We start from the raw sequence: 497,632 nt of genomic DNA, 5'->3' as shown, positions 1-497,632 counted from the left end.
TGTTTTTTGGAAAATTGGTTACTATCAAATTAAAAATAAACAAATCAGTCTGACTTAAAAAAGGAGGTGGAAATGTAAATAGTTACGAGATAAAAACTGAAACTGAAATGAAGAAAAAAAAAAAAAGCAAAATCATTTGCAAGAGAGAATTACTGTATTATTTTAAGGAGTTGCATTAATTTAAAAAAAGTTACAATAAAATTATCAAGACAAAAGTGACTATTTTTAATTGAAATTATACTGAATCATTTAAGAAAGAAATAAATATTCAGTTTCACTTCTTGATTTTAAAAGATGAAGAAATACTAATAAGTTAATAAAAAAAAAAAATCATCTTATGAGAAAAATTAGTTACAGTTTACTTTTGAGCAATTTCTGAACAAAATATTTGTTGATGATTTTACAAAATGCTGCTTAATAAATTCTATGATAAAATTATGCCTTACAAAAATAACATTACCTAATTAATTAATTTCCTTATGTGAACCACATCATGGCTGCTTTTCATTTTTGCCTTTGTAGTTCATGATAATCTACTAATGCTATTTTTCGAATAGACTCATAAACGAAACTCAATAAAATTCAAGTATTTAAATTCTAATTTTTAACCTCTTGATTAATCATTTTTAATTCTGTTAAGTTTAATTTTAATATGAAATAAAATTTCCATTAATGTGCAAGTTAAGAAAAAAAAAAAGAAATGATAGCACAAGAAATACTGATACTACTACATTTACTATACTGAAAAATGAATCAAAATGACTCAGGAAATGTAATTTCACTTCTATGACTGCAATTTTCAAGCAGGAAGTGCGGTAAATTGGATGCAAAATAGTTATTTTGCAAAATAAGTGAAAAGTTGTTAAGGAAAAATTTCCATACATATATAGTTTGGTCGTTCGATGGATTAACTGAACAAAAATGCATTTGGGGAAAATATTTTCCAGCAAAATTAAGAAAGTAAAAGTACACTGATTTATTTGGACTGATTTATGATGCATATATTTGAATATTTTGAGTTTGAATTTTAGTTCGAACACTTACATATTCGTGTAGAAAGATTGATATAAAAACTATGAAAAAATGTTTGTAAATTTTAGAATAGAATATAATAAATTTATTGCATGAATTTATTTTTGCATTAAATTTAATTTAAAACATTAAATTGGTATCAAATGAGGAATATGACAGGACAAAGATGTGTTAAATAATAGTTGTCTTAATTTGTGTTAGTGTAATTGTGTAAGGCCTTTTAAAATAAATAAATCCAGTTGATGATAGGCTCTTCTGGCATGACGTAAGAAAACACTTATGCAGAATGAATTATTACTCTCTCAATGTGTTTGTTTACTTCGCAATATATAAATTTACTCATTTATTGATTCTTCTCAGATTGTATTGTGATAACGTGATAACGGTTACAAACACTACCATTGTCGTTATTTCAGGCAAATTTTGGAAATTATCACAATTTCATATCGTTCCATCAAATTATCACTGATAAACAAATTATAGTGAATTAAATTTAACAGTTCTATCAGCTGAATAATTCTTTTTAAGTTTTTTTTTTGTTATCGCTCATTAAATGATTTGTAGAAAATACTAACCAACAAAAAGCATACAGTAATAATCGTAAAAGTACACATTTTTGTTCAATTTACTCAAAGCGCACAGAATTGAAATAATAGTTTCTTCCAAAGAGAATAAAAATAATTCATGAAATATGCAATTTATTGGTTTAAGGTAGAGTGAAAATAAAGATAAGCCAGGTGTAAGTAATCGTTCCTCTATTGCAGTATTTGTAATTAAACAGCTTTATGAAATATTTGCAAGCATAGGTAGTCGAAGCAAAAAAACAAAAAAAATTGTTGGCATTAAAAATAGCTAACAGGTGTAAGCTAATCATTTCGCAGCGGACACTTGAAACACATTGTCAAAGAAAGACAAATTATCTGTGCCAAAAATTTATTTTCATAAAAGTAAACAGTAATTGTGTGCTTTTTGATAAGATGTTGACATTTTGCGCAAATAAATAATGCATTTCATAAAACAAAATCATCTTTTATAACTTACAGATTTGAGTTTTCATTTCCGCTCTTTAATTTAAGTTTGCTTTAAATTATCTCTAATGATGATTCCTAATTCATATTTTCTCGAGTATAAAGCTTAATTAATATGCTAATTTTATTTTTAGTTTAATTTGCTAAATTCTACTCAGTTCTTCAAGAAATAATTTTGCTGAAAAAAAAAAAAGTGAAGTTTTCATCTATTCTCTGTAAATATATGACCTTAATTTATTTTTGACTTAGCATTAAAACATTTTATTTTAACAATTATCTTCAATCTAATATTTTCAATTAGCCCATTGTGATCCCATTTTTTTCATTTTCGTTTTCTTTTTTGCATAGAATGTTAGACTTTAAAGTTTTCTGCTAAAAAATGATGTCAAACATAAAAAGACAAAACTTGCAAGCAGTAAGCACAAAGTTAAGACAATTAAAAGTATTCTTTCTCTGCACACTTCTCTAATGGCAATACTGCCATCATACACTAATTATTATTATGATAAATGATTTCTATCAAAGCAGAATATTAATAAAACAAATTCTTGTTCTAATTGTAACGATCTGCAAAATTATAAACTTAAATTTTTTTAAAAAAAAAAAAAAAAAAGAAGAAGAGAAACTGTCCTCGAATACTCAAAAAAAAAAACTAATTGAATTTCAATTAGAATTTGCTATTCAATATCATAGCAACATCATAACCGTCTTTTCCTAAATCTAATAAACGTAGACAGAAGGAACAAAAGTTGAATTACTTACTATTTAAAGGGAAATAAAAATTATGAATAATACAGTCAAAAAAATTCCCTCTCTCTCTCTCTCTCTCTCGCCCTGTCTCTCTCAATATTGAATGGCTATTTCATTCTTTTCTCCATTCTCCAATTATTAGAATGATGTGACAATAAGAAAAGAGGAAGGAGATAATAAAAGAAATTGCATATTTCCTCTCTGCCCGCCATCAACAAAAGAGGACATCTGTATTCCTCATCGATACAAAGACAAAAGTTTTTTTTTTTCTCCAAAAATGAAGTAGAAGGAGGGATAAATAGTAAGGAAGAATGAGAGAAGTATGTTAGAGAAGAGTTAAAAAGAAGACTGAAGGAAATGAAATGAAGTGAAATTCCTTTCCTATTATTCATTCGTTTGGTAAACTTGATAAGGTGTTAGATGATCAAAGGATAACGGAAAGACAAGATGAAGTATGGAGGATTTCAAAAATTAGGCAGTGAAAGGTAGAATATATGTATATAAATATATATGAGAATAGAACTGAGAAGCAATTATTTTTTAAGGCATTTTCTAAAAAAAAAGTAAGATTAGAAAAAATTTGATCAAATAAAATTGAAGAGAAAATAAATGCCATTTTCTATTTCGTTACTGCTATTGAAAAGAAATTTTAAAACTGCAAGTAAATGAATATGCCTTATGGGACGACAACGACAGCAATTTTCCAATTGCACAGTGCTAAATGGCGCATATAGATGTGTTTGTCTAGGCATACTTTTTAATGCTATAAAAAGAAAACTAGAAAAAGAAGGATGAATGGACAGCTGAAAAGTATGACACAAGCATATGCCATGGATACAACGGTCAGCAAAGTAATCAACAACTCCTCTATTTTGACTTGTTAAAAATTAATTAATTAATAAGGTTTTTACAATCTAATATTTCATTGATAAGTTATGAATAATAGAGAAATTAACAAATTCTAGGCTATTCTCAAAGGGCCATAATTAATTATAAGGCTTCATAAAATGAAGTGGGAGGAAAATGAGACTACTTATCTATCTTAATTATATCTCTATTTATTTAATAAACAGATATTTCAGGATGAGAAAGTGTCGAATAGACAACCTTCAAATGATTGATAATTGCAAACAGCGTTTATTTCAAATGTTTTCGATAATGACTTCTGAAAAGGACAGATGGTCAATATATGAATAATGCTTAAAACCTCTTACATCCCCGTCTCTCTCTCTCTCTCTTCTCTTTCCTGTTGAACTCTTCTCAATCCTTTGTACATTCTAATGCATTTTAATTTCTTCCTCACGATTTGTACTTTTTTAAAGACAAGTATTATTGCCTGAACACATGCATATATACAACCCTTGAAATGAAAAATTCATTTCGTTTTTAGTTTGTGTCTGTAAGAAAAGCAATTTAATATCTCTCACTTTTGTTTGTGTTTATAAAATTAACTTAGATATGGATGAGACTGTTTTACGAAAATAGTAAAGAAAAGTAAAACTTCATAGCTGAGTTCATTGCATCAATGAAGAATTCGACTATGCCATCATTTCAAAGCGGTAATAGAAGAAAGAATAAATTAAAGAATGGAACTTATAGATATTTTCATGATGGTATATGATTACCAGAAATCAGAAGATATGTTGCATTTATGAAGTGTATCTGTTCATCATCTTAGAACCCATCCAAATTCATCTCGAACTTTAGGAATTTTCCGAAATTTTACTAAATCTGCAGTACAATCTAGTGGTAATTTAGAAATTCCAGGGTAATTTTTTTTTTAAAATTCGACCAAAATACTATAGCTCTCCTGAAGCAATTCAATATGAAAAGAATATTTGTGTTCAATTTGTCCTTTTAACAGTGACTGGTTTTACGACCGAATAATGTTATTACTAGTATTAAAATTGCAATAACCTTAAAATAGCTTCTCGAAGCAGTTGTAAATTACTTTTATCATTTTTGTAAATCATATTACAAGGTCTAAATACAATAAGTCTAAATGCTTGTATATCATAATGAAGATTTAGTTTCAAGAAAAATCGCAAAATATATTTTTCCTCAAAACTAAAAACATCATTTTAATGCAAAAGAAATAATCAGTCCTAACAAATGATGAATAGAGCGATTAAATAAGAATCTTCAGCATAGCAAAGTATAACATTGGCTAACTAGAAAAGTTCGGTCAATATATATCAAAATGGATAAATTGCACACCAATTTCGATACACAAACACGTGTTTGCTGCCTCACGTGTTAAATTCCCATTCAGGATAATAATGTTGTCGCATCCGCTCAATCAGTCTTTTGACTCGTGGATATTTATTATCTAATATATCCGTTACTGGCTGACGAAATGGTAAATAATATGATGTGGCCAAATGTCCAAAAACTGTGAAGTCAGACTATAAAGAGATATAAGGCAGTTCTTAGCCCAAAAATTTGAAAACTTTGATAACTGACTCGACGCATCCTTACATCATTCGGTCCACAAAATAAATCTAAGAAAGAATCAAAAATGTTTGCATTCTAAATTTTAAACAGTAATTTAGAATATTCTGTAATATTATTTCCGTGTTATTATATCGATGCATTATTTAATTTGTTTTTTTTTCTCCAAAGATATACAAATTTGATAAAAAGAGTAATATACATACCGTAGTAGGTTTCACACCAAACAAGAATTTTTTATCACCTAAGATTACATCAATTGCAGCAATATCTTTTTGCAGCATACTAATAAGATCATTTCTCGAGCACTTACTAAAACCAACGTCCACGAATATCCGATGCACCTAAATTAGTTTCACCCGTTTCATAAGATATAACTGTTCCTTGAAAAAATTAAAATAGTAAAATCCAACACTTTTCAACCTATTCGGTGAATGAAACAAACTCTTATATAACAAAAAAATTCACAAAAATTAATAAAGGATGAAATAAATTTTTATGTTAACGAAATAAGTGCAACCTTGCCAAGGAAAGGATATATCGTACCACGCATAAACCATCTCTTGATTAATGACGGTTCCATTCCTTGCACAAATTTAGACAAATTTTCCACGAATATGAAATAAAGCAACAAGCTAAAAATCAAATTTATAATAAATATATATATATCGTTTTCACAATGGCACTTCTAAGACGAATAAAAATTAGCACTTACTAATGCGTATTGCGTTCAATCATCTGATCAATAGCTCGCGCAACGCCAATATCAGCATCCATCAACTCATCCTGAAAAAGAAAATCAAACTAAAACTGAAGTACCACAGTATTTTTTGTTAATTACAACATGAATGAAAAAAGTTGGTAGCACCAAAAAAAAAAAAAAAAAAAAAAAAAAAGCGTGATGCACAATAATTCAGATGATCGTAATTTGGATATCTGACCTATAAAATTCTCCTTACATTTAAATTGAAATGTTTCTGTAGTCGCTCCATGATGAGCTGTGAATCGGAAAATTTCTCTCCATTCAACTCAATGAATGGGAAATACCTTTCCCATGGTTGAAAATTCCAATAACTCCGCAGCTGAAGAGTTTTTTAAAAAGTATAAAAGATCTTAACAATCATATTTTTCTAAAAGGTTGAGATTTACTTAAAGTCAAAAGTTAGAAAATATATTAACCATACCAATATCCACGTCTTTTAAATGAGTACTTCTTTCGTGACTTTACAACAGACATCAATTTTGAGATTACTATATTAATAATAATGTATAACATGACTTAGTCATAAAAATAAAGCAAACATTTTGCAATTTCAAAGAAGAAATCTTGATGCAGATACATACTACCTCATGTTTCAGTTCGTTTGCTCGTAACCAGGTCTCAAGTTTGAAGCAGAATGGTGAAATATTGGGAGATGATGAAGCTCGATTGAACTGGTAAAGATAAACAATATCTTTTTTCCACTTTTTATTATAAATTTTGGAAGTGCTGAAAAGTAACAAAAAGAAAGAGTAACACTAGATGAATGCAATGAATAATGTAAAAATCTTTCTCCTTTCTATAACTTCACAATTTGCAATACTTCACAAATGAAAAAAATTTCTAAAAATTTAAGACTTCCAGTACTATACGTAGGATTCAACTAGTAAATAAGCATTAATCCAATCTTCTAATTAAATTGATATGAGAATGGCAATAAAATGAAACATAGGTTATGAAGTCTTTAGTGAAATGATTTTTATTAAAAAAAAAAAAACATTCATATACTTTATAAATTGCTAATTAATATCTCGAGAACAAAATTAAAACAATCGAACGACAGGATTACCTTTTTTTTATAGGGAACTGTGATAGAATAGTTGGATTACCACGGGACACTGCAGTAACATTATTCGACACTACAGCTGCATTTATTCTAGTTAAAGTAGCTGCTTGGCGTAAGGAATTACTTACCATTTGCATTTTTACTTTATGTTTTAAATAATTATCAACCAAGTAAACCGATTAACCACATCTGCAACATTATTGTTTTTAAAGTTTTAATAAAGAAGTGAGCTGCTGATCTTTTCGTTAGAACAACAAGATCTAATAGAAATTTCCAATTATAGCCACTTTTTTTTCCAGAAAAACCTGACATTAATAAAATCTTTATTTATTTACCAGACAATAGTCTGCTAGAAATATATAAAACAGTACAGGACCAGTAAAAATTAACAATGAAAAATGTACTCAAATTTATTCCCATGTTTCGTGAAGAAAAAGTAAAACAGAAAAATACTGTTATTTGATATTATATGAAACTACTTATATTTATCACAAATCAATCGCTAAAGTAAAAAAAGTGACATTTGATTGAATGAAAAGAAATTAATCTACTATTGCATCTCTTTTTTATAATAATTCGTACATACAAAAAATACATGTCATAATGCATTTTATTCAACAAAATACATTAGAAGAATAACAGAATTATGTCAGCACTAGTAAAAAGGAAGAAAGATCGAGAAATTTAACTCAAAAAGCAGTGCATATACAATAACAATTTGGTCACTTCCTTATTCTTATATCTTATTGCTGAAATTTACGAACATATTCTTTAACGGCAGCTTGACGACGCTTCCTCTGCTCTTCTTCACTCCAAACCATAAATACTACAAAGCAAAGTTTCAGTAAAAACATATCGAAATATTAAAACAAAAACACACAAGGAACCTTTAAATTCAAATACTAGCCTATTAAATGTATGTTTGTATTAGGAAGGAGAAGGACTCTTTTTTTTAGCCTCTAAACTGCTCGAAAATTGAAAGAAAGGCTGTTTAAGTATATTTCAATTCTGAAACACTTGACTAACCTGTAGAAAACATGGCAAAGAACAACGACACTATAAACGTGGTCCTACCATAACCTTTTTCTGACTCTTTCTTGAAGAATGTATTCAACAACCGCATTCGGATAAAATAATGATACTTGTTACCACCAAAAATTTCACAACATACACTTCTCAGATATTTCTTGAAAAAAATGATACGTGAAGAAAAAATCACATCTTACTAGTTAACAGAGAAATCAACCACCTGTATAAGATAGAATTTGAAGCTATTTTAAGACCATTCGAAATGAATTATTCTTATCACTGTCACTCTGATCGAAAGTAATCGATAACTGATAAAAGAAGCCGAATTAATAGATGCTTTTCGCACTGGTAATATACATTTATTAGCAAGATAAAATCTAAATCCAAAGTTTTTATCTAAATCCGACTTTAACAACCCACAAAGTAAATATACAAGTACTTTCTTATAAAATAAGCACAAATAATAAATGTAATGATCTTACCAAAGCACATTATACAATAGGCACAAAATTAGTACTTCCATCATAGAATCAATGTATTTTGATGCTATTAACTTGGTAAAATACATTTCTTTAATAGCTATTAGAAGAATCTCAAATGCAGAAACATATTTTCAAATTTAGAAACATCTGCAACCTTACAAATACAATTTCTTCTACAAAATTTTACAGAATGTATTACAAGAATTTCAACTCCTCCTTGAGAAAAAAATCCAAAATCAAAACCATGGAGAACATAAAATTATAGATGGTTAACACAACGGTTCATAATCATTTTGAGCAAGGCGAATACACGAAAGAATATGTGAAAACTTATTAAATTATAAAAATCTAGCAAGAATTCCACGATATTTTGAGTCTAACATTAGAAAACACTGATTACAAATAAAAATCTAAGAAAATATTTTGCAAAGTGAGTGAAACATCCAATACTCCAAATTTTAAAAGTGCGAATGTTTCGCAGAGGTAAAAACTCTCTTCTCCCCTCCCATTCCCATATTGCCTCAGGAATGGAAAAAAAGAAAAACCAAAAATGAAACAATATAAATTCATTTTATTCCTTCCATCCTCCTCATCCGTTTAAGAATTAGGACATGATTTATGAAATCGAATTTGAATGGAAAGATTAGCAAAAACAGTAACGAGAAATCCTAAACAAATAATCAGCATGCTTGAGATCATAATGCCACCGAACAAAACAGAAGCAATAGAACTCAAACAATAACATTTCTGAGATCATAATGCTATCAAATAAAAAAAAGCATAACGATTTAAAAACTAGGATTTAGTATTTATACAACTAAAGGAGACTTTTCCATATGTAATATAAGATGTTACAACAATATAGCAACAAAAAACTACAATTTTTTTAACAGTTTAATCTAAAAGACACTCAACACCTAGCGTTTTTGAATCATTGGAATGTTTTGAGTTTTAGTAACAAAATATCATACTAAATAGTTTCTGATCAACCTTAAGATGGTTAGTGTTTAACATAAAGAGATAACAAGTAACTCAGTACTTGTTAGGTTTATCATGCAAATGCTTTACAAAAAAGACCAGAAACGAACAATTCGTTAATATCTATTAGATTAATAGTGAGAAAGTTATGGTAGAAAAAAAAAACACCAAAAATCAATGAAGTATCCGACAACCTCATTTTCAATTTAAAAATAAAAATAAAAAAAAAAAAAAAAAAACAGAACCATATTATGAAAGCATTTAAAGGATATATTATCAAAGAATATCAAAATCATCTACAGTATTTAATGTTCTTTTTCCATGATCATACAGTTGCTTAGCTCGACCTACCTTTTCACATAGTCTTTTCGCTACTTCGAAACGATTACACCATATGTGGGGTAAACGCTGTCTTCGCCCAGATGAAATCTCTAACACTACTTCTGAAAAAAACTTCATTTAATCATCCAATCTGAAGTGTACTGTGAAGTTTTAACAACTGACAGCATTTATTTGTCAAATGAAAGTACAGAAATAACTTACTGAAAAAGCAGTATGAATTTTTTTTAATAATGGGAAGTTTTTTAATGGATTTTTACCACTTTTACGTTGAAAAGTCGATTATAAAAATAAGAAAAAAATCAATCCTTTCTTTCGAAGCTGATATTAAAAAGCTACCTCATTATGTTCAAATAAAGTTTTAGACTGGCAAAACAACGCAGTCATGCTAGTGAAATTCTTTTCAACAGTGCAAAATTAATTACAAGAATTTAATTGTTGCAGCGAGGGAAAAATGTGTAAATTATAACTTGAAACTGAGCGATCCAAAAACGCAAAAAGAGATAAACAATACCTATGGTTCCAAAGAAGCTATTTTTTTCACTGACAGGAACTGCCTGAATTAATTTAAGCTGTTTGTAAGGTATTCTCTGCACCACACTGCTGGGCTCTAAATCAATTTGTCGGACAATATAACACTGCTCGGAACAAATCAAAGCATACTGTTTTACTCGGTTTTTGGTTGTTGCTTGATCCAATAACATTTCTACATCAAGCAGCCTACAAACCATGCCAACTAGAATTTTAAAATCAAGCAATGTTAACATAAAATAAAGTTGGGTACGGTGCATCCCACACAGCTTTCATATAATACATTTTTTTTTTCTCATATATTTTCTCTAGGCCAAAGCTTACATTTCATTCGTAGCGAATCCACTAATTCTCAAAAGCTCTAACTGAGCATATGCAAGCCGTTCGGAATAGCACGGCAAAAGCGACTGTAAATTCATTGTAACCCGTGGTAATCGGACCCGATGTAGCGGAAAGTGTGACTTCCTCGCTGAAAAATAAAATTAGATCCGAAGAATCAAGGAAATTAAAACTTTTTGTGAAGCAGTATAGCAGCTAACGATGAATTATGGATTGACATTGACACTTTATCAGTAAGACTGCCAACAACTTTAATTCAAGCATTCTAAAATGGTTAAAATGTACTTGATGGACCGCCAACTATTTCTTTAACAGCTGAAGCTGTTCCTTCGACCAAATCAAAAATTCCTTGTACAGGCTTCGTTACAGTGTCCACAGCACCAGTTGTAATTCCACGCACAGCACCCTGCATAACACAGATCATCAATTTTCTTATATAGCAGTCAGGTATTATTATGCTAATTTTACATTCATCTAATAAAATTTCGTCTCCATGGAATAAGGTCTTAATATTAGTGTATTTAACTGCAATTCGAAATTATGTAAGAACAAACTGAATATATTGAAACAGCCAAAATTCTCCATTCTACGGGATTACAATTTTTCAAAAATGAACTCACAGTAAGCCCGCCTTTACGGCTTTCGTTATATGTATTAGTCAAAATAGCAGTTAAGCCGCCCAAAACACCAACACCCAAACCCTGAAAAAAATAACAATTTCAAGTTAGCTCACTTCAACAAATTTTTCCCACTTTGTATGAACATGAAAATTTGGAAGCTAAAAAAATGACAAACTTAAGCAGTAATGAAATATATTAGGTTATAACTTTATAAAAATTTGAAAATTTTGCGAGCTGAAGAATACAAGTGTCAGTACACTTAACAAGAAAGCGACTAACCTTCACACCACAATAAAGATGAGCAAGAGCAGTATTACTGTCCGCCTGCGGCTGGCAACGTAACATTCGTCGCCTCATCATTTCATGCCGTTCGTCAAACGTTAACGCACCGACACCAGTAGCCATCGATGACGCTACCTGCAAAACGCATTGTTTTAGTAAATCTGAAGATATCTACTACTATTATAATTGTTACTGAAACTTTTAATGATGCAGGTCACCAAAAAGTCTTCATTTACCCATAGAAATATTGCAAATTTTATTTCATCACAATCAACATGCTTCGTTCAGTTATTCATTTTTTATTGCAATTATAAATATTTTTATCGACGAAATTTCTTTCATCAAACTTTATAAAATATCAATCCAATGAATATCAATTAAGACGAGATAGTGCATATTCACTACCTTTGATAGACTGTTAGTGAAACAATATCCTAAGCCGCTAACAAAACCACCCAAATTGCCTTCGAACAATAGTCCTTCAAAACTTTCCTTTAAATCAGAAGCAAGACCCAACGGATTACCGAAAGCATCCATTGTCACTACGATATTGAAGGTCTGATTTTTTAACTCTTCTGAAAAATCAAACTTTGAATTCTTACAAATTTGAAACCATCATCCCATTCTTTTCCAAAAGTAATGGAAAAAAAAAAAATAGTAAGGTGAATAATGTGAACAATAGCGTTAAATAATGTTAACTATTGCTACTAAAGCTGTCTATGACATTGGGAAATAATTACTACATTATATTTATAGAGCAGTAATAAATAAATGTTGAAAAAGATCAAGCAAGAAATATGAGTAAATAATTCAATTAAAACCAATAGATATTTAAGCAAGAAAAAATTTGCTAAAAAAGTTTTTTGAACTAACCAAGATAAAATTTGTTGAGTGTTTCAATCAGAAACGAAAACGTTTCAAAATATCGAAACTGTCGAAATGGAGGAAGAGAAATCATTGCATTCTCAAAACTGACCAATTTCACATTGAATTGCCGCTTTAGTTTTCGCAAATCAGGTGGAAGGCCACTTATGCCAACTGTTACAACTAAATAATAAAATTATTACCAGCAAACTTAAATTTAGAGACTTCATATTGTCTAAAAAAGCAACCTGAAAGCGCCACAGCACCAATTTCCAAATCAAATGTTCCAAAATAACATCTACGCGCTTGTACCCGATCTAATTTATCAAGTTCCGTGTTGGGTGGCTGCAATAATGCATTAGGCTTCATACTTTCAGCTGCTTCCGTTTCTAAAAAATAAAATATCTTAATTAAAAAAAAAAAAAAAAAAAGATAAAATTGACAGCATAACAAATATTTGCTTTGAATAAAAATAATTGGGATTTATCAAATTCTTTTTTCAAGGATCAAATACACATATATATAATTCATAAGAATGGAAATTGCAATTCATATGTAAATTAACATACTTTGCACAAACTGAACAATTTTCCATAATAGTGTTTCATCGAGTTGTACGGACAAATCACACATTTTCAACCGAAAACACTAAAAATAAAAAATGCTAGAATAAAACGAATTTAGATTACAATTCGCCCACAATCATTCTCACTGTAAAAAAAAAATATTTGGTTTAAAATTCCGTATATATGTAATAAAGGCAAAAAATGCAATTTAATTTGCAAATAACGCACGTCAAATGCATCATAGTGTTCCAGTGGTGTCCAATTCATTTCTAATTTCAAAGCAGGAACCGAAACATGTGATTCTTGGAGACTTGGATCAGTACTTGTCATATCTTGTTGACAGAACAAAACCTGCCATCGATCTGTCGTCAGCAGTTGATTATCAGCCTGAAAATGTTAATATTAAAATATCAAAGTAATATTAAAAATATTAAAGTAATATTAAAAATATGAATTATAAAAGCTCCAAAAAACTTTTAAAAAACGTAATATTCGAGACAATAAGCCAGCCAGTTTTAATTACTAGTTAGTACCAATTTGTATTTGGTTCAAAACAAATCAGACCTGAATCACTTCAACGCTACCGGTAATCTGATATGTCGGACCTTGACGATTCACATGTAGTACTATTCCTTGAAATCGTGCATAAATCAGTTCTTCGTGTAATCCATTGATGAAAGATAGGCCAATACCTACAAAAAGTATACTTAATATGAATTACTTTGCATCCAGGATTTAAGCAGCAATAGGACGAAATGAAAAATGACATCACAATATTTCAAAAACGAAGAAAATTCATAACACTGCAGTGTTTCATACTATTCAACATATATCTATATCACTCTATATCATTATATCATTCTGTTCAATATATATATCATTCTGTAATGAAGTGATATAATGTATGTCAAGCAGGAGACCGACTAATTATTTCCTACTAACTGAAGATCAAATTATAAAATTGTAATAAATTGTTATTAAAAATTAAATCCATTATTTTTAAGCAAAAGCGAAATAAGGACTGATGAAGGATGTAAAAATCTAGGAAACCTACCATTTTGCATCGAAACATTCAATTCAAAATTCCACACATTGTTAAAGTTTGTTTCACAACCGCTGGATGGTGGTTGTAAATGAAATAACTGACCAGAACGGTACATTGCAGGTGTCTGACATGATTTCTGCCGATCCGTTATGCGGACTACCTTCAAATACATCTCGTCAACCCCTTATAACAAAAGATTACAAATTAACTCAGCTTTTTCCTTTCTTTTTTTTGAAAGAACATGACAGTTCTGATTTATAGAATAATTTAAAAAGAAATTCATGGATTTAACAAAGCATGATAAATTACGTTATTTTATTAGAAATCATAAAACTGTAGGGATTTTTAAAACTAGTTTTGCGAACGGAGAGACAGAGCTAAAATTAAAACTAGAACTAAAAAATTGAATTTGAAAAAGTAGTGAAAAATGTAAAAGCTACCAAAGTAGGTCCTCTGTGAAAACATTCTACATCTAAAATGCCACTTCCTGGGAGTTGCGACTGTAACTCCCATATCTGCTCAAGTGGAATTCCTTTCTTATTCAATATAGATTTCTTATTTGGGATAGCAAGTACAACTTCTGTTTTGCGTGCCTCAACAAACATTCCTTCCACTTTACAACGTAATTGCTTTTCCTGGAAATTTCATTCAATTGTAACAACCTAAAATAAATTCCTATCAGAATAGAATTTCAAAAGCTAATTTATATGCTCAATTAACTAAGCACTACAATTTCATGTAGTGCACATAATTTTTTTTTAATGCGTATTTTATAGTGTTAAGTAGCACTACAATTTTTGAGTATGTTCTACAGCGGGAAAACAAACGTCTAAGACTTCATTCTTACCGATGTAAATTGCCATTTTTGAAAACGGTCCCTTGCCGAATTTCGTTTCAACATCATTAACACAAATCCACCATTATCCAGAACGTCAAGCACGTAGCGTTCTCCCATTTTTGCGCGATTATTCATTCCAATATTTTCAAGACAACCATCTTGTGTAAAACGCCACAACTGATTACGACTACTGTCGCTGGGATTTAGTTTATTAAGTATTACTTTCCCTTTATGCAGCACCTCCAAAGCCAATTCAAGTTCATCTGTGAAGCCGTCTTTCGGTTTCCTGCAAAATTTTCTTGAAATTATTCAGTCAATAGAGAAAACAAAATATTCATTAATAAACATAAAATGCTATATAAACTCAGAATGAATCTAGTGTGAAGTTCAGTCATGATCGATCAAAACAATAAGTATGGAATGCAGCTAAACATTATGATTAGAAGCCAAAAATAATCAAAGTAGTAGTACAAATAAAAGCAAAATAAAAAAAAATGATCAAAGGGATGGTTTTTCATTCAAAAGAAGAATAATGAAAAAACTGCCTGTTGAAAGAATGCGCAAATTTGATAAAAACATCGTTAGTATACACTAAAGGTGGTCCCATTCCTGGCTTTTGTGGATCGTAAAAATTCGATTTGTTCTCGAACACTTGAAGGATCAATAATTTTGGTGCGTAATGATCGTCCCAAGCATAATCTACTGCACTTCGTGCTTTACAAATCGTACGCAAATGAGAACAAGGCCTATAAGAAGCAAATTCTGTATAATAATGAATCACATAAAAAAAAATAGAAGAATAAAAAGTGACTTTATATATCTTATCTAATAAAAATTAGTAGTGATATCAAAACATTTAAATTTACAAAGAATGTATACTATAATGGTTAAATAAAGGTATGATTTACTAGTATTTTACCTTTCAATTTTTTGCTGATATAACACAGGAACGTCGGATAGATTTTCTAGCTGAATTGGTGGAGGGTAGTAACGAACGTCCGTGAAAGTAACGTAAAATATAGCACTGTTGAGTATCACTTCAACTCTCAGAAACTGAGGAGTTTCATCTACATCTCTTTAAATGAATAACATTGGAAGAAAAATAATTTTGTGTAATAAAGAGAAAAATACCTAGTCAACTTATCTTATGAATGATCGATTCATACAAAAACGCAAAAAATGTGATAAAATGCATTTTTTTTTTTTTGCTCAATTAACAATAAATATGATTTTCCAATAAAGAAATCAAACAACTAATAGTATTTAGTGTTATTCTTCCGAAGATCAGGCAGGAAAAGATCACAACTAACGGGTACTTTTCTCCCCATTTCTCTTCTAGCTTAAGCAAATAATTCTCGTCGAAAAGTTTTACCACCTAAATCTTCTTGCATATATTATTGATCAAAGCACCCTCTATATTTTTCCATAATAAAAATTAAAACCTCATAGTAACATGAAAAGAGCTAATGAGATCGATTCTAAATGGACAACTCCAGTACTTGACATCATCACGTTTTACACATATCATTCGATTATCTTCAAAATTTTCATTCCAAATTAGGCTGCACTTGCTAGCCACTTTTACATGCTCATTGGGTTGCTAAAAAAAAGCTTTTTATTAATCATTTGCTGAGATAAAATGAACAAAACTTGCTTCTAAATTCCTTTAAAGTAAAGATCTAGTTCATAAGTGGAACGACGTTTATACATCACTAACTCTAAAATTCTGAGCTATTATATTGCAACTTTCTTCATATCATCTCGCCTACTGGATACAACAAAAGTCACATACATCGATACGATCGATGTGGCTTAGCGAAAGTCCGAAAGAAGTTTGATTACTGAGCACGTAACGTGGGGTAAGCATAACAACTTGGGTATCTTTGTACCTACCAGTTCCCTGTCGTACTTCTACACCAATATTGTATATCCTGCAATGATTAAATTCAAAAATTGATCACATGTATGTTAGCAGGAAAAAAAATTTGAAAAATCAAAACTTGAAGGTGAAAACAAACTGTGTTGGATGTTGGTCATGAACTAGCCGTAATTTCATGGAGTGTAGTCCAACTGTTAGTGGAAACTTGGGTCCAAACAATGGTTTGTAACTCTGATCACTGGTATGATTTTGGCCGACCCTTATAGTACATCTGCAAAAATAAATTTTTGACCACACAATATTAAGATGTACGACAGTTGTTCTGGAATTAAATTTTTTGATTCATTTCAAAACATACTGTCGTGGACAGTTGTCGTTAGCAAATGAAAACATCAATGGATTTCGATCCTTTGCACTTTCATGTTCTTCCATTTGTCCAGCAGCTATACCATTTGTTGCTTCCTGTTTAATAATTAGTGGAATACCGGACTTATTAACGATCCAGTATGGTACCTACAAAAGTATATTAAAAATTTTCCTGGAACAGAATGTAGAAGCAACAAATATTCGTTTGAAGTTTAAGGGTTAAATCGATTGTTACAGAAAGAAGGATCAAAGATAATGAAATGTTAGGATTTTTTAGCTCTGGTAACATCTGGTAGATCCACAAATCAGCTAACCTGTAGTTCCACAAGAACGGTAGAAATCAAATTAATGAAAGCAAAACTTACCCACAAGGCCAGCAAAACAGATCCACTACTACCAATACTTAGACTACAGTACATGTCTAGGTATCGTTTTTTCGAATCTTTCATGCGTAGATGTAAGCGATCTACATCACCGGCTTTTTGGGTTAGTGAAGATCTGAAAAGTATATGATATCAAATTTCTTAAAATAAAATTTAATTTCAACTTTATAAGTAAAATTAAGTTCAAGGAGTTGTAAACTCAAAAAACTCAATTTGATGAGTGTACTGCTAGTAAAGGAAAGCTTCAAATAATAATTACTCCTTTCTTGAATTACGTACTTCGTGACTGTAACTTCGCGCACTGAGACAAATCGATCGGTGACGACCTCAAAACTGATATTTTCGGCGGTATTAACCTGTAACTCAGCAACCTGATAATAAAGTCAAAAAAAAAAAACAGAACTTTTGTCTTCAGAATATATCAGGCTTGCAATGATACTTTATATAAAGAAATTTTGGAGACAGAAAAAGTTTTCAAATCCTCAAGTTAAAAGTTAAAAAAAAAACACTCACAGATGTAATTTGTACTTGTTTGCTGGCGGAAACAGCATATTTTGTATTAAAAATACGAAATTCTGCATCAACTGGTAATAAGTTGAGGACCGAAAGGGGAGGTGAGAAGCTTATTGTATGCCCAGACAGCATTTCGTATTCCGGATAATGTTCTCGTTTTATAGATAAGCACATCCTGAAAATATAATCACTCATTTAAATTAAAGGATTGAATGGGTGCTGAAAACCTTCAAATTTAAGTAAAAAGCTAGATAATGTTCTTAAAAAAATACAAATTTACCAATAGCATGTATCAAATATATCAAATTTTAACAATTTATTGATTCTTTCCCCTGCACTCTTTGCTTCTTGCCATTTGACCTAAAATTAAAACATACATTTTAGTTTGAAAATTTTATAAAACATTTTCAATCATTTTTCAAAATACTTCATGAGTCTTCGAACAATTCCAACCATCTGGTTTGACAGCCATTGAAGCACTCGCGAATTTGAGTGGTACATGCAATGTTTTCTTCGGATCAACTCGAATGATTGATGTTTCTTCAACAAAATATTTGAAAAATATACTCAAGTGGTAAATTGAAATCTCATAAATTATTCAATATTTTCAGTGCAGTTTAAAAAACTGACAAACCTGGAACTTTCGAACTTCCACAGGTAAGAATCAATAAAATGGGATCAAGAAGATGGTTGATAACTGTTAGTGCAGATCTTATAGTCACTACTTTTCGACCATTTTTATCCATTGTAACAACAATCACCAAACGAACATTAATACCAAAATTACTCTAAAAAACTGGTACGAACATCTTTCAGTTTATGAAATATTACATATGAGCAAACCAAGCAATAACCTTTCAACTTTTTAAAGTTTAAGCATAGCTTACGTCTGCAACTCTGGAAGTTGAACATCTAGCAAGTCGAAAATATGTGCCTACTGCATCCACATTTACTGGAGATATCTCATCCCAACCATCAACACGTACTATGAGCTGATGGATTTCTTCCGAATTTTCCTTCAAAATTTGATTATTTGAAAAACTTCATTTTACAAATAAAAAGAAGTAAAAAGGCTTTAGTTATAAATGAACTGAAAACAAACTGCAATAGTAAGTCGTTTTGTGGGAAATTCGAAAGTAGTGGATGCATCTGGCGCTGTTTGATACCATTTGGCTGTGGACTTCCTTTGCATAGATCTAGCTTCTAGAACTTCGTCAGTAGCTGTTGTGAAACGCAGACTAGAACCGGTTTCATTGTGCAAAATATAAGGAAGATGATCCGATCTTGATCGAACACATGACCCCCTAAAAGTATTCATTTGTTTATGTAAATTTCAGAAGAATTTAATTGCTAGATTTGTAAAAAATTTTTTTTGTTTATCAACCATTTGTTGCCTTGGAATTATAAGGTTGTTATGATAATGTAGTCCACATTGAAGCAGCATTTATCCATTTCCGAAAGACCTAGATAAGCTTTACATTAAAAAGAGTGTAGAACTATACCCCTCACATAACTAACACTATTGAAATTTTACCGAAAATCTTCATCCAAAGAATGTCTGATTTCAGACAATTGCAAACTGAAACGTACTGTTTGTCGCAAAAACGCTTGAGTGATATTGACGTTAAAAGTACTGAATTCACCTGCAATGAAATTTTGCTAATAATTATTCTGCCATAGCAAAAATGTGCATCGCATCAAAACATTATGAAATGAACTAAATAAATCACGCTAACAAGCGAAATACAACATAAACTGCCGCATGCAAGAAATATTCTTTACAGTGGCTAGTAAAACTACAAACTATTCAACTGCCATGCCATTATAGATTGAGTACTGATATTTACCAGCAAAAATGTCTATAACTGTCGTGTTCTTCTTAGCAAACACCGATAGTTGTTTTAACTCCCAATCTTCAATTAATGGTTCCCAACCAAAAACATTTTGATTGAAATAATCCGCAACAAACGTGAAAGAGCCATTAACCTTCTCCAGATATCGATTTAAACAAAATTCTAAACAAAAAGTTTTAAGTTAAAGAACTATTTCTTCAAAGATATCATCAATATATTATTTTTGAAAGCAACCAACAGAAGAGCATATCATATACATTAAGTTTTAATAATTCATCAAAAATGGGGTTTGGTACTACTTAGTATTAGCAGCTGGTTTCGTATTCCTACTTAAGTAGTATCCAATCACTGGCGGTTGTCCAAAGAAATGAAAAAAAGAGAAACAGATAAACTCATAGGAGTATAAAACAAACTTTTAAACTTGCATCGAATAAGCGGAAAAACTGTTCCTTGATGGTCATCCATTAACCAAAAGGAAATCTGACTGCCCTTCATGATTGTGCGGAAAACAGTGATTGATGCGCCTTCTGCAAAAGAAGAGTAAATAAGTGAATTCGAAACTTATTTGATCTTAATCTTACTTTATGTAGTATATTTGCGACAGAATCGATCAGTTTTCAGAAGATTTTACCTCTTTCAGCCAAATAAGGATCATGTATTCGAACAGCACTTTTTTCCAGCGATTTATTCAATCTCTCTAGTGAGGAAGTGAGAACATTCCGCACTACATGAAGGTCTCGATATGACACCCTAGCCACCATATCACTAATTTCAGCCTTTAAAAACATGTTAATTCAGTGAAACCAAATCAGAATATGAGTATCTACTTGTGAAAGATTTGCTTCTAGATTTTAAGTAAAAGAAAATACTTTTAATTTGAACAAAAAAACAAAAGAAAACTTACTACAAGCTGATGTTTAATGGGAATAATTGAAGAAAGTCCAAGTTTTGGAGATTGCCCTTCGACATCTGTATCACTTTCCACTGAAAGGCTGATTGTCATCGAGAAATCATTCGTTAATTGACATCTGCTTTCACTTTCAGATGCCATCATAAACCAGTCCAAGTTTATTCGCTACAAAATAATATTGGTATGGAATGCAATTCATTATACATAATTCTGCTCCTTATAAATATCGAAGATAAATAGACCGTATAAATGCTCGCTAACTTGCAATAAAACTAAAATATTAAACATACCTGTATCTCTAAATTAACATTAAACAATTTGCGTGCATCGTTCATATTCAAGACAGCAGTAGTGTGAGCAACAAGAGCCAAACTGTGCAGAGATTCTGGCTTTTCAAGAAGTATTAAATCACATTCTTTTAGTGTGATTTTTAAAGAAAAAGTTTGTTCCACAGACTCATGAATTTGTGGATCTCTTTCCATAATTCCTAATTTCGTTGTGCGCACAATGCCTCGATATGCATCTTCCACTAAAAAAAATATGTTAAATTCATCGTTTCACTTGTGCGCTTTGAAAGAAAACGATTTTTTTTTTTTTATTATATGTTCTAATGTTTTTTCAAAACTTTAATTTTCGATAACCTGGCGGTATGAAGTCGGAATGAAGAAGGAAAAAATTTTTCACATCATTAAGCCAATCTAGTAGCAAAAGCACTCGTGCATTTAATAGGACCAATGTAATTACTGGTGGTTCATCACACTTAAAAACAATATGAGCTTCGGACATAAGTTTACTTCTGAAAATGAAGCATTATCTGAGACTTATTACTATGCTCATTTTTCACAAAAATAAACCGAAAAAAGATCAAAAGACTTTTAAATGAAAATTAGATCATCATTCGCAATCACAATAATGAAAACATAATTCCTGCATTAATTATCATTAATTTTGATAAACGATCATCAGTTTTGTGGTTTTTTAATATTTTTGTGTAAAATTCCTTCATGGTCAAAAGTAAAACAAAACAAGAATAAATAAATTAAAAAGATAAAAATTAGTGCAATGACATTTCAGTCGATATAATTTCTTATCATTAGCTAAATTAAGGTACAAGTACTTCACTTCATTGTCAAAAGTCAACAAACAAAACTGAACACAGACATGAAACGCACCTATTTGAATCCACTTTGGGTAACGGAAAGAGAACTGAATTAAAAACATTCGCTCTATTATTAAATTCCATATCTGCGAAAAGAAACAACATTTAGAATTACTTTCAATCGAGAATCACTTATGAATCAAGAATCACCTTTGAGTCATTGATAAGTTATAGCTAGAAGCCAACACAGGAATTTAATTAAATTTATTTCTTTGGAATCTTCCCGAGTTCTTGAAAAACTCCACTCAGAAAGTTGATTTTAAAAGATACACATATTAACGATAAATTTAAATGATCATATTTAATATATTCTATTTCTTTCGATTATTAATAAAAGCTTTTTCGATTCCTTCTATTAAGCATTAACTTTCTCATACCAAAAAAACGCATGTCGATTAGTTCAGTACTTTCGCAGATTAAATCCAGTTCTGACTGATTATCGATATAGACATCAAATGATATGCGTGAGGAATTCAATTTCACTCCAGCTAATGGTACAAATCCTTGAGAATTCTCACATTGCACAAAACAATTAAACTGCAACGAAATATACACAGTTACACCAAATAGATTTAAAATCCAATTCTTAAAATATTCCTTACTGATATCCTCAACTCAAGAAATAATGCACTCACTTCAACGTTTACGAGCATCATTCGAAATGAAAACGATGCATATTTACTGCTCACTCCAATAACTTCCTGAAAAATATTATTGCCACGGAAAAATTAAAACTTGATACAAACCTTACAATACATTTTTTAAGTTTAATGTCGATAAAAAACGTTTTTAACATATATAAAACAGTATAAATGGCCTCCAATCTCCAAGTAACAATAAAGATGATATCTTCAATTTCCAGAAACATAAGTCATAACATGCTGATAAGAAAAAATGAAACAATAAGCTTAAGACATTTACAATACTTGAAAAGCGATTTAAAAAAACACAATTGAAAACTTGCATGGAATTCTGCAGGTTTTTGCAAAACTTCGATGGGTATTGTTTCTGATGCGAGGACTAAAGCATCACCTAAGTTCATCGATAAGAAGCCGCGCAGTAATCGATAAAACTCAGTGGTTAACTTGACATTTAGGTTGGCGAGCGACGTAGTAATTACTACGTCTGGTACTAAAATGTATTACGATCAATATTAGAAAGATGGGAAAAATGCTAGGATATAGAAAAGTGGAAATTCAAATAGAAATTCGAAAAAATGGGTAATAAAAAGTTCATTTTATTTTCTCAGTCTCATTTCCAGGAAAAAATGAGAAACTTTCAAGGCAATTTAATAAGCTCAGTGTTTAATACCTACTAATTCTCTCCCAAAACTAAATCCATCAAAACAGTTTACAATTTAAATTGGGTTAAAAAATTTTCAACACACATTGAAAACAAAAGAGATTGCTCACCTCTGTGAGAAACAAAAATATCCAAGTTTCGAAAAATATCTATTAACAAATCACAAGGTCTCGAAAGTACACTTTTTCGCGAACTTAAGAAATGAAAATGCTGAAACATATCGCAGCACACTCTTTCATAACCTAAAATTTTACTTTCTTCTTTATTAGCCATAAGAATTAGATGTTATATAAGTCTAAAACATTCACATAAACGCAATCAAAATTAATATTACCTTTTCATTTTAGCTTCTTAAATTTGCTGTTTCATTATATTTCCTACTTCTAATTCTTTTTTTACTTTCATATGACGTTTTTATGATTCCAATATTTGTGTAAGAACATTCTCAAATTCTAGCTGTAAGTCAAAAAATATCACCTGGTATTTCGCGAACTCCAGCCTTGGTGTTTGATACCCTTACGCCTTCATAAAGTGATGTTTCAGTGCAAACTACTGACATCCAGTCAATGCAGCAATCGTGATCGTCATCATCTTAATATTACTCTCGTTATGTCCTATTATTATATCCAAACTTTTGATGTTTTATTAGTTAACATTCTTATTTAAATCAACCAAGAAAAATTTCTTGATCATATTGCACATAAAAATTAAATTATCAAATTTTGCACAGAAGAACAGATGCTTAGTTTAAAAAAAAAAAAATCAAACTTTCTTGAAAAAAGTAAAGAATGAATTATAAGAAATTGAAAGAAATAACAAACCAAAAACATTCGTAATCTCGAAATCCTGAAACTTAGGAATTAAAGATGATAATTGGAATCGATTATTGATACGAATATTAGCAGTTTCACAGAGAAGCACTTGATTAGACAATTGATTGAGTGGAAGGACAATAACGCACGGACATTCAATTTCACAAATTAGCTTTATCCTGCTTCGCACATCATTGTTCATCTGAAGAAATTAAAATACTTTCTAAATCATACTGAACTTTAGAATAAATACAATAACATGATATTCCACACTCTACAACCGATGAAACATATAGATGTGACAAGGTTCGATAATCTAGATATTTAATACAGTTAACTTACTTGAATGTTTGGAGATGAAATGTTATTTCGCATGACAATATTCTGTAGCTCTATAAAATGCTGCCAAAAATCCAATAATGCATTAAAATAACGATGTGTATGAACATATGATATGCTAACTGTTGGTGGTATTCGTAACATAATACTTGCGTCATATCCCTTTGCTGTAGCTGATGTGGCACATAGACACCTACAGTTTTCACTTTATAATTTTGATTTTTCTTTCTTTTTCAAATTAACTTGCCACTTTTTCATTTTCTCGTTAAGTAGAGATGCTGAGCCTACTGCTACTGCTTATTGTTGAACACATTTAAATTAAACTGGCACCATTTCAGATTAGTGCTATGTCTTTAATATCAAGTCGGTTTACTAAAAATTTTAATACAAGAAAATAATATAGCTTTTAACACGAAACTTTTGTCCAATAAATATTACTTGGTAATATGGAGAGTTGTGCGAGAAGGTAACATATGTTTTTGATTTTCGTCATCTGAATGAAAAGTTTGTTCCACTTCTTCCTTTTTATTTGGTAACGCTCGAAGATTAACACGTTCACTGTACAATTCTGAATAAAAAGGTGTACTATCCGATAATGAACAATTTCCCAGCGATAGCGATATTTCCAGTGGTACTTCGTTGTCATTGATCCTTGCCTATAAGTTATCTATTTTACTATAGTAATACTATTTCTACGTGTTGGCAGGATTATGGAAACATAAGCTTTTGAAAATTTTCTTTATATTACCTACAAAAAGCAACAACACCAGATAACATAAAGAAACCAAACAACTTCGAGGGCGAAAGAAATGTGACGCAAAAATAAAAAAAGAAAATTTGATGAGATGCAAACAGAAGAAACAGATAACAAGTAGAACAACTTAAACTAAACTTTTGATTAAGGAATAAAGAGCAACAAGAAAAATCTAGAATTCTTGCATTTAATTCTGAACTATCCCTCACCTCCGCAATCATAAACACTTCCTCTGCTCGGATTACACCCAACTGACATTTATTTGTTGGATAATTCATCACTATTTGTATCAATCCAGCATTAAATTTAACTTTCATGTTATATGGTTCTGCAATAAAAATCATATTATGATCGAGAAAATTTTGATTAAACATTTTCACAGAATCACTGAACTTCGTTTTGAGCAATAGTGAATCGATATAACTGAATTCTTCCTAAGATTATTAACATCTAAAACTGAAACTAAAACTAACAGGTGAACTACAAACTTTTATTTCAACAACTATCATATAAATCTCAATAATTCTCCTCCCTGTACAAACTGGCCCTCAAATTTTTACTTGTACTGTTAATATCTTTTTCGTAAAGAATAGATATTCAATATGAATTCTTTCCAAAAAATTTGCATGCAATCTCAAAATAACCTCGTTTTGAGCAGCAGTGAAGGTTTACTATTTTGAAGGAAACATTTTGAAATAACCTAGGTCTTGTAAAGCTATATTTGTACTAGCTGCAGATGGACGAGCTTGAATTTCGATATAGTCTTCTGGAAGTTCCGCTTTTGGTTCCAACAAGCCAAAAAAATCGAGCAATAGTGTATAACTCCGCCGATTCATACATATTTCTATTTTTGGTACATCCATGTTTATCAAACAGCTTACCTACACAATCAAATAGATTTGGCAAGCATTTAAATTCCACAGAACAATATATATTATTTTAAACTCATTTCTATCACTTCATCCTTCAAAAAAGCATTTGCAGTAACATATAAATACTGCAGTATAGAACTAAATAAAAATTATATACCAAGGTTCTTTTACTCTAAGCAAGCACTGATATTACGAGTCATAATTCTAAATCAAAAATCCATTTCATATCTTTTACATTTTCTGAATTTTTTAATCATAAATAAATAAAGCAACAGATGAATAAAGTACCCACTTTTTTATACTCAGATTCAAAAGATGGGTGTTCTTTACCAATTAAAAGACAAGTGAAATGAGATGCACCAACAACGTCAATATTCTTTAATGCAGTACTATTGAAAGCAGCACTCTCCTGCGGGCTTCCCAATCTCTCATTTTTACTATTATCCACGGTGGTAGATAGTGAATTTACGCCTGAACTTCATAATCATTTGCACACATTAAAATATATTCATTAACAAGTACTATATACTTTTTTGAGTGGCTTTTTGAAGCTTATAAAAATTATTAAAAGTCCATCTAAATGAACTAAAACAGAAAATTAACTTGGAGATGTTTCTTGATAAATAAAAAATATTTTACTGAGACTGCGTATACGTCGCTGAGATAAAGAAGATTTGCACCGTAAGTCGTCAACATTCAAACTTGGACATGAGACAGACATTTGTTTCTAAACATTATTCGCCGTTTTTATTGAATAAGTATCACAGAAAAGTAAGCTGTATTTTACCACTAAAAAAGCGAAATTAACTACATCAGATATAATAATTTACGAAAACCTTAAGAGAAGTTTGACTTCTTATGCATAATAATTCATCGCTTGTCGGCTCGAACAAATCTTTAACTTCCAACGAACCAAAATCAATTTTAACCTTAAATATTACAGCAGTTGTTAAGAATACCTGTTGGTTTTTCAGTTTTTGTGTTAAAGAATAAAACTTATATCATCCTGTGAATATGAATACCTGAAAATCATATATTTCTTAGCAGATGAGATGTTTTAAATAGATTCCTCCAAATCCATACCGTTGTAATAAATTGTTCTCTGTTTGTTATTCCAACAACTAAATCCCTCATATCACCCAGAGCAAACGGTGTCGACGTTGCTGATTTCTTTTTTCGATCTAATAAATTCCCCCGTTTGCTACGCAACTCCACTTTTATCTATAATTTAAAGATATCGAAATTTTCACGAAAAAATCTCAAACTTTTCTTCCGAAACGCATATACAATACGATCCTGCTTGCATGCTCTACTTTGCCGAGCTCCGTATTTGCTAATTTAAATATATATATTAAAAAAAAAAAAAAAAGAATTTATAGTGTTCTGGAACTTAGCATAAAGAAGTTAACGACTAGAATATTAAACTGAATGAATATTATTAAAAAATAATTACAAACTTGGGGACAATGAATAACGAAGTCAATGACAGTGATAACTTCCATCAATATAGGATCCAAATTTTTATCCTATAATAAATAAAAATATTGTTTTTAAAAAGAAATTATGTTTTAACATATATCTTACATCCCAAATATTTGTGTTTATTAACTGTAATCTTATTATGATTAAATATTCCCCTTTTTCAACCTGATGGACCCGAAAATCTTACTATAATCCAACGCTTAACCTTTGTATATTATTTTCAAAAAAAAAAAAAAAACACATTCACCATTAAATGAGATAACAAAATCGACTAGTAAAACACAATTTTCGTTTATAAACAAAGGTTGTTTACGTACCTGTTTTATTGTGCTTTTATCGCTGAAAAAGGTAGCTAAATCATCAAAAGCACCTTCATTATACAGTACTGATAATTCACTGCATTTTACATCAAGCGTGTGTGTCACCGTCATCTTTGGAGCACGACGATGGTATGCTAATCTTCAAAAAAAAAATGAATAAATAAATAAAACTGAAAAGCTCTAATTTGACAAGCAACTGACTCATCAGCAAGGACTACTAGGAAAAACTAAGAGATAAATCGTATCTGCAAAGAGTTTAATTTAAATATCAGATATTGAAAGAAAATTTACCGGAAAAGTGCATCGTTCAAATCATTGCTTTTGGTATACTCTGAAGTATTTCGATTACTAGTTCTTCCAGCTTTCCCAATTGCAAATAAGATTTGAGTTGTTTCTTTGGCAAATCCAAACATCAACGATTCGCTTTCTTGTCTATCAGTTTCGTCTAGAACAAATTGATAAAGATGACCTCATACTAACAGCTTCAACTTTATTTTTTCTCACTGTGAAGTGCGAACTGCACATTTATAAATAGAGAAAAATTGTTAACCATCTTGCGTATTGTCGATTAATGTATCTTCCGCAGGGAAAGTGCATAATCTTTGCAGACTCAAATCTTTAACAGAAAGTGACACAGCCGTACTATGGCGACGTGGGCTAAGATGAACACAGCTTGCTAACTGCCACAGATCCATCGCTAGCACTCGCGTACTTCCATCTTTTCGATTCTAAACATTGTAATTGAAACTCATGTTTTAAGAATTTCTTACTGATATTTTACTAATTCGATAGTTTTATAAAATTCCGCTTCCAATCCTTCATAGTAACTTTTCATGCATAAATGGCAAAAGTAAAACGCTTGAAGTAAAAAGAATAAGTCTGAAAACTTTTTGAATTGTGTGAAAAGTTTTGTTTGATCAACGATGTGACGTACTGATAAAGAAAGCCTATTTTAGACTTTATTTGCAGCTTCTTTAATTTTTTTTTTTGCACTTGCAAAAAAGATCTGAGTAATCAGAAGGAAAACTATAAAAAATACAATTATCGACTGGTCAACTTCTTAGTGCATGCTACTTGGAAAAACTTGATACCTGTTTTTTAAAACCAAGGTAGTTTATAACAAATTACCTCAAAATCCTCTATAAAACGTATTGTCATCCTTTCAAGTTTCAATTTTACTTCCGCTAGCAGAGTATCACGATGTAGTATAGTTGAATCATCCCTGCTCTCGTTCAGCACATCCAAAATTTCATCTTCAACCTTTAATATTTCTGTCATTTTTTACAAATTTTTCAGAAATTAAGAAATCCTTTAAAACTCCCTAAAAAAGAACGATAGAAAAAAGAGGACAGAAAAAAAAAAGAGAAAATGACTTACCTGTTTTTCAAGCAGCTTGAAATCTGTGGAAAAAGAGCTTTCTTTTTCATTGGTAGATAACATATCGAACATTGATTCATAATGATCCTTTTTTTCTGATTTTGCTTCCTCTGTAGAAATTTGAGTTTAAATTTCTGATGTCTCAATTTATCTAATTTTCTTTTCAGAATTCTAATTAATGTGGTGTTTTAATTCAGTGCTTTCTATTTGACTTAGGTTATAACAGCAACTGAACAGTTTCTAAAGAGAACTAGTTAGATGCAATAATGATTCAATTTGGTTAGGTAACAAAGCAAAAGTGAATAAATTAGCTAAGCTAAAAAAATACTGAGAACCTTTTTGTGGACCATATATCCAACTACTCAACCAACTGTATAATCCACCACCAGAATTTTTTGTTCCTTCTTCAGAATGCGAATGATTACTACTGGTTGTTCTATCAGTATCTGAGTCACTGCGAAATACAGCTGAAACAAGCAATATTTTACATAAAATCTTTGATCTATTTAATGCCTCTATAAGTAAGATATAGAATATATAATCTGCATACATAATATGTTAAATCTAAACAGAACCAAAATAACTTTGTATTAACATTTTACTCTTAAAAAACTTCACTAACGAAAGCCGATGTTTTCAAAACTTTCATCATCCGACTGCAGTCCATTTTCACTACATAGACGTGCTTCCTTTTCAGCAAGGATCCGCCGGTATACCGTTTCTCGAAACAATTGTAATTCCTAAAAAACAATTTTATCGGATTTATGCTCAAATTGAATTTTATTGAGTAATGTCTACTCCAACATTTTCTCAATACTTATAATTCAACAATTGCTCGTTTGTAATGCTCAATAATTTGAGTTTGTGAGCGTAGCACTAAAACAGGTAGCATTAACGTTTACTGACATCCGAACATGAAAATAATGAGAAATTAGAATTCAAACAGCACTAGAAACTCGGAACTCACATGATAGGTGTAATTGGAATCTCTTTCGATTTGTTTCATCAAAATTAAATCCTCGGAGTTTGCAGATCTTCTTAAAGAAGCAGTGGTTGTTAAATTTGATGAAGTTGTAATTGTTCCCACTTCTTCCGTATGTTCCGCACCATAATTTTGGCCAAAAGCATTCCCAAAATGTGAGGTTTCATACCTTTCATTAAATTTATTCGATTGACCACTAGCCTAGGAAAAGTATTTTCCAGTAATAGTTTTTTTTTTTTTTTTTAAAAGATTTAGACATCAATTATGAAAACAAGAGTTGTCATGAAAAATTACACATAAACTTTGAAAACAATAACATAAAAAAGAATATAAAACAGGGCATACGGAGATTGCAGATGTCTCCAAGTAAGATAGTAACCTCCGTCGATAAGCTCGACAATATGAGTTCAGTTGCTTTGCACGATTATAAGCAAAACTCCAAGTATGTCTTATTTTTCTTTGCCTTTCTTGGTCCTGTACACGATTGTATGCAAAATTCCACCATTCTTTCGCACTAAAAAAGTAATCCTAATGAAGATACAAGTCTCAACTTTCATGATATACATTACGTAAATATTCTCATTTCTCGTTCAATTGTTAATCAGCAAAAATGTGATACTCTAAGACTGACAATACATACTTTTCACCAACAGTGGTCAGTGGCCGCCATTTTCGATGTTGTCGTGACCTGTCAAACCGAGCCCATTCTTTTCCTAATGAACTCATTTCCAAGAGTTGTCGTTTTGTCAGTTCAATTACAACTTTCTCAGGACACAAATTAAACTACAAAAGAAATAAGTTTTTTCTTTTAAAGCGATATTGCTTTGTTGATAGAAAAAAAAATTGCTGCAAAATAGAAAAAAATTTTTCAAAAAAAAAAAAAAAAAAAGAAAAAAATTTTCAATTCTTCGAGCATAACATAAAAGAAAATTAATTCACACACAAAAAACAAAATGTAAAAGAAGTTAGCTTATCAATCCTTCATACAAATGACAAAACTACATTATCTACGCGGTTCAGACAAAAATTTTGTGAACGTACCTTAAATCTAGGAATATAAGGATATGTTTTCAAAGGAAATTTGTTCGTATTTCTTTCCATATATAAATGAGCACTGAACGGTTGAAGGATACACACATTATCTTTACTGATTTCTGGTGCCATCATATACTACAATTAATATACTTTCTTGCCGGTAAAAACAATAAAAACACTCAAAATTCTAATTTTAATGATATCACTTCTCATTGAGCAAGATAAAGATCATTTTTTAACTTCTAAAAACGGAAAAAATCATTCCATAATTCTTAATTTCTTAAAACGGAAGAAACAGGTGAGAAATTAGACCTGAAGATCCATGTAGCTCTTGATTTCTCCAGTGACTCGCTGCCCACAATTCCAGTACACTGATAAACCTTCTATCCCTAGTTTTTTAAACATATTTACACCATCTCGTGGTTGCATGTATCCAGTTTCCTAAAAACATCAAATCTGATTCTCATACTTTATCCCGAAGTCTATATCTTTAGTTACCAAAAAAAAAAAAATCATTAGTTGCAAATAACGTCACTATTTTAAGATCGCCGTTAACGACATTGATTTTTCATGATTTAATAAGGTAATATTTCTGGAAGCAATGAATGAATTGGAGGAAATCAATGACGGATCAAAATTATCCTCTATTACTTCCATAATACAAACTATAAGATCTCAACAAAAAAGACTATAGAACTTCAAGAATGCATCTACAACAAACAAAACGTAAATATTACGCTATATTGCGAAATATGACTTTTGATTCATGAACCAATTTTAAATGAAAAAGTTGTCAATTTACTGTCTGTCTAATGTCACTTCATTAGCTGAAATAAAATAAACAAGAAGCAAACAAATCAAATTAAAATACCCAATGTGAATTTGTAGTTTGCATGCTGACATTATGTATACGCACACCACAAACAAATGGTATATTGTTCGATAATGTTACATCATCTTCATATCGTATGTGAACATTAGTTAGAACTAACTGCAAAGAAAAAATGAACAAAAATGATAACACTTATTTTCCACTTTTTTGTTCAGAATTATAGCAGTATCATAAATCATAGAAAGGAAATTCACTGTATAATTAAAACATTATAATTATATAATTGCGATAACACAGGAACTGTTTTTCCTAAATTTCAAACTTTTAAAGCTTTGAAATTGAAATACGGTTAAGTATAAATAAAAACAAATTCATAAAAAAAAAAAACTCTAAATACCTGAATATTATTGACAATAGTTGATACTAATGATGCCCCCCACCAGTTTTGTTCCGATGCACTGTCTGGGCTAGGCAAACCCCAATAACTTAGTAATTGTCTCTGAAAATAATCCTATTAAAAAATTTTAAAATAATTATACGTTATTCATTGTTTTGAGGTTCGGATTCATAAAAATTAAACTAGATCCGTTAATATAGGAAAATAGTTATAAAAAAGAGTTAAAAAAGGTTCATGACAGCACGCTTATTCACCATTATACTACCTGCTTGTAAAAATTCTTTGACTTATTAATGGTGTTTTTTGAAATCTCTTTTTGCTACAATATTTCAGCCATTAAAACCATACCATTCGATTTTATAAATCTTTTCTTTTGTAAAAACAGTTTTGTAATTAAAATTTTTTTTTAACACATTATACTCAGCAAAATCATGAATTATGTTCATAAGTTCTTCTTTTGTTTTCGCATATAAAACTTTTAGAATCTGTAGTATTACAGATATTTCTTCTTTCGCTTTCCTTTGTAAAATTCCTAATCTTCTAGCACTTTTCTTTTTTTTCTCGCAATTTGGTGTTTAATAACCCATTTCCTAAATACTCCTCCATACTCAACTTCTTTACATTTACTAAATTTATAAGTATTTTTGCCTTAGGATATTTAAAGAAAAAATTTAAAAAATTCCTTTTTCAAATTTTCAAATTTATTACGTAAGTTTATAATACTCATTTCAAAATTTCAATGTCTAACCAAAACTGGCAAGAATTTTGAAAGATTCTAAATTAAACTAATCTTGCCAATTTTATGGATATGAAGTGTTTTATAAGTTCCTCATATTTAGGATATTTCAAACAACAAACTTCAGCCGAAAAATGTTTTAGCAAAAATTTGATCATTTTATTGTCTACATATAGTCGTAGATATTCATCAAGATTAGCAGTTTGAAAAGGAAAAGTGAAAAAAAAAGAAAATAAATCCAAACCTTATGGTATTTTTCTAGATCCTCTAATTGCTGCTCCTTTTTAGCTTGCTCATAGATTTCTACATTCTCAACATCGTACCGAACTGATGTTGATGGTTCCAGAAGTACCAGTAAATCACTCATTTTGATAACCCATGGTTCACTTCGCAAACGAGTTAATGGTACTGATAGGGTAAGTTTCCCAAGCAAGCCAGATTTTACCTCAAATATAAATTTCATTTTAAGTGCTGTTGGGTGAAGAGAGATTCATATTAGCACTAACATAGCAATTTTAGATTCTACAACTTGAACTGAAGAAAGACATTTTGGAAAATCAGTTGAGAAATGAAACAAATTTTAAAAGAACAAATTCTTTTTTTCTTAATTTGCCTCATAGGACGTCAATTTCTTTGCAGTAACAGTAATCACCAGCTTAGGATGCATGCATATCATTAAGCAAAAGTGTCTAATATGATGGATTGCTAACAAAATGGAAAATAAGAATCAACAAGACCAATTTCATAGATAGGAAATCGACATTAGAAGTGTTAGAAATTTTGAAGACATTCACATTATAACGTATTTTAAAATTTTTACTACAAGTTTAGTTCAAAAATTTATAAAAAAATCTTGGTTACCTTTAGTGGAATATCGAATTTACGCAAAGCCGACTTCTTCAGGGGAACATTTTCCAGTTCAACCTGTCCTGAAAGTTATATTTTACCACATTATATACTTGAAATTCCGATTTGTTTTCGAAAAGAAACTTAATAATTGATTTAAAAAATCGAAAATTGAAAAAAAAAAGGAAATAACGAGTGGAAAGACATTAATAAATGATGTGATGATGGCAAAGCAGGACATACCTTGCAACAAAGCTATGCTTAACTGATCGGTATTCAAATTTTCTAAATATTCTCCTACATAATTGTTAAGAACCCAAGCAACTAAATTTTCCAACATTTTCTCCTCACCAATCTGAAATGACATAATTTATATTAAATATTTTGAAAAGTGCAGAGCAACTTTATTTCTCGTCAAATTAAATTTTGATTTACGCTGCGTCAAGCAGAATTGCACATTGCGATCGTATTAAGCGAAGAAAATAAAATTGATGGATTTTCTACCTTTAAATAAAGTGAGAATATGATGGATTTTCTACCATCGATTTACTGCTTAAATAAAGTGAGTTTAGTTTAACGCAGCTCAGGTTGAACTGAAACTTAACAAAAGAATTTCTGTGGTCAACAGAGTGTTAAAAGCTTATGCGATTATGCGATGATGGGCTGCAGAACAGGTTATATTGAAGGTAAAAGTAAGAAGTAATATAGTGAAAGGTATTGCAACATTGCAGTTTCAGTGCACTTCCAACCCAAATTCGATAGTGTAAGCAGCAGCAGTTGAAGCAGTGAACTTTTTGAAGGAAGTCGTCGGGATTTTGTAGTAGAAAAGTTAAGTTCTGTTTCAGAGTTATTAGCGTTCACTCTGCAGGGTGCGTTTTATTTGTTTGTCTTGTATGAAAATTTGTTGGGCAAAAACAGAAAGAACGGTAAAGTGATATTAAATTTATATAATCTCGACATTAATAGCGCATCAAACAATTTTTAAAATTAGAAGAATGAAATAGTGATCAGTCTAAATCATATCCGGAAAGAGCTAGAAATGTTATTCGTCTTCATCACAATTTAATCCGGCAAACTGACCACCGTAAGTAACTTAAAAACAGACAAGGACGTCAGTGACGGGGATTGAAGTCCCACGGGTATAACGTGTCTCGCTACGAAATTCTCAGTGCCACGTAAGTTTTCTAGTTAGCGTACGACATGTAAGATAGAGATTCCTAATGATTATCTATGGAAAAGGTAGGAGTACACGGTTACGACGAGTATCCAGGTTCGCTTCAAACTGCGGTATTGTTTACTGCAATCACACCTTACTTTCTGATTTTATTCCAACTATGTAGGTTAAAAGGATGTATTCGATCCAAAATGACAGAAAGTCAAGTGACACTTTGCTTAATAGCGTTGATTGATCATATTTCGATTATATATCATAGGTATAGTTTCTTTAGAAGCAGAGGAAGTTGCTAGCAAATTGTTTTGTGATTGATAAGATGATATGTACTGATAAGCATACTGTTATATTTATTCAATAATTTTCGCTAAAAATATGATACATATTTCTCGTTTGTTAGCATCATTTAGAGCTCCGTCGTTGCTTTTATCATTGAGAAGCCAATTAATTTGTACATTATCCACCTGAAATAAGGTAATTCTAATGAATAATGAATGAATGAATAGTTAGTAGTATAAACGATAAGCTTTTATAACATATTAAGTTGAAGCTAATTGTTTTTGATCTTATTGAATAAATGTTATTCTTTCGTATGAAACTGGGATTCATCTTTGATAACTTGTTTACTTACCGTTTACCTAATGAAATATTATTAAACAGACAGCAAGTTCGAGAATTTTTTCATTTAAGCGGTAGTGTCGCGAATTTCAATGTCATGGAACTTCAAATAAAATAACAAAATGAATTTATATAAAAATTAATCATTCAAATTGTCAATAATTGTTAGCAGTGTTATGAATCATTTAACTAATTTTAAATTCTTCAGCTTTATTCTTGTTCATTCGTTCCTTCTTGTTATCTTATCTAACTGAAAATCACATGCTAATCTCCCAATTTGATCTTGTTACAATCCTTATACTGTAAGGGCATCATCTATCGTGTATGCAAATGAATATCTGTGTAATGTTTGTTGTAATTATTCCCAATTCTCAACACATATATAAATGTGATACTAACAAAAAAGAAGTTTCCTATTACAAACAACTCGTAACTTTCTTTTTTTTCCTTGCTACTTTGTCTACTGGTACTGTTCATCTTAAAATCATATTATATTAATAAAGATTCAACAGTCTTACTGTGTTTTTATAAACTAAGCGTAATCGACGTCAACTATTTTGCTTCTACGGTCTACGTAATACTATCATCAGTTGAATTGTTTATTCTATAATCAAGATAAGCCTTTTAAATTTCTGTTTGTTTCTGATCCTCAACAAAGATAAAATAATTCACAACAGGTGGCAGCTCACAATATCAGCCAATTTATTTGATTCTAGAATTGCTAAGGAACATATAGTGAAATATTATTTCAAGAAGATGGAGGTTTTAAAGAACAGAAATGTGATGACTAACTATTTTTTCACTGACCGTTTTCAATTGAAATGAGCTTAATTGGAAATTGGATAAACAAAATGGGTCAGATAAAACAACTGCAACAATTAATTATGATGATCGAACGGAAAAACTCCAAGAAAAGCTTCAGAGAAACTTCAACTAAATCTGCTCTAAGAGAAATAATGATTGTTTGATGAAAAGGTAGTTATTAAACATTTTATCTTTTTTAATTTGGCTCAAATGTTGAACAACCATAGAATGATCAATTTTCGAACTTTTGAGTAAGTTCCTATACAGTATAAAGATGATTACTGTTTTAAATAGCTATTATCTACTACTAAAGTTCTTCAAATCTCATTAAAATCATTATTACTTTGAAACGATTGTGCAGGTTTATCAGATATATCCACAATTTCGACTCCTACAGCTAGCACTAATAAGTGGAAAAAAAATTCATTTTGTGTCATATACCAACGATTCAAGTAAACAAATTGAAGTTGCCCTTACCGGATCTGATCTACAATGTTTACCGGATTACACCAGTTCTACAATTATATCGATTACTTTTTGCTGTTTAATTTTAATTTAATTTACAAATAAATGTTTCAGATAATGATTTGAAATTAATAGTTGAAGGTGTTGTTATTTTGCATCAGTCTAATAATTATTACTTACAATCAGGTGAATGTCTGCACACAAATTAAATATCTATTGGTAATATTTTCATGTAACTCACACCTTTTTAAGTATGTAAAACTGTTAGTTATACCTTTCCACATAATGTGGATTTTAAAAAAGGGAAATAATAGTATAACATGCCATAGGATATTCTTTGAGTATACTGACACCTTGCTGATAGTAGTACGTCTTGCCTTCCTCAAGAGGACACGTCAGGTTACCACCTCTGCACGGATTTTTTTCTTCCAAATTGAATGATACAATAACGCCACCGGCGATTTTTGCCCGTACTGCAGTTTCAAGAGTTTCTGTTGTTCGTGCTAAAAATAGGTGTGAAAATAATAGCATAAAATGAAATGGTTAAATGCAATTTGCAGATTCATCATTAAATGCAAACTTTATATTTCTCGTTGGTTAATTAACTATTGAGTATAAAAATTTAACGAGCAAGCAATTAACTTAAAAAAGTTTTAATATTTAATTTAATTTTATCCATATATATTTATTATAAATATTTCAAAATGATTAAATCTAGCATTTTGGATTATTTTAATAAAAATTTAACTCATTTTGCAATTCTTTTTGAGTCCAAATAAAACAGTCAAGAATAAATTTTGTTGCATTTACTGCTGCATTTCTTAGAATGTTTAATAGAAAATAATAATAGAAGAAGTAATACCTGAATACATTGAATTTGAACAGTTCAATTCATTCTTCTTTAGTTTATTACAGTCATTGAAAAGCAGTTGTTAAATTAAATTTTGCTTTATCCATCAAAAATTTATAAGCCAAAAATTGATCGAATTGATAAAAAAAAAGTTTTTACTTGGAACGAATTCAATTCGTAAATGCGGTGTTGTCCCTCTTCTGAAAGCACAATGGCGCTGCGATGAGCCCACACATCCATTTACTTCTACATTTGTAATATTGAATACTGATTCTAAAACCAATTTTTGTATAAGAATACTAGTGTCGAGCTAATCTTATTAATTAAAAATTAAATTAAATCTATCAGATGATTGACAGTCAATGTGAAATAATTCTTTTCAAATTGCTTAATCTACCAGTGAACTCAAAAATCACTCCTACCAGCAAATTTATTCGATCAAATAATTTAGAAATCTCAAAAATTGACAACAACTTTATAGCTTACTACAATTTTTGAATTTAATTTTCTGGAAATCTGCATGTACAGAAAATGCAATCCATATGAGCGAGAAAGTAACGATCGAAAATGTTACCATCATTTATTCTGGAAAAATTTGGAAAATTTTCTTCAAGCTATCAATTAGTCAACAATATTTCTATGACCTTATTACTTGTCAAATATAATCAAAACACAAAGAATAAAAAAAAAAAAACGAGTAAATACTGTTAAAGCCTAAAAACTTATTTAAATTAGTATCACAATCAATGTATTACTTGGATATCAAAAAAAAAAAAAATTGAAAAGAATTTGTTGAGAGGAAATGAAAAGATCGAAAATAAATTAGTCATAAATTGAAGAACAGGAAGAAAGTCTGTTCAAATAGAATATATCTTTTGATTTTTCCCCTTATAACCAACTTTTTATCCATCATTTACTAAGAATACTTCCCAGTATCATTCATTTATTTAACCTATCCTAGGATATTTAAAGATCGTTTTAATTTTACCATTTTTTTTTTTTTTTTTTTTTTTAAATTTATAATACTAAAATTAACAGTCATTGTTCAACTGGAATGGTTAATGAAACAAATACTACGTATGACATAATTGCATATTTCTTTTCACTTTTTGTTTTTCATTTTTAGCCATGTGAACTTTCTCATGTTTGTAAGGTTGAACTTTAATCGAAATAAAACTTTTCTAATAACAACTCTCAACTAATATCATTGATCAAAAATGTATGTCAGATGTACTTCAGTGTCGATAAGTTGCAAATCAAGAACTGTCGTCTTACCTCTTCTTTATTCGAGAATGAAAAAAAAAAAGAAACGAAACCTGCATTACAAATTTTACAACTTTTCTGATTCTCAACACACACACACACATCGTAAAGTCGCATATAGCTCAATTAAATTTTCTTGTTACACTTTTCCGCAGTTTTTCATCCTTTTACACTTTGCTGTAGTGTTTACACTGTTCACATCGAAAAAAAAAGTATTAAACTTTACACTACTAATTAACGAGACTACTAATTAATGAGAGTAAAAATCTAAGATCAGTAAAAAGTACTCTAATGCTAATTGATAAAAATGAAAGGTAGAATGTATCCGATGAATGCACTCAGACAGATGAAAGAACTGCCAGTAGGTTTCAACAAAGTTTTAAAATATTTCATTAATCAATAATTGCAGACAACAGCTTCAGCAAATGAACAAGCAAGAAGAGATACTATCGAAGGCTGATGAAACAAGTTTTGATCTGTAAACCTTTTTTTTTTTCTATTTTTCAAAATGTTTCCCTTTTTTGAAATATCATAACTCATATATAAATCAACTCATGTATTGATTGCTATTACCAAGTTTAAAAGTAAAAGGTAGAAAGATATAGAACACATTTATTATACCACAAATTCTCCTATCTCTTTTAGTATGCTACAATATAAATAAAATATGAAATTCACATTGCATTAATCAGTTTATTTTACTATTTACTGATCAGGTTATTTCACTCAAATTCAATTAGTTTGTTTTAATTATTTGAGAGAATATCACAGCATTCATTTACAGCTCAATTAAAAAAAAAAAAAAAAAATGAATATTAAAAACGATAACAATAAGTGATTGAACTGAATTGATGAGTAACATTTTTAGGTATTAAGTAAGTATTTCAAAAATTTCAATTAAGTATTTTGTATAGAACTCCAAATGGACCATTTGTGTTTTTAATTCTATTCAGACTAATATCCTCAGATAAACATTCTTGAAAATGTAAACATTCGTTAAAAAGATAATTAATCAATCATATATGCATTGAATAGAAATATATTACAAGTAAAAAAGTTAAGAATTGAATTAAATTGAAATTTTGTTTCATTTTAATCAATTTCGATAACTAACATTTTTATGGAAGTGATTGCAGCAATAAATATCCGAGTGTTATTTTAAATTGACGCATTCTTCAATTATATTTCTCGCAACGATTCTCAAACTAATTAATTCATTAGATAAAAAAAAGGAAATAACTCAGTAATTGTAATTATAATGTACACTTGAACAGAATTTATAAAAGAGCTCTTTAAATTTTATTAAAATAGAATTGCTTCGAAATGTGAAATTTCTTTTAAGCAAAAGCACTTTATTGAGTAATTTTCAAGCATATTATTATTTATTAGTCTTTTAATATATTGTTTTAATTAATCATTTAATAGCATCTAATGATGCTTGATTTGGTTTATAATCACTTTTCACTTGCAGTGGCCGATTTTTCTTTTAAATTCAAGTTCAAAAGTAGCCAAAGAATTCACAAAAAAGATATATGGCAATGTGTTGAAAACATTTTGCCCAAAAAGCGTTCCAAAAAGATATTTCATAATTGAAATCAATTTTAAATGATAAAAGATATTTAGTTCATTTGCCATTCCACAAAAGGATAACATTTGATTTGAGAGTAAGAAAGAATGAATAAAGAGGAGATGAACAATAAATAATAAAATGGATACATGATGAAGAGAAGAAGATTGTATTCTGTAATTAAAATGATCACACAAATATAGTGGGATAGGCTTAACCCTGTCCATACTTCTAGTCAAAAGCATATCTAAACCTGTTTGTTTAGTTTGCTCAAATACAAGATACATGAATAGAAATTGCAAATTTTAAGCCTCAATAATTGCTTCAACTTAGCAAATCGAGAAAGTTAGCTTACGGTGAGCTTTCTTCGACAGAATGAGGAGAACAAATTAGAAATAATTAGTCAAAATGGCGTAGTATCAGTGATAAGAAGAAACAAAGTTGTTGCATAATAGGGCTGCGATAGATCAGAGTTGTGATGTAGTTAGTTGTTTGTAGGAAGTGGCGAGTGATTTCTTGAACTATAAATTCGGGTTATTTGATTCATTGATTACTCTTAGTTCATATTGTTCATATATCTGTTATTTTTTTAGATTTTTTGTTTTCCTGGTGGTATATTTCGAGCTGTGTAACTTTGCGTGTTATGGCTAAGTATTGCTTAAGTAAGTATTCTCAATTTCTTGCGATTAATTCATTTTTAGATGCTTGACACTTGTTTATATACGTTTTTCTTTTTGAAATTTGCAGAAAAACCAAGCAAACGACAAACATGTGCGAAACGTTATAAAATAGCGAAGAAAGTCAGGGAACACAACAGGAAGCTTAAGAAAGAAGCGAAAAAAGATAGTAATGTTTAATGTTTTTGTTTATTTCTGATTTTTTTTTTTTTTAAATTGGGAGATCAATTTGTTTTGCTCTCTTATTAGAGGGAGAGAGAGAGAGAGAGAGAGAGAGATGTAAGAATGTGGATCACTTGCTCTCTTAAAGCTTATTGCAGTTTCTTATTCACCTTCGTCCATGCTAGACCATTGCATTTTTGATGAAATTATATGAATCAGTCATTCCGCTCAATTTTTTTAAGCTATTATTTCTGATTTTCAAAAGTCAAGAAATTGTTATCATTAAATATTGTGAATATGTTTAGAAGCGAAGGTGTGGAAGGCTAAAAACAAGCCAATAAATGTACCAAACAAGTGTCCATTCAAGGAAGAAATATTGATACAAGCAGAAAAAGAACGAGAACGCATTGAGAATGAGAAATGTGAAAGAAAAAAAGCTAAGAAGCAAAAGCAACCCGATGTTGCAAGGGTTGGGACAAAACGCAAATGTATTTCGGATAATTTACACACATTGGCTTTGAAGGCTACAGAGCAGGTCACTTCACACCTATTTTTAAATATATTCTATCATACGAATTATCACGACTTGTGTTTATTTGTATTCAGATGATAATATTTGTTTTTGCTAGTGTTGTGAACTTTATGATCTATTTCTTCCGTAATGAAATTTGTATTTTCAAGGAAGAAGAAATATCAGAACGTTCTGAGAACCAAAATGTGAGAAATTTGGAAGAAATACGTGAGAAAATACAGAAACAGTATGCTAGTGAAGTTCGGAAAACTGTTGAATCGGCAGATATTATTATTGAGGTCTGTTGCAGTGTACTGACTATGTCATGTGATACAATACACCATAAATATCTGGATGCTCTTGGTTGAAGAAATAAGAAACAAGATGCATCAGAATATTCCAAAGCGCGAGTTCTTTTGCAGTGAAATGGTTCAGTAGTTGGTACTGTGAATTTTTCAAAAATGGCAATAGTTGCTGTAGTACCAAACAGTTACATGAAGAGTTATCACTCGAAGGTAGACCCCCTGACGAAATAACCTACTTTAAATAGCATTAGAAACTAATTGCAAAAATTATGATCTTTGATAATCTGCATATATTTGTAGGTGCTCGATGCGCGAGATCCGTTAGGGAGTAGAAGCAGAAATGTCGAAGAAAGTGTTTTGAACGCAGGAAAACGACTTGTTTTGCTTCTAAACAAGATTGACCTTGTACCGAAAGGAAATGTAAAAAAGTGGCTTGCGTATTTGCGCCAGCAATTGCCAACTATAGCTTTCAAAGCTTCAACTCAAGAACAGAATCGTAATTTGGTAACTTGCTGCTTAAAAACTCGTCGAATTTAATCTAGGAGGAAATAAAGAAATAAAGACTTCCAAATTAATATTTAATTGATAGAAAAATTCTGAATCGAGATCGTTTTCAGGGACGTTTCAATTCATCAAATTTGCATTCTAAAACTTCAAAATGTGTTGGGGCAGATCTTGTGATGAAGCTTTTGTTAAATTATTGCAGAAACAAGGACATTAAGACATCGATTCGGGTGGGTGTAGTAGGTGAGTATTTTTAGTATGATTGGCTATCTTTTGATAATAAATGATATATTTTGATTTATGAAAGTATTTTTTATATTTTAACTTTGATAAGTAGTATTGAAAGCATCTTACAGACAATTTAGTTGTGTTCATACCTTCTCGTTTTTAGCAAAATGTCAAATTGTTGGAATAGACTCGGGAACGTAGCGTAATTGTATCTTTGTTGCCGAACATTGCAGAGGCTTTTCAATACTTTTTCTTGCATATGAAAAATACTTTTAATACTTTTTCTTGCATTTAGTGATGGATAGGCACTCAGCAGAGAAACAACTGTGAAAAGATAAATGCTTTAACATAATTTAAATCATTCTGGTTGCCGTTGTTTCATTGGCGAATTCTGAATAGTGTTCCCTAAAGTGATTGGTAGCAACTGACGAAATTAAAAATTCCAAATCTTTGAGAATGTTTAAGTAGTTTCTCATCTAAACCACAATTAATTTGGTTCGTTTAGGTTATCCTAATGTTGGCAAAAGTAGTTTTATCAACAGCTTGAAAAGGAAACGAGTTTGTGATGTTGGTGCTATTCCAGGAATTACGAGGTACTCAGAATCTTACTACTTTGTGTTGAAAGAAAGAAAATCTGATTTTTTTTTTTCCATTTTATATTGAATGTCGAGTAATGTACTGTCATATATTTTTGATATGTACTTGTAACTACTATCACATATATATATATATATATATATGTATTTTTTATTGCCACTTCTTCCAGACAAGTGCAAGAAGTAAATTTGGATAAGCACATCCGATTGTTAGATTCTCCTGGTGTAATATTAGAGCCAAAAGGACGTTTGGATAGCAGTGAAATTGCTCTGAAAAATGCAGTACGAGTGGAAAGCCTAACTGACCCCGTTGCTCCAATACAAGCCATTTTGAGACGCTGTTCTCGAGATAGTGTTAGTTTTGCAGTGTATTTTATGTAGGCGAGGACCTCTTTTTCTCATGATTTAGTAGTAAAGGAAATATATTAATAAGTAGAATAGAGTTTTTCCTCTTTTTGCCTATTTTGAAACATGACTTGTTTTCAGCTGATTCTTCACTATGAAATACCAGAATTCAAAACTTGTGATGAATTCCTGGCCTACATTGCTCGAAAAGGGGGTAGGCTGAAGAAAGGTGGTTGTCCTGATTTGAATGCTGCAGCTCGAAAGGTTAGTTTCAAGGCTGGAATCAAGATTGGTATTAATTCTCTCGAGTAATGAAATAGTTTTCTCTCTCTTTAATTCTCTCAATAATAAAACAGTAGTTTATTCACGTGAGAAAGACTTTAAAATGTATGTTTTTATGCCTTCAGGTACTGATGGACTGGAATTGTGGAAAACTACGGTACTTTACAGAACCGCCAGAGAGTATAGTGGATCAGAGTCCCAGTTTGTGTTCTTCAGAGCTGTTAAGTGAAATGTCAAAGGAATTTGATTTGGAAACATTAAATGATGAGCAGAAAACGTTAGTGGAAGGTAGGCTTCCAATTATATTTTTTTATCAGACTGATTTATCCAATGGAAATGTTAAGAATCGCCACATAAATTATTTCAATGTTGTGAAAACGTGTTTTGCATATAATTTCCTAAATTGAGGGCTACCAACCACAAGCGCCATGAAAGTAGTGGTAAAATATAATCTGGCAGCAACAACAGAAAAAGAAGAAGGAAATAATGATGGAGCACGAATGGAAGTTGAAAACATACCGGGGGATACTCTTATCTGCTGTGAAGAGAAGGTAGTTTGCCCCATTTCTTGTTTTATTACTGATTTCAGTAGTTGCGAAGTCTTTTTCTTTTTTCATAAACTCTTAGTTGAAAAATCTTTGTTCAAAGTTAGTGTTAAAGTAGAGCTAACAGAATGTAACTGCCTAATTTTTTATCGCTGCAAAATTTTCCTTTTGTTCATTACGTACTTCCGAATTTAATCCGCTGAAGACATCATTGTTTTGTTGTTTTAGAAAAACATACGAGACGACGTAGTGATGAATGAAAATAGTCTCTTGGATTCCTTCAATATTGATGGGAACTCCCAAATAAATCGTGCGATTAAGATAGCAGTAAAAAAACACAAGAAGAAAAAGAAGAAACTTCGTAAGTTCTTGAAAGTAGTAGCGGGGGGAATTCCGGCGAGAGATTGTTAGGAGTAATTGGCTTCTTACTTTTTAATGCCTGACATCAAATATTACTAAAAAAATTGAAAACCGTCTTTTTTTAGATAAGCGTACTGAAGAAATAATTAATACAATGACATCAACATCACTTACCGACAAGCAAGAAGATTATGATTTTGGTATGATGAATGAAAAGTAAATTCAACTTTGTTTATTTTGATTGTTGTTTTCGTTGATTATTTTATCAATTTTATTAATCGTTACTGTTTTCTTCACCTATAAGAAAAAGAAAAAGCATCTGAAAGATGTATTTATATTCTGTGCAATTTTTGCTTTTTCTCATAGAGGAGTTCCTTTGAGAGTAACTTCATACTTGGAATGCACATAACTTGTGGCGATTATGCTTTATCTCAAATAAGAAGTAAAACGGCCATGCACCTTCCCGTTCGGATGGGACGAGAATCCTACTTGCGCTTCAGATATGGTACACTTCTTGTTGTATTTTTGAAATATTTTTGTTTCATGGAATGCTCAGTTTGGAAAAATACCTCACTGGAGTGAAATGGTAGGTGAAGTAGGAGTAAAAGTTATTATAAAGAAGGGTAGAGCAAATGTGGTTACAAAAAATGCGAGCTGTCAATTGAATGTCGCAGTTAGTTTCACATTTTGGTAATAGTTTCTGCTGTTCCCTAGAATGATTTGTCACTTACATAAGTGTCTGTTTCAAATTGGGGAACAATTTCATTAGTGGGCCGTGTAATAAGCATCTTAATCGCAAGTAATAGGTGGAGTTGTATGGAAGAAGGTGGGCAAGTGATTCTAACTTGTAAGTCGACATATGCATTGAGAGCTAGTTAGAAATTTTTGATTGAGTTCTCATTCTTAATGTTAAAGGCCTCAGAGCACATCTCTATTGCAACGTATTATAAAGTTAAGACACGTAAAATGCGTTTCTTGATAAGTCTAGGATTATTGTGTATACTGAGTTAGTTGTAAAAGAGAATTGGTGTGGGGATCAGGACGATAGTAAAACAATACACAAGTGCGTTTTATGATCACATAGGTATTATCTTTCATAGGAAGATGCTGACAGTTCTTTCTGAAGACAAACATTTTGACAAAAATTATGTTGAAGAGGATTATCTGATAGAATTTATCAAAATTGAAATGGCTAAGTTCATCTGGCAATCTCTGATGGCAAAAGGTGGTATTTAGTGGAATAATACTGGGGTTTTCGAGGACACATATTCGAAGATCAATGATCAGTGGTATTTAAAACTTATTATAGCTGCATGGCAGTAGCTTTTTTTTTTCAAGCAATATTTAACCCTTTCACCGTGACTTATTTATCCTAAATCACTTGTTTTAGAAGAAACATGTCAAAAAAGAACGTTTGATAATTCAAAATCAAAAAAAAGACATTTAGATTTGATAGTAATGCTTTAATTTTGATTACAAAATGTAAAAAGAGAAGAAATAGTATTTTCAAGAATAAGGGAAGGGTTTATATCATACCTTAATAGTGTATGATGCTGATCCGAAGAGCATTAATAGGTATTGTTTGCGTATTCGCTTCGCACCTTTCCGTTTGCTTGTCTTCGTTGTGACTTAGGAAGCTTCAAGAAGGTCATACTCTTTTGAGATGAGCGAAGCAGATCACTAAACTATAAATTTTGCCGAATAATTTTGGGGATTCATTTAATAGGGAGACATTTTTTACAGTAATTTTCAACATTTTTCTTTTGACTGCGGGATAAATTCGCTTATATCCCTTTTTTCTTCGGAATTCATTTTTGTTAGCCTCCCTTTCCTTACCTTATTTTTATAACAACTGAAAAATGTCTGTTGAAATGTTTGCTGAAAAACTGAAAAGAAAAGCTTATATCACAGAAAAATGAATTGAAATTTGAACCGCTGCTTTGATTACTACTTTGCTATTTAGAAATGCTGTATTTCTTTCTCAGTTGTAGAGATGGTGAAAAAATTACCGGAAAAGAGTGCGAAACAACCAGTGCGTCAGTCGCATCGAACTCGCATTATAAATACTCGTTTGAGTACACCACCAAAGATTCTGCTAGATATGCTTAAAGATCATTCATCATCTGAAAAATCACTTCCTGCTGTAATAGACATGGAAAGGATAAGTAAGTGATCGGATACTAAGCTCTGTTTTGAAAAATTTATCTTGTTTTTTGTCTTTTTTTAAAAAAAATTTATCAGATGTGAGTTTATTACGAAGTCGGATTGTGACTCCATCATTTTAATTAATAAATCAAAGTAGAACAGGGAATGTTTAATGTATTGGTATTTTCAGAAAATGTCTCACAGAAGACAGCAAGAACTTCAAGTAAGCAAATTGTCAAGTCAGAAAATATTGTTACTCAACTATCAGATGCTAGGCCTCATCGACACATTCAAAAAAAACGATATGCAACACCATTTGAGGAAATGATTGAATCTGAGCACCTTCCGAAAAACGTTTCAAATGGTTGGTGATTATCGAATATCTGAACTTTGTTGTTATATTATAAAACGAAATGTACAATCGATCTCTCCAGTATTCTTTGTTGCTAATTGTAATGGTAAGCGCTTCTCCCAATATCTGAGCGCACATTTCTGATTTTGCAGTAAATATTATTCATTAGACTGTCGTCAAAAAGAAAAAAAAAATGCTATTTTGAAGTTACAGACCTGTTCATCTTTGCTTGACTAAGTCTTATGTTGTTCAGTTTGCTTGCATGTATAAGGATTTTCTCCATTTTTTTTTTAGAAACATTGGAAGAAACAGCAGCATGTCCTTCAAATCAGTCGAGGAAACTTGGTGCTTCCCAAGATTCAAAAAATGAAAAAGTACATGCTTCACGTAAAACTTTGGACAATACATCTTTAAAAACTCGACATTCTTCTCGCATTCGTATCCCAAATTCACGTTTCAGCTATTTGCTGCCTGGTTTTTTGGAACAGGCGTCCGGCAATAGAAAAGGAAAAGATAGCATGAAAAGAAATGACGGTAGGGATTATAGTTTTTTCAACATTTTTATATGGATATTTTTTCATTATAAAGTTTATTTTAATCTGTTGATTATCTCTACATTACCCATATAGATCGTCATATTTTTCAAAAGGCACTTTTTGAAGCTTTGTTTAAGAAATCTGTTTGGGAACTTTTTCTTCGTTTAAAAAATTGAAAAAGCTCCAGTATGTAAGAGATTAAGTGTTTTATAAAAGATACTGTAGAAAACTTTTGACTCATAGTACAGATTTTCTTGTTCTAAAAATTAACACTCTTAATAAGTGGACAGTTTTATGGTTATTTAGATAGAAAGACGAACACATTGTTGATGCCGGAAGAAGAAAAAGTTGTTGCACACAGTCCAAAAATAGCGTGTAACAAATCCAACATGACAATTAAACCGCGTCATTCTGAGCGACAACGTATTCCGAGCAAACGTCTTAGCTTTCCAGATGTTTGCTCCGTCATTCAAACTCAGAAAAAATCCACTAAAGCAAGTTAGTCTTTTATTTGTTATCATAGAGTTACCCTTTTTTACTTGTTTATTATTACACAGTTACCTTCATTCATTTTGATTTGGTTTCAATGCTTCTTAAAATAAACAAAAACCGAATTTTAAATTAATTTATCTCGAGTCGACTCGGAATTTTGACATGTGGGATTTCTGAGAGGATCGAAAAATTTATGGTATTATCTATATTTTTTGTAGTTTCAATTTGAAAATTGTCAAGAGAATTTGCCTTTGCTGAATTCATAATTACAGTGGTTTTTTTTTAATTTGTTTGTTCTCGTCCTTTCGTTAATTGAAAAAGTCTTAAGGCATTTTTAGGAATAAAATTAAAATATTAGTTTGCAGAGTTGTGCAGGAAATTTAAATGTGAAGTTTTCTTTAGTAAGAACTTGGTATAGTTTCAATTTTGAGCGAAAACTATTAAAAATTTATGCATAATGTTTCATGGAAAAGTAATTCTATATTCGTACCACTATGCCTTGCTGGTAATTGCATGTATTAGTTTTTCAGTAGAATATTCAGTTGAAATTGGAGAAATTTTTTTGAGTAGGATGAATTTTGTCTATTAGCTGTTGAATTTGAAAACGCTTAATCAGATTTTTTTTAATATTGCATATATGTATATCAGATATGCAATGTACGTTTCTCACAACTCCTGATTGTTTCAGGACCAAAAGTGGAACAGACGTATGTTAAAGTTCAGAAGTATAAGAATTTCAACAAGAAACAAGCAAGCATTCTAAAAAACCGATTAAGCGTAAAAGCTACACCAGCAAACTTATCTATGTCATCCATCACTAGTAATCGTCAAGTTCACAGTAGTTTGGAGGTCCCATCGATTTTGTATCCATATAGGCCAGCAAGGTGTCAAGCTCTATGCGTAGAACCATCTTCATCAATGACGAAAGATTATGTCAGTAAAAAGGATATTGAAGAATTGCTAACTGAAATAAATAAAGCTTTGGCATGCGTTACCGATGAAGATTATAGCGAATTGCGTGAGAAGATTGCCCACCATCTAAACAGTCTTTATCGAGAAAACTGTCGTTTTCGTCAAGCTTTACATCAGTTGAGATCCGAACTCGAAAGTATGTCAAATAACTCAACAATAAACCGTTATAATTTGCTTATAAAACAAAACGGTGAGTTGCGTGAGCAAAAGGTTCTTGCCGATATCAAATGCGAAGCGCAAATGGAAGAAGTACGTAAACTGCTAGAAAAAATCAGAACCTTAGAAGTTCGGAATAAAGATTTGGAAAACTTCAGAAATCGATTGATAGAACAAAAAAAGCAGCAACATTTGAATGGTAAAAGAAAGAATTCTCACACTGATTTCATCAATGATTTGTCGAAGACGGAAACGCAGGATCCAATGGATGCTGAATTAGATTCATTGATTTTGAATGAAATTGATGGTAAAATTGTGAAGTCCAATGACAATGAAGTAGGATGGGGTAATGATTCATGGATGTTACATTGCTAATAAATGTTACAGAGTTGCTTGTATTGTTATCCTTTGTGTTCTCATAACTATGCTTTACTTATGGATTGATTACAGATACACATATTTGTTGTAATACTCAGCTTCTTTGTAATTTTTTTTTTTCTTATATGTATAGAGGTTATTAATAAATCAAGTGCATGATTTGGCAGAAATAGGTATTTCATTTTTTAAACTTTATTTTGTATAAGAGAATGTTTAAATTATGTAAGATTCCATGTATGACTTCGAAAAAGAAAAGCTAATTGTATTATCTTTTCATATTGATTTTTGTAAAATGAGTTGATCACTCATTTCACGAACAATTAATTTACTAAAGCGAGTATTATAAGCATTTATATGGTAGTAATATTTTGCAGTTTTTGACAAACGAAACTGATATTTCATTTTTGAAAATATTATGTTTTATAAGTATATATGAAATACTGCAAACATTACTGTTCATAGAATTATAACAATGCTAGCATTCATTTATTTATCGATTTTGTTTTTTTTTTTTTTTTTACCCTATTGAATGACAAATTGCTGATATCATCTGTATTTAGAAGTGCAATGAAAAGAGAAAAAAGTCTGTACGTATTATTGGATTTAACTTGCAAATGCATAATAGACAATAGATGTACATAAAATAATAAGTAGCAACAATTAGTATACTAAGGCGAGAAATGTATAGATTTTAAATTAAATTCATGATGTAGTTTTGTAGTGGTTATTCTTCATTAAAGTTATTATAGATCAGAAGATATATCATTTCACTAAAATCAAATTTAATGAGGATGATTTGCTCGCCTCTCTATATCTCGCCATTTGTTTTTATTCATATGTATGATTGGCGCTTTTCTCCTCAAGTATGAACTGGTTATAAAAGCACAACAGATAATTTCATCTTCGATGTTCATTTTTATGAATTCTAATTTCCAGTCTTTCCTTTAGTAGTTTAGTATTTTATATAGATGTATGAAGATTTATATACATTCTAATTTATATTTAAATCTTTAGCACGTCAAAATAATTCCAAAGCATGAATTTAAATTATTTATCTATTGTAGAGAGTCTGTGTACAGTTTGAAATGATCCATGAAGGAATAAATATGTTACATTAATGAAAAAGTTTATTGACAATAAATGGAGAAAAGAGAATTACAATAGAAAGTGAAAAGATAGCAACCAGTGATAACAATAGAAGACATTGAGACTTAGAGAGAAAAGATTGACAATGAACATGCAATGTTTTTAGTGAATTCACTGATAGTCATGAGATGTCAAATGACGGATTAGTATTTCATCGTAGTTATATGCTTTGCCAATGCTCTACAATTTGTTAATTAGATCATCTATCTTTCCATCATGTTAATATCATCGCTTTGCTTTTTCAAATTTAAAAAAAAAATGCTATTTCATCATGGAGAAAGAACTTGGTATTTTTTTAAGACATTTATTGGTATAGTTCTCTTCTTCACTCAAAGCAACTATGATGTCTTGGAAATTTGGTCATAACTTCGAGTAGTTAAAACATGCGAACATATAGGAAGTCCTCACAACTGTGAAGAACTTTTATTGAAAAATGAATTCCAAAGGATTCAGTATAATTCGAAGTGTAGGGGGATTAGCAGCAGATACTACCTATGACGGAAAACCTGGAAGATTGTCTTCACGTATTTTGATATTCCAAACGCATTCTAAACTAAGTGCAAATGTAGAAGAAAACAAAATAAATTATTAACTATGAGCAGCGAATCGAAGAGTCCTTCGAAAAGCCAAACAAAAACAGTTGCAAACTTTAGCTATGTCTTGTTACTTCACTTTGGGATTTCAAAATGACCAGAATGGCGTCAAATATATTTTAACTTATAAAATAGATGGTACCAAAAGCTGCATATGACCCACGACATGCTAACCATAAAAGTGAAAAATTAATTGAAGACAGTAGTTAATCAACAATGAAAAATATTGAGACAAGAGAATTGACATAACAATGTCTGGAAATGAACACTTGGAAAACAATAACAAAATGGTAACAACTCACTTACAGAACACTATATTTCGAGCGAAAACAATGCAAGAAATCAAAAGATAGTCCTCAGCTTTCTTCAAACAATTCACTACTTATACAATTTCCATAAAATACTACAAACTGAACTATTCTCACACAAAATCAATAAATATCACGACTATGTGGTTACCATGTGGTTAAACTAATTACAAAACCCATATAGCCAAGAAGTTGGTTCCTGCAACAGATTTCCAGTTAAAGAAATCATGCTGCATCAGGGTCGTAGTCAATTTCTTTTATCAAACAACTCTTCAACTGAGAGGTCTTGGAAAAAAAGAAAGATTACATTTATAACAGATTTTGACATTTCTGCTGTGGGACTTCAGTAATTTCTTAAGAACACGGATTTTTGTATTCGTTTTTCCGTAATAATGAATAGAGGAAATGTATATACAATAAAACACACATTCCTGATAGACATGAAAGGATTAAAAGAGTGCAGCATTCGTGACACATTATGCGACTTTCATAACTGAACTTGCGGATTGCAGTGAGTCACCACAAAGACAAAGAGATCTATCCAAGATCTCCATTTCTATATATTTTTTAAATTCTATAAAATAATACTTTTTTTAAAAAAGAAGAAAAAGAAAAAACAGTTTACCTATCATCACAGTAGATGCGTTATACAGACAATAGAACTTTCATTAACCCAACATCACTTACGATCATTATAAATCACCAATGGAAATATAATTTACAGAAAAAATTTAGGGATAAATTTCCAGGAAAGCGACAATAATACTTATGCTACAATCCAGTGACCATTCTCCTTAATCTAAATTTTATTACTTTCAAATCTATTTGAGGAAAAAGAGAGCAATACATGATAAAATGACCTTCGCACAGCACCCGTGTCCCACATAACAAATAATGACACACTTTCTAAATAAGGAGGATATATTTCATAAGTAAAATTCATTCCCAGCAATCCACAGTTTCAACGATTTTTCATTTCACGTTTTATACGTTTCGTTGCTCGTCCACAGCAACATCCAAAGAGGAACAGTATTAAGATAAAAATGCCAAACCAAGTAAGTAATGAATTTCGTTGTGGGTGGCTTACTACAACGTCTACCATTTCGGCAAATGATTCCGGCAATGCTATCTGCTGTTCCTACAATGGAAACCACATTTTCAGCTCAAAATCAACCAACAAAAGAAAGAAGAAGCTTGGCTTCTCACTACATCAACAAACAATTACTTGTATTGAGATGAAAAAAAGTCATATTAATTGAAAATTAAAAAACTTTTCACTGTACAAGAAATTTTTATAAACCTTTGAATTTCAATAAACAAACCCTGTAAGCTTTATTCCACAAATTATTTCGTTCCGTAAGTCTGTCTCTGCAAACTGGTGAAAGTTTTGTGCCTTCACTCTTCAAAGAATCCAATAAACACACAATCACTGTAAATATATAAAACATTATTTAGATAATAATTGCAGCAATGTATTAAAGTGGGGCAAAAAAATGCAAAAAGGAATTCGCACAATCATCACTTTACTCATAAATCCTTGATCGAAATCATTTAATAATTTAAAGCTTACATCGACTTTGACCGGGCGGCACATTGTAGCATAGTCTTTGAATGTCGTTAGCGCAAGCTTCATGCAGTACCGGATCAAGATGAATATCAACTAATGATTCTTGCAAGCGTCTACCAATCTGCAACTTCCACTGGATTAAATTCGACGGATTAAATTTTTCAGAAAAAGAAACTTTAAAGAGAACTTAGTTTGTATAAGAAACTCTATTGAACTGACTTGGTGACAAATACAGTTTATACTTAATCAAAGCGTAAAACCTGTCTTGTGCAATCGGCATCTCTAATGGTACCAAGCCTAAAATCAGCTTTGAGACATTCTAAAACTGAATCGAAAGTTCCACCACGCTTTATGACATCACTAGAGCAATGCTTTGAAATAGTATTTTTACAAGCTTTGTACAGCTGTGAATCTAAACGAACATCAAATTCGCTTTCCAAAATAATGCTCGCTATCTGAAACACGGTTTATGATTGAAATCATTTAAAAATTTAAAGTTTACATCAATTGTGAACCTAATTAAAGCGTAAAACTTTCTAGTTAATATTTAAAAATCCAAATCTTCGAAGGAAACTGAAATTCTGCAAGTCATCTATTTACCTATTTCTGCACGCTAGTATCCATTATAAAGAATAAAATTTTCAGCCATAATTGAAATAGCTAAATTGAAGAATCAACCTCAGTGCAACTGCAAACGAGGGGGAATAGAATTTGAAAAAAAAAATAGTAATGGCAGAAAAGATAAGTTGTTTAGAGGATGCAAAAAGATTAAAACAAATTTTTTGATATAGTTAGATTTCTTCATTGAAGAAAAATCGACCTCATCTTTGCATTTAGCATTCAAATGTATTGATTTCTGAGGATTAGCGTACTGCGAACGCAAACACATAATGAAAACGCCCTCCAGTGTTTTCTTTGCATACTGCGGATCGTTTATTTTCTTGTAATCATCAGGACAACTGAAAGATTTTTCTATGAATTATGTATCAGAAATCATAAAAATTCTAAAACAGTCAGCGAATTCACGAACAGCCGAATAAGTAATAATGAGGTAAAAATTTGTGATCAAAAAAAATTAGGCAGTAAAAAAGCTTACTATCGCTCGGCCTCTTCTCTGCAAGCTTCCATAAGACCAATATTCAAGCGCACATCCTTAGCTTGCTCCCGCATTCTTTCCCAAACAATCTGAAAAAAAAAAAAAAAAAAACTAACATTCGTTAAAAGTTTTGAAATCGCACTATAAACCACTTACTTTTTGGCATTTTGATGATAGAGAACGCAGAATTTTCATATTTTTCAAACATTCCAACACTCTTTCACCTTCTTCTGCATGACAATATTTGTCTATGTCAGCACGACAATGACGCTGAAAAGACTTTCTAATTTGAAATTAAATTAATAGTCCTGTCAAAAATGAAACTGTGAAAAAAAATATTTCCCAGTTGTCAATCCCAAATGACACACAAATTTTACCTGGAGTTCATCATCAAATTGATTATCTACTGCTTCGATTTTCTCCCGTGTAAAAACAACTGCTTTACATTCTAGACCTATAAAATTGATAAACAATGTCATTATTTTTTTTTCAAAAAAAACAATAAACAAAAATAATGCACAATTATAGATGATGAGAAAAAAATTTATACATTCTATCAATATATTCAACCCTTTACGACTACTTACATACTATCCAAAAACATATACGTAATTTTCTGAACTTTTCAAATCTTTTGTTAACGATGACCAGGGGTTGAGAATCCCATTTCTTAATTATGCTCTTTTTAGAAACTACCATTACTAAAAATTTTTGAGAAAAACATCTCATGCCTTAAGAAAAAATAAGTTGAAAGTATATGAAAACCTCGAATTATATTTTTTTCATCATACAGAAGTTCAAACAGCTTCACTTACAGTAAGCATCATTGGAAAGCCTTACCTAGCTCATCATATTTTAAACGTAGACATTCAACTACATCTTCAAAATATTTTTCTTGTCGACATCCTAACCGATCCAGTTCCTGACTACATTTCTTCATCAGCGTAGGGTCAGCATCCATCATATGCGACTTATCATCGAACTATAACTACATCGATAATTCCTGTCACTCTTAAGTATGCAAATGTTCGCTTGCCATGCATCTCAATGACAAAAGCAAAATCAAAAAAGGACATCGAATAAAGAGAGCTATCAGTGATTATTTAAAGAAGCGCGAGTGCATTGAATTGTTCTCTGAACTTACAAGTGTGAAACATGCTATCAGTTATACTAAAATCTGAAAAGTGAGTTGCGATCAAACAAGATTCATCGAAAAAAAGATGAATCGTATGAGATTAAATGTAAAAACCAAAAAACAACGTAAATCTCCCTATAGTCTTTAGCATTGTTAAAGGCACCATGCTGATCTACTGATCGATTCAAAATCTAATCTAGATTTTGCTTTTTAACCATTTTTAACTTTTATATAAAAAAAAAAAAAACTATAAGCTAAAGAGTAAACAAAATTGGAAAAAAAAATGCTAAATAATTGTATGATTCAATGTCTGTTTTTTGAATACAAAACATAAACCAAAAGAAAAAAAAAAAAAACGAAAACAACGAGCAATTCGAATTAATGAAACTAGAAAGCATATCAGATAAATTGCAATGGACACACGAGAACTAATAAAATCAAGAATCAAAAACACTCACATTCACCTGTTCTTGATGAAGATATGCAGCCTTCAAGTACTTTTTACAGTCTTTTTCTAGGTCATCTGATATTCCCAGCACTTTATGCTCAAACATAACTGTCGACAAACAACGAATTATTTCAGCCCTAAAGAACGAAAATGGAGCAAATATTGAAACAATGATTCGTTATTATATATATATAACCGTTACATACTATCATCGTTCTACGGAAATTGATATTATTTGTGAATATAATTCGTTTCTTGTTGGAATATCAACAAAAAACAAATAATGGAGTTGACCAAAAAATCATAAATTGATGACTTCAACATGATGCAAACATAAATTCGAATAAAGCAAACTTTAAATCATTTGAAAAGCAGATTTAAAATATGTATCAGAAATTGAGCAAAATTAGGATTTTTATTTCGTACACAGGATTTAGAAACTTTTACTGCAATTAAACAAATTTATAAAAAAAAAAAGGATTACTTGTCGGTATTGACTTCTGTGCAATATTTCTTAATGTCATTCGAACAGTACTGTGCAAAATGTTCATCGAATTTGAAGTCACGTAGAGTGATAAGCTCAAAATGATTAACATATGAACGACATTTGGAAGTCATTTCTGGTCGGCCTTTGTTATCTAGTAAACATTCCAACACATCACCATGATCAATCTCTTCATTAATATATTGCTGAAATATATGCGAGACTTATTTGAATATAATGAGTTCGCTAGAAAAATATGAGCGGTCTGGTTTGTGCGTAACAGAATTTATTTCTCCTTTTTGTGGCATTAAAAATATAATCCAAATAGCTTATTACTTGACGTCCGCATCAAAACTGTGCCATCACGTTTCATTACATGTACTGCGTCAAATTACTATTGATTGACGAAGAATAATAGAAAAAAGTCTATAGTCTCCTTTATTCTCAAAAAAAAAAAAAAAAAAAAAATGAAACTTGGCAATATTTCGAGATGACAGGTTTGCAAGCTTTTGTAAGTGCTTGATTCAAAGCAGTATCTTTAGCCATCATTTTCGTATAATCGCTTACAGCGGCAGAACATTCGCTATACTTTTTTATGAATTTATCTTGCTGGAAATACTCTTGAAGACATTTCATTTCCTGAAGAAAAGAGTAGGATATCAATTCGCAATTCTCTTTTTTTTTTTTTTTTTTTGTTTTTTTTTTTTTTGCAACTCTACAAGTTAGTAAAGTCATCTGAAGACTTAGAGTCGATTAAATGACCATTAGGATAAACAAAACTGTCCAACTATCCAGAAATTTTCCTGTTAAATAATTTTAGCTAGAAACAGATAAGCATCATCATTATTAATCCTTAGATACTAGTACTGAAGCTATCTCACCAACGCAACGTCCAGTAGATTGTCATTGACAGTAAAGACATCCAGCAATTTCCAACAAATGCTTTGATAATGCAATTCTATTTCAAATTATTGGGTTATTAAAAAAAAATTTTATGATGCATACTTGAGTGGGTTTTACATCGGTGGAACAGTATTCTGATAGAGCCTCCCGACACGAAGATTCGATATCTGGCATCAAATTTACACGAACCGCACGAGTACGCAATGCACGACGCACACTTGCAGCACATTCAGGCTTCAGCTGTAATAAGAAAAAGCAGTAGGAAAATAGTTGAAAGCCTCATATAAGAGTACATAGCTATGTTAAAGTAAGGAGAAACAGAAAAGTTACCGGATTCTTATCATTGTAAGCTGCACGATAGAGACATGCAAGTACGACTGGTCCAGGATCTGGTCCTTGTTGATTCGGCTGTTGATGCCAGTTAGCATTAGCAGAACACCTTGAAAAACATTCAAAAAAATCAGCCTGTGATCAAATCTTGAAGTAATAGTTACTTTCTGCTTGATAATAATCTGAAAAAACTGGGAATTTACGATTTAAATGTTAATGTTACTTGGAAACAGCATCTTCATGGCATGCTAAATAAAGCTGCGGATCGAGTGTCCAGTCTCGAGAAATAAAGTATTGCACTTCCAAGAGCCGTTGTTCACATTCTTTCGGCATGTCAACATCCATATGTTTCATCAAACAGCCCAAAGTGTTTGCTTCGGATTGAGCATCCATTGCACATGGACCTAGTATAACCATTAGATCACGCACAAATGGAACGATATGACAGCTATACCAAAACAAGTACTATATCTACTTAACAAAATCTTATATAAACTTACTCAACATTGTTTTAATCAAAATTTCACAATAAATGAAAAAAAAAATTGCAAATGTTACTGCCATTCTTTGCCAATTTTCAGTAGACAGAGACAATTGCAATGTTAAAATTATTGCGAAATTTTCACAACAATTTTGAAAATCAAAATTTTGACAAAATTTTTTACTACAATATTGATATGCATACCATCAATTAAGCTTTTGCAGCTAGCATACAAAACTTCATCCACTTTGTAATTAGAACCAACGTCGGCGATCTGTTAATAAACAACTTGGATTAAGATAGAAAATCTTTGCTCAATGAATAAATTAGAATCAGTGATCTAAAAAATTATTTCGGTTATTGTGTCAATAATAACCTTCATGACAGTTTGAAGGGCTTGCATGCACTGCGGACCAAGCCTCCGATTTTCGTTACGCTCTTGTGCGTGACTTAATAAACAATGAAGAGTTCGACCTTCCGCCTCAATATCACCTTTTGGACTGCAGAACATATCGATTTCCTGTACAAGTGGACAAATTATACAGTGTTAAAGTTCTCAAAGACTGCATCTATTGAGAGATGTTTTTTGCAAATTAATCAAGTTTTGAAATAATTTAAAAATGTCTTAAAAGAAGTAAAAGGAGAAAAACTTTACAACTTACTCTGCCACAGGTTAGAACAACTTCTGGACTCAACCGAAATTCGCTCATCATCATTTTACGATGTGAAACCATTTCATGTTGACATTTGTTGGATACTTTATTCGGATTTGCATGTGCCGCATTTTCCAGACACAAAAGCACCCAGCTCAGATGAAAATTTGGAGAGCCAGAAAATAATGCCGATGGTGAACAACTGAACTCTTTCAATTCTACTGCACAACCACTAAGCAATGGATGCGATAATCGATAGTTTTGTCCCATCATGTTAGCTCGTTCTGCCAAAAGCTTTGAGCACTGTAATGAAATATTTTAACGACATAATTCGTATGCTAACTCATTCAAAGCGATTTATATCATAGAGGAAAAAAGTTGCTAAACTATAAAGTATTTGACGGAGTGATAAAATCAACGACATCCTCAATTTTTTATACATATTATTAATATAAATTAAAAAAAGCGCTGAATCTGTGATTATTTACTAATTACTAATTAATATCAATGTTTTTGTTTCATCTTTAAAAAAAAAAATCAAAGAAACACACTTCCGGCTCCATCATTGGATCTGTTCGATGAGTAAGCAAACATTCGAGTACTTTTCCCTGTCCTGATTGGACAGTTTTGCAAAATTTCTGAAAAAAAAAATGTTTTACACAGTGGTCTTGAGCAATACATTAACTTATAAGTTTAAGTGAAATGAATGAAAAAATGTAAAAAACAGTTGACAGTTCACGTTACCTCTCGATCTTCTCGACATGCAAAATAAAGTGGTCTGTCGAGATGGAAATCTTCGGTTTGTAATTCAGCTATTCGCATGATTTCATGTTGACATGCTTCATCAACTACTGGCGCTGCATTGGGATCTTTTTGTTGTGTTTGATAGATTTTACTTATCAAACATTCTAATGTATGTCCTGAAAATTATGAATTTATTATCTTATAAATAATGAAGAGCAGAGATCATCTAACAAAATTTATTAGAATATAAATTATTTCTCAATAAAATTAGAAAAAAATTATTAAAGAAAAATCACACCTTGGGAATGTGGTATTCGAGCTTTAGCATGGGCAGATGGTGGAGTCAATGTTCCACATTGAAGTCTTTGAATTGTATTTTTACACACTGCAACAAACGGACCAACAACACGAAAGTCAGAGAATGCAAGTCTAGCAGAACGATCTGAAAAAATAATAAGCAGAAATTATTGAACCTTATTTCCAATGCAAAAAATTAAGGACATTGCCATGTACAAGGGTTAAAAACCTTTGTGTTCAAAAAGATATAGTAATAAAAAAGATCCAAATGCTAACGTATTTAAAAATACAAATGATTTAACAGTTCGATAATTATGATAAAAAATTCCTACAGGCCAAGTAGAAAAAGATCAAACTTACCCAAAAACTGAAAACACCTCGATTCTCTCGGCAAATTTAGTATGAAATCGATGAAACATGAGAGTGCATAACCAGGTTTTATTATTTCTGCACACTGAGCTAAATTTGGATTAGCTATCATTTCGTCCTTGCAGAAAAGTTTAGACGCTTGGCGAAATTGATCATCTTGAGTCAAATTAACCTGAAGTTTCCAACTTGATTTGTCAATTTTATGATAATACAGTAACAACATATGTTAGTGTTGCAGCAATCGATAAAAATACTAAAGCTTACTTTTGAAATTTGAAAATCAAACTTACTTTGAAATCCCAAATCAAATGTTCACACGGAGCAGTAAGAAGTTCCGTTTCGCTTAATTTAACGTCTTGAAGACATTCCAATACTGCCATATCACTTTTGAGTTCCACTCCAGGGCGTAAGCAGTGTTTATGTACATCTTCTTTACATTCTTCGTAATCTATTAGATGCTTCCTATACGTATCGAGCTCTTGCTGCTGACCACTAGGTGGATTCACTGCTCTATGAAATCAAAACTGATGAAATTTCATAAATCTATTTTACAAACACTAGACTGTATTTGAAAATGATTTTTTTCTTTTTTCTAAATGATAAGATGTGACATGATGAGATAGAATTGATTTTCACTAATTATAAAATCTTTCGCGTTAATAAGACAGAAATGGATTTATTAGAGAAAATATTAGAGATGCATCACACATGGCAAGAAACTTCAGCTTTAAATACTCGACTTTAAGTAATACAATTTTTGGAAGAAATACAAATTCCCACAAAACAACAGCTGAAAAGAGAAACTGAAAGAAGTTAAGACATGAACATACAACTTTTGTTGCGGTGCCTGGGCAGCAGTTTGCAGCTGTACTGGCGCTTGTGGTTGCATGTGTTGAGGGGCAAGCACTAAAAATAAGAAAAATTTTAATTGAAAAATTTAATTAAAATGTTGTATGTTTCTAACTTGTATAAAAATGATATACCTTGCTGAACAGCTTGCGCATCAACTGGATTTTTTTGTATCTGAAACAGATAAAAGTAAATATTGTACGCTGGAAAAATGCTACTGGAAACAAAGAAATTTTCAGCTGCCTTTCAAAATCATCCAACAAAAAAATCTGTAAAGAAAATTTAAATAACATTTGCAAAATAACCTACGAATGACAATGAACCAAATTTTTGCCTTGTAAGTCAATAACCATATGAAGTCTTCACTTCTCAGAAATGAAAGCTTCATATGGCGCAAAAACACAACCCTTTGTTTTATGCAGTTATTCTAATCAAGTCCTTTGTTACTTTACCGTAGCGGTGTAAAATACTATAAAAGTGTACTTTTTAGAAATATAATCTATTTTACACCAAGAGCTCTTTGTTTTGCAACCAACCTGTGCATTGACATACGGATTTCTTTGGATATACAATAGAATGACACTAAAAAATTGGATCAATAAATTCATCCTGAAATTGCAAAGAATGATTCACTGTTGGCAAGTAAAAAAATACGAATAATTTCGTATGCGAAAATATAAGCATAAATACAGCGATCAAAAGTTCGTATACACAAAATAAAGATACCAAAAACTTAACTATAATGCACCAAGAAACAAATAAATAATCCAATTGAATTACTAATGACACATCTCATAAGAAAAATATTCCGCAAGAAGTCATTCGATGAATGAAAAATTTCCCATCTCTATTTTACAAGAAATAAACAGAGTTCTCGTGACGATTATTCACGACCAGAAACCATATAAGCATGAAAAATACATGGAATACAAGTCCTCCCATGGTTTTCTTGGTCCTAATCATATTCTTTCTTACAATCGATTCAGTTGTACTCAAATATCTCTACTAAAAAAAACTGACAAGTATCGGCAGTGAAAGTTTCTTCGTATGCTCAATTATAGAAAAAAAAATCTATAATACTGATGAAATTCATACAATATTATAAAAAAAAAAAGAGGACCCATTAATACATTACTTACTAAGCAAAAAGGAAGTTGAAAAAATCGATAGCTGTCAAACAAAATGCGATTATTGATTAACTTAATTAATACGTTCTGAAGCTAATCAACTGTTAGCAACAGTATGATGTAACCCATCACAGCACTAAACCTCATTCATATGTAATAATTATGTCATACAAATCTAAAAAGTGCCATAACATATGAGAAATATCTGATAATTCCAATCGTTAATTTGTTTCAAGTATGTTTCGCTTTGCTAAAGCCAATTCCACCAGTAAGATCTTAATCTTACTTAAATTTTGATGACAATCAGCAATGAATAGCCACGACTAAGATCTGCTAACTTTCATGGCAATGGAATTCAAAATTTCAAGACCATAACATTTTAAAATTTCACTTACAAAAAAGACACGTCATTGATATTACTAGCATCTCTGTTTCAAATGTTAGTAGAATTGGAATAGTGCTATATGAAGAATGTTGGTCAAAATATCAACAGTTTTTGTGAAATACATGGAAATATGTGATAACAGAAAGTAAATGGAAAAAAAAATGATGTCTCTACATGACAGAGAACATTTTTATAAACTGATTAATCGAAGTGATCCTTTCCGACGTATCCAAACCTTAGTAGCATAAATGATAGGTATAAAATTGTTAATATTTCAACATTCATAATGACGTTCAGAAAAGCTAAAAATGGTTTAAAAAGCTCTACAATCTCCAAAAGTAAAACTTAGTGTGAGGACCTTTGAAAGAAAAGTAACCAAAAATCTCAAGCTCCAACATAATTTATATATAATACTGATGGTATCAGTTTCATCAAATAACAGTTAAGAACACAATACTATCTGATCAGTTATTTTAGTTAAATTCAGGTATGCACTACTATATTCCTAAGAGATGATTCAGGTATACCATTTATGGAGATTTACATTTAATAAAACAAATAAATTGTAAGATACGAGCAAGCGATAGTAACTGCAGTCTCCCATGATGATGATGAACGATTATTATCATGAAATCATGTTTTTTTCGGACATCTACAAGTTGAAATGATATGTCAATATTACTATTTCCCATCAGCAACACAAAATGTTCCGCCACTTAAACCTCCGATCACTCTGTAATGACATCCTATTTTGTGGCATATTTTGATATGAAAAAAAAAAAAAGAAAAAAAACTGATGGCCGTCACAAATTGAAGAAATAGAAAAAACAGAATTTTGAGTGCGTACTTGTCCGTCTTTTCTGATTTATAAAAGCGCACAGAAGAATAATCAATAAGTTGACGTACGTATAGCAGTATAAGTGAGGTATTTTTTAAAGACATTTTTGTGTATATTTTATATGAAAGACGCATATGGGAAAACGAAAAAAACAAACGTGAAGACTGAATATACAACTGGCCCAATATTAAAAAAGGAAAAAAGCCGATACTGAGGCTGACACTCTATGTCATGGAAGTCGGAGAATGTAAGTCAAATACAAGAATAAGTTATTTTGTAATCTACAGGAAGAGGAATTATTTCTTAGCTGTGGCACCATCTGTACACTGCTCTGCCGCTGACATGGATACGAAAAAAAACTTATCACAAAATAAATCATGAGACTTCAAAAATTACGGAAACAGATCATCAATAACCTTGCAATTAAATAATTAATTCTCATTCTGTGTTATTTTAACTAGTCAAAATCCAACTAAGATGAAATTTCAAGCTTCTGTATCCCAACCTGTTGCAAGTCTTGAACTGTCATTTATCCACATCAAATCCACGATGTTGTGTCCCGATTCATCCATTAAAATAAAATCTGTAAGTGATCAAACAATGAAAATCAATTTGAGAGCGCTTCAACTATCCTTCCAACAGATAAATACTAGCAGGTAAACTATCTCGAAATACTGTTTGAATCATTTTCCCATAAGTTCTATTTGGGCCTATATCATTTATAGATGAAACAAACCATACACGTTATGTTATACAATTAATAACATCAAAAAATGGATTTTGACTGATAACTAAATTTTGTCATTGATTAGCACTTAAAATACTTCTTAATAACCAAGAAAAAACGATTATCAAATCTCTCAGTGTAACTTTCTATCCTCAAATAAAATTATACAGAAATGATATGTTTCATCTATAAATATGAAATCAGGAAAAGACAAACTTATGCTCACCATCCATGTTGAACTCGATAGTATCCAAAAAGCTTTACGTTCCGATTACTAGTGAGAGATCATTTCTGAATTATTTACACAAATAAAAACATTATCAACTAATTTCTTTCGGTTATTCAAACAAAAGAAGTATGTTTTAAATTTTGTATTGATTAAATCATAATATTAATAACGTATACATATTCGGGAGTAGGACTAATAGACGTTACTAGACACGGAATCACGAGAATACCAAATTCAGCAAACACTGTGACATCACAGTGCCACTGCATACCTATTTATTCGTCACCATTATGTCAACCACTTAACCAAACCAGTTTTTCTGAAAATCTTAACTAACGTATGAGAAAGGTTCGTGCGAGGTGACCACCTCACTATTACAGCCATTTTTTCTCTACCACTAACCTATTAGCACCTCTAATTCAGGTGTAACAAGTCTTGGTACCATTAATTCCATATATCAGATACAATCAACTAATTGTCTCTATCATATCAGAAGTATCACTTTTGATATCATTAATCCACCAACACAATCAGTACTGGAATTATAAACATAGGTTTGTAAATTTTAGTACCATCAATTTGGTTATTCATCTATTGCGAGTATTACTTCATGAGTTCGATCATTTTAATAGTAATATTATGCCATTTTTCTTTTCATTTATTATTCGATTTAATATTTGCAGTGAATTAGTCTCGGTGATGTGATGGAATTCGTAATGAATGGATTTATATTAATAAATGATTAATTAATCTGATCGTACCAAAAGATGTAATGGAAGAAAGGATAAAAGTAAGTGATTAAAATGTGCTAAAAAAAAACGGAATAAACTAATTTACCGAACAAATTATCGATTAGGCTGATATCATCTGATTTGTTTATTTGTTTATTTATTTTAGTTCTAATTATACATAGGAAATATTTTATATAATAAAACAGTGTAATTTGATATTCTTTTTGTTGGTCATGGAAATACAGTGCTGATGAAGGTCAAAGTTTAATTTGAAATTTTGAGTTTGAAAGATGAAAAACTGCGTTAATACTGAGAATACTTCCTATTGTGAAAGTGTCGCGACATACAATGACAATTCGTCTAGTTTTATTGCAAACTCACAATGAAATCTGAAATTGCAGAAATAATGGAAGGATTTTGATTCAAACAATGTCATAATTTTTGTAATAATAATAATTCAAAAATCCATTTTTACATGAATGAAATTAAACTTTGGTTCTTTATGAGTGGCGCATTTGTCATAATTCACAAAATTGCTATAAATATGGTCCAGTTATAGCAAAAAATCATTTACCAGCTCAGCACTTACTTTTATAAGACTTCTATTAGATAAGCTCTCTTTTGAGAAACCTAACTGTAATATGGTTATATTGATAACCCGCAACGGGCAAAATGGGAGATCTATTACCCTTATCTAGAACTATTACCCTTGATTCATCTAAATCCTAAACATTTGACTGGAAGTAATAAGGTGAAGTATTTTTGATTCAAACTTTTGTGGTCACAGTTACTCTTTTAGGTTTTAATTAAGAATCACAGGAGTGGGTAATGAGAAGTTCAATTCAAATCTAAGCATTTATTAAAGGCAGTTGTGATTGCTCTTCTTTGCAATTCATTCTAATTTAAAGAAAGATGTTAGAATTGATGATAATTAATATTAATGATTACAGCAGTGATCAGTAGATATGCATTTGGCACTGATTTTCATTAGTAGCGTCCTATTCGTCATCCATGTTCAATCGCAGACACCGGTAAGGCTGACTTTGTTTTGTTTGGTACATGAAGGCCTAGACTTTGGCACAGAGCCTTATGAAGCTTAGACATCGGTTAACAGAAATGTTTCAGGATGGATGCCAGATGGCTATCCAATCATTAATCACTACCCTTGCACAAGCAGCAGCCAAACTCGATGATGGCCAACACGTCGAATTACATGCCAGTGTGTCTAGGCTAGCCAGAACCATCCAGGATTACAGCAGTCAGAAAAGAACGCAAGTGACAGGTAGTCGCGATAACTGCATTAAAGCGATGAAATCTGTACATGCAAGTATTGCATCCATCGCGCAGAAATTGCATGCAACCAAAGGTAGTGATGCGAAACTTATTGCTGCTGCTAGTAGTATTGATGCAGCTGCCAAAATTGTGGGAAAAATGCTAGCTTATCGACAAGCGCAACATTAAATCAGAATTTACGTGAATTTTTTTTTTTTTTTTTTTATGTAAGTTAATGTAAGCATATTATCATGAAATGTTGAAACGATAATTATTGCTCGAAAAGTTATTTTCACGTGAATAAAAACTGATTTTCAGTTTCTTGATAGAGTATGCTTTTATCATAATTCACAGAATACGATATATTGACTAACAGTATTGTTCAGTTTCAGTAAACAATAAACAACACATTTACCAACTTTATAAGATTTCTGCTAGACATCTTTTCGAGATACTTTATTTCAATACAATGACAGTGATACCGTGGCAGGTACTGCAACTCATTTAGACACCTGAAAATGATATAATAGCTGATATAATTCTTATTTTTTCTATTCATCTAAATTCTAAATGTAAAATGTTATGACGTCTTTGTTCTATTAGGTCTCTTCGGTCTTAATTGTGAATCATTGGGGCACATAAATATGAGAAGTTCAATTAGAGTTTTATACTTTCTTCCATTTTCCTTGTTAAAGTACCCTAAAAATTTGATAATTAATTTAAACAAAAAGTATGCAAACAAAACTGTAAAAATGATCTACGATTTTATAAACCAAATAAATCAAAAGCCATGTTACATAATTAAAAAGGACTAGCAATTTCCGTAAGGATCATCATTATAAGTTAAGTGATAATAAGCAGAGAAACTAATGATAGCAAAGCAACTTCAATAAAGCAACTTTAATTGATGACAATGATAATAAGCACCTTTTCACAATTGACGAAGTGAGAATATGACCGTACTTTCGGGAGATACTGGAAAAACTCCCATAAAATCAACCAATGCAACATCATCATCCAGAGTTGCTGGAATGTTTGTGTCAAGAAGATGGATGAATGTCAGAATTGCTGACGCATTCAATTTACAAAAATATTTTTTGCTTGAAGTGAAAGAAACAAGAGTAACAACAAGGCAATTGCCGAAATGCTTCTGTTGCGATAAGTGAACTTTAATATAATTTACGTAAATTTGGCTATCGAAATTAAAATATAAAATAAGTGAAATACAACATTAAATATGTTTTAGGGACTTCTCCTGACATAGTATTAATTAAGTAATGTTTGATATAATTTATCAGTGTATTTTGATTGTACAAAGTGATGACAATAGTAGATACATTGACATGCTATGGTCATTACTGAACATAGATCACTTTCAAACATTTTTTCATTCGAGTCAATTCACTGTGATGAAAGAAATTGTAGTAATTACCATCACTTATAAATTTTCGGTCAGTAACAAAATATTCCAACGAGAGTCGATCATTTAAATTTTTTTTTGACATTTGCCCCAAAAAATCAATTTTTATCTAAAAAATTATTTGATAAACTTTTCGTAATTCCAAAAATTTCATCTATAACTGCTTGCTAATAGTAATATTGTAGAATTTTTGAGGAAGTTTTACAAAATTTGGAGTTAAAATTTGAAAAATGTGTGGCTAACTTGTACTGTTTCTGAGGGCAGAATTATTCCAGTAGTTGGAAATGCAGCAAAACGTCTTATAGCATTCGTTTTTAGCGCCCATATTACAGACTTTTTGTAATTATTAGTGAATGCAAGTATTACTGGTTCAGTATTATCGTTTCGAATTGTTATCTGTTAAACTTTTCAAAATAATCACAAACTATATGCTTGGATTAGTATTCCTCAAATATAATATATTTATATTTGTTTATTGTTTAAGTAGGAACAGAAATATATTCTGACAAAACCTACACCTGTGAATCAGGAAATGAAACAAGTCCTTCGATATTATTTCTTGAATTTCCCATATAATTTGTTAATTGATAATTCTGAAATAATCATAATATTCTTATCATCAATACAAGAATGAATATAAGAAGTCTAGAATGTCAATCAATGAAATTCAGGAATTGAAAGTAATTAAAATAGTTCATTGATTAATGTTTGTGCACTTTTTTTGAAATATTAGAAATAATTTGCGCTAGCTTATTGGATAGGCCGATGAAAACTGCTATTTCTGATATTCGAAGTTTATATAAATTAAATTTTTACAACTTTATCAAATGTCCTAAAATTTTTATAACTTTATTAAAACTTTGTTCCACAGTTTCAGTTCTCTCCTCTTCCATCAATCTTCCGGTTCTGGCAATTCTTGATGAACATGATCGTCCTGCTGCAGCTGTTCTTGTGGAATTTGATTTTGTAATACTCAAACTCAAACCAGTAGCAGCAGTGCACTGCAATCTTTAAAAAGTTATGTGTGAGATATTTATAATTTGTTCCTCATAACATATTATCTCCTTCTTTCTTAAAATTTCTCGAAAAAAAAAACAAACAAAACAAACAAACAAAACAAAACAAACAAACAAACAAACAAAAACAACAACAACAAAGCACTCAATCAGTTAAAAATCTTATTGTGTTGTGATACTTACACTCTCTTTTGGTACTGTCTTTAGAGTGCCAAGCGTAGTGTCACTATGTCCTACTAAATCAGAAGTAATATTTTCAGATGTTCGTCCATGTTGTGACTGCTTGTTCGAGACCCATTCCTTTGCAGTTCGTTTCAAATGACTCAGATTTCTAACATTCCCGAAGGGAACTGACTAAAAAAAAGTGGCTAGTATACTGAAATTTGTATAAATTAGTTTTTTACAAAAAAAAAAAAGAAAAAAAAAACACAACCGAAACCTAATTGAATGGGTCAAAAATTGTTAATAAATAAAATTCAAAAAAAGAATTAACCAAACCTTGTTTTCAACATTTTCCATCATACAATAATGAAACAAAAGCATTAATGTTATTGTTTTAAAATAGGAATAATTGCTGATTGAAGCACTTATCGTATCAAAAGTGAAAGATATACCACAGATAATCCAATAAACTATGATCGATTTCTGCATATTAAACAATTACCATTGAAAATTTTATACATTTGAACATTTGAAATTCTCATTGTTAAGTGTATTCAATAGTTTGCTGTTCTTCTTGCATTGCTCCTTATTATTTTCAAGTAATTCAGCTTAATGTAGTCTTTTATATCAGAGAATTGAGCAAAAGTAGAAAAACAAGCCTTAATAATGCCATTTTTGCTAGTCATCTGGAAATAAGTTAAAATTCCGGGCGGTAAAGTGCACAATACGTTGCATAAAATGAGTGAATAATTGCCGCTCAGTAAATATATTATAGTAAGTAATAATAAAGTTGTAAATAGATTGCTGTGATAAAAATGTTCTGTCATGTCTGTAAGTGCAGTATCTGATTGATATGAGATGGTATCATCTGTTCAGATTTTAGATTACTCTCTCAAATGATGGAATGTCAAATGAGGAAATGAGAAGAAAGGGGGATTCTGCTTTCATTTTAGACTGTTTTACAAATATGAAAATTGGCGGTGTGAAAGTAAATTACATCTGGGATATTCCGAAGCGACCGGTTCTTCTCGGGAAAGTGGTGAAACTGTAGTGCTGGTAACAGAAGTCATAAGAGAGTGCAAGTGCACGCGATTACAACAATAAATCTTTTACAATGAAATTTTATGTTGCTGCCACGTTTTTTATGTATTATTGCAGACAAACTCTTATCAAGCGCAAATTGCACTAATGGCTAACAATTAAAGACTGTCGAGAAGATTGTCGAGAACCGTTATCATAGTTTTGATATTGGTCAAAGATTATGGGATTTGTGTGATCAGAACTTTCATTCTTTGAATTTTACATCGATTATTTCTCTCAAAGAGTGAAAATAGAGAAAGTAAGGAATAGAACAGAGGACAAAGAGTAACTTTGCGCTCCGTTTTTTCCATCAAGAACGCACATTTTGTTAATGCGCAAATGAGTAGAAACATTTTCTGGGAACTCTCTTCGTCCTTTCGTTGCTAAGTTAGACAGACGAAGATCAAAGCATAGATGACAAAGAGGGTAGTTTGTTTATAATTGATGCTGCCTGCTTCTTCTGCTATTCCAATTTTGGATGTTTTTTAATTGAACCAGTTGTTTACATGTCGTCTCTCTGTAAATATGGTGGCACTAGAAAGGGTAGAAGTAGTTTGGTAAAGATGGATGAAAATGCTTAGTAATTAATAAATTTCTTTGCTTCAAACTTATTTGTTTTGTTAAATTTGTCATAAATTTGATTTAAAACAAATAACAATGTGATCTGATCTTCTTCATCACTTCTCGAGATTAATTTAACAATTTCAATGTGTAACATTCATTATATCATTCACATTATTCATCATTTTCAAGTATATTTCGAATGTCTCATTGATCATTCATCTCATTTTATAATCAAATTAATTTCGGGCACAAACTGATTTAATCTCTCATCATTACATATTTTTAATTCGAATGTTGAGAGAAAACAAAAGGTTCAGTTGTTTCTCATATTTAAAAGATTTATATTGGATTTTTGCACAGCTGCAAATTAAGGAAAAATAAGGTACAATTAGAATTGCTGCTTTCATTTATTATATATCGCAATTATAAAAATCATTCGGAATTCTTTGATGTGAATATCTGACAATGATTCCATCCTGAAATGATTTCAATCATTTTATTTTTTTCATAGCTATGTATCTTTTTGCCCTAGCAGAACTTTGTAACTTTTAAAAATTGATCGAAAGGGCGAGGTTTTCTCTTCTTTTCTTTTTCCTACCATCTCTTCCCCATCTGTTCGTTTCCATTGACATTTCAATTCACCACAAAGCTTTAAAAATTAAAGTGAAAAACAGGGAAAAAAAAAAAAAAAAAGGAAGGAATAAATTTGGCATTTGTCAATTTGCTTCATTGGAATTCATCAAACAGAAGCAAGACAATAGGCAGATAGCAGAAGCTATTTTCTTTGTTTTGCTTAAATAAAATAATACATTTCAGCTTATTCCAAGTATCAGTGCTTTGTTTAACATGCAGAATGGTTCCTTGGCTTTTAGCAATTTTATTTTTCAAAGTACACACATGCAGTGCAAACATATCAAATAAATATATTATATTATATGCAAAGAATGGATGAAATGGTGGATGCATTTCATTTTTTTTTTAGTTTGCAATAGAATTTTGTAATGTCTCTGAAATAATGGAAAACAGTAATTTATCTGTTAAACCTTTTTTCTTTCTTTTTTTTTTTTTGATTAAATTTGATGAAAATGTGAACACTCTGCTTGTTTTCAGTTCTTTTCTTTTTATCTTGTTTTTATTATTTCTCAAAATAACATCAAACTTAATATCTCTTTGACACATTTATAAAAAGGTTTGTCGCAGGAATAAGCAAATAATTATTGATAAAACAAACAAAAAAAAAAAAAAAAGGAATGAAAAGATAAGTAAATATGTGTTCATTAAACAACTGTAGCACTCAGTAGACAATTATTATTGATTTGAAAATTAAACAAAATTTATCTGCTAGAACAAATAATGCTATTTGATAGAAAACATGTGAAACAAATGCATCTATCTATCTCTTTTCGGATCATAAATTTACAAAAAAAAAAAGAAAGCAAAAAATTCTTTCTAATTCTGAAAATTATTTTTTGTTGCAACAAAATGCATCATCATCATCATCACCATCTCTTCAACAATAAATTTCCATCTTATCTTTCTCTCTTTCACATGATTATATCTTTATTGGAAAAGTAGAAACGTGAAGCAAAGTCACGTATGCTAGTTAAGCTGAAAAATGATAAAATATTCGAGAACAGTTGTTCCTGCTGCTATCATTTCTGTATTCTTCTTGCTCATTTCAAATTATATTTTAAAATTATCCATTAACCATAATTATTGCACGTTTCACTTAAGTTTAGCACGTTTCATCTTAAATAAAAACTTTCATTTTTGCTGCTACAACTGTGATTTTCGTCTTTTTTTTTTCTGCTACAACAAATTTTTTGTGTTACCTTACCCTTCTTAAAGGCATTCATTTCTTCTCAGTCTCACATACTTATCCAATGTTCACTTTCCACTATACTTCTGCTACAGTATTACTCTCTCTCTTAATTACATAAATAAACTTTACCTTAATAATTAAGGTAAAGTTTATTTATGCAATGGATATGAATTGAATTTTTGCATTGGAATTATAGTATATATTGTGGCCTTTTTACTATTCCATTGATAGCCTTCTAATCACTAACTGATATGAGCTGAATAGTTCTTCCGAGTTCGATGATCTTTTACTGTGACATTTGCACCTGTGTATCTGATGTAACTGATGTAAGCACTAAGATAGCATTGTTTTAGAATTTCAATGAACAATGTAAACTTTCTATTGGATGGATATGAGAGAAATTAATTGATTACAGAAATTTATTTCATTTCATTTTATATTTTTATACAGGCCATAACACTCGAAGCGCTAATGTTGCAGAATGAGCTGACAATCTATCGCTGTCTCCATCTCTTATTCTGTCATTTTGTCCCCAAACTAGTTACTTCGTTCTTTTTCATAAAAAAAAAAAACTTTCGTCGTACTTTGTTCAACAATCATTTAAAAGGAAAAGTGTGCTGTCCTATACTGTCACTTGTCATTATACCTTCTTCATTTGAAGTAGCTTTCCTCTTTTACATGCATTTCATTTCGTTGAGATTTATATGGCTTTCTTTTGAAATTTTGTTCCTTTCAGAGTTTGGTTGGACAGTTAACCAGGATTTAAATTATCTGTAAAATAGGTAAATATTTTAATTTTACACCATCTTTTCTTCTCGTCCTCTGGCTTTGTCACATAAGTTAATGGACTGATCCTTACTGCATTTTCTATCATATTTCTAGAATACTGAAAATTCAGTTTTCATTAATTAATCATTAAAACCACCGCTTCAATTTAGAATTGAGACTTATAGAAGCACTTAAATTGATAGAGTTTCACATTTCCTACCAAATTTGAATATATTTTTTTGAAGTGAACAATGTGCATCGCAAAGACAACAACAACTGTAGCTCAACGCTCGCTTTGCAACAAATTACCGGTGAAACAACTGGTGGTACCATTCAGATCCAAATGTACCACATTCATCGAAGAACCAATTTACAGACCACGTTTCAGAAAACAGGACTGGGAACAGAGCTCACTATGGGGAAAACTTTCCGGCCGGTACGTATTTCTTCGAATGATTTTATACTGAACTCTGAATCATTGATTTCAGGCTCAAACATTCATTGTATTCATTTCGAATTTTCAGTAATTCTCAGAGATTATCCAATTTAGAATTTATTTTGTGAGGAAATGACAAATTATTGAATGTCATAGGCTGAAATAAATTGTATTAGAATTAGGAATAAATTTGATAGCTAATGTTTATTTTTGAAATGTTTGCATCATTTTATTGCTCTCTTGATTGATACATGGAATCTTATCCTTCCATCTCAAAAAATATGTGACACTTCCTTGAGGTAACTTATAGCAATGAGAAATTTGCAGAGAAAAAGCAGCAAATAATACTGGCACTTTTTTTTTTTGAAAGAGATTTAAGTGATATTAGAAGTACAAAGAAGTTAGTTAAATAATGGAATCACCAATGAAACGGGCTGTTTTTGAAAACTAAATTTAAATTCTTGACGAAGTTTTCTGCTTTTGAATAACCAACCGGTTCTATGGTGAATCTTCTGGTTTCAGTAAAATCATTGTATCAAGCAGGAATGGAAGGAGATGATGATATGACATAGAGTAATTAATATGATTTGATTTATGTTTCTCTTCTTGTCTATATATCATCAACAGTCACATTTAAAAAAAAAAAACTCATTAAAAGTTAAATAAAAAAAGTAAAAAGCAAAAAAGTCATTTAAGTGTAAGGTTGCAAAGATTGCAATAGCAAAATTTATTAGATAAAAACTGCAAAAGCAAAAAAAAAAGTTTTTTTTTTTTTTCCGAAGGAAATAAATTTTTTCTGATATTTTATTTTATTTACAGCATGTATGATGCATGGCATTCATCATACTTTGGAAAGCGATTTGCTTTTGGCTTAGCATTCGTCTGGTATATGTTTCAGGATTTGGAGAATCATTATGTCTTCATTGATGGTTATTTTTTGTTGTTATTGTTGTTGTTGTTGTTTTATTTGCTTAGCTTATTTGAGAAGCTGAAAAAGAGGATCCTGAAATTTTATTACTTAAAATTTATTTTCAGCTATGAATAACAACTTTGAAGAATTCAAGGAAAAAGATGAAGAAGAGGTAGATATTTTTGTTCATTTTTATTTCTCAGAAAAAAGAACTTTCTGTAATTTATGATCTATTTTTTTTTCCTTTCCAAAATATCACTTTTGTAAGTGATCTTGATAAGTTAATCAATAACAAATGATAAATGGGACAACGAGATCATTTGGCTTAACTATGACTTTTCGCTTATTAAATTGACCTCAGAAGAGAAAAAACGATTGAAATGTTTCAGGAATGAGATGATCTATGACAATATATCATACGAACAATAAACTGGTAATGGAAACTGTTCAAAGCGAAACTCTAGTAGAAATTAATTAATCAATTTGTATATTTAAAATTTTGATGTCTTCGAATGGTTAAAATTCTTCACCATATTTTTATTTTGCTATTCTCACACTTTCGTTTTACTTTTGAAAATGTAAGATAGAAATGAAAGTGTTATAATTAAAAATGATAACAAACATACCTTAGCTTTTCTTATCTCTTGTAATTCAAATAAACCGATCATTACTTGTGTCGTCCATTACTGTTACAACACGACAATTTCCTTTTGTCGTCACTTATTTGTCAATTTCCAAAGAGACATTACTGGTGGAATTAATTTTACGACACATTTACTGAATAATCCGTACTCATTTAATAGCAATTTCAATTTCAAATTTAGTTCTTTTTATAATTTAATAATTTATATATATATATTTCTTTATTCACATTTACATTTGCACGAGAATAATCAAAGAGTCGAGAGTAAGGGAGGACAGTAAGTGAATAATCTGCAAGGAACTATTCCGATTATAAGTATTCTGTAAATTCTAACATTGTAGTAATAGGAAATATGGCCTATTTGCAGATTTAGATAATTGACAGTTCGAATGTCAAATCAAACTTTTCAAACTTTGTTCTTCACTACTTTCAATAAAAAATAAAATGAAATGTCAACAGAAATTATTAATTCGTTCTTATTATCACCGTAATATCTGATAAAAACTACAACTAATAATAGTAATAAGATTGTTATACCTATCAGTTTATCATATGTAATCATCGATGTAATTGTTTATTGTTGGGGAAACAAATAACAATCGGTCAACTTATTTGCTAATACTTATGAGTACTCGCATTTGACTCAGTCCTTAGAGTAATGGAATAAAGTTCTGAAATTTGTATTTGGCCGATCAGTGCAACACAATAAGATAGCTTTGACAATTATAAATCACTTGGAATTTTAATTTTAAATGATAAAATGATGAGAAAAAGATAAAGTGCAAATTTTTTAGCCCTTCGTTCTTTAATATTTAATAATAATAATGATTTAATATATTATTTGATATATTTTAAAACATATTTAATATATTTTAGTCATTTTTGACGGTATATTTGATAGATTTAAGGTGCTTCAATCGAATTTCCATTGAAATAGAGAAGAATTTTGAATTTACTTAGCCTTTTGTTTGACGATGGACATAACATCCAATTTCGGGTAAAGATTCATTGCATATCGCATTAGGGTGTTCTCGAAAGATTCAGTTCAACTCAACTCAACTCATCCCACCTCAACTCAACTCAACTCATCCCACCTCAACTCAACTCATCCCACCTCAACTCAACTCATCCCACCTCAGCTCAACTCATCCCACCTCAACTCAACTCATCCCACCTCAACTCAACTCATCCCACCTCAACTCAACTCATCCCACCTCAGCTCAACTCATCCCACCTCAACTCAACTCATCCCACCTCAACTCAACTCAACTCATCCCACCTCAACTCAACTCATCCCACCTCAACTCAACTCATCCCACCTCAACTCAACTCATCCCACCTCAACTCAACTCAACTCATCCCACCTCAACTCAACTCAACTCATCCCACCTCAACTCAACTCAACTCATCCCACCTCAACTCAAATCAACTCATCCCACCTCAACTCAACTCATCCCACCTCAACTCAACTCAACTCATCCCACCTCAACTCAACTCAACTCATCCCACCTCAACTCAAATCAACTCATCCCACCTCAACTCAACTCATCCCACCTCAACTCAACTCAACTCATCCCACCTCAACTCAACTCAACTCATCCCACCTCAACTCAACTCAACTCATCCCACCTCAACTCAACTCATCCCACCTCACCTCAACTCAACTCATCTCACCTCAACTCATTTCACCTCACCTCACCTCAACTCAACTCATCTCATCTCACCTTAATTCAACTCAATTTAATTCAGCTCAACTTAACTCAACTCACCTCAATTAAAAATCTGTTTGCTACTATTAAAGCAGTTTAAATTTAGCAAATAGACAGTCGAAAATGACCGAATTTCCATTTAATTATAATTATCAATTGATTCGATCTTCCGTTTCCGGCAAATTTTTCTTTTCACAATATTATTTTCAGTTTCAAATGTTAAAATATTAATCAAATGATTAATTCCAAATTTTTTCACTTCAATTTAAGCAATAAATTAATGAAATTCTGCATATTTCTAGCGCAGCAATGAATTTGGCTTTTAAATAATAGAATTCCAATGTTCATTTGTTATTTTTTTCAACTAATTTTAGCAATGAATTGATAATAATACGAATTAAATTTGAATTTTCATTAAACCATAAAAATTATTTGAAGTTATTTAACATTTTTGCTTGGCATGATTATCAGTGGATATGATCTTCCGCTTCTAGCAAAATTTTTTCACAATATGATTATAAATTGTTTGACGTATCGATTTTAAATGTTAAAATAATAATAAAATGATTAGCTCTAAATTGTTGACCTATGTTAATCGATAAATAGATGAAGTTTCTCATATTTCTTATCAAAAAACTATTGCTAGTTACAATTTCTATTAACTCAGCCATTTGACCATGTCTGGATGTGAGAAGATCAGTGTCAATTAAGTTCAAAGTGTACACTTTTCTGTGAAATTTCTGCAATTGCAATTTCCTGTTAGCACCTAATGAAACAAAGTTTAACAAATTTCAATTTTATTTTGTGGTTAAATTTATAGGAATTATAAATACAGAAAGATTTTCATAACAATGCACACTTCAATTCATAATTTAATTTTATTTCACAGTTAAAAATGAATTGAAACTATTGCTGATTACAATTTGTATTCATTTCGGCATTTTAATTTTGTTCCATGCTGACATTTGGAATTCTTTCTTTATCAAATAACTATATCCAGATGTAAGTTATGTTCAAAATATTTTTGATGAAAAGCAATTTTATGATTCTATTAGTACTTAATTAAAACAAAATTTAAATTTGTTTCCTTGTTTGAATTACAAATAAACTTTCATCGATTGAAATGCTTGCTAAGTAATAAATTTGAGGATAGCTATTGATACTGGGTAATGTTTAATTATTGGGTAAATAATTGGAGGAAGAAATATATAGCATTGCAAAATGAGATGTTCATAACAGTAGTGATGGATTTACCTTTTTTGAAGTGATTTCTTATGATTCTTAGACATAAATTCCATTTGTCTTTTTTCAATTCAATTTAACATTTAAATTCTTAAAAAATTTTGTGCTCCTATTAAGTATAAAATGAAATAATCAAAATTCTATAAAATATCTGAGAATGTTTCTCGAAATTATTGCTTCGAAACATATTTTTGTAAAAATAATACGACGTTTTCTTCAATTTTAATCCTTAATTCTGTTCATATTTACAACTTAAAATGTGAATTGGAAGTGATTGGTACACACTGTTTGAACTTTCCAAAAGTATTACAAACTTTTGCATCCGAGCAATCCATGTCATTGTCACAGTTTGATCTTTCGTCCAGTAAGAAGCAATATCGAGAATTCTGCAACATCATTACCACTTGTGGACAGAATCAAATATAAATTTTTTAATTTTAATTTTGGAATAATTAGAAATATCAACTTTCGAAGTTTTGATATCAGAATATTACTTGCTGATAAGAGGAGATGCCATTGCTGATATTAATGCAACGCTGACCGCCCGAGCATTCGTAATCATACTGGCACGGTTGCATGAATGTCGTCTGTTTTGCAGCTTTACACAAATAAAAATTCTCTAAAACTTTCTCGCAACGCTGAAAAATTTCAATAAGCTGAAATCAATAAATTTAAATCAGATAATTCAGACCAATCATCACAATAGTAGAATTGTTAAAACTATTCGAAATGAGTGAATTCCATAATCTCACCCTAATGTAAGCTTAAAATTAACATTTATTCTCTTTAATTAGATGAGAGGGACAACTAACTTTGGAAAAATTAGTTTTATTATAATTATTAAATAATTTAAATTTTGATATTAACAAATAAGAGGTAGAGGGGAGGGAAGTGGGATAGTGATTGAAATGTTAGTATAGTAGATAGTGGACCTGTCCAGATTGACAGTCAGCATTGAAACGACACTGTCGATTGCTTGTTGTTGGATTGTAAGTGCAGATGCGATTACCTGGGATACCTGGGACACTTTCTTCTGAGCAAATCTCGAAAACAGAGCACTGAAACTTAGAAAATGATGTAGGTGATGTGTTTGACATCGTTTCAGGAGAGAATAGTTTAATTTTATAAATAAATTAGATGAGTGGAGTGTTTTTAAGTTGCAGATTGATAAGATGATATGATTAAAAGGGAAAAGCTACTACCTGATAATCAGCAGTACACTGCTTTTCATAGCCTTTTGAAATAGCACGGTTATCAGTGAGACTCAACGGAACCGCACCACCTCCAATTTCATCACTTCGAAATGGACTCATTTTAGCCGTAGCTAGAAATGCAAACTTTGATAAAAGGAGAAATAACTTACTCTAATAAAATATCGATTGATTTCAATTTGAAATGCTCAATAAAATTACAAATGTATGACTGAGTTATGCATAAATTTGTGATCAACTTACGATAATCAATCGATACTATGCATGCATTAGCATTATACTGCTTACTGAAGGAGCACATCTCTAATAGACCGCAATCCGTGTTGCTTTGACACGTTTTGTACGGCAGCGCATCCCGGACGACCTGAATGAAATTCGATTTGCTGGAACTGATTTCACGATTATCCGGTCTTATCATATCACTAGACTAACCTGACAAGTCATCATGCCATTTGTGTTGATGCAGTGCAGGTGCTGAGCACAGTCGGCGTCATTGTAACATCGATCAGTCACTGAATTTAATGAAACTAAATAAAAGCTTTCTCAATTATAAATTCAAAATCAAATCTAATAATTCTTGCTGAAGTTGAAAATAAGTCATACTATTAAATTGTATGAGTCATTCTAATGTATAAGTTAAAGTGATTTGCACAGAATATCTATCCTATTAAAAAACACAGATGACTAATTTGATGACTCGATGTTTCGGGTCGATATTTTCAACTATTGCAAATGCAAATTTTGAACTTACACTTCCATCCAAGCGATGCGTACTGACAAGAGCCAGGCCAGCCAAGATATATGCATTTGCCAAGTACACGACATTGTGCATCATTTTGACATGTAATCTGTCTTGACTATAAAATGACAAATATTTTGAAATTTTTGAACTTTTTTTCTGCATTTCAAATAACTTAATGAGATATTAAGTGCAGGTTACTTGTGCAGGATATATCGTTGGTGTTGTGGGCATTTGTTCTAAGGCTTGCTGACAGAGCATTAATCCGGTTATTTCCGGAACACATCGTTCTCCTGGATCACATTGCGCATCACTAATACAGTATTCTACGAATTTTGTGTTGCCAGGTTGTATGATGAGAAATGAAGCTAACAGTAGTATCAGTGCAGAAGACATTTAATTATTTGCAATCCCTATAAATGACTAAAGGTGCACTCCGTTTTGCATTACTGATTTCACTCAGATTTGGGTGATTCAAATCAATCGGTTGATAAAAAGCATCAAGAATGAAATTGCTAGTTTTTAAGAAAAGTCTCTGAAAATGAAAATTTTAAAAAGGAATTGCGAAGTACAACTTTGTGGTAGTGATAGAAGTCTGATCAAATGTAAAGTTAAATACTTTTTGCCATGAGCAGAAGGTATTGCCTAAGTCGTCATCGCCACATAAAGCGCTTAGTGATGCGTTGAAAAACCATCCCTCGTACGATCAGTCCTCAAATTTGTTTGAATAATTGTATTAAAGAAGGTTTTCTCAGAGATCCGGTTCCCTTCATACCTTATCTAATGTCTGATGATTCATCTACTTTTCTTTGTTGATTAAATGGTATGTTTTGTGCTGGGGCATCAGTTAATGAACTTTCAGTTTTTCACAGAATATTCAATTTTGTTTGCTTTATCACCCAGAATTACCGCATTGTTATCTCTCTGGAAGGAATTAAAAGAAGTTTTGATTTGAATGCGATCATTTGCTTTAATTCTTATAAATTAAAACGAAATTGAAATCTGAGGTACTACTCTAAGTTATAAGTAACAAAGTAATCACAGAGTTAATAACTAACAGTCACCAAAATAAAAAGTACAGAAAAACCCACAAATGAAATAACTGGCAGAATAAGGAGAGTTAGCATCGATGTTAAGCGTTCATTATAAAGCACAGTGCTAATCGTATATAAATGATACATAAAAGATAAAATAAGTAAGTATTTCTGTGTTTCAATAGGCTTCATCCAATCTTATTGTTTTATTGTACATTCAATTAGTTTAGGAGGAATGATTTGAATCAAATTATGTCATCAATTTTTTAAATGAAAGGAAAATATTTGATTGACCATTTCCGCATTATGTTCAGTCGGTCATCACAGTGAAGTCTCTCTCTGTAGTGATCTGTGCTGTAAACAGTAAATTTTAATAAAACAATATTCTTTTCTGTGTCATTTCAAAATTGCATTAGATGAAAACGACATTTTTATTTTGAAATAGTAAAGTAAACAAAAGGGAGATGAAACTGGAATGAAAAATGGGTGGTTGAATTGATTGTATCAGTTCAAGGATACAAGTTGTGATCGTCTCGATGGATGACATGTATCACCGATGCATCCTAAACGCTTCAAGTTTTTTCTCACAAATGGAAAAATTGAGAAAAAAAAAAAAAAAAAAAAAACGGAAATCATGAAAAAATTTGTAAATTAAACTGTTTAATTCCATATTATTCATTCAAATAAATAATTGAATTAATTTTTGAAGAAACAATTGTATTTAGTGCAAAATGAAATTTACAAAAAAAAAGTGACAATTTGTTTGACAGTTTGTTTTATGCACTATGCTTCTTGAATTATTTTAAGTGTTTATGAATAAATTTGCATATGGCATAGATATCCTTCTTTTCTGTGAATTATTGTCCTCTAATACTACTCAAATTCATTGGTCATTTCATTTGAAGTGAGCTCAACAAAAGAAAGAAATTACAGAAAGGATTCATTAAATGAATGATGAAGAAAGGATTCACAGAGTTAATAATAAAATTTGCAAAATAACTAGGCTGAGAAATTTTTGAAGTATCTCTTAAAAATTGGATCATATGTATCGTTTGTTAACATTACGTGTATATTAAGATAATAATATATCATTTAAATCATTTAAATATCATTTAAAGAACCCTTTCAAATTAATTATCAATTCTGAATGGAGAAACAGAGCAATTCAATTCAAACCAAATGATTGGGTCATTTGTCTCATTCATAAATTTATAATAAAAATACATTACTAGAAACGGTGCTGTTGTCATTATAACTTATGTTTTCATAAACATCTTTAAAAATTTGAAATGACAGCAAATGAAAAATGCTTCCTCTAAATGGACATTTAAATATATGGAGATAATGTCCTGAGAATAAAGATGTGCTGCAAATTTGCTTTGGCCTATTATTATTATTTGAAATGATGGGACAAAAAAATCTTGAACCAACGTGTACGTAAGTCAGTGTTTGTCAACAAAGCAAGCCAAGTGACAAACTTTTTTGAGTTAATGTGTTCATCAAAAGTGGAAGATTCTTTGGGTTGCTGCAAAGATTTTATCAACAAATTTATACATCGATCTCACAATCGAAATTGAAAAAACTTGGATTTGCACAGTGGAAGAAATTTAAAATATGATGGAATGCCACAAAAAGCCTTCAATTAATTGTTTTAGCATTAAGAAAACCACTGACTCTGTTGAAATTTAAAGCTAACTTAACTAAAGTACTCAACTTAACATATTAGCTAATTAATATGACGTATACCACTAGCAAATGTCAACCTTATCTCTTTAGTGTATAAGGAGAGAGGAAGACAATGTCACCGCTATGCAGCGACAAAAATCGTAACTGTTTTTTCGAAGGATCAATGGTTCACTTTCTGATCTTTGAGTTGCAAATTAATTAAAGTGAAGCAAGTTGATAACTTTGCTTTCTTCTGTCAGATTTAATTAGCTGTTGCAAACTTAATTAAAGTATAACAATAATCGGATGGAATATTTCCATTGCCAATTTTTTCAGATATAATTATTTTCATGGATTTTGTTTCCATATTTAATTATTTCAAAGTTTTGTTTCGTTTTTTTTTGGTGTAAGAATGAATGTGAGTAAATGTAAGCCAATCGCTTCAATTTGATGATTATTCATGAATATTATGCATAACTTTATGTAACATACATTTTTCTATAGTTTTTCTCATTTAATTGAATGACATCAAACTTTTAAGAATTGTTGACATTTTCATGCAAATAGGATAGTTTAATATGCTGTCAAACACAAAAGATTTTTTATTAAATTTAGATTCAAATATCGATGTGAAATGGAATAAACTGTGTGACTTAATCAGCTTACTCTTATCTATTTAGAAATTCAAACAAAGTAAGTTTAACCACAGTGTTCCTTGACCTTTGGGTTGATAATGATAATGATAAAGATAATGGTGATTACTCCGATAAAGACGGTAATGGAGAGTTCTCTGATGTCATTTCCTTTTGATTCCTGTAAGCTCTAATTTTTGAAATAAAACTTTCTTTAGACTGATTGAAACAATCACTGAATCTTTTAAGAGAAATGTTTGTCTGTTTTGAACTCTTAAGGCTGAAATTAACTTAAAAAGATGAAATAAGTATATGAAATATCGTTAATAGCAATCAGATCAATGTGAACTATTCATATTTGATAACTATATAAAATAAAAACAAGCAATTGCTACAATTTGGAAGTAATGGAAATGACTATAAGAAGTTATAATTGTTAATGAATAGGAAAGAAAAATAAAAACTTGCAAAAAGTTTCATAAAAGTCCTCTGTTGCTGCTCTTCCATATCATTTCAAATGTTTACTGATCTAAACTCATTGCTTATGATTATCAGTGATAAAGCATTAGGCAGTAGTGAAATCGCTACTGATAACATTGAAACTCTGAAATGTTGCAAATTTTATGGAACTAAAAATTTTTGATCCATGAAAAAGCGGAAAGTACGCGTAATGCAAATGACAGAAAATTTAAATATCCTAATTTATAATTCGTAGTATTATTATGCATACAAGAAGACTTTAGCTGCCAAAGGAGAAAGAAACTTTTGTAAACCGACTTTCATCAATGATTTCTCAAATTCTATGCTATTAATAAACAAGTGAAAAAAGCTTTATGCTGTACTTTAAGCTCCATAAAACTACTTATTACTAATTTAACTGAGACGTAAAGTACGTGTTTGAGGTGTCTCTCGGGCTTTTCTGCCAAGATCGATCCTTCATGCTAATCTGATATGCTTTATTTATCATAATCTTGTTTGCCTTTCATTATGTGCGTCGAATAAGCCTTCTTTTTCTTTGCTTTCATAACTGCGGCATATTCCACTATTTGACCTTTGCTTTACCTGAAGTACCTATTGGCGAATCAGTTACTCTTTGCTTTACCTGAAGTATCTATTGGCGAATCAGTTACTCTTTGCTTTACCTGAAATACCTATTGGCGAATCAGTTACTCTTTGCTTTACCTGAAGTATCTATTGGCGAATCAGTTACTCTTTGCTTTACCTGAAGTACCTATTGGCGAATCAGTTACTCTTTGCTTTACCTGAAGTATCTATTGGCGAATCAGTTACTCTTTGCTTTACCTGAAGTATCTATTGGCGAATCAGTTACTCTTTGCTTTACCTGAAGTATCTATTGGCGAATCAGTTACTCTTTGCTTTACCTGAAGTATCTATTGGCGAATCAGTTACTCTTAAATAAGTTTTGTTTCAATTTTAAATGGAATTAATGTCGAAGAGAAAACTTAATTAATGCATTTTTGTAATAATTGAAAAAATTTTTAAATTTATTTAAGCATTTCAAGTTTTCTAATAAAAAATGAACTTCGCGTATTATTTTTTTTTTCGCAGAGTCATTGCAATGTACAGCGAAAATACTTCATTATCAGAGAGTAATTATCAGTATGATTATCATTATCACTAAAACTAATTACCTGTGAGTTGTTGTACATTTCATCCTGATTATATGAGCTGAAGGAAATTTTTTGAGAGAAATTACGATCATAGCGATTGGATCGGTTTGGCTTTCGATGCTTTAAATCGTTTTGGCAATGGAATCAGTAAGAATGATGTCATAATGTCATTTGCTGGAATCATCAATATTCAGTGCAAATCATTTCTTCTTTTCACTGTCACCGATCGATCACCTAACAGATCTCATACTAGAAGCCTTATATAATTCCTATATTTATCTGTTTGATAAGCAATCCGATCAAATTAAGTGAAAGAACAATACAATAAATAAAACTTACTTCATTTAAATTTAAAAATGACATTTTATAATTTTCGCTCCTTATTTGAACTAATCAGCAAGAATTAAAAGAATATTGGTTCAAATAATCAAAATAATAATTGCTATAATATTCAACTATTCGGCTGCTAAATAAAAAATGAGATAAAATTATTAGATTGGGATCATATACTAATGCATCTTTCTTTTTCCTTCTACATACCATTTGCACTTCTCAATCTTTCTTTTTGCGCATATTTTTTGATGGAATCCCATTTGATCTTCCATTTTACAGGCTTTTCTTTCAATTCAAAAATAATTTTTCAGCAGCGCTATAATAGAAATTTAATAACAAAGTTTGAGAAATAAAAAAACTCGCGATGAACTTAGTAAATTTGCTTTAGATTTAGACAAGTGCGCATGACAAAACAGCTAAAAATCATTCCCACATAACTACCACTGATTCAGAGTGCAGGAAAATATATAATTTTGGAAAGATGAAAAATGATATTGGAGGAGGACAATAGAATTAGAACCCTTGAAAATATCATAAATATAATCGAAATCGTAATTGATCAGTTGTTCAGATAATCAAAAACGCCTTAAATGACTTTCTTAAACAAAATCAGACAATATCGGATGAAGAATTTGCATTATGAATCTCATTGAATCTGACTGAATCAGGAATGCATATTATCATTTATAAATTTGATTTAAATTTGAAGGAATGAAAGGAAATGTGATAATTGCGATATCGCAGAAAGTTATGAAAAATGAGGAAAAACAATGAATGCAATTGATATTCCTCATTGCATGGAAGAAAGATTTGAAAAGAAAGTGAAAGAGAAGTAGAAAATATGAATGAATGACTGACTGACTGACTGATTGATATTACCGACAAATAACTTTAAAGTTTATCTTTCTTCTTTGCAGAAAAATTTAATTCCATTTTCTTTGAGTGTGGAACTCATCGAATTATTTCAGTGAAAGATTTTGAAAACTTTAAATTTCTGCTAGACTGTAAGGGTTGGAATTGAGAGAGAGAAATGCCATCTATTATTTGATTTCTTCCAATGATTATCTTAGTGCTGCCTAAATTGGATTTCAGAAAGATTAAAGTTGCTCATTAAATTTAATTCTGCAAATTAGAAATCTCGCGACAAATGAGTCCTGAAAAAACAATTGTTTTGCCCCCCGGCAACAATAATAGAGCTGTCAGACAAGAAGAAAGTAAATTACGAATAACCTAAATTTTGATTATCCATTTCACTGTTTACAGGTATCTAATTCTTTCTAATGTATTAACAATCACTTTGTTGATCTGATTAAAAGATTAAAATTTGAATTTCTGATATGTGTCATTTCTACATAAACCATTTGTAAGCTTAAAGACTGTATTCTGACACATTCTAATTCTTTAATTTGCATCTTTCGTCTTCTTTATTTGTTCTTTCTTTTTTGCATCAGTAAAGTAAGAATACTATAATCATCAAATTTAATCACTTTTAAGTAGGTTAAAGTAGACATACTATTATGCTTGCATATCTGCGTGCGCATCATCAGAACAACAAATTAATATTAACAAAAATCAATGTTCAAAATTGAAAAGAATGAGAGATGTCTTTTATACAGTAATTTGCAATAACAGGTCGACGGATGAATGACAAATGTCATTTTCGTTTTCCCGACAACTCTCGATGCTGATAATAACAAAGATTTCTCTAAAATGACCAATTCATTATCTCTTCAAGATAGTATTGCAACTACTGCAATATGTTGGCAATGATTATATTGATAACGATGATGATACGTGATACGTGATACGTGTTATCATCATATGATGTAACGTCAACTTGTGATAACGATAATGTTAGATCAGTGATGATCCGTTTGCATCGGTATTCTCGGCAAATTAGTCTACAAAATAATAAAATATTATAATAATTACTCAGATTGTGAATTTTGACCGAAAATAGATAGACGGAAGGGAAGAAAGGAAAAACAATTGTTGGATTCGTCCCCAATTATTTGATTATTTGATAGATTCTATCGATGATCACTTATCACTTCCTCACTGCAATCCTTCCCTCAACACAATATTTGCTCTATAATTTCTCTTTCTTACTTTTCTTTTCTTTCTTTTTTCTTTCGGAACAACAAATCACTGAAAAAAAAAAAAACTTCCATTCATATCAAATATAAAATAATTATTCGAGCAAAAAAAAAAAAAAAAACAGAAAAATGTGCAATACTATGGGTAAACTAAGAGAGAAGGAATGATTATCACAGATTAAATCTCTCATTGTTATCATATGCAAAATTATCTCCTTGTTTTTTTTTTATAGTAACTTATATTTTAATACTTTTAATTTCATGCCAGGAAAATAAAGTGAGCCAATATTTTAGTCAATTATAATTTGTAAAATGTGGCGATTAAAATAAAAGATGGCATAATGAATTTTTGAAATACTAAAGAAAATTTTAGGAAATACTTTATTGTTATTTATTTAAATCATTTCTTCAAATTATTCATTTATTTTTTTTATTTCTTTCTTTCTAACTTTGCCATGAACATGCTTTACTGAGAAAAAAAAAAAAACTTAAGCATCTACCTAAATAATTAGGGCACTAAATAAGGAAAGAATCTTTCTTGGCCATGAAATCATTACTGGCAAATGTATCATTTAATGCTCCAAAAGAAGTAACAAATTTCATTTCAAACGATAAAATTGATGTAAACACTGATAAATTACTCTATGCTTTCCTTACTTACTTACTTACTCTCTTCTGATGGCATTGCAAAAATCTCTTTGTGATTCTCAAATGACTTATTTCAGTGGCATTCTGTGTTTAACTTCATTACATCTCTTTAATTTATTCTTTCATACTTTGCTTGGCAGTGTGTTTTGGATGTCATAAAGCCATCATTTCTTGAAATAAATGGATGGATACAATTTAATTAACCTAAAATCCATTAATTTGGGACCAAATAAATGAACGAGAAAAGTACTGAAAATTAGTGGTATTCCACATGCCATACAGTTCATATATTTCTGATTCCCAAGGTTTTATGAGTTGTTAATTTGTTTGAACATTTCATTGTGATCACCTGGAATGTTGTGATCACCTGGAATATTGTGATCACCTGGAATGTTGTGATCACCTGGAATATTGTGATCACCTGGAATGTTGTGATCACCTGGAAGGCACTAGTTTTGCATGAGATAATTATTGGATAAATTCACTAAGACAAGGTAAATTCACTAAACTTTTAAGATAAGTCGAGCTAATTTCATTTAAAATAATTTTGGAGAGATGTGCTACACATACATAGTGCACACAGACACACACACACACAGACAGAGACAGACACAAACAATTCATTATTGAAATGAAAAGTAAGGAACAATGGGTCTGCGAACAATCCGAGAAAACTTCTGGTGAAAGTGAAAGAAGGAAGAAGAGAAATACTGCAAGTGACATGAATAGATGACGGACGAAGCAAATCAAAATTCTCATCTTTTTTCCAGACTGAGCACCGATAGGAAAATCCCGAGAGATAAATCACCGGTGGCAGTGAAGTCGTCTGACATGTAACTGGCGCAATTGTCTGGATTTGTACGCATTGTTGTCACCATCTATGAGATTTCCTTCACGATGATACCTTGATACAGTGGGAAAAGTAATTACTATCTACCGATTCCTTTTGTTTAACTCTCTTGTTAAGATCTGAATCTAGCTACTTCTGGTGAAAATAAAATTAGATGATACTGGAGTTACCAGAGATACCAGAAAATAATACTTGCTGTGATCAATCAGACATTTTCTCTATTGACATTTTCAAAATTTCTCAATGCTAAAAGTTTAATCGTCATTCATCAGTCTTGCTTGCTTACCTTCCTTTGAGCAATGTTCGAGTTCTTCTCTAAGTACGAGAACAATCAATAATTTCGCATTCATTTATTATTTCTCAAGAATGCGAGGCGATTCTCGATAAGGGTGGATCATCACTATCATAGACGCTGAAATTGAGAAACACCCTACCGAAGTGTCACCAACAACGATTAATCACTGATAGAGGTTATAAAGAAAATGGTCACTACGACGATATAAAAAAATAAAAGATCGTTCATTGACGCGGTAGGTCTGTTTCGCCGAAACAAGATACCTGATAATAAACGGACTTACGTCCGCAACAAAAAAACTGAGTCTATATCTGGAAAACGAATCTTTTTCTGGTAAAAAATAAAATGTACAAAGAAAACAAAAATGAATTTGTATCAAATAAACAAAATTAGTGTTTAACTGATGAAAAAGGAAATCTATTCAACATAACTACGCCCAATAGTCTAATCAACAGAAATATGCCTAATAGTCTAATCAATAGAAATATGCCCAATACTTTATACTTTCACTTTCTTAAATGCTTATTACATGAAATTATTAAGTTTGCTGAAATACATTAATAAATACTATTGAACAGAAGGAAATATGGAAGAGAATCGAAATTGATTTGAACCATTTACTAATTAATATTCTATCGTAGTTTCATTAATAGTAATGAAAGTAATGCAAGGTGCAATGAAATTTAATGAAAGTAATGAAAGAGATCCAATGAAGAGAATAATGATAATAGCAATCACAGGCTGTCTAGCAATAAGTAAGTGATAATGGTGATAATCAAGACTGTGAGCAGTTGACAAAGATGCGACACTGATTATTGAAATACTTAGAATGCTTTAATTCATTATGCTTCTTGATATGCATCTTAGCATCATCTGTTTTACTTTTTTTCTGATTTCAAAGTTATCTGTCATCAGAGTGTGTTTAATGATAGATCAAAAGAACGCTTAATAACAATGATAGTAAATATGTTAATAACAGTGGTGACAATACAGATGATGAATGTGATAGTAAAGTGATCATGACAATGTGATATAAATAATGGCGATAGTGACAATAAGACCGATCTTTCTACTTGTGAAAGTTTTTGAGTGTACTGATGAAAAACCGAAAATATTTGACCCGAATCTGTACTGGTTTATGTTGTTTCTTGTTTGAAAGTATATCCTTCATCTGTTCAAACCGTTTTTCTTTTTTGTCTTTTTCTTTTCTTACTTAAAAATTTTTTTTTGTTTGAAAATACAAAAGAAATAGATGTTTTAAGAGGAGATTGCCGTACTGATACGAAGGCAAAGAGACGAAGAAGAGAAAATGATACTAGAGGTTAGAGGGCATGGGGGCAGGACAACCGAAATGTCAAATGTCACCGTAAAAGCAGAACAGACATACGGGATACCCCGTTTCCAAAATTATATAAAAGGCAGTTATTTTCATTGAGATAAGGGTGTAGGTGTCAACAACACCAGCAGCAGTAGCAGCAGTAGTTAGGTGGAGGAACGGCAAGCAATTTTAGTTTCTAAAATAAAATCTTACTTTATTCTTCTGAAAAACAATGCTTCGTCTTACCGCTCTTTGTGCTACTCTTTTCGCGGTGTCATATGCAATTCCTGTTGATAACGGCGTCGAAGGTATTTTATTTTCCTCAAATATATGCGACAGTCTTTCATAGGATTTTTGTCATTTGTGCTGTGACATCTGCGCAGCTTTACAAAGAATTTATTCACAATTTATGAAATTTTTAATGAATGCTAATTTGTTTATATGACCATCAACATGTTAGCATTATCTCTATAGTTTTCTTATAAAATTTTAATATTTGAGAAAAGAGCCAAGTCCTTTATTCGTTATGTTTGTCCCGAATCCATCTTTATTTATTGTTTTATCCTTGGAAAATTAGATTTTTTACGAAGAGAAAAGGAGTAGGTTTTGTTCAGTTTCATCCAATTACATTCATTTATAGGTGAGCCGGAAATTGAATGTGGACCAACTTCAATAACCATCAATTTCAATACACGTAATGCATTCGAGGGACACGTTTACGTGAAAGGTCTTTACGATCAAGAAGGCTGCCGTAACGATGAGGGTGGACGTCAGGTCGCTGGAATTTCACTTCCTTTTGATTCCTGCAATGTTGCTCGTACGCGGTCTTTGAATCCACGAGGTATGTGATCAGTTGAATCTGTTTCGATTTGAGAAATAAAAACACTTTCTGAACAAATTTGAATAGATTTAAACGATAAAAAAGAAAAAAAAAAAAAAAAACAGTTTGTTCAGCTTTTTCATAAATTACTACAATGTTTCTCGAAATTTTTACACGAAAATTCCTTGCAGGTATCTTTGTAACGACCACTGTTGTAATTTCCTTCCATCCACTGTTCGTCACAAAAGTTGATCGAGCATACCGAGTGCAGTGCTTCTATATGGAAGCTGACAAAACGGTCAGCACCCAGATTGAGGTGTCTGAAATCACAACTGCTTTTCAAACTCAAATTGTCCCCATGCCTGTTTGTCGATACGAGGCATGTCTTTTTGAATTTTTTGAATTTGCATTTATTTATACAATTCAAATTCAAACATGAAAAAATCTATTTATCACATAGTAGATGGTGACAAATATTTTAGATTTTGGATGGTGGACCAACCGGACAGCCAATTCAATTTGCTACCATTGGCCAACCAGTTTATCACAAATGGACCTGTGATTCCGAAACCGTTGATACCTTCTGCGCAGTTGTCCACTCCTGCTTTGTGGATGATGGCAACGGTGATACGGTGGAAATTCTGAATGCAGATGGTTGTGCTCTCGACAAATACTTGCTGAACAATTTGGAATATCCAACAGGTAAGTGAGATAATCGGTAAAGCAATCAACAATTAGCACTAATTTCTTCACTTTCCTTTAAAATGTAAACGAAAAACAGAAACAATCTTTTTGGATTATCAAAGAAATGCTTTTCGAGGGTGCTTAAATTAAACTTATCTTTGTCAATTAACTTGAATTGTTAGATCTTATGGCTGGTCAAGAAGCGCATGTGTACAAATACGCGGATCGATCACAACTTTTCTATCAATGCCAGATCAGTATTACCATTAAAGAACCAAACAGTGAATGTGCTCGACCACAGTGTTCAGAGCCGCAAGGATTTGGAGCTGTTAAAACGGGCGGTGCCGCGGTTAAACCTGCAGCAGCTGCTCAACTCCGCTTGCTCAAGAAGAGGTCTGCGGAACCAGAGAACGTCGTCGACGTGAGGACTGATATTAGCGCCCTTGAAATCAGCGAAGATGTATGTCACCTTGCTTATTATTCTTATTCCTTTTTTTATGATTTTTTCCCACAATTGTCTCTTTTCAAATGCTTTTTTGACTTTTTTTTTTTTTTTATTATCTAATTCAAAAGGAATTTTAGAATCAAGCTCTACCAGTTGACTTACGTCATCGTGCACGTTTGCATCTCGGTGGACAACCAGTGGTACTCGCCGCAGTGCAAAACGGAATTTGCATGTCACCATTTGGCTTCTCAATGTTTATGGGTTTGAGCATTGCATTGATTGCTGCCGTCATTGTCACCATTTCCTTGAAATTTCGTCCAATGCAAAAAGCATGAAATTATGAAAACTATGATAGAAGTGTGATTCAAACAATAATAAGATGTCATATTTCTTTCTTTTCATTAATTTTTAATAATCAATTTAGTTAGCGAAGATTCGAATGTGTAAAAATTAGCCATAGGATAGATGGATAGTTCTTCTATTGCTTTGCTGTGACCTCCGAACACTTCACTACCCTTATGGCACTCTAACCTTGTCACCTTAGGCTATCAGCAGTCGTCTATTATTGTCAACTTGTCTTTACCATTTGTGAAAGTATCACAAATACTTGTACTGCCCATTTTTCACGGGCATTGCTGTTTTCTCTCTGTAACAATTATTTCATTTATTTGCATTATTGCAATTAAAAAGATTTCATTGCTATCGCTACCATTCAAAACAGATATGAAAGGTAATAAATTAATTGGGAAATACTGAATGTTACTACCGGAAGATAATTCAGGAAAGTTATGCACCACAAACTGAAATACGCTCTAACCTTATCATAGATCAATCAATTCACGGTTAATTGATATTAGCATCCTTTTCAGCTAGCAATAGGAAATTTTCTCATCATCAGGTTAAGTGAACTTTGTTAATTGCTCTAAAATGAAAAGGGAAATTGTGATAAGAACTCCAACTGATAGAATGGAAATCAATGAGTTTTTCAAAAAAAGTTAAACATGGATGAAAGCTTTTCAATCATTTGTTAACGCTTTTAAATTTTCCAATAGAATTTTGATAGAAAGGGAAATTGTTGAAGAAAAAATACATTTAGTGAAATGAACTGCTTTGATAGAAAATGCCAACTCAGTTTGAAAGAGCTAAGTTTCTATTAAATCAATTCAAAGAAATATAAGAAAAATGTTAAAGTTTAAATAATCTCTGAAGTTTCTTTTCCAGCACTAAAATTGTTGAAAATGCGGCAATTTGTGTTATCTTTGGTAAATAGTTAAGAAATAATAATTAAAATAATTTCACACTAAAAATACTTTAAATACTTTATGCAAAAATATTCACAAAATCATTGTGTCATATTAATTTTACAAGCGAGAATGGATGTGAAGCGGTGGTTATTCACTTTGTTGCTGCTAAAAATGAATTTTGGAGAATTGGATGAAGTAGTAGATGATGAAAAGGTAGACTGATTTATGTTTCATTTCATTGAAATTTGGAAGATCGAATTTTCTAGCTGTTCGTTTTAAGTTTCAAACAAAAATCATCAAAATTACACTTTTTTCTTTTTGAAGGAACTACTGGAAGATCCAACCACTAACTATTACACTCATCCAATACGCAGTAGTGTAATTTTTGTCAAGACTGTATTTCGAGAAAAGTGCAAAAAGTTTGAAATTCACTACTTTTATTTCATATTATTTTAGAAATGTATGTCTCAGTGATAAATATTTAATTTGATTGGTGTAGTAAACTCTTTTGATTCATTCATCTGCTAATATCTGCTAATTACTTATTTCATTGATTGATTTAATAAACAGACTTTGGCGAATTGTCCTTTACAAAACTTTAGAACAATAGAAATTTTTCAAAATATTTCAAATATTATTAATTAAATTTGTGTTTTTTAAGATTTGGTACATAATTAATTAAATTTGTGCTATAAGTTTTTTTTAAGATTTACATTTTCTACGTGGTACAGTAATGAATCAGCAACGCCATATGTCATCTATGAGACAACTGAAAGGTTCGTTTGCTTTTGGCTTTGTGATTCATCGCTTTTCTAAATAAAATCTACTATTCGTCTTTGGCCAAGTCTTAATTTCAAGAAGTGAGTGGAATTTTAAGGTGTTCTAATTTGCAGTTAACTTGCTAATATTAACTTTCCTAAATAAAAATTTTGAAAATGAAAAGACGAAGCAAATTTTCAGTCCTTTAAGTAATGTCACATTTTTAAATGATTCATCGCTCTTACATTTTTTAAAGTAATAACTCATCTAAAATGTTTCGATTTACAAATAAAATATTTTTTTGTGAGCAAAATAAATAATATTCCAGCAAATACTGAATTCCGTTTCATTCCAAACTAAACGGAAAGATTTTCAGCGGAGCAAGATTGACATTTGGATATGATTACGATCGAGTTCCGTTCACATCGTTGGATAGTGGACACAGGTAAGTGAACACAGGTAATAGTGCTGTGACAATAAGTAGATATGAGCATAAAGCAGGTAAGATGGCAAATCAGTTCTTATCAGTAATATTTATAGCAATATATCATGCAGAATTGTTCCATTTATTATGAAACAAACTACGATTAATGGAATCGAATTTTTTTTAGCTTATGAATTCTTCTTTTTGCTCAATTTTAATTTTACTTTACCAGTAAGATGAAAGATTCCATCTCTGAAGATATCGCTGCCATGCCGTACGGTTTCTCATTCATTATTTTATACGGAAGCTGGAAAGCCAATCTCGTTTTCAATGGAAGGTTGATAAATTATACCTTGCTTAAATTTAATCATAAATTTAAAAGATGAGTGCATAAAACAAAAATGAAAGGTATATTTATCATTTAATCTTAGCAAAAAAAAGATTCAAGCATCACTAAAAATGAATTTATCACAAATTTCACTTTGAACTGTTAACAGCAAAACAAAATACTGATATTATATCACTGACCATAACAAAAAATCACGTGTTCTTGACGAGATAAGTAGTACACATTGAATTAAATTCTTAGTTAAAAATTAAAATTCAAAAGCAGTAAGTGAGATTTGAACGACAAATTTATATTTAGATTTTATTTCATCAATGGACGTAGTAGAATGTTGATGAATGCCAGATTCGATTCCACGAAACCGGCAGCGTATGTTTCCGGCTGTGATCCACGAAAACAACGGTATTTTTGAAATGCTTTGAAATATCAAAGCACTGAGCTGAGCACTTACTAGCATACTCTATTTTCAGAATTATTATTCGTCAAAGTCCTTATGTGGATCCTTTCAACTGGGGAAGCTATCTGTGGATGTCGAATATGCGACCATTGGGATTAATCCAACCGGACAATACTGTCATTTGTTCCTTACGATACTTTCCGGCTGGTCAAGGATCGTTCGTTTTCATGTTTTATATTAAAAAAAAAAAAAAAAAAAAAACGATTAGTTAGTACTTGAACTGTTCCAGAAAATCAGTTAGTTCATTTGGAATTGTGTAGTTAAATAAAACTTAACAAAGCTCTGTGCAATCAAATAAAACTTACTATCTAAGCTTTCTACTTTCTACCATAAGATAAAATAACAAAGATGTTTTGATCAGATTCATGCTCGGCGCATATGGCCAACGAAATCGGAGCTATCTTCATTCTCCTCGTTCATTTATGGGATTGACACTGAATCATGACAGAACTCGTTTCTTTGATATACTTTCCGACAAGAAAAAGCTCTTTCTTACCTTATTTGGAGCTTATGACAAAAGCAATCGTAAATTTTTGAAAAAAAAAAGAAACAAAAAAATTACGAATAAAATTTATGAAATGATATGTTTCAAATTTAATGAACTTTTCACTAAACTAACTGAAAGCACTGAAACACTCCTTGAAGTATATACTATCCGTTTTTTTATCCAATTCCGAAATAATGCACGGAAAAATGTCCGGAAGGTGAATATATTATCGCTTTTAGATGTTTTACTGGAGGAGACGTATGACGAATATGACCTAAGTATTGCTATGACCTTTCATGATTCAACAATTAGATATCGAGTAACCGGAAGCATCGATACCGTGAGTTGTGCTCCTTCAGTTTTTCAGGAATGCTAGTTACTGTTTGGTGTGAACTGCAACTATCATTCCTTAAAGTTCATTAGAGAAGTTAAACAACTTCCAATTCTCTATGGATGAGTTTAAATTAGATGGTAAGAATATCAGATTTGAGTACAATCCTAAAAATATTTGCTAGCATAGCTATTTCTTATTGTCATTTCAAATTTACTTATTCAGAAAAAGATTTCAGAAGTTGAAATGAAGCAATTATGTACTAATTTCTAAAAATAAATACTCATTTTAGGATACTTCATTTAGACTTATAAGAGTGAATGTGGTAGCACACCTGATGGTCTTCCGGATCCGTGCAAACCTGATCCTCATGATTTTTATTTCAGCTGCTTGCATGTTGGGTATTATTTAAGTGAGTGATATTTCATTTTAATTTTGCAAATTAGAACAAATTATTGCTAAACAGATTCTCATCTGATCTGATTGTTACAGTAAGTTGACATGAATTGACACCTTGCTTCTTAATTAGACAAATTTCAGCTGAAGAGCGGGAGACAATTCCTAATCGAACCGCCAGTCGTTGTACCCTAGCTGGTCCAAGTCCCTACAGAAGCATACTTGATCGAAGTCAACAGTTGAGATACACATACGCATACTGGGGTTTTTCATACTTCTAATTAAATTGCCACTTATTAATTTTCTCTATAAATTCGTTTCCAAAAATACCGCCACCTTTTTTTTTTTTTTTTTTTTTAAATTAATGTCAATTTTCAGAAGATCTATCACTTATGCATATGCAAGATGAGGGAAATATCACTTTGGTTATCGATGGAGTGCAAATGATACCTCCACCGGAACCGGAAATTTGCCACACAAGCACTTCTGATTTTGACTGGTTCTGAAATTACTCCCTTTTTTGTTATCACTTCGTTTCTTTTTCATTATCAGTTTTGTTCTCTGCTCTCCAACCTTTTGAATTTATCATTTTTGTTATTGTTTACGAAAAGATTTGCTAATAAAGTAATGCAATAAGTCGAAGAGAATGGCTTAACTAAGATGAGCAGTTCACCTTCAAATATTTTAACTCTCAGCAAATTATCTCTGATCAAAAATGTCAAATTGCTTTGAGAATGTCAGCAAAGAGTAGAAAAAGAAATAGGAATTTGCATCTTTTCGAGAATTTCAAATGTTTATGATTGTGCTTTAGTATCTTATCAATGCTTTCATATCGTGAACGTATATTATCCCAGTTAATCTTTATCATAAAATGACTTATCAACAGATTTATCTTCTGATAAAAGACTTACACAATGACGGAGGCGTTTTCGTCTTTTTGCTTTCTTAGTTTAAATGTGTAGCAGGAACTTTGGTTTGCTGATCAAAATCTTTTTCACTTTAAAGCGAATTCGTCTACTCAGAACGGGTGCAGCCGGTTTTGTATCCGGCATGGTTAAATCATTTAAATTAATAGCTTAGTGTGAAGCTTGTTTAAGTTGCAGAAATCTACAGAAGTTGCAAAAACTTGCTTAAGTTTCTTGCAACTCTGAGAGTTTAAATTTATATTTTGCTAAATTTATTGTATTATCAAACTTTCATGACGTCATCACAAATTTTTTGCATAACAATAAAAGTTTTCTTATAAAAGATATTTCTGTTCGAGCATTTTTCATTTTGAAAACATTTGAAAGTGATATTAAGTACTTTCAAGGTGTTCAAAGGGAATCTTCGTTTAATTTGCAGGTGCTACATTAGCATCATTTTGTCGAGAGTTGTCAAAGCTATCACAGCTTGAAATATTAAACATAGCTAAAGCATTTCATCTTTTTTTTTTTGAAAGTTCCCAGTAATAAGATGAATTGATAGTGATATATTCCTTATCAATGCATACATATAAGCAGTGATTAGCTAATAATAAACAATGAAATAATTCGATACAAAAAATCGATAAGGCAACTAATTAAAAAGTAATTCATTTTGCAGTAGGACAGAAGAGATGCAGTCACATCAATTGCCAAATATAATTTCCATAACTGGCCTAGCAGTTACAACAACCTTATCAATTCTGGCATCATTAATCATTGCCACATCACCTGTATTACTGATTCACCTGTTGAGTAGACAACCAATTTCAAAGACACCTAGTGAATTTAAACTTAAATAATTTGGCAGTGAAAATATCATCTTAACTAGCCAGGACATTATTGATTCATGTTTAGATTTTAAAAATAGGTCAATTGGGATGGATTTACCAAAAGTTGGAGGAACTTTTCAAATTACTATTTTTTATGTTTTCAAGCAATTAATTCTAATGAATCATTGGTACAGCTAAAAAGGATATCCAACGAATCAATAAATTAGAATTGGCATTGGAAGTTATAAAAGAAGAGATGGCTGAGAAACGTAGAAGTCTTTTTTCTAGTAAGGAAGTTTCTTTGTTGTACCCGAATCTCTCAATGATATCTACGATAACTTTATTGGTGACGGACAAATTACACAAAGTTACATTTCAATCAAAACATGATAACATTTATTGAATTTCTTTCAATTATAGAAGGTCGACTGCAACTTCAGCGCATCATCAGAACAATTCAAATGGAATATATCAATTTGAATTATGCAATATAAAGAAGCGTTATTACTTATTAAAGTTAATTATGAATCACAATTGAATTGAGAAGAAAATTTGTGACGAGAAAAAATTTCAAAAAAAAAAAATAGTTTAATTAGAAAATAATTAGAGGAGTAAATAATTGTTAAGACAATTATTGTATGACTCATCGGAACTCATTGCAGGAACAATTGTTTCTGATGCTATTACCTATGCTTTTTCTCGAAGCCATACTGTCCTTCTTGCGGTTTCTGCTCCGTAATTTCACTTTGATAGTTACTGACAGGAGCGCTTGGATTTTTCACTTCCGGTGCGTTACTTGGAGCGACAGCCATTTTTATCACACGGCGTTTGAAGACTTCATTGCTTTGTTGCTTACCTGCAAGAAATTTATCGCTCCGGAAAGTCAATCAAATTAGACTGTCTGCCAGTTGCGCTTTTGCTAATTGTTTGGCGTTTCTTTTGAATGCTTGAAATGCTTTCTATTCTCAACGAATTCATCTTTTTTGCAAAGACTTAAGTTTTCATGAACACAAGAAAGTTTTGCATAGAATTTGAGATGATTAACCTCCATCATTCGTTCCTATTCTCGTCGTCAACGACATGTCATTTTTGTCCCCTGCTGGTGCGGTGATTGTATCTACTGATGAAGTTATTATGGCTGATGCAGGAACATCTGTTAGTGTTGATCCGGCCGATGATACTTGAAATCCGGTGCTATGTACCATTTTCTGCATTATAATAATTAATTACAGTTGGAGATTATTTTTCTAATTGTTGAAATCAATAAAGCCAATTAATATGAAAAATGTATAAATTAATGAAAAAAGTCAAACCGAATTTGGTTGTTCAGCCATAGTTGTATCAACTAATTCAATAGCTTCAGTAACTTGTAGTGGTGTCATGGTGTGGTTTAAGTGTCGCATCATAGGGACCTAAAAATTTGGGTTTTTAGTTGAGAACTAAAAACTTAACCTAAATGGTAGCTTAATTGAATTTGAGGTTATTAATAATATTTGATTGAAGTTAGGGTGTAAAAATTGAAAATAAATAGTTAGTAATGGTATGTAAACCTACCTGGGGCTCTTCAGTGATGTTTCGGGATCGAGAAACATCGGTAAAACAGAAATGCAGCAGTTGCGCAGTTGTCAGCAATTGAATTAACATAGATTTTAGCCTACTGAAATTTCTTTGTTGATTGTTTTGATGGATTTGTAAGGAAGTATTCAAGCATATGTTTGCAGTATACTCTCTAAGGTACACTCATTGATGTGCAAATTCTCTGAATTATTTTGATAGATTTAAAAGTAAACTGTGATAACTCTTAAGGCTGATTATATTCAAATAATTAATTAAGCAGCGGAATGGTTGCGGAGCGGTACAAAACTTCACATAATGTTCGGAAAACCATTGCAAACAACCTTAAAAAATTGCAAACAGAAACTGGAAATTCTTAAAAGTGAAAAATATGACAACTTAATTTAGCTAAGACCCTAAATTTTTAATATTTGAAAAGAATCCATAGTCGTTGCGAGCAACTTTAGCTTGTAATAAGAAAGCATTGGCTGTACAACGTCTATTTATATTCTCCGCAAAATAGCTGTGCTTATTGCTTCATGAAATTTACAAATGAAACCTATCAGAATCCGGTTTTCATCCAGCAGTGGAAAATGAAAATTTTGGATGTTGCCATCAACATATTGCCAAAATGACAGAATATTTTTAAACTAAACTTTATTACCATTCATTTCACTTAAAATAAAACTAAATCGTTTCTCTATGCATTCTTTTTTATCGGATGGAATAAGCGTAGAGATAATTACCCAGCAGAAGCTATCAAAATTATCAAACAAATTACCAACGAGATGTATTGAAGACAGAGAATCCTCCTGTTAGTAGTCTGAATTATTCCGGTTTATTACGGTTTAATTATAGTACAATATTAAGCAGTAAAAACGGAGGTTTAATTACCGGTACTTAGATAAAAACAAGACATATGCATTTTACTTAGCCATTAAAATTTAAGGCACTTAATGAGTAAAACAACTGACAGTTTAAGTTTTGACAAGTATTATCAGTTCATTGCTTTCTTAATTTCCTCTTTCGAAGAAGTTGTAAAAATACAAAAGATAGAAATTTAAAGCAAAGTACCCTATTTACTGTTAGATAAAAGCAGCAGTTCAAGAATTAATGAAAACAAGAATTTTTTCGAAATTTTATTCGATATCCGGTTTTGAGATGCTGTGAACGAAAGTAAATTAAAATAATCCATTACCTTTTTTATCAATATCTTTTCGTTCTATTCTTTGTTAAATTGCTCTTTTTGTTTTAGTGTAAAACTAGCTGTAAAGACTGGAACGGATTACGTTGCGTGACGCATCGCTGCGTAACAGTGATTTATGTTTTGTTCTGAGTTGAAATTCGTTTCTTTGTTAGAATGAAATAAATGGCAATTAGATGAGGGAAGAGAACTTCTCAACCTCGTCTCTTTACTAATTTCCAGTTTTTTTGATAGTTGCATGAGATAAGAAATGAAATGACTATTTATCATTACAACTGGAATTGCATGCCTCAGGCCAACTCATTTTCTTGAAATATGTGAAATTTGCTTGGAAACGGATTTCTTATTAGTACCTAAAGTCTTTTTTGCATTTCAAAATGACTTATCAAGCCTTAATCAGTGCACATATTATGAAATGACTCATCTTTGTGAAATGATATTTGGTCTTTGAGGATTATTATTAATTTAAAAAACAAATTTTTTTTATTTTTTTAAATTATATTCTGAGATTTTGAGAATTACCAAAGCTAATGGAAATAATATTACTGCTCGAGAGTGATGCTATTAATAATTATGGTTCTGTAGCTACTGCTGCTGTTGTTATTGTTATTGTTGTTATTATTATTGTTGTTGTTGTTATTGTTGTTGTTACTGTTGTTATTGTTGTTGTTGTTATTGTTGTTGCTGTTATTGTTGTTGTTACTGTTGTTATTGTTGTTGCTGTTATTGTTGTTGTTGTTGTTGATTTGATGTGGGTTGCAAAAATATCAACTCTTTTGTTTCACTTTTCATTATTTAGCGCAGTTCGCAAACCTGTTTTTCGGAGAAATTGTCGAATGAAACATCATCCACGGACTTGTTAACTCTTCCTGTTATCTCTGATTTCCCTAATAAAGTGATAAGAGTTTTTATAGGAAGGTCATTCTAAACTTTGCGTCCATTTCCTATCAAACCATAATAAACTGTTAATTTGAAACCAAAAACCTCTATAAACTCTACTTCTCTTTTAATTACTATTGTTCGAAATGCCGTGAGCAATTTTTCGATCCTTTATCATATGATGACCCAACATCCTAATTATAATTTCTAACAATCTTTTTCTCAACTTTCCTAATCTGTCGTAAAGTTCAATTCTATCCTTTTATTAATCAATTCCTCAGTTCAATTCTATCCTTTTATTAATCAATTCCTCAGTTCAATTCTATCCTTTTATTAATCAATTCCTCAGTTCAATTCTATCCTTTTATTAATCAATTCCTCAGTTCAATTCTATCCTTTTATTAATCAATTCCTCAGTTCAATTCTATCCTTTTATTAATCAATTCCTCAGTTCAATTCTATCCTTTGATTAATCAATTCCTCAGTTCAATTCTATCTATTAATAAAAATTAATCAATTCCTCTCAATGTATCTATCATTTTAATCCAATCGCAGTTCTCCAATTTTTTCAGTTGAAACTATTCCTGCAAAGGTCATTGTGTATTTTCCTGCAATTACTAAGAATTGGTGCAAATTGTCATTCTCACGCACTTTTCAATTTGATAAATGAAATGAAATGGAATGGAATGGATGAACGATTGCAAGTTACGATTGCATTTTATCATTTTAATATTGCATGCATTGGCTAATTTCTCATCACAAAATATTGCTTATCGTTATCTGTCATTGCTATTGTCAACCTGTCACTGCCATAGTCAACCTGTCAATGCTATTATCAATCTGTCATTGCTATTGTCACACTGAAATCATTCAATGCCGTTAGCAATATTACATCATCTCAACAAACTCCAAATGGATATCTCGAAGCAGTACGCTTTTGCAGTTAAATTAAACAAGCATTGAAAGGACTTAAAAGAGGATTTAATTCGTTACGTTTACATTTGTGTAAGAAGAGGGTAACTTTTCAAGAGATTATCTCGTAATGATGAAAGCATTGTTGAAAGTGCTAAATGTTAGAATTTTCCAATCACTTCCATGTATAAATCTGAACGAACAAGATAGCTTGGAAAATTTTCAGATACATTTGATGTATCTTATCAGATGGAGTAGTTTACTAAGTTATAATTTATGCTAGTAGCATCTTAAATAACGAAACATTTAATAGTTTGATGTAAACTTTGACTGTGAAATATAGTGCAGGAACAATTAAAAGTAGTATGCAGATTATTCTAGAAGAAATCCGGTTCTTTTGCAGTAATTCTATACGACTGATCAAAATAGTTATAATTTAAGTATGGCGTACTCCTCATCAGTATTAAATCTGAAACATAAATGTTTAACTTTATTAAGTTCATCTTCCTGTTTCGTCTTGATTTAAGTATTGAAGATTTGACTGACAGAATTATTTAGACAAATTTAAAGATTTGTGAGAATTCAAATTTTAAAATTTCAATCATCCTTCACCAATCCAAACAGCACAGAAGAGCAGCAGCTTTTCATGAGTCATATTATCATTTTGAACAAGATATGAAATAATTAATGAATGTATATTCTCATCCTTTCACATGCAATAATAAAATAACACTCTTTCCCTCTCGCTCTTCTCATATCACACTTTTTCAATAAATTATCGAAAAAAAAACTTGAATTCTTTAAACGTCTCCACTTTATCTTATACTTTTACCAGTTCCTTGTGAGCACCAACTGTTACCGTGGAGTCCCATTCCACCGTCAAATAACGTTAATAGTGTGCTTCATACCATATTATTATCACTTATTTTGCAGTTCTTTGTTTCTGAAGTTAGTTTGAAAATTTTTGAAATTTAAATTCTGATGACTTTCAAAATTTTCTATCAATCATTTTTATTTTCAAATTACTAATCTACTGCAAATTCTTCTTTGCATTCTGCCTGCTTACATAAGCAATTATGTAAATGTGATTGTTGCTTCAATTTATCTGCCAGATATCTTCAAATCGAGAAATCCCTGAAAGTATGTCGTCGAGAATGCTATTACGGATATCGTTCTTGTTGAAATAAGAGTGGAGAATTGCGCAGATGTTTCTAATCTTCCATTCTTTTCTCTGTGCTTATTATTTCTTTCAAATTTTAAAGCTTTAATAGATATACGATATTAGAATTTAAAGAGTACAGATACGGTACTCCAGAAACTGTGTCCTCTACTTCCTTTCGAGTTGTGACAATTGCACTTAACCTATGGAAGCAATTAAAATTTGTAATGTGCTAGTTTGAAATTTATTCATTTTTTAGATAATATAGTATGGAAATTCAAAGTTTATTGAATTATATAAATTTTGTTGTCACATTGAGTATTCTTGACATCATAATATTACCCATTCCCTCTGCCAAAAATCTGATTTGTTGCACAGAAGCAATTATTACTTTTACTTCAAATTATTCCTTTATAAAAGTTACCTTTAAATTTCCTTTTTATCTTAAATTTGAAAAATCAACTAATGCTATCACAACGACTAAAGTAAGATGTGATGAATTAAATTATAAATTTTTTAAATATATCCCATACCACTTAAAACTATCATTACTTTCCTGAAATACCTTAACACAATCATTTCGAAGAATCAATCTTAACTCAATGCTTCCTTGAATTGACATTAAAACTTCCTAAACTGAATAGGTGGACACATCAAAAAATTAAAACAGTTCAAGAATCATATCTTTGATTTCTAAAACAAAAATTGAATAATGAGTTTTTCTCTCAAATAAAATTTGAATTCCTTCAAAAAAAAGAAAATTTTTTTTAGTGTAAGGTAATGATTTTCCTTCTGATCTTAACATTAGTCTTCAATATAGTTATCAGAATTAACAATTCATTATCAATTACAATTTATTATTAACTTTATTATCAAAGTTAAATTGATATTTCTGTGCAATTTCAATACAGGCAATTGTGCAAATCTGCTGATCAAATGGAGGAGCCGAGAATAGGTGATCAAGACTAAACTATTATCACTTTTGTGATTTGTGATAATGATATTATCAGAGAATTATCTTTCGTTCTCCGTAACATCTGCTTTGTTTTTTTTTTTTTTTTTTTTGTTCATATATTTTGAGTGAAATGCTGTAGAAAGTATGCTACAATTATTGCTTCTGTTGCATTTATTGTTGCGGTACAGTGCCGTGGGACACGTGGCGTTGACGTTTCCGTCAGCTCGATTTCCACCGCTCGATTTCTTGGATTCCGCCCGAACAATCAGTCCGTGTGGTGTACCTAAGCCTGATAGTCGTTAGTGATTGTTGCTCTTATTACTAATGTAATCATCAATACCAGCAAGTATCTTCCATTTTTATCAAGACTTAGCAAACATTGTATGTTTTAATTTCTAATTAAATGTCACTTCGACTTATCCGCCTAAAGTAGAAAACTTTTTTAAATACTTTAATTTAGATTAAGTTAATAAGTTTTTTTAAGTAGCAAATTAAAATAGATTAAAACCGATTGATTTCAACATTTTAATGATGAATAACTTCTTCTCCATATCTGATATGTTTCTTTAACAAATTCAAAATTCAAAAATTTATAATTAATTTAAGCACGTTACACTCAATTATACGTTGGTGAATCATACAATTTCACGTGGCGATTGCAATACCCACACCAGGTTAATTAATTATTATGTATCATTTTATGAAACGTATCAGCAACAGCAATTGATTCAAGTTGTTTTCTTTCTTGAACTTTTGCAGGACACTTTCCTATTCAATTCTTCATTTAATGGTTGAGCTTAATCAGTTCAAATGTTTTTGAAAAGAAATTAATTTAAGTAATAAGTTCAAATTTATGCAATAAAATTTATTTTGCAAAGTGGAATGATGCCAAAAAAAAAAAGTAATTTTCGGAAAAGTAAAAATTTTTTATATTTTTTAGGGTGGATATCGCTTATCAGTGATAAATGAGACTGGAGATGTTGTAGAACAATTAGCGCCCCTGAAAGGTAGCAAATATGTTGGTCTCGATGATCAAACGTTCGTTTATCCTCTTTTAGATATTATTTATTTTGACAAATTTTGTTTTAAAGCAGACACATTATAGAATTTGCAAACTGGTTAATCACATCTTCAAAATTCCATTAAATTTCGGTGATGAATTTTAGATTTTTGTTCATTTTTAAAATCTCAACTAGAATAAAAGTCTTTTTTTGAAGTTGTAAATTAATTTTTCATCTTCTTTAATTGTCTTTGAAATTGGTAAAATTGTGCAAAATGAGAACGCTCAGTAAATATGATCGTTTAGAAGTGGCATTAGGAAGCGGAACTGTAAGAAGAAAGAGGAAAGTTGAGGAATTTATTTTCCCTCCAGCAATAACCTCTCAAAACAGTTTTTTATTCCTCCAAAATGGCACTAAAAGTTTATTATCTAAGATAAGGTAACAGTTGGGCATTTATAGGTTGCAGCATGCGACAGTTCGTCCTACACGTCCGTGTACGCCGTGTATAGTTTTGCTTGAACGTCAAGCTTTAGAGTGGGGCCAAGCTTATGAATTTCGATCATGTGCTGATGTAAATATTGTCCAAGAAGTGCCAAAAGATGATGAACGATGCTCAAAACACGGTGATTACGAGAACGGTAAATGTAAATGCCGCCATTCATATTCCGGCGAACTATGCCAATATAAAGGTTAAATTACCTATTAATGAATATTACTGCTATTAAACAATTTAAATAATCAATTGTTGATCAACAGACTTCTAAAAGTGTCTCAGGAATTGTTTTGCTTTATCCCGAAAATCATAAATGCTTGTCGCTACCGGAAAACAATTATAATAGCAATCTTGTTAACGATATTTACGAGTAGTGTGATACAAATAAGGACGGAACTGATAATAAACAAGAAATAATTGCATTAGATGTGTTAACCCTCATTCGTTGTTCTTCTTATCACTTAATCACTTCAAAATTCGAATATGTGCATGGTTTCTTTTATTGAAAAGACTTCCAATTAGTGAAGTATGAATTTTTTGTTTTTCCATTGCTATTGTTAAAATCATCCGGTTTTCTGGAATACCGATATAACGTGCTTCTCAACGGCAACTAAAGCTGTGCCATGTTGACAGGACGGGCGGTGTTGTCATTTAAGACGAAATGAAGAAATGCATTAGATTCAACTGGAACGAGCATAATTGTCATTAATATGTGACAGAAGATAAACGAATCAAATTGTTTATGAAAATGTCATGGTAATTTGCAATGAATAACTATTAATGTTGACAATATCCGTCTTAATTAGAAGTTTTATTCCTCTAAAAGAGAAACATTCGTGGGGATGGATCCGTCCGGATCGATCATGATGGTCTGTCACTAAATCTGAAAAAAGTTTGACGGTAGCGGCAAGATTTCCTTAAAATTCGAACATTTACCTATCACTTATAAGTGCATTCAAATAACGTCGCTTATCAATATTGACAACTCTTATCAATAAGCCTGTTGATAACAAATGATTGATGATATGGCTCTCCTGATTGATCTCTGATTTGCTACTGCTTTGATCATTTCTCTTTTCATACATATATTTACTGGGAGAGTAAAATGCAGCTAGTATTGACTTACTTATTTTGGACTTCAATATATTGTCTTCCTTTCCTCCTCTAAAAACAATGGGAAGGCATATTTACCTTCAGAATTTCTTCCTGCATTGTGAAGTTTTCTTGGGAAAAACTTTTGAGAGCATTAAAAGAGTCACAGTGCACTCAGATTTTGCATTATTTTCTTAAAAAAAAAAATTAGAATAAAAAAGTAATGAGAAATTAATTGATGAGATTGAATTTCTTGCATTCAGTTTTAATTGCAATGCTAGAAAATTTCAGATTATTGTTCGACCGACGATGATTGCCTGAACGATGGGAAATGTGTTAAAGAAGCAAATGGAATTGTAAGAAGGACGTGCTATTGCTCTTTTGGCTACTTTGGACAGAACTGTGATCGAAGTTTGTTTACTGATATAAATTAACGGCCAGGAGATACTTCTTTACGAGAACAATTAAAAGTTAAACTAATAAGTAGCAGTCATTTTAGTATTTTAGTTTTTACTTTGTATGAAATGCTCTTGAGTGACACTTCTGGCATATTCTCGAATGGCAGAAAAGAAAGAATCGAACAGTGAGACGAAATTTATACTTCCACAATTTCATATCAACTGGTTTTTAATTAAATTTAAATTCGTTTAATAATATTTTTAGCATTTGATGCTAAACCTGAAAATGATAAATGTTTCAATTATGATTATCCAAAGGATGAGAAAAAGTATAACAAATATGGTCTTTTTGGAGAAGAATGCTTTAAAAAAATTGCACTAAATGAGAACGATTTTGTTTATTCACGAGTTGTTCAAGTAAGTTTTAATGAAACTTTGATGGTGACATTTTCTGATGATTTTTTTGTTGATGACATTTTAATGAGAAATTGTGATGATTGAAAGATTTGAGAGTTTTTTTTTTTTTGATTGAATTGAATAAATAATTCTTACCTTGGTGTCTTTAAACGAGTTGTAATAATTTAAGGATGAACTAGAGATAATTTTGGATTATGAAAGCACATCATGGATTTCAATTGGTTGGCGACCCATGGAAATCGATCGTTCTTGCAGATTATTTCCCGATTTGGAGAATACTCGAAATAAGCGCGACACCAGATGGACATTGATTTCACATTCAACTATTCAGATGAATGAGTCGCAGTATCGAAGTCCGATCGACTTAAATTTAATGCCAGTGCCAATTCCTAAACTACCTGAAAACAACGGCTTGTGTAATTGCATTTACTCAAATTTTTATTTCAGTTCTATCAGAGCTTTTGAAGTTATCACTAAACAAACTGAATTATCAATTTGCGATATTTTTGCCGAAATATTTTGGCAAAATGAAATTTGTTCGTTTTGTGTCTGTGAGTTGAAGTTAATATTCTTCTGATGCCAATTGTTCCAGTAAGAGCAGCACTTCTGGCACCTCTTCATCCCATGGATTGTACAGATATTGTGATCGGTTCGGTGCGGGATGGCAGGTCGAGAATCAACGATATGTACACCAGAGATCGATCCACACCACTTTATGACATTTGGTTAGCACTGCTTTTGTTTACAGTCATTTATTAAGGTTGTAAAGATGCAATGCACAGTGCTTATGTTTGTGACAGGAGCGAATGACAAGTCTTTTAGGCTTGACGGTGAAGAGTCTTTTTCGGCAGCTTACGGCATAGAACGTGATGGCCGGACGATAGTTATGTTCAGGAGACGAATTGCTGGTAAGAATTTTTCTTTTTTGTTAATAATTTTGTCAATTGTAATGTAATTTTTACCTTTTTTGAAATCGTACGGAAAGAAGCAATATGAAATTGTCCGATAAATCGAGATTAGCCACTATACAGCTCTATTTTACCCATACATTACCCATACAACAAGGCTAATTGTCTTAGTTACAGCGTTAATAGAATCGCTCATCTTTACTGGGTAACTTTTTGAAGTTTGATCACAATAAATAATAGAAAATATTAAGTCTGAAAGGATTTTAGCAATTTATTATTTAAATACTTCTCTCTCTTTCTCTGTCTCCCCCATATCTATAGGAATATTCTAACTTCATTATTTTTTACAATTTCAAAAGTTATTCAATCTTTGGGAATAATTATTTTGCAAATAATCATAATATTTTTTATCTCAGAGATAGAACCATCAGATCACCCACTTGGACCGGGTGAAATTTTTGTCATCTATGCGAAAGGACAAATGATGGGGTCATATTCGCATGCTGTCAAGTCGGCACTTGATCAAGGTCCGATCAGTGATCACAACTTTTACAGACAAGACGAAGTGAAGTACCACGGAAGTAAATCTTTTTTACTCTCTGTCACAGAGATTATACGGTTTGCAATTTATACCCCAAAAAATACATTTTGCTTTTTTAGACAGAAATCGTGGAGTACACTCTGTAGTATTTGTTTCTGTCGATGAACAGTTCCCGAGTATCCGACCTCCGCTCCGGTCTCGACATCCGGATCCGTCATCTTTGCAACATCCGGCAGCTGCTGTGCACAATTCTTTTGCCCACGGAGCAGAAGTTCCGAAAGCCACGCAAGCTGTTTCGCTGCCAACAACAATAACAAGCGAAAGGTCATCATCTATAAGTGATATGATGCGACGACCATCTCTTCATTTGAACTCTAAAACAGAACCAACAGTCAAAAAAGAATCATTACTCATCCAGTCTGAACCAGTGCCAGAACCTGAACCGGAACTTGAACTGGAACCTAAATTAAATTCTCGAGAAATCGACTACTTATATTTTGATAACGGATCGTTGATGTTAAACACATTCCAACTAGTCTATTTCTTCTTCTTTCTCTTTTTCCTTCTTTCACACTGTTATTTGTAAGAATTGTTATTATTACTTTGCTATTGTACGACTGTTATAGGTTAAAGTGCTTTTCACATTGTATATAAGAAATTCTGATCTGTGCGAATGGGAGAAAAGACAAAGAGAAATGTTTCAGATTTGAGTCATTGAATCAAATCTTTAAAATTTTGAATTATTATATTTTCATAGAGCTAAAGTTTTCACTCAAACCAAAATTTATTTAATTACTACTTTAGCTTATTTTTTGGATTGGTTTATTTTCTATTCTACAACAGTCATTTGTTTACTAACATTGTCAACACTGGAAGATCTGTCAAAGTATGACTGAGTCATCTGAAAATGAATATATAAGGGAGGATGAAAAGTTGCTGATGTGATTAAAATTGTTCGAATGTTCGAGAATCTGTGCTTTGGTCACAGAGAAATGGAATTGTTGATGATAAGCTTAAAGGTCAATTTGTTCACCCAACAAAACTTTGTTCCTTCTCCTTTGATGATTTCAAATAATTTTTTCCAACTATTTCATAAAAAGTGTCTTGATGAGATGTTATCTATTCTTCTGCATATTAAGTGGATTTTAAGAAGATTCTCAATACGAGCAGAGGACACATACGGCGGCATTCTCAAAGCATTTCATAGTCAATTCGGCAGTTGACAGTTCAGAATTTCTTCTAATTCAAAATTTCATCTTTGGCTAACGCACCGACAGATTGGTTCTGGCAAAGCATTAAGTAGACCATGGCAATTTGAATCGAAATCCATTTCCTTCATTTCTTTTCTGCTTATTAGCAAATGAACTATTTTGTTATGCTGCTTTTCTCAGTTTGATGTGTCGTTGACGATGAGTGCGACATGGATATTAGCTGTCTCATCATCGATTTAGCGACAGTTGACAATGACATGTCTCATTCCTAGCACCAGCCGTATTTTCTCTTTTACTTCAGAATCTTTCTTCCTCTCAGAGCGGAAGGATTGCTCGGATGAAATAAGTTTAGCTATCTTCCTCTTCTCTTCTTGCTTAGATATATATAGATCGAGCTTCAACATTTGTGAGCTTTCTTCCAAGTCAAATTGACTGACCTCACTGTTTCTCTTACTGATGGATACTACCCGAATATCTATCTCACTGATGGATACTTCCCGAATATCTATCTCTCTTACTGATGGATACTTCCCGAATATCTCTCTTACTGATGGATACTTCCCGAATATCTCTCTTACTGATGGATACTACCCGAATATCTCTCTTACTGATGGATACTTCCCGAATATCTCTCTTACTGATGGATACTTCCCGACAACCATAATCTTCAGTGAAAAAAATTTAATTTTAATGGATAAAATTTGAAAAAAGTACTTAAGACCATAATGGAATAGCTTAGGCATTATTTCTGAAAGTTTTTGCACCAGTAAAACCGGTCATATCTATGAGACGCAATTAAAAGTCCCGACACGCTTCTCTCTCGTATTCAGTGAGATACGTGTAGTTGTACGTGACATACTTCAATATAATTAACGTAGATTCCAGCTTTTTGTTTTCATAAGGAATAGTGAATTGCTTGTGCGAGTATTTATGCGCAAATGGTTGTGTATGCGAAGAAAAATCTAAGTGGTACAGGTAGCAGCTGGAAAAGTTCATGTCACGAAGTTCTTCTTGTAATTAGTTCACCTGTCTATCAGCTCACCTGTCTATCAACTCACCTATTTATCGTTCTCATTTAATCGTGCACTGTAAATTGATGGATAGCAAATGTATGCAAGACGACATAGACCAGCAAAAAAAATGGATGCAAATTCAAAAGCTTTTATAATTTTGATGTTTGCAAGCCTCTCTCTCTCTCTCTCACTGTCCCATTTCATTTTGCTTGTTTAATTTGATTAAAGTGATTAAAAGAAAAGAGATGACATTTGTCAGACAGTGATGACATAATACTCCAAAATCTAATTACTGTTCTTGCTTATTTGCTTATTTGTACTTCAATTTTATTTGCAAGCAAATATTTCTAAAAATTCATTCTGCTTGTTCTCTTCTTTTAATTTCTGTTCACTTAATTCAAAGAAAAGAAAAGATTCATTGTTCACCTTTTGTTGGATATATTCAGCAGCATATTAAATTAAATTAATGAGTACAATCTATGCACTTCATTGCATCGTACTATCATTGAAGTTAGATTGACACACAATCCTACCTGTCTGATCGATATTGTGACAAAGTAAAATGCTTTTTATTAGCTTTCAATTACAAGGCACAAAGAAGGATTTACTTCAAAGGAAAGAGCGCGACGCAAACGCAAACATTGATAGTTATAATTTATGAAATCTCCGTGACTAATATCAGATGACGTTGTACCCTTTGCTGAATATAAATTATCCACGGGAGAATGAACTGATGGATAAAGTTGCCCGTGACAGTATGGTAAAATTGACATAAAAGAGTCGGATCACATAATGGAACTTTAATTACACTTACGTGAGAAGTGTCATTCATTGAGAAATTGACTAGGTGATAACTCCTTGTTTCTGCTAGATTTGTTTTTTCTTGGCTGCACCACAAGAGACTCTCGAGATGTTCTTTTAATTGAAAGCACTTTTAATGTCATTTCCGTGTCGCGTTTACATTAAATTTTAGTTTTCAGTAAGTTTTAATAGCAAGCAAAATGGTAAACCATTGGTAAAATAATAAACAAATAATCTTTTCTTAGTAAACAAAAAAACAAATTCAATCAGTAAATAACGGAATGTGTGGTATTCCGTCCCTCTCCCCAATTTCATTTTTTAATCAATTTGTCACACTGACAAATAAACCTTTTCCGCTAATCGATTTATAATTCTTTTATCATTTCTAACAGCCAATTTTTACAATGTGTGGACACTTTGTTCGTTTATTTATTTGCTCATAACAGAACATTTTGTAGTTTATTTCGAGACAGCAATCCGATCGATCGATAATTTATCGATTGATCGGAAAACAGGCATAGTGACGTCACCGATCTTCTTATTTGTTTGTAAGGATTTCGTGATCAGACAACGATTCGATCAATCTAGAAGAGACATCTGGTTAAAGGCAAAGACACTGTGGAATTGGTCAAATAGTTGAGGCAAATTAAAAGGCTTAATCGAGACTTTCCACCAATTATTGTCTATAAAAACTTCAATTTCGTTATTATCAAGTGAATTCGTTTCTTTTTTTCTTGCAATTCCAACATTTTAAAGTCAAATTTGGCTATTTGTCCATTTCTCAATCAAAATGCACCCCTTCCTCATGTTTTTTCCATTCCTTCTCATTCACTATGAGCAATCGATTTTGCTGAATTTATCGTTTTCCGCTTTGTGCTCTCCAAAAAAAAAAAACAAGGACTCACCAAAATGTACTTTCGTTATACCTACACAATTAGTCATCGCTCAAAGAATTTCCGAGTGGAAAGTTTGCTGACAAAGTTTCACCATACAAATGACCCATTTACATTTATTTAACTATGGGAGTGCTAGGCTTTACTGTTTTCTGTTTATTTTACGGTCATTCAATTAAATTTAAGAATAATTAGGGATACGGATGCTTTTCTTTTTCTTTTCGAAACTAAATTCATACAATAATGTCATATTTTAATTTTCTGAGTGAAAAGTCTCTCTCTTCATTTAATTGAGGAAGCAGACTATTCCCTCTAATGTTACCTTCTCGAACATGCAAACATTTTCAATTTTGAAACTAACTATCACTTAACTTCAACTCACTAACTTTCACTCCTTCATGCATCAAAATAAACTTTTCTATCTAATAATTGATGACTGAAGTTTGAAGCGGATTAGCATAGTATAGTAATGATATGATATGATATGATATGATATGATATGATATAAAACTTTCTATTCATTATTGATAACAATTAAAGTGAAACATAATTGACAAAGAAAGATGAACAAATAATGAGCATAAATGGAGAACTATGTAACTCTAACATACATAGACGATACGATTGTATTTTGTGTTAATGAGGCAAATGCTAATTAAGGCTAAGATTTCAGGTGAGACAGACGTACGTACGTGAGTAAGGGTGAATGGCTATTGTCATCCCGTGTGTGTCTCTCTGGAAATAACTAGTTTACTCGATTTAGTCAAGTGCTGATGAAAAGTTGTTTACATATGAATGATTGTTCGGGGAATAATTCATGACAAAATGATGAAGATAGTGCAGCAAATTATATTCAATATACCCACTCAATAATGTCTCCGAAATCATCACCGTGATATTACATTTCGATTTTACAACTTTCCCAAAAATTATAGATGCGCTTTCCTTGTCTCATTGACATTTCCATCGTTATATCCCAGTCATTTTTCCATAAAAAGTTTCCAAAGTAATATTTCAACTAAGAACATTATCAATTCAAACGGAGTAATTTTTTTCTAAATCCGAAAATGAAATTGTGCTTCAAAAATGTATTTGAACATATAATTCGTGTATTTGACACCCTTTCGATGCTGTCACATTCTCATCATTTTTGCTATTTTAGGAAAAATTTCCTCAGAAAAGTACAACTTGTCAGGTTTGAAAATATTCGGTAGTGAATACTTGTCGATTATTAACGAATTTTTTTTCCATTTTTCTTTACATATTATGCTTCAAATAAATTAAACATCCAATGCCACACGACACTCAATGTGTTTGTCAAATATGTGTGTGCGGGTAAGGCTTAAATTAAACTTTTGCTCATTTTTTACTAATTATAATAAAGCAAAATTGTTTCGAGACTTTTATTTTGTCATTTTTAAGATTGGGACACAAATAGTAGTGTATAATACATTTCAGAAGGATTTGTTTCAGGAGACATCGCTGCCCGAACAATCGAAATGCTAGCTCAATTTGCATCGGAACTTCAAATCAAAATACTTTTTATAAAAAGGTAAGTTTGGACTAAATTTTCTCGGAACAAATTTTTTGCGAACAAATCTGCCATGAGATGATTTCAAAACAGCAAACAAACAATTTTTCATCTACTTCAGGCAAAGATTAATCTATAATTAGTAATTCTTTCATAATTTCTCTTCAAGAATTAATACTTCAGGAGTATGCCGTAATCACCGGAGATAATCATTCAAAAGTAATCAGGAAACCCGAGAAATCTTCCGTTAAAGATCACATTGATCTCAGTGATGGATGCATGATCAGTGTTTGCTTTTATGTTAATTCACTAAACAAAGACAATAATTTTTTTTGTTACTTTCATAATGGAATTTTTATTTACATGAAAGATTTCAGTCCTTTTCTATGAGAACTTTTGAAAGCTTCCATTTATTTACTGCAACTGTAAAAGTTCTTAATTTCAGCAGCTATCTGGAAGGTTCAACTTTTGATGAAGGAGAAACACTCCAGAATGATCCTTCTGAGAAATATTTTTTAGAGTGTTGTCAGTGAAAGTCAATGCGCACAAGAAGGCGCAAAATTTGCAGCAAATGAAAATGCAAATGTGGCGCAATTTCACACAGATGCAAAAGAGAAAGCTGTGAATACGCGTATGAGTTCGAGTGTTTTGCGACGTCGAAATTATGAATCCTCGGTAGGGTATTATTGAAATTGGCGAGGAAATTCTCATATATGTCTGCGCTGTTGCGTATTAAATCTTTGGACTACAATGCTATAAAGGTTACCTACCTTATTTTTTCGGTCTAAAACAAAAAGAAAAATCAGTCACCTATGACTCTGTTTTACCTCTCCCTTCTTGCTGATTCACGTTGGAAGAATTGCAAGTATTTCTTTCATTCTTTAATCTATTTTCAAAGTATTCGTTTTAAATTTGAGTCAGAACTGATGATTGAGAGTTAACGATTTCATTACATCTCACTTTGTTCACTGAACCTTTCATATCATCCGTTGCCTTTTTAAAAAGCTTTCTGAAATTATCAAATAAAGCTTTAAGTAACTCGAACTCCCCTCAAATTTCATCTGATTCGAAATAATTTTGCAGATTGTTTTCGGAAGTGACAAGGACAATAGTCAACCAAATGGAGGCAGAGAAAATAATTTTGCCCGTGAGGAATTAAAAAATTAAGAAATGAATGGAGATTTCTCCTCGAATTTCTTTTTTAAATATTATGATATTCAGCTGTATTATTTAGTAAATGTTTTTTGAGATTGTTATAATTTTTTTTAACATCATTTACAGTTACAGGTGAAAGGTCATTACGTCAGTACTCTAGCAAGTATGAAGATCCTTTCAACGGTGACAATAAACATTCAGTTATAGTTGGACGTCGAAAAGACCGATCAGCTGAGACACGTGATAACGTTGGCTTGATTTTGCAATCGATTGATGTTAGCAGTTTAATTTTTGTTTAGGAAATTTGAAATCAACGATTTTTAAATCGTTTTGAAATATTCATATATACTGTTTAATAGGTTATGCAATTTTACTAGATGTTCATGAATTCACTTTTTTTCATTTTTCATCTTCTCCTTTCTATGATTTTCGATCTATAATTCAACACTAAACTACTAGAAAGAATTTATGAATTCAAATCAAGAAAATGCTCCAAATTTTTAAAGTGAAAAAGTGAGAAAGAATTATTTCACCAATTTTTCAAGAAATATTCTTTCATTAAGAAAAGTTTCTATAAATATTACATTAAAAAAATTGTTATGAATTTATCAACTCAGACGTAATTTTATTCTTCTTGACAATTAATTGAGATATTATTTGTTAAATATTTAAAGACTTTAACTAGATAAGATATTTGAGCCAAGATGATTCGGTGAAGTGGTAAATCTGCAGAATAGTTCAGGTTTGTCCTGTTTAGTTGACATGTAATTAACTAAGGCAGATGACATGTCTGCATAGTCTTTTAAAAATAATAAAAGGTTATTGCGAATGATTAAGAAATTGTCTTCTCTTCCTTAATTAGTACATATAAACCACTTCCTTACTGACTTAGCAATCTTTTCATCATTTCATTTTCCTCTAAATATTTGCTTCCATCTTTTCTTCATCATTTATTTATTTGACTGAGAAATTCATTCCTTATATCTCTCTAAAAAATTTTTCCACAAGTTTTTGACAACTAAGAAAAGTGAAAAATGTCCACTAATGAAATTATAACATTGTAAATTCTTTGTTTAATTTTAATCGAACAGATTTACTGATTTTTCACTTCTATTCTACTAAATACGTTTTCCAACTACAAACTGGAATTATCTGGAATTTATAAAATTGAATAGAATTTGTTAGTTCGACTAAAAAAAAAAAAAGAACAATTATAGTAATAAAAAAACAATAACACACAATAATAGGTCACTAAGCTTTTTGAACTGTGTAACTTTATCAGAAAACCTCCATTAACAAATGAATATAAGAATAAAAGCTATTGGAAATGAATTTATGTTTAAGCTTGATAAGCTTGAACTAAAGTTACTTAACACGTTTAAGAGAAGCGTACGTCAAGAAGATGAGACAGAAAGAAGTCACCGCTACAATAGAACAAAAGGGAGATACCAACATAGTGAGATCCTTTCTGGCAATAAAATATCGCTACCACCAGTCTATGCCAGGACTGAACATACCGCAAAAACCAACGAGCGAAGCGGAGTCAAACGACCTACCAAATCAGAAATATGGGAGGTAAAAAAATTTAAATCAAATAATGACTAGCTATTCAAATACTATTTATAGCAGATATGAAAAGTTTCTGTCATTTTTCAGGCGAAAATATTTTAATATGGTCATATAGCATTAACCCAGAAAAATCCTCCTAGCAGCAAAACAAAATGATCAGAACGTTTTCAAAAAAAAAAAAAAAAAACTGATTAGAAAAACAGAAAAAAATAATGACAACAATCAAGCATTAAATTATAGGATTCCGATATTTCGTATGGTGACGGATCCTTCATATCGGAAACACAAACAAGTACTGAATTTACAGCGAAAAAAGTTGAACGATACGATGCGAAACGTCCAGTTGAATCTGATTTATGGAAGGTTTGCTTCATTTTAATTTAATAAAATCGTAAAATCTTGAAATTCGTCTAAATTAAAGCGATCGGATTGGTTTCAGAGGGAAGGACATATCACCAGTGAAACGGTTTCGCATCAGGATTATGTAGGCAGGACAGGAGAGCGATATCCGGCATCAAAACCGCAAGATTCCGATGTTTTACATGGTGACGGATCCTTCATATCGGAAACACAAACAAGTACTGAATTTACAGCGAAAAAAGGTGAACGATACGATGCGAAACGTCCAGTTGAATCTGATTTATGGAAGGTTTGCTTCATTTTAATTTAATAAAATCGTAAAATCTTGAAATTCGTCTAAATTAAAGCGATCGGATTGGTTTCAGAGGGAAGGACATATCACCAGTGAAACGGTTTCGCATCAGGATTATGTAGGCAGGACAGGAGAGCGATATCCGGCATCAAAACCGCAAGATTCCGATGTTTTACATGGTGACGGATCCTTCATATCGGAAACACAAACAAGTACTGAATTTACAGCGAAAAAAGGTGAACGATACGATGCGAAACGTCCAGTTGAATCTGATTTATGGAAGGTTTGCTTCATTTTAATTTAATAAAATCGTAAAATCTTGAAATTCGTCTAAATTAAAGCGATCGGATTGGTTTCAGAGGGAAGGACATATCACCAGTGAAACGGTTTCGCATCAGGATTATGTAGGCAGGACAGGAGAGCGATATCCGGCATCAAAACCGCAAGATTCCGATGTTTTACATGGTGACGGATCCTTCATATCGGAAACACAAACAAGTACTGAATTTACAGCGAAAAAAGGTGAACGATACGATGCGAAACGTCCAGTTGAATCTGATTTATGGAAGGTTTGCTTCATTTTAATTTAATAAAATCGTAAAATCTTGAAATTTGTCCTATTTTCGGGATTGGTTTCAGAGAGAAGGACATATCATCAGCGAAATGGTTTCGCATCAGGATTATGTAGGCAGGACAGGAGAGCGATATCCGGCATCAAAACCGCAAGATTCCGATGTTTTACATGGTGACGGATCCTTCATATCGGAAACACAAACAAGTACTGAATTTACAGCGAAAAAAGGTGAACGATACGATGCGAAACGTCCAGTTGAATCTGATTTATGGAAGGTTTGCTTCATTTTAATTTAATAAAATCGTAAAATCTTGAAATTCGTCTAAATTAAAGCGATCGGATTGGTTTCAGAGGGAAGGACATATCACCAGTGAAACGGTTTCGCATCAGGATTATGTAGGCAGGACAGGAGAGCGATATCCGGCATCAAAACCGCAAGATTCCGATGTTTTACATGGTGACGGATCCTTCATATCGGAAACACAAACAAGTACTGAATTTACAGCGAAAAAAGGTGAACGATACGATGCGAAACGTCCAGTTGAATCTGATTTATGGAAGGTTTGCTTCATTTTAATTAATAAAATCGTAAAATCTTGAAATTTGTCCTATTTTCGGGATTGGTTTCAGAGAGAAGGACATATCATCAGCGAAACGGTTTCGCATCAGGATTATGTAGGCAGGACAGGAGAGCGATATCCGGCATCAAAACCGCAAGATTCCGATGTTTTACATGGTGACGGATCCTTCATATCGGAAACACAAACAAGTACTGAATTTACAGCGAAAAAAGGTGAACGATACGATGCGAAACGTCCAGTTGAATCTGATTTATGGAAGGTTTGCTTCATTTTAATTTAATAAAATCGTAAAATCTTGAAATTTGTCCTATTTTCGGGATTGGTTTCAGAGAGAAGGACATATCATCAGCGAAACGGTTTCGCATCAGGATTATGTAGGCAGGACAGGAGAGCGATATCCGGCATCAAAACCGCAAGATTCCGATGTTTTACATGCTGACGGATCCTTCATATCGGAAACACAAACAAGTACTGAATTTACAGCGAAAAAAGGTGAACGATACGATGCGAAACGTCCAGTTGAATCTGATTTATGGAAGGTTTGCTTCATTTTAATTTAATAAAATCGTAAAATCTTGAAATTTGTCCTATTTTCGGGATTGGTTTCAGAGAGAAGGACATATCATCAGCGAAACGGTTTCGCATCAGGATTATGTAGGCAGGACAGGAGAGCGATATCCGGCATCAAAACCGCAAGATTCCGATGTTTTACATGGTGACGGATCCTTCATATCGGAAACACAAACAAGTACTGAATTTACAGCGAAAAAAGGTGAACGATACGATGCGAAACGTCCAGTTGAATCTGATTTATGGAAGGTTTGCTTCATTTTAATTAATAAAATCGTAAAATCTTGAAATTTGTCCTATTTTCGGGATTGGTTTCAGAGAGAAGGACATATCATCAGCGAAACGGTTTCGCATCAGGATTATGTAGGCAGGACAGGAGAGCGATATCCGGCATCAAAACCGCAAGATTCCGATGTTTTACATGGTGACGGATCCTTCATATCGGAAACACAAACAAGTACTGAATTTACAGCGAAAAAAGGTGAACGATACGATGCGAAACGTCCAGTTGAATCTGATTTATGGAAGGTTTGCTTCATTTTAATTTAATAAAATCGTAAAATCTTGAAATTTGTCCTATTTTCGGGATTGGTTTCAGAGAGAAGGACATATCATCAGCGAAACGGTTTCGCATCAGGATTATGTAGGCAGGACAGGAGAGCGATATCCGGCATCAAAACCGCAAGATTCCGATGTTTTACATGGTGACGGATCCTTCATATCGGAAACACAAACAAGTACTGAATTTACAGCGAAAAAAGGTGAACGATACGATGCGAAACGTCCAGTTGAATCTGATTTATGGAAGGTTTGCTTCATTTTAATTTAATAAAATCGTAAAATCTTGAAATTCGTCTAAATTAAAGCGATCGGATTGGTTTCAGAGGGAAGGACATATCACCAGTGAAACGGTTTCGCATCAGGATTATGTAGGCAGGACAGGAGAGCGATATCCGGCATCAAAACCGCAAGATTCCGATGTTTTACATGGTGACGGATCCTTCATATCGGAAACACAAACAAGTACTGAATTTACAGCGAAAAAAGGTGAACGATACGATGCGAAACGTCCAGTTGAATCTGATTTATGGAAGGTTTGCTTCATTTTAATTTAATAAAATCGTAAAATCTTGAAATTTGTCCTATTTTCGGGATTGGTTTCAGCGACCGGATTGATTTCAGAGAGAAGGACATATCATCAGTGAAACGGTTTCGCATCAGGATTATGTAGGCAGGACAGGAGAGCGATATCCGGCATCAAAACCGCAAGATTCCGATGTTTTACATGGTGACGGATCCTTCACATCGGAAACACAAACAAGTACTGAATTTACAGCGAAAAAAGGTGAACGATACGATGCGAAACGTCCAGTTGAATCTGATTTATGGAAGGTTTGCTTCATTTTAATTTAATAAAATCGTAAAATCTTGAAATTTGTCCTATTTTCGGGATTGGTTTCAGAGAGAAGGACATATCATCAGCGAAACGGTTTCGCATCAGGATTATGTAGGCAGGACAGGAGAGCGATATCCGGCATCAAAACCGCAAGATTCCGATGTTTTACATGGTGACGGATCCTTCATATCGGAAACACAAACAAGTACTGAATTTACAGCGAAAAAAGGTGAACGATACGATGCGAAACGTCCAGTTGAATCTGATTTATGGAAGGTTTGCTTCATTTTAATTTAATAAAATCGTAAAATCTTGAAATTCGTCTAAATTAAAGCGATCGGATTGGTTTCAGAGGGAAGGACATATCACCAGTGAAACGGTTTCGCATCAGGATTATGTAGGCAGGACAGGAGAGCGATATCCGGCATCAAAACCGCAAGATTCCGATGTTTTACATGGTGACGGATCCTTCATATCGGAAACACAAACAAGTACTGAATTTACAGCGAAAAAAGGTGAACGATACGATGCGAAACGTCCAGTTGAATCTGATTTATGGAAGGTTTGCTTCATTTTAATTTAATAAAATCGTAAAATCTTGAAATTCGTCTAAATTAAAGCGATCGGATTGGTTTCAGAGGGAAGGACATATCACCAGTGAAACGGTTTCGCATCAGGATTATGTAGGCAGGACAGGAGAGCGATATCCGGCATCAAAACCGCAAGATTCCGATGTTTTACATGGTGACGGATCCTTCATATCGGAAACACAAACAAGTACTGAATTTACAGCGAAAAAAGGTGAACGATACGATGCGAAACGTCCAGTTGAATCTGATTTATGGAAGGTTTGCTTCATTTTAATTTAATAAAATCGTAAAATCTTGTAATTTGTCCTATTTTCGGGATTGGTTTCAGCGACCGGATTGATTTCAGAGAGAAGGACATATCATCAGTGAAACGGTTTCGCATCAGGATTATGTAGGCAGGACAGGAGAGCGATATCCGGCATCAAAACCGCAAGATTCCGATGTTTTACATGGTGACGGATCCTTCATATCGGAAACACAAACAAGTACTGAATTTACAGCGAAAAAAGGTGAACGATACGATGCGAAACGTCCAGTTGAATCTGATTTATGGAAGGTTTGCTTCATTTTAATTAATAAAATCGTAAAATCTTGAAATTTGTCCTATTTTCGGGATTGGTTTCAGAGAGAAGGACATATCATCAGCGAAACGGTTTCGCATCAGGATTATGTAGGCAGGACAGGAGAGCGATATCCGGCATCAAAACCGCAAGATTCCGATGTTTTACATGGTGACGGATCCTTCATATCGGAAACACAAACAAGTACTGAATTTACAGCGAAAAAAGGTGAACGATACGATGCGAAACGTCCAGTTGAATCTGATTTATGGAAGGTTTGCTTCATTTTAATTTAATAAAATCGTAAAATCTTGAAATTTGTCCTATTTTCGGGATTGGTTTCAGAGAGAAGGACATATCATCAGCGAAACGGTTTCGCATCAGGATTATGTAGGCAGGACAGGAGAGCGATATCCGGCATCAAAACCGCAAGATTCCGATGTTTTACATGGTGACGGATCCTTCATATCGGAAACACAAACAAGTACTGAATTTACAGCGAAAAAAGGTGAACGATACGATGCGAAACGTCCAGTTGAATCTGATTTATGGAAGGTTTGCTTCATTTTAATTAATAAAATCGTAAAATCTTGAAATTTGTCCTATTTTCGGGATTGGTTTCAGAGAGAAGGACATATCATCAGCGAAACGGTTTCGCATCAGGATTATGTAGGCAGGACAGGAGAGCGATATCCGGCATCAAAACCGCAAGATTCCGATGTTTTACATGGTGACGGATCCTTCATATCGGAAACACAAACAAGTACTGAATTTACAGCGAAAAAAGGTGAACGATACGATGCGAAACGTCCAGTTGAATCTGATTTATGGAAGGTTTGCTTCATTTTAATTTAATAAAATCGTAAAATCTTGAAATTTGTCCTATTTTCGGGATTGGTTTCAGAGAGAAGGACATATCATCAGCGAAACGGTTTCGCATCAGGATTATGTAGGCAGGACAGGAGAGCGATATCCGGCATCAAAACCGCAAGATTCCGATGTTTTACATGCTGACGGATCCTTCATATCGGAAACACAAACAAGTACTGAATTTACAGCGATAAAAGGTGAACGATACGATGCGAAACGTCCAGTTGAATCTGATTTATGGAAGGTTTGCTTCATTTTAATTAATAAAATCGTAAAATCTTGAAATTTGTCCTATTTTCGGGATTGGTTTCAGCGACCGGATTGATTTCAGAGAGAAGGACATATCATCAGTGAAACGGTTTCGCATCAGGATTATGTAGGCAGGACAGGAGAGCGATATCCGGCATCAAAACCGCAAGATTCCGATGTTTTACATGGTGACGGATCCTTCACATCGGAAACACAAACAAGTACTGAATTTACAGCGAAAAAAGGTGAACGATACGATGCGAAACGTCCAGTTGAATCTGATTTATGGAAGGTTTGCTTCATTTTAATTAATAAAATCGTAAAATCTTGAAATTTGTCCTATTTTCGGGATTGGTTTCAGCGACCGGATTGATTTCAGAGAGAAGGACATATCATCAGTGAAACGGTTTCGCATCAGGATTATGTAGGCAGGACAGGAGAGCGATATCCGGCATCAAAACCGCAAGATTCCGATGTTTTACATGGTGACGGATCCTTCACATCGGAAACACAAACAAGTACTGAATTTACAGCGAAAAAAGGTGAACGATACGATGCGAAACGTCCAGTTGAATCTGATTTATGGAAGGTTTGCTTCATTTTAATTTAATAAAATCGTAAAATCTTGAAATTTGTCCTATTTTCGGGATTGGTTTCAGAGAGAAGGACATATCATCAGCGAAACGGTTTCGCATCAGGATTATGTAGGCAGGACAGGAGAGCGATATCCGGCATCAAAACCGCAAGATTCCGATGTTTTACATGGTGACGGATCCTTCATATCGGAAACACAAACAAGTACTGAATTTACAGCGAAAAAAGGTGAACGATACGATGCGAAACGTCCAGTTGAATCTGATTTATGGAAGGTTTGCTTCATTTTAATTAATAAAATCGTAAAATCTTGAAATTTGTCCTATTTTCGGGATTGGTTTCAGAGAGAAGGACATATCATCAGCGAAACGGTTTCGCATCAGGATTATGTAGGCAGGACAGGAGAGCGATATCCGGCATCAAAACCGCAAGATTCCGATGTTTTACATGGTGACGGATCCTTCATATCGGAAACACAAACAAGTACTGAATTTACAGCGAAAAAAGGTGAACGATACGATGCGAAACGTCCAGTTGAATCTGATTTATGGAAGGTTTGCTTCATTTTAATTTAATAAAATCGTAAAATCTTGAAATTTGTCCTATTTTCGGGATTGGTTTCAGAGAGAAGGACATATCATCAGCGAAACGGTTTCGCATCAGGATTATGTAGGCAGGACAGGAGAGCGATATCCGGCATCAAAACCGCAAGATTCCGATGTTTTACATGGTGACGGATCCTTCATATCGGAAACACAAACAAGTACTGAATTTACAGCGAAAAAAGGTGAACGATATGATGCGAAACGTCCAGTTGAATCTGATTTATGGAAGGTTTGCTTCATTTTAATTAATAAAATCGTAAAATCTTGAAATTTGTCCTATTTTCGGGATTGGTTTCAGAGAGAAGGACATATCATCAGCGAAACGGTTTCGCATCAGGATTATGTAGGCAGGACAGGAGAGCGATATCCGGCATCAAAACCGCAAGATTCCGATGTTTTACATGCTGACGGATCCTTCATATCGGAAACACAAACAAGTACTGAATTTACAGCGAAAAAAGGTGAACGATACGATGCGAAACGTCCAGTTGAATCTGATTTATGGAAGGTTTGCTTCATTTTAATTAATAAAATCGTAAAATCTTGAAATTTGTCCTATTTTCGGGATTGGTTTCAGCGACCGGATTGATTTCAGAGAGAAGGACATATCATCAGCGAAACGGTTTCGCATCAGGATTATGTAGGCAGGACAGGAGAGCGATATCCGGCATCAAAACCGCAAGATTCCGATGTTTTACATGGTGACGGATCCTTCACATCGGAAACACAAACAAGTACTGAATTTACAGCGAAAAAAGGTGAACGATACGATGCGAAACGTCCAGTTGAATCTGATTTATGGAAGGTTTGCTTCATTTTAATTTAATAAAATCGTAAAATCTTGAAATTTGTCCTATTTTCGGGATTGGTTTCAGAGAGAAGGACATATCATCAGCGAAACGGTTTCGCATCAGGATTATGTAGGCAGGACAGGAGAGCGATATCCGGCATCAAAACCGCAAGATTCCGATGTTTTACATGGTGACGGATCCTTCATATCGGAAACACAAACAAGTACTGAATTTACAGCGAAAAAAGGTGAACGATACGATGCGAAACGTCCAGTTGAATCTGATTTATGGAAGGTTTGCTTCATTTTAATTAATAAAATCGTAAAATCTTGAAATTTGTCCTATTTTCGGGATTGGTTTCAGAGAGAAGGACATATCATCAGCGAAACGGTTTCGCATCAGGATTATGTAGGCAGGACAGGAGAGCGATATCCGGCATCAAAACCGCAAGATTCCGATGTTTTACATGGTGACGGATCCTTCATATCGGAAACACAAACAAGTACTGAATTTACAGCGAAAAAAGGTGAACGATACGATGCGAAACGTCCAGTTGAATCTGATTTATGGAAGGTTTGCTTCATTTTAATTTAATAAAATCGTAAAATCTTGAAATTTGTCCTATTTTCGGGATTGGTTTCAGAGAGAAGGACATATCATCAGCGAAACGGTTTCGCATCAGGATTATGTAGGCAGGACAGGAGAGCGATATCCGGCATCAAAACCGCAAGATTCCGATGTTTTACATGGTGACGGATCCTTCATATCGGAAACACAAACAAGTACTGAATTTACAGCGAAAAAAGGTGAACGATATGATGCGAAACGTCCAGTTGAATCTGATTTATGGAAGGTTTGCTTCATTTTAATTAATAAAATCGTAAAATCTTGAAATTTGTCCTATTTTCGGGATTGGTTTCAGAGAGAAGGACATATCATCAGCGAAACGGTTTCGCATCAGGATTATGTAGGCAGGACAGGAGAGCGATATCCGGCATCAAAACCGCAAGATTCCGATGTTTTACATGCTGACGGATCCTTCATATCGGAAACACAAACAAGTACTGAATTTACAGCGAAAAAAGGTGAACGATACGATGCGAAACGTCCAGTTGAATCTGATTTATGGAAGGTTTGCTTCATTTTAATTAATAAAATCGTAAAATCTTGAAATTTGTCCTATTTTCGGGATTGGTTTCAGCGACCGGATTGATTTCAGAGAGAAGGACATATCATCAGCGAAACGGTTTCGCATCAGGATTATGTAGGCAGGACAGGAGAGCGATATCCGGCATCAAAACCGCAAGATTCCGATGTTTTACATGGTGACGGATCCTTCACATCGGAAACACAAACAAGTACTGAATTTACAGCGAAAAAAGGTGAACGATACGATGCGAAACGTCCAGTTGAATCTGATTTATGGAAGGTTTGCTGCATTTTAATTTAATTAAATCGTAAAATCTTGAAATTTGTCCTATTTTCGGGATTGGTTTCAGCGACCGGATTGATTTCAGAGAGAAGGACATATCATCAGTGAAACGGTTTCGCATCAGGATTATGTAGGCAGGACAGGAGAGCGATATCCGGCATCAAAACCGCAAGATTCCGATGTTTTACATGGTGACGGATCCTTCACATCGGAAACACAAACAAGTACTGAATTTACAGCGAAAAAAGGTGAACGATACGATGCGAAACGTCCAGTTGAATCTGATTTATGGAAGGTTTGCTGCATTTTAATTTAATTAAATCGTAAAATCTTGAAATTTGTCCTATTTTCGGGATTGGTTTCAGCGACCGGATTGATTTCAGAGAGAAGGACATATCATCAGTGAAACGGTTTCGCATCAGGATTATGTAGGCAGGACAGGAGAGCGATATCCGGCATCAAAACCGCAAGATTCCGATGTTTTACATGGTGACGGATCCTTCATATCGGAAACACAAACAAGTACTGAATTTACAGCGAAAAAAGGTGAACGATACGATGCGAAATGTCCAGTTGAATCTGATTTATGGAAGGTTTGCTTCATTTTAATTTAATAAAATCGTAAAATCTTGAAATTTGTCCTATTTTCGGGATTGGTTTCAGAGAGAAGGACATATCATCAGCGAAACGGTTTCGCATCAGGATTATGTAGGCAGGACAGGAGAGCGATATCCGGCATCAAAACCGCAAGATTCCGATGTTTTACATGGTGACGGATCCTTCACATCGGAAACACAAACAAGTACTGAATTTACAGCGAAAAAAGGTGAACGATACGATGCGAAACGTCCAGTTGAATCTGATTTATGGAAGGTTTGCTGCATTTTAATTTAATGAAATCGTAAAAGTTAGAAATTTTTCCAATTCAAAGCGATCGCATTGGTTTCAGCATTTGAAAATAATGGCGATACTGTCGGATTTTTTATTGTTTGATTTTCCATTTTATTGAAGTTTGTTTTTTTTTTTTTCGTCTTACGGTTGAATAGCCTTTTGAATTATGGATACTGATCTCGTAACCCTAATTTTTCTGTGGAGATAATAGCAGAGGAATAACTGTTCATCAATCCGAACTTACCTGATGAGATTTGATTAGGATATGAGCAGATACTGACGGATTGTTTTGTGGATAATAAAAGTTTGCGCTTTGTTAAAACTTTTGTCAGTAACGTGGACCTAACGGAAGGCGCGATAATCTCGATGAAAACTCGGTTGCAAAGTTTGAAACAAAATGTCCAGCAGCAATGCTTAGTTTTTTATGAATTTCATAAAAAAGGGACATCACTCCTTTTTGGAATCCACAAGAATCAAACGTTCTCCGTGAAAGCCAATAATTGTTTGTAGTTGAAAGATAAAATCGGACAGATTATGCGTGGTATTGTATAGACGATGGTTAATAGTGCTATGAGCGGATTATTTGAGAAATCAGTATTTTTTCTTGAGTTTCAGGTGTCATTCGAGAACGCCGGTGAGACTAATTTTTCTTGTCAGTTGTAAAGACGAATGCTTGTTTTTGTATGTCGATTCCTGTGCAGTTTTTGATATCAGTTCAGTACTTTTAGGAGTTTGTTTGAAGCAATGAAATATTTCCGTTTTATTTTTTTGGATCCTCTAAATTTTTTCTAACAATATTGCTTCAATGAGGAACGTAGTAGTTTTTGTCTTGAAGTTGACTGATAAACAGTATCGGAATACAATATCGGATAATTTCTCTTTATATCGCTGTCAAATAATTATTGCACTAGAAATAGCGAAACGCAAATGCAAAGTTGAATTTGAGCAGATATAAGGAATTCACGGAAATAAGGACAGGAATCTTCAATTTCCGACTAAATGGACTTAATAAAAAAAAAAAATATTACTGCTGGATTATGAAGAATTATAAAAATTGAGAGAAAAAATAGGAATTCTAGAATTTAGGAAGAAAAAAAAAAAGGAATTTAGAAAGTTCGCCTTACTTATCCATTAATCATTCTTAATTCATTTGTAGATTGACGGGAAATTTGAAACGAAAAGTGTTAGTCGGCGAGATTTCTGCCCTAAAAAAGGAGAGCGATGTGCAATTAAGAAACCATGCGATACAGATATTTTATTTGGTGATGGTTCATTCCGAACCGAAACACATTCGCAGGTTGAATTCACCGCCAAAAGAGCGGACAAATTTGAAATTGTAAGGCCTGGCAGTGGGGGAATTTGGAAAGTTAGTAATTAGGGGTCAATTCTTAGGAATTTCTTACATATTAGTGACTTGTGCAATTGTCAACTATTACTGAATGTATCACTGCGCTGTTCCAGACCTGTAATTCCTAATATCCTCATTATAGGAACAAGAAAAACAAGATGAATCGGTGAAAAATGAAGTGGTGAAAAAATGCAGCGGCAGTAAAGGATGTACGGAAAACTTAAGAGTAGCAGATTCAGAGCGCGTTGTGTACGACATAGTGGATCGCAGCAGATCACGTACCGAGAACTGTTGGACAGCATATACGGAGACGTTTTATGAAGGAGTACCAGCAGAGGATGTTCGACGCGTTATTCAGCACAAAAATCACGAATTCAAACTTCTCGAGAGTTTGTTGAAACGTTTAATAATATGGATAATTTCTATGGCCGGTCTTATCACAGCACGAAATCTCTGTCGGATGATTCTCCTCGTAAAGAATTTATGAATTTACTAATTAATAGCAAACAGTTGATTTTAGGTCATCTTGAAGACCGAACCATCTGTCACACATCGTTCAATATGCCAGAAGCATCCTCGAAGGAAGTTCTGATGGCGCCAAGTAAACTGCAAGAATCAGTGCTTTGGCAAAACGGTCAAATGAAAGTGGAATCGCAGTATAATACTGTAAGCTTGTCGAAATTTTTAAGTTAAACATAATTTTCAAGAGAAAATGTGCCGTGGAGAACTGTTAAATTTTCTGCATTAATGGCTTACATTCAACATGCATGTTTAAAGCTAAGTCACAAATTTAAGTTAAAATCCTAACCCATTCTTTGCTATCAACTTAAAGATATTATGTTTAAACGTTCTGGCGTAATTGACACTTGCTTCCTATATGTCACCGTACCTGAAAATAATCTTTTCATTAATCTTTGTTCCTTGAAAAGAATTTCAATAGTTAATTTCTGATTTGCAGGATTTTGTGCCGAAGTTGAAACCATGTCCAGCTGGCGAACTGATTAAGTCGATCGCTAAGAATCATTCCTCAACAGAACATTTCGAATTCTATCGCATTCTTGGAGGTCATCACTTCTATGAACCAAAAGCTGATGATGTGTAAATGGAAGAACTTGGTCAGTTTCAATAATATCAAAGTTCCAATTCCGAATTCCAACTAAATTTTGAACTTAAAACTTAGACATACTTCTAGCATTTAAAACTTCAGCACTTTTTATATATTGCCACTTCCATTTCCTCATTATCATTAATTATTTGTTTGTGTATGAAATATTTCTTTTAAATTTTTCCTGTAAATTCTTGTTCTGAACTTATCTTTCTCAACATATGTTCTTAAAGTCCAATGACGCTCGTCAGGTCTATATTATTGGAAATATTTGGCATCATTTAGTGATTGCTATTTCCGAAAATGATATATTGCGTAGAGACTTCGCGAGAGCTCCAATTTCATCGACAGTAATCATTTTTTGATCTTTCTTTAATTTCTTCTTTCCAATTGATTTTCCCGCAATTACACAAAAAAGAAGTCCTTCACTTGTTATGAATGGCTTTATTGATCCTGCAGCAATCTTAGCCCTTTTCAATAAGCAGTATTGTCTGCATGGATGAAGAAGGTCATCGCTAAAATAAAATGAAGCCATGATAATAAGGCGTAGTTTTATTTGGAAAAACCATAGAAACTTCAGATACCAGTACTGCTTATAGCAAGTTCTATATCCGCGTAGATAATGCTGTTGGCACATACTGTCTCCTTCTTCATTCTTTCTTAACTTTGTTTATCGTAACTTTGTGATAAGAATCCCTGGATGTATGTAATGTTATCGATATATATATATATATATATATATATATATATATATATATATACACGTGTATAAATGCAAAATACGAAGATCAATAAATCAAGTCATTTTCGCATTATAACGGAATTTTCAAAGTAAACCTTAAATTACTGAATTTGAATAATTCCTCTATTTGTCATTCCTAAGAAGACATTAGATTTCCTGATGCAAGTGACAGTTCTAATTTACACACTTAATCTACACTCAAATCAGGTCATCACAATACAAACTTCAACGGCATAAGCAATTATTTCACTCATGAAAATGTAGCTCTACACTAGAACACCAAGTTAAATAGAAGGTGAAAGAAAGGATACAGATATATAGCAAAAATATAAACAGATTTTATCTTTTTATCAGCTCTACAGATAACATTATTAGACTGCAACTAGTTATCTCTGTATTCTGTATTATAGGACAATATAACCTGTAGAACGAGTGTCAGAGAATGGATAACGTCAGATTTTTGTTAAACGAACGCAGTTCTAAGAATTAGAAAACAAAGTTATTAGTTGCAATTTCTTGGTTTACTATTACAAGTAATAGGATTGTCGATATTAGAATCCGATGCAAATATATTTCCATTGCGAGAATTCATCTATACCTTGTGAACCACCTTCACGACCTAAACCGCTTTCCTTCATTCCACCGAAAGCTGCCTCCGCGCAAGATACTAATCCTAAAACGACTGGATTTAATCTGAATTAGAATTTCGAAAGACATGAAATCTCTACATTTATTGGTAACGATAAGCGTGTTTAGCTATATGTACATCCAGTGATGTTATGGAACATTACAGAATTTAAGAGTAATTGATCAGCATACCTTCATTGATACCGATAATTCCAACCTGCAAGTTATGGCTAACACGTAGTATCTGAGCATATTCCGTTGTGAATATATAACCTTAAAGTTTATTTCTATCAAAAAATGTCGTTGTGTAAATAATAAAGAGATTCCCTCAATAATTTCCTACCCGACGTACATTGAGGTAAGACTGAGGTAAAATACGAATGATGCCAACAGAATACCTTTTGTTTTGCATTCAAGTGACCCGAAAATAGTTCATCTTTATCACAATCACCTCTTTATCTTTAAAATCAAACCAGCAAAGGAATGGCGACAAAATACAGTAAGTTCGAAAAACAACAGAAAAGTAGCTGATTCATTTTAGAAAAGATCAATGTTTGTTTTATCTGTAATAAAATTTAAGATATTACTAAACTAACCAGCTAGGCCAGTTCTGCAGCAGTTTGCCAGTGCCAAAACCTCTTCCTCCGTTTCGAACCTGAAATGCAGATGTTCTTCTGCGCATTATCCTTACTGATTCTGGATGCAAGCAAGAAGCAATATTTAGACTCGTTAAGGAGTGCAGAGCATCGAAAGGAATGCAATTTCCATTTTCAGAAATTGACTAACTTTTGGATAGCGAGAACGGGACCAAATATTTCAGTGTGGACAATATCCATATCATTGGTTACGTTAATCAGCAACGTTGGATTGAAACAGGTTGTTTGAGGAATACGTTTTCCACCCAATACTACATGTGCTCCCTTTTGAGTTGCATCTGATAGCAAGTTTTCAACCTTTAACTTTTAATAATAGTTAGTTAAATTAAGAAAGTTTTTCATTGATCTTAATTTTTGTATGCTTCTACAAAACTGCCTTATTATGACTAAGTATGGTTAAAAACTATGTAAATTACTCCTTAAACACTAAGTTTTATTATCATTACGCAAATCAATCAATTCATAAAATTACTTTTTTAATAGCTCTTTCATTTATAAGAGGCCCTTGTGTGACATTTGGTTGCATACCATTTCCGGTAACCAATTTCGCCATTGCATGCTTAACTTCTTCAACAAAAGAATCATAAATCGAAGAATGAACATAAAAACGATTTGGAGATATACATGTCTGTCCTGAACCTCGGAATTTCGATGCTATCGCTCCCTGAAGGTTTGAATTTGAAATTAGCTTATATTTATATCGTTTATGTTTTTGTGAGCAAAATTATGTTGCATGATTAGTGCAGTTTCTATTATACAAGCGAAAATGATCTCATCCTGCATTTTTCAAACATAAAAATAAGTACTTTGTGTTTGTAAAAATATACGCAACGAAAAGAAACAAAAAAATAACTATTGCACTGAGCAGTGGATGAGCTGTGAAAATTAACCCGATCTGCCTGAAAATTAACCCGATGAAATTAACCCGAAAAAGGCAAAAGCCTTTTTTAGGACTAGCCTTATTTAAAATTAATATGTGAAAAGTTCCCATTAATTTTAAATGAATAAAAGCAAACCTGAACTGCTGTTGAGAGATGAGCCGAAGGAAACACAATAAACGGTGCGTTACCACCTAGTTCAAGACATACTCGTTTCACCGTGCAAGCTGACTGTGAAAGCAAAAGCTGCAAATGGATAAAGCTAAACGAACAGTGATTGTGATAAGGATAAGAAATTATGATCATAAAGTTTTAACAAGCATTTATGGGCCGTAATAACAGGTTGTGAAACGCTTAGATCGCTTTGGTGCAAGTTTCAATCAAATAAATGATCGATATGCGATAATCTGAACGAGAAAATATTTACGTAAAAGATTTTAAGTATCAAAAGAAGGAAAAAGTTGGCTTACCTTTCCTACTTCAGTGCTGCCTGTAAATGAAATTGCGTTGATGTCGGTTGATTCACATAAAAACTTCACTATTCGTACCGTATTCTTCAAATCAGCTGGGACAACATTGAAGACACCGTCTGGAAGACCAGCTTCCTTAGCCGTCTGAAACCTACAATATGCTGGGCATTGTTTCAAAGATCTCAGTCTTAAAGTTCACTATTAAGTGAGCAAAAAACTTATAAACCTATCGAAAATATCACCTTCACCATAATGACATTCGTAATTATTGCATATAATAAATCACTGTCATTCTCTCTAATCACTGCTTATTTCTAATTTTATCAACAGAGAACGAATATTGGAGATGAAAAACTACAAAGAAAAATAAAATAACCTGTGCAAGAGCTAAGGCTGAAAGTGGTGTATCTTCGGCAGGTTTCACAACTACTGTGCAACCAATTGCTAGTGCTGCTGCAGCTTTTCGAGTAATCATTGCCGATGGGAAGTTCCACTACAGGAAATGATATTGTGAAAAAAATCTATCTGATCAGGATGACTTTTTCTAATTAGATAATTTAATCACTCCAACTGGGACTTTATAAAACGTTTACAGTGAGAAAAAGTCCATTAATTTGGGAAGATCGTAATCTAAAAAACTGAATAAAATGTTTACAGGTGTAATAATTCCAACGACGCCAATCGGTTCACGAGCGTGAAAATGTACTCGATGTGTCGATATAGGCTTTACAATCTGCCCATATACTCGTCGGGCTTCCTCGGCAAACCACTTCAGAAATGATGCTGAATAAACAATTTCACCGCGAGCTTCTTCTAGTGGTTTACCCTGAAAGGTACTAAATCAGTCCATTTTTCTTAATCAGTCAGGGAAGAATGATTTTTAAAGAAAGGTGGAATATAAATAGCAATGAAAAAACTGAAAAATGTAAAAGATCAAAAGAAAATGAAAAAATGAAGTAACATAGAAATCAACAAATATACTTCTTCAAGGGTAATAAGTTCGGCTAACTCATTCTGCTTTTCCAACATTTTGCGGTGCCAGTTGTCTAGTATTGTACCACGTTCTTTAGCGGTTGTAGACGATGACCATGCGCTGTAGGCTTCCCGTGCTGCTTTCACAGACTTCAATTTTCAAATCATAGATTTCAAGCATTAGATTCATTATACTATTAAAAGTCTCCATCACTAAATCACATTTGTTTATTTAGTCGTTGTATAACTTACTTTTTCTGCATCGATTGCATCACAATTGGTACATCTACATATGAGCTCATTATTGTATGGATTTACTACTTGAAAAGTGGAGTTTGATAATGCATTAATCCATCGTCCTATAAATAAACCATTCAGTCATTTAGCTGATACTTCCCGGAATATTTCTACTTTACCCGACCAAAAACTAATAATCTAACTTGATGTTCCTAATATATTTTTTGATGTTTGTTAATAATTACAGAATAGTTCGGACTGATCGAAGAACTCTTGTAAGAAAAACATTTTTATTCCATTTTTTCTCTGATTTTTCAACTGTTTTTTTTTTTTTTTTTTGCAACGATATACTTCATTTTTCTGTATCAGTCATGCACTGCAAAAGAAAAAGAATACTTTATTAACAATACCGTTAATAAAGGCCTTTGCACCTTCAGGTAGAAGCGATGTCCGATAGTACCGTACGTCAAGAAATGAATGTATTATACATCGACTAAACAAATGCGTCGTCCTTCCATTCATTCCACTGAACAATTATCACCAATCATTAAAATGAAAGAGATTTCCAGGGATTACAACTACCATAGACATGATTATCATCATCACTGTCATGCTAGCAATTATTAGTAATATCACAATTATCGTATTCGATATAATCATGCCATTATCCGCTTTTAGTTGCTTTTTTTTTTTTTTTTTTTGTAAAGTTTAAGGAGGGATAAACAACGGAGAAAGAAAATTCCATTTAACGATCTGTACCAGATACGCTTTCATTTAAGGCACTTGAGCGACTTGATTTAATTAGAAATTGCAAACGACCGTTTAAAAATCAATTAATTAATTAATAACATTATAGAATTACACAGAACAGCTGTTATTAAGAAAGGATGGGAGAAGCTTTTGTCATCTTTCATCACAGTGCATGGTTTTAGTTTAAAGATCACTGAGAGCTAATAATATTCATATCTGTACATTAGGTATTCCACGTCATTAATCTCGAACATTCCTTTATCTCAAGCTGTTGTGTTCATTCTCGAAATGAGTTAGCGGTCAAATGTCCTTATTATCTGAGCTACTGTGATTCACAGCAGAGAAACTGCTTGCACTGTGAGAACGACAAAAGGTCAAGTGGGGTTCACTGCACTAAAGGACCGATAGATAAACGACCACGGGATTCAAGGAACGGTCTGACTCGTGACCCGACGTGACTCACATGAATTTTTATATGTCAGAATTTTTGGCTGCAGCACTTCAAATAGAAAGAAAAACGAGCGGGAGTTTGTTCACTGGGCGGCAACAAGGCTTTGGGTTTGGCGTAGTTACGTAGTTTCCGTCACGTGGTTTAAGTTTAGTGGTAGGGTCTTTGTGTTGTGACGGACGTCTCTTGTTGATATGCAGGACAGAAAGTGAGTGTCACTCGAACAACTCTCAGTGTCATTTGTCTGTTCTAATTATTGCTTAATTGGTTGAACTCAAGCATTTCACAGTATTCAGAAGCATTCCTTACTACTAAGTCATTTGGTACCCTTTTCGAAGCATTAATTAAACAGGTATGACAGGATGCGTAATCTGAAATGTATCCTTTGTTTACCGAATGTATAATTATTTATTGATAGCTACAACTGTTATCGAGACTGTCGTTTTGTCCCTCATAGCATTAATTTCTAATCTTTATCATTTCTTCCTTCAACAAAAATGCATAGCTGTTGCAAACCTTTTTATTGGTTAACAAAATATACTAGCCTGTTGCTCAACTCGTTCTGCTCAAAATGAATCTGTTCTTTCCCTTGGTTTGTAATCTTTTTCATACCATTTATCTCATTATTTGGATAGCTTCAGGCTTCATTAATGGAATGTTATTCAAATCAAATAATTAGTTCTTTTAGTGCAGAACAATGGAAAATTTCGCTAATTCAGCAACTCATACTACGCAACTACCTGTTACACGAGTCAAAAAAATATTTAGACTCTGCTCGAACTGTACGAATATTTCAACTGAAGCCGTGCACCTTTTGACATTTGCAGCGGTGTGCTTTTTTTTTTTTTTTTTTTTTTTTTTTTTTTTTTTTGAAAGTGAGATCAAGGATTTCTCATTTTAACGTTTGAAATAATGACATTTCTTTAACTTTATTCATCTTTCCCTTTTTAATAAATTTCACTTGTATTTTCCTAAAAATTTCAGGAACGCTTCATTGGCTTGCTGGCAAAAGTAGCATATGGACAGGCAGTTTTTGACAAACGAAAAACTCTTCAGCTAAAAGATCTTGGTAATACCTTGCTAAATTTAATACTTTTTGCATTTTTCTGATTTTAATACACTTGGAGAGGTTTTGTAGGCTACCCTAGAAGTTAAATGAATGAGATTCAAAGAGGAAATTTTTTAGGTAGGGGTTTCGTTTGGTCATTGTGGAACAGGACTTTCTTTTCAGAATTTTGTGTGAAGAATTACGAACCATTTAGTTTTCTGGATGGCACACTGGACGGATGGCCGGAAATTAGCGGAGGAAAACGTGGTTTTGGCAATGGATCAAGCGGCGTTGTGACTACAGGAATATCAGAGAGATTTTTTCCTCTTAATGCAGATGAAAAACAAGAAGACTTGAATGTTGATATTAATGACTCAAATGAAATATTTGGTTTCGATGATTCGTTAGAAGAAAGCGAACCTCCACTCGATGACCAGATTGCTGAAAAGCTAGATAGCGCTGTAACTGCGGAGAAAACAGAAATGGTTGATGTTATTTCAGAAATCCAAAGCCCTAAGCAAGCAGTTTTTGGCCACTACGGTTATTATCTCCCGATGAATTCAACTGTTGCTACGCTAACTCAAACTGCCAATATTGAAGTAGGGGTTGATATGAAGCATAATAAACAGAAAGAAGAGGAAATGGAAATTGATACATCTACACAGTATGATTCTCTGAATAGGACTGGATTTGAAATGGCAACCGATACAGTCGAAGTCCCGTCGAATATTTAACCTTATAATAATCAAATAGATATTACCAGGTTATATCATGTATTATTAATCAGTGAGCAGGATCATCCAAAAAGACTTAATTTATCTTACACAGAAAAAGTCAGTGTATACCTTACTACGGCACTAAGGATAGTTCTCAACTTTCACTGGAAATGTATCGTTAAACAGCTGATCACTGCTCTGTATTATATATTGATTTAGCTTCCTTAGCAGTTAACTATGGCCTTTTCTAAATGCAGTTTCTCGAAACTTTATATGTGCTCATTATATGTTTTGCTAGAACAGTTTTTTATTAGATGTCCGTTAGGCTATAGGTTAACAACGGACATCTGGCTTCTTTCGCTCTGCATATGCATAAAACTGCTAGTAGCATCGTCGTTTGCTCTTTAGTTCAAATGTGTTTTCATGTTTTGTTCTCCCTATCTGTTCATTTGACTACTTGAACTTTTTAAATTGACTTGAAATTGCATTATCACAGACAGTTTGAAGTAGTTTTTATGATTTTCTTGAATCTTTCACACAAATATTTCAAATTGCTTTATTGAAATGTTGCACTTAGGCTTTTCTCTTATTTAATGGTTTAAAAAGTTGCGAAAATAACAAAGCTTTTTCCATGCTGCCTTCAAATTTCAATTTTCCAGATGTGACTGCTATCGTCAGTGGCATTTCACCACTGAATAGTTTGTACAACGTTTGTAGATCTATTGTGAAATGCACATCCACATGTTGAGTATTATCTAATGACTTATGAATACCACCTTGTCCATTCTTTAGATTGAAATATATGCTATGAATTTTTGGACCTAGAAATGAAACAGTTATTTTCAGAAAATGAATGATAATTTCTGGAAAAAATGGTAGCTGAATAACCAACATGGAAACAAAGTCAGATTAAGTGAACCGTTCTGATTTGCCAAATTCCATCTATTATATTAAACCCAATTTGAAAAGTTCTCGTCGATAATATATCAGAGGCATTCCACAGCTTTTGAAATCAAGAAGAAAAGGATGGTGGGGAACTTCACTGAAGTTAGCAAGGTGAGAGGTAGGGTACAAATTTTTAAAGCATCATGTAGGAAAGATAAGATCGATAACTTTTGACTGCTTACCTTCTATCACATCGAATTGGTAGATAGCTTGGATTTTCTGTACTATGTCTGGAGTGATGCGTTGTTTAGTTTCATCTATCAACACATCCAAGGACAAAATTGAGGTAGCTGTTCCAAAATTTGCTGTTTCAGCAACATCAGAAAGAAAGAAGTCTTCTAATAATGTCGCTCCTAGATATAGTGACTTCCAAGATTCGAGATCATTTTGGAAATTAAAGTGAAAAATTTTCTTTGCAGTATTGTGACGAAAATTTAGGCTTGGCTGAAGAATATGTGGTCGAGACGTATCGACCAATTAATTAAGATAATCATTAGACTAACTGTTTGTATTTTGCCACATGCAGTGTATAAAATTACATATAATTACCTGGATTAACGGAATATTGATCAAAATCCTTCATTCCTTCTTCCCGTAAAATCTCTTCATCGATAACAAAATTTCCGGTGTAATTAGTGCTATCACGAGAAAGTAACGCATATGCAGCATCTGCCATAATTGTTGGCTTACGACAATTCTGTAAAATTGGCTAATGTAGCTGATATCAAAATATATGAATGAATAAGATTTATGCTATTCCGAAATTCATGACAAGATTGTATTCCCAGCAAAAATCTTGATCTCTTCTCCAGGCAAATTTTTATGAGAACGATTTCATTTCTGCTTATAATTTACAACAAATGTTGAGAATGTTCAAATTTTATTAATGTTTTTCTTGTTATTATTTCTATTTTTAACTTTTTAATGCTTCTTGTCCCACTCATTTATTTGCCTTTTAACAGAGTAAAGGAATTTTCCAGAAAGAAGAAGTAAAGAGGAACATTTTGAGCAGCTTTGGTCGAAATCATTTCCATCGCAACAGTCCAGATTGCTGTCCTTGGCCACAACGCATTCACAGCAATATTGAAATGTCGCAGCTCTTCGTGCATTCCCAACACACACATTGACATGCCATACTTGGCCATCGTATACGCTAAATGCAGATTGTATGAGTCACACAGATGACAATGACTGTCCTTCTCATCTTCTCATGTCCGTTCTGCTCTTTGCTTCATTTTCCCTGATACTATTAATAGCAGTGAACACATTTCAACGCTTACCCACGTGATTAGTAAACCAGTGTTTAGCCATATTTAGTGGTGGACTGATATTCAGAATGTGAGGATTTCTACCATTTTTCAAGAATGGGATGCATTTTTGGGACCTGTAAAGGTAACCTTATTCAATAAGGATGTGAATTTCAATTTCTTTTTTTTTTACATTTCGGACATTCTTTGAATGAGCAATTTCATTAAACTGATTTCTCTGGATTGTATCATACAGTAGTACATCGATATTGTTGCTAGACTGTGCACTTACATCAGGAAAGTTCCACGTGTATTGATCTGATGCATCAAATCAAATTTTTTCATTGTTGTTTGTAATGTCCCGGTAAGTGATATAGCACTAGCATTATTAATTAGAATATCGATTCCACCGAATTTTTCGACGGTTTCGGAGACTGCTTTTGTTACTGATTGCTCATCACGTACGTCAACTACGCATGCCAATCCTTTGCCACCTGCCTATAGTCAAAGTTACATCATTAAAACAAGTTGGAAAAAAAAAATTGTGCGAACGTAGGGAAGAAAGGTAAGCAACCGTAATAAGCAAATCATTATGAAGATCGGAGTCTAAGAACTTCAAATAATTGAACATGCGTGAGAAGGAACGTCAAATCAGAAGGTCGTGCTGCAGTTAGCCTCAATGTGCATTCAGAAGGTCATGCTGCAGTTAGCCTCAATGTGCATTCAGAAGGTCATGCTGCAGTTAGCCTCAATGTGCATTCAGAAGGTCATGCTGCAGTTAGCCTCAATGTGCATTCAGAAGGTCATGCTGCAGTTAGCCTTAATGTGCATTCAGAAGGTCATGCTGCAGTTAGCCTCAATGTGCATTCAGAAGGTCATGCTGCAGTTAGCCTTAATGTGCATTCAGAAGGTCATGCTGCAGTTAGCCTCAACTTCACGACCGTTTTCCTGATACAAAAAAAAAAAAAAAAAACAACCTTCTCAATGTCTTCGACAGCTGAATAGATTGTTCCTGGTAGTTTGGGATGTGGCTGGGCAGTTTTTGCAGCCACAACAATATTAGCACCATCTTTTGCTAACTTCAGGGCAATTTCCTTACCAATACCTCGAGAAGCCCCCGTAATGATCACTGTCCGTCCTGCAAACTTCCTGGAAATTCCACATTTCTTATTTAGCTTCAGTAGTTTCACATTCCTATTTTGCTATGTACAACTTCTAACTGTATTTTTTTTTGGATTGATTCACTTTTTAGGGAAAAAAATAATTATAAGCTGTTAGCTTTAGCAATTTTTCAATTTTTCGTTAGCAATTCGTAATTACCAGAAATGATTTTTTGAAATTTAATAGTAACTGAATTATTCAGAAAGAAGAAAAACATAACACAAAAATATGAGATAAATGCTGGTCAAGTTTTAGTACCAGGAGCAGTTCACTGTCTTTTAATCAGGGAAAAAAAAAAAAAAAAAGTTTATGAAAGTGTAATTGCAGCAAAAGTTAATATAATTTAATAATTGAATCAAGCTGAAAAAGGAAGAAAACAAACAAACCCAGTTGTAATCATCGTTTTTCAACCTAAGGAGAAGCGATCTTGATCACTTCCCACCTCTAACTAATCCTGAAAATTTTATAGATTTGAGGACGGAACCGTTTTATCAGCGAATAGACCTTCTTCATCAATAAGGGAATCAAATCAAAATAGTGGTGAAAATATGAGGAAGCACAGTTGCATCGAAGTAATGGCGCATATTGACATCAGAGAATTGCGGAAATGTCATAATAATTTCATTCTTCTTCATTATTCTTCACAAATGAAAGTTTTTGGACGGATAAAAGGGACTTTCCTCTCATTCATTCAGCATTTTGATGCAATTCTCATCGATGAAAAATAGTATTTCCATTGATAAAGTACTAAAATGCTACTACTTATAATTTTTATGACTAAAACTTCTATCCATCCATGTAATAAAAAGATTACAAATCAGCCAATCATTTGAAATGTTTACAACACATGAATTAAAAGTGAACTGTAGACGTATTTTTGTGCACCAAGTTGACATGATAAGCCTTATCATTGTAGAAGACAGCTTCTTCAGTTGATTAGCTGATCAGAAGTTAAAACGAACTTATGCTGCAGTGATTCAAATGGATTCACTACTCAAGGATGTTATACATTTTTCAGCAAGATGCTACATCTAACCGACTTATATGAAAGACACAGTACTACTACTTCTCTATGTGATAATAAAGATTGAAATGAAATCATTCCCGCCACCAATATGGACAGTTGTTAAAAATTAAGCATCATCGAATTTAGGCTTCTCATTACTGAATGCAGCAGCGCTTGCGTGGAACAAATCATCGGATTGGAGCTGTGATTGGTTCCATGTGCGGATAAACTGGATCGAGTCGTCGATAGTATGATCTCGAGAATAGTTCATTGCTAGTTTGGTACCTTGAACAGCAATGGGACTTTTCGTGGCGATAATATCAGCTAGCGACAAAGCCGCTATTAGGCATTCTTCGGTGCCATCGAATTGCCGGGATATGAAACCTAAATGCTTACTCATTTGATTCACATAACAACAAAAATATATTATAGGAATAATGATACCTTACAAAAAGTTTCATCGGCACTAATTGTCACTTTACAGTTCCAAGTTGACACTTCTTCAAAGATTCACTATCTGTGTTAAAATTTTCATTATAGTTCGCACACACTGTTACCGTTAAGTAAATGGATTGCAAATAAAACCAGTGCATACATTTTCCTATTGAATAATAATTTGATAGCATAATTCTTTATCTCGAACAGATTGTTCGTAAGTATGATGACTTCAAACTTTTTAAATTTGAACCTTAAAGTTTGAAGCATTTAGTTTCTGACGATTGTTTCTTGCTTAATTCTAAAAATATACAGAAAAATAGATAGGAAAAGCTGTCAAAAATGCTTGAAATGATTGATTTTCTTTAAGTTCTCTGTTGCAAACAATCTAAGATAAAAAAAGACTCGAGAAATCTTTGTATTTCTGGAATTGACCAAAACCGAACTTTATTGGTTATTTTCTGAATTTCGATCCATAACTGATCAGATATAATGCGGTGTTATAACTGATAATTAAGTCCAATAGTTTCACTACTTCAGAAACAAAGCCATCGCATGCTACATGCAATCAGAACTTCTAACTGATGCAGTAATTTTCCGGTTCTTTCATTCCTGTTGTTTTACTACAAGTAACCTATATGGTAGTTAACTGACTGAAATTTGGAACTAGCAAAGTGTTAAACAAGGGAAGCTTATGACTTTTTACAAAGTTATGCGTCGTTTAAAACTTTTTTTTTATTTCAAGAATGAAAAAAAAAAAAACTAACCATATTGCAATGCCTCGGAACTATTAAAATCACGAGCTGTATAAGCAAATTCACGGGTCAAACTGTCATTCCCAACGAGTTTATTGATTCGATTTAAAATACCGACATCTGCAGCTAAGCCAATATCCACCTCCTGAATTTTACCTTTAATTTACCTTTTCTTACCTTACTCTCTCTTACCTTACTCTGGACAACTAACTAACTTTCACAGAGAAGACTGCATCCTTTGAAGCATAGCGTATGTCAGCCGCTGCTGCGAGACTGATTCCCGCCCCGATACAGTGACCGTGAATCGCGGCGATCACCGGTTTTGGACATTTCTCCAACGATGTGAAGCTATCTTGACATGTAGCTATCAGCTCACGAAGTTTCAGCGACTTACGACCAGTGTCCAACGTGTTGTTCCGGATAATAGCCGCAAGTTGCTGGAAATTGTTGAAGGAATAAAATTTCCATTCTTTCTACATTTTCAAAATGCATATGTTAAATATGGCAAGAAATTGCAGTCATACAGGAAAGATAATGAAAACTAAAAATTGGAACAATTAAAAGAACAGACGTCAGATCCAGCTTTGATATTGATTCCGGCACAAAACGATTTTCCGACTGCAGACAGTACAATTGAACGACACTTAGAATTGATTGCTAAATGGTCGAAAACACTTCGAAGTTCTCTAAAATATGAAAGTCAATTATTTTTGCTGCTCAATAATGCGAAAACAGAAATATATTTTAAAATAAAAATTGAATTTTTAGCACTCTAAAATATATCAGTGAACCTCCAAAATGGGAGAGTGAAAGCGTTCCTTATTTCAGGTCGATTTAATTTAACATTGAAAACGTGTTCGCTGTGTTGAATGACCTCGATAAAATCCAAACCAGAAAACGTCGATAGTGTAAACTTCCTTGTATTCCGGAAATTTGAAAATTGTTGTAAAACAGATATCTTTTTGTTCATCTAACTGGAAAAATTGATTTCAAAGCTATTTGATAGAATTAACAAACAAAAGTAAGCCTTTCTGATCTGTGAGATAGAAATCGGATCTAACATCCAGAAAACCAGAAATCAGCGCCATAATGAGATGAACGGATAGAACAAGCAGTAAAAATGAACGATTTTCATTTCGCAGATAAATTTGGATAATTAAATTCTGCAATAAAAACAAAAAGGACCGTCCTGGCTACAATTTCTTCACAGTGTACGGACTATATTGCGGGACAAATGACATATCATTAAATCGCGGGTACAAGAAGATTTTGGACTTTGTACCGTGGTCGATCGTAGTTGCCAATAGCAGTGAATTTCATATGGGAAGAGAGGGTAAAGGATGGGCTGATGGGCTGGGGAGAAGTACCTGGGATGATAGGGTATCAGCAGAGAAGGGACTGGTATTGGGGAGAAGTACCTGTGATGATAGAGTATCAGCAGAGAAGGGACTGGTATTGGCGAGAAGTACCCGCGATGATAAGGTACCGGTAGAGAGGGGAGTGGTGTTGGGGAGAAGTACCCGGGATGATAAGGTACCATCAGTAAAGTCGTCTGATGGTATGTTAATGTTGCTGACCGATGACGGCGGCACATACCGGATGGAGTGTAGCAACAGATGACACTGCTTTATGAATTGTCGAAATCGTCTATTGCCGGTTTTTCGGACCAAAGAAATAGATGACAGGCGAATTGTACTCTATCTAAACTATAGGCAATATTGTATAAATTGTGAATTTCAAGGAAATGCAATGCCGGTTTTAACTGTTTTCTGTGTTAGCTGTTCCGGATTTGTCTCATCCCAACAGACAGTTAGTTACAGCTTCAAAAAAAAGTTTTTTTCGGCTGATCTGAAAAGAATTTATTACTGGAAAATTTGGAATATGCGCGACGATAACTACTGACTTCACACCATTTGTTGTTAAACAGTGGACCGTAACCGGAGAAGAAAGAAGAAAATGATGAGAGGAAGTTGCTGGATGTGCAATATGGGAGTTGACGAGCTGATTCCAGAAAGCGTAGTGTATCGGAAGATTGCTGATCTCTTCAAGGACATCCCGGTGATACGGAAAGTTATGTTCAAAATTCGGAAGACTCAATTACAATTCATTCAAGTCACTTCATTTTGCATTAACATTTTCAATCAGAACTGTATATTCGTTTTACTATTTTCAGCTATTTCTAAGTTTCAAAAAGCAAACTGTCAAATCATTAGGTGAAATTTTATTCTGAAAAAGTCGACTACTTCCTATAATTCATTTTCAAATTTTATCCTACTCATCACGTCCATCAACAAGTAATCTACGCCTTATCAGAAGTAAGCTTTCCTATTGATCACTATTTAGAACATATCATTTGCACTCTTAAACGACGACCTCTTACTCAATTGACACTCCTTAATACTCGTCACTCGTTACCTTAGGATAACTTTTTGGACCTATGAAACTTTGCTTTCAATTTGAGCCTACTATTCTTGGTAACTAGAAATCTATCTGAAAGTATGCAGTATTCTCAAGTTCTAACCATCTGGATCACGAGAAAAATTAGCCCTTGGGATATTTATTTATTTTGTGAACTGTTAGTTAAACCAATACAAAAATTTCTGATTTATATGAAAGTAATAAAGCATACATGTACACGGTGACAACGCAAAGAGACAAATCATATTGTCAACATGATCAAATAAACATGACCAGATGTTTAAAGTGGTCATTGTGCAGTCAACTACGGAAACATGACAAAAAGCTGGTTTTGATCACATCTGTAATTGCAAAAATCATTAATAATGATGTTGGGTAAAGAACGTCACTAGGATAACAAAGGTAGCAATCAATTTGTAAAATCCACAAATAATTTTTCCAAGACAATCTTCCCTTTTAAGTTCGATCTATCTTGACAGATGATACAGGAGATGTATTCATGAGATGATGATATTGTTTTGCACACTGTCAGATAGATACAGTTAGATTATCAGTAGAAACAAGTCTATGAAGAAATTTTCAATATTTCACACTTTCGATAAGTGATAAGTACATAAATTATAAAAAGAGATTAAGATTGAAAATTTAAAATATATATCATAAAAATGAAAATGGTTGAACATTTGTTTGCAATTCAAATTCGTGAAAAAATAGCTTTGTGCAATTCAATATTTGAGTTATTTTTGGGTTTCATTTTTGATTCTGTATGAAGCAGTCACGAAATTAGTGTAAAACTTTGTTACTTGAGGTACTCTGGGAAAAAAAGTTTATATAGTTGTAGTATAACATTTCGGAAATGAGTGATGAGAAAATGGGAAAGGGTAGGAGCAGAGAACAGATATTTCAGAAAATCCTCGTAAATTTTCCGTCTCAAATTTCGACTTCTCAACAAAAACATATCTCTCTGGAATTTTGAATTATACTTAAAAGTTGCATCGTCGAGCAGAAAAGATACCTGAAGGAAAAAGAGGAAGAGATGAAATTCAACCCTGATCTTAGACTGAAAGATAAAACTGAAACATCTAATTGATAGGAGAAGCACCATAATTAATTCTGAACCATTATTAGCTCGGAAAACGGCTTTGGAAGTGAAACATACAGACTGGGAATAGCATATTTCCAGAAAAAGAAAAAACATTAGTTTAGTTTAAAAGTGTCAAAAAATTCATGGACAGTTGGTGGTTTTTCCTCTTTAGGTTCGTAATTATCTATGCTGCATTTCGAGCGAATCGAGATTTGCCACGAGCCAGCTCCTCTTGTATGTCTTCTACGCTGCGACCCTTCGTTTCCGGAACATACATCCAGGTGAAGAATGCGAAAAATGCCAGAAAACCAGAGAATATCAAAAAGGTGTACTGGTGTAACATTTGCTAAAAATTTTCAACTCGTTTGTGTGACATCGTAAATATAATCTACAGTAGGAGGACATTATATATCAAAAAATAATTCTTTGATACATAATGCATATTTCACTCTTAATATCTATCCTGGAACAATGACACAAAGTAATGTTAAGTATTAACAGATTTTGCGAATTGTCGAATATTCCTACGATTATTATCAAAGAAATAAAAAATAGAATTGTCGCTTACGTTAAGAAATTCGAATGATGTTCCGACGAGGAAATTTGCAGTCCAATTAGTTGCTGCGGCAACCGAATTTGCAGCACCACGTGCACCCGATGAGAAAAGTTCCGAGACGAAGAACCATGGAATGGAACCTTAAAAAAAGAAATAGCAGTAATGACGAGACTTTCAGTAATAATGAATGAGCATTCCGTATTTGCAAGAATCTGTAAGAAACAAAAGAAAGAAATAAAAGGCTTCCGAATGTTTTAATGCTGGAAAAATCTTACCTGGACCAGTCGCAAAGAAAATCACAAAGAGGAAAACGAATAAGCAAGCAGGATAAGATGCCCACTTATTGCCTGTTTGATCTGATGTCTGCAAAATGTTACTCGCTTTCATTTCTTGCTGCATAAATTTTATTCAAGAATTTCTATCATTAAAATACTCACGAAGAGGAAAAGGAACAAACAAGCGGAATAAGCTGCCCACTTGTTGCTTGTTTGATCTGATTCTATAAAAATACACTTACGTAGACTGAGATGAAGATTACAATAGCGATGGAAGCGAAGAACATTCCAATCAAACCAATCATAAGTAACATGACACGCCCGCATTTCGGATGGTCCACCTAAATTAGCAACATCTTTTTGAATGATAAAACCCAAAAGTCAAGTCAAAAAAGCTAAACTTGACAAAAGCCATGAAGAATTTCGAAAGTTTTCCGACAAATCTCTTTGGATCTCCGATAGTACATTTAAAGTTCATTACTTCTAATATTATTTCATGCCAACATTTAGGAACTTCGAATTAGTTCATTCTTCTAGTGCACCCTACTTATTTCAGAATTATTAAACCGTGCCTCTGCGATCACAGAGTAAAAATTTTTTTTTGTAAAACTCAATAATGTACTCTGAGAATAGTGAAGGGAAACTGACCAAATAAACAGAAATAACAGTCATGAGGACGTTAATTAAACCCATCACCAGTGTAGCATACACGGCTTTATCACCCAGTCCAGCACCTTCGAAAATCATTGTGGAGAAAAACATGGCGACATTGATACCAGAAAACTGTTGCGCTAACATCATCAAAATTCCAATAATCATGGGCCAAAGTAGATTACCACGAAACAAATCGAAGATACCCATCTTGGGAACAGCGTTTATCTTAGCTTGCTCTTCTTTCATCATGTCAATTTCAGCTTTCACCTGAAAAGTTCATCATAACCCAGTTCTCTTTTCTTAAATATACTATATACATTTAAAAGACAATTCCAAATTAATAATACTAACCTTGCGACAGTAACAATTCTTGTCAAAAACTTTTCACAATCCTGAAATACAAAAAAATCTTGGAAAAAACATTACGTTGTCCTTTCCTCGTAACTTTTTCAGATCCTCTTCAGCTTGTTCGGCGCGATTTTTTACAATCAAACTGTATTTTGGCGATTCCGGAATCATTGGCAGCGTAGCTATTTGGAAAACCACTGGTACCACGGTAAATCCTGCAGTACTTCGAAACTGGGTAGCTGACTGATAAGCTTATAAGTAAACATAAGCTTATGCAGAGTTTATGTATCAATCAAAAAATAATCAATTACGACCAAATCTTTTTTCTTCTACTTTCTTATAACAACAAAATGAACAAACAGCATATTTTACGGAAGAAAAAAATCGAAACTAAAACTCACCAAAAACCATGGGCCACAATTTCGCTGATCCAAGAATTTGTGGTAAACCGATAATCTGCGAGAATAAAATGCCGATAGTGACTAAAAGTTGCGCGACACTACCTAGCGAACCACGTAAATTGACTGGTGATATCTCGGTAAGATACATTGGTACTAAACCTGAGCTTAAACCTGAAATCATACAAAGAAGTACGTAATTAACGGTTTCATAAATTGGCAACAGTTCCGCGATGCATTTAAAAAAAAAAAAAAAAAAAAAAAAAAACAAAATTATTTGTCAATATATCAATATCACCAATGCTATTAGCTGTTGTTTTGTCAATAGTTAGATAAGCAAATGAAAAATAAATACAGATTATGAAGTATCGAAATGCTTACCAGAATTAATACCAATAACAAGACGTCCAACTATGAGTAACGGATACATATTAACATAATAAGCCAAAGTCATTAGTACAGCAGCCAAGACAGCCACAACATTATTAAATACCATAGCGCCCTTACGGCCTAACCAATCAGCCATTTTACCTGATCCCAACCCGCCAATCATACCACCCACAGCGAATATACCAACTGCTATGGCCCTGAAAGACTCCAACATGCCATTACAGTTAAAATACTATCTGGTAAAACCTCGAAATGTAAGGAATGAATGTTTGAATTTTAGTTAAATTTGTTCAAATCTGATTTCAACGTTTTTCTACCAAATTACAAAAACCTGCCATAATCTAACTATATAGCACCACTGTTTCTCGAATTCGAGTTTTTTCTCAGCAAAAAATGATTTATTTTCAGCGAGGAATAATTTATTAAAAATAATAATTATTATAATAATTAATAATAATAATGATATACCATTGAACTCTGCCAATTTCATCAAGCGATAATGTTTCGTCGAAAAGTTTCTTATGCGAGTCAATCATCCATAATTTGATTACCTGAAATTGCTCTCCGGACAAAAACCTATTTAAGCTTAAAGCAAATTGCAAATACGTGAAACGTAGACTAGAAAGTATTAAAAAACACTGCATACTTTTGCAGGAACATTGACACATCCGATATGATAACCGAATTGAAATGAACCACCAATTGCTGCCGATGCAACAGCCATTAGTAAAGACTGGGTCCATCCACCCTGAAAATTTCAATGGTTGTTGAGATTAGAAGATGAAATAACACCAAATTTTAATTTAGTTATATTTTGTTTAGTTTAATTTACTTTTCGTAGCAGTAGCAAAGAATAACCCTTAGGTTTATATGAAATGAATTCCATGATATTATCCTACCATAAATTTCACTTTTTCAACACCCAAAAAATTTTCTTCATTGTTAAAAAAAAAATGAAAATTTCATCTCAAACTTTAGAATAACATAAAAATTTGATAATGTGAGAAAAATTTTTTGCACAATTCTATACCATACATTTTGTATAGATAAAAAGATGTGAGTGCCCCGGATGCCTTCAAGAAAATCAGTATATTTCTCTCTTTCCACAGATAAGTAAAAAAAAAAAAAAAAAAAAAAAAAAAAAAAAAAAAAAAAAACAAAACAAAAAAACAAAAGAGAGATGCGTGCTTTACACGTATGATTGAAGTGAAAAGGATAATCGAGAGTAATACATACTTCAATTGCTTGTTGACTTTTCCCCAGCATCTTCAGTTCAATTTGAAAGTGATTTGTCAAAAGTTTTGTACAGCAAGATAGTATCCTTTGCTATAAATGCTAGCACCAAAAGCAGAAAAGTATCAGATTATCAGAAGGATTATTCGGAACAGGAGATGTTGTTGTTGTTGACAAACTGATTTACACTTAGGCTTCTTATTTTCGTCTGCAGCTCAGGAACTGATTCAGTAACACGTTATCACGTGTGACAAACTATTACAGTCAGAGAATTTGATTTAAAGCTCTTGCAGCAAATACTAAATTGCAAAATGCAAACGCAACTAAATTGCAAAACATGCAAAGGTTCACAAATTTTGCCTTTTCTAAGTTTTCCATGTTCTTTACTTGAAATTTGACCGATCCAAACTTAATCTTACACTATGTTTAAAACAGTTTAGCTACAATACCTAGATCTTACATATTTCACTGAAAAAAAAAATGATAATTAAGTAATGAGTGAGTCTTGATTTCTGTAGACGAAGTATTCAAGTAATAATTCATATATAAATAGAACTTTGCTAATACTATATGAATTATGAAGACAAATCTTTGCAGTGACATTACTGTTAACGAAAAAGAAAGCAGAAAAGATAAAACTGAGGAAATGATGAAAAAAGGAAGCAATAAAAAAGCTATAATTCGACCACAAAACCATAAAATTACTTTTGCAATTTCTGAAAACATAAATACAAATGTTGACGAATGCTGCATCATATTTTAATAAATATTGATGAAGTAAAGGAAGAAGATTAGTTGTAAACTATTAGTTGCTGTTAACAGTGTGACCGTAACGATCAATGATTATGAGAAGAGCAATCAGAAATATCAACACAACTTCGTTTTGCTCCCTTCATTTTTGCAATTTGATTGCTCTTTTCTAATCTGCATGAAGTCAACAACTCACTCAAGTGGGTCCATACAATTAGCTGGATTTGATAGGAATATCTGTTATCTATTATCACTTATCAATGCTAACTCAAAGCTTAGAATGATTGGCGAACATGCAGCCGAGCATCAACTCAAAGGGACAATTTTTATGATAAGCAACAGAAACAACACAAAAGTGTACAATTTATAGCATTCAATGATCTTTTATGACATTTCACTATGCAAAATCTTTGTTCGTTTTGTTTTATCAGTTTTGGAATTCATTGTGCGAAATTAAAAGCATATTTGTTAAAGTATATGAAAAATTGCAAATGATAAAGATTAGAAACTAAAGCAAATGATAAAGATTAGAAACTAAAGCAAATGATAACGATTAGAAACTAAAGCAAATGATAACGATTAGAAACTAAAGCAAATGATAACGATTAGAAACTAAAGCAAATGATAAAGATTAGAAACTAAAGCAAATGATAACGATTAGAAACTAAAGCAAATGATAACGATTAGAAACTAAAGCAAATGATAACGATTAGAAACTAAAGCAAATGATAACGATTAGAAACTAAAGCAAATGATAACGATTAGAAACTAAAGCAAATGATAAAGATTAGAAACTAAAGCAAATGATAACGATTAGAAACTAAAACAAATGATAAAGATTAGAAACTAAAGCAAATGATAACGATTAGAAACTAAAGCAAATGATAAAGATTAGAAACTAAAGCAAATGATAACGATTAGAAACTAAAGCAAATGATAAAGATTAGAAACTAAAGCAAATGATAACGATTAGAAACTAAAGCAAATGATAAAGATTAGAAACTAAAGCAAATGATAACGATTAGAAACTAAAGCAAATGATAACGATTAGAAACTAAAGCAAATGATAAAGATTAGAAACTAAAGCAAATGATAACGATTAGAAAACTAAAACACTCAGTTAAGATTTTTCATAAAGAGTGTGTGTGTGTGATGCCAGATGAATGAAAAGTCAAGCTCAGTTCCAGTGAAATGAAATTAATTATAATTGAGATGAGTGTGGAGCAAGCATGGGAAAAAAGAACTGAAATGTTTAGCACCACTGATAACTTGGTTGCTGCTTTGATCATAAAAATTGACAAATTTATAGGAAACATATAAAAGATGAAACACTGAAGAAATAATAGTGAGAGAAGAAAGGAAGAATACAAGATTTCTATCGATATATAGAAGACATCAAATTTGAGAAATGAAAACTTTGCTTAAATTGCTGTGGAACAGTGGGAGTAATGACCCGTACACTACATCATTCTCATCGACAATAATAAAGACACTATGACGAAGTGCAGAGCATCACAAATAATACTGTGATATCCACTGATATCTGTCACATCGATAAGGTCACTTCCTCGGGCTTTCACGAGTCAAATGTCATTCATCAGTGGCCGACGGGACAACACCCAATCACATCAAATTTATCGCCTTATCACTGCTTGCTCATCTTACCTGATTGCAGAACCATACAACTGACAAGAAACTTTTAGAAGGCATGCAATTTGCAATATAATATGATCATTTGGTTATACCCCAATACAACAGTAATTCGTTGCCAGAAATTTAGATTAAATAATCTATTCTTTTGGTAGTTTTTATTTCAAAGTACTTGAGAAAAAAAAAAGACAATGTCATTTCCGACAGATCACCATAAACAGTATAATGCAGAGTGTGAGAAATAATACTAATGAAATTAAAATTAGTTAGTACGGCAAGAATTAGAATTTCTCGAGGATCAAGAATCACTGTAATCTGTGTTAAGGACTTATTTGCTTTTATTTTTGTTTTTGTGGGCAAAAGAAAATGTTTCCTCCTTCTTAGCACACCCAACAAAAGAGTGAAGGTTAAAACAAAGCGGCAAGCTACCCACCCAACTGCATCGCAATTGTTCCCTCCCATCCATCTATCAGCTGTAATTTTCATCGATGCTTGAAATTTAGGCAACACTTTATGGAAACTGAATAAGATGAGTGGCATATGACTGCTAGAAAAGCTACGAAATTAATCAAATATCACAGTAATGACAATGACAGACTAATCACCCATCCCAGTAATGATTCATGTTAAGTGGGCAAAGGTTTCTGAATCTGAATCTCATCGAAATATGAGCAATTTAGAGTTATCAAGTTGAAAAGCAAAACTAACAAAAGAGTATTCGTAGTAAATTCTAATTAGAAAAACTGAAGATTATCTATAATGCATATGATATGATGGTCGAAATATGAAGTAACTACTGCTGCAGTGATGCATACATGAATCTTATGCTTAACAATCTCTCTTATCATCCATGAAAATTACAGTGCTGATATCACTTTTTTCCAAAAATCCTTACTACATTGTCCCTTATCAAATCACATTACATTAAACAAACCAAAATAATGCCTTTTCATTCTGTATGCTAATATTGCTATAGAAAGATGGATGATACCTGAAGCAAATTTATACACATAAAACCTATCTATCATTTTTCCCCTCATGATAAGTTGTAAAGTTTGTTCGTTTATAATTCTGAAAAAAAAAAAAAAAATTGGGAGAGTTTGGGGGTAGAAAGATGGAGGTAAAAATGAGAAATCATCTTTACCTCCTTTTAAAAATCATCCTTAAAGGGCAGAAGAAGGTATGCAAAAAGGAGTTGAAAATGACAACCTTTTATGAAAGTTACGAAGAAATGTTAGACAGAAATGTCCTTTTTTCCGTTTTCTACATGAAATGAATGGTCATAGAAATTTGCAACAAGCAAAAATTTATTTTGCAGAAAAGACTACCGATATCGATAGCTATCAGTAAAGCTATCAGTAGAAAGACTACCGATATCGATAGCTATCAGTAAAGCTACCAGTAGAAAGACTACTGATATCGATAGCTATCAGTAAAGCTATCAGTAGAAAGACTACCGATATCGATAGCTATCAGTAGAAAGACTACCGATATCGATAGCTATCAGTAAAGCTATCAGTAGAAAGACTACCGATATCGATAGCTATCAGTAAAGCTATCAGTAGAAAGACTACTGATATCGATAGCTATCAGTAAAGAGATTCATTCATTGTCAGAAGCAGTTTTCATATCTTTCTTTTTTCCGGCAATAAGTCAGGTCAGTCAGTCGCCTTCACCTACACCAGCCTTCACCTCTAGTAAGTAATGAAGACTGTCAACTGTCAGTGGTTGTAAGCCATATGGAAAAACTTTTCCTTTGCTAGCGGTGCAGTTATCATCCTTCAGCAAAAACACTTCGCTCCAACACAATGACAAATAATGGAATTCAAAGTGTAAAGTTGCATTTAAAATAAGTCGAGGAGTGCGAACAGTATCATAAAATAGGAGAGAGGATATTTAGGAGAAATAGAAAAAATGTACCTCTACACTTTCCTGATTAGCCATTTAATTTTGTTGTTAATGAGATGACCGTCTTCACTTGGCTCACACAGATTAAATTCCCAATAGGAACCAATAAGCAGAATAATTTGTAACAAATCGTTCTACAAGCGCAGTTGTTAACCGTCTAACAGCCGCTTCTCACGTTCATTCACACAGATTTACAGCAGCAGATAAAAGTTTACAATATAAATTATATGTTTTTGTTATAATTTCTGGAAAATATGCAACTTTGGAGTTCTTTTGATGTAAATGAAATCATTAATTAGATGCTGAATGCTTATTGTTCTACAAAGTTAATAGTTTAAATACTTGAAAATTTTTATTTCAAAGCCCCATTGAGAAAGTTAATACTTCTAAATCCTCACTGTAAACTTTTTTAATCCATGATTTCTCATCTAAAATTTTTAACAGTTATATGTGACTGAAAAGAATGGAAAATAGCAGAAACATGGAAAGATATACAGAAATAATTGGCTAAAAAAAGCAAACAGATTGTTTACAGAAAAATCTATTGGAATTGAAAATTACATTTTGAATGGAATTGAAAAATACATGGCAGAAATTGTGTTCACATTCAAGAAAGCACTGGCAGAGTAAAATTTTGCTTGCTTAACTCACTCAGTGAACTGAAGATGAAAGCATTGTTCGTTGAGAGAGCTAAGAAGAATAGCAAGAATAGATTAGTGAAAAGATTTAGTGCTTATCTATTTTCTTTAAGCATAAGCGGAACTACTTGCTTCTTTTTACTGAGTCATCAACAGATAATTATTGCTAGATGACTTTGTTTCATTCAAGAAAGATGATGACCAACAATTTCCAATTTTAGAGAAAAATATTATCTCTTTTTACTACTATTGGAAGAATGTTTTTTTGATAGCTCATCCAGTTTATTTTAATGATCTACAAATCCAATATATCGCACACTTATTTAACTATTCAGCAAATGCTCAATATCTTTCTTAAAGTTTATCCATTTCATTTTAACCAGAGCCCAAATCAAATTAGCTAAAAATTGCGGATTTTGTGGCTGGGCAATTCGCTCCTTGATGAGTTTTTCGGAAAGCAAGTTCCGACCAGTAAATTTGTGGCAAATTCCTCCTTTACCCACAACAAAAGGCTTTTGCATATTATCGTAAGAGTAAACAAGCTTTGGAACTTAAAGAATCTTTTTGTAGAAGAAATAGCCCAGAGCCACTTATCTGAAGCTTCATTTCACCGCAAACATGGGAACGAGTTACTAGCTGGATGATGGCGTGGGGAAATGTAGGGCAGATTGTCCAATGAAGAAAGTTACGTAGATATGATCCAAGAACAGAAAAGAACTGAAGTCTCTTTCCGGAATGCCACTTTTCCTAACGTCGGGGAGATGGAATCAAAAGATGGGTGACACGTGACAACAATTAACTATCTATTACATACCTACAAAAAAAAGCAATGTACTGCTGTAGCAGTAGTTTTTGTTAGTAAGTTTGTCCTCCTTCCTCTTTTACCGCTCCCTTTCCGGTTTTTATTGGTAGTTTCCCCTGTCAGCTTTTGTTGCTAAGCTCTGCCCTCTCACTCAAAGTAGTACCAAAGATCATCTTTTAATGGTAAACAAGCAGATAACCAATGCATTTAAACACAATATGTTAGTGCAAATGTTGATACAGCCATAATATATTATTCACTTTTGTATAGAAAATGGCACATGCACAATTCCATTTGTGTACGACAAATATTTGCGTGTTTTGCAAACGCTGCAAACTCGTTTGTAGGGATAGTAGTAGTAGTAAAAAGGATGTTGCGAGAATTACGAGGGAAGAGACAACACTTCCGAATACACACACAAAGAAATACAGTAAAATAAATAAGGCAAACAGGAGAGATCAATTTTAGAGGGAACGAATTACTTTGTTAAAATTAATTAGCAAACATTTGCATAATTAATAGATATGACCTGAAAATGAGAGAGGACATTTTCACCATCCATCAAATATAGTACAGACTAGAGCGAAACCTTAGCAAGACTTCACTGACCTTCATATCATCGTAGATCGGTTTACCGAGTGCTTTCGCTGCTTCCTCATGTTTCAGTAATCTTTCCTTTTCAGCAGCTTCCGATGACGGTGCTCTTCCTTTCTGCTCGTTACTTGCCATTACTCTGGGCAGGGAACAACTTAATTATGATCTGAAATGATTACAAAAACTAACATTCGGTTATAGTTTCAGGACGATTTTCAACGAAATGACTGAAAGAAAATTGGTATGCAAATGACACAAGAATAGATGGGTAAATCAATTTAAGCAAATAATATCGATTGATGTCATCGTGAGAAGAACTTCGCTGGCTTATATGCTCTCATAGTTAACTTGTAACTATTCCTACCCTCAAATTTACTGTTATGTTAGCGAGGTTAGTCCATCATAACATTCTTTTAAAGCTTTTCATACTTCCTTCCCTTTAATAAGTTTTGCTGGAAAGGAACAACTGACTCTCTCTCTCTCTCTCTCTTCTCGTCCTTTGCTATATTTATGGTGTCAGAATGGAAATGAGATGAAATGAGAGATTGCTACGTTCCTTTCTTTCAGACATCGGCGAGTGGACGAGAAAAAGAAGTGAGTGCTGTTTAAGGAGAGGGAATTATTCCCTGGCTAATGGGCATTTTAACCGCTAACTCATTTAACAAAACAGAATGTGTTCCAGTATGGGAGATGACAAGAAGCACCGATTCGTTGTCATCTCCTGTAACAAAGATGACACAGAGAGGGAGAGGGATTCTTCTGATGGGTTAATATTCCGATGTCTCTTTCAAGTAGAGTGACTCTATATGAAAGTACTTTAGAATAAATAAATGCATGTGCAAAGGATGAAAAGATTTCCGGAAAGGATCCGGACACACTGCATCTAGCATAGACAGACACAGATATGCACAGAAGATGGACAAAGATCAGTCTTCTGAGCAGTACAGATCGTTTTGTTCATCGTGCGAATGTCATTTCTAGAGAAAGTACGATGATGCTGAGAGGAGGATGGAGAAGTGAGGCGCAAAGTGCTTCTTCCACTTTCACTTGCACTTGCACTTGCACTTGCACTTCTATTTGCGTCTGCACTGATCTCACAGTATCACTGCTACTAATTCGATGATCAAACATTGCTTAACTGCTGATTACTGACACTGAAGCAAGTGCTCTGCATTCTTCATCTAATCCTAAGTTAGCAGACTAGCAGCAGTAGCAATAGCAGTAGCACTACAAGCAGATTACAGTTCTTCATGCAATGCTGCTTGCTGCCATTTCAAATGCGACACGTCGAATTCACTTGCACTGCAACTCAGCCTGCATAAAAAAGCAGAGAGATGGTTGATTGGATGTTGTGACGTGTGGTAAGGACGGAATAAGGAATAAGGAAGGTGAGAGAAGGCTAGCATATCTCTTCTAGATGATACCGATTCACCAGGAAGAGGTGAGGTGAGCAACAGAGACGGGCGCTGATGTATTGTTGTGCGCCATCTTAACAGGTGCTCAAAGAGAGGAGGCTCTTCTTTTATTGAGCCCACAAATTTGCTCGTTACAATAAGAGAAGCACAAGGAAAACAAAAGTTCATAGGACAGACTCATCAGTCATTCTCGACCACAAAATACCTTTAAATTACTTTAAAGAAAGGAAAGAAAACTTTCATTAAACCCATCCAATCATTAAACTTATACAACAAGCAATTCACATCTTTTCAAATGTTCACATAAATAATCCAGCAAAATTAATTAAATGTTAAGCATTTAAGCACTGGTACAATAATGAGTAATTTAACTCTCTCAGTCACATCTGCTGATTGCAGTTTAGCTGATAAACTACGACAAAATTGTGTCTCTCCTACAGAAATGCATGTCACATCGTTTCAAACCAATGTCACAAAGGGAAAAAAACGATTTGATGAAAAGCAATCAGAAGTGGAAGTGAACAATTCAAAATTATTAGCCTTATTAGAAATAACATAATAACGATACGATTTTATGCCAAATATTACATTCGAAATTTCTATGAAAGAATTTTGATTGAACGGTAATGAAGAGAGATGGAAAGATTAGAAGGGAAGAGTACAGGTAAGTACTGCTGAATTCACCTTACCCATCAGATATTTATTACACTACACTCCACCACAACACTGAAAATGATTGCAAATTTCGGAACAACACAAATCATTTCTCTTCAGAAATTTCAGGTAGGTAAAAGAAGAGGGAAATATAATTGTGATGGAACGCAGATGCAAAAGAATCTCTGAAATCTCTCATCAATTTTGATTCACCCAGTACAAAAGCGGAATGTCCGAAAGCAATAGCTAATCGGAGAGAAAACTTCTTTTAACAGAATTTACAATTTAGATGTCGCAAATACCACAATGTTACACAGTTGACAGTTTACATTGAGAACTTGCAACAAGATTTTAATAAAAACATCACTTTACTCTACTAACTTTCACTGAGCTGCTAATTCGATCGAAAAATCGGAAAGAACGAAATGAGTGGAAGCTGAAATGAATTTTAAAGTGGCTGAAAATGATTTAAAAATGATGAAATCAGTGGATCATTCTTCTGCATTCATTGCTCGGTCATCTCGGAATGAAATTTTTCCGGTGCTCTCTGACTGTCTCAGTAATCAACGACGGATTGAATTTCGAAAGATGACAGTAGAAGCAACAGAAATAAATAAACGTAAACAGGGTAAGAGGAGGAGGTCTTAGTTGAGAGTATGCATTTCAGTATCCGGTAAGTATTCTCTACCATCTCTTATTGCTATCGATTGGAGAATTTCCATCTCTTTAAAAGATTTTTGGAGACAGCAACAAACAGAGAGATGTTGAAATAATTAGCCAATCTCTTCAAGAACTAATTGTTTCCATTTGCTAAGTCCATAAAGCCATCCTATCATTGCTTCCATGAGGACATCACTGTCACCCTTACTTTTTTTTTATCAAAATTAGCCATTCAAATCTGATGCAATATATAGAGCTCCGTGCTACTGATATATTGATAAAGTTTCCTCCACTTCTTAATCTTATCTTCATCCTTTCATCCATACAATCAATCGAAGGTCGCTTCCAGTCACAGTTAAAGATCTTACTTTGTAAGATTCCTTGTCTCAAAAAGGCTATACTCAAATTAATTATCAAAAAATTTGGAGAATGATTAATGCAAAAAATTATGCAATGTGTTGAAATTTTGCAAAAATATGATAGCATTGAAATGTAAGCGTTAATGGTCAGATAGTATTTGCATACGCTATCACAAGCATTCTGTCATCAGCTAGGAATCATTATATTACCTTCGATTATAAACCTTGTGCCTTACCTACAGTTCGTGCTGCAGTATTGCCCAGATGAAAAGGAAACTTGAAATATGGAGCAAATTATACCACAACATTCAATGACAACAGTAGTGAATTAAATGTAATTAAAAAAAAACCGGAACTGTGCAGATGTGAATAACTGTGAGACAGTTCCGCTTTTCCGTTGTTCAGATCCCATCTTGTGATAAAAGGGGATTTTTCGAGCACATTAAGATCTAAGACAATATATATGTTTTGCAATGTGTTTCGAAAGTACTCAACCACTCCCATTCTCGTATCAATACAATAACTAAATCAAATCTTCTAGAAGTTTGAGATTTGTCTTATCTAAACTTTTCCGTACAGTGACATCCTCTGGTCGATCAATGCTAGTTGAATTACAACAAAATTAAGTTAATAATTAGCTGCAATGAAAAATTATAGCTAATCGAGTAGTAGATTTGGCTTCATGCTCACTTCAGAATTAGATTTGTACACAGCAGTGGTAGTGGTAGTGGTTGTAATAAAATAGCGATGACTCATGGAAGAAAGCAGTTAAGATGGGAGCTAGGAGAGGAGATGGATGATGCAACTTGTGCATGGAATCAGAAGGGATACTTGTATTATTATGACAGTTGGTGCTTTATAGGAGGAAGTTGCACCGTGTTTTCAAGGTTGTAGTAAAGGTGCAATTGAGAGTTCACTCCACTGTGACATCAAATTTAACGACATCGAAATGAGGCCATATTGTAGGTGTGATGAATGGATGTATTCATTACTGCATATTTAATGGCACACTTATATTCTGGTGACAATGCACATTTAGCATGTACACACCATGGTGCAGAGACCAGTTGTCACAGCAGAAGTTGATAGTTTAGCTGAGGTGTTCATAAATTTTGCTGAAAAAAAAAAAGAAAAAGCAGTTTTTTTTTTTCCAATTTTTAATAGATGATAACATTTTCTGAAGAAATTAATGGAATTAAAAATGAAGTACAAAGAAAAGGATGTAGAAATTGATGAAGCGATAAGTTAGCCTTTAAAGGCAAATGAAAAGTAATTGTAAGGACGGAAAGTGCAGTGCGTGCACGCATTAGATAACATTCCGCAATCAGAAATGATGAAAACAAATAAGGACGGATTCTATTTCTCCATGGAAGATGCAATTCCCTCGAACTCTTCCGCTCTTCCTAACGTACCGTGTGGCTGAGACACATGCAAGGAAGCACACAACATTTCATTCATTTCCAATGCTTTTTTCTTGGCATTCAAAGATGGCGCACGTCTTCTCAAAGATGAAAAATATTTCCAAAAATGAAAAGTGAAATGCCAAACTTAGAATATTTGGAAGAAACTGAAAATTCCTCGTCATTCTGTGATGATTCAAATATTGTCTTCGTCTGCTGATTTAATTTACTTGTTGGACAAATGAAAACGATAATAAAACAGCTTTTTTATTTTTAAAGAAATTTCACTATTTTAAAGAGAAATAGCAATTTCTTTGATAATCATTCGAATTGTCCATTTTTGGCCATAACACTAATCAATTTAAATGTAAAATATGCTTGCCAGCTTTGAAATATGATTTCGAGAAAAGTTTTAATTATAGATTACAGAAAAAAAAAAAAAACACAAAACACAAATACGAATCCATTCCTATGAAGCCAACATGACAGTTACTCTTTTGGCTTTCTCTTGTTGTCTTGTCGAGAAATGCATATAATTTTTGTTTATTCCTTCAACTAACAAATAATTTCTGCTTCAAATTATCAAATTCTTGCCATATCAAAAAATACTGTTTCAACAAAGAAACAAATAGTTGAAGAAAAGTTACTTAGTATGAAAGAGTTATTAGTGGATTAGAATAAATTTCGACGATGAATCATTGTCTTAACATTGCATATTAAAGGAAACCAAAGAGAGATGCAAATTCCCTTGGAAAAGTTAAAGAATTAATCGGAATCATTTGCAACGTAGATTTTCAACAATGGTATGGTATTATCGATTCCTTTCCATTGAAGATACCCACACATTATTATGATGCTAAGTATGGTGTCACACTGTGGTCGCACATCCATTTCTCTCAATTATAAACAATTTTAAAATGTATGACATAAAAAATACGGCTAATACAGGTAGCATTTGGTGGTATTGGTGCTCATATAGGTGCCATAAGTTCTATTGGCAATGATGACAGTACGGTACTGAAGTGATGACACATTTATGACAATTTTGACACTTCTCATTTCCTACTTACAATAAATGGACCAAATTCGAATGAAGATCCTGCTGCTGCTGCTGCTGGAGAGTGACAACGAAAGATAAAAGACTGAACAATTTTGAACTAGTTCTCACATACTCTAATTTGAAATGTAATTTACAATTTGATGATGCATTGAAGAATGTCCAGTATCAGTTACCTTGCCACTTAACGAATTCACTCACTGCAATTAAAATCGGTCTCTATTCCGAAAATAGTCACGCAAGCCTGCTCGTTATCTTTATTTTTCAAATTCAGCATTAAGCAATTTGAAGTTAGAGAGAGAGAGAGAATAAATTTGTGATATATGTTTTGAGAACAGAACAGAATATATGCATCTTCAAATATTCTTTTGTTTCTTTGCTCGAGGAGCATGTTAATAAAGTAAATTCAAACAGAGAGCCATAACCAAGGACTATACGAATAGCGAAATGAGCGAAAGACAAAGATTTCCTCAAATGTAAGAAACTATCAGCAAATTTTGGAAACATTTTGAGCAAAATATGACAACAGTGTGACCTTTCTGGGACAAAACTGCTTTGTCGGTGCGAGACAAGCGTGGTTATATCTATTTTATTGGTATATGAAGGAGGATTAGGAAGCGAGTGCGGCCATGCAGTTGCTGGGAGTCCACTTCAGATGGACGCAGGGATGGACACGCCGAGAGAGAGACATGTAGGTGCATAGGTCACTGACTGCATGCAATAGCCCTCGCGAGCGGATGACCTCACTCAGTCCCACAAAAATGACCCGTATGTGGACAGTTGTGGACCTTCTCATTCCCTCACACTTCGAATGGGTCGATACCAGGGGCCGACCAGCAGTACTTTTGCAAGAATTCTGGAAATTAATTCTTCAAACTTATGTCACACAATGCTATGGACGACTTTAGTTCCAGCAATCAAATGGTACCACAAAATTCACGTAAAATACGAGAGACTTGTAGCTGAAATGTCATCGCCATGGCTACCTTACCTAATCCAATTGGTCGCTATGACACCCTCCCATGCCTCTACAAGCACGATAATCTCGGGCGGGTTGCATTGCGAAATGGGCATGTTTGAAGCCAACAAGAGAGGTGACAAACAAGTATTACGAAAACCATAATGGTAAACAAACAGATGAATGCAACCCATCCATGAATATGCATCACTTCCATAGGAATTCAATTACCCCAAACCCCAAACAACAGTGAGGAGGGATAGGTTGGGCAGAGTGAGTGGACATGGTGTGACATGTCCACCTCACATTACTACTATCTGCCCAAAACCGCCTCGTGTCTATCGATCGTCACACATGCAGCTGGCAGTTATCCAGCCCGCCTAGGATTCGTTTTCATAAAAGTCAAAGTGTTTGGTGCTGGGAATATAACATCTCCTTTTACCCGCAGTTGTCATTTCCCATCGAAACTAATCATTCAAACAGACACAATTCAATTTACATTTTCTCATATCCTTCAAAATTAAAAGTGCTGTGAAGATAATATCGTACAGAAAACGACTAATTACTACTAACGATGAACCTAACAAATTCAGTCAGAAATGAGTTACCCGAAACAGAAAACCACTGTTTGTTTAACTCCGAAGCGCATCAAAACAAAATGAAACGAAACGATTAAATTACTTTTGGTTGTTTCAATTAAATACAAACATATGAAAAAGTTTGCAGAACAATAAGCTTTACTTGTGAAATTTAATAAGCAAAAACATAATAATTTTAAATTAATTACTCTTTCATTCTTTTTTTTCATCTTTTAAAAATTTTTGATGAAAAATTTTATAGGTACTTACAGATGTCTTACTTCACCAGAATGACCTGTACTGTGTCATCAAATAAATTCACATAAAGGCACTAACTTATCAAACAGTTCGCATATGGGAATTTGCATAAAGAGAGAGAGGGAGGGAGAGAGAGAGAGAGAGACTCTTGTAAAAAAAGACAACGTTTAACAAAATGATGAGAGCAGACAAAAACTGGCGGTCAAAATGTTTGGTTCATTATTGTTTGGAGAAGCTCAATCGTTTCATCGATTCATCGACCTCTTAGCCTCAGTGCAGAGATCAAAAATGATTACGAATTTGACACAGGATGAAAGCGAAGAGAGGAAAGATGACGACGACAGGATCTTCCCACCACAATTAGATACCTTCGTCCTATTGTTCAATGTTCATTAAATTTCCTGAACTTTTGATCCATCCGATTACCCCAAATTGGTGTCACTCATGAAATACTTCCTGGTAGTATTATTGAATTAAATTTATAGGGACATAGTATAATACGCAAAAAAACCTTAACGAACTTATTTTATTTTTCGTTCAATTCATTTGATACTATTCCACAAATTTTTTTAGTCCTTTTTCTTCTTGTGCCTGTCAATAAAAAGTAGAATCTTCTTTCTTCTCAGGGAACTATATAGAATTTATACGGAATTTATCAGGGTTGACTTTTCGATTACCCTTTGGATGTGACCCTTTCGGACTGATGACTGCAAACATAAACAACTACAGTCGAAAGAAATAATCATAAAAGAAACGTTGAAAATTTTGCACCAAAATAAGAAAGGTTAAAGTTTCTGATAGCATTACTGAGACTTGTCCAGTCCCAAAGCTAGCTTTTCTATCACAGGCACAACGATCTTGCTGAGTGTCACCAGCAGAACCATCCAATAGTCATAAAGTCGGTGCCAAATACTTTTTTGTCTGCTGAATAAATCAACCAAACATAAATCAAAAAGCATTAATTTCATGTTTTTCTTAACAATGTCCGCATTGCATTCCAAAATAGATAGCAAAGAGATAAGAATTGAAAATAAAAAAAGAATGGTAAAAAATTGAATTTTCAGAGTTAGCGGAGAGACAGCAGCAGCAGTCATTGAGGACGGACAGAGACTACAAGTAGAACTGAAGTCGGTCGGTCGGTCGGTCGGTCTTAACGGATCGGATCTCACATATGGGCTGCTCATTCTCATTCGTTATAACCAGCGATTGACGTAATCCTCCTTTCAAGCAGTGGCATTCTCTGTCCTCGCACGAGAACGCAACGGACAGTACTTATCGCTCATCCTGAAAGGCTGAAAGGGTGCAGCCTCTGACGTTGAAGGGTACAGCGAGGACATCGCAGTCACTGCAGTGAGTACTGCCCGCACGTACTTGGGACGAATCACGTCGAGACTGAAGCATCGATACGTACGTAACGTACCCTCACCTAAAGGCAAAGCAACCGCTCCTCTGCGCTTCTACTGGTCCGCAGCTGTTCTAGTACTCGTTCTGGTGATTTGCTGCAAGCCAATCGGTTATTGTGTTTGCTAATATGGATGCAGTGCGAGATGACAATGAAGGTGAGATGAGTCCGACGAGCAGTACTGATGGGTTTGTTGTCAGTTCGTCTGGGAACACTTCAGAGTAATTAACTTGTATAAGTAATAATAATTGATTAAGTAATTTCTTTTATTATTTGAAAGTGGAGTTATTGTCTTCCCAAAAAGAACACTCCTGTGTACCTGAGATGATTGCGAATCTGATTGAACTTTTAGATCTGATAAAGTATGAAGGTCCTTTCAAATTGTCCTTTGTTTCACTCTACATTATGTTAATATGACTTCAAATTCCATGAAGATTCATTCTAGGCTTATTCACTATATGATTGTTTTTATTGAAATTTCCGTGTTTCCCTTTTTCGTGTTTCTCTTTTTCCCCGTTCTATTTATCCTTATTCCTTTGTGGATTTGTATGCAGATAATGACCATCAAGAAATGATGGTATCCAAGCTAATGGAACTTATCAAGAAGCGAATCATTAAAAGCTAACAATTTCTTACACTCGAGGTAAGTATAGGATTTTATTTTTTGATCTGCAGGGTTTTTTTACCTGCAGTTTATTCCAGTGTGGTTATTCCACGATCATGCAGCAAGAAATGGGGCGAATCCAGGACCGACTGGGTGGCTAACGGTACCTACGTGCCGCTACGTGACCGCATTAAGAAGCGAATCGCTAATGGCATACCATTCTTTTCACTTGAAGTAAGTGCAATTTTTCATTTTTTGAATGGATACATGCTTACTAATTTCCATAAAAAAAGTGATTTTTTTTTAAAATCTTATACTTTCTGGTGTTTACTTTCATCTTATTATTGTTTAAACAAAATATAATTTTAAACTTGTTAAATATGGGATATTATTTTTTAAAGGAAATTAGATTTCCGTTCTAGTTAAAAAATTCCGAATTTAGTCCAAGTTTCATTTTTCTTGTTTTGCATCTATAGTGAATTTAAAACTTCTTTTAAACCATATGAAATAGTATCTTTGGTTGCAGTTCTTTTCTTAATCCTATCGTTATTATTACTTCGAGCTTGATTTTTTCCTTGAGATACCATCAAGTAAGCGTTACACCGTCATCACTGTTATTACCATTGTCGTAATATGTCACGTCTGCTCTGTGTTGCTAAGATTTGAAGCCTTATTGTGCGGAACATTATTTTTCCAGTTTTTTCCGCCGAAGACAACAAACAGTGTTGCAAATTTTTTCGCACGTCTTGACCGTTTTCGTGAAGGAAATCCAATGTTTGTTGACATAGCGTGGCATTTCGGATCCGATCCTGGTTCGTTAATTAAGCTCTTGCTTCTTTACATTGTTTGTAAGCACTGCAGTATGTGTGTTGGAATGTTGTAGTAAATGATAGAGATATTTTTTCACAAATAGGACTTCTTCCTGGAACTGGAAGCTCAAAGGGATATAAATTTACTTATTCCAAAACTACACTTTATTTGCTAAAGTTTGCACCATGTTAAATTTTTTTGCTTAATTTGCAGTGTTCTTTATTGGGTTCTTCATTTATATTGATTTTCGAGCTGCTAAAGTCCTACATGGCTTTGTCCATATTTTCAAAGTTTTCAGGTAATATAAGCAGTGAAACATCATCATCCTCAGTGGCAGCAGGATGTTTAGATTATTGTGGCATGGATACAATGCTGCATATTACCTGCTGTCCGTATACAAAAGAACAATCAATAAGGCATTTAGAACAGAGTAAAGCATTGGGATTGAAAAATATTTTGGCCCTTCGTGGTGATCTTCCCCGACAGGTGAGCTTGCTGAGAATTTTTGATTTAATTGCTATTGATTAAAAACAAATTACCTCAGATAAAATAAAGAAAACTTTCTATCTTTCTTCATTTCTTCTTTGTAAACATTATTATATTTTTGTTTATCGTTCTGCTATAAGCCATACTTGTATTATTCATTTGTTTTCATGCTTTACGCTTAAAGATTTCGCTTTTTTAATAGATCTTTGAATAATCTATGCACTGAAAAAAAAAAAAACGCAAATCGTGTAATTAGATAGACACATTATTTTGCCACTCTTTAAACTTTAAACTGTAATTATCTGCAGTTGAAGTTAAGTTGTATTTTCCTTGATAAACTGGGCTTTGTTTTTTTAATATTTCTCATTGTCCAGGATTTTTTTAATTAGTAGTATGAAATCGACGAAATATTCAAAAATTCATCGATATTTTTGTATACAAATTACAATATTTCTTTTTGAATATGTTTGGCATACATGTGGAATTATCATCAGATTGCAGGATGAAAATCCAGTTTTGTATAAATACCGAGCCTTAGACCTCATCCGATGGATAAAAGAGGAATATAATGATTACTTCACCATAGCGTGTGCCGGTATATTTTTGGTATATAATTCCTTTACATGGTTTTATTAGTAGCAGCAGTAACAGGCTAGTAACATGGTGATCATTAGAGCTCTTTGATTACTCAAAGACGACATTTAATTGTGCTAGTGTATGAAGCCTTCGAAGAACTCGTATGATGTACTGATTATGGGAAAGAAATGATAACAAAAGCTATGATATTGCATTAGAACATTATATTCACTACTTTCCTTCTTGTTAATTAGAATAAAAGAAATTTTTTAGGCTATCCCGCAGGACATCCTGAAGCTCCGAGTTATCGAGCTGACCTTTTGTATTTGAAAGCGAAAGTAGATGCAGGAGCAGATTTTATTATTTCTCAAATAATTTTCGATGGAGAAGTCTTCAAAAATTTTTTGCGTGATTGTCGCGAAATTGGTATCACTGTACCAATCATCCCTGGAATCTTACCGATTCAGGTTTCACTGATATTTTTTCGTTTTCCTTTGTTGAAAATCTTGCATGAGTTTTTTTTTTTCGTTAATGAAGATTTTTTATTTGAGAAGAAAGAAAGCAGCAAACTGGTGAACGATTTAATTTTTATCTGCAGAGTTATGAAAGTATACGTCGTGTCGCAGAATTGTCACAACTAGTTATACCTGACTCTATCCTTACTAGTTTGGAACCAATTAAAAATGATGACGATGCTGTACGTAATTTTGGCATCTGGCATGCTGTGACTTTATGTCGAACACTTCTTTCAAATGGTAGTGCTACATCTATACATCTGTTTACATTGAATCGAGAAGCTTCTTCAAGGTAATTTTTGTATTTTAGATCTTGTTATTTATAGAACGAGTTCCACATCTATCAGTAATAAAGGTAGCTTCTTTATATCTTTGTCAGTATTATTCTTATTATCCCATCAAACTATTCATTCTTATGATTATAAACTGTGTGATATCCACTTTTTAGCTTTTAATTTTGTTTTTCATCCTTACTTTATTCTGTTTGTCTGTAGTAATCAGAATACTTGTTCATTGTATGCAGACATATAATTTTTCGAGGGAAATTTTACAACAATTGGGGCTTTGGCCACGTTCACCTATGCGTGCCTTGCCTTGGCGTTTATTTGGTGAAAGCCATCCTGTTCGTTGCAAGGAAGATGTGCGACCCATTTTTTGGTCAATGCGACCGAAATCCTATGTTTTTAGAACCCGTGTAAATTTTTTAATATTACTGATGCATTTCAGCTTCCATTTCACCTAATTCTTTTTTTTCTTCTTTTGATGCTTTTATTTTTTTGTAGTCAATCAATTTAGTTTGTCTTGCGCGTAATTCATTTAAAAAAAGCAGTTTTTTTTTTTTTTCGCTTACATTTATTTACAACTATTGGATACTGTTGGCAGGAATGGGACGAATTTCCAAATGGTCGTTGGGGTAATAGCAGTTCGCCAGCGTTCAATGATCTCAAAGATTACTACTTATTCTATTTGAAAGGACAACCAACCAGAGATGAACAACTTCGAATGTATGGTGAACGTTTAGAAACGCTTGCTGACATACAAAAAGTATTTGTCAATTTTATCACACAAAATATCAATGAAAATGGTGTGAAAGTAAGCTGAAAATTTCCCTTATTATTGCTGTTACGATTTGTTACTTCATATTTAATGTGATACAAAAAACAAAGAGAAGTTACTGCTATCTCCCGATACAAAACGGTAGATTCGAATTTTGATCAACAATTGTGTTAGAATCACACAGATTTCAGGTAAGTCAACTGCCTTGGAATGAGCAACACGATGGTATACGGGCTGAAACATCACTTATAAAGGATCAGTTACTGTGGTGCAATTCAAATGGATTTTTGACAATCAATAGTCAGCCATCCATTAATGGAGCCCCTAGTACGGATCCGTTTGTTGGCTGGGGCAAACCTGGTGGCTACTGTTATCAAAAGGTTGCTTCCTTCTTTATTTTTACATCCTTATACTATCGAAGCGAATTTTTTTTTTTTTTTTTTTTTGTTGTTGCTTTATCTCTGTATTCCTTTTTGATTTCATTTAAATCTTTGATCTACATTTTCAGGCTTATCTCGAATTCTTCACATCACAAGCAAATGCTGAAGTTCTATGGAGTCTTTTGCCATCTTATTCGCGTCTTAACTGTCACATTGTCAATCATGATGTAAGCTTTTCGTTTTTGCTAATTCATGTTAGTAAAAGAAATAGTTTTTCAAAAAATTAAGACAGTGTCATAAATTTTGCAGGCAACAATTGACTGGACAAATACTGAAACCACCATGCCAATTGCTGTTACCTGGGGCGTGTTTCCAGGTTCTGAAATTGCACAGCCGACGGTAGTTGATCCGCTTTCATTTCGTGTTTGGAAGGATGAGGCCTTTAGCGCCTGGTTAAACTGGTACATTTCTCTTGCTTTAAGAATAGTCATCTTGTTTCTTTAAATTCACATTTTTATTGAAGTAAAATATTTGTTAATTTAGGTCATCCATATACGCTGAAGGAACATCAAGTCGTTGTTTACTAGAAAAAATTTATAATGAATATTGTCTGGTGACTTTAGTAGATAATGACTATCCGAAATCAACTATTATCTTTGACTGTTTGGCTCAACTTGTGAATCGTTAGCCCTCTGAAATAGATTATATCATTTATTGATCTGCTTGCGAAGTTATCTCTTTAATTTTTAATTTTTTTTTAAATATATATATATATATATATATATATATATATCGTTAGCCCTCTGAAATAAAAAATATATATATTATTCTACAGATAAGCGAGCTTTGCGCTCAATTTTGAATTATATATTTGTATATTGTTCATGTGATCTTATCGCACAAGTATTGGCGTAAAAATAATTGTGTTTTTTCTATTTTTAAACTTCACTGTTTTACATTTTAATTCTTGACTGTGCTATCTCATTTTGTTGCATGAATTATAAGCTGATGAATAATTTGATGATTAAGGATTGAATTGTTGCAGCTATAATAATTGATCATCGATGCTGTACTTCGGTGATCATTCGAAGAGTACCGTCCACGAATATCTAAATTTGTATTTAAGATTTGAATTAAAATTTCTGCATCAGAAATAGTTGAGTGCTGTTGGATGCTTCATATTGCGACATGTTTTGGAATAAATATGTGTTATCAATTCATTACTGTTTATCTTGGAATGAAGGAATAAGGCTAGACAAGAAAGAGGTTTGTGGCTCTAACTTATTGATCGACGCACTTTACAGCATCGCAATATACTTGGCCGGAACTGCCGACATGGCCACATGCAGTTTTGTGGTAGGCAAAGAAATTTGCAAATGAAAAGGGTTGGAGTTGAGTGCAACTAAAGTAGCTTTTGGGTTTATTATTCAGAAATACAGTTTCAACGATTGATTTCTGCTAGCAAAAAAATATAAAACGTTTAATAGATGGTGGTAAGGTAATTTGAAAATGAGCAGAAATTCTAGCCAATCAAGGTGTGATGTCTACCTGTGACATAAGTTCAGGCAAACCTGAAAACCATCCGTAATTCTCTTTGCAACAGGATTTGATTCTGATAACTATCAGCAAGTTGAGCCAAGCAGTTGAAAATAATCAGCAAATGATACTTATTAAGTATTGGGAAAGATATGAGGAAAAATAAATATTAAAAATGGGGAAAACTTGCAGTGCAAAATGTCCCATTAGTTGACAACCGTAATGGATCATAAATGACAACTGGTATTGATGATTTGACGAAGAAGTTGCTGTAAAACTCACGTCAAAGGATGACGGTGGTTCTTAGCTGATGGCCAACAATTAATTAGAGCCTAATGAATCCCGACGAGTCCAATTACTCCAAGGTAAGTACATTCAGCAGATAGATGACCGTAGTGCTTGCAGTGGCAAACATTAATTTACTATTTTGACGTTGATTAAATCAATGCTTCAAGTAATTTACCGCGGTATTCATCTTACCTTTAGCTAATTGATTACTATTCTGCAATCACCTGAACAACTCTCTGTACACAGAGACGAAGAGAATACTTTCCAAGAGTTAATCAAAGCTCAAAGCATCAGTTAAACAAAATTATTTCTTATTGGTAAAATGTAGGCCCGAATGCTCGTTTTGCTAACAAAGTAATTGGAGAAAATTTTGAAGTGAAACAAATGTTCATTCGGGTTAAATGAACAGAATTAATTTTAGTACCAATAAAAAATAATTTAACGACCACAAGGCTCTACAATATTATCGTCGATATTCCCCATTAATCATTGATACTTTCCCACTTGAATCAATATTTCCTATACATTATTATGTGACATGTAATTATCAGAATCCATAATTATTTCACCGAGTTTTTTATTAACATTTGAGAGATGTACAGTCGAGAATTCACGATGTTGATGAAATTTATTGGCAAAGGGTAGTAGTAGTAGTAGTAGTACAACACTCAGCGAACGCATTCCTGGTGAATTGTACATTGGCGCCGATAAGGTGGCACAGCAGTTAATTGAATTGGCCTTAAAAAAACATTTCTTTTTCCCCGTATGATTCTCAGGATGAACTGGTCCGTTGTCTGATCTGTGTCACTTGGCTACTGATATCGTTGATAAAATTCTTGAATGCATTTGGGTCTCGTAAACATTTCTGCTGCTTATCCTTAACAAATTTTTGTGTTTTATCTCAAAATCGTAATAAAAATGAGTGTACGACGGCATTAACATATCATTCATTCTAATTGGCACCTATTTTTTGGCCAAATGATAATTTATGAATCTCGTGTTGTCACTTGTTAACAATAACTTTGATTATTAAGTATCATGAAAGTTGTTACTTACCTGTAAATGATACTTGCATACATCGATCCAAAGACGTGCACATCCAAGTTTCTTATCTTTGCCATCCGAAAATGAAAACGTTAGCCAGTACTCGTTCTAAACAATACTTTTTAAATTAATGATTATTAAATTTTGGCAACAAACCAAAACTACTTGGAATGTGAAATAGTTATAGAATTGCTGAAGTAAAAAGTAAGATTAATTGAATTCTGTTAATATGCTTAATTCTTGCAACACTGAATATTGATACTGTTACTAGTTTAGAAATATTTCAAAAAAGTTCTAGATACTTGAAAGTGGCACCGATTGCAATGGTCCAAAGAAACTTTTAGGTAAATCTTCAGTTGTGAACACTTTGCTAAATGTCATCGTCCAATGTCCTTTCGGCGGAGGACACAACTTATTTTGTCGGATGAATTCGTGCGCCTTCCGATCAGTTATATATTTATCCGCTGCTTTCACCGTTTCATGACATTTGTCCAGCATATCGCAATAGCGACTGCAAATACTTTGCGTGCATGCTGCGCAGATTATGCAATGAAAGAAGGATTGAAGAAAAGATCACTTAAGAAGTAAGTTTGTTTTGTCTAAGCCCAAGGAATTCATTCATTCATTTGTAAAGTCAATTCCAATTCCATCAAATTACAAGCAATCAGTAAACATACCAAGAACCGACTCCATCGCAACCGTCGATGAAATTCCAACCTTGGCATGGAATTACCTGCCAGCCCTTTGATCCTTGTTTATTCGTTACTGCATGCCTTACCTCAATAGTTTTTTAAGAAAGTACATTAACTTGTATCTCAGAATTAACATTTAGCAAAACTTAATCTAAAGAATGGTCAATTTCAAAGAGCCATAAAATTGGACACTTTCAATAGTTGTGGCACAGGCAAGGAGCGGTACCTCGACATCCATCTCGATCTTATCCTGCGGTAATTCTTCGCTTACATCCATTGTAACATTGAAAAATATAGGTCCCGGGAAACGTGGATAGTCTGGCCATACGACAATATTTGAAACATTCACTACATAGTTTGTCCACTGCAAATTTATGTTTCTTAGAATGACATCATTCATTCATTTATGAGTGTGTCTTTTGCATCCGCTCTCAAACAGGTTTTAAGTAAGGTAAAGTAGCATTGACAGGTATCCATAACAATTATTTCGTCAAAAGACTAACCTCAACCTTACTCGTCATCGTATCAGTAAAGGTTAAACACAATCACTGATCGACTTCTCTTGGTTTCATATCTTAGATTAAAGAACACATACAGTTCACATTAAAGTATTTTTACTAACATGGGAACTCATAAGAGAAATTTTCTAGCGATGTCAATGAAATGCTTCTTCACCTGTTCACTTGCACATCGACTGAATTGCCACCCACGAATGACAACACCATGCGGTCCCGTGGTGTATTTTTCCCAGAATGGCACATGCCCAGGGAAAGTTTCTTCCCAAGCACGCGATAATGCTGATTGGGCTAATGTTTTAACATACAGCATTGCCAATATGAAATGCGTGAGGGTACACCTCAACATCTGTAAAATCTACGACGAGTTTCAAGATTATATTGCGCTGATAGATGAATAATAGCGCCGATGGAAGCGAATATACAATACTAAAATCTGAGCGCTCTGAGAACAGTGCTGGCATTACAATGATTAATATAGCATTCATTGTCCTGAAACTATGTTTTCAGTCTTAATTGTTTACTAGCAGCCTAGACAACAACATAATTCTGTTGTTAATAATGAAATGCTGTGACTCTGATTTATTGAATATAATTAGCATTCATTACTAATTAGTTGATTTCATTTCTGACATCCTATTTCATCCATTTTATCAATTCTTTGTTCCATTGAAGAAATCATTATAAGCATTCTAGATGGAACTGAAGAACGATGAAATTTTGAAAATTTACCTATTCTGAACCTCATCAAATATTGGAATAGAAAATACGAATAAGAATGATAGGAAAAACTTTTAAGTAAGATATTACAAATGAAAAAAGTATCAGAAATGGCTTTAGCTATTGCACAAAACAGCTGTAATTCACTGTGCAGTGATTTCGATTGCTATAAATTCCGAAAGGTTATGAAAGGAAGGAGATGTCCTTAATTCATGTGTTATTGTTAGTGCTATCGAAACTGACAGAAAAACAATCTTCGAGAGAAAAGTTTCAGAATGCATCGCTAGTGGCGCTATTAGCATTCTGTCAGTTATTACAAGGAAAAAAATTATGATCAGATTTTAATGTTCAAATGATACAGAAGGGAGAATCTCTGATGCTAAACTTATTTCATATCTTTTTTGGTTTTATTCTTCAATGCTTAATTTCACCTCACTAGAAAGTATCTTGTCACGTTACTCCGTTAGGATTAAGTAAACTTCATTACACATAGACAGCTAAAGATGCTTTTTTCTTTAGCTCAAAAGTCAAACAATAAACAAACAAAACACATATTGCTGAGAAATTAGATGTGTCATTCTTATTGTTTCATATCTGTTGCTCAACCAATAACAGCTAATTCTCTTATTTCAGTCAATTTTAATCAGTTAATTGCACCATATGTCATCAGTTCAATTCTCTTATAAATGTAAGAAAAAAAAAAAATTAAATTTGCAAAATACAACCAACGCACATAAATATAAAAACGCCTAAAAATCGGTCAAAAAATCAATAGTTGTTATGGGAGATTAAGAAACAATGAGAAGAAATGTTGATGGTGATCACCGGACATCGCCGTGCCGTCATCAACCGTCACAGCAACGACATGAACCGGTAAGTGTTTGACGAGGATAAAAAGAAAGCATTTGATGAAGAGAGATCGCTATGTGTCGCGGAGAAATGGGAAGGGGGGGACAATGAACCACGTCGTAAGGAGTCAGTTTGAACATCATCCATCGACTACTATTCAAAAGTTTCATTCAAAATTATACTATTGTTATCAATTCGATTATATTTTTACATGGGCTAAATGTTTTTTAAAAGAGAAATTCATCGAAGAGCACATTTGATAAAGAAGGGAGGGAAGAAGATTCAACTGAAATCAAAATAAGAATTTGAAATTAATAAAAGATGAAGAGTTGGGCGACTTTCGAATTGCCAGCATTTTGCTTGGAAGGCTATGATACTACTGAAACGAAAAGGTTAGAGTAAAGTGATCATCCCGCGAATGCGGTGTATTCAGCGGGAATCTCGAATAGCGGACCCGCAGAATGAAGCATTAAATTAATAAGTGGACAGTGATAACAAGTTAATTTATCATTAATGGTTCATGAAGAACTGATACGGTATGACTGATGTGATAACGAGAAGCGAGTTCCGGAACGATATCCTTATTTCGTATTCTTCCGTTCATCTTTTAATCAATTACATCGTAACGACGAAAAACTCGATTCAATTTCATTCCATTCCAGACATTGGACACTGATTACAAGCAAGAGAAAATGCGATGTTAATTGATGCCCTCGAGAAAATTTACAAATCATTTACTAATTGTAATAAAGGTATTTGTAGTATAGCAAAGAAAGAAAAGAGAGCGGACAGGAGCGGTGAGCGGAAAAGAAAGAAAAAATGTTGGACAACGTGAAAAACCTGATCTAGGCAATATCCCGAAGGGAAGATCAATCGGTATGTCTCGGTTCAGCTACGGTTACGGCCTCCTTCACTTCTTCCTTCCATTATTTTCACTATGCCTCTGTCTTGCCCGCCCACAAAACGATCTCATCAAATCCGGTTCAGTTTTATTATAGAAAATCGACCAATGTACCCCTCCACTATAAAATAAAATGATACTACCTGATCCGCCCATTCATTAAACCAAGTACTTCCTTCTCATCTCTTAACAGCAACTCTTTGGAAGGAACAAACTTTTCATTTTTACAAGTTAATGCCTATAAATTCTATCAAATTAACACCGGATTTTCATGGATCCTGCACTCCGACCGGTTTTTTAAATCACAGATTGACTTTTCGAAATGATCCTTGCAAAGATAACATGAAAGAGTTACTCGAATGGTTGCAGACATTTTGATGTCACTTTAAATAAAAAAGAAATACTTCATGCCAACGCTAAATGCCATCCTCCAAATAAAGCATCATCACACTCAGCAACTATCATTTCTAACCTAAAAATATTATATGTGACACATACATCACTGAACTTTGACCCTTCGCAGCAATAATAACACAAGCGTAAATATTTATTATTGCTACTCATTTGTCCCTCTACATACTGTTGCTGTTGTTGTTGTTGTTATTATTGTTGTTACAAGGTTTTTAAAAGGTGATCATCCATTTGATTACCCATTAAGTAAAACTTTGGTTATTACTTAAAAGCGAAAGTTAACCTAGCTAATTTTTCATCTTTACAAATTATCATGTTCTTTCCCGTGTCATCAGATTTGCAGTAAATAATCTCATCCTGCATTATTTTTCCAAAAAAAAGTTCATCCTAAAAATCTTTTCAGTCTAACCGGAGTAGGATAATCCAGTTATGTTGTAATAAAAAGCATGAGAAATGCAAGACCACATAATATAGAAAGTGCAAGAGATGCAATCTTAAATGAACAGACGACGTACATCTCAATTGTATCTAATTTTTCGAAGTAAGTCTAACAAAATTTTCGAATTAAAAATAGAAGAAATGACCGCAAGTGTGACAAAGATGCAAAAATCAGTTGTGGTGAAAGTTAATGCAAGGAGATTGTCGGATGATGTCGACAACTGACACTCTCGTCATCATTGATGTCACCACTAACGGAAAACCACCTTGCTTCAAAAGAATAATTTGTCCCTTTGCTCATTCTCTCCACAATCTCCCGAAGCAACAGATAACCTTCCCGGAAAGGAAGCACATGCAAACCACAACCTGTTATAACCTCATGTCCGCCCTGATGGCATATCATGGAACATGCCCGCGGGTATTTCTGGAACAGTCCTCCCCTTCCCGTTCCCTTTAAAATGGAAAAAAAAATCTCAACCATCTTTTAACACCATTCATCTTCGCGACTTTGCTGTATATTGCGGTTGATGCTTCTCTCTCCCAATAGAAGGAGTAAGGGCAAGGAAGCGTCAGTGAAAGTTTTATTAGTTCCCTCATAATCCATTACAAAATTTAAAATTTGCCAAAAAGTTCACTGCTCAAATTTTATACATTGTTCAAGTTTTATACAAGACAATAAATACACACAAAAACCGTAAATACAACTCTACGAATCCGACAACATGCATGCATAAATAAATACTATTTCCCGACGCTTTTTTAGCTTGCCTTATAAATTCACTAATTAAGATTTGAAAGCTCAATGTGTGTTTCCAAACTCCAAAGTTGAATTAAATGATACTTCGTTTTTCATTCTTCTTTTCACCAGACTGATATTTGATTAATAATTTCAAAACACCAGATTCATGTCCAGGGAAAAGTTTTTATTCTTTAGAAAAATCAAGCGTAAAAATGGGCATTCCTAAATATATTACGAACTAGTATACTTTAATCAATCACTATATGTGAATTTGTCGTATTTTTCCAGTGCTGCTAGATCTTTCGAATACCTTGGCGTATGCAGTTCTTCGTCTTTATTCCGATGCCATGCATATCCGAAACCTGGAGTTGGCAACTCCAGCCCAAAATTTTTTCGCAAACTTGTCTCTACTTTCATTGTTGTTTCAGTACTAAAATATGAAAAAAGTGGTTTAATGAAAACTACATTTGACTTAAACTCAACTAGGAAATCTGCCCTGCGATCTAGAGGAATCTATAGAAGAACGCAATCATCCTGAAGTTGTGCTTTATTAGAATAATATAATAAACGATTTATGACTCTATGTATATAAAAAAGATTATAAACTACAGTAGTATTAACAGGTGGACATGAAAAAAAAGGTTCTTCAAAATTAGCAATCTATGAAGAACTATTTCATACACAGAGCCATTTGAATTAAGCGAGTTACCATATTGTTTCACCGTCGAGGCTTTTGGAAACTTGGTCATGCGAATCTGCGGAATAAATGCATTTCGGGGGTTGGATACTGCGACGAGTATCTCTGTCCAAATAATAATTGTCGGATGATTTGTGATGTACGCCACCAGGTAATGATACAGAAGGACGGCTTCTCGCTGTTTGTGTGTTCGGAAAACGATTCATTTCATAAAACTTGCTCTACAATAAAAAGAAAATTAGTCTATTCCAAACCGAACGCACAGATATGATATAATTTCTGTGAACTGAAGAAATTTTGCATATGTGAACTATATATATATATATATATATATATATAACTTCCTTCTTCACAATGACAAAAAAAGATGGCTGTTGGACAGTTACGAATCACCGAGATAAATAAGAATTAAACCGACCTCACCATCAGCTGTCGGTAAGCCGGGCGGTGGTGTGGTTCTATCTCGATATATTGCATTTAGCTTATCACGTAACCATACCATTATTGGCGTTTGTGTGCGATTAGTCACCGTTTTTGGAGCGATTTTTGGTAATTTACCAGCCATTTCCAGCTGAAATATATAGTTTCTCTTTCCACCTGCCATCACACAGGCATTTTGACAAAATGCGCCCGGTCATACCCCAATTGCCAGAGATTGTCCTATCCAGTATCCATGAAGTGGAAGAGTTCAATGATTCCATAATCAAACACAAGCAGAAAACATTCCGCAATTTCTCGCTTCTCTCCGAGGATGTTGGTGTTATTTGAATCAAATGACTTTCACCCATGATTTTCAGTATACTCATAAAAACAACTATATTGTTTACTTAATTCATTGGAAAGCCAACGCCCCAAACGAAAGGACAACACATCGTCCCCAAACCCCCAAGACAACGACCCACACACCCCGAACTACCGGGGAATAGCGGATGCAGCTTAAGCTGTGAAACTCTGCTCAGTCTCAATGAAACAGCAATGTCTCAATGCCAGCATAACGGTCATTACGTCTCCTTTGTCATCCGTTTGGTGACAGCCTTTCTTAGCAAAGTTGGTAGTGTGAACTGAATCCCTTAGACATTTCTGTCCTTTAGCAGTATTTCAAACTAATCCAAAGTTCCTTTCAAATTTACCCTTTCCATTCTTTGTCTTCTGCAATACTTTCTTTACAGTTTCTTCCAATATGAGAAGATGGAAAACAATCGGATGAGTGGCTAATGTATAACTGTACGGTGTTGTCATTCATTCCACCCTCATATTTCACAAATTGATCATTGTTGACAATAACAGTTCGTTGATAACTGCGAATAGTTTGGTAACACCCAGTCAACAAGAGAGCGCATCTGTCCATCTTAGCTTAACTTAGGAACGAGACAGGAGCTGTGTTATTAGAGCGCCCATGCATCAGTTCATGTCTTAGTCTCTTATGACAGACCGAAGTGAACGTTTCTCTTCCGATGCGAGAAGTTTCTTAATCATCGGGGATAAGTATCTGGTAAGAATTCGATATTCTACAGTGACACACTTGAAACTTACACCTGAATCTGAAATGCCTCATGTCTCATCTTCTTCTGTTCTCGCATGGTAATTATTTCGGCTTTCTTTGTGACTTAAAAGCCTGCGACAAATCCTTGTCTCCCATAATGATTCACTTCGAATTGCAAGATCGTTATTGAAGTTTGTTAACGTTTGAATGCTGTTCACGTGTTGTCTTTCCTTTCTTTCGTGACTGTATTTCACTTACTTTTGGCTAAGTTCAAGTCCTATTCAGAGTCTTTACTCACTCAATTGCTGGTTCGAATGACTTGGTATATCGAAGAACAAGAAAAAGTCTACTTGGATTATAATGCAACTACACCGATTGACAAAGATGTTAAGCAGTCTATAGTGGATGCATTCAATATTTGGGGTAATCCAAGTAGCAATAATGAGCTCGGTAAGTCTTTGGCTGCTAATTCAAGAGTGCTGTATTAGCGGCGAAGGAAGAATTCTCCATCTTTTAATTCTTTTTTTTTTTTCTTCTTTTTGTTTCTTATCTACCTATTTGAACTATTTTTTGATCTTTGAAAATTTATAAAGGGAAAAAAGCGAAGGATGGGATTGAGGAGGCACGCGAAAATGTAGCCAGACTGTTACATGTTTCTGCCAAAGAAATATTTTTTACATCAGGTGGAACCGAGGTCAGATTTTCGTATTTCTCCTTTAAAATGATATCAAATTAATGGCGAATGCTGTATTTCTCTAACGTATCATTTGTTTAGACCAATAATTGGGTGATATACAATTGCATCGAACATCGGAAAGCAGTCTGGGGACGGGATTATAAACCACATATTATTGCCTCTGCCATTGAGCATCCATCGATTCTAGAACCGTTGCGTGATTTGAAAAAGAAACAAGAAATCGGCAAGCTTGTATTTTGATGATAAAATTTGCTTTAGTTTTAAGAAATTAATTGGTGTTAATTTACTACAGTACTTCCTTTCTTTATTTTACCCTAAATGAATATACAAGTTTTCATAACTTATAACCTTCATGAAATATTTCTGTCCATCTTCGAAATGAACGAATTCAGTTGCCGATATAATTTCCTAATGACATTTGCTCATCAGATCTGACTGAAATCAGCATTGACTTGGAAACCGGTCGAGTAAAATTAAATGATCTTGAAGAAGCATTCTGCGAGCGAACTTGCTTAGTGTCGGTGATGACGGCAAACAATGAAACGGGCGTTATACAACCTGTTGCTGAAGTTGCTGAAATTGCTAGGTTGTGTTTAAATCTCTTAATATATAATCCCAATAACAACAAATCAGTGGAAAATCCCAAATTCATTTGAGAAAAAGTCGTGAACTTTGCCGAGCCTTATAATAAAAATAGATTTTTCACTGGTACATAATACCCAGCACGCAGCTCAGTGTATAGTGTATAAATTCAGTGTATAAATTATATGATAATTTTGCGAATGCTTTCAGAAAATGTGAGAACAAATTTGAAAGTCGGATATTTGTGCACAGTGATGTTTCCCAGGCTATCGGTAAAATTGATGTTAATGTAAATGCTTTGAATGTTGATTTTGTGACCGTTACGGGACATAAATTTTATGGTCCACGAATTGGAGCGCTTGTATTAAGAGATGAAAGCAAAGTGCCTCTAAGGGCGTTGTTTCTTGGCGGTAATCAAGAACGAAGCAAGCGGGCGGGGTACGCTATCTCAATTTTTAACTCAAAATTTGGTAGTTTTTCATTTAATTCATTTAATTTTTCACTTTTTTAATTTATTGTTTATGAAAATTTTACTGGAAAATACCGAAATGATAGAATATCATTAGACAGAATAATGATCAAAAGCATCTATCGTTTTATTTTTTCTTTTGCAGCACAGAAAATACTCCACTGATCGTCGGTTTGGGGAAAGCAGCACAAGTGGCACTAAGTGGTCTTCAAAGCTATTCAAAGCATATGCAAAAAATAAGAGACTATTTCGAAAAACAGCTCAAAGTAGGTAGTTTAGCACATTTGCTATGACTAAACAACAAGAATTTCTTTTGTGGTCGACATTATTCTCCATTCTACGATCTTTAGGAAAAACTCAATGATGAGATTATGATCAATTTCGAAGCATCGGAACGTTTGCCCAATACTAGCAGTGTAATATTTGTGAAATACGGAGGAAATGCTTCCGAACTACTCTCTAAATGTAAATCATTTATTGCTAGCACTGGAGCCGCGTGTCATGCAGCTACTGAACAGTTAGTTCACTTCTTATTTACTCCTTTTTTTTTTTTTTTAAGTGTGACATTTGTTGGGAAAGATCAAATAGTCATTAACACTTCATTACGAACGAATAACATATGTCCGTATCAGAGATTCATAGTATGCCCAACATATACCACTTCTTATGTCTTATAGTCTGGATCGTTTCATGTTAACTAGCATATGTACCTGGTATTCGTGTTTTTCGCAGGAGAATCACTAGCACTTTGCATTAAGTCTAAAATTGCAGAGTAAATCATCTACCATGTTTCAGAATGACAGTAAGAAATATTCGTTTCATATTCAACAGTCCGTTCATTTCTGTTGCAGGTGTTCCGGAGTACTGACGGCATGTGGTATTCGTGATGAGTTAGCACGTCGAACGGTACGGTTTAGTTTCGGTAGAGATTCAACATCTGATGAAGTAGATCGAGTAGTGAATGAACTAAAGGCGATTATGTTTATGAGTAAATATGGCAGTTCGCTGTTAAATGCCATCAACAAAGGACCCATCTCAGGTTTCTGATTCGGTGATTTCTGATTTCTTCCATAAACTGGGAACTTTGAGATTTCTTCCATAAACTAGGAACGTGGAGATTTCTTCTTCAATATCTATTATATTAAATAAAAAAAAATTTTGTATTAGAAGGGATCTTCAAATTGAAAACAGTAGCTATGTAGTGTGACTTTTAATGCTAATACAATACAATTATAAATCGATTTAATCACATCAATTTTGTAAACCTTTTCTTGGTGCTTAACACTGTAAATTTTTAGTTCCTTGACGGATGATTACTTATATTCTTGGTTGTTTCTTTCAACCAAAACTTTTTTTTTTTTTTTTTTTTTTTTTTTGGGGGGGGGGGGGAGGGAGAGAGGGTTATTACTCATTTATGGTTCATGCCATTATTTAAAGTATGAAACTAGCTTGAATCACTTTTATCTTACAAAAATTCCTTGCTTGACCTATAATGCTTATTATACTTGTTGTATAATTGTCTATGAATTATTTTACCACTTCTTTTCCGGCATTTTGTTTCACTTCATATTTATACACATTTCCGTACTGCGGAGACAATGGATTGAGATGGGATTCATAGGTCATTATAGGTTGTTTTCAAGTTGCTGCCAACTAAGTTCCTTCGGATTTTGTGTCATATACTTTGAAATTTGACAGTCTGAAGATTTCTTCATAATAGTATAGCTTTTATCTATGGTGTCAAATCTTATTAGGTATTTCTCTGAAATTCATGTGGTTATCGCGAAAAGGTTGGTTGAATTTGAATTAGGTACAAACAGCAACTGGCAAAAGATTTACCTTGTGATTATTGCAAAAAGAAAGCTATGCAGGAAGTATTACTGTTAGCTTTAGACACAGTAAACAATGTCACTTAATGTCCGAAGGATAATCCGCTTACGCTCAGTCTATACCACACTATTATAATATCTTTATGATAAAGTAATATGCTAGGAAATATTTTGTTGTGAAATGAATGAAGAAGAAAAGAATATCTAGGAGAATATCTATTGATCTTGAGTCAGGAAGGGAAAAAAACCACATGTCTCAAAGACTATTATGTTATAACTACCAAAAATATACAAGCAATTGAGAAAGGATAGGGACAAATATCATGTTGAAGACACTTTATTAGGTGCTATTTATGAGAAATTATTGTAGTAAACATTTGATTAGAGGATGAATGGGCAAATTTTAAACATTTGCCAATAATCAGTTTCATGCAAAGTTTGAATGTTTACGTTTATAATTTGGAGTTTGCCATAATGGTTTATGTGTTAAGTTATCACTTTATGTTTTGTCTATTATATGCGCTTTGTTATTTATTTGTTTGCATTAGACTATATATGTACGCTTTTGTCGATTGTATGTTAGCGATGCTTTACCTTTCCAATTAATTATCATTATGAATCTCATAAAAATAATCTTTCATGTTTTTCCTTGTGTTTTTTCTCTTAAAACACGTTAATAAGGAAGATGTGAAAGGTCACCCTTTCTTCATCAAGCAACTTTCATCGGAAAATAGGTAACATGGTTAAGAAAGATTTGTGGAACCAATATTATATTAAAGGATGCAGTTTACGAAATGAAAATCGTGACCTTATTTATTCAGTTAGAAGCGAGGTTTATTTAAGTGATTTAAAAACGGGTCATTTTCTAAAATTTGATGGAATCAAGATCAAAATCATCTCCATATGTTTTCCGAATATTTTATTGTCGATGCATAATATATTCCGATGAAACAGGTGAGTCGAAGTGGTGAGCTATAATCAGCTGAGTAAAAGTGACAGGAGAATTTATTACTGTCATATATATAACTCATGTGAACTTCCGAAACTGCTATATGACATATCTTCGGAAAGGAGAATCAGGTAATTAACAAGTGTCATTCTGCTCATACATTTACACCCTGATTCTATACTGAGAACAGTTCCGTAGTCTTGTTACGGTATGTTTGATAGTGCTGTATAACAGACGAACGATATTTGATAACTACAGAAAATAAGAAATTTACGACGAACGAAATGGAATAATGAGAAAATCGTACAGCGCATGTCAGGTGCGACGTATGCAGATTGTAAACCGGAATTTGCCAGACCGCTAGTAGAACGGTTGCTTTTTGTGAGCAGTTTCCAATCCGATACAGGAGAATATGAGTGACTGGAAGGAATTGTTATACTAGGAATTCTTGCAAATTTAATACATTCAGAGACTGCAAATAACTAATAGATCAATCATTCCTTCCACATATCGCAGAAAATGAAAAATGCATTAAAAAAAAATACATGTCCGGCAGTGCCTGAATTTCTTGAATTTCCTCTTCGGAACGTATGCCACGTCCGATTGCGTATTGCGAATCAACAATATCCGGCAAATTTTTAAGGTCATTTAGCTGAAAAATATAACAGTGCTTTTTTGGAATGATAAACTTTTTGTCACTATCAATCAATCAGTCGAATATTGAATATTGATCAGTTAGATATTAAATCCTTACTTCATCATCCGACAGCTCGTATCGATTAATAATGGGCGATTTTCTCTGTTCCTTATCAGTGATCGGTGAAATTCCACGTAATTCTTCGCATTCCTCACGAGTAAGCGCCTTCTTACCAATCGCTTGATCTTCACGTACAAACTCAGGATACGCATTGATGTCCTGAAGTAGACCGGAAATTTTCAGGTAAGCACGGAAGTGACGTCATCTTCAGCAGGCAGACAAACTGGTGTTCAAACTGGTAAAATCGTTTAAAATTGAATATTTATGTTACCAGTTGCTGGTGTCTTCAATTCTGGGTCACTGCTAAAAATTCCTCGGAAAGTAGGGATTTCACAAACCTCAATTTCGGAAGGAGTGTAGCGAGCGTAAGGTTGTGTTATGTATTCTTGAGTGTTGGCCGTTTCTAGAAATGGTGGATTAATTGAATGAACGAGTCATTTTAAGCAGCCAAGTAGACTGATATCTAAACTAATAAAAGTCCTCGAAAAAAGAGAGTTGATGAGAAGGATTCTGGATAAAACGTTATTCAGGAAATAACTAAAGAATACGTGACATACTTTTAGTGATATCAACATTTCCGAAATACTGTTGTCCAGTTGACAATCCTGAAACGATCATACCTAAGCACCAAAGTAGCCATCACATTTATTACCTTCGTGGTTGCCTTCCATAAAAAGTTATTTTAAAAGCGAAATAAATTTTCTTCAGTATAATTAAAAATCAGAAAGTTTCAGCATTACATCATATGAACATTAATTTGAGAATGCAAATGTCACAAAAGAGCTACCTTTTTTTAATAGAATACATCAATTTCAAGAATTATATCAAAGCCAGAACAAATATAAAAGTAAACATGAAATTTGATTAAATTTAGAAGCCTTTCTGCTTCTTATCAAATGAATGTAAAGCAAAGATATTCTCTCTCGAAGAGTAAACAAAAGTCGAAAGTGAGATTTCTGCAGGTATGAAAGACCTTTCGGAGAAAATGGATCCGGTATAGCTTTCATATCTGCCAAACTTTCCGTTCTGTATGGACCACTTCTGGAAGCTCCACTTGGGTTTTTTTCTGAAACTACTCACTTCATGAACAATTTATTCTGAGATTAGTCTCTTCCAGCACTAATTCAATTCAAAAAAAAAATCTAATAGAACTAATTCACTTAGTTCCAGCAGTAAAATGTGTTGCAGAAGATAATTTTCCCTTTCAATAACTTAAAATTACCCAACCAGTTCCTTCCTTAAAGCAAAAATATTCTCTCTCGAAGAGTAAATTATGCGACGTACCGTAATAGTTCATAGAAAATGGATTTGTTATGTCACCAATATCAGTAAAGTTTTGTTTTTGAGATGCATAATGGTTCATGGTTTGCAAACCACCTGAAAAATGCCTATATGGAAATAAATTTCAGGTAACAAATCAAATTAAATAGTTAAAAAAGGGTTAGAAGGCAAAAGTATAGCTCGGAATCTTGCTAGATAGCTCGGAATTTCTTTTTATTTTTTTTTTTTTAAGATTTGTAACTCATCCAAATTTCGTGTTTTCTCGTATTCGAAGTTTTGGAAGCTAAAAAAGACACATTTAATTGCTAATGAAATTCCACAGAGTCAGTGAATGATTGCTACGATATCGAAAAATTATAATTTAAGATGGCGGTAAAAACCTGAACAATAAAATTTTTCCTTTGCTTGTCTGATTCGTTCTGTTAGATTATAGATAGCTCTACCACCGCCCCGATAATGATTCAGATTTGGTGTGAAATATTCTGAAATGTGTGAAATTCTTTAGTAGATGAGTGCTTCTTTAAGAATCATCGCATCTGTGACATTTAAATTAAATTCTAAATACTTTTGCAGTAGAATTGCTTTGGTATATTTGCAATGTCTGTAATACTTTCCACACTATGCAAATTTCGATTGATAGTTTCCGTAGACGGTGACAATGAATTTATTCCTGAAATGCATTCTTCTGATACGGTCTTAGACGTGAACCACGAATAATGCTGACGCATATTTAATACCTTAGTTCCGGTATTTTTTGTAAACCTATCCTGAATGTACCATGAACATTCCTGATAATCACTAAATTCTATGTAGTTATAATGATTGTCATCTGAATTAGACAATGTCTTTCGATCAAACATTATAAATTGGTGAAATCAATTAGAATTTGACCTGCTCCAATAGAAGTTTGTGAATGTTCAGCAATTCTCGGATGATTTGAAAGTGGTGTTGGTGTCTGACTAAACTTGTTGGTAGTTCCGGGCTCAAAAGCACATGGTCGGGTCATTTCCCGAGATCTCCCGGTGACTGTAAGATGTTTTGTTTCCAAACAATGAAACATGATGAATTTGCAGCTTAGAAAAGGAAAGCAATAATGTTTGGTTGACGACATTGCTTGCTTACATTTATCCGAGAATAGATTCTGTGTCTCCTGAATTGCAGCAAGACTGTCACTGCTAAAGGCATTCCGTCCAACTGTCCGTTCTTCCGCACTTGCTGCCGTCATGGTATCTGCATTATCAACAATAAGTGAGTCATGATGAGGAATAGCAATATCGATTAGCCAAAAATTCTATAGAAATTGTAGAGCAGAGAAAGAAATCTATGAACTTTTGATTGCTGTATATTCGCTGATTGAATTTTTTCAAAAGATTTAATTTATCACTAGCAAGTTAATAGTTCTACATAATCAGTAAATAACAATTACCACTCTGTCTTAAAAGGCACTGATTCCGTGTACTACTGAAGTCTCGAAAGTTGTTTGAGTGAGGCCTCATCGTATGGTTACTTTTTTGGTCGAATGTCCCTGCAGCTGCTAATCGCGTCCCTAAAGAAGCTTCTATAAAATAACACTTTCATGTTGCCGTCGAGAGTCTAAGAAGCACAATGTTAGTGCAATTCTCAAAAAAGACACAAACTTTTCGGGAATAATAAGCCATGGAATTGCTCAGAAGATTTGTCGACTTGCAGTAGACTTTCCGGACAAAGCACACAACGCTCCGTCATTCCATCCATCTCTTCGGCTGTAATAAGGCTGAGTTTACCGGATAACACACAAAGTCTTAGTACTATAACTGGATATATCTCAATGAAAATTGAACACTAACTTAAAACTTTGGACAATCGCTAGAAGAAAAATAGCTGCCCTTTGCCCTTTCAGACATAAGTGACCAAGTGATGCTGTCGTCACTTTTCAAAAACATTTTCGATTAAATCACTAATTTAGCTTATTCCCTCATTTTGCCGTCACAAAAAGACACAAAATATTTTTCTAATTTATGCATTAATTTTAAATGATTTTGTGTGATTTCAAATTTAAATAGTTTACTGCAACTTCTACAATAACATAGAGATTAGTGGGAGCCTAATGGAGTACAAACATAACTGAGTAGTCTTTCTGTAATTAATTTTATGCTATGAACACTTGTTAGTTGTTAAAAGTATACCAACCAATGTCAACGGAATATTGGAAGAATTGTTGTCCTTGTGAAATTCTGAAAGGAATAAGCGAGAAATAATATGAGACATTCTCGAGAATTTAGAATAGATTAGGGATTGTCAACGGTTCCAGCAATACAACCTTTCAAACATTCATTACCTGTGCTTTGTTGGGAAAGCATGAATTTGTCGTTGTCCAGAGATGTCATCGGCTGGCGTAAAGGTATGGGTGTGGACATTAGTGGGCTGATATATCTGCAAATTGCGCTCGTGTCATAAAGACAGCCTTCAGAAGATATTTTCAATGATTTCTATTAATTTTATTGAGATGTCATTATTGAGATGTCAGAGATGTCATATTGAGAATGACATCAATTCAGATGTCATTGAATTCATTTTAAGGAATTACTTTTTGAAAACGGTAAGATTAGGCACCAAAGAAAAAAAAAGCGCATTAGGTAAGGCAATATAAATTTTAACTAAAAATTGCATAGCAAAATTATATAAATGAATTTTTAAATTTGAAAATTCAAACTTTTCCACTTTATTTGAATCTTTCTTGGCTTTTTTCTAAAGTAATATTTATTCAACCTTAATTAGATCCTCGAGACTTGATAATTTGTTGATTTCAGTAATGTACTTCAAAGCATTCAGTTCGGAACTCCTAATTTCCGTATCTTTACACTCTGATTCCGTTGTACTCACACTGCCAAATAATTATTTTAAATTTTGTTTATTGAAAATAGTATGCTTTAAACAATAAATGTTGTCTCTAAGCTTTCTTTGAAAAAGGATACTATTCAAAAATTTGCAATTTGAAAATCCCTTAAATTTTGAAATCGAACAGGTGTTGCAATTCGTGTAAAGTATCACTCTGCTAAATAGGGAACTTCTTGACAGAGATGTCGAAGGTGTCGTATCAGTGCTATCAGTTGATTTGGTGACAGTGTCGTGACATAGAGTGGTCCTATCATGGTATCCAGGAATGGTAATAAATGTGCTGTTGAGTTCTTCAACCTACTCAAAGGTAGTTTCAGTTAAAATTTCATTTCTGCTCTCTGTGACAACGAAGAAGCGAAGATCTTAGCAATCTTTGAAGATTTAATTTGAAAAAAAAAAAAAAAAAACGAACCAGTGCATAGCGAAATTGATTGTATCAATTTTTTCCTTTGAATTAATGTATGAAGAAGTATTTAAAGTTAATTTTTGAGTGTTAGTGTTTGAGAGGATGTGCATGAATGCAGTGAACTGCTTGCAGATTATTTCTTGTGTCATAGAAGGAACCTGAAATGAGCTCACCTGGATTCTGATTAAAAAATCATCAATCTTTCGAGTTTTTAATTTAATTTATAGAATAAATTCTCTCTTGAAAAAAGTGTGATCAGTACCATTCTGTAAACACAGTTTCATGCAATTTATATGAAACTTATAAGCAATTAGCAAATATTTTTGGAAGAGAAAAAGTTAACCAAGCATTCTGCATCATTGATATTTGTATTAATAGAGCAGATGAGACAGTCATTTTGTGCAGTTAACGCTTCCAAAGTACTTTTCAAATTTTGTTTCAATTTGTTAACACTAAGAATGTTGGCAACCTTCAGATGTTCGCCGCATTCCTTCGCTGTTACTTGAATCTGAAATAGCAAATGAATGAGATTCAGTGATTTCTCATTTTTCTTCTATTTTTATGTTTTACTTTTTTTTTTTCTGTAAGATTTTTGAATTCACGTAGAAGAATTAAACTTGAAATTATTATTATTAATTATAATTGGAAATGAATTTGCAAAATGATCAAAATTCGGTTTGGATTACAGAAATATTGAAAAATCTGCTAAGAATGAATTTCAAAGTTGTTTTCTCTTTTGACAGTAAGTAAGTGAGAAATAGATTGATTTATAATCAGTGAGGAAGGAAAGAACTTACTTTATTGGTATACATCCAGTTAATAGAGGAAGCTAGTAAGGTAGAAGACCTGAGGTACACGTGACGTGAACAGTGGGTATTGTCAACGAGAATTTTTAGGTAAAAACCTAGTAATTGATAAAAGTTTAAAATATCACGTTACCCAGATGTACCTTACGTATGCAGTTGGAGTGTACAGCACCGATGCTGCTATCTAAGGAATCCATCTCAGTGGTACTTGGATCTCGTTTCACACGTAGTTCACGTAGACACCGTCTAATGTTATTGCAATTGTATTCTTTCAAGTGGAATAACCTGAAATAATTAATTAGAAAATTTAGGTATTCACTGATCTGAAAGGAGAATAACTTTACAGATCCCAAGCAAATCTACTGCTCCTGATCGATCGCATTTCTGTACTTCTTTAAATTTCCCTTCTGTATCCTCTCTCTCCGTAAAATCCACTTGTTATTTGATCTAAAGAGAGTTTTAAATTTTCTTAAGGTATGAATCAGTCGGGGAAATTCCCGTAGTACAACCAGAAGAACCACACAATCACCAAAATGGCACGTTCAGAGGTTTTAATAAATTCGAAAAGTATTACTTGTCATGAGAGTTAGACTTCATTATTCTTGTCACAATTTTTCTCGAATCAGTAGAGAAGAGTGAACCCCCTTTCCAACCACCGTACAGTGGACCGACTGAATGTGAATAACAATAGGTCATTACACTTTCAACAATTTATTCATTTGTAATTGAATGTCATATTTAGTTTAAAATTTCAACTGCACAACTGCGAAATTAGCATACGATCATTTGTTGTGTCAATTGCTGTTGTCACTCTGGAAGCAATCGATACAGTCATGTGTTAATTTGCGCCAGAAGTAAATGAACATGAATTATTGAATGTTCCTAACTTCTTTTTATTTGCCGAAATATTTTTCCGCTTGAGTTCTACAAGAAACTTTAATAGTGTGAAATGACCAAACATTTTTGTGACTTAAAATTTAATTAAAGTAAATCTTCAAAAAGTTCCTTCAAATTGAAACAGTTCATTAACAGCAAAGTGATAGAAGAATTGAATACAAATATGCAAATATGATTTGTTATGATTGAGAGGAAGTAAATAAGTAAGTGATGAGTGAGTGATCAGTTGAGTGATCAGTTGCGCCATTATCAGCAGCACACATTCTTGTTTTGCAGTCAACACAGAGTCAGTCCAAACTTCAAAAACTCGCTTCTTCCACTTTTCGTTTTAGTTAAAATTGGACCCATCGAAAATGACATCCTTTCTGCCATTGCAGTTCGATTCCATTATTTTCCCGAGAAATAACGACTAAGGTAATCAGTCCTGCTGATCTGTCAATCAATGCAGATCAATGTGATAACCCAATCAACCAATCAATCAATCAATACTGTAATCTGTAGGAGATTGTTGTCACGAATTTATTATTAAGGTATGCAAAAAAATGAGACATCGAATGGGCTTTTTTAACAAATGAACACATTTCATCGAAATATGTCATTTGCACTCAAATTTTAATAGTTTTGGAAGCAAAAATATGATTGAATTTTGTTTACGATTGATCTATACGATCGTTTTGTTGATTTTTGTAGAAATACAAAATAATCGATTATTTGATATATGATTAGGTTGAAATAATCACTCTGATTTCATCTTAATTGCTTACACAATTTTTTTTGGAACACATCAAATTTGTGTTTATAATTACTCTTTCTTGCTTCATTTAATAGAGTTTAATTGAAATAAAATTAATGACGAACAATTGTTTCATACAAAACTTTTAGTTACATTCTATTTTCCATCTCGAAATTTTAAAATTCATGTTTTAGAAGTAAATAGATTTTTATATTTTTGTATATTTTGCAGATCAGTGGCAAAGATCAGCGAATGGTGAAGAATCTGAGGAAAACTGCGGCAAATAAATTTAACAAATGGTTTTGTAGTGATAGTAGCAGATACCAGGGTACCACCGATGGCAACCAGAATCACCAAGAACCACTACGAGTGACTGAGGAAATGGCTCTTCTGGAATCGAATGTCATCTCACAATCTGTCGCTTACGAAGTCAGGTTTCACCTTTGATTTCTTGCTGAAACATTTATCTGAAGAAATACTAGTGGACGAGAAAACAATAAAGCGCTTTTTTCCAGTCAGAGAAATTATCGGAAGTAAATCTGACTGCTAATTTATATGCAATTCGTAAACATATCATTTGAAATTATTTCTTTTCTTGTCCTTTTCCAATTGGAAAAATTTAGTCTCGAACTATTCTTAGTATCGGTGGAAAAGATGTCATCTCGACCAGAAGTATCATCAAGCATGTGCAAGAATAACTTAAACTATGAATAAGTGAGGAAAAAAAGCATAAAAAGTATATGAAATAGTTCAGACTAAGTAACCTAGTGAATATATTTTAGTACTGATAATTAAATATTTCAGTATTTTAATAGAATTGGCATGATTAGGAACTTTTCCTTGATTGGGCTTCTTCCCGGGTTGGTTTAAGTAATATTATCTAAAGAAATTAAATAAAAATTTGGCCAAGATTATGGCATTTACAGTGCGGAACGTTTTGAAAATTTTTCAATACAAAAATTTAGCTAAGAATGACAAATTAGAAGTAATGCTAACAACTGAATGTGATCATAGCTTCAATATCAACACTAAATTTCCTAATTTATCAGAGAGTCGAGAGCGGGACTAAGCTATTCTAACACGCAATTAAAGTTTAATCATTTCCTGAACTGTTTTTTTAAATATCTATAAGAGTAACTGATTTAATTTCAATCCTTACAACAATCGAAATCTGAAACTTCTTACTCTATTCAACTGACCTCTCTCAACTAGACTCATCCATCTCTCTAGTACATAACTCATAATTACTCAAATCTGCTCATTTCCACTAGTAAATTAAAAAGGACAATAAAAGGTTAAAGGATAAGTAAGTGAACAACTGAAACGATCGTCCAAACAACAACAACAAAACAAGAATAATGAAACCTAAATAATGACAATACACTTACTCACAAATTCAGATTTCAGTTCTTTTAATTTTGCTTTTTGTTGTTTTTATCACATTCTACTTCCGGAAAGATAGGTTAAACTACAGAAAAGCAACATTATGAAAACATTTCTTTATTTAATGCATATAAAATCTTTAAAATGGTATGGAACTCATAATTACAAGGTGGTTACTTGTGCAAATTAAAAGGTTGAAATTATGGCTCATATCAGTTTAAGAGATTAGAAGTATGAAGTTTGAAGATGATGTGCAGGACACAAGAGTCCATAGCAAAAAAGTACTGCCCAAAAATTGAAATACCTTTGAAGTGCTACTACTTTACATTCATCTTTGTTTACCATATTTACAGGTACTCAAATTATCACCTCAATTAAACATCTTACTATTATCATTACTATTTAATCTATTAGACAAACTATATTAATCAAAAGGCCTTTGGATAAACTGTGAAGTGTTCACTGCTAGGCTTTATTAGTTCTTAAGGAACTGAGCAAATCAATTGTATTTGAAATGAAACAGTCAGTGAATTATATAACATACTACGATGCTATACCTTAATTTTAAATTTGATTTGAATAAGTGTTGTGCTGATGTATACTGTTGAATTTGTTATGAACTTAGGTCAATCATTTATGTTATCTGAAAAGAAGAATTTGTTGAGAATTACTTTATATACTTTATCAGTTCAACCCGTAATGTATTCATTTGATAGGAACAATTTTGAAAAAAAACCATAACAAACCTTGTTGATTCATTTATTTGCTGAAATGACTCAAATGAACTTCCTGTGTTCTTCCTGATCAAAATTTCTTTATTAGTGCAAGTAGAATTGCTGAGCAAATTTTTACCTTGAATGTTTTGCGTTTGTTACTGATAAGCAATCAATTAAGTTAGCTATTGATAAGTTCATGCAAAATTCAATTCATTCTGTGCTATAAGCTTAGCAAATTGAACTTTAAACGAGGCAAGAAAATGTAGATCATCAGTTCACAAAAATGACACTAAAAAGAAACTTTCACAAATTTAATAGAGAAAGTCCCAAAAAGGATGATCTGTTATGGAGCAAATTCATTTATTGAACTGTATTTGTTGCTGTGAAACAATCGGTTGAAGAGAGAAAAACATAAACATTGCTGTTGACAAGTTTCATGACAATGACCCATCTCTGTTAAATGCTTTCCATTCCAAACTCACTTTGCTCGTCCCTTTCAGTACAGAATTTTTCTAGTTTATCGTTTTCATCATGGATCTTCATTTGGTGTTGTTTTGACAGTTCGATGGTTCGTATGGAAATGAAAAAGTTTGTAGCGAGTTGTTATCAATCGGCAGAGCACTGATAGTAATCAATATCATCAGTCATCAGTTTACAGTTCAGAACAATGTTAAACTCTATTGCATAACGAGGACATATCCTCTACCTTTGACTCTAGCATTTCCTGAATCGAAACTACCAGAAAACTCGAGAGTATCACTCTTTGTTATATGCTATGAGTATGGTATCCAAATTATTTCGCCATTATTCTATTTCTTTACATTTTGAACTGATAATAAAATTGGTGATAAAAAACAGAGGCAGAAGAAACCACTGCCATTTCTCCTATATTTATGATAAAAATTTTATGATAAAAAATAATTTATGATAAAAAGCGAAACTTGGAAAATGGAAAGAGAAAAGTGTTGTCACATTTGCGCATATACTGAGGAGAAAATAAAGGCGGAAAAACCATCAGGCATTTATTAAATGATAATGCAATAATAATTGATCAGCTTCCTTCTCAATCGTTTTGTGAATATATTTGAATATATACTTATCAATTATCAGTTGAAGCAAATAAGCCTTAAGTTAAGTTAAGTTAAGTCCAAATGATGTTTATAAAATCTTTGCAATATAAGATAGATTAAAGATTGTATGTAGCATTTTAATTGTTTGAAAGAATAACTTCAATAATCTAACTTATATAGTGTAATCGTATTTACGCTGATCCTTCACGGATCTTTAAGTGACGGATGCGGTACGCGTGAATGCTTTTTGCGTTTTCTTCAAGTCTTAAATCAAATTTAATTCGAATCTCCAATGAAGCATGAACGTTTGCGTTTGCATAACGATGGAAACAAGTTCTTGTTGTCTCACAAAAAAAAAAATTGCAAACGCGAAGTTTTTTTTTTGATAATGTTTATTTCTAATTTCTAAAAGAATGCATGCAGCAGTAGCAGTAGCAGTAATATTAACTTGTTCAGTGCTGTCCTTTTATCAGTACTTTTTCCACTCACAGTTAATTCATTTTCATTTGGTACTTTTTTGTAAATTTCAAGACTGTCTTGCTTTAAGATAAAATGACGATGCCGCACTCTCCATCTTCTCTTCCCTTTAATATGATTGCTGCCGACACTGATCGATCCTTTTATTTCAGAATTTTTCACTTTTATATTACCTAAGCAATCTCGAATATCATCATCCTAACACGTACGCTCGTCTGGGTACGTGGTTGTAGTAAAATAGCCTGAGAAGCTGGGTAGCAGAAGTGTGTAACTAGCTGAGGAAGGTTGAATGGTTTACTTGTGCTATCTGGCCTGGTTTACCTGGTGGATACCTCACATTTAGTGTTCATACCAAGTCCAAAATGTCACCATCAATGATAGCTGTACTGAAAAATTCTGAATTCTTAAAAAAAAAGCTCATCTTACAGCTAAGTCGAACTGTTGCTTCCTTTGGTAATGGTATTCAATATTTCAAGATTAATTAAACAAAACATTAAAACATCTCCCTTCTGATCTAATTTTTGAAATTATAAAATCTATCATAAAAAATTCTGATACATGTTTAGTGTATTTAATTGATAAAAAAAAAAAAAAATTTCGGATAAAATCTGATTCCGGACTATTCATAGCACGAAGAGTTGAATAGTATCTAAGACTTCAGAAAAAAGAACATTTGTCGACTGATTTTAGATTTCAATTTTTTTTATTTACAGATTACAAAAAAAACATCGATGTATTCAAGAAATGACCTTTACTGAGTTTCATTTTAAAACTGCGCTCTGCAGTCTTTTTTTTTTTTGTGTATCTTCCGATATTGTTACAGTGATAAATGATAGAATTGTAACAAAGATGCGTCTTTTCAGGAAATACCGGGAATGACTGTCGGTGTTTCTAAAGATGTAAGACACGAGATTCGGACTACTTCCAATCAAAACTTTACTCATTTATTTCGTAGATTTTGCTCCTCCAGCAGTGTCAAATTGGAAAATTGCAATTCGGTGGAGGATAAGGTCAGATTCAAAAGGAGGAAGAGATTATTTTGCAACATTTGTGAGTTTTCAGATTTTCTCCTTCATTCTTAATCTAATCACTAAAGCCTTCCCACCCAGCACTACTCACATCCTGTCCAAAAGTCACTATTATGTAAAACTGAGTCTGGAAAGTACAATGATCATTCCTATTTTTCATTTTGAACAATGACAGAGGACCAAATATTCAGCCACTCTGTCCTCAAACCTAAATCGTCAAATTGTTCCAAAGTATTAATCAAGTAGCTTAATGAAGAAGTTAGACAACTCGACTCACAGAGATTTCACGAATACTTTTTAAAAATGTCCACATGAACAGAATGGTAGCTTTTCACCTGTAGATGGGATTATTGCCAGTATCGAGCACTTTTGTCATTTGGGAAGTATTTTTAATCTGCATTTTAAAAGTATTGTTTATTTTGTTAAAAAAAAAGTCTCGTAAAAATGTAAACATGCACAACTGATGAATGATAAGAGAATGATGACCAGAGAAGATCTTGGATTACAATGACAGGTCAAAGTAACTGGGTAAAATTACCCGCAAAATGAATTATTTGACACAGTGATCGTAAACTTATTCGATGCATGGAGCAAATGTAAAACTATTTGCTGCCTGAGAGTAGTCAAAATTGATCGGAATTTCGGGAACAAGCATAGTTCTTCCTTTGCAGGCCAACCGCATCGTGCTGTCGGGATGCTCCTGGTGGACTGGATATTCCTGGCCGGTCTTGGGGTCTCCATGGCTGTGCTTTCGCTGATACTGGACTACGGGGTCGATAAGCTGCAGACATGTACACTTGACACTTGCATCATTGTCAACCGTTCACTTTCTCAATTTATCTTGAATACTTAATTAGTAAGGAGAAGAAAGTGGCATTATCAGAGTGATAAGCTTACTACTTTTGAGTGGTCTGAGTGAGCAGTTCATCGTCTTGCACCATCCTTCGGTAGTAATTTCAGTAAGATAAGTGGTGGTAATTCAGAATGCATGAAAGTAAGCCGTCAATTCAGATCATGTGACAGTGATGGAAAATTTCAACATTACCAAATATGCGACAACTAACACTTTGATGACTTACGCAGCTTGGTTAATTTACACGATGGTACTGCTAATGCTCTCCACAACTATCGTGCATTACCTGTCCATCAATGCGATGGGTGAATCTTCACTTAAATATCTCGATAGCCAGATTAAAGTTTGATAGATCTTCTTTGATCGGTAAGAAGATGTACAGCAGAAGAATTCACAATGAAAAGAAAGAATAAGCAAAAGATGGCAAATTTAGGATCCGGTATACCTGAGGTGAAGACAATACTGCAAGGTGTGCATCTCGAGAAACATTTAACATTTCGTACTTTGATATCCAAATTAATCGGTTTGATGCTTGCGATTGGAAGCGGTTTTCCGATTGGTAAAGAGGTATCGAATTTCTCTGAAATGCATTTTAGCTTCCAGTTCGTGTTCAGAGGTCATCGTACTTCTCCCTAATGGTCCTGTAATCAACTCTTTAATCATATCATATCATATGCAATACCTCTTGTCCTGCAGTTTTCAGAAGACCCACCTGTCTAATTATTTTTAGGCCGTTCTCAATTTATAGGGACCTTTTGTGCATATGGGTTCCATAGTGGCACATTTGATGAGACGTTTGGTAGAAGGTATTAAGCCTGCTTATGCGAACGAGTCCAGAAGTTACGAGTTGCTTGCTGCAGGATGTGCTGCAGGTGTTGCTGCAACATTCTCTGCACCTGTTGGAGGTGAATTTTCCAGTAAATTATCACAGAATTCAACTCCTTTATTAATGTTAAGAAAAAACATTTTTTTTTTTTTGAAAGGAAAATTAATTGTTTCTTGCAGATAGCTTGTAAGATTTACAGAAGACAAACAACTGCTATGCTGCATGTGCATCTGATTTCAATTATCGATAATTAATTAGCAGAGATTAGCACCGGTGACGTATACTAATCCGTCTGTACCTTTGGAAGTGTTTTATAAAATTTAGAGAGAAATAGATTAGCATTCTTAAATTAGTTATTTTTAAAGTTTTTTTTTTTTTAATTAGCAAAGATTTTAAATTAACAAGATTAGTACCGGTGACATTTTTTAAATTAGCAAAGATTAGTACCGGTGACATATACTAATCCTCTAAAAAAGCTCTATTGGAAGTCTTTTACATGTGTGCCGCATTCCGCAAAGCAGAATTGGAAAAGAGTTTGGAATGATTGACAATTTATCAAACTCTTTTCGACTTTAAAGGAGCACTGAATTGCACTTATTTCCCTTCGTGATAAAGCGTCACACTACTACTGCTCAAGGGAAAGTGATTGAATGTCTTTATTACAAGAATCCGTCGACGACTTGATTCCGTTATTCAGGAGTTCTCTTCTCAATTGAAGTGACAACGGCATATTTCGCGGTTCGCGATTACTGGCGCGGATTCTTTGCGGCTGCCTGCGGTGCAGCAACATTTTCACTTCTGCGATTGTGGATTAATCCATTTGAAGGTCTGTCGTTTGTTTTCTCAAAAAGAGACTTTAAAAGGTAAACTGAAATGGTTTCAATAAAGTTGAAAAATGACAGAAGATATTTTTAGTGACAGTGGCAGCACTTTTCCAAACAAAATTCAGGCATCTATCGTATTACCCCGAGGAACTGCTCATTTTCGCATGCATCGGGTAACTATTTCATTTCAGTCAGTCTTTCTCATCATTTCTTTCAATTTTCGAAATTAACAGCGATGAAGTATGCATAAAATGGAAACATCTGCAGCGGTATATGTGGCTTAGCTGGTGCACTGTTCATTCTCATACACCGTCGATATGTGTTGTTCCTTCGAAGGAATAACTTTATGAAGCGACTCTTTCAGAGACAGTAAGTTCACTATGACCTTTGACTCTTGATTCAGAATATTATAAAGCATCATTCCAATATACTAATTAGTTAATGGAACTGATGAATTTTAAGGAAAACAATAACTCATTGCTTATTTTACATTATTCGAAACTGCGTCACATCTGATTGGGTGAAATTTACATTTTAGTTGGATAGTTTACCCGCTTACGATCTCAATCCTTTATTCAACCATAACATATCCACATGGTTTAGGACAATACCTCACTGGACAGGTAACTCATTAACTTTATCACTAATTGATATTAGGCCAACAATTAAATAACCACATGTACTGCTATACTTTCCTGAAACAATTTATATTTTATTTTATAATTGCTCCTAATCTGATTGCTTTACTAAATTGCAGACTGTGTTTGCACGGTCATTACGTGATTTTTTTGCCAACTGCACATGGCACGTGAACCCATTACACGTAGAAGCATGCAGTGAATTTTTAGTAATGCGTTGGAAAATACACGACTCAGTGTTCATTGAACTCGGAGTTTTTATCGTTGCTTTCGTAAGTTAGCTGATATTCGTGTGATAAGAGCAGCCTTCCCTCTGTCCACTCTATGCTACCATTTGCGCCCTCGTTTGTCATCTGTGTTTACAAGTTGACATTTGCAGTACTTTCTGGTAATCGTTTCGAGCACATTACCAGTCCCAGCAGGTATCTTCATGCCAGCATTCGTTATCGGCGCAGCAATCGGTCGTTTCATCGGGGAACTGATGGCACTTGGCTATCCGAACGGTTTCCGTAACGATCGGCAATTACTAATTCTTCCCGGCATCTATTCAGTTGTTGGTCTGTCTTCTGCATTTTCTCTTCTAGTCAAGCACAAATTCAATGAATACTGTTCTACTTCCTCAACTTCTGCAGGTGCGGTATCGTTTTGTGGAGCGGTAACACATACGGTTTCTGTTTCCGTAATCGCTTTCGAATTAACCGGTCAACTGCTACACATACTTCCTGTCATGGTATTTTCATCCTTCTTATTATTCTGTAAAAGTAATATTACGACCGTTTATTTGTAATTTATTTACTCCAATTTTTTTTTTTTTTTTGTGCTTTTTAGATAGCAGTGCTGCTGTCAAATATTGTGTGCTCATCACTTCAGCCTTCATTCTTCGACAGTATTATCAAAATCAAACACTTGCCATACTTTCCAGATATTCCAAAGTCTACCTCATGGTATATTTTCCTCCTCCAAGAAATTTACTTCACCGAAGAGGTACACAGAGTTATGCATAGGAAATGATTACAGGGTTCATGAAATACGAGTAGAGCAAATCATGGTAAAAAACGTGAAATTCTTAACGAAACAGAGTACTTATTACGAACTTCAAGAGTTACTTACCACTACACACAAGTTAATGGCGTATCCATTGGTCGACGATCCATGTGAACTTTTCATCTTATTGGTTACTTTTCCCTCAAAAATTGAAGCAAAAATTGTCAAATGTAAAACAAAAAGTGTTAAATACAAAGGAATTTAGCATCGATGATATTGCTGGGATCGGTAAGTCGGGAAAATCTGCTTTGTTTACTGAATCAGATCGTAGGGGATGAAGCGCGACATGCCGAATATTTGCGAAGAATGCAATCAAAGAACCAATTTCACGAAGCCATGGAAGATGGAGCTTGTAAAGATGGATCTCTTGTTAAGTACTGCTTTTCAATTTCTTATTTGAAGTAACGATGTTACTTACCCAGAATGAATGATACTGAGAAGCAAACGATCCTAGGGCCTAGGATCATATTAAGAAATTTATTAAGCATTCATATACCATATTCACTTCTAGTCTTTTCCCTTCTAAACTTATATTTTCCAATTTACTCATTAACTCTTTACTCCATATTTTTTCCATTTTGTTTATTTTGCTGTAATCTTATGGAGGTAAAAGGTTATCGATTTAGTGCACAAATGTCTGTGATTCGATTCAGTAAGTGAGTTAAAGAAAGCTTTCTTCCTTCTAATTTCCACAAATGCCCGAGTGCATCCCTTCCGGAACGTTTACCAGTGATTTTCGAATCCACCGTATTCAGTTTTCAGTTTAGTTTTTCCGTCTATGAATAAGTAAGGAAGTGATTAAAACTGATTCAAATGTGGATAACATGGATAACTCTTTTGCTTCATTAAAAATAATATAAACTCTTTTTTGTATAAAGCAGCAAAATTTTCGAAATTATCTTTTCCTGATTTTCTTATCAGCATATCAGTTAAATTCATGTCATGAGAATGAGAATAGTCCTAACATTCCTAACATCTCTCAGCAAAGCAATTTGTATTCTCTGAGAAATCATTGATAACTGGGTTCACAGCTAATTACTTATCTTTACTTGACACATGAGCGCCACGAAAAGATCCTTTCAACTGCATATGCTAATACTTTAGTTAATACTGATTAAATTGCAAGTCTGAAGCTAAATGACGTATATTTCTGATATTTCCTATTCATATTTTTTTTAGAGGAATATATCTGATATTAAGTGAAAACAAAATTCTTTAATCCAAACATTCCTGCAGTTTCTCCATTGCGTCGGTTTTTCCAAAAATTTCATTTGCGGAAGTCGAGAAACATGTAAATACGGAGGAGGTGCAACGATCACGGACGGGGTCACTAGAATTGGGCGTCAATCGAGAGCCGAAGTTGAAGACGTCAATGAGCGAGTACGATATGCGAGAATCTAAGGAGAGAGACGAGAAGCGAAGTTTGAATCAAATGGGACAGTTGCATCCCGGACATGACTTTCGTGAAACTCTTGGCAGTGAGTGCTTGCAGTGTTCAAAATTGATATTTCGTCGTGCATATTTATTTGCATTCATATTTTTGTTGCTATGCTTTATCTGCTAATTTTAATTTAATGCTTTTTAGGTATGTTCGAAAAAATTACGCAAACATTTCGTACTAGGAAAAGAGAAGAACTGGAAGATTTAAATGGAGAAGAAGTGATTGCTTTTATCTCTTTCCGAAACTATTTTTCATTGAAATTAAAATTTCGAAAGAAGATTTCAGTGATAAATTTGCTTCACGCTTACCACTTTGGAATATTCTTGAAGGACTTAGACAACGGAATGTCAATTCTTTACAGCGTCAAATCTGGGAAAAAGAGCAGCTCAGTAAAGGAATTGATTATTCTTATACGACGATCGACCCTGCACCTTTCCAATTAGTGGAAGATACGTCGCTGTACAAAGTACATTCGATCTTTTCGTTACTTGGCATACGTCGAGCTTACGTCACTAAGTGTGGTGTCCTCGTGGGTGTCGTGGCTGCAAAAGAGGTTGGCATTCTAATTCTGGTATTCTGTCTAAGACTTATTCAACTGTTTGGAAAGAGAGAGAGAGGGTCTCTCTCTTTGATTATTAAATATTAGCAGAAGTGAATTTCCAGATAGCATCAGCAATTGAACGGATACAAGCGGGGACTCTCACCGCGGTCACAAAACGACCCGAAGAGGACGAGTACGACAGAAAGAGCGCCACCGAAGCAATGTTTGACTTCGTGGAAAGCAGTGAAAGTGACACTGACAACGAGGATATCATTTTAGTTAGTACTTCTGTCAATTATTGATTGATTATACTTCTTTTCCTTCAAAAGAGGAAACATTTGTCGTAGCAAATCTCTTAGTAACCTTTTTGACCTTCGAAATTTCTTCCGTTAATTGCTAATTCATTGGAGGAGGAGAAAACATCTCCAATAATTCTCATATTATCGTACTCATTTTCAGCCAAGAGTAGAATTTGACAAAACTACGAGCAGTGAAATTCTGGAGGCAAAATTTGCAGCACTGCGAGCTTCAAGTTTGTTTTCCATCTATTCCTGAGACTCCTCTGCTATGCTTTTCAAATTAACTATACTTGTCTCCCAAAATTTACATGACTTGTTACAGTTGGAAGAGAAACATTAACTGAAGATCGTCGGAAGAGCTATCCACATTTTCCGGGAAAATCTTGTCGAAGTTTTCGGGTACCGAGATATGGCAGAAAGAGTTGTGACATAATCCTGGAAAAACTGGCAAATATGGATGAACAGTTAGCAAAACAAAACTTTGGTCGCATGGTCGAAAAATCCAAAAGATTTCGAGATTCGGTCTCTGAATCTGCATTATCAAAAATTTCTTCTCGGGAAAGATCGAGCTCAGGTAGACACTTTTTTTGGAAGTCACCTAAGCTGTTGTCATCGATTTCAAAGATAGTTAGCGGTTTCATGTTTCCGGTGCTTCTCAGGAGTAATTTTCAGGCAGTCCAAATGACCAATTCATTATGTCACCTGACCAAAACTTCGACACGTATCCAAAAGAGTCTTGTAGTAATGAATCAAATCCAGTGGCGGGGACTTCTGCGCCGCAAAAAAGTGCTGTACAATCGTGTTTTAGTTCCAGTTTAAGTGCTATCCATGATTTGTTTATTAGGAGTGACCCAAGATGTGAAACAGGTAGTCCTGTTAACGTCACCACTACCGTCATGGAATGCTTTCCGGAACAAAATTCATCAACAAGATTTGTCAAATCGGATGCGAATGCAACATCCGTATTAAAGGATGAAGAAAAACAATCCGTAACATTGCCTGACAATTCTTTTAGTTAAAAATTAGAAGATCGCATCAAAGAATTTCTTAGGTCTCATAAATCAAACATTTGTGTAGATATATCGAATGTGAAAGTAACTTTCGCTTATAATGGATTATTTTGAAAACACTATGAAATTCATTGAACGAAATATTTCTCATGAAGCGAATTAAAAAACAAAAACGGAAAATAGGACATTAAGTGAGGAACCTGAAATTTGCACTTCTAAATTTTTTATCACTTTTTTTTTGCTTTTTTTTACAGCCATTGCAAATATGCTACAAAACAATGTTTAGTATTATTATATGATGCATTCCAAATAATAAATTATACAAAATTGTGGTTTTTTTTTTTTAAAAAATGTTAAATGCAGTTTCGCATGTGAAAACTGAATGTGCCTTCGAGATTTATGCTGTTCAACAGTGATTGCAAAAAGTTTCAAAAAAAAAATTTGATTATCAACATTTCGGATCTTTGTAAGGAAATTCTGCTTTTTCATCATTGGTATTTTGGAAAAAATAATTGTCTCAGTTATAGTCTCAACTAATTAGAGTAAAGTACCACAGTCCAGTGATTTTGCATGGCATGCAGAAACTGAAGATTGAAAGATAGCGCGAATTGCTAGACCAATGTTAGCCAATGATTAGAGATGAACGATAGTATGGAAGTGAAGAATGGATTAGTCAAGTATAAAAGTATGATCTGCTAATGTGTGATGTTTACCTTTGATAGGAATAAATAAGATGTCATGTCATTGCAAGAAGTGCTTAATGCTTCTTCTATTACTTCTTCTATCCCGGAGAATAAATCGTATTTTATTATTTAGCTGAAAAAAAAAATTTTTTTTAGAATTTTGAACTAGTTGTTGTCAGTGTATTTATGAGAGAAAATTATTGATGGAAAAAGAAAGATTTTGGCAAGAAAGCTCTGTAGACAGATTGATGAATCGGTTGTGTGATACAAATCGTTCACTTAGGAAAATCGTTATTCAAAGTTTTAGAGCAACTGAGAAAAGATAAATCGATGGTGGACATTTGTACCTCACATTAATCACTCTGTTGCGCATTTACAGAGATATTTGCGCCAATTCCGATCTGCTACAAATAGCGCAGCAGATAAAGAATTGCTATTCGTAGCATGGAAACTTCAAAGTTGCGAAAATCGCTTTGGATAAAGTGTAGTAAGTTGTAGTTGTTCGAGATAAATCTACATGTACTGTTAAACTGATAAGACGATCAAACTTATCACTGCAGGATGGAAAAGAGCTCCTCTCTGTGATTTCGGTACTATTTCGATTAGTTTAGTTGCATTTTGGTCTTTTGTTTGATTATGTAATTGTGAAAATAGTCTCAAATTCTCGGATTAAGAGTGCTAGGAATTATTCACATATTTCTGCCAATAAAGCTTTCCATTCCTGCGACATTTGCTACTTCTCTTAAATTCTTAAATTCTAGTCCATCAAGCTATCAGAAGGAGGGAAATAGAAGAAAGGTTGTTCCATTGCTGATAAACTTCTTTTCACTGATAAGGAATTCGTGATGCTAATATTCAGAAATAAAGGTTGTTACTTTTCTCCGTGTTCAGCTCGAAAAAAAGACATATTTTGAGAGAAGGAATGCGAAATATTGCTTATCAGTAGGGAGCACTAATCTGTTCGTATCAATTTGAAGTGCAGAAATGTTCCATGTCACTATTATCAGCGAATATCATCATTTCTTCTCGAGACATTCGCACTTATAGGACGTACAAAATTCATAAGTTATTACTGCTGATAACAAGATTTGTGTTTGCTAAAAGCCAAACCTTGTAAATCAAAGATCACCAATGAGAAATCTCGATCATATCAAGAGTGTTTCTAGATACTGCTTTTTCTTAAGCATCGATCAGTAGAATAATTTTATTTTCAAAAATACCGATAACAACTTATAGCCATTCGTTATCAATCAATGCTTCACTATTTCTAAACTCTTCATTAAATGAATCAAAAAAGACTCATCTCGACAACTCTACTGTTGCTAATAGGAAAATGCTGGATTTCTTCTTGTTTATCTTAACGTTTTGTGATGATAATGACGACCAGTGAGTGATATGATAACATTACAATAAATACACATCAAAGAAAGCATACGAAGTGCAAAAGTGCATTTTCGGTGACAATGTTAAGAGGTGATATTAGCCAGGACCAGCTTCTACGCCTATTCACGACTCTGTTCCGTCATATATAACATTGTGACTTCTGCTAGCAAGCTTGAAATGGACTGGGTGACACTGTCACTACTGACTTGCTAGCTACTTGTAGTCGAGATTCTTCGCCAGAACTATGTCACATGCATAAGAGATGTAATTTTTAGAAATTCAATTTAATCTGCTTTCGAGCTCATCTTACTTTCATTTGTTGTTTTGGAAGGATTTTAAATCTTTTCTTGCTTTCTTCTGTGTTTGATATTAGTGAATGCTACTTGATAAGTGTTAAGATTGAATGTTAAAAAACTGCAAGTTTAATGGTACTATCACTAAAATAACAATTTGATTACTATAACTAGAATGCTCGTTATAGAGAAATAATCCAAAAATAAAGTTAAATTTTATTTCAAGTTTTTGATGGTTGAAAAGCAGAAAAAAACCACTGCTTTGACAAGCTGAAGGGTTTAAAAAAAAAAAAAAAAAAAAGGACATTAGTCTAAAACTGTGAAGGATTAAAGTTCAGATAATGTTGCTTACCTGTAATACTATTTGTCATCAGGCAAAGTAGATGAGGAGCATTCCATTCTCCATTTAAATATTTGTCGTCAGTGTTTCTTGTTTCTTGTCCGTGTCAACTAAGGCTATGACTCTGAGAGTTACAGTGCTCCGTTTTAGAGAAATGATTAAATGTTTGCTATTTTATTTGCGTCCGGAAGAGTTAATCGTTTTTACTTTCGCTCTCCCTTCCAGCGACATCGTAAAAGGAGAACTTTATGGCTGGCTAACAGCGAGTCTCGAATATCTATCTGCTCGTATAAAAGCAAACAGTCATATTTGCTGTCTTATTTTCAGTTAGCTCTCATTGTAACCTTTCTGTTCTATTTGGTAGTTGCAAACAATGTGCTTCAAGTATTTAATAAAAATAAAATCTTGCAGATAGGATATCCGCGAACTTTTCAAATTGTCCGAAAGTGGAAAATTTGATTGTGGGTTTACTGTAGAGCACATAACGTTTACTGTAGAGCACACAACGTTTACTGTAGAGCACACAACGTTTACTGTAGAGCACACAACGTTTACTGTAGAGCACACAACGTTTACTGTAGAGCACACAACGTTTACTGTAGAGCACACAACGTTTTATAGCCACTTTGAAGCAGAAGTAGGATGCATCTTGACTTAGATTCATGTTGTAGAGTGCTAGCAGGAAAGCTCTTTTTCATTATTTTCTTAAGCGGTGCGTATAAAAGGGTCATTTCAGGATGCTGTCACCAATACTGAGGGCGCACGACCACTGCAGCGCTTTAGTCCGAAGATTGCATCAATGTCGCCAAAGGGGTGAGCTTCTCGACTGCAGCATTCGTGTGGACACTATGGACGGTGACACTAAGCACATCCTTGTTCACAAGATAATCATACACTGCTCCAGCAATATTCTGAAGGATCTACCTTGTGATATGATCAGAAAGGTGCAGCACATCCGTTCGAGCTTGCATTCATCAGAATCTAAACCAAATTTGCACTGAGAGCAATGACAGAACGACGATATAGGAACTTTTTAAATGTCAACAGTTATATATAATGGAAAATGTTAAAATTTAAATTTAACACATGAACGTTGAAATAATCAGACAAAAAGGCTAAAATGTGCAGATTTTCAGGTCGGTTTGCAAGAGGTCAATTTAAATTTGAAATCCATTGATGAAGTCAATTGCCTAGAAGCTCTGATCAGTTTCATGTATACTGGTTCACTCGAAACAACCAATTGTGAACCAAATATTGTAAATCATTTTAGAGACATTTATTAGAAATGCCATTTTGTGCTCATTCACTTCAATCTGCAGCTTTCAAACTACATGACCAAAGCTATTTCAAATGCAATAATTTTAAAAAAGTTTTTTTTTTAAATATATTTGAAAATAAAAATAACTAAAATATATTGAAAACATTATTCCATCTTTTACTAGATGCATTTTTTTTTTTTTTTTTTAAAGGGGAAAGATTAACATTTACAGTTTCAATAAAATTTCAAATGATTTTTATTCGCTCTTTTTGTAATTAAAAAAAAGAATTTTCTAGCATTGCTAATGTGTCAGATGCAATTCAAAAGTTTAATTACTACCAACTTTTTATAGCTTAAACGACTAGCAATGCTATATGGAATCCATGGAGTGCTTAACCTGATGCAATTACCTGAACAGGATACGCTATCAGTAATACATTCGTCAGGTATCGAATGATTCAGTTTACTTCATTCGTTCAGTTCGTAGTCAAAATACAGAAAATAACAATCTCAGCTTTAGTCTTGACACCGACTTTATTGTCCAATTAATTAGTTTGAGGGATGAAGAAGAGATGATATCAATTAGTTGTAGAGAACAAGTGATGTAGCAGAAGTGACTATAAAAATTGCTAACATCTGCTGCTGAAAGTTTGAAAGGATAAAGTTAGTCTTTGTAAGTGCTGAAATTAAGATTTGCATATACCGACAGTTACTTCACCTGCAGTGGTGAAAGAGTGGACGCAGCGTGTCGTGCAAAGTATGCAATGGGTAAGAAATTTAGATGTTTCAAGCCAAATAACAATAATTTCTTTGCCGCAAGTTTTTCACTAACTTTTGGACTGAATAAAAGTTATCAGAGAAACTTATGTCATTGATGCTTGTATCTTGTGCATCACTGTAAGACGTTACTGCTCGTTGTTGCAAAGTTTCCGCTTCTTACCGCTTCTGCTTCCTGTCACGTCATCTCGTGTTGCTGTGTCACATAAACTGCCGCCACTCTATTCCCATTCGAGACATGCGTCCGCTTCTGTCACTTTGAGTTTGAGCTACTGCATTATTACTTTATGAATTCACTCATTGATTTTTTGGATCATAAATCAATCCTTTTCAGACTTACGGCAATTTACTATTCCCAAACGGTCGCATGTTTTCTCACGTTTCCACGGAAGTTATCGAGAAGAACCGAAGAAGAAACCAGCATGCAGTAAGTTACACTGCTAACTGTTTAATTCATCCTTTCTTAGGACGTGTAGTAATACTCAGTGGTACTTTTAAGCTGCTGTAGAGGCTTATGAGATTGCTGGAAATTGTCTTTGATACCTTTTTAGTTTATTGTTGCTTTTTGGTAAGTATAACTTTCCAGTTTGATTCGGCATCACAACTGCAAACTTTTATCGATGAACCAGCAGCAAGTTGCACTGCTGAGCAGATGGAGTTGTGGCGTCAACCGATAAGACGTGCTGTAAGTAATAATGCAGGAGAACAGAAAAGTGAAGTGATTATACCTAGCAGTGACCGTGAAGGTACTTTCCTGTCCTTTGACACTTTTTCCTGATACAGCTGAGAAATGATTTTCCTTCAAACCGGTCAGACATGTCTGATGTTATCTGATTAGAAAGTAATGCTTCCTCAACCGTTCCTAACTGCTCAGCGATTGAGGTTGGTGTCGAAATAAGAAATACATTGAAAGAGTTCCATCCGGCTACATGTGTACAGTATGCCAAAAAGTATACGGTCGCTACAACTCGGTATCGTATCACGTCACAATTTATCACCGTAACCCACCAATACGATGCGATGAAGAAGGTTGCAAGTTTAGCACCCGTGAAGCGCGTTATATTCATTTCCACAAATTTTATCGGCATCATGTACCATTGCCTGAAAATATTGATTTAGGTAAGCTTTTGCTGGTAACAAACAAATTTAAATTTCGAAGTTTCTTTCTCACTCAAATCTGTTCGACATTTTCTGTTTGACATGAAATTTCCTTCAAATTTTATTTCATTTAGGTTCTCGCAAGTGTGTCCTGTGCAGACATATATCGAAGAGCCCTGCAATGCTCGAGAAGCACATAAGCCGACACCTGCAATGCTATACCAAAACTGGCCAAAACTACCAGTGCCCGCAGTGCAAGAAGCAAACAAATTCACAGCAAGAAATGTTGGACCATATAGTGGTGCACACGGAACCGGAAGAACCGAGCTTTCCCTGCTCACACTGCAGATATCGGTCCGTAACCTCTGAGCACCTTTCTCGACATTACGTGTTTCCAACTTATGAACAAGTGGAAATATATTTCAGAGGACAAACAGAGCGGTCACTTCAGCAGCACGTACTCTTCAAACACACTTCCGATATGTTCTCAAGAAAATTCACGTGTACTCATTGCTCGTACGCTTCTACGGATTCGGTCAATCTCGCCACACACTACAAAAAAATGCACCCGCAGCACCAGCATCAATTAAAATAATAGCTTTAGCAGTCGATCCCACTATTTCCTGAGAATTAATTTTTCCAATATTTGCAATTGATTTTTCCCCAATTCTTAAGTTTCAGGTCATCTTATTAAGTAAATCCTTGAGTTCGGTGACATATGAGAGACAGGTATTGTGATAGCCATCCCAAACACTGTTGCTGCCATATCTGAAAGATCGATTCCGTAGCACACAGATCTGGAGGAGAGGAACGTGAAATGGAAGTATCACTTGGATTTTTCTCATTTGTAAATTAATCAGTAATGCTAGTCACTTCACCTTTGATATGATAACGATAGACATTATCAAGATGTTTCGTGATTAATTTCAATAAAGGATGATAAAATTGTGTACCATAAAGTATGTTGAAGACTAAATTGTGTTTCGTACACTTCCGTTAGTATTAATTCTCGATCATGTTTTATGATACATGTCTCGATTAATCCAGGTAAACACATAAGAGAATGAAATTCTTATACAGGTGCTTCAAATGCTAGACATTCAAATGCTCTATGAATATACTAATGATAGCTATTGAAGGGTAATTTGTGGGAATCATACAATCCTCTCTGTTCTACGTATTTCTTCAGTGTGACTTTTGATGACGGACTGACAAAGGAATCCATGAAATGTACTCTTCAAAAACTATGAAAGAGAGTGGCGAAAGATTGATTTTGTTGAATGAATATAGAAAATAGAAAAACTGTTTCCTTGTCATCGTTGATAAATAAATTTTTTTAGTTTAATGCTATACAAACTTCTACAATCTGAAAGTTTAGATTGCTGATCAACGATGGACAATTGAGCCTAGCGCTCGGTATCTAAACACTTATAATGTTTTGATAAACAAATTCACTATCAAAACGAGAGGGGGCGATAAATTTATGAGCACAAAAGAAACAACTTGTGACTAAACTGGACTGTGATGTTTCTAGCTAATGCAGAATACCTTAATGATTGTTCGATGAATTTACATTCGAGACTGGAAAAGCGAAATACTTATTCGAGAAGTCACAGAAGAAGAAGAGATTGAAAAGAAGAGAAGAAGATAGATATTTACACCTTATGCAAATATGTGAAGGTGAAAGGAAAATTAGCATACAGGAGAGATAGTTTTGGAAATGTCATCCGCATGGCACGGTTGCATCTATGAAGAGAAGCTGTCCCATCGAATTGCTCCGTGTATTGCTGATCTCTTCTACGAGCCATCCGACTACGATGAACTCTGCTTTTACTGCGTTGAAGGTAGTATATCACTTTCGGAAGACTGTTCGGTATTCCTTCTTATCACTAGTGGAAAAGTTATCACTGAGAATGAGTTGGGGACAGAGCAGTCGTGTCATGACATAGGTCACTCTTTTATTTCTTTTCTATGCTCTGCAAATGAACTTTAATCAACTTGAGCTTTTACTTCGAAAAGTTGCATTTGCATATGCTTATATTACTTTCATTACTAGACTAGAATTACTTTCTCTACTTTCATTACTAGACTAGAATTACTTTCTCTACTTTCATTACTAGACTAGAATTACTTTCTCTACTTTCATTACTAGACTAGAATTACTTTCTCTACTTTCATTACTAGACTAGAATTACTTTCTCTACTTTCATTACTAGACTAGAATTACTTTCTCTACTTTCATTACTAGACTAGAATTACTTTCTCTACTTTCATTACTAGACTAGAATTACTTTCTCTACTTTCATTACTAGACTAGAATTACTTTCTCTACTTTCATTACTTTCTCATATAATTTACTTAGACAGTAACGCACTTTCTCACAAAAAACTTGTAAAGCATACATTACTAATTAGTGGAATTTATGGCGATTGATGTTTGATAGATAATGAACTAAACAAATAATTATATACAAATATATTTAATCTAAGTATGAATAGAATGAAATTCAGCAGCGATGTCACCAAGATTGTCACTGAATAAGGTAATTACTTGTATATGTGATGCAGGTGCATGCTGTCCCCATCATGAAGTCCCACAACCACGGGTACGGATGCAGCACAAAGAAGGAACCAATCCGACGATATCAGTCGATTATGTGTTAGACGAAATTTTCGGCTTGCAAAGTGATTGCTGTGCAAAGTACGCAAATTATCAAATAAAAATCATCGAAAATTGCCAAGAAAATGTTGCAGCAAAAGTTCAGCAAAATTTTGCTGAGAAGCGATCAGTCTGTATCGATCAAAATATCACTCGGCGGTATGTCATCCTCACATTTCTGATGTAATACTGCTCTGATACTTACTGGAAAGCAATATCCTAAGCATTTCATGGTGACATCCTTTCACTCAAGTGCATGTGTACCTGAATACCTGAGGATTTATGTAATGAGATGATTCAGTGAAGTATATCTAAGCATATTGCTGTAAATTGAGTACTCCTTTTATTACTATACAAATTGTAGTTTGTTTAATTTGACAAATTCGTCAGAAGCTGAGCAATGATTCCTTTCTCCAAGAAGCTACTTTATCTAGTTTCCGTATACGAAACGTGCGTGTTAGTGGATAATATGTTAGGAACAGTGTCAGTCATTTCTTTTCGTCATTTAGAAATGCGTTTAATTTGATAATTCTATTTAGCAAAAAAACAGATATAAAATTAATAACGCCAGAACGTCACAAGGATCGATATCCGACGCACGTGCTAAAGAATAGTGCTGACGTTGCGTCGGAAATAATGTGCAAAGATGTCGAGGTAAGTAATAAGAAGGTTCGTAAAGAGGTGAAAAGCATGCCACATGCAGTTATGCATGACGAGCTTGCAGTGAGCATGTTAAGCAGAGTATGCATGTTTTCAGGAAGTGTTTATTGTCTCAAGACGACACAGGACATTATCTCCTGCAAGAAATGACCGACAAAAATATCAACGCTTTCGAAATAAACAGTATCTCTGTGACATATGTGACAGTGCTTTCACTCTGAAACACAACATACAAACCCATTTGTTGCTCTATCATCCAAATAATGAGGTTTACACGAAACGTATACGTGGCAAGCGGTATAGATGTTTGAAGTGTAACACGGTACGTAGTTCATAATGCCCTATGAGGACACCCTAAGCTGAATTTGTCACAGGTGTAGACTGAGTTAGCAGCAGCTTATCACAAGCATGTCACTAAGACATCCTCAGAAAGTGTAATAGTGCGTAAAATAAATTTGATCAGATCTGTACTGCTCAAATTGCAAGCGTGATTGATGCGTGTTCACTTCCGCATTGGCTTCACCTATCAGCGCTGCAATCTGTTTGAATTCAACATTTCACTGCATGCAACTTGAACATATGATGGGATTTTGTACACACACACACACACACACACACACACACACACACACACACACACACACACACACACACACACACACACACACACACACACACACACACACACACACACACACACACACACACACACACACACACATTTCGAGAAGATATGAAACGAAGCGCAAATTATACTTTCCCTTATGACAAAGACACTTCAGGAATTGTATACTTTTATGGGACAATTTGATATGATTGTAAGTTTATGAATATTGTAGTTATTTCGAACTTGTGCTGCCGTTCAAAAGCATCAAAGACGACAACATGAAGTGCGCATACGACCAAAATGTGAAATTTGCCAGAGAGAATTTCCAACTGCTTCGCTGCTTCGTGAGCATGTGGCTGTCATACATTTGTTCGTTTCACTTCTTACTTATTGGGAAGAAATTTCCCGTAGGACATCTCCTAGGCATAATTTGGGTAATAAAATAGAGTAGGTCGCTGTAAAGATGAAAAGCGAGAAGATAGCACAATCCCACTTACAACAATTTAGTTCATAGAAACATTCAAATATATGTTTAGAAATTTGCGCCCATTTAAATGCACCAAATGTTCGGCAGTGTTTGGTCGACAGGGATGTTTGCGCCGACACGATATGATGTGTCATTTGAACTACGTTTACGTATGTCCCTATAAACAATGCACACACGCGGGTTTCAAGTGTTCCAAAGTAATACAGACTAAATTGTTGTTTTACTTGTAAAAATTGCAAAGATTTCATCTTTTTTTGGTCTCTTTCAAAACAAAGTACTCTCTAACAATGGTTATTAATAAAAAAAGTAGTTCACTTCCCAGTGATATACTTGAAGGATACTACGTGAACAGACTTTACATGAATGCACGTCAGTCCAACGTGACTGATTCCTACGTTTTCTCCTTCCAAGTGCATTACAGGCTTTGGCAGCGCATATTCGCTCTATTCACACTCACGTGCGACCGTATGTCTTTTCCCTTATTCGGTTTTAAAATTAGCCATTTGTAAGATTGAGATGACGTTCCTTCTTGCTAATTAATCAATCCATTATTTTCTGTCATGGCGTAAACGTAAGCGTTATCATCTTAATTTTCTTTATCAGTAATTCAATCATCAATTCCTCATCTCATTAACACTTATTATTATCGTAACTTGAAGAGCAGCAATTCAGATATTCCGTGACGTTATCGTATTTCTGTTGATGTTTTGCATGCGTAATTGATTATCACTTTAGATACAAATGTGAACAATGCGAGAAGCGCTTCGTACGTCGGAATGACTTACGAATTCATTCGGATATCCATAATACAGAGTGCAAGTATGTCTGTCCAACTTGCAAACAAATGTTTCAACGTCGAATACACTTCCAAAAGCACGCCAAAAAATGTCAGTCAAGAGTAGTGGTGGCATCATAAATTACATCATTCTTAAAATTTACTGTCAAATATGCAAATTACATTCATTGTAATTGTCTTTTCAATTTAATGGATAAAGCTTCAGTTTTGAAATGAGTTTTGTTTCAACAGAAACTTCAACAAAAGACACCTGGAATCAGTCCTATATGTCTTCTAAAGCATTGCACTGGGTGAAATTAATAAACTAATTATATTCAATCAATTAATTACTGAGCAAATTGGACGTAATTGAAATTGATTGACTTGATTGATCAATCCTAAAACAGTTATGAGGTGTTCAACTCAATTTATATGAGATACTCAAGTAATTTTCGAAGAAAAATCCAATTTCTCTCTTTGTATATTTCAATTTAGCATTGTAGCTAAAAGCTAACCTTTTTCTAATTCTTTTCTAACTCATCTTTCTAATTTTCATAGCCTCATAACAATAACTGGATAAATCCATTCGGATACTTTGAAACTACATAAACCATAAACCAAGAACATTTGAAAAAGAGATTCGTTAAAATTTCGAAATATTGATCAGATCTATTAGTGTTGTAAATTTTATTTCTATATTTATAGGTTGCTCAGTGAATAAGACTGTGTAATAATAATAATAATAATTTAATTTTAATATCTATCGAAAACATCTACACCTATCATTTGTTCACCTCACAAACATTAATCTTTAATAATTGCCAGGGAATGCAATGCATTTCACACGGTCTATTCATAATGTAACGAAGATTGCTAATTGGTGATTATAAAAGATAATTGATAAATTAAACTATAAGTCAGTATAAAAAGAAGGAAAAATAAAATTTGTTAATGCGAAATTTAATTCGATTCGCTTTTTTTTTTTAAACAAACTATTAATAAAAATATATTAATTTATATTAAATATATATATATATATATATATATATATTAGCTTATTTTTAATTTATTTATCACTTTTGGAGTGCAAGCGACAAACGATTGCAGATGTATCTAACAGGATTGTCCGTAACTAAAACGTGTTTCAACACTTTCTTCCGAGCAATGATAAGTGAGAACTTTTTCCTTTTCCCAAAGAGGTAAAAAGGACTGCTTACCCAAGCAAAGACTTTTTCAACTGAAATGGAGCTTTTGAAAAATCAGCCAGCTTAAAAAAAAGCTAAACTTTGTCAAATATGTTTAATTCTGAATGTTTTGCATAAATTCATTATTTCAAAGGATTCCACAACAACTCAATGAAAAATCAACAAAGTATTGCATACAAATGATCAACTAAATTGTATATGTTAATACAATTTATAACTCTGTCCTACTCACAATTTCGATTGCTAAAGCGTTGGAATTGTAAAATACTGGACCCCTATCCAGATTAATTGTCATCCTCATCATTTTAACTGTCCGATCTACTTGCTTAAGCTTAGATTTCAGACTATAAATACAAAGCAAGAAGCAAAATAAAATAATGAAAAGATTTAGGTACAAGAAGCTACCTTGCTTCTCATCTCGATTATCAAAATAATCACAAATCAACTCCGTTTCACCATCCAGCAGGCAAACTTCGACACTGTCCGCAAATATTTCTCGAAAGAATCGAACTGCTATCTTTTCCTCGTCCACTTCTGCATCTCTCACGAATTCTGTCGAATTGTCTCGAAATCGAATACGAAGTCTGGATGTAATAACCGGAAGTCTTCCGTTCCAGGTCACTAATGCCACTGTTGAATTGATAGAAAATACTTGCAATCTAAGATCAGGGATGACCTCCACAGAAATTTTTGCTTCAACTGAACCTGCTTCAGAGTATGCTAAGCAGTGATAGGTACCGGATTGATTCTGATTGATTTCTTCAAAAATTAAGAATTGCCCTTTTGGAGTTTCAGTATCCGTTGGATCTCGCCACTGGACAGTTGGTCTTGGGTTACCGATCGCATTGCAAGTCAGGACTAATCTCTGTCTCTCCATAACAGCGGTAGCAGCAGGCAAACCAACTATCCTTGGGGGAGATTTTCCGGAAGTATGCAAATCCTGATATCTTTTGCTATTACTAATACATTTTATTCCTTGTCTGTCTAATACAGTAGTATGTCTGAAGTGCTGAAGCCATGTTAGATTGCAATTAAAAAGAAGTGGATTGCCATGCAGGGTCAAACGCTGAAGAGATTGGAACAGTTGTGGGTTGAGGTCATGCAAGCACGATAAATTACAGTTGTGAAGGTGAAGGAGCAGCAGTGAGGGTAGAGACCGGAATGCGGCATGATGAATCTCTTTCAGTTCCTGATTATCATTCAGGTGAAGTTGCAGCAGTTTGGGAAGATTTCGGAACGAATTCTCTTCTATCTTTGCCATTTTCGTATCTGCAATAGCAAGAGGTAAAAAGTGAGTTGTACTGCAAACTATCAAAACAACTTGTCACAAAAATATGTGATTAGATGAGAGCATAGAAATTCCAAACAAATTGAGAAAAGTGTTTGACAAAGTTTGACGAATAACCACATTCAACACAGGTAAACAACAAGGACTTATCTGCAGTAAGAAATTTCAATCAAATAAACTTACTGGACAAATCAATCTCCTGAATAACGAGAAGGTTAGCGAAATCATCACTTCTAATTGTTGTAATATGTGTCGAACTGAGATTTAACTTAACCAATGTTGATGCAACATGACGTAGAGCTTGAGCCGGTACTTCTAGGAAAGGATTCCGAGCCAAATTCAAATTTTCTAGTTTGTAACATTTCATCAGTGATTTCGATTGTAAGTGGGATATTGTGTTATTAGCAAGTGAAAGTGTTTTGAGACTTGAAAAGTTCAGCGGCAGTTCCGGAAGAATATCTTCAATTAAGTTATCATTTAAATAGAGCTCTTTCAGGTTGGGAATGTCCTGAGAAAATGACAAAGTTTTCAGCATGTTCCAACCAAGATCTATTTTTTGAAGAGAAAACAAACTTTTAAATGCAATTCCGGAAATGTAAGAAATTTGATTGTGCGATAAATTTAGTTCTTCCAAATATCTTAGAGATGCCAATGCCTCATCCGAAACACTGCGTATTTTATTATATGCCAAATTCAATCGTTTTAGGTGATAAAAACCATCGAAACTTGGGACATTTTCCAAATTGCTGTGTGAAATGTCTACTTCTACCACTTCCGAAAGACTAAATTCATAATTATTCGAGATGGGTTTGGCCGAGTTATAGGACTGCGAATCGTTGAGAATCGTTTCGAAGGGAACAAATCTTTGCAGCGTGGAATGCGAACAGTCCATTACACGCACATTTTCTCGAGAATAACAGCGACACAGTTCGGAACAAGGAGTGGTGCCACAGCCATGGAAGCAAAGCACCGATAGGCAGAATAGAGCCAGAAGACAGGACAGGCCCATTGCTTCCAGCGGTAGTGAGCTAAGAATTGGCCAGATAACAGAAAACAGGTCGCGGTGGACTGCTTGCTTAGGTAGATGAGTCGAGAGTGAAGCACGAAAGTAATCAGCGAAGAAATGAGACGAGAAAATAGAAGTCGACGCAACTCTTCCTTGACCTTTTCTAGTAATGCGAATCTAAAGAGACCTTGCTCTTTCCGATTCTCTTCCTGTTCATTACTCTTCCCTCTGACCTCTCACCTCTTACGATTGTTTACTATGCTATGCCGTCATCTTGATAAATCCAAATAAAGCAACTTTTAATTTTAGTAAATTTTCTTCACTTTCTCATACTTCCTAAAGTTTTTTCACATGAATTTGCAAAAAATTTCTACCTTCTTTATTGATCAGAGTCAAAGTTTGAATTGAAAATTTGCGATTCGCAATCTTCTGTTTATGAATTTATTACAAATTTAGTTTGCAACAAGTAACTAATAACAATATTTTCACACCAAACTTGATAGAACTGTCCACTCCTTCATCAAATTTCAACTCACAGTCGTACTTCACCGTTGACCACTCCATATCTCGGGTCAACCAATCGATTTGTCCTCTAATCCAAGCAAAGGTCACAGCGTCGTCCACCCACCTTCAAACAGCGCGCCTTCCGCAGAACACTGCCAAACTTCACATCGGCTCATTATAGTGTGGCGATATTCCCCTCGGGATACGGTAGCGTGTTTAGGATCAGAAGGAGGGCTGCTTGACGGAGGTTCGTTTTCATTCTTTCGATCTGACAGTTGGGTCTGTTGTCCTTGCTTCTGCTGGTACTAGTGTGTTGCTCTGACACGTGACCTGAAATCGACGTGGCCCTGAAATCGATGCAAACAGAGCAGCAATCGTCTGAGACTGCGTGTTCTTCCTAAGAGTTAACTCGTTACTTCGATCAACGTGCCACCTCTGCTTTTCCCGTGATTGTGTCAGTTACACGCACACGTACATAAATACGCAGAACTGTGCATTGCGCGTTTATTAGATATGTAAGTACTTCTAGTTATTTTGTGCAGTAATCTCTTTTTTCTTGACTTTAGTTCAAGTGTTAGTGAGCCTAATGGTTTCGTTACACGAATTTCATGTTGTTAAGTTGTTGAGCTAGTGCAAAGCAAACATAAGGTAACACGTGGTTAGCGTGAATGTGTCAGCTAGAACTGACTGGGGTCATGCTTGATTCGATAAATAGAACTGAAAGCTTGACCTTTTGAATGGATAAAGTGGTTAAGTGGGACAGTGCGTTGTTTGTCATGGTGAATTGCGGTGAATGGAATGAATCATATATTTCAACCACCAAACACAGTTTCGTAAACAATTGACGTTACATCATTCTTATTAGAAAGTAGTTAAATTTGTGGGATCGTGACTTATGAACTTAAATTCAATATATCTGGTAAGAATAAAATTGCCATGTAATGGGTAATGTTATTTAGGTTACAGTATTGTCTGTCAGACATTGCAACAGTGTAAATATGTAAAGAAAATTATTTTTGCCGCTAATCATAATTGACTCTATAAGTTAACTTGATAATTAGCATGCTCAGAACTATTTGGTGGAGTATTTTTAGTGTTTTTTACAAGTGAGGTATATGAGGAATGGAAGTTCTATTCATCAGACATCGTCCACTTTTTTTGACTCATGTCATATCTACTTTATTATATGCTAATCCTTGTAGTATGCTCTTAAAGTATGCTCTAAAAATAAAACTTAAAGTATGCTCTAAAAAATTATCTGTCGGATGGTATTTGTGTGGATAGACAGAATAGGTATTTTTTTGCCAACCAGAGATTCGTTTATATGTTTTTCCTAAGAATTTGTTGTTTTATATTAGTGATTGTCGCCAAATTATGGTTCAAAACATTTTTCAGTGCGCCATCTCCTGTAGGCTATGGCAGAACACGAACACGATCACGATTTTCATACGGGCGATGCTGGTGCTGCTACAACATATCCGAAGCAGTGCTCTGCTCTTCGCAAAAATGAAAACGTTATGCTCAAAGGCCGTCCGTGCAAGGTAATTATAATTTTTCAATTTATGGAAGGAGTTAGTCATGTCGGTTGGTAATGTTAATCCAATCAAATAAATAGAATAGGAGTGTTCTAGTATACGTGAATAATTTCAGAATTTCCGACACCAGTAAACTATAGTTGGTTAAAACTTCGGAATTTTCTTCCTTTTTAGTTTTATTTACGATAAACTTTATGCCGTTTTCATGAATTGGTTTCTTTGCAGAGAAAAAGAGATGAAGGGAGGGTGGTTCGAATTGTTAGAGTAGGGTGTTTTAAGAATCTTCTCTCTAGCTCTTTTGTCAATAAATAACTTCAGTATGGGATTTCTTAACGGAGATACGATTATTATTGGTGATATTAATTTATAATCTTTGATGTTTACTTAGATAAAGCTAATATGTATTCAGGTTGTTGAAATGAGCACTTCAAAAACTGGTAAGCACGGACATGCCAAAGTTCATCTTGTTGGCTTGGATATCTTCACTGGCAAGAAATTGGAAGATATTTGTCCATCTACTCATAATATGGATGTTCCTGTAGTGAAGCGTAAAGAATATCAGGTTCATTCACAGTTTTTTTTCTTTTTTTCAATATAATAGGATCGATAACTTTCTGTTGCATCAGGGTAGAACATTTGCATAGCTAATAAATGATTAGTTTCAATGCAAAATGTGAAAATAACATTTAGGAGTGACGGTGTTCAAACTGAATAAGTTTATTCTTATTTATGCTAACTACATTTGCAGCTCCTATCAATAAATGATGATGGTTATGTTAGCTTGATGGATCTAGATACGTGTGAAACAAAAGATGACTTGAAGTTACCTGAGGGTGACTTGGGAGATCAAATCAAACAGGCATATGAAAAAGACGAGAATGGAATATTGGTAAGCGTTTGACCATTTGACTAAGAAAGAAAGCCCATAGTATTCTTGTATGCGCACTACAAAGAAATTCATTTATTTAATGCCTTGTAGTAGTAATAGCAGTTTAAAAAAGTATTTTGTATGTGACGCTTATGAATTTTAAGTGTCTCGTTGTTGCTGCTTGCGGTGAGGAAGCGATACTCGGTTATAAGAATATGCCGAACAAGGAAGAAAAATGAAGCCTTTGGTGATCGGTGCTCAGAATTGTCCATGTCATTGTTTGGTTTGAGGACACTTATCGAATGTTACGTTTCGCTTTTTTTTTTTTTTTTTTTTGTGGGAAGGAGAATATATCATCACATCGACTTGTTCCCATTACCTGTCGTTGGCTACTTTTTGTAGTGTCAGTCCGTCATACTTGGTCATACGTCATATACCATCATAAAACTATATTTTTCTGTTATTGTAATCATTTATGATTAATTAATTGGTCGTGCTTACTGTTGGGGTTATATGTATTATTATTATATTTGCAACAATCGTTGCACAATTCCTTTGTGACGTTCTTAAATTTTTTGATTAATTTCAACTGAGGTGCGCGGACAGACCTTTCCCTTGCGTCTTCTTTTCTGCTTTCAATCTATATGACTTACTTGGCAGTATTTTAAAAAGTTGTTTTGTTGAATAAACTATTTAAAGCATTTTTTCGTTTCATTAATTAAATTAGTCTTCTGTCTCGCTCAGCATTGAGTGAATAAAAATTCAAAAATGGCTATAATACGTGCAGTGGTTTTGTCACGAATGAAGTCTGCCGCATTAGTGAAATTTGCTATTAGTCGAAATGTCTTTGTTTCTGAAAAGCAAGTCAGAAATGCCTTTTTACTCCACCTTTTTCCTGAATTCTGAAATGCTTACGCCCACATATAGCTGAACAGAGGTGCATATGATGTATATGATGAGTTCAGCCTAGCTTTTAGGGCCGTGAGGGCATGAAATACCAATCACGGCTTTTGAGTGACTTCGTTGGGAACGGTGTTTTATTAAGCAAAGACATAAATCTGAAAGAAACTTTCCGAAACATTACTGCACTTAGAAGTACTGTGCAAAAGCAATGCAATTAACTTTCCCTATATTTCCTTATCGACTACATTGAAATTAAACTTGTATTTTCTGGATTCAACTTGATATAGGGAGCACTGGAACTGTTAGCTTCGTCATGAAGAACTGCAAAGTCCTCGGTGTCATTCAGCATTTCCTGAACAGTGATAACAAGAAGGAAAGAGTTTTAAAAGCATGTTAGTAAGTGAATATCTAAAAGAACAATACAGGAAATGTCATTTCTGGTCTGCCGCGAATAATGTCGAAGAAGTGTACGATATATTAAAGAAATCAGAACTTCGGCCAAGGGCTGGTGCTCGTTAAGAATGTTTGTACGTCTTCTCATGTTGCTAACCTAGACTTATACGTCAATACCGTGACTCCAAGCCTAACTATCATTGATCACTGTCGTTCGTTGGTGAGAAAATATAAAAAGCATACCTGTACGATTGATTCGTTCTTCCCACTAAAAATCTTTTCGACTAACCAACAATTATTTTGTGATCGATTATTTTAATATTAGGGAATTGCCTTTAGTACTGAGAAAAACTATTGTGATGCTATCTATATTTGATAAGTGCCAGTAGAAAGGCCTACTTCAGCTCTGTTTACATCTAAAAGAGAACATCCGAAAATCAAGTCAAATTTAAAAGTTGATAAGCATGGAAAAGAAATTTTTATACGGAAAAGAAACCAAAAGAACAGATGATGATGATATACCATCGTTTTTCCGTTTCAGAAAATGCATCAGTTTCTCCGGAAATAGTACACGTCTGGAAAATGAGAAAATGATTCCTCTTCCCCTCTCACAATATGCTGCACAACTTTAGGGATAAGCCAACAATTTCGAGATTAGCATAAACTTACTAATTCACCAGTAAGTACCATTCACTGATCAAAAACATCCGTGGCGCTGATGAAATTTACATGACTTTTCTTAGCATCGGCCATCGCCAACAATATTACGATTATTCTACGTGAACCGACTGTTTACTTCATCTTTAAAGACGAATTCCGTTCTTGCTTTCAGCTAATCTTATGTAAATCAGCTTGCTACTATTTCTTCTGTAAAATCGATGGACGACTGCTGTGAAGTGAGGTGTGAGGTATCACTCACGGTAAACACCTGCAATACGGTAAACGTTCATCTCTTTCGGTCTTCAGACATTTGTATTAGTATTATCCAACTTTCCTTGAAAAATTTTTAAGCCAAATATTTTCAAGTCATTCGACATCTATTTGTAACGCTTGCAAACTGTGACTGTCACCAACAGCAACAAATTTACACAAATCCCCTGTATGCCTTTTCTTGTGTAGGCATGATATCATTCTTTACATCCTGTGCTGCTACTTCACATGTTTCCAGAAGATTTTGATGAATGCATCCGGAAACTACAGATTTCCGGATGGAATAGATATGCGACAAGAAATACGCAAATGAATTGTTCTATGAAATTGAAATTGCATGCGATGATACATGGCAGGAGTCACAGTGGCATCACTGTATTCCAAAAGTAGCACACACACATACACACACTCGTCCTCACGTGTTAAGAAACTGCCTGCTCGGATACCACGTCATCCACGCAGGAATCCAACTCGATCTAGCGAGAAAACCGTGTCGTCATTGTTATCTAGCGAGAACGGCTCCTGCTTTTTGCCTTCCCGATTTGATAAGGAGATGGGCTGAGAAGGTGTGGCGGAGAAGTGATAGGACTGCGATATTGGTTGGCGGTAACTGAATCATCCGTTTCTCGAGAGATATCCGACTCATCCGTTTCTCGAGATGAGAACGAGGGGAGCTTAAGTCAGTTTTTCTCGAGATGACAACGATTGGAGCTTAAGTCAGCAAGTGCTTCTCTCATTTATGCAGCGCTTATTGTCGCTTGTCCACTGATTCCAGTGTTTTCTTACTTCACGGATGTGTTGTCGGCTTGTCATAGCATTAGTTCACTTCTTCTGGGAATATTCATTAGATTAAGTTTAATGGGACGATCGACCAGAGGGACACTATCTTTGGAGCAGAGATCATCGCTTTACGACTGTTTGATTCAAATTTTTGTCCCTGAAGAGGAATGGTGAGGAGTGTGATGCGAAATGACTGAGCAGTTAAAATTCTTTTTTCCTTTTTTCAGATATGGAAGCGGAAGCAAGTAGTTCTGATGGCTCAGTAACAAGTGTAAGTTTTCTTAGAAAAACCATATGAAATATTACTGAATTGCCGTTGAGACTAACATTTCCATAGCTTTTTTGATTGCAGCCTGTGCCACCGATAACACCTTATGAAGTGAACTCGATGATACTTTGTAGCCATACCGACAATCTTTTTTATGAGGCTAAGATAATCGCTGTAAAAATACAAACAAATGGAGAATATTTGTATACTGTTCACTATCAGGTTGTCTTCTAGTTCTTACCTGTATAACCTTTACGAGTAGAAATAGGTGGAAGAAAGTGTGTTGTTGAGCATTGCACTGCTTTTGTAGTTTTACAGTAAAAGAGAGAAGTATACTTCATTAGGAGAAGGAAAAGAATTGTAGACAAAGTAGTGAAAAACATTGTTGAAACACGTGCATCTATTATTAGGGATGGAGTAAACGATACGATGAAAACATTCCGCACAGCAGGTCTGCAATACGATTCCGTCCGTTTACACCGGAAAATATTGAACTTGCAAAGGTAATGTCGGTATTTTTGTTGTGGGGGTAATGTCGATATTTTTTGTTTTGTTTTGTTGTTATTTTCATAATTCGAGTATTACGAATTTAATTTCTTAAAAAAAAAAAAAAAAAAAAACTGATTTATGCAGCTTATATTATGAATGATTTTAATTGACCTAAAAATATTGCACTGAATCTTTGTAAACTGATTTTATGAAGTTAGGATGATAGAAGTCAGGTAATTAGCTATTGCTCCATATCAATGGACTGAATGTGTAGTAGGCAGAATAGTGATGTCATGTTTAAATATATTGGCATGTTTAGATTGAAATGAGGGAGGCGAAGGCTCGAGCTGCTGAGCTAGTTAAAAAAAAGAAGCCACAAAAGGCAGAAATTCGGCGTGGGCGCTCGGCTGTACAATTGTCAGAGTCTTCTTCCAGTAAGAGAACTTGTTAAATATTGCCGCCTTTAGATGTGTTGAAAATTTCTCTTTTCTGTTGATATTTGTTACAGTTGTAGTAGATCATAAAAATGTATTTTTTAAAGGATGATATTTTTTCAGTTTATTTTTATAAATCATGCTTTAGATATCTTTAGAAGATCACTAATATACATAAATTACGTTGTTTTCTAGATGCTTCTCGAGATGCAAAACTGCTAGTCAGTTACAGTGTCTTTGGGGATAGTTCAACGGATAGTATATCGAGAAGCTCATCCACAAATGAGGTCAGGAAACAAACGAACTTTTCAATTATAGCAGCATCCTCTTTGGACATTCTTAATCAGCTGAGCATCAGCCAATTTCCTGATGAAATATCTTCTTTAGAAAGTTCTTTAGACAGTATCAATTCCTGAAAAGCTGAAAGCTCTGCTAGAAAATGACCGTCGTTTGATTGAAAGCGAGCTGAAATTACCGCGCCTGCCATGCCGCTTGACTGTTTCAAATATTATGGAAGAGGTGAGGTATTAGGGATTACTAGTTTACTAATCTAGTCAAGAACCGTTTTTCTGAAGAGACCAATAGAAATTAAATTCGAAATTAAAATCATTTTGTTGACAAAGCTAAGTTAAAATTTGCTTCCAAATACCTAGCAATTTGCATGTTTCGGTTGTTTATATTTTGGCAAATTTCTTTTACACTGAGCAGAATTTATAAGGAAATTGGAAAATTAGACGGGTTGAAGATTGAGCAGGAATTTCTATCAATTTCTGTGCAACGGTCCATCCACTGCAGTATGTCATGCACGTGCGAAAACTGGATGCAGTATGCTCAGAAGTTAAAGTGCATAAAGGACGAGCACGATACTGGAAAGGTGTTGTGGCCGCGTTAGACGAATGTGCAGATAATATGAAAGTAACTCCTTATAGGTCTCTTTTTAGAACTGAATTAAATTGTAGGTTAAATTTGAAATATTAAGACTGATAAAAAGATAAAAAGGTGTTAATTGGCATTATTGCATGTGAAAATCTTTCTCTAAGATCAATCTGTCTGGTTTGATGTAGAGTACTTTGTCCGAGATGTCAACTGGAAAAGTGGCATGTTTTCTTGAGTCCTGTAATGTATGTTTTGCTCTAGAAAATATAACTCTTTACCAGTTATACTTTTTACACCTCCGAAACTTGTTGTTGCAGAGTTTTTTCGATCTGATTATAGCATCTGACATATTGTACGCAAACGAGAAGTTGCGTCATAAGGACCTGACTGAGGAGACTTCAGGAGTTATTCATCTGTACAATATATCAGGTTGGAGCAAGCATTTATTACATATAAAGTATTTTTTTATTTAAAGAGCATTATGTTTCAAAGAAAGTTTGATGCTTTCAGTGGATTTCAGATCTGTTGAATGAACCAAAAAAAGGACTTCGGGCATCGGAATACTATGGTTTTATTTATTTGCTTCGACTACTTATTAGGTTTCCAGAAATGATCGAGTGAGTTGGAACTATTTGATGTAAATCCTCATTTCTTAAAATAGGAAAAAACTGCAAATGGCAACCTCGAATGCCTCCTTTCTGGCTGGTCATAATTCATTTTTAGATGTATGCTGTGCGACAACGATTCGAAAGAGATTTTAACTGTTTTTGTCCAGTCATTTGTTCGTTATTTGGGGAGCAATTCCGAGAAATTTTTCGATCCAGAGCAAGACTATGAAACCGTCACTGAAGAGTACAAGTTGCGCCTCTTGCAAAACTCTAAAATTTAGCTGCAGTTTCACCGTTGCAAATGCCTAATTATAATCTATTATATATCCAAAGCAAGCCTTTGCAAATGTATGATTTTCATAAATTCTTTTAGAATAGTCATGTTCGATGCTTCTGTATTACATATGTTTTATCTGCAATGATGTCAGGTAAACTTGAAAAGAACAAAAAATACTGGTCAATCAAAGATCACGCCAGAATGATGTGTTACCAACAAGTCATTTTAGGTGCATGCATTACGTGTTTAAACTTACCTACTTGGCCTGCATTTTCTTAAGGGAAAAAATTATGGGAATACCATTCAGGGATGAATGATAACGACTGCTCGAAGATTAATATTTTATAACTGACGAGACTTAAAATTTTGTAATTCAACATCCTTTAGACGTAAATACTAATTTCACACTGGAAAACTTGTTTTCCTTTCTAATTGTTTAGAATTTTTCTTTTGATGTTTTTTAGAGACATCTTATATTCATTAAATCAATTTAACATTGAAGCGGGTATTCTTTTCTTTGACTATATATCTATAGTACGAATATATTTATATAAATCACAAGGACAAAATCCGGAAACCAACTACTGAGCTACCTAATTCAGTGAAATTCTGACAGGGCCAAAGTTTTTTTCGAACAAACAATTCCAGCAAAGCACCTCACTAGACATATTTCTCTTAAGCGAGTTAGCTCTGAAATACACAGAAAAAATTACGTATGCAGAAAAGCGCAAGTTTTGTTCTCATAATGTACTTCAGTGTTTTTGATCAGTTAGTATAGTATAGGCACCTTCTAAAATAGGTTTAACAAGTTCCAGTGAATTTCTAATCTCCTTGGTAACGAATACGTAAGGAAATTGGTCGAGCCCGAGTTTCATCAGCAATAAGAAGTTCGTCACCATTTGCCAGGCCGAGATCTACAAATAATCGCCTTGTGATTTGGTAACCTGTTAAAGAACATTTTCTATAATAAATCCAGCTTTACATGTATATCTCTTAAATAGACATCCGTAACATTATTCGATCCCAAATTTATGCAAGGTATAAACTTTAAATTCATTCCAATCAAACCGGAAAACTGGCCTTCCAAAGTTCTGGATAAATTGGCAGTGCTGATTTCATTCAATTCAGGTATCAGATCGCTTTTCATATATAATTTTTCCTTTGCTGTTTGTATTGATGGATTACAAAGCTGACTATAAAACAATAGTTTTTTTCATAAGATTAAAGTTTTTTTCGTCTTTTTTTCCTACTCTAACCAGTAATTTCCTTTAAATGTTAGAAAAGAGGAAAGGAAGGGGCAAATTTTTCTTGAACTAAAGCACTGATCATGAAGTGTATCACTGTGTATCTCTTTTGTCAACAGAAACAAAAATGTGAATCACATGGAAACACTTACTATCTTTTTATAATTTCATCTAGCAAGTGGCGCAGTGTTTCTTTGGCGGGTATATCTACGTACTGTGCCTGTTCACCACATACTAAACAGTCCAGCTGAAAAAAATTTCTATTTTTATCGAGGAAAGAATAAACATCAAAAATATATCGAATAAAGTGCACTTTTGTATCGAGTTTTTAATTAATTTTAATTAAAGACGCAAAGTGTATAAAAAACCTATTTTACGAAAGAATTTATTATCAATGAATGTATGCGCGAATTACTGACTTACTCTTTTTTCCAATTCGACAACTCCCACGAAAGCTCCCTCAATATTTGTAAAATTGAGATAGTTTTGCATTGGGCATGAAATGCTGTAAAAAAAAGTAACAATTAACAAAGAAAAACCGCCAGAAGTCAAAAATATCAGTTAAAAAAATGTTAAATCAGGAAACTTACTTTGAAGCTAGTTTCAAAGCCTCCAGTGCGCATGATGCTGAAATATCTAAAGTTCACTATCCTATATATCATATCTCACTATCCTTATGAATATCATGTTTACAAATAACGAGTGTTTATATGAATATTGTTGTGTACTAGTAATCAATTGTATAAAGTATTCGTACATATATTCCAAAAGTCAAGGTCGAGAACGATAACAATTAGATACTACCTGCAATAACAGCATTGGTAGATGCCACAGCCGGAATTATTCGCTTCAGAACACCTTTTGTAAGTCTTAAATCAACTCCTTTGATATTGTATTTGTTAGCCCTTTTTAAAGCAGCTTTAAACACCCATTGCACGTGTTCCATGTTATCAGTGTCCATCGCTTCACCTGAATAATACTTTTAACTTATAGCAATTTTTGAGATAGCGGTAGCATCAGTGTGGTACATGTTATGAAGTGTTATATTCAAATTACAAATAAATGAAATATCAAAGCGAACCATTAAATGGTTTGTCCTTATGCCACTGTATTACTTTCACATATTCAATGCAATGTTCAGGAAGTCGAGGAGTATTTGCTATCGTGCACATAGGAAAAGTGATCTGTAAATGCAAGCTGACTGACAGTCATAAATGGGCTCAAATTTAAATTAAATCAAATTCGACTGCAATGAATTTGAATAAAGGTAAAGTGTAACCTGTGGTGGGTACAGATCAACAGTACATTCGACACAAGCAGTCATCGTAGGCAGTATTATTCGAGAATTCCCCTTAAATCCTTCTGTGCCACCATCAATTAAAGGTATAATGCCTGTTGGATTACCATCCGGATCGAATTCCACTATGCTTACCTATTTTTGATTTAATTACGAAATATTTAGTTACGCCATAAAGGTTAACTGTTATTCGGACAGAAAGCTTTATAATTTCAGCTATTGCATTACAAATTCAACATTAATTAATTAGGTGAAATAAATAAAAAAAATTAACCAATTTAGCATTAAGCCATCTTCTTGCAACCACAGAATCCAAACCACAAATAATGATGTCGAACGATCGATAAAACTGGTCATCCTTATCCTGTATCTTACAGTTATGACTGCAAATAACTTTCTTGAATATCAGCAGATAATGAAATTATACTAATATATTTCACAAGCGAAATCCTATATGCTTGATGTCAATGTACTATTATTCAATGTAACATCTCCTTGGTTTCAATATAAAAACACACGCGACTACAGAGCAATCTGGGATTCGTTTCCGGATGAATGCTGCCGCTACCTCGGCTTTTGATTTACCCACATCAGTTTCACTGAAAATAACGGGAATGAAGAAATAAGATAAAAGATGAGAGACTGAGAAACGTAATGAAACCAACGTGTTTACTAGAACTTGAATCATCTATCAATTTTGGTTTAGGTTTCAAAGATAACGGAACGAACCGAAAAAGGAACTGCCTATTCAGATTGGACAATTCAATCGTATCCATATCGATCACTTCGATCCTTCGAAAACCAGATAATGCCTAAGCATATCTAATTAAAATAAATGGAAAGTTTCTGTCTGATCAGTAAAATCTCACCAATGTGATACGACTACTAAAGCTACCGAAAGAAAAACATACCAAATCTTTCAATAATTCACATCCTAATCCACCGGCTCCGACCACTAATACACGGCAGTTTTGTACTGTTTCCAAGTTCTAAAAAAGTAAGTTTTTTCAATCACACACGGATATGTTAATACGAAAAATAGAAAACATCATTTCACTGCACTAAATTAAGGAAACAGCTTAAGTTAGAGACGATAACCTGCACTCCTGGTTCGAAGGCTGGATGGGCAAAAGCCGATTTCCCGTCGGTAAGACGTCTTAAGTCACGCCATCGTTCATTTCGAAATTTATCAACCGATAGTTCCTCCATCTGAAAATTTGGGTGCCAACAAAATGAAAGTGATAGGAAAGCTTCCCACTATGATCTCTGTTACTCTGTCATGATCTGTGAAATACGAAATGAACTACGGAGAGCTACCGAATCACACTTTTCTCCAGTTACCATTACTCTACCATCTTCTCATGCCAGCCATGAATATGATGAATAACCAAGCTGGGAAACTAATTCAGTCAACAAGCAGTGTCCGTGCACCTTCCATTCCTCTCTTTTCCCTTTCACCAGCACATATCATGAATTCCTACAGATGGATGTTCTTCAAACTTATCTTTCTCAGCTTAATGGTAATCTGTAATTTGTGTAATTCAAATAAAACTGCGTATAGGTATCGAACGCGAGTGTATTAAATCAGCATTCTTTAAAATATACAAGAGGTTTCTGTTATCTAAAGTGTTACAAAGTTTCATCAATTTTCTCGACTAGGTGTCACTGAAGAGATTTGTCTTACTTTGTCAAGGAAAAAAAACCAAATTCTCTTATCTCAGTAAGATAATACCCGAGAAAAGTTTTTAAGTTTTCTTTATAACTGATCGATGATTTGACGAGATTAAATAGGAAATTAAATAAGAATTTGGGAGGTTACCATAAGAAAGCACTCCTCCGTAAGCAAAGAAGGCGGTATCTCACATGCAATTACATCAACTATCATGAGATATATACAATCTTTTCTGTTGATCTTGAGGATTGAAATGACTGGAAACGCATAGGTTCATAATAAACACTTAAGATTTATATTTTACAAACAAATACGAAATAATATTTCAATATTTTCATGATTTCATATAATTCTAACTCGGTTTCGACATTGTATCAATAAATTGCAGTGCAGTACACTAGGAAAATGGATGTTTGTAATGGATGCCAAAAAAGAAAACCAATGGAAGCAACAAACAATACCTTTGTGGATTTGTAAATAAGCAATATATTTACTTTACTGCACAGAGGCTACTTTTATGAAAAGTCTCAGCTCTGTTTAAATCCTAAATATTAAAACAAATTTGAAATAGAGTTTAGTAATATTTCTTTAATTCCAGGAAAAGAATACGAAATCAAGACTGATTTATTTCCTTTTCAGCACCGGCTTACTCGAGACGCCGATGGGAACAACTGGCGGATCTATTGTTTCAGGTACAAAACAGAACAAATATTAAATTTCGATCTTTTATCAAAGAGAGAGATAACGATTACATATCTGTGAAGACAACTACTTATGGCTGTTACGGACTTCTTGGATATGGGAAGGGTGGAGAAAGAGTAAGTTACACCTAAATTATTATATTTAACTGTGGAATTCATTTAGAATTACGCTTTCAATTCAGTGGGATGCATGCAACTGAATACTGCAAACTGCAAAATGACATAAAGATTTCCATTCGCAAATTTCATACTCCGTCACGGTATCTGATCCTAAACTTTCCCGTCCTACCTCTGTACAGTTCTTGGTCAGAAACCATTCCACGTGCTCAACTCTCACACGTCACTTAAAACGCCGTCTTCTTCAGTGGATCAATATCTACGATGAATGTATAGAGTACAGTCACATTGTCTTGCGATCAATATATCAAATTCTTGGTTTTCAAATGATCGCAATGAAGGAGCCGGAAGGAAACATATTGTATTTCGGTGCTGACAGCGAGATTGGTGTAAGTTGCCTAATACTTAGCAAATTTTCTAACGAATTCTTCCTCTGCGTACCGAGAGACATACAGTATGCAGATAATGGAATGCTCGAAAGCATCCGCATTATGCGGTACCACCAAAATAAAAGTAGCCTCGAAAAGGCAGAAAACCAGAGGAATTCAAAGTGAGAAAGCCCACCGTGTCACCGTAAAAGTAAAAGTCATTCTGTGTTATCACTACGAGACGAACTCTTTAAGCCTTTTTATTGTCTTCTGCTTCTAATGCAGTAAAGTTACAGTACCTTAAATTTGTGGTATGGAAGGACAAATTTATTGTGGATTCAAAAAAGCTGACCGAAGAGACCAACGAAGAAGAATGCATTGGAATGGAAACTGCGACAAGTATGATGTGTCATCAACCAAATATGGAATTTGTAAGCGCATCATCTCTTTCTATCTCTGAATGACAGTACAATGTCTCACACTCACTGAAGCCTCTCGATATTGTCTCGACGAGAACGGTTCAAAGTTTCAATTACAGTTTTACTGGAGCAAAGTATACGAGAATCTTATCCACTCCTACCCCTACGTAGATGACCCACTCTTTGGACGTGTGTACAGAAGGACCAGAAATATAAGCAACCATGACATCTTCCACGTGAACAGAATTTACAAACAGGTAATCATATACGTCACAAACACATCTATGAAAGATCCTTTTGCGGGTCACAAAGACATCACAGTACCTCCACTTATCCCCCTTTACTCAACCGGGGCTCAAATGACCCATCAATTCCTGAGACTGGTCCAGACTTGTTATGAAAATTATTTTGTCCTAGCCTACTGCTTACTGAATTTTCTAATGATATCTACTGTTAGGAAAGCAACTTACTAAGTTGGTAATGATTACTGTGTTAGCACCATTTGCACTGTCACAATAAGTCTAGATCAGTGTTACAGTTTCACTGGAGGAGCAAAGTGTTTTTACTTGTCACCATTTGCACTTGTCCTTGTCTTCGTTATCCCTACATTCTCTTTTGATTCTTCCCTTCTTGCCTTTATCAGCAGTTCCCAAATTTAGGCCAACAAGGATTCGAGTTACCGATTGCATGATTTCGCGAATCCTTCAATGTATAGGGCTGAAGATTTCCAGAAAATGCCTAATGTTATCATTGGACTGGCTGATTTGTATTGTGAGGATAGTCTCGTTGACTGTGACTTTCTACACAAATCTCGTGGCCATTGCAATTCATTTCAAGAGTTCAGGTGGATTTCATCTTGCTTAGAAACATTTCTCATGTGGACTGCTTTGCAAGAAATGTAAATTTGCTGAAAAAGTATTTATGGAAGAAATTGTTTTCTTTTTCTTTTGAGAAGATCCCGTTGCAGGTACATATTATGTGCTCGGACCTGTGGAATGTGCGGTATAAGCTTACGACTGTACTACATTAGTACACATCATCCTTTCTTGTACATCCAGGTTAACTTTCCGGATTTCTCCTTCAAACCGGTTTTATTTTGATGTCCTCTGTCTGACTTCTGCTTTGTACAATTATCAACTTATTGCCAGTACTGAAGTATTAAAACTTGTTAATGATATAATAGTTGAATATCTCTTCTTTCTCCCTCCCTCCTTTCTCTCATATCTTTTTCCAATCGTTGTGATTCTACCGCAGAAATCTCTTACTTATTATGGAAATAGCGATGAATTATGAAAATGTAACTTTTTCCATCTAAAATAAGCTGAAAATAATACGGAAATAAAATTTATAATAATGGAAAAATAAAGAAAGAAATCAATAATTTCAGGAAAAGACAGAACATCAGTTGCCAATATGTACCGATGATCTTCAGGCTGTTCTAAACGGAACATGTAGTCATACAAATTTGCATAATTGCTTGCTTCCCAGATTTCGGGAAAAGTGCCGCAGAAGTTGTGGCTATTGTCCAGAACAAAGTCGAGTTGATTGCGAATTTGTAAGTTTTCCGACAATCATTGCAAGGAAATACAATTGTCTTACACAAACAAGTGTCATATGCCGCATTAGTAATGTATTATTAAATTAAATTAGTTATATAATAGGTAACGGCTGTAAATGCAGAATATTTGTACGACCATCCGAATTACAATTATCGCTGTCAGTACATTCGAGCCATCTCCAATAGGAAATGCGAGGCGGTACCCTTTTTATTTTCTCTCTTCTTGCAAGAGATTAATATTTGGCCACTCTTTTGCAATTTTCAAAAAGTTTCGTTTGAAATATTATGCTGAGTAATTACTGGTATCGAACTACTGCTCTATGATTTGACAGAGCGAAACAAAGTTTTTGATTGAATGAGTATTTGATTAGCAAACCTTGTGCTAGTTCAATAATAGCAGTATGAACAAGAAGATGAGAGATAGTATCTAGTGAGGAAACATTTCTTGCTCTGCGAATTCGTGCTGCACAGATTCCCCGTATATCTTCAGGATGAAAAAGTAGCGATAAATCCGATTACGGATTGTATGCTATCCTGTGGTCATTATGCATGCTCTCGAGGTGACATAGAAGAAGATATGGGGCATGGGCAAGTCCCTGTGATGCAACTGTATGTACCGCAAAATGAATGGCAATTCGCGACACTTGGGTCTTTGGCTAGTTTTGAGGAAACCAATTCATCATTCAGTTAATTGAGATTAAACTATGTAATTTAATTGCAATAAATTTCATTTCATCGAAATAAACATAATCTTGTCACAGTTCATTTCCACCTTCCTCTCTGTCGCATATACTTTCTTCTTCCCACTTTATGGCGCGTAAGTATGACAACGTGTGAGTGAGTATGACGACGACGGTACGTGTCACGCGCACTTTATGCATTTCATTTCATTGTAACATATAAATATGGGTTCAACACTAGAACTCTTATTCTTTAATTTTGGGATTATTTATTGCGGCTGTCGAGAGAAATACGACTGTGGCAATTAGAACCGTTTGTTCCGTACAGTAGTGAAATGTACGCGCAGCCAAAGGATGTCGTTTTGTTGATGGTTGGAGTGGTACCACTGGCGATCATCGTTCTCGTGCAGTGTGCGAGTGGGAGACGGACAAAAAAGATGAATTTGGTTTAGTGATGCCTAGTGATACCGTTTGTCTCTCCTCTCCAAATATTCGGGATGAGTGGTAGGGAAAGATGTAGAGAGCCACGAAAAGGCAGGCAAGACTAGGTCGCTCTCTTCTGCTCTCGATCATGAACTGATCTTTGTTATCTATGATTTAATGATTTGAATCATTCGTCGTTGCACGGTTAGTTAAATATGTTTCAGTCAAATACCAAATCAAAAGTGACACAAAGTTCCGCATCCTCAAACAAGTCTGTGAAGGAAAGGAACAAAGTGCAAAAAAACAAACTAAGGAGAAGTGTGCAAGAATCATCGCGACTATCATCTCAGAAAAAAAGAGCAATAGAAGTAATCAGCAAAAGTTTTGTCCCGATAGATTGACAAGCCAAAATAGTCTAGCTTTAAAGTACCTGAAAGCAGTTCGATAAAGAAGCATTTTTGGGCATGAAAATGTTTCATATTGTTTAATTTAGAAAAGATCAGTTAGCATACGAAGCCAAAATGATGCAATCCTTCCGTCGAAGGGTTCACATCGATGGAATGGGCTATGCGAGAAAGAAATGAGTGGTGATACATCTGCTAATATACCTGGAAAGTCGTCAGCTGTGATACCTATGGTAACTACCGGGACACTAAAAAATATAAAAGTTGCTAAGGTTGAGGATGTAAGCCATCATTTTGAAAAATGCTTTAAACTATTTAAATTTTGAATTAATTAAATGTTACAGTAAATACAGATATTCATTTTCTGAAGGGATTGTCAGAAAAGAGAAAATATGGGTCATTCAGTCTTTTTGACTACAACCATTTCTAAAGAAGAAAAGCCGTTTAAGCGTTTACTGCTATCTTTACACAACTCCCAAAATACTATCAAATTTTTTTCTGATAGCGGCAAATAATCTGTATTGTTAAATTTTTTGACCTATTCAAATCATATGATTTCTTAAAATTCGTTTTGTAGAAATTCGTTACCCTTAAACCAGTAAGACAAACAAATCGCTAACTATCACAAAAATAATTCATAGAAATTTTGCTAAATCGAATGAATCATTTTTATCGTCAAAACCTTCGAGTTGTTCAAATAACCGAATCAGTTAAAATTTTTCGGAGAAAAAGGAGGATTCAACAATTGAGGAAAATAGAGTGATTTAAAATTTCAGACAAAATCGATCTCTAATGAAGAAAGGAAGGAAGCCACCTTCAAAGAACAAGAGGTTAGTTGAATTCCAGTTTCATTAAAAAAATATGAAACGTTCCTCAAGCCATTTTCTCTTGTTATCAAAAACATTTCATTACTTGAAATAATTATTTATTTCAGCAAAACACTCAGGAAAATATCGGTTTAATTGATGAAAAAGGTGATTATCTCTTTTAAGATTTTTTCGAATTTTTTACAAACCGAAGTTTCGTTTTTTTCATCACTAAGGTTGGTCATTTACAAGTACTAAGAGAGAAACTCTCACTGAGAGAGAAAGTGAGAGAGATCAACAATCTATCAGCCACTAAATGTCTGATACAGAGGAACAAGAGCTGATACTTGAACCGAGAAATCTCCGATGGAGTGGTGAGGGAGGCTATCAAACAGTACAACTGCGAAATATAACAAAGGACCGTTTGGCTGTCAAAGTATGACACTGTCATTTGATTCTTACAATGGCAATTAGGTAAGACATCTGAGAGAAATTTACCTGTACGGTAACCAGCAATACGGATTGATTTTCGTTAGTTCATCCAGTAAACCACATCAAATTTCATTTAGTTCAGGAAGATGAATAATTAATAAGTGAATAAATGGTCTCAGTAGTAATTCAAAGCTCAACAGACATTTCGAGAAAGGATCCATCTTCAGGCCAAATGTTCGGACAACCAGCTGTACCGGGTAAATCCCGTATTCGGCTTCATTGATCCGGGAGAACAATTAAAGGTGGATATTATGCGGCGGAAAGCTGTACCAAAAGTGGACAAGATGATTTTCGTTAGTGTTCGGGTAAGTGATCGCCCATTCTGATCTGTGATCATTCTTCTCCTTTCCATAATTTCATTTGTAGTCTTTATTCCTTTTCACAAAATCTGAATTACACATTTTATATTTCAGGCCAATAAGGATGACATTTTTCCCAAGCCATTATTCAAACGTTCAAAGGACAGCCAAAAGATGGCCATGTTACCCTTACTTATCGCTCGAGCGATCTGATCTGATCTCACTCAACTCGATGATGCGATCTGATCTGATCTCATTCGACTCGATGCGATCAGATCCGTGCGGTGTGAATATCCATCCGTTCATCTCTCCCTCTCTTCTACCACATCCTATCACCACTACACCACTCAATAAATAAATCGCTGCCAACTCGTTCCGTTCTTTGTGCATTTCAACCGGATCCTATCTTCCAGTGGTCTTTAATATTGCATTGTGGGTTCGGACGCGTCGTGCCGTTGTATGCACGCATCGCTGCTGCTAGGGTTTGCAGGCCAGGGAATCAGTTATAGGTCTGTGTGTTCCCTTTGGGTGTCAAAGGTCACGAGGTGTAGATATTATATCACTTTACCCTTACGATATTTTTCACTTACTTCTTCACCAAAATCTACCCATTCAGTTCATGAGCATATCAATTCGTTCCACGTGCGTAACGCTCTAGCATCGTATATTCAACATTTATTATACGTGCATATTCCTATTCGGCATGCAAAAACATTCCACTATTTTCACTCCACACCTTATGGTTTATTAGTGTATGCAGATAATCCGCATCGCTTGTTCAGCATTCTCATTTTTAATTTCATATTCATCTTTTCTTTAAATGTATCTTTCAGTGGTATATAAAATTTTGAATCATTATGGCTGCAGCGTCACCTTTGCTGCAGTACCCAGCATCGGATATAGATGCCCTGAGCTCATCAGCACCGCTGCAGCCCGCCGCAAGCTCTTCACAGTTTCCGCAGGTTGTTAATTTCTTCCAAACATTGCGTAGTACATAAGTTATCTTTTCAAGGATATTTCGTTCCAAAAATTTCCTTGCAGACAAGTTCTAATATCTCCAGTCAACAACAAATTATAACAAACAACCAATTTCAACCATATTACCTGCGGCCGGGTTATCGATTCAAAACAAATTTGGTTCGTTAACAATCATACATGCGTGTTCATCATCTATCTGTTAATACTTTAATAGTTAAAGCCGACGGCTATTTGATCCCTCAAATAGTGACATTTATAAGTAGTATCTAAACATATTTTTTCAAGTCCAGAATTTCTTATTAAATTAGTTTGTGCTGTCATTACAGCAACCGGTATTGGATGTTGCTGACGGTCCGGGTAGGCGATTGCGCAAGAATGTTGCAAACGTCCGGCGTCACATCGATTATATTGCCAATGTACTAAATCATTTCGAGGTATGTTTATACTGACTACCAATCTTCAATATCATACCTTTTGCCCTGTACCGTTTTTCAATTCTAGTTTATTTCTTCGGCCTCTTATCGATAATTTTATTATGAGGTAACAGGTATTTTTTTCACAACTGCTAGATGAACTGTAATCTGTATCGTTCATTGTGAATCAAATTTTTTTTATTTGTGTTTTAATAATTTTTTTTCCAACATCTACAACTCATTATGCTCAATTAATGATATCGGTATTTGAAAAATTTTGGAGCTGAAATAATTGCTGACTTATATATTCTACGAAATGTCTATCGATAGCACACATTTCATTGGGTTAAAAGATTTTAAAGGATTGCATGTATATCACATAGCACAGGAATGGAGGTAGGCGGGGAATATAAATATAAATAAATTTTTATAGTTGATTTTAGAAATCAGAAGCAGAAATCTGGTACGTGAAAGAATTTTCAGGCTCGATTATGGCAGCATGATTTGCGTGCTCGTGAGGCCGTTCAGCCAGATATATTATATCAGAATTCTGCGGTTCCTCCAACCACTACTGTAGACAAGACTATTGACTGTGTTTTAAATAAATTTGTGCGAGCTGCGATGAATAAAGTTAAATGTCCTATTTACAGTATTTGTGTAAGTTATTAATGTCCTTATGAATTGCTACAGTCAAAATTCTGTCGCTTTATACTATGAAATACAAGACAACATTTTAATAGTATAATAGGAAGTTAGTGGTTTATAAATTTCAGTGGACACCAGAGGGTAAACGGTTGATAACGGGTGCATCAACGGGCGAATTCACTTTATGGAATGGTACAGCTTTCAATTTCGAGACAATTCTTCAGGTATTTGTGGCAGCTTTTATCGTCCATTTCTCAGTGGATCGCGTTTATTCAGTTTTGTCTCATTCATTCATTTCCATGCGTCACCGTATGTTATCCATTACTCCTTGTTTTACGTCGTAAGTCACTAATTCGGCCTCAAATAAAATGAAATAAAGAAAAGGCTGAAAAGAGTTTGTGAGTAGAATTATTTTTATATATAACATAAATGAAAATAAAGGATGATCCAGTCGGCACTGCCTTTTTTACAAATATGCCGATATTTTCCTGCTTTGTATAATTATGAAGCAGATAAATAGTTTATAAGGCCTACTTGTTGACAGTTTGCATCGCGATTATCAGCGAGTGTTGGACTCATCCTCCACTGCCTACGTTATTTCTGCATTTTTCAAATCAATTCAAAATTGGCTAATGTATCAAATGATTTAACTTCCTCAAAAAGTTAGGGACCAGTCGGTGGTCTTGTTAAAATTTCATGGGATGTTGAAATCAGTTATCAGTAAAAGTAGGTCATTAAAAATTTTTTCGTTTTGGCCTGCTTTGTTGATCAAAAAGTACTGTTGACTTTTTGAATGAAATTTCCTTAGGAATGGATTATTTTCCATCACTGTAAAGGATGAAGTGCTAAGCAAGTATTTTTCATTATTCGTGAACTTCGGTGAGATCGAATTAGTATTCTTGGTTGCATTCAATAATTTGCTGAAGTCTGGGTAGGTGGATGGAGAAACTGTAATGCAGTTTTTATTTGGTGTAAATGATGCTACCTTCAACTTATGTTTAGATATCTTATTAAAAAGGGTCCCATTTGAAGAACATTGCGACGACGTTTTCTGAGATTATTGAAGTCATTTAAAGATGACTTGCTTATAATTCTTCAAAACATTGTGTTTTTCTACTGGACACTTATGATAGCTATCAATTTACTCTTTAATGCTGTTTGATCTTTACACGTAATGATAGCAGACCTCGCATTTTTTAAGGACAATCGTACAACGAAAACGTTCCAGTGACTTGATTTCTTGTACAACGCTTGGGTGTCTTGATATATTCCATGAAAGGGTTAGAACATCTGGTTCAAATGTACCGACTTCCACTTGTAACAAGTAAAAAATACTTAGCAAGCTAGTAGCTAACAAATTAAGGTGTCACTGACGACAAGTGACAGATAAACTGTCCTGAAAAGTATAACTAAGGAATAAGGTGTCACTGTGAACGAGTGAAATAGTTAAAAGATCGGATATTACAGAAAACGAGGACGTACGAAGTCAGTTATATGTTTTAGTTTTATTTTGTTGCTTGATCTTTTGAGATGAATACAGGTTAAGAATGCCATCGATTTGCATGTTATTGCAGCAATCGCCTATGTAATAAATAATTCCGTTATACTTAAATGGAAGGAGGCTTTGTTCCAGAAAAGAAGCTGTACTGCAATTGTAGGGGTGTGCTTTGGTTTTTTTTTTATTGCGTTTTTACGTGAATCAGTTTTACCTTTTAATCAACAACAAGTCAACTTTCATACAGTTAACATCGATATGTTCTTCGTTTACATCTAGCTTCTTATTCCTTTGGTAAGATTGTTCGTGTTAATCAGTATTTGGGATTAAACTTGCAGTTCACATGAGTAGAAAATTCCAGGTAGTGTTCTCTAATGTCTTCTAGCATCTGATAAAGATGATATAATTGGAATATGAAACTAACTGATTGCTATGCATTCTGCAAGTCTGAGAGGAATTGCTTATTAATTAAGACATGAAAAGAAGCTTTCTTAAACACTCTAATCCATTTAGGTAAGGAAATAAGGTATAAAATTTGGGATTCTTTGATTATATGAAAGCAACAAATCATATTATAGTTCACTCCACGAGGTCGCAGAATCTGTTCTAAAAAGAAAAATTGACTTGATGCGAACTGCTAAATTGATAACATATCAATATCTTTTTTGAGAATTCTTATATTTTTAATATTCCCAGTTAATTTATGCCACCTGAAGTTAGTTACGTGCAGTGAAAAACAGAGTAATTGTTGAAATGGTGTTCCAGGCTCATGATACAGCGATCCGTGCTTTGAAATGGTCACACAACGATCAATGGCTTGTCTCAGCGGATCACGACGGTTTCGTAAAATATTGGCAACCAAATATGAACAATGTACACATGTATCAAGCGCATAAAGATGAAGCTATCCGATCTATCAGGTTAATTATGTTTGTTGTTTTTTTTTTTTTTTTCATTTAAATTGCAGGAAGTTTGAGATTGTACTATGAAGTTCAAACTTAGTTATTAGTTCCTATTATTACTTTTCAGTTTTGCGCCCACAGATGTGAAATTGGTAACTGGTTCGGATGATGCTACCGCGCGAATTTGGGATTTTGCTCGATGTGCTGAAGAAAAAGTACTTCGCGGCCATGGATCGGATGTGCGTAGTGTTGATTGGCATCCTCAAAAAGGTTTGATATGCACTGGATCACGTGACTCACAACAACCGGTGAAATTATGGGATCCAAAAACAGGCCAATGTCTGTCAACTTTGTGAGTTTTTTTAAAACTTTTCTGGATTCTAATGATTAAAAAAAAAAAATTATTGTAAGGGCTTGCATCAAGTTCTCTGTTGATAACTCATATATGGCTGTTAATAATTTTTAATTTGAAAATAAATTCTTGTAATCATTAATTTTGAGACATGATCATAAAAATTCGGTAATGGCCGTGCAGTGGAATAAAAATGGAAATTGGCTGTTGACTGGATCCCGTGATCATTTGATTAAAATGTATGATATCAGAATGATGCGTGAAATGCACACTTACAAGGGACACAAAAAAGAAGTAACAGGTTAGTTTCCAACTGCAGTAGTTTTTTTTTTTCTTTCACTTTGCAAAATTGATTTTTTTTTTTGAGTTTTTTTGCTTTTGTAATCTTCTATTTTATTTAAACTCATTATTTTTCACACTTTCACATTATGTTATTTTGCAGCATTAGCTTGGCATCCGGTTCATGAAGGTATGTTTGTAAGTGGTGGCGGTGATGGATCATTGGCATATTGGCTTGTAAATAATGACAAAGAACTTGGATTTTTGGAGCATGCTCATGACCAAGCTATATGGACACTTGAGTGGCATCCTTTGGGCCATATTCTGGCATCAGGTATTTCGAGTTTTAAGCTGAAATTATGATAAATGAGACTTTTGAAGTAACATTGTGGTTCAGGTATTGTCAATCTATTGATAAAACTTCGTTTTACTTAAAAATTCGACACCGATATAATCCAATTTCAAAATTCTTATTTTATGCTGATATCTTCCAGGTTCTAATGATAACAACACTAAGTTCTGGGCGCGAAATCGTCCAGGTGACACACAGGATGACATCTATGGTTTAGCATCATGTTCTGGTTCGATACCAGCGGCAGCAAAAGAAACGAAAACTGAAACTGATGAGGAAAAAACTTTTGTCGCTGTTATTCCAGGTGCTGTTGAACTTAACAACCTCGAAAATTACATTATTAAATAAGATCTTTTTGAGCAAAAATATGTTGAAGCGAAGATGTAACAGAATTCAAGTTCAAGTTTTGTTCGCTGTATGTTGGAGGTATGTTTTTTAGGTATGGGCTTGGATGATGACGTGTTTCAAGGAATGCAGAAGAAAGAAGCGCGAACAACTGTTGGTGGTCCACCGGTTGGAGGACCTTTGCTATTTCCAGAAGATCCAAACGCACGTCAACAGGTAAGTTAATAAGTATTACTTCCATTGAAGAAATACTTAAAACCTGATAATAATATTTTAGAAATTGGACTGGCAAGTTTGATGAGAACGTAGATTTTGCTTGGTCGCAATAACAGCGTTATTATTAGATATTGTTCAAATGCCTTTGAATATTAGAAGTATAGCAAATGAATTATTTATGTTATTTTTCGTTAGACACTGAATATCGGTGCAAAAAGGACTTTGATTAAACAACCTCCACCAAAGAAAGCTCAACGACAATTTGAACGGATGTGGAATGTTGCGAAGCCTGGAGCTTCCGGAAGCGATGATTATGTTGATGAAGTGCTGGACGAAGGGACATTCCGTAGATCCAAGGCCTCCTTGCTTGGGCCACCGCCACGCTCATTGCTATCTTCGAAACGTGAAGAAGCTGTAGATTCTTTGAAACTTTTCGATGGTGCTTTTCCATTTATTTTAATCTTAACTTTCGCCATTTTCAAATATATGTTTATTTGGAATTATTCGGTGCTATGCTACGTCCTCGAATAATAGCTTTTTTTTGTGATCAAATTTTCAGAAGGCCGATCTCCCAGCCCTAGTCAGGACAGAAATAGACGTTCCCAGAAAAATCTCACTGGATCAGATCAGGAAATTGGTTCGGTATCCCTACAAATGCCGCCATCTCTGTCATCTGCACCGGCGGTTGTACAACAGTGGCCAAATTCAACAGCATCTCAACCACCAGTGATACAACAGATTACCCCGCAACAAGGTATTTTGGTACCAGCTGTGCAGAGTATGTTCCTCCATCTTTTTTTTTTCTTTTTTTCGAAAACTTTTTTACTTATTTCCACAATTTTGAACTGGCATAGTTTTTCACTGATACAGACTAGGGTACCATAACTAGTGGTATAACATTAGAATGTTTTTGCTGTGGTGCTGAACATCCTGCCTCATATCGCTGAGAAGTAAAGGCAATTTTATATAATTTCAAGTTCTCCTAGTGTCTTAGTGTAGAATCCTGAAAATAATCTCTTAATGTGTCTCCTCGTTTGTATTTTTCTTCCACTGGTATTCGAATTTTCACTCTCTTAACTTCACATCATCAGTCGTTATTGACGTTAGCTCAATACTACGACTGTTTTTCTTAACTTGAAGCTCTGAATAGTTTTGTTTTATTTGCAACTTGTCGGCTTCTAGTGCTTTGTCGATGAATATTGTTTTTATCTTCCTTTGCAGCACTGACGGCAGTGGCCCAGATGGGAGCAGCTGGTATACCTTTACCCGCCTTACCCATGCCACCAGCTATTGGTCCACTTATTTGGCCACCACCAATTCCGGCTAGCCTTACATCTGTGCCTCCTGCATCGTCGTCATCCATTCAGAACAGGGTACATTTCGGAAACTTGATATTTGCAGGAATATTTTTCATAAGTCGAACAAAACAAGTTCAGCATCTTTTAGTAGTTGCTGCTATTGTTACTTCTAAACTATTTTTTGGTTTTAGGATGTGGACTATCGTACTGCACCTTCTTCTCTCTCAATGCCACCACTTTTACAAGGTAATAGCACCTGCACATCCAATGATGTGGATCTAAGAAATCAGCAACCTTCGTCATCTTCACAGTCACAAAGCTGGCGCTCTAGTGCACAACTAGACAGTAAATCAATAAATAATGATGAAACCTCAAGAACTACTCCTTCTACAGGTATGGAATTATGAATTGTATGGATTGTTCCCGTTTAACATGATAATTTGGATTTGAAAAATAATGACACTGGATTTGTCTTTATGGCTGTCATATCACATATGTTTATGTGTTCAGGCGAATTAAGAATACATGATCCTCGTATAAGAAGAGGTGGGTCTCGAGGAAATATGGCTAGGAATGGAGATGACGAAAGATCAGGAGGATCTATATCTGGAACTCAAGTACGTGACCCTCGCAGAAGGCCTCAGCTACGTGCCCCAACTGCATCTAAACAGGTCTGTTGTTTATTCAACACCATTTTAGAATTTGGCTTTTATATCGGAAGAATGCAAAAATTATCTTCAGGACGAAGACTTTGATGGTCGTTTCGAAGGTAGTCAAGTTCGACGGCGTGTCTGGATGCCAAATATGAACGAAGCCGGAGATGGTAGAATTGGACTCGGCCAGTCAGTCCCAATGCGTTATGAATTTAACTGTCCCGTCAGTGATTTTGATGATCGCCTTCAACATCAACAACAGTATCCGCCCTATTTACATCAGCATACCGGAGGTGGGTTAGTACGGCGAGGGGCGAGCAGAAATCGAATTCGTAGAGGAGCTTATTAATTGCTGATATTTGCGTTAAAATCCCAATCGCTAACCTCATCCAGTTCATTTGGTAACTAAACTGACTCCTTTAGCAACCAAATCATATCTGTTATCCAGAAATATGGATTACTTTACGACAATTTTGCATTGTTGTTTTGGATCTTCAATATATATATGAAAATTTTGAAGTATGTAAGCTGTATTTCATGTTACTTTTTTTATTTATACATTATGGAACTCATTGCTTTTTCCTTCTTGTTGTTCTGTTGTGTTCTGCACTATCTACTTGGTTATATGGTGAATTTGTGCTGCTTTTTTCATTCAACACATAAAATAATAAATGAATATCCAGCTTACAAGGATCATAAGCACCAACTGAAACTTTCATTCGATATCAGTGGCATGAATGTGTCATGTGTCGATTAAGTCATAATCTATATTGGACATATATCATTTTTACAAAAAAAGAAATGGTTGGAACAAAACATCGAATTTATATTTCGTAACTTAATATTCCGTAATTTTGAGTGGTCTCGGAGGTTTTTGGTGATTCTCTGCAGCTCCCCGAGGAAACACTTTGGAGTGTTCGAATGGAGTACCAAATAATGATTGGTCAGTATGCACGTTCATTTGCTCTTCATCTGTGACTACCGGACGTCCATCCTCGACTGCCATTTGCTTTGTCAACATAACCAAACTCTGATGTAATCACGTTTAGTCGAGATGCAAATCATATAGAACGAACTTAGTTCATATTATGATTTAGAACGAACTTATTGCAATATGGCTTAAGCACCCAACATTTACAACAAACAGCGGTATAACCTTGAAAGACTCAGGTTCGTAGACTGCAAGCTGCGAAATGACAACGTTGTCTAACAGGACATGCGCTTTTGCAAGCATATTTCGGAAAGGTGCATAGTCGAAATGGTACTCGGCGAGAGCTGCCTTTATTCGTTCTTCCGCATACTGCAATCTTCACAATTACAATACATAATCTTTTAAGTATATGTATACAGTTGTAATATTTTAGATATAAAAAAGTGAAACAGCGTTCTGTCAATTGTTCGAAGAAAACTTACAAATTTCTCCAATTTCGGTGCATCTTCACGTTGCATATTCAAATATGTATACAGTTTATTCAATTTTCGTAAGCCTCTTCGTACGGTAGTCCGTTGGAAACCGTACTGCCACTGAAACATACAGTATCATTGTGTACCGTTAGTAAACGGAAGACTGTAATATCATAATTACATATTCCAATACTGACTACAATATTCTTTAATATTACTATAAACTGAGAGTGCTCCAACATTACTATTATTAGCAAAATTGTTAAAAATAACACGTACGGCAACAAATCTTCTAAGTTGTTCACGTTTCTGCCATACATCTGGTTTGACTTTGACGTAGAACGGATGATATGGACTATTGATGACACGACGCAGAAAGTTGACCCCACTTGACCTCATCCTGCCTTGACCAAACAAGTCAGGAATAGCCCCCCAATTCTACATCCACAGCTGCCGGACTTAACATCAACAGCAGGTTTGGTGCCGATTAGCTGTTGCCAGTGAGGGGCCGCGTGAATTTGCGATGTGCTTGGGAAGTGAGTGGTGTTGGAGTGGACGTGGTGATTTGGTTGCTGAACGTGGAGTGCAGCATGGAGAGTGGTCAGTCCCCGTCACCAGTGTACGAGCAGGAGAGTGAGGCGGATTTGTCCTTGTGAGTCCTTACATTTTTATGGGTTCATTCTTGGTCATCAGACAGGAAGACTGTTCTGTTTTCAGGAGAGTGCTGGGTCACTCGATGGAAGAGCCAGAACCATGTTCATTCAACTTACGTCTTATCGAGGCTGTTCGTAGCAGTCGCTGCCTTTATGATGCCAAGGATCGTTTGTATCGCTCAGCGGATCATAAGATCAAAGTGTGGAATCGGCTTGTACAGATATTGCAATTTGATGGTATTATTAATTTTTCATACTGTTTCTCTTATTATCATCATATTACTTATTTCTCTTGCAAATATTACCATATCAATGCGATGGATAAGATAGCCATAAAGCTTGAATAATTTTATATTTTATATGATGTGAGAGCGTGAGACAAATAGTGAATCTCACCCGCATTGGTATGACACAGCTTTTCATCAGTTTGTAATGGTAGTCGTGATAGAATATCATGATCATTATAATTTTCGACCTCATTATGTTATCATGGTTCACTCGAAATATAACTGTAATCGTTGTTATCCTTTAACTTTGTGGGAGCAAAGAACTTACCGATGGATATTGAGATGTTTAATGAATTTAATCGATGAGTTTGAGAAATTAAGAAAATTGAATGGTGAATGATTTTCCAGGTGATGCTCGTACATTATATAATCGTTGGAAGCAGCTGCGTGATAAATATGGAAAAGAGAAAAAGAAATTAAAGTACGGTGCGGAACATACTGGATGGCAATACTTTAAACACTTGACCTTTTTGGACCCACATATGATTGACCGACAGCAGCAACAGTTTGCCCGTGCTAAAGACGGCAAAGGAGTTATGCTTTCACCTGGAGGAGTTTGTATTTAATTTGCGCTAGGAAGAAAGGATAGGAAAGATTTGGAATGGGCTTGTTCGATAAATTAACATAGTTAAGTTGGAAAGTAAATTATTTGAAACCGGTCACTGGCCAATTCTAGACTCCGCATCATATCGTGATCAATGATCCGACCTTCTCGCTATCGTTAATTCAAGAAGTGCAACAACATCCATGTCTTTATGATATCAGAGATCCCAAATATAGGCATTCCGAATGTCGAAATCAAGCATGGGCTGAAATTATCAAGAATTTGGATTTTCCAGGTTCAGATTCTTTTCCACTTCTGGCTGGTTTCAAACTTTTATTGATTTTTTTTTTTGTGCTATCATCCTCAATTAAGACTTTTTATAGGAGACATTAATTCTATCTATAAGCAATGGAAGAAAGTGCGTGATCGCTATGTAAGAGAGAAACGAAAGATACGGATGTCAAGTGCAAATGGTGGTGAAGTAGAGGAGTCGCAGTGGGATCTGTTTCCTCAAATGATGTGGATTGATCCATTTTTAGATGACCGAGCCACGTAAGTTAAGTTATGTGTTTACGAAACAACTTTAATTTTTATTTCTCTATCCAAAAAGATTTTTTTTATTGTTCGAAATATGCATTTTATAATGTCTTGGCAATGACCATTTTATAAGTGAAAAAATTTATTGAAGAGTTGGAAAAATTCATTGGGCAACAAGCTGGGTTGAATAAATACTTTGCACTCATAAGCAACTGAAATCTTTTAGGCATTATTCAAGAAGTGTCAAACGAAAACATGATAGTGAAGAGTTGTCCGAAGATGGCTTTTTGGATGACTTAGCAGATAGTGCGCACGGTCAGCACAGTGTCTCGCAGAACCAGCCACTATATTCTTCAGTACTGTTCCCGGGAGGAATGACTACTGTTAAAACGGTGCAGGGTGAGAAATGATAATAAAATCTATATTTGTTAATCGTAAGGAACTGAGTAACTCAAACATTAGTTATTTGTTACATTTTTTGCTTCACAGTGACAAGATGTTACGAAACAATAAATGAGAGATCGAGGTGTTGCTAATAAAGAATAAACTTGGTTAGAAGTCTCAAAATGAATTTCAGGTACTCACAGAGAAGCAGAGCGGGCAACAATGGTCACACGAAATTTATCACTGCAGCAACGTGATATGAATGCTGTTGATGGTGACAAAGCATTTGCATTAAGTGTAACAGCTGATATGCTTGCACTTCCGGAACATGCTAGGGCAATCGCGAAGGCTCAGATTCAGAACTGGCTTGATAATTCTAGGCTCTCGCAGCAGATGCAGTTTGATTCTAAATAATGGCAACATTATTGTGCAATGCAAATATTGAAATTCCAAATGGTAGTATCATTAATAGGATCTTGGGTATATTTTCTCTTTGTTGTCCTAAAAAATCATTTAGACCGTTATAGTTACATGAACATTATCTTTCAGGTTGTTTAAATTAGAAGCGAGAGAACATATTCCGGCTTTCTCTCACTTTTCCCAAAGTTATTTTATATATTCTTCTTTGTTATTGCTTTTTATTTTATTTTGCTATAAAATTCTAAAATCAAACTTAGGTTGTTGCATATAGTGCTAGATTATCCAGTGCATATGCGAGAGGGTTCTTTTTCTCTGCATTTTGTGTTGTCTTCACGTATATATTTATTTCCTCTACTCTCAAATGCCTACCCTGCATCTTTATTCTTCACCGTTTTGTTCTTTTTAAAGTCATGTTTGCATAAGATTTGTTGCATTCTATATGTATTTTTGGACAAGTATGGGCCAGCTAATTATTTTTACTCCTATCAAATGGTTTTAAAGATGCGATAGAATTCCGGAAAGATACTGACCTACTTTGGGATAAACAGTCAAGAAAAAATTGCAAGAAGCTGAAATAACGTGTGTTATCTTGAATCATGTATAATTGTATAGTGTAATAGACGAATAAGTCACATTATAATAAAGGAATATTTATTTATATCAGCTACTCATATTTCATGGCTAATTACGTGCATATATCCTTTATCCAGATTAGCTATATTTTGTGTGAATCCACGGCAGCTTGGGGCAGTATTCACGGTGTTAGCAGTTATTATTGTTTAAAATGTAGTGGTGAAACTGACAATATTGTTAGATGAAGTGCAAATGTGGACTTCATTTTCAGGAGACGTTGCCTTTTTCTTCAATTTTCGAAATATCTCTTTAAAACGGCATTTGTCAGTATTTTCCATCGTCTGTTGAGTAAAAGCATTACTACTATGAGTAAAGCTAATCGAGTCCGGCGTATCGTTTGGGTGGACTGCGAAATGACAGGTCTGGATGTTAGCAGTAAAACAATCGTTGAAATTGCATGTGCCATTACTGAAGCTGATTTGATGGTAACTATCACTGATTTTTTTCTTTTAAGCTCAGGTAAGAAAATCTGAAACCGATAATCGCTTTCCGAAAGAGATCTCTAATGTTAACTTATTTTAAAATTAGCATTCATCATTTCAGTCATTTGTATGATTGATACATGAACATACATGTACACGTGGGACTGATGTGACTTTAAAGTTTGATTTGAACTGTTGACAAAGAAATATGGGTTGGCAGGTTGTCGAAGAAGGACTTAATTTGGTCATATCACAACCAAAAGAAGTTCTTGAAGGAATGGATAATTGGTGTAAAGCAACATTCGCATCCAATGGCCTTCTGCAGGAAATACTATCTAGTAAAATAACTATGAAGGAAGCTGAGAATGAGGTAGTCATATCACTTTAGTAAGTTGTTTTGAGTAGGGAAGTGAACAAAGGGATAAAGTATAGATTTCGGGAAGCAGTAATTTTGTCCCGAAAAGAAATTCCTCTACTTTTTGTGAAATTTTACCGATAAGAAGAAAAAATTAAAGTGGAAGAGACGAAAACAAGGAAAAATGTATAAATGAGATTTGCCAATGAGCAAAAATAGTACATATTCCTGCTTAATGTTCCTCAACACCTTTGTATTTCCTTATTAGGATTTAAAAAAAAAAAAAAAAAAAAAACTGAATAGTTGCAGATCTTAAAATATGTCCGGCAACATACTGATTCTGGTATGTGCCCTCTTGGTGGTAATTCTGTTGGCAGTGATCGAATTTTTCTACAGAAATACATGCCTACACTTGAAAAGCATTTACACTATCGTAACATCGATGTATCCAGTATAAAAGAGGTAGAATCATTCTCTAAACAAGGAAAAATTTCTGTTTGCCAAGTTAACTATTTCATCAATTGTTCATATACATATTATGCCATCTCTTATTGATTTGTTCGGTCAGTGTATTTTAGTTGGTGAAGCGATGGTACCCAGATGTATATGCAAGAAAACCACAAAAAGAAAATACCCACCGGGCGCTTAATGATATTTATGAGAGTATTCAAGAACTGAATTGGTACAAGAAGAATATTTTCATCCCATAAATTTTCTTTAAATAAAAATAAACATAAATTTTCTTTGGTTTGGTTGTTATAAAAGCATAAAATTTGGAGAAATGTAATGGAGGGTTTCGAAAGAAGGAGAGAAACGATTATACTTGTACAGATTAAATCTTGGTAGCTGCATTTCGAACTACTCTCATATCGTGTTTTTCTATGTTATTCATATATATATCACCAGATCGTTCCATAAATTTGCATTTAATTTCATTCGGTGGTATATCTTATCGAACAATGAGTATTGAGTTATGCAATTCTTTAAATATCTCAGCGAGCGGTGGTTTCCTGCCAAGGCCTACTTCATCCATCAAGGTCGCTTATCACTTCATCTTTACCTCTTATGACTTTTATTTTTCTTACACTTTGCCCTAGGAGAGATGCCTTGCCACTGTGTGACATGTCACAAAAGTAACGAGACAGATGGCTGGAAGACTTGCTCTAAGCAGTACTTTTCCCGCTATAGTACACTACCTCATCTTTCAAATGTAAACATTACGGAACACCCCTCCCCCCAAAAATCCCTTCTGCAAAACAAGAAGCAAGATGGATGGACAATTGAGCTGCAGTGCAATGCGTCGAAACATTCGAGAAGTTTCGCAACTTGTCTATAAACCAGTGGTGACATGGTGCTGTGATGGCGGCAGTAGTAGTTTAATGAGAGTGAGTTGATGGGTGGGGAGGTTGTTGTCGAGTTCAGGGTGACATAGTAACTCTTACCTCATCCTTATCTTCTCTGTTTCACTGGAGAGTGGTCGTTGGGTGTTCATTAATCGTTCTTTTCTAATAGTTTCATTTAAAGGATGCCATTGGATTATTCCAAGTGGAAAACGATCGAAGTATCAGATGATGAGGATGACACACATCCGAACATCGATACACCTTCGCTGTTTCGATGGCGACATCAGGCACGCTTGGAACGAATGGCTGAGCGTAAACAGGAAAAGGAGAAATTAATGGAGGGAAAGTCAATTGTGGAAAAACGAATACTGGTTAGCGCCAAAAACTCTTCTTCCTATTTTTGTTTTTCTTGCTAAACCAATTATTTTCCACTTTTGCAGGAAGTACAAGAGAAGTTAAAAAATAGTGATTTGGACGACAAAGAAAGAATCAAGTTGGAACTTGAGATTGAGGAAGTTAAGAAGCAGGAAGAGGAATACCAAAGAAAAGAGAAAGAATTGAATGAGAAAGAGAAGAACGAACCGTGGAATGTTGATACCATTGGTCATGAAGCCTTTAGTAAATCGGTTGTTACTTAGTTTTCATTCTTTCAATTTTAATACCTCTCTCATTTAATACCTTTCCTCCACTAATTTTTGTTCTAGTTTTCAGCGTATCAATAAAATAGTGGATAAGAAAACCGAACCACCGAAATTATCAGAGGAAGAGGAAAGCAAACGCATGGTTTGTTATTTAAGCCTTAACTATATAAATAAATGTCACATATGTATTTCATTTTTTTATTCTTACTTTCTTTCCTTCTTTTTTTTTCCTTAACACATCATTTTGCAGTCTGATTTTTTCACGAAAAACGACGAGTTGCTGAAAGCATATGGTGCAATTCATGGCTTGGAAGAATCCGAGAAGTATTTATTAGAGTACCCTCATTTGGCTTCCGATTTTACTGCTAGCTGGCTTACCATTCAAGCGCTAAATCTTGCGATGGAATTCAAGGTGAAAAACATTTCTTGGTGAAGTCCTTTTTGATGTTTTTTACTATTCGAACTTAAGTATTTGTACTTTCTTCTAATTGCTGTATGATTCAGGATAAAGAGATGTGCGTTATGGCAGAACAGTGTATTATTATACAGTACTTGCTTGAATTATCGAAAACTCTTCATGCACTTGCAACCAACACAAATGTCATCAAAAATTTTTTCAAAAAGTGAATTTATGTGCCATGTTTGTTTTGAATATATATCATTTTCTGGATTCTCAGATAGTTGGAAAGTTTTTATGTTTCTTCATCAACTACTACTATTTTAAACATAAATGCGACGAGTAAATAACTTGATGTTAGTGTACAGGTTCCGTGCTGCCGACCCTTCCTATGCGAAGATGTTTCGACAGGAGGTTGATGCTTTCTGTGATAGGCTTCGTAAGAGAGGCAAAGACAAGCGCGATGCAGCGATTGCTGAATATGAAACAGAGGAGAAGGCAAAACGTATTGCTGCATCACCGGGTGGTATGGATCCTCAAGAAGTGTATGAAAGTTTGCCTGAGGTTTTTCTTTCTTTCTTTTGGGTGAATCAGATTTTGTTGTTTGTTAGTTCCGCAGAATTTGTTTCGCATCTCGTCTTTTTAGAGAAGTGGATGTTTTTTTTTTTTTTTTTTTTCTAGGACATGAGAGCCGCTTTTGATAGTCAAGAAGTGGCACGCCTGCAGGAAGTTGCTGAGAAGATGGATCGTGAAGTATTTACATATCATTTGCAGCGATGTATTGATAGTGGTTTATGGATTCCGGACGCAAATGCAGCTAAGGAGGAAAGTGTCAAAAACAACTGAAATGACTTCTCACTGTTGAGGGCACAGTTTTCTGATCCGTTGGAGTCACATTCCTTTTACATCATAAAGAGGGTTTCTTTGAATTTACTATCATTTTGAACTAGTTGTTATCGGTAAACTGACTCTCAAAATATTCTTTTTCGAATAATTTATACATGCTTCCGGGGGAAACTGCCCTTTCCTAGTTATTCAATTAAGGTTACGTCGTTCTAGGCTTATTATGATTTTCTTCCATTGTTCTCTCTCTGCTACACTGAATGTTGCACCATGTAGATCATGTTTATTCCAGAAGATCTTAAAAGATTTGCATGCACCCTCGTTATTGATTATATGATGCTTTGTACAAATACCTGCAGTGATATTTTGTGACCTACTTCGATATTTTTTATGTATTCAAATAGCAGTTATTAAAAATCGCTTAGCAACATGGCATTTTAAATTTGTATAAAAGTGAAGGGATCTGAACATATTCTGATACAGCCTTTTTTCAGTTGTATCGTAGAGTTTGCATAACTCTAGATAAATCTAAAGATTCAAGTTCTAATTATATGGCTGTACAAGGAATGAGTTTGTGGTACAACTGTACTGACGTTCTGCTATGTTTTTTAAATTCCGAACAAGATTTCTCCTAAAGGCTATTGTTTTGTAAAGGTGAATATTTGAATTTTATGTCCTTTCAATTCTGGTAGGACTTGCTTTTCGCAACAGTTCTCTGTTACTGAGATTGGCGCTGTGTGAGTGTTTTGGCTTGGGTTTTAAGGCCTTTTCTAGAATTCGGAGAACGTCCCAAGAGCTATGTAACCGGGCTTTAAGCTCCCTCCCCTTTTGGTAGTAATTTGCTACAGCTGGTGTTTGCAGACGGGTTTGTTCTAGTTAAATCGTGATGGTAGGTACTGAAGGACAGTGACGCTTAGGGCAGAGGAAACGGGTTGTCAAGGAGGTAGTGTATTGCTGGAGTCGTGTGGAAGTGCATCGTCCACCGAAGGATATCCGTTTGTGGGACGCACTTCTGCATGGTGTACGACAAAACATAAGGATCTAATTGATTGATAAAACCATTGACGTTTGATAACCGTAATGGTCAAAGGTTATGAGGTCTAATTCATCTACTCAAAAGTTACTCAGTTGCAAATTGATAGTTATGAAATAATTTATTCAAAATTGACACAATAAATCAACAGTAAAAGAACATTACACTCATTTACAATACAAGAGTAAATTTGCTACTTGCTCTTTTGGTGGACTGAGCTGAATATTCATTGTAAGCTAAATCTTGACTAATAGAATGCTATCCCACATAGTGAAGTATAATGATAATGAGTAATAAAATAGTACTATGTTGAAGCATACAGTAGTAAGTAGTGGAGAAATATGTATCGTGAATTATCCATTTTCAAACCTTAGCAGAATCTGTGTGCGCTCACAAGCATTTATTTGTTGAGTTAGAAATAAACCACCTCGTTTCCTCTCTGCATTTTATATGTGAATTACATAATGTAAACTTGACTGGAATTATTTCTAATAACAGACAACCGACATAATTTATATACAAAGAAAAAAATGTCAAAAGAAGCAATTAGAATCCTCCTCGTATGGTGATAAGATATTGATTTTATCCAATATCGGCTATTTTAGATTGCTGCAGTCCACAATCTTTAGCCAGTTGCACAGCAGTATTTTTATGACCATGATGAAAGATGATCCTTTCTAGATTCAGTGCTGGTAGTTCGGCAAGCAACGCACAAATGATACCAAAAACGTAAGATAATGTAAGTTGAACCGCACAGTGCCCAAAAATTGGCCATTTTGTTGTATAAATGATGGGAAATGGTACTAGCAGATACGTGAATACTACTAACACCATGTGCACCAAATATACCTGAAATTAATGAGTGGGGAAAGTGAATATCAGCGATTTACTAATTCAACTAAAACCTTCTTTCGTATAACCAACCATCTTAACAAAAAAAGATTTAATGTTGTACTCGGCTGTGAAACTGTGAGACATGGAAAATATCTTCCAATCATAGTTGAAAATTTTAATAAAATGAAAGACAACGAATAAACTAGAATAATTACCGAATAGCAAAGCGATGATAATGGTATGAACAATTTCATGCTAAGCATTCTGTTGATGATTCCTCCACTACCAGTATGGCAAGCATAAATAAGCCAAGCCATAGACAGAGCAAATATTGTTCGGTGGAAACCGCCATAGAAAAGATTATATATGCGCCAATCCCAACCCTAAATAAAAATGAACTTTGAGTTTTTTCGGAATAGGAACATGGAATGAATGCACCAGTTAGATTATGACTAAGGAGCAGTGAATCAGAAATTGAATGATTAATGTTCTATCTTTGTGAATCTTCGTAAATATCAAGAAATATTCGATAGAATAGTTTAAGCCAAATGTAAATACTACTTCTGTATGCAATAGAATTATTGATAGAAAATCCAAGTAGAATTATTGGTAGAAAATACCTGTAAAGCAGGGTATAAGCCAAAAATGGCCCAGAAGCAAGCAATAGATGCAAAAATCCAACCGATTGCTTGTAACCTCATACTTTGTTGGAGCGTTTTTTTCGTACACTTTTGAACAATCACTAAATAATAGCCTAGCAGTAAACCGACAATATACGGTCCTATTCGGTATTGCGGCTTTATGTACATTAACACATGGTGCTGCAAGGAGAAATATATTTTGACATTTCACTCAAATTTATTTCGAATTTTAGTTGAACATCACTGTTTGCTTCCCGTCTTTGACGATTTCTTCAGAAAAAAATCAGGAAGATGATACTTAAAATTGACTGCCAATATTTCTATCAAGATTTTGTCTTCAATATTTAATTAAGACTGTAAATTACCTTAATAAAGTCAGCACTAAAAATCTCCGGTTGCCTCCAGAGCAACTGAGTTGGCGGAAAGTTCCAATGTATCATGCCAAACATATTTAGAAAACCAGATGACATTATAGTTATCACTGAGACAGCCAACCCGATTCCTGGCACTTTATGTAAGAGTAGCAAGAATATCGGTGACAAGAGGTAGTAAATGAATTCGGTACCAATGTACCTGAAATTAACTTCAATTTATATCACACTATTACACTCGTTAAACAAAATGACTTCTGTTTGATTTTATCTACCCGATTAAGTTTGTGCTATCATCACTGATCGATGAACATTACAGTCAATACCACTGCTACTTTTTTTATGGAAGGCTTTGTGTATGTAAAATCAAATCTTCTCTCAACAATGAATAATATCACATGTGCAATGTGCTGCGAAGAATATTTCGAATAAACTGTCCCGTATCCAGTAAAATATAATATAATAAAATGTCCGGTAAAATATAATATCAATATTTAGCGCACTAATTTCCCATCTCAATGATTTTGTTAAATGTCTGCAATAGAGTCCAGCGCCATCGATAGCAAGGCCTCAACACCTTCGTCCGTTCTCTACTTTTCTCTCAAACTACGGAGCAGCATTAATTAATCTTTTGGCTTCAATGAACTGAAGAAGTGATGAAATTTATACAACTGACCATGTCCACGGCATACAGCGATTTTCAAACAAACTGTTTACAAAGAGGACATTTTCCCACCAGTGTTTGGGACACTGGACAGCCGGATCAGTGGGAGGCCACATCGGATGGAAATGTTGGATTGATGCACGCATTCCAACATCCACCAACACATATATATAAGCTGGCCATAGACGGATGATTCGATGACGATAATAACGTAACCAATAACCGTACGATGTCCACGTTGGCACCGTTTCTGCAAAAGGAACTTAAAAGCTATTAAAAATTATTACTACTATTATTATCTTTGCTAATACTACAATTATTTGCTATAGTGTTTGGTATTATTATTGTTGGTTATTATTATTATTAATTATTATCATTAATTGTCATTATTACACAACATCTGATTACAACAATTTGAAGGCAGAACATCATTAACTTCATTATCTCAAACATATTTCTGAATGCTCATTTCTGACAGTATTTTTGTTTAATAAATTTTTTAGAATTTGACACAGATAGTAGCACACCTGATAAATTCCTATGAATTTTTGTAAACCAAGTGAAAGCGGTCAGCGTAGCACTGAGAACCAAAAAAGTATCAACGCCGAGTGTAAAATTTGTAATCCACTGATTGTAGAAATGATCGACCATATCATCCTTGTATTCTTCAACGTTATCCAAATATGCCTGCAGACCGAAAAAGATTCGACATTAAAATTAAATCTGTACTGGTCATTTCTTTTCAAACTAACATCTGACTTAAAAATTTGATACCTGCACAAAAATGAATGAGTGACCGATAACGGTCCAGACCATTGACAGGAAACGCATACCGAACATACAAGTGATCGTTGATTGTGAATCTTTTGGCATTCGGATCAATTTCAGCAAATTCTTTTTTGCGGAAAAGGCCAACAAGATTTCTGTCCATTTATTCCTGACAACAAAATCAACAAAATAATTTCGACTGGAATTCAAGGATTTCTAATGCATCTAAGCAATTTGATTGATGTACCACAAACCTGGTTTGCTTCCCCTTTTTGATATGATAAACAGTGGCAACTACAACAAGCAGCATGAAGTTCTGATGCAGAATAAATTCCGCCATGGCTACTGGCTTCTGATACCACTGCTGGTCATGACGTGATTTGGTGCATGAGGTGTAATCGACTGCCAAAGTATCGGCAGATACCATTGATCGCCATTCATCCAGCAACTGCACACAGTGCAAAATGAATCATTGCGAGTAATGCAGCAAAATAAAGAAAGTAAATAAACTGGCATAATGCAAAGTTTTGGTACAGGTCTTACTGCTATACCTTGTTTCGGTCATTATAACAAGTGGATGGAATACAAATCCCATATGCCACTCCATTACTTTTCTCATTGTTTTCATTATAACCAAAGCAGTAATGCAGAGGATGCTCGGATTTTGAATAGGGTGCCTCTCCGGCTGCTTGAATACACTTGTATGCTCGAAACACCTGCAAAGTCTTCTTTACAAGTCCAAAGAACTTATCCATGTTTCCTATTCTGGAACAGTTGAATAGATATTACCACAGTCCACCGATCCACTCATCTACTAGCAATAGAAAGTACCCAGCGATCTTGATCCCTGCTGAAAAATTGCTCTGCATCACCAGATGTATAGGCTGTAATAAAGAAATCCTTCTGAGCTGGGATCGTATTGTAATCGAATAGATATGGACCAATCTAAAATTCTAAGAATCTTAAGATTTGAAAATTTTTATTTCTATAAATTTCTCTATTCCTGCAGCTGATGATGAAATTGACAGAGGTCGGGAAAGAATTCCCTCATATGCTATATAATTGTTGACATTTAGATAATCCGCCACTTAATCAGAGCTAATCATCGCTGCTGCACCACAATTAGTAGTATTTACCTTTGTAAGGCTATCACCGCAAAGTCGGCTGACATTACTACGTTTTGCTACGGTATTAATGAAAGTGAACACGATCTTTTCGTTGTAATTATTTAACTCGCCAGTGCTTCTCTCTGCATGAAATGATATGATAAACAGTACTGATGACACCACTGATTGCCACATGTCAGCTAAAATAAATGAATGTCATCAGAAATTTCCACCGAGTTATTTTTCTCAAAGTCATTCGAGAAATACTCAAACTGTTACACCAGAACGAGCAGGAGCGAGCGAATCGGAAAATGAGAAGGGAACGAAATGGTGATTAACAAATGCACAGAAGGTGAACAGATATCAAAAGGTAGACAGGTAGGTTATCACACTACGTTTGCTCCACCAGTGAACAGAGGATACCGGGAGGGAGAGTTACAAGAATAATAAAACAGTCCGATAACGGATGAGAAATGAAAGGATGAACGGAACGACAAGTGCGCGAACCGAAAGAAAAGTTTGCTAATGAGATCTTGTGACACTACAATACAAAAGTACTTGAATCTGTGATATCAAAACGGATATTACGGCAAAGACATCTCATGAAATCGGTTTCAGTTGATGACACTGCTGCAATTAAATACAAAGTTAGTGACAATTTCTTTATTAGTTTTTGATGTTTAAAAAGTTAAATTTCAAATTGCGATCATTTTTACGATCGTTGAATGATCACTGATCACTTGCACGAAGTAAATGGTCCGATTATAGCGGGCAAAAGCTTATGTAAACTCCTAAATAAGTAATACAGTTGCACTTCTCCTGGAATATTCGCAACTTCAAAATATTAATGCCAGTGCAATATGACTACCCTACCCTATCCTCAGGTAACTCTGAACTCTTCTCAGAACCATCCCTGTTCTTCACTTCATGACAAGATGTAATGTCAGAAGAAATAAATAACAGCGAAGATTACAGCAAATGCCGGAAAAGAAATCAGTTACTGAAACATGCGATAACTTTAAAAATCCAAACAATCCAAAGAGGTTCCTTATTCCCGCCATATGCCAACAATTATTAAATGCGATGAAAGTAAGTCTAAATGATTGCATAAATCCTTTTGTGTGGTTTCAAGCAAAGTAAACGAATGAATAGTGTAATTGAAATGACAGAATTAAAAGTGAGAAAATTCGACTTCAGTTATACCCGTTGAATTTAATTAGCTGATTCCATCTTGTGCAGCACTCCAAACCGGTTCTTCCCAACATCGGAATTTAATGTCGTCTATTGGAATATGAATGAATTCACATACAGAAGCAACTTACTTTTAAAACAAAAGCACTCAATCAGTTAAGGTCAAAATTGCCCTTTGCAGTTTAGGAAGAGCGCTTCTCAGTGATCGGTTATGTCACCACTCTACTCCATACTCTCATTTATCACTATTAATCAATAACCTTTGAACTACTATTATTTCCTAAATTATTTGCTTGTCATCGGCATTATTAATAATAAACAAAAAAATTTAACAAAATTGATAATAATAACAACAATAAGAATGATAATGATAAAAATAATAATAGTAATAATAATGACAATAATGATAATAATGACAATCATCATAATAATATATAGAGGAAAAAATGAAGAATTTTGCAGGGAGCGTTCATGGATAAACCATTTTTGGGGATGTATAGTTGAACAACTCGCGATAGTACCCTTCGAATGACCTGAATTTTGTCCCACACTCTCCCTCTGTCCTTCCTTTCTACACCACCATCTTTCCCAAAAACTAATCCATCTCCCAAACCTCTCTCTGCTCGGGCAACAAGCATCAGGCTTCTTCCCAGAGTGGGTACTGCGAGGGCAGAACTGCTCTCTATTAGCACACCGAAGAGAGCAGCCCACACTATGGCATCACTTCTTGAAATTGAAACCGCTCGCTGACTACCACAGTTTTTTTCCAGTTTACCCTCACATTTCCAGTTCACAACTCAATGACATCAAATTAACCGATTAGCCCAAAAACTGGATCATGGCTCTATGGCCTAATGGACAAGGCGTCGTTCTTCTAAAGCGAGGACTGCAGTTCGAGACCTAGCAGGGCTGGGCTGGCTTTGCCCACCACTTTTGGAAAAGTACATTAAATATTGCATCGCCCCTTCTTATTGCCTAATGCCTTCGTTGCTCTCAGGAGAGCAGTTGGCGGGTCAGACGAGATCCTTCGTACACCACGCAGCCGTGAAGCAGAAATGAAGATGGCGCTGTTGTCAAGTTGTCAACTCGGTGTGCGCTTTCTTGAAGCGCCAGCAGCGCTTCCTTCATTTCATTTCGCCTTGACAGTATTCTCACCATAGCACTTCATATCTTTTTGTCATCAGTGATTCGTCACTTCCGTAATAAATGGCGGAACGAATTCTAACTACTATTTGCTACAACCATCACTGTTGAGGGATGGATACAAAACCACTGAAAAGTGTACATTCGCCGTTGACGCGAAACAAAAGCGAAAAAAAGCTGAGAAGAACGGAAGCCGTAAGGTTGTGCGGAATGCGGCCTTAATAAAGAAGAAGTTTTTGTGCAGCACAAAAGAATGAAATCTTAGAACAAATCACCAAATATTATATGTCAGCTGTCAAGTCGTACTTGAGAACGTTGAACTCTGCTTGCTGTAAAGAGTTAAGTGTCTTCTTAACTTGTAAACTGGTTTTGCTAGAGAAAGCTAGTGTGAGACTGAACTGATCAAGTTATATTTACTGGTAAGTTGGTCAGCCAAGGTCAGATGTCACTTGACTATGAAGCATGGACAGTGGCTCTTCTCTGTAAAAAGAGAGAGAAAGCGAGAAGAGTCTTATTCTTCTGTGTTTGATTTGAAAATCCAAAATGAACAAGCTGCAGTTAGGAGAGAAAGATCAGCAACGCACAACAGGGATGCATGTCAGGTCAATGTTCAAAATGAAGAGGAGGTAAGGATGGGCAAATGTGAATCTGTACCTTGACCTCTGCCATTTGACCTCTGGAGTGAACTAGGAATTGTAACAAATAAAATGAAAATGAGAAATATAAGAGAAGCTTAAATCTTTTCCTAGTATTATGTCACTGTTTGCAGTATTCTAATGCAAGTAAGTCAGTGTGTGGGAAGTATTAATGAGAAGAGAAATGCAGTGATGCTCATACTTAGCATTACAGTACAGGAGAAGAAAGCAAAGTTTTATCGAGCAAAATGTCGAGAACCAGTCTTGGATGCAATCTCGGCGAGACGGAATAAAATAAAAAGCATTTGAAATTCCTCGGGGATAGATATTTGAAGATAAAAAAAATGAAACACTGTAAATAACCTCAATATGTGTGGTAGCTGTGAAATTATCCAAATTCTTTTTAAGTTTCATTATCTTATCAATACTGAAATATCCCTGCTACTACAAAGTAATCGACTGCATAATTTTGTATTTTATAAACGAAATCAGATTTGTCTCCTATATCAGCAATCATCTCACTATTCCGGCAATCTTGTCTGGAAATCGATGTGCTCGAATGATTTCCTGATCCAGGTGGAAGATGCCTTTTGCAAGACAAGAGTTGCTAGGATTTAAAAGGAATAGGAAAAAAGAGTCAGTGTAACGATGAGCACCTTTTAGGGACAAGAAACCGGATCATGAACAAAGAATATTATAAGCATTACGGAACCGGTATTACTAGTTGTACATTGATAAGTTCTGCTATATTAATGTCAACCAACACGGAACGACATTTGTCCTGCGAATTTAGCAGTACGAACGTATTCATTCATTAATTAAATGCAATTTCTTTGAGACCTACTAAATCAGAACTAATTCTTAGCTTCTTTGAATTTTATTCCTTCAGCTACATTTCAAGATGAAAGTAAACTGATAAAAAACCAAGTAATAAATCCTTAAAGTATGATAAATATGAGATCAGTTTTAATGCCAGCTTCTTTTCAAGACATTTTCTGAAATGATCTGATCTGATCTGATCCTAAGTGAGTTCACTGTTAGTGTCATAAATCTCATGATTTTTTCTACTTTCATCCGAATAAATGTGCTATTAATTCTAAAATCATAGTTAAACTTCAATAAGTGTTCCGAAATAACTTGTGGAAAATTCATCTGTCCATCTATCCATTCATCCTTCCTTAGAGAGTGGGAGAGAGCTGGTTGGTCAATCGTGTGACCACTGAAAAGTATACCTTGTGACCGTCACAACTGCAAGGAGTTGTCGAATTGATTATGAAATCGAATTAACCTAGCAAAGCTGCTCCTCGGGAATGTAAAAGTTACCTAAACTTAAGGGAGCATATTTGAGCTTAGTCATGAATTAATGTTCTTTGACTAGACTGATAGAATCAGCAAATGAAAGTAAGTAAACAGACTTTCAACAATTTTCAATCATTCAGCAATATGAAACGATCTTGGTGTTTCAGCGTGATTTGTTAATTTGAATGCTCGCAAGGGTTCGAGATCTGATCCAAGTGAGTCGGCCAACGTATTCTCCTGATGCTGCGACTATTCGCATATTTCCTGTCACTTCCTGAGATAATTCTCGAACAACCAATGAGAAATCTCATTTGCTGCATACCGCCAAGGAGCAAAGAATGTTCGTCTAGAAATATGCTAGGACACATATCGTAAACACCAGGCCAATTTTAGTAATTGGACAGACGTTAGTCATCAACGCAACGGTCATTAAGTTGACTCGTCGAAAGAACAATGACCGGAAATACATCCATCTACTCATGTGCAGTAACGGTGGACAGTGTGAACACGTGAACACACACTGTAGACACGTGGATAGTGTAGACACTTCTGGGCAGCGTAGGGATGGGTGAGTATCGAAGAGAACGCTTCTACGAAACCTTCAGCAAACCGAGAGGACATATCATTTTGCTGACCGATCAATCCATCCAGTTGTAGTTGCCAAGAGTACCTTGAAAGATGGCTAAATAGGATGAACTGAAATAGCAAAAAGTTGTTCCTAAAATCTGTCACATGTAGTCATTTTAGAAAGATTTAACGGTTGCAAAATGCAAAATAGTAATAGTAGTGACATTGGCATACAAATTGGACAGACAGAGGAAAGAAGTAGTAACTGAGAAAGTCATATCGAGTATGAAGATGGTTTTTAATTTAAATTTGCAAATGACAAGATGAATGCACATCTAAGACACCCAGTTCTACAGCGTTTGATACTAACACGGTTTACTGAAGTAAGGTGAAAGGTTAAGTGCATGCTGGCACAGTTAAAGCTGAGAGAAAAAAATTATTCGGTTTCGTTTCTTCGCTGGAATTTTATTCCATTTAAATTATACAAATAGAGAGGATGCATAACAGGAGAGATGATAAGTAACAAAACGTGGAGAAAATAAAAGACAAAAGGATGATGAGAATAAATAATATACTATAAACTTTAAAACAACAATCATATAATTCATTCACGAGTTTCGAGTATAAAGTAGTAACTCAGAAAAAAATTATTGTCATTGGTAAAATCTAACAACGAGAAGGTCAATCACAGAGAATGAAGAATTCATCCAAAATTAACAAGAAGAAATCTATTCACGTCAATAAGTCACTCGTAGATGTGGTAAATGAATACCTCATGAGCACATACATCTAATGCAATTACACGAGATTCTTTCCACGTATTGATCAAAGGCAAGTATTTCTCCTTATACAATGCAACACTAATAATTTCGAAATATCACTGGAATATTTAGTCTCACACAGAAGTGCCAGCTGATAAATTGATATGAGCTAAAGCTGACTAAAATCACGAGGTCCAAGAACATTGCGAGATGGTCCTTTGAGCGTTGATTCATCATCAGTCTTCATAATTGTTAGTGTATTGGTTCGTGTATCGATATCAAGATAACCAAGAAGGGAAGCTGCTACATCCTGTTCCACCTGATATTAAATAAAAATATTGATAAATACAGATAGGGATAGTCTGGATAAATCAACAGGTTTTCAACCAAAATTCCATGTGCAATGCATCACCAAATATGCTTTAATTAACAAGGTGCATAGATGAAGTGACTGCATGAACAGTAACAGGGGTTAATCACCCTAAAAAAACTTATACCATCAGAATAATATTGCATACCTTGATTTCATCCAAAGACAATTTGTTTTCATCTGACATCAAAGTACAAGGAGACGAAGAAACTATTTCACTATCCGAGATGTCATCACTTGTAGATTCATTTAAGCTTAAGCAGCTTTGAGTCGGCTCCTCATCAGCCCATTCATATAATCTCCGCTTCCATACACGTACCTACAAGGCGCAAGATATACGAACTTCGAAGATTCCATAAAGAAAAAGAGCTCCAGTAAAAATACAAAGTAAATTTTAAAAATAACCTGTTTATCCCACGATCTACGTGAGTACGAGATATATTTGTTAGGAGTTTTTGGCATATCTTTCGTCCGAGCATGTCGCGGTACTTTCGCAAGATATTTCGCGTATACTGGCTTTCCCTTTGCTTTTTCGATTTCCTTAATAAAATAAAAATTACTTTCCTGTTTTCAATATCACATTTTTATATTTAGAGCAGTTTAACTCCAACAATATAAAAAGTGTAGCAATTGCTAGAAAAATGACTACGAAAACGATACCTTTGAACGCCTCAGAAGAGTAATTTCATCTCTGCACCAACCAAGTTTTGGTTCTGACCAACCCTGCTTAATGTGTAACGTGGAAGCAATACTAGAAATACTTCCAGGCGAACTGTAATTATCATACCACTAGAATCTATCATCGTTTGTTGACAAGAAACACTAATCTTTAGAAATGAACAAAAAACAAGATTTGATAGCAAATAACGAACCTTTCTCTACTAGAACGTTTAACACCACTGAGAGGCAAGTCTTTAGAGTCAAATTTCGAACTACTAGCTTCATAAACAGTCTTTTCCTTATGTACATCTTTTCTTCTTTTTTTCTGACATTTCGAAGATGTTAGACCATCGTCATCATCAGTACTCGTCGCAGATAACGCTTGAACTCCTTGCACTTTATCTCGCTTAATAGCACGACGCTAAAAAGACAAAAATACATTGGGATTTTTCCTGAATGTTTTGTCGTCACAGCAGTTTTTCAAAATGTCTTTTGCTATGAACTACTCTCCGATGAAAAATTGCAGTTGGCGTGATATAAGTTCAGAATTACCAGTCTTCCGGAAACTTGAACATCACTTTTTAATGCCTGACTAGCCAACGCTTCTGTAAGCTCCACATTGCGTTTAAATCTGAAATCATGTAGCAGTGCAAAACCCTGTGCCCATGAAAGGAAGACAACAAAGAATGATAAAGTGGAAATTGCAAACAAAGATCGTCCTAAAATGCTTTCTTGAACACAGTAGAAATTTCTCTTAATGTTCACCTTTATGTTATTCTTTAATAGTTATGAGTTGAATGGTATTCTTATTCCCTTTTGTTACACAATAAACTTAGGAGATGAATTAAGACATGGGAATGAGATTCTTTCTTAAAAAAGTCATTCATCCTTACCTATATTTCGTCTTTCGTTTTTTCTTCGATGCAGTGGTTTTATTCCAATCCATATCTGACTGCTTAATAGTAGATGACAGGCTTGAACACTCCTCGTCAGAACTTAAAACGATACAATCATTCTCTATTGATCGTGTTTTCGGTGCTATAACCTCTTCTCTACTCTGTGATTGTGAGCCACTTCTTGATTTTGTTACTTCTTCTTCCATCAGATCAGCCCATGAGGTATTTCGCATCTCTTCGTATTCTTGCTGCTCAAAAAGAGCTTTCAACTACAAAAATCAACAAAAGTTTCATTGGCATGAATGCGAGATTTAAAAGGAATAATTCAAAGAATATTATCTTTGCAGAGAATTTAGCAGCAGGAAGCTTAATCATCTGAAACAACAATACAAATGTTCACCATATTTTCTTTTTATTGACTAACACACTACGACTGGTTGTTACCATTGATTTAATAATAAAGCAGTGATAACAAATGATAGTGTTAAAATAAGAATGAGAACTCTAACTAACACTTTTTGATGTTTTGCTAACAACAGTTTCGCTTAACTCGACCTTGACCGCTGATTCATCCAGGTCACAGTCTCGGGTTCGTCTTTGAAATGGCTGAGATCTGACAATCTTTGAGCTTGAACCAACATCCATTATATCATCTACAGCCTCATTCGTGGATACCTGAGACTCCTCACCTTCCGGATTCATTCCAAACGAGTCTGTCTCTTCTGAGGAATGAATATATAAGTCTAATCTGAAAATTACAATGAAAAAAGAAAAAAATGCAACTGAAAGGAAACACGATCAATCGATAAAGGCTGCGCGCCTCTTTTCGCTCTTCAGTTTTCTGGTGACAGCCACCAGTCATGAAAACCGACTTTAGCGAAATGGAAGTGACATCAAGAAAGGTCAAACTATGAGGACATTAGAAGAAAGAGAAAGATGCCGCAGCAATGTGATAAAGGTATCTCCGTCGTAATATGGTGCGGTAATGACGCGCGCGCGGCAAATCTGATTTCAAATTGTTATCATACATAAATTTTGTGACATAGAGAGAACTCTGAAGATATGGAAGGTTTAGACTAGTTTAGAGGTCAGGAGGACTGCTTGCCGGAAGCTGATCAACTGGAAAGCGCTTGTCTGTGCTATAAAGACATTCTCTCCGGAACCACCTTCCCATCAAAGGGTAAAGACCGGATTGTAAAATGATTCACGGAATGCAGAAAACCAATCGTAAACATTGATCAAATTAGATAAGCAAATGCATCCTGAACTGCACTGATGAACATTCAGTCAGTCAATCAATCAATCAATCATTCATCCTTCTGATATAAGTGTGGATAACTCATGAAAGATAAAATATCGATCTCAAATGCTTCAACCTCATCAATCGCTGGTGGCACTGCTTCACGCTTCTCTTCAAAACCCATTCCTGCAGAAGAGAAATCCGTCGTCCGTGACGTATTGGACCTTAATAGTGTGGATGACCTTTGTGTAACTGATGACCTTTGTATAACTTTTCACTCGGACATCACCGCAAGCGCCTCAACTTCTATCCTTTCCACTTTAAGCAACGACATCACATTAAGTACATTTTCTAGTATTTTCCTCTTTGCTAGTTTGCATTGTTAGTTTTAGTAATCCCAACTTAAGCTCACTTTCAAGTCTTTTACAATTCCGACAAAGCGACAGACACTCTGAATGTATGGTTGCAACCACTGATAGATCTGTAGAGATTTGTTTGCAAAGATTTATTCCTCGAGAATGCTCTAAATTCATGTATTGTCTCGAGCAGTTGCACATAACGAAATTCGTCCAATTTTTATTCACTATTTTAACAATTATCATTTGCATTAAACTGTTTGCGATTAAGCTTAAAAATTCCGTTCCCGCTGGGACTATGTTAATGGAAGTTGGACAATTTGAAATCATTAGGTCAGTTAGTATTTTCTGGACAGAATTAGTGTGATCAACTGGACGTAGAGAAAAGAAAAGCAAAAGGCAAGAAGAAGCAGTATTAAAATATGAGGTTGGGGTGAAGGTAAAGTTTATATTTGCTCTCTCTATATAGCTTGTCAGACTGCACTGCTGATATGATTACTGTTATCACGCAATGATAACACGTCATTAAGTCTAAGTGATTACAACAGCTTTGTGCACACACGTGCCGGTGCTTTTGTCAACAATGGCAGGCCACAGGTATTGTCGAACTGTGCTGCTTCGAATGTTGGAGGAGACGATGTGTCGCTGATGTCTGTTGGCGTCGAACCGTCGACCCTGATATTCGATATACATCCTACAAGCAGACAGCTTCAAAATAACTTTCATTCTCTGAAAATGCAGGAGAAGTTAAATAGTGGCAAATGGTGTGCAATTCCGAGGAGAAATATACAAAATTGTTTTCTTTCTCAGAGAATACATCTCTTTACTCTTCTTTTACATGCAGTTTCAATCAGAGGATAAAGCTCCGAGCATTATTGTTGTGCGCAATTTGCAGAATGCAAAAATCAAAATTCAGCACCTTGGCGGCTTTCCGTTCAATCCAACCACAAGACTCCATGTTGTTGTCACGCAGTCCAAAATAAATTTATTGAAAAAGGTGCAACTTCTCAAAGATGGAAAGTTACACAATGCATTTCGGATCTGTGACATTATTTGCTGAAACTGAAACTTTTCTAGCAAAGTAATGCTAGTTAGCATAGATGAAAGCAAAAGTAATCATGTTGAAAAGAGGGCTGAATCGGTTCATTTCTTTCTTCTTGCTAATGTCACACGTCAAGTGTATGTTAACTTTTATGTACTGTTACCAGACGACTGACACATCTATGTTTCACGTATAAAAGTATGACGTTGAAGTATGTTACATATGAAGCATTGCATTTAATTCTTGCAACTTATAAAAATTTCATTCGTCATGCCTTGGTGATGCTATTTTTTCCATGGTCGTCGACAGCTTTTCGACTCATGTATTTGTAAATTGCATCTTCAAGATTCTCACTCTCTTCGTTCTCAGATGGTAGATCGCCGAGAATTTTAAAAATCATTCGACGTCGTCGTTCCACATTTTGCTGCACTGAGCGATAAGAGAGCTGAAAAAAAAAAAAAAAGCCCAGCAACCATTTCAAGAATGAGCGCAAATCTGACTGAACTAATGCACCTCCTATGCTGAAGATACCTGATGATCACTTGTGTACCCGTATTGTTGATAAAGTTTGAAAGAGTCCTACCACAACGGTTAACATAAGTATTTTATGCTGTAAATCCTTGGAACCGCGGAACTCTGGCAATCCCTCCAGTATTTTCAGGATTTCCTTTCCGTCCTTGTAGTACAGATTTCTAAATTTCTTGACCAGTTCTAATGTTTCCTCGCATGTAGCACGACAGCTATTTTTGTCTTTGTTTTTCGCAACACCAAACGAATGTTCCTTTTTTGAGAATCTAAAAATTTAGAGCAATTCTAATGTTTCGACACCTTTGCAGTTAATCAAAAAATTCAGCAGTTAATCCAACCGATCAATTGCTCTTTCATTTTCTTGCTCAGCCATTAATTGAACTTGGCTTTTGGTCTCATAGCATTCACTGTACAATCGCTCTATCTGTAATTAAAAATTTCGATGATATTAGATAGAATCGCTATAATTATTCATTGCTATGTGTAGGACTCTCTGTTTAAAGTATTTAAATGAATTTTTGGACAACTTCACATGCTGAAAGACAGCGTTTCAATTTCAATGTTTGCCATTTTTCCACTCCAAATCTAAAGCGAAAAGAAAAAGACATTTAATTAATTTCTGTCAGTCAAAAAGTCCCATTAAAAAAGAAAAAAAGTGAATTTGATTTGAAGCTTTTGACTTTCGCATCATCTTTAGCAAGCGAACATTGATCCACGAGCATCTGATAATGATGATGTGATTGCGCAGTAGAATCTAAAATATATTTCAGATCGAAAAATCTATTTGATCAAGTAAAAATGTAACTAACATGAGCTTTCACTTCACTCAACAGAGACTTATCAGAAAAGTGCATCGGATCATGAAATATTTTACTTCATGCAAGATTTCTACAGATTGAAACGATCGCTGTCATTTTTTTTTGACATTTATTTAGCTAAATATGAAATTATAATCAATTCACTTTTTTTTCAAAAATTGTGGCAAGTAAATTTGGTTAGCTTTATCACTGATACAGATATCCTCGCTTCATTCTTTGCAATTTTTTTTAAATTAATGATACCAAAATGCACAACTTTCTGAAATAAATCTTCGCAACTTTCAAATATTTGCAAAGTGGAAGAGATCAGAAAGGGCAATGCTACAAGGTGAGCTGAGCAATTCCAAGCTTATCTTTATTCATAACTTCCATTTCTTCATTTTTGACATTAGTTGACCTGTTTAAGTAAACATAGCACGAATGTAACTGAGATAAGTTACGAAGATAACTTGGAATACATGTGAAAATACATATGAAGTAGAGACGATTAAAACTCTTTTGATTTTGATGATGTCACTTTAAAATAATGTGGAGGGATCTTTTGATATACTTTGACTGTAGAAAAAGAATTCGTCAATTTTGATCTACACGTTGAAGCTGAACATTTTACGCAGGTTTCAGAAAGACAAGTCTGATTTTTGCGTGACTCACGTCATCAATGATTTTCATCTTTAAAAGCACGACACAACAAATTATTTAATTTTGCATTGTAATCGTCATCGCAATAAAATTAAAATGCAATTAATTACCGTTGTGTTTCAAACTATTCATACTTCTTGCAGATCGCATTCCGCTGCGCGCAATACAGCGATTGTTGCAGCTGCAGCTGCTGTAGCGGAGATCAATCAACGAGTGATGGCGTGAAACACCGTTGTTTCCCGTTGATGTTGAATTATTCCGAGGATGAATCTTTGTTGAATAACCTTAAGAAAGATGAAGTTGAAATTTACAGAAAAATGTGAATAAATGAAAACTCATCACTACATGCCACTACTAGTAGTACGCTTTCAGGAAAATTCAGGAACAAACGGAATTTACCTTTCTTCATTCGACCACTTCTTTTCCGATTGTTTCGTTGAATACCCTACAAAGATAAATGAAACTGTGTTCTTTTAAAATTATTCACCACCACCTTTCTTCTTATCTCACTTTTCATCTTTTCCACTTATTAATTGAATTAATTTGTTTATTTCAAATGACTCAATGTAAAATTAGACAAAGTAGATGAGATTTCGATAAGAAATGTGTAATACTTTTCCAAAGGATGATGCAATAGCAATTTGTGAGTTGGACGAGGCTAAGTCAGAGCACGAAGGATCTGTTTCGGTGTCAGTGTCTGAAGTGGACAGAAGCAAGCGATATTGTGCTAAATCTAAAAAGTTGATAAAATGAGTCTTTCGGGGGGTCAATGCTGATAGCACAGCTGGTCAGTCGAGAAATGGTTCTCAGTAAAGTTTTAGCTATTGTTGACAGTAAAGATAAGAATTAAGGAAATGCGATTTATCCAGAAATGCAAATTACAAAAGAAAACAAACCCTCTTCGTGACTCGTTTCACTGATGTATTTGTTGCTATTTGGACATTCATTGAACTGATAATGATTCATTGAGCTTAAGCTTAAAAGCTGAAAATTGATGAGTCACTTTAAAAGTATTCAATATATTGTGTGTGATAAGCAAAGCGAAAAGTTAATTTACATCTCTCAGTGAAATGAGCTAAAAGAATTTCTTCTTTCCTTGCAAATGGATTAAAAGCTTTAGAGCTAAGCTGGGCGGTGATAACTGATAGCAAATTTGATAGCATATACTTTAGCTTCCAGCTAGAAAAGGTCTTCATTCACCTACCCTATGATATGCCATGTTGAATGTTGCTATCACATCAGCTACTATCGGATCCGTTTCCGAAATAGCATAATCGGATGGAGCCGAGTTCACCAGCACTTTGTACAATTTGATCAGCGTTTGATCACAAATTACTCTTCGACAAACAATGCGCAATAAGCTGCTTAACTATATATATCAAAATGGATCATTTGTGATGCTATTTTGTTGTGTGATATTTTCAGAAAAGACTAGAAAGTTTGAAATAAAAGGAAACGAAAGATACGTTCGGATTGATGAGAGATTCGATAAGGAAATTCTTGATTCTGTTATTGTTGCTTATTCGGAGATACACCTGTGACAAGTGCAAATTCACGTGACGATGATGACTTGCAGCACTGGATGCTTCTGCAACTGGCAAGGTAATCCTTCCTTCGACTCCTCGTCATCCCCTTCTCATTACGTCAACACTTCACTCACTCACTTCTTCAAATTTATAGCCAAACGAATTAAAGTTTGAAAGTAATTATTGTTGATAATTAAAAACCGTTGATTTATTTGTTACGAGATACAACGAACGTACCGAACTCGCTTTTATCAATCTTCAGATTGCGGAGTTGTTTTGCGACCTGTTTCAGCCTTTTCTGGTGGTTTGACACCTCGAGACATATCGCATCCAGCAATCTGAATGAGCAATTAGATGAGATATATATCAGTAGAATTTCTTCCTTTAAAGAAATCTCATTTTACAAATTACCGAATGAGTCCCTCGGAGCAATTGATGAGACCGTGACATCCCAGAGCTTCTAAACTATCAGCTAAACAAAGTTCGACATCTCGAGCTGCTTCCAAAATAGATGGACTATCGATCTTAATTGCTGCCAAAATCGATCGGATGTGTTTTTCCCAGTCCTGAATTATATATCTTCCAAAAGTTGCCTTCACCTTTCTTCCTTCTCTTTTTGATTTAAAGTCTATCACTACCTCATAAGTTGTCGAAGAGAGATTGCTTCTCGATTGAGTGACTCTGGTAATTTCCACCTTTGAGATTCTAACTTGTGGGACATTCTTTTGTTCATTATATGCGATCCACCACAACAAATTATTGAATAACTCGTTGTAGTGCAGCGCACCTTTGCTGCTGTTAGTTTTGTGAAACTTAAATTGTTGAAATGTTTAATTGAATAACTAAATAAGCAATGAACGTTACGGAAAAGAAAAGTACAATGAGAATTTCTTAAAAAGTTATACAAAACAGATAACTGAAACTTTTACCTTTAAACTTTTTGTAATGATAATATCCAGAAGAGGTAAAGTGCTTGGTATCATCCGGATTAATTGTTTTACGGGCGGGAAAAGTTTCAGGAAATCTCGGAAATTTTCGACATTGCTAGTTTTAAGCTGTAAGGAACTTTTGGTACTTTTCAAGTGCTTTAATGTATTTTTAGCAATCCTAATAATGGAGGGACCGAAGAATTCTTACTTTTTAAATGGTTTAAAGCTTTAGGCACCTGAATTATAAGCTGATGAATAATTTGATGATTAAGGATTGAATTGTTGCAGCTATAATAATTGATCATCGATGCTGTACTTCGGTGATCATTCGAAGAGTACCGTCCACGAATATCTAAATTTGTATTTAAGATTTGAATTAAAATTTCTGCATCAGAAATAGTTGAGTGCTGTTGGATGCTTCATATTGCGACATGTTTTGGAATAAATATGTGTTATCAATTCATTACTGTTTATCTTGGAATGAAGGAATAAGGCTAGACAAGAAAGAGGTTTGTGGCTCTAACTTATTGATCGAGGCACTTTACAGCATCGCAATATACTTGGCCGGAACTGCCGACATGGCCACATGCAGTTTTGTGGTAGGCAAAGAAATTTGCAAATGAAAAGGGTTGGAGTTGAGTGCAACTAAAGTAGCTTTTGGGTTTATTATTCAGAAATACAGTTTCAACGATTGATTTCTGCTAGCAAAAAAATATAAAACGTTTAATAGATGGTGGTAAGGTAATTTGAAAATGAGCAGAAATTCTAGCCAATCAAGGTGTGATGTCTACCTGTGACATAAGTTCAGGCAAACCTGAAAACCATCCGTAATTCTCTTTGCAACAGGATTTGAGTCTGATAACTATCAGCAAGTTGAGCCAAGCAGTTGAAAATAATCAGCAAATGATACTTATTAAGTATTGGGAAAGATATGAGGAAAAATAAATATTAAAAATGGGGAAAACTTGCAGTGCAAAATGTCCCATTAGTTGACAACCGTAATGGATCATAAATGACAACTGGTATTGAGGATTTGACGAAGAAGTTGCTGTAAAACTCACGTCAAAGGATGACGGTGGTTCTTAGCTGATGGCCAACAATTAATTAGAGCCTAATGAATCCCGACGAGTCCAATTACTCCAAGGTAAGTACATTCAGCAAATAGATGACCGTAGTGCTTGCAGTGGCAAACATTAATTTACTATTTGGACGTTGATTAAATCAATGCTTCAAGTAATTTACCGCGGTATTCATCTTACCTTTAGCTAATTGATTACTATTCTGCAATCACCTGAACAACTCTCTGTACACAGAGACGAAGAGAATACTTTCCAAGAGTTAATCAAAGCTCAAAGCATCAGTTAAACAAAATTATTTCTTACTGGTAAAATGTAGGCCCGAATGCTCGTTTTGCTAACAAAGTAATTGGAGAAAATTTTGAAGTGAAACAAATGTTCATTCGGGTTTGGTTCACGATGAACTGGTCCTAGTCGGCGGTAAAAAACAAAACATTTAAAATTACATACAAATGCTAACATTTTTCTCATTCGTGATAAGTCAATCACCAAATATTGTTGTATTTGTAATTAATCCATGTTTACCATGCTAAATTATGCCCTCTTTTCTAACACAACAAAACTAATCTTATTACCAATCTTTGTTTTACATTCATGAGAATGTTTTCTTCCGGATTTCCGGTTGTCAAATTACTTCTGTATATAAACTAATCAACCTTCCCTGCTAACCATTATTCATTCTACGTTTTTGGATAGTTTTTTGGGGGTTTGATAATATTTTAGTCTTTTATAATAGTATTATATCCTTTATAATTATATTTCATCTATTCAAGGGACAACGTACTTTTCGAGATGCATCAATTTTTCCCTGATGATTCTTGCTATCGTTTCATATTATTGGCAGAATACTTCCATTGTCGATTTTTGATCTAACGGAGTATTTCATCGAGGAGTTCCTCGAGATTTGCTTTTACGATTTCGCTCTGACAATCATGCTGACAGACATACTTCACTTTCGGCACCAAAAATTTCTGTCGTGGAATTTAGTAACTGTTAGATAATTTATTTTGTCGAGCTCAAACTTGGGTAATTAAATCAAACAAATCAACATTATAACAACGCACAACGCATAGATATAATACAATTATAAAGAATATAATAAAATCATAAAACATTATTAAAATACCCCCAAAACTACCCAAAAACTTAGAATGAGTAATGGTTAGTGGAGTAGGTTGGTTAGTTTATATAAAGAACTAATTTGACAACCGGAAATCTGGAAAATTAGTCTTAGTTTGATAAATTTCGTTAGATCTACTACAATAATTGTTTCAGCAATGATCTGTACTGCGATGTAATTCATGGAATTTATAACTATTTAGCAATTAATTAGCTAGATTAATTAAATGGCATAATTTCCCATTATTTTCACTTTGTTTTATTCCTTACGTTTCATTCCTAAGAAAACTCGAAGCTTAAGAGAAACTGCAAAGTTTCACATTTGAACTTTCACCTCTATTTAATTTCTGCATTGCAGTGCAGTTAATTAATTTTGTAATATTTCCTGACCTTTATTTAAAATATGAACTAACAACTCTAGATGGATGCATAAATGTGACGATGATTTAGAATTGATGCAAATCACCTGCACAGGAAAAGAAGAATTTTCAAGACTGAATAAGTTTGCAAATTAGTGCACTTAGAAGAAAAGTGTAGAAGGTAAGGTAAATATAATTAACAGTAAACAGTAGTCAAGGACAACTGTCCAATACCATTCAGTTTATAATCAATGGACTCTGACATAAAAGTTATGGAAGTAAACTGAAAAGAAATTAAATAAGTTTGTTGATTATTTGGTGATTAATTAGCTGTGAGTAGAATTAGATAACATTTCGAAAGATTAATTTAGTGATTAATTGTGACTCTTTCATAGGAATTTCATAGCGACAAGCGTTTCTTTTAAGTTCCCTTAAGATTTACTAAGGAAATGCTTATATTGTTTACTTTTGCAAATCACCCAAAACAGTGCACAAGTTGGTAAGACGCATCACTCACAAATTTTAGTGTTTGTCAACTTTTAAAATTGGTTTAACAAATGCTTAGCGCGTACCTGTGTACTCGAAATTGAATGATGAAGAGATTCTCGGAGAGAGAGTAGAAATCGTTGCGGTAGTTTCCATTCAGTAAACCACAAAGTTTCACGTGTCAACGTAAACGTCCATCACACCAACTCCTAACCTCTCTTTCGATAGCTAAGCTCCAACCTTCTAAAGAATTGCTCATTCTCTCTTTTCAAGCAGTGTTAGCTGAAAAATTCAAATATCTTTTGCTAACGAATTCTTTTACCTGAGCTAAAGAAAACGCAGGTAGGTACATCTGCTAGTCGTTTACATTTGACATACGTATGCAAAAATTTGAGTTGTTCCTTCCTCAAAATCTTCTTGCAGAGCAAATCACAAATGAAGGAAATGTTGCACAGATCATCGCTTACAGGACAGTTCACCAGTTCAGTGAATAGCTCAGCAGCTCAGCAGCTCAGTGGACAGCTTTTGATTCAGAGGTTCCCTCCACATCGTTATCTAAAGCATTCAAAAATAAGCTGAATGGAAGGATGTGACAGAGACTTTTGTCGTGTTTACCGTAGGTTTATCAACTGATAAGGAAATGTCGAGTAATTGCCTCTCTATCTGCTTATCAACGTTGCTTACTCTTTCATTTATGATTTCGTTTACTTATTTAGCTCAGCTGATGATATTTCTTTGTATTTTATGGTCGACTTTTTCATATTTTAATTAACTTTTATGTTTTAATTAATGTCTTTGATCGTTACGAGAATAAAAACAATAAAGCTAGTGGCATGGTTGCATTTAATGTAGAAAATTTGTTCGCTCTTGAAGTCAAATAACACTCCTTGTTATTCTGTAACCAATACAGCAAGTTAAGTCAGAAGACCGATTGATGAAATCCGGAAATGTTACCATTACATGTTGGATTGGTTGCATTTCCGGAATTAGAATTAATATAAAGGATAATTTATTATAGCAGAAAATTGATAACATGCCAATGTTTGCTTGTTTGACATCGAATTGCATGTGCTTGCATCACATGCTAAAACTTGCATTGCGATTGTTAAGGACGTTTCTTTTTACTGTCACATTTAAAAGAGTGCTTTAGAACTTCTCAGAGGGTTAATCACACTTTGGGTCCTGCTGGGTTCAACTTTGCGCTACAAAGTATTTTTGTTGGAAGAAATGTTGTGAATGCTTAACTATCAGTCAGAAAAGATGAAATTGCACTCTGATTTGCGACAATAGCGCTTCATGCTTTCCTGTTGGATCTATTAATATAGCATCTTTATCAGTTTAATGTGTGTTAAGGAAATATTAAAATAAAACTCTAAGCAAAGTTTGCACTGTTTTGTAATAATTTCTTTAGCAATTGGTTTGGAATTTCTCACGTTAAATCACTAGCGGTTTTGGTTAAACGTACGTCATCTCATCCGTTTCTGTTGTTGTTGTTTCCTTAGTTCCGGTTTTAGGAAAAGCGGCTGAGAAACGAGTCGTTAGACATTTAAGTCATTCGTCACCTGCTGCTTCATAACAATAAAAAGCTGTCGGGAGCTAATTGTATGAGTAAGCTAATTGTTGAGGAATTCTGAAAATTCGCTCTTAACTTCTTCAGTTAAAAGACAAATCCGTTTTTCTCCTTCCCTAGAATAAGATAAGCAAACTGTAGATATAAGTGTGACCACTATAGGTAAAGCTGAAAAACTTAGTCGAAAAAAAATTGAAAACAAAAGTAATAATAAAAAATTTAGGTTTCATATAAAAGTAAGCAATTGCGATTGAAAAAGTTTACTTATTGGTTAGTTGAGTAAATTTCATGAAGAGAAGTGCAACTTTCAGATTATGGCCTCCGATTACTGCTCCTTTACCGCCACAAGGGAAAGCTGTTCACTGAAGATGATTGTTTATTGCAGGTTTCTACAGATGGTTGGTTGCTTTCTGCAGCATTCTGCATTTCTGGTTTGCTTAGAAAAGTGGTTTTCAGCATCAAAAGGTAGAGAAGGTCGGGCATAGATTCGACTTCTACAATCTTCTGTTCTTGCATAAATTGCAGAAAACTTTTTAGCATTTTATGATTTTAACAGTTTGTTTTGAAATTCTAAAAATTTGGCTCAATTTCTGATTTGTTCACTCTTTTCAGGGACTGGCGGTACTCGTACTGCTTTCCTTGGCCTCTGTGCCTTGGCTACTAATTAACGGCTTACTATGGCTCATTGCTCTGGCGGCGCTCAGTGGCAGTATACTTGCGCAATTGACCTATCACATTCCTTCATTGCGAGTAGTGCAAACAGAATATGTGAGTTTAGCAAAGAAATGCCAACACTGCTAGACCAGTCAACTCTAAATCATTTCGATGACAGTCAATGCCGTCTGCGATTTTCTTTCTTTTGCACTTATTGTTTGCTAGGACAGAATTCAATATGGCCTGCATCCTTCTATCTCTGATTCTGGCTGCTTTTAATTGCCTTCTTGGCCTAGCAGACCCTATTATCTTGTTAACTTTACTTCTTCACTTACTTTTGTCATCTTATAGCATAATGAAGATTAAAAAACCGCTGTCACATATTTTTATTTCTAATTTCTCCCTCTATTCACCTTCACTGTCACTATTCACATTCGTGGCTGTACGGAAACCGAAGCCTTCATTATTTGGGATTCTATAACTGCCGAAAATCTTTCATCAAAAAATTCTTAATTTTGGATCAATCGATCAAATTGATTACACTTATAACTCATATCATTTTCGTATCATAGAGGATAAGAAATCCTCATAGTATGTTTGAAAGTATTTTGCGTCCGAAACATATATTGAAGAAAAGCAGTTTTCCTGAAGTTACATAATTCAGCAATCGGAAATATTGAAAAGCTTTCAACTTTCTCGGAAAATTTTCAAACTCAATTTGAGCATTCCATAAAATTGAAATAGTCGTTTTAAAATATTGACAGTATTTTGAAATTTCCAGCTATACAGATATGATTTTTTGATGACCATTTGCGCCTCTGTGTGTGTCCCTATTTCTACATATTGCACTGTGTATGAGACGGAGGATGACAGTTCGTCCACATTGTACATCGCCTTAGCGGTAAGCTTATATATACATTCCTAATTCATGCAGTACAGTTAAATTAAACCTAAAAAGTACATTTTTGATTTATTATGATTTCATGAACGAATTATATCGTAAATTTTAGCTTCTTTGCATACTCCTGGCGACATCTTTTCTGCTCAGTCTAATCATTCAGTATGACTTTGACTCTGTAAGTTAATGACGTTCCATTTTCGTTTTTCTAATAAATTTTATTCAAGGCTTATCCATTTGATACTCTCAAGCACAGTGTGACTGATTGGATGCCTACGCAGCCCTTAAGTACCACTCACGTACTGATCAGACCTTAGATCTACGAGGTGTGCACCTCATTTATTTACTTCATCTTTCGCTCCTTTATCAGAATTTAGACCAGCGAGTTCGAACTAACTTATTGCTACACTAAATTTGATCCATCTAAGCACTGTAACATTTGCATTGCAGTTTGACAGAAGTTCAACAAATAAATCTTCAAAATTGACGGTAAGATCAAATGAACGTCGTCCTCTGCTCCAAACTTACGTCAGTGGTTGCGGTTACTATCAGGCATTTTGATGACATTATCAAGTTGACAGCTGCGCTGAGGAAAAGTGAAGAACTGCTTGGAAGCTTTGCAAGTTGGTGTCACACTGACAGCGTTACTTTTCGATATATCTACCTTGTTCAACAATGGCATTTAATTCAAATCTTGTCTTAACTGCACCTCGTTTACTGTTTGTGTGTACTTCAGATTGACCGGTTGATTAGTATTCCAACACAAAACCAGTCATGTTCCAGATATTTTCATGAAATGAAATCTTGCATAAAATTTTAACTCTCTGTACTGTACTTCATATGCAAAGCTTTCACTAGGAAGAAAAACTTATAGCAAAATGAGCATTCTTTGAAATAATGGAGAAAAATTGCTGGAATAATAATAAAGTAACACCGAATTTCAATTTCTTTCAGGGATAAAAATACGTTGCTGAGATTACTTCGCCGGAGTCTTTCATATTAAACATGTAATATTTAAAGTGTGACGAGGAGAAATCTCTCAACACACCTTCAAATAGCAATTTTCGCCACAGTTTCTTGTTGTCTCGACTCCAAGCTCTAAAATTCATAATTAAATTTAGCTAATTAATGATTACATTCTTTGCTGATTATTGGAAGTTAAATGAGATTTTCTGATCTATTTCGTTAACCAGGAGGGAAAGAGAAGTAGTAAAGTCTGACAATTACAACAATTGCTGACTTCAACATGCAACAGCAACGATCCAAGTTCTTTTCTTAATAAATTTATAATCATTGACAGTAAGCAAATATTGCGGTGCTACTCGAATATCATCTCGTTGTGATGGAAAAACTACTGCTAAAGCAGGGACGAGAGTGAACTTTTTTGAGGATGGAGTTTTGATTTTTTGATCTTGTTTTGAAGCAAGTATTCGCCATTTGGGTACTATCACTATATCACCAGCTCGCAACACTTCCTTAGAAAAATAGGTTTGGATAGACTCATTCGAAATAACGAACCTATGAAGCAGTCCGATCCCGATAAAGACATCGAGAATAAGCAAGGAGAGAGTTGAAGTGGGTTTAACTAACAGGTGGCAACGTAACTGAACTGAATCAGGTGGATTGGATAGGTAAATGGACAGCATGGCAGAGAATAGGAATAACGCTGATTTGCGATATACCTTTGATGTGGCAGAAGTTGACCCAAAAAGACAATCAATGTCCTGGTCACACCTTTTTAGCCGCAGCAAACGTTGTTGTTCGTGTTTGGAAAATGAGGTCACCTAATTGGAGATTGAAAACGGGCAGATGCTTTTGCTGTGAAGGTCACTGTCGCCTTAGTCTACTTCTCTCGATAGTAATAACCTGTTTGCACTGTTTTCATCAAACAATCAAAATTTCTCGAGAAAAATATGTCAATAGCAGCAAAGCAGCCGAGCATCAGTAAATAAAAAAATGATGATACTTGAGTGTCACAACTGCTCTGTTCAATCACTGCTTTTGAAACTTCAGCCTTTCCATTGATTTATCCATTCCAGTTAGACGGAAAGAAGCAATGAGAAACCGGAATAGAGCAAGCAATAAGCCTTGCTGGGAAACAGGTTGCAGTTTTGTCTTCTGGAATTGCCAACATTTCCATTTTCAAAATTTGCAAAGTATTAGTATGCAGGGAAAACTCGCACGCAATATGCCCATGTATGCAGCTTTGCAGATGCCCTCCGGGTATATCCCAAGTGCCGGTGTGCCATCAGTGCATCAGGTTTTACAACACAGATGGTCATCAGTAGATCATCACCCGGAGGGCTCGTGGTCAGAGATCTGTTAGCCGGTAGTGGAATGACGGCTGTGGTAGCGTAGCAATCAAGTATCACTTTCGATATCAGAATAGCTCCTCCTTCTCAACTCTTTGTGTCTGATTCAAAGTTTATTTTTCGGGTAATCCGCTTAAATTTCTTTGCAGCGGAGAGTAATAATCACGCTGATGTGAATTTCTCCTACCTACTCTTCTTCTTCCTGCACTGATTCACAAATTATTCGAAATCAATTCAATCACCGTTCCATGATCTGATTTCCTTGCAGCGGTTTATCAAAATTAGCATTTCTAATAGCTGTCCCTTTCAGTCGTTTCTCTCTACATATTTTAAACCAGTTAACTTACCAGTTCTGACAGCTCTTCTTTCAACAAAAGCGCTTCTCGTAGCGATGCTTCTTCCGGCTATTATCAGACTAGAACTTCTCTGAAAATTTCTCCGCCTTTATAAAAGGAATGACCAGCAGCAGCAGGACATCACACAGTCATTGTCAACCAGTTGACACTCTCCTGGTAGAACTTTCACCGTTTTCCTTTTCACTTACTTTCATATGTTGATGTCTCGATGTTACTCTCGACTCTTCTTAGGCAAATATACTTTCGAGCTATAATATTTGTTGTTGTTGAACATTTCTTTGGAGATAAATGGCTCTTTGAATGTTTATCTGAAGAAAATTCAAATACTTTTTTCAACTGTTTCTCATACTTTATAATTCTGTTCATCTAAGTAGCAGAATTTCACCAGCAAACATCACATCCGGCAGAGTGCCCTAAAACTTTTGCTCATAACATTTTTCATTAATTATAAGAGTGCCATTTATAGCGGCTACCAGTATTATCCGGCAGTCTCTTATTCTGATTCACTTACTTCTTTACTTCAGTCCATTGAAGAAGGCAAGTTAGCAAGAAATTGGTATGGAATAGTATCCTTTATCATAATTCGGAAGATTCACCGCTAAACTTCAAGAAACACTTCCACACTCTTCCGACTAGCAATAATGTCGAAAAGATTGTGTCAAATTTTAATCTGCAATTTGCTTTGTTTTTCTCCTCAAATGCAATTGCTAAATTTCGGCCTAATAAGGGAATCAATCTCTCTCTTTCTTCATTTCAGTTCTATTTAATCACATTTTAATTGTAACAGACTAATTGGTAAGAACCACTGAAACCGCCTATCAATCGAGTAACTATCACCGAAAAGTGCAGTTGCATGCATAGATCAGTTCATTTTCATTCTCGAATCTTGGTCACTGGTTTGATAAGAAAAGTAAGAGAGAGAACTAATAGTATATATAGCAGTGCCAAAATTAGATTATGCGTAATGAAATTCAGAAAACTGAAAGAGACCATGAAGAAAGTGAAAGAAGAGTGAGAGTGAGGTGGTAATAAAGTCAGTCTTTTAAATGTATTTCATCTAATTTAAAATAAATCATCTTCATCATAGTTGTCAGCAATTCACGTTGCTGTGCACTAATAACAGGCCTTTAAAGATTCTTGTCCATCCATCTCTTCGGACATTTCCCACCCAAAACTCTGCAGGTTTTACAATGATGCGAGAATCTGGTTTTCGAGTACATCCTTCAGCGGCACTTTCGCCTTTTATTAAAAAGGCGGAATTTTTTTTGTTTCAATTTAGACTTCTTCTGCTGTCAAAGAAGTTGCTCATTTTCACACATCCGACATATTCAGAAAGAAACGGACGGACTTTCAAAATAACATTTAAATCTCAAAATGATTTTTTCCTTTTACGACATGTTTCCGATGACGTAACTAACCCTGCGATAACCTGACCTGACTCAATCTGATTCGACCCTTTCTGACATATCGCTCTATTGATCACTTTTATTGCAGTTATCTACTCCTTTCTGACCTTTAAAAAAAAAAAAAAAAAAAAAAAAAAAAACGAAATATGATTCGCGTTGTTGAGTTTCAGTGCAATTTTTTTAACAAAAGAAATTAAAAAAAGATTGAGATAGTTTTACTCATTAAATGATGGTGACATTTCAAGAGTCATTCTTTCTTCAGATTCATCTAGACAGACACAAATGTTGTCAAGAAAACTTTGATCTTTTAAATTTCTGGAGGAACTCTGTTGCATGCTTTGCAATCAGTGTTGAGTTGTTTACTGTCATGTTTATTTATTAGTTTATTTTACTCTCAGTTCTATTCCGCAATTTTCCGGAGCAAATAAAAACGAGCTTATAATAATAAGAAGCAAGACGATATTCTAGTTCATGTGCATAAGCATTACTTCCCTTTCCACTACCTGGTTGACATTGACAACTTTCATCCAGGTGACCCAATAGGAACTCTGTCCTCTCTCTCTCTCTCTCTTTCCTTAAATTAATTCGCCTTAAACTGTCTTGTCTATGCTTAACTTCCGGATCGTATTGGTTGGTATGCAAGAAAATGAAAAGCAGAAGGAAGAGGAAAGTGTATTAACAAATTCCGACAGAACCTTAACTTTGCATGTCATGTACTTATGGCAAATCCTGTTTACCGGATAATTGAGTCCAGCGTTGTTCACTACTTTGCTCTGACCGAATACTTTCTGGATATTTTCAAATTTGTAGTTATTTTTAAGGGGCAATGCTATTATTCATTTTGGTCACCACAGGTGTTTGGACTTCCCTTCAAGCAGCTCTTACTGAATTCAGTGGTTTTCACTGCATGATGCGTCACTCAATGCGAATGAATCGGATAGTGCACGGTAAACCGCAGGAAACGTCGCCACCATTCGAATTTCACTTTATGGATGCCAAAGGACGTGAAGCACGGTACTATGAGCCAGGAAAGATTTATACCAGTAAGTAGTGTAAATGAAATTTGCGTGTCAATTTAATCCAAAGGTCAAAGAGCAAACGAATTGAATCGAAAATAAGCAAATAGTCAGAAATTATTTCCATTGCAGTTCGTCTGATTGGCTTTGCACATTTTCGTGGCTTACTGCTGCAAGGGCGGCTAGCGAACGAAAATGGTTTTTTGCTCGGGTCTTTGAAAGGGGGCCGTTTCATCGAGAATGAAAGCTGGGAGACATTCGGGATTCGGATTCAGAACTGCGATCCGCATGGTTCAGGTTTGCAGGATTCAGTGACGCATAGCGATGATTCGCAGAAATTCATTGTACAACTGGAATGGACTACTGACAAAGATATTGGTGCCGTCCAATTCATGTAGCTTTTCACATTGCTTTTTGCAACTGTAGCAAAATCTTTAATCCAGTTCTAACTCTCAAACTTTTGTTTTGATTGAATTTGTATTGGATGAGAAAGATACCCAAGGGTAATTCAATGGAAATGCCAATTGCACTACAGTCACAAAATAACCTTTCAACTTTGAACTTGCATAGAAAGTTAGCATCTCTTATTCTGTCCATTTTAGATTGGAAAAAAAAAAAAAATGAATGAGTAAAAATCGACATGAGAAGTGCAATTGTAGTTAATTTTCGATTTAAGTTTTTATTTAAAACACCATGAATGAACTGATACTGCCAGGTTAACGATCGCTGAGGAAGATAAAATTTATTGGGAGAGGTGGCAACCGGAAAGTGGCTTCATCATTCCTATCACTTGGAAGAGAAAGCAAATCAATCTTATCGATGATAAGAAAGTGGCTGTAAAACTTTCTGGTCTCTTTTATGCTTCAAACCAGATTAAATTGATAATTTTACTTAAATTTTTATTTTTCTTTTCTAAATAATTTATTTGAAATTTCTGAACAGATATGTCTGAGAAAAAAAAAAAAAAAAAACATTTCTTATTTGATCCACGAAAGAAGTGAAAGAGAGTAAGTTTTGTCCCGTTGAAGTTACCCTGCCTTCTTCATTGGGCAACTTTTTGAAGCAAGGTCTACGTTAGGTAAAGTCTTTGGTATTTTCACCTTTTTTTCAAACGATTACTTATGGGTTTTCCAGAGAAAAATTTTGCAATGTTACTTCCATCTTTTGTAGCTAAGAAGGGAAAACCTGTTGAATCTCCGAAGAACAGCCATCACTACAAACGAGTTGTGTCCGCTGCGGAAAATACTGGAAATTTTACAATTATCGACGGAAAAGCCAGTAGTATTCAATACACAATCTATGAAAAGCATATGCTTCAAAGGTAAAAATTCTTGGAGAGAAATGGAGAGAGTGAAAGTATTCGCTTTATTTTCATCAGGTCAGAGATCATCTTCAACTTCCTGAATGTTGTTGGTTCCGTCCTAAAAATGTAAAAATATTATCTCGGACACATCAAAGTGCCAACTCTAACTCCAATCTAAGCTGATTATTGTCTAAATTTATGCTTTAAAGACCGTCGATTCCGGAAACATTACGAGATTTGGCTTATCGTCATGAAAATGAAGTTGAAGAAGAAATAAACGAGAAAGAGCCATCAACTCATATACCGTTCACTGCTCCCTTAGAGGAATCTGGTAATCCCACACCGACAAGATTTCCGTTGACCCGCACCTCTGTATCGTGGAAGCCACAGACTGAAAAGTTGGATGGGTTTGAACATGTTTATGAGGGTCGCTTCCCGAAAATCTTTATGGGAAATGTACCGACCAAAACAAAACTGAAAATGACGACAATTACAGGAATGGGTAAGTTCGCATCACCATCTATCTATCTGACCAATATCGAATTTAGACTTATGGCTGACATGCATCCGTCTGAAAATTTATACAGGATGTTGACAAGCAGTGATTAAAATGCTTTTCAGATAAATGCATCGAGAACCCGTGCGAAAACGGCGGGCGATGTCGTTTGGACACTGGCGCGGAAGTGGGCTTTACTTGCTCCTGCAAGGAAGGATGGACTGGTCCACTGTGCCAAAGTTGGAATTTATCCTTTCTTTCCTTCTAATTAGTAGCAAGCTCAATGGTCACTTTCCGGATCATTTCTACGTGTAGAAGACACAATCTTCCGGAACAGTATTATACCCCTGCAAATATTATTCCAAATGAATAAAAATTCCATCAACTTCAATTCCTCAATTTAATTCACTTCAGCGAAAGATCATTGTGTCGGACATAGCTGCGTATCGGGGAAATGTGTCAACATGAAGGACTCTTATCAGTGCGTCTGTTGGAAGGACTACGCCGGCAAATTCTGCACACGTGCGTTTCCGCATCTCTTAATATTTGTTTAATCATTTCGTTGCATTTAATTTCGAGTAGACACTGATCCAATTTAAAAAGTTATCAAACATAAGATGAACTAATCACTCAGTTATCAATGAGAATGTCAATTGCGACCCGACCTTATATACAGGCCTTTCTGCAAAGGAAGTCTTTATTGAAGCAATAAGAGATAACCACTTTATCCAGGAAGATGGAATGCTTGCAATTTGATTGATGATGACCTTTCCGTTCCTGCAGGTGGTTTTATCAAATTTAGCAAGAGTGTGCTACTTGAAAGATAAACTTTGAACAAATCGATACACTTAAAATACTTACTCATGTACAAATTTGATGAAGCATTTCATTCCCAATTTGCATTTTCCGAAAAACTGTGGGAATTTTCCGGTTTTGATTGATTGCTATTGGAAGGCTATTGAAATTAGTATGTCTCCAGTTCATCTTAAAATCATCATGGCTTACAATCTTCTACATTACGCATATTCTATTCTTTCATATCTTATACACCTCTCTCGGATGGACAGGACCGGACACTTTGATGCAATGACATTCTTCACTGAAATTCGTTAATTTCAAATGATGACATATAATTAATTAATCTTCGTGAAAGGGCTGTGAGCAACATTTGCAGGAAAATGTGATCCTAACCTGTGCAGGAGAAATGGCACTTGTGTGGAAAAGAGTAGCGGTGAGCTGGGCTGTAAATGTCCACCCGGCGCTTCTGGAAGATACTGTGAACGCGGTAGCTTTATTAATTTAAAATCCTTCTCTCTACCTCACCCAGAGAACAATCAGTGTGCTGGTTCTTCTAGTCTGAGTTCTTCTAGTCCAGAGCCAACAGTACTGGACTGGGCTCTACTCTCCACGAGCCTCATAGTGTCCATTTTGATGTGTAACGTTTATTTTTTTGCAGAAATCAATGAATGCAACTTTCGACGCTGTAAAAACGGTGCGAAATGCACTGATAAATGGAACGATTATTCCTGTATCTGCCGGCCAGGATGGATGGGGAAAGACTGCGATCGTTAGTTCCAACAAAATTTAACTAGGCGCATTTGTCATATTGTACTATTTAAGATGAAGATGAATGCAGTGACATAGCATGGTCAGCATTTTCTTTTCTGTTAAACGAGGTGAGTGTTAAGGGCCTTGTCAAGATATTTACGGCAGTTGCGATCAGTGGAAGCAGCAGGGTCAATGTGAGCAGATGCGTGATCATACGCGATTTTTCGATGACAATTGCGCTGCATCTTGTGGGCAGTGCACTTATTCCAACGAGACTGGTTTGCTTTTTAGCATAGCATTCCTTAATGTATTCAGCAATTCAGCAATTAGCGCAAACGGTTTTGCTTTGAGGAAGGGAAGAACAGCTAGTCAGTTTGCATCCATTGGGAATTAACTTCCTCAGAATTAGCTCTCATTACCTTGAGATTTTCAGAAGTAAATTTCAGTGAAAACGACAAAACCGCTTGCTCCAATTTTACTTCCACTATCTTGGATGATTGGCATATGGAAGGCTGAAGTAAATGGTAAGTTATAAATAAATCAGCTGTTGGTCAGTGTTATGTCCACTTTATTCTGATAACTTTAGCTGTAAAATAGCTAGAATGCTTCAAGTGAAAACAACACATTCTGTCGTCCATTTAGGTACACGTTCACGTACTATAGACTACGTGACAGATTTCGAAGGAATATCTTACACGGAAATTCTTACAATTACTGTCGCTGATGTATTGGTATTTGGCAAGCCGAGCATCAATTTCACGTATGTTGACACAAGAATATCATTCACGTCAAAACTGATGTTTCACATAATCTATTGCTGGCTTAAGTCTGATCTCACTCAACCTGAATTTATTTGAAATTTAAGTGTTAGTAAGGTATTATTCTGCCAAAATGATAATTTTTTTTAAAGTGAGAATCATTTATTGCTTCCAATCTACTATTTACATAGATTCAACCTTAAACGGTATTTACGATATTTTCTTTCTTACCTATGCATTCATCGGATAACCCAGTTACTTCGATAGATTTCCGAATAATAACTACTCTTCAATTCCCAATTCTTTTGATTGCTTAAAATGTTCAGATCGATAGCAATAAACAGGAATGACAGTACTGATCAGCACATACACTACGGTTTCTTTACAATTAGTCCGAATCCGGAAGGCAAACCTCTGGTGGCACTTATCACAGCAAGTAATCTCGGTAAGAAAGCAAAAACCTAACTTTCAATTTATATTTCCGTTGTTTAAATATTGCTACGATGTTGACAGTCATCTTTGTGATGAAGAATCTAACGCTACATTTTGAAGTGCTCTGTTTACTAAGGCCAAGATTAATTAGCTTGAGAACGTTGTATCCGCAATAGTCGTACGTGAAACTATGTTACGTTTGCCACGGCATACACACCAAGTGCTGATTTTAGGTCAGATAATGATAGAAGAAGGTGAATTACGTTCGAACAGTATTCAGCTTACTCCAGTGTATCGCTCTGTGCTATCATATACAGCCAACAGTTTACCGCTGGAGGTAACATTTAGTAATGCCCGAAAATCCAACACTATCTTATCTTGGCAGCAGCAATTTATCTCTTTGAGGTTTGAAGTCGTACAACGCCGACAGATTGCCTTTTCTGTCGTCGAATAATTGAAAAAATATTTGCATGAATGAGAGAGATGAAGGAAGGAGCTGTCAGTGTGACAACAATGTCCAAGAAGAGTCATTTTATTTCCAGTTACATCGAACATTTTCGAGAACTGACAAAAGGTTAGTGCAAAGTTTGACGAAGAAAGATTTGGACGGTAGAAATCGAAGTATCAGCAAGCGATACGACAAAATAGTCAATATTGAATACCTGTGATCTCTTCAGCATACCTGAATGTTGTTTGTACATATTGCTTTGCTCATTCTCTTTGTCATTGCATTTGTTGTATGGCTTAAATGTACCGATGCTTTAATACATTTTCACAGCACTGTTGAAGTAACAACGGCAAATCAACTTTTTGATTTGTTGCTGCTACGGAAATTTGAAATGTGCCGCAGCGGACAGGAATATAGCTCGTTGCATTGTTGAGAGTTGGAACTGAGCTCCGTTTGTGCAAAGTTTTTAGAATAGGGACAGGAAGTGCCTGTGCTTGTGACGGAACTGATCGATAGGACGAGACCTCCGCAGAGCATTAGTTCAAATGTATCATTTCAGGAATTGTTTGTATTTGTATTTGTTAGTGTTAACATATAAATTCAGTGAGCAGCTGAAACTGTCATAGTCATAGTTTGCGATTTTATCAGCAACTTTCAACTTTGACATGTTTAATTTAGACGTTAGACTAATTGTTTGTTATAAAGTAAACAAAGATAAGATATGTTGGTCAGCGGTATATTTGAAATTGCTCCTTGTCCCCGAATAATGGATGTTGCTCTCAGCAAAGATGATTGTGTTATTAATTATGTATGGAATGTAATGTATATTAAATCTTTGATTTCAACTTAGACATGTTACTTGAAATAATTAATTGCCAGTAGCTTACATTAATTTGCTAATTCAGAAGTCACAGCCAAGAGAAGCTTGATGAACTCATATGATACCATCCCTTGACTGTAACTAAAATATTTTCAGTAATTTTCTTTAGCAGGCGCTTAAACAAAATGATATGACAAAGTGTCTCGCCGAATTGTCGCCTTTCTACAGCACGCAAAAAACAGCGCGTGCTAGTTTAAAGTAACATAATATTTTACTTTTTAAAGTAACATAATATTTTACTGAATCTAAAATTTGAAAACGTTCTGTCATAGTATTAGCGCTTTTATCGTCCTTAATTCGGTAGTTTCTGAAGAAAGCAATAAACGTGATGTGACCTTACTTGACCTTTTTAATACCACAAATTTTTTTAAAGGAGATTCTGAAAATGTGCAAAGGAATGGATGAAATGTATTCATATCTCATTCTCTCTAATCATTTTTTGAAATTAAGCGTAGCCATTCGTCTACTCATTTACTTATATTTATTGGTTGCTCAAATTGCGAGTATTAATTAAAACACCTTACTGTTTACCTGAATAACTGATGGTCTGTTTGGGAAGATCTGCGACACTTGCGCATCCACATCAGCACTTGGAAATAAATATTCACGAGTTTGACAGTGATGTGATGCAGCAGTGTGCAAGCATAAGCAATTTTTATGGTTTCAAAGAAAGAAATATTTTGAATGACATTGTGAAGAAATGATAATAGTTCGATGGCGGTGAAATATCGAAAGTTACAACGGAAATTAATTTTACAGAAGTTCGATATATGATTTATAGTGCAGAGATAAGCTAGCCACGATAAAACGGAAAGTAAGGAAAGGAACTTTAATTTTTGAAATTTCAAAAGAAAGGAAGAAAGATGCGTTTACTAATTTGAAGACTTGAGGATTTGATAATCGTTGCTTTAGTGATATGATAAGCACAGTGATAATTGTGACAACGAAAATCTGTCGTTTCGACCACAGTCTGCTGGCGTCCCTATCATATATCACTTTGCTTCTTCATCTTTTGAGGCCAATCATTTTTATTTTATTGACGCCAAATTGAGCAATGGACAAAAATTCTTTAATCCACTGAAAATAAAACTGTGCACTAAAATATGAAATGGAAAGCCAAGGAAGTGGAAGTAATTGAAACGGTCAAAAGAGAATACAAGGTCTGAGAAAATGTTCAACAAGGATTGAAGAGATCATCAACCCAAGACCCAAAATATTTGATGGGAAAAAAGTAAAGCAAAAATTATTGATCTCTCGAATTTGGCACATTAAAATGCGTTTGAACGACCACAACAACAGAAGTTCAGTATAGGCATAGGTAGAATGAGTAGCAGGGAGTGCCTAGAAATAAGCCTAGTGATTGGCCTAGCAATTTTTTCGACCTACACAAATGATAATACAAACAATAATACAGTTTCTGTGGTCCAGGAAGTGTTACCTAACACCGGATTCTACGGTACAATTACACAGTTCTCCGACAGCCCTTCTCCAGTCTACGTGCTTGAAACATCTCCGGACTGTTCCTTGCATTCGATTCACGTGTACGCATGGCTGGCATCTGCAAAGAAGCAACGCTACGTTTTGCGCGATAAATCAGGTAGTGAAATCGGTGGACTAACGTATAGCTCTCAAAGCACTCTTCGAGACCGTCGCCTTCCATGGCGCAATCTTTGACACATTTCCCGATTTCGATTACAGCATCAAGCACTTTTTGAATTGGCTGAAGCGTAGGATTTGTAATAATTTTACTTTCTGCTTCCTCCAGCTTTTCTCCTGTCAGATTAATAATTTTCCCAATGTCCTGCTTCGGTATCTGAGGTCCATACTTTGAGTCAGCGCAACTGAAAAAGTATATGAAACTCTGCTACTGATATGAACAGTTGACAAACTACCACTTCTGATACTGTTATTGATGACCACTTCCGCTTCTTCTTCTCATCAACCAATGGAAGAAAAGAAAGTGTCTTCTTCTTTTATAATTTATCATTCTTCATATGAAATTTAGCAATGAAATAATCGCCTCTCAGTGCAAATTTAAAATTACATGATAAAGTGAGGAAAAATTCATTGTAAAAGGAAAAAAAAAATCATTCCGCTATCAATTTCGATAAATTTTAATAATTTGAAAATTAGACGATTACATCAGAAGTCATCAAAAATTGGATAGCACAATAAACAGACCATTTCATATTGGATTTAACACAAGTAACCAAGTGATCAACGATCGGTTTTTGCTGAATAAAACATTGCCGTAGGTCATCAGGCCTTAACGTCACCTAAATATAACCTTTTTTACTGGCCAGTGCTAACCATCGAGCTTTTAACAATTTAGAAGAGTTTATTCACTCCAATAAAGTAACCAGAGGGAGAGAGAGAGAGAGAATGGAGTAAGGAAGACGAGAAGAAAACTTGTATTGACCTTGGTGGCATCTCGAGCCCAGCATCTGTCGAGACACTTCTGCAACTTCAACTCAACGTCCTTCATGCAAATGTCTTCTTCCTCACACCAGCACTCTCTGATAGTCTCATTCGTGAGCGTTGATTGCATGCTTCCCTAGGAAAGAGTTAAGATTTGCAGAGGAAAAGAAACAGAAGCAAATTTTAGACTATAGAATTCACCCGAGTTATCTCAGATATCTCGGGTAGCTATTCGCAGTATTTCTTTCTCCGCCAGAGAGCAGTCATTTGCTTTATTTATTCCTATGCATTGTCTTCAATTCACAGAAATGATTGTTCCCAACAAGAAATTTTATAAGAAGCTGAGCACTCTTCTAATTTTACTGAAGCTTGCATCACATCACTCAAGCTAGCAAGGAAAAAGAAAACTTACAGCACGCAAAAGATCAGTTCGACCTGTTTGCATTAGCACGTAGCATAGTAGCAGTGAAGAGCAGAAAGAGAGGAACATCGAATTTCAAATGAGGTAAGTGAGTCTCCTAGTGCGTCTCCTAAACATCATCATTTTATTGAAATATTGAACTGTGCTCTGTTAGCATATGAAGCGGAGACAAATGCGCAAGTAACGATATTTTACTGCGACGCTAGCAAATCTCTCTCTTAAAGCATCTCTGAGAGGTGACCAGTATTACTCGGGTATATTCTTGACTGGTGCTGTTGTCAGCTGTCGTCAGTGTCAGATGTTTGCTACCCTAGTTTATAAGACTGTCGACATGTTTGTTGTGTGGAATAAAATTTCCATGTTGTAGCAGTCGGGAATCTGGCAGGAAGTGCTGCTGCTTTAAATTCTAAATATTGAATTAGCATGTGTTTCTTAATAGTAACAGCAGCAACAGCAGCAGAAGGAAGAGGTGTTAATTAAGACTATTGAAGCTGAGGAGAGAGAGAGGTTTATTCCATTTAGAGGTTAAGAAATTATGAAAAGTTCTTCTTTTGCTTTCTGTTTTCTCTCAGAGATCAGTCCACAAGGATGCATTTGCGGGCAATCAACAAAAACAAGAAAAGATGGTAATAATCATTCCTGGTTTCACTTCTCTTCTCTCCTTCTGATATGAGACTCACAATAGGAAAGGAAATGCTTCTTTATCCCAAAGGCTCTCGTGATACTCTCGTGAGGGATGATGACCTTCTGTCCACATCACAAAATCAGTGACCCTTATCTCAATAAATTGCTGCCATCATTGCTTCTTGTAATGAATGCATCATTACTAAGAGTAGTTCGAGCAAGGTAACAGTATCGCAGGTAATTAGTAAATCTCGCAAAAAATCATGCAAAACCGAAATGATCTTCTATGTGATCACGCCGCTGCAATATTTTCAGATGCAAAACTCGAAATGGGAAGAAACGGAAGGAAGGGAAAATCTAACCTACAGCAAACTTGAACAGAGTTGGATAGAAAAGTAAAAGTAAAACAGAGAAAGCAAGACTCAGCATGATCTTTCTGAGAAACTGAAACAGGTGGGTATTCAGAGCTGAATCATTTCAACTCTCTTCTCATTACTCTTCCACCCTTACTTGTTTTCTAGCTTTAATTATTTTTTTCACCAGCAAAACCGGAACTCTTCGTCACATTTCAACTTCCCACCTATTTGTTTTTCCATTAAATAGAGGAATACTATAGAACTATATATGCATTGCTGCTGTAAACAAATTGTAATACATTCGATGGCCCTCTCTCTCTCTCTCTCTCTTATCAAATAAGGTAACAGAAAGTAGAAATAACATTACTTTCAGAAGTACCAATACTAGCAAGATTACCGATCACCGATCACCAACACCTGATTTTATCGCTGTGATAAAACACTACGAAATTAGTGATACGTCTAAAGACGACAACCAAGGATAAGAAGGGAAGCAACCTTCCATGATGTTTTTTCTTGACTTCGTTACTCAGTCTGACTAACTTGTTTAAAATGAAGTCCACCAAAAGCTACCGTGATTTGACCTTGGAGGAGAAATTCCATCTGTGTAAATTGCTCTCTAACTGCATCATTCCAGACGAATTTCTAAATACTGCTAATGACATCATCTTCTGGAGTTGGTCGAGATCATTAGTCGAAGCTGCACCGCTGCTCCGGTTTTTGCTAAAGAGGAAACAATCTGCTTTTTCGCGTCATACAGAAGCGTCCTTCCTCCCACACCATTTTTCCATCATTACTTATTACGTCATGTTTGTTCTCATCGTGATAATGTCCAAACAACCCTTACTCACAATTAATCCGATTAACGAAACATGTCTTTTGCACTACTTATTTCATGTTTTAAAGCAAAGTCTTCCACTTCTGCACTTCAGTCTATAGCGTAAGCATTTTTTAGTAAAAGCCTTCTTTGCAGTTCTACTCGTCCTCACTACTTTCCGATCTTTTTTACTATTGAACGTTATATAAACAACTAATGCAAAAATGATCGAACATAGAGCAGGGAAGATGATGGACTGACAAACAGCACTTCTAAGCAGAAACTTCATACTTCAGTGTTTCTAGATTTAAAAATTATCTGTACTCCTTCTTCTATACTACTTGATAATACATAATTTTAATGTAAATTGACTGATCCCCATAGAGACATGTTTGAGTTCAGTTTATGTTACACAACAATGAATGTCAATACAACAAATAACAAAATTAGCAAAACTGGCAAACTGGAAAGCTTCTCGGAGGTGTGTATGTAGCAAATCTATTCAACCACAAATGCATCTGAAGGAATAAACTATGAAATTATATTCAGTCAGCTGTTCGTCTTTTTTTCACCTTTCGTTTCAACTTATTTTTTCGAATTTTCTTTCGTGCCGCGCTAGTCGGGTCCAAAACAGCCTCTTCCTATAATTTTGAAATCAATTGTAGAAAATGATGTTAACGTTAACGCATAATTTCTGTTCGAATGTTTCAAACAAACGACGTTAGCAGTTTCGAAAGAGAATGATAAAAGAATTCCACAACAATCAGCCAACCTTTCTTCTTCGTTTCCTTCCTTCAAGTTTAGCGGCGAACAATTTATTGCATTCAGCTACCTGTTTTGTAAATTCCTCGTCACCAATCCTTCCTTTTATTGTATCCGCTACTTCTACTGCGACCTTTTGCAATATTTCAGTGCCTTGAACAGATTATGATTATGATCCATACATCCGATATAATGGCACTTCAGCCCTAATATTTGGAAGCTATAGGAACTTAGCAGTAGTTTTTTTAATTAATGATGATTTCATAAAATGTACTTTGTGTTGATTTGCCTTGCATTTCACGACAGAGAGAAGGCAATAATGATTGTATCACAATATTGCTTCGGCTAGGATCAATTTTCAAGACGATGACTGCTGTCACTTTAAAAACATTGATTCTCTGCAATGTGAAATTACACAGTTGAAATAAAGTTGATATCTTCTGTCGCTGAATAAGCAAATTTACGTGAAAATACTTTCAATTTGGAAGAAAAAAAAAAAAAAAAAATCCACAGTTCAAAAGCAAGAGAATATGTAAAAGAAGTCTCACTCGAATATTTTCAGCTGGCAGCTTGACTAACTCAAAATTACACAACACACTTAATCTGTGACATAGCCACCGAAGATCATTATCTGATTGAGCAACTACATCAAAAAGGTATACCAAGTTCTTCGCTACCTGAAACAGCAACATACATATAAATAAAGTTTAAAAACATCAGTGGAACTAGCTGATGGTATAAAATAGATAATGGATCAATTAAAGAAAAAAGAAAATTTTTATGATTTCAGAAATCCAACCTGTTCAGCTAGTTCGTTGGTTAGTTGGTAAGTTTTCATCTGCGCCAGTGTCCACTGCAAGAACTCTCGGACAGATGGATCACTTCGTGACAACATGTAATCTTTATTCAGAATGGAAAATAATGAGCCAAGAAATCGAGCTGCAGATAGCTGAACAGTTGGTGATTTGCTGCATCGCGCAAAAGGACCCATTTCTCCTAAAAATAATCGTGAACTGATCTAAATAATAACTGTAGCTAAATTTATGAATACTTACTTAATATAGAATCTAGCAATCCTTCTTCAGCAAACTGGATCGTTTGGTTTTTGTGCTCGCTTATCAACGAATTCAGACTATCAATAATTGTACCAATGCTTTCTTCAGCATATGAATATAAGATATCAGCACGAACGATTTCCGACAGTTTAGGTGATAATTCTCGGAGAATATTTTCAAATTTTCTACCTTCCAACCTACTAAATATTACTAGTGCTTGCACGGCAATACAAATGTATACTTCCTGAAAATAATATATCTGAATATGTATTAACTTAATGGTTAACTATTTTTCAAATACACATTAATAAAAAACAATTCTCAACTAGTTTTTGAGCAGTTATCATGATTAAACTAGCCTTTTTACTTTCCAGCCAATCCCTTGTTGCTAAGTAGAGATCATCTCGCTTAGATTCTGATACAGATACTACCAACTTCTGTATAGCCAAAACAACCATCCGACGACATTCTGCACTTTCATCGTTCATTAATCGGGCTGCTAGTTTTACAAACGCTAATAAAGCATAATCATCATTAATTTCCTGTAAGTAAACAGTACTGTGCATACAACCAAAGCTTTTTCAAAGTTAAAAAGCAGTCTCATCAACTGAATTTTTCAAAAAACACAATACATACAAACAAATCAGTTATGAATGATTGATCAGTAATGATACATCAGTACATTAATGAGCTATTCATTAACAAAGCCTGGTCACAAATTAATGTATTACTAACTTTCAGAAATGCAAAAATAACAGACAAACTTTTGTGAGCTTTTCAAAAAATATGTTCAGCATTTCAACTGCAGATTTTCTGCCGTCTTCGTGCTGATAATCAAGTTGTTCCAGGAAGAATTCAACATATTTCGACGGCTTTTTACATTGCGGGTGGCTTCCAACAAATAGGGCAATCACCTGAACCAAAACTCAATTCTCGGAAATGTATTTTTTTTAAGACCAAAAAAAAAGAATACCAACCATGTCACACAAAATTTATTCCAAGTTTTCCTCGGATTACCTTTATCATTACCAGCAATATTATTTCATTTATGCAAAGATAAGGACATTTGCCAATAATCACACTTTCGTAACCAAATATATTAACTAAATTAATATACCATTTAATGGACATCAACTAAGCTATTTTCGACGAGTTCTTTTGTGTCAATAAATTATTCAAGCACTTGTCTTAGTAAGTTCAGATGAGCACTGATCATGAAAATGGGTAAAGAAGCACGCAAATGAGCCACAGAAGACAACGAAAATTGTTTCAAAGTGAAGCAAATCAAACTAATAACATTCATGTAGTGATATGAGCTTTGTATAATAACATAAAATAACTCTTGATATGTTGATTTCAGATATCATTTCTCCCCAGCACTAATACGGAGATACAATTATGAATCTTAAATCCTCCATTTTTTTGAACAGTGAGAACCTTAATTTGACAAAATGAGCTTTCGATGCTTACTTGTGCGGAATTAAATTCTAAAAGCTGAAAGAGAAAAAAAAAAAAATTGTATGATTTAAACAAGGGCTAACCTGCCTGCATTGTTCTCGAATATGCGAGATTTCTGATATAATAGCAGTTTCTGCGAGATACTGAATGATTTCGATGATCTGAATAAGTTTATATCTAACTTCTCAAAATTTAATCTAAACATAATGTAGAATTGCTTTTTAGTACCAATAGAAATAATTAATGTAAGATACCAATGTCTGTAATTTTTTATTTTAATTTACGTAGCTAAACTGACTTTCCCAATCTCACTGCACACCACTATATTACTGGCGATTGTAGCTGCCTTTTAACACATAACAATTCTATTTTCAATTAAGTTTACCTTTGGATCTTGAAGTTTGCGGATAATCACTGCTTTGATAAGTGGGAATGCTACTGCCTGCTTCTGATTATCAATAATATCAGTCTCAACATAGGTTAGAAGTAATTGCAAACGTTTCGATGTAAGCACAAGAGAGGGTGCATCCTTTATTACTTGCGTAATAGCCTTCAAAAATTGTTCCGAAATACAGGAAATTTTGGAAAAAGTTGAGTTTTACGAAAAAAAAACTCTAAATCTACTTTCGAGGTTATTAGAGGAAGAGAAAAGTAATAGAAATTAAAAAGAATAATTCGTTACTGCTTTTCCTGAAGTCTTATGAAGCTGTTCTTTAGTAACATTAACCTGTTAATCTTTAAATAAAGAGAAACCAAATGCTGCATGAAAATATTGAGAAAAACAAATCTACCTTAAACACTAGCTGAGAAACTTCCGCAGATTTCCGGACATACTCTTGGGTATTGCCAGTTGCACTCGAAGTTGTATAATCAGCTAACAGGATGAATAAACGGTTCAGGAACTGAGTCATAATCGACCGCAGTGAAGGAAGAGGGAATCTCAGTAATATCAGGAAGCAACGCAAAGAATTAACAAGGATCTAAACTAGTTGAAAATAAGAATTACATTAATATAATTTTATAACTTAGAATGATTACAGCAAAAGAATTTTATCTTCACAGTATTTCAACTACAATGCATTAAATCTAACTCCATATATTGTTTCACATTTCATCATTACTTCAAAACGTCTAAATAATTCTTTGAGCCGACTACAGCAGGAGAAGTCACGAGCAAAAGCAACGAAGAACACAAAATACAGAAATCAGTGTTTTTAGGATCATCTGACAAATGCTAACGAATTCATAATAAGTGCTTAACATCCTTACCTTATCATATTTTAGAGTTAGACATTTTAAAATAATATCAACAAATGGATCTAATCGCGCAATGTCGTCCTTGGATTCCACATCAAAAGTCTTCTTTTTCAATATCAAATACAGCTCAGAGAGGCCAAATTCAACAAAAATGTGCATTCTACTCCTTATGGCCACTTTAACAACCACTCCTACACTGAAATTACCCAAATATGCCATTCGCTGCAGACAACTATATCGCATTAAGGGGGACATTACAATAGCATAGTGGATTACAGTCATAAAGTTATCTTAAATTTCGACTAAGAATTAATTACAAGTACTTTTTATTCTTTGAAAAAAACAACCTCCTCACTCGATCTTTCCATCCCTATTATCTCCATTCATGTTTTTTATGTCTTCATTACTAGAAGGATAATAACCAAGTTAAGTATTTTTATGGAAAAAGTGACAAAATCTACCTGAAAATGGATTTTATTTTATCTAATTTTACAACTTCTGCTCCAGATTAATACCAAATACAAAGTTGATTCTCGAATTTTGAAAATGTTCCTAAGTATAAAAATAAATTACCGACTGGGTTCATTTTCCAATACCAAACAACTTTCTGGACGTTTCCCTTCCTTTGCTTGTTTCGCATCTAGTTGAACACCGGTCCTGTTCTCCAGATTTTCTATTATTTGATCGTTTAACAGTTGATATGCAAATATCAACGCAACTTCAGGCTTAATTCCTTCATTGGCCGATATTCCCAATGAATACTGCCACAATAAACGACTTACCTTTCGCACTGTTTTTGCATCTGGTGCAGATTCTATGATCTAAAATATGAGCATACAAATGAACAACGAAAAGGATATAAACATACCATTCACCATTCAAGAAAGAAATACGAACAAAAAAAATAACACTTTAGACTTCCAAAATCTAGTAGGAAAACCTTTTTCAAGACTACTAGCGCACTGCCAAGACATTGAGAGCTTATATATCGACCAAGTAATCTATATGTCTCATATGCTCGTTGTATTTTTGCTTCCGGTACATCCTTGGTAATGCCAGATACAGTCTTTTCTTCAGCTGTATCGCCAAATAAATCCATGGTGCAAATCTAAGGTCAACTGATAGTTTATTCAAGTCCAAGTTTTAGCTATAGCCGAAATTCGAATTCAATTTTTTCACATATTTCAATGCTTTAAGGAAATTCTATCAAAACGACAACTACCAAAGTACTGAAATGCTTACATCGATGATATCCATTAGACATGAGTTTAAGTCACCAGTACAAAGCTGTTCCTCCATAGCTGACAATAGTTTGTGCACATAGAAAATCATCACATGAAGCTAAAATGAGTAGCTATTTCTTTCAATTAAATTAAAAGTTTATTTTAACTTTGAGAAACAGTTTTTGTGGATCTTTAAGTCGATATAGAAAGTAGGACAGGAGATGGTTCTAATAAATAGATAATGACATAATGTCAAGAAGTTTTGAGGTCGCAAACATAAGCGCTTTAAGACACTTAATAATATGAAAGAGGTGGATAAAGGAAGCTATCAAAGCCATCAGAGTTGATAGAGAAGAATACCAGAATATGATCTCATTCAAAATATCTACTGAAGTAACAGAAAAAAGTATCGCTAATATTAACAAAACAGTGGATCAAATATGAAAGACAACTGAGATATAAGCTATTAATACTAACAACACCCTACCAAGTGCTGAGTAAACATTTAAGTAAACTGTTGACAAAAAAAAAAAATAAAAAAATAAAATCACTCCATATTTAAGTGGCGGAGAATTATGATGTGATAAAAAGTATACCTGATAACCTTTTCTCATGGTCTGCTTCATTTCTCGTATTATGAAACGAATATATTTAGGACCCAATATTTTAGCAATTTCGATAACAGTCTTACCCGCTGCTTCCCGTACACTAGTTGATCGTGACATCAACAAAGAGCAGACCTTGATTATCACACTGTAAAAAAAAATAAAATATTTGAACCAAAGAAATCTGGAAAAAATTAGTTCTTAATCAATTGCACTATACGCAAAACCAAAAACTTATGTTTTAACACCAGGATTGACACAAATTAAATATGCGAATTACCCAGGCAAATTATAGTCCATAATTTTTTGCGGCATTTTCTGAAGTAGCTTGATGGTAGCCAACGCAACAGGAGCCCTCTGTATGTCATCATCTTCTTTATAATATTTCCCGGACTGGGCTTTTCGATGAGATACTAAGTCCTGCAAGAACCGACTCGTTTATTTGTTTAACAGTATGAGAGAGCACTAATTATTGGGTGCTATTTAAAATCATAGTGAAAGCTTGCTTACTTTACTGGTGGCGCAGTCTTTCAGTCGTGGTATCAAATACCCGACAACCTTCTGATGTATTGATGAAGTGCTCTCTTTTAATGTATTACCAGGGTTCACTTCAGCTGTGCCATCTTCAATCCTAGCTTCTGTCCAATCTTCAGATTTATCATTTATTTCACTTTCTAAGTCGTCATTCGTTCTTCTCTTTTTTATAACAGATTCATGCTGCTCTCCTTCGGAAACATTAAAGTGAAAAGCGTCTACGAGAGCAACAATGATCCTGAAATCACACAACTCTTTAACCGAAAAATGAGCATCACATTATCTACAGTAGCATTGAAGTCTTCTCTGATTAGAAGAGACGACGATTCTATCTATTTTGTGTGTAATCTTTATTTTTAAAAAGGTGTATTTGACTTGTCTTAAACAAATAACTATCTCAAAAGGTATAGATTTAACTCATGACACAAGCTTCCAGTTAGCATATGAACTTAACTTCGACTAATCAGAGAAAGGTGACCGATTAACAAAGTTATGGTTGTGATGGACATCAAACCAACAAGTAATCATTCAATTCCACAGAAATGTTACAAAATATTCAGTTAACCTTACTTTTGCTGAAATTCAACTTGAAAATTTTCAACTGGTTGGGAAATACAGTGTGAAAAGCTCTTAACGATATTATAGCAGTAGTAGTGCGGAACCTTGAAACAGCATTCGATAGGTAAAAATGGAGGTTTAAAAAATGGACGCAAAAATTTATGAAGCAGTTTTTAATATGGATTCCACAAATTAAAATGTTTGTCATTGGAGTGATACAACTCGGAAGGAGGAAAACAGTCTGGTCAATCTGACTAGTAATATCAGGAAAGAAACAAAAATTATTCCGAAAGCTTATAAAACTTATTCAGCCAAAGTTATATATAAAACTTAGATTTTGAGAAAGAGCTTATGCTAATGAATAATTAATTGACAGAAGGACTAAGTGAAAGATGTCAATAAGATTTTATAGCAAAATGAAACTGAAGTAATTCTTCTATATGTTTCACTTCTAGTCCTTATTTAAAAAGCAAAAATCAGCCAGATTTTTACATCAATCAAAACTTAACTATGCCACAACTTTAAAAGTTCTGATTAGTTGAAAAGCAAAAAAGAGAAAAATTCGAGGGTTCCAGTAAACTTTAAAAGCCGATTACTTACGACCAAATAAAGTTATAACTATAATTAAATTTGAATCTAAAATTTCCTAAAAAACGATAATGATCGAGAGAGCAAATAATCGTAATAGACCCTCACCAGTTTATTTTTAATTGAAAATTATCTATTTCTTTTTCAGAATAAAACATTAATCCAGTGTTAAATTAAAGATCATAACTCAAAAAAAAAAAAAAAAAAAAAAAAAAAAAAAAAACGTACCTTATAATTGCTTTGTGATTAACATTAACACTTTCTTTTTTCAAACGCTTCATATAGAAATCCAACATTGGAAAGTATCTGAAACATTAATATCGTTTATTAGCGGAATCAATATATTTTCAGGGATGTACCAAAACTTTCACAAGTTGCATGAACTGTGGTTACGAATCATGGGAAACTGAAAAGTTCTCATGTTTGTTTATTCGTCAATAATGCCAGTTCATTATTCCGCAAGCTTATAAACTACAAAAGTGAAGTTTCTAAAATAATGAAAATAAAGAACTAATGATAAGGGAATAATGATAACTACAAACTTTTCTCAACTTACTTTTTCCACGGTGCACCACGCATTATTTGCGTAAAAAGTGCTAGAGAAGCATCGCTAAGGGCTGATGTACTACTAGATAAATTCACCATGTAAGGTTGCAAAAAGGGCAGCAGGAAACGAAGCAATACTCCGTTTGGAATACGGATCTGTAATGCAAGTTAATGCAAGTTGTAATGCAAGTTTTTTAGGCACAAGTGATGCTATGTAAAATTACTACACAAAAGCGAAATTTCTAAATTTTGTGCAAAATGGATTATAAATAACAAATACTAACTTTCTCCGACTGCAAACTTTGAGCAAGTTTGTAAAACGCACGCTGTCGCCGATGAATTTGCATATGAGTAACGTTCTCGAAGAAGTCTAAATCAACTTCTGCAGTATTCCTAAGTGATTCAAGATGGCGAAGATGTTTGTGTGTCGGGAAATATATAATCATCGAAACCAAGAGATTAGCAAAATCATGGCGTATTACCTAAAATTTTAACAGATTTGTCTACCAATCATTTATACAACTCGTTGTGAATAAATACAAAATGAAACTTTCCTCTTCGTATCGACAAAGTTTAGATCAAATATCAATAAGAAAGAAATTAGAGAATACCTCCTTTGCATCATGTAAGCCCCTTAGAATAAGAGGTAACATATGAGAATCAACTCCATTTTGTTTCTCACGTCCATTCATATTACATTTTCCAAAGTATTCAATTATACTATGAAAATTTTTGGTTGCAGCTGAACGCAATGAAATATCATTCACCTGCATCACAAAAAAGAAAAAAAAAACATGAATTAACTCTTCGACAAATAGAATTTCTTTTTAAAAATTTTTCATAAAAAATGAGATAAATCGTGATGTTTTTGCGTTAAACTCTTAGCTTCACATAGCTACAAAGCGGCCCTTTAAAAAATCATAAGTACCTGAACAATAACATAATAATCGTTATGCAATATCAGATAGAGTAATATTGGTTCAATTACTTCGTCTGTTGTTAAAGCCTGGAAATTTCGAACAAAAAAGCTTCTAATCACTCTGAATAGTCTTGCACTGAGAAATAACGGTCAAGACTAAAAACAATTTCATATAAAAGAGAGGGCACAAACCTTAAGGAGATTTAGATAAGCGCAGTGTCGTTTATCATAATCAGGCTCATCAATTCGTCTTCCATCCCATGCATCTAAACTTGCCACATAGCTCAATAATTCCGCTTTCCTTTTATCGTTTTCCATCAGTTTCATTACAATAGCTTGTTCAATTTTTTGCAGAGTTTCACGATGCGAACGCTCCTTTAATAAGGACTGCACATTTGTAAGATTTCTGAAAAATTTTCTTATTTGCGTTTACTTATCAAGAATTTCTTTATTAATAAAGTTCCATGTTCAATATTAACATATGATATATTATGGTTGTACATCTATATAACAGATGACCAAGTACAGAAATTCTTCACGATGCAGATAACTCCAATGTCTAGCGGTGTCTTTCAGATATTTATAACATAGGTCTTGCAATGGATGTCGAACATTATTTATTTTTATTTTTTTTAAAAGAGAATCCAAAGTTATGAATGTTCCGTACTAGAAATTATTATTAGCTTCACGCAAATTTAGAAGCTAATCATCCGTCTGAAAATTGCAAATTTTAAAGAAAGTTCTAGTTGAAGTTTTAAACAATTACTTTAAAAACTGAGTCGGATCAGTTGCTACTGTAACCATCCGTAAAACAGTTAGAAGCGAAGATTGAACAGCATCATCGGAACGTACAATTCCTGATTCCAAAAATGTTAGTAGGATTGAAACATATCGTCTAATCATTTCTTCATCCCGAATGAACTCACTTATTCTAAAATATTGAGCACATTTTAGAAACTATAAATCTTTCATGGTTGTTATTTCAAATCCTTGTGCACCCTCTCAGTAGTTTGCATTTGAAACGGATTAACAAATTAATGAAAAAGACCATACGCTTTCAAAAATAGTCTAAATGAGAAGAAAGGCTGCCGACCTGTTCAAAACTTCCAAATGTTTCGTATTGAGTTTACGACTTTCACCTTGTACAGGTAAGGAGTCAAAAATAAATACTAAAAGTTTCGGCAATTCAGGAAGAACCATGGAGGTTCCACTGTTTAAACCTGAAATAGTACTGCATGAAACATCAAAGAGTAGCAAAAATATAACACTGCATAATACGGGTAACAGGACAAATGTAGAAAACAATAAACACAAATCTGAATTTATAGAATCGTTTTTGAGGCATTGATTTTGAAGCTAGATTTAGCAGAGAGAGAAACATCACTCATTACACAAGAAATTTTAGTTCAAAACATACACGATACCATGTAATATGGCAAATAAGACTTGCTATCATTCTAAATGATGATATAAACGACCACAAAGCAAATTGGAAACTTGATGTTCATGGTGGGACAGACAGAAATAAGCTCCACTTACCAGGAATTTCCGGAAGTTTAGCTAGGTTGATATCTACCACTGGACCAGACATAACCTCATCTGCCAAAGTAAGCAAACTGAGCAAACCATCAATGATTTTCTCTTTCATCAACTTGCTAACACTTTTCGATGCGAGCATGCTGCATACGATCGAAAGCACTGAGTGTGACACCGTACCGCTGGTTGATGGAACTTGGAGACGTAAAAGGTAGAACAGTCTGGAAAGTATTAAATTTTTAAGCTTTCAGCAATTAATTACTAAAGTGGATTTAGAGAATTAAGCACATTGTACTGGAAACTGTAAGCTGTGAACTCAATTTATATAAAAGAAAAGATCGTTTCGAGACAAAAGTCATATAATATTTACTTCGGAATCGATGTCCATGAAAGAAATAGTCGCAGAAAATTAAGGGGAACTTCTGGAGAACCATCATCATGAAATATACATTGTGGGACAATAATGTACACCAAAAATGCATTGATCTCATCGGCTTCAAACATGCGATTTTGACATATATGGAAAACCTAAAGTTATGATAAAAATTTTAAATTAAAAGTTTTTTTCTTCTTTTTTCTTTTTAATGTAACAAGACAAACAATTAACAACCGAGATATAAGAACCAAACGAACTTCTTTAAAAGCACTACAGGCAAGTCGACGCAATTCCCTTAGTCGTTTGACGAGATACGGCTGATCCAGAAGCAAATTCTCCATTGCCAAACGAGAAAGCAGGGCTGCAGCCAAGCAAACCCGAAACAATAACTGTTTTTGGGCATTTGTTAGCACTGGTGAAAGCACGGTTGCTATCAATGAGATACTACGAAAGGAGCTGAAATCGGAAATGTGCTAAGAAATTCGAACATATTGGTTCCTCTTTAACAGAACTGTAATCTATACTTCAACAGAACTACATTTTTTGCTAGCTGACTTTTATCTAAACAACAAGAATTAAGATATTTTGATTACTGTTAAAAAATCATTCACACATCTAATCCGAATTTAGAAGACAGAAACTCACTCCGTCTACTTACTCATTCTCTTGACGTGCTCATTCACTCATCAATGCTAATCAAATTATGTTCCAAACAGTTACGACCAATTTCAATTAAATTACGAGAACAGTATTCCTTCCTGAATCTCATTGAGCCCCAATGAAAAAGACAGTTTTCGCTGAAGAACTCCAGTTTCAAAAAAAATTCCAAAACGGCTTTGTCAAAAACAACTACAAATAAACCAAAGCCTGAACTTACCGCTACATTCCTAACAATTCATTATAATCTCTCATAATTTAATTATCTGAAGGTATAAATTTGACATGATAATAAAAAGACAGTTGCATGATCGAATTTCCAACATGACCAACTATTCCTTTGCTTCTATTTAAATTGCAAATTACGGAAAATGGAATGAAATAAGCAAAGATTACTGCTGATCAAAGCTACACGAGCATGTTTTACCGTTTCGTGCTCACAACAGCTTTTTCTCCTATCGAATTTGCAGATGGATTTAGTGCATTCAATACACACTCTTAAGAATAATGTCAGCTGTGCATTGACTTCTTACTGGGAAGTGTGAGAAGTGGTGATTTTCAGGATAAAAAGATAAAAAATTTTAAATAATTCCACTCATACCCTACTTTAAATCGGTGTTTCTGAATTCCCAAAAATCTAAGTAATTTAGAGCAAACTACGACAATTTCTTTTTTGTTTGAAAATTATGAAATAAAGATATCTTTGGAATCATAAATTGCACCAACCTATTAAATTGTAATTCAGAATATTACGAATACAGCGACGATATATATTCTGCACTCATCATTCATTCTTTAACGACGAATGAATGTATTCGATGTCAAAATGGAGGAAACTATTTATGTGAAAGCCAATCATCTACAGCTCCTATTAGAAAAACTTTTTTCCAAGCAAAAAAATATGAAATTTGAAGTCGTTTTAATGAGCAAAGAACTGATTCAAAATGAAAACTCAACTGATTCCTCTCATAATATATTCATACTTATTGTATTATATTCACATAAGAAACCGAAAATGAAAATACTTGCCTTGAACGTGATCAGATCTCAAATGCACAGATCAGATTGATATCAAATTCTTATCTAAGTGTTTGATCAAATTCTTAGTAAATAACGATGAGTGAGTGAACACAATATGTATCTTAAGATCATTCATATACGTGTCTTTTTTTTTTTTTTTTGAGAAAAAAAAAACTATGTATTACAGCGAGTAAATCATCTTGTACGAAATGGATCATAAAGTAAAAATTGAAATGTGCAAGAGAATTACTAAAATCATTTGCTATTACTTATTAATTATTACGACTGTTTCTTTTCTTCTTTTAGTGTTCAAAGCATTAGCTCTCCTCTAGAAGACAATGAGGTTAAGAAAATACTTAAGCATAATGTTGTTATATATGCATATATATATATATATATACACATACACATACACACACATACACACACACACACACACACACACTCAGCAACACAACTGTTCATTTCACTGCAATCAGCAAAACTGCTCTGTGGCATGAGGAAGGGCCACAGAGGGATGAGTTCGAATTACAACTACAGCAACCATCGACTATGTTATCAAATCACACCAACTTTATCAAATTACTCTTTTTAGTATAACGATTCATTACTTAACCCTTGCTATCACCGTGCTATAAACTAAGTCACTGCTACGCTTCACTGAATACCTATTAGGACGATTACAATTTATTGACTTTTTTAGGCATTTTAGTTTTTCGATTCTATTTTGGCTTGCTCGAAACTATCCTAATGATGAGGTTTGGCCATCACTAGGATAACACTCAACATCCAACTATTCGATTTGTGTTATTACAATGCACTTTTTATTGTTCGCGATGTCTCATTTACTAGCTTTTTTGATTTCTCACAAACCTAATATTTTCCAATTTATCTTTAACTGAAACTAATGCATTTCAGATTTTAGAGTTAAAACATTATACACAAAAAAAAAAACTAATGGGTTGAGTTGAGAAGAAACTAAGCATAATTCACATCCCATGTAAAAGATGATCAATCATGCCTGTAGGTTTACTGGATTTACGAGAATCAAGCAAGAAGCCAGTATGCATGTCTCTATTCAGTATTATCATCGCTGCACGAATTATCTTCGTACAATCATTAGGAATATTTACCGAACAAGAATGCCTGTAAATTTTATCTGTACAATGCCTTATTTTTTTTCCTCATCCAAAAACTAAATTTACTACTACTACCATACAGCTATTGTGTAAGAAAAATTTACGCTTTTGTTATCTCTAAACTATAATTGGTTCCCTTGCAACAATTCAACAAACTTACCTAGCTTTTCCCTAATTATTTCAACACTCTCATTTCTTTTTGTCTTAGTTAAGTGCTGCTGCAAATGAAAGAACAAAGTTTGAGTTAATCATAAATATTTGCAGATTTGACCCAACGCCACACTCCAAATGGAAAGCATGCAGTTGCGAAAATTTTGATGGTGAAGGTAACATCCACGTAAAATGTAGCCGTCAACCATGGACAATCATACCAACCATTCCATATGATAACCGATCACTTTTCTCTCATAATGTTAATCTAATTTCCAACTTCATCATCACTTCTTTATAGCACTTGACTATGACAAAAATGAATAAGATAGTAAACAAATGATATGCACCCATTTCAGGACACGGTTTACAACATTGTTGCACTGTCAGTTAAGCATAGTAGTGTGACGCTTATCAAACAGGATGCACTAAAACATCACAACATTCAAATACTCGACCTCACCAATAATCACATCGAAGCAATCAACGTTAACGCATTTCGCGGTCTTGAGGTAGAACAGTCCATCATTTACTCCATTTAGCAGTTGACAAAAGACTAAACCAAAAAATTTTTTAATTCTAACATCAGGAAAGAATAGTTGCGGTTTCAGTGAATGTCAGAAATTGATTAATTCAAGAATAGCGACAAGATCTTTTCATCGCTTTTTTCTTCCAGAACAAACTTTATCAATTAACGTTGAATCAGAATAGCCTAACGTCAATACCATCTTCGGCGATGACCTACCTTTACCAGCTACGGTATCTGCACTTGGTTCATAATATGATATCCGAAATTAAATCAGATACATTCGATGAAACTCAACTCAAAAATCTTCATTACTTACACCTCGACTATAATCAGGTTACCAAGATTGTTTCAGTCCTGCTATCGATGTGCACTCAAGTGAGACTGATCCACTTTTTTTAGAATTTCAAAATATTAGAGGAACTACTATCCTTCAAATACTGAAAAAACATTACTTACAGATAAGTATGCTACCGAAAAAATCGCTTTTACGACTGCCACTACAAGTGCTGACGCTTTCAAATAATCGGATCATTGAGATTGAAAAATTAGCACTACCAACGACAATTTGGTTCTTGGACTTGAAAAGCAATCTCATTCCCGAGGTACCTAGCCATTAAGTTTTTACAAAGATCACAGATCGTACTTAAAAACTCCAAAAAACAAATTACTAAAAATTTGTGGTTTACGACTTAATTGAATAATATTTTGACGAAAATGTAGAGGTTTCACAAAACAGCAAAAAATTTTAGACTCCCTTTTGGGTGATAAAAAATGGTTTCTCAGGAAATAAAAAATTTCATTACAAGATGCTCAAATTTCTAAATACTCTGCGAACAAGGGGAATTTTCATATCTCTCGTCTGAAAAATATTTAGAATTCTGGGAAGAATTCATACTCATCAATTGAAAAAAATTCCTGTACGTTTGGGAGGATGAGGAAGTGTGATGGCATAGAAATTGTACTTGCTTTAAATGAAGAAGCAACAGATGTGATAATGGTAATAGTTATTTCAAAAAAAAAAAAAAAATTTCAAAGGAAGCGAGAAACAGAAATTTGAAGCAATAAATTTAAGAAGCGTATAATAATGGATAAAAGGATTTGGGGTATTGATTAAAGCTGTTACAAAGACCCAGAAATTGCGGGCTCACATTGAAATTGATTAGAATATTAGCAACAAATTACTTCCAACTATTTCTCAAATATTCGACTAAGAAGCTATTAAATTTCAAACATCCGAAACAACGTGCTTTACAGTGACATGATACTTATCAATATATAACAATGAGCAATATACTATTGCGACATCAAATTCGTGTACAATGATAGTTATGTAAACCAACAAATGACAAAAACAGGTGTAATAATGCAAAATGTGCCAATCATAGATTCCAAAATTTTCAGATACCATATCTCGCGCTACGAGAGTTGAAACAACTACGCACTTTAGACTTGGAAAGTAATAATATCACTGAAGTGACTAACAACCCCGAAGTGAAATTTATTTCGGAAATAGATCTAAAACTAAGCAATAATCGAATCAGACATATTAAAGACAACGCTTTTGATAGCTTTCAAAAGTTTGGTCGATTAGATTTAAGCTATAACCAGGTGAACCTTCATATTACAATTCCAGAAATCAATCAAGAAATAGATAAGAGGTTAAGCCTAATGGTAAGATAGCACTCTTTAACATAAAACGTTCGTAAATGAAGCAATTAACACAAACTGGATTACTGGACAGCCAGGAGACTTAAACCAGAAATACAATGCAAAGAAGATATAAAACTACAGCAAAGATCCAGAAAGTTACTTCTAACTTTTAGATTTCAACAATATCTGGAGCTGCCTTCAATTCAATCAGTCAAATACGACAAATCGACTTAAGCTATAACAGAATAGTACGTATACCAGTAGATACATTCAAAAATGTGGCCAAATCGTTGAAATGGATAAATTTGGAAGAGAATCAATTACATCAACTACCAAATGCTTTGCAGCCGTTACGGACACTAGAGATTCTCAATATGAATGGCAATAAATTGACTGCGTGAGTTAATTTTCTTCCTCGAATACTTAAGAGGTGAAAAGCAAAGAATAAATTTCGCTTAATGAAAAAACTGGCTCCGCCTCACAAGCGACACAGTAAGTTGACAGAAGTCGATAATCTTTTATAAATCAATATTTTGTAGAATCTGACATAACCGGCCATACTTCTTTGACGGGATCTTAAATCAATCCAATTCATTACCTTATCTCAAACTGCTACAGATTGGATACCAACACAATTAATAACGTGAAACCAGTTTTAACCGAGCTTCTGCTAGCATTTAATCGGCTAATCGAGATACCAAGTCAAGTACTGAATGGGATGAGTCGATTACGACATCTCGATTTGTCAAAGAATAGGATTCGATATGTGCGACGCTTAGCTTTCGGAAAACTTGATGGTACTGGAACAAATTTATTGAAGTTGAATCTGGCTGGAAATTTAATCGAAAATATTACTGACTCTGGTGCTTTTCTCTACATGAGTTCACTCGTATACTTGGATTTGTCGCACAACCTCATCAACTACCTTAATGATAATGCCTTTGAACGACTCGAAGGTGTCGAGTCCCTCTTTCTACAGGTAAAACTGCCAGTAGAAACAGTATAGTAATGAAACATTTTGTCAGTGTTAAGCATAAAATAACAATAAATATTATCTATTTCTTTTATATTAATAAGTATATCTCTTCATTTGCAAAAAATATGCTCCACTTCAGGGCAATCAACTCAATCAGTTTCCCATTACTGCCCTGGCTAACATGAAACGCTTACGTTATCTACTTTTGGATGATAATCCGATACGGGTTCTACCTGACTATGTCCTAAGCACTCTCCCACATCTACAACGGTTGTCGTTCACTCGTACAAGACTTCAGCACATCACAGATCGTACATTCTCTGGGCATTCTGCACCAAATTTACGTTCTCTGAATTTGGCTTTCAACCGTATTGACTATATTTCTACTGCAGCATTTAATAATATGGATAGTTTGGAACAGCTGGCACTTAACGACAATAAATTGACAAGTATTCAAACACTAGTAAGTTTCGAATTATCCAATAGTTTAAGCAGAAAAAGTGAAGAAAATTTGATTTTTTAGCAAGAAATTTATTAAAAAAGAGACAGTCCTAATGTTGAATGAGAGCTGGAATAAGCTAGTAAGGTAGTGTGTATAATAAATGTTGAGCAAAGCTGATTTATGATTTGCAACTAACAATTCCTGGTATGGAATAAGAATAACCCACTGCTAACTACTGATAAAATGCTTGGCATAAACAATTGCAAACATCCTCAACTTATTTCGATGAAACTTCGAGAAAAAAATCAGTTATTTCTATAAATTTTTTTTTTTTTTCGATGAAAATTCGACGAAATAAAAAATTATTTATGCAGACATTTTCGTCACTACGTAATCTACGCCAGCTCAGTTTGGCAGGAAATGCGATCAACATAACAATGGAACGGTCGATAAGTGACATACCAACTCTAGAGAATTTATCGTTAGCTCGGAACCGTCTGCAACAGCTAAGCAAAGCAACATTCGTTAATTTAAATAATCTGGAGCAACTCGATCTAAGTTACAATCAGCTTCAGACATTTGACTTTACATTCCTAGCCCAAAGTCTGGTAAATGTCAAACACCTTGACCTATCACACAACCGTATCATTACGTAAGTTGTTTCCACCAAATACATAATTGATTTGAAGCTAAAATATGAAAAGAAAACTTAGATAACTCCATCAGTCCATTTACGGATTGCAATTTCGTTTCAAAGAACAGATTGTCAAGAATATTAAAGACAACAACTTTTTTGAATAAATCTGGAATTAGTTGCAGAATTGATCTGCATTCAGCAAAGCGAACATTAACGTATCTCAACCTGGCATATAATCAATTACAATCAATCGGGAAAAATTTGTTGAATGATCTTAGTCAGCTAAAAGTCCTCAAACTAAATCATAACGAACTTATTGAAGTACAAAGCAATGCATTCGCAACTTGTAGATGGCTAAACGAACTCGATTTATCCTATAACCATCTGAGGATACTACACAAAGGCACCTTTGCAGAGCAGGTACATAAAAGGTTTCAAAAACTACTCAAAATTTGTATTTCTATTTTTAAATCGTTCTAATGCAACATAATGTATGTGGTATGATATAAGATTAGGAACAGTGAGAGACAGCATTTTACAAAACTCAGTCGTAGAGATGTACCTATTTTAAGCAATTTGAATTTCCAATTAAATGTAAACGATTAGAAGTATTACCGGATTCTTCAACGGAGCTAATCATAATACCGTCCACTTAAAATAAATTTCACTGCTGAATAAATTTACAGAATATTTACGACAGTCTTGTATTGCGAAGTAATGCCATCAGCAGCTTGGACACAGATACATTTGGAAACAATAATGTCAACAAACTTGATCTCGCTTATAATGAACTCAAGAAAATACCCCAACACGCATTCAATTCCATCCAAAACAGCCTTACTAACCTGAATCTAAGAGTATTTAATCGATTTTCAGTTTTTTATTCATTTTATCATAATAATCAAACTCTTAAGAACTATTGGTTCAAAGAAAAACACACTGCTAGTTTCATTTCTCTTGTCCAAAATGTTACTCACTCTATCTAAAGTTACAGAATGCCATGTTAAAATATTTCATTTTCTGGCTGCAGGATGCTTGAGTAATTTGAAAGACGAATTTGGTATTATAATTAGCGGGATAAGATAGACTGTTTAATACTACAATAATGACATTTTTTGGCCAATTCGAGTATAGAATAATTAAGGGCAATCAAATCCGATCTATAAGTGCAGATGATTTCGATGGTATGCAGAACCTAATGGAACTAATTTTGGCCGATAACTATATCGAGATTATTGAAGAAGCGGCATTTTCAAGAATGAAGAAACTAATGAAACTGGATATTAGTCATAATCCCATCACATCATGGCATCCACACGCATTTCGAGTAAAATTTTCCAATGATTATTTCAATATTAATTTCAAAACTTAGTGTTAAAATTTGTCTAAGATGCATTGAAAGAAGTACGGAAAAAACCCTATTTAGTCTGACTTTAATTTGAAATATCCTAAGAAAATATATATCTCCAAGAACTTTTCAGGACCTGAGTAACGCTATGGAAACACTTGATTTAGCAAATACAGGCTTATTTTCACTACCAAAAATTGATAATCATGGACTTCGACTTCTAAATATCAGCAAGTAAGCAATGGACCACAATTTTGTCTTTCGAAGAGTTCACACAATTCCCTTCAAACGCCCCTCCACTATTTAAGTGAATGCCATCTTTGAATGCTTGAATAATAATTGCTCGAAAAACAACTAACAAATTTGCATTTAATATTCAACTTTAATATTAATAACTCTAGCAACCCTACTCTCACTCTATTAAACGTAATTTGATTTCAAAAATATAAAAAAAATTTCATTCCAGCAATAAAATTCACGAAGTCAACAGAGTACATCTAATTAACAATCGAAAATTGGCAACATTTGATATTTCTTATAATAATTTTAAAGAACTTGATCCGGAGATGTTTGCCGAACTTGTTGAATTAAAACATTTGAACATTACCGGGAATCCAGTCAACAAAATCACGGATAGACATCTTCGAAATCTATACAATGTAAGCATTTTTTAAACTAATTACTTCTTATAGAATTGAAAAAGTATTCTTTGCTATCATAATTAAGTTGTTGTTCCATCATCTGGGGACAATTGAATGCTTCGTCATAGTATTTCAGCTTGAATCGCTCAAATTATGCAATATGAAGGAACTACTTCATCTACCGGAACCATATTCGTTTCGGAATTTACGCCATCTACGCAATCTTTATGTAATTATCTAACATATTCACACCACTTGATGCATATTCTACACCTATGTACCACGTGTGCAATTTTCCTCCACAAAAAAAAAATAATCTTTTTTCATTTAAAATCTAATGTTTTATTCAAAAAATTTAAATCTAATAATTTCAGCTTTACAACCTTCCCCGTGTACAGACTTACGACATATCAGCTATTCTGAAATATTTACCTCCATTACGCACTTTGGCTATAGAAATCAAAGAAACACATTTGGCAACTCAGATGTATAGCGCTGATCTTAGATTACTACGAAAGATTGTAATCACCGGAAAACAGTTATTTCAAGTATGACACCAAAAATTTGCAAACGTTTCCGTCAGTTTAATCTAAAAATTCTTGCAAGAACTAAACACAAGCAGTATGCCACAAACCCTAGAACTTATTGGGATCCAAATTTGAGAAAACCTAATTTCCTCAAATTACAAATAATCTAATCTATATAAAATGTTTTAGAGATGACATTTTTTTTCAAAAATCCGAATTGAAGACTGCAGCTGAATGAATACTCTTCAGATCGATACTGGTGCATTTGCGCAGCTACGTGGTTATAAAGTAGACATAACGGTACGCGACACCGGAATCAAAGTATTTCCATCATCGATATTCAATACCCTAACTGCTATTAGTTACTTGTCACTTTCACTACCGAACAACCGTTTACAAACTTTTGAACCATTTCCACATACCAAACCACCAGTACTCAACCAACACGGCACCATACTGCACAATTTACAGCTAACGGTAGGCTTTCAAGAAACAAATCATTACTACACATCATTTTTTACAATGATTTTTTCATCAAAAGAGTAAATTAAAATTTGATGAATGGTGCTTCCCTCCCTATAAACTTTAAGAACAAACTGAGCCAATGAGGATTTCTTGTAAGATGCAGCTATGATGGAAAACAAAGCAAATAATACTAAAAATAGAGCAACTAGAACAATCGTTCCCATCGGTAATGTTGTTTTTAAGTAAAACTCTTATTAATCATAAAAAAGTCTCACCACAGCATTTCATAAATTTGTCAAGTTCTCCAATGTTTTTAAAACAAAATGTAACTTTCAGGGTAACCCAATTATATGCGACTGCCGATTAAACTGGATCGGTGAGTGGGTTGAATACTATCAAAGCGTTAACGCAGCCTACGAACAACCTCTCAATGATACACGTTGTGCTAATCAAATTGGTAGCGGTGCAACGCTTCACAATGCTTACACTTCAACAAATTATATAGCATGCACAACGGACAGTGCTACTGGCAGTTGTAATTCAATTCGTATTTTCTTTAATCTTTTATTTCTACTTTTCCTGACAATTTCCAATTAATTACAGTAGTTACAGAAATTTCCAAAAACAAAAAATTTTAACCACTTCAATTTCGCAAAATGGAAAGCTAAGGATAATAGTTCGCTACTCTCTAAAACGGAAATAATTACTCATTCCTGAAATAAACTGCCAAACAGCTGCACAGATGTTCTTCAACAGTATGAGCGTGGATGTTACCTTGATCTCTTCTCTATTTTCCCCTTATCAAAAGCAGTTATTTTATGAAAGGAAAAACAAACCCTTTGATAATTTGTAACGAAATCATTGAAGAAGCATCAAAAGTTGAAACTGTTCGCTTGCAAAATATTTCTAGTGACTGCTCTTGACCTACAAGTTTGGAATTGATATTTACCTCTTTATGTTTAAATTAAGTCAAAGTTCCTTATGTAAGCTATCACTAACCGATAACTTTTAATAAAGGTGCAAAAAGGAGCTTGAAAAAGAAATCCAATTCATCCGACGTGGTCCCAGCAAGAAACCGAAATATAGCTGCTCGCCGTTCCGTTATATCTCTCTTACAGTGTATACTGCATTTCCCGTACAGAAGCCTGAAAGAGTAGCGTATGCAAACAAAGCTGACATTCACTCGTATAGCTCAGCTTTTGTAGTAATTCAGAAGTATAAAGGGGAAAGAAACGAAGTGTCGGAATTACTAGAATTGGCGGAAAATTACCAAAACACTAACCTCAATATAATCGGCATAACATCAACACGATGACTACTGTCAATCACGGAATTATGATAGTCAATCGAAAACCTCACCAAAGCAGTGATTAACGTTCGTTCCTGCACTAAACATTCTAGATGTTCTCTGTAATAAGTAATTTTTCATAAAACCTCCCTCAAAACAAAATAGTGTAAAAACGATTTCATCTAAATTTCTCAAAATCCTCTAAATAAAAGAAAAAAAATCTTTCAATTGTCTAATCTAGTGTCCGAATTCTTTAATGAGTACCATTTTAAGTTCTGAAATACAAAATTAGTAAAGCGCGAATACAAACCTGTATGGCGTGACGTATTTGTAATTATAGGTGAATATGCATTTCAACGCCCGCTGTTGCACTGTTTCATCAGCAATTATCAAAAGCTAAACAACAGAATATAGTTACTATTAAAAATGATGAGGAATTTTGTCAATGGCATGTTATCGCAATATATGTGAGAACTAATCCGATACATTCGCTAACAAACATTAAAGACAAAACAATTGCGGAGAATGAGTCGTTAATTACCTCATTGTATAAATCTCGGATTTCATTCGCCATGTAAATAGTTTTTGGTGAAGTAAAATTTGCAAACAAATCCAGAAGAGTAATCAAGCTATCCCTAATCAATTTTCGTCCAATGCATTTGTCTTCTTCTATCATTTTGCGTTCATATTCGAATTCTTCACTGTCATACCTGTGATGATATCAATCATTTACATTGTTTCAGTATAAAACAAAAAAAAAAAAAAAAAAAAAAAAAAAAAACAAAAACTCTTTCTGCTTTATTCATTCTATAAACTAACAGTTTTGGATCGTTGTTCGACTCATCTTTCCATTCATCCTTATCTGTAGAACAAGGAAGATTGGATGAAGCCACTATGATGCTTTCTCGTCTTTCTGACAAATTTCCTTGTTGATATTCATTTCTAAAGCCGAATTTAAAAAATTAATGTGCTGAACGCAAAACATAATTCCATGACCATATAACGAATATGCTATGTTTAAGCTACGCGCTGATTATACTAATAATACTTTTTGACAATTCCAGTATTTTCATCAGAAACAGATGAAACGTGAAATTTCCTCAGCAACATTCAACACTATTACAGTTCATCTATAATAACTACTTACTAAAGCCTGCATTTAGTAAAAATATGTTGAAGCAATGCATCTCGTGACGTTAAAGGAAGCAATTTTCATGTATCTAAAATCAAAAAAATTGGAGCAAGTTTCTTTCATTAACTTTGCGTGATTTCAAAATCTGTTTACCTGAAAAAACGAATGAAGAGAGGACTGAGCAGTTTAGTTCGACGTTCGCATAAATCACTTATGCAATTGAGAATCCCGAACATCTCCAATCGAAAAGCTCCGTAATTCTGCGGACTTTTGTCACCGATAGTTGTCATTTTGTCAAGCATACTACAGTTTAAACTACCATCATCGTCAGATATAACTGCAACGAGAAATAAAATACCATAACCAAATTCAATCACAGAAAAAACTCAGAACAGGAAGATTGCAGCAATATATAAAAATATCATCAGAACACAACTTGGCATTACTTCAGAACAGAAAAATAATCAAAGCATAAGCGAATATTGAGATGTTTAAATCATAAATATTAATAAAACACCAACCATACTGATTCTTTAACTCCATATGATCAAGAAAAGGCAAGAACAATGAGAAGAATGCATCAATATTTAATCCATAAGCATAATCTTGGATAATACTTTTTAATTCTTTCCATGCAATTGAAAATGGTTCATAGAGATTCCCAATAATAACACGCAAAGGAATCTAAATAGCACATATATTTCTACTGAAATATAACATTTCTAATGAAAAATGTTTCTTTTTGGTTTCACATCGTTTATATTCTTCATCAGTAGTTATGTATTGGAATTTTCAGCCAAGATTATACTGCGCATATAACTAAATGAAAATAACTTACCGTCTCAATTACTATATCAAAACCTTGCGGCATATGTTTTGCATGTGCGCCGTAAGCTAACTGGCGCAGAATCATTAAACGCGTCCTATATTCTCCCAAAGTCCATGGTGTTCTTTCAGCTCGTAGAAGAAGATCAAAAACACTTTCAATTTCAACCTGAAAAATATACTTTTGCAAAGTCCAAAGTCCACACATTCATCACATTAAAATTTGGATCAAAAAAGGGAAAAAAAATTTCGCTGAATCAATCTAATTCTAAGTTAAAACTGAACTGAAATTCCAAGTCAACTAAGTTTACTATTATCAATCTATCTGCTAATGAAAAGAATATGAGATAAAGTTACAGTTGTTTCGCTGTCGTTTTTCGTATTATTCATTGGAATATTAAAATAAATCAAAACTTCCAGAGCGATTTGCCGTACATGACTGCTCCAATGACCAAACATTGGCAAAATTTCATTTGCAACCTGTAGGAATCAACACAAATTCCAGAAAAGAGTAATTTAAATAATCATGAACAGAATGCTAAATTTCTTTTGTCAGAAAAGTTTTCAAAAATGAATAACGACGACGGTGAACAAGTTTCTCCATAAATTATCAGAACACTAACACCGTCCTAACACATCATATGCTGCCATTTCACAAAATCTCCGACAAAACTCTGTAACCTTGCTCATAGCAGAAATATTTTTCAATTTCTCGAAATCTTCAACAAATGGCAGTATCAAAGCCAAAGTACGGAGAGCTGCTTCGTTATTGCCCATATTTTTGTAAAACTTCAGTAGACTATCGAGAGTAAATTGTCTGAATAAACTAGGATCAAATAGGAAGCAAGCATTTGCAGCAAGAAGTGATAAACGAGCATCAACGTTGCCTAAGCTGCTCATTGATGCTACGAGAATCCTGAATACAGCAGCAATTTCTGAAACAGAAAATGCATTTAATTAAAAGCTTACTGTCATCTTATCCATCTCCTCTTAATATAGAAAATATTAAATTCAAAATATGTGAAGCAAAACGTAAAATGATGATCCTATACTATGCACATTAACATCTACGTTCTGTTTAATTTTCCTGTCGTACCTTTCGGATTTTCGGACTGAGTCCACAACCAAGGATATGCCATCAAACAGCAACCCACAATTTCTGTATCGAAGTTATTTGACGATTTCAGGATATTAATAAGTCGACTGCGCACTTCCAAATGATTGGACGTGTCGAAGAAACAGTTTCGTCTCCCTGAGAAAAAAATATATATTTTCTCAACACTTTTAACTATTACAGTTTCATTCCTGTTGACTCTTCAATTCTTACCTTTATGTTTCCAAATCGGTCTTCGTTTATTGCATATATCTGCATAGAATCTAAAAATTCTGTTAATGACCTGAGCGTTCTCTTGTACAACCAGCCGTGACATAAATGCACCAACAATAGGCATTATCCAAATATCAAACAATGGAATATCGGAAATGTTGTAAAGAAAATCTAATATCACATCGAAATCACAACTGAAAATGATAAGAAAACATCTTAAACATAGTAATCATAAAGTTCATACAAAAAATCCTATACAGAAATTCAATTATCATTAGCTCGAGAATATATACATATATAAAATAAACCTCTGCTCGTCACTCATAAGTAGGCGTATTGCTGCAGTAATTAACGCATGTAATTCACTTTCGCCATGATACCTAAAAATATTCAAATGTCTCTTTCAGAACTCAAATTTGTGAAAATGATTTTAATTTAAATAAATAAAAAAATGAAGGTAATTCTGAGAGTAAGAGTATCACTGATGAATAGTTTTTTGGCAATATTTGAAGTATGCATTTTAAAAAATAATTTAGTGAAGAAAATTTAGGGAAATCGACTCTCAGATTATGGAAAGGCAGGATATGGTTAGTTAATAAAACTGCAGAAATACCAGCTAAATGACATCAAATTAAAGAACATAATCTTAGTTTCCTATTATTATAAATCAATATTTTCCAGAATAAAAGCAGTTGAAACTCTAAAAAATAAAAGCACACCATCAAACTGACCTCATGATAGCACTGGTCAGCAATTCGACAGTCTCTCTTTCCACTTTTCCGGCTCTACTTTTCATACCATCTATTATAACTTGAAATAGAGACGATGGCTTATGCAGTGATCTGCCCATTTTTTGACTTATCCAAGCATTCAAAAAGTTGGCCAATGCCGAACTTTTCACTGTGTCGAATGATGCTACAGCTGACTTGTATTGTCTCTAAAAAGTTTATTTTAATCCTAAAAAATCAAAATATTTACAAAAAAAAAACCGAAACTCTATTTTTTCGACTTCAGCTTCAAATAAAAAATAAAACTACAATAAGCTTCCATTAACTTTAATTTCATCCTTCTTTTCATTACAAGAAATTTCTGGTTTCCTCTTTTGGCTTTTGTGGTGTAATATAAAAAAAAAAAAAAAAATTAGTAGAAACTTTCCACAAATTACCAAACTGAATATAAGAAGCAAAAAGCTATAAAAATAAAGTGTTTAAAATTTAAAAAAGTCTTCCAAGATAGCGAGAGTTACCAAAATAACATCCACAAGCAATTCACTACATTCCTTTGATGTGTAGCTGCTACACTGACGTATCGTATCTACCAAAATCTGGATTGCAATATTTCGGACACCATTTTCCTCAATTTCGAGTGATGCTTGCAAAATTTCCGATAACAGCTATAATTCAATCAACATCAAAGTATAAAATAGTCAAAATTCATGCATTTCCTGCATCATCTGCGTATGAAAACACAAAAAGAAATAAATCAGTCTCGTTAGAACTTACCTGCGGCGATGCACTATGGAACTGTCCTCTGGTAATCTTCAGAGCATTGAAATATAGTCGAGATATGCCATCAATAAGTAATGAGTTGTTGATCTCCTGCATTTGAGCAATATTTCAGTTTTAATATTGAAATTTCAGACGGTTTAAAAATATCGATCTATTTACCTTCCTTGCAACTAACAACAAATAAAATTTTTACATTGTATGCTGTTTCGGCCAAAAATACGACAAGATTTCCTACTGCACTCGACTTCCGTAATAAAAATGCAAGGGCTTCGGCAGTAAATCGGCGTAAATAGGATCGTTTACAGCAAAAAATCCGTTTGAAACGTCTAGAAACTGATATAATAAACAAATCCTATATATATAAAACAAAGATGTAGGACGAACTAAATATGCAACACATCAAACTTCGATAGGAAATAACTGACCTGAAAACTTCATATAACTCACAAACAAGATGTCGCCGTTGTAACCAAAAAATCTTCGCTAATGTGAAAAAAACGGTCTCGAGAATTTCTTTATCCTCGTGCGACCTTTCCAATATGCTTATTGTAGCTTCTATAAAGTCCCATATGTAGCTCCGAAAGTCTTCCCTAATATCTTGCACGAATGCGGTTGTCAATCTAGAATAGCTTTCTGATATTAAACTCCGATTTTAAAAGTGAAAAAGTAGAGAAAGAGAGATAACTTCCTTTAAAAAATATGAAAATTCTAAGTTCATGATAAGTTCTAGCTAAGTTCGCTAAAAAAATTTCGTGAAAAAAGTACCAAAAACAAATGAACCGAACTGATAACTTACTTTAGTAACGTGACCAATGAGGTACTTTCAGAAATATTCAAATGATTAATTAGAGCCTTTGCCACGATATCTTTCCGATGGAGAAGTTGTGCATATGTCCGTAATTCACCATCAAAATATGGAATATCATTCAAGAAGTTTTCTGAAATTATAAATTCTCCTTATGTCAGACAGTAAAAATTCTTTCGTGAAAATTACATGTAAAAGTATTAAATAAACTTGCATCTTACTTCTGTAAAGCTGAAAACGTTAAACTACCTCATTAAAAACATAATTCTCAGCGTAAATCTCACCAAAATATGAGCCGTAGTCCAAATCTCGATATTTGGTAACTGTATCGTTAAAATAAGTTTCATTTTCCGCCGAAGTAACAGCTGTTATAGAAGAATGCCATCGAGCAATATCTACACTCACTTTGGCGATCTGATCCGTGAATGATACATACTGAAATTCTAATTCACTGACAAACGTTATACCATATCTTTTCTTTCACTAGAAATAATCACGTAAAATCCTTTTGTCAGAGTTTCTGTTAACATTATAAGTTATATGAATAGCTTTTCATTGGTAGCCTTCAATAATGCAAATAAAAGTTTTGGGGATAAATGCAAATTTTCTTCCGCTATGATCTCTTAGAAGTATGTCCCTCCCACGTTTCTTACAACACTAACACAATACACTAATGTATAAACAGAGAAGCAAAACGTATCACTCCGTGAAGTTACTCATATTGTATATGACGAGTGGGTTCATTTGATATATTTATATATATTATGGATTATCTGTGTGCACAGGGTCAAACTCCAGTTCAGAAGAGGACTTGTAAGATTCATCATTCAATTGAAGAAGGGTAGCAAGGATTACAATGAACAATTCTTGAAAGTTTATGAAGACGCATAATAGTGAGTGGTGGTAATAAAGAATGATGATAATATACAATATATTGGAAAGAAAACGGAAGTAAACAAACCTTTAATCGACCGTTCGAATTTGACTTCACTTTCATCCCTTTCGCTTAGCAGCATCAAATGCCTGTGAGAATATTTATTTATTAAGTGCGTCGAAATAACACTGTAACAGAAATACCATTCACTTCAGCAACTATTAAGGCAAGCGTAAACGTTCGATTACTCATATTTGCGTGAACCTCAAACGTCCTCTTATTGGGCACGCCGTGTTTCACAGTACCGACGGACGAGTCCTAAAATAGAAGCGGCCATCCGTGAGGAGCGCGATGAAAAATGTTTGTTCGTAAGCAGGTATTTTCCAACTGCTGTGTCACATCGTTCGCTGCTTGTGTCACACGTGTACGACAGGGAAGTTAGAAAGAAGTGCACTGGGAGTGAAGGCCAGGTCTGACTATACTGACACGTGGAATCCACATTATCAGCTTACTGTTATCTACTCTTCATTAAGCTATTAAACACTGGAAGGATTGAACAATTCCCAGTCAATTAATGACTCTACCGTAGTTTGCTGTCAACCTGTTCGTTGTTTGAGGTGGACAACCTCGTTGACTTTATTTAGCAATTATAAAATTTGGTAAGGAATGTCTGCCTGCCTGGAAATCTCGAGTTGACTGACGAACATGTCTATTAGTAATCTGCATGGAGTGGTATAGTAGCTGTTATCATTCTTCAGTATTCAAAGGTATTGGATTGAGATCAGTCAGACCTGCGTTTCGAGTCTCTTTGGACTCCATATGAGCATTACTGTGTTAGGAGAAAGGCGACTGCATAATCTGAATCTTTTCAAAACCTTCCAGATAATAAGTGCCTTTGTTGTTTGTAGTGGGATGAAGCATTGGACAGTGATCAAAGTAAGCAATGAGAATAGCAAATATTTTTTCAAATTTTATGCAAGTAAAGTTGGAAAGAGAGATTCTTGGGAAGGATTTTTGGTATTCTCTAACTGATTCAGTGGCGATATGGCTTCAGGACAAGCGTGTCATCGATAGTCTGCTGACATTCCTTTTGGACTTTTGGATTATCATAATATGTAACACACTTTGAGTTTGAGAGGTGTCAGAAATATGCTAATGGCCAACTGCAAAGTAAAAAGTGCCATGCCTAAATGTGGCACAAAATTATCACTGTTGAGTGGTGCATGTCGGAGGAAAACTGCCCTAAGTGGAATTTGTGTGAGCGGTTGGGTAGGCAATGATATTACTAGGAGTGTAATTCCCACTATTCTTTGCTGTGTCAAAGTTCATTTGATGTTTATCACCAATGGAAGGTTGTCCATTGTCAGAAGTTGACAGATGACAGTCTTTGCTGTGTACCGAAAGTTTCGGCTATGATGAAGATTGAAATTTAGTGGTTGAACTTTTGGTGCTAAACAAACTCGAATGAAAAACTGTCGGTAAGTCGCGGGATGATTCATTCACAAACATAAAAATATAAAAGCATGCTTTATTGATAATTTTGAGAAGTTAAACAGCAAAAATGCTGGCTTATATGTTTAATTAGACTCGGGAATAATCTCAATTAAATTCATCTACAAATCAATTCACTCGAGTATACTAGCAGCGATTTCACTCGCTAACGATAGAGAATTGATAATGGTTTCATAAACAGTTAAAATGGGATCTAGAATAATATTTTTAAGGCGTATGTCAACGCCTAAATCCACTTTTCCACTCATTTTGCATTGCGTTGTTTCGGATTGAGATCGAGTAATTGTGATTTGATCCGGGCAGGAAGTTGATCTTACCTGTGGTGCCGAATGGCTTTTTGCAACCAAAGACTGCACAATTCACCGAAAGTTACAAAGATTAAATTTAAACTTTAAAATCAAATTTAATGGATTCTTTTATCAATAAAGCTCTGATGGAACTAATTTTAATATAGCAAATGGAAATAAATAAGTACCATTTGTGGCTTGAAATTCACTTGTGGTCGAACACTAAAATTCCACTGTAGAGCAGTCATCGGGTTAGGCCATGTGAAGCAATGCCAAATTGCTGAAAGGGCGAACAATACCATTGTCGCCTGGAATATTTGACTAGAATAACTACGGCAAAGATGGAATGACACATTTTTCTAAGTGAAGCCAAACTTGTCTCACTCTACATTAGTTTGGTAAGGAGAAGGAATGCATGTTTAGAAGACATAAATGGAAGGAAAAGGAAAAGAAAGTGGAAATGAACATAAGTAGACCTGGCCACGAACTTTGCAAAAAGAGAAGCGTGGCAGACGCATCTCTCCATCGGAGTAAATGGTAGCCTTGAATCCTTTGGTAAGCAGCGAGTGCACCGGACAGGTGATGGCATACAGCAGTTTCAGGTGGAATATACCCATCGCCACGACCATCCACAGGTAACTGCCCACTTTCCACTTGCAGAGCGAACTCTGAACCTTCATCTTCACACATACAATGCTAATGCTAATGTCATAGCATCACCAATTAGCATCCGAAGTAGCTACTTCTGAAGGTGGAAGATATGGAATACCAGTAAAATTCGCTTCCGTTCTAAAATATCGTCTATAAGGACATTACGGCATCGTGCAAGAATTCCACACGCAGCCCTTATCCAACCAATCTCCTCCGGCATGCTGCTCAGAAATAAACTTCCTGAAGCACTATTCAATGCGACACGCTAGTTTAACTTTATAACGGAGCAGACTGTCTGGAGAGACAGAGGATACGACCAACAGAAAAGATTGAGGCATTCCAGTTAAATTAGGGCAATTTCCGGTCAGGAATAGCTAGCTAATCCAGGTGTTTATTTTGGGAGTATTACCCGGCTATGCTGTTCAATAAGCACACTCTGCAGCAGCACTGCACTTTCTATGATTTCCTTCCAAATTGGTACCTTGTTATATAGCCAAAGCAATTATATATCTAGGCACTGTCCCAAAGAAATGTCTGGCCAGAAGACACCGAAGCTGTCACTTGGCTAAAGCATGAAAATCGATAAATTGCGAGGTAGAACAACAGAGATATGTTTAAACGTCATTTTGATCGTTTGTTAAATTGGTAGCTTTCCATCGATTTGCCACTAAAGCTGCCAAAGAAATAGCTATTGAGCACTTAGTTAGGAACATTTCTTTTAATTTCGTCAAGAAACTCATCAAGAGTTACATAACACTCACCACCTTGACCTTTTGACTTTTGACCCTTAATATGGAAAATAGGCCGTGACGCTATCCATGAACTGCGATATGCGGCTTACAGAAGTACGCTGAATTATATCTATGCTAATCAGAAATATGTTTTTGCAATAATGGAAAAACAGAGTTAGTTCTACGTAGACTCCCTTTCGGTTGAAGCCATGACAGATGCTTGTTAGGTAGGTTACTACAGGAAATAGAAATAGGCTTCATATTATTCTGGACTATCTTATGTTTCTGGTCAGGTTTTTTAATCGATTCATGCTTTGCATTAATTGGCAAGGGATAATTACTTATTTTAGTATTCACAAAAACAGCTTAAAGATTTGATCACTTCCTAAACTCCGCTAAAGATAATTATCTCTTACTAAAGTATATTGTCAATACAAAAGGAAAGGAAATTCCTTGATCAAAAATTCTTCCAAACGAAAGAGTTCTCATCTATTTTGGCATTCCACATAACTTGGCAGTTCTAGCTAGTTGTTTTACTATTTCAGAATATTAGATGAAAACTGAATGAAGAGCAGTCTTTTCACTCAATTCTGCCACGGATTCGTCTTGCATTAACTTGCATTCTGAATGTAGGTTTTAGATTCTATGCAGCAAGCAATGAACAGAATTTATTTCAATACCAAAAGTCAGTTCCTCCACTGTCCACTGATTTCACAGCGATATTGGTCCTTCGAGAGCAAAACACAAAGTAATCAATAATTTCGCTGAATAAATCATCACTACTAAATTTGAATATTATAACTACCAATAAAGATGCGACCAGTTCTGTTGATTTTGATTAAATCACAACATGAACACTTTTATCGATTGAATGAATGAAAGAACAAAGCAAACTTTCAAGCTCCAGGCTTTCTAGCCAATGCCTAACCAGTTTCTCCTATATTTTGTTTCATACTTAAAAAACTTGTACAATGTTTGACATTTATTAGACTGCAGGTATGACATTCCAAAACAAAGCTTGCAACATTTGTCAATTCGTGTGACAGGCATGAGTACTTTAATCTTTCCAGTGTCTCGAAATCATGAAAGATTTCACTTGCAGCTTTTCCTAATAGCACTACTCACATCACCACCTATTCAGAAATCATTCAAGTTTGTTCGCTTCATAATACATTCAGCAACTGCTTAATCTTTTCTTTTTTCCGTAAATTTCAAGTCTTACCAAAATTTTCCAAATCAAATATACCATCGATTACTCAGTCTACAATCAAAACTAGAGCAATTTCAAGTAAAGCGAAAATGTCACGCAAAAACTTGCTGCTGAACGACCACTATGCCAGAAGCATATCAGCTTCGTTTTATCCGGTCTAGTGTGGTCCGGAACGGCTTCTGCAGAGTTCTCTCTTTCAGCACTGATTACTTCACCGTTGCTGCTACAACACCTAGGTGAAAAAACAAGTGACAAGTAAGAGAAGAGTTGTCTTGCCTACTCATCCTGACTGTTCGAAGAAATATGACACTAACTCATTCATTCCGAAGCAGAACAGAACTGGAAATCTCGTGGCAAGCTGAATCCGAGCCCAACAGAAACTACTCAGCTCGAGATTCCCGTCTGCGGGCTGCATGTTGCTGCTGCTCGTTGAGTACGAGTCGTGACGGTCTTTACAAGTTGACAGTATTCTTTTTCAGAATTTCAAGAGAGAGATGCAGTTAGAGAAGAAAGAAGACAGGACAGTCACATGTCCTTACGCCGAAGGTCACTCTCACACAGTACCTGTTTGCGACATGCCATTACACTTGGCTAAATGTCGTCGTTTATACTACAAAAGATATGGTGTTAAGACAGAACTGAAAAGGTAAAATGACTTGGTTGGTGGTAAAATGACGGTATCTTTCTGGTAGTTGCACAGTTTCAGATGTAAATATAACGGTTGCCATTATGTTCTTGCTCCGGAAGTGATGCTGCACGAACTGACCTGCCATAGTAGAACGCTGTATCAGGAATGCAAACGGAAGATGACATATCCTCCTGTGCCACTTAAAGTCGTTACTTCTTCAATTTAAACGGAAAGATGCATTCGGAGTTGGAATTGGATAGTTGTCTTTATTTGACAGTTTCTGATTAACCAAAGTTTAACCTTGTGAAACATTCCGTAAATTCCGAAGCTTTTTCTGTAATACTTGTTAGAGAATTAAGTATATTGTTGCGTTGTCGTGGGACAGTTCATCTTTATTTGTTAAATATAATTAATATTATCTGATTATTTCTGTTGACCTTTATCGATCACTTCTTGTTTTCACTTTGTAGATGGGATTGATGTGTCTGATTTGTTGGAGGGATTACCTGTGATTAAGCTGTGAAAAGCGATGAATTAGCTTACGGTTGTTGCCGTGAGGTGGAGAAATGAATGGAGGGTACTTGGCATGTCATAAATGAATGGATTCATTCACAATTTCGTTAATCCTTTCAATCAAGAAAGAAGTTAAAAATCTGTCTGAATAAATGTGATCTATAAGTAACTGCTGCAGTTGCATTTGCACTTCTTGAAGGACTTTACAATTGCTACAGGTGGCACATTCGATTCAGCGGAGACTTATAGCTAGCAGTGAGGCCAAGCCAGTCAGTGGCCATTGAGACATCGAATTTCGTTGGTGAGAAAGTGCGGTTTGAGCGCCGATACATTTACATGGCGGAGATATTTGTATGAGAACCCTATGTTCTGGTATTTCTACTGGTTGGTTGCTAGATCCGCTGCGAAGGAAGTACAGGGGAGCCGTAGAGACTGTGGTGTTTTCTGCATTGTCCCTTAGCTACTGAAGTTAGCTAATGGGGATCCATTTTAAATCTGGAATTATTTGTCAACGAGACGAATAGATGGTTGACATTTTAAAGCTTGACCTTTTCAGAGTTGTAATGTGGCAGATGTATTGCAACGAATGACCACTGTGTGTCGTGTGAAGATGGATGCAGTAGTGGTGAGTGATACGATGTAAGGTGTCTCCTGTGTGCGAGGTAGCACATGCTGATAAGGGGCATTCTCATTGGCAGTGTTAAGTGCATGCTGCGACTTACATCTCTTTGCCACTTATATCGCTGGACAGACCCGCCATACTGCACACGGCGCACCGCCACACACAAATGTACACATGCACACAAGTAGTACAGTACTGTGCCGATTTTCATAGGATGAGGATGGACAAAGGGGACACACGAGTGACACGCCCGTGTGCTCCGTGTGTGACCAGCGTCTTGTTATAACAGGAAAGACTACTGATGTTTTGAAAGAATTGTTTCCGTCCCTGGATTGTTGAGACAGTCACACACTTCGTCGTCCTGTGTTTTGTTTCACAACTTGCATTTTTCGTGCTTACCTGTAGTATTCCTGAAATCAGATTCATTTGAGGTCGGGAAATGTATCTGGCAAGTTAGTTAAGGGAATCAGTAGACCAGTTGTTGTGTGGACCTATGTGTTTAATGTAGTTGGACAGCATAGATAGCACAAAGGGAAGAAAATATACCGAAATTTTTAATTAGCTTACTGATGAACTTGTTGATTGAGTTGTGGTAATAATGTCACACTGCTCAATGTTTTCATCAGTTTGTGTTCGTTTATTGAAGTGTTTTTATCAAAACAATTGCTTTTATGAATTGTGCAGTGAGTATTTCATGGGTAATATCAATACGGATCAGATTATCTTAGTATTTTCTTTGGTCACGGATTAATAGACCTACTGTGAAATTTCTGCTGATCTTATAAATAATTATCGCTGGTTAATTTTTCGTTTTAATTTGTTCTGTCGAAATGACGTTTTTTTTTTCAGAAAATCATCATACAAATAAAATTTTAAGTTTCAGAATATAGCTATGCAAGGATTGTATCGTTGTTGATAGTGTCACAGTTTTGCTTAACTTATATACTTATTTATTTGTTCCAAACAGTGGTTGATCGTGGTTGATCCAGAGAAATGACAATGATTATGGATATCAACGGTAGTGACCCACTTCAGACAAAGAATACAGTGGATAATTTGTAAGTGCATTCTGAGATTGTAGCTATAGAGCTATTTGCAATATTTTGGCTTCCTAAAAACTCTCAATTCTTTATTGCAATATTTAATAAGATAAAACTCGCACTTGCCAGGCCTTTATTTCATTCCTAGGCAAGTCTTTATTCCTCAAAGTAACTGTCCTTTTGTCTATTTATTCCTCATTCTTTCCTTCCTGTTTATTAACCGTTAATATTTGTGCATTTTCTAGTTCTTCGTCACAAACATTATTTCACGGTTGTGGGGCAGTTGCATCGAATACTTTGCATGAAACTAGTGATGATATCTACGTCGCAAAAACTCGGTAATTTTCAATTTTTGCGAAAGACATGTTAAATTTCAAGAATTATAATTGCCAGAAACGTCATTTTTTCACGCTTCATTTTCGTGCCATTATGACTCAAAGTGGTATAGTTAAATTATGATTTCGAGTTCTCCATCGGAAACGTTATTTTACCTTGTATTATTTTACTTTCCATTCCTTGGAAAAATAAAATATTTCTTACCTACTTTTAAGCAATGTTTGGAAGTTTTACAGATATGTTGGAGAGATTTCACAAGCATCATGCAGCTCATTGTGTTCCGAAGAATTTGAAGAAGAGCAAAAAGTATGTTGAGATTACACTATCCATTCTCTAAATTCTCGAAACTTATTTGATTGCCTTACATGATAGTTCGATTCAGTTTATTATTATTTTACTGATCTATCCTTCATGAGTTTGGTTCATCCGATTTTAGAATGGCAGATTATTCTGGAGTTATGACATTTCTGATCAATGTACTTATCAGCATTCTCACTTAGCGCCTGGTCGTACCTCTTGTGTGTTCCTGGAAATGGCTTTGAAACGATTATATGCTCGAGACGATTTCGATGTGCTGGAAAGCTTAGGCGAAGGCTTTTTTGGTGATGTGTATAAGGTTCGTCCTTAATGAACTTGGAAAAAAAATTGAATATGCATTAATGAAACATTTTTGTTAGAGGATGAGATTCCTGATATCTGTGCAAAGTTTTATGAAAAGAAAAAGTTATTGTGAAGGACAAATAACAGTCTTTCTAGGTACAACATCGATTCACCGGAGAGATTATGGTGCTGAAAGTCGGTAAAGAACGAGAACGGGAAAATCGAATACGCATTAAAGCAAATGTGCTGAAAGAAGTTAATATGTTAAATCAGTTGACGTCGCATCCCAATCTGTTGGCGTTTCGGTAATGCGTCCATTTTTCCCATCACTGTATCGATTTAAGTATGTTGTGATTTAACTGGAATTATTTGACATTAGTGGTGACTAAGCTAAAAGACACCTACAATCGTTATTGAATGATAGTATCTTTTTTAGAGGTGTGTGTGTTGATTTGGCAGAGAAATCGTGGAATTTGCATATACTTATGGATTTCTGTGATGGGGGCAGCTTAAGTCGCTTGATATGTGACCATCAAAAATATTTCCGATGGAGTTTGCGATGCAGTTTAGCACGTGATATTTCATACGCTATGGATTTTGTGCATTCAAGGGGTATCATGCATCGCGATCTCACTAGCATGGTTTGTGCAGCTGCTTTCGTATTTGTGTAAATTTTGAATATGAGAATTGCTAAGAGAAGCATAAATAAAGATCGGAACAAGGGATTGAGGGATGGCTGGACGAATCTTTTATTTATAAAGTTTTTTTTTTCTTTCATAGAACGTTTTGCTGCAAAAAGTTGCAAATGGCAATTTAAAAGCGGTGGTAGCTGATTTCGGTTTGTCGTGCAGAATCCCGCGAATTGTTGAGAAGCTGACTCAAGTGGGTACTCCATTTTGGATGGCTCCTGAATGTCTTAAAGAAGAGTTTTATGATGAGAAGGTTCATTTTATGCTTGTAAATTAAGATAAAGAGATATTCACTGTGTTTATTCTTTGCGTCGCAAATATTATTATGTGGATTCTTTAATGAGAGGTAGTCAAATAATTTCAAGTAATTATTTAGGCAGATGTTTTCTCCTTTGGAATAATATTATGCCAGATGATAGCTAGGATTGACGCCGATCCAGAGGCAGGACTTTACCGAACTCACAATTTTGGTTTGGATTATGTTCGCTTCACAGCCCACTGTCCAACTGACACTCCTTTGGATATTCTGAACTTAGCATTTCAGTGTTGTTTGGTAAGATGTTAAGCTCAAAATTTGATTTGTTGACGTTATAGTACCACCTGCTATGTGCTTTTGTTTGTTCGCAACTTTGCTGTTTCTTGCATTTACACTAATTCATTAATGTTCATTGTAGATGGATCCAGCTGCTCGGCCCAGTTTTGTGTCTATCTGTGATTTCTTCACTAACTTCCGATTTCCTCGACATAAGGACTGTGATCAATCTTCATCGAGGCTGGTTGGAAGCGATGGGCGTTAGTATTCGCGAGATTTTTGCTCACACTTAAAGTCACATTGTTCCTTACCATTCTTTTTGAAATCTCCTTATTACTGAAATTAACAGGTAGTTAGTCTTATAGGATTGGAGCGCTCTTTGTCAGATGCAACTTTGAAATATTGGAAATCGAAACATTCGGAGTTATTTCCATCTGTTTTAAATCGAAAAGAGCAAAGCGGTGGAAGCCAAAGGTAATTTAATTATTTTGCTTGAGGGCTCGGAATAGTCATTCGTTCTCTCCACCATACTGCATGTAATTCTAGATTATCTGCTGACATTTTACAGTTTTAAATGGAACTTTAAACATATTGTTTCATTACTTGTTTAATATATTTATAGTGAGTGCAAATCAGTGAATGCAGTTCCTCTTCTGGTACTTCAAGAAAGTATGCCATGCGAAGATTTAAATCATACAGATAAGGATGAAGAGATGAGAAACAAGTCTCGGATGGAGGAGCTTGCAAGAAGTGTTGCCGTGGATGAACTTTCTGATGAGGTATTCTGCTTCCTTAAAAAATCAATATTTAAGTGGCTAAATAGTTATAATATCTAATTCTTATAGTTTATAGTTGTAATATCTAATTCTTTCAATGCGTAAGCTATTTCTTTTTTTTTTTAAGAACAAAAAATGGCATAGCTGAAATATAGAAAAAAAAGTCAAGGAAAATGTGACAATTTAAAAGTCAATAAAACTTAAGAAATTTCTGCTTAAACTTTCTTATTGAACAAAATTCATAAACATTTGCTTCTACTCCTAGTGAACAGTCTTTTAGTTTGAACTTTATTTAGAATGTTTATAAATCTCCACATGAGATGTGACTGAAGCGACTCTGTCTTTTTTAGATATTTTTGGACACGGGGAACCCGTTCATTGCCCACGAAATTTATAAAAGGACCCGTAAGTTAGCTTTTCCTGAAGCGAGTGGTCGAAGAAGAAGTGTTGTTTTGGATGTGAAGGAGTCAGTTGACATCAGTATAAACACAACCAATTATGACAGTAATTTTGCGGATTATAGGTATGTTGGGGCTGATGAAGCACTATTTGTTTAGATAGGAAAAATTGTAAGGATCCGTAACTATTTCACCGTTAAATTTATTATTTGTTTTGCAGTCATAAACTGATTGAAATTTCTTTGCAGCACCTTCTCGATTCACAGCAATGAGCAAGCAACCAATACAAAGAAGTATGGTCATCCTAGAAGGATTTCAAAGTAAGTTACCAGCTGTTCACATTGAATCATTTCCTAAGGCTCTTAAACAGTTGAACAGAAACATGGCTATTTAACATCTTTAAAATAATCTATATTGAGTTTTTATAAATAAAAATTCAGAATTATTCGTCGCAGTGCGTCACTTCCCATTTCATCAACGAATACATCGTGGATGAGACATTGTGCCACATTTGATCCATTACTGCCATCATCATCATCATCATCATCATCATCAACAGGCTTAACAGCAGCTGTAGTTGGACAACGTGACAAAACTGATCACATCGGTGAGCACTGTGTGCTGAAAGGTCAAATGTCGATGGCCTTCAAAAATAAGGATCAGGTAGATTTGATCTATGCTAAATGAATATTATTGCTTTGTATGTTCGAATATAACGCTCGTTTGTTTCCACATACCTTGTAAGAAATTTAACTTTGTCATTTTCAATTAGTTTTTACAGATTTAAGCTTATTTGAACCATTAGCGAGAAGTTAGAGAAAACATTCATTCCGAAAGATTTTTTTTTTTTAAGAAATTCACTTCACGTCGATGTCGGTCAACTTTTTCGAACGAAACACTACTCAGTCCCAGTTCTGTGGACAATAGGCGAGCCAAAGATTTCTCCTTATCCGTAGACAAAGGGATTTTAAGTCGTAATATTAACGAGCTTACTTTCGAACGCTGGAAAAGCGACAGTAAGTTTCTACAAAACATAGGATACTACCACGGAGCCATCCGTCAAGGACATGCTGAACTGAAATTAAATTAATATTAAGTAGTTCAGAACTGTATTTTTCAGGCAATTTTGCCAGCTTTATGCTGCAGCAAGGCAATGATGTGGTCATACAACAACCCTTTTCAGTAGGGTTATCTGCTAGTAAATATTCTGTAAGATTTTCAATAATTATCATTTTCGCTGAAGATTCATTAATAAGTGGGGAGTAAAAGGTACGGTTGCTAAAAAGCAAACGGACTGATTGTTTTCGCCACAAATAAAGAAAAGTCAATAAAATGAAAAAATTGGATGTGTTTCCATAAAAACACATTGTTTAGGAAGAAACATTTGTAAACAGGACATCATTACTTCCGAACAGAACTCCTAGTGATGAATTCACTAATGGAATACAACGTATGCGGAAAGCCGACTATAATAGGTGCCGTGTCCAGGTAAACCTTGTTTTAGTTCTGTAAAATAGAATAAAATAGAGCCTACGACTGTTCATACTTAGCATATGATTCCAATTTTATACTCTAAATTTATACTCTAGATAATTTTTGGAATTGTTTACTTTATTATTGTCTCTTTAGTAACCGTGCAATCTCATATCGGAGAAGTCCCATTTTTAGGTGATACGGGACACAATTGTACATAAGGGATCAGTGCGCGGTGCCACTATCTTAGATCCTTTTTGTGTAACAGGCCTAAAATGCGGTTCTTGTCGTAAACAGGGAATGGCGCATGCAGATGGTAGACATGTCCCTGCAAATGACGAGTACTGCGTTGTTCTGTGAGCTGATACGATGTTAACATAGTTTTAGCGGTGCAATATGAAAATTCTCTTTGCTGGTTTGTAATACAAAGGCACACAGGAAAGAAAAAGCAAAAAAGACGGTGTTGTGATGGGAAAACCTTGCACATTCCAAATCTATCTTGTACGCTACATATTCCTGGAATTCAAGCAATGCGTAATGAAGCATTATGATGATAAAGCAGCTAGTGGGAACATGTTAAATTTTCTGTAATAATGCTCAATAAGCAATGCTATCACTGTTAGTATTCACTTCATTATTTGTTTCGCTGTAATTGCTATTTCTTTCTTTGATTGTCTCCGTCGAGAATTCCTACATTAACGCTATTCCCTGGTATTGCAACTATATTCCTTGATCGTTTTAAAAAATATCGTACTGCCAGCCGAAAGGTAGCATTATCTGATCTTTCACTAAAACCCATCTCTCTGTACAAATTTCTCTTATGCCGACTAAGTTCCTTTATATTGGATAGGAAATTAGATAGAACGAACAGTTACTCATATATAGTCGCAATTGATGCTAAAGGATAGTGGACGACCTTGTTCCCAGGATGCACTATGCAACAGAAATGTGTAGTTAAGACAGGGCAAAACTTATTTTTCAGTACATCTATTCCTCCTCCTGTTGTAACTAAAAAATGCTCTTCAATGATGAAATAATTTTGTTTTGAAATTATCACTAGGAAAAAAAGTATATGAAAGTTGCTCACAGCTGTTTATTGTCATACCATGTGTATTAAGAAGTGTAGAACACAATGGTTTACGAAAATATTCAAACTCAACCTCCTATACCTCGGTATTTTCAAGTGCGGTTTCCGAGGCCTAATAAAATTTGGTGTGTAGAAATTGTCAGTTACAATATAAGGAACTTCATCGATAATGTTCGTGGCAATCGCGGTCCAAACTGTACGGACTACCGTCGTAGAAATAGGTCGCAAATATCGTTGCAAAGAGTCATGCGACCTCCTGTGCAGATAACACACAAAATATTTATTAATAATAAGGAACCAGTACTACAGAGAGTATAAAGAGCAACTAAGATGTGTGTCATATAAATTTGGTATCTCTTGGAAAAACTGCTAATTTCCGGTTAGGGCGTACTGCAAAACAATACTAAACTAACTCTTGCGGGAATGATGCTGGGTAGAAAAAGGTCATTTTGACGAAGATAAAAGAGCATAAGATAACAAATGATCAGTTCCTTCAAATATTCGTCAGTGCTGCATCCCGCCTGTAGTCGCGCACGGTCAGCTTTCAAATCCATTCACTCATCGAGGTAAATATCTTTAAAATCATAAAGTTTGTTTACAGTAAATACTTCACAAATCCAGATTCTCCTGACCAGTTGAAATTTTGATTAAGAAGGCCCTGAGTGCATCGAGCCAGCTTCCAACAATTTTACCGGTATTTCCGCCCGAATTTATTCTCCATCACCACAATCTTTAAATAAACTCGCTGAAGATATTGCTTCATCAGTAAATCCTAGTGTATACTGAAAAAGTGGAACAATGTCAGCATCAGATGGACCACACGGAAATTGATCATCCATCATGGAGACTAACTTGCTCAGCAATCTAAATTGCGTCTGAAGCATCAATTGTTCATTAACTAACAACCTGTAATCAGAAGCACTGACTTCTGGCTTTTCAACTTGCAATACCTTCTTCCAAGTAACATCTAAGGAGATGACCAGTCGGTGGTTGTAAGGTCGGAAAAGAGGTATAATTACTGGCACTTTGTTCTTATCGGACAATATTTCGAATATCGCGGTGCTACACATCAAATCACATGAAGTGTTTGTTGCACTGGCAGATGTGATGCCCTGTTCCGAGTGATCATTTCGATGCAAATTAAAATTGTTAAAATAGAATGCCTCCGGGTTAGTAACCAAAATTCCATGACAGTCGGCAGCATAATGCTTTATTTCATTTGCAAAATCTTTATGTGGTAGGAATTTAATCAGTTTCAAGAGCACAAGCTCACGGAACTGCTCCACATTACTAACCAACGCACATCGATTGCAACACGATTCATCTAACCGTTCGTCAAAAAAGACCGGTAAAAAAGCAGTCGTCTTATGTCCACGGGCAATAAAATAAAACAAAATCTTCACCAGAGCTTGCACCGGGTATGGTTTCATAATCTTGAATCCTGTACGTGTCTTTCCGGTTGCTTTCATCTGTCCAACGTAGTTCTCAAAATACATATCATCGTTCATTGCGTACTTTTCATCGTAGCTGACGCCAATCAACGGTCCATCAATAACAATCTACTAATTATTTGCATTCAAATTCTCATGATTCTACATAGTCAATCACAAAATCCTATCTAAACAGTGCAACTAACCGGTCGTAGCAGTGTTCCTGCCGTACGATTGACTAACGACCGCTTGACGTTTTCAAATGATATGATTTTTGATAAAGCCACATCGCAAATGATATACTTACTGTTACTACCATTATCCTCATCCGCTTGCATCTCCATTGAAATCCTTTGACAAATCCATACAAAAAAATAAAATCAACATGCAGCAATTTTTAACTGTGTTATTATGCATTTCCATGAAAAGTCAGGAACGCCTGCCTCTCCCTTATCCTTATAGGGGTTCACTTTTAGTAGCAAAATATGAACTGTGACATGACAACTTTACGTAATAGATAGGAATTTGAAAATCAAGGCAAAAGACCTTAACGAAATTTGTCAATAAATATATAACGCATAAAGAATATTTATCAAACCATACAATGGAGATCGCACAGTGAGTAATAAAATAAAATATTTGAAAAAGTGTACTCTCAGTAGTGAAAGTTACTTCTCTTCTTGGGAACAGCGACATTCGTTAAATATTCCTCGTGAATCAGATATTTCCCTGGAATAAAACATTGGTTTCGAAGAATCAAAGTAAGGATGCAACATGTATTACCGCAAGGAGATCAGCAGGAATGTTTCGAGTCCATGATATCATTCTCATTTCCGAATCAAAATTTCTCCCAACTAGCAGGACAGTTTAATCTATCTTTGGCGAGCATAGGTACTAATTAAAATATAACGAAGAGCTTTTGTTTTATTTAAACATTCTTCTGTGTCAACGACCTTGCAAAAAGCGCAGTTGATGGGAATTTTAATTTTTTAATAACTTTCTCTAACTTGGTTGTCACATCATTCTGTAATTTTTCATATGACTCAATAGTAGAAACCTCAATTTTTTTCTATTTCTTTTCCAGTAAACATTTGCTGTCGCAGAAAGTATAATATAATTTAGTAAACACCTCTTGAAAATAATACTGACCACTCATCAAGGTAACGGTTTCACGATATCCGAAGAGCCACTGAATTCTTTACTGATATTTTCGCCATATCAACAACCTCAACATCTCAATTTTTCAATACATCATTTTTGCAAATCACACTTCATTAAGGAAACCAGTAATTTTTGGAAAATTACAGCTATATATAGAAATGATAAAAGAAACATCCAGAAATTTTACCAGTGACATTAAGTGAGCAGGTCGAATTTTCAATAATTGATGACTCTGTACCCGATTTCGATATGCTTTCTGCAGATAATTGTTAAAAATGAAATTTCATCATGGATATTCATCACATGTTCAGAGTTTTTCACAATAAGGGAACTTATGTTAGATAAATAATATAGTAAAATTAAGAATGTTAAATAAAAGTAAAATCATGCTGTTTCATTATAAATTGTATCACAGCGATGAATTCTACAGATGTGAATAAGCATAAATTTTATGGCTTTTTTTCTAAGAATTTCTTCTTTAAAGAAAAAGGATATATTAATATATAAACCGGAGATGATTGATGTTTTCGACGCTTCCATATTATGCATTGAATGCAACTTCTCGGCCGACGTATTTAATTGCAATAGAGGAGTGTTCATGTCACTAAAAAGAATGGGAAGGTAATGATCCATCTTTTGCCATCAACAATAAGCAACTATATACCTTCACGGAATTAAATTACCAGCACTGTGCTTCCATTTTAAATACTGACTTCATACTGGATGTGACTAATCATAGATTTTATAGGTTTTCTTCAACCCTTTATTGATATAACTTATTAAGCTTTTGGCTCTCGAATTTTATTTATGAATCATGGTAGTACTCTGTTAGATTAATTGAACTTTGCAGGACGGTACATTATTCTGCACCCAATCTTGTGAAAAAACTTCAACTCGAATTTTACAGGATGACAAATAAGCAGGATGAGAAATAAGCAATGACTTACTTAACTGATATATTATTATGCTGTGGAAGTCCAACTTTATTCATCAACTCTCTGCAAATTTTTGCACTCAAAAGCACAGAAGAAGAATGAAGGCACTTCTAGCTTTTTCGCTGAACATAAATTCCCAGAAGCAAATCATACCTTTCCAAAATTGTTTTCTTGTGTAGAACTTCGCAACAAAATCGACGAAGTTTTTCATAATTAGTTCTCTAGAATTCGAAAAAATAATATACTGATTCTTCAAAACAGAATACATGGAAAAGCATGAAACAATTAAAAAATCAATAGGCAGCCAATAAAAAAAAAAAAAAAAACATTTAGAAAAATTTCACGAAATAACACATGAACTATCTATTTCAGTAATCATTAATCTATCACACTCTTTCATTAAATTTTGATAGTTATTCAAAACAAATAAATTCGGCTGATAAATGACCAGAAAGAATGAAAAAACATCACGAGCTAACCATTATATTAAAGCGTTTCATCAAACATGCAGCATGCATTGTTTGAAATTTGATTACTTGCATAACTTCAACCATTGAATCAGTCAATAATTCTCTAGGACATCGGAAGTAACTTCGAACCTGAAAAAAAAAAATTGTCCAGAATAAGAGGTAAAAGGACGATATTAGCACCAGTCACTTATGGAATCTCGTGCTGCAACTAAAAAACGAACCGTTTCAGGCATATCACGGCTGATCTTGCAAATTGTAATCTTCTTCTTGCAGTAGAGACATACATGAGCCACATCTGTAACACTTACTAAAGAGTGGACCGAAATGTTGACTACAAGGAAGTGACCATTTCACTCCAGAATGTTCACATGTAGAAGCATGGAAGCCTTATCTATAATATTTTTGTCGCCTACAGAAAAGAACCACAGCATCACTGGTTAAACGAACATCACAACAACGACTAACCTTGGGAAGATGCAATACCAATTAAACATTTGTTGCAGAATATGTGGCCACATTTTGTCAAAAAGAATGCAATGTTTGGAGACGAGATCGACGCTGAACGGCAACAGACATTACACATAATCCAACGTTGTCCTGGTATGGCATCATCGTTGTCCGACATTTCATGAAAAAGAATTAAATTTTGCTGAAGGAAGAATTAAGAACACCTCACTGCATTAGATGTTTACGATTATTACCGATATCACTTTCTGCAACTTATCGAATACCTCATGACAAATGTGAGAGAAAAAAATGAATCATTCAATCATGATGAATTTCGATATTTGCGCAGAACATTTCATTATTATTAACAATACATTCTAATGATGTTGAGAAACGATGAAATAATAGTGAAATCTTAATTTAGGGTATGTAATGATATTTTTTTTATACCACATATTTACAAAAGCAAAGAAAAAAAAAAAATCGAATACAAGTGTAACATCTATATAACCTGACTGGGTTAACACATCAAAACGTAGTCAATAATTGCTACAAGAAAAAGAATATAACAAATAATTTATGTAAAAAAAGCAGCTCAACAAATCCTGAAATACATATAACTTTCTTCATGCAAACGAATAGATGAAGATGGGTATTACGAAAAATACCGCAGAGTTGTTAGAAGCATTTTAAGTCATGCAGATATCGATGAATTTTATTTGAGATTTGGATTCAAATCTAATTTTTTCCGTAAATGGTCATCACAGAGGAACAAAATAGCAGATAAAGTACAAGTCACAGATCTGCTAGGAGATATTTAATAGTTTTTGAGGTATCTCATAGCTTCCAGAAACTGTAATGATAACAGCACATAATAACTATGGAGCATTGTGATTATAAGACAGCAAGTATGTCACTGAAATATCACAAGATGAGGACCTCAAGTATAGCAGTTCTCTGCTCGCACGCTACTTTTTTACCAATTTTTCTGGCTGCTAATAGAGCAGCTCCTAAAGCAGGTGTTTCCAGAAGAGTGTAGAGTGTTACCTTTCCAATTCGACTGCCATTACTTTTGAGTCCGTGTACAAAACCTACAAAAACACAATATGAATTAGGAAAAAAGTTCAAATTGAAATCACTTCTACTTGAAAAATCTCCTTAGAATATAATAAATTAATCACTTTATCAGTCAAATAGCAATCTTACCATCCTTTAACAATTCCCAACTTCGCCATACAGAACCAATCAGTAGAAGCGGAGCATTGTGGAGCATTTCCTATAATACACAAGATCACTGAACAGGAAGAGCAGCTAGTATTATCGTCTAATGAATCCTGGATGAGACTAACGCTTGAACTGAGACAAGAATAAAGTCCAACCTCATCGAAATTTCTTGAAATTGCTCGTACGTGTAAGCCAAGTTGCTCACCAGCATCGCGAAAAACTAGCCGAACAAGAGGATCATCATTTGCTTCTGAAAGAAGATGAATCTAACTTCCATAAAATTGAGTTCTGAAAACAGGTAACTGCCACATCAGGGATAAAAATGTCTCAAAACAGACCCGAAAAGAATAAAAACCTTTAGCAACGTGAGCGGCGAAAGATGCAATTCTGGATTTATCGAAATTAGTATATAAAATGTCCAAAATACCGGCTTTGTCAGACAAATCAAAAAATTCGAGAAACAATCGTTTTGTTTTTGAAATCGAATGAGGTGACGGATGAAGTCCATCTTCCTCGTCAAATATACATTGAATTAATCTTTAATCTTTCTTCTATATAGTTAACAAAATTTGAAGTAATATTAAGTTTCATAAGAAAACAGCAAATCGAAAAATGCAAAGATAAAAAAACCAGCTCAATACAAGGACAGTTTTTAACAATACAAGAAATATGCAATCAGCACAATACCTCCTTGCGATCCAAAATGCGCTACCACCATCACCAATTTGATGTCCCCAACCGCCAACACCATACACGCTACTGTCAGCCTTTAATAATCGACAAGCTGAACCGGTCCCTGCTACGATTACCGCACCACCTATACATATATTCTACTCCGTCCTAGGGTAGATCAAAATGATACTTAAAATTTTAAATTTTAAAATCAGTTTAACACAGCATATTCTCACCGTTCTGGAATGAAGCAGCAGCTGCAACAACAGCATCAGAGGACAGCGAAAACTCGACTGCAATATCCCCATGTTGATCTTTCAAAAAGTTAATCAGTCTTTGGTTGCTTTTTTCATCTTCAGCTCCCGAGAGGCCCATTCCCTTAATATGGTTGAAGACTGAAACCTATAATCACCAAAATGTGCAGATCACCTCAAACGAATACGGAACAAACTTCAAGTTCTAATTAAGCTAACTTTTATTCTTAAAATCAATCACACCGCGAAACGAAATGCCTGGTTTAGCTTAAAAAATTCATTACCACAGCTGCAAGAGGACCAACGATCCCAACTTCTTTTTTAGCCATTTGAATCCATTTTGCTATTCTGTCCGCAACCACATCGAATCCATCAAGACAGCAATTTAGGCCAGTCCGACTCCACTCGCCATATCGCTTGCCAGCTTCATCAATAAAAAGAAGTCGAGACTGCGTTGCACCACTGGAATCTATAGCTGTACCAAAAATCAACAATGTGAAGGATTGTTGGAACATAAATGACAAATAGGTTAATAATATGTTCAACCCATCTAGAAACAAACTAGTAATTTAAAATAATACCCTTCGATTCCAGCAAATATTCTCGACGCTTCCATAAAATCTGCAACGATTACTATCAAACATTAAAAAAAAAAAAAAAAAACTTCTACAGCACTCGTCTTATATTTTTACAATTACAAATTATAAAAATATTCAAAATCTTATCCCCTATTAGTTTTGTATTCATCATGTTTCACCTCTAACTCAGAAAATTAGAAGCCTTTCGTGTACGAATCATGATTTTTCATTCATACTTTCATTCGGCAATGTCGCAAGAACAAAAAAAAAAATGTGTCAGATCATGCTTTAAATTCTGTTGTTATATCTACTATGCAAGATAATTTCAGCTTCCCATTATTAATAGGCACCATCTAGTACGCTTATTATTTACAATAAGGAGCTGCACAAAATATCAAAAATGATTCGCTCATAAGAACTCCTCACGTGAATCATGAACATTACCAAGAAAATGTCAACCGAATGCGAATTTGGACTTTCATCTTATTAAGGACTCAAACAATTTTGGCAAGGAATAGAACTGGAAAGGCAGAAAAGCTTTCACTATTTTAAATAAAACTGGAAATCCTTTTGATAGTTCTAAAAATAAGCTCATAAAATAAACATGCACAAGCAGCATTATTCAACCAAATTGAACACATTTAGCAGACACTTGCAATTGACGTACAGGAATGGATCTGCAGGAAAACATAGATTAACGAAGGTTGCGAGAGGGAAAAATCGATTCAAAGCAAATGAAAACACATTGCAGGAAAACAAATACATGTGTACATGGACATTGTAACATTGCACACTGAAATTTTGTAGTGTGCTGCCATAAGGTACATGTACTTTCGAAGCAGAAAATAAAGCAATGGTAATATAATAAAGAGAGTCTTGATAACATCTCTAAATCAACATGTAAAACATCACTACAATTTAAGAAATCCGTATGTTTGTAAGATAATGCAATTAATTCCACAACTAAGAAAACAAACATCGACACTATAAGCAAAACAATCCGTCAACTGCTCATCACACGGGAAATAAAATCAATGAAGAAAAAGTAATGCAAGTATTGTCATCAGTGGTACTTCTCGTAAAATTTGAATTAGGCATTCGAAAAAATACATGTGATATATGTGTTCATCGAAAAACCGGAACTACAGCGAAATTATGTAAAAACTACAAAAATGTAAAGAAGTCCGCGGTGTTACACTCACTGAGTCTGAACCCAACTACTGCATATAACAAAATAAAACAAAAGGACAACAAAACCACAAAACATTTGCAATCTAGTAACTTAGTCGATATCTTTACGGACAAACATAATATATTGTTATGAGAGAGACCAACACAATATACAGCACAAGAGTTCAGCTATCAATTCACTATTTTACTAGTTTACCTGTTTTATTGAAAATGATCCCAATGTGAATTGTATGAAGATCGGTGTGAACAACGCGCACACGTCTACAACATAACTTGTTTAGTAGAAGCAAATCCTCGATCGACCAATTGCTGCTGAAAAAAATTATACTTGAAAATAGTAAGAAAACAGAAGCATCAGCTTTACGGTACCATATCTTATAACACTGCAGAAGTTTATTCATCATTAAAAAATGATTTAGCTTTTCAAATTTATGTAGCCATATTTGCTAATTTATTAATCTGCTAGAATTTATCAAAAAAAGTCTAATCAACTATCAAGCAAATAAATAAGTGGAAAAAGATAAACACTCCCAAACATACAACAGCCTTTTTCACTTCATAAAACCTAATGAGCACATCATCCATTATTATAAATATTTGAAAAATACGATTAGAAAAAAAATGAGTTCCAGAACGGATATTTCAAACCGGTCTAGTTTGTCCGTCAATAAGGGTCAATGGAAATATATTGTTACGCTTTATGGAACATCCACCATGATTAAAATGAGAAATTTCAAAGGAAAACTAAGTAAGATTGTAACTAAACATAATAACTCATGTACGGAAGAAGATGAATTTGAATCTATTCTCCTCTCAAAGAAAACTTTCTGCACTACACTGCTTTCCACTATAAGTGCATCTCCATCAAGCAAATGTAACTGACAGAGAAGCTTCTATTGAAGAATTTACGAAGGTTGCAGGCCATTAAGAAATCTGAAAGGATGGTTGCTACTAATGAAGAAAAGCATCTCTCAATGCTGCCTGGTGAAGTGAAGTGAGATTAGATGTTTCATGGATGAAAGAAGAATAGAAGCATCGAACGATTAATAACTACTTCATTCTTCATGATTTCTTCAACCATGACTGATACTTTTGTTCTTGATTTCCACTAAAAATGGATGATTATCCATTATTTTCTCCTATTCAGAAATGTAACAGATAAAAAGTGAAGGGAGATCTTTCAATATTAAAGCTTTTGCTATGAAATAGTATTCGGAACAAAGAAAAAAAAAAACGGATGAATAATGCTCAATAAATCAGTTAAATAATATTACAAATTTAAAGGACATTCATTATAGGAATTAACAACGAAAGCTTAATAAGAAAAATGAAAATTTATATTTGAAGGCTATTAGTTTTACTTTCTTGTCGGTATAAATTACATCAAACCACACAGGTTAGACTTTAACTTGAAAGCTCGCTGACAGCAAAATCTTTCTAAATGTTTCGCAACTGGACAGAATAAGATGGAAAGGTCATGATGACTACATGAAATAGAGCTGATGAAAGTGTACACCTTGGTCTTATGATAACAGAAAGAAAGATCAGTTATACCTAAACTGAATGAAAAGATTTTAGTCCAAAAAATAGATTACAGCTGGAAAGTAAAAATTGGAAATAATCTGTGATGGATTTATTTCGGTGAAGTTCATATTGCAAAGCAAAGAAATAATTTTAAGAAGGTAAAAAAAAAAGAAAAAAGGTGCGTTGCAAAAATTTATTGAAAAATAAAGAAAGAATATTACAAAAAAAGAGCTATCACAAGAAGGCATAAATTAAAAGCTAAATTAAGAAAGAAAAATGTAATAACGATACTTCCTCTCTTCATAAGCAAATATGCATGTCGCTTTGGGATACAGCTGTAATAATAATGCAACAGTATGCACAAACGGTTCAAACACTGTAATATCGTAGAAAACATCTGCTGCTAAAATGTAATGCAACACAAGAACATCATCCATAACCTGATTAAGGTCTGAACCATTCCAGTCTAAATCCTAGAAAACAAAACTTAACAATTCATATGCACATAAATAAGTTACAATATTTAAAAAAAAAAACTTGAGGAAATAAAGACAAGAACAAGACAATCTATCTACTCGATAAATACCACGAAATTAGAAAATACAGAGTACACCATCTAAATTAATTCTGTCAATGTTAGCAAAAGAATTTTTTAATCTGGTCATTTTCCTATCGAAAATTATTTGAACATTGATAAACTAAAGGTAGTATGACCTGCCAACAAATGAAACAATTCAATAGCATTAATCATTTTCTATTATATAAAGTTGCTTACCTTTATTAAGAAACAATTCTCGTCAAGGTTATTCACAACACAGTTTTGTTTCAAGATTTTGAAGGCCTAAAATAACAAATGAATAAGGATCTTTTCGTTAATAGAGGCAACAAATGGAAGTTTTGTGTTTTGAATACAGATATCGAGGACAAGATGCCTGCTCCTTACTTCTTCGATTTCTAGGCAATTTCCGGATAACAACAGGCAACAAGCACTGCTGTCCATAAACAGGGCATTTTATTAATTGCCATATCCAAATACAAATCATTAAAAACACGTTATAAAGATGATCACCTCTTCACTTTCGGGATGATCTGTAAAAATAACCAATTTGGCTCCACATTTCGCAGCAACTAATCCCGGTATTCCAGTGCAACCGGCGCCCAATTCAAGAACTGTACATCCTTCGAATAGATAATGATGTGCAGAGATATAGTCACCTGCATCATTGGTTTTATGTTATATACAGCGAGCACTGATTATATTTCTTGTAAAAATTCTTCGATAATATTTCATACTTAGTTCCGGTGACAACGCCAAAGAAAAAACCTTAAGGATTTTGTTCAAGAAAACATATTTGGATTCAAAGTCCATTATGTATACCATTTCTTGTTTTTTCACTGTTGTTTTTTTCGCAAACTAACAAAATAACCAACAACCCGAAAATTTTTGGACATTTATTAGTTTCCGAATAAAGAACATACTCTCATAAATATTACTAATCGAAAAGATGCAAGGACTAACGAAGAAAATTTTGCACTTTCCAAGTTTTCTGGAGCACATTTACAAGCTAAAGATTAAAAAATTGCTATCTTGTGTACTAGGTCCAAACAATGGAGAATGCATGCCATTTATAAGAAGTCAAGAGCAAAATTATCGAATTGACATGCTGTTTTAAGTTTGTCCAACAATTAAATCGAAACCCGAGAAAACTGTCAATAAAAGGAAGACCAGAAGAGCAGAAAAAACCATTCCACCTTCACATTTCAGATTAAGAAAATAATTGCATTCGAGAAGCAAATTAAAAACGCTCTTCTTCAGAATTTTTCTTTGTAAATTTAAGCGAATAAAGGAAGTGAAGATCGCGTACAAATATAAAGCATTCCATAACCGGCTTACTTTTTCGTCTATGGAATAATATATTCTCGGTACTTTCTTTTTTGCAGAAAAAGTAACGGAAACCAATGGAACAAGTTCCGAGCTACATACTGCTAGACATAATTAGATCATTTCTTCGACAAGTGATATTGTCAAGATTGAATTGATTATTTCTTATGAGAAGAGGTTAATAATTACTAGGGCAGCATCCTTATTCGGACTGTAACTGTTCAACAATTTTGCTTCAATTTAAATAGATATTTAAATAGATTTTAAATAGATATTGTGAGACGGAAGAAGCTCATTAGGTTTTATTTTTTAATGTCTCGAAAAAGAGCATTTCAGGATGGGATCGAGGACAAGTAGAAAACAAGTTATACAGAGAAGCAAACAACGCATCAATAAGAAAGGATCACTGTCAGTTTACATATAATTTAAGATTATTATAAATTCGCAGGTGTTCTTGAACCATAAACTGGAGATGTCACAACCGAAGCGAGGGAGAGAATGAGTGAGTGAAAGACTGAAAGACGCAAGGAAATAGTTATACAAGGACAACTTACCGAGAACTTCACTGCTCTGCCACACATGTCGCCAGTGTTCCGCCATCATTCAGTGGTGACAAGCCCTGGTCCCTTCCAGATATCATTAAAATTATCCGACTCCACCGGAAGGCTTGCGACTCTTTGCACGTGGTCGAAACCATACTGTGACAAAATGCAACGGTCCGTCCTTGCTCCTCCCTTCCCGTCGACCCTTCCGGAATCTAAACCTCATTTCCAGCAGCAGAAAAACCTGAATTGCTTCAAGTTCTTTTATCCCTTTTCATATCCGCCTGTGGAGTGTTCATTCCGAGCGTGCAGTCTAAATTTTGAGTCAGTGAAATGACGTGTATAAGTTTCAGGAACGAAGTGGAAGGCACAAGAGGAATGGTGGATGAGTACATTTGCATCAATTGTTGTCACCCGTCATCCAGTCTTTTCCTAAAGTACAGTGATAATGGTATCCGACTCACGCCATGTGTATGTTGCCCAGTGATTCACTTTGCAAGTGCATATTAGCTTCGATATTAACCGGATGAGTTTAAGCGTTAATTAGGGTAGTGCTGTAGCAGATGACCTCTCTGACAGTAGCAGATGTGCTGGTGACCTTCTGTTCAGTTTCAGTCTAACTGCGGCAGAGCTGTGGACGCATATATCGAATATGACATTGTGCTGGTAATAATTGACCTCATGCTGCAGTATATTGAAGCGTATCGACACTTCCTGATGAATACCGGCAACAACCGCGTATCCTTTACGCTTTTCAGAATGCAAATACGAATGAGTGAGTGAGTGAATTGAGGACGTGAGGCCGACATTACACTGCATGCTGTGTCATCGGTCTGCGCTTTGACGTGCAAAGATGTAAACTGTAGCAATGTCGGGTTTCTCCAGAGCTTCTTTGTAAAGAAATTGAAACGATTGCAAGAAATAATTCTAAGCTGACAGTGTGCATCGCAGCACAGCCACTGGTACAGCTGTCCATCCTGTGTCACCATTGCATAGAGCTTTACTTGCAGTACTGTCACAAGCTGTGCATTATTTTTATGCTATGCAATGCCTATAGCAAATGGATAAGATGGCGGATAATGTCTGGTGACGAGAACGCCTATGATTTGGAATGGGAGTTTTACGAATGTTTGTTGCAAAGTTTGTTGGAAATGGCATCATTTGTGATTGTGTTGGCACTAATGTCTCTTCAAATTTCCGCAACATTTTCCGTCAACAAAACATTGCAGACATTTTGCATTGGATCCTATGGTTTGTTGCATCACAGTTGGCGCTTTTTCATGTGTTTAAAGCTTTCTTTGACCAATGTGCAGGTGATGATGACCAGTGTATTCGCTAGTAGGTTATTCCTAGTTGAAGAAATGTAGAAAGTCGTGGAAACATACTTATTTAAAGGACGAGCATAACTTCTGACTGGCGTGATTATGTCGGGAACGAAATGAGTTAATATAATATTTCATATGTTTCTCAGGAAACGTGTTTGCTGTCCTGTCGGTTATATGGCATTTACATTTACTATGGTCGTACAGAATACTCACCGAACTGTTTATATTCATATCTCACGTGCAAGCGCAGCGAGGTGGTTGCTTACTTGTATTACTTGTATCACTCTCAACTCTAACAATTATCCATCCATTCTCAACGAATGTTAAAATTCACTCATTTTCAGCAATGTACAATATAACTCTGACTAGAAGTGTCCTTGTCGTTCTAATGGCCACTGTCATTTCACGTTGTGTCGGCCTATTGATGGACTTGTTCTGTTTTATTTAAATTTACATGATTTAATAAATAAGTCTACATTAGATGTTGTTTTCAAATAAGACATTACAAATCCTGAAATGAACGATGATCCGGGAGGCAATCGCTACAACACTAATGTCCTTTTCCTGACATCTCACGTCATGTCAAATAATGCATTCGGGCGCATCTTTTTGGAAGAATTGGCTTAGAAATACACAGACTTGTGTTAATTCATTTTTTACATTGAACTGAAAGCAGTTATTCATGCGTGAGGTTATCTTACTGCAGAATGTAAAAGATCATAAAGGGATTCATGATGTCGTCGGAAATGGAATCAATCTTCGGTGACGTCAAATGAAGACTGAAACGGTACTCGTCCAAGTGAATGGGCGATTATGATTGTATGTGGAGAGAAATCCCTTTCACATACACGATGACAGCTTCTTATATGAGGGGTGGTAGTCTTGTGCTTTCGTATAATTAGTCGAGAATTTAACAACCACTTATACTTTTCCTCCGGGCTTTATCTTCCCATCTCTGTCATTTGATTACTTCTGTCTCTCTGCCTTTCTAATCTGTCCTTAGTTTCCCAACAAAAGAAAAAGTAAGGTTTGAAAGTTTTCGATTTGTGATGATAACAAGCAGTAAAAACATTAGCCATCGCAGCTGTTCTTAAAGAGAGATGACTCATCCTTCTTCTCCCGCACGTCTGCTTAGTCCGTTCCCAACGAAATCCATTCATCCACCCGCTGCTACCATCGCTTCCCCAAATCCATTAAATTCCCGTGCGTGCATGCAAGAAGTGTCTGTGCATGTGCATGTGTGTGTGTGTGTGTGTGTGCAGCTAGTATATGTCTGTAGTACTATCTGTTATAAATTATCTCCGAATCAGTCGAAAGTATAGATGGATTGAGGGGTAATTCTGTTCTTCATAGCATTATAACTCTTTGGTAATGGTCACAGATCACAGAGAAACGAATTGACTTTTCGATTCGATTGCCAGAGCACTGCTTGGTGGATACCGAGCAATAATTATAAGATAATTAGTTGTGCTTACCGTGGCTTACATGACAATACAGGACAGATAAACACAGTGCTCTAGACTTACTACCCAGCAGTTATCAACAGTACCATTTCCTGCTATCTTGTTTTACAGATCAAAGACAATTTGGATGTGAATTTGAATTCTACTCATTGCATGCTAAGGTAATCACTGTGGAGCACTTCTGTCTTCGACTAACATCATTTATTGAACAGAGTAGACGTAGCAATTATAATGAGAGTGAGTGGATTGCCCTAAGGAGAGCTTTTCTCGCAATTGTCAAGTTGGAAAGGACCGGGTAAGTAGCAGAAAAATGGTTCCGCAGAAAGCTAGGCACAGACATCTGCACCTGGCTTACTTGCGTCAGTCTATGCGATAGGTGATCGAACATCTTCCGTACGCTTCTCCTACCTTTGTGGCGTGAGCCAACTGCAAGAGAATGAGTTGAAGTAAAGATCAGAGTAGAGATGATGTGGTCGCGGGACAGATGTGGCTACGGATGTGGTTTCGTATGTGTGTGTGGAAGGGGGAGTGCTGTGTTGTGGCTTAGGTTTCAGTTAGTTTTGGATTGGTGAATGCTGATGGGTGGGTTCTAAAGGAGGAGATGGTAGAAGTAGCTGTCATCAGAGTCAGTTGTTGACTTCCCTCATCCTAGAAAAAACTTGTTGAAATTGCAATGTTGGCAGTGTCGAGAGTACGCCTACTCCTTCAGAGGCAACAGTAGCCTTCATTTCTTGACTTCTCGATCATCTCAGGAAATTGTCTCTCTCCACTCCACTCATGACGAATGTACGAAGTTAAATTAGTGACAGGATATTTGCAGGTTGCACCGGAATGGCGCCGCCAGTAATACATGGGGAACCGAAGATTGTACAGGACAGCGCAACAAACAGTGTCTTTTTAGAAGTGATCGCATCCGGTTAGTGCTGCTTTTTACTCATTTCGGTTATAGTGTCTTACTTCCTTCATTTATTCATTTGCTTGTAGGTCTTTTGCCTGAAAAGACAAAGTGGTTTTTGGGCGAGAAAGAAATTGAGCCAACTAAAACATACGTCTTCTCAGAACACGATGAAGGCGAAAAGAAAACTTTGTTAAGATGTGAAATTAAGGTGAGGAAGTCTTCGTTCCACGGGTTAAGTAAAATTGACTATTTTGACATCAGTGGTGATGCGGTTTTGGTAATCAATGTTAATCAATCTGTAATAGAAGCTGTCCGGAATACCAAATTATTAAAATTACAAATTAATATGATTAATTGCGGTTATCGGTTCACCTGGAAATGAAATTTGCTGCAAGTTCTTTCAATTTTTGGACACTTAAAGCAGCGGCTATTAGCATAATTACTCAAGCATTATTGTTGCTTCTGTTGCAAAATAATGTCATTATAAAAATACTGTTTGTGTGTTAGTTCATACTTGCATTGCTGTAATGTTTCAAAATGAGTGCTTGCTGAGGCTGATCAGTGGAACTCAGCACAGCATGCATTCATCTTCGTAAACAACTTAAGCAACTTGATACTGCACCGCTTTCTTAGGAACTGCAGTTAAGTTGTTTACCCATTTGAAAATGTAAATATCTACCCATATTGATGTTTTCTTTTTCTTTATCAAGAATTTCGATAAGGAATTGGCGGGTTCATATAAGGCGAAATTCTACAGCAGCGATGGCGAAAATAGTGCTACATTTACTGTGAAAGCTGGAAGTAAGTGATGCTTTATTGATTTGTATCTAACTGTTCATCAGTTATATTTTTTTTTCCTCGATATTTATGGGCATATTTATAGCAAGTTATTGTCAGGAATTAAGTATCGGTTAGAATAGTTATCAAATTAGTAGCTGGAAATTAGCATCTTGGAATGGTAATTAAATTTCACATAATTTATCCTACCAATACTCCAGATATTATTATAACACATTTTACATCATTCGCACCAATAATTCTATTTTTTTGCCCACATGCTCCAGTAATGAAAGCAACGATAATTTGGTAATGGACTGATAATATATTATGTGCAACAGTGTGATAACTGGAGTACACTGTTGGCAAGATCTACGGTATTACCAAGCGAAATCATCAATAGATTAGTTAAATTTTATAATGAAAGCGATTACTATAAGACACTTATTTCTTTGCAGATGCACCAGAATTTCATGATAAGCCTCATATAGTACAGCGTGATGGTGGTAATATTATTGTAATTAAGGTTCGAGCAAAATCACATCTGGATATGACAGCTGAATGGTTCAAGGTATCATATCTTTATTCCAAGACCAAGAGTGGACATGAAAATTCAAGGATCTCTGGGCTTTCTAAATTCATTAAAGAAAAAGTCAAAAATGAAGTAGTTTAATAAGAATGGGACGGAATATCATATACCTAATGTGCTTTTGCCTTACTCGCTATCAAAGGAGTAATTTATTTATTATCATTCCTAGTCTACAGGTTCATTTTTTAAGGATGATAAACCACTGAAAGCGACGGATCGAATAAAGATAGTCGCAAAAAAAGACGATAAAGATAAAGAGGGCTTTCAGTTTTTATTGGAAATACACGGTCCAGTGAAGGAGGACCAGGCCAAGTGAGACATTTTTGGGTCATAATTTTAGTAATTCATGGTGATTTTACGAATTAATTGAAATGAAAATCGACCAGTCAGTGAATTTTGATCAAGTAAACCATCCTCATCGATAAATTTTGGCAAATAATAATATTCTGAATAATGACCATCATTGATGTGATTTATCGGACAAACAAGTTAGATAAATGAAACAATATCGTTCATGTCATAGGTACAAGTGTGTGGTGAAGAACAGCGAAGGTCAAAACGAACAGTCGTTGAATTTGTGCTTCGACTGAATAACTTTTTATTCATCAGCAACTTGCAGTTAACAGGACTTGGAAGGGAATCCCTTCTTAAGAAGTAAAGTAAGGAGAATTTTGTCCTTTTCAAGTTCCGGAAATTCTCCAATCTCTTGGAAACTCACTAGCCACTTTAATTCTTCTAATCAATATTCATAATTTCAGAAATTATGTCTATCATACTTTCTGTAACTGTTTTCGTCATCATCTGTGCCAGCAAGTCCCATGGTACATTTTTTGTTTGTGTGATATTAATGTAGTGCCTTAATTGCTGAATAAAGGTGACGTCATTTAAAACTGATACACGACACACAACCTATAACAAATAGAAATGATGTCTCACATACCTCGCAGTCATGTGATATTCTTTGGGTGGTCGCAAATTCAGGATGTCCTCATTTCCGGTCTCGTCTGTTCAACACTCCGGAAACACATCTGCCCTCCTCAAACCATCCACACCGACTGACTTCCTCAACGACGGCAGCTCCTGGATGACGAACCACTAGTGTGTACGAAGTTTACTGAAGCAGGAGGAGGATTAGTTGTGTCCTATTCGAGATGAGGGATGGTTCTCCGGGTCTGAGAGTGCGGTAGGCACTATGGGTGCTCTTAGGAATGTTCAATTTAACACTGAAGACACTCTCTCAAATGTGATACTTCGTTCTCAGCAAGTGGAAATGTAATTGGCGAATGCATGGAATAGATGGTAGAAAGTGCTGTGTGAAATCAGAGCATGTCCTGTAGAATGGGAAGTGTTAGGAAGCGTAAAAGTAGAAAACTGGAACGGAAATCAAAAGTGACAACCGTAAAAGGATGCAGGAAGAAAGTGAACGTTAGCGTGGAGAACAGGGACCATTTCAATTTGAAACAAGGTAAAACTATTGCAAGTTGAACAGAACAGAACAGGTTGCGACAGCACTGCTATAAAGACTCAATAACTTTTCAAGAACTTTAAATCAAGTCATTTTTTTAAGGAAATTCGAAATGTAAAGAAGGTGCTGTCAAAGCGTGCAAGAAAGAGAATACGCGGAAACGTAAAGTTAGTATTAGTTCGGATGCCACTACTAATTCAAATGTTTCGGAGGATGAATGGGAAGAAGTTGATTTTATTGACCAAACTAATTATGAAGCAGATCCTGATGGTACGATTGAAGTTACAGTTGGAGTTTCGAAACCTGTCGAAAAGGAGGAGAGCAAGTGGATGAAATTTATTAGACAGCAGGTCAATCGTAAAATTCGTGAACGACAAATTAATTGTCATAAGGTTAGCAGTCAAAGATTAGGATGTTTCATTGAGAATGTAAAGAGCAAAATTGTCTCTTAAAAAAACGCCTGCAGGTTTTGCTTAAATGACTATAATTCGAATCACTTTAGTGAAATGTGAGAATATAATATATAGCTGCCTACTTTTGCCAATCTTCCAAAGGATTGTATCTATCTAAACTGAAATATTTTCTAGGATTGATGACATTTGAGATGTTCTTGCTTGCAAAACTTCTTTGATTAAATTCAGATGCATCTTCTCTGTTATATTGCACACTTGCGCATCTGGGCACGCGCCTTAACACGACATGAGGCGTTAACATCGCTGTGTTTATCGTTGATACCAGAAGGTTATATAACCGCAGCGAAACATGAATTCGATGTGGCAATAGCAGAAAGATTCATGAAATGGTTTCGATCAATGTTCCAATTTACTAAAAAGAAATACATCTCCAGAGATGGCTTTTGCGATTCTCAGGCAATGTTTATTTACCTGTTGTTTTAATATCTGCTTTATCAATAAATTAAGTTATTGAATCGCTGAAGTCTGTTTAATGTTTTCCTCAATATTTCATATTAATTAAGTTTTAAATTTAGATAAAAAGACTAGAAGATCTGATTGGCGAACGTGCCTACGAAGACGATAAAGATTTAGCATCGGTAAGCTTTTCATAAATAACGAGAGGTTATAGGTGATAATTATGTTATAACTCGTATGAACCATTTCTCCACATTTTTATTCTTTCAGCTGTTGTTTTTGTGTCTTTTATCGTTGAAGCAGTGCACCCGATTGTGTCTCTCATGCCAGCCTATAAAACAGAAAGTGGTATGTCAGATAGCTAATTATATTTCCAGTATTCATTAAAAGTAGCAGTGAGATAACTCAGTTAAAATAATGACAGTTAAGTGATTCTGGAAAAATTACTTGATGAAAACATATTATATTTTCATCCGTATATCAGTACAAATATTCATGAAGCATAACATGTTGTTTAGACAGTGAGCATGTTGCATTCTGAGCATACTGAAACGTTTGCTGAAAAGAATATCAATAACGACGACAATTCAGTAGTATGGGAAGAGAAACTATATGAAGTAACGAAGAAGGTGCAAATAAATACAGATGACTGCAGCGAACAAAGTAGTGTTAAAAAGTATCAAGAAACGAAAAAACCATATATAAAGAAGTCGAAAAGAATTGAAAAAAATAATTCCGAACATACCGCATCAACCAGTAAAAACAAGATGGATTCGAGAAGGAATTACTGGGTAGAATATTGGGATCATAATAATGCTCGATGGATTTGTGCGTTTCCTTCTGAATTTGCGTATTTAATTTGCATAACTTGTATGTAAACCATACATATATGTGCGGTGCCCTATATGTCAAAACGTTGCAAATGAATCATTTCTATCAATCTAGGTTTAGGCGGATGATCCTCATAAATAGTAATTTAACATGATATGAACAAATGCAATATCTCCACTGAGATATAGTTCCTTCGTTGGACTGGTCTTGTTGACTTTGCTAATTGAGAAACTTCAGCTATGATTTTTCAAAATCAGTTCATTATCTCGGTGTTCAAGTGATTTTTGTGGAATTCATTCATGTTCTCATGTTTCCCTTTCTTTTGGTCAAGTATCAATTTGTATTTTATTTAGGTATGGATCCGTGGTGCGGAACTGTCGATATGCCTGAAAGCTTGGAAACGAATGCCACTGTACCAATGCATTATGTTGTTTGCATCGATAATAGTAAGTTCCCTGTTATTAGTAATTATTCTCTATTCTTTTCATGCTAGACGAATTACATGACTAGTACAGATATGGGTATGCGTGACGTAACAGCTCGTTATGCTTCAAAATTCCTATCAGCTGAAACGCGACGACTTCGAGTTGATGCTTCGTGGTGGACTGATACATTAAAGGTTAGCTAAGCTTGGCTGTATTTCGTACGGACCTTTTGATTTTCTGTGGTTGTTGACTTTTCTAATTTATTTGTAGATATATCAGAGCAAGAACCGGAAACGTGAACGCATTGAAGATATTGCAATATACAATGAACTCCTCTTAAAGCCAAAGCCAGCAACGGTTGCCGAATACAAAAATCATCCACTGTAAGATGATTTCCATAGATTTTTTTCATCACTGAAATCTTCTACTTTAGGTATGTATTGAAGAAAGACATTCTGAAATATGAGGCGATTTACCCGGAAGATCAGGCTCCTATTGGACGAATTCGAGGTATTGATATTTTTCCGCGAAGTTCTCTGTTTCATCTCGACGGCGCACTGAATTGGATGAAACATGCACGTATGGTTAAGGTATGCTTTAGTTATCATAAAAATTTCTTTCGAAATAAAGCCACTTGTTGTTTGGTTTTTTTTTTTTAATGATAAATACTAAACAAGTAAATGATGTTATACTTTTTTTACGCGTGCTTGTACAAAAGCAACTTATAGGCCGGTGAAAAGCCATATAAAATCGTGAAGGGAAGAATGAATAATCGTGCGGCATCAGAAATGAGAGAATCACGGTCCTTAGAGCTATATGGGTATTGGCAAACTGAACCATATGTGCCACCTAAAGTCGTCAACGTGAAGAATTTGATTTTTTTTACTGTTTGCATGCGAAATAAGTTTACGAACTGCTGTTTCTCACAATTTGTTAAACCCAAGGAATATGTTTTAGGGGCGTATACCGCGAAATGAATTTGGTAATTTATATGTTTACAAAAGTAGTATGGTACCGGAAGATTGTGTTCATCTGCGACTAAATGGACTTGCTGCTATTTCTCGGCAGCTTGATATTGATTGCGTACCTGCAGTAGTCGGCTGGGAATTTCATAAAGGGGGAAATCATCCTATGTTAGTATTGGATGAATGTAAATTGCATTCAGTTATTCAATCGATTTTTTTTTCGGACTTAAATTTTATCACCACATAATAAAACAATTTTTTTGTATTTTTTTTACAATTTTGCAGCCTTGATGGTTGCATCGTTTTGAAAAAGCATGAAATGGTGTTACGTGAAGCATGGAAACAATTTCACGAAAAAAAACAAACTGCAGCTGAGAAGGTGAAACAAGTTTATTTATTAAATTCAAAGAATTTTGTTCCTTTTAAACAAGACATTCTTTTCAGAGACGGAAAGAAAGGGCTTTGAGAAATTGGAGACGTTTGGTGAAAGGAATGTTAACAATGAAGAAAGTTCGAGCGAAATTTCTGGTCGCAGATCATCGAAGCATGGTAATGTACATTGATTGTTTCATAAATTTTCATTTCAAATTCTGATATGTTTGGTCTTTGCTCATTTGCTTATTAGTTTCATTGATGTTGGTTGGTTTAATTTAAAAAAAATTCATTTCTAATTCAAATACTACGTATACACAATGTCTTTGCAGCAGGTTGATGAAAAATTGGAAACGAGAGAAAGTGAAACGCCTGCTACGGATGATACTGCCCTGTCCTGGCCGCGAACAATTTTCAATTTGCCTCACTCTAGTGGTGCTGTCGATCACTGAAATAATTTATCCTTTCTCAGATTGCGTTTTTTATGATTAAGTTCAATCTTTCAAGCGGTTGTCTTGTTGGTCATATATATATATATATATATATATATATATATATATATATATATATAAGTAAAAATATTAGCTTTTGTAATTAACTTAAAATTGATGTCTTTTTTTGAAAAAGGAGTCGGTTATTGAAGAAATACGACGATAATAAGTAGACTTCTTTCTGATCATTTTTATGTTAAACAACATTTTCCTCTGCTTCATACTTGTTCAAATTTCAATTTGCCTTCTATATGTGCTGTCTGCTATGTTGATCTGTTTTAAATTTAGTAGTTATGAACTTTTTATAATTTAAATAACTCCCTTTGACGATTGTATTCTGTCACCAAGCATACCCATTTCGTAACATTTCAAATCACATAAATTTTATTTAGTTATTGCTCTGGGACTTCCATGAACTACTTCAGTATTTCTAAATGACTCAGTATATTTGAAATGACACTGCTACACGCTGGCTTCTAAGATCAAATATTGAAAATAATAAACCTTATAATTATGAATTAAATGAGAAAATTCAATTCATGTTGTAGCTTATATTCAATCGCCATTATGAGATATTAATGCTGTTCAAAGTTAGCTTGATTAGTGTAGAGTTTTTGCACAAAATGGACAGTGTTGTTTTGAACTTTTCTTGAATTTGCTTGATTCTAACGTAGAGCAAAACCAAGCACTAGTCTGGAAAGGATTTAAAGATGAAATTTGAGAGTGAGATCTAATTATAGGCAGATCTAAATACTAAATTTATATCTTGGTGGTGATATTTTCCACTCTAAAATATTGACCTTTGACCTAATTTTAAATGAATAGTCGAAGAGCGAGAAGATTATACTATGATAGTGAAAATGGTACAATAAATGTTAGCAAATTTTTAAGGAAGTGACCTGTGCACTTGTTACATTTATAAATTTCTAAGGGTAGTTCGTGACATGGTAAGTTGGCAACTTCGATTAACACCAAAACAAGCAGCTGCGAAGATTGTTTTTGCTGTTGTTGGTCTAGCAATTGGAGCATATGGTGTGGCGACTGTCTATGAACCACTTCAGGTTAGCACATTTCTGATTGGACAGAAGTTTAAGAAATAAATCAAAGAGCCGTTGTTTCAGCATCATTTCCATTTGCAGGGACTTCAGGACGAATTGGATTTGCGCAAAAGTGAACTGTTACGCTACTATAAAACGAAACATGACGAGCGTATCCGACAAGCGGTCAACAGATCAGACTGACAAATATTTAATAGGTGTGAATGATGGTAACGGTTATCGTGATCGCTCACCTTCTGACTCTTTATTCAAGCGAACATTCAAGTTTTATAAACGACATGACATGGCACCCAATTTCTCCGAAGTTTTTGATTTACGGTCTTCCTTATCTGCTCATGGAATAATTTGCTCAAAATTCGAACCAGTTGTGGCACCATCGGATATAGTGCTGGAAAAGCTCGGACTTCGTCCAATGTCCGAGTGGACTGCTTCAACTATTACTCACCGACCAGGTATGGTAATGTTGAATGATATTTTTAAATCGAGCAGTCATCTTCAATGGATAAAACGCTCACTGTTTATTTACGCTGAATCACCTGGTTTCACCAATGTCGGCCTACAGGTGCCCAATGTTCGAAATGTAAGTTCAAATATTTGGATTTACAAATGCTTATACTATTTTTTTTTGTACAAACGAGTGTATGGAGGGGGGAGCGGGGTAGGGGGTATATCATCAGTTTTACGCTGACAAGCTGTTAAATCCACATAACTTTCCGGAAGGCTTGAGGTAGAAGTATGTCAGTTTTAAAACTAAGCCTGCCATCAAAATTTCAAGTCCTGAAGTTTTCTTATGTCGTTTTTTCCATTATTATTCCTAACTAATGAAAAAAACTTTTCACATAGCTAAATTTCAACAATTGTGAATTATATTTGAAAGCGCGACAGTTTCTGGTCGAATATTTGAATACATTAAATTATATTTGGCGGATAAAGTTATTAGTACAGAAGAATTCATTCGCTAAATCGATAACCGTAATTTGTTATCTTAGGTATTCAAAGAACATGGACGACAATTGCGCTGGTCTACTCTTGGTCTGCATTACGATTGGGCAACAAAGATTTATCCATTTGAAGGTGTGCATTTCTCCGTGTCACTGATTTTAAAAGAACGTTTGGATTACGAGGAATGCTGTGTGCTAGTAGGAATGGTTTGTTAAAGTTAGAATTCATTTGTTCAGGTGAGTTACTTCCTGAAGAGTTAGTGTCGCTGTCAGATGTTCTGTCTCAGGCACTCGGCATAGGACCGATGTATGCTGATGCTGCAATTATAAACTTCTACTCAAGAAAGTCAACACTGGCGCCACATGTTGATAGGTAATTTATTGAAGGACATCTCTCGAAGATCGTATTATCTAGTTAAGATCAGAACAAGAATGTCTTCACTAATGATTTTTTAATCTTTCATCTGCACTATTACATAAATGTTTTTAGATTGAATAACGTATATTTGTTATATGTATATTTTCGTGATGTTATCTAGCTTCTTAATTGTCTTCGAAGCATTTATTTCATTTCAGATCGGAACGGAGTCTGTCTTCACCACTTATTTCGCTAAGTTTCGGTCAAACTGCAATTTACCTGGCTGGTGGTACTGATTTAGATGACCCAGTTGATGCGTTCTACATACGGTCAGGTGATGTCCTGGTTATTTACGGACCACAACGACTCATATACCATGCAGTCCCACGGATTCTCCAAGATACATATTTCGAGGATAAAGATCAGCCCGAAGAGATAGTGAAATATGCAAATACAAATCGCATCAATATTACGCTTCGGCAGGTTGATGAACATAAATAACTGCGCGATTGTTTAGCTCAAACCAGTACAAAACGGAAATTATCGCGGAAGTGCATTGAGAGTGTATTCAGTGTAGTAGTGCGAAAGATCTGACTGGATAAAGATTATTGGATAATGGATATATATATTTATATATACATTGGCATTATCTGTCCAACTTTATTGTCACGAATGTTTGCTGAACAAAATTACAGTGTAGTCTGCAGTAGCTCAGTGCTACTACAATAATGGAATAAAGAGAACTGACATGTTCCCTAACATTATATATTAACATGCACTATTTGTATAATTTCAACTCTGCTAAGCGAATTTCCTTTCCTGACAAGAAATATTATCTGATGTGTGTGTGTATACATGAAATAATACATGGATAGTTTATGGGTAGTTTGTACTCAATAATGGGTAGTTTGTACTCAATGTTGAAGTGGTCATGACTGATTGCTGATTTGAAGTAAACTGGTTATTGCTGGATATGAAATAATAAAGTTGGTCAGTAAGCATATCATTGCCATGTTATTATACAACAAACCTTATTCCCACTCCGCATTAACATTCACGGGAAGATATCAAGATGGAAGTAGGGGAAGAGGTGCAATATAGCTGCAATCGGGTGACACTGATCTGAATGCGACGCCCTGGTAAATTTGCGCGCTGTTTTGTTGGCGGCAATTTCCAACATGATGTGAATGAATCCCTATTGGGACAGATGTGGGTACGGGTTGGGTAAATCTTCATAGTTGTTTTTGTCTGTTTTGTGTTGGATAAGTGGAAAGAAGGAAGTGATGTACATGGTCGTCGGGTATATTGCAGTTAGATTTGTTAGCTCTTCTGAAGACAATGTTCGAAGCAAAGTTGGGCAGTGCCTCGACGTTGAAGAGAATCGTGGACGCCATCAAGGACCTCGTGACGGATGCACCTTTTGACTGCACTGAGACTGCCATGTGCCTGCAGGTTAGTGGAATGCAGTATGGATTTTAGCAGTACTCTTTTCATCCTACTCAGCTGGCTACTTACAGGCAATGGATTCGTCGCATGTTGCGTTGGTGTCGCTGAAAATGGATGTTGCAATGTTTGAGAGCTATCGTTGCGACAGAACCATCAACCTTGGTCTCAGCTTGGCAGGTATGGCAAGGGCGTTAAAGTGTGCTAACAATGAAGATACCTGCTTGATTCGATATGAGGAAAACGACGATTCTGTACTGTTCCTTTTCGAGGACACGAAACGGGTATCTGTTTATCTTTTTACTTACCGACAATTGCTTATTACAAGCAATATTGCAGAGGCGAGTATCTATTATATGTCTTTGTTTAATACCTGTATTCATTTTTGTATTTATAGGATAAAAGTCAGGAAGTGATCGTCAAAATGATGGATATCGACAGCGAGCATCTTGGCATCCCGGAACAGGATTATTCTGCTGTTGTTTGCATGCCGGCTGCTGAATTCCAGGTATTCTTGAGGAATTCAGTTTACAGTTTAACATTCGACATATGTATCATATACTGTTCAAAGTTATTTTTTCACTTTAGAAAACTTGTCGTGACTTGGCAATGTTCTCGGACTCCTTGATGATAACGGTAACAAAAGCAGGTATTGTGTTCACCGGCAAGGGTGATACCGGTTCATCCACAGTTACTTATGCTCCCTCAAGAAGTGCCGATGAAGAAGAACAACAGGTACATTTCTTAAAGTATTTGTCATCACTTTTTATTTTGATACATTATTGAAATAGGTTAGAAGCAGAACTTGTTTTTCTTCCCAGCAACAACATGTCTTTTTTTTCCCAACAACATGTTATAGGCTGTGTCAGTGGACGTTAAAGAGCCCGTTACAGTCAATTTTTCTATCAAATACATGAATCATTTCACGAAGGCTACAGGACTTTCTGACCGAGTAATTTTTTTCGTTTGTTTTAAGGAATTCTCTTATTTTTCTGTTTTATACATATATATTACTGTATGATGATTATGTGATTATGTGATACCACTGACATTTCAGGTTCGTCTTTCTTTGTGCAATAGTGTACCTGTGGTTGTGGAGTATGGATTAAGTGAAAGTGGACATTTGCGCTTTTATTTAGCTCCAAAGATAGACGATGAGGACAATGATATGAAGTAATCAACCGACTTCTGTCAATATCTTATTGTGGATGCGAGCTAGAAATATTATCTCTCAATATAGTTCATTTTTTATTGTCAGCTGTGCTGCGTAAGCTGACCTGTTCATGGCTTTCGCTACCTACATCCCTTATTGCTGTTTGAATTCATAGTCATGAACATTGATTTAATCAATATTTGCCTCACTTCACTTCAAATCCATTGGTCTCTTTCATAAAATAAAATGGCTACCATTACATTGTGTAGTTTATACTTCTTCTCGTTGCATTTTTTTGGAACATATCAATAATGGAAAATAAGGTTCCATCCTGTGAACTGCTGGAGAATGGGAACTTTTTCAATTAGATTATCTTCCCTCTTTACTTCACCAACATGTTTGGTACAACATGTGTGATGTGAAATTTATTGAGACAACATTATGGAGTTTTAGGAGAATAGGCAAAAAGCCAGAGAAGCTGTCGACTCAGTTTCATAGTTTTTCATAGATAAAAAGCTAATCGGCTAATCGATATAAAAAGCTACTTCGCAACTTACCTCTTCGTCATGAATATCAGGTGATCTATTTATTATACCTCGTTTTCCAATACTGTATGTGGAGGCCGTGACTTTTTATTCTTATTGCTGGTAGATGAAGTTAGATGGCAAATAACTTGGTGCCATTGGATTAATCATTAGCTATTTCTTCCCTACATTTCAGTTTTTTAAAGCCCTTGTGATTGTTTCTATCATGATTACTTCTACAGCTTACTGGACAGGAAAAGTCCCGATTGCAATGAATTTTACAGTGAACTGGTAATTTTCATTGAATAAAATTGAGGTGGAAATTAGAGTCAGAGTTTCAGTCTAATTAAGAACAGAATTTTTGTGCCGCATTTTGGGCTTACATTTACACTTAAATGTTTGATGTTAAATATTAGGAAGCTAATACCAAGGAAAATACACGCTGATCATGTTAAGTTGGAAATATTTCAATAACACTGTTTCTGCTATGCTGTTATAAAGTATAAAGCCAAAATTGCAATATGTTACAGGAATTCTTACAAGAATGCAAGGTGATTCAATAAACACTGTTTTGAGAAAATGTCGGTAGTAGCAAATAATAACTTCGAGACATGAAGGTCGTAGCGTCCACTGCCATCAGTGCGGTGTAATCTGTTTGGGACAGGTTTGATTAGGAGTGGCGGTTTTTTGGGAACTAAAAGTTCTCTCACATATGACCTGATTTGAGCGCTTTTTGAACGGGAATCATCAGAAGGAGTTAAAGGTGGCCTTGGTGGTTTTTCTTTTTCTTTGCTAGAATGTTGCCAGTGCATCAAACCAGAGATGTTTTGTGGAGTTCGCTGTCTTATCATGTTTGCATTGAAAGGAAAAATGGCCTCTAAAAACGGGTATAAGTACGCTGATCCAATCTTCAGTGAACTATTACTAAATTATGTTATCATCAAGTTTAATTTGTTAGAAATAAATGCAAATGACATGGTAATGAGTTGAATCTGAAGGGTGGTGGGAATGAATCCTGGGAGATTGAACAACATCGATGTGATTATGAGGTCGGGCGAGATTCACATTGAATTTCAATTAGCAACAAAGGATACTTGATCACTTCTTTAATTAGGACATATCTTTATCGAAGAGGCAAAAAAAAGGACATTAATCGCTTTGAAGTTCTTTTTTCAGATATTAAATTATTTTTCTCGACGTTCAACATCAATAACAGAATGTTGCTGTGATTTTACCTACATTTCTATTCATTTTTCTCCAATATTCGAACAAAACGAGAATATCTGATTTAATTTAGTAATCTTAAATTGTTTTTCAATCCAGTTTCGACCTGCCATCATTTCTTGTATTATTTCTCCATACTATAATCTTTCTTTGCCATTATACTCTCTGTGCAACAGTACAAACATCCGTTCCTGTCTTCTTTCATTTTCGCTGATTGAAGAATTAATTTTTTGAGTTAGACCAGTAGATTAGGATAGGATAAAACTGATCAAAACCAGAGCTAATGCAAAGTTTGTGTTTACAATATGCCTCTGCTCATTGCATAGTATTATCACATGACAGCAACGTTTGTAAGGAATAATTTAGCTTACAATAAACGAAAAGAGAATAGATTCGTTCAAGAAAGTTCCATCAAGCAGAAGTAGTAGTAATGTGCCAAATGCAGCTGAACACGTTGAGAAATACACAGTTAACAATATATAGTAGCATCGATCAAAAGACAAGAACGAGTGATTCGTGCGGGACTGATAAAATGAAAGTTACCTGGAGAGGCTTACCTTGCTCGAGCAGCAACCCAGGTGTAGCTAATTCTGTTGGAGAGCACAAGCACAGAGGTAAGGGTACTGGTAGCATTCCTCCCACACCTTATCACTTTAGTGGGAATGGAGCAGCAGCAAACGACATTTGCATTCAGATGACCGCTGGCTAATTCTGCTAACAGCTTTTTCAGCATTTTATTCTAAGCTATTCACACATGTTTAACTCTACCTGTCGATTTGTATTGGTTCGGTGTGACAGGTATCAGGAATTGGATTGTATAGTATCACTCCTAATCTAATCTCCAGTAATTAATTTATTTTGGAAAGTATTTCATGACGAGGAGCAACACTTGCACAATATATGACCGTTTAAAAATATACCATTCTTCGCACCCATTCAGAATGAAAGTGAAATGATCTAAACTTCTTATTGAATTAGTCATTGTAATTAATTTATTTTGGAAAGTATTTAATGACGATGAGCAATGATGTCACCCTTATTACAGTAATAACAGTCACGGAAGATCAGTTACAGATCGAATATGAGATTTGGTCTTTCCAAGCAGAAAAATTTAACCGAGGAGCAGTTGGAGAGAATTGCGCATCACGAAGAAAGTTTTCTTTTTAGTTTGTTCGACTATGTTTGGAGTAGTAGAGAGATTTGCATAAGAAAACTTTGCTTATATCTCACTTTTATTCTTTTTCAGTACAAAGTAATGTGTAATGGGCCGATCACCATTTATATAAATTCACCATTTTGGAACTGGTTTATCGAGGTATTGCCATCAATCTTTTGTAAAAGTAACTGAAACGTTGCAATCAGCAACATACTACTCTTGCCTTTTATCTCTAATTTGAAGAAATTTCTGTTACTAGAACCTGATTCACAGTGTCATTTTTATTTCTGAGGTATTGAGTCGATTTCAGTGAGACCATTCTGGATATCTACAAAATTTGTGATGAGCCTGAAACACTTTGATCTATCTGTAGTAGTAACCCAGTAGGAATTGTTAGAATATGACTGGTGCACCAATCGAGAATCCTGCATTCCGATCAGAAACAATTTCCTTCTTTGCAGTATCACCCAAAATGGATAGCACCAAATGTATTAACAGTGCTGAGCTTCGTCCTCATCGTACTACCTTGCTTAATCATTTTATATTATGATTACGATCTATTTAATGGTCCAGTTCCCAGTTCAGGTGAGACACCGGTTCTCTAAACAGTTGATTCTCAGTAATTTTTATTAGAAAGGTTGATTCAGTACTGTAATGAACATTTGAATTTTATGTACCATACCGAGATGGGTGTGGATGATTTGCGCAATATGTTCATTTTGGAGCCACACATACGATGGAATTGACGGGATACAAGCACGACGAACGTCATCAGTTAGTCCAGTTGGTGAATTTTGTAAGTTTTTATCTTTTAAGTTTAGTTACTTGAAACGTGAAAAAATGTCCAACTCTTAGCGAAGTTTCCAGAGAAAGAGCACTGTGAAAAAGATGGAGCAATTTTTATCATTAAGTATATTTGGATATTTTAAGCATTTGAACAGTTAATATACCATCCTATTCCATCCTTTCTGAGAATGGAAATTGAGATAATAATTGTTGCTTGCAGTTGATCACGCATTAGATGCATGCAAGGTATTTCCATTCATCATAACATTATTTGCGCCCTTCAACGAGAGTAACTCCCGGTACGATCATTTTTCCTTGATTCTGAATTTCTCTCACTTAGACTTAATCTTCTTTTAATTGATCAATACTTGCAGCATTTCATCCTTATGTTCGCTAGCGTTGCTAATTGAAATGTTGACTGCTCACACATTTGCTTTCTGGGAACAATACATCACCAAAATTATGTGTCTTAGGTGGTGTTTTGAAGGATTTTATGTAAGTGAATTTTTTAAGTCTTTTGAACTAAGCATAAGAGCTATGCAGCATAAGTAATAACACGTTGTTTCCTTCACTTACAGTGTTAGTAACTTCTTCTTTCACCTCATTACACGCCATTTTTTCAATTAACTGGACACCGTTAATATGACGCAGATTTCTCGAAGTCAATCGAATAATAAAATAGAGGTGCTTTTTTAGGTCTCAAATTTATTGCACATATTGGCCTACTTTGATGGCGACAATTTGGTAACAGCATGTTTGTTCAATAACTGGAAAGTGTGTGATCTAATTATGCTCATTTTCAACGGTAATATTAACTTTCCCAGCTATGAAACAATTGAGTGGAGGAAATGAATTTTTTTTATTTAAGTGAGTGAAACGGATGAGTAGGTGAATGATAATCCTTCCACTTATCATGAGTGATAATATATCCCTTCCACATATCAATCCTTACTGATTTCAGTGTGTTGTATATCAAACATCCTATTCTCGCTGTATCACATCTATCAATTCTATGACTCGCAACCGGTCTCCGAAAAGGTACGAGTTGCTGTGAATTTTCATACCTTCAAATCAAGACGAAACTTATTCACTAACTTGAAAAAAATTGCAGCAGAGTATGATCTGCTGGATCCAGCCGATTATTCCAGCCCTTGAGCTGAACGTGGCTGCATTCTTATGGGCGCTATTTTCACCGGGTAAAGTACTTGCCCAAGATTTACCTATTTTCCTGTTCACCATTGCGATAGTTAATGCGAATATAAATGTAAGTTTTACTTTCACTTCAACATAATTTCCCTAATCTTCTTTTTTTAAACCAAGAACTATCCCCTTGCTATTGCTAGTAGCATTTTATCTGCCAGAGTCTCAACACTTGTGCTGCAGGCTTTATATTACATATAATGAAATTACTCGAGAATGACTCGAGTCAAGAATGATTACTGTCAACATTTATTCACTTTACTTATACTATTTATGCTCAAGCCAAAAGTTAAGGAAATAACCTTGAAGAAGAAGCCTTACTGTAACACTAAATAGGACTAGAAGTATAAGAGATGTGATTTTATAAAAAGGCGGTAATTGTATTCTTCTCTCATCTCCACATGCTACAACTCATTCTGCTCTTTTTATTCTTTTATTTTGAAACGTTACTCTTGAATTTCGCTCAGTAATCCGGAAGAATCCATCCCAAATTACATGGAACTTTCAGAGTCGATTAATAGTCTCACACATGAGTGACTCTTGCGCTCAAATGTGCAACACAGCGGTGATGTTGTACTGTTCGGCTGCGCTGTTCTCAATGACGAATATTCTGAGTGCAGCAGGAGAATTACTGCTGCTGAGATCGCTGGCAGTTTTTTTGTTTGTTGCACACGTGCACTACTTCTTCAGTATAGTAAGTCTGCTTCTGTTGCAGTAAACTTTAAAATATACGGTCACATTCCGGCTTAACTGAATGTGGAAAATTCGTTCGTTTCAGGTACGGGAAATGTGCAGAAAGTTGCAAATCGAAGCTTTTTCTCTACATTATTTGAAGAGAAGTAACATGAGAAAACAAGGATAGACACGATTGGTCACACTGTTCTCAATTTGCTAATATATTTCTTTCTCAAATTGTTTCTTGTGAGGTTTACATCTATCCGTTCGAGCGGTGAACTCGGGTACTTCATTTAAACATATCCTCCTGTAGAACTAGCTAAATTGAAAGTCTCGCACAGATGACAAACAGTTGACAAACGCATAGCGACAATTTATTTCTCATACTTTGTCATGGTCCCCTCTACAAGAACACTGTTTTCTAATTCCAAAATAATCTTGTAACAACAATTCATTCAAAAAAGAGGGGTTAAACTATTCACAAGTAAGAAAACAACCTGAAAACACACCAGAATAAGATGGATTTTTAATTGATGTCACAGAGAAGATTCCACGATTTGAAATATGTCAACAGACCATACACGTTTCTTCGCAGTTATTCTACGTCAGCTATTATATTCCGTTTGCTAAATGATGTGTCAAAATTTGCGATGTAAAATGTGGGCAAGTGGTTGTGGTTATAGCAGTGGAAGAAACCTTGAAAGACCTCACATGAAACGAAATGAGGATAGTTAATATCACTTATATGAGCATAGTTACTGTATGCTTTGCTAGATTTAGTCAAGTTAACCTTTGTATAAGATGCGTTTATCAAAAGTAAGCTTAGTGCTCATTTATTTAGTGTAAATGAATTTTGTCAATGATGTAGCTCAGTGCTTAACATCCAGACAGATTGGAAGTTTTCAAAATGAACTATTTTGCTACATAAATGTTAAAATATCTGATGGATTCAGCAGGCTAATTTAAAGTTGTTCTATTACCTTACTACTCTGAAAATAGTAATAACTTATTTCGAAAGATCGATGCACTCTTTATGAATATGTTTCAGTGAGATGAAGTGAACTATACATTGAAGCCAATATAATTTGATTTCATTTTCTTACTATGTTTGAGGATAAAGTACCACTCATCGCTGTTCTCTTAAAATATTTATTTGATAATATTAAAAGTACTGCAATATAAATTACTAAAACAAAGGAACTGTAAATATCAGTCATCAGAAAAAGTTGAATTCGATGCGATTGAAAACAAAGAAGGCAGGAATAGTACAATTAGTAACCAATTTTGTAATTATCTGTTGAAATACCAATCTCATGGGATAATTATATTTCCTACTTCTTCATTAAAAACTCTGGAATTACAGCAAATTCATGAAGGAGAGAAGATAATAAAGATCCAATAGCATTATAGTATTTACTTCTCGCCTGTGGTAGACAACATTTTTCAGGAGAGAAATAATAAATAGGACATTTGCTTTTCATATCTCTCCATAAGTAATTATGCCACCAGTTTTTTTAACTTCTGTTATTGATTACTCTAAAAATTTGAAGTGTTTTTTTTTGAAGGAATATCACATTTAGTTCTGAAGTAAATTTATCAACCCGAAATGTTGCATTCTGACGATGGCGATATTACTTGCCATATTTGGGAAAGGTTTGGAAATGCCTGTTGAAGGAACTTTAGCTGTGCTTTTGATAATCTATGTCCCTTTATTGCGTTGAATTTGAAAGAATTGGAAAAGGATATCAGGTAAAAAGGAAGACAGAAGCTTTGTTTCTTCTTCAGAAATTGAATCTCTCGCTAAGTGCGTATCTGATCTAAAATTCAGAAATATAGGAATTTCACTTATTGCATTAATATTGAACGCTTCAACATGGTGCCCAGGCGTAGGTTAAGAATTTTAACACCTGGCTTCAACAAATAACACAAAAAGCAAAAAAGTATTGAAGTAAGGCACACAAAAAGCAAACCGTAGTGCATGCAAGCAATAGTGTATGCAATGCAATAGCTAAAGTGCATGAAATAAATTAATTTCATAAAACGCATGCAGGTAGTACTATGTAGTGCCAAGTGATTAAGTATTTCAAACGAAGCAACCTGAGAGACTGATCAAATAAGCAAGAAATCTACAACTTCGCTGATAAGCAAGAAGTCGCTCTTACAGTTTGCTAACACAAGGTGTATACAGTACTAATTAGTTCAAAAAGAAAGTGCATAATTATTAAAAGATCGTTGCATCCTCACAAGCCATTGAACATCGCAAACGTTGTACTTCTGCCGTTATATTATTGCAATCTTTTCTTGCATTTTGGATTAGTAATTATATCGCCGTACTTGTAAATTATCTGTGCGAGTAATATTCAGAAATAACGTGGAAGAAAAAGTTCGCATCTTGCAAGCTTGCTGTAATGGTGGTGAACAGCAAACTTGGTAAAAATTTTTAGTGTAGAAAATGTGATTCATCGGGAAATCTGGATCGTCTGAAATGCTTTATATTGTAAATGGGAATGTCTACATCTAAATTTTCAAAAATAAACGGAAATATTAAGAAGGAAAAAAAAAATTACGGAATAAATTTCTAACCATTCAATACTTTTGGAAGCATAACAAAATGCATTTGTCCTATTCACACATGAATAACTTTATGATGAAATCAATTGCAGAATGCATTGATCTATGAGTTACAGAAAATTTCGAATGTAAAATTATTTTATTATAAACTATAATAATAAAATAATTTCATGCCAAAAATAATTAAATGACGTTCAGGTAAGTCATTTAATTAGTTTCTCATTCCCCTTTAGAATTGCACTAAACAGCCTACTCCAGAGTCAAAGGGAAAAAATCTTTCCATAAAATCCCTTACCGAATTTTCATCGTGCCGAAATCCTAAATCTTCACACGAGCAATGAATGTTATATCATTCATACATCAGCATGATTTTCTAATTTCTTGGATGTTTCGAGAAAAAAACTAATTCTACTCAAAGTTACTGGAAAATCAGAAAGTCACAAAGTCTGATATGAATGACTCAAACTCGTTTATGCAAACATTAATGCCAAATAATTGTGTGATAACTACGAATTTGTACTGACTCAGACTAATCATAACTGTGATAAATGATGTGATAATTATTTTTCTACTTTCAAAACATTCTCATTTCACAAAGATTTGTCATTAGAATGCAATCACAATCACTTCTGCATTTTCTGTTCACAATATCTCTAATAAAAACAAACTGCATAAATCGTCAAGGAATTTTAATAGCAGTGATTGTATGTACTATCTGTGAAATAAGACAATGACAGTTTTTCCCGCAAACCATTTATTTATTTTAATGAGAATGTGAGTTGATATTAAGATTGAACTGCTGTCACGTGGAATGCAGAAAATCAAAGATATTGTATCACTATACCAAAATTAAGTTTAAAAGTCAAAGATATTTGTTATTTTCGATCTCATTTTTATTAGTTATCTCATGCTTTTCTACTTGTTGACATTTTCAAGAAGCTATAGAAGTTATAGTTGAAGTTTAAATTATTTTGGAAGAAGTTTACTAAACTCGAGGAGATTCGTTGGACATCGATGTTAATAAGTGGAGTAGCATGGGAATAAAATAATTCTTTTATCAAGAAAAGCAACAGTATAACAAATTTTATAGAGCAAAAATTGAGGTATAAATAGTGGAAATCCCTTTTTGTGGTCGAACTGCCACTTGGTTGATCTCTACTGGTTCACGATAAAAGCACTATCCACTTGAACATGAGTTACCTCTTTATATAGCAAGTAGTATTCAAAAACAAAGTACATGATTTCCAACACTAAGTTAACTCGATGGAAAGGAAGATCAGCCCAGCAAAGAACTACTAAACTCGTTTACAACCAAATCTAATTACTAATTGACATGCCTCAAGCGAAGTTAGCTAAGCGAAGGTTGTTAACTTCGTAGATTCAAACATAATTTATAATTAGTAACGAAGCAACAACACTGATACCGTGTAAACAATCCTCGTGAAAGATGAGTACAAAATTTCTAAGTGGAACAAGACGATTTTTAGTTTTATGGATGTAATACAATTTTATTTGATATATTTTGTTATTTAGAGGTTCGCAAAACTTATTTCGAGTTTCGAGAACCTCTTCAAATCAATTAAAGTTTATTTCATTCAATCAATGACACTGAATCACCAACACTGAAAATATCAAACGATACTCCCGTTCACTCTTAGTCAAATTATATTGTTTTGTAATTCATAAAGGGTATACAGAAAAGCCATCATTCCATCCAGAAAGCCAAACTGATGCTAATCATTTCTTTTGGTGCTACAAAACAACTAAAAATTTTTATTCTAGAAAACGAAACACAATTTGGGCATTATTCGTAAACAATAAGAAAAGGAGCGTAGCAATAGGACATCAGAATGCAGCGACCAATTTATAATCTCATTTTATCATTGCATTTTTACTGTTTTATCTTTATTTTCTTTGTTATCTCATAATTTCAGCATAAACGTACTAAATGATGGTAAAACCTAAAATTCGGAAGTAAGCATTTAGATTTACAGAATGCGCTCACAGAAAAAATTAACAACTAAAACTTGCAAAATTAACTCAATTATACGACTATCACTACGCTTTAAATTGAACTTAAAAGAATTGCCATAAAAATACAAACCAAAACTTACCAAAAATATAATAAAAAACATAAAAAAAAAAAAAAAAAAAAAAACATGAGAATAATAATTATGGATAAAATAACAATAAAAAACATTGTTATGCTTTCTTAAAGGCTCAAAAAGGCATTCGTAAGCTATCAACTAGGAGAGAAAAAATTGATAATGTAAGACAAAAAATGTGAAAAATAATGTGAATTGAATAGATCAAAATCTGTTTGACATTTAGTCTTTAATTCCAACAAATCTGAAAAAAAAAAAAAAAAAAAAAAAAAAAAAAAAAAACATTCATATAAGTATTTCTGTCATTTCACAAAATTGTGTGTTTCACCATCTTCTTCACTTTATCTGTAAAGTTCATCATTTGGTTCAATCTTCTGCTTTACATCGCTTTTGCTAAAAATGAAATTCTCGTTAACTAATCTCGACAATAATAACATTGTCGCATATAGGCACTTACCTGGTTCACTTATCTGATTCACAACCAAATGCCGTTCCGATCTGTTTTCATCAGCTGCTCTCAGACGACACTTCAAGGTCAAGGTGTCTCTGGTAAAAGAGCAAAATTGACAAGCACTTTTCGGATAGCTTGATCATCCTTGACGACAAGGGAAATACTGATAAAGAATCAGAAACAGGTGATAATGAATCACATAAGGATTTTTCATTCTATCCTTTATTGTTTATTTTCTTTCAGCTACATGAAATAAAGAATCGAAAATCGAAACTGATCTCATTCATAGCTGAAAGTCCACAATATCTATTGTATTAGATCCTTCCAAAGGCAACATTTAGAAGTGACTTTTGCTTCAGATAAGTAAACAGCTACTTGTTACCTAAGTTATTAAAATACAATGTGATTTGATTATTTTGTGGCACTAATATTTTGTGATCATTTTTAAATTACTTAATTAACTACCAAATAATGTAATAGAATGCTTATTGCAAAAACAAATGTCATGCAGGAATTTTTCAGATGAGAAAAATTATGAATGCGTTTGTCTCAGATGTCCTATGAATACGAAGAATTACAACGAATATGTAACACATATGTAAACACATCAACCTTTCGTTTATGAATGCAGAATGTCCGGTTGTGGGCGGGTGAACATTATTTTGCAATGAGGAGCAAGCGCGAGAACCTCAGCCTCAGTTCGAGCACTGTTGCAAGTTCTTCGCCAACAGGAGTAGACTACAAAAACACGAGAAATGCTGTCAAACACAATTTCGTTAGTTAGGAAATTTTGCAGAATTTTAAATACATATGTCAGCCTGAGATGTGTGTGTTATGAAGCATTTGTGACCGCTGAGTGACAATAGAAAATCCATTAGACACACTCATTAAGCTGTATATATATATATATATTTTCATATCTTGCATTCAATATGTATGTAAATTTACAGGTAGAGGTGGATGAGAATGTCGAAATATTACTGCATAAAACAGTGAGAGTAGTTGACTTGAAATCAGTGCTTTTCTTAATAAATACGAATTTCGATGTTAATGTTTGCGCTGTGAATGGATCATGTGTTTACCGCCTTACCATCCTAGTGTTCAGTATGACAGCGAAATTATAGTGCAGAATTTGGTAAATTAATATGTTTAGTGAAATTTGTAATTAACTTCAAATATGTGCTAATTGGAGTTCTTTACGGAAATTCTTTAATGAAATTTCAAAAATTCAAAAATTTAATGAAATTCTGAGATTCAGAGAAATAATTCACCAGAATCCTTGGATTTCCCTGGAACATAATTAAAAGCAGCTACTAATCTTTTGCTCCATTGGGACTCATTTACCAATCAATATAATAGGTATTTTTCTATAAACAGGCAGATTCAGTTCTGTGATCTAATCTTAATTGCAATAATCACAAAACATACAGTAAAAAGATATTGTAATGGATCCCTTTCTCAGCATCTCCCGTCTACTTGCCTCTTGTGGAGACACGACGACAAACTGAAGTGGGATGGGAGCAGACCTTGTTACGTTTTCACTCGAAGACAATGGCAATTGGAATAGTAGCAGTCTTGGGATCCTTCTTCTTACAATAGAGGTCCCTAAGTATGGGAGTAGGGAATAGTTCATTCATCGCGTTCCTCCCATTTCTTCTCTTTCCCACTTAACAAAGCCTGCCTATCCTTCCAGTCATAACTTCCTAATTTCTTGCTTGAAATAAAGTTTAAAAGACTAACTCAAATATTTGTAAAATGTAACAGTAGTGAAAAAGGTGTGGTAGTATTACCGCTTCATGCAAGCTTGCTTTCTACGCTGAATATACGTAATTAATTAATTGCATCTATGCATTTATGCAAATGTTAATTTTTAAAATTTGTCCCATCCTTTCAAGCATCAAACATCGTTTCAGCTTATGTTGAAATTCCTTCCTGCAGTAACAAGAATACTATGTCAAAAAGCAACAACTATCAAATTTCAGGTGATGCGTCCACCCGAGAAAGTCCTATCAGTGATACTATCAGTAGGCATACAACGCGAATTTATTAAATGCACAAAATTAAATGCTTGAAAAATGGAAAATGCTCGCAATTTCATTTCTGACAATGCCACTTGGTTTTACACATATTATTGAAATAATAGAGCAGTATCTATCAGTATTCAAAGCACCGGATTTACGTACAAGCTATTGTAACCGCTTCTTTCGGATTCAAACGAGCATTCATAAACTATCAGTTGGGAGAGAGGAAAGCGAGAATGTAAAAATATGACAAATAATGGACAGATTAAAAACTGTCTGAACCTTTGGTCTTTAATTTTAACCAATCTGAAATAAAGAGCTTCCATTTGAGTATTTCTGTCATTTTACGAAATTTCGTGTTTCACCATGTTCTTCACTATGCCTATGACACCCATTATTTGGCTCAATCTTCTGCTTTGCATCATCTCTGAGAAAAATAAAACTTTCCCTATAATTAACCTCGATACAAGTGATGAAATTGTCACATGTACTGCTCATTCTGGCACCTCAGATAGCTTTGATATCTTCGATTACAACAATTTTGAGCCATTGTTTGGCTCAGAATTTCTATCCGATCCTTCGCAGTTGATTGATTTCGATCAGTTGAATGAAATTGAGGATATAAGCAGTAAAGAATCGAAACCCGAGATCACAAATGCTCCTCATCCTGGCTTTTTAGATAGCTATGATTTGTTGGACCACACTAATTTGGACTCATCACTTGGTTCATATACAGATTCAAATAGGAATGTGTGGAGAGATGCTAATGGAGAATTAGAAACGAATGATGATATACTGCGATATAGAGGTGAGACTTTTGCTTCAAATATATGAAAAGAAAAGTAAACAGCTTTTGTGATCTAAGTTATTTAGATGCTCAAAGTGAAACTTCTTCGGCACTTAATGTCAACACCGATGACATTATCACATGTATGTACTTACCTGGTTCACAACAAAATGCGGTTCCGATCTATTTTCACCAACTTACTCTTTCCTCAGACGGCACATCCGGTCAACACGGAAATGCTGAACAGAGCAACATGGACAATAAGCACTTCTCGGATAACTTGAATGTCCCCAAGTACAGGGGAAATACCAATGAAGGATCAGAAACAAGTAATGACAAATTGTATAACGATTTTTCGTTCTATCTTTTATAGTTCTTTACTTCCATCAGCAGCATGAAATTGATAAAGCGACTAAAAGTATGGTTATTGCTTTATATATGTGAGACTTTTACCTAAGTTATTCAAGATGCAATGTGATATTTTTTTTATGGCAATGATATTTTTGTGATTTCTCACATTATTTCAACTACCAAACGGTGTAATAGATTACTAACTGCAAAAATAAATGCTTTGACAAGAATTTTTCAGATAAGAGAAATTATACTTGTCATTATCGTGGGTGTACTATGATCACGGAAAACTACAAAGAATATATAACACACAGAAAAACACACGGTCAACCCTTCATCTATGAATGCAAAGTGCCCGGTTGTGGGCGAATATTTGACTATGAATCATCATTTTATAATCACATACAGACGCATGAACCTCGTCCTCAGTGCGAGGATTGTGGCACATTTCTCGTCAACAGGAATGCACTGCGAAAACACAAGAGGCTCTGCCAAACAAAATCTCGTTAGTTTGTAAATTTAACAGAATCAAAAACATATATCAACCTGAAATGGAATGCAGAATGCGTGTGAAATGTGTGCTATGAAACATTTGTGAGCGCTGAGTGACAACGGAAAATTCGCAATTAAACTTTTTGTTGCAACTATACGCAAAAATAATTAAACAGCTTTTTGTGATCGGAATTATTTGAAATGGAATGTGGTAAGAGTATTTCAGTGATACTATTATGGTTTACCAGATTACTTAATTAGCTGCCAAACACGATAATAAAATATCAATTGCAAAAAAAAGTATTATAAGAGTTTTTCAGACGAACGAAGCTACGAATGCCTTTATCCCGGATGTGCTGTGATCGCAAAAAGTTACAAAGAATATGTAACACATAGGAAAACACACGCTCAGCCCTTCATCTATGAATGCAAAGTGGCCGGTTGTGGACGAACATTCAACTATAAATCATCATTTCGTAGTCACAAGCAAACGCATGAATCTAATCCTCAGTGCGAGTGCTGTGGCAAATTCTTCGCTAGCGTGAATATTCTACGTAGGCATAAGAAGTGCTGCCAAACAAATTCTCGTTAGTTTGCAAATTTAGCAGAACTATACGCGAGGATAATTAATAATTAAATAATTAAACAGCTTCTTGTGACATAAACTATTTGGAATGAGATAATTTCATGGTAGTGATATTTTGATGATTTTCTGAGTTACGGAAATTCGTGACTGTTAATACAAATTCAATCAATACTGATAATACAAAATTCAATACGTACTGCGATATTTATCTTTCACATCATGCAGTCACCACAATTTTTTTTTTTAATATTTAAAAGGCTTTTATTATTCGATTACATGAAGTTGAGAATATAAACAATGAAGAATCGAAAACCGAAACTGGTTTCGCGACAACAGGAAATTAACAATTATCTGTTGTGCGAGATCCTTCCAATTAGTAGTAACATGAAAAATATAATTTCTGCTTCAAAAATATGAGAAGATAAGTAAACAGATTATGATCTAAGTAGTTTAAAGTGTGATATGATAAAGTTTTTTATATATTTATGGTATTATTGATATTTTCATGATTATTCCTTACACTACTTAATTAACTACCGAATCATACAATAGAATGTTAGTTGCAAAAACAAATTCCATTTTTTAGGTGAGGAAAATTATGAATGTCTCTATCCCGGATGCACTATGGTCACGAAAAATTACAACGAATATGTAACACATAGGAAAACGCATCAACCCTTCACCTATGAATGTAGAGTGCCCGGTTGTGGGCGGACATTTGACCACAAAGCATCATTTTGCAATCACAAGCAAACGCATGAACCTCATCCTCAGTGCGAGTACTGTAACAAATTCTTCACCTGCAAGAGTGGACTACAAAATCACAAAAGGCGTTGCCAAACAAAGTCTTGTTAGTTTGCAAATTTAGCAGAATTTTAAACAGATAAAACAGATATGTCAGACTGAAAAAAGAATGCATGTGAAATGTGTTATTTGTTCCACTCAGTGACAATACAAGGAGAAATTCTCAATTACACTTTTTGTTGCAGCTAAGCAACTTCTTGTGATTCTAAATTATTTGAAATGGAATGTGCTAGGATTATTTCACGGAAGTAATTTTTTAGTAGTTCACTTAATTAGTTGTATCAGATTACTTAATTAGTTGCCAGACACTATAATAAAATACAAATTGCAAAAACAAATAACACAGTAATTTTTTAGGTGAACGAAAAAGCTACGAATGCCTTTATCCCGGTTGTGCTGTGATCGCAAAAAGTTACAAAGAATATGTAACACATAGGAAAACACACGGTCAGCCCTTCATCTATGAATGCAAAGTGCCCGGTTGTGGACGAACATTCAACTATAAATCATCACTTTACAGTCACAAGAAAACGCATGAGCCTCGTCCTCGGTGTGAATGCTTGGCAAATTCTTTTACCGTATGAATGCATTGAAATCTCACAAGAAATTGTATTCCGAAACTCCTCGAAGTTAGCAAAACTTATGTCAGCCTGAAATAGAATGTACGTGAAGTGTATTGTGAAGCATTTGTGACCGTTTGAGTCAGATACAAAATTCATTGGACACACTCATTAGATGCTGTATATTTTTCACATCTCGCACTCAATACGTAGTAGTTGCCCATAACCTGAGAAGCATCTGCTTAAAAAGATGTTGGTAGTTCCAACAAATATTGAAAATATCAGCAGGGAAACGGATACCTCTTCACTCTTTGGCGAACTGCTTTGTTTTCTAATTCGTGGAAGATATGCAGAAAAGCATATCATTTTATCCGGAAAACCAAACTGATGCTAATCATTTCTTTTGGCACTATATAACAACAAAAATTTTTTATTCTAGAAAGCGAAACACAATTTGGGCATTCTTCACAGACATAAGAAAAGGCGTGTAGCAATCGGGCGATTAATAATTTCATTTTATCATTGAATTTTTACTGTCATATCTTTTTTATCCTATAATTTCATATAAATGGCGTAAACGTACCAATTGATTGCAAAACGTAAAATTCGAAAGCAAGCATTAAAATTTAGTAAAACATGCTCAAAACTGAAATAAACGATATGTCATGCAAAAAGCTAATATGACAAAAGCATTATAAATGAGAGGAAAGTATTCACCTAATAATTTATAACAAAAATTGGCATTACGAAGTGATTTTAAATAAAGAAGTCATATTATAAAAAAAAAAAGTCAAGATAAATTTTTAGCCTACTTTTTATAATTGTTGATCATTAATTTACTGACTTAAGTTCAGTATGCAAAAAACTGTTGTCCATTCATGACAAGTAAGGATGCCAATATCAGTAATTTAGTCTAAGTCTTAACATGCAAAATAAATATCAGATATCCATTTAATGAAATGAAACTCAATAGAAAATGATTAGAACAATACATTTAAACTTAGGGTTAGGCTTAGGGTGACATCAGATGTAGTAGCAGCTATCGATGACCAATGAATCACAGTGGCAATAGAGAAAGGAATATTCATTCAGTTGCACTCTTGGCCAAATTTTATGAAAGATATGAAGGAAACCATATCATTCTGTGCACAAAGCCAAACTGCGACGAATTCGTAATCATTTTTTTTGGCGTAAAACATTTAAAAAAATTTCCAGAAAGCGATATACAATTTCGACATTCTTCGCAAACGGCAAGAGTTTTCGCTACATCAAAAATGCAACGGCCGATTAATGATTTGAAGAAAAATTAACTCACTCAAAAAACAATATTTCTCCTCTCTTAATATCCTATCATTGGACAGCAGAATAAAATTCAAATCTAGTTTCATCCATGTAACTAATTTCTAATAAAAAAAAAAAAAAAAACACGTATAGTGGTCGAGATATTGTCCATTGCAATCAAAGAAGTCCTAGACACTAAACAGCAAAAGTATTAAGAATAATAGTATGAAGTGGGACCGACAAAAATAATCACAAAGAGAGTCATACTGAATACTTTGGTTTCCAGGAATTTATATGCAAAAAATCCTTCTACAGTTTTTGCACTGCAATAAAACCTGAAAATGATTAGGAAACTAAAGTAAGTAACATTTGGTGGAAATGTAAAACAAATGATAAATATCCTTTCTGCAACCAATGCTTCATTTATAAAATTTATGACAATCTTACTAACTAGTCGAAGTGATTTTATCACATTCGAAACAATTTGTATTAAACCTATAAGATGGAAGTTTGTCGAATAAAGATTTTATTCCTAAGAGCAATGATTATTCCATTTAACATTGTGTCTTAAATAATTGTATAACTTAATCTTCCAAAGCGCAACTAGCATTGCTGGAATGCTCTAAAAAAGTCACTCTGCTTGTTCATCACTCATTTGTAAAGTGCTCTGCTGCAAGCCAACGCCTCCATATAACCTGCTGTCTCGGCTCAATACTCCTCTACAACAGACCGTTCTCTATCGAATGACAACCTGTAAAAGTCCCAGCCAACTTTCTCATACGACCAACTCATGACTCTAGCTTACGTCTATCAACTGGCTACAGTTACTTCATCGTTGATAAAAATAAAATTTCCCAACATGTCTCTTGCAAGTACTTTTTTCAAATGCTCACACCCTAAAGAATTTTGATTTCAAGGTTTTATTTTTAAATGATTCTCTAACATTCCAAGTTGATTCAGAACATGATTATCACTCCTTGGTGAAGAACATTAATTCTGGGGATGTTTTTGATTTGCAGATTTTTTCTTCTACGGAAAAAAAGAGCTGTTATCACGATCTAACTAATCCAGGCCTATACCTCAGCCCCACCATTGCTTCCATCGAGTCACTGCAATGTCAACATTTGACTTTTATTCCCTTACCCATCATATCTTGAGGACATAATGACGCTGCAATTTTATTCCATCTGGCCAAGCACCTCTACCTGCATTGGCCAGAATTTAACTCACCTGCATGAAAATACCTCAGTGATTAATCAAACAGTGCTTGCAATTTGTTTCATAAAATAATTTGAATTCTCGCCCAACAGAATGTTAGAGAATAACCCATTGTGTTGCAATGATGAAAGTAAGGAAGACAAGACGAGAATGTAGACGGGACGGGACGGGAATATTCTCATTCCACGTACGTTAGCCATCAATAAGTAAGACAAACGGTACCGAAGGAATGTACAAATAACTGAGAGACAAAGAAAAGCACAGAGAGAACGATAACGAAGAGAGAGAGAGGGAAAGGAGGGGTGAAAGTTTGCCTGACACATCAATAATATATGACTAATAGTGAGTGAATGAGTGAGCGTAAAATGTTTGAACTGAAAGGGAAACCAAAAGCAATGAATTACAAAATGGAAAGGACAAGCATATCTATAACGGAACAGCCCTTGCACAGTTGAACTGTTGGTAGGCACTTCGTCTTCTAGTCCTCTTCTCTCTCTCTCCTGCACATTTAGTCATGTATGACGTCAAGGAGACCGTCTGTTATATGTCAATAAGATGTATAATATTGGAAGACAAAGACCACCCATCTTTGTAGAGAAAAATGCGGGTAATGGCAGGTAGAGAGAGATGTGCCGCCGCATCATTATCTCACATTATCGTTTCCTTCTTTATACTTAGATTAATTTTAAATCTTTTACGAGAAGTTATTTTCGGGACTTCACAAATGATAAACAAACAGACAGATGCATAAATGAATGCGGCTCTAGATAGATAAATGCCGCATAATATAGCATATAAGCAACTGACATTGATGTATTAAATTTTGTATTAATTTTTTTTTTTTTTTGTATTAATTTCAACTGTTAATCAACTGACGTCACAAGAATTTTACAAAATTTTAACAATATGCAAATAATTCAGTGTCAGTACGTTATGAAACAAAGCAGAAAGGATTATTGAACATCAGAGATATTCAAACTATTCACCAGTTTCCATTTATGCGAATATTAATTAACTCCATTGTGTCAACCCAATTTTTAAAATTTGTCCCAACCTTTCAAACAACAAACGTCGTTTCAGGTTATGTTGAAATCCCTACCTACAATAACAAGAATACTATGAATGTATGTCAAAAAGCAACAAATATCAAATTTCAGATGATGCGTCCATCCGATAAAGTCTCATTAGTGATACTATCTATCAGTTAGGCGAGAGGAAATCGAGAATGTAAAAGGAAAAATATGACTAACAGCGGACAGAGCTCAGGTAATAGCAGAAACTAGGGAAATAAAAGGGGGAAATAAAAGAATTAAATTTATCGCTAATCAATTCATTGTAGTATTCCAGAATCAATCATGAACATTCTCGATTATATTCAAAGAACTACGAATGGTTCTAAAGGAAAGAAGAAATTTATATAGAAATGGTTCACTGAGAACAAGGTATTTTAAGATAATTAAGTCAGTGAAACTCTCCAAAACTCATTTTGCAAACAAGAAGAATACTCACTTTCTTTTTGATAATTCATATTAGCACAATCCGCATATCCTGCATCTAAGAGTGCAAAGTCCTTATATCCCTTTCTCTCCTCATCCATGATGGTTGAGCGCAACTGGATGTCTAACAAAACTATGCTCACAACAAGTCCTCCTCCCAACAGTTGCAACGATAACAAGAGCAGTAAGTAAGTCAGAGGAAAAGAATGTCAGTCCATTTTTTTTTTTCACCGACGGTAATTGCTATTCGTGCAATAGCTGCAGCTGCTGCTAAAGTCGCACAGTCAGGGTTTAGAGGCGTGACTAATGCTGGCAGCACAACTAAATCTGTTAACAAATTCGTCTTGTCATTGTCACTTACTCTGTCTGCAAATACTGCGCATGAGAGTAAATTAATAGCAATGACAGCTTAGTCTTAAACATTTTTTACCGTCTGATTAAACAGCCATACTTTTGGGTCCTCCCCGACTACTTTTAATATAACAGTATGACACTCTCTGCACGTCCACATAATGTGTTGACTACGCCACCACAGCATTAATCCTTCGTTTTACCAAGAAAAAAATAATCTAGAATCTAGTACTTGGATCTGTGTGCTTGATTAGTATGTACTCGCGTTCAGTCAACATGAAAACATTCCGATAGAAAGTTTTTATTGAAAGTTTTATTAATTTTGCTGATGAATTTTTGCGCAAAACCTGATTACAAAATTTTAATTTTTAATTTGAATTTAATTAATTTCACATCTCTAATATTAAAAAAAACTTAGTTATTAAAGTTTATTTTCTTATTTATGTTGTCAATTGACCACACCGTAAGTGACATAGGTACGTATGCAACGCATAAAATTAATCAACTGAGTTCAAAATAACTATTTTTTTTAAGCAATTGATATTTTTTAATAGTTTTAACATTTAATTAAAATCAAAATTGATAAAACTAGGGATTTTTTCACCCTTTAATATACAAAAGCTCTTGCAAATTATAAAATTTTCACCAAAATCAATTTTTAGATTTGAAATAATGCTTAAGCCTAAGCCTAAATATACCCTAAGCCTAAGCCTAAGCATTATTTTATTATTTAAGATGTCAAATGACCACAATGTATGTGACCAGTTCCCGCACTATGCGTATATAATAATCAATTTTTTTTTATTAAATGATATTTTTTAATAGTTTTAGCATCCTTTGAAATTAAATTTTGATAATAGTAGAACTTCTTACCTAGTTTTATATGCAAATACCCGTATAAATTATGGGATTTTTGTAAATGTATTATTTAAATTTGAAATAAAAATTAATTTCAATTGTAAGAACGAATTAGAACAGTGGCAAATTAAAAATTTAATTAATTTTGCTTCTAAAATATCATTCAGAACTCAATTTCTAAACTTGATTTTATTATTTTTGCTGGTCAAATGACCACACCGTAAGTGACCAGTACTATGGAACGCTTATAAATTAATCAATTAAGTTCAAAATATCCATTTTTTTTATAGAATTGATAGTTTTCAATAATTTAACATTTAATTAAAATTAGTTTTTGATATTGCTGGAATTTATTTTGTAGATTAATATGCAAAATTCTAGTTAATTAATGAATCTTCATAAAATTTAAATTTTAAATTTGAAATGAAAATTAATTTCAATTGTAAGAATGAATTAGAACAGTGGCAAATTAAAAATTTAATTAATTTTGCTTCTAAAATATTATTCAGAACTCAAAATATTGAAAAGAATCGAACCATTGAAAAAATTATATAACTTGAACTTAATTTATTAATTTATAAGCGTTGCATAAGTACTGGTCACACACACCGTGGTCATTTGACCAGCAAAAATAATAAAATAAACTTTAGAAATTAAGTTTTAACCAATATTTTGTTAGCAAAATTAATGAAATTCTTTGCTTGTCACGGTTTTATTTCATTCTTACAATTGAAATTAATTTTCATTTCAAATTTAAAATTTAAATTTTATGAAAATTCATTAATTAACTAGAATTTTGCATATTAATCTACAAAATAAATTCCAGCAATATCAAAAACTAATTTTAATTAAATGTTAAATTATTGAAAACTATCAATTCTATAAAAAAAATGGATATTTTGAACTTAATTGATTAATTTATAAGCGTTCCATAGTACTGGCGTGGTCATTTGACCAGCAAAAATAATAAAATAAACTTTAAAAATTAAGTTTTGATCAAAATTTTATTAGCAAAATTAATTAAATTTTTAATTTTTCACGATTTTAATTCATTCTTACAATTAAAATTAATTTATATTTCAAATTTAAATAATACATTTACAAAAATCCCATAATTTATACGGGTATTTGCATATAAAACTAGGTAAGAAGTTCTACTATTATCAAAATTTAATTTCAGAGGATGTTAAAACTATTAAAAAATATCATTGAATAAAAAAAAAATTGATCATTATATTCGCATAGTGCGAGAACTGGTCACATATATTGTGGTCATTTGACATTTTAAATAATAAAATAATGCTTAGGCTTAGGCTTAGGCTTAAGCATTATTTCAAATCTAAATATTGATTTTGGTGAAAATTTTATAATTTGCAAGAGCTTTGGTATATTAAAGGGAGAAAAAATATCTAGTTTTATCAATTTTGATTTTAATTAAATGTTAAAACTATTAAAAAATATCAATTCCTTAAAAAAAATTAGTTATTTTGAACTCAGTTATTTAATTTTATGCGTTGCATACGTAATAAGAGAATAAACTTTAATAACTAAGTTTTTTTTTTAATATTTGAGAGGTGAAATTAATAAGATTTTTAATTTGTCGTAGATTTAATTCATTTCTGCAGCTAAAATTAGTTTTTGTTTGAAATTTTAAGATCGAATTTTATGAAAATTTTATGATTTGCAATGAATCAAAGCCTTTTTTGTATATTAGACTACGAAATAATTTCTAGTAATATCAAATTTTACTTTAATTAAATGTTAAAACTGTTAAAAAATATATACTCATTAAAAAAAATTAGATATTTCGAGCTTAATTGATCAATTTATGTGCATTGCATAGGTACTGGTCATTTACGGTTGCTCATTTGATCAGCATAAATAACTAAATAAACTTTAAAAATTAAGTTTCAATCAATATTTGATTAGCGGAATTGATTAAATTTTTAATTTATCATATTTTTTAATTCATTCTTACAATTCAAATTAATTTTTATTTCAAATTTAAATATCAAATTCTGTGAAAATTTAATGATTAATTAGTTTTGTATATTAAACAGTAAGATGAATCCCTGTATTGTCAAAATTTATTTTAATTAAATGTTAAAATATTATAAATATCAATTCTTTAAAAAAAAAAAAATAGATAATTTGATCTTAATTGATTAATTTATAAGCGTTCCATAGTACTGGTTATTTACGGTGTAGTCATTTGACCAACATTAATAATAAAATAAACTTTAATAATTAACTTTTAATCAATATTTCATTAGCAAAATAAATTAAAATCTTTGTTTGTCACGGTTTTATTTCATTCTTGCAATTGTAATTAATTTATTTTCCAAATTTAAATACCATAATTTAAGAAAATTGTGCAGTTTGTAAAAGTTTTTGCATATTAAACTATGAAATAAATTCCGGCATTGCCAAATTTCACTTTAATTAAATGTTAAAATATTAAAAAACATCAATTCGTAAAGAAAATTAGATAATTTGAACTTGATTGATTAATTTATAAGCGTTGCATAGGTACTGGTCAATCACGGTGCGGTCAATTGGTCAGCATAAAATATTAAAAAATAACTTTTAATCAATATTTCATTAGCAAAATAAATTAAAATCTTTGTTTGTCACGGTTTTATTTCATTCTTGCAATTGTAATTAATTTATTTTCCAAATTTAAATACCATAATTTAAGAAAATTGTGCAGTTTGTAAAAGTTTTTGCATATTAAACTATGAAATAAATGCCGGTGTTGTCAAATTTCAATTTAATTAAAATGTTAAAACTATTAAAAAATATCATTTCGTAAAGAAAATTAGATATTTTGAGCTTAATTGATTAAATTTTATGCATTGCATTGGTACTGGTATTTACAATTGGTCAATTGATCAGCATGAATAATATAAATAATCTTTAATAATTAAGTTTTAACCCATATTTGATTAGCAAAATTAATTAAATTTTCAATTTGTGACGGTTTTAATTCATTCTTACAATTAAAATTAATTTTTATTCCAAATTTAAATATCAAAATTTAAGAAAATTCAATATTTTTTTAAGGTTTTGTATAATAAATTATGAAATAAATTCCAGTAATGTCAAAAATTTATTTTAATTAAGTGCTAAAATATTTAAAAATATCAATTCGTAAAGAAAATTAGATATTTTGAGCTTAATTGATTAATTTATAAGCGTTGCATGGGTACTGGTCACATACATTGTGGTCATTTGATCAGCATAAATAATTAAATAAACTTTAAGAATTGAGTTTTGATTAAAGTTTCACTTGTGAAAATAATAAAATTTTTAATTAGTCATAGATCTAATTCATTTTTACAATTAATGCTAATTTTTAATTCAAATTTAAAATTGATTTTTATGAAAATTCTATAATTTGTAAGAATTTTGTAAGAACTTCACTCCAATTGTAAGTTAAATTGGTAAGTTAACATAATTGTATTTTTTCTTTTTACATAGTTTGCATTTCTCGACATCGATAAAGTTTAAGTCGCACGGAAAAAGCGTCTGATGAATTATCGTAGCTAATGTTTTCAATAAGGCACAGCTGATGTTGTCTGAATGTTTGCGAACAATTTCTAGTCTGAAGCAACACTTATATTTCGACTTTTGAAATGAAGAAATTAACCTCAAAAACGCTGTGAGAAGAAAATGAAAGAAAATATCATGCACTGTGAATCTTCCTAAATAATAAAATGAAAATACTAGAAGGAATAAAGAATAACAGAGTGATGGGAAAAATTCTGAGAATGTTTACATCCATCAAAGAATAACGGATACAAAGAAAGGCTCCAGGTGCAGTTCTCACCTAAACGAAGGAAGATATTTGGATGCAATGGAAAACTCACCGAGAAATCGTATTTAATCTGTGTCACTGCTTTCTTTTTACAGAATATAGATTCAAGTATTTTCAGTTCTTTACTTGATTTCTTACAAATTTTTCTACATACTCCATGCTCATCTAGCATGGCTGTTCGATGATATGGATCGATTCTAATCCAGCATCTGCCTTTGATAGTGCCATCCATTTTGTAGCTTGAAGTTAAATTCTTTTACTGCAATAAATCTATCACACAAATTAAGGCTCATGAAATATTTATCAATTTGTACATATTTGTTGATTTCAATAATAAATGTACGTATTTGTACATATTTGTTGATTTCAATAATAAATATACTTGGTTGAAATAATGCCAATTTTGCTTTTATCTAGTCTTGGGTAAATGTCAAAAAGTAACTGATCGCTCAAGGAAGCAATCGATAAAGTTCGATAAATGAAAACAGCCAGCACCCAATCCATTTGAACTGACACTGCATTACTTCGAAAGCAGATGGCACTTTTATTTGCATACTTTATGTTATTTTTATGTTAAACTTTATGTTAAACAGTTAAGTTCAACAAAGATTTTACTGTAAATGTTTAGGGAAATTTACATACAAAGAGAAAAGTTGAAGGGATATAAAGCGACCTGTAATATAATATTATGAACCTTCGTGATCACAATGATGAGATAACACAACAGAACAATTCATCTGACGAGATAATAGATTTATCATTCAAAATAATGAGCGGCCCGATTGCAACACCAGCCTTTCAAAAGTTTATTCAACTGTTTTTTATTACTATTTGTTTTCAAAAATGACGGTTTTGAAACTTCAGTTTCATCTCAAAAATTTTTAAAAAATCACCTTATGTGTTCCTGCATTTCCGATTTTTGACGTTGTATCCACCGCAGATAGAGAGGCTACTTAAACCGTTTCTTCCTTTTAAATTTAATAACTCATTTCACTTTAAGAATGCTTACTTTAAGAATAATAACTCATTTGATTTTAAGAATGTTTACCATCATGAAAAATGTCAGCCCATATATAAAATACGGTAAGAAAAAAATGAAAAAGGAGAGAATATTAGTTATTATATCTCTAAAACTTTCAATATGGTAAAAAGGAGTATAAACGAGGTTTTAAAAGATAATATACGAACCAAGCAAATACAGCAATGTAAAATACCTGCACTATTTGAAACTATTTGAAATGGTAGACTTTCAGTATTTAACACAATCATTATCACTACTCCCATTGTCTAAAAGTAATAATAATACAATATTTAGGACTTTTTAATTGCACTATCAAAAAGTGAGTAATTGTGGAAAAAATCCTTATCATGCGAGCTATTATTGAGAATCTACTTGCAATTTATAACTAATTGAGAGAGGTTTTTGATCGCAAAGAGATTTGCTGGATGTAGATGTAAATACGTAAAATAACAGAAATATAACATTTCCTTTATTAGCACAAGTAATAGGACAATACATTGAAAGAGGATAATTGAAATTGAACTCGTCTGGTTCTTGGCAACAAATTACACACACTAAAATTTTTTAACAAGGTAACCCTTATACATTGTAACAATCATATCTTACATTATATGTGTTAAGATGTGGGAGTGGTTTATAATTAGAAATTTTCGTACAAAGGATAAATTGTCTAGACATAGTAATGAGTTGCTTTAACAATAGGTTTTACAATGGATATCACAAAGGTAAGTACAATGGGTTGTCTAGACAACATGATGTGTAGCTACTGTAATTACAATAGACATTACATGATAGATGCTCATAGTATGTGAATTAATATAAAATCAAAGGTCAGTTAAACCATTGCGATAAATTGTAAAAGACATCAATGGATTGCTATATTAAGCATCATTAACATTTATTTAGTGCTTCTCGATATATCGATATTAAAATCCGTGACAATTATTTATTATCTATTTATTTTTTTGTTGTCGCTGTTAGTTGTTAATGTAGTGTAAAAAAAGTAGAAATGGCATTAATTCAGTAACAGAAATTTATGACTTCCCATCTACATTTTCAAGTACCAATTAAACTTCATTTAGTTGCGAACTTCCATTTCAAGTACCAATTTATATGTCAAAACAATCTCGCGAACTTTTAAATAACTTAACTTACAAAATAACTTTTTAAATTACAAAATATATCAAATAAATTGTATTAATTCATAATATAAAGCTAAAATTCGTTTTAATTAAACATTAGAAATGTAAAACTGTTTCAAATTATACTTTATGTAAGCAATCATTCCAACACTCATCTTTCTATTGTAGTTGAGCTTATCTACTTTCTAGACATTTTCATCTGATAATAAAAGGTGCATTATTTAATATGTTAAAAATTACTCCTATGTTCCAAATCAAATGTATTTGCAATGTCAAAATATTCTTATAAACTGATAGCCAACCTTTGGGAAGCTACAATATTAGAACTCTTTCAATATGAAGAGCAAAGTTATCTAATAGTTCCTTACTTAATAATCATGCTGTTGTTGCAAGTCAATGACCACTGTATAAAGATTTGTCTTGATCAGTTTTTACCAGTTTTTCTTTATCAGTAAGCTACAATTCGGCTGCACTCTCTCACTAACCATTCAGTTTACTTCCCCATTAATTTATTAAATACTTCACGAAATTATCAGTATTGTTGCTTAAATTAATACCTATATATTGTGGTGTTAGCAAATAAAATCGTTACAATAGATCTATCATTCGTTAAAATGGGTCTAATTTTTGTGATAGATAAATCTGATTCAAAAAAAGGAAAAATAACAAAAAAACGCATTAGTCTACATCAACTACAATAACAAATAAGATATGTTCTTGAATATACGAAAGTTCAATTCGACTCTAAGCCACAAGTTATGTTCAGACTGAATCCCAAATTTGACGACAATTTAGGCCAAGTTCAAGTATCTGTTTAGGAGTCATTTCAAGTGCCAGTATTACATTCAAGCCAAATATACATTACACACAATCTTTTATAACTACTACTGGGTGTATATGTGTATTACTTGTATAACATTTCTGTCTCGTAATGACCACAAAGCGAAAGTGATACATAATACACTTAAGAATTTGACATTAAATTTTTCGATCAAATGTAAATATCTGATCAAATTTTGTGATAGATAAATCTGATTCAAAAAAGGATCTAATAACAAAAAAAATATTCATTAATATATTTTACATAGCAACCAATCAATCGGTTGATGGGTTAATAAAATATTACATATATTTAAAATTTTCGACTTCAAATTTTAAGATTTAACCGACGGAACTGACATTTGCAATAAATATGACAAAAATAAATTAAATACGTAATTTATCTCTCTATTAGAATATTAAGGAAGTTAAGATGACCTTTCGTTTTAGTAAAGTTATTTAAATTTTAAATAATAATGATGGCATAGATGAAAGAAAAATAATTAAGAAATTATAATTGATATTGATGACCACAGATGATAGGATGGCCTCATAAGTAATTTTTCTGGTACTTATTAAGATATGTCACTTTAAATTAAAAATCTTTTGAAATTATTAAGAATGTTGTTAGTCAGTCAGCCGAAATGAATTGTATGTTTGACAATAGCAATTGTTCCATTTTCAAACTGTAATAATTCAATCCTTTTTGTACATATATAATAACTGCACATTTACCATATTTAATTAAAATTATTCTCATTTTTTTTTCAATTTAATTTTAAATCAAGAAGCGAAATTCAGCAAATGAAATGATAAGAGTAGCATATAATTAACAGATGAGATAATTAATAATAATAAATAATCAGTAAATGAAATAATCAATCATATCATGACATTTTGAATGACATCTTGAAATATTTGTTTATTCCTCATACAAATTACAGTAATCCTCTTTTCCATTTCGTGATAAATTTTGTAAAAGGGTGAAAATTATTTAATTGATCATTTGATTCCCAATGTAAACAGGTGGCACATCGTAGCAAGCAATAATAATATCATTAATCTAATAATATAGTTCATATTCATTTTTCCCAATTGCCTATTTTAATTCTTCTAAAGAAAAAAAAAAAAAAAGGAAGTCATGAAAAATATTAAAATTATTGCACCAATTAATCAACGACAAATTAATTATCGCAAATAAACAATATTTGCCAAAACAGTCTTTTATTCCTTATTCTTTTTTCTTCGCCCAGTAAAATTATATTAATAAAAAAACTTACCAAGAAAAAAAAAATATAAATAAAATTGTGCAAAATTTTCAAATGTTTCATAAATTTAAAAAAAGATTGTCTTTTACTATTTTCATCTTTTTTTTCTCTCTCTCTCTCTCTCTCTTGCCTTGCTTTATACACTGTTTGAAATAAAGGAAAATACCAGAAGGAAAAAGCATAAAGTATTTAAATAAATGGAAAAGAAATTCAGCAAATAATATAAACATACAATGAACCAGTCATTAAAATGTTTAATGTTAGCAATCAATTATTTACCTATCTGCAGTGCATTATAAAAATTATTGAAATTTCAGTTAAAATCGAATTGAAAATGAGGAAGAAAAAGTAGTTGAAAGGTTTATTAAAATTTAAAAGAAAAAAGCAAGAGAAAAAATATTTGCTATAATTTAAAAAAAGGAAAAAAAAAATGTATTATCTGTTATTACAAGTAAGTTACTGAAAGATCTGTCTGTTCAATTTTAGATTACAATAATTTACAATCGGTAATAATTTCCCAATTTTAATCTCTCCATTTCAGTATTTCAAAATATTATCAATAATGGAAAGCTTTTTGCTTACTTATCCGAATTCATTTTCTACTATTACTCTTCTTTAGGATATAAAAAATAAAGAAAGAAATTTCAATTGATAAAAAATTTTTATACGAAATATGGATTAATTTAGATCCATTAATTCTAAAAAAACTCAGCACATTTTTCTTATTTTGTTTATTATTTTAAATTTCTTCCTTTCCTTCCTTCTTTTTTGATTGCTCTTATAATAAATTTGATTTTTGAATTACTTGAAAAGCATCAGCGATATTCAACAAATATTCTGCATTTATTGAATTAATTTTAACTGAATTACAACAATATTCCATAGCTATTTTAAATTATTTGATAATTCATTCATGCATACACATGAAAAAAGAAACTGATGAATCAATTTTGCTTGTGAAAAATAATTTTAATTTCTTTTATTTTTTCCAAGTGTAAGAAAACTATTACAAATTAAATGTAAGAAAACTATTACAAATTTTAAAATTTTTAAAAAATTCAAAATTTCAAATTGAATTTAAATTTAATTCAAATTCTCAATCTGAATTAAAACCATTATTAATTGAAAGTTTAAATTGTTTTGCTGATGAATTTTTGCGCAAAACTTAACTACAAAAGCGTATTTTAATATTTAAACCATTAAATGACCACACCATATATGACCCGCCCCAGTGCAATGCATATAACATAATGAATTAACTTCAAAATATTGCTATTTTTAGTAGTTTTGGCACTTAATTTAATTTAAAAATGATAATTTAGAACCAATTTTCATGTTAAATGTAAGAAAACTGTTACAAATTTTAAAATTTTTAAAAAATTCAAAATTTCAAATTGAATTTAAATTTAATTTAAATTCTCAATTTGAATTAAAACCATTATTAATTGAAAGTTTAAATTGTTTTGCTGATGAATTTTTGCGCAAAACTTAATTAAAAAAGCGTATTTTAATATTTATACTATGAAACGACCAGACCATATTTGTCGTGCTCTGCTGCAATGCATATAACATAATGAATTAGCTTCAAAATATTGCTATTTTTTGCAGTTTTGGCACTAAATTAAAATAAAAAATGATAATTTAGAACCAACTTTCTTGTTAAATGTGAGAAAACTGTTACAAATTTTAAAATTTTTAAAAAATTCATAATTTAAATTTGAAATTAAATTTAATTTAATTCTTAAATTGAATTAAAACCATTATTAATTGAAAGTTTTATTAGTTTTGCTGATGAATTTTTGCGCAAAACTTAATTATAAAAGCCCATTTTAATATTTAAACTATAAAATGACCACACCATATTTGTCCCGCCCCGGTGCAATGCATACAACATAATGAATTATTGCTATTTTTAGTAGCTTTGGCACTTAATTAAATTTAAAAAGGATAAATTAGAACCAATTTCCTTGTCTAATGTAAGAAAACTGGTACAATTTTTAAAATTTTTAAAAATTTCAAAATTTAAATTTGAAATTGAATTAAAACCATTATTAATTGAAGTTTTTAATAGTTTTGCTGATGAATTTTTGCGCAAAACTTAATTATAAAAGCGTATTTCAATGTTTAAACTATAAAATGACCACACTATATATGACCCGCCCCAGTGCAATGCATATAACATAATGAATTAACTTCAAAATATTGCTATTTTTAGAAGTTTTGGCACTTAATTAAAATTAAAAATGATAATTTAGAACCAATTTTCATGTTAAATGTAAGAAAACTGTTATAAATTTTAAAATTTTTAAAAAATTCAAAATTTAAATTTGAAATTAAATTTAATTTAAATTCTCAAATTGAATTAAAACCATTATTATTTGAAAGTTTTAATAGTTTTGCTGATGAATTTTTCCGCAAAACTTAATTACAAAAGCGAATTTTAATATTTAAACCATAAAATGACCACACCATATATGACCCGCCCCAGTGCAATGCATATCACATAATGAATTAACTTCAAAATATTGCTATTTTTAGTTGTTTTGGCACTTAATTAAAATTAAAAATGATAGAACCAATTTTCATGTTAAATGTAAGAAAACTGTTATAAATTTTAAAATTTTTAAAAAAATCAAAATTTCAAATTGAAATTATTTTTAATTTTGAACCTTAAATTGATTAAGACCATTATTAAATGAAAGTTTTATTAATTTTGCTGACGAATTTTTGAGCAAAACTTAATTATAAAATTTTAATTGTTAATTTGAATTTAATTGATTTCACTTCTCTAATATTATAAAAAAACTTAGTTATTAAAGTTTATTTTCTTATTTATGTTGTCAATTGACCACACCATAAGCGACCGGTACGTATGCAATGCATCGAATTAATCAATTGAGTTCAAAATAACTAATTTTTTTTATGAATTGACATTTTTTAATAGTTTTAACATTTAATTAAAATCATAATTGATAAAACAAGAAATTATTTTCCCGTTTAATATACAAAAACTCTTTTCCAAATTATAAAATATTCACCAAAATCAATGTTTAGATTTGAAATAAAGCTTAAGCCTAAGCCTAAGTATACACTAAGCCTAAGCCTAAGCATTATTTTATTATTTAAGATGTCAAATGACTACAATGTTCAAGCACTATGCGTATATAATAATCAATTTTTTTTTATTAAATGATAATTTTTAATAGTTTTAACATCCTTTAAAATTAAATTTTGATCATAATAAGACTTCTTACCTAGTTTAATATGCAAATACCTGTACAAATTATGGGAATTTTATAAATGGGTTATTTAAATTTGAAATATAAATTTATTTTAATTGTAAGAATGAATAGGAATCGTGATAAATTAAAAATTAAATTAATTTTGCCAATAAAATATTGATTGAAACTTAACCTCTAAAGTTTATTTTATTATTATTGCAGGTCAAATGACCACGATGTGTGTGACCGGCACCTATGCAACGCATAAAACTGCAATGCATATAACATAATGAATTAACTTCAAAATATTGCTATTTTTAGAAGTTTTGGCACTTAATTAAAATTAAAAATGATAATTTAGAACCAATTTTCATGTTAAATGTAAGAAAACTGTTATAAATTTTAAAATTTTTAAAAAATTCAAAATTTAAATCTGAAATTAAATTTAATTTAAATTCTCAAATTCAATTAGAACCATTATTAATTGAAAGTTTTAATAGTTTTGCTGATGAATTTTTGCGCAAAACTTAATTATAAAAGCGTATTTCAATGTTTAAACTATAAAATGACCACACTATATATGACCCGCCCCAGTGCAATGCATACAAAATAATGAATTAACTTCAAAATATTGCTATTTTTAGCAATTTTGGCACTTAATTAAAATAAAAAATGACGATTTAGAACCAATTTTCATGTTAAATGTAAGAAAACTGTTACAAATTATAAAATTTTTAAAAAATTCAAATTTTAAATTCGAAATTAAATTTAATTTAAATTCTCAAATTGAATTAAAACCATTATTAATTGAAAGTTTTATTAGTTTTGCTGATGAATTTTTGCGCAAAACTTAATTATAAAAGCCCATTTTAATATTTAAACTATAAAATGACCACACCATATTTGTCCCGCCCCGGTGCAATGCATACAACATAATGAATTATTGCTATTTTTAGTAGCTTTGGCACTTAATTAAATTTAAAAAGGATAATTTAGAACCAATTTTCTTGTTAAATGTAAGAAAACTGTTACAAATTTTAAAATTTTTAAAAATTTCAAAATTTAAATTTGAAATTGAATTAAAACCATTATTAATTGAAGTTTTTAATAGTTTTGCTGATGAATTTTTGCGCAAAACTTAATTATAAAAGCGTATTTCAATGTTTAAACTATAAAATGACCACACTATATATGACCCGTCCCAGTGCAATGCATATAACATAATGAATTAACTTCAAAATATTGCTATTTTTAATAGTTTTGGCACTTAATTAAAATTAAAAATGATAATTTAGAACCAAATTTCATGTTAAATGTAAGAAAACTGTTATAAATTTTAAAATTTTTAAAAAATTCAAAATTTAAATTCGAAATTAAATTTAATTTAAATTCTCAAATTGAATTAAAACCATTATTAATTGAAGGTTTTAATGGTTTTGCTGATGAATTTTTCCGCAAAACTTAATTACAAAAGCGAATTTTAATATTTAAACTATAAAATGACCACACCATATTTGTCCCGCCCCGGTGCAATGCATACAACATAATGAATTATTGCTATTTTTAGTAGCTTTGGCACTTAATTAAATTTAAAAAGGATAATTTAGAACCAATTTTCTTGTTAAATGTAAGAAAACTGTTACAAATTTTAAAATTTTTAAAAATTTCAAAATTTAAATTTGAAATTGAATTAAAACCATTATTAATTGAAGTTTTTAATAGTTTTGCTGATGAATTTTTGCGCAAAACTTAATTATAAAAGCGTATTTCAATGTTTAAACTATAAAATGACCACACTATATATGACCCGTCCCAGTGCAATGCATATAACATAATGAATTAACTTCAAAATATTGCTATTTTTAATAGTTTTGGCACTTAATTAAAATTAAAAATGATAATTTAGAACCAAATTTCATGTTAAATGTAAGAAAACTGTTATAAATTTTAAAATTTTTAAAAAATTCAAAATTTAAATTCGAAATTAAATTTAATTTAAATTCTCAAATTGAATTAAAACCATTATTAATTGAAGGTTTTAATGGTTTTGCTGATGAATTTTTCCGCAAAACTTAATTACAAAAGCGAATTTTATTATTTAAACCATAAAATGACCACACCATATATGACCCGCCCCAGTGCAATGCATATCACATAATGAATTAACTTCAAAATATTGCTATTTTTAGTAGTTTTGGCACTTAATTAAAATTAAAAATGATAGAACCAATTTTCATGTTAAATGTAAGAAAACTGTTATAAAATTTAAAATTTTTAAAAAATTCAAAATTTAAATTTGAAATTAAATATAATTTAAATTCTCAAATTGAATTAGAACTATTATTATTGAAAGTTTTAATAGTTTTGCTGATGAATTTTTGCGCAAAACTTTTTTACAAAAGCGTATTTCAATGTTTAAACTATAAAATGACCACACTATATATGACCCGCCCCAGTGCAATGCATACAAAATAATGAATTAACTTCAAAATATTGCTATTTTTAGTAGTTTGGCACTTAATTAAAATTAAAATTGATAGAACCAATTTTCATGTTAAATGTAAGAAAACTGTTATAAATTATAAAATTTTTAAAAAATTCAAAATTTCAAATTGAAGTTAAATTTAATTTAAATTCTCGAATTGAATTAAAACCATCATTAATTGAAACTTTCAATAGTTTTGCTGATGAATTTTTGCGCAAAACTTAATTAGGAAAGCGTATTCTAATATTTAAACTATAAAATGACCACACTATATATGACCCGCTCTCTGCTCTAGAAAGTGAACGATTTCTACTAACTCTTCTTCTGCTTCATCAATCCCAGCAACATTATCAAATGTCACTTTTCTCCGCTAGTCATGAGCGTAGCTTTTGATTTGCCAAAGCTTATAGTTCTGTTACCTTCTTTTTGTGTTACCTGTTTGCGTTTCTTTTAAAAGGAACAGCAACGAGCCAATAAAGATAAATGTTGGAATCTATTGGATAAGATAAGTAATCTACCAATTCACTTTTCTGTGATGACAATGTATGTGACCAGTTCCCGCACTATGCATATAAAATATTAAATTAGTTTCTAATTCTCTATTTTTTTAATATTTTTTATACTTAACTAAATTAAAATTTGATAGTCAATCTTACTTTTCTTGCTTTACATGTTTTTGTAACGTTTTGAATTACAGAAAATTGTGACACACTTACACCCACTACTTGTTGTGCATGTTGATCTAGGTTCCATTCTAATCTTCATTGCATCAACACCTGCATCAACATCAATTACGTCAATCTCTTCTCTGACCATAGTTTCACATCTTTCTATACCATCCTTTTTACCAGTACCAATTGCAGCGGCAACTCTGAACCGCTCTTAAGTATCATTACATGAATTAGGGTATCTATTGCATTTCTTAATATCTTTAACTGTGATCAAATCTATAGAGTAGGAGTTTTCATCTATGACCAAAGCTTTTCTATTCTATTCTCATGCAATAGTTTCATTGCTGAAGCGCTCCCGTATTGTAACTAACTTCTCTTTTGTCATTACCTCGGGGACTTTTATACTTTTTTCTGATTTTTTTAACCATCAACAAACCTTATATCTCTGTTAATTAAAACTCTGACTAACTTGCATTGATCAACCACAGGAATACCAAAAGATTTTTCAATAATGAAATTGCTTCTGCAACTGTTTTATCAGGGGAACAACACAGTCTGAAGTAAAAGAGTCAATAGTCAATTGCTTAAATAATCCATTGACTTTTTTTGCTTTCTTTTTGTACTTATGTATGAGAGACAAACTGCTTTGGTCAGTGTGGCTCAGTCGGTAGAGCATCAGCTTGTGGTACTGAGTGCGGCTAGTTCGGCTCTGCTCACTCTCTTCAGGAAGATTGTTCCCTGCCTTATGATGAGTACTAAATTAGTGTGCAATTACACAGCCAGCAAAGGCTCCTTGAATAATCCGAGTGGGTGTGGCTCAGTTCGTAGGGCATCAGCTTGTGGCATTGAGTGCGGCTAGCTCGGCTCTGCTCGCTGCCTCACTTAAAATCTCCTCTGTATTATTGTGAGTCTTTAATTAGCCAACAAAAACTCCCCAAACCAACCATTTAAGTGGGTATTGGCTCAGTTGGTAGGACAATCAGTTTATGGCACTGAGTGCGCTTAGTTCGGTTCTGGTCGCTCTCCCAAATGAAATCTCCCTTGCAAAATGATGAGTCCTAAACACAGCAAAAACTCTCTAAATCATCTGAAAATTCCAATAAACGATTGTCAGACATGTTATGTTCAACCTACTGTCTTCATCAGATGCACCTCAACTTCTTGACTAAATTTAACGAAGTTGGTAAGGAATATAGCATTATCGTCAATAAACGCATAGGGCAGTTTATATATCTATTGCCTCTTTATTTAAAAGAAGCTTTTTTTGCCATCTTCATCTTCTATACCAAGCTTTTAGTTATTTTGTATATTTAATGCTCAGAAGTAAAATCTATTACTCCTTTAGAATCTAATTCTTCTTTTTGCTTTCGGATAACTGATAGAATATTAAATCTTCAGTAAAGTCAGGAGCAGACGATATACCAATTAGTGCTGCAATTCTTTCTGAAAGTTGGAGAGTAGTGAGCAACATCAGGCACCGTCTCATGCTTGAACCTATAATTATTTGCTTGCCGTTACGAGTTACTCTAACACAATTTTTTTGCCAATCACTCATCGTGTAATCAGTGTAATCAGCACCTGACTAACCAATAACCATGACCAAAGTAATCAAATAACACAAATGCTATATGAGTTTCTTGACAAAATTTTTAAATAGCAGCTGTTCTAATTCCGTTCATATTGAGTGAAAATCCACTGAAAAAGACTATGGAAGCTTTTTTTTTTCCTTTGTAGCTCGCAATGTGCTATGTACTTACTGTTTTCATCAAGCAAAGTAATGCTGTAATCCATGTTATTTTGGTATAGCAACCTGACTATCGTTTACTTGACACTCAAGTAACTGATTAGATCTGCAATTTCCTGCGGATTGAAAATATCTGCAAATGTCATATGCGTGCCTTTTATATAGGCTTTTGAACTCTTTAAGAAGGCAAATAATTCTTCATATCTCTCTCCACTTTTGATTCTTTTCAAGCATTGCTTTTGAGTAATAATCTACCACTGCTATTTCCCACCAAGTTGCAAATACACCAAGAAGAATAGCAGCACTTGCGGTTGCAACAAGACAAACTCATAGCAACACTTGCTGATGACATAGAGATCATCAGTACTGCTGCTGCTGCTGCTGCTGCTGCTGCTGCTGCTGCTGCTGCTGCTGCTGCTGCTGCTGCTGCTGCTGCTGCTGCTGCTGCTGCTGCTGCTGCTGCTGCTATTACTTAAGTCTTTCCTTCCCTCTTTTTCGTTAATGTCATTGCGATAGCAGCAATCCTATAGCTACAAGCGCTAGCAAAGCTGAACCCACAATTCTAACTATTACTAAAAGTGACAGACCTATAAAATTGAACCCTAACCCTACAATAGCTTAACCCTATTACACTGCCTACTACTATAATTATCCGTGCACCCCACTGAAATTCATAAGAAATTTTACTCATTAAGAAATTAGAAATTTTATTAACATTCCTACTCAAATATTTTTTACAACTTAAACATTAAAGTTTAGTTTATTATCTAAATGATCAAATGACCAGCCGTAAATGACCAGTACCTATGCAACTCTTATAAATTAATCAATTAAGTTCAAAATGCCTATTTTTTAATGAATTAATATTTTTCATTATTTTAATTTTTCATTAAAATAAGTTTTTGACATTACTGAAATTTATTTTACAGTTTAATATACAAAACTCTAATAAATTATTGAATTTTCATAAAATTTGATATTTATATTTGAAATAAAAATTAATTTTAGTTATAAGAATGAATTAGAGCAGTGACAAGTAAGGAATTTAATTAATTTTGCTACTGAAATATCATTCAAAACGTAATTATTAAAGATTATTTAATTATTTACGCTGATCAAATGACCACGATGTATGTGACCAGTACTATGCAATGCACACAAATTAATCAATTAAGTTCAAAATATCTCTTTGTTTTTAATGAATTGATATTTCTCAATATTATAACATTTAACTAGATTAAATTTTGACAATTCTGGCATTTATTTCATAGTCTAATATACAAAAACTTTCAAAAATTATACAATTTTTATAAATTATGGTATTTAAAGTTGGAAAAAAAATTAATTATAATTATAAGAATGAAATAAACCTATGACAAATAAAGAATTTAATTAATTTTGCAAATAAAATATTGATTAAAAGTTAATTATTAAAGTTTATTTTATTATTAGTGTTGGTCAAATGACTACACCGTAAATAACCAGTGCTATGGAACGCTTATAAATTAATCAATTAAGCTCAAATTATCTATTTTTTTTTAAAGAATTGATATTTATAATATATTAACATTTAATTAAAATAAATTTTGACAATACAGGGATTCATTTTACTGTTTAATATACAAAACCCTAATAAATCATTGAATATTCATAAAATATGATATTTAAATTTGAAATAAAAATTAATTTTAATTGTGAGAATGAATTAAAACCGTCAAAAATTAAAAATTTAATCAATCCCGCTAGTCAAATATTGATTGAAATTTCATTTTTAAAGTTTACTGAATTATTTATGCTGATAAATTGACCAACTGTAAATGACCAGTACCCTTGCAATGCATATAAATTAATCATTTAAGCTCAAAATATCTAACTTTTTTAATGAATATATATATATATATTTTAACAGTTTTAACATCTAATTAAAATTTGTTATTACTAGAAATTGTTTCGTAGTCTAATATACAAAATATGCTCTGATTCATTGCAAATCATAAAATTTTCATAAAATTCGATCTTAAGATTTCAAATAAAAATTAATTTTAGCTGCAGAAATGAATTAAATCTGCGACAAACCAAAAATTTTATTAATTTCACTTCTCGAATATTAAAAAAAAAACTAAGTTATTAAAGTTTATTTTCTTATTTATGTTGTCAATTGACCACACCGTAAGTGACCGGTACGTATGCAACGCATAAAATTAATCAATTTAGTTCAAAATAACTAATTTTTTTTAATGAAATGATATTTTTTAATAGTTTTAATAGTTTTAATTGATATTTTAACAATTGAGTTCAAAATAATAATTGATATTTTTAATAATAATTGATAATTTTTAAAAACAAACAAAAACTAATTTTAGCTGCAGAAATGAATTAAATCCACGACAAATTAAAAATCTTATTAATTTCACCTCTCAAATATTAAAAAAAAAACTTAGTTATTAAAGTTTATTCTCTTATTACGTATGCAACGCATAAAATTAAATAACTGAGTTCAAAATAACTAATTTTTTTTAAGGAATTGATATTTTTTAATAGTTTTAACATTTAATTAAAATCAAAATTGATAAAACTAGATATTTTTTCTCCCTTTAATATACCAAAGCTCTTGCAAATTATAAAATTTTCACCAAAATCAATATTTAGATTTGAAATAATGCTTAAGCCTAAGCCTAAATATACCCTAAGCCTAAGCCTAAGCATTATTTTATTATTTAAAATGTCAAATGACCACAATGTGTGTGACCAGTTCACGCACTATGCGAATATAATAATCAATTTTTTTTTTATTCAATGATATTTTTTAATAGTTTTAACATCCTCTGAAATTAAATTTTGATAATAGTAGAACTTCTTACCTAGTTTTATATGCAAATACCCGTATAAATTATGGGATTTTTGTAAATGTATTATTTAAATTTGAAATATAAATTAATTTTAATTGTAAGAATGAATTAAAACCGTCAAAAATTAAAAATTTAATCAATCCCGCTAGTCAAATATTGATTGAAATTTCATTTTTAAAGTTTACTGAATTATTTATGCTGATAAATTGACCAACTGTAAATGACCAGTACCCTTGCAATGCATATAAATTAATCATTTAAGCTCAAAATATCTAACTTTTTTAATGAATATATATATATATATATTTTAACAGTTTTAACATCTAATTAAAATTTGTTATTACTAGAAATTGTTTCGTAGTCTAATATACAAAATATGCTCTGATTCATTGCAAATCATAAAATTTTCATAAAATTCGATCTTAAGATTTCAAATAAAAATTAATTTTAGCTGCAGAAATGAATTAAATCTGCGACAAACCAAAAATTTTATTAATTTCACTTCTCGAATATTAAAAAAAAAACTTAGTTATTAAAGTTTATTTTCTTATTTATGTTGTCAATTGACCACACCATAAGCGACCGGTACGTATGCAATGCATCGAATTAATCAATTGAGTTCAAAATAACTAATTTTTTTTATGAATTGACATTTTTTAATAGTTTTAACATTTAATTAAAATCATAATTGATAAAACAAGAAATTATTTTCCCGTTTAATATACAAAAACTCTTTTCCAAATTATAAAATATTCACCAAAATCAATGTTTAGATTTGAAATAAAGCTTAAGCCTAAGCCTAAGTATACACTAAGCCTAAGCCTAAGCATTATTTTATTATTTAAGATGTCAAATGACTACAATGTTCAAGCACTATGCGTATATAATAATCAATTTTTTTTTATTAAATGATAATTTTTAATAGTTTTAACATCCTTTAAAATTAAATTTTGATCATAATAAGACTTCTTACCTAGTTTAATATGCAAATACCTGTACAAATTGTGGGAATTTTATAAATGGGTTATTTAAATTTGAAATATAAATTTATTTTAATTGTAAGAATGAATAGGAATCGTGATAAATTAAAAATTTAATTTTGCCAATAAAATATTGATTGAAACTTAACTTCTAAAGTTTATTTTATTATTATTGCTGGTCAAATGACCACGATGTGCGTGATCGGTACCTATGGAACGCATAAAACTGCAATGCATATAACATAATGAATTAACATCAAAATATTGCTATTTTTTGCAGTTTTGGCACTAAATTAAAATAAAAAATGATAATTTAGAACCAATTTTCTTGTTAAATCTAAGAAAACTATTACAAATTTTAAAATTTTTAAAAAATTCAAAATTTAAATTTGAAATTAAATTTAATTTTGAACCTTAAATTGATTAAAACCATGATTAATTGAAAGTTTTATTAATTTTGCTGACGAATTTTTGAGCAAAACTTAATTATAAAATTTTAATTGTTAATTTGAATTTAATTGATTTCACTTCTCTAATATTATAAAAAAACTTAGTTATTAAAGTTTATTTTCTTATTTATGTTGTCAATTGACCACACCATAAGCGACCGGTACGTATGCAATGCATCGAATTAATCAATTGAGTTCAAAATAACTAATTTTTTTTATGAATTGACATTTTTTAATAGTTTTAACATTTAATTAAAATCATAATTGATAAAACAAGAAATTATTTTCCCGTTTAATATACAAAAACTCTTTTCCAAATTATAAAATATTCACCAAAATCAATGTTTAGATTTGAAATAAAGCTTAAGCCTAAGCCTAAGTATACACTAAGCCTAAGCCTAAGCATTATTTTATTATTTAAGATGTCAAATGACTACAATGTTCAAGCACTATGCGTATATAATAATCAATTTTTTTTTATTAAATGATAATTTTTAATAGTTTTAACATCCTTTAAAATTAAATTTTGATCATAATAAGACTTCTTACCTAGTTTAATATGCAAATACCTGTACAAATTGTGGGAATTTTATAAATGGGTTATTTAAATTTGAAATATAAATTTATTTTAATTGTAAGAATGAATAGGAATCGTGATAAATTAAAAATTAAATTAATTTTGCCAATAAAATATTGATTGAAACTTAACCTCTAAAGTTTATTTTATTATTATTGCAGGTCAAATGACCACGATGTGTGTGACCGGCACCTATGCAACGCATAAAACTGCAATGCATATAACATAATGAATTAACTTCAAAATATTGCTATTTTTAGAAGTTTTGGCACTTAATTAAAATTAAAAATGATAATTTAGAACCAATTTTCATGTTAAATGTAAGAAAACTGTTATAAATTTTAAAATTTTTAAAAAATTCAAAATTTAAATCTGAAATTAAATTTAATTTAAATTCTCAAATTCAATTAGAACCATTATTAATTGAAAGTTTTAATAGTTTTGCTGATGAATTTTTCCGCAAAACTTAATTATAAAAGCGTATTTCAATGTTTAAACTATAAAATGACCACACTATATATGACCCGCCCCAGTGCAATGCATACAAAATAATGAATTAACTTCAAAATATTGCTATTTTTAGTAGTTTTGGCACTTAATTAAAATTAAAAATGATAGAACCAATTTTCATGTTAAATGTAAGAAAACTGTTATAAAATTTAAAATTTTTAAAAAATTCAAAATTTAAATTTGAAATTAAATATAATTTAAAATGAATTAGAACTCAAATTGAATTAGAACTATTATTATTGAAAGTTTTAATAGTTTTGCTGATGAATTTTTGCGCAAAACTTTTTTACAAAAGCGTATTTCAATGTTTAAACTATAAAATGACCACACTATATATGACCCGCCCCAGTGCAATGCATACAAAATAATGAATTAACTTCAAAATATTGCTATTTTTAATAGTTTTGGCACTTAATTAAAATTAAAAATGATAATTTAGAACCAAATTTCATGTTAAATGTAAGAAAACTGTTATAAATTTTAAAATTTTTAAAAAATTCAAAATTTAAATTCGAAATTAAATTTAATTTAAATTCTCAAATTGAATTAAAACCATTATTAATTGAAGGTTTTAATGGTTTTGCTGATGAATTTTTGCGCAAAACTTAATTATAAAAGCGTATTTCAATGTTTAAACTATAAAATGACCACACTATATATGACCCGCCCCAGTGCAATGCATACAAAATAATGAATTAACTTCAAAATATTGCTATTTTTAGTAGTTTGGCACTTAATTAAAATTAAAATTGATAATTTAGAACCAATTTTCATGTTAAATGTAAGAAAACTGTTACAAATTATAAAATTTTTAAAAAATTCAAATTTTAAATTCGAAATTAAATTTAATTTAAATTCTCAAATTGAATTAAAACCATTATTAATTGAAAGTTTTATTAATTTTGCTGATGAATTTATGCGCAAAACTTAATTATAAAAGCCCATTTTAATATTTAAACTATAAAATGACCACACCATATTTGTCCCGCCCCGGTGCAATGCATACAACATAATGAATTATTGCTATTTTTAGTAGCTTTGGCACTTAATTAAATTTAAAAAGGATAATTTAGAACCAATTTTCTTGTTAAATGTAAGAAAACTGTTACAAATTTTAAAATTTTTAAAAATTTCAAAATTTAAATTTGAAATTGAATTAAAACCATTATTAATTGAAGTTTTTAATAGTTTTGCTGATGAATTTATGCGCAAAACTTAATTATAAAAGCGTATTTCAATGTTTAAACTATAAAATGACCACACTATATATGACCCGTCCCAGTGCAATGCATATAACATAATGAATTAACTTCAAAATATTGCTATTTTTAATAGTTTTGGCACTTAATTAAAATTAAAAATGATAATTTAGAACCAAATTTCATGTTAAATGTAAGAAAACTGTTATAAATTTTAAAATTTTTAAAAAATTCAAAATTTAAATTCGAAATTAAATTTAATTTAAATTCTCAAATTGAATTAAAACCATTATTAATTGAAGGTTTTAATGGTTTTGCTGATGAATTTTTCCGCAAAACTTAATTACAAAAGCGAATTTTAATATTTAAACTATAAAATGACCACACCATATTTGTCCCGCCCCGGTGCAATGCATACAACATAATGAATTATTGCTATTTTTAGTAGCTTTGGCACTTAATTAAATTTAAAAAGGATAATTTAGAACCAATTTTCTTGTTAAATGTAAGAAAACTGTTACAAATTTTAAAATTTTTAAAAATTTCAAAATTTAAATTTGAAATTGAATTAAAACCATTATTAATTGAAGTTTTTAATAGTTTTGCTGATGAATTTTTGCGCAAAACTTAATTATAAAAGCGTATTTCAATGTTTAAACTATAAAATGACCACACTATATATGACCCGTCCCAGTGCAATGCATATAACATAATGAATTAACTTCAAAATATTGCTATTTTTAATAGTTTTGGCACTTAATTAAAATTAAAAATGATAATTTAGAACCAAATTTCATGTTAAATGTAAGAAAACTGTTATAAATTTTAAAATTTTTAAAAAATTCAAAATTTAAATTCGAAATTAAATTTAATTTAAATTCTCAAATTGAATTAAAACCATTATTAATTGAAGGTTTTAATGGTTTTGCTGATGAATTTTTCCGCAAAACTTAATTACAAAAGCGAATTTTATTATTTAAACCATAAAATGACCACACCATATATGACCCGCCCCAGTGCAATGCATATCACATAATGAATTAACTTCAAAATATTGCTATTTTTAGTAGTTTTGGCACTTAATTAAAATTAAAAATGATAGAACCAATTTTCATGTTAAATGTAAGAAAACTGTTATAAAATTTAAAATTTTTAAAAAATTCAAAATTTAAATTTGAAATTAAATATAATTTAAATTCTCAAATTGAATTAGAACTATTATTATTGAAAGTTTTAATAGTTTTGCTGATGAATTTTTGCGCAAAACTTTTTTACAAAAGCGTATTTCAATGTTTAAACTATAAAATGACCACACTATATATGACCCGCCCCAGTGCAATGCATACAAAATAATGAATTAACTTCAAAATATTGCTATTTTTAGTAGTTTGGCACTTAATTAAAATTAAAATTGATAGAACCAATTTTCATGTTAAATGTAAGAAAACTGTTATAAATTATAAAATTTTTAAAAAATTCAAAATTTCAAATTGAAGTTAAATTTAATTTAAATTCTCGAATTGAATTAAAACCATCATTAATTGAAACTTTCAATAGTTTTGCTGATGAATTTTTGCGCAAAACTTAATTAGGAAAGCGTATTCTAATATTTAAACTATAAAATGACCACACTATATATGACCCGCTCTCTGCTCTAGAAAGTGAACGATTTCTACTAACTCTTCTTCTGCTTCATCAATCCCAGCAACATTATCAAATGTCACTTTTCTCCGCTAGTCATGAGCGTAGCTTTTGATTTGCCAAAGCTTATAGTTCTGTTACCTTCTTTTTGTGTTACCTGTTTGCGTTTCTTTTAAAAGGAACAGCAACGAGCCAATAAAGATAAATGTTGGAATCTATTGGATAAGATAAGTAATCTACCAATTCACTTTTCTGTGATGACAATGTATGTGACCAGTTCCCGCACTATGCATATAAAATATTAAATTAGTTTCTAATTCTCTATTTTTTTAATATTTTTTATACTTAACTAAATTAAAATTTGATAGTCAATCTTACTTTTCTTGCTTTACATGTTTTTGTAACGTTTTGAATTACAGAAAATTGTGACACACTTACACCCACTACTTGTTGTGCATGTTGATCTAGGTTCCATTCTAATCTTCATTGCATCAACACCTGCATCAACATCAATTACGTCAATCTCTTCTCTGACCATAGTTTCACATCTTTCTATACCATCCTTTTTACCAGTACCAATTGCAGCGGCAACTCTGAACCGCTCTTAAGTATCATTACATGAATTAGGGTATCTATTGCATTTCTTAATATCTTTAACTGTGATCAAATCTATAGAGTAGGAGTTTTCATCTATGACCAAAGCTTTTCTATTCTATTCTCATGCAATAGTTTCATTGCTGAAGCGCTCCCGTATTGTAACTAACTTCTCTTTTGTCATTACCTCGGGGACTTTTATACTTTTTTCTGATTTTTTTAACCATCAACAAACCTTATATCTCTGTTAATTAAAACTCTGACTAACTTGCATTGATCAACCACAGGAATACCAAAAGATTTTTCAATAATGAAATTGCTTCTGCAACTGTTTTATCAGGGGAACAACACAGTCTGAAGTAAAAGAGTCAATAGTCAATTGCTTAAATAATCCATTGACTTTTTTTGCTTTCTTTTTGTACTTATGTATGAGAGACAAACTGCTTTGGTCAGTGTGGCTCAGTCGGTAGAGCATCAGCTTGTGGTACTGAGTGCGGCTAGTTCGGCTCTGCTCACTCTCTTCAGGAAGATTGTTCCCTGCCTTATGATGAGTACTAAATTAGTGTGCAATTACACAGCCAGCAAAGGCTCCTTGAATAATCCGAGTGGGTGTGGCTCAGTTCGTAGGGCATCAGCTTGTGGCATTGAGTGCGGCTAGCTCGGCTCTGCTCGCTGCCTCACTTAAAATCTCCTCTGTATTATTGTGAGTCTTTAATTAGCCAACAAAAACTCCCCAAACCAACCATTTAAGTGGGTATTGGCTCAGTTGGTAGGACAATCAGTTTATGGCACTGAGTGCGCTTAGTTCGGTTCTGGTCGCTCTCCCAAATGAAATCTCCCTTGCAAAATGATGAGTCCTAAACACAGCAAAAACTCTCTAAATCATCTGAAAATTCCAATAAACGATTGTCAGACATGTTATGTTCAACCTACTGTCTTCATCAGATGCACCTCAACTTCTTGACTAAATTTAACGAAGTTGGTAAGGAATATAGCATTATCGTCAATAAACGCATAGGGCAGTTTATATATCTATTGCCTCTTTATTTAAAAGAAGCTTTTTTTGCCATCTTCATCTTCTATACCAAGCTTTTAGTTATTTTGTATATTTAATGCTCAGAAGTAAAATCTATTACTCCTTTAGAATCTAATTCTTCTTTTTGCTTTCGGATAACTGATAGAATATTAAATCTTCAGTAAAGTCAGGAGCAGACGATATACCAATTAGTGCTGCAATTCTTTCTGAAAGTTGGAGAGTAGTGAGCAACATCAGGCACCGTCTCATGCTTGAACCTATAATTATTTGCTTGCCGTTACGAGTTACTCTAACACAATTTTTTTGCCAATCACTCATCGTGTAATCAGTGTAATCAGCACCTGACTAACCAATAACCATGACCAAAGTAATCAAATAACACAAATGCTATATGAGTTTCTTGACAAAATTTTTAAATAGCAGCTGTTCTAATTCCGTTCATATTGAGTGAAAATCCACTGAAAAAGACTATGGAAGCTTTTTTTTTTCCTTTGTAGCTCGCAATGTGCTATGTACTTACTGTTTTCATCAAGCAAAGTAATGCTGTAATCCATGTTATTTTGGTATAGCAACCTGACTATCGTTTACTTGACACTCAAGTAACTGATTAGATCTGCAATTTCCTGCGGATTGAAAATATCTGCAAATGTCATATGCGTGCCTTTTATATAGGCTTTTGAACTCTTTAAGAAGGCAAATAATTCTTCATATCTCTCTCCACTTTTGATTCTTTTCAAGCATTGCTTTTGAGTAATAATCTACCACTGCTATTTCCCACCAAGTTGCAAATACACCAAGAAGAATAGCAGCACTTGCGGTTGCAACAAGACAAACTCATAGCAACACTTGCTGATGACATAGAGATCATCAGTACTGCTGCTGCTGCTGCTGCTGCTGCTGCTGCTGCTGCTGCTGCTGCTGCTGCTGCTGCTGCTGCTGCTGCTGCTGCTGCTGCTGCTGCTGCTGCTGCTGCTGCTGCTGCTGCTGCTGCTGCTGCTGCTGCTGCTGCTGCTGCTATTACTTAAGTCTTTCCTTCCCTCTTTTTCGTTAATGTCATTGCGATAGCAGCAATCCTATAGCTACAAGCGCTAGCAAAGCTGAACCCACAATTCTAACTATTACTAAAAGTGACAGACCTATAAAATTGAACCCTAACCCTACAATAGCTTAACCCTATTACACTGCCTACTACTATAATTATCCGTGCACCCCACTGAAATTCATAAGAAATTTTACTCATTAAGAAATTAGAAATTTTATTAACATTCCTACTCAAATATTTTTTACAACTTAAACATTAAAGTTTAGTTTATTATCTAAATGATCAAATGACCAGCCGTAAATGACCAGTACCTATGCAACTCTTATAAATTAATCAATTAAGTTCAAAATGCCTATTTTTTAATGAATTAATATTTTTCATTATTTTAATTTTTCATTAAAATAAGTTTTTGACATTACTGAAATTTATTTTACAGTTTAATATACAAAACTCTAATAAATTATTGAATTTTCATAAAATTTGATATTTATATTTGAAATAAAAATTAATTTTAGTTATAAGAATGAATTAGAGCAGTGACAAGTAAGGAATTTAATTAATTTTGCTACTGAAATATCATTCAAAACGTAATTATTAAAGATTATTTAATTATTTACGCTGATCAAATGACCACGATGTATGTGACCAGTACTATGCAATGCACACAAATTAATCAATTAAGTTCAAAATATCTCTTTGTTTTTAATGAATTGATATTTCTCAATATTATAACATTTAACTAGATTAAATTTTGACAATTCTGGCATTTATTTCATAGTCTAATATACAAAAACTTTCAAAAATTATACAATTTTTATAAATTATGGTATTTAAAGTTGGAAAAAAAATTAATTATAATTATAAGAATGAAATAAACCTATGACAAATAAAGAATTTAATTAATTTTGCAAATAAAATATTGATTAAAAGTTAATTATTAAAGTTTATTTTATTATTAGTGTTGGTCAAATGACTACACCGTAAATAACCAGTGCTATGGAACGCTTATAAATTAATCAATTAAGCTCAAATTATCTATTTTTTTTTTAAAGAATTGATATTTATAATATATTAACATTTAATTAAAATAAATTTTGACAATACAGGGATTCATTTTACTGTTTAATATACAAAACCCTAATAAATCATTGAATATTCATAAAATATGATATTTAAATTTGAAATAAAAATTAATTTTAATTGTGAGAATGAATTAAAACCGTCAAAAATTAAAAATTTAATCAATCCCGCTAGTCAAATATTGATTGAAATTTCATTTTTAAAGTTTACTGAATTATTTATGCTGATAAATTGACCAACTGTAAATGACCAGTACCCTTGCAATGCATATAAATTAATCATTTAAGCTCAAAATATCTAACTTTTTTAATGAATATATATATATATATATTTTAACAGTTTTAACATCTAATTAAAATTTGTTATTACTAGAAATTGTTTCGTAGTCTAATATACAAAATATGCTCTGATTCATTGCAAATCATAAAATTTTCATAAAATTCGATCTTAAGATTTCAAATAAAAATTAATTTTAGCTGCAGAAATGAATTAAATCTGCGACAAACCAAAAATTTTATTAATTTCACTTCTCGAATATTAAAAAAAAAACTAAGTTATTAAAGTTTATTTTCTTATTTATGTTGTCAATTGACCACACCGTAAGTGACCGGTACGTATGCAACGCATAAAATTAATCAATTTAGTTCAAAATAACTAATTTTTTTTAATGAAATGATATTTTTTAATAGTTTTAATAGTTTTAATTGATATTTTAACAATTGAGTTCAAAATAATAATTGATATTTTTAATAATAATTGATAATTTTTAAAAACAAACAAAAACTAATTTTAGCTGCAGAAATGAATTAAATCCACGACAAATTAAAAATCTTATTAATTTCACCTCTCAAATATTAAAAAAAAAACTTAGTTATTAAAGTTTATTCTCTTATTACGTATGCAACGCATAAAATTAAATAACTGAGTTCAAAATAACTAATTTTTTTTAAGGAATTGATATTTTTTAATAGTTTTAACATTTAATTAAAATCAAAATTGATAAAACTAGATATTTTTTCTCCCTTTAATATACCAAAGCTCTTGCAAATTATAAAATTTTCACCAAAATCAATATTTAGATTTGAAATAATGCTTAAGCCTAAGCCTAAATATACCCTAAGCCTAAGCCTAAGCATTATTTTATTATTTAAAATGTCAAATGACCACAATGTGTGTGACCAGTTCACGCACTATGCGAATATAATAATCAATTTTTTTTTTATTCAATGATATTTTTTAATAGTTTTAACATCCTCTGAAATTAAATTTTGATAATAGTAGAACTTCTTACCTAGTTTTATATGCAAATACCCGTATAAATTATGGGATTTTTGTAAATGTATTATTTAAATTTGAAATATAAATTAATTTTAATTGTAAGAATGAATTAAAACCGTCAAAAATTAAAAATTTAATCAATCCCGCTAGTCAAATATTGATTGAAATTTCATTTTTAAAGTTTACTGAATTATTTATGCTGATAAATTGACCAACTGTAAATGACCAGTACCCTTGCAATGCATATAAATTAATCATTTAAGCTCAAAATATCTAACTTTTTTAATGAATATATATATATATATATTTTAACAGTTTTAACATCTAATTAAAATTTGTTATTACTAGAAATTGTTTCGTAGTCTAATATACAAAATATGCTCTGATTCATTGCAAATCATAAAATTTTCATAAAATTCGATCTTAAGATTTCAAATAAAAATTAATTTTAGCTGCAGAAATGAATTAAATCTGCGACAAACCAAAAATTTTATTAATTTCACTTCTCGAATATTAAAAAAAAAACTTAGTTATTAAAGTTTATTTTCTTATTTATGTTGTCAATTGACCACACCATAAGCGACCGGTACGTATGCAATGCATCGAATTAATCAATTGAGTTCAAAATAACTAATTTTTTTTATGAATTGACATTTTTTAATAGTTTTAACATTTAATTAAAATCATAATTGATAAAACAAGAAATTATTTTCCCGTTTAATATACAAAAACTCTTTTCCAAATTATAAAATATTCACCAAAATCAATGTTTAGATTTGAAATAAAGCTTAAGCCTAAGCCTAAGTATACACTAAGCCTAAGCCTAAGCATTATTTTATTATTTAAGATGTCAAATGACTACAATGTTCAAGCACTATGCGTATATAATAATCAATTTTTTTTTATTAAATGATAATTTTTAATAGTTTTAACATCCTTTAAAATTAAATTTTGATCATAATAAGACTTCTTACCTAGTTTAATATGCAAATACCTGTACAAATTATGGGAATTTTATAAATGGGTTATTTAAATTTGAAATATAAATTTATTTTAATTGTAAGAATGAATAGGAATCGTGATAAATTAAAAATTAAATTAATTTTGCCAATAAAATATTGATTGAAACTTAACCTCTAAAGTTTATTTTATTATTATTGCAGGTCAAATGACCACGATGTGTGTGACCGGCACCTATGCAACGCATAAAACTGCAATGCATATAACATAATGAATTAACTTCAAAATATTGCTATTTTTAGAAGTTTTGGCACTTAATTAAAATTAAAAATGATAATTTAGAACCAATTTTCATGTTAAATGTAAGAAAACTGTTATAAATTTTAAAATTTTTAAAAAATTCAAAATTTAAATCTGAAATTAAATTTAATTTAAATTCTCAAATTCAATTAGAACCATTATTAATTGAAAGTTTTAATAGTTTTGCTGATGAATTTTTCCGCAAAACTTAATTATAAAAGCGTATTTCAATGTTTAAACTATAAAATGACCACACTATATATGACCCGCCCCAGTGCAATGCATACAAAATAATGAATTAACTTCAAAATATTGCTATTTTTAGTAGTTTTGGCACTTAATTAAAATTAAAAATGATAGAACCAATTTTCATGTTAAATGTAAGAAAACTGTTATAAAATTTAAAATTTTTAAAAAATTCAAAATTTAAATTTGAAATTAAATATAATTTAAAATGAATTAGAACTCAAATTGAATTAGAACTATTATTATTGAAAGTTTTAATAGTTTTGCTGATGAATTTTTGCGCAAAACTTTTTTACAAAAGCGTATTTCAATGTTTAAACTATAAAATGACCACACTATATATGACCCGCCCCAGTGCAATGCATACAAAATAATGAATTAACTTCAAAATATTGCTATTTTTAGAAGTTTTGGCACTTAATTAAAATTAAATATGATAATTTAGAACCAAATTTTCTTGCTAAATGTAAGAAAACTGTTACAAATTCTAAAATTTTTAAAAAAATCAAATTTAAATTTGAAATTAAAATAAATTTGAAATTGAATTGAAATTAAATTTTAAATTCTCAAATTGAATTAAAACCATTATTAATTGAAAGTATTAATAGTTTTGCTGATGAATTTTTTCGCAAAACTTAATTACAAAATCGTATATTAATATTTAAACTATAAAATGGCCACACCATATATGACCCGCCCCAGTGCAATGCATATAACATAATGAATTAATTTCAAAATAATTTAATTTCTCAAATTGAATTAAAACCATTATTAATTGAAAGTTTTAATAGTTTTGCTGATGAATTTTTCTGCAAAACTTAATTACAAAAGCGTATTTCAATGATATTTTGTACTTAATTGATTGAATTTTATGCGTTGCGTAGGTACTGGTCACATACATCGTGGTCATTTGACCAGCAAAAATAATAAAATAAACTTTAAAAATTAAGTTTTGATCAAAATTTTATTAGCAAAATTAATTAAATTTTTAATTTTTCACGATTTTAATTCATTCTTACAATTAAAATTAATTTATATTTCAAATTTAAATAATACATTTACAAAAATCCCATAATTTATACGGGTATTTGCATATAAAACTAGGTAAGAAGTTCTACTATTATCAAAATTTAATTTCAGAGGATGTTAAAACTATTAAAAAATATCATTGAATAAAAAAAAAATTGATCATTATATTCGCATAGTGCGAGAACTGGTCACATATATTGTGGTCATTTGACATTTTAAATAATAAAATAATGCTTAGGCTTAGGCTTAGGGTATATTTAGGCTTAGGCTTAAGCATTATTTCAAATCTAAATATTGATTTTGGTGAAAATTTTATAATTTGCAAGAGCTTTGGTATATTAAAGGGAGAAAAAATATCTAGTTTTATCAATTTTGATTTTAATTAAATGTTAAAACTATTAAAAAATATCAATTCCTTAAAAAAAATTAGTTATTTTGAACTCAGTTATTTAATTTTATGCGTTGCATACGTAATAAGAGAATAAACTTTAATAACTAAGTTTTTTTTTTAATATTTGAGAGGTGAAATTAATAAGATTTTTAATTTGTCGTAGATTTAATTCATTTCTGCAGCTAAAATTAGTTTTTGTTTGTTTTTAAAAATTATCAATTATTATTAAAAATATCAATTATTATTTTGAACTCAATTGTTAAAATATCAATTAAAACTATTAAAACTATTAAAAAATATCATTTCATTAAAAAAAATTAGTTATTTTGAACTAAATTGATTAATTTTATGCGTTGCATACGTACCGGTCACTTACGGTGTGGTCAATTGACAACATAAATAAGAAAATAAACTTTAATAACTTAGTTTTTTTTTTAATATTCGAGAAGTGAAATTAATAAAATTTTTGGTTTGTCGCAGATTTAATTCATTTCTGCAGCTAAAATTAATTTTTATTTGAAATCTTAAGATCGAATTTTATGAAAATTTTATGATTTGCAATGAATCAGAGCATATTTTGTATATTAGACTACGAAACAATTTCTAGTAATAACAAATTTTAATTAAATGTTAAAACTGTTAAAAAATATATATATATTCATTAAAAAAGTTAGATATTTTGAGCTTAAATGATTAATTTATATGCATTGCAAGGGTACTGGTCATTTACAGTTAGTGAATTGATCAGCATAAATAATTAAGCAAACTTTAAAAGTTAAGTTTTAATCAATATTTGATTAGCAAAATTAATTAAATTTATAATTTATCACGGTTTTAACTCATTCTTACAATTAAAATCAATTTTTTTTTTCAAATTTAAATATGAAATTTTATAAAAGTCGTATAATTTTTAAAAGTTCTTGTACATTAAACTATGAAATAAATTCCGGCATTGCCAAATTTCACTTTAATTAAATGTTAAAATATTAAAAAACATCAATTCGTAAAGAAAATTAGATAATTTGAACTTGATTGATTAATTTATAAGCGTTGCATAGGTACTGGTCAATCACGGTGCGGTCAATTGGTCAGCATAAAATATTAAAAAATAACTTTTAATCAATATTTCATTAGCAAAATAAATTAAAATCTTTGTTTGTCACGGTTTTTTTTTTTTGTCATTTTTTTTTTTTTTTAATATTTTGAGAGGTGAAATTAATAAGATTTTTAAAATCGTGGATTTAACAAACAAAAACTAATTTTAGCTGCAGAAATGAATTAAATCCACGACAAATTAAAAATCTTATTAATTTCACCTCTCAAATATTAAAAAAAAAACTTAGTTATTAAAGTTTATTCTCTTATTACGTATGCAACGCATAAAATTAAATAACTGAGTTCAAAATAACTAATTTTTTTTAAGGAATTGATATTTTTTAATAGTTTTAACATTTAATTAAAATCAAAATTGATAAAACTAGATATTTTTTCTCCCTTTAATATACCAAAGCTCTTGCAAATTATAAAATTTTCACCAAAATCAATATTTAGATTTGAAATAATGCTTAAGCCTAAGCCTAAATATACCCTAAGCCTAAGCCTAAGCATTATTTTATTATTTAAAATGTCAAATGACCACAATATATGTGACCAGTTCTCGCACTATGCGAATATAATGATCAATTTTTTTTTTATTCAATGATATTTTTTAATAGTTTTAACATCCTCTGAAATTAAATTTTGATAATAGTAGAACTTCTTACCTAGTTTTATATGCAAATACCCGTATAAATTATGGGATTTTTGTAAATGTATTATTTAAATTTGAAATATAAATTAATTTTAATTGTAAGAATGAATTAAAATCGTGAAAAATTAAAAATTTAATTAATTTTGCTAATAAAATTTTGATCAAAACTTAATTTTTAAAGTTTATTTTATTATTTTTGCTGGTCAAATGACCACGATGTATGTGACCAGTACCTACGCAACGCATAAAATTCAATCAATTAAGTACAAAATATCATTGAAATACGCTTTTGTAATTAAGTTTTGCAGAAAAATTCATCAGCAAAACTATTAAAACTTTCAATTAATAATGGTTTTAATTCAATTTGAGAAATTAAATTATTTTGAAATTAATTCATTATGTTATATGCATTGCACTGGGGCGGGTCATATATGGTGTGGCCATTTTATAGTTTAAATATTAATATACGATTTTGTAATTAAGTTTTGCGAAAAAATTCATCAGCAAAACTATTAATACTTTCAATTAATAATGGTTTTAATTCAATTTGAGAATTTAAAATTTAATTTCAATTCAATTTCAAATTTATTTTAATTTCAAATTTAAATTTGATTTTTTTAAAAATTTTAGAATTTGTAACAGTTTTCTTACATTTAGCAAGAAAATTTGGTTCTAAATTATCATATTTAATTTTAATTAAGTGCCAAAACTTCTAAAAATAGCAATATTTTGAAGTTAATTCATTATTTTGTATGCATTGCACTGGGGCGGGTCATATATAGTGTGGTCATTTTATAGTTTAAACATTGAAATACGCTTTTGTAAAAAAGTTTTGCGCAAAAATTCATCAGCAAAACTATTAAAACTTTCAATAATAATAGTTCTAATTCAATTTGAGTTCTAATTCATTTTAAATTATATTTAATTTCAAATTTAAATTTTGAATTTTTTAAAAATTTTAAATTTTATAACAGTTTTCTTACATTTAACATGAAAATTGGTTCTATCATTTTTAATTTTAATTAAGTGCCAAAACTACTAAAAATAGCAATATTTTGAAGTTAATTCATTATTTTGTATGCATTGCACTGGGGCGGGTCATATATAGTGTGGTCATTTTATAGTTTAAACATTGAAATACGCTTTTATAATTAAGTTTTGCGGAAAAATTCATCAGCAAAACTATTAAAACTTTCAATTAATAATGGTTCTAATTGAATTTGAGAATTTAAATTAAATTTAATTTCAGATTTAAATTTTGAATTTTTTAAAAATTTTAAAATTTATAACAGTTTTCTTACATTTAACATGAAAATTGGTTCTAAATTATCATTTTTAATTTTAATTAAGTGCCAAAACTTCTAAAAATAGCAATATTTTGAAGTTAATTCATTATGTTATATGCATTGCAGTTTTATGCGTTGCATAGGTGCCGGTCACACACATCGTGGTCATTTGACCTGCAATAATAATAAAATAAACTTTAGAGGTTAAGTTTCAATCAATATTTTATTGGCAAAATTAATTTAATTTTTAATTTATCACGATTCCTATTCATTCTTACAATTAAAATAAATTTATATTTCAAATTTAAATAACCCATTTATAAAATTCCCATAATTTGTACAGGTATTTGCATATTAAACTAGGTAAGAAGTCTTATTATGATCAAAATTTAATTTTAAAGGATGTTAAAACTATTAAAAATTATCATTTAATAAAAAAAAATTGATTATTATATACGCATAGTGCTTGAACATTGTAGTCATTTGACATCTTAAATAATAAAATAATGCTTAGGCTTAGGCTTAGTGTATACTTAGGCTTAGGCTTAAGCTTTATTTCAAATCTAAACATTGATTTTGGTGAATATTTTATAATTTGGAAAAGAGTTTTTGTATATTAAACGGGAAAATAATTTCTTGTTTTATCAATTATGATTTTAATTAAATGTTAAAACTATTAAAAAATGTCAATTCATAAAAAAAATTAGTTATTTTGAACTCAATTGATTAATTCGATGCATTGCATACGTACCGGTCGCTTATGGTGTGGTCAATTGACAACATAAATAAGAAAATAAACTTTAATAACTAAGTTTTTTTTTTAATATTCGAGAAGTGAAATTAATAAAATTTTTGGTTTGTCGCAGATTTAATTCATTTCTGCAGCTAAAATTAATTTTTATTTGAAATCTTAAGATCGAATTTTATGAAAATTTTATGATTTGCAATGAATCAGAGCATATTTTGTATATTAGACTACGAAACAATTTCTAGTAATAACAAATTTTAATTAGATGTTAAAACTGTTAAAATATATATATATATATATTCATTAAAAAAGTTAGATATTTTGAGCTTAAATGATTAATTTATATGCATTGCAAGGGTACTGGTCATTTACAGTTGGTCAATTTATCAGCATAAATAATTCAGTAAACTTTAAAAATGAAATTTCAATCAATATTTGACTAGCGGGATTGATTAAATTTTTAATTTTTGACGGTTTTAATTCATTCTTACAATTAAAATTAATTTATATTTCAAATTTAAATAATACATTTACAAAAATCCCATAATTTATACGGGTATTTGCATATAAAACTAGGTAAGAAGTTCTACTATTATCAAAATTTAATTTCAGAGGATGTTAAAACTATTAAAAAATATCATTGAATAAAAAAAAAATTGATTATTATATTCGCATAGTGCGTGAACTGGTCACACACATTGTGGTCATTTGACATTTTAAATAATAAAATAATGCTTAGGCTTAGGCTTAGGGTATATTTAGGCTTAGGCTTAAGCATTATTTCAAATCTAAATATTGATTTTGGTGAAAATTTTATAATTTGCAAGAGCTTTGGTATATTAAAGGGAGAAAAAATATCTAGTTTTATCAATTTTGATTTTAATTAAATGTTAAAACTATTAAAAAATATCAATTCCTTAAAAAAAATTAGTTATTTTGAACTCAGTTATTTAATTTTATGCGTTGCATACGTAATAAGAGAATAAACTTTAATAACTAAGTTTTTTTTTTAATATTTGAGAGGTGAAATTAATAAGATTTTTAATTTGTCGTGGATTTAATTCATTTCTGCAGCTAAAATTAGTTTTTGTTTGTTTTTAAAAATTATCAATTATTATTAAAAATATCAATTATTATTTTGAACTCAATTGTTAAAATATCAATTAAAACTATTAAAACTATTAAAAAATATCATTTCATTAAAAAAAATTAGTTATTTTGAACTAAATTGATTAATTTTATGCGTTGCATACGTACCGGTCACTTACGGTGTGGTCAATTGACAACATAAATAAGAAAATAAACTTTAATAACTTAGTTTTTTTTTTAATATTCGAGAAGTGAAATTAATAAAATTTTTGGTTTGTCGCAGATTTAATTCATTTCTGCAGCTAAAATTAATTTTTATTTGAAATCTTAAGATCGAATTTTATGAAAATTTTATGATTTGCAATGAATCAGAGCATATTTTGTATATTAGACTACGAAACAATTTCTAGTAATAACAAATTTTAATTAGATGTTAAAACTGTTAAAATATATATATATATATATTCATTAAAAAAGTTAGATATTTTGAGCTTAAATGATTAATTTATATGCATTGCAAGGGTACTGGTCATTTACAGTTGGTCAATTTATCAGCATAAATAATTCAGTAAACTTTAAAAATGAAATTTCAATCAATATTTGACTAGCGGGATTGATTAAATTTTTAATTTTTGACGGTTTTAATTCATTCTCACAATTAAAATTAATTTTTATTTCAAATTTAAATATCATATTTTATGAATATTCAATGATTTATTAGGGTTTTGTATATTAAACAGTAAAATGAATCCCTGTATTGTCAAAATTTATTTTAATTAAATGTTAATATATTATAAATATCAATTCTTTAAAAAAAAAATAGATAATTTGAGCTTAATTGATTAATTTATAAGCGTTCCATAGCACTGGTTATTTACGGTGTAGTCATTTGACCAACACTAATAATAAAATAAACTTTAATAATTAACTTTTAATCAATATTTTATTTGCAAAATTAATTAAATTCTTTATTTGTCATAGGTTTATTTCATTCTTATAATTATAATTAATTTTTTTTCCAACTTTAAATACCATAATTTATAAAAATTGTATAATTTTTGAAAGTTTTTGTATATTAGACTATGAAATAAATGCCAGAATTGTCAAAATTTAATCTAGTTAAATGTTATAATATTGAGAAATATCAATTCATTAAAAACAAAGAGATATTTTGAACTTAATTGATTAATTTGTGTGCATTGCATAGTACTGGTCACATACATCGTGGTCATTTGATCAGCGTAAATAATTAAATAATCTTTAATAATTACGTTTTGAATGATATTTCAGTAGCAAAATTAATTAAATTCCTTACTTGTCACTGCTCTAATTCATTCTTATAACTAAAATTAATTTTTATTTCAAATATAAATATCAAATTTTATGAAAATTCAATAATTTATTAGAGTTTTGTATATTAAACTGTAAAATAAATTTCAGTAATGTCAAAAACTTATTTTAATGAAAAATTAAAATAATGAAAAATATTAATTCATTAAAAAATAGGCATTTTGAACTTAATTGATTAATTTATAAGAGTTGCATAGGTACTGGTCATTTACGGCTGGTCATTTGATCATTTAGATAATAAACTAAACTTTAATGTTTAAGTTGTAAAAAATATTTGAGTAGGAATGTTAATAAAATTTCTAATTTCTTAATGAGTAAAATTTCTTATGAATTTCAGTGGGGTGCACGGATAATTATAGTAGTAGGCAGTGTAATAGGGTTAAGCTATTGTAGGGTTAGGGTTCAATTTTATAGGTCTGTCACTTTTAGTAATAGTTAGAATTGTGGGTTCAGCTTTGCTAGCGCTTGTAGCTATAGGATTGCTGCTATCGCAATGACATTAACGAAAAAGAGGGAAGGAAAGACTTAAGTAATAGCAGCAGCAGCAGCAGCAGCAGCAGCAGCAGCAGCAGTACTGATGATCTCTATGTCATCAGCAAGTGTTGCTATGAGTTTGTCTTGTTGCAACCGCAAGTGCTGCTATTCTTCTTGGTGTATTTGCAACTTGGTGGGAAATAGCAGTGGTAGATTATTACTCAAAAGCAATGCTTGAAAAGAATCAAAAGTGGAGAGAGATATGAAGAATTATTTGCCTTCTTAAAGAGTTCAAAAGCCTATATAAAAGGCACGCATATGACATTTGCAGATATTTTCAATCCGCAGGAAATTGCAGATCTAATCAGTTACTTGAGTGTCAAGTAAACGATAGTCAGGTTGCTATACCAAAATAACATGGATTACAGCATTACTTTGCTTGATGAAAACAGTAAGTACATAGCACATTGCGAGCTACAAAGGAAAAAAAAAAGCTTCCATAGTCTTTTTCAGTGGATTTTCACTCAATATGAACGGAATTAGAACAGCTGCTATTTAAAAATTTTGTCAAGAAACTCATATAGCATTTGTGTTATTTGATTACTTTGGTCATGGTTATTGGTTAGTCAGGTGCTGATTACACTGATTACACGATGAGTGATTGGCAAAAAAATTGTGTTAGAGTAACTCGTAACGGCAAGCAAATAATTATAGGTTCAAGCATGAGACGGTGCCTGATGTTGCTCACTACTCTCCAACTTTCAGAAAGAATTGCAGCACTAATTGGTATATCGTCTGCTCCTGACTTTACTGAAGATTTAATATTCTATCAGTTATCCGAAAGCAAAAAGAAGAATTAGATTCTAAAGGAGTAATAGATTTTACTTCTGAGCATTAAATATACAAAATAACTAAAAGCTTGGTATAGAAGATGAAGATGGCAAAAAAAGCTTCTTTTAAATAAAGAGGCAATAGATATATAAACTGCCCTATGCGTTTATTGACGATAATGCTATATTCCTTACCAACTTCGTTAAATTTAGTCAAGAAGTTGAGGTGCATCTGATGAAGACAGTAGGTTGAACATAACATGTCTGACAATCGTTTATTGGAATTTTCAGATGATTTAGAGAGTTTTTGCTGTGTTTAGGACTCATCATTTTGCAAGGGAGATTTCATTTGGGAGAGCGACCAGAACCGAACTAAGCGCACTCAGTGCCATAAACTGATTGTCCTACCAACTGAGCCAATACCCACTTAAATGGTTGGTTTGGGGAGTTTTTGTTGGCTAATTAAAGACTCACAATAATACAGAGGAGATTTTAAGTGAGGCAGCGAGCAGAGCCGAGCTAGCCGCACTCAATGCCACAAGCTGATGCCCTACGAACTGAGCCACACCCACTCGGATTATTCAAGGAGCCTTTGCTGGCTGTGTAATTGCACACTAATTTAGTACTCATCATAAGGCAGGGAACAATCTTCCTGAAGAGAGTGAGCAGAGCCGAACTAGCCGCACTCAGTACCACAAGCTGATGCTCTACCGACTGAGCCACACTGACCAAAGCAGTTTGTCTCTCATACATAAGTACAAAAAGAAAGCAAAAAAAGTCAATGGATTATTTAAGCAATTGACTGTTGACTCTTTTACTTCAGACTGTGTTGTTCCCCTGATAAAACAGTTGCAGAAGCAATTTCATTATTGAAAAATCTTTTGGTATTCCTGTGGTTGATCAATGCAAGTTAGTCAGAGTTTTAATTAACAGAGATATAAGGTTTGTTGATGGTTAAAAAAATCAGAAAAAAGTATAAAAGTCCCCGAGGTAATGACAAAAGAGAAGTTAGTTACAATACGGGAGCGCTTCAGCAATGAAACTATTGCATGAGAATAGAATAGAAAAGCTTTGGTCATAGATGAAAACTCCTACTCTATAGATTTGATCACAGTTAAAGATATTAAGAAATGCAATAGATACCCTAATTCATGTAATGATACTTAAGAGCGGTTCAGAGTTGCCGCTGCAATTGGTACTGGTAAAAAGGATGGTATAGAAAGATGTGAAACTATGGTCAGAGAAGAGATTGACGTAATTGATGTTGATGCAGGTGTTGATGCAATGAAGATTAGAATGGAACCTAGATCAACATGCACAACAAGTAGTGGGTGTAAGTGTGTCACAATTTTCTGTAATTCAAAACGTTACAAAAACATGTAAAGCAAGAAAAGTAAGATTGACTATCAAATTTTAATTTAGTTAAGTATAAAAAATATTAAAAAAATAGAGAATTAGAAACTAATTTAATATTTTATATGCATAGTGCGGGAACTGGTCACATACATTGTCATCACAGAAAAGTGAATTGGTAGATTACTTATCTTATCCAATAGATTCCAACATTTATCTTTATTGGCTCGTTGCTGTTCCTTTTAAAAGAAACGCAAACAGGTAACACAAAAAGAAGGTAACAGAGCTATAAGCTTTGGCAAATCAAAAGCTACGCTCATGACTAGCGGAGAAAAGTGACATTTGATAATGTTGCTGGGATTGATGAAGCAGAAGAAGAGTTAGTAGAAATCGTTCACTTTCTAGAGCAGAGAGCGGGTCATATATAGTGTGGTCATTTTATAGTTTAAATATTAGAATACGCTTTTGTAAACAAGTTTTGCGCAAAAATTCATCAGCAAAACTATTAAAACTTTCAATTAATAATGGTTCTAATTCAATTTGAGAATTTAAATTAAATTTAATTTCAAATTTAAATTTTGAATTTTTTAAAAATTTTAAAATTTATAACAGTTTTCTTACATTTAACAAGAATATTGGTTCTAAATTATCATTTTTAATTTTAATTAAGTGCCAAAACTACTAAAAATAGCAATATTTTGAAGTTAATTCATTATGTTGTATGCATTGCACTGGGGCGGGTCATATATAGTGTGGCCATTTTACAGTTTAAATATTAAAATACGCTTTTCTAATTAAGTTTTGCGCAAAAATTCATCAGCAAAACTAATAAAACTTTCAATTAATAATGGTTTTAATTCAATTTGAAATTTTGAATTTTTTAAAAATTTTAAAATTTGTAACAGTTTTCTTACATTTAACAGGAAAATTGGTTCTAAATTATCCTTTTTAAATTTAATTAAGTGCCAAAGCTACTAAAAATAGCAATAATTCATTATGTTGTATGCATTGCAGCAGAGCGGGACAAATATGGTCTGGTCATTTATAGTTTAAATTTTAAAATGTGTCTTTATAATTAAGTTTTGCGCAAAAATTCATCAGCAAAACTATTAACACTTTCAAATAATAATGGTTTTAATTCAATTTGAGGATTTAAATTAAATTTAATTTCAAATTTGAATTTTGAATTTTTTAAAAATTTTAAAATTTGTAATAGTTTTCTTACATTTAACAAGATAATTGGTTCTAAATTATCATTTTTAATTTTAATTAAGTTTTAATCAATATTTGATTAGCAAAACTATTTAAATTTTTAATTTTTGACGGTTTTAATTCATTTTCACAATTACAATTGATTTTTATTTCAGATTCATATTTTATGAAAATTCATTAATTTACTTAGAATTTTGCATAATAACCTACAATATAAATTGTAGCAATATCAAAAACTATTTATAATTAAGTGTTAAAATATTTTAAAATTTTAATTCATTAAAAAAATGGATACTTTGAACTTAATAGTCCTAACTCATTTTTACAATTAATGCTAATTTTTATTTCAAATTTAAAATTGATTTTTGTAAAAATCCTATTATTTGTAAGAATTTTTGCATAATAAATTGGGAAAAAAACCCTACTATTATCAAATTTAATCTTAATTAAATATTAAAATATTAAAAAATATCAAAACATTAAAAAAAAAATGGATATTTTGTACTTAATTGATTGAATTTTATGCGTTGCGTAGGTACTGGTCACATACATCGTGATCATTTGACCAGCATAAATATTAAATTAAACTTTAATAATAAAGTTTTAATCAATATTTGATTAGCAAAACTATTTAAATATTTAATTTTTGACGGTTTTAATTCATTCTCGCAAATATAATTAATTTTTATTTCAAATTTAAAATTCAAATTTCATGAAAAATCATTAATTTACTAGAATTTCGCATATTAATCTGCAAAATAAATTGTAGTAAATATCAAAAGCTAGTTTAAAATAAATGTTAAAATTTTGAAAAATATCAATTAATTAATTAAAAAAAAAAATGGATATTTTGAACTTAATTGATTAATTTGTGTGCATTGCATAGGTACTGCTCGCATACATAGTGGTCATTTGACCAGCATAAATATTAAAATAAACTTTAATAATAAAGTTTTAATCAATATTTGATTAGCAAAACTATTTAAATTTTTAATTTTTGACGGTTTGAATTCATTCTCACAACTATAATTAATTTTAGTTTTGTAATTTAAAATTTAAATTTTATGAAAATTCATTAAGAATTTTGCATATTAATCTACAAATAAAATGGTAGTGAATATCAAAAACAAGTTTTAAATAAATGTTGAAATATTGAAAAATATTAATTCATTAAAAAAAAATGGTTATTTTGAACTTTATTGATAAACTTTTGTGCATTGCATAGGTACTGGTCGCATACATAGTGGTCATTTGACCAGCAAAAATAATAAAATCAAGTTTAGAAATTAAGTTTTAATCGATATTTGAATAGCAAAACTAATTAAATTTTTAATTTTTGACAGTTTTAATTCATTCTTACAATTGAAATCAATTTTTATTTCGAATTTAAATATCAAATTTTATGAAAATTTATTAATTTATTCGAATTTTGCATATTAATCTATAAAATAAATTCTATTAATATCAAAAACTAATTTTAATTAAATCTTAAAATATTAAAAAGTATCAATTAATTAAAAAAACGAGATATTTTGAACTTATTGGATAATTTATAAGCGTTCCATAGTAGTGGTCATTTACGGTGTGGTCATTTGAACAGCAAAAATAATAAAATCAAGTTTAGAAATTGAGTTCTGAATGATATTTTAGAAGCAAAATTAATTAAAATTTTAATTTGCCACTGTTCTAATTCATTCTTACAATTGAAATTAATTTTTATTTCAAATTTAAATATCAAATTTTAAGAAAATTCAATATTTTTTTAAGGTTTTGTATAATAAATTGTAAAATAAATTGCAGTAATGTCAAAAATTTATTTTAATTAAGTGCTAAAATATTAAAAAAAATGAAATCATTAAAAAAACTAGATAATTTGAACTTGATTGATTAATTTATAAGCGTTGCATAGGTACTGGTCAATCACGGTGTGGTCATTTGGTCGGCATAAAATATTAAACAAAAACTTTAATAAATAACTTTTAATCAATATTTTATTAGCAAAATTAATTAAATTCTTTGTTTGTAAGGGTTTTATTTCATTCTTACAATTGTAATTAATTTATTTTCCAAATTTAAATACCATAATTTAAGAAAATTGTGTAATTATTAAAAGTTCTTGCATATTAAACTATGAAATAAATGCCGGTGTTGTCAAATTTCAATTTAATTAAATGTTAAAACTGTTAAAAATATATATTCATTAGAAAAAGTAAATATTTTGAACATAATTGATTGATTTTTATGCACTATACAGGTACTGGTCATTTACGGTTGGACATTTGATCAACATAAATAATAAATCAAACTTTAAAAATTATGTTCCAATCAATATTTGATAGCAAAATTAATTAAATTTTTAATTTGTAACGGTTTCAATTCTTTCTTGCAATTATAATTAATTTTTGTTTCAAATTTCAAATTTTAAATTTTATGAAAAAACAATAATTTATTAGAATTTTGCATGTTAAACTATAAAATAAATTCTAATAATACCAAAAATTTATTTTAATTAAATGATAAAATATTGAAAAATTTCAATTCCTTAAAACAAATAGATATTTTGAACTTAATTGATTAATTTATATGCATTGCATGGATACTGGTCACACACACCATGGTCATTTGACCAGCAAAAATAATAAAATAAACTTTAGAAATTAAGTTTCAATCAATATTTTATTAGCAAAATTAATTAAATTTTTAATTTTTCACGATTTTAATTCATTCTTACAATTGAAATTAATTTTTATTTCAAATTTAAATAATACATTTACAAAAATCCCATAATTTATGCGGGTATTTGCAGATAAAACTAGGTAAGAAGTTCTACTATTCGTTAGTATCACAAATTTTTTTTAAAATTTGAAAAACAATATTTAAAATCGTTCAATTTAAAACATAATGTATATGGAAATATGGTTTAAAACATCGCTGACCATGGTACAGCAATATACAATTCAGAAAATGCTGCGACATTTTTCTAACCTCAGTGCCTTTTGTATATGACAAAAGTCCTGTGGCAGGCAGTTAGCATATACCGTAACAACTGATGTTTTAATATCGCGAGAGATTTTCTAGCACTGAAAAATTTAAAAAAGTAAATGACGAAGATTCAAATCTTTATAAAAACAATTTATCTACGATGAGAATAAAGAGAAAATGATTAAGATATATACTAAGTGAAAATTTGCTCAAAAACTATTATTATTTTACAAATTGATAGAAAAGCCTAGCACTTAACACATCGAATCATTTTGCAATTTGTCTGCAGTCTACTAAATCGCTTATGATTCGACTTTGACACCTATTCTGTCAACACACAATAATATTTTTTAGTCTACCACCGAATAAGTTTTTTGCTGTAACTGGCTTACCATTAATCACTCTTATGATCTACATAGAAACAAAAAATGGTGCAATCGTAATTACGAAGTATTAAACAATGCTGAAGTAAGTAATCTTCCATATCTTTAAGCCATATCTCGTGAAAATTATAATTCTATATATATTGGTGATTAAAGTAAGTAGGTAAAATTCATTTGCAATTTAAAATTAAAAGAAAAACTGAAGTGCATCAAAGCTAATCGTGACCCAATTCATTTTTTTATTATTATTTACAAAGTACTCAAATCACCAAAAGAGAAAAGAAGTAAATATTAAAAAATATTACTTTGGTCATTCAAACAAATGCTGAAGTACTGATTGTTATACCCTATTTTAACTTACCTGATATAATGAATAAATTAACCATTATCATACTCTTATACTTTTAATTGTTTGGTGACATAGTCTGGCAGCAAAATTAGCACTTAATCATCACAATAAAATTGGACGATAGATTTGAAAATTCCTTTCAACAAATTTATTCGTAATTTTTTAACAAAAAAACAAATGTCACAATAAATAGGAGTTAAATTCATCACTTCAATCAGTAATGTATTATCAGTTAATTTTTGATTAAACAAACAAATATATTTTCAAATATTAATGGAATTACTGTTGCAAAAAAAAAAAAAAAAAAACATATGTATGGAATATTATTAACTTAATTATTAGGTAAAGAAATTAGTTTAGAAGAACAGATGGGAAGAAAGATCATGGAATTAGATATGATCAATTAAAATGCCATTAAGCTACCAGGCAGTACCTAAGAATAAATGTTGGAAATAAGTCAACATATTTCCAATTGTCATTTAATTTACGTCACCAAAATTTAAAACTGAAACTTTTTTCAAAATGCAAATAATTCATTCAGTATTTTACTTACCTTCAATAAACTATATTTTATTAAACAAAGCAGACAGGATTATTTAATACTGCACAACTGATTAAATATTTCACCATACGATGACATTTAATCCCAGCTATTCATCAGTTCCCTTTATGCAAATGTTACTCCATTTTGTCAACCAAACTTCTAGAATTTGTTTCAAACATCAAACATTGCTTATGTTGAAATTCTTTCTGATAATAGCAGTGGATGTATGTCAAAAAGCAATAATTAGCAAATTTCAGGTGATGCTTCCATCCGATGAAGTTCCCATCGGTGATACTATCAATAGATGTGAAGATGCTACTTTATTAAATGAACCCATTAAATGCATCGAAAATGATTAGAATCTTATTCATCAGGTCGTATTACTGAAATGATGGAACAATATCCTTCCTAAGTATCAGATTTACGTACGCGCTATTGTAACACTTCCTTCCGGATTCAAAAGAGCATTCATAAACTATCAAGCGAGGAGGTTAAAGAAAAAATATGACAAACAGCGGCCAGAGCTCAGGAATAGCAGAAAACCTAGGACTTCCCAGGGAAATAAAAGAATTAGATATATATATATATATATATATATATATAATTAGATATATATATATATATCTATATATATATACATATATAGATAATATACAAAAATACTTTTAGAATATATTTCTTTGTTCTACTACTACTAATTGTTTGGATATATATATATATATATATATAGATAATATACAAAAATACTTTTAGAATATATTTCTTTGTTCTACTACTACTAATTGTTTGGATATATATATATATAGATAATATACAAAAATACTTTTAGAATATATTTCTTTGTTCTACTACTACTAATTGTTTGGATATATATATATATATATATATATATATATATATAGATAATATACAAAAATACTTTTAGAATATATTTCTTTGTTCTACTACTACTAATTGTTTGGATATATATATATAATTGTTTGGATATATATATATATCAATTAACCGTGGTATTCTTGAATCAGTTATGAACATTCTCGATTCTATTCAAAAGGAAAGAAGAAATTTATATAGAAATGGTTCATTAAGAACAAGATATAAAATAAGTCAATGAAGAGAAGTTAAAAAAAATTTGGAATTATACAAAAGTTACTATGAATTAGCATTCGTCGCTAAATCCAGACTACACAACTCGAGATATAATCCATTCACAATGAAGGACTTTTAATTAAGCTGTTGACTTCCCGATTCGTAGCATCAAATTTGTCATGGAAGTTTCTTGATTTGAGTAATTTGGTGTCTCACAAAGAATTATTGTAAAGGTTCGTTCTTTATGGAAGATGGATGGTAATATTATATGATAATTATTAGTCAATAGACGATCATTGATCGTTTGAAGAAACCGTTTCAAGGTTTGAATGGTATTTGCTAAGGAGTTGCTTGAGTTGTAGTTTAGGAGAGTTCTTAAGATGTCAAGGCAAAAGCTCCGAGAGTATGAAAAAAGTTATTGTGTAGAACTATAAATGAAGAAAGAACTAGATAACGAACTCTTCCTAATGGGTGATTTACAAAGATATGCTGTAATACTATTGTGAAGAGAGTTACCTGAACAAAAAAGGAAAACCTTAAATATTAGTTATCAGAGTGAAAATGTGTGAATCGGTTTTTGGTATTTAACCATTGATGATAAGCTGATAGTTAAAAACAAAGATGAAAATTAGATAAGTAGTTCATTACATCATAACACTCATTTGCATTCATTTTGAATCATTTGATGAGAAATACAATTGAAGTTATGAAATGAACTGTTCTTAGATTGGATTACAACAGCTCTTTCTGGAGTCCGAAAATAAAAAAAAAAAACATGGAATTCCTGTTTTCTAAAAAATAATTAAGATCCTAGCTGACATTCGCTTCCATCTCCATTTGGCTTTACAACTAAGTGATTTAGTCAGATGTTAGAATGCTGTTTCAGCACTTCTATTGTACACAATTTCGTTCTCTTCAACATAACTTTGTCACTTTGATTTTGCTAATATTATGATTCGGTCGCTCAACTTAAATTTCTAATTGAACCCATTTCGACTGTTTCAATACGAATGTCCCAGCACTACGGTTCACAGTAACCACCAATCCTATCAATTGTCACAAGCTGTTGCTCCCATAAGTGCTTTAGTCATCGATTGAGTGAGAGGATGGCAAGTCAGCTGCTTTCTGCATCCATTATTATGCGTGGTATTACGATGTGATAACTGTGGTCATATCTCTTTGAAATATAAGAGAAATTTAGAGAGTTCAGACGGTGAGGAAATCATACCCATACATATTTTTTATGCAAATTATTTAAAATTAAAGTTTACAAAATATGTAGCTAGATGAAAGACAGGTTTAATAGAGTGAGAAGGAAAAATAACTCCATCTTTATTCTCTGTAGGGGCGCTTTGCAGTCGGTGAACTTTTTATTGTCGTGCGCTGAGGTGAGACTGCGCTTGATTTTCAAGTTTTTGCTTAAATCTGAAAATGTCAAAAAGAAGATACAGGTGGAAGGAGAACAGGAGGAGGAGAAATGAGAGGGATTTAAATGGTGTTACAGCATATGAAATGAAGTGATAGTTGTCACTGTCGAGTATCATTTGCAAATACACCATGGAGCGACTGGCTACACTTGAACTGAAATTACAGCCAAATATTGTTTGGGGAGATAGTGAGATGTATTTTCAGGTTGAGAAATTGTTGATTCCTGTCACTCTTAATATAACGTTAACGCTAATTGTTTGAATTGGTATATATCATACCAAAAAGGATTCGAATTCTGTCTTCTATTATAAGTTCGATCCGGTCCATAATCATACAACCGAAAATGAAATCGTCGACGGGATGGCTAGAGCTCTCAAAGCTTGCAAGTAGTCAGAAAATTGGATTGCACAGCAATGGAACTTTATTGACTTCATTTGACCTTTACTTTCTTCTACTTGATGATTCGAACGAAACACCGCAGCGAATGTTCTTCACTGTCATTACATTAAGTGATAAGTTGGTTATCTTACATTTATGGGTAATGATTTAAAACAGAGAAAAATCTATTTAATAGTGAAGGCTTGTCGAATGCTGCGGAATAATTGCAATTGTAATTGAGATCACTGAGATTCGCCGGTCAAATTCTCTAGGGGGATTGATCTTGGTGAATGTCATGCAAAAATGGAACTTGAGACTGCTTCTGGAACAATTTCCAATCAATATGTTTCTAGCTCACAGTAGCTCGAATCGCTTTACGTAGTATGTTTAAATTCACAGATAAATGGAATCGGATGCGTGTTGATGCTAGCTATAATAAATTTTGCACTAAAAGCCGAATTACAAACATAAATCAGAATAACAACCGGTAAAGATTATCCAACCAAGAGTGACTGCAACTTGTACCTGAATCTGAAATCCGGAAGAGGCAGGCTGAATCAAATAGCGTCAATTATTAATTAATTGCATCAGAACGATGTACAAAGTGGTGTCACTTTATAAAAAATACATTCGTGCAACAAACTGCGTTATTACCACAAGTGCTCATTGTCACTGCCTTCAGAGAACGCTTTATAAAATATTTCTTGTCAGTGAACTTAACTCTTCAATTTACTGAAAAGCAAGAGATGTCGCAGTTTAGAAGCTAATGAGTTAAAAAGTTAAGGAATTCTCTTCAGTGAATTTCAGATGACATTAGCCCAATTATGTCATTAACTATCATTTATCATATTATCCTTAATCTATCCTTTATCATATTGATCATAAGAATAGTAAGATATTTCAGAGACTTATTCAAAGCAATTGGCTTCCAGACCGCCCCTCCTATACTCACAACACTTACTGTTATTACATATGGTACCATCGGTATCCTCGTATTCTTCACCAAAAAAACTCCTCTTTACATGCATCAATTCTACGTCATTTGCAACTGTTCATTGGTTTCTGTATTTTACCTTCGAATGTTCCCTACACATACTGCGTGGTTTGTATTGGTATGCTTTGGGTTGATGAGTTCGTTATTATTTGGGGTAAGTTGATGAGTTCGCTGTACCATCTAAGTAATATTTCTGTGAAACCCTCTCTGACTGTAAGCAGTGCATATGAGATTGTGGACAGTTGCAGAATCGTATGAATGCGATCATTGCAACAAATTAGATCGCCGATCAAAATGACCAGAAAAGGGGAAAGACTTGAGAAAAGAGATAAATTTTATCTTTTAGAGAAGATAAAATATTCTAATCTTAATTATTCCATAAAGAGATTGAATTGATTCCTAATCGAATACAAGAAAGCATTCAGATGCATTCGCAGTGCTTGCACCCATCGGTCCATTGCGACGTATCAGTGGAAAAGCTCATTCTGATTACAAATCCTTCAGAACGCTCCATTCTTTTCGCCGTTATCAATGTGATTAACATGTTTTTTCTTTCAAATAAGTATTTTTTTCAAATAAGAGCAATCAAATAAGTATTATCTGCTCAAAACTTTATCTAAATTTCTTCAATTAATTTCCTCAAGCATAACGCGACAGAAAGGTAAGGCTATAGGAAATACTGCGAAATACTTTTCTATGGGAATTATTTTCTTGCCACATCATTTTCTTGACCTGCTAGCTCGGCAACTGACCAGTCATCACGCAATCATCAAGCCAATCATCCCACAATTCAGAATGCTTAATAATGCGTACTATATGATGCTAAATTTAAACTAAAATTCGTAAATATGCAAATTTCAGCATCAGTTCGTCTTGGCATGGGCGACTTCATTTTCTATAGTTTGCTGGTAGATAAAACCTCCGCGACACGTAGTACAATGTGCGTTGCTGACTCAATGGCTGGCTGGCTGGCTGGCATACTCACCCTGGCAGTACTGTCTAGCTACGATGAACCCACTACAGCACTGTCTGTTCCGATCGATTACCATCGCTGTACTGCTACATTCCGGCATTTATCTGTTCGTCGAACCATTCCATAATCGCATAGTGATGAGCACAAAATTATTTACCTCTAGACAAAACAGAACTATCTGCACCATATGACTTCTCCAGTTGCAGGCAAGTTCATCAGTTCATAAATTTGATACATGCCAAAGATCATAAGGGATCATCTTAGTGACAGCATATTTTGCATTAAAAAACAATACAATGGAATCAACGCTACATTATGAAAGAAATAACGAATAAATAAAAGAAAGTGAGAATGCAATCAACAATGCCAAATTTAAAAATAAACTTTAAAATACGAAAATGAAACGAAGGAGTCAAAAAATAAACAATATAAACTAATTAAAAATACAATACATTCTAGGTATAAATAAATAAAATGACGAATACTATTATTATTATTACAACAAATCTAACACTTTAAAAGTCAAAGAGTAAAACAGTTGAATTAAATCCTTGCTGAACACCACCGCACACCAATAATCTAACCTATTGTGAGAAAGTTTTCTAGAAAATTCCAAGAGAAGGAATATCGATTGCCATTCCTTTCTCATAAAAACCAATCGATTGATAACCAAAACAAAAAGACACAAAAAAGAAACAAAAGAATGATTGATGATGATGATTTCGATAAGAATGAGACGTTGGTCATGGTCGTTTAATAGAAATACATGTAGAAATAACATTAACATAGCTCACAGTAATATTTTTGTTTCCGAAACTGTACTTTCCTTTGTGTTATTCAGGTAAATGAGATTAAAGCTTGTCTTTATTTTAGTTCGAAGAAGTTTCGGTAGAATTTATACTTTCTAACTTAACTGCTCACATCCGCTTACGCCGTCAACTCTGCTTTCCGATCAGTCTAATCATAGAGAGGATAACAGTTTTCATAACATTTAAAAGAAGGAAAATCGCAAATGGTAAAATGGTGAACCGTGAAACGTTATGGACGTAGCTAACAAATCATATTTGAAATTTTGAATTAGATATGAAGGGATTTTCACCACCGTAATTGCTATTCTTGCAATAGCTGCAACTGTTTTCAAAGTCCAATAGTCAGGGTTAGAGGCATGACTAATGCTAGCAACAGAACTAAATCTGCTAACAATTTCGTCTTATCAGTGCCACTTTCTCTGTCTGCAAGTACTGCACATGAGAGTGAAAAATCTATATCTAGTAAAAATATCGTAATGACAGCTTAGTCTTAAACATTTTTTACTTCTGATAAAATAAAAAACCAACCATACTTTTGGATCCTCCCCGACTTCTTTTAATATAATAGTATGACACTCTCTGCACGTCCATAATGTGTTGACTATATCATCTAAACCTTTTAAGTCTATTCTCGCCACCACAGCATTAATCCCTTGTTTGACCAAGGGAAAATCTAGTACTTGGATCTGTGTGCTTGATTAGTATGTACTCGCGTTCAGTCAACATGAAAACATTTCGGTAGACACTAGTAGCTTTTAGATTTGACAAAAAAATCTGTGTTGATGTTTGCTGTACATTTATATTACTAATAGTACTTTTGCTTGCATCTTCAACGCTCTGAATAGCAAAAACCACAAAGGCATTTAATTTTCTCATCACTTTCAACCAGTCCTTTATCTTAGATGCAAAAAGAGGATTATATATTAATGTCCATACCTCATTAAGGACGATAATAGATGGAGTGCCATCAAGAGATATACTAATCCTGTGAAATAATAAGTCAAGACCAACCCAAGAGCAACGGGATCTTTCAGTAAGCTAGCCATTTCAAGCCAAATACTCTTGCTTTTGAAAAATCTATCAAATCTTTATTGTTATCAAATACTGCAGCATGAGAGCTATTACCATGCCACATAGATATCACTCCAGCTAGAGTATCAGAACCTGCAAGTCCTAAAAATGGTACTAGGTTTCTGAAGGATCTATCTTCCTTTCATAATTTAAAATTTCCTTCAATTATTTATCATTATTTAACTATTATATGGTTAAATTTCTATTTTGTGTACTGTTATTGCTGCTAATAATAAATATATTAGAATCTAAAGCATAATGAAAATCTAAAAATCCTTGAGTATTTTCAGAACTTAGCTAAAATTTTTTTGACACCGCAATTTTGACACCTCATGATTATTTCTTTTATCAAGAAGTGTCAAAATTGCGCCTCCAAAAGTTGTAGTCTCAAACTGTGGATGGTAATCTATCGCAAAACAGCCAAGAGGGACAAGAATTTTAAACGAATATTCTAAAATTAAGAATGATAGAGAGTCGTTTTCAAAGCTAGAAAGTGATTATAACGATGCTATCAGTTTAATGAAATCCACTATTGATGAAAACGATGAAGAGTTTTTCTCTGAAATTGAAAATGAATTACTAAAATCAGAGAAATTAGTCAAGCGTAAAGAAACAAATTTCTTATTTACTGGTGGAGCAGATAATACTGATTGCTTTTAGAAATCCACTCAGGAGTTGGTGGAACAGAGAGCGATGATTGGACTGAAATGTTGATGTGTATTTGATAAATATTAATATCTATTCGATATTAACCCAGGGTTTCTTTTGCCTTCTTCATTTAATTAAAAATTTAACTAATTTTATCATGATGCTTGTCTCGCATTCATTCAAGTAGCGTAACAATTCACCAACGCATTCATTCAAATAACAATTTCTCTCAAAAAAAGAAAAAAAAAAATGAGTTGGCTTTTTTGTCGTAATCCACGATAATTAAAACATTATTTAAAAAGGGATGACAATTGAATATGAACAATGGAAAGAAATATTAAGTGCAATCGATAAGGAAACAATTAAGTAAAGATAACGCAATTGCAAAAATAAAAGAGAATTTAAAAAAAATGGATTTAAGTACATATGGAAGGAAACTAATTTTGATGTAAATCACTTATTTGCAGTGAAAAATGGACTATTGCATTTGCTGTTCACAATAATCTAAAAAGTGTGGTGAAAGCTTTATTTGGGTGGAAGGAATTGATATTAATTAATGCAGTGGACAAAGATACATTTGGCTGTTAAGAAGTCATATTGCTACAGTGAAAAATCCGTTAGAAGGAAATGTCAATGTAGATGATGATGAAGATAAATGCACTCCTTCACATTGTGTCAAGGGTGCACAGGCAACGGAGACTCTAATAGAAGCAGGCGCAAATGTTAATGCAGACGATAAAGATAAATGCACTCCTCCACATATAGCTACTCAGTTCTGTCGTAAAGAGATTAGAAAAAGTCCTAATAGGAGCAGGAGGAGCAGATGTTCCTGCAGCAGATAAATATGGAATAACCCATTTACATTTTACTGACGATACAGAGACAGTAAAAACTTTAATAGCAGCGGGAGCAAATGCTAATGCAATAGATAAAGACAAACGCACTCCTTGTTTACATTGTATCAAGCAAGCAAGGGTGCACAGATACTCGATATAGCTGCAAAGGAGTAATTAAGACTTTAATAGGTAAAAGAGTAAATGTTTTGTTAGAGAATAATGATGGTAAAATCCCGAGCGATTTTAACAAAAGTCACTACATAATTAAGAGGTGAAATCTTTGGTCTGAAGAGAGAATGAAGCGATTTGACCAACAGAGTAAAATGTCTTTTGATTTAACAATAGTACTGCACAGCAACAGCACTTTTTGTAACTGAAACAGTCGCAAGTCGCATTCGGGCTATCCTATAATAGCAACAGTAGTTGTAGTTGCAGCAATAGCATGGGCGGTGTCTTGTGTTGCGACTAAAATATTAGAACTTAGTACTAAAATAGATGAAATGAAAGCAGTACAATAGAAAAAAATATGTAGAAAGCACCTTCTTAACTTAAGAATACAGTTATAAAGCTTCACTACTACTAAAATCTTTTAGAGTTATATATACTTTATCTTCGCTGTGTGTCACTGTGTTGCTCTATGGAATTTAGAATTTTGCTTACTAATCTACAAAATAAATTCTAGCAATATCAAAAACTAATCTTAATTAAATGTTAAAATATTGAAAATTATCAGTTCATTAAAAAAATAGATATTTTGTACTTAATTGATTGAATTTTATGCGTTGCAAGGTACTGGTCACACACACCGTGGTCATTTGACTAGCAAAAATAATAAAATAAACTTTAGAAATTAATTAAATTTTTAATTTTTCACGATTTTAATTCATTCTTACAATTAAAATTAATTTATATTTCGAATTTAAATAATACCATAATTTATAAAAATCCCATAATTTGTACGGGTATTTGCATACTAAATTAGGTAAGAAGTCCTACTATTATCAAAATTTAATTTCAAATGATGTTAAAAGTATTAAAAAAAAATCATTTAATAAAAAAAAATTGATTATTGTATACGCATAGTGCGGGAACTATCACGTACATTGTGGTCATTTGACATCTTAAATAATAAAATAATGCTTAGGCTTAGGCTTAAGCATTTTTTCAAATCTAAAAATTGATTATGGTGAAAATTTTTTTAATTTCCTTTGTATATTAAACGAGGAAATAATTTCTAGTTTTATCAATTTTGATTTTAATTAAATGTTAAAACTATTAAAAAATGTCAATTCATTAAAAAAAATTAGTTATTTTGAAGTGAATTGATTAAATTTATGCATTGCATGGATAACGGTCAGTTACGGTGTGGTCAACTGACAACATAAATATGAAAATAAATTTCAATAACTAAGCTTTTTTTAATATTTGAGAAGCAAAATTAATAAGATTTTTAATTTGTCGTAGATTTAATTCATTTCTGCAGCTAAAATTAATTTTTGTTTGAAATTTTAAGATCGAATTTTATGAAAATTTTATGATTTGCAATGAATCAAAGCCTTTTTTGTATATTAGACTACGAAATAATTTCTAGTAATATCAAATTTTACTTTAATTAAATGTTAAAACTGTTAAAAAATATATACTCATTAAAAAAAAATTAGATATTTCGAGCTTAATTGATTATTTTTTATTCATTTCATGGATACTGGTCATTTACGACTGGTCATTTGATCAGCATAAATAATTAAATAAACTTTGAAAATTAAGTTTTAATCAATATTTGACTAGCGGAATTGACTAAATTTTTAATTTATCACGGTTTTAATTCATTCTTACAATTCAAATAAATTTACATTTCAAATTTAAATAATACATTTACAAAAATCCCATAATTTATACGGGTATTTGCATATAAAACTAGGTAAGAAGTTCTACTATTATCAAAATTTAATTTCAAAGGATGTTAAAACTATTAAAAAATATCATTTAATAAAAAAAAAATGATTATTATATACGCATAGTGCTGGAAATGGTCACATACATTGTGGTCATTTGACATTTTAAATAATAAAATAATGCTTAGACTTAGATATTTCGAGCTTAATTGATCAATTTATATGCATTGCATAGGTACTGGTTATTTACGACTGGTCATTTGATCGGCATAAATAATTAAATAATCATTCAAATCTAGGTTTTAAACAATGTTTTATTTGCAAAATTATTTAAATTTTTAATTGCCACTATTCTAATTCATTCTTACAATTGAAATTAATTTTTATTTCAAATCTAAATATCAAATTTTATGAAAATTCAATAATTTGTTAGGTTTTTGTATACTAAACTATAAAATAAATGCAGGAATTGTCAAAATTTAATTTAATTAAATGTTAGAATATTGAAAAATATCAAAAAAAAAATTAAAAAAAAAAAAATTAGATAATTGGAACTTAATTGATTATTTTTTATTCATTTCATGGATACTGGTCTTTTACGACTGGTCATTTGATCAGCATAAATAATTAAATAAACTTTGAAAATTAAGTTTTAATCAATATTTGACTAGCGGAATTGATTAAATTTTTGATTTATCACGGTTTTAATTCATTCTTACAATTCAAATTAAATTTTATTTCAAATTTAAATATCAAATTTTGTGAAAAATCAATAATTTGTTAGGGTTTTGTATATTAAACTATAAAATAAATGCAGGAATTGTCAAAATTTAATTTAATTAAATTCTAGAATATTGAAAAATATCAATTCATAAAAAAAAATTAGATAATTGGAATTTAATTGATTATTTTTTATTCATTTCATGGATACTGGTCATTTGGTCAGCATAAATAATAAAATAATCATTCAAAATTAGGTTTTAAACAATGTATTATTTGCAAAATTATTTAAATTTTTAACTTGCCACTGTTCTAATTCATTCTTACAATTAAATTTTTATTTGAAATCTAAATATCAAATTTTATGAAAATTCAATAATTTGTTAGGTTTTTGTATACTAAACTATAAAATAAATGCCGGAATTGTCAAAATTTAATTTAATTAAATGTTAGAATATTGAAATTATCAATTCATAAAAAAAAATTGGACAATTTGAACTTAATTGATTAATTTTTATTCATTTCATGGATACTGGTCATTTACGGTTGGTCATTTGGTCAGCATAAATAATAAAATAATCATTCGAAATTAAGTTTTAATCAATATTTGATTAGCAAAACTATTTAAATTTTTAATTTTTGACGGTTTTAATTCATTCTCACAATTATAATTAATTTTTATTTAAAATTTAAATTGTATAAAAATTCATTAATTTACTAGAATTTCACATATTATTCTACAAAATAAATTCTAGCAATATCAAAAATTCATTTTAATTAAATGTTAAAATATTAAAAAAAAATCAAATCATTAAAATAATTAGATAATTTGAACATGATTGATTAATTTATAAGCGTTGCATAGGTACTGGTCAATCACGGTGTGGTCAATTGGTCAGCATAAAATATTAAAAAATAACTTTTAATCAATATTTCATTAGTAAAATAAATTAAAATCTTTGTTTGTAACGGTTTTATTTCATTTTTACAATTGTAATTAATTTTCCAAATTTAAATACCATAATTTAAGAAAATTGTGCAGTTTGTAAAAGTTTTTGCATATTAAACTATGAAATAAATGCCGGTGTTGTCAAATTTCAATTTAATTAAAATGTTAAAACTATTAAAAAATATCAATTCGTAAAGAAAATTAAGTATTTTGAGCTTAATTAATTTATAAGCGTTGAATAATACTGGTCACATACATCGCGGTCATTTGACATTTTAAATAATAAACAAATGCTTAGGCTTAGGCTTAAGCATTATTTCAAATCTAAAAATTGATTTTGGTAAAAATTTTATAATTTCCAAGAGTTTTTGTATATTAAGCGGGGAAATAATTTCTGGTTTTATCAATTTTGATTTTAATTAAATGTTAAAACTATTAAGAAATATCAATTCATTAAAAAAAAATAGTTATTTTTAAGTCAATTGATTAAATTTATGCATTGCATGGATAACGGTCAGTTACGGTGTGGTCAACTGACAACATAATTATGAAAATAAATTTCAATAACTAAGCTTTTTTTAATATTTGAGAGGCAAAATTAATAATATTTTTAATTTGTCGTAGATTTAATTCATTTCTGCAGCTAAAATTAATTTTTGTTTGAAATCTTAAGATCGAATTTTATGAAAGTTTTATGATGAAATAAGATCGAATTTTTTAATGAAAGTTTTATGATGAAAATTCATCAGTGATTGGAATAATTTCTATTCCACTGATCTTTCGTCGTTACATATAGCCTTGCTTTTGGGCAAATATTTCAATCCCTAATTTAAATAAAATAATAGAATCAACATGAGAGTATTATGCGACACATTCGGGTGATCAATATTTTGCAAACAATAGCATCATATCAAGTTATCTATGTTGGAAGTTAATTTTACTAATGTAGACTTCAAATCAAGATAAATTTTATTTAGTGCTTGCACTAGTGAAATGTTATTTAAAGTGATGAGAAAACTTGCTTGACATAAATGAAATTAAGAGAAAAATGGAAATGAGTAGAAATGGTTTGATAATGGGTAAAAGAAGAAAACATCGCTTAACTGTTGATAGTTGTCGGTTTAATTTGGCATCGCCATATTGATGCCAGCAGTTCAACAGTACATTATGTAGGATTGTTCATGAAGAAAGTCATAATTAATGCTATCATTATTATCACTGCAATATCAGTGCTGCAAAATGGTTATGGTCGCTATCATTATTGTAACTGTTGCAGTAATGATTTAACAGTGAAAGAGACAACAGCAATGCGCCATTTGTTAATCTGAAGTATTGCGCCGCCACTACACATCAGTCTGGTCACCACAGTCTGCTGTTTATCTTTCCGATGATGATTTCCTCTATCTTTGTTAACCGTAGATGTTATTGGTCTCTCTTTACCGATCACTTTTTTCCCTTTCATTAGGATGAAGTGAAATTTCGGATCAATTTTATGCCGACAATTTACGAATTACATCATTATGCAATAGTTTCAATGCTAATGTTGCTAAAACTTGGAGATAATTTGCAATTTCGATTTATGATGCAAAATTTAAAGTTGAACCAATATACTTTTCAAGGTATCATATGATTTTCATATTTTTCATCCTATCTCTATAACCTGATATACCTTGTAAAAAAAAAAAAAAGTCCAAAATTAATTTGTCGACAATTTGAGTATAGCATCTTTTATTGCATGCTTGTAGTGTTTATGTTTAAAAAGATTAGTAATGCAAAATTGTTTCACAGAAGTTTTGAAATTTTAAGTGAAATGTAGTTGTTTAAAAATTTTTGACAAATATTCACAAAATTTTAATTTCATCCGATCCCATTTTAAATTTATCGTCTTAAAGCTTATGCAGTGTTGCAATATTATTGAATGATGAATGAGAAATATTATAATATTGTTTCCAAACTTTTTTCTTTCTCATTCTTATCCTTCTTTCTCGTTCCTAAGGTTTCTTTAATGCTTTCAAAAGATTCCATTATGAAAAGCAAACTGTTGAACAAATATTCATTGCTTCTGTCTTTCCTCATGTACCTTAATGAAGCGAAATACTTGCACCGTTGTTTTCTAGTTTTTTCTTCTTTTCCTATCACTTTCTATTTTCATAAAGAATTTTGTAAATTTCAGTAATCTCACGACAACTTCAAAATAAAACAAAACAAAAAACGATCAATATATCAGCATGAATGTGATTTGTTTCAATACAATATGAATCATTGTTACCGCTTATTTGAACTTTCATAATGTAACAGTAATATTAACACATCCTAAATTGTATTCTAGAGAGACATTTCAAGTGAGAAGTTGTAGTTTACTAAAATGATTTAAAATTACTTTTTAGAAAGACTTGCTGAATTTTAATCTCTTAAATTATTACTGTCTCACATGACATAGTGTCAATGAGGTCAAAGAAGAGAGCTGAAAAGAATAATTCTTTGCTTTTTGCATCATTGTGATTTATGATCGTCAAATTTAATGTTGATTTATGATCTACAAAACAATTTCAACCATTAATCGTAAAGTGTCACTCATATAAATGGTCATGCTTTTCAGAAGCATCAGAAATAAGAACTAAATGTTGGCAAACATAATGGAATGCATAGCTGTGTGTCATTTTGTTCTGTCCTGTTTTGCCGTTAATTTTTAGTGAAGGAAAAAAAAAATTTGTAGTATTGTTATAATGTTAGCTTCTTTCCTTTCACTTATGATTTTTCAAAACTTTTAATTTTACAGAAAATCTTTGTTACGCGATTTAAAATTTTTTATCAACTTGTTTTTTTATCACGATAATATTTTGTTCAAGAATTTTCGACATGTCCTGAAATTGCTATCCAGAATTTCAAGATAGCTCCGTAGATTTATCTGAAGATTTTTGAATTAGGATAAAATCAATATTAATTATTTGAAGCCACCCATTATTTGATGGAGCATTCTTTTTGATTATTTCCGGAAATTTGGAGGTTTTATGCTTTATTAATTCTACGGCTAGTATTTTAGCGTCACACAGGAATGGATGCGGATGATTCGAGAATGCCATTGTCTGAGGACACTACAACGCCACAAGTTTATAAATTAGAAATCAAAGAATCGAGTTATGAAGGAATACAGGCAACCTTTTCACCAAAATTTGTATGTTTTCATGTTTTTATTCGTCTCTTCGCATTTATTCTTATCAATTTCTCATTTGGAAACTCTCGAAGCAATTATGGTCACCAAGACCTGAACACCTGTTGGTAATGTTTACCTGATAGTGCTTCTAAATCAGGCGGAAACACTACCTTTCATACAGTACCAGTAAATTTAAGAAAATTAGCAAAAATTATATCCATGAAATGAACCATTTATATGATTATTCAGGTTTATCTCTATCACGATTTCCTTACAGGATGAAAATGGAATAAAAAGAGATGAAAAAATGATCGGACTTACAAAAAATGAACTAGAACAATATTGCAATGACCCATTTTGGAAGGTAGTTAGGTAAATTCTAAATTTAGTAAAATTTAAACATTGGTTTAAATGTGGGGAAAAGCCAATTCATTTTGATGAAAACTCGTTTGGATTCAAATCTTGGATATTACTATTTGTTTGTTTCTTTTTTCTGAAGAAAGCAGTTGTTACAGGTGCACAATGTTTCTGCTTTTCTGGGTGGTATGGCTTTTAATGTTTATAGCTGCTGTGCTACTTATTGTGTTTAGTCCAAAATGCGCAACGATAAAAGAACCGGAATGGTGGCGTAAGCAAGTTAGCTATCAGGTAATCTTAAGTACATACGTATAAACGAAGTTCATTTTTATCTTGGAAAATATCAAACACACACTCCTGCAATACGGAAATAGCCAGTTCTGCAGTCAATTCTCAAATGTTTTAGGATTACTTTTTTACAAAAAAAGAAAAAAAAAAAACAATTGGGTCATTTCAAAATATTTTTGCAATGATATACAATTGCATTGAGTGGAATAAAATTCCAGATATTTACACCTTCCTTTCGTGACTCCAATGATGATGGAATTGGTGATTTTAATGGAATCCGAGAAAAACTTAATGATTTACGGAAGACTGGTATAAAAACAATTTGGGTGACACCTATAATAACCATTCAAAAGGTTAGGTGGTATTTTGAAAAAATTCGTTGCGAACAGAACTGAGAAAAGTGCTATCACATACTTTCATGCGGAATTCTATAACTTTTGATAGATTTGAGAAATAATTCAGGATGATTTCATCCCTCTCGATGTGATTGATTTCACAAGTGTTGATGAACGTTTCGGTACAATGAATGATTTAAAATTGTTGATAGATGCAACACATGAACTAGATATGCACTTTACCATGGATTTGCCCATATCAACAACATCTGCATCACATAAATGGTTTGCAACCTTGTCTTCCTTCGTTAATGGATATTGACTTCTTGTAGAATTTATACTCTAAAAACCTAATAAATTCCATCTTAAGCGGAAATGGAATTCACTTCAAAGTTATTAAGGCTTTTGGATACTCAATTTTAGGTTCAAATCAGCAAAAGCGGGTGGCGATTACGTTGGTTATTACATTTGGAAGGAGGCACTGGATGTAAAAGATAACCCAAATTATATTGTTGAAGAGGGCAAAAAGGATGCTTATCTAGCTTATGACGGGAAAGACCCAATACTAGACTGGAGTAATCCTGCGGTAAAGAAAAGTATCTTTGAGGTTGCAAAAAGTTTTATTGACATGGGAGTTGATGGTTTCCATGTGGATCGTATTGGCGAATTAATCAAATATCTACCAAAATCAGAGGTATCAACAACCAACTGCAATATTTTCAGAATAAACTACAACTATTTTAAACATTTAGAATTCCAAAACTTTTACTCCCTAAACAAATTTAATTATTAAATTCACTTATTCAAAATTGCTAATTGCTCGACATCCATTTTAACATATCATTCAGTTATGAATAATATGATTTGATAATATAATCAGATTACTTTTACGTACGTAGAAATTAAGGGATATGTGGCACTATCAATGATCAATGATTTCATCGGAAATATACGAGATTATGCGAATAGTACTGAAACACCCAGTAGTCGAGAAATCGCTGTGTTTTCATCTTTGAGTGACTTCACCAGACTACAAGAATCTGATGGTCTCAATCTGTCGAACCTCGCATATGTTATCGATGATTCAGTCACCAAACTAAATAATGTCAGTTCCAGTCAAAATGATCAATTTTCTAAAAAAGAAAAAAGTTGAAACTTAATTTATACATTCTTGATATCAAGAAACGAAGCATTTATAATGAATTCTTAAACCTTCTAAATTATTCCTTCTTTAGGAATCATGTCCAAATGGAATAGCACAATGCTTACACTCTACACTTATTACATCTTTCAAATGGTTCAATACTACACATCTTCCACACGCGTGGCAGTTCACGAATTACCACGTTTCTCGTCTCAGTACGAGATTCGACAAAGCAACAGCAACTTTACTGAGCTTTGTGCAGCTTTCATTGCCAGGTATTATTGAAATGTATTACGGACAAGAACTAAGTCTTGAAGATAGTACTGGTCCTGAAAACAAATTTACTGGTTTGATGCAATGGAATAGCAGCGAATACCGCGGTTTCACAGCTGGCAGCCAGAACTCATTCTTTTCTACCATGCTTAATTACAATGAGGACAATTTTCAGGTAATCGTACTCTTCAGTTCTAGACTGTCACAGCAAATCAACTAACATTCAAAATTTCCAAGTCATCAAGCCTTCTTCTGTATAAATTAGGGAGTAAGGTGACTCTATCTTAACCCACTATTTATGTTTCCTAATAGACTTTTCTATTCTCCTTTATTTACGAATCCCGTTATACTGCCAATTTTTGTTAAATAGAGTTGTGTCAATTTTCACACTAACAAGAATTAAGTTCACTTTTTTAATTTCAACCACTCTGATAATAACTCAACTTACAGACTCAATCTACTGGTTATCGCTCACCATTGAAAACACTGAAAGCGGTGGCAAAAATGCACCATCGTGATTACAATTTTGCACTTGGCGAAACTCAATTAGCACCACTTACTCAAGATGTTATCTTATTCGGTCGATTCTATCAATCCACTAATAGTTTTAATGGAGCGGTATGTTATTTTCTTTTTTAATGACTTGTAGTAAACTACATCATTTATACGGTGAGGTTTTGCATACTTTTAAGGCCTACCTGATTGGCGCAAACTTTGGGACATCCGACGTTGAAATAGACGGAATGTCTGTACTGCCGGATAATTATATGGCAGCTACAGCGGAAATCGCTATCGTAACTCCAAACGTTGACAAATACTTACCTAGGGACAAAATATCATCGTTTGATAAAATTGTTCTTGGCCCTAAACAGGGAGTTATTATCAAAGTTCAGTGATAGCTCTTTGCATATAAGTTTTTGTGGGAAATAATTCCTATTTATGTTATTCTTAATATCTATTAAACACTTATCAATATTTATGTGGGAGACAAGTTGCAAAAACTAAAACACATTTCAAATATTATAATGTACACGCCTCAAAGATGATTCGAAAGTTCCCTCGTGGTGTTGATTTTCCCATATAAACTTTATATGAATATTACTAAAATAAAAAACTAAATATAACAGATACACCTATAATTGTGAACTTTGTTTGAATTAGGTTAAAAACAATGCAGTTGAAAGCGGAAATTTTCATCCAAATTCTGTTAAGGAAATTACACAAACTGAAATAATGTAAGTTTGCCAATATCACTGTAAAATGATTATAACAACACCGGGAAAAAATTATATAGCCTTAACAGATATTTCTTTGATAGTACTCGGGTTTTTGTTAGTTTTCGTAGTTGCTAAAATCTGTAGTAACTTCATATTTCATCTACAAAAAAATCCCATCAAAATATTTTTCCTATATCATCTAAAAGTTTAAAATATGGCGATTATAGACTATGCTTTCATTCCTCAGTGCATCCGTACAATAAATTTTATGACACTTTAACAAGAATTACTACTGACAAAAGCATTCAAGACATATATGAAAATATACGAAAACTAATGAACGTTGATAAAAGTTTTTGTAAGGCACGTTGACCAGTATGTGACTAGGAATAATTTGTTAAATGTTTGGAAAACGACAAAAGTGTAATAGAAACTGCCAATATAACAAATTTTCAACTTTTATCGAATGTGATTAACGTGAGCATTTAGATATAATAATTGACATCACACTATTTCCAAACGACTCAAACAATATCATTTCTAAACAACTAACTCGTCCACAAGTCAAAGAAACTTGACTATATGTAATTTGCCCATTGATATCGTCCAGCAATAAAGTTAATGATGTATTTAAGTGAAACAATATATACAATAAATTTTATTTACCCAAATGTATGTCCATAAGGTAATTTTGTTTAGCTAACAGCCAAAATGAACTGATGTAACACTTTGTATAAAACAACATTTGATGCAAAAATGCATCGGAAGGCAAACATTAAAAAAGTAAAAACTCACATTGCTTTTTACATTACCCGCAAGTAACATTAGTGAAAAATAACAATTAAGGATCACCATGTTTCTTCCTGCTGTGCAGAGATTTTAGGAGCTGTTGATATACTACACTCACCAGATCCTTCTCGATAATCACATGTGGTTGCAGAATTAATATACAACTGAAAGCAGATTTACCATATTAAACAAATCTAATTAAAATGTCACTTTCCAATAAAAAAAAAAAAAAACCTACTTGCAAGGTGGCATCTGTTTGACGTCCAATAAAGCGAATAAATGGACGAAGATTCCCACGGTTCGCGGCATTGAGAGTATCATAATAATCAGAACGGGCCTCAACTGGTATTATAACTGGGGGAAAACCGCTCTGCATCAAAATCAGATTCATTAACAATCGTGCAGTACGACCGTTACCATCAATGAATGGATGTATCGAAACCTGTTTAAAAAAAGAATTCTTCCAGCTTTAAAAGAATGTATATAGTGATTTTGGAAGGATACACAACTGGTAATACGAAAATATAAGATTTATGTGATCTTGATTTTAGTTCACATTTTTGTATCATAAACACTCTGAAAATGCAAGATTTTTGGAAAATGTGCAATAGACAAACCAGCTTATAATGAGCAATAGCGGCACGTTCTATTGGATCCAGCAATAAACTGTCCTCCTCATTCAACCATTTCACCATTTCCTCCATTTCTCCTGGTACCATGTTTGCCGGAACGGTTGTGAAACTACTCACAAACACCTCAAAAGAATAACGAACATCATGAAAAAAAGAATAACAGAACAGAACGTCAAACGCAACTATTCCAAAATTGCCCGTCCTATATTGCTCGAGAATGATAAAACAATCACCGCCTATTTTGCATTAATCGACATTCCTTTAATGTTGCTCACATATATACAAATTAACAATATTTCATCCTAGATCTGTATCAAACTCTTCCAAAACATTCACTTCCTATTCACATAATACCAACCTGACTTTTGCGAAATACACCTGCTACTTCCGGATCGACAAAACCAAGAACATGACTATGAATGTCCAAGATATCCTATAATACAAACAACTTTATGATAAACTGACACAAATAACACTATCTTAACATGCTGCAATAATTTTAAAACAACAGAAAAATTATTCGATATATTATTGCTATTATTATACCTGAAGAGTAAAATACGAGACGTATGCAACGCTTTGGTTGATGAATTTCAACGCAGCGTCCATCCCCAAAATCTCGTTATGCTCCATAATACTTTTACCAGCCACTGCCATCCTTGTTTCTAATATGGACCTGAATTAACAAACTAAACTGACATATTCTCTAAATAACATATTTCTTTTAATAAGATTTTTTATTTGTTGTAGATTTAATTCATTTCTGCAGCTAAAATTAGTTTTTGTTTGAAATTTTAAGATCGAATTTTATGAAAATTTTATGATTTGCAATAAATCAAAGCATATTTTGTATATTAGACTACGAAACAATTTCTAGTAATAACAAATTTTAATTAAATGTTAAAACTGTTAAAAAAAATATATATATATATATATATTCATTAAAAAAGTTAGATATTTTGAGCTTAAATGATTAATTTATATGCATTGCAAGGGTACTGGTCATTTACAGTTAGTGAATTGATCAGCATAAATAATTAAGCAAACTTTAAAAGTTAAGTTTTAATCAATATTTGATTAGCAAAATTAATTAAATTTATAATTTATCACGGTTTTAACTCATTCTTACAATTAAAATCAATTTTTTTTTTCAAATTTAAATATGAAATTTTATAAAAGTCGTATAATTTTTAAAAGTTCTTGTACATTAAACTATGAAATAAATTCCGGCATTGCCAAATTTCACTTTAATTAAATGTTAAAATATTAAAAAACATCAATTCGTAAAGAAAATTAGATAATTTGAACTTGATTGATTAATTTATAAGCGTTGCATAGGTACTGGTCAATCACGGTGCGGTCAATTGGTCAGCATAAAATATTAAAAAATAACTTTTAATCAATATTTCATTAGCAAAATAAATTAAAATCTTTGTTTGTCACGGTTTTATTTCATTCTTGCAATTGTAATTAATTTATTTTCCAAATTTAAATACCATAATTTAAGAAAATTGTGCAGTTTGTAAAAGTTTTTGCATATTAAACTATGAAATAAATGCCGGTGTTGTCAAATTTCAATTTAATTAAAATGTTAAAACTATTAAAAAATATCATTTCGTAAAGAAAATTAGATATTTTGAGCTTAATTGATTAAATTTTATGCATTGCATTGGTACTGGTATTTACAATTGGTCAATTGATCAGCATGAATAATATAAATAATCTTTAATAATTAAGTTTTAACCCATATTTGATTAGCAAAATTAATTAAATTTTCAATTTGTGACGGTTTTAATTCATTCTTACAATTAAAATTAATTTTTATTCCAAATTTAAATATCAAAATTTAAGAAAATTCAATATTTTTTTAAGGTTTTGTATAATAAATTATGAAATAAATTCCAGTAATGTCAAAAATTTATTTTAATTAAGTGCTAAAATATTTAAAAATATCAATTCTTAAAAAAAAAAAATAGATATTTTGAACTTAATTGATTAATTTATAAGCGTTGCATAGATACTGGTCACATACATTGTGGTCATTTGACCAGCAAAAACAATTAAATAAATTTTAATTTTTAAATTCTGATCAAAATTTCAGTTGTGAAAATAATAAAATTTTTAATTAGTCATAGACCTAACTCATTTTTACAATTAATGCTAATTTTTATTTCAAATTTAAAATTGATTTTTGTAAAAATCCTATTATTTGTAAGAATTTTTGCATAATAAATTGGGAAAAAAACCCTGCTATTATCAAATTTAATCTTAATTAAATATTAAAAAATATCAAAACATTAAAAAAAAATGGATATTTTGTACTTAATTGATTGAATTTTATGCGTTGCGTAGGTACTGGTCACATACATCGTGGTCATTTGACCAGCAAAAATAATAAAATAAACTTTAAAAATTAAGTTTTGATCAAAATTTTATTAGCAAAATTAATTAAATTTTTAATTTTTCACGATTTTAATTCATTCTTACAATTAAAATTAATTTATATTTCAAATTTAAATAATACATTTACAAAAATCCCATAATTTATACGGGTATTTGCATATAAAACTAGGTAAGAAGTTCTACTATTATCAAAATTTAATTTCAGAGGATGTTAAAACTATTAAAAAATATCATTGAATAAAAAAAAAATTGATTATTATATTCGCATAGTGCGAGAACTGGTCACATATATTGTGGTCATTTGACATTTTAAATAATAAAATAATGCTTAGGCTTAGGCTTAGGGTATATTTAGGCTTAGGCTTAAGCATTATATCAAATCTAAATATTGATTTTGGTGAAAATTTTATAATTTGCAAGAGCTTTGGTATATTAAAGGGAGAAAAAATATCTAGTTTTATCAATTTTGATTTTAATTAAATATTAAAACTATTAAAAAATATCAATTCCTTAAAAAAAATTAGTTATTTTGAACTCAGTTATTTAATTTTATGCGTTGCATACGTAATAAGAGAATAAACTTTAATAACTAAGTTTTTTTTTTAATATTTGAGAGGTGAAATTAATAAGATTTTTAATTTGTCGTGGATTTAATTCATTTCTGCAGCTAAAATTAGTTTTTGTTTGTTTTTAAAAATTATCAATTATTATTAAAAATATCAATTATTATTTTGAACTCAATTGTTAAAATATCAATTAAAACTATTAAAAAATATCATTTCATTAAAAAAAATTAGTTATTTTGAACTTAATTGACTAATTTTATGCGTTGCATACGTACCGGTCACTTACGGTGTGGTCAATTGACAACATAAATAAGAAAATAAACTTTAATAACTTAGTTTTTTTTTTAATATTCGAGAAGTGAAATTAATAAAATTTTTGGTTTGTCGCAGATTTAATTCATTTCTGCAGCTAAAATTAATTTTTATTTGAAATCTTAAGATCGAATTTTATGAAAATTTTATGATTTGCAATGAATCAGAGCATATTTTGTATATTAGACTACGAAACAATTTCTAGTAATAACAAATTTTAATTAAATGTTAAAACTGTTAAAATATATATATATATATATATTCATTAAAAAAGTTAGATATTTTGAGCTTAAATGATTAATTTATATGCATTGCAAGGGTACTGGTCATTTACAGTTAGTGAATTGATCAGCATAAATAATTAAGCAAACTTTAAAAGTTAAGTTTTAATCAATATTTGATTAGCAAAATTAATTAAATTTATAATTTATCACGGTTTTAACTCATTCTTACAATTAAAATCAATTTTTTTTTTCAAATTTAAATATGAAATTTTATAAAAGTCGTATAATTTTTAAAAGTTCTTGTACATTAAACTATGAAATAAATTCCGGCATTGCCAAATTTCACTTTAATTAAATGTTAAAATATTAAAAAACATCAATTCGTAAAGAAAATTAGATAATTTGAACTTGATTGATTAATTTATAAGCGTTGCATAGGTACTGGTCAATCACGGTGCGGTCAATTGGTCAGCATAAAATATTAAAAAATAACTTTTAATCAATATTTCATTAGCAAAATAAATTAAAATCTTTGTTTGTCACGGTTTTATTTCATTCTTGCAATTGTAATTAATTTATTTTCCAAATTTAAATACCATAATTTAAGAAAATTGTGCAGTTTGTAAAAGTTTTTGCATATTAAACTATGAAATAAATGCCGGTGTTGTCAAATTTCAATTTAATTAAAATGTTAAAACTATTAAAAAATATCATTTCGTAAAGAAAATTAGATATTTTGAGCTTAATTGATTAAATTTTATGCATTGCATTGGTACTGGTATTTACAATTGGTCAATTGATCAGCATGAATAATATAAATAATCTTTAATAATTAAGTTTTAACCCATATTTGATTAGCAAAATTAATTAAATTTTCAATTTGTGACGGTTTTAATTCATTCTTACAATTAAAATTAATTTTTATTCCAAATTTAAATATCAAAATTTAAGAAAATTCAATATTTTTTTAAGGTTTTGTATAATAAATTATGAAATAAATTCCAGTAATGTCAAAAATTTATTTTAATTAAGTGCTAAAATATTTAAAAATATCAATTCTTAAAAAAAAAAAATAGATATTTTGAACTTAATTGATTAATTTATAAGCGTTGCATAGATACTGGTCACATACATTGTGGTCATTTGACCAGCAAAAACAATTAAATAAATTTTAATTTTTAAATTCTGATCAAAATTTCAGTTGTGAAAATAATAAAATTTTTAATTAGTCATAGACCTAACTCATTTTTACAATTAATGCTAATTTTTATTTCAAATTTAAAATTGATTTTTGTAAAAATCCTATTATTTGTAAGAATTTTTGCATAATAAATTGGGAAAAAAACCCTGCTATTATCAAATTTAATCTTAATTAAATATTAAAAAATATCAAAACATTAAAAAAAAATGGATATTTTGTACTTAATTGATTGAATTTTATGCGTTGCGTAGGTACTGGTCACATACATCGTGGTCATTTGACCAGCAAAAATAATAAAATAAACTTTAAAAATTAAGTTTTGATCAAAATTTTATTAGCAAAATTAATTAAATTTTTAATTTTTCACGATTTTAATTCATTCTTACAATTAAAATTAATTTATATTTCAAATTTAAATAATACATTTACAAAAATCCCATAATTTATACGGGTATTTGCATATAAAACTAGGTAAGAAGTTCTACTATTATCAAAATTTAATTTCAGAGGATGTTAAAACTATTAAAAAATATCATTGAATAAAAAAAAAATTGATTATTATATTCGCATAGTGCGAGAACTGGTCACATATATTGTGGTCATTTGACATTTTAAATAATAAAATAATGCTTAGGCTTAGGCTTAGGGTATATTTAGGCTTAGGCTTAAGCATTATATCAAATCTAAATATTGATTTTGGTGAAAATTTTATAATTTGCAAGAGCTTTGGTATATTAAAGGGAGAAAAAATATCTAGTTTTATCAATTTTGATTTTAATTAAATATTAAAACTATTAAAAAATATCAATTCCTTAAAAAAAATTAGTTATTTTGAACTCAGTTATTTAATTTTATGCGTTGCATACGTAATAAGAGAATAAACTTTAATAACTAAGTTTTTTTTTTAATATTTGAGAGGTGAAATTAATAAGATTTTTAATTTGTCGTGGATTTAATTCATTTCTGCAGCTAAAATTAGTTTTTGTTTGTTTTTAAAAATTATCAATTATTATTAAAAATATCAATTATTATTTTGAACTCAATTGTTAAAATATCAATTAAAACTATTAAAAAATATCATTTCATTAAAAAAAATTAGTTATTTTGAACTTAATTGACTAATTTTATGCGTTGCATACGTACCGGTCACTTACGGTGTGGTCAATTGACAACATAAATAAGAAAATAAACTTTAATAACTTAGTTTTTTTTTTAATATTCGAGAAGTGAAATTAATAAAATTTTTGGTTTGTCGCAGATTTAATTCATTTCTGCAGCTAAAATTAATTTTTATTTGAAATCTTAAGATCGAATTTTATGAAAATTTTATGATTTGCAATGAATCAGAGCATATTTTGTATATTAGACTACGAAACAATTTCTAGTAATAACAAATTTTAATTAAATGTTAAAACTGTTAAAATATATATATATATATATATATATTCATTAAAAAAGTTAGATATTTTGAGCTTAAATGATTAATTTATATGCATTGCAAGGGTACTGGTCATTTACAGTTAGTGAATTGATCAGCATAAATAATTAAGCAAACTTTAAAAGTTAAGTTTTAATCAATATTTGATTAGCAAAATTAATTAAATTTATAATTTATCACGGTTTTAACTCATTCTTACAATTAAAATCAATTTTTTTTTTCAAATTTAAATATGAAATTTTATAAAAGTCGTATAATTTTTAAAAGTTCTTGTACATTAAACTATGAAATAAATTCCGGCATTGCCAAATTTCACTTTAATTAAATGTTAAAATATTAAAAAACATCAATTCGTAAAGAAAATTAGATAATTTGAACTTGATTGATTAATTTATAAGCGTTGCATAGGTACTGGTCAATCACGGTGCGGTCAATTGGTCAGCATAAAATATTAAAAAATAACTTTTAATCAATATTTCATTAGCAAAATAAATTAAAATCTTTGTTTGTCACGGTTTTATTTCATTCTTGCAATTGTAATTAATTTATTTTCCAAATTTAAATACCATAATTTAAGAAAATTGTGCAGTTTGTAAAAGTTTTTGCATATTAAACTATGAAATAAATGCCGGTGTTGTCAAATTTCAATTTAATTAAAATGTTAAAACTATTAAAAAATATCATTTCGTAAAGAAAATTAGATATTTTGAGCTTAATTGATTAAATTTTATGCATTGCATTGGTACTGGTATTTACAATTGGTCAATTGATCAGCATGAATAATATAAATAATCTTTAATAATTAAGTTTTAACCCATATTTGATTAGCAAAATTAATTAAATTTTCAATTTGTGACGGTTTTAATTCATTCTTACAATTAAAATTAATTTTTATTCCAAATTTAAATATCAAAATTTAAGAAAATTCAATATTTTTTTAAGGTTTTGTATAATAAATTATGAAATAAATTCCAGTAATGTCAAAAATTTATTTTAATTAAGTGCTAAAATATTTAAAAATATCAATTCTTAAAAAAAAAAAATAGATATTTTGAACTTAATTGATTAATTTATAAGCGTTGCATAGATACTGGTCACATACATTGTGGTCATTTGACCAGCAAAAACAATTAAATAAATTTTAATTTTTAAATTCTGATCAAAATTTCAGTTGTGAAAATAATAAAATTTTTAATTAGTCATAGACCTAACTCATTTTTACAATTAATGCTAATTTTTATTTCAAATTTAAAATTGATTTTTGTAAAAATCCTATTATTTGTAAGAATTTTTGCATAATAAATTGGGAAAAAAACCCTGCTATTATCAAATTTAATCTTAATTAAATATTAAAAAATATCAAAACATTAAAAAAAAATGGATATTTTGTACTTAATTGATTGAATTTTATGCGTTGCGTAGGTACTGGTCACATACATCGTGGTCATTTGACCAGCAAAAATAATAAAATAAACTTTAAAAATTAAGTTTTGATCAAAATTTTATTAGCAAAATTAATTAAATTTTTAATTTTTCACGATTTTAATTCATTCTTACAATTAAAATTAATTTATATTTCAAATTTAAATAATACATTTACAAAAATCCCATAATTTATACGGGTATTTGCATATAAAACTAGGTAAGAAGTTCTACTATTATCAAAATTTAATTTCAGAGGATGTTAAAACTATTAAAAAATATCATTGAATAAAAAAAAAATTGATTATTATATTCGCATAGTGCGAGAACTGGTCACATATATTGTGGTCATTTGACATTTTAAATAATAAAATAATGCTTAGGCTTAGGCTTAGGGTATATTTAGGCTTAGGCTTAAGCATTATATCAAATCTAAATATTGATTTTGGTGAAAATTTTATAATTTGCAAGAGCTTTGGTATATTAAAGGGAGAAAAAATATCTAGTTTTATCAATTTTGATTTTAATTAAATATTAAAACTATTAAAAAATATCAATTCCTTAAAAAAAATTAGTTATTTTGAACTCAGTTATTTAATTTTATGCGTTGCATACGTAATAAGAGAATAAACTTTAATAACTAAGTTTTTTTTTTAATATTTGAGAGGTGAAATTAATAAGATTTTTAATTTGTCGTGGATTTAATTCATTTCTGCAGCTAAAATTAGTTTTTGTTTGTTTTTAAAAATTATCAATTATTATTAAAAATATCAATTATTATTTTGAACTCAATTGTTAAAATATCAATTAAAACTATTAAAAAATATCATTTCATTAAAAAAAATTAGTTATTTTGAACTTAATTGACTAATTTTATGCGTTGCATACGTACCGGTCACTTACGGTGTGGTCAATTGACAACATAAATAAGAAAATAAACTTTAATAACTTAGTTTTTTTTTTAATATTCGAGAAGTGAAATTAATAAAATTTTTGGTTTGTCGCAGATTTAATTCATTTCTGCAGCTAAAATTAATTTTTATTTGAAATCTTAAGATCGAATTTTATGAAAATTTTATGATTTGCAATGAATCAGAGCATATTTTGTATATTAGACTACGAAACAATTTCTAGTAATAACAAATTTTAATTAAATGTTAAAACTGTTAAAATATATATATATATATATATATATTCATTAAAAAAGTTAGATATTTTGAGCTTAAATGATTAATTTATATGCATTGCAAGGGTACTGGTCATTTACAGTTAGTGAATTGATCAGCATAAATAATTAAGCAAACTTTAAAAGTTAAGTTTTAATCAATATTTGATTAGCAAAATTAATTAAATTTATAATTTATCACGGTTTTAACTCATTCTTACAATTAAAATCAATTTTTTTTTTCAAATTTAAATATGAAATTTTATAAAAGTCGTATAATTTTTAAAAGTTCTTGTACATTAAACTATGAAATAAATTCCGGCATTGCCAAATTTCACTTTAATTAAATGTTAAAATATTAAAAAACATCAATTCGTAAAGAAAATTAGATAATTTGAACTTGATTGATTAATTTATAAGCGTTGCATAGGTACTGGTCAATCACGGTGCGGTCAATTGGTCAGCATAAAATATTAAAAAATAACTTTTAATCAATATTTCATTAGCAAAATAAATTAAAATCTTTGTTTGTCACGGTTTTATTTCATTCTTGCAATTGTAATTAATTTATTTTCCAAATTTAAATACCATAATTTAAGAAAATTGTGCAGTTTGTAAAAGTTTTTGCATATTAAACTATGAAATAAATGCCGGTGTTGTCAAATTTCAATTTAATTAAAATGTTAAAACTATTAAAAAATATCATTTCGTAAAGAAAATTAGATATTTTGAGCTTAATTGATTAAATTTTATGCATTGCATTGGTACTGGTATTTACAATTGGTCAATTGATCAGCATGAATAATATAAATAATCTTTAATAATTAAGTTTTAACCCATATTTGATTAGCAAAATTAATTAAATTTTCAATTTGTGACGGTTTTAATTCATTCTTACAATTAAAATTAATTTTTATTCCAAATTTAAATATCAAAATTTAAGAAAATTCAATATTTTTTTAAGGTTTTGTATAATAAATTATGAAATAAATTCCAGTAATGTCAAAAATTTATTTTAATTAAGTGCTAAAATATTTAAAAATATCAATTCTTAAAAAAAAAAAATAGATATTTTGAACTTAATTGATTAATTTATAAGCGTTGCATAGATACTGGTCACATACATTGTGGTCATTTGACCAGCAAAAACAATTAAATAAATTTTAATTTTTAAATTCTGATCAAAATTTCAGTTGTGAAAATAATAAAATTTTTAATTAGTCATAGACCTAACTCATTTTTACAATTAATGCTAATTTTTATTTCAAATTTAAAATTGATTTTTGTAAAAATCCTATTATTTGTAAGAATTTTTGCATAATAAATTGGGAAAAAAACCCTGCTATTATCAAATTTAATCTTAATTAAATATTAAAAAATATCAAAACATTAAAAAAAAATGGATATTTTGTACTTAATTGATTGAATTTTATGCGTTGCGTAGGTACTGGTCACATACATCGTGGTCATTTGACCAGCAAAAATAATAAAATAAACTTTAAAAATTAAGTTTTGATCAAAATTTTATTAGCAAAATTAATTAAATTTTTAATTTTTCACGATTTTAATTCATTCTTACAATTAAAATTAATTTATATTTCAAATTTAAATAATACATTTACAAAAATCCCATAATTTATACGGGTATTTGCATATAAAACTAGGTAAGAAGTTCTACTATTATCAAAATTTAATTTCAGAGGATGTTAAAACTATTAAAAAATATCATTGAATAAAAAAAAAATTGATTATTATATTCGCATAGTGCGAGAACTGGTCACATATATTGTGGTCATTTGACATTTTAAATAATAAAATAATGCTTAGGCTTAGGCTTAGGGTATATTTAGGCTTAGGCTTAAGCATTATATCAAATCTAAATATTGATTTTGGTGAAAATTTTATAATTTGCAAGAGCTTTGGTATATTAAAGGGAGAAAAAATATCTAGTTTTATCAATTTTGATTTTAATTAAATATTAAAACTATTAAAAAATATCAATTCCTTAAAAAAAATTAGTTATTTTGAACTCAGTTATTTAATTTTATGCGTTGCATACGTAATAAGAGAATAAACTTTAATAACTAAGTTTTTTTTTTAATATTTGAGAGGTGAAATTAATAAGATTTTTAATTTGTCGTGGATTTAATTCATTTCTGCAGCTAAAATTAGTTTTTGTTTGTTTTTAAAAATTATCAATTATTATTAAAAATATCAATTATTATTTTGAACTCAATTGTTAAAATATCAATTAAAACTATTAAAAAATATCATTTCATTAAAAAAAATTAGTTATTTTGAACTTAATTGACTAATTTTATGCGTTGCATACGTACCGGTCACTTACGGTGTGGTCAATTGACAACATAAATAAGAAAATAAACTTTAATAACTTAGTTTTTTTTTTAATATTCGAGAAGTGAAATTAATAAAATTTTTGGTTTGTCGCAGATTTAATTCATTTCTGCAGCTAAAATTAATTTTTATTTGAAATCTTAAGATCGAATTTTATGAAAATTTTATGATTTGCAATGAATCAGAGCATATTTTGTATATTAGACTACGAAACAATTTCTAGTAATAACAAATTTTAATTAAATGTTAAAACTGTTAAAATATATATATATATATATATATTCATTAAAAAAGTTAGATATTTTGAGCTTAAATGATTAATTTATATGCATTGCAAGGGTACTGGTCATTTACAGTTAGTGAATTGATCAGCATAAATAATTAAGCAAACTTTAAAAGTTAAGTTTTAATCAATATTTGATTAGCAAAATTAATTAAATTTATAATTTATCACGGTTTTAACTCATTCTTACAATTAAAATCAATTTTTTTTTTCAAATTTAAATATGAAATTTTATAAAAGTCGTATAATTTTTAAAAGTTCTTGTACATTAAACTATGAAATAAATTCCGGCATTGCCAAATTTCACTTTAATTAAATGTTAAAATATTAAAAAACATCAATTCGTAAAGAAAATTAGATAATTTGAACTTGATTGATTAATTTATAAGCGTTGCATAGGTACTGGTCAATCACGGTGCGGTCAATTGGTCAGCATAAAATATTAAAAAATAACTTTTAATCAATATTTCATTAGCAAAATAAATTAAAATCTTTGTTTGTCACGGTTTTATTTCATTCTTGCAATTGTAATTAATTTATTTTCCAAATTTAAATACCATAATTTAAGAAAATTGTGCAGTTTGTAAAAGTTTTTGCATATTAAACTATGAAATAAATGCCGGTGTTGTCAAATTTCAATTTAATTAAAATGTTAAAACTATTAAAAAATATCATTTCGTAAAGAAAATTAGATATTTTGAGCTTAATTGATTAAATTTTATGCATTGCATTGGTACTGGTATTTACAATTGGTCAATTGATCAGCATGAATAATATAAATAATCTTTAATAATTAAGTTTTAACCCATATTTGATTAGCAAAATTAATTAAATTTTCAATTTGTGACGGTTTTAATTCATTCTTACAATTAAAATTAATTTTTATTCCAAATTTAAATATCAAAATTTAAGAAAATTCAATATTTTTTTAAGGTTTTGTATAATAAATTATGAAATAAATTCCAGTAATGTCAAAAATTTATTTTAATTAAGTGCTAAAATATTTAAAAATATCAATTCTTAAAAAAAAAAATAGATATTTTGAACTTAATTGATTAATTTATAAGCGTTGCATAGATACTGGTCACATACATTGTGGTCATTTGACCAGCAAAAACAATTAAATAAATTTTAATTTTTAAATTCTGATCAAAATTTCAGTTGTGAAAATAATAAAATTTTTAATTAGTCATAGACCTAACTCATTTTTACAATTAATGCTAATTTTTATTTCAAATTTAAAATTGATTTTTGTAAAAATCCTATTATTTGTAAGAATTTTTGCATAATAAATTGGGAAAAAAACCCTGCTATTATCAAATTTAATCTTAATTAAATATTAAAAAATATCAAAACATTAAAAAAAAATGGATATTTTGTACTTAATTGATTGAATTTTATGCGTTGCGTAGGTACTGGTCACATACATCGTGGTCATTTGACCAGCAAAAATAATAAAATAAACTTTAAAAATTAAGTTTTGATCAAAATTTTATTAGCAAAATTAATTAAATTTTTAATTTTTCACGATTTTAATTCATTCTTACAATTAAAATTAATTTATATTTCAAATTTAAATAATACATTTACAAAAATCCCATAATTTATACGGGTATTTGCATATAAAACTAGGTAAGAAGTTCTACTATTATCAAAATTTAATTTCAGAGGATGTTAAAACTATTAAAAAATATCATTGAATAAAAAAAAATTGATTATTATATTCGCATAGTGCGAGAACTGGTCACATATATTGTGGTCATTTGACATTTTAAATAATAAAATAATGCTTAGGCTTAGGCTTAGGGTATATTTAGGCTTAGGCTTAAGCATTATATCAAATCTAAATATTGATTTTGGTGAAAATTTTATAATTTGCAAGAGCTTTGGTATATTAAAGGGAGAAAAAATATCTAGTTTTATCAATTTTGATTTTAATTAAATATTAAAACTATTAAAAAATATCAATTCCTTAAAAAAAATTAGTTATTTTGAACTCAGTTATTTAATTTTATGCGTTGCATACGTAATAAGAGAATAAACTTTAATAACTAAGTTTTTTTTTTAATATTTGAGAGGTGAAATTAATAAGATTTTTAATTTGTCGTGGATTTAATTCATTTCTGCAGCTAAAATTAGTTTTTGTTTGTTTTTAAAAATTATCAATTATTATTAAAAATATCAATTATTATTTTGAACTCAATTGTTAAAATATCAATTAAAACTATTAAAAAATATCATTTCATTAAAAAAAATTAGTTATTTTGAACTTAATTGACTAATTTTATGCGTTGCATACGTACCGGTCACTTACGGTGTGGTCAATTGACAACATAAATATTAATATAAACTTTAATAATTAAGCTTTAATCAATTTTTTATTAGCAAAATTAATTAAACTTTTAATTAATGACGGCTTTAATTCATTCTTAGAGTTAGAATTAATTTTTATTTCTATTTTAAGTATCAAAATATAGGAAATTTGTATAATTTTGCGAAATGAATACAAATTTTTTATTTAATTAATTTAATTTTACTATTTTATTTTACTACAAATTTTAATTTAATTAAGTGTAAAAACTATTAAAAAATAGCAATTCATATTAAAAAAATAGAGAATTAGAAACTAATTTAATATTTTATATGCATAGTGCGGGAACTGGTCACATACATTGTCATCACAGAAAAGTGAATTGGTAGATTACTTATCTTATCCAATAGATTCCAACATTTATCTTTATTGGCTCGTTGCTGTTCCTTTTAAAAGAAACGCAAACAGGTAACACAAAAAGGAGGTAACAGAACTATAAACTTTGGCAAATCAAAAGCTACGCTCATGACTAGTGGAGAAAAGCGACATTTGATAATGTTGCTGGGATTGATGAAGCAGAAGAAGAGTTAGTAGAAATCGTTCACTTTCTAGAGCAGAGATAAGAATTTCAAGTGTTAGGCGGGGAAATACCGAAAGGATTTCGGTAGAAGTATGCTTGCTTGTGCAGTTGCAGGTGAAGCTAATGTGCCTTTTTTAGTATTTCTGAATCTGAAATGTTCGTTAACGTTGGTGTAAGTGTGTGTTCTGATGGATTTGATCAGAGGTAAGAAAAATAGGTGTGAAATAGATGCGATGGGTAGATATCGTGATATTATTTGAAAAAGGTAAAAAAGAAAAGGCAAATTAGGGGAGGTTTAAGTGTGGAGAATGACTTAAGTGTAAACAGATGGTTATTTTCTACAAACGGTGTTGAAGCTGGCCTTACTCTTAGCAAAACCGGCCTTGTTGCAGTGACTTTGTTGACAATTTCAACATGAACTTGATTGTTATCCTTAGCTTCAATTTCATTTATAATACTATACCTATCAGGCTCCTTTATAGCTATTTCTTGAAATCCTTTTCGAACCTTAGACTAATGTTCATCTCTTCATATTTGTTTTTATGCTTTGATCTGCTCAGCCCAATTTGAATATCAATATCTAGGATAAATGTGCTATCTGGGTATTTAATTTTTACTAACTCGTGTAGGTCTCGCATTAGCTCTAGGTCAACACCAAGTCCGTACCCTTGATATACAGTAATTGAATCGATAAACCGGTCACCAATACTCACTATCTTTCCTTTTTTTAGAGCTGGCAGTATTACTTTTTCAACATGCTCATATCTCATTGAAATGAGTAGCAAGAGTTCGGAGACGGGATCGATGCTGTCCTCTTACCTTTTTTGCAAAGTCAGTGCCGCTTGGTTCTCGAGTCAATACCATATTTTTCATCGTGAATTTGCTTAAAATAATTTGCAAGCAACTCAGACTGTATTGTTTTACCAGAGCCGTCTATTGCTTCAAAAGTTATGAACATAAGTTTTAATTGTAATACCAAAAAAGGAGACGCAAATATTATACATAAGAACTGTTTGACATTTAAGTAAAATCACAAATTATAAGTTGTAATATTCCCTAAGCTACGGTTACTCTGAATAGTCCTAAGGTAGATTCTGACTTCACTGCAAAGAATTTTACTCTTCTGGGGTGGATAACAAATACTATACATTAAGTGATTGTTGTGGAAAAAATGGTTTTATTGTAAGCTTTATATGGAACAACTGTCCTTACGTACAATCAGTTATTAGTAACTCGGTAAGTGATATTGATTTGTTAAAAAAGGATTATCAGGTGAATACAATAATGCCAAATGATGTAAATGAATACCCAGAAGATTCCTTTGAAAATATGATTAATTTTGCCGAGGAAAATAAGTTTACATTTCCATATCTGATTAACAGTAAACAGGAAGTAGCTAAAGAGTATGGTGCTGTTTATACTCCTGACTTTTTTGGCTTTAATGCTAATTTAAATCTCTGTTTTAACGATGCAAAAAAAGGAAAATCCAGAACTATGAGATAGGGAGTAGTAATTTATTTCAAGCTATAAAATCTACTGCAGAAACTGGTAAATCTCCCATTAACCAAAAATCAAGTATTGGTTGCTCAATTAAATGGTCTCATTCTACATTCTACAGGTTAATATATATGCCGATTTTACTATATTAAAAAATTTTTGATAAATTTTGTATCGTAATATATAATATTAAAGTTTTAAAGGTTATTGTATCATGGCTTTATCAAAATTTCCTGATCTGAAATTTGACCTAATATTTAAGAAAATCTTTGGCACTGAAAAGAATAAGAAGATTCTTATTCGCTTTCTCAATGATATTTTAGGATTCACTGAAATAAATGCTATACAAGCGGTAGAATTCTTAAGCGCTATAATCGATCCTGAAATTACCTCTGACAAACAAAGCATAGTTGATGTTTTCGCAAGGATGCCACTGGAACCAGGTGTGTAATTGAAGTGCAGCTCGCTATAAACAAAGACTTTAAGAAACGTGTTCAACTTTGTGCTGCTAAGGCTTACTAAGGCAATTAGATAAATCGGTTAAGGCTTGCTCAATTAGACATTGATTTAAAGAAAGTTTTCTTTATTGTAATTTCCAATTGTAACTTACTCTCTAAAAAGGTTGATTGTGTATCTACTCATAATATACATGATACAAAAACCAATGGCTATTACTTGAAAGATTTTCAATTTATTTTTATTGAACTACCTAAATTGTCTAGGAGTAAAGTAGAGCAATTAATAAATATAGTAGAGCATTGACGCTTCTTTTTTAAGAATGCAGAGGATACCACTGAAACAGATGTAAAAGCTAGCATACGATGGGTTAGATGAGTTCCGTTGGAATGAAGAAGATAAAATAGCGTATGAAGAAAGAGGAATCTAATGAATTTACAGAAAGACAAAGCCATCCTTGAATACAGCTACTAAAAAAGATAGAGGAGAATGTGTCAAAACTAGCAAAGAGAGAGGCATCAAAGTTGGAGCAGAGAAGGGTAGAGTGAAGAAAGCTAAAATAGCAGTACCGAAAAATTCACTTAAGGCAGGTATGTCTATAAGTCTTCCAACGTTGAAAAGAGAAATAATAAAATCAAAAGAACTAAACCTAGTAGAAAAAATAAAAATAGAACAAATAATTATGAAATCAATAACTTCAGATGCTAGCAAGAATAGTAATGAAAATCATTCTAATGCAGAAACAAATGAATACTACCGGAATTATTTACCACACCAGGAAGAAGTCTAACGCACACATCAACAACTACCATCGCTGCTGGTTCACCTCCTGAAACAGTATGAGGAGTATACTCACCCATACCCTCAAATCGACCACATGATGTCGTTACATGAGGAAATCCTACCAACAATAAACTTCCCATTATCAGTTATAAGTCCTCTTGTGCGTTTTCACTCCATTCTATCATTTCAGCATTGCGGACTGTCTGTAAATCATTCTGCGCCGACTGATTCAACTTATCCTCTTTTACATTTGCTTTTATTTTCCTCACGTGGTTTAATATCTATCTACATGAATATCTCCCATTTCTTCAGAATGCTTATCACAGATAAGCTCCTCCTTCCTTATTCGGCCAATTCGACTGTGCACAGAATTACAGCTATAGTTGGTGATATATTTGTTCAGTAATGTATGGCAGAGAAGGTGCAAAGCAAATAACCGCAAAGTAGTATTCAACACATATGTCAAACTTTGCCTCGCTGCTTACTTTATCTCCATATGCACTTGTTGTTTGTTGCTAATTCCAAGTGATTGTCACAAAAGTCTTTCCAAAAAAATCCTTCTACTGCACCCAAAGCTTCACAGTATTCAAATTGTAATAACTTATTCGTTGCTATAACTTTATATAGTTTAGACAGTATCTATTGATCCATGTCTCAGCTGGATACCTTTCCATGAATTAGAAACAAACTTGCTGGCATTGAAAAGTTTTGTAACGAGGCACTTGCCAATTTTGATATGTTTTCAGAGTTGACTGTATAAACTCCAAGCCTTCAGTCTGCTGTCCAATAACACACTACATCTGCACCGTATGTATCAAGTATCGATTTTGGAGTTATTATATTACCTTTGATTCACTCCTTCCTCTGCACAAACATCATTCAAGCAACCCTCAAAGAAAGTTCCTTTCTCCTTTTCTGGAATATTGAAATAATTTGGAGATATTTCAGAAAAAGACAAAAAATTGCTTATTTTCTCCATATTCAATAAACACAGCTTGCAAAAAAGACTGTACACGTTTTGCACAAGCAATATTCAGCTGGGTAGAGCGTTGCCCTTCAGAGGTAGGAGATGTCGGCAAGGGTGCAGCAGGAGAGTCATCGATGGAGGAGCATGTGGCAGGGATGGGTAATGGCACTGCAACAGGCGCAGCGCTCGGTAATTGCAAGAGCAGCAAGAGAGGCAAGAGCTGGAGCGTCAAAGAGTGATGCAAGCTCACTTAGCTTATTCTGGGCAAAACATGCACAATTGCGCACTTTCTTCCCAAGTGACGTCATGACAATAAGTAGGTAGCATTGGTATTATTGATTACAGTAGCAGCAGCCCAGAGGTACCAGTAACAGTGCTGAGCTGAGATGACATCTTGAACACTTGTATTCTCAAAGAAACTTGGTTGCAAATCAGTAATATTACCATATAAGTCACATCTATTTTTGCAATAACTTTCTCACTGCCAATCCCAATGAAATACAATCTAATAAATGCACTGAGAGAAATGGCTAAAACTATGAATATAGTAACTAATAGCTTAGCGGTGAAGTTGTGCTCTGCACCACAATCGATTATGTTACTCAAGCCTCTGCCAACAAGGAGAATCGTTAAAGCTGAAGATATAAGTGATGAAATAATGCAGATTAGGTTTTATGTAATGAAATAATTGCCTGGTATTAGATCGCATCTTATTTTGAAGTTTCTAAAGTTAAGTTATGGATTTTGACTTCAGGAGAAAGAGGAAAGGCATAGTATAAAGGAACTAGTCTATAGCGTGTCTTTTAAAAGAATTAAGCTCACGAAGATTTAATATGATAGTCTGATTTCTACTAAGGACAGCATTATGCCAAGTGCAATGCTCGAAGATAAAAAAGAGGAGCCGCCGTAGCTAAGCAGTGGCAAAGTTATGCTAAGTGGTTAGAACAATGTTCTACGTTACCCCTATGTTTATGAGATATCCAAAATTAGCAGCAGATTAAAGGCAAAAGAACTCCATATAGAAATTGTTCACTCTCTAATCCTGTAAATTGCCGCTGCGTTTCGATTTGTAGAGGTAAAAATCTGAAATCTAGGTAAGATTTATAAAGGCATGAGGTGTAAATAGTGCAAAAGGTAAAAAATACGAAGCCATCCCTGTTATACGCTTAATCTGTACAGATTGAGAATAAATAAACAACTTCAATCTCATGATAAAGGATTGGCAAGGTTTATCAAGTTGTACAGCTTTTAGTCGTAACACAGCTTGATATTATACATTAAGGTAGCAAAGCATCAGAAGAAATGCTGTTTTTATACTGTGCAAGAGAGGACAGTAGAAAATTGGCATCTACTGGGGGGCAATTTTGTAAGAGAGTTTCTAAGATCTATAGAGCTATAAAATGGTAATGTAAGGCTGTTAAATGCGTCTCAAGCCAATTATCTATACTTTTTTCGAAATTTCGATGAATTATATTTTGCATCTACACTTTAAATGTTATAAGGAAGCTTAAAATTATAAGTTAAAAAATATAGTTGAATATTTGCAAAAAATAGTGTATTACTATTAAGTTAATTTCTTATGGCTTTTTCTAAATTCCTTACCAAAACTGGACCTGACTTTCAAAAAGATCTTTGGCACGAAAGAAGTAAGAATATTCTTACCCATTTTTGAGCGAAGTTTTAGGGTATACTGAAGTTAATACTATGCAAAAAATAGAATTCATCAGCGTCATTATGAATTCTGAATTTGCTTCTGAGAAACAAAGCATGGTTGATGTTCTCTCAACGATTCTGTTGGTAATAAGTTTGTGGTTGAAATGGAGCTTACTCGTGACAAGGACTTTGAAAAATGTGCTCAATATTACACTGCCAAAGCTTCTCAAGGCTATCTGGTGGATTTACAAAAGATTTTCTTTATTATAATATCAAACTGCACTTTATTTCCCGATGAGTGAGTCAATTATATATCTAGCTATAACATAAGAGACGATGAAACTAGTGAGCATGATTTACAAGATTTTCAATTCGTGTTCATTGAACTATCTAAATTTCCTAAAAGTAAAGTAGACTAATTAACAAGCATAGTAGAACGCTGGTGTTTCTTTCTTTAAGTATGCAGAAGAAATAACAGATAAAAACTCAAAAAAGATAGCAGGAGAAGTATTAATCATAAATTAAGCATATGATGAGTTAAACAAGTTTCATTGGGATGAAAAGTACCTAACAGCGTATGAAGAAAGAATAATGAATCTGTACAGAGAGGAAGCTATCCTTGAAAAGAAACTTGCAAGGTATGGAAGAAGGAAAAATTGAAGTGGCAAAGACAAAGGCTGGCTGATAGTGTTGACACCAATACTATTCTCAAGTTTACTGGTCTTTCCATCAGTGAAAATGAAAATAATGCAGGATCAGAAGACGCTCATCAGTTAACCCAACGCGGGACGCGGACAGAATGACAGAATGCTATCAAGTGTACGGTTATACAAGGAACCTAATAATAATTGGTAGAGTCCCTCAGTTTTTCAAAAAAATTGTTTTGAGAAAAAAACAAAAAAGCGCACTCAATTTCTGATACCCCGTCATAAACTTCAGGTATGTGGTTGCAAAACTGAAATATTTTAGCACCATTTTCAATTTCTCCACCATTTGAATTATAGGCTCTAGAGTACAACCGTCTAACCCTTAAAGGAAATAGGAAATTTTATGAAAAAACAATAATTTATTAGAATTTTGCATGTTAAACTATAAAAAAAATTCTAATAATACCAAAAATTTATTTTAATTAAATGATAAAATATTGAAAAATTTCAACTCCTTAAAACAAATAGATATTTTGAACTAAATTGATTAATTTATATGCATTGCATGGATACTGGTCACATACATTGTGGTCGTTTGACCAGCAAAAATAATAAAATCAAGTTTAGAAATTGAGTTTTGATTAAAATTTCAGTTGCGAAAATAATAAAATTTTTAATTAGTCATCGATCTAATTCATTTTTGCATTTAATGCTAATTTTTAATTCAAATTTAAAATTGATTTTTGCGAAAATTCTATAATTTGTAAAAATTTTTGCGTAATAAACTGGGAAAAAACCCTGCTATTATCAAATTTAATCTTAATTAAATGTTAAAATATTAAATAATATCAAATCATTAAAATGTTAAAATATTAAATAATATAAAATCATCAAAAACTAATTTTAATTAAATGATAAAATATTGAAAAATTTCAACTCCTTAAAACAAATAGATATTTTGAACTTAATTGATTAATTTATATGCATTGCATGGATACTGGTCACACACACCATGGTCATTTGACCAGCAAAAATAATAAAATAAACTTTAGAAATTAAGTTTTAATCAATATTTTATTAGCAAAATTAATTAAATTTTTAATTTTTCACGATTTTAATTCATTCGCACAATTATAATTAATTTATATTTCAAATTTAAATAATACATTTATAAAAATCCCATAATTTGATCCCATAATAAAAATCCCATAGATAAAAATCCCATAATTTGTACGGGTGTTTTGCATACTAAACTAGGTAAGAAGTCCTACTATTATCAAAATTTAATTTCAGAGGATGTTAAAACTATTAAAAAATATCATTGAATAAAAAAAAAATTGATTATTATATTCGCATAGTGCGAGAACTGGTCACATATATTGTGGTCATTTGACATTTTAAATAATAAAATAATGCTTAGGCTTAGGCTTAGGGTATATTTAGGCTTAGGCTTAAGCATTATTTCAAATCTAAATATTGATTTTGGTGAAAATTTTATAATTTGCAAGAGCTTTGGTATATTAAAGGGAGAAAAAATATCTAGTTTTATCAATTTTGATTTTAATTAAATATTAAAACTATTAAAAAATATCAATTCCTTAAAAAAAATTAGTTATTTTGAACTCAGTTATTTAATTTTATGCGTTGCATACGTAATAAGAGAATAAACTTTAATAACTAAGTTTTTTTTTTAATATTTGAGAGGTGAAATTAATAAGATTTTTAATTTGTCGTAGATTTAGTATCTGCCTTTGATAGTGCCATCCATTTTGTAGCTTGAAGTTAAATTCTTTTACTGCAATAAATCTATCACACAAATTAAGGCTCATGAAATATTTATCAATTTGTACATATTTGTTGATTTCAATAATAAATGTACGTATTTGTACATATTTGTTGATTTCAATAATAAATATACTTGGTTGAAATAATGCCAATTTTGCTTTTATCTAGTCTTGGGTAAATGTCAAAAAGTAACTGATCGCTCAAGGAAGCAATCGATAAAGTTCGATAAATGAAAACAGCCAGCACCCAATCCATTTGAACTGACACTGCATTACTTCGAAAGCAGATGGCACTTTTATTTGCATACTTTATGTTATTTTTATGTTAAACTTTATGTTAAACAGTTAAGTTCAACAAAGATTTTACTGTAAATGTTTAGGGAAATTTACATACAAAGAGAAAAGTTGAAGGGATATAAAGCGACCTGTAATATAATATTATGAACCTTCGTGATCACAATGATGAGATAACACAACAGAACAATTCATCTGACGAGATAATAGATTTATCATTCAAAATAATGAGCGGCCCGATTGCAACACCAGCCTTTCAAAAGTTTATTCAACTGTTTTTTATTACTATTTGTTTTCAAAAATGACGGTTTTGAAACTTCAGTTTCATCTCAAAAATTTTTAAAAAATCACCTTATGTGTTCCTGCATTTCCGATTTTTGACGTTGTATCCACCGCAGATAGAGAGGCTACTTAAACCGTTTCTTCCTTTTAAATTTAATAACTCATTTCACTTTAAGAATGTTTACTTTAAGAATAATAACTCATTTGATTTTAAGAATGTTTACCATCATGAAAAATGTCAGCCCATATATAAAATACGGTAAGAAAAAAATGAAAAAGGAGAGAATATTAGTTATTATATCTCTAAAACTTTCAATATGGTAAAAAGGAGTATAAACGAGGTTTTAAAAGATAATATACGAACCAAGCAAATACAGCAATGTAAAATACCTGCACTATTTGAAACTATTTGAAATGGTAGACTTTCAGTATTTAACACAATCATTATCACTATTCCCATTGTCTAAAAGTAATAATAATACAATATTTAGGACTTTTTAATTGCACTATCAAAAAGTGAGTAATTGTGGAAAAAATCCTTATCATGCGAGCTATTATTGAGAATCTACTTGCAATTTATAACTAATTGAGAGAGGTTTTTGATCGCAAAGAGATTTGCTGGATGTAGATGTAAATACGTAAAATAACAGAAATATAACATTTCCTTTATTAGCACAAGTAATAGGACAATACATTGAAAGAGGATAATTGAAATTGAACTCGTCTGGTTCTTGGCAACAAATTACACACACTAAAACTTTTTAACAAGGTAATCCTTGTCGCGAATTATAATTTCGCGAAAACTTCTAACCAATTTCATAGTATCATAAATCATATCTCTTTTTAAATTGTAAACAATCCTACGGTATTCACACATGTATTTTTAATCTCTTCGTAGTAAACACTTTAAATTCTTTACACATGTGATTTTATCTTAGACACACCCAATCCTCACTCATATAAATTCAATCCTAATAAACAAAACCATTAATTATCATCATTGTCGACTATGCTCGTTTAACCAAGATCAACTCCTCCAATCTTCTTCTTTATTAAAAATTTTTTCTCTTCTTTTACTGCTCTGTTTATTAATACTACGTTTGCGAAAAATAAAGACTTATTAATCCTTCTACTGTATTGCAAACAATTCGAATATCAACCAACAGACAACCTTTCACGACACAATTTTTGGTGCCACGAGCCGGGAACATGTCAAGCCACATCATCGCAAGCTTTCAACCGGCAAAGGAAAGGTTAGTCAGTCTTCTTAAAGAAGTTAATCAACTGGAGATCAAATCTCCAGATCCAAGTATGACAATAGAAGAAAAAGAAGATTTTTATGTGATAAGAAAAAGAGTGTTAGAAGATAAACTTCGAAGAATCCAATTATGCGTGACTACGCTTGAATCTATCAACGATAAATGGTTCACATATACTCAACAAATCGTCACGATGAAAAGAAGAGAAGAAGAGGAAGAAAAATACAAAACAGTAACAGAAGGCGACCAAGGAATATTTCAATTATTACACGAAGGAAAGGAAGTGGTAATAACACTAACAGTGCACAAGGATGAAGTCGACCAGAACTTAAAACAACTCTCAAAGGAGTTGACGAACAAACAAACAAAAGAAGAGGCAAAATTTACTCTTTCTTCAAATATTAATGTAAATCTTCCTCATTTATCGCTCCCTACTTTCGATGAATACCCTAGACAATGGCGACAATTTTGGAGCAGTTTTAACGCAGCAGTCCACACACAAGCGATTCCAGAAATACAAAAATTGAATTACTTGTACTCATGTCTTAAAGGAAAGGCTCTACAAGCAATATCTGGATATGATATAGCTCCAGAGAATTATGAAGTCATCAGAAAACTGCTCAATGAAAAATATGGCGATCACTCAATAGTAACAACATTACTCTACAACGAACTCCAATCAATTAAAAGAAATGAAAGAGAATGGATTGGAACAATTGAAAATATAGAACGAGTACTGCGCCAGTTAGAAGCTCTAGGAGAAAGCCTTGAGCACTCAAATATTGAAATCTTGGTCGAGAGCAAGTTGCCATTATGGATATTAAATAAAATATATAAACATAAAAAGAAAGACATGTCTTGGTCAATTCTCAAACTAAGAAACTTTTTAACAAGTTTAGTCAATGTGAATGAACAGATTAGAAACTGTCAACATTCACTCACTCAACTCAATATTAAATCTACAACTACCAAACCGGAACAAAAACAACGATACAATCCCGGAGGAACTTCAGCATTGTCGACAATAAAAGATAATCAAAATACTTCGAAAATTACAACAACGAAAAGACGACCATGTGTATTTTGCAATCAAGATCATTGGGACAGCGATTGCGTGAACTACACAACTCTCAATGCTCGGCTTAGTCGTCTCAAAGTGTTGAAGAAATGTACTATTTGTCTTAGAGACAGTCACAAAGGACAGAATTGTAATGTCAAAAAACAATGTTTTTATTGCAAAAGCTCACATAATAGTGCTTTATGTAATAAAAGGAATTCACTTTCTTTAAACAATACAATGTCTCAAAGAAATGAAGAGCATGAAAGAATTGGACCTTCGAAACGAAAGGATTGTTCAACTTCTCTCTATAACTTCACATTGACAACTCGATCCAAACAGACAAAGGAAACCTTACTTTTATGTAAGGAGATTAAGGTTTTTAATCCATCACAACCTCAACTACAACAAAATACCCTTGCATTATTTGATATTGGGTCGCAACTCTCCTTCATCTCCAAAAAATTATCACGTCAATTAAAGTTAACCGAAACAGAAACTCAAATTATGAGAATAGCTCCATTTGGTATGAAAGAACCGAAATCATGTCCCACTGCTCGCATACAACTAAATGTGCTAACTACCGAAAGCGAAATCATACAACTACAAGCAAATATAATTGATTATCTAACAAACGAACTGCAGGTAGTGGAGGCATCAAATGAATTTCAAATTCAAAATTTGACAAATTATTGGAAAAAACCTGACGTATTGATTGGAGCTGACTATTTTTTCAAATTTATTAACCTACGAGAAATTAGGGAATTGAAATCAGGACATATGTTGGTTCAATCAAAAGTTGGTCCAATGATTGCTGGAAATGGAGATATTAAGAAACTTTGCAAGAACGAATTATATCCTAAAGAAGTAGTATATTCTACAAACGTCAATATTAGCACGGAGCTAGAAAAATTTTGGAAATTAGAGACGATTGGTATCCAAGAATCACCTCAAGATGATGATGATGATCAAGCTTTAAAGCATTTCAAACGGACCATCATCAAGCAGGGTGGAAGATATCAGGTTTGTTGGCCATGGAAAGACTCCAAACAAAAATTAAGCAATAATTATGGATTATGTCTGGGACGATTGAAGAATTTGATCAACCGCCTACAACATAATTCAAATCTCCATTCATATCATCAAATACTTATGGATCAACTACACTCAGGTATAATTGAAGAAGTACCTCCAAAGGATGAGGTAGGCGTTATTCATTACTTACCACATCATGAAGTATTAACTCCCAGTAAATCAACAACTAAATTAAGAATAGTATATGATGCTTCAGCACATCACAAAGGTTTTAAAAGCTTAAATGAAGTACTATATCGAGGTCCAGTAATGTTACCGGATTTAGTTGGAGTAATATTACGTTTTCGGATGATGAAAATAGTAATAACCGCTGATATCGAAAAGGCATTTTTACAACTAGAACTACAAAATGAGGAAAGAAATTGTACACGTTTTCTTTGGTTGGATGATATTGATAAAGAACTAACCAATGAAAATATAAAATGTTACCGATTTAAGAGAGTTCCTTTTGGAATAATATCCTCACCTTTCTTGTTAGCAGCAACATTAAATTACCACCTAGAAAATCATGGTAGTGAATTGGCATGGGAGATAAGAAAGAACTTATATGTAGACAACGTTATTATATCAGCAAATGGAACAGAAGAGGCCTTATATAAATATGAAAGAACGAAAGAAATTTTTGCTGAAGCATCGATGAACATAAGAGAATTTCTTTCAAATGACGAAGAATTCAATGAAAGAATAGCTGAATGCGACCTAAGCCAAACAAATCAGGAAAATTTTCTTGGTCTTAAATGGAACCATGAACGAGATATTATCCGTGTGACACTGAAACCATGGATAGGAAAAAGTTTAACAAAGAGGACTATCCTACAATTCATAGCCTCCCAATACGATCCATTGGGTCTTCTCGTTCCTATAATGATCAAACTTAAATTATTCATACAACACTTATAGAAAGAAAACATTCCATGGGATCAATCTTTAAACAAACAGGACGAACAACAGTAGATAAATCTCATCAAAGAATGGCCAACAAATATAATAGAGCTGCCAAGATTTATAATGGAAACTTCACAATTAACAGAATTCCATATATTTACTGACGCTTCGAAAGTTGCCTAATCTGCAGCTATTTATATTCTCAATCATGGATATCAAAACACATATTCGAATTCATTTTTGATTTATGCTAAATCTCGAATTGCTCCAATAAAAGGTATGTCAATTCCTAGACTTGAATTATTATCTGTACTAATTGGAGTAAGAGCAGCTCAGTTCGTATTGAAACAATTAAATCTTGAAAATAATCAAGTTACTTTGTGGACGGATTCAAAATGTGTTCTTTACTGGATACAGAATTATACAAAGCTGCTTCCCAGATTTATACAAAATCGCATCGAAGAAATAAGGAAATCTAACTTCGAATTAAATTACATACCAAGTGATCAAAATCCAGCAGATATAGCCACCAAAGGAGTATCACCACTTAAACTCCAAAATTGTAAACAATGGTGGAAAGGACCTCGATGGTTGGAACTCAAGAAATCTGAATGGCCAAAGTGCAAACTTCACTATTTAGGAAACGATGAATTTGCAGAAACAATTGCTTTGAATTTAACAAAGATGACTCAAACCTTTAAAAGGAATATAATTGAATTTATTGACGTATGTCGCTTCAGCAGTTGGACAAAACTAGTTCGAGTAACTGTTTGGACTTTTAGATTTATTAAACAAACCTGCAAAAAGAAATTAGTGTGGCTAGAACCATTATCCGTAAAAAAGAAATATATGACTAAAGTTGATTACGATATAGCAGAGACTATGCTGATCAGACAGGCCCAACCACGATTGCTAACGGAGGACGAAAAGGAAAAATGGAATCTATATCTAGATGAAAGTGATAACTTATGGAAATTAAGGAGCCGACTGGAAAAATCAGAATTAATGGACGAAAGCAAATATCCTATATATTTACCGAATCATAATTATACTACTGATCTTATTATTTTACACAAGCATAATGAATTATATCACGCAGGTATTGCACATACGTTATCTGAATTAAGACGAAAATATTGAATACCGAAAGGAAGAGCTGCTGTAAAACGAATTATAAACCTATGCTGTTATTGCATTCGCTGGAAAGCTAAACCGTTTAAACTGCCAGCGATGCCAAGTTTACCAGAAACACGAGTAAAACGATCAAGGACCTTCGAACAAGTCGGCCTTGATTATATGGGTCCTCTTTCAGTCAAATCTAATACTGGTCTAGTCAAAAGATGGATAGCACTTTTTACGTGCTTCACTACCAGAGCAGTACATCTTGAAATGGCGGAGAATTTATCTGCCGAGAATTTTTCGCATGTTTTAAGAAGATTTATCGCTCGACGTGGATATCCAAAATTAATATTAAGCGATAATGCAAGCCAATTTCAACTGGTTTTCAAAATCATTATGGAAGAAAACGCTAACTTTTTGGCTACAAAGGGTATGATATGGAAAAATACTATACCAAGAGCATCATGGGGGGGGGGGGGGGGGGGTGGTGTATATGAAAGACTTATAGGACTCACAAAAAGGGCATTAAGAAGAGCAATAGGAAGAAAACTTCTAAAGGAAGGAGAATTAATAACATTAATAGTTGAAATAGAAGGAATCCTTAATACCCGTCCATTAACTTATGTAGGGTTTGACGACTACAGAATCATTCGTCCAATTGATTTTATATCACCTATGGCTTCATTAGATCTACCAATAAATTATGATAGTGACCAAGATGAATATACCCCTTATACAATAAAGACTAAAGATAAATTAGTCAAGTATTGGACTACCACTCTTAACACATTAAATGTCTTTTGGAAGTTGTGGAAAGAAGAATATCTTACAAGTCTTAGAGAACGCACACAAAGAGAATTAAAATCACCTAGAATAATAGAAAAAAGAGTACCACATGAAAATGAGATAGTATTACTAAATGAACCAGAAATACCTCGTGGTGTATGGAAATTGGCAAGGATAATAAAAATTAATCGAGGATGGGATGGAAAAATAAGGAGTGCAACAATACAATTACCGAATGGGAAACAAATCGATCGATCAATAAATATGCTTTATCCTATGGAAATAGATGCTACTGAAGATAAAGAAGAAAAAGTGGAAGATGAACCAGAAGAACCCATTGCTCGACGAACCAGAAGTGCTAAAAAATCACAAACTACAATTTACGCTAAGGACAAGTCTAATCTTTTGATAAAAACTTTATCATTGATAACGATGATGTCATTAATACCAAGACAGGTATTAGCTAACAATAGCTGTAATTGGATTACTGGAGTACCCTTTAATATTCCTGAAAAATGGAATTGTGAAGAAATTATTCACAAAAATGCTACATATCACAAAGTGGATGTGTACACACGCACCCATGTAAGAATACCAGCTATAAAATGTAGTAACATTACACGGACTGTATGCACGAAAGCCTTTCTCAGAATATCGCTATCGGTGGTGTCAGACCATACGTCTACTACCGCAACTTCTTCACAATTCTGCAGATATTTAAATATTCGAAAACAAATGAACGGAATTGGACTGATTCAATCTTCTCCTAATCAATGGATAACGAATAAGGAAATACAATACTCCTATGGATGGTTAGGAGTTAACTGTCAATCAACTTCAAACTTCATATTAACTCAAGGAGAAATTCTCATCTACGATGGAAGAGGGTTAGTCTCTAACCTTGAAGATATAAAAGACTGTTTGACACAAAAGGGTGAATGCATAACGAATACTATCATTATCATATGGAATAGCAATGATACGACCAATCATTGTTTATATCGAAAGATCGGAAGATTCAAGGCTACAAAGTATAACAACCACTTCATCATCGATGAGATACAAGCATCGCTTATAATTGATAAAAATCCCCCTATATTAAACACCAAAAATTGTAGATTCACCTCTCCAATTTTAATGCAGGGCGATATAGTTATTGAACTAGACGTTGAAGATGACTCGAACTCTACTACAAAATTCAAACGAAGAGTAACAAACAAACTATTGATGATGGAAAAGTCTCCGGATAGAAAGTACGATCCTGAAAACGTAAAACTTCAATACCTTTCTGATTCACTAAGACAAGAATTCCTTCAACAACTCAAAGAAACACAGCAGAGAAGTTGCCAAAACAGAAATAACTTATTACTTTTGATCAAATGGCTATCAATCAGCAATCCTACTCTTGCCACGAAACTAATACTTCAAAGAAACGATGTGATAACTAAAAGAATTAACGGAAATTTGATGGTGGCTCCTTGCAAATCAGAACAATCAACAATTGAAAATATCGAATTCAAAGGAGATTTAATAAGTAAGTTTGAAATTGAGAGAATTAATGCAGAATTGGAAATCCTAACTCAAACTCAAAAAACAATTAATTCAATACCACATCAAATGAAAGATGAACTCTTTTGGCAAGAAATCTCTGAAGAAGGAAAAGAAATTATCAAACAAATGGAAAAGGAATTCAATGAAATTGTTCTACCGATAGAAGAAGAATTTGAAAACGTGATAACACATTGGAAATTGATTTTTATCTGTATAGTTATCGTGACAATATTAACTATTTTAGTTATTATTAAGTGTAAATTTAAATTAGTTCAATCCCTTCTTTGTAATACTTCAAAACGAAATTCAAATCAAGCTACCATTATTACTCTCCCTACAGAATCACCACACACTCAATTCATAACTAAAGAAGAAATCCCACCTATTAAACTCCGTACATTTAGCTATATACCTCAAAATCACTCTCTCAAAATTACATCTTAAAACAATTTCTCTCCCCCTTCGGGAGTGTCGCGAATTATAATTTCGCGAAAACTTCTAACCAATTTCATAGTATCATAAATCATATCTCTTTTTAAATTGTAAACAATCCTACGGTATTCACACATGTATTTTTAATCTCTTCGTAGTAAACACTTTAAATTCTTTACACATGTGATTTTATCTTAGACACACCCAATCCTCACTCATATAAATTCAATCCTAATAAACAAAACCATTAATTATCATCATTGTCGACTATGCTCGTTTAACCAAGATCAACTCCTCCAATCTTCTTCTTTATTAAAAATTTCTTCTCTTCTTTTACTGCTCTGTTTATTAATACTACGTTTGCGAAAAATAAAGACTTATTAATCCTTCTACTGTATTGCAAACAATTCGAATATCAACCAACAGACAACCTTTCACGACAACCCTTATACATTGTAACAATCATATCTTACATTATATGTGTTAAGATGTGGGAGTGGTTTATAATTAGAAATTTTCGTACAAAGGATAAATTGTCTAGACATAGTAATGAGTTACTTTAACAATAGGTTTTACAATGGATATCACAAAGGTAAGTACAATGGGTTGTCTAGACAACATGATGTGTAGCTACTGTAATTACAATAGACATTACAAGATAGATGCTCATAGTATGTGAATTAATATAAAATCAAAGGTCAGTTAAACCATTACGATAAATTGTAAAAGACATCAATGGATTGCTATATTAAGCATCATTAACATTTATTTAGTGCTTCTCGATATATCGATATTAAAATCCGTGACAATTATTTATTATCTATTTATTTTTTTGTTGTCGCTGTTAGTTGTTAATGTAGTGTAAAAAAAGTAGAAATGGCATTAATTCAGTAACAGAAATTTATGACTTCCCATATACATTTTCAAGTACCAATTAAACTTCATTTAGTTGCGAACTTCCATTTCAAGTACCAATTTATATGTCAAAACAATCTCGCGAACTTTTAAATAACTTAACTTACAAAATAACTTTTTAAATAACTTACAAAATATATCAAATAAATTGTATTAATTCATAATATAAAGCTAAAATTCGTTTTAATTAAACATTAGAAATGTAAAACTGTTTCAAATTATACTTTATGTAAGCAATCATTCCAACACTCATCTTTCTATTGTAGTTGAGCTTATCTACTTTCTAGACATTTTCATCTGATAATAAAAGGTGCATTATTTAATATGTTAAAAATTACTCCTATGTTCCAAATCAAATGTATTTGCAATGTCAAAATATTCTTATAAACTGATAGCCAACCTTTGGGAAGCTACAATATTAGAACTCTTTCAATATGAAGAGCAAAGTTATCTAATAGTTCCTTACTTAATAATCATGCTGTTGTTGCAAGTCAATGACCACTGTATAAAGATTTGTCTTGATCAGTTTTTACCAGTTTTTCTTTATCAGTAAGCTACAATTCGGCTGCACTCTCTCACTAACCATTCAGTTTACTTCCCCATTAATTTATTAAATACTTCACGAAATTATCAGTATTGTTGCTTAAATTAATACCTATATATTGTGGTGTTAGCAAATAAAATCGTTACAATAGATCTATCATTCGTTAAAATGGGTCTAATTTTTGTGATAGATAAATCTGATTCAAAAAAAGGAAAAATAACAAAAAAACGCATTAGTCTACATCAACTACAATAACAAATAAGATATGTTCTTGAATATACGAAAGTTCAATTCGACTCTAAGCCACAAGTTATGTTCAGACTGAATCCCAAATTTGACGACAATTTAGGCCAAGTTCAAGTATCTGTTTAGGAGTCATTTCAAGTGCCAGTATTACATTCAAGCCAAATATACATTACACACAATCTTTTATAACTACTACTGGGTGTATATGTGTATTACTTGTATAACATTTCTGTCTCGTAATGACCACAAAGCGAAAGTGATACATAATACACTTAAGAATTTGACATTAAATTTTTCGATCAAATGTAAATATCTGATCAAATTTTGTGATAGATAAATCTGATTCAAAAAAGGATCTAATAACAAAAAAAATATTCATTAATATATTTTACATAGCAACCAATCAATCGGTTGATGGGTTAATAAAATATTACATATATTTAAAATTTTCGACTTCAAATTTTAAGATTTAACCGACGGAACTGACATTTGCAATAAATATGACAAAAATAAATTAAATACGTAATTTATCTCTCTATTAGAATATTAAGGAAGTTAAGATGACCTTTCGTTTTAGTAAAGTTATTTAAATTTTAAATAATAATGATGGCATAGATGAAAGAAAAATAATTAAGAAATTATAATTGATATTGATGACCACAGATGATAGGATGGCCTCATAAGTAATTTTTCTGGTACTTATTAAGATATGTCACTTTAAATTAAAAATCTTTTGAAATTATTAAGAATGTTGTTAGTCAGTCAGCCGAAATGAATTGTATGTTTGACAATAGCAATTGTTCCATTTTCAAACTGTAATAATTCAATCCTTTTTGTACATATATAATAACTGCACATTTACCATATTTAATTAAAATTATTCTCATTTTTTTTTCAATTTAATTTTAAATCAAGAAGCGAAATTCAGCAAATGAAATGATAAGAGTAGCATATAATTAACAGATGAGATAATTAATAATAATAAATAATCAGTAAATGAAATAATCAATCATATCATGACATTTTGAATGACATCTTGAAATATTTGTTTATTCCTCATACAAATTACAGTAATCCTCTTTTCCATTTCGTGATAAATTTTGTAAAAGGGTGAAAATTATTTAATTGATCATTTGATTCCCAATGTAAACAGGTGGCACATCGTAGCAAGCAATAATAATATCATTAATCTAATAATATAGTTCATATTCATTTTTCCCAATTGCCTATTTTAATTCTTCTAAAGAAAAAAAAAAAAAAAGGAAGTCATGAAAAATATTAAAATTATTGCACCAATTAATCAACGACAAATTAATTATCGCAAATAAACAATATTTGCCAAAACAGTCTTTTATTCCTTATTCTTTTTTCTTCGCCCAGTAAAATTATATTAATAAAAAAACTTACCAAGAAAAAAAAATATAAATAAAATTGTGCAAAATTTTCAAATGTTTCATAAATTTAAAAAAAGATTGTCTTTTACTATTTTCATCTTTTTTTTCTCTCTCTCTCTCTCTCTCTCTTGCCTTGCTTTATACACTGTTTGAAATAAAGGAAAATACCAGAAGGAAAAAGCATAAAGTATTTAAATAAATGGAAAAGAAATTCAGCAAATAATATAAACATACAATGAACCAGTCATTAAAATGTTTAATGTTAGCAATCAATTATTTACCTATCTGCAGTGCATTATAAAAATAATTGAAATTTCAGTTAAAATCGAATTGAAAATGAGGAAGAAAAAGTAGTTGAAAAGGTTTGTTAAAATTTAAAAGAAAAAAGCAAGAGAAAAAATATTTGCTATAATTTAAAAAAAGAAAAAAAATAATGTATTATCTGTTATTACAAGTAAGTTACTGAAAGATCTGTCTGTTCAATTTTAGATTACAATAATTTACAATCGGTAATAATTTCCCAATTTTAATCTCTCCATTTCGGTATTTCAAAATGTTATCAATAATGGAAAGCTTTTTGCTTACTTATCCTTTTTTTTAGGATATAAAAAAATAAAGAAAGAAATTTCAATTGATAAAAAATTTTTATACGAAAAATGAAATAATTTAGATCCATTAATTCTAAAAAAAAATCAGCACATTTTTCTCATTTTGTTTATTATTTTAAATTTCTTCCTTTCCTTCCTTCTTTTTTGATTGCTCTTATAATAAATTTGATTTTTGAATTACTTGAAAAGCATCAGCGATATTCAACAAATATTCTGCATTTATTGAATTAATTTTAACTGAATTACAACAATATTCCATAGCTATTTTAAATTATTTGATAATTCATTCATGCATACACATGAAAAAAGAAACTGATGAATCAATTTTGCTTGTGAAAAATACTTTTAATTTCTTTTATTTTTTCCAAAGTATGATTTTGTTCCTGTTAAATGTTAAATCGAAATTATTAAATTATATGCTAAAGTGAGTATTTTATTTTGCTCTGAAATTATTTCAATAATGATCAAGAAAAAAGTTAGATTTTTTTATAGATCTAAAATAAATTGTCTCTTTTTCCACTTTGAAATGAAATGGATTCATAAGTAAATTGAAGGTAATAATAAGAATCGATGAAGTTTTATAATAATAAATAAATGATAAACAAACGCTTTGAGAGCATCTTTTTTTAAACGAAGCAGAAAAAAATATTGAATTTGCTTTTTAATAATAGCCACAGAAATCTTGTTTCTGAGATAAAATTACAGTTTTAGAGAAGTTGCATTCTTACAAAGGAATCATTCACCAATTAACATAAATTTAACAATAGAAATAAAAAAAAACTTTAAAACAATTAAAATGATTTTGTCTTTTCAATCAGAGAATCACAGCAACATATGAGCAAAAGTAATTTTAATATAAATATTTTTTTGATGAAAAAAGTTTTTTTTTGTTCTCTATTTACATATGATAGAACATTACTATATATTTTTATTTTTTTTTTAATATTTTATTTTAATATTTTTTATTTTTAATGTTTTTTGCCACTTTTTTATGCTAAAAAATTAAAATACTTTAATTTTTTAAGTGTTTGAGTAAAACTGAATTATAATCTGGGTATAACTGAATTGTAATCTGTATATAATCTGAGTATAACTGAATTTCGGGGGTTTGCAATCTTCTTCATGTATTCTGTTAAGGATATTTGACAATTAAGGCAAAAAAGAAACTTTATAAAATTCACTTTAAAGTTTTCTTTCAATGTACAAATTTAATGGAAATTGCTTTTAGGCCAATTTTAATTTTTTTTTTTGATATTGAAATTAATTTTAATTGCAGATTTAAATTCGACAGTTTCCAAGAGCTTTTCTGTCAATTTAATGCTGAAACAATTTTTAAAATGCTAAATTGTGTTTTAATTAAATGCCAACAATGTTATGAAAATTTAATTCATTGAAAAATAAATATATTTTGGACTTAATTGATTATTTTTATTTGCATTCCCCTTGATCTTCACACATTCTGTTGGGGATATTTGAAATTTATGGAGAAAAGAAACTTTACAAAATTTAGTGATTTTAATTTATTTTTGACTTTGAAAATAATTGCAGATTTAAATATGGATCAATAGAAAAGTTCACTTTTGAACTTTATTGGCTATATTATTTGCATTCTCCTGATCTTTATATGTTCTGTTTGGGATATTTGACCATTTATACAAATAAGAAACTTTATAAAATTCACTTTAAGATATTCTTTTAATGTACAAATTTAATGAAATTTGCCTTTAGTGCTGATTTTAATTTATTTCTGACATGAAATTAATTTTAATTGCAGATTTAAATTCGACAGTTTGCAAGAGTTTATGTTAATTTATTGCTGAAAAAATTTTTAAATCTGCTAAATTCTGTTTCAGTTAAGTGCCAACAATGTTATAAAAATTTAATTCCTTTAAAAATAAAATATATTTTGGACTTATCTGATCATTTTATTTACACTGCTCTTGATCTGCACACATTCTGTTTGGGGCATTTGACATATAATTGCAGAGAAGGAAATTTATAGAATTTTCTGAAGTAATCTTTCAATGTACAAATTTAATAAAATTTGCAATTAGTGATGATTTTAATTTATTTTTGGTATTGAAATTAACTTTAATTGCAGATTTAAATATGGATCAATAGAAAAATTCACATATTTTGAACTTTATTGCCTATATTACTTACATTCTCCTGATCTTCATACATTCTGTTGGGGATATTTGACCATTTATGCAAATAAGAAACTTTATAAAATTCACTTTAAGGTATTCTTTTAATGTACAAATTTAATGAAATTTGCCTTTAGTGTTGATTTTAATTTATTTCTGACATGAAATTAATTTTAATTGCAGATTTAAATATGGATTATTTGCAAAGTTCGGGAGTTTCCAAGAGTTTTTTAAACTTAATGCTTAGTTTTTTTTTTTTTTTTTTTTTTTTTTTTTTGTACATTTAAATATGGATCATTAAGAAAGTTCGACAGTTTCTAAGAGTTTCGTATTGACCAGTATATATTCTGGCGGAGATATTTGAGAATTTAAGCAAAAAAGAAAGTTTCTAAAATCCACTTTAGAGTAATATTTCAATGTTGAAGTAAAAAAAAAATTTGCAATTATTAGTGATTAAAAATTTTTTTTGGCATTAAAAATAATTTTAATTACAAATTTAAAAATGGATTATTAGGAAAGTTCCAAGATTTCCAAGATTTTGTTGATTTAATGTTGAAAACATTTTTAAAAACGCTCGATTCTATTTTAATTAAATGCCAAAAACGTCAGAAGAAATGTAATTAATTTAAAAATAAATATATTTTGGACTTAATTGACTATTTTATTTCCATTCTCCTGATCTTCATATATAGTAAGGGTGAATTATTAGTAGCTCAGTTATTAGCTAAATGTTGTTTGTTTATAAGTGTGCAATTATATCAGTCACTATGAAATAATAATTAGGATTGGGGATTTATCGAACTAGCCAAGACTTTCATTAGCTAACTGAATGCTTTAATTATTTAATTTCTAACTTTCTTGAGTGAATGAATTGCTCTTACTTATCACTGCCTGTTAAGTATAATGTTTCTTACATTTAACTTCTTTATTAGTCATTCTAGTTATTCAAATGTATTTTTTTAATGATGAAGACCAATGTGTGTGCCCGCTCGCTCGTTAAACCTTCTGCTCATGGCCGCTTGTACGGTACGGTCTTCTCAGATGTGTGTATCCACCCGCTCGCTCGTTAACTCTTTTCCTCATTTCTGCCCAAACCTTACTGAGGGCGAGCACAGTGACTACGGTACGGTCTCTTAAGATGTACCACCCTCCACGTATGCCTACCCCACCCCTTTCCCTCATTTCTGCCCTAACCTCATCACTGAAGGCGAACTGAAGAGTCTGCCCACCCGTTCGCTCCTCAGACGCACACACCCCAACAATGAGCCCCCAATTTACCCAGTCGATCATCACTGTACTCTCCTAGGCCTATACAGTCTTTTCTAAAAAACACAGGACTTCCTTTGTCCTTGTGCGCACATATATATAGCCACATCCTCGTCATCAGGTCATTCGTGGAGCAATCGGGTCTGTCGAGCGTTCGGACGTTTGTTTTATTACTCTCCCATAATTCTTTTCATATTGCGTTTTAGGGGAAAGTTTTTTTCTCTTTTTTAAGTTATACTTTTTCTTTTGGTTAAATTGTTATTATATTTTTAAGACACTTTTAAGTCATCTTTTTAAGTAAATTACTCTTAAAGCGTAAGGTCATCGAAGTTGGATTTGGTTGAGAAATGCATGGATGTAGATGTACTAAAATTTGAATTTCGTTATATCTTAAATTCGGCTTCACTTTTTTTCTAATTTTCTATTAGTTAATTGAATGTTTCTTGGGACGGTTTTTGGCCAATTTCTATTTTTGTTGTATTGCTGCAGCTTATCGTTGTCGTAAAGAAAATCATTTATTGCAGAATTCGTTGGCGATAACCTAGTAACTTATTTAGTGTTGTTGGCAATGTTGGCGAACTGTTATTGGCAATTATATCATCAAGGAAGATCTCGAAAAGAAGGAGGTTAGTCCATTTTTCATCTTTATGTTTAGCCTTTTTCCTTAGCTTTTTATTTTATGGTTTTCTGTACTTTTTTTATTGTCTCTAACTTGCATTTATGAATGAAATGTGTTATCATTCCGCCTGTGTATGGTATTGTTCTTTTGACGGACGGGGTTAATTAGCGTTGATAACGGATGGGCTTGATTAGTTTTTCTTTTTAAGTAGTTTTACTTATACATGTATGCGTATTTTGTAGTGATAAAGGGGATGTGTGTGCCCAGCCACTGTGTGCGCCCACCGGCCCGCTTTTGCCCTTTTCGGTATACCCTCATTGAGGGCGAACGGAGTGCCTGTACAGTACGGTTTCTTTTGATGTCTCTGTCCACCCGTTCGCTTCTCATATGCATAACCCAACTCACCCAGTCGATTGGTTCTATACTCCCTTAGGGTGGTCTATACAGTCCTTTTAAAAATGACCCGCGCCCTCCTGCACATTTCCCTCTTAACCTTATTGGGACAAAGGACTTCTTTGTCCATGTGTGCACACAGACAAAGGCGCAGACGGGGTGGCACACATATCGCCACATCCTCATCATTTAGTCATTCCTGAGCAGTCGGACGTGTCGAGCGGTTGGAGATTTTATTACTTCCTAGTACCTTCATTTAAGTGGGTTTGTAGGAGCAAAGTTTTTTTTTTTTTTAGATTATCAATTATTAAACTTGCACTGTATTATTTGCAGGAAACCTAATGGAAGGAAAAGACATCGAGCTTCCATTTGGTTGGGACCGCATGAAGGTATGTGTAATTGAACATGAATTTTGACATTTTAAATTCGATTTCATCTTCTCTATAATTTTTTATTAGCTAATTAAATGACTCGTGGGACGAATTGCGGCAATTTTATGTTTTTGTTATATTGGTGCACAAATTTGGAGATTTGGTTTTTTACTGATCTTGTATCTTTGATGTGTTCTTTGCTACATTTTGAGTTTCGTTGGCGAAAGCTTAATGACTTTTTCAGTGTTGCTGGAGATGTTTCACCTTGTTCGACGTCATGGTGATGTTGATATTGTGGTATTGGTACATTGTGATGGACCCCTTCGATTGGCAAATAGATCAACAAGCAAGTTCTCGAAAGGAACGAACACCAGGTGAGTCAGTTTTTCATTTTTGTATTAAGTTTTCAGTTATTTTCTTGTACTTAGCAATTAAATTGAGATGTTTTAGATATGTTTTTTTGTTAGGTTTTTTATTTTATGGTTTCCTATATTTTTATCGCCATATTTTTGTCGTTGTAATGTTTTTCTGGTGTTTTTTATGATTTTACTTGTGCCAAGTTAGCGACACCAAGTCTCGAAGGAATAGATAGGTCTCAGAAATGTGAGAGGAGGGATGCGTGGGGTACGGGAGACGACGGATGGGCATTGGGAAGGCGAATGCAGACGGGGGCGGGTCTAGGAATACGGGGAGGGTAACACTTACTCCAATAAGGTGAGGAAAGCGGTCGGACATTGGAAAGGGCAGGCGGGTGAAGGGATGCGGGCGTTTCTTCGGAGAGCAGGGGTGCGTAAGATACGGAAGATGGGCGGACATTGGAAAGTACAGGGCGGGTCTAGGAGTGAGTGCAGA

The 497,632-nt window shown here is 32.5% G+C and overlaps 78 protein-coding genes and 1 non-coding gene across 104 annotated transcripts in view, besides 2 other annotated features; 44 read left to right on the top strand and 35 right to left on the bottom strand.

The window, feature by feature from the left end:
* Window positions 1–5,059: 5,059 nt before the first annotated feature.
* On the bottom strand, window positions 5,060–7,224 carry Bm2383 (cadmium-inducible lysosomal protein CDR-5, putative; the record flags this gene model as incomplete). Its single annotated transcript, XM_043077961.1, has 7 exons — window positions 5,060–5,215; window positions 5,468–5,605; window positions 5,782–5,896; window positions 5,977–6,047; window positions 6,221–6,343; window positions 6,609–6,750; window positions 7,091–7,224. 7 exons carry the CDS (start codon window positions 7,222–7,224, stop codon window positions 5,060–5,062), a joined length of 879 nt encoding a protein of 292 aa, XP_042933895.1.
* A 606-nt stretch (window positions 7,225–7,830) lies between these two features.
* On the bottom strand, window positions 7,831–8,210 carry Bm530 (Uncharacterized protein; the record flags this gene model as incomplete). Its single annotated transcript, XM_001898534.2, has 2 exons — window positions 7,831–7,913; window positions 8,114–8,210. The coding sequence occupies 2 exons, from the start codon at window positions 8,208–8,210 to the stop codon at window positions 7,831–7,833; spliced, it is 180 nt and encodes a 59-aa protein (XP_001898569.2).
* A 1,642-nt stretch (window positions 8,211–9,852) lies between these two features.
* Bm2384 (Uncharacterized protein) lies at window positions 9,853–34,516 on the bottom strand (the record flags this gene model as incomplete). 2 transcript variants are annotated; one of them, XM_043077959.1, is made up of 69 exons in its annotated part: window positions 9,853–10,019; window positions 10,430–10,635; window positions 10,771–10,915; window positions 11,071–11,191; window positions 11,406–11,486; window positions 11,685–11,822; window positions 12,093–12,262; window positions 12,561–12,734; window positions 12,800–12,940; window positions 13,121–13,199; window positions 13,346–13,504; window positions 13,682–13,809; window positions 14,172–14,322; window positions 14,603–14,797; window positions 15,010–15,286; window positions 15,546–15,746; window positions 15,920–16,075; window positions 16,443–16,600; window positions 16,793–16,931; window positions 17,019–17,150; window positions 17,238–17,392; window positions 17,611–17,743; window positions 17,908–17,984; window positions 18,142–18,316; window positions 18,422–18,501; window positions 18,569–18,681; window positions 18,776–18,929; window positions 19,029–19,157; window positions 19,244–19,445; window positions 19,676–19,784; window positions 19,989–20,156; window positions 20,408–20,521; window positions 20,626–20,770; window positions 20,899–21,069; window positions 21,195–21,433; window positions 21,546–21,700; window positions 22,077–22,149; window positions 22,441–22,600; window positions 22,699–22,760; window positions 23,024–23,194; window positions 23,476–23,607; window positions 23,843–23,956; window positions 24,187–24,379; window positions 24,520–24,709; window positions 24,955–25,172; window positions 25,480–25,598; window positions 25,971–26,151; window positions 26,435–26,613; window positions 26,782–26,869; window positions 26,979–27,071; window positions 27,226–27,363; window positions 27,600–27,668; window positions 27,942–28,083; window positions 28,236–28,389; window positions 28,495–28,672; window positions 29,073–29,204; window positions 29,322–29,431; window positions 29,657–29,788; window positions 29,944–30,061; window positions 30,289–30,504; window positions 30,649–30,817; window positions 30,944–31,086; window positions 31,345–31,473; window positions 31,651–31,779; window positions 32,210–32,329; window positions 32,568–32,669; window positions 33,548–33,748; window positions 34,165–34,232; window positions 34,393–34,516. In XM_043077959.1, the coding sequence occupies 69 exons, from the start codon at window positions 34,514–34,516 to the stop codon at window positions 9,853–9,855; spliced, it is 9,984 nt and encodes a 3,327-aa protein (XP_042933893.1). The 2 variants fall into 2 exon arrangements, with proteins under 2 accessions (XP_042933893.1, XP_042933894.1); XM_043077960.1 differs by having other exon boundaries at window positions 34,393–34,489.
* A 1,154-nt stretch (window positions 34,517–35,670) lies between these two features.
* Bma-heh-1 (ML domain containing protein) lies at window positions 35,671–38,634 on the bottom strand (the record flags this gene model as incomplete). Its single annotated transcript, XM_001898532.2, has 4 exons — window positions 35,671–35,784; window positions 37,532–37,710; window positions 38,217–38,330; window positions 38,544–38,634. The coding sequence occupies 4 exons, from the start codon at window positions 38,632–38,634 to the stop codon at window positions 35,671–35,673; spliced, it is 498 nt and encodes a 165-aa protein (XP_001898567.2).
* Window positions 38,635–41,530: 2,896 nt separating this feature from the next.
* Bma-nst-1 (Uncharacterized protein) lies at window positions 41,531–45,622 on the top strand (the record flags this gene model as incomplete). The annotated part of the gene is made up of 13 exons (XM_001898531.2): window positions 41,531–41,549; window positions 41,635–41,733; window positions 42,032–42,261; window positions 42,408–42,536; window positions 42,843–43,046; window positions 43,160–43,289; window positions 43,780–43,867; window positions 44,041–44,224; window positions 44,357–44,479; window positions 44,623–44,785; window positions 44,906–45,048; window positions 45,271–45,403; window positions 45,528–45,622. The coding sequence occupies 13 exons, from the start codon at window positions 41,531–41,533 to the stop codon at window positions 45,620–45,622; spliced, it is 1,740 nt and encodes a 579-aa protein (XP_001898566.1).
* A 1,773-nt stretch (window positions 45,623–47,395) lies between these two features.
* On the top strand, window positions 47,396–50,430 carry Bm4727 (uncharacterized protein; the record flags this gene model as incomplete). Its single annotated transcript, XM_001898530.2, has 5 exons — window positions 47,396–47,567; window positions 47,738–47,911; window positions 48,194–48,433; window positions 48,742–48,933; window positions 49,616–50,430. 5 exons carry the CDS (start codon window positions 47,396–47,398, stop codon window positions 50,428–50,430), a joined length of 1,593 nt encoding a protein of 530 aa, XP_001898565.2.
* A 3,011-nt stretch (window positions 50,431–53,441) lies between these two features.
* Window positions 53,442–62,444, bottom strand: Bm3368 (Cysteine rich repeat family protein; the record flags this gene model as incomplete). Of its 2 annotated transcripts, none has more annotated exons than XM_043077958.1 (26): window positions 53,442–53,618; window positions 53,803–53,909; window positions 54,051–54,168; window positions 54,308–54,502; window positions 54,868–55,006; window positions 55,144–55,232; window positions 55,300–55,413; window positions 55,521–55,597; window positions 55,984–56,125; window positions 56,737–56,863; window positions 57,211–57,416; window positions 57,685–57,849; window positions 58,216–58,353; window positions 58,444–58,552; window positions 58,667–58,847; window positions 59,129–59,198; window positions 59,301–59,444; window positions 59,587–59,880; window positions 60,129–60,215; window positions 60,322–60,497; window positions 60,620–60,763; window positions 60,979–61,159; window positions 61,278–61,497; window positions 61,818–61,893; window positions 61,971–62,010; window positions 62,373–62,444. In XM_043077958.1, the coding sequence occupies 26 exons, from the start codon at window positions 62,442–62,444 to the stop codon at window positions 53,442–53,444; spliced, it is 3,588 nt and encodes a 1,195-aa protein (XP_042933892.1). The 2 variants fall into 2 exon arrangements, with proteins under 2 accessions (XP_042933892.1, XP_042933891.1); XM_043077957.1 differs by having other exon boundaries at window positions 56,743–56,863.
* A 4,394-nt stretch (window positions 62,445–66,838) lies between these two features.
* Window positions 66,839–67,334, top strand: Bm10247 (Uncharacterized protein; the record flags this gene model as incomplete). The annotated part of the gene is made up of 2 exons (XM_001898528.2): window positions 66,839–66,904; window positions 66,999–67,334. 2 exons carry the CDS (start codon window positions 66,839–66,841, stop codon window positions 67,332–67,334), a joined length of 402 nt encoding a protein of 133 aa, XP_001898563.1.
* Window positions 67,335–68,076: 742 nt separating this feature from the next.
* On the bottom strand, window positions 68,077–70,813 carry Bm10248 (Uncharacterized protein; the record flags this gene model as incomplete). The annotated part of the gene is made up of 9 exons (XM_001898527.2): window positions 68,077–68,171; window positions 68,578–68,674; window positions 68,809–68,961; window positions 69,084–69,158; window positions 69,414–69,566; window positions 69,765–69,935; window positions 70,080–70,226; window positions 70,403–70,572; window positions 70,741–70,813. The coding sequence occupies 9 exons, from the start codon at window positions 70,811–70,813 to the stop codon at window positions 68,077–68,079; spliced, it is 1,134 nt and encodes a 377-aa protein (XP_001898562.2).
* A 3,415-nt stretch (window positions 70,814–74,228) lies between these two features.
* On the top strand, window positions 74,229–75,718 carry Bm10249 (Uncharacterized protein; the record flags this gene model as incomplete). Its single annotated transcript, XM_001898526.2, has 4 exons — window positions 74,229–74,413; window positions 75,233–75,342; window positions 75,449–75,495; window positions 75,713–75,718. 4 exons carry the CDS (start codon window positions 74,229–74,231, stop codon window positions 75,716–75,718), a joined length of 348 nt encoding a protein of 115 aa, XP_001898561.1.
* Window positions 75,719–79,162: 3,444 nt separating this feature from the next.
* On the bottom strand, window positions 79,163–81,263 carry Bm10250 (uncharacterized protein; the record flags this gene model as incomplete). Its single annotated transcript, XM_001898525.2, has 8 exons — window positions 79,163–79,303; window positions 79,412–79,555; window positions 79,850–79,975; window positions 80,120–80,241; window positions 80,372–80,492; window positions 80,561–80,640; window positions 80,880–80,985; window positions 81,069–81,263. The coding sequence occupies 8 exons, from the start codon at window positions 81,261–81,263 to the stop codon at window positions 79,163–79,165; spliced, it is 1,035 nt and encodes a 344-aa protein (XP_001898560.2).
* A 10,338-nt stretch (window positions 81,264–91,601) lies between these two features.
* Bm5273 (cuticlin 1 precursor, putative) lies at window positions 91,602–93,653 on the top strand (the record flags this gene model as incomplete). Its single annotated transcript, XM_001898524.2, has 6 exons — window positions 91,602–91,677; window positions 92,010–92,210; window positions 92,381–92,553; window positions 92,672–92,891; window positions 93,056–93,333; window positions 93,456–93,653. 6 exons carry the CDS (start codon window positions 91,602–91,604, stop codon window positions 93,651–93,653), a joined length of 1,146 nt encoding a protein of 381 aa, XP_001898559.1.
* Window positions 93,654–94,691: 1,038 nt separating this feature from the next.
* Bm10251 (Uncharacterized protein) lies at window positions 94,692–98,268 on the top strand (the record flags this gene model as incomplete). The annotated part of the gene is made up of 12 exons (XM_001898522.2): window positions 94,692–94,775; window positions 94,887–94,981; window positions 95,270–95,338; window positions 95,698–95,766; window positions 95,978–96,082; window positions 96,392–96,493; window positions 96,562–96,705; window positions 96,910–97,073; window positions 97,275–97,375; window positions 97,673–97,778; window positions 97,907–98,026; window positions 98,141–98,268. The coding sequence occupies 12 exons, from the start codon at window positions 94,692–94,694 to the stop codon at window positions 98,266–98,268; spliced, it is 1,287 nt and encodes a 428-aa protein (XP_001898557.2).
* Window positions 98,269–98,716: 448 nt separating this feature from the next.
* Window positions 98,717–99,991, top strand: Bm1387 (Uncharacterized protein; the record flags this gene model as incomplete). The annotated part of the gene is made up of 5 exons (XM_043077956.1): window positions 98,717–98,815; window positions 99,075–99,106; window positions 99,347–99,507; window positions 99,692–99,784; window positions 99,918–99,991. The coding sequence occupies 5 exons, from the start codon at window positions 98,717–98,719 to the stop codon at window positions 99,989–99,991; spliced, it is 459 nt and encodes a 152-aa protein (XP_042933890.1).
* A 189-nt stretch (window positions 99,992–100,180) lies between these two features.
* Window positions 100,181–101,141, bottom strand: Bm10252 (Uncharacterized protein; the record flags this gene model as incomplete). Its single annotated transcript, XM_001898521.1, has 4 exons — window positions 100,181–100,353; window positions 100,543–100,705; window positions 100,811–100,909; window positions 101,052–101,141. The coding sequence occupies 4 exons, from the start codon at window positions 101,139–101,141 to the stop codon at window positions 100,181–100,183; spliced, it is 525 nt and encodes a 174-aa protein (XP_001898556.1).
* A 1,644-nt stretch (window positions 101,142–102,785) lies between these two features.
* On the top strand, window positions 102,786–103,118 carry Bm12035 (uncharacterized protein; the record flags this gene model as incomplete). The annotated part of the gene is made up of 1 exon (XM_001898520.2): window positions 102,786–103,118. The coding sequence occupies one exon, from the start codon at window positions 102,786–102,788 to the stop codon at window positions 103,116–103,118; it is 333 nt and encodes a 110-aa protein (XP_001898555.2).
* Window positions 103,119–106,304: 3,186 nt separating this feature from the next.
* Window positions 106,305–111,596, top strand: Bm2559 (DOMON domain containing protein; the record flags this gene model as incomplete). The annotated part of the gene is made up of 11 exons (XM_001898519.2): window positions 106,305–106,458; window positions 106,767–106,834; window positions 107,101–107,198; window positions 107,621–107,850; window positions 109,038–109,157; window positions 109,410–109,561; window positions 109,731–109,977; window positions 110,154–110,286; window positions 110,384–110,469; window positions 110,886–111,050; window positions 111,130–111,596. The coding sequence occupies 11 exons, from the start codon at window positions 106,305–106,307 to the stop codon at window positions 111,594–111,596; spliced, it is 1,920 nt and encodes a 639-aa protein (XP_001898554.1).
* A 4,623-nt stretch (window positions 111,597–116,219) lies between these two features.
* Bm4618 (Uncharacterized protein) lies at window positions 116,220–131,988 on the top strand (the record flags this gene model as incomplete). The annotated part of the gene is made up of 47 exons (XM_043077955.1): window positions 116,220–116,263; window positions 116,402–116,480; window positions 116,643–116,747; window positions 116,979–117,134; window positions 117,543–117,606; window positions 117,747–117,889; window positions 118,998–119,189; window positions 119,424–119,546; window positions 119,623–119,832; window positions 119,909–120,118; window positions 120,195–120,404; window positions 120,475–120,684; window positions 120,761–120,970; window positions 121,040–121,249; window positions 121,320–121,529; window positions 121,600–121,809; window positions 121,879–122,088; window positions 122,159–122,368; window positions 122,445–122,654; window positions 122,743–122,952; window positions 123,023–123,232; window positions 123,309–123,518; window positions 123,595–123,804; window positions 123,893–124,102; window positions 124,172–124,381; window positions 124,452–124,661; window positions 124,731–124,940; window positions 125,011–125,220; window positions 125,308–125,517; window positions 125,605–125,814; window positions 125,885–126,094; window positions 126,164–126,373; window positions 126,444–126,653; window positions 126,723–126,932; window positions 127,020–127,229; window positions 127,300–127,509; window positions 127,579–127,788; window positions 127,859–128,068; window positions 128,138–128,347; window positions 128,435–128,644; window positions 128,733–128,942; window positions 129,031–129,240; window positions 129,311–129,520; window positions 130,695–130,835; window positions 131,029–131,275; window positions 131,407–131,552; window positions 131,845–131,988. 47 exons carry the CDS (start codon window positions 116,220–116,222, stop codon window positions 131,986–131,988), a joined length of 8,934 nt encoding a protein of 2,977 aa, XP_042933889.1.
* Window positions 131,989–133,284: 1,296 nt separating this feature from the next.
* Window positions 133,285–137,095, bottom strand: Bma-alh-7 (Succinate semialdehyde dehydrogenase, mitochondrial precursor, putative; the record flags this gene model as incomplete). Its single annotated transcript, XM_001898516.2, has 12 exons — window positions 133,285–133,406; window positions 133,553–133,633; window positions 133,957–134,015; window positions 134,147–134,313; window positions 134,489–134,680; window positions 135,033–135,140; window positions 135,365–135,508; window positions 135,741–135,857; window positions 136,020–136,190; window positions 136,346–136,486; window positions 136,589–136,695; window positions 136,984–137,095. 12 exons carry the CDS (start codon window positions 137,093–137,095, stop codon window positions 133,285–133,287), a joined length of 1,521 nt encoding a protein of 506 aa, XP_001898551.2.
* A 1,247-nt stretch (window positions 137,096–138,342) lies between these two features.
* Window positions 138,343–139,553, top strand: Bm10254 (Conserved hypothetical protein, putative; the record flags this gene model as incomplete). The annotated part of the gene is made up of 4 exons (XM_043077954.1): window positions 138,343–138,363; window positions 138,460–138,600; window positions 138,756–138,840; window positions 139,003–139,553. The coding sequence occupies 4 exons, from the start codon at window positions 138,343–138,345 to the stop codon at window positions 139,551–139,553; spliced, it is 798 nt and encodes a 265-aa protein (XP_042933888.1).
* A 555-nt stretch (window positions 139,554–140,108) lies between these two features.
* Window positions 140,109–143,288, bottom strand: Bm2277 (oxidoreductase, short chain dehydrogenase/reductase family protein; the record flags this gene model as incomplete). The annotated part of the gene is made up of 8 exons (XM_001898514.2): window positions 140,109–140,356; window positions 140,663–140,833; window positions 141,030–141,177; window positions 141,482–141,633; window positions 141,761–141,864; window positions 142,020–142,225; window positions 142,705–142,876; window positions 143,275–143,288. 8 exons carry the CDS (start codon window positions 143,286–143,288, stop codon window positions 140,109–140,111), a joined length of 1,215 nt encoding a protein of 404 aa, XP_001898549.1.
* Window positions 143,289–144,021: 733 nt separating this feature from the next.
* Bm8364 (enoyl-CoA hydratase/isomerase family protein) lies at window positions 144,022–146,054 on the bottom strand (the record flags this gene model as incomplete). Its single annotated transcript, XM_043077953.1, has 5 exons — window positions 144,022–144,278; window positions 145,097–145,229; window positions 145,300–145,521; window positions 145,656–145,770; window positions 145,876–146,054. The coding sequence occupies 5 exons, from the start codon at window positions 146,052–146,054 to the stop codon at window positions 144,022–144,024; spliced, it is 906 nt and encodes a 301-aa protein (XP_042933887.1).
* Window positions 146,055–146,404: 350 nt separating this feature from the next.
* On the top strand, window positions 146,405–147,216 carry Bm8363 (Uncharacterized protein; the record flags this gene model as incomplete). Its single annotated transcript, XM_001898512.2, has 2 exons — window positions 146,405–146,642; window positions 147,134–147,216. 2 exons carry the CDS (start codon window positions 146,405–146,407, stop codon window positions 147,214–147,216), a joined length of 321 nt encoding a protein of 106 aa, XP_001898547.2.
* Window positions 147,217–148,770: 1,554 nt separating this feature from the next.
* On the bottom strand, window positions 148,771–158,917 carry Bm8362 (the record flags this gene model as incomplete). 3 transcript variants are annotated; one of them, XM_043077951.1, is made up of 11 exons in its annotated part: window positions 148,771–148,932; window positions 149,155–149,282; window positions 149,418–149,505; window positions 149,660–149,758; window positions 150,066–150,338; window positions 150,498–150,634; window positions 150,821–150,991; window positions 151,199–151,404; window positions 151,676–151,758; window positions 151,854–151,955; window positions 158,798–158,917. In XM_043077951.1, 11 exons carry the CDS (start codon window positions 158,915–158,917, stop codon window positions 148,771–148,773), a joined length of 1,569 nt encoding a protein of 522 aa, XP_042933885.1. The 3 variants fall into 3 exon arrangements, with proteins under 3 accessions (XP_042933885.1, XP_042933886.1, XP_001898546.1); XM_043077952.1 differs by lacking the exon at window positions 158,798–158,917 and adding an exon at window positions 156,761–156,784; XM_001898511.1 differs by lacking the exon at window positions 158,798–158,917 and adding an exon at window positions 152,444–152,473.
* An 8,735-nt stretch (window positions 158,918–167,652) lies between these two features.
* Bma-mthf-1 lies at window positions 167,653–172,638 on the top strand (the record flags this gene model as incomplete). Of its 2 annotated transcripts, none has more annotated exons than XM_043077950.1 (13): window positions 167,653–167,711; window positions 168,226–168,361; window positions 168,825–168,939; window positions 169,236–169,423; window positions 169,925–170,018; window positions 170,273–170,466; window positions 170,598–170,806; window positions 171,055–171,208; window positions 171,397–171,606; window positions 171,762–171,950; window positions 172,079–172,177; window positions 172,260–172,411; window positions 172,494–172,638. In XM_043077950.1, 13 exons carry the CDS (start codon window positions 167,653–167,655, stop codon window positions 172,636–172,638), a joined length of 1,944 nt encoding a protein of 647 aa, XP_042933884.1. The 2 variants fall into 2 exon arrangements, with proteins under 2 accessions (XP_042933884.1, XP_042933883.1); XM_043077949.1 differs by having other exon boundaries at window positions 167,653–167,744.
* Window positions 172,639–174,546: 1,908 nt separating this feature from the next.
* On the bottom strand, window positions 174,547–176,374 carry Bma-mlt-8 (Uncharacterized protein; the record flags this gene model as incomplete). 3 transcript variants are annotated; one of them, XM_043077946.1, is made up of 6 exons in its annotated part: window positions 174,547–174,651; window positions 174,831–174,926; window positions 175,134–175,329; window positions 175,496–175,596; window positions 175,737–175,874; window positions 176,186–176,374. In XM_043077946.1, 6 exons carry the CDS (start codon window positions 176,372–176,374, stop codon window positions 174,547–174,549), a joined length of 825 nt encoding a protein of 274 aa, XP_042933880.1. The 3 variants fall into 3 exon arrangements, with proteins under 3 accessions (XP_042933880.1, XP_042933881.1, XP_042933882.1); XM_043077947.1 differs by lacking the exon at window positions 176,186–176,374 and having other exon boundaries at window positions 175,737–175,787; XM_043077948.1 differs by lacking the exons at window positions 175,496–175,596; window positions 175,737–175,874; window positions 176,186–176,374 and having other exon boundaries at window positions 175,134–175,316.
* A 3,157-nt stretch (window positions 176,375–179,531) lies between these two features.
* On the bottom strand, window positions 179,532–179,747 carry Bm10258 (Uncharacterized protein; the record flags this gene model as incomplete). Its single annotated transcript, XM_001898507.2, has 1 exon — window positions 179,532–179,747. One exon carries the CDS (start codon window positions 179,745–179,747, stop codon window positions 179,532–179,534), a length of 216 nt encoding a protein of 71 aa, XP_001898542.2.
* Window positions 179,748–180,335: 588 nt separating this feature from the next.
* Bm4126 (uncharacterized protein) lies at window positions 180,336–181,345 on the bottom strand (the record flags this gene model as incomplete). The annotated part of the gene is made up of 3 exons (XM_001898506.1): window positions 180,336–180,513; window positions 180,793–181,001; window positions 181,199–181,345. 3 exons carry the CDS (start codon window positions 181,343–181,345, stop codon window positions 180,336–180,338), a joined length of 534 nt encoding a protein of 177 aa, XP_001898541.1.
* A 1,232-nt stretch (window positions 181,346–182,577) lies between these two features.
* Window positions 182,578–185,058, top strand: Bm3359 (the record flags this gene model as incomplete). Of its 2 annotated transcripts, XM_043077944.1 has the most annotated exons (8): window positions 182,578–182,713; window positions 182,857–182,957; window positions 183,039–183,183; window positions 183,390–183,546; window positions 183,753–183,980; window positions 184,157–184,277; window positions 184,362–184,528; window positions 184,863–185,058. In XM_043077944.1, 8 exons carry the CDS (start codon window positions 182,578–182,580, stop codon window positions 185,056–185,058), a joined length of 1,251 nt encoding a protein of 416 aa, XP_042933878.1. The 2 variants fall into 2 exon arrangements, with proteins under 2 accessions (XP_042933878.1, XP_042933879.1); XM_043077945.1 differs by lacking the exon at window positions 182,857–182,957 and having other exon boundaries at window positions 182,669–182,713.
* A 1,701-nt stretch (window positions 185,059–186,759) lies between these two features.
* Bm10259 (Uncharacterized protein) lies at window positions 186,760–193,612 on the bottom strand (the record flags this gene model as incomplete). 4 transcript variants are annotated; one of them, XM_043077941.1, is made up of 22 exons in its annotated part: window positions 186,760–186,812; window positions 187,097–187,209; window positions 187,335–187,441; window positions 187,544–187,705; window positions 187,885–187,949; window positions 188,104–188,151; window positions 188,520–188,612; window positions 188,831–188,923; window positions 189,208–189,309; window positions 189,393–189,497; window positions 189,719–189,853; window positions 189,950–190,057; window positions 190,254–190,373; window positions 190,465–190,569; window positions 190,997–191,040; window positions 191,145–191,239; window positions 191,576–191,690; window positions 191,858–192,001; window positions 192,117–192,268; window positions 192,454–192,618; window positions 193,060–193,201; window positions 193,491–193,612. In XM_043077941.1, the coding sequence occupies 22 exons, from the start codon at window positions 193,610–193,612 to the stop codon at window positions 186,760–186,762; spliced, it is 2,388 nt and encodes a 795-aa protein (XP_042933875.1). The 4 variants fall into 4 exon arrangements, with proteins under 4 accessions (XP_042933875.1, XP_042933876.1, XP_042933877.1 ...); XM_043077942.1 differs by lacking the exon at window positions 191,858–192,001; XM_043077943.1 differs by lacking the exon at window positions 193,491–193,612 and having other exon boundaries at window positions 193,060–193,113.
* A 1,186-nt stretch (window positions 193,613–194,798) lies between these two features.
* Window positions 194,799–206,705, top strand: Bma-clh-4 (the record flags this gene model as incomplete). Of its 2 annotated transcripts, XM_043077939.1 has the most annotated exons (23): window positions 194,799–194,975; window positions 199,056–199,242; window positions 199,892–200,011; window positions 200,232–200,378; window positions 200,507–200,640; window positions 200,822–200,978; window positions 201,597–201,725; window positions 201,815–201,896; window positions 201,991–202,092; window positions 202,262–202,346; window positions 202,481–202,633; window positions 202,741–202,918; window positions 202,994–203,091; window positions 203,190–203,305; window positions 203,379–203,515; window positions 203,611–203,779; window positions 204,642–204,883; window positions 204,991–205,064; window positions 205,208–205,399; window positions 205,510–205,665; window positions 205,847–205,919; window positions 206,009–206,260; window positions 206,359–206,705. In XM_043077939.1, the coding sequence occupies 23 exons, from the start codon at window positions 194,799–194,801 to the stop codon at window positions 206,703–206,705; spliced, it is 3,507 nt and encodes a 1,168-aa protein (XP_042933873.1). The 2 variants fall into 2 exon arrangements, with proteins under 2 accessions (XP_042933873.1, XP_042933874.1); XM_043077940.1 differs by lacking the exon at window positions 194,799–194,975 and having other exon boundaries at window positions 199,068–199,242.
* Window positions 199,844–200,011, bottom strand: Bm10260 (Uncharacterized protein; the record flags this gene model as incomplete). The annotated part of the gene is made up of 1 exon (XM_001902520.2): window positions 199,844–200,011. The coding sequence occupies one exon, from the start codon at window positions 200,009–200,011 to the stop codon at window positions 199,844–199,846; it is 168 nt and encodes a 55-aa protein (XP_001902555.2).
* Window positions 206,706–210,132: 3,427 nt separating the features above from the next.
* Bm14721 (Zinc finger, C2H2 type family protein) lies at window positions 210,133–213,123 on the top strand (the record flags this gene model as incomplete). Of its 2 annotated transcripts, XM_043077937.1 has the most annotated exons (9): window positions 210,133–210,339; window positions 210,532–210,651; window positions 211,006–211,099; window positions 211,345–211,421; window positions 211,765–211,857; window positions 212,017–212,176; window positions 212,313–212,549; window positions 212,663–212,882; window positions 212,955–213,123. In XM_043077937.1, the coding sequence occupies 9 exons, from the start codon at window positions 210,133–210,135 to the stop codon at window positions 213,121–213,123; spliced, it is 1,377 nt and encodes a 458-aa protein (XP_042933871.1). The 2 variants fall into 2 exon arrangements, with proteins under 2 accessions (XP_042933871.1, XP_042933872.1); XM_043077938.1 differs by lacking the exons at window positions 210,133–210,339; window positions 210,532–210,651; window positions 211,006–211,099; window positions 211,345–211,421; window positions 211,765–211,857 and having other exon boundaries at window positions 212,083–212,176.
* A 1,125-nt stretch (window positions 213,124–214,248) lies between these two features.
* Window positions 214,249–217,856, top strand: Bm8185 (the record flags this gene model as incomplete). 2 transcript variants are annotated; one of them, XM_043077935.1, is made up of 8 exons in its annotated part: window positions 214,249–214,372; window positions 215,096–215,345; window positions 215,726–215,840; window positions 215,944–216,168; window positions 216,686–216,822; window positions 216,990–217,137; window positions 217,362–217,405; window positions 217,676–217,856. In XM_043077935.1, the coding sequence occupies 8 exons, from the start codon at window positions 214,249–214,251 to the stop codon at window positions 217,854–217,856; spliced, it is 1,224 nt and encodes a 407-aa protein (XP_042933869.1). The 2 variants fall into 2 exon arrangements, with proteins under 2 accessions (XP_042933869.1, XP_042933870.1); XM_043077936.1 differs by lacking the exons at window positions 214,249–214,372; window positions 215,096–215,345 and having other exon boundaries at window positions 215,823–215,840.
* A 1,275-nt stretch (window positions 217,857–219,131) lies between these two features.
* Window positions 219,132–221,217, bottom strand: Bma-lron-7 (Immunoglobulin I-set domain containing protein; the record flags this gene model as incomplete). Its single annotated transcript, XM_043077934.1, has 3 exons — window positions 219,132–220,189; window positions 220,392–220,667; window positions 220,782–221,217. 3 exons carry the CDS (start codon window positions 221,215–221,217, stop codon window positions 219,132–219,134), a joined length of 1,770 nt encoding a protein of 589 aa, XP_042933868.1.
* A 1,916-nt stretch (window positions 221,218–223,133) lies between these two features.
* Bm14036 (Eukaryotic translation initiation factor 5A-2, putative) lies at window positions 223,134–224,360 on the top strand (the record flags this gene model as incomplete). Its single annotated transcript, XM_001902936.2, has 4 exons — window positions 223,134–223,259; window positions 223,663–223,815; window positions 224,002–224,142; window positions 224,286–224,360. 4 exons carry the CDS (start codon window positions 223,134–223,136, stop codon window positions 224,358–224,360), a joined length of 495 nt encoding a protein of 164 aa, XP_001902971.1.
* Window positions 224,361–227,356: 2,996 nt separating this feature from the next.
* Window positions 227,357–230,083, top strand: Bma-mrg-1.1 (uncharacterized protein; the record flags this gene model as incomplete). Of its 2 annotated transcripts, XM_043077932.1 has the most annotated exons (10): window positions 227,357–227,398; window positions 227,480–227,617; window positions 227,806–227,898; window positions 228,204–228,318; window positions 228,514–228,605; window positions 228,718–228,837; window positions 229,114–229,233; window positions 229,512–229,623; window positions 229,715–229,811; window positions 229,918–230,083. In XM_043077932.1, the coding sequence occupies 10 exons, from the start codon at window positions 227,357–227,359 to the stop codon at window positions 230,081–230,083; spliced, it is 1,095 nt and encodes a 364-aa protein (XP_042933866.1). The 2 variants fall into 2 exon arrangements, with proteins under 2 accessions (XP_042933866.1, XP_042933867.1); XM_043077933.1 differs by lacking the exon at window positions 229,918–230,083 and having other exon boundaries at window positions 229,715–229,815.
* Window positions 230,084–230,901: 818 nt separating this feature from the next.
* Window positions 230,902–233,829, bottom strand: Bma-rfl-1 (Ectopic membrane ruffles in embryo protein 1, putative; the record flags this gene model as incomplete). The annotated part of the gene is made up of 13 exons (XM_043077931.1): window positions 230,902–230,993; window positions 231,160–231,272; window positions 231,476–231,570; window positions 231,747–231,828; window positions 231,914–231,950; window positions 232,128–232,292; window positions 232,405–232,507; window positions 232,603–232,755; window positions 232,895–233,003; window positions 233,139–233,219; window positions 233,350–233,432; window positions 233,532–233,609; window positions 233,719–233,829. 13 exons carry the CDS (start codon window positions 233,827–233,829, stop codon window positions 230,902–230,904), a joined length of 1,302 nt encoding a protein of 433 aa, XP_042933865.1.
* Window positions 233,830–233,918: 89 nt separating this feature from the next.
* Window positions 233,919–240,772, top strand: Bm6158 (MSP domain protein; the record flags this gene model as incomplete). The annotated part of the gene is made up of 19 exons (XM_043077930.1): window positions 233,919–234,140; window positions 234,681–234,765; window positions 234,932–235,110; window positions 235,359–235,499; window positions 235,775–235,909; window positions 236,017–236,154; window positions 236,557–236,741; window positions 236,865–236,955; window positions 237,285–237,452; window positions 237,559–237,654; window positions 237,946–238,141; window positions 238,483–238,604; window positions 238,783–238,926; window positions 239,052–239,243; window positions 239,739–239,792; window positions 239,897–239,936; window positions 240,098–240,204; window positions 240,428–240,565; window positions 240,674–240,772. 19 exons carry the CDS (start codon window positions 233,919–233,921, stop codon window positions 240,770–240,772), a joined length of 2,532 nt encoding a protein of 843 aa, XP_042933864.1.
* A 644-nt stretch (window positions 240,773–241,416) lies between these two features.
* Window positions 241,417–248,836, top strand: Bma-pfs-2 (the record flags this gene model as incomplete). Of its 2 annotated transcripts, XM_001898497.2 has the most annotated exons (17): window positions 241,417–241,521; window positions 241,601–241,696; window positions 241,864–241,971; window positions 242,434–242,607; window positions 242,724–242,819; window positions 244,856–245,010; window positions 245,120–245,344; window positions 245,494–245,645; window positions 245,787–245,957; window positions 246,118–246,279; window positions 246,415–246,536; window positions 246,732–246,975; window positions 247,096–247,314; window positions 247,758–247,909; window positions 248,026–248,227; window positions 248,345–248,505; window positions 248,576–248,836. In XM_001898497.2, the coding sequence occupies 17 exons, from the start codon at window positions 241,417–241,419 to the stop codon at window positions 248,834–248,836; spliced, it is 2,805 nt and encodes a 934-aa protein (XP_001898532.2). The 2 variants fall into 2 exon arrangements, with proteins under 2 accessions (XP_001898532.2, XP_042933863.1); XM_043077929.1 differs by lacking the exons at window positions 241,417–241,521; window positions 241,601–241,696; window positions 241,864–241,971; window positions 242,434–242,607; window positions 242,724–242,819 and having other exon boundaries at window positions 244,955–245,010.
* A 489-nt stretch (window positions 248,837–249,325) lies between these two features.
* On the bottom strand, window positions 249,326–250,290 carry Bma-mrpl-20 (50S ribosomal protein L20, putative; the record flags this gene model as incomplete). The annotated part of the gene is made up of 4 exons (XM_001898495.2): window positions 249,326–249,517; window positions 249,644–249,787; window positions 249,901–250,011; window positions 250,171–250,290. 4 exons carry the CDS (start codon window positions 250,288–250,290, stop codon window positions 249,326–249,328), a joined length of 567 nt encoding a protein of 188 aa, XP_001898530.1.
* Window positions 250,291–250,481: 191 nt separating this feature from the next.
* On the top strand, window positions 250,482–252,710 carry Bma-madf-3 (the record flags this gene model as incomplete). Of its 2 annotated transcripts, XM_043077928.1 has the most annotated exons (7): window positions 250,482–250,543; window positions 250,609–250,781; window positions 251,180–251,385; window positions 251,508–251,670; window positions 251,759–251,927; window positions 252,139–252,311; window positions 252,490–252,710. In XM_043077928.1, 7 exons carry the CDS (start codon window positions 250,482–250,484, stop codon window positions 252,708–252,710), a joined length of 1,167 nt encoding a protein of 388 aa, XP_042933862.1. The 2 variants fall into 2 exon arrangements, with proteins under 2 accessions (XP_042933862.1, XP_001898529.2); XM_001898494.2 differs by lacking the exon at window positions 250,482–250,543 and having other exon boundaries at window positions 250,628–250,781.
* A 944-nt stretch (window positions 252,711–253,654) lies between these two features.
* Window positions 253,655–254,836, top strand: Bm2062 (Smfn protein, putative; the record flags this gene model as incomplete). The annotated part of the gene is made up of 4 exons (XM_001898493.2): window positions 253,655–253,774; window positions 253,992–254,141; window positions 254,436–254,588; window positions 254,705–254,836. 4 exons carry the CDS (start codon window positions 253,655–253,657, stop codon window positions 254,834–254,836), a joined length of 555 nt encoding a protein of 184 aa, XP_001898528.1.
* Window positions 254,837–255,651: 815 nt separating this feature from the next.
* On the top strand, window positions 255,652–257,353 carry Bm6241 (Hsp90 co-chaperone Cdc37, putative; the record flags this gene model as incomplete). Its single annotated transcript, XM_001898492.1, has 7 exons — window positions 255,652–255,840; window positions 255,910–256,095; window positions 256,181–256,252; window positions 256,361–256,522; window positions 256,615–256,733; window positions 256,876–257,071; window positions 257,189–257,353. The coding sequence occupies 7 exons, from the start codon at window positions 255,652–255,654 to the stop codon at window positions 257,351–257,353; spliced, it is 1,089 nt and encodes a 362-aa protein (XP_001898527.1).
* A 1,612-nt stretch (window positions 257,354–258,965) lies between these two features.
* On the bottom strand, window positions 258,966–262,962 carry Bma-oac-46 (Acyltransferase family protein; the record flags this gene model as incomplete). Of its 2 annotated transcripts, XM_001898491.2 has the most annotated exons (11): window positions 258,966–259,232; window positions 259,433–259,600; window positions 259,838–260,038; window positions 260,224–260,431; window positions 260,906–261,143; window positions 261,421–261,580; window positions 261,668–261,830; window positions 261,916–262,109; window positions 262,213–262,377; window positions 262,493–262,606; window positions 262,798–262,962. In XM_001898491.2, 11 exons carry the CDS (start codon window positions 262,960–262,962, stop codon window positions 258,966–258,968), a joined length of 2,043 nt encoding a protein of 680 aa, XP_001898526.1. The 2 variants fall into 2 exon arrangements, with proteins under 2 accessions (XP_001898526.1, XP_042933861.1); XM_043077927.1 differs by lacking the exons at window positions 262,213–262,377; window positions 262,493–262,606; window positions 262,798–262,962 and having other exon boundaries at window positions 261,916–262,088.
* Window positions 262,963–264,798: 1,836 nt separating this feature from the next.
* Bm14607 lies at window positions 264,799–264,870 on the top strand. Its single transcript has one exon. It is a non-coding gene; the product is annotated as a tRNA-Arg (tRNA).
* A 3,662-nt stretch (window positions 264,871–268,532) lies between these two features.
* Bma-cdl-1 (Slbp protein, putative) lies at window positions 268,533–270,991 on the bottom strand (the record flags this gene model as incomplete). Its single annotated transcript, XM_001898490.2, has 8 exons — window positions 268,533–268,682; window positions 268,882–269,052; window positions 269,139–269,273; window positions 269,394–269,505; window positions 269,606–269,814; window positions 269,946–270,024; window positions 270,287–270,558; window positions 270,803–270,991. 8 exons carry the CDS (start codon window positions 270,989–270,991, stop codon window positions 268,533–268,535), a joined length of 1,317 nt encoding a protein of 438 aa, XP_001898525.2.
* A 1,425-nt stretch (window positions 270,992–272,416) lies between these two features.
* Bm14231 (Uncharacterized protein) lies at window positions 272,417–280,563 on the bottom strand (the record flags this gene model as incomplete). Its single annotated transcript, XM_043077926.1, has 18 exons — window positions 272,417–272,579; window positions 272,805–272,941; window positions 273,202–273,372; window positions 273,511–273,721; window positions 273,794–273,879; window positions 274,136–274,209; window positions 275,023–275,196; window positions 275,312–275,357; window positions 275,527–275,645; window positions 275,809–275,896; window positions 276,117–276,281; window positions 276,379–276,500; window positions 276,676–276,776; window positions 276,850–277,004; window positions 277,077–277,250; window positions 277,368–277,493; window positions 277,604–277,719; window positions 280,494–280,563. 18 exons carry the CDS (start codon window positions 280,561–280,563, stop codon window positions 272,417–272,419), a joined length of 2,298 nt encoding a protein of 765 aa, XP_042933860.1.
* Window positions 280,564–282,345: 1,782 nt separating this feature from the next.
* Window positions 282,346–284,090, top strand: Bm10264 (Uncharacterized protein; the record flags this gene model as incomplete). Of its 2 annotated transcripts, XM_043077924.1 has the most annotated exons (5): window positions 282,346–282,375; window positions 282,590–282,745; window positions 283,413–283,532; window positions 283,642–283,707; window positions 283,980–284,090. In XM_043077924.1, the coding sequence occupies 5 exons, from the start codon at window positions 282,346–282,348 to the stop codon at window positions 284,088–284,090; spliced, it is 483 nt and encodes a 160-aa protein (XP_042933858.1). The 2 variants fall into 2 exon arrangements, with proteins under 2 accessions (XP_042933858.1, XP_042933859.1); XM_043077925.1 differs by lacking the exon at window positions 283,642–283,707.
* Window positions 284,091–288,429: 4,339 nt separating this feature from the next.
* On the top strand, window positions 288,430–293,824 carry Bm6587 (EGF-like domain containing protein; the record flags this gene model as incomplete). Its single annotated transcript, XM_043077923.1, has 15 exons — window positions 288,430–288,646; window positions 288,752–289,013; window positions 289,335–289,468; window positions 289,790–289,940; window positions 290,132–290,424; window positions 290,544–290,657; window positions 290,833–290,940; window positions 291,593–291,703; window positions 291,875–291,985; window positions 292,107–292,244; window positions 292,413–292,490; window positions 292,609–292,726; window positions 293,051–293,169; window positions 293,390–293,493; window positions 293,699–293,824. 15 exons carry the CDS (start codon window positions 288,430–288,432, stop codon window positions 293,822–293,824), a joined length of 2,184 nt encoding a protein of 727 aa, XP_042933857.1.
* A 1,688-nt stretch (window positions 293,825–295,512) lies between these two features.
* Bm10265 (Uncharacterized protein) lies at window positions 295,513–297,392 on the bottom strand (the record flags this gene model as incomplete). Its single annotated transcript, XM_043077922.1, has 6 exons — window positions 295,513–295,561; window positions 295,923–296,042; window positions 296,104–296,325; window positions 296,666–296,760; window positions 296,904–297,038; window positions 297,315–297,392. 6 exons carry the CDS (start codon window positions 297,390–297,392, stop codon window positions 295,513–295,515), a joined length of 699 nt encoding a protein of 232 aa, XP_042933856.1.
* Window positions 297,393–299,665: 2,273 nt separating this feature from the next.
* On the bottom strand, window positions 299,666–328,600 carry Bma-utp-20 (the record flags this gene model as incomplete). 2 transcript variants are annotated; one of them, XM_043077920.1, is made up of 51 exons in its annotated part: window positions 299,666–299,761; window positions 299,893–300,035; window positions 300,157–300,280; window positions 300,431–300,559; window positions 300,682–300,878; window positions 300,938–301,177; window positions 301,293–301,479; window positions 301,702–301,851; window positions 302,479–302,556; window positions 302,781–302,945; window positions 303,187–303,375; window positions 303,665–303,848; window positions 304,226–304,473; window positions 304,593–304,760; window positions 304,895–304,993; window positions 305,472–305,628; window positions 305,761–305,900; window positions 305,991–306,252; window positions 307,389–307,466; window positions 307,717–307,862; window positions 307,991–308,188; window positions 308,318–308,473; window positions 308,635–308,712; window positions 308,818–309,031; window positions 309,392–309,556; window positions 309,719–309,845; window positions 310,165–310,382; window positions 310,532–310,689; window positions 310,795–310,993; window positions 321,555–321,642; window positions 321,718–321,863; window positions 322,001–322,126; window positions 322,317–322,402; window positions 322,548–322,716; window positions 322,826–322,948; window positions 323,292–323,475; window positions 323,660–323,822; window positions 323,977–324,132; window positions 324,321–324,443; window positions 324,645–324,898; window positions 325,060–325,215; window positions 325,291–325,484; window positions 325,599–325,670; window positions 326,022–326,227; window positions 326,537–326,683; window positions 326,793–326,888; window positions 326,992–327,124; window positions 327,224–327,418; window positions 327,595–327,736; window positions 327,888–328,038; window positions 328,565–328,600. In XM_043077920.1, 51 exons carry the CDS (start codon window positions 328,598–328,600, stop codon window positions 299,666–299,668), a joined length of 7,839 nt encoding a protein of 2,612 aa, XP_042933854.1. The 2 variants fall into 2 exon arrangements, with proteins under 2 accessions (XP_042933854.1, XP_042933855.1); XM_043077921.1 differs by lacking the exons at window positions 321,555–321,642; window positions 321,718–321,863; window positions 322,001–322,126; ... (17 more) ...; window positions 327,888–328,038; window positions 328,565–328,600 and having other exon boundaries at window positions 310,795–310,878.
* Window positions 313,232–321,315, top strand: Bma-lron-15 (Leucine Rich Repeat family protein; the record flags this gene model as incomplete). The annotated part of the gene is made up of 19 exons (XM_001898481.1): window positions 313,232–313,362; window positions 313,618–313,765; window positions 313,863–314,015; window positions 314,180–314,365; window positions 314,491–314,634; window positions 315,434–315,640; window positions 315,856–316,079; window positions 316,301–316,661; window positions 316,798–317,121; window positions 317,475–317,752; window positions 317,920–318,157; window positions 318,424–318,594; window positions 318,882–319,064; window positions 319,219–319,319; window positions 319,552–319,744; window positions 319,863–319,955; window positions 320,101–320,274; window positions 320,503–320,730; window positions 321,055–321,315. 19 exons carry the CDS (start codon window positions 313,232–313,234, stop codon window positions 321,313–321,315), a joined length of 3,798 nt encoding a protein of 1,265 aa, XP_001898516.1.
* A 1,502-nt stretch (window positions 328,601–330,102) lies between the features above and the next one.
* Bm533 (Uncharacterized protein) lies at window positions 330,103–331,147 on the bottom strand (the record flags this gene model as incomplete). Of its 5 annotated transcripts, none has more annotated exons than XM_043077917.1 (4): window positions 330,103–330,339; window positions 330,465–330,584; window positions 330,753–330,944; window positions 331,046–331,147. In XM_043077917.1, 4 exons carry the CDS (start codon window positions 331,145–331,147, stop codon window positions 330,103–330,105), a joined length of 651 nt encoding a protein of 216 aa, XP_042933851.1. The 5 variants fall into 5 exon arrangements, with proteins under 5 accessions (XP_042933851.1, XP_042933850.1, XP_001898514.1 ...); XM_043077916.1 differs by having other exon boundaries at window positions 330,765–330,944; XM_001898479.2 differs by lacking the exon at window positions 331,046–331,147 and having other exon boundaries at window positions 330,753–330,956.
* A 1,784-nt stretch (window positions 331,148–332,931) lies between these two features.
* Window positions 332,932–333,283, bottom strand: Bm10266 (Uncharacterized protein; the record flags this gene model as incomplete). The annotated part of the gene is made up of 2 exons (XM_043077915.1): window positions 332,932–333,091; window positions 333,183–333,283. 2 exons carry the CDS (start codon window positions 333,281–333,283, stop codon window positions 332,932–332,934), a joined length of 261 nt encoding a protein of 86 aa, XP_042933849.1.
* A 79-nt stretch (window positions 333,284–333,362) lies between these two features.
* Bm5609 (UPF0224 protein C20orf65 homolog, putative) lies at window positions 333,363–334,652 on the top strand (the record flags this gene model as incomplete). Its single annotated transcript, XM_001898478.2, has 4 exons — window positions 333,363–333,514; window positions 333,575–333,701; window positions 334,259–334,360; window positions 334,566–334,652. 4 exons carry the CDS (start codon window positions 333,363–333,365, stop codon window positions 334,650–334,652), a joined length of 468 nt encoding a protein of 155 aa, XP_001898513.2.
* Window positions 334,653–335,636: 984 nt separating this feature from the next.
* On the top strand, window positions 335,637–340,835 carry Bm10267 (Protein kinase domain containing protein; the record flags this gene model as incomplete). Its single annotated transcript, XM_001898477.2, has 18 exons — window positions 335,637–335,689; window positions 335,917–336,009; window positions 336,244–336,313; window positions 336,444–336,623; window positions 336,764–336,912; window positions 337,044–337,248; window positions 337,388–337,549; window positions 337,673–337,849; window positions 337,971–338,088; window positions 338,194–338,302; window positions 338,451–338,607; window positions 338,955–339,127; window positions 339,251–339,322; window positions 339,443–339,665; window positions 339,856–340,018; window positions 340,123–340,211; window positions 340,377–340,490; window positions 340,671–340,835. The coding sequence occupies 18 exons, from the start codon at window positions 335,637–335,639 to the stop codon at window positions 340,833–340,835; spliced, it is 2,472 nt and encodes an 823-aa protein (XP_001898512.2).
* Window positions 340,836–342,272: 1,437 nt separating this feature from the next.
* On the bottom strand, window positions 342,273–343,336 carry Bm7173 (Uncharacterized protein; the record flags this gene model as incomplete). The annotated part of the gene is made up of 2 exons (XM_001898476.2): window positions 342,273–343,121; window positions 343,199–343,336. 2 exons carry the CDS (start codon window positions 343,334–343,336, stop codon window positions 342,273–342,275), a joined length of 987 nt encoding a protein of 328 aa, XP_001898511.1.
* Window positions 343,337–344,210: 874 nt separating this feature from the next.
* On the bottom strand, window positions 344,211–346,183 carry Bm18200 (Uncharacterized protein; the record flags this gene model as incomplete). The annotated part of the gene is made up of 8 exons (XM_001898475.2): window positions 344,211–344,218; window positions 344,341–344,409; window positions 344,663–344,757; window positions 345,101–345,151; window positions 345,242–345,309; window positions 345,568–345,687; window positions 345,780–345,853; window positions 346,024–346,183. The coding sequence occupies 8 exons, from the start codon at window positions 346,181–346,183 to the stop codon at window positions 344,211–344,213; spliced, it is 645 nt and encodes a 214-aa protein (XP_001898510.2).
* A 746-nt stretch (window positions 346,184–346,929) lies between these two features.
* On the bottom strand, window positions 346,930–353,933 carry Bm6204 (RING finger protein 4, putative; the record flags this gene model as incomplete). The annotated part of the gene is made up of 13 exons (XM_043077914.1): window positions 346,930–347,096; window positions 347,212–347,281; window positions 347,385–347,479; window positions 347,585–347,766; window positions 347,917–348,046; window positions 348,138–348,279; window positions 348,440–348,617; window positions 348,737–348,776; window positions 350,121–350,236; window positions 351,740–351,921; window positions 352,224–352,289; window positions 352,518–352,663; window positions 353,885–353,933. 13 exons carry the CDS (start codon window positions 353,931–353,933, stop codon window positions 346,930–346,932), a joined length of 1,563 nt encoding a protein of 520 aa, XP_042933848.1.
* Window positions 353,934–354,250: 317 nt separating this feature from the next.
* On the top strand, window positions 354,251–355,645 carry Bm18582 (Uncharacterized protein; the record flags this gene model as incomplete). Its single annotated transcript, XM_043077913.1, has 4 exons — window positions 354,251–354,343; window positions 354,488–354,610; window positions 354,883–355,123; window positions 355,344–355,645. The coding sequence occupies 4 exons, from the start codon at window positions 354,251–354,253 to the stop codon at window positions 355,643–355,645; spliced, it is 759 nt and encodes a 252-aa protein (XP_042933847.1).
* A 1,846-nt stretch (window positions 355,646–357,491) lies between these two features.
* Bma-zig-12 (conserved hypothetical protein,hypothetical protein) lies at window positions 357,492–359,514 on the top strand (the record flags this gene model as incomplete). Its single annotated transcript, XM_001898472.2, has 6 exons — window positions 357,492–357,576; window positions 357,645–357,766; window positions 358,269–358,359; window positions 358,794–358,906; window positions 359,115–359,236; window positions 359,448–359,514. 6 exons carry the CDS (start codon window positions 357,492–357,494, stop codon window positions 359,512–359,514), a joined length of 600 nt encoding a protein of 199 aa, XP_001898507.1.
* A 736-nt stretch (window positions 359,515–360,250) lies between these two features.
* Bma-xpc-1.1 (DNA repair protein Rad4 containing protein) lies at window positions 360,251–364,303 on the top strand (the record flags this gene model as incomplete). The annotated part of the gene is made up of 15 exons (XM_043077912.1): window positions 360,251–360,389; window positions 360,492–360,781; window positions 361,031–361,258; window positions 361,378–361,440; window positions 361,529–361,606; window positions 361,777–362,086; window positions 362,443–362,535; window positions 362,605–362,708; window positions 362,785–362,897; window positions 362,948–363,104; window positions 363,243–363,377; window positions 363,472–363,647; window positions 363,765–363,858; window positions 363,924–364,028; window positions 364,184–364,303. The coding sequence occupies 15 exons, from the start codon at window positions 360,251–360,253 to the stop codon at window positions 364,301–364,303; spliced, it is 2,205 nt and encodes a 734-aa protein (XP_042933846.1).
* Window positions 364,304–365,371: 1,068 nt separating this feature from the next.
* On the top strand, window positions 365,372–367,200 carry Bm6730 (ALKBH protein, putative; the record flags this gene model as incomplete). Its single annotated transcript, XM_043077911.1, has 5 exons — window positions 365,372–365,403; window positions 365,482–365,980; window positions 366,390–366,474; window positions 366,579–366,714; window positions 366,918–367,200. 5 exons carry the CDS (start codon window positions 365,372–365,374, stop codon window positions 367,198–367,200), a joined length of 1,035 nt encoding a protein of 344 aa, XP_042933845.1.
* An 837-nt stretch (window positions 367,201–368,037) lies between these two features.
* Bma-pcn-1 lies at window positions 368,038–369,319 on the top strand (the record flags this gene model as incomplete). 2 transcript variants are annotated; one of them, XM_001898469.2, is made up of 6 exons in its annotated part: window positions 368,038–368,151; window positions 368,217–368,426; window positions 368,540–368,650; window positions 368,731–368,877; window positions 369,002–369,094; window positions 369,200–369,319. In XM_001898469.2, 6 exons carry the CDS (start codon window positions 368,038–368,040, stop codon window positions 369,317–369,319), a joined length of 795 nt encoding a protein of 264 aa, XP_001898504.1. The 2 variants fall into 2 exon arrangements, with proteins under 2 accessions (XP_001898504.1, XP_042933844.1); XM_043077910.1 differs by lacking the exon at window positions 368,038–368,151 and having other exon boundaries at window positions 368,220–368,426.
* A 2,979-nt stretch (window positions 369,320–372,298) lies between these two features.
* Window positions 372,299–372,804, top strand: Bm17447 (Uncharacterized protein; the record flags this gene model as incomplete). Its single annotated transcript, XM_043077909.1, has 2 exons — window positions 372,299–372,358; window positions 372,661–372,804. The coding sequence occupies 2 exons, from the start codon at window positions 372,299–372,301 to the stop codon at window positions 372,802–372,804; spliced, it is 204 nt and encodes a 67-aa protein (XP_042933843.1).
* A 91-nt stretch (window positions 372,805–372,895) lies between these two features.
* Window positions 372,896–375,047, top strand: Bm10269 (CDP-alcohol phosphatidyltransferase family protein; the record flags this gene model as incomplete). The annotated part of the gene is made up of 8 exons (XM_043077908.1): window positions 372,896–372,995; window positions 373,206–373,284; window positions 373,360–373,480; window positions 373,682–373,790; window positions 373,947–374,023; window positions 374,097–374,249; window positions 374,694–374,879; window positions 374,964–375,047. The coding sequence occupies 8 exons, from the start codon at window positions 372,896–372,898 to the stop codon at window positions 375,045–375,047; spliced, it is 909 nt and encodes a 302-aa protein (XP_042933842.1).
* Window positions 375,048–382,374: 7,327 nt separating this feature from the next.
* Window positions 382,375–385,612, top strand: Bm17446 (Uncharacterized protein; the record flags this gene model as incomplete). The annotated part of the gene is made up of 6 exons (XM_043077907.1): window positions 382,375–382,816; window positions 382,882–383,124; window positions 383,385–383,651; window positions 383,959–384,225; window positions 384,811–385,074; window positions 385,386–385,612. 6 exons carry the CDS (start codon window positions 382,375–382,377, stop codon window positions 385,610–385,612), a joined length of 1,710 nt encoding a protein of 569 aa, XP_042933841.1.
* Window positions 385,538–385,954, bottom strand: Bm17445 (Uncharacterized protein; the record flags this gene model as incomplete). Its single annotated transcript, XM_043077906.1, has 2 exons — window positions 385,538–385,678; window positions 385,889–385,954. 2 exons carry the CDS (start codon window positions 385,952–385,954, stop codon window positions 385,538–385,540), a joined length of 207 nt encoding a protein of 68 aa, XP_042933840.1.
* An 8,901-nt stretch (window positions 385,955–394,855) lies between these two features.
* Window positions 394,856–394,868: a sequence feature (Short protein (BM_BM537, VIO92772.1) was converted to a misc_feature.).
* Window positions 394,856–395,113, bottom strand: Bm537 (Uncharacterized protein; the record flags this gene model as incomplete). Its single annotated transcript, XM_043077905.1, has 2 exons — window positions 394,856–394,868; window positions 394,992–395,113. 2 exons carry the CDS (start codon window positions 395,111–395,113, stop codon window positions 394,856–394,858), a joined length of 135 nt encoding a protein of 44 aa, XP_042933839.1.
* Window positions 395,052–395,113: a sequence feature (Short protein (BM_BM537, VIO92772.1) was converted to a misc_feature.).
* A 10,118-nt stretch (window positions 395,114–405,231) lies between these two features.
* Bm17444 (Uncharacterized protein) lies at window positions 405,232–416,424 on the bottom strand (the record flags this gene model as incomplete). Its single annotated transcript, XM_043077904.1, has 5 exons — window positions 405,232–405,446; window positions 407,308–407,442; window positions 415,624–415,788; window positions 416,048–416,133; window positions 416,354–416,424. 5 exons carry the CDS (start codon window positions 416,422–416,424, stop codon window positions 405,232–405,234), a joined length of 672 nt encoding a protein of 223 aa, XP_042933838.1.
* Window positions 416,425–417,318: 894 nt separating this feature from the next.
* Window positions 417,319–417,840, top strand: Bm17443 (Uncharacterized protein; the record flags this gene model as incomplete). Its single annotated transcript, XM_043077903.1, has 2 exons — window positions 417,319–417,378; window positions 417,625–417,840. 2 exons carry the CDS (start codon window positions 417,319–417,321, stop codon window positions 417,838–417,840), a joined length of 276 nt encoding a protein of 91 aa, XP_042933837.1.
* A 22,026-nt stretch (window positions 417,841–439,866) lies between these two features.
* On the top strand, window positions 439,867–440,269 carry Bm17 (Uncharacterized protein; the record flags this gene model as incomplete). The annotated part of the gene is made up of 2 exons (XM_043077902.1): window positions 439,867–439,968; window positions 440,213–440,269. The coding sequence occupies 2 exons, from the start codon at window positions 439,867–439,869 to the stop codon at window positions 440,267–440,269; spliced, it is 159 nt and encodes a 52-aa protein (XP_042933836.1).
* Window positions 440,270–440,351: 82 nt separating this feature from the next.
* On the top strand, window positions 440,352–440,749 carry Bm7762 (Uncharacterized protein; the record flags this gene model as incomplete). Its single annotated transcript, XM_043077901.1, has 2 exons — window positions 440,352–440,524; window positions 440,659–440,749. The coding sequence occupies 2 exons, from the start codon at window positions 440,352–440,354 to the stop codon at window positions 440,747–440,749; spliced, it is 264 nt and encodes an 87-aa protein (XP_042933835.1).
* A 751-nt stretch (window positions 440,750–441,500) lies between these two features.
* Bm9268 (Uncharacterized protein) lies at window positions 441,501–442,480 on the top strand (the record flags this gene model as incomplete). The annotated part of the gene is made up of 3 exons (XM_043077900.1): window positions 441,501–441,534; window positions 441,806–441,913; window positions 442,242–442,480. The coding sequence occupies 3 exons, from the start codon at window positions 441,501–441,503 to the stop codon at window positions 442,478–442,480; spliced, it is 381 nt and encodes a 126-aa protein (XP_042933834.1).
* A 9,856-nt stretch (window positions 442,481–452,336) lies between these two features.
* Window positions 452,337–455,728, top strand: Bma-atgp-1.2 (Uncharacterized protein; the record flags this gene model as incomplete). Its single annotated transcript, XM_001891741.2, has 10 exons — window positions 452,337–452,456; window positions 452,713–452,807; window positions 452,951–453,083; window positions 453,299–453,433; window positions 453,543–453,700; window positions 453,839–454,109; window positions 454,323–454,520; window positions 454,651–455,007; window positions 455,283–455,450; window positions 455,525–455,728. The coding sequence occupies 10 exons, from the start codon at window positions 452,337–452,339 to the stop codon at window positions 455,726–455,728; spliced, it is 1,839 nt and encodes a 612-aa protein (XP_001891776.2).
* Window positions 455,729–456,897: 1,169 nt separating this feature from the next.
* On the bottom strand, window positions 456,898–458,127 carry Bma-fic-1.2 (Uncharacterized protein; the record flags this gene model as incomplete). The annotated part of the gene is made up of 5 exons (XM_001891740.2): window positions 456,898–457,002; window positions 457,077–457,280; window positions 457,456–457,593; window positions 457,829–457,903; window positions 458,017–458,127. 5 exons carry the CDS (start codon window positions 458,125–458,127, stop codon window positions 456,898–456,900), a joined length of 633 nt encoding a protein of 210 aa, XP_001891775.2.
* A 38,106-nt stretch (window positions 458,128–496,233) lies between these two features.
* Window positions 496,234–496,539, bottom strand: Bm17440 (Uncharacterized protein; the record flags this gene model as incomplete). Its single annotated transcript, XM_043077899.1, has 2 exons — window positions 496,234–496,455; window positions 496,510–496,539. The coding sequence occupies 2 exons, from the start codon at window positions 496,537–496,539 to the stop codon at window positions 496,234–496,236; spliced, it is 252 nt and encodes an 83-aa protein (XP_042933833.1).
* A 211-nt stretch (window positions 496,540–496,750) lies between these two features.
* The window catches only part of Bm10033 (Uncharacterized protein), a gene marked incomplete at both ends in the record, with an annotated part of 2,583 nt that continues 1,701 nt past the window's right edge, over window positions 496,751–497,632 (top strand). Inside the window, 2 exons of the mRNA XM_043077898.1 lie at window positions 496,751–496,798; window positions 497,025–497,154. Of these exons, the coding sequence (XP_042933832.1) occupies window positions 496,751–496,798; window positions 497,025–497,154 (178 nt within the window). The remainder of the gene's footprint in view (window positions 496,799–497,024; window positions 497,155–497,632) is intronic.

This window comes from Brugia malayi (assembly GCF_000002995.4).
Source record: "Brugia malayi strain FR3 genome assembly, contig: Bm_v4_Chr2_contig_001, whole genome shotgun sequence".
Taxonomy (NCBI): Eukaryota; Metazoa; Nematoda; class Chromadorea; order Rhabditida; family Onchocercidae; genus Brugia; species Brugia malayi.
Note: the sequence above shows the minus strand (reverse complement) of the source record. Positions and strands in the feature narration are given on the sequence as shown.